Below are 576,716 nucleotides of genomic sequence, written 5' to 3' on the forward strand. Positions count from 1 at the left end.
AAGCCTTGCCACGGGCCGCGTGCCCATCAGGAATGTCCTTCCCCCCGCCCCTCTGCCTGTATCCTCCTGACAAACACCCAGAGTTTGTCATGGCTCAGGTCAAAGTGCCATCTCCTCCAGGAAGCCTTCCTGGGTCCTACTCCCTCCCATCCTTTAACTCCCTTCCTCCCCTCCATTGTAGCATGTACCAAACTGGGTCATAATTGCCCATCTGCATGCCCCCATCCATGGCACTGGGAGCTGCCAGCACAGGGACCAGGCCTTGCTCTGATCCTCATGGGAGCAAGAGAAAGGAGAGCCCACGGCCAGTCCCAAACATGTGCACAAACAAAGCTCTTTCAGGACAGAAAACCCTTTCTCCTCTCAGGGCATTTTCTAACCCTCTCCCAATTCCTACCAATTCCTTCTGTGAACTCCTGAGTGACGGGAAGGGCGGAGGAGCAGAATGAGGACACACAGAAGCCACCAGCACCCACTGCTGGCCCCTCACCTCCTTCCTTTCAACTCCCCCTCAGTCATTCAATCGACAAACACCTGCTGGTACCCCCAAGTCCCCAGCAGGGCTCCAGGCACCAGGGAATGACAGTCCCCAGGGTGCTAGGGCCTCGTCCTCATGGGGTTTATGCCTCAGTGAGCAGACAAACAATTAAACCAGCAGAAAGAGCTGGCCCACCGCTCCCAAAACCTCCACTTCAAGTGGGAAGAAAAGCAAGGTCATGTATAATCTTTTAAAGTTACAAACATAGTCAAACTTGAAAGAAAGGAAAGAAAGCGGGGCCCTGAAATGGAGCGAGAAGTCCAGGCCAGGGCACTGCAGGGCCCAGCCAGACCAGGTCTGGGCCCCAGAAGCAGAGGTCTCAGGTTTTCGTGTCCCTACTGGTTAGAAGACATGGCCCTGGGAGGAGGCAGATACTGAAACTGAGTCGCCTGCATTAGGCAGGGTCCTAAATGGGCCAAGCCACGCTGAAAGCAGAAAAGACGCTGCCCACCTAGTAAGAAACCAGGGAGGGAGGCTGTGTCTGTCCCCGGCTCAGATGGAAGGAAAGGATCACATGAAAATCAAACACATAAGCCTTGGCCATAGCTGTACGGGGTTTGAACCCACACAATCAGTATGGAAGGAGACGCCCAAGGGCGGAGAGGCTCGCCAGCCGTGGCTCTCAGGGCGCATACGCCACGGAACATGTCCTGGGGACAAGCCTGGGATGGCCAAGCAAGGCCGCTGGGGAGAACGTGGGTCTCAGTTTGTCCCTGACCGTGGACAGAAGACAGACCAGTGCCTTCGTGTAGGAGGCAGGCAAAGGTTTCCAGACATCCGTGAAGAAACAGTCAGACTCACTGAGGGTCCCACTGAGCCCCTAACCCAACAGGTCAGAGGAACCTGTGAAAGTGACGGGCACAAAACCAGGTACACTGCTCTTTGTGGGCAACTGAAGGGTGCTCCAGGGGTAATTCTGATTACAAGCAATTTTCACCTCCCAGGTGACTTTAGAACCACATCTACAAAGACAGGACTCCACTGTAAACAAGTAATTGCAGCGTGATGCATGCAGTGACAACACGATGTTGGAGGATAGAAAGAAATATAAAGAGGGGCAGTTATCTCTGTTTGGGGCTTTCAAGAGAGAGGGTGAGGACTGAATAGGGTTTGAAAACTGAAAAGAAGCTTTTGAGGTACCGAGGGGGGAGAAAGCACTGTGGGAGGGGGGGCAGCCATGTGAAAGCACAGCCCAGCGGCGGCTTGGGCCGGCTGGGAACTGCAGGTGCGGGGTGTTCCTGGAACACGGCTGTGACCGGCGACAGGAGGCGGCACCCTTTTCAGCCTCGGATGTAACTGAGTCCCGAGGCTCATGGGGAAACGGGAGATCAGATGTGCATTTTACAGAAAGCCCTTATGGCTGCCCGGTAAAGAAAGTTACGGGGAGAGTAACACTGGAAGCAAAGAAACGCCCTGGGGAGAGTAACACTGGAAGCAAAGAAACGACCTGGAGGATTTGATGGCCTAGGAAGACAGGGTGGAGTCTGAGACAGAACGGCCACAGCGTGGGGGGAGGTGGAGAAGGGACAGTCCTAGATTCACCACATGGGACAGTGACAGAGGCAGGGGGTTTGGGGCAGGGAAAGGAGGAAGGAACCCCACGCCTAGTCGATGTGTCTGCTGGCACATGGGGCCACTTACTAGCTGACAGGCACACGACACCCCCACTTCTTTCGCTATCACAATGGTAATTAAGTAGCTGCAGTTTAGTGCTAGTTCTTTAGTCTCTGTCTCTGTCCCCGGCTCCTCCTGGGCTGGAGCCACAGCGATTGCATCCCCTCCCTGTGCTAACAAGGACCCAAGCTCACGCTGTGTGGCGGGCACCCAGTACATACCTGTGGAATGGATGGACACAGGTTAGTTAAGAAGGATACTGAGGGCTTTGGGATTCGCTGAGCTTGAAGTGTATGGCCTGCCTGCAACCAACCGAGGGAGAACGCCAGCCTGGCCTGCCAGAGGCCCTGCCAGGCCCCACAGGGGCCAAGAGAAGAGTGCGGGGCATTGCCAGCCCACTTGGGAAGGCAGGAAGGGAGTGCAGAATGAAAACCCCTATGGGCAGAGTTCCGAGCAGCAAACCTCTCGCTCCACTCGGAGAGGGAGAGGCCCAGAGGGCAACTATTCCTGACGGGTAATGGTTTGACTGGCTGTCCAGGGACCCCCGGAACAAGAGTGGGGGCTGGAATCAATGTTTGGGGGGAGGTATGTAGCCCCGTAGTTGTCCAGGACACGTCAAGCCCATCATAGCCCTACCTGAACGGATCCAGGTGCCCCTCAATCTACTCTCCTGTTCAGTCATGTCAGACAATGAATGACATCACTTCCGCTGCAAAAGTCACAGAACCCAAGGAAAGAAAATGAGTACAATTGCCAGAAAAGATGGCCAGTGCCACGGGAGTGCACCAGAAGGGGTGGCCAAGGGGAGGAGACTGGAAATAAGTAGGCAGAGGAGGTAAAGCACTTGAGGACATGCCACCACTGAAGCCAAGTGTGCAGAAAAAAAAGAGGGGATGGGGACAGCAGCAAATGCTACTGAACTTTCTCCAAGGGCCTTTTCTAGAGCCTGATCACCCACAGCGTTTTCCCACTTAGCAAAACTGCATCCTCTTCTCATGGCCCCATGTGATGTCCCATGCCCTCTCTGGTTAGTCTCCAGACCGGATGGGTTGACTGGTTGACTGGTTGGTTGGTTGGTTGGTTGGTTGGTTGGTTGGTTGGTTGGATGGTTGGTTTGGGGTTGGTTGATTCGTTTGGGATTGGTTGATTGGTTAGTTTTGAGTCAGCTGGTTTTTGGTTGGTTGGTTTTGAGTGGGTTTGGTGGTTGGTTGGTTGGTTGATGGTTTGGTGGATGGGTGGATGGGTGGGTAGATGGATGGGTTGATTAGCTGCTTTTATCCCGTAAGGACAACATTTTGATCCTCACACCCAACAGGAAACTTTCTCCCTACATGAATGTGTGGCTCTGAATTGAGCACTTACATTGGAAACACGTTATATATGAATTTGATTTCTATCACTTCAGCTCTGTTTTCCTGGTACAAAAGAGAAAGAAATTAAAAGAACTTAAGTACTGTGGTTTGTTTTCCTGCCTTCCACTCAATGAGTGGAAGATACAGAAGACAAAATTGCTTTTCCTCCCATGCACACACATCTCTCGTGGTACGAGCAACTCTTCAGCTCTGCCTGAGTCTAGTGTTGACAGTGGTTTAATGCAGCCCGTAAACACAAGCCAATGACTTTGGTTCTCAACCAAAGACATATCCACCCGTGAGAGCCATGAACTGAGAGATCACACTGCCAAGATGTTTACAGGTGCTTTGAGGAATGATCAAAAGAACGCTGGCTGACTCAGGACTTCCGTCATCACAAAGAATTGAAATCCCACACGAGTTGCTCCTTGACTGTAGCAGAGAACTGATGTCCTTTCCATTGATATTTGCCGAGTGTGCGTGGTGTGTAGGAAGTGTGCTAACAAAATCATGGTGTCTGTGCACCTGGCAAAGATCTTATTGGTTTCCCAGAGAAATATATCCTCAAGCTGGAGTCTCGAGCAGCCCAGCGGTGACTGCTGTCCCCTGTTCATTCATGCAGTAAACACTCACTGACAGCATGTCCCATGTCCCTTGTGAGCCCTGAACAAGATACGTGCTCACAGGAGGGCCCGGCATAGTCTCAGCGCAAACCCTGCTTAGCCCACGACACAGCGTGTTTCTGGGCTCGGTTCTGTGACATTCATCTCAATGGCTTAGGGTTGGTAGGTTTGAGAAATGCCATCCCCATGTCTTAGAAACCTGGTGTTTCATTTCTAGGAGAAGCCATTGGCTCCAAACTAACATTTATGTGGCGGAGCATAGCTGACACCACAACGTGTCCTTTGCAGCACAGTTCCCAAGGCATGTGCCGGATCTTGTCCCCCAGGCTCCCAGGACGACACGTGTGTTTCCAACGCTGCACGTGGAGTGGGTGCAAGAAGAGGCTCCCGCTCTCTGTGTTCATGCTCCACACGCAATTTGCTCAGCAGCAGCTGAGGTCCACACTCACAAGTGAAACTCAGCCCAGGAGTCTTCGAAAACATTCCTGTCCCTGGGGGAGACGTTCTGGAGACAAAAGCAAACCCATATAACTTATTACTGAAATTGATTGTCCGTTCCGCAGGACTCTGCTGCAATGTGCCTGGAAAGAAGGCACAGGACGATTATGCCCACAAGAAACGGGTCAGACCAGGCAGGACTCTGCCAGCAGGAACCCTCTGACGAGGGGCTCACAGCCACCCTTTCACACTGCACGGAGCCAGGGGGTGGAGCTAACACGAGGTGTGCAGGGCTCACACTAGCGCTCCCCATCAGCGCTGTCATCCCCACTGGCACCAGAGCTCCCAGACAGAGCTTGAAATGAGGACCCTGAGATGAAATACAGAGGCAGGGGGCTCTCACCACCTTCACCCACAGGACAGGGCATGTGGGCTCCAGGCGTCTCCATCAATCAAGGGACTGCCACTGGGCCTGGCCCTGGGAAGGAGGGGGAGGGGGTACGGCTGTCCTCCCCGGAGCTGCCGACAGTCCACGAGGAACAAACCATGATCAAGGCCAGGGTCTACGGCTGGGGGAACCCAAATGCGGAAGATTAACTCCAACTCGGGAGCATGCTTCAACTCATCCATCTGCATTTCCCATACTGGGAAGCAGCCTGTGTACTGTGGGTCCCACACTGAGAGACGCCCTGGCATGCACGTTTCTACGACGGCTCACCAAATGGAAGGTGTAGGTCCCAACACTTCCAATCCCAACCTTGGATGCAGCATTCATTTCCTTGGGCCTCTAACTTCCCCAGTGAAAGGAGGCAATGACAGTTCCTTCTCATGGCACTGCTGGGAGGGACAATGGTGAGGCATTCAGCACTTAGCACTTGGCTCACAGCACTGAGCAGCATGCAGCACTCAGCACTCAGTATACAGCACTCAACATGTGGCACCCAGCACTTAGCACTCAGCATGCAGCACTCAGCACACAGCACTCAGCACTCAGCACACAGCACTCAGCACTCAGCACTCAGCATGCAGCACTCAGCACGCAGCACTCAGCACTCTGCCTGCTGAAAAACCAGAAAGGTACTTTGCTGTAGCTTGTTATTGGTAGACTCGCTGAGTGAAGGCAGTGTTCCGGGGGCCTCTGCACAGCACCCTGACACACACACTAGCAGCCCTCCATCAGCAGGGGGGCCTGGGATGTCACCAACCCCTGTGGATAGGCACAGCAGGAATGGCTCTCTGAAGGGAGAAGGGCCAAAGCCCGGCCTAGAAGGAGGAGTCAGCGAGTAAAGTGGAAGAGAGATGATGTCCTTTTCGTAATTAAATATATCAAATTAATCATGATGCCACTTTGGAAAAATCAGGTTCCCAGCAGGAACCAGGCTTCCACTCAGAGGCTGAACTGGGGAAATTGATGAGAGCACTATTTACGGAAACCAGGGCAGGAGTGGGGGGCCACACGGGAGCCTGGAGCCCAGAGGCTCCAGGTGGCGGCACCGGGGGGTCGAGGGCGCCCGGGCCTCAGGAGGAGCGGGAGGGATTCGGCCGAACAGCCCCGGAGGGTGGGGGGAGGGGGGCTCCACAACCTCTGCCCCCATCTCCTGCCAGAACGTTCCATGGCTGCCTCAATGGGGGGATGCTGCCCACACAACAGTCCTCCGAGGGCGCGGGGGGGGGCATGGATCTGGGGGGCAGATGGAGAGGACCCAGGTCCCCTCTCACCTGGAGGAACATCAAGAATGCCAGGACAACCCCTGGGGGACGCTGGCACCCGGAGCAGATGCCAACAGGCTCCCAGCCCCTCGGGTCTCGGGTGACCACAGGTTCCTGTCTGCCTCCTTCTGGGCCCCTCCCGAGAGCCAGGCAAGACCTGTGGACGGGCTTCCCAGGACTGCCCACGACAGGCAGGGGAGCAGGACTCTGCCCACCCACCGGAGAGTGACAGCTGGGGAAGGGGACAGGGAGAGGCTGGCAGCCTATCCCACTCCCTCTGGGGCCTGGGCCCTTGCAGCAGGTGAGAGGCTCCCTGAAACAGGAAGGGGAGCGTGTGGCAGGTGTGAGGTGGCACAAGGGCCCCCCTGGAGGTGGGGGGGGCTTCACCTCCTGCCAAAGCTGGCTCCACAGCTGGGCCGGTGGCCCAAGGGCACAATCCAGTGTCAGATTGGGCCTGAGACAGCAAGCCCCCCACCTGCGGGAAGTGGCCAGAGAGGACGTGCCACGGGGCCGGCCTGCGCCCCTAGCTGTGGAAACAGTGCTCTGCTCCCACCACCGGCACAATTCAAGGCCAGTAGAGAATAGTTTAAAATAAACACCTGGACAGCAGTCTGTGGCCTCTGCCCTGTGGTGACCGCCCCACCCTGTGGCTGGGATCTCTGCCCACAGCTTCTCTGATCACAGCTCCTGCTCTCACTTGGACCCCCCCCACACACACACACAAGGACCCTTGTGACGACAGACCCCCCCATAACCCAGGTTAACTCCCATTCAATCCTTAACTCAATCACATCTTTTCTTGTAATGTCACATTGTCACATCTGGGAACTGGCGTGACATCTTTGGGGCTCGTTTGTCTGCCGAGAATCGGAGGAGCTGTATGTGGGGCTGCTCCTGCGTGGATTAAAGACGCCCGCGAGACCTGGGCAGAGATGGAAGCCGTTCTTCCAGCACTGAGCCAAGAGGCGCCTTGCTGAGTGTTCTCCCCTAACCCCCCCCACCCTCCTCGTGGGGTCTCTTCCTCTCACCACCCTCGATTTTCCGTTTAATCCATGCAAAACGCTCCTCACGCCCATATCCTCCTTGGCGGTTCAGCGTGAGGATTGTTCCACATGCTTAAGCCTTTTCTTAGGGGCTCTTCCCTCCCCAAATCTCCTCCATTTCTCCCCACCCCCACCCTGCCAACAGTGAGGGAGACACCTTAACATTACCCTTGTGGTTTTGCGTGAAAAGGGAAAGCAAAGCAGGACCCGGCTCATGCTTCCTCTGCAAAACAACATCAAACCTCCCCAGGTGTCCTGTGAGGAGGCTTCTCCAACACCGGGCTCCGCCTTGGGCAGCTGGGGAAATCGTTCTTTGGTGTGCAGTACTGGAGAAAGCCATTAATGACAGCCCAGACAAACGCCCACTGAAGATGGTGAATTGCCAGCTCCCATCAGGGACCCCAGCAGTCAGGACCTACGCGGCGATGGGAAGTGTGTGCAAACCCTCGCGCTCTGTCGCAGACACAGGTGGGCACTAGTCACACGGCAGCTCCCTTCACTTTGATTTTCATTTCCATGGTGTCCTGTTCACCAAGACAAGGAAAGTGCAGCCACCTCCCCTGGGCCGGCCAGCTCTGCACACCCACTGGCCAGAGGGAGCGCAGTGGGGCCAGACGCTGGCTGCCGCACTGCTCTGCCACCCCTGGTCCTTGGCCCTTCCTGTCCCCTTGGCCACCTGCCCCACACACTCTCTTCTCCGCGTCTGCAGTCCAGCTCAGCTGCCATCTCCTCCAAGAAGGCCTCGGATTCTCTCCTCTTTCTGCCCAGCACTGTTTTGTCCACAGCAGGCTGGCTGGCTCTTACCTCTCTGGCTCCCCCAGCAGCTTCCACACAGAAACCTGCCCCATAAATGCAGCGAGCACCGAGCACCCCTGCCCCAGCCAGGCCAGAGGACACTGACCAAGGAGCTATGACCGCTGCACGTCACAACCCCCGCCCTTTGGCTCTGGGTACCTATTGCTGCATAACAACCGCCCCCCCCAACTTAGCACACAAAGCAGAACCATTCTATCTGCTCATAACTCTGGGGCGGGACCTGGAGCAGGGCGCATGGGGACGGGCCAGCGCTGCCCAGCATGCTGGTGGCCTCAGCAGGCACTCAGCTCCCCCCTTGCAGCCTCTCCCTGTGGCTCCCAGGCTTCCTCAGAGTGTGACAGCCACAGGCAGGCCTGACCTCTGTCACCAGGTTCAGGGTTCCAAAAGACCGAGGGCAAACTGCCAGCACACTTAAAGCCTAGGCCCAGCACACCCACTGGGCAGGGCTGCCAAGGCCAGCCCAGGGGCAAGGGGAAAGGAATGAACCCCTTCACCCCCACCCCCGGCAGCATGTCCAGGACTCTGTGGTCGTTGTCAGTGCCCAGGCCTTTGTGCTGCGTCTCAGCACGCCCTCCCCAAGGTCAGCACGACCTTCTGCAGCAGCAGACTATCGCCCCTCCCCCGCCTGCGTTCCAGGAGGGAACAGCCAGCAGCCATCGAGTACCGGCTGCGTGTGCACCAGGCTCTGAGCCTCCAGGCCTGACTCCAGCGAGGTGGAGGCGACGCCTTGCTCGCTCTCGTGGACCAGAAAGGTCACACCGAAATGCTCGAAATGCTCAGACTGCACCCCGCACCTCCAGGCCCAGCCCACCAGCAGCCACTGGGGCGGGATGCCGCAGCCAGCACAAAGGCCCCCGTTAGCCTGACTCCACCCCTGTGCTCGCGCCTCTGACACCATCACGTGGCCCAACTACGGATGTTGTCCCAGGTGTCCCCAGAGCCCCTCCTCTGTCACGTGACTGCCCCCAGTCACGTGAGCTAAGCTGGTGAGCTGCAGTGGTGGGGCCTGTGGCACCGACAGCACAGAGCTGGGGTCTCGCATCACAATTGTCTCATTAGCTCTGTCCCCCAGTGGGCAGTGGGGTACAGACAGCCCGCCCACTGGGGCCACGTGATCCTTGAAAGCCAGTAGATGTAAGAACGAATGGACACTGACCATGGGCCAACTCACTGCCTTTGAGACCTGCCTCAGTTCTCCAGTGGGTCACCTGCAGTGACACAGCACCAAACCCACTCCACACCTGGAGTGGGTGAGATGTGGGCCCCAAAGACATGTCCACGTTCCAGGACCTCTGCACATGACCTTACTTGGAAAAAGGGTCTTTGCAGACGGAATCACCAAAGGGTGTCAAGATGAAGTCATCTGGATTGCCCACGCCAGCCCTCCATCCAATGACAAGTGTCCTTATGAGAGACAGGAGAAGACGCAAGGGCGGGAAGTGGATGGACCACGTGACAACGGTTCTAGAGGATACATGATGAAGCCCCCTGGGCCTGGGCCACTAGCATCTGGAAGACACAGGAAGGCCCCCCCTCAAGTCTCCAGAGGGAGCACGGCCCTGTGACACCTTGATTCTGGACGTGTGGCTCCAGACGTGGCAGGATGAATGGGTGCTGTTGGAAGCCCCCTCGTTTGCTGTAACAGGTTATGGCCGCCCCAGGGAACTGATGCACCGTCTGGTATACCCAGAGTCACGGGGGTGGGTGAGGTCGCCTGCTGGAAACCAGCACAGACGTGGTGGGCCTCACGAGAAACCAGCGCCAGCATCCAGGGCCCTGAACCCTCTACGGGGTCTCAAGAGAGGCAGGCGGACGCTGAGAGAAGCAGGCAGTGTGAGGTGTTCGCCTGGGCCTAAGGGACAGAAGACGCTCAGTCCAGGGCCACTACTCTCACCAGGGCTTTCTAAACAAAACCAGGAGATGAGCGAAGCGTAGGCGAGGGCCCGGAGAACACTGGGAGAACCGCGGCCGGCTTAGAACGCTGGGAGACATCTGTGACATCACAGACCCAGGGCCAGACAAGGGGTGGAAGGAGCCAGCCGGCCATCGCGTATTGATAAACGGCTCATTAATATGAAACTTTGCTCCATTTAGCATTTCTTACTGCCAATTAGCAGAAATGTCGCCACCACACTTTCGACCACTGCAGATTAATGGTTATCTATGTTCCCGGGACAAGCATGGCAGGGTGGCTGTGAGCAGACCGTCGGGACTTCCTACAGCGCTGCTCAGAGTGGACAGACCTGGGACGTGCCGAAGCCATAGGGAACAAGGCAACGGGTGCCGGAAACTCCCCCAATCCTCGGGCGCCCGGCACGCCTCACCTTGTAGCTGTGGGGACAGTCCTGAGCTCCAGGCTGCTTTTAAAGCCTGACACCGACTCCCATCTCTCTCGCCGGTGATTAATGGCCACACACACGTTTGTGTCACAAAGTAAACAATGGAATTGTGCTGCAAAGAGTAATGGAGGAAATAAAGTCATCTCTCTCCTGGCCCAAACAGATGGCAGGAGTGGTGGCAGGGCATTAAGCATCCTTCGCAGGGCAGAAATATATCGATTTGTGTTTAATGCATCAGGCTGCTTACGTGATTGTTATTGGGAAACCTGCCCACGAAAATGGAGTATGCGTTTGTACAGCTTGTCCACAGAAGGGGTCCTGGGAATGCAGGGGCAGTCGGACCTGGGCTCCAGCTCCCGCTGCGGCCAAAGTATGCCCCTTCTCCAGCCTCGGTTTCCACATCTGTACAGGGGGCTGTAGCCGGTGCAAAGGCCACAAGTCAGATGCTAGTGTTTACCCCGCCCATAGGGAGAGGGTGCTGGAAGGCCAGTCTCGGGCCCCGCCGTGCCCCTCCCCGCCCCAGCCCCGCCCCCGCCCCGCCCTGGCCCAGGCCCCGCCCAGTCAACGCCCAGCCACGCCCAGGGTCCGCCCTGGCCCAGCCCCGCCCCGCCCCAGCCCCGCCCCCGCCCCGCCCCGGCCCAGCCCCGCCCCGGCCCAGCCCCCGCCCAGTCAACGCCCAGCCACGCCCAGGGTCCGCCCTGGCCCAGCCCCGCCCCGCCCCAGCCCCGCCCCAGCCCCGCCCCGGCCCCACCCCGGCCCCTCCAGGCCCAGCCCCCGCCCCGCCCACACACCCACACCCTGAACCAGCGCAGCCTCCCGCTAGCCTCCCGCCATAGTCTGGCCGCTCCCCTCGCTTCTTTCTGCCTCGAGAGACCTCGAGCAGAAAACACACCCGAGCTTTGCCGAACTTGTGACCTACGGAACTAGGAGCTGGTAAGTCGGTGTTGCCGTAAGCCACGCCTGAGTCTACGGGTAACACAACCGGAGACTGACATAACGATCCAAGCAGAGGGCCGCGTGTCAGTGAGCCTCCTACGTCCGCGCGTGGAGACGGCGGAGTGCACCGGAGGGAGCCATGTCCACCCACGCACGCCCGGGCTGTGCACGCCTGGGCCACGGGACCAGCCTCGGGAGCTGCAGAACCACGGGCAGCCTTAGCCCCGTCCCCACCCCTCCTGGTGGCCCGGGAGCAATGCCACCGGGGGCAGTGCCCGGCCCTAGGGTCCTGTGAAGTGTCCTGAGAGCAGCCTGAGACGGCCCTCTGGAGAGCCCCGAGGCCACCAAGAGCAGCCTGACCAGCTAGGCCACCAGGTACTGACACCCCCACTGCCCTTCAGTTGTTCCTCAGCCCCAGGTCCCCGGAAGAGTCTGGAAAAGGCCACCACTGTCGTCAGGGGACACACACAGCCCAGTCCGCCCCTTGCCTGCCATCACCAGCTCTTTGCAAAGCTGCCTGACCAGGGCGAGCACGTGTTGACGACACTTTGGGGTTGTGATAACTCAGACCCAAGGCACGCACTGCTGGGCCCCAGAACGCAGGGCACTGGGCAGCTCATGCCAGCTGTGACTCACGTCCCAGGAGTGGCTGTGGCGTCAGCTGATTCAGCCTCTCAGCGACCTAGACGGAGGGACAGGAGCCGCTCGCACCCCACTTTCCGAATGAGGGTGCTGAGCCTGAAACGTTCCCCGTGACTTTCCGAGAGCACACCGGCAATGAGTGCAGACCCCAGGCGCCACACGGCTCTCACTTGCAATCCCGTGTCCCGCGCCGGTGCAGCTTGGGGACTGTGCCCGGGACGTGGGCGTAGAGGGTGTGGGATCAAGTCCACACCACCTTTGCCATGGCCTCGCCCCTCCTGGCCGGGCTCAGTCCTCATTCACCCAAGGGCCCAGCCTCGGCCACGCAGGGAGGAACCTCCCTGGTCCCTGAGCCCTGGATTCTCTGGCCCTCCTCACTCAGCGTGAGGCTGCCAACGGTGTCTCCACCATCGGACTATGAGCCGCTAAGAGCAAGCCCCTCCTCTCTGGCCTCTGTGTTCCCAGAGCACGGAGCTGTCAATCAGTCCATATCAGCAACACTGGCTGCATGCCCCTGACTAATCCCGTGCTCACTGAGTGCAGTTTGAACCACAGGTGTCGTCCCGGTGCCTCAGAGGGACGTCTTCCCCAGACGGGTGGGCGGCCTTAGAAAGCACCTAGTGCAAGCACCTCATGCGAGGTCTGGGGCATGGTGCTCACCTCATGCTCAGTGCACCTGCTTCTGTCCTGTAACAGCGACCTGGGCAGGAAGCTCAGCCCTGCAGCCCAGCTTACCCAAGCCAAGTGTGGCCTCACGATGGGGGAGGGGAGGAGAAGGGACAGTAGGGCCCACCCTGCTTGGGGAGCCTCAGAATGACCGCAGCTGACGCCAGCCTTGGTGGCCTCATCAGAAGCCCTCCAGAGTGTATTCTGAACAAGGTGGATGGGAGCAAAAGAACATGATCAAACCCAGCCTCCAGCGTGTCCCCAGCAGCCCAGCTGACATGGGACAAGCGCCTTGGACGCAGGCTGAGGGCAGGGACATGTGGCTCACATGCAGATCTCAGCCCATCAGGTGCCAGCTGTGCCTGCACCCATCAGGCCGGGCAGACTGTGGACTCTGTCGAAACCAGAAAACGAAGCCTTTCCAGTCTGGCTGGTCTCCCTGGCCACCTAAGCGTCCAGCCCAGACCCCTCCTCCGTCCAAGAATGAAATTGTTACCCTGGGCATGTGTCCTCTGCTCCTGTCATCCCCACTCCCCCACAGGCCCTTCATTCCAGGTGAGCAGAGCAGCCTGGCAGGGCAGGGGAGGGCCAGGACAGAGGAAGCAGCGTTAGCGGGGGGTTAGACTCCGCACCCACCAATTTTGTTGGCAGACTCAGCTAAAAGCTGCCCCCAGACATTCCATCCAATTATTCAAATCCCAGCCTCTCCACTTGCTGTAAAGATTGGACAGGATTGGACATTTATTAGCTAACTGAATGGCTGTAATAAGATAGCAAATCCAAAGGAGCAGAAAATTAAATGTTCTTGAGTTATCTTATTGAAATTTCCCTTCTACGGTTTTTATTGGAGGCGACAGCGCCAGAATTTCAAAGATGCATTTTAAGAGACTTCTTTATGGGGTTACCCTGCGAAAGTTGAAGCCATCAACATGCAAGCAGCCAGCCAGCCGTCAGGTGGGAGTCCCCCTGGGCAAGGCGGGGCACCAGCTCGGCACCGCCTGGCACTGGCAGCTCACCCCCCCCCCAGCCAGTGCCCCCTCCTCGGATTCAGAGGGAACGCCAGCGCCGTATGCCCGGCTGATGGTTCTGCTGACGCAGACAGTGCATTTTATTAGGAGAGTTCACTATGTGATTCTCTGAATTTTGATTCCTTATTATCATAAGGAGGTTCACTGATTTCATAAGCAAGGCAGGAAGACAAAAGCACACAGTGAAGCTGCTGTGGGTGTCAGGCCAGGCCACCTTCCAGAAAACACGCACTCAGCTCACGCACACATGCTCATGCTGATGGAGACACAGTGAAGTCATAGGGGGCAGCTCTGGGCCCCTGCACTGCAGGGAGCGTGCCAGGAGCAGAGCCCAGCGGGCAGCGGACGGGTGAGCCCGCAGGGGCGGACTCCTGCGCAGGACTCAGGGGCGCTGCAGGCTGCCCCACCCTGAGGCCAGCCTTTCCAGGAAACGTAACCCTGTGATTTTATTTGCCCTGTGCACCATGCGGTGTTAAGAACAACAATAACACGTGATTTGGGCCCAGGTCTGAATTGGTAAAGGCGACTGACTGATGACATGGAGAGGACATGGCCGTTGATAGACGAGTGCAGTGGCACTCACGGTTCCCCTAAAAATGAGAGGCGTGCCGCCAGAGCCGCAGGGAGAGCAGGGGTCCGTCAGGAGACAGATGGGAGCAGAGGAAGCCTCGACCCAGCCGTTATAGGGGTCTCGCCGGAAGGAAGGAGTGAGGCATGGGGAGCCGGCTTAGGATGGGGAGTCTGAATACTGGCCCTGGGTGATTCAGGGCAGGGGTGCTGGCCGGCTGTGACAGAGAAGGAGCTGGTTCGGAGTGTGGCTGCCCACTGGTTGGTTTGCATATGAAGGACCTGTCAGCAAACGTGTTTACTGTCTCTAGGAATTGGCTAGCCCTGGAGGAGCAGTCTCTCCCCAGCCAGCAAGCCCCCCCAGAGGTCAAACCATCATAAAATACAGAAGACAAGAAGCACGATCAATGCACAGGGCACCCTCCATGCTCCCACACACAAAGAGAATCTGGATACTGTGGACGGAAAAGGGGCCACCTGCCGGACCTGACAAGCTCGGGAGCCAGCATGGCAGACCCTGCCAACTCAGAGACCAAAAGTAACCACACAGGCGGCTGTGAACAGAGAAATTCCTAACTCAAAGCAGCTCACGGCTCACGGCTGGTAGTCACCTCCTAGGCCTGCAGCTTCCTTGACAAAGGTCAGCCTTTACCTAAAGCGAGTCTGTCTATTGTCTTTTTGCATCGAAGATAACAGACCCTTGGAATGTCAGTCATCCCTTTTTCTGGACCCCCTCAGGGCACAGGGGTCCCCTCACCCCACACCAGAGCAGGAGACCTCAGAACCGCTGGGTGTGATCTTGTTCCCCGCATACCATCGCCAGGGGCTGTAATAACTGTCCTCACCCACCCATGTAAGTCTGTCTTACTTCTTACCCAATCCCAGAGATTTCCCTGCTTTGCTTCTTCCCGCCCCCTTAACCTCCTACCAATGGAGTCCACGGAATCCCCTTTACGTCTCCTTTGATTCTAACGTCTAAAAGAAAACTGCCATTCTCCGGAGCATTTTCTTAATCCGTTGAGATTTTGCTTCCCGGCAATTATCGTCAGTGTGTCTCAAATAAACTCATTAAAATTCCCTACAGGTTTGAATGTTTCTCACGTAGACAATACTCAATTAAGAGAAAAGATTCCACAGCTGAAAGCACAGTACTGATTGAGGGCGCGGACAGAACGTGTGTCCAGAGGGCTGCCCGGATCCTGGGCTGTTAGCACGACAGGACACAGGGGTCCTGGTGGCTCTGGGCCTGAAGTTTCCCTGGACCAGCAGGGAGCTGGTGTCCAAGTCGGGAGCGAGGGCAGATGGACAGGCTCCGTGAGAGCCCCCTGGTGGCAGGTACCACTCCTGCAAATGTGCAGTCAGCCCCTGGTCCAAGCCCTGCAGGAGGTAGGGGGTCAGGGCTGAGCAAATGCAGAGAGCTGCCCTGGTGACCTGTCTGTCCACCAGGAGGGACAGAGACACACAGACTCACAGTGTGGCATATGGTTACAAACAGCAGCAACGAAGGTGCTACACAGTGGGTCCTCAGCTCCAAGCGGTCCCAGGAGGGCCCTGCCCCTTTGCAGAGTTCACTTGTCCCCTTACGGACAAGGAGTCTTCCCCAGGAGATGACATTCAAGCTGAGACTGAGATGAATGGGGTGCCCCTCCCCAGACCTGGACTAGGCGTGTCAGGCAGGGAGGTCCCTGAGAGGAAAAGGACCTCTGACTCAGCCCAGTGGGAGGGAGCAGGTGGCACCAGGTGATATCAGAGAAGCAGCCACCATCTGGAGGGAGATCTTACTTGATGCCCGGCCTCTGATGGGTTGCCAGCAGCCTTACCCATGACTCCAGGTAGACAAGGTGAGATGGGGACCAAGGGCCTAGCGTAACCAGGAAAGGACAGGCTATTGTCTGCCCCCACAGTTTAGTCCAGAAAAGGTTGAGAGTCACTGCGTGGGGGAGGGCGGAACACCAGCGCAAAACCTTCGCCGCCGAAAGTTAACTGCGTGAGTTTCCCAGAGAACTTTTATGAAGCTGCATCCATCTGACACCCATTCCGGAGTTCTGTTGACGCCTGCTAAATGTGTGCACACTGGGGCCAGGAAGACTCATTCTCGCTCCGTGCATTACACAAGACATCTGTAAATTGGATCCTCTTTTCCTCCCTTTAAAAAATAATTTCCCTCACCCGCGATACACAGGCAATTTTAGACCGAGGAGTCCCGGCCGTGAGGCTGGAAATGCTGAGCGTGAGTGGAAAAGGCAGATGTGAGATGATCCCCCAGCCACCGAGGTGCTTTCTGGAAAATGCAATCAAATACTTGATAACTTGCTAATAGTATGGTTATTAAACAGGCTGCCTCCATCCTTCCCAAAGAGCAAGGAAATGTACAAGAATTTGCAACACAATGGAAAATGGGAGCTTATAAAATCAGGCTTCTTTATGTTCCTATTTACATCACTTTACATTTCTAAGGGGTTCATGATCCTTTTGGAATTTCCTTCGCCTCCCACCCCCCACCCACAAAGCCTCATCCCAAGAGCTCGGATGAGAGACTCCTCTGAGGGAAGATCCGCCCCCTCCCCTCACCCCTGCCAGCCCGTTTCCAGGCAGGGCAGTCCTGGGAGCCTCAGGTCAGGGACACTCACAGACCTGTCCTCAAGCTGACCCCAGCCGGCTGGGTAGCCTTCTGACCCCCTGCTAGGTAGTTAGCCTCTGTGTGCCTCCGTTTCCCCATCCTTGAATGGGAATGAAAATTGTGTCATCTCCTGAAGTTGTGGTGAGGTAATGAGACCATAAAACCGGAAAGTGCTCAGACGAGTCCCTGCCATGCACTGGGTCTCAATGCCGGCAGGGAACTTAATGGTCAAGGGTGGGAGGGCCACCCATCACCACGGGATGAGAACACCTCTTAGGGTACAGCAAACTGTGCTGCCTGTCAGAATGGAAGGCGGGAATGGAAGGAGCCGCGTGCCAAAGGAGACATGGGCAACCACTACCCATCAGATAATTAGCTGAGATTTCAAAATTCACTCACTCATTCAGCCATTCATTCATCCATCCATCCAGCAGAATAATCTGGGCACTTTGCTAGACACAGGACACTAGTGTTTGAGGAGCTCTCGTGCTTCAGCTGATGCGGTGCCCCTCCCCCACAGCCAGCATTATACAGATAAGTAAATTGAGGCTCATAGAAGCACATGACTGTCTGGGCAGGTCACACAGCCAGTCCCTGGCAGGGTGGGCACAAAAATCCTGCTCTCTTACATTCTGCTTTCTGCACCCAGCGCCTCTCCAAAAGCATGCCTCCTGTCCCACTAGCCACAGGTGGAGGCTTTCTCTCGGAGTCAGCGTAAGCAAATTCCCTGGTACCTTCCCACCCACTCACCTGCCGGGCCCCAGCCCTATGGCACACACCCATCCCCTCAAAGAAAAAGCTATGTGCCAAGGGGCGTCAGCTGCCCTCAGGACCAGCACGTGCTGAGGCAGGGGTTGTATACGGGATCGAGACGAGAAGCCTCTTTCCAGTACTTTCCTCTGCACTGGGGTATTCTGAGCCCTGCTGTCACGAAGCTGCATCACTCTCACCCCCATTCCTGCCAGTGACCCATGGGCTACCGTCCTCACTCAGGTCAGTCCCCCACAGCAGCCACCCTCGGGATCTCCATAGCAACCTTTGCTGTCGCAGAGGTGTCACTGACACCGCTGGAAGTTGTTGTCTAGGTTTTATAGAGGAGGAGACTGAAACGCAGCCAGACCCCCGGTTTTCTGGGCTCACACAGCTGCAGCCCAACTCAGTCCTGGGTCTGCGGCCTGGGTGCCCTGCTCTCTAAGGCAATGGCTCCCCGTCCTGCTAAGACACACCAGCCCTCACCCAAGGACCCACACACTCCCTGAGTAATGTGATACCTTCCATTTTGTTTAAGATGATGCTCTAAAATTCCCATGAAAGTTTAGAAGGGAGTCCAGATGTGGCAAGACGGGAGGGACTAAGCCTGTGGGTTTGCATGGGGACTGCAGGTGTTGTTGTGAGCTCATGGTTTTCCATGTATGCAGCCGTGCTAACAAAAATGCAAATCCACAGCTATATAAAAAGCTCCAAGCTTTTTTCCACTGAGAGGATCTGACAGCGGTGACACCCAGTAGCAATGAGCACATTTCATGCCCAGTCTTACCTGAATGCCATTCTCCACGGAAGGAACCAGGGTCCTTGGAGAAATTGTTGATTCCAGGGCTACGACAGAGAAAGTACAAGTTGAGACTGAAGTATTCCGATGGCCTAGAACATAAGAAAGTATGGGGACATGTGAAAAAAACACAGAAATGACTTCTGCTACCAGGGGCTGAATTTATACTCATCCCCAAAATAATCCCCCCAAATGGACGATATATATGAAACAATACTTTGCAAGACACTAGGCATCAGGCAACAGAAGAGAGGGATGGTGAGAGATGGACAACAAATGAGGGAACCCTATCATGGCCCCTGTTTACAACTTTGAGAGAGTTTCTATGCCACAATTCTGGAGAGTGCACCCAGGCACAGCCTGGGGACCCTCTGAGTGGAGTAGACAAAACAGAGTCTGGGAGAAAACAAGGTGGCTGGGGTTCGTTGGCAGAGCTGCATAGACGGGGAATTCCAGAGGTCTACAGAGGGTCCCTTCCATTATTTAGCTGCAGACTTATCAGCACGTGAATGTGAGGAAGTGATCCAAAGCCAGAAAAAGAGCATTAAAGGTGACAATGACCAATGTCAATGACAATGATCATTAAAGGTGAATGGACACACAAACACACACACATACACACACACACACACACATACACACACACACAGACCTGGGAATAGTGCCTACCCCACCAGCCAGAATGGAAAATCTTTTCACCAGACATTGAGTTGATATTAAGAAGATGCTCATCTCAGTAGTGGAAAATAATCATCTCTGGACAGAGCACTGTTCAAATTCCCATGTAACAAATCTTAAAAGCAAGACATGAAAGAGTCAAACAGTTTCAAGTCCCTTAACTTCATCCCAGAAAGAAAACCCAAGGATATTTCTAAGAATGCAAAATATCCAGCATCACACAAGGTAAAATTCATAATGCTTGGCATCCAACCAAAAATTACCAGGCATGCAAAGAAGTAGAAAATGGGACCCAGGATAAAGAAATAATTGATTGACACTAACCCCAAACTGACGCATGTAATAGAATTAGCGGAGAAGGACATGAAAATAGTTTTTACACCTGCATTCCATATGCTCAAGAAAAGTGGAAAACAAAATGTCCCAAATTGAACATCAAGAGATGAAACTACAAAGTGTGAGATGAAAAATACACTGGATAATATTAAAGGAAGAAGGGAAGATTAGTAAACTTGATGACAGAGCAGTAGAAACTATCCAAATAAACACAGAAGGAAAAAAGGATTTTTAGAAAATGAACAGAGCATCAGCAACCTGTAAGACGGCTTCCCCCAGCCTCATGTAAGTGTAATGTGGGCACCTGAAGAAAAGGAAGGTGGGGGAGGGAGGGAGAAAGAAAAAAGTGTTTGAAGAAATATTCCACATTTGATGGAAACTATAAACCCACAGACCCAAGAAGCTCAATGAACACCAAGTTGAAGAAAGATGAAGAAAACAACATGAAGGCACATCACAAATAATTTGCTCAAAATCAGTATTAAATAAAACATCTTAAAAGCAGCCAGAGATAAAAGACAAGCTACATATGAAGAAACAGAGGTGAATATGATAGCAAATTTATCTTTACAAAAGATGTAGGCAAGAAATTTCACATCAAAAATGGTGGAAGAAATAAATGCTCTAGTCTCAGTCCAGCCAAAAAATAAAATAAAATAAAATAAAAAATGATGCAAGAAGACAGAGCAGCAACATTTTTAAAGTACTGGAAGTAGAACCTACCAATCCAGGATTCCACACCCACCCAGTGTGGCATTAATGCAAGAATTTCTGCTCTCACTGCTTCTATTCAACATTTTACTGGAGTTACTAGCTACCAGTGAAATAAGACAAGTAATCGAAACAAAAGTCCTCCCAGATTAGAAAAGAAGATGTAAATCACCTTCATTCACAGACAGCATGACAATTTGTGTAGAAAACTGGATAAAACATGCAAAGAAACAGTAGAATTAATAAGTGAGTTTAGCAAGGCTTCAGGAAATAAGATCAACACACAAAGGTCAATTGTATACCTATATACTAGTAACAATCACATTTTGAAATTTTAAAAAACTAACATTTGCAATAGCATAAAAATATGAAATACTTGGGATAAATCTGACAAAAGATGTGAAATATAAAGTGAAAACTGCAAAACATCACCAAGAGAAATTAAAGACAAATACATACAGATATACCCTGTTCATTCATTGAAAGATTCAGTATTGTTACCATACCCAAGTTGATGTATAGATTAACTATAATACCAGTAAAAAAACAGCACTTTTTTTTTTTGTAGAAACAGACAAACTGATCTAAAATTTCTATGGGGATGCAGACCTAGAATAACAAACAACTTTGTAAAACAATGACAAAGTAGGACAACTAGAACTTTCTGATTTCAAGACTTACAACAAAGCTACACTAATTAAGACAATGTGGTATTGACAAGTTAGACAAAAGATCAATAGAATAGAATAGAGAGCCCAGAAATAGACCCACACATATGTGTACAACAGGTTTAGGTAACTCAGTAAAGAAGCAATAATCTTTTTCACAAACGGTGCTAGAAAAAATGGTGTATATATGCAAAGAAATGTACTTCAAGCCACACTTTACCATGTACAAAGCTAACTCATTGTACAACTAAAACCTATTAAACTTCTAGAAGGAAAACAACCTTTGTGACCTTTACTTAGGCTAGGTTTGCTTAGATACGACACCAAGAGAAAAACATAAAAAAGAAAAATTAAATTACAATTCCTGCTTCTTGAAAAAACACTCTTAGGTGGATGAAAAGACAAGCCACAGACTTGGAAAAAATATTTGCAAATCATGTATTAGACAAAAGACACGTATCCAGAACGTGTGAAGAACTCTCAAAACTCAACCAAATGAACAGCCTAATTTAAAAGAAGGGTGAAAAATGTCATTAGCAGACACTTCATGGAAGAAAATGTACAGATGGCGATTAAGCTCATGAAGAGACGCTCAGCATTACTGTCATGAGGAAACCGCACATGAGAAACTGCAATGGGTCATCGCTGCACACGCGAGAATGGCTAAGACGAAGAAGACTGACTGGCCTGAGTGCCGAGGGTGCTGGTGGATCAGGGACGCTAGAGACGGGACCTGGAAAGATCTTGGCAGTTTCTGAAAATGCGGAACTCATATCGATGATATGAGCCCATCATTCCACCCCCAGGTGTTTGCTCAGGAGACAGTGCAAGCGCGTGTCCATGGAAAGATGATGGGTAGATGTACATGGATGTTCAGAGCATCTTTATTTTATAATTTTTTATTATACTTCCATCACACTGTTGTGTTTTGGTTTTTTTTTTTAAAAAAAAAGGACACAAAAGCCAGCTTGAAAGGGTACCCACTGATCAAATTTAGGAGCATATCAACATCAAAGTAACTTTTGATAGTGATATACTACAGTCCTTTGAATAGCACGGAGACCTCTGAGCCCCCATCATTATATACGGTATACCAAGTATTTGTCAGTATCTATTATACTGATATTCACTAATTAATTACCTAATAAGGAGCAGAGTGATTCCTTTCTTACAGAAAGATGCCAAATGCTAAGTATAGAAGGAATGATAAAATAAGAAAATTGCTACTTATCAATCTACATAGTAATAAGTATAATAACTCACGCAAGAAATATCAATGCTAAACTGAATGGTGAAAATGGAATAGGAATAATATTTCATATAGTATCTCCCCATAGAACACTCGTAAATTTCAAAACCAAACAAGAAACCAGTAACTTGACAGAAAAGAAACCTGGCAGACAATGTCTTAACCAAATAATAGGGGTGGATTATATTTTCCAAAGATGTCTGTAACAATGTCTCCCATCCTACATGCTCTTCTTACGTGCTCATCACCCTCCTCCCATTAAATCCCTTTGAGCATGGATTGGTCTATGTGTCCACCTTGCCCAACAGAGTATGGTGGAAGTGACACCTGAGGCTAGGTCATGAACATACCATGCACATCCATCTGATTTTCTTAGAACACGCACTCAGGGGACGTCAGCCCCCTCACCAGGAGTCCAGCAGCCCTGGAAGGCATGCTCGGGAAAGCCCATGCTGCCCGACAGGTGGACAGGTCCTAAGACTACAGGGAGGGAGGGAGGGAGGGAGGGAGGGAGGGAGGGAGGGAGGGAGAGAGGGAGGGGGAGAGAGAGAGAGAAATGTCCAGCCAGCAATTCCAGCCACCATGTCACTGCCACGACATTAGAGGCCCCACATCTGAACTCCTAGCTGAGTCTTTCCTGACTTCCTGATACACAGAAACCATCAAGGTTATAAAATGGTTGTTTCATGCTGCTAAATGTCATGTAGTTTGTCACTAATCGATAGCTTCCCGAAACGCTAGTGAGAGCTGACATCGTTCCTAATGGGGGAATTCAACCTCACGTGACACCTGATAGGGTGTGATGCAATGTACACAGCACCACAGGTGTGATTTCCTGGCCAAGGAAACACAACCTGGGTGTAATCACGAGTAAATATCAGACAATCCCAAATTAATAGTCATTCTACACAATGGCTGGCCTTTACACTTAAAAAATGTCAAGGTCACAGAAGTCAAGGAAAGACTGAGGAAGTATTCCAGAAAGGTGCTAAAGAGACATGACAAGAGGCTGTCCTGGTTCTGAGTTGGTTCTTCTGTTCAGAAGGACCTCACGGGGACAATTAGTGAAACTAGAATGGGGTCTCTGAGTGAAGGGTAGTATTTTTGCAACAAGTTTGAGGTTGTTTCAAAATGAAAAGGAAAAGGGAAATAAAAGAAATAGCCTTAATTGTGCCGAATGCTGATGAAAACCCTGTGTGTGTTCAAGGCTCACAAAGGAAGGTCATTTCCACTTCATTCGGGCTTTCTTCTCCCAGCCCCTGGGATCATTGGGCAACCAGGCGCCACTTAGACACCTGGACCAAAAAAATGCTACCGCCCCATTAGGAGGCTGACTGGGCCACAAAGGTCACAGGTGAGTCATGGGGAAGAAGGCATTTGCGGAGGGAAAGAGCCTTCTGAGGTCATTATTTTGCATATGGTTGTTAATAATGCAACACTGAGTGTATTAAACAGAGGAATAGGTAAGATTGGCCTGTGGGAAAGGACCATTATGCAAATTCAGGCAGAAGGAAGCTTTTAAAAATGCACATATTTAACTAAAGGATCCAGAGTTTGGGGGCATTACTTTCTTTTAAAAGCATTCCCAAGAAAGCATTGTTTCCACCAATCACCACTGTAGAGAGAGCTAAAGACTTGGTTGGCCTCAGAGGAACCGGGGCAGCCGTTCCATGTTGTTGCTTTACCATCTGTGCGGCATTGAGGATGATGCCACTGGAACTCTCTGAGGCCCAGGGTCCTCACCCGTTTCGGGTGTTCGGTGCGTTCTCTTCAGATCACCTGGTTAACCTCCTTCTGGAATTCTGAGATCCTCAGAATCCTCAGGCGCTGTCCAGACACGTGTGGTGCTGAAGCTGGTTGTTGCCACGCCCTGACATAAAGGGCCCTCCCTAAATACATCTCTGGGACCCACCTGTACCACCCTATCTGTGGGTGGCAGAATGTCTGCTCTGCAGCCATGGAAACAGCTCTCAGAAAAGCAATTAGTGCACAGGTGTGTACTTTAGCTCTGTGATAGTTGGAATTTATTTATAACTGTAAAAGCAATTAGTCTACATAATGAACTAATCACTTTACTGGAATTTGGAGCTCTTTTGGATCTGCATGTAACACACATGTATCGAGCAAAATTTAGTTTTCTAACTGCCAATAATTAAATCAACTTCAATTTCATTGCAATTAGATTGAGCGCAACTATCATAGTAGATTTGGAAATTGCCTTGTGTTTCTTTTTCTCCCTCCTACCTGCTGGCTAAAAAAAAAACAGTGAAGTTAAGTGAGAATATACTAAGATAAATAACATCTTTGGAAAACTTTCCATGGGGACATGTATTATCCCTAATTTATAAACAAGAAAAGGTTTTAGAAAGGTTGGGGCTAACTTTAAAAATTACTGAAGGCCTCTTGTGAACCAGTAAATATGTAGTATATTACCTAATTTAGTTCATATGACAGCCCAAATATATATTATCATACGTTCACGGATGAATAAACCTGGTCCCAAATAGAGAGGTAAGCTAACAACAACAACAACAAAAAGGTACTGGTCACCAAATAGATGTACATATTATTCTTTAACATCTGTAACAAACCTAGGAGGGAAGAATTAGTTACCAGTTTCCCACAGGAAACCAGAAGGTCAGAGATGTTAAGTAACTCACTCAGATTTATCCAAGATGGTAAATCTGGGCTTTACACCCCAGCTAGTTGGCTCCAAAGCTCAGAACCTTCCCCAGACACACCAGCAAGTTCACCAGGCAGCCCCAGGGAGCTGACATTTGTATCTCCTCCAGGGCTCAGCCCCCATCATGTCCTGGTTCCTCTGTCCTTTCACACAGGGAACGTGCAGCTGAGCCCGGAGCTGAGGCAGGTGTTGCCCGTCCCAGCCCTTCCGCTATCAGTCCAACCTCCCTCCCTCCTCCATTAAATACACATGTTGGGAATTTCACGTATCAGATTACCCCACCTCCACTGCCCTTCCCCCCCGTTGAGTCATCTGTTCCCCTCCCCCCATCACGCCCCTTATTCCTCAGAGATCTGGGCTCCTGTCTCATTACCTACACAGCTCATACTTCATGATTTGGTCATAGCCATTCCCTTCAGTCTACCCTCAGCTGTCTAGCCCCTCCGTCAGTTTCTCACGCTCAGCGGGGCCAAGCCGCCCGTCTGACTACCTCCAACTGCCCTCCTTCTCATGCTTGCACCTGCTCAGAGCAGTGCCGCTGGAGAAAAATGCGGAGCCATGCTGACAGGTCTCACCTTAAATTCCTGACCCCTGAGTTTAAGTGGGGTCATCCTGCTGCGCACAAATGTCTGCCATTTTTGCCTAGTTCTTTCTCTCTCCCACTTTCCTCGATGATGTTCACCTCCTTCTCTCTCGTCCCCCCAACACCTCCTAGTCTCCCTCTCCTCTGGGGGCCTGGCTCGGAATCTCACTGAGAATCAGAAGCTTCAGAAATACCCTGCCACGGCCCACCTCCTCATCTGTTTCCTTCATCCTGTGTGTGAAATCTCCCTGCTCCCAGCTGTGGCGACGTCCCCACCCACCCACTGGAATCCACACGCTCTTACCTAAAAGACAGTTCCAACACTCCTCCCTCTTAGTCCTGGGTCATCACGTTTCCTGGCTCTCCCGCGAGAGATCATTCCCATCAGCCCACAACATGCGACTATGTCTCCCATGTTAAAAGTTTCTCTTCACTCCACGTCACCCACCAGCTTCTGCCCTTTGCACTGAAACCCCTTGAAACAGTTCTCTCTCCCAGCTGCGTCTGCTTTCCCTCCTCCTGTGTGCACCCTCCCCCGACGACACTTTCTGTCCCCATCACTCCAACCTAACCACCTTTATCAGAGGCTCTGAGGACCCCATGTGGCTACATCCAGAGGACACCCGTCCGTCCTCGTTGGCGTGTCCCCTGAGCAGCATCTATGACTGTGGGGGACCCATTTTTCCTTCATTGCTTTCCTTCCACAATCACTTGATTTTCTCCCCTCTTCTCTAATTGCTCCAATGCTGCATCCTGACTTCTCTGAACTCTCAATGTTGGGAGCCCCGGGCTCAGTCCTTGGAAATCTCCTCTTCTTGGCCACACTCATTACTTGGGTGATCTCATCCAGCCCCACGGCTTTATCTTCTGCCCACACGCTGAGTCCCACCCATTTGTTTGGCTGTGTGGACCCGCTGCCCCTTGTAGTGCCATACTGAGCACAGCCAGGGAAACACGTCCACCTCCTGAGACCCACAACCCTGCACCATCTCAACAAATAATCACTCCAATCCCTTGTGCTAAAATACAGACACATCCTTTTCTCTTTCAGTCTTTCAAACTCCATAGGAAATCCATCAGCCCACCCTGTAATACTGTATCAAAATAAATATGAAGAATCCAAGCACTTCTCACCACTGTCACACTGGTCCAAGCTGCAGCCATCTCTTGCTAGGATGTTTGCAATATCCTGCTAGGAGGTCCCATAAGTTTATTTTTTCCTAATCAGGGTGATCCTTGAAAAATGCTGTCACATGACATTATTCTTCCGCTGAAAGCCATCCATGGCTTCAAAAGCACTTACTTGGAACCCCAAACGCCTTACCCTGCCTCAGAAATCCCCCATGGGACCTGGCCCTTCATCACCTGTCCAACCTCAGATCTTCCTATTCTGCTCCTCACTCACTCAGTTCAGGCACACTGGTCTCCTGGGGGTCCCCAAACCCACAGGTACACACCCACCTCAGGACCTTTGCGTTGCTGTTCCCTCTGCCTGGAACACTTGTCCCCCAAATATCCCCATGTGTCCCTCCCTTACTTCCTTGAGATCTTTACTCACAGATCAAAGGCTACCCCAGCCACCTACCTAAAAGCCACCCAGTTCCTGTCCCTCTTCCTTACTTTAGCCTTCTCCTAAGGCTCCATCTCCTGTATTTTCATTTCTTTACTGGCCTGTAAACTTCGGGAGGGCAGGAATTTATGTGTGTTTCCTTCATCACTCAGCTCCAGTCTCCAGCACACAGGAGGTGCTCAATAAGTAACGAAATAAAAATTCCTCCCTTTGTGCCCACGTCACTAGCCCCCCCGAGTATAACTGGTTTAGAACAGTCAGCACATTTTATTTAAATTAGTTGTCAATGTCACCCGGGTTAGTCACCTTTGTACCTATGGGCCAGGAAGAGGAAGGACCCAGCGCGCACTTGTTAAATGAATGAACACACACTGAAAACTGCTATGTAACTTGCCACAACAGATCAGGTGCTCAGGAAACGGGCCTCTTGTACTTCTCGGGCACTAGTGTGAGCTTGGGCACGAGCAAACTGTCTCAGCGTGAAATGTCTGCAACGAGACAAGCACTAGAGGCGCAGAAAACCTGCGCAGTAAAGAGGTGCAGATAATAAACTCATCTCCTGCTCTCCACCAGCGCAAAGGGGAATCCAAGAGGACTGCGGGCAGCAGGATGGCAGAGCAGGTGTCATCAGCATAACCACTTCAAACTGGGGTGCTTCCGAACAAAGGAGAAAAGCAGACAACGGCAAAGCAGGAATCACTTAACACCCTTTATTTTTCACCTAGGCGCCGTGCACGGCTTCCCTGAACGCCACAGGGCTGTCTTCTTCAATCTACTCAACAAGTTAGTATCGATAAACAAAGTGATAAAACGATGTTTTAAATAGTAGTTGACATTTGTATAATTTTTTTCGCTGTCAAGGCAATTTCATATTCATTAACCCATTGACCTGTCACAACACATCTGTGGGACAGGTAATAGCCTGTTCCCATCGCACTGATACGTGAAGGGATTTGCCCCAAGTCACACAGGCAGCAGGGGCTAGAACCCAAGGTGCTGACACACAACCCACACTCAGTCCCCTGCCATCTGCGCGAGTACAAGCACCATTCTGCACCATCAGGAAGAAACGGGGCTCCACCATGGGGAGCAGGCTCTGCCCACGGCCCCCCAGTGCCCAGCAGCAGCTCCGGGCCAGCGTGCAGCTTCCTTACGCTGATGCTGCATTTGCAGAAGTTACTCAATTAAAGGAAAGGGCAGAGAAATGCCAGGCTCTGCCACGGCGCCATCTTCCTTCTCCCACTGGCTCTTGGCTCGCTGCTCCCCCACGAGGACTCCAAATGCCTTTACTGCTTCACAGTCACCCTACATTTTCTCCACACACACCTTGTTATTTAAACTCCAATAAAAGGTACGATAAAAAAAGTTAATGGTCTAAAACTTGCTTTTTTGAACAACTGAAGAGGACATTTTACTCATAAATGTAAGAGAGGAAACAGGCCTCCATTTCTACGGTTATGAGACAAATAAACAACTTCCCAGACCCCGCGGGCAGAGTACCGAGGGGCGCCCCAGCAGGACCCAGCCGTCACGGCCCTGGGAGAAGCAGCCCTGCCTCTCCTCGGGACTCTAGGCTCTTCACACCCCAGAAGCTGCTCCTCAGAGGGTGAGGACACATAATGGGGCAGGTACCCCTTTCAGCAACCCCACCTGCTGCCCTCTGACTAGGGCACAGCGCCCATTCTCCCCCCTCAGTCACTGAGCGCGGACGGAGGACCCTCCACACATCAGGCTCCAGGGACAGAAGCCTAGAGCTAGGCACAGTTCCCAGCCTCCAGAATCCCACAGGTGGGGACACAGGTGCACAGGAAAACACACCAAACACAGTCACACGCAGCCATTACTGTGGAAGGAGAGGGGGGCTCAGTGGGTATCAGAGAAAGACACCCCATCCAGCTGGGGCATCGATAGGCTTCCTACGGGACACTGGAATCACTCTCAAAAAATGACCAGGAATTTGCCAGGTAAGGAAAAAGGAGAGAATTCCAGACCAAGAGTTGGAGCGAGACGGAGAAGCGGGGAGGCACAGCGTGCTCGGGGACTGGAGCAGGGAGGAGTGGCCCGGGTGGAGCCGGCCGGCCGGAGGGTGGCCCACTGCACAGAGCCTTGGCCGCCCGGCGGGCACGCAGGAGTCCCAATTCCTCGTTGTACAAACCGGGCTCAGGCATGTAGTGGCTCTGAGCTTAAAGAGCCCAGCGAAAGACACGCTGATCACAGTCCAAATGTTCCCTCCACACGTCTTCCCCACAACGTAGGAACGGACAGGTGCCAAGGGGTAATGGGGGAGGAGTGGCTCCTTGGTCCCCAGGACCCCAGCTCCTGCCACGTCACAATGCCGGCAGTGTGCAGAAAAGGGACCCAGGGGACGCTGGGGGCCAGAGGCAGGTGAGGGCCTGACTACCTCCCGCAGGGAGCCTGGGCCCTCCCGCCATGCGCCCCACACCTGTGCCAGCTGAGCATGGCACAGACTGCGCTCAGCACTGTGTGTACCATGGACCAGGTAACAGGTGGGGGGGATGTAATGCCCTGACTCACACCTCAAGCAAGCCCTGGAGGGTCCCTCTAGAGGCGCGGACCCTGCTGTCAGGGGCCTCGGTCTGCAGACGGGCCAAGGACACAGGGACCTTGAGATGCCCCAATGCACCCATGTCACTCACTGCTCGCATGAAAGAGCTGGGTCAGCACATCGGCTCCGAGCATCACCCACCCATGACGAGCGCCACCCGTTCCCGACCAACGTTGTTGGCATCCAGGAAGGGGATGGCTGATTTTGTGTGTCAACTTGGCCCGGCTAGTTATTTGGTCAAACGTTATTCTGGGTGTGTCTCTGAGGGTGTGCTTTGGGTGAGATTAATATGTAAATCAGTGGGCTTTGAGTCGCAGTGTGGGTGGGCTTCGTCCAATCAGCTGACGGCCAGCATACAACAAAGACTGAGGCCCCCAACTAGGAGAGCATTCTGCCAGAAGGCGGCCCAAGGACGTGAACTACAATACCGGGCCTTCAGCCTGCCCTGCAAATTTTGGACCTCTCAGCCTCCATAATCCCATGAGCCAATTCCTTAAACCTCTCTATCTCCGTCTATCTGTCTGTCTGTCTATCTGTATCGATCATCTATCATCTATCCATCTACCTACCTACCCACCAGTCTATCATCTATGTTATGTACCTCCCATTGGTTCGGTTTCTCTGGAGAACCCCACTGATAACACTGCACGAGGATGTGCCCTGGGCTGGCCTGTTGCTCCAAGCCCCCACCATCTCCTCCAGTCTCCCTTACAGACTGTCCCCACGGAGGTACAGCCCCCCGTCCATATCAGCCGTCACCGGGACTTGAGTGCAGAGCAGTGGCTTATGAAGTGAAGGCAGGACTGGCCCTGGTTCCCAGTCCCCCGGGGGCACATGCAGCACTGTTGCCCAGGCTCCCAGCACTACAGGCTCCTTGCTAGGGTTCCTTCTGCCCTTTGGGGGCCAGAGCTGGTCGGCATCGCAGCCAGCACACTGTACCCTACCTCTGTGGGAAGCCCCCAGTTGCTCGCAGGCCCAGCTCCTTATCCCTGGGGACGTCTCTGTCTTTGGACCTCTGTTGTAGATTGCATCATGTCCTCCCTGTCAGACGGCCGTGCCATCCTCCCCATCCCTGTGCCACCTGTGGTGTCTCCACTCCATCCACGGGCCATGTGACTTGCTTAGCCAATAAAACATGAGCAGGGGGCAGTAGGGACATTGTGTGTTTCCATCAGCTCTGCTGGGCCTTTCCTCTGTTTTAAGAATGGAAAACCCCAGTTAAGCTTCTCCTTCTACCTGGTTCCCAGAATGAAGAAGATACTTGAAGCACAGCCACAAATAATCCACAGCCAACATACTCCTGAGATGTGAGGGTTATGAGTTACCACAGCACAAGTTAGCCAAAGCTAACTAACAGAGCCCTGCCGCCCTCCTGCCAAGCTGACGTCTGACCCCGCAGCGCGTCCGCGCAGCCCCGTCCCCACAGCCCCGTCCCCGCACACCCTGTCCCCGCACACAATGGCCCTGCTGGGTCCATCAGCCCATCAGCCCTACCTCTCAGTGCCCTGTGCAGTGAGTGTGTGGCTTCTGCTCCCTCTCAGGGCATCTTCAGGTCCCCTGTCAGTCAGCAAACATAAACGGATGAGGAAGGAGGAGCAGCACCTTCTCCATGCCGGGGATTCCTTGGGGCTGGCGCCTCAACTAGACCTTGAAGCAGAGTGCTCGGTGCCGCAGGAGAAAGACAGGTGAGGTCCATGGCGTTTGCACACCGGAGGAAGCTCCTCCGTGCTCGCTCACTCAACCATCCCAGAACTCAATCAGCAATTAACAATGTTGATTTCATGAAACTGAGTCTAGGATCCCTGTTTCCAGGCCCAGCCCACCCACACCAACTTCCAATCGGCCGCCAAAGAACAGGTGAAAATGCCCGACTGACCCTTTCACTGTCTGGCCAGGGGCCCCTCTGTAAGGATGGATGCGTGACGGGTGATGCTCCTTGTGGAGTCCACGTGGTGACAACAAGAAACGAGCTAGTGGCGCTCTGGGCAGGCGCAGGTCTTCAGAACAGAGTGGGCAGGAAGGGGCCGTGTGGAATGATACCTATAGCACAGTGGCTCCTTCTGCAAAGTTAAAGTGATATTGCAACCACACTGAATGTTTTGCACAGACCTTACCATATGCAAAGGCATACAAATCTACTGTGTTTCCCCGAATATAAGACCTCGCCAGACCATCAGCTCTAATGCGTCTTTTAGAGTAAAATTAATATAAGACCCGGTCTTATTTTACTATAAGACCAGGTATATAATTATAATATAATATAATATAATGTTATGTAATGTAATGTAATATAATGTAATGTAATATAACGTAACATAACATAACATAACATAACATAACATAACATAATATAATATAATATAATCGGGTCTTATACAAGACCAGGTCTTATATAACATAATATAATATAACATAATATAACAACATAAACTAATATAATACTGGGTCTTATATTAATTTTTGCTCCAAAAGACACATTAGAGCTGATGGTCCGGCTAGGTCTTATTTTCAGGGAAATACGGGATGATAGTTTGTGCTTATGAGGCTCAGAGGCAGAATGGAATTGGAGATAGAGGAAGAAGGAGAAACGGTGATTAAAATAAAAGAAGGTAAAAAGAGTTATAAAAACATACTGGGTGTGTCAAAAAATTTATACACATTTTAGAGATGTTATCTATGCTCAAGCAGTAGTTCACCATAATCAGAAGTGTCTGGACGCTGATGGGAACCACTTTAAACACCTCTTGTAGTTGCAGAAGTCACACGTGACTTGTATTCATCTTTTGTTATCAGTATATATTGAGTACAACAATTTTAATACAGTTTTCCTTTCTTAAAATGTGTATACATTTTTTGGGCACCCTCTGTATCTAAAATGAACAATCTTCTGATAGCGACCGATGCCTAATAAAGTGTTGTTCTAAAAACCTCTTTTGAATGAAATGCCTTGCTGGGTGGTCGAGAGAGAACAAACCCTCAGAGACCAAACAGCACGTGAACGTGGGGCTGCAGAGAGGGGACAGAATCAGGGGCTCGCTTTCTGCTCCGTGTCTGCTAGCTCCCAAAGGTCTTCATTCACCTTCTGGTCTGACAGCTGCCCAGGCCCGGGTTACTGGGAACAAGGCCAAGCCAGCACATCAGAGATGTCTCGTAAGAGGACCCCCGTGAAACTAGACCACCGCAGGCAGCCCTCGGTGCAGGCAGCCCTCAGAAAAAGACAAAAAAAGAACCCATCTGGGCTCAAATTTGGTGCTGAATGCATGGAAAACAACAAACTCCCCTGATCTTATGGAATCCCACACCATCCTCATGTGGTTTTGCTGCCTGAGCTCATACCAGCTGTTAAGAAAAAAAAAAAACACAAAAAAACAAAAAACCTACAGTGAGAAATCAAAGTTGTCCTGTCCTGAGCTGGTAGCAACCCCAGGTCCCTAACAAAATCAAATACAAATTGTCTTCAGGGGACTCCACCTCTAACACAGGCTTCAAATCCTCTCCACATATAAAGTGGAAAATGAGCCCTGGTCAAAAAAGTCACAGAATAAACAAACAGGCAGGTAGCATGCATGAGAGCCAGCAGAATCACGCCACAAAGACCTCAGCGACTGCATTTTCCCATGTTGGGCTATAAAAGAAAAGTGTGAAATATGCTTTAAGAAATAACATTTTTAAATATGCAGAAAGTACAGGAGATTATAGGAAAGAATGGTGTGGATCTGAACTATAACTAAGTAGAAGCTCTAAAAATAAAAGATGTAATAATTGGAATAAAACCTCAATGGACAGGTTTTGCAGATTACACACAGCTGATGAAACAATTATTGAACTGGAAGATAGAACGTAGCACAAACTCGAACAGATGTGACAGATATAGAAGACAGGTTAAGAGGGAAACGGAGTGGAGAAGGTACATCTAATCGGAATTGTAAAAGGAGTTAATAGGATGAAGCAGAGGCAATATTTATTAGATGTTGGACAAGAATCTTCAGAAGCGGAAGAAAGGCACTAATAATCCTGATTCCGGAAGTCTAACAAAACATAATGAGAAGCCATTCTTAAAAAAAGAAAGCTACATTCAAATACATTACAGTTAAACTACAAAACAAGCAAGGAGGACATCACATAGATGTATCAGAAGATACTAAAAGCAGCAAGAAAGAAACCGAATGTTACCTACAAAGTCACCACAGAGACTAAGGGTTGATTTCTCAACAGCAAAGAGGGCCCCGAAATAAGGACGTGAGATCTTGACTGTGTCTCAGAGAAAATCAGAGCTGAGTCTCAGAAGAATGACCATTTAACAACGAAGGCAAAATAAGAACATGTTCTGGTATAGAATCACTTAAGATAACCTGCCATCGCTTGACCTTATAATGGAACATTCTAAAGAATCTGCTCCCAACAGAAGTGAAACCATGTCCGGGAAAAAACCAGGAGATACTGGAAGGGATACGAGAAGGGACACTGAGAAATATGGAATAACTCCAAACAAAGCAAAGCCACCTAACATCTAAACAACAGAAGCCCCAACTACGGCACCAACAGAACCCAATCTGGGGGACTTAAACATCATGTGTAAAATCTAAAATAGTTAAAATGGAGAGGGGGAGTCTGGAAGTTAAAGTGTTCTAAGATCCTTGAGTTGGTGGAGAGGGGTATAAATATGTGGCTATTTTTCACTTTGCTTGGTGTAAAGTTAAAGGTTTGTAGGTAACAACTCAAAATAAAGAAACGTGCAAAAACCTCCAAGGCAGCAGTGGGGAAAAGCAGAATGGGCAAAACAAAACTCAAGCGACACATAGAAAGAAACAGAAACGGGAGGAGAAATAGAAAGGGCAAAGATGAGGGAAATGAATCAAGATGCACCACTAATTACAATAAATATAAACAGTCCAAACTCATTAGCTAAAGGACAAAGATGGTAAACCTAGGTTTGAAAGAGACGGTAGCTCTATGTACCCTATGCTACTTGCAAGCAATCTTGTAAAACTTCAGAATGCAGGAAGGATGGAAGAAAAGGATGGGGAATATATGTAGCGGCCAAAAGAATATATATTAATCAAAAGAAAACTGGAATGGACGTTATACATGTAAATATATCTCTTTATCGACAGATACTTACTCTATATATTTATTTATATTTGTATTGTGTATACATATGTAGTAGTCAAACAACTTAGCATTTAAAGCAAAATACATAGAGAGAGAAAAAGTCACTACAAAATGACAGAGTTAAATATGCCAATATATATAACAGCTCTAAGTAAGAATAACATAGCTTCAAAATATATAAACCTAAAATTGACAGAATTATATTCTGTCATAAAGGGAGATTCTATTACATCTTATGCCGCTATTAATAGATGAAACAGATAAAAATCAATAAATACACAAAATACTTGCATAGTAAAACTAATGAACTTGTTCTAATGGAAACAACTGGAGAACACCATTATTCCCAAACACATATGAAACATTCACAAAAATTGGCAGATACAAGACCATAAAGCAGTCTGAATAAATTTCAAAGGTTTAAGATTAAACAGCCTAATATCCCAGACGAAAATGTAATTAAATTAGAAATAGCAAAAATATCAGACTACATACATTTGAAAAACTCCACTAAAAAGCACACTTTTAAATTAATCTTGAATAGAAGAGACAGATTATAATGGAAATTAGAAATGACAAAATAATGAAATTTCAAACCATGTAGGATGCAGGTAAATCAGTACCTACAAGGATATTTATTAGTTATATTAATTAGTTACATTAGAAAAGAAGAAAAGTTGGAAATTAATGAGACAAGCATCCAACATAAGAAGTTAGAAAAAGGACAACAGAGTACTCCAAAGAAAATGAAAGGAAGAAAATTATTTTTTGGAAAGATAATCATAAATAGAAAGTAAATGAACAATAGACAAGATGAATAAAGCTTTGAAATCTTAATGAAGTGACAAAACTCTAGCCAGAAAGGAATGGGACAGAATAGTAGAAAGAGGGTGAAGGTAACCTCCGGGCGCCATCTGGGGGGCAGTCCCAGCAGAGGGGACACACTCCCCGTGGCACCTTCTCCACGAGGCTTCCTGACAAACACCGAGAAGTGCCACCAACACCTCCACGCCTCTCCCTCCTTTACTTTTCTCAAGAACACTTCTGATATAATTAGGAGGCACACACATGTAATTATCACGTGCCTGACATCATGAGAACACTTCATTTTCTAGCATAGTGTGTGTTTGAATCATTGTCTGTCTCTCTCCAGGAGAGCTTAAGCTCAGAAGGGTGGAGGTTATGGTGACTTTTGTTTATTGCCACACCTCCGAGACCAGGACAGGATTTGGCACCACGTAGATGGTGCTCAATAAAGAATTCTGGATGAATCCATCTGCCCATCAAAATGAAAAAAGTCACAGACTGATTGAAAATGGGCTCAGGCTTGGCTGGCCCTTTACAGACAAAGAGACGTAAGTGACCCAGAAGCATGACAAGATGCTGTCCTCATTAGTAATCAAGGAATGGTGGACGAAACCCTCTGAGGTGCCACTCCAGGTCCATGGGGTCTGCCAAGACCACGAGGCCAGACGGGGGGCAGGGGGGGACATCACGCGGCTGGGGAGCAGCCATGCTCCTAAAGTGGTGACACCTTCTAGGGATCGTTTCACTGCCTAGGAGAGCTGAAGGAGTGTGTGCTGCTGTTTCTTATTCTCCTTCCACTCTCAAGACCCATCTCAGCCATCCTTCTGCTCGGTGCTGCTGGGGACAGCCTCTGTCTCCTGGGCTCCTGGCCCTTGGGACTCCAGGTGGGCTGAGCCAATGGGAGGCACTGGCAGGTGGTGGGGGTGGGGGAGGAGATCAGGTGTCCCACCCCCTAACTTGCCCCCTGGCCTGGCACCACGTTACAGGCAGGCTACAGCCTCAGCGACTTCCTCCTGCTGTTCAGGGGTGAGAACAGACTGCTTGGGGGTTCACACAGCACGACTCCCCTGGATACAGCCTGAAGCGTGTAGAGCCAAGCCACACATTATTCGTATAGCAAAGAACCCACAAAGGAATGAGCAGCGCCTCATTCCAGGTAACAGTGACACCTGCTGGGGGAGGGGGACAGGCAGCAGGCGTGACCCATGGCACTGGAGTGCTCCCAGCCCACAATGGAGGCCGTGGGACGTACAGAGTGGCTTCCTGAGCTTTGACTCTTTCCATGCTCTTCGTATATTCCATGTATCTCCTGTATATTTTTAGTTAATAAAAACTAGTTCTAACGTGATAATCAAGGTTTTTCTAGAGCAAAAAAATCCTATTATTTAAATGAAAAAATATCCAAATTATGTTTTTGCAGGACTGCCAGCAATCACAAATAGCAAGAAAAAAAACCCAACAATCTGGGTCGACACATTTGAAAGGACTCCATTCAGTAGAGTAACATTTTTAGAAAAAGAAAATAAACCAATATATTAGAAAAATTTAAACAATGTCTCATGAATGCGTATATATCTCAGTACCCAATAAAAGCATTAAATCTTTATATCTGTTTTTAGAAAAGAGGGTTTTCGTATTTTCTATCGAGAAACTAGAGAATGATTAACCCAACTCTGCAGCCGAAGTCAGAAAGGAATAAAGACAGGAATTGAGAAGGAAGGGGAGCGAGAGAGGGCAGGGGAGAGGGGATGCGAGGGGCAGGCCAGGAGGGTCACCAGGAGGGTCTTCCCGCGGTTGCCTGAGGGAGGACGCCGGGTGATGGGATGTCCTCATGGAGACCCAAAGGGTAACTGGGTGGACCAGCATAGATGGGGAGTCCCCAAAGGGTCAAAATCAGACACAAGATACGGGGCAGCCGAGAGCACACTGCCCGTGGCCGGAAGTACCACAGTATTTGGAGAAGCGACTGTCCAGAGGGCCAGTGACAGAAGAAGAGGGGCGAAGACAAGCGTGAAGATGTGACCGCCCAGGTTTGCATGTGGGCTCTGCGAATGGTTGGCTGCGTGTCCTGTGAGAGTTACGTTTTTATTCAGCAAACTATTTTAAGTGAATGGAACTCTGGGTCTGCATTTCCTCCTGCCGGGGTCATGTTTGCGCTGAGGACTGAAGGAACGGGCGTGTGCTGCCAACGCCCGGGTGTCTGAGGAGACCAATAAATGCTTGCTACTTTTGTAAACTGGTGCTGGACACAGACGCTGGAACCGGGCGCTGCAGAGCCCCATGTGTCACTGAAAGATGTTTTGATATTATCCTGCATGTGACAAGAGTCCCCGTAAGGCTTCTGAGAAGGTCAACTGTGCAGTCTAGACAGGGCCCTCTGGGAGGGGCAGGGAGGAGACGAGGCACGTTTGTAGCCCAATTAGAAGACCGCCGGCAGCAGTCAGACCAGAGAGGGACGGAGGGCAAGACGGGTGACAGCAGAAGCCCAGCAGCTGTGGGACCTGGCTGGTAAGTGCAGGCTGACGCCCCGTTTCTGACTTGGGGAAACGGCGACACCTGCTAACGTCACTCCTGTCTCTCTGTCCTGGGTTCAGTTGTGTCCACCCAAAGGACAGGTTGAATTCCTAGCCCCTGGTACCTCAGAATGTAACCTCATTTGGAAACTGAGGCCTTGCATATGTTTTTCTTGAAGGTAAGGTCACTGGAGTCGGGTGTGCGCACATCCACGCAGACGGGTGTCCTCGCAGGACCAGGAGGAAGACACACAAGAGGACATGGCCTATGACGATGAAGGCAGAGTGCAGTGCTGGGTCTGCAAGCCAAGGGATGCAGGCAGGCACCAGAGCAGGGCGAGGCGGGGAAGGGTCACCCCTAGGCTCCAGAGTGCACGTGGCCCTGTGGATCCCTCGGTTTCCGCCTTCTAACCTCCAGAACTGTGAGAGAAGAAATTCCCATTGTTCTGAGCCCCAGTCGGCGGTGCTTTGCTAGGGCAGCCCCAGCAAACGAGCGTACCCTCCAGCCCCAGCTCAGACGCCCCAGCTTCTGTGAAGGCCTTCCTTCGTAAAATGCAGACCACCTTGACAGCAGCCTTTCCCAAACTTGATTCAAACCCCTGTCTTTACTTCTCTTCTGCCCCATCACAGGGTGGAGTCCATGAGCACCAGTGTGAGACCCCAACCCTCCCTGAGACCCCACATCTCAGCACGGATGAGGGAATGAAGGAAGCTTGTGGGACTGCCTGGCCCAGTGGCACTGTCCCCAGCCACCCGGGCCCCCTGCTTCTCCAGCCCACCCACAACCCTCCATTCTCCTTGTGCTTTGTCACCGCATCTTAGATGAGCAGACCTCGGGCATCACTCGGTAATTTACCAGGAACTTGGGTGACTCAAAATGAGAAACTAACTCGCGGGGCTCCCGTGCTCCCACGTTGACTGATTTCCATGCCTCATTGGCAGACAGAGGGCTGCGTTTTGCAGCGCTTTCCAAGGAGGACACGCTGTGTTCTGACCTTGGTCCTCCAGGGGCCTGCCACTCCTCAGAATGCCTGGTGCGGGGACGGTCTCTGTCAGATGCTCCCTCCGGCTCCTGCAATGCAGCTTCTCCAGCCAGCTGTCTTCTCATGGGTCCTGTCCTGTCACAGCGACCAGAAGCTGCTGCGGTGCCGTTTCTGCCTCATTTTGAAAGGCGGTTCCTGTCAAAATCCGTGTGCATGTAAGTGAGCTGTGTTTATTGCACGCTGGTGCCATGGGTTACAGTGTAATTTAGCAACATCTGGAAAGGGCTCCCTGAGCCCCCAGCGCCCAGACCCCACACGTGCAGACTTTCTCACTCTCCAGGCAGAGAGGAGGGCCAGGCAGCGGCTCACGTCTCCTTCTCTGGTCTGCCCGCTCCATCCTCGGCCGTCGTGGGGGACTGGCAACCACCAGGACCGCCTACGACCTACTCCCTGGGACAGCATTTCCACCCAAACAAGAGCTCCCCCAGCCCCCGCAGGGCACCGCCCACCACACCACCGCCTCTGCAGAATGTCCTTTTGATATTGAGTCCAAATGTTCCTCCTTGTGACTGCCCATTGGATTTTCTGGGATAGTCTGAGCCGTGCTCTCCAATGGAATGTCCCCACTGATGGAATGCTCTGTGTCTACGCCGGCCAGTACAGTAGCCACTGACCATGTGTGGCTGCTGAGCACTCTCCGAGGAACTGACCTTTGCATGGTCTTTCATGTTAATTCACTTCAGTTTGAACGTACACAGTCTCCTGTGACGGGCGGCTACTGCATCGGACGGTGAAACCCCAGTGTTTCTACAAGGAACCTGCAATCAAAAAGGGCTGAATGGAGCACAAGGCCCTCTCCCTACTCCAAACATATAGAATGCAAACTAGGTCCTAATAGGGAAAAATATTTTATGAAACAAAGCCAAATTCAATACAAGAAAGAGAACCCTCGTCCGCCAGAACACAACAGAAATGCAAAGTCAGAACATTCGCACGAGGTGGAGGGTGAAGGGAATTACAGAATTACGCATAAACTTGTCACTGTGAGTCATGGAAGAGCAGAGGTCAGGGAGAGGGCAGAGGTCAAGAGCAGAGGGCAGCCAGTGGCAGTGGAGTCGTCCCCTAGTTCCTCACGTGTCTTCCAAGCTGCGTTCTGGGTCATCCGTGTCATGTGTTCCTTCCAATGCTCTATTTCTCTCTATGGAGGGGTAAAGACTGTCATACAAATATCTATCGAGAGATTTTTGAATTATTATTTGGCTGGATTTTCCAGTGCTGTTATTTCAGCTTCGTTTTGTTTTTTAACCATGTCCTTTTGTTTCAAATAAAGCCCTCTTGTCATTTATGAATCCTATCTCTTTCTTTATCTCTTTGAGCACTTTCAATTGTGCTTGTGTTAAATTCCTGTTAGGATGTTCTATAACTTCTAGTTCCTCGGGGGTGAATTCTCCACTGTTTTCTGCTGACTGCCCCTCATCAGCATGGATTTCCTCTGTGCCTTGTGCATTCCTTTTATCAGCTCATCTTCCATCAGAGTTTTTCCTGCTGTAATTCCACTGGTTCCTGGAACATGAAGAGGGTTCTCTGGGACAGTCGTTTAGCTTCATAAGTTTACTGCTTTTAGATCAGGTTGGACCCTACCTTCTCACATCAGGGCTTTGCTCTGTAGAACTGGTGGATTTAGAGTCTGAAACAGTTGGGGTGTGGAAGTCTCCCCACCTGGGAGACACTCTCAGCCCAGGGAGGCTTGTTTCCAGTCTGCTTCTCCAGCCTAATGGGCAGAATTGATCTAGTTCCTGTCATAAATCAGATGGGTCCTTCTCAGCTCTGAGCTTTTGGCAGAGCTCACGTCTAACAACCCTTTTAAACACTGGCTGCTCTAGTCTTCACTCAAGCCCCAGAGAGGGCATTCAAACCGCAGCTCCTAAGGCACATGTCTGGTTCTAAGGCTCTGAAGCCCAGGAGCCCGCATCAGCCTTCCCTGCCAAGCTATACGTTCTCTTATTACCCAGAACCTGCAGGCTTCCCAGGGCTGCTGTTAAATCTGACTGTGGACACTTTTTCAAAAATGATTCATTTATTAAATAAACACCCAATAAATGTTGCTTCTTTGTTTATATTGAACACATTTATGTGTGTTTGGACAGAAAAGGAATTTCCCACATGGCCCATTTCACTATCTAATCATCTTTTGCTGCATAACAACCCACCACAACATTTAGTGGTTGCAACCGCCAATCACCTTTCCCCTTGCTTACAAATCCATCGTTTGTGCTACAGCGATGGCTTGTGTGCTGGGTGTGGTCAGTTAGGTCAAGTTGAGAGGCTGGAGGACCCACTTCCATCACAGCTCACTCACATGACTGGCGAGTTTGTGCCACCTGGACGCAGGCGCTCAGCGGTTCTGCCCACCGGGGCCTCAGGGTCCCTCCATATCGTTTCACTGGGCTTCCCATAACATGGTGGGTGGGTGCCGAAAGCCAGGACCGGAAGAAACAGGACCTGAAAGCTACCAGTCTCTCATGGACTGAGCCTGAAAATGAGCACGGGGTCATTTTCACTGTACACTGTCCAGCATCACAGGGCCTGCACAGCTCCAAGGGGAGGGCCCTGCCTGTAAGTGGGGGGTTCGTGAAGAGCGTGCAGCTGCCTCGAATCCACCACAACCATGGTGGAGGAGCTCTCCACCTTCTTTTCCTCCACACGCTAGATTTTTAAAGCACGTCTCACTGGGAAGGGAGACCCTGCCCTCCTCTACACTCCAAATTATCTCTTTCCTCTTTAAAATAAGGTGCCCAGCATGGCTGGAATGGGAATCTGTCACTTTATCTAAAATCACCAAACATCAGGCAATCTGTGATGATCAACTAACTGCCTAATTCCCGGCCGACTTGAACTTCATCACCCTTTATATCAGACACACCTGCCTCTGCAAAGCCTATCCTTTTGTCTCCCTTTGGTGGGGAAGGGGTTGGACTTTGAGATATTTTAAGGACATTTCCACTATTCTTCCAAAAGCACATCTAAAAAAAAAAATCTACTTCTGATAATTAATTATGTGTTAAATGTGAAGCCTTTAAAGACAGTTGGACCTGTTTTGTCTCCTTACAGGTGTCTTTTTGAATTAAACATGAATTCTTGCAGGGCTTCTTGGTCATTAATTACAATTAATTCCACCAATTGCCGTGCCCGCGCCTTCTCGATCTGCTCCCCGAAGCCTAATCAATCTGTGTAACAGATACCTCCCGCATGCGCGTCACCAGGTCTTGGTGGCAAACAAGTCACGGAGTCACGGGAGCAGCCGGCGACCACCAGCAGCTGCTGCCAGACTTGAGCGATGGTCCTCGACTTTGCCCATGGGAATGCAAGTTCTCCCTGTAAAGCATGCACAGCACCCAAACAGGGAGCTTCGAGATGGAGGGAATGCCTACTTAACGTGGTCAAGTGCAAGGCTGAGCAGGGGAGGAACAAACAGTTCAGAGAACGGAACGTGTGCAAAAACAAAAGCCTCCATGCAAGTTGGTGACCAAATGAGCTGGCGCCTTTGGCGACCCAGCTGCACGTGCAGACCCCAGTGGTGGTCAGAGCCACGGCCGTCTGTGCTGGCTGGCGCCCGTGTGAGGCCATGGCAGACGAGGCCCTGCAGAGCCCACGGTACGGTGATTGCGGGATCCAGCCCTGCATCCGCAGCCCTGGGTCTCAGCACCACCCACGCACGCTGTGGGACGGCACCTGCGAGCCCGCCCCACCCCCAAGCCTCAGCCCTTCCCCGGGGAGGCAGCAGGCCTCCTGGGAGGGCGGCTGTCAGAACTAGCTGAGGCGACACCCCTCGTACGCTGAGCCCCTGCCCGCACAGGGAGCGTGAGTCAAGGCGCCCTCTTACTTTTATTCTCTCCCTCCCTCAGCAGATTACAAACTCACGATGGAGATGGCAGATGGGAACCTTGTCCCGTCTGTCACTTCTTATCATGTTTCTAAAAACTGGAAGCAGCAAAACCTGTAGGTGCTGAAGACAATTGCCTTAGGATGGGAACAGAGGCTGGAAAACTCTCTTTTCCTTCAGCCTCTATAGTTCCCATTCCCAGCGTTTTCCTCCGGTCCTTTCCTCTGAACAGTCTGCTTGTTTTCTTCACAAAGCCCTGCTTTGGCCCCCGTAGCCAGCCCTTCATCTCTCTGAAAGCCTTAAACATACTCACTTTAAAACCTTCTTCAGATCACTCTATCACCTGTACTTCTAGAACGCAAGTGTCCTCGTGTGCAGGGGGCCCTGTACTTTCTTCCTTGGCGTGCACCGTCCATGAGAATTGTTTCCTGTGGGCGCCCTGAGCACCTTGGGTGATAGACGTGTCCCCGAGCGGTGGTTTCGCATTTGCAACCAATGGAGACAAGTGGCTTCAACCCAATCCAGGCACCATTTTCCCAGACCCAAGGCAGACTTCTCACTCGGGGATTCTGGGGTACAAACACAAACTATGTGCATCTCAGGGCTGGCGTTCCAAAATCAGGCACCGCAGCTTGGCGCAGGCCCGTCCTGGCTGTCCCAGGCATGGGCGTGACCCCTTGCTCAGACCTGGAATTCAGGAAGGGACCTCCGTTCCAGCCCCCCATCCCTAACTCCAACACTGTACTTCAACTCACACTCCCCACTCGCGTGTTGAGCCCCGTCTACTTCTGGCATCTCAGGCTTCCCCTTGCTTTCAAGTTCTACAAGTATTTACAATTTGGGGTTATGTTTTATCCATCATTTCTGCATGTGTGAAGCAGGGGAGCCTCCCGCATGAATTCGGTTTGCCATATTGACTACAAGACATAAAACACACAACGCATGTGGCATGGTGACGTGTGGCATGGTGACGTGTGGCATGGTGACGTGTGGCATGGTGACGTGTGGCATGGTGACGTGTGGCATGGTGACGTGTGGCATGGTGACGTGTGGCATGGTGACGTGCCACGGTGCCAGCACTGACGGAGGCAACGTCCTCATCACGTTTGCTCCTCTCCTGGGTGTTACGTAGTTTGATCCTCACCACCCACCGTGCTGTGGGTGAGGCATTCTTATCCTGATTTCATAGATAAGGAATCGAGTTTCATAAGGTAAAACCAGAATGCAGGATTAATATTTTCCTGCTTTTCCAAAAGGAATTGACTCTGTTCCACCCAGAACCATGGAGAATCTTCTGGCACTCAGGGCTTGCAGGACAACCAGCAATGGTGAGCCCAGGTCACAAAAGGCGGGATGGTTATAGAAGGGGGGCCGTGCCCAGAGCGTGGCTGACGGCAGCACGACCGGCCCCCACTTCTGTCATCTGTCCAGTTAAATAGTCCTGGGGAAATCAGAAGTACTACCGCGCGTGAAGTCCTGCTGAGAGCAATCTGGGGCCGTTAGAAGCCAAAATGCAGAGCTGACGTCGTTTCGAGACGGTGACTGCCAGTCCTCGCCCAAGTAAAAAGAGGTAAGGCAATACAATTACAGCCTGTTCAACTCTGCCCACTTATCAGGCCACATAAGGAAACACGGGAGCCCTATAAGCAGGGTAGACACAGCCTGAGTCACCCAGACACTGTCTGCCCCCAGTGCCCCTGAAAGGCCAGCCAGCCAGGTCACCGAAGTGCCCGGGACGGACTGGGAACTAAGTGACTCAGTGCAGGCTGTTTTCTCGGCCTCCCCAGAAGCTTCCGGAAGCAGACAGACCTAGAGCTGCCCGGGCTCAAGCACGAGGCCCTGAGATGCTCTCCTACCTGGTTTCATTCCATTCACTTCCCTGGTCCTCAAGATCGAAGCAGACAAATGTCTCTTTTAAAAATTCAAGACACAAATGGATACAGAGCATATCATCTGAGCTGTCCTCCTCACTGGGGACCGTCCGTGCTTTCTCTGCGTCCCCATCCATCCCTGATCACACTCTCCCTGCGCACTCTGACCCGGGTAATTCATAGGACAGGAGCATATTTCAGTGCTGCTGGCACCAGCAATTAATAACGATCAAAGTGGTAACAGATGGCCCACTCTGAGCCCCGGCTCTGGGACAGCCTGTCCTGAGAGGCTGGCCTGAGTTGTTTCACGGAAGCCTGGTGTTGCCACCACTAGGTAGCTGCGACCATCCAAAATCTCACTAGTAAGGAAACAAATTTAGAGGGCTCCATAACTCGTCCAAAGTCACTCAGGGGGGAAGAGGCAGAGGTCAGAGCTGACCCCAGGTGACTACGATGGCAAAGCCAGAGGCTGTGGTTCCCGGGAGCTCACCTGAGCAGAGAGCTCTGGGCCAAGGCAGAGCTCACCTGTAGGGATGGTTCAGGAACCCAAGTCACAGCCAAATGGGGAAGGGCCTTACCCAGGGCTGAGCAGGGGGACAGCCGGAGACAGAGCTGCAACGACTGGGAGAAGCAAGGCTCTGGTCACAGCTCCCAACTCTAGAGCGAGGCCAGCAAACCACGGCCCACGGGCCAAACCTGTCCCCGGGCTGTCTCCATACAGCTTGTGAGCTGAGAACGGCTCTTACCTTTTTACAGGGTTGTGGGGAAAAGGGGTAGGAGAAGGAGATGGGGAGGAGGAGGGGGAGAGGGAGAATGAGCGGGAGAGGGAGGAGGAGGGGAAGGAGTGACAGAGGCCGCGTGTGGCGTGCAAAGGCGAAAATCTTTACTGTCTGGTCCTCTACGAAACCCGCCATAGAGGTCGGTGGCGGCTGCAAATGCCGACCGTCAGAGCCGGGTTTAGAGGCTGGAGAGCAGGGAGCCTGTGGCCCAGCCCTGAGTCAGCACACAGCAGGGTGAGCTGGTGTGGAGCACGGCACTGAGGTGAGGCACGGGGCAGCCCCTTTCACTCATCCCAGGGGAACGGTGTGGGCAGCCCACGCCTAGCTCAGGGTTGAGGTGCAAATTCAAGCGCAGGTGTCCAGGGAACCTCCCACAATGATGGACAAGACCCGGATCTGGGGTGTCCAGCACGGCAGCCACCAGCCTCACGTGGCTTCTGTGCACTTGCAACGTGGCACGTGCACCCGAGAAACTGAGCTGGAGGCTGGGACTTCAGGCCCCAGCGCAGCACCTGCTCATCACGCCGATGAACCTCGCTGCACCTCACTTTCCTCTCCTGTGGAATGGACATAATAACACTACCCTCCCGGGGGTTGCTTGGCCAACTGGATGAGGCACTCAGAACAGGACTGGCACCTGGTGGCACTCTGGTGGCGTCACAGCCCTGACGGCTGTGCCATCTCTGCCCTCAGCCCTGGACACACACGGGTGAAACATACAGATGAGCCAGGTCCCTGTCCTCAGGGCACTTTACAGTCGAGGAGGGGAACGGATGCCAGTCAGATATTCATGCAAATGAATGTCAATCATGACCGAGACACTGCCCTGGGAAGGTCTTTTTGGAATATGGCCAAGCCAGGGAGGTAAAGGAAAGTGTCCCCAAGGCAGTAACCCTTGAGTGGAGACCAGGGAGTGGGAAATGGGAAGGAGTCCCTCAGACTAAAGAAGGAAAAATGGCTGCCAGGAGACAAACAGCATGTGCAAAGGTCCTGTGGTGTGAGGGACCCAACCAGTCCTGGGAGGACACCGATGCTGGAGAGCAGAGAACAGGGGGTGGGGGCGGGGGCTGGCTGCACCCTGCAGGGTCTCAGGGCCACGCACGGGTGCCCTCTTCATCCTGAGGGCCGTGAGGACACGCAAGGGGTCTCAGACCAGGGCTCCCAACCCGAGCCCTTTCATTGATGTGCCAGGAATCCCTTCACCTGGCAGAAGACCTAAGGACACCCAGGTGCCTCTGTCCCTTCCCCAGGTGTCAGCTCTTCTCCTGGCACTGAGGCTGAGAACCCACAGAGAGCAGAGAGGGTGGACACCCAGCAGGAGCCCCCAGACCACAGCCTCAGGCCCCTGTGGACCAGCATCGCCGGGCACTGCCCAGCCCTGCATCTGGGGCCAGGGCTTGAAGGCTCCTGTGTGGGAATCCTGAATGAGACTCAGGACCACGTGAGCAGAGGGGACACCCCAGCCTAGTCACAGGGAGACATTTGCAGGCCCCGCGCTGGTGCCCACGGCCCCTCTGCCAGGAAGCACACCCTGTCCTATTCCCTGGGCAAAGCCTGGCCGTCCTCTGCTGCCCACCTGCCTCCACGGGGCTCATCCCCTGGCCCCTGCCGGCCTTTCCTAGAGGGCAGGAGGCTTCTGAAGAAGGGCCCGTTCTGCATGCTGGTGCCCGACACTACGGCCACCAAGTGTCACATCAGTGGTCACCCACAGGTCCCAGGGTCAGACGTGGACATGCTTGGGGGTGCCACTCTGCTGACCACAGCAACATGCACCCTTTCCACGCGGGACACTGCCCTTTGGACCCATTAGCGTTAGAAAGGACTTCAGAGCGGAGCTCTAAGTTGTGATGTTTCTCCAGCCCTCTTGGCACCTACTAGACAGTGCACTCAGCCGTTCCCTCGACACCTTCAGTCCGGGGGCGCAGACCTGCACTGAGCACGAATCCCTGAGACTCAGGACGAGGAGGCGACCCGCCCACCCTCAGCGACCCTGCCACTGGCGGCGGCCACCCACACGGGTCCGTCCTCCCACCAAGCTGGTGGGTGGAGACCGTGGGCTGCCCCAGCTCCAACGTGAGACCTGCGGGGCGAGGAGGTGAGAATTTCGTGGAGGCGGGGAGAGCTCGCACATTTGGGGTTCGGACGTGCAGACAGAACCCACGCTCTTAGCCGCTTCCCCACAGCCCCTCCTCCCCTGTCAGCTGCATTTCCAGGCCTTGTCTGAGACACAGAATCACAGCACACTATTTGCAGGAGCTGAAAGGTACAGCGAGGCCGTGAAGGGATCAACGCCTCGATGTGGACGCGAGGCGCAGCTGAGCCGCAGACTGGCCCAGGGCCGACCGCCCTGGGAGAAAGGCCCCGGGCTCGCAGGACCGGGCGGAGCTTTGCCCAAGGATCTCTACTGCCCTCACCAAGGCTGAAATCCAGGGCTCAGCTTCAGGCCCGGCTCCGTCTCACGGGAGATATTCTGGACACTTGAATCCCAGCTGCATCCCCATGTCCCAAAATAACCATCAGCACCCACTCCTGAAAGCACTCACTGTTCCGCTTCCAGTCAAGTCGCCACCGCCTGACAGGGGTGCTGAAGGGAGCGGGTGCGGGGGCTGCGGGAGAGCTTGGCATGTGGGGGCCCCAGGTTCACATCCGGGTTTGGCCACTTGCCAGCAAACCCCTGGCTGCCTCTGAGCCCCATTTTCCTCATCAGTCATGTGAGGACCCCAGTGGTTTCATGGGGTTTGTAAAGACACTATTACATAAAATGTGCAAGACCATGTGCAGAGCTTGCGCTTAAAGCTTCTCATGACTGGTGTGCGTGATGGGGGCGGGTATATGGCTCCCTGTGAGGACCAGGCCTGACCCGGCTTCAGAAGGAACTCTCCAGCCGTCTGCCGAGTGCATCTGGACATCGCGCTGGCCTGACGTGGGATGTCCCTCTCCTCCCACCTGACCCATCCCCTTCATGGGGCCAACGCCAAGACCAGCTTCAGCCGTCAACGCCAGCCACACTCCGTGGGGTCCTTCCCCCCAGACGGACACTGTGTCCCACGCACCCGAAAGGTCAGCTGCACAGAGGGTACTGCTGTGGGGAATGAGGTCTGGGAGGTTCTGCTCCCCCACAGCCACCTCCCTGGGCACTGCCTGCTCTCCCCTCAATGTCACCCTCCAGCTCAGTCCCACCGTCTGCACCCGAGGTCGACCAGAGCCTCCCTCTGAGGCTCAGCAAAAAGCAGCGTCAATCCTTCTCTTCATTCCCCAGAACTACTGATAATAGGTCAGGGAACCGGCTCTGCTGTAGCTCATTCTGCGAGATGGGCAAGCGCTTCGCCCTCGCTGGGCCTCAGTTTACCCATTTTTAAATAAGAAGTCTGGTTAAGGAGGCGTTCCCACCCTGGCTGCACATTAACATCAACTGAGAAGCTTCAAGAAACAGGAAACCAAATGTGCCGCCTCATCCTACCTGGGACCAGATCAGAATCTCTCGAATCTTGCACTTGGAATGAATCTTTTAGTCACAAGTCATTTCATAGCATCATGGCATTCGCCATCTGTAAATTATCGCTTCACGGAGTCTACAGACCTTCTGAATGTTGACAGATTAGGTTGGTGCAAAAGCAATTGTTGTTTGTGCAATTATTTTTAATTTTTTAAACTGCAATTACTTTTGCACCAACTTAGTACTTTATTATTCACTGTCAAGGAGTCTCATTTGTTAAACTCAGTATTAATCTCGTCAGAGAAGCATTGGGCATTGGCAAGCTGGTGGTAGCAGATGCAAGTGTTACCAAATTTTCATTTTCTTTTGGAAATTCAAAATGTATCAATATTATCACAATTATATTGTCAGTTGTTTTCCTTGAAGTGGCAGGCTCACTTCTTTCATTTTTGAGAAAATGTTTGCTGAACACCCAAATTTGAATAACCATAGTTTGTCAGTTGTCCTTTCAAGTAAAAACAGTGTTCCATGAAAAGAGGCTAGTTTAGCTTGCAACTCAAGTACCACTGTATTCAATATGGAACCAAAGTGTTCTGTACATGCGTCCCAATTGGTCACACAGGATATTAGCACAATGTGTACCCAAGGGTTGAGATTTTTAAAAACTAGTAGTTTTTACTGCTTCATTAAGGACATTCCTGAGTGAAACTGAGAGTTTTGTTTTACTGTGAGTGTTTGGAGGCACAGAATACAACAATTAACTAGATTTTAGAGTCACTGTCACAATTAATTTGAGGGCACAGGCAGTTTTACTCACCACTGCTTTTTGTTTTTCATGCAAATACAGTACAATGAACAAGGCAAATAATACCTTAACAGATGGACCCTCTAAAAAATGTTTCAGGGATCTCTAGGAGTCTGCAGACCAGAATTAGAGGATCACTGCTGGAATGAAGGGGAAACAACTACATAATCATCTTATTTGATACAGAAAAAGCATTGGACAAAATTGAACACCCTTTTGTGATGTAAAAAAAAAAACACTCAACAAACTAGGAAGAGAAGGAAACCACCCCACTCAACATAATAAAAATCAAATATGAAAAATCCACAGTAAACTTCATACTCAATGGGGAAAGACTGAAAGATTTTCCTCTAAGATCAGGGACAAGGTAAAGATGCCCGCTTTCATTACTTATGTTCAACATAGTACTGAAAGTTCTAGCCAGATCAATTAGGTAAGAAAAAAAATAGATGACATCTAAATTGGAAAGAAAGAAGTAAAATTATCTCTTAGCAGATGATATGGTCTTATATGTAGAAAACCCTAAGGATTCCACACACAAAAACTCTTAGAACAAATAAGTGAACTCAGTAAAGCAGCAGGATAGGAAGCAACAACACAAAAATGAGTTGCATTTCTATACACTAACAATGAACAATCTGAAAAGGTAATCATGAAAACAGTGCTACTTACAACAGCATCACAAAGAAGAAAATACTTAGGAATGAACCAAAGAAGTGAAAGACTTGTACAATGAAAACTGTAAAACATTGCCAAAAGAAATGAAAGATGCTATAAATTAATGGAAACACATGCCATGTTAGTGGATTGGAAGATTCACATTTTAAAGACGTCAATTCTGTCTGAAGTGACCACACATTGGATGATGCAATCCCGATCAAAACCCCAACGAAGTTTCTCGCAGAAATAGGAAAAATCACCCTATCGCTCTCTCAAGGGACTCCAAGTAGCATTAAAAATCTTGAAAAAGAAAACCAAAGCTGGAAGACTCACAGTCCATCATTTCAAACCGTATCACCAAGCTACAGGAATCAAACCAGTATGGTCCTGGCATAAAGACTGACAAACAGACAAAGGGAATAGAATAGAGAGCTCAGAAATAAGCCCCCACGGATATGGTCAAATGATTTTGGACAAGGATGGCAAAACCATTCAAAGGGGAAAGGACAGTTTTTTCAACAAATGGTTCTGGGAAAACTGGATACCCACATGTGAAAGAGTAAAATTGGACCCTTACCTAAGACATATTTAAAACTAACTCAAAATGGATCAAGGACCTAAACTTAAGCCCTAAAACTATAAAAACTCTTAGGAGAAACCATAGGATAAAAGAGTCATGACATTGAATTTGGCAATAATGTTTTGGAAATAAGACTAAAGGTATAGGCAACAAAAAAACAAAAAAAAAATCATAAACATTTTGTGCATCAAAGACACTATCAGATGAGGAATTAATATCCAGAATATAGAGAGAACTCCTAAAATTCAACAACAAAAAAACAGCTCAGTTAAAAAATGAACAAAGCACTTAAATTGACATTTCTCCAAAGATGAAATACAAATGGTGAATGAGCACAGGAAAAGATACTCAGCGTCACTGATCATTAGGGAAATGCAAATCACAACTACAGTGAGATACAACTTCACACCCATCAGGATAACTACTACCACGAAAAGAGAAAACAGCACACATTGGAGAAACCGGAACCCTGCGCATCATTGGTGGGAATGTAAAATGGTGCAGCCATTGTAGGAAAATGGCAGTTCCTCAAAAAATTAAAAGTAGAGCTGTCATATGATCCAGCAACCCCACTTCTGGGTATATATATCCAAAAACAAGTGAAAGCATGGTCTCAAAGAGATATTTGCACCCCCATGTTCATAGCAGCATGAGTCCCAATAGCTAAAGCATGGAATAACCCAAGTATCCGTTGACAGAGGAATGGATAAACAAAATGTGGCATATGTGTATGTGCAAAAAAAATGGAATATTATTCAGCCTTAAAAAGGAAGGAAACTCTGACACATGCTGTACAACACAGATACACCTGCTATATGATTCCACTTAAATGAGATACTTAGAGTAGCCAAAATCAAGAGACAGAAGACAGAAAGGTGGTTTGGGGGCGGGGGTGGGGGAGGGTGGGGAGTCATCATTTAGTGGGGACAGAGGTTCAGTTTTTCAAGATGAGAAGAGTTCTGAAAATGGGCAGCAGTGGTGCTTGCATGACACTATGAATGTATGCAATACCACTGAGCTACACGTTTTAAAAATGGGTAAGATGATACATTATAAGTTACGTGTATTTTATAACTTAAAAAAAAAACAAAATAAAACAAAAACCATTAGAAAATTAAGGAGATCGTGAAAACTAGCAGGAAAATGGAAGCCAAGCCTTGCGTTCATGGCTGCTTCACTCCTGGGGGCACTTCGCTGACTTTAAAGCTGAAGGACTAAGCTGGGACATCACACCCTGGTAGATCTGGACGACAGGAAGGGGTCCCTGTGAAGCCCCTCTGGCTTTGGTTGGACACAGAGTGCTGAAAACTAAGGGTAACGGTGAACTGGAAGTAGGCAGGTTTCCTCAGGGAAGATTGATTATGTTTTATCATCTCAACACCTGGAGTTGAACCGAAGTGATCCCAGAACTCCAGGGCTGAGAAGCAACAGATGGAAATGTAAATCGTCTCTGAAAGAAGATATCATCTAAGCCCCAGCTGGTTTCTTCAAACAAGTTTAGAAAGACCACATCTGGCATACAACTATACACAAGAGTCATCAAGACAACAGGAACAAAACCAGAAGAAACAACAGAAAATAGAAACAGAATCCCAGGGGCTCTAGATATTGGAGTTGTCAGACACATACTTTTAAATAACTGTGTTTATAATGATCCAGGAGACAAAAGACACAACTGAAAATTCCAGAAGTAGAAACTCTTTAAAAAAAAAGAAAGAAATTCTAAATTGAAAAATCAAACTATAAAAATAAAATTATGTGGGTGGGTTTAAGAGCAGACTAAGCACAGTTGAAGAGAGAATTAGTGAAATAGAAGATAGGTTGAAATAACATTTCCAGAATAAAGAATAGAGGTACAAAAAGATAGGACATGTGGAAGAACAGTACAAAATAGAAAGAACACAGGTTGAAGGTTTCACATACATGTAATTGGAGTCCTAAAAGAAGGTAAGAGAGTGAATTAGTCAGAAAAAAATTTTTGCAAAGATAATCGCTGAGCATTTTCCAAAGTTCAAGAAAGACATCAAGCCGCAGAAGTACAAAGCCTGACAGATCTCAAGCAGGAAAACAATAAAACAAAATCCCCACCAAAACATATCATAGGCAAACGACTTATAACCGTACACAAAGAGGAAATTTTTACATGAGAAATGAAGACAGATTTCCTTACGATGACAGCCAGGTTTTCAACAGAAATCATAAAAACTAAAAAAATAACAAATGATATCTATAAAGTGCTAAAAAGAAAATAAATGCCAACCAAGAATGCTACATCCAGGGAAAACAGTCCTCAAAAACACAGGTGAAATAGTCACATGTGCAATGCAGTGTTGGTGACCACAGAGCAGACTTCTAGAAGGGATTCATCCTGCAGAAGGGAGCCTTTATACCAACGGAACAACGCCCCGTTTCCCCCTCCATCCAGCCCCTCCAGCGCCGTTTTATTCTCTGCTTCTGAGTCTGACTCTTAGGGACCTCATAGAAGTGCAATCCTCAGTATTGGTCTGTGACTCACTTATTTCACTTTGCAGTGTCCGCAAGCTTCATCCATGTTAGAGCATTAAACGTGATGGCACTAGCCTGCCCAGTTAAAGACTGACATGTGGGATAAAAGAGTAATTAAGACCTATGACACCCATGCGCTGCTGAAAAAAGACCTAGCGAGAGCAAATTTCCTTATACCTGTACAAGGAGCTACATCGATACCTACCAAAGGTGAGAAACTATATCAAAATGAACGTAGACTTCCAGGTAAAAAGGAGAACTGAAGGGGAAGAGGAACACTTCACAATAAAATTTTCAATGCAGCAGGAAAGTTAAGTTTATGTGCACCTGGTAAGAAAACTTCAAGAAACAAGAAAAAAGAAAAATTGACAGAACAACAAGAGAAAATAGACAAACACACAACGAAATGGGATGTGGTAACACAGGTCTCAGTAACCAAGGGAAGAAGCAGGAAAATGTCAATAAACACCGAGAAAATCTGAGGAACAAGAATCACAAAACTGAACTAAGGGTCAGCCTGCATCTCACAAACGCAGAACACACTCGATTTCCAAGCACGCAAAGCAAAGCCTTACAAAACTGGATGATAGGTTGGAGCACCAAGCAAGTCTCAACAAATCTTGAAGAAATGAAAGACATCTAGTCTCTTTCGTTACGACAGCTCTGGGAAGTGAGAGCAGACTGCCCACCTGTGGCAGTGTGGCAGGGAGAGGTGGCCGCTGTAAGGGGCAAGAAGAAGTCAGCTGAAGGCTGCCCTCGCGGGCCGGGGTGCCAGCTCAGCATCGTGGGAGCTCCAGACACGGGGAGTCAGAACGCTCTGATGAGCTCTTCTTCACTCCGTCGCTGTACGTCTGCCAGGAAGACGGGCTGGCATGGCCCGCGATGGTACAGGAACGCGTGAGGTGACCAATGGCCACAGGGAACGAGACCGAAACGTGGCCCATGAATCAGAAGCCTCGCATCCATCCTCAAAGTAAAAGAAAGGCCCCTGATCTGGGACAAGGGGAGAAGCAAGACCTCGTGCTGCTGCAGGAGGGACAGGAAACCCCTGGACCCAGGGCCGGCACCCACGCCCAGCAGAGCTTCTGTGCAGCTGTGGAGCAGATGCCACTGTCCTGAGGACCTGTGCAGATTCCCCACAGGGTTGGGCACTGTGGGGGAGGGGCTGCAGGGGCAGGATGCTGAGAGGCGCCACCCCAGTGCTCCCTCGTAGCCCCTGGGGGTGACCCGAGCAGATGGCCCATGGAGTGGTGGCAACCCAGCCCCAGGGGCCGAGGTTTAAGCACCATCTCCACCAAGGTGAAACAGCTCCCTGCCCCCTCACCCTGCTCACTAGCGTCCCTACACAATGTGACATCATCTTGGCTGTTTGCCCGTGGCTCATTTGCAGCCCATGGCCCCGAGGGCGTGCTCTGAAGTCACCTGCTGAATGAAGGACCTGTAGTGCCACTATGATGACAATAGGGGGCCATCTATTCAGTGCCTCTTGTGTGACAGGCGTGGGGCTTGGCCCCAGGCCAGCATGACGCCCCATGAGATAGGTGTCATTGGGATTTACAGATGAAAACGGGGCTCGGAGTGGCAGCGTGGCACAGCTGCTGAGTGGAGGGCTGGAGCTGTCTGACTCGGGGGACCTCCGGGAGCAGCCCCTGGCCTCACTGCCTCCCGGAGGGGAACTGAGGTTCGTCACCACTACACAAACAGTGGCTGAGACGGGCCCGGCCAGCCCTGTGGTGCAGCTCTGGGTGACTCGGGCCTCCCAGGAGGGGCCGGGCCCGCCCAGTGCCAGCACCCCCCCACCGCGTTCTGGGCTCCTTCCCCACTCAACCACTCACGGAGGGGCTGCTTCCCACAAGAGCAAACAAGGCCCCTCTGTTCCCTTTAGAAGCCCCGGACTGTCCTCTCCCAGTGGCCCCACCTCTGACGTGACATGGCCGTAGGCACGGCCACTGTCAGGCTGTAAGAATAAGCAGCCCCCCTCCATGACATGTGGGGCCCAACTAGCACACCAGCATTTACAGCCCCAGTAAACCCCTCTTCAGTGAGAAGACTTCTCCTTTTATTGTTTTACGGGCAGCTTGTTATGGGCAGCATTTAGAATAGCCACAGGGCACAGCAGCTAGTGGGGGGTTGTACCTGTGGGCCAAGCACACCTTGGTGGGCAGCCTGGAGAAAAGGCTAGCACGCAGCTGCTGGGGGTGGGGGGGTTTCCTAAAACCAAAGGTGTCAGCAGGGCACAGCTCAGAGACACGAGGACGGCATGGGGGACCAGCTGGGGAGAGAGGCCCCAGAGGCCTGAAAGGCTCCATCAGAGCTAAGACCAGGGAGAGGCAGGAAGGAGGAGCAGCCAGGGAGCAGCCAGGGAGCAGGCCGGGCCCCGAGAGTGAGAGTCATGATGCTGGTGATGGCACTTGGCAGCCCTGTAACCACGACAATGACCCGCTGGAGATGAGCGGGCACCATCCTCTGACCAGGCTGTGCTGTGAGCCTCCACATAGGAGTCCTCAGACCGTGGCCACACCCCCCCTTTAGGGGGTGCTATGAAGATGTCCATCTTACATGGGAGAACACTGAGGCACAGGGAAGCACAGGGTGAAGTCTGAAGTCTGCCCCAAAGGATGTGAAGGGGTACAGAGGATTTGAACCTCTAAGTCCTATCCCACCTGTCTCCACACCACCCCGAGGACCCCAGAGAGACCACGCCGCCAGCAACAGCACACTGGGCAAAGCTGGGAGCCGAGGCCCCGACTTACACGTGATCTTACATGTAGCCGGTCCTTTGTCAGCTGGGCACAGACTGTCAGATGGCTGGGGCTTGGATCTTGGCTCCAGACCCTGCTGACCTGACCCCCTCCACGCCCCAGCCCCAAGGACAGGATCGGGAAAAGGGGCTTTCAGAGAGCGTGAGCAGTGGCCAGGCAGCACAGGGGCCTGGCATGGGCAGGTGGGTGACCAGCCAAGGAGGAAGACCCAGGCCCACCCCTGGCCCAGCTACCACTCCTCACTGCCCCTGCTGTCCTCAGGCCATAGAACCCCCACTGGAAAGCACCCCCCTCAAAGTGTTGGCAGGCACGGGGGCAGGCGAACTGGTCCACGCTGAAGTGGGCTGGCCGCAGACAGCTTCAGCCACTTTCATGCTGAATGAAGAGGGCTCTGCCCAGTACAGGAGGAACCAGGTGTCACTGGGGCAGGTGTCACCGGACAGAGGGTGACTCCAGAGCGAAGGCAGCACACAAGCACGTCAAACACTAGAACACCTGGGCGTGAGAGTGCCTGTGAGACGTCCTGGCAGAAATCACTCACAAGATGCTCCCGCTAGGAGAGGAGGAGCCAGAGTGGCGAGGGCACGTAGCACGTACACATACCCCTGGGGTAGCAGCTCTGGGTCTGTGTGAACACAGAGCTAAGGCTTGTCAGCAATGCGCGGAACCACGATTGCTCCAGACGTCCACGTCCTCAACGCTGACAAAGAAAACTAGTACAAGCCACACAACTTGAGCGAGGGGCCGAGGAAGAGTGGACGAGGGTGTGGACACTAGAGTCACCGCCTTTTTCCAGGCAAGGAGTTAGTCCTCACTGCCTAAATCAGAAAAATAAAAAATAAAAAAGACATGCATCTTAAAAAATAATGACTGCTTTTAATGGTTTCTGTAATTTATTTCCTTATTCTTCAAGAGATCATTTAGGAACGAATATTTCTTGTGGTTAAAAAAAAAATCATCTGCAGTCTGGCAAGTTTTTATATCAGTTTTTTCCTTCTGTTAACTTCAAGTCGAGTTAAATTTATTACGTCGTATGTTTCAGAGCATGATGAACTAGTTCCATTCTTACCAAAGTATTTCTGGCTATGAATCTACCATGGTAGACTGCACGGCTATGGCAGAGGCCACCCGCTATCGCTCATCTGCATGCATGCCTGAAGAGTCTTCTGGAAACGCTCTTTCCCTTGGAAAGAGCATGTTTTTCTAAGATGGCCACAGTCCGCGCCCTCGCCTTGGATATAGCTGGTCAGTCACTGACATGTAATGGAAGAAAACAGTGTGACCCAAGAGGGTCAGAGAAGCCTGCAGCCTCCGCCCTGGTCTCTCCAAACACCCTGGTCCAGACCTTCCATCTCTAAGTGAGATGCCACGCTGTGAGAGCCCAAGCCGCATGGAGAGACGCCCTGGTTGACTGATATGATAGTCTTTCAGTCCTCGCAGCCCAGACACCAAACATCTGAGGAAAGGCACTTCCAGAAGATTCCAGCACACAGCCAGTCAAGCCAACCCCAGCCAACCGTGGCCCTGGACGTCACGGAGCAGACACAGCTACACCCAGGCCAAATTCCTGGGTGGGAGACTCCGTCAGCGTGAAACACGCCGGTTGTTTCATGGCACTATGCGAGAGCGGATCGTTCCACCGCACAGATAACCAGCAAAGGGGCCGGCGCGGCGAGTATCTGGGAGGTAGGACTGGACGTCGTTTGTGCTTGCTTCTTTACTTCCATTTTTTAAATGCGTGGCGATTGTTTTTTATGAAAACAACAACATCATTACTTCTTGAAAATTCCTTTCTGGTTTCACCTTGAGAGATGTCTCTGCAAAATCCGTGTCCCCGTGTCCTGACTTTATTTAAACCTGGCTCAGTGGTATGGCATTGCCACTTCCTCAGGGACTGTCTGTCGGGGCCGAGGCGAGTACCCCATGGAATCAGACCCATCCTAGACCCCACTGCCGATGACGAGCACGAGTGACCTAGACTGGAAATGCACGTGGCCTGGTCCTCCCGATAACTGTTTGTGCCTAAACCACTTGCTCTGTGCTCAGTGGACAAATGCCCCAGGTCTCTGCCAGTTTGGGTAAAGGGCTTAATTCTCTAAAAGACCAGCTTGGCAGGCTGCTTATGCCTGGGCCCTTCCCAGGGAACGCTGCCCTGGCCTCCGTAATTCAAGAAGCGCTGTCACTCAGCCCTGGAATATCACCCTAATTAAAATCCTCTCTGCTCCAAATAGCTCCCTTTACTTAAGGCTGTTTCTTTCCCTGGTCACGGAAAAGCTGTTATAAAGTCACTTTTTTAATCTAAGACCCGTATGTCTGCACTCTAGCCTGCTAATGGGACCAACCCAGAAGCAGACCAGAAGGAAACATTAAGTGGCACATATCTGAGAGTTCTCAGAATGGAGAAAAACACCATCAAAGTATGTTGACAGATGTGTTTATTCGTGGGTCAGGCGCATTAAAGAGATGCACACTAACATCAGGAAATTGGATAAATGAATTCAAAATCAAGGGACCACGTGGAAACGGGCTTCGCTTGATGTTTGAAGGCATTTTTCTGCAGGCTGAAAAAAACGGTCAGAAGAGGAAGCGCCGAGGCTGAAATGCAGGGCTGGCTGTTGGCCTAAAAGCAGGGCCCGCGCGCCAGCCATCGCGGTGCATGGAGACCGCACCTCCTCCTGGCTGCGAGCTGCGGCGGGGACGCAGCCACCTGTGCCCGGGGACTGTGACGAGCCCCGGGGCCAGGCCGCGCGCAGCCCGGGGCGCAGAGCGGGTCCCCAAAAGCTGCAGGGCGGGCTGAGGTCCCCGTGGCAGTTCCGCACTCGGCCGGCAGGGGCGCCCTCCAGGGGAGCCGCCTCTCCAGGTGCGCGGGCCCGGGCACCGGCTCACCTTCGTGGGTCTCCTCCCGACTCAGCATCCTGTGGGGCGCTTGACACAGGCCGTGGGAGGAGCATTTACACCACGGAAACGGGCAAACTCCATAGAGCAAGGGTTTTTTTTCTTTGAGTTGCCATGAAATACCCTCACACCTGGGACCTAACAGAATTAAGATGAATGCGAAGGATGTAGAGCACATGGAAGAATTGGATGGGAAGGGGCTGTTGGGGGCCAGACCAGTCACGCTGAAGAGTCACTCACTCTGTCTTCAAACATGGCGAGTGTCATGTAGTGCAGCAGATGGGAGGGCCTGTAGGGTCAGAGCTGGATTTGAACACTCCCATTTTACAGACGGGAGCGCCGAGGCTCCCGCTGGGGGTGGGACCTGCTTACACCGAGAACAGTATAAACGGCAGAGCCAGACTCACTCAGCAGCTCCGACTGCCCAGGCTGCCTCTGTCACTCATCAAGGGGCCCCCCCTCACCTACCTGCCTGGACCCAGAAGGCAACCGAGAGGCCCTGTGTGTGAGGGGTGTGCCTGGGACACAAGCAGAACAGGCTGGAGTGTCTCCGCGGAGCTTCTGGCCCTGAAATACGGGCTTTCCCACAAGAACGATAAGAACCAAACCCAAACAAAGAAGCACTTGAAACCCCAGATGAACGAGGTTGTTAAACCCCATCTGAAAAGTTTAAAAAGAATAAAACAAAAGCCTATATTAGTTTCCCTATTTATTTGCACAGTCTGTAGAGCTCACTTCTTTTCTTTTTATTGGAGAATAAGTTGAAACAGCCCTCCAAATTAAGGAAATAACTTTACAAACTCAAGTTCTTTGTTTTCTTATTTTAGAAATATGTATTGCCTCGCTATTCTCTCCTATGCACTTAAATAAAAGATTTTTTCTCTCCCATTTGCCAATTTTTAATGATTTCATTTCAAATTAATTAAGTTTTCATTAAAATGTATTATTGTAAAGTCCCAGGTCCTGAATAGTGATTTTGTTTCTGGGACAGCAAGCCTGTAAGAACACAATAAATTTTGCAAGTAGGCAATTTCCACCCAGTTCCTTCCTCCAGCATCTAGCACAGGGAATCGGCACACAGTAGGCTCCAAATAAATGCTCGGGAGAAGAATGACTAGCAATAATAACTATCAGCATCCTTAATAAAGAAAATGCATGTACAGAGGGTTTCCAAAAGTGCGCAGCTGTTTTGCATGTTATTTCATTTTGTTCTAAGCACCCTCTGACGCAGACATGAATACATCCTTTTTAACTGTTTAATGAGAAAACCCAGACCCAAAACGTGAAGTCATTCACCAAAGAACACGCAGAATGAGCAGAATTGCCACTTGAACGTGGGTCTTTCCAATGCCAAGGACACCTGAGTATGAAGCGTGAAGGGGGATGGAACCTGGTTCCGGGAGGAGCTCAGGGGTCTCCTAGATCGATGGATCTTCTCACACTTACTCCCAGACCGAGCTAGTTCACAGTTTGGAACACAGTTATTTTATTTTCAAAACCAATGAGCTAGATTCAAAATCAGAGTCACTTTAATGTTTTAAGAATATCAAGGAGCTTAGAAAATTTGACCCGTGGAGAAAAAAAAAATCCAAATAACTTGGAAAAGAGAAAATTGCCTTTGCTTCTGAGGGTCATTAAACCTTCCGGTATTTTCTCCTTTTTAGTAAGGCTGCTTGAGCCATCCTGATGGGGGCCAGGTGCCATCATGGGAAATGAAGAGTTGAGTGAAGCCTCCAGATATTCTCCAGACACTTGGTTTCATGGTGGGAGAGAAGCACACCGGTCGGATGACAGGGAACGTAAATATTCTTGGCTTGGCATCGTGTAGACGTGGCCTTCAACCCTCCTGGCTGAGAAATCTGGGTCCTGGGAGCAGTCACGTGACAAGCAACACAGCGGTCTGGTCAGCAGGACAGACGGAGGAAGCCAATTTGGTTCTTTGGTACAAATTAGTTATTTTGTTCACTATCGAATGCTATGACTTGGTCTGGATGGCTGTCTATTTTCCATGGGGAAGTGACTGACCTGGCCTGCTGTGCCAGCCTGCCTGCCCTTGGCCCTTTGCTTGTGCCAAGACCTCCACCTAGAATACAGAGCAGCCCAGTGAGATGGGCAGCGTGGCAGCGAGACCATGCGGCTGGGATCCAGCAGCTGGGGATTCAGGTCCTGCCGGGTATTACCTGTTGTCGCACGTTGGGCACGGCGATTAGTTCTCCGGCCCTCACTGGCAACACCCATCAGAAAGCCAGTCTACAGGTGCAGATAACACAGTGAAAAGATACCCCTGCAGCGGACACTGTAAGAACCCGCTCAGAGGACAGCTGGTCCACACCAAAGGGACAAAGGCAGTCATTGTGTAGATGCAACACTGTCGTGATTGTTCTGGGGTAGGCCTGACCCTTCTCCAGGAACGGGGAGTTGGGCCCAAGAACGAGACATGGAGCCGCAGGAGGCCGCAGGGAGTGGGGCCCACAGCATCGGAGACGAGGGTGGAGGCCAGCATGTGCAGGGAGGGCAGGAAGAAAGTGGGGGGACCCCAGACATTTCTCCCAACTTGACCACAGCCACTTCCCAAGGTCAGGTCAACCTGCCTGCCCCACAGCACGGGGAGACCCAGGAACCCCCAGAACCAGCTCCTACCTCTCTGGCTCACCCACCCGAGTTTCTGTTACTTGCAAGTAAACAGCTTTAGTTAATGTCATAAAGAAGACAGCCTGTGGAGCTCCTGCCTCACGATTGGGCAAAACAAGTATCACCTCCTTCTCCCCACCGCCTCTGGACTCAGACCCACTCAGGAAGTGAGTGCTCGGCCCTGAAGGGAGCTAGAGCCCTGAGCAAGACTCTGTGGGCTCCTGAAGCCACACAGCTACTGGGCTTTGGGAGAAAATGAATTCTCTTTAGAATGGGCTCCAAGGGCCATGCACGCATGTGCAATTACCCCAGGAGACACTGCTGCCTGAGCAGGAATGAGCAAGGAGGACGAGACAGGAGCCCGAGCACCAGCAGGACACGTGGTGGCCTGAACCTTCACGAGCTGCAGGTCTCCTGGAGGGGCCCCCTCCTCCCCGGGGTCAGGGCCGTCCCCCAGCACCAGCCCTGCCTCCTCTGTGCCCTGAGCACGGTCAGGGCTCCAGGCACCCGCCAGTGTCAGGCCTGCCCTTCCCCCAGAGACACCCCACACCCCCTGAAGCAACGGCTCATTGGCCAGGATGATACCCACAGAATTTATGCTCTTCAGTTCCTAATGACGTTATTTAAATTGCCTCTGAGTTATCGCTAACTCAATATGCATTGTCGTTTTAGAGTAATTACAGAAAATATCGTAATCTAAGTGCTATTACATCAGGAGCACAACTCCAAATAAATAATGCCTCCGCCTGCACTCAGCTCCGTAATACAAATCAATACCCACTGGTTTTCTTGAACATGAACACGGTGAGGGTCCATTACTGCAGTGGGAGCCTAAATCCTCCTTCGTCAGAGAATGAGGGTCTCCCGGGTCAGCCTTTGGGCCGACACCTCCTGGGGTGAGCAGGGGTGAGGGTCTGCAGGGGTGAGTGTCTGCAGGGGTGACGGTCAGCTGGGGTGAGGGTCTGCAGGGTGGGTTTGGTCACAGCCCCTGCCCACAGAGTCAGCTTTCTACCAGGCGCCTCCATCAAACATCCTTTATGTAAATACATCACGTGCCCAGGCATGTGCCCATCCAATGAGGGACCCAGGATCGAAGGTGTGACCTGTGCCAGGTAATGGCCTAAGCCCGTCTGAAGCCTGATGCAGTGTTTACACCACAAGACAGTCTGAGGTGTGGGGCTCTGTCTGCTTCTGCTGCCGGTGGCCCTGGGCCAGGACTAGCCAAGCTCTCCGAGTCCCAGGCTACCTTTGGTAAAACAGCACTGATATCTGTCCGTCTGTGTCACACTGCGGCTGACTGACGTGCTAAGCCAGCATCTGTAGGTTGTGAAATGCTGCACAGGAATGAGAAACTGAGAGTATTGCAAAGGCCAGTGGATTACGGAAAACACAGTTATCCATCAACCATCAGAGGAGCGAGAAGAACTCGTCACCGGAAGAGGCACCATTCCACTGACCTTCTTGTAGACGAAAATGGAACTTGTAAAGCTATTTAAGTAATAAATACAGTAGGATCCATTTCCCTAAAGCAGATCAGTAAAAAGAGCAAACCAAAGATGAGAAGGAGCGTGGTACGTAGTAGGTTTTCAAACATATTTGGTACATGAATAAATGAGAAAAGAAACAGAGAGAGGGGAGAAGCTATGAGCTCAGGAGGAAGAGGATGTGAAAAACAGGAGAACCAGAGAAATCCCACAATGAGGGAGAGAGAGCCACTCAGGACTGGGGGTGGGATGGGCAGCCCTGGGGTGACAGGGGATGAGAAAAGCTGCTCTAGGAGGAGGGAAAACAGAGGAGAAAACTGGGTGGGGATGAGAAGCAACCCCCCCCCACACACAACACAGGGATGTTCTAGCGTTCAGAAAGGTAGGTAATAAAATCAATAAGCAGAACATGAAGTGACTAGAGATGAAACTAATTGCACGGGACAATTTGTCTAAGACTACAAATATGTTTAACGTGCTTAAAGAAGAAGTGAATGAGAATGTACTTTTAAAAGCACAAGAAAGTATAGAAAAAATAAAACAAGCATATGAGCAATAACAGCAGATATTTACCAAAAATCAGTTTGAAAACTAAGAAAAATATTTAAAGTTCTTGAAATAAAATATGAGATAAAAGGAACACATTCTCAGCACAGCAGAATTAAAGAGAGAATTAGGGAATTGGAGAGAATGTTGAGGAACTCATCCAGAATACCCACAGAGAGTCAAATCATTTATGTAGACGTATAGATATGGGGGTATGCACACACGTACACACACACACACACACACACACGGTGTCTCGTCGGCTCCACATGCATTTCCACACAGAGTATCTGGAATTGGAGTACACGTTAGAGTTGAAGCGAACTTACAGCCACTCGTATTCTAGACTGGAGACCAGGCCCAGAGAGAACTCAGGTGCCACCAGGCACCTGAAAGTGCTACTAACCGGCGATCACTTGAACCTAAAATCCATGATTAAGACTCGATTTCAAACGGTAAACCTGAGCGTGTATAGACTTGGGGCTTAAAATCTCAGGGGAGAGCGCCAGTTTTCCCTACTCGACCTTTCTACTGTACTCTTACAGCAAGGCTGCAGCCCTTGGGGGTCCCCGCTTTACACAGGGGTCTCTGGCTGGACTCCTTACCTTCGGCACGTTGCTTTCACAGTGGCTCATCAGGAAACAGGCTCCCCTTCCCCCAGTGACATGTGCACGTCCACACATTCACACAGCAAGTCAGAGATGGAGAGAGTCACGGAGAGCCTGTGTCTATCTAATAACCATTCCAGAGGAGGAAAGAGAGACGTACTTCCTGAACAACTAATAGTCTAATTTTTTTCAGAATTAGAGAAAAGCAGCCATCCCAGTTCAAAACTGCAGTGTAAGCACAAAGCAGGACAAAGCAAAGTCCCCTTGTAGACACGTAGGAGTGTAACTAAGCGACCGGAGGATAAAAAGAAATCCTAAAAGCTGCCGGAGAGGAAAGACAGAGGAGCGTGAACTCGACTAACTACACTTATTAACAGCAGCAGGGAGGAGAAAATGGGTAATGGCCTCAAAACAGTCACCGAAAATACTCACTAATCTACATCTTTTACCGAGACAAACAATTATTCAAGAAAAAGAGAAAATAAAAACTTGCAAGCACTAAAAGGCTTTACCACTGAAGACTTACTAGAGCAACTCGAAAAGCATACAAGACAAAACTGCATCCAGGAATATAAGGGGGCTGAGGTGTTGGTGGCGTATGGATGGATGGATGTAAGTGCTGCCTTGTGAAATACCACCAGCAGGCTGTGGGCTTTCACTTAAAAACAACATTAACAACAGAAAGGGTGACAGCAGCATGGGCCACGGGCCGTTCAAGAGAGCCGAGGCCCAGGTCGCGAGGGGAAAAAACAAGACTGTGAGTAGCCCCATAGTGAGGATGATTTCCCAGGAGGACACTTCTTGGGCTTAATGCGCTCACTTTGGGGCACTTAAATAGCTCTTGGCGCGGTATCTTCAGCAATTACGTATGTGGGGAACACTTGTATTTATGTCCCTGAAGTTCAATTCAATATTTTCAACAAAACAATACACAGGAGGCTTCCAGTCGTGTTCCAAACACAGTGGCAGGACGCCGGGGTCTTGTGTGTAACATGTGAAAGCCCACGAAGTGCCAAGGGACACACGTCCGGGCTGCCAACTTCCCGAAGGGTGGTCGTGCCCCCTCCTCGGGAGTGTCTGCAGCAGCCCCCCAAGGGTGGAGAACCCTCGCAGGTCTCCTGGGTCTGAACACATGCCCCCAATGACCCTCTGTCCCTAGCTCCTCCGCCTGTCCCTTCCATGGCCAGAAACACATAACTGCCTCCCGCCTCTTCTCCTCAGCTGACTTTGAGCTTCAAGGAATTGGCCTGGAGTTTATTTAAAAAATGTAGTCTGCATTTTTCTGAGAAGTGTATTTATTTCTGTGTGTTATTTGCTATGCTATGTGGCAAACATGACGTTTGGGGAACGGCTTGTAATCAGACCCAGTCCTCCCTGCGGAACAGTGGTTGTTAACAGCCGTAACCAGTGTGAGCGAGCCGGAGTGACGCCTAAACGTTTCTACCCAAACATGCTAGGTTTGGGCATCACACAGACGCCTTTCTGTGTTTTAGATGCAGTCTAGGAAACTGGCCCAGAGTGTGGGATGGATGTGTAATGTGTAATGTAATCATAAATTTTTTTCTTTTCAGATAATGGGAGATCAACTCCTGCTTAGCAATTTACACAGAACTGATTTCAAGTTCATGGATGACTGGCATGAAGAAAGAGACACCTATGCTAAATATGTGTGCTTCACTAGAAAAAGAAAATGGACAGCTAAACATTTATGTTTTAAAATGTCAAGAAAAACTACTAAAATCATATAATTATAATATATAAGGTCCAAACCAACAAAGAAAAAAATTTTAGAAAGTACAATTAATCTAATAGAAGGAAAAAAGAAATGATGACAAACTAAAAACAGGGTAAGCTGAAGACAAGTCTAACACGTAAGTAATCACAGTAAATGCAAAAGGGTTAAAATCATGGAGGAAAAGCCCCAAAATACTATATTGTATTTTTAAATGTAGCAAATTCCTGATATCAAGAAACATATCTGAAAGCAAATCACACAGAAAGGTTGAAAATAAAGGAACGAAAAATATAAATAAGTAAATATTGCGTAAAAGAAAGGGATGTAGCAACACAGAGGGAACAGAATTTAAGGCAAAAAGCTTTAACAGCTTTTTAAAGTTACACAGTAACTTTACACAGTTACACATTAAAATTACACAGTAAAAAGAAGAATAAACCCAAAACTAATAAAAACCATGAACTTATAGAATTTCCCAAATCCACAATTGTATATATGCTTTTATAATTTATGAGAAATTAATATACCAAAGAAATGTGAATAAGAATTTGAAATTTATATGAAACAGCATAGGAACTAGAATAATCAAAACAACTGTGGTGAAAAGAGCAAAGTTGAAGGGTCGTCACTGATTTTAAGACTTACTGTAAAACTACAGTGATGGAAGTAATGTGATATTGGCAAAGGACTGACGCGTAGATCAATGGAACGGAATAGGGTCCCAAAACAGACCCACATGAATAGGGTAAATTGACTTTTGACAAAGGTGCAAAGGCAATTCGATCAAGGATGGCCTTCCCAACTTAAACATGCACATGCCAGAGGGGGGAGGGAGAGGGAGGGGGAGGGGGAGGAGAAGGGAGAGAGGGGGGAGGGAAAAAGGAAGGAAGGGAGAGAGGGAGGGAGAGAGGACTTGACCCATACCTTGCACCTTTTACAAAATTTACTCAAAATGGATCACAGAGTTAAGTGTAAAATGGAAATTATAAAATTTCCCAAAGAAAGCAGAGGAGAAAATCTTTGTGACCTTGGGTTAGGCAAAGAAGTTTTAGAAATAACACCAAGACCGCCATCCATAACAACAACTTAAAAAATACCTAACTCACACTTCACAAAAATCAAAAACTTTTGCTCCGGGCAAGACACAGGAATGAAAAGATAAGCCAAAGACTTGGAGAAAATATTTGCAAATCACCTAACCCACAAAAGACTTGAAGCTGCCAATATATGAAGAACTATCAAGACTCGGCAATAAGAAAACACCCCAATTTTAGACTTGGCAAAACAGACTGGGTAGACATTTCACCAAAGATGTCTGGACAGCAAATGAGCGAAGGAAAGAGTCTTCAGGGAAACACACACCGAAGCCACAGGGACATACAGTTCACACCCACGAGAACTGCTGAAATTAAAACAAAACCATCACCACCACCACCACGACCAGCAATAAAACTACAACACCAAGTGGCCGTTAGTACGCAGACCAAGCAAGTGAGCTTCTCGCTGGTCGCCTTTGGGAATGCAAATGGTACAGCCTCTGCAGAAAGAGGCTGTTTCTTATATTATAAAAAGGCAGTTTCTTATGAAGTCAATAAACAGTTACCAAGTGACCCAGCCATCTCACTGCTTGGTGTAAGAAGAAATTAACAATTTACGGTCACACAAAAATCTTCGGGTACGTAAGTATTCGGTTGGTGCAAAAGTTATTGCGGTTTTTGCAATTATTTTTAATCTTTTAAACCACAGTTACTTTTGCAACCAACCTCATATTGATGGCAGCCTCAAATTGGAAACACCCCCAATGGCCAACAGGTGAACAGACCAAGAAATAGACAAAGGCCACTTCTTTACTGTGAGCAAGACTCTTCAGAAACCCACAACAAACTTGAGAAGCCACATCACTGATCGGCAATTATCTGCACGATGGGTTACAACTCAGAAATGAAAGGAACGAGTTCTTGATTCACTCCAACGACAGGGAGACTCTCGAGCACATTCTGGTACGTCAACAATGCCCGCCTCAAGAGGCCACATACACCACCCCACGTCTGGGAGATTCTGAAACAGCAGAAGGCTGGGCATGGAGAACAGGCCAGGTGTGGCAGAGGTGAACGTCGGGAGAGGGTGGATCGCAAAAGGGCAGCGCACGGAACGTGGGAGGTGTCACGACTCTTGGATGTCTTCCTTGTAATGCTTACATGACTGTCCACTTGTCAAACCGCATAGTTCTATGCCATGAAAAGTTAATTTTATTGTACGTCACACTTTTATTTAAAAAAGAACAAGGTATATCCAACTCAGACACCCAAGCTGGACAAGGCAGAAGAAGAGGAGGAAATTATGAAGCAGTCTTACATAAAAATATACACAGAAATACAAAAAAGGAGATGCCAGCGATCCCTGGGCAGCACTGTGTCTCATTACCACGTACGGTGTTCGTGGGAATTCAAAAATAATTCAACACAAGAAAGTCTATTATCTAGGACACCGACTGCGCGGCATGCCTTTCTCTCTGTTAGCAGCAAGATCTGGGTTTCCTTTATCTCCCTGTTCCGCAGGAGAACCCTTACAATCGGGTGAATGAAGAAAGTGGATCACCCAGACCCGTCTAACTGATAAAACTGTGGACTCGAAATTTGTCATTACACGAGACATGCCAGCTGAGTATTAAAAGATAATACAAATTAATCAAGCCTGTGAAAAATAGAAAACCTATTATTGTGATACAGAAAAGGAACAGAAGAAAACAGAACATATCTACTCACCTAAATAGATACAAAAATGACATTTGATAAAATTCATTACCCAGCCAGGATAAAAAACCTTAGCAAAGAAAAGCAGGCCATCTCTTCAAGGAGAGCAAGACTTTCGGAGACGACAGCCAACGTTAGAAGCCGTTTCATTATAGTCAGCAACCAGATAAGGCGCCATTTCTCACTGCTTCATTCGATCTTGTTCTAGAAGTCTCAACAAGCAAGACGAGAGAGAGAGACAGAGAGAGAGAGAGAGAGAAAGGGAGAGAGAGAGAGAGAACTAAGGAAACAGAAGCATCAGATTAAGAAGGAGGATCAGAAGTCTTCACAATTTAAGAACCGCACATGTACTTTACACAATAGCTCTGTTGACTGTCACACACGTCTATACGATTCCTACAACACACACTCACTTTGGACAAGTGTGCGAGCCCATGGTTGTTGGTATATCCAGGTGGACAATCATCAGCAGTCATCGTCAGGACATTTTCATCACGACGTAAAGAAGCCCAGCACGTGAGCAGCCCCTGCCCTGCACCCCAACATCTCTCCCCTCCCACCACAGCCCCTGCCCTGCACCCCAACATCTCTCCCCTCCCACCGCAGCCCCTGCCCTGCACCCCAACACCTCTCCCCTCCCACCCGCAGCTCCTACTCGGCACCCCAATACCTCTCCCCTCCCACTGCAGCCCCTGCCCTGAACCCCAATACCTCTACCCTCCCACCACAGCTCCTGCCCTGCACCCCAACATCTCTCCCCTCCCACCTGCAGGTCTGCCCTGCACCCCAACATCTCTCCCCTCCCACCACAGCCCCTGCCCTGCACCCCAACATCTCTCCCCTCCCACCCACAACCCCTTCCCTGCACCTCATCTCTCCCCTCCCACCGCAGCCCCTGCCCTGCACCCCAACACCTCTCCCCTCCCACCGCAGCCCCTGCCCTGCACCCCAACACCTCTCCCCTCCCACCGCAGCCCCTGCCCTGCACCCCAACACCTCTCCCCTCCCACCGCAGCCCCTGCCCTGCACCCCAACACCTCTCCCCTCCCACCGCAGCCCCTGCCCTGCACCCCAACACCTCTCCCCTCCCACCGCAGCCCCTGCCCTGCACCCCAACACCTCTCCCCTCCCACCGCAGCCCCTGCCCTGCACCCCAACACCTCTCCCCTCCCACCGCAGCCCCTGCCCTGCACCCCAACACCTCTCCCCTCCCACTGCAGCCCCTGCCGTCCTAGGCAAACACTAGCCTAAAGTCTGTCTCTACAGAAGTGCCTGTTCTGGACATTTCGTTGAGAGAATCACACAACGTGTGGCCAGAGCCTGGCTTCTTTCACTGAGCATAACGTCCTCACGTTCACCAGGAGGTGAAAGTGTAACTGTGCCGTCCCTTTCATTGCTAGACAACATTCCATCTTCTGCACAAATTGCATTTATCCACTCCTCAGTGAAAGGACATTTAAGTTGCTTCTATTTGGGGCTGTTAGAGCGCCGCCGCCATCCCCATCTGTGTGCGAGGTGCTGTGTGGACACGACTTCATTGCTCTTGCGTCCACACTGCACGTGGACTTGTTGGTTCCTACGCCAATTCTGTTTATCCTCTGAGAGGCTGCCTAGCTTCGTCAGTTCTGCTGCTCTAACAAAACACCGGAAGGTACTTCTGCAGGCGGGGGAGCCCCGGGCCAGGGTGCCAGGAGGGTCGGGCTCTGTGAGGACCCTCCTCCTGGTTTGTGGGCGGCCACCTTCTCACTCCGTCTTCGTGGAGCAGAGAGAGAGTCTCTCTCTCATGTTCTCCTTCTCAGGGCACTAATCCCATCACAAGAGCTCCACACTCACGACCTCCTCCCCTCCCAGAGCCCCCACCTCCTAACCCCACATTGGAGGGGAGGGCGTCTACATGTGAATGTTCATGACAGAAGCGGTCCATTGTAGAATCCCACTAGCCACGGACGGGGCTTCTAACTCCCCCACACTCTCTCCCCCACTTGTGAGCACCCTTTTTGTTTTACCCTAACCACCCCCGTGGGGTAACGGGGCCGCTGTGATTCTGACGTACATTTTCCTGCATGAGGTTGAGCAGCTTTCCATGCACTCACGGGCCATCTGTTCACCTTGTTTGGAGAAATGTCTGCTCAAATACTTGCCCATTTTTAATTGGGCCATTTGTCTTTGTGCTGTTAGCAGTTCTTTGTGTGTTCTAGACAGAAATCCCTAGTCAGGTGTATGATTTTCAATTACTTTCTCCCACTCTGTGGGGCGTCCTTCCCTTTCTTGGTGGTGTCCTTTGTAGCACAAAGGTTTTAATTTTGATGAAGTCCAACTAATGATTGTTGGCTGCTTGTGCTTTGATGTGACACCTCAGAAACCATTGCCTGTCTAGTCTAAGATCATGACGTTTTACACCTGTTTTTGCCCAAGAGTTTCTTCATTTTAGCGCTTACATTTTTAAGACTTAATTTTGGTATATGTTCCATTTTGAGGTAAGTTTTACATAAGTTGTGAGGCAGGGGGTTCAACTTCATAGCACCAGTTGTTGAAAAGATGATCCTTTCCCCCATCGAACGGTCCTGGCAGCCTCTTCAGAGTCAGTGGACCCCAGACGTGGCTTTCCTCCTGAACTCTCCATCTGTCTACCCTTATGCCAGCACTCCTGCCTTGCTTATGGTAACACTGTAGCCAGGTTTGAAATTGCAGAGGGTGAGTCCTGCTGCTTTGTTGTTCTTTTTACAGACAGCTTTGGCTATTCTGAGTTTCTGGGTGTTACGCATGCGTTTTAGTTGCAGCTCGTCTATAGCTGCAAGAAAGGCAGTAAAGAGTATTATGGTGACCGTCCATGAATTTGTGCGTATCGCCCTCTTACCCATACTGACGCTCCCAACCCAGGAACACGGGATGTCTTGCCAGTGATGCAGGTTTAACGTTTCAGCAGTGCTCTGTAGTTTTCAGGGTATGCATTTTGCACTTAATTGTTAAAATCATCTTTTTAATATTTTATTATTTTGGAAGCTATCGTAAGAGGAATGATTTTCTCAGTTTCGTGTTTGGTTCGTTCTTTGCAAGAGTATAGAAATAAAATAATTTGATGCATTTGCTTTGCCTCCTGCAACCTTGGTGAGCATGCCGATTACCATAATAGTTTTTTTTTGGAGGGGCGGGGGGTTTCTTACGGTGCTCTGGGCACAAGTTCATGCCATCTGTGCAGAGAGAGAGTTTTGATTCTTCCTTCCCCGTCGGGATGCCTTTTACCTATTTGGTATAACTGCCCTGCCAAGAACTTCCAGTACAATATACTGAGCAAAAGTGGTGAGGGCAGATGTTCCTGACTGGTCCCTAAAGTTAGACGGAAAGCATTCCATCTTTCACTGCCAAGTGCGGTGACGGCTGTGGCTTTTCCACGGGTGCCTTTCAGCAGGCTGAGGAATTCCTCTTCTAACTCTAGTCTGTTGAGCTTTTTTTATTTTTAATTACACAAAGGTGTTGAATTTTGTCAAAGGTTTTTCTTATGTCTACTGACATCATGTAGTTTTTGCTTTTTACATTTTATTCTATGAACATAACATATGACATTAAGTGACTTTCAGATGTTCATTCTTGGGAAAAATCCCATTTGGTCACGGTCTCTATTTCTTTGTACATGTTGCTGAACTTGACATCCTCGTATTTTGTTAGGATTTATGCGTTTATAGTTGTAACATACATTAGATGGTAGTGTATATTTTCTTTTAATGTCTTTGGTTTTTGTGTAAGGGTGACACCAGCCTCATGAAATCATTTGGAAAGTATTCCCTCCTCATATTTTTGGAATATCCAGATTAACATAAAATCTCACACTAAAAGTCTAATTACCTCAGTTTCTACCTGTTACAACATGTCTGGCTTTGAACAAAAAAATTAAAGCCATGCTAAAAGGCAAGAAAAAACACAGAAAAGATGAGATATTATAGAGATTTTTGAGAAATAATAATGGTTGAGGATTTTCTAAAATTAAGCAGATACCAAACCAGAGATCCAGGAATGTCAGAGAACACCAAGCAGGATAAATGGCAAAAAATCTGCACCAAGTTATACCATATTTAAAATATAAAACAAAGAAAATTTTGAAATGAGCCAGAGAATAAACACAAATAAGAATGACATTGAACTTCTCATCAGAAACCATGCAAGCAAAGAGTGAGATGAGTGAGAGAGGAGTGAAATATTTTAAGTGGTGAAAGAAACAAACATTAACTTAGAATTCTGTATACAGAGAAATTATCCTTCAAAAGTGAAGGGAAAACAAAGACTTTTTCAGACCAACAAAAACTTGGCGAACTTGTTGTCAATCGACCTACCTTTGTATGAAATGCGAAAAGTTCTTTGCAGAGAAAGAAAATGGTATGTGCCATATACCCAGATCAAAAGAGAGAAAAAAAGCTACAGAGAAGGAATAAATGAAGGTTAAAATAATCTTTCATTTCTTAAATCTTACCTGATCTAATAAATAACTGTTTAAAGCAATAATAGCAACAATGTATCGGGCGATCGTGAAATGAAGGACAGTCATGTTATAAGAGATGGGAGGAATCGGGAATGTTCTGTTAAAGGCTACCTGCCTTACACTTGAAGTGGTTTGGTGTTATTGAAACTAGACTTAGATTAGTTGTATTTGTGTATTCTACACTCTAAGGCCACTACCTCAGAAGTTTAAAACAGAAGCATAATTGCTATATAAAGAGAGGAGAGGAAATAGAATCACATAAAATGCTCCATTAAAAAGAGAGGAAAAAGAACAACAAAGTACAAATGCAACTGATTGAAAACAGTTACAAATGATAAATATTAATCCAACTATATCACTAATCATTTCAGATGTGAATTGGTTCTAATACACCAATTAAAAGACAGACATTCAGAGTGTTAAAAAAAAAAACAGACTATATTTTGCCTACAAGAAATCCACAAAGGTAGAGTATAAGAGGTGGAAAAAGATATCCCATGAAAACACTATTTTTAAAAAAACTGGAGAAAATATAAATATCAGACAAAACAGACTTCAGCACAAGGAAGATAGCAGGGCTGAAGTGGGGCATTACAGAACGGTCAGGGTCAATTTCCAAGAAGACACATCAGTGGTCACCATATAGGTGTCTAACAAAACAGCTTTAAAACATGCCATGCTGGGCCATGAAACACACACTAAGAGATTTTTAAAAACAGAAATCATGTAAAGTTCACTCTCAAGCCACAATGGACCAAATTAGAAATTAATAACAGAAAGATGACTGAAAATCTCAAAGTAGTTGGAGATTAAACAACTCTTATATAACACCTGGGTCATCTTCTTGACAGACATCTCAAGAGAAATTATATTTTGAACTAAATGAAAACGAAAATACAACTTATCAAAATGTGTGGGATATAACGAAAGCTGTGCTGAGAGGAAGAATTATAGCACTGAATACATGTATTAGAAAAGAAAGACCTAAAATCAATAATCTAAGCTTCCACCTAAGGAAAGAATGAAGAACAATATAATCATAAACCGAGGAAAAGAAAATTAATAATAATAATAATAATAATAATAATAATAATAAAATTTAGAGCACATAATGCAACTGGAAATAAAAAATCAATAGGAAAAGTCAATAAAAGCAAAAGCTGGTTCTTTAAAAAGATCAGTAAAATTGATAAACCTCTAGCCAGGCTAACAAAGAGAAAAAGAGAAGATACTACTTACTAACATCAAGAATGAAAGAGAAGTCATCATTACTGACCCCACGGACATAAAAGAATATTATGAACAGTTCTACGTCCATACTTGGTAACATAGATGAAACGGACCAATTCCTTGAAAGGCAAAACCTACCAAAACCCACACAAAGGAAAGAGACAACTTGAATCTAAATCTATTACATAAATTGAATCAATGATTAATAACATTCCAAAAAAGAAAGCACAGGGTCCAGATGGTTTCATTAGTGAATTCTACCAAACATATTACAAGAAATGACAAGAATTCTCTTCAATTTCTTCCATAAAATAGAAGCAGAAGGACAATTTCCGAGCTCATTCTAAGAGATTACCACTGCATTAAAGGTAAAACCAGATAAAGTCAATGCATTGCAAAGAAGGGAAACTACAGGCCAATATCCATCATGAACAAAGACGCAACATCCTCAACAAAATATTAGCAAATTGAATCCAACAATGCAAAAAGAATTCTACACCGCAATCAAGTAGACTTATTTCAGGAAGACAGTCAACTAATGTCAGCCATCACGTCAACAGGTTAAACAAGAGAGATCACATGATCGTGTCCATAGATACAGAAAACGCTTTTGATGAAATCCAGCTCCTGTTCATGATTAAAACCTCACGGCGCACTAAGAATAGAAGGAAAATTTTGTCAGTTTGATAAAACAGCTACAAAAACACTTACAGCTGATCGACATCACACTAATGCTCAGAAACCAGACGGCTGCCCCCTGAGACCTGGAACTAGGCCAGGATGTTCCCTTGCCCCGCTCCTATGTAACGGTGCATTAGAAATACTAACAAATGCAATAGGACAAGAAAGAAGCCACTCTGAAAATGCTACGGCACTACATGATTCCAACATAAGACATTCTGGAAAAAGGCAAAAGTAAACAGTTAAAAAAAAAAATCGGGTTGCCAGGGGTTGGGGGAGAGGGAGAAAGGATGAAATGGCAGAAAGAGAGGATTTTCAGGGCAGTGAAACTAGCCTGTGGACACCAACGGTAGACACGTGACATTGTACATTTGTCAAAATCCATAGAATGTACAACACAGAGTAAACCTTTGTGTAAACCATGGACTTTAGTTCATTATAATGTACCCTACTTCATTCAGCAAGTGTAACAAATGTACCACACTAATCAATAAAATAAAAATAGGGAAAATGAGGAAGAGGTAGATAGGAACTCTTCATACAGTCTGCTCAATTTTTCTGCAAAGCTAGAATGGGTCTAAAAGGTAAAGCCTATTAGTCTGGGGTTTTGTTTATTTTTTTGTTTTGTTTTGTTTTTTTAAAAAACACATGCAGGACACGTAGACACCACGATTAAACAGGGAAGTGTACCATGCTCCTTGAGGGGAGGGTCGACATCAGGAAGATGTCATTTCGCCAACGTCAATGCCTCTTTGTCACAGTTCCAGGCAAACCTGAGCAGGGTGCTTGGAGGAACCGGACAAGCTCGCCGCAGAATTCATCTGGAAGAGCAAAGGCTCAGGCCTGGCTGAGAAAACCCTGAAGTAGAAACAACGGGGTGGGATTTGTCCCGCCAAATGACAGAGCTATTACAGCAGAGGGGCAGGAAAATAAGCCAGTGGCAGAGGGCAGAGAGCACAGAAGCAGACCCACATGTCGATGGAAACCTGACGTTAAATCAGTAGGCAGGCCCCACTCCTGCCCCAATACCCGGGGTACAGAAAGAGCCGAGTCCTCCCAGGGGAGGAGCCACCTCCGAACCCCTCTGTGCCCAAAAGTGGAACAAGGCATCCATCTGAGTGGCCCTGGTTCCCGCCAGAAACTCAGGAAACCTTCTCCAGAAGCAGATAGCAAGACGCTAGGCTTGAGACTATTTCTACAGTTTTCCAAAAACAGCGGCCCACATCCAATCCTTATCAGCCATGCACACAGCAGGCCAACACACAAATCAGTAGGGGATGAATGAATTATTCTGTAACTGTCCCTGGAATGAGTGTTCATATACAAAAGATAAAATAAAATTTGGACCCTGATGTAGTCCCACAGAGCGCAGGGCTGGAGGCTTGGCTAAAATAATTCATGGCGGTAATAGGATGTTTTAAGTTCAAACGATCTGCTCTCAGCCGGTCCTGCTGGCAACTGAGGCTGGAAAGTATGCGCTGAGCGTGATGCTCGGGCCTCCTGTGTCCTCCCCGGGGCCACGCGGGGCGGCAGTGATGGTTCCAGCGTGACAGCCACCACGTCAGTGCCAGTCTGCTAACGGCCCTCATATCTCTAATCACGTCACCGCACAAATACTTCATGGGGTGAAGAAATCTCCCTTAAGGAGCCACGTTCCAGAACCTAGTATCCTCTTCTGGGTGGTTTTCCTGTATCACCGACCCCCCCAGCCTGCACGCCCCACAGAATGTGGGGGTCTGACTAGAAACGCAGGGCGTGCCACCTCCGCGCAGTGATGAGCTCTGACCCGGGCTACGAGTTGTCGGGGACACCTGAGGGGCTGCCCCCGCACAAGCCCTGCCTCACACGACACACACAAAGCCATTTCTACGCGGTAAGAGGAAAGTGTCGGAACTTGGAAATCAAATGGGGTGGAAAGGTCTTTAGGACCTCAAGGCAGAGCTTTCTCCAAAGGCAGAGCTTTCTTAACAACACACGCACATGCACACACCCTATAAAGGGAGAGACTTCATGAAAAAGATGGCATAAAGGTGGGTCCCAGCTGGAAGTGATTCCAACTGACATACCCGTCCAGCTATCAGCACTTCGGACCCATTGAAGCCTAGAGCTCCTCAGCCTCGTCCAGCTTTCCCGGCACTGGACACATGGCAACCTCATGACCCCGTGCTATGGACCCACACTGTCCAGTGGTCCAGGAGCCTGCTGCCTCTCCAAGGGGCCTTCCCCAGGGCCCTCACCTCAGCACAGCCTCGACGTACCCATGATCCTCTCTATCCTTCTCCAGGCTCCCCGACTCAGGGAAAGCCGCCACCACCCACCCACTGCACAAGCCATGAGTCTCCCGCACCCCCGTGTACCACCTGTCTCTTTCCCCGTCTATCTCCCTCTCTGGGTCTCTGCTCACAGCACTTCCCAGTGTTTCTCAATGGGGAGCCCACGCTATTGGGGCAGAAAGCACTGCCTGTCTCTGACATCTCTGCGCCCCCCCACTGTCAGGTGCCCCATCACTCTGACGCATGCCCCTTTCCACATGCCCTCTCGGGGGGTTGGTTCTGCCCCAGTACAGGGCGACTGTGGCCTGGTTCTTCCTGCCTTCCTTCTCTCTTGAGCAACAGCCCTCAGTCTAGCCTGCCTGGGCCCCTTCCAGGCAGTTCTGAAGGCCTGCAAATCCCATTATGGGCTTCTCTCCTAGAACTTTCCAAAGCTCATGGGGCTCTCAGGGTGCAGACGTAACCTGTACCCTGGCAGCCGGCCCCACATGGTCAAACCCATCAGTCTTTCCTGCCCCACGCTGCCCTGTCTGTCAGTGGTGGGCCATTCCCACCACCACTCAGTTCCTAATGCCACGCCATGTCTCAGCCTCAGGGCCTTGGCACATACCACGGCTTTGGCCTAGAATATTCTTCTCCCAACCATGGGCCTCCTCAGGTTCCCGGATAATGCCCTGCTCCCCCACAGTTCCAGGGCCCCAGTCCCTTCTCAGGGCCCTGGGTAAAGTCACTCCAGGGTGAATCTTATATTTGCATATGCTCGCATCAGATGGCAGCGGCCACACGAGGCCCGGAACCCCACCTGTGGCTCCCGTGGCTGGGCTGCCCTGGGCTCTTCCAGGAGCAGGAGCCGGGCACTGAAGGCCCCGCTCTCTCTCTGCAGCACTGACTGCATGGGGAGAGCAGAGAACCCAAGCTGCCCTGACCTGCCTGAGGTGCAACTTCATATTGCCAATGCTGCTTTTCCTCTCACTGCGACACAGGCAGCAGTGTGGTTTCCAGAACTTTCCACGCTCCATGGAGCTGTGTTCACACAAGCACATGGGTGGTTGGCCCTCACAGGGACGAGGGACCTCAGAGAAATGCGGCCCCGCCTCCACGTGCGGTGAGACCAAGAATAAAGCATCTGGGTTCAGAGGGACACTTCCTCCCTCATGATCTAAGATCACATGTGGATCAAAAAGAGCTCAAAGCAGGAACCTCAGAGCACAGGGCTGGGCCAGGAAGGTGCTGAGCCTCGGTCATTCTCAGGACACGGCGCCTGTTCCCATAGGAAGGAGCCACCGCACGGCCCATGGGAAGGGCTTTGTTTTGAGTCTTCTCGACAGCACAGACATTGGGAAACCAGTGAATAAACAAGGGGGAGAATTGGGTCCACGTAACACACTGGGTGCGGCCACTCGGGGTCACTTGAAGCACCAGGACCTGAATGTGTTGGCTGAGTCCTGGCTGGTTCCAGCCAGGCTGGGAGGACGGGATGAGGCCCTGCAGGAGTGGGTGCCCCCAGGGCAGAAGTGGGGCAGGGGGAGGGGCTGCTCCCTTCTCTCCTCAGCTCCCAGATGCTGGCTGCTCCTGCCGAGGCTTAAATCATACAAATCATACGCGCACTAATGCATTCCCTCTAATTGTACTAAATTAATTTGAAAGCTCTGCAGGATAGAAAAACAGTGTTCTTTTCCTTAAAGAGCCCTGTTGATGTGTTCCCAACACCCCCGCCCCCATCGTCAGTAACAGCGAGGCCCACAAGGCCTCTCTCAAATCCCTCCTGCACCCCATCTCCGGGTGGGGGGCTGGGGACAAGGGTCTGAGCAGAGAGGGGACATTTCTAACGTCAAGGAGAGATGCTTCAAGGTTGTTCTGTCAGCTCGTTGCCAGCTCAGGGGGCACTGGGAGTCATCGAGGAGCGTGTGAAGTTCTGGACTTTTCTGCACGCACACCACCCTGGTCCACAGAAGCCAAGAGGGGGCTGCCGGCCCCCCACCTGTCTGTCACCCAAGCCAGGCGTTGGGAGCAGAGTGAAGGAATCGGTCCCATGCATGGACCCCTGACCTGCATGTGGCCTGCTGACTGCCTGCCCCCCCCCGCCCCCGCCTCCCTGAGCCTCTGCACCACATGGAGCCCGTCCTGCAAACACTGCTGACACCGGTGCCCCCATCCACTCCTGCACCCCCCAAGTCCATCCTCCAACAAGCCTGATTGTGGCGGCACAGGTCACCACCCACCCTCAGCCTGAAAGTCTGTCACAGAGCCACTGAATGTGGCCCATCCACGGTGACATCGCAGAGCGTGGGAGAGGGACCAGCGTAGGATTCAGAATCGGGATGGGGAAAGGGAACCAGGACAAGATGCAGAAGGTCCCCACGTGTCTGCAATTCCTCAGCGAGGAGATGAAGGCAGCGCGTGCAACAGCCTGGGGGTGTCACATATGTAACGATGTTAAGTTGCTGCTAGAAAATTGTAGTTAATTCATTCAAGGGAGGTCCCATCACTGTGACAACTCCTTTTGTTGCTGTCTTTATGTTGCTGCAAATGAGCCCTTCGCTGTTTGCACACGGACGTGGTCTGAGGAGAACCACTGGAACTGTGTGTCCCCGCGTGGAGATGTCACAGCTTCCGGACTTGCAGGAAGGACATAAATGAAGTCAGTGCTATCTGGCTGGATGGGGCGTCACACTGGATTTGCTGCAAATTCTAATTTAGAATACATTTCAGTATTCTGCTTCACTAATGATCAACGAAATGCAAATTTAAATAACAAAGCAGTATTTAAATGGAAAAGGGAAAGACAATGGTTCTCCCGCCTTCTGTTAGACATTAACCAAAAGTACAAAAGAAAATAAGAAACACATCTACAGGTCTGAACTTCAGTGTATGAGGAAGGCTACCATAGGCAATAAAAGTCAAGCACAAGCAAGAAAAGGGGCCGAGAAAGGTGTCTGTGGGTGCGGGGAGCCAAACTCACAGTGAAAACTTACCACCCAGGTTCAGACAAGGGGTACGGGCCACACACTTGTGACAAGCACCTATGGTCCAAGTTTGCAGTTTGCAGGTATCCCCAAAGTAGGAAAGGTAGGACATGACCAGGAATTCCACTGAGAAGCCGCATTTGCAGGAAGCTGTTTCTTAACGCGCTGGACAGAGGAGACAATTCAGTGGTGACCTCGTGTGGCTAGGGAGAAGTAAATCCAAAATAACACGACTACAAGCACAACCTGTGTCACGAGGGGACCTTCTGCTGGATTGTATGGCACACCACACATCCACCACGATTAGGAAAAGTTTAAAGCTTAAGAGTGGAATTGGTTCTATAAGTAAGAGCTCAAAGCAGAGATAAAAACATCACGCGAAAACAAAGAGATGGAGCAAAAAGTGACGGAGCTCAGGAAAAAGTATGAGGAAACCATAAAGACATCCCTGAGATGTAGACTCAATAGGATGCAGTGCAAAAATAAATACAAACACTGATGGAAACAATAATAAAAATGAGAGACAGGACTGAGGAAAGCAAGCAAAATGAGAAGGAAACCCACAAAGGACTGAAGAGAATGAGAAAGAAAAGCACAGACGTGGAACACAGACAAAGGAAATCCAAACATACAGAATTGGTGTCTCTAAGACAACAAAATTCATGTAATGGAAAAGAAATTTGATATCATTCAAGAACAACTTTCACAAGTAAAAAAGACTTGAGTCTACAAATTGAAAGGTACATGTCTTGGGGTGGGGATGGCAAAAGATGCAAGCGATGTTGCTGGATTTTAAAGATAAAGGAAGAATTATTTCAGCAGCCAAGGGGGAAAAAAATCAAAGCACAAAAAAAGGAAAACCTTTAGTCTGGCCTCAGATGCTACCACGACAGCACTCAAACTGGAATCCAGAAGATTCATGCCTACAAATTCTTCACAAAGGAAATTGTAACCCAGGTTTTATAACCAACCAATATTTCAAATATAAAGGCAACAGACAAAACTATCCTTCAAAAATTTGAAATCTAGAAAAAAAGCCTTCAAATGAGTGAGCTCATCCTGAAAAAACTACCAGAAGACAACTCTGCTGAACTAAGAGATGAGTGGAGAAAAGAACCCAAGAAAAGAACCGGAGGCAAGCGTGTTAATACATTTAACTATGAAACAAAGACCAACACAAATATGGTGTTTTAGTTACCAGAGAAAATACAAATGTTAAATACGAGAACCATTTAGAAATACGTTAACGATAAAACGTTGGGCAAGGAGGGATAAGGACCTTCAAAAGGTGGTATAAGGATACAGGTCTTCTAACCAGTCATAACTGAAGACAAAAATACATTTCAATCTGGCCAATCAATTTCTAGATGTAGAAAAATATGTAAAAGTATCAAGGTAAGTGCTGAGAGGGAGAAGGAGAGGGAAAGGGAGATGGAAATTGAGATGGAGATAGCAATGAAGAAGGAGAAAGAGATGACGGTGGAGAAGGAGATGGATTTCTTACAGGGATTTGACCTCACACAATTATGGGAGCTGGTTATGCAGTCTCCCAAGAGAGCTTCAAGTTCCCAGGGCTGGCAGTGTGGGGGAATAATGGCCACCAGGAGGGGAGCAAGAAGGAGCTGGAGCCCCCCTGGATGGACTGAACCCACACCCTTCTGCTTGCCTCTGAGCTTGGCGCTGTGGGTGTCCACAGAAGCCACGCCTTTGGTCAAGGACTGGAACACTCACACCCTGACCAGGCATGGGAGAAGCCGGGGGAACAAAGCGCTGTCCTAGGCCTGTGCCCCACGCCTGAGACAGGCCAGAAGATAAGTGACAACATGCATGAGCCACCGAAGGCTGCTGCTCCAAGTCTCCTGCCACGCTCAGTAAACCCTCCTGTGGCAGCTGTGACCGGAAACCACGGGGAAGGGAATTCTGGGAAGTGTACTTTGCCTCACCTACCTGACACGTCAGGAAACCAACACACTTTGACATGAATGTGGTAGCATTTTATACCCGCTCTAAAAATACCGAGAAGTGTCGCAATCCCGGGGAGAGTTCAATAAAACTGATGCCGTCATATGTCATTGGTGACAATATAAATTGGAACAGACTTATTTATGAACAGCAATTTGGTTATACAAGTCAAGAAGCATGGGAGCCCGCTCAGCCCCTCTGGGACTTGGACAAACAATAATCAGAATCCAAAATCAGCGGGTGGGGGTGGCTCCACTGGAACATTAGCTCTCACAAGAAACCATTAGAAGCAAGCTGAACGGGAGAAATACTAGCTGTGTGTCTAGTCTCGCTGTGCACAGTATTAGGCATTTTAATTTTGCAAGCTCTCCAGCCACATGAAAAACGCCTGCAATATTTAGTGAAATAAAGCAGGACACCAAAATGCCTACACGCTTTGCTTGAATCTACGCACAAGACAAGTGCCAGGAACCAAAAGCCATCATGCCATGCCCCCCCCCCCAGCCAAGGGGCCCTGCAGGCTCCCCAGATAGCAGCCCTTCCCCCCGGAAGGAGGGCCTGTGGCTGCCATGCATCGATTCCCTCTTTATGGGAAGTGCTTTGCACACATCCTCGCTAATGCTTCCAGCTGCCTTGCGAGGCGAGCGTTCTCCTCCTGGAGCCAGCCCCGGGAAAACAGAGGATCGGGCCACTGGAGTCACGTGGACCACGCTTCATGCCGCCGAGGTGGCAGGCCCAGGCCTCCGTGCCCCAGCCCTGCTCTCACACCAAGCACAATTCTCTCAGTCCCCGGGAACCGAGAGCAGGCGCCTGCTGACTGCTTTTTTTTAGATTAATCTAATTTTTCATCCTGTTCAAGGTAGGGGTTTCGCGGGGATTTCTGAGCTCTCACCATGTCCATTCACATTACACAGAAGTGATTTCCAAATGGATTTCAGAGCTCGACTCCCAGGCGCTGGGTCCCAGCAGGCTGCCACGCCTGCAGCCTGGCTTCTGATTCCGATTTCGCTTAGAAGGGAACTGACTGCAGGAAGGAGCTTCTCAGCGGAGCCTGTGGAGACCCGGCTCTCAGAAGGATGAGGATTGACCGGCCAGCGAAAAGTAAAGAGAGCTCAGCCCATGTTTCCGTTCTGCCGTGGAAATGATGCCAAGATTTAATGAGGAGTTGAAAGCCAGCGCCCCCCTGTCCTGCAGAGACTGCCCCCCTGGTAGACCGGCCTGGTAGACCCCCTGGTAGACCGGCCAGGTGGCTGGTCTGATGGGTCACATGGTATTGTAGACCGGGCTGCCTGGTAGAGCGGCAGCCAGAAGAGCTACCTGGTCTCCCCCATCTCTGGGCTCCTGGGCAGTGCGACTGCAGCTCCTGTCTGCAGGAAGTGGCCCGTGTCCCTCCGCCTCTGAGGTGGGCTGTGCTCCCCACGTCCTTGGACCAGTAGAAACAGTGCGCCAGCCTGAGCCGGGGCCTCCAGGGGTCACTGGCTCTCTTGGAAAGCCCGGCACACAGCCGGCGCCAGCTGCCAGGTAAAGCCAGACAGGTGGCCAGGCACCCACTGCTCCCGCCGACAGCCTGCCATCCCCCAGGAGCCGCCACCCAGGCGACATCGGCCGAAGGAGTCCCATCAAGGCCGGAAGATCCTCCCCGAGGAGCCCCACCCACAGAATCAGGCGCTAAAGGTCTGGCTGCTGTTCTCAGCCACTGAGTCCCAGGTGGTTGGAGACCAGCCAAAGCTAACTGACTGGGGCAGGTTTTCTGGTGGGTGGGGCCCTTTCCCACTCTCCCTCTGCCTCTTCCTCCCCTCCCCAGGCAGGGGTGTCCAGCAGGCCATCTGCTGCTGCTCTCTGTCCCTCTGCTCTTCCTGCATGTCACAGCGTGCTGTGCCCTGGGCGGAGCCCCAGCACATGTGACCATGCCCAGGCAGGTCACTGCCCCACATTCGCCACCACCCGGCAACCAGACGGTGGGTGACAGGCTCCCAAGATTCAACTCTGAGGGGACGGGTGCCTGTGTAAGCCCCGAGCCTACGCTTCGCGCTCCAGCCAGCCAACGCGGGAGAAACTGGCCTGGTACCGGCCTGGATCCCATCAGCCACGTCTCCTGCTGGGCTGGCGCTCCTGGGTCATCCCACAGTGGAGGAGCGTGGTGGGCACCCCAGCGCTCCTGGCCGTGCCCACGCTGCCAAACTCCTGACTTAACCCCAGGAAGCATTCCATCCTGCTCACACCCAGGTGTCTGGGTGGCTTCTAAGGGAAGAATCGAAGATCGGTATTCAAGGGTGTCCCTGCAGCCTTACCGCCATGGGAACGAGACGGGCAGGTTGTGGAATGAACGCCAGTGCCTTCAGGACTGAACATCACTGAGGCAGCAGGGCTCATCTCGCAGACTGTTCTCATCACAGAGCGTGGTCCTCGGCCACACACACCACGGGGCCAGCCATGGGACGGGGTCCGAGCCAGGGAGCCCTGGACTCAGGGACTCGTTCGTCCAGCCACAGCCCGAGCCCCTGTGTGCCAGACACCTGCTGGGCGCTGGGCTTGCTTGTTCTCAGACGGACCGCTTCGAGCCAGAGCATGGGAGGTGCCCGGGGACAGAGAGCACGAGGGTGGCTCAGAGGATGGGGTCAGCCCTGTCCCCGGGACACCCACCCACCCACCAGCGGCCCTGCCTCCCGGAGGCCGTCCCTGAGCCCCCATCTCTCCTGTCCATGGAGCAGGGCTGCCTGGCACCCCCTGGGACTGGGCACTGCTCTGCTTCCTGCTGCCAGAGCTGTTTTAATCAGGAAACAATTTTCTTCCTTAAACACAAGGAGGATATAAAGCAGTTTTACTTTAGTTCCAAATCCTTATTTTCAACTCTTCCATTGAAAACGTTTTCATTATCAGACTGAATGTGGGGTTTGTTGCAAAAAACTATTTGATAGCATCTTTCTTCCGGGATTTCTCTTTGAAACCAGCCAGTAAGTCGTTTCTGATGGCGCTGACACACATTAACCAACAAAGACAGGCAGGTCAGGCTTACTTAGCTTCTTGGAAGGACAGATTTTCAACACTCAGCTTTCAGAAAGGAACAGGTTGCCAGCCGTGGTGGAGCCGGGTCTTTACAAACACCTGCATGAAGTCAGGTGGCCTGTCCCTGGGTGTCCTAACCCCCTACGTGAAGCCAGAGTCAGGAGTCAGCGCCACCACCATCAGGGCGCCCTTCTCCTGATGTCCGGGGAAGAGGAGGGAAAGCAAGGGAGGAGGAGAAAGTGAAGGGATGGGCGGAGGAAACCAAGGCGGAGTGTCAGAGCCCAGGCAAGTCCACCAGTGTGCCTGCCCCCTGGGCTGGGGCGGGCGCCACACGACGGAGACCAGTCCCAAGGCTCCAACTCCAGCGTTGCCCATGAAGGGACTCTAACACCTTGTCACACACACCACACAGACACACACACACCAGATGTACAGACACACACACCCAACAGCACAACACACACACACGAGGTATTCACATAAATACACACACACACCCGCGCACACACACTCGGACATGAGCGCCCAGCAACCTCAGCACCAGCTCCCTTTGTAAGAACTAGGGGTTTCGCTCGTGGAGAAGCCTCTGCAAACAGTGAACTCCATACTCTCTCTGGAAGCCTGGCCGTGGCCTCAGTATGGCGAGGTGCCAGGGGGCACTGCCCTGAGGTGGCCAGGCACTGCCCGTGGACGTCCCTCAGTCACATGGCCAAGGGGAGAACTCGTGGAAGTTCTCCCCCCCCCACCACCACATAGGAGAAGACTGAGTAAAAGCCTGTAAACTACAAGCTGTGGCCACTCCACCCCGTCACCACCAGCAAGCAGACTGGCCAGGCCCGTACGCAAAGGCCCTGAACCTCACACAATGGAGACCAGAGAGAGACACAGAAGGTTCTGGAACGAGAGTCCCATGGCTGACTCTGTCTGATACAAGCAAGGCTCCAGCCATACGCGGACTCAGGGAAACAATGGAGAGCCCAGGGTCCCCCACTGAGCAGTGCACCCCACCTCCACCTGCCCTGGTGCTGACTTTAGAGAAAATCTCAGCAGAGAGCCCCCCACCCCACAGCACCTTCAGGCTGCACCAGTATCCCCACCTCCCACCCAGCTCAGGCAGCAACAGCCTGGTCTCAGTGTGTTGGGAAGAAGTCACGAAGTCACGGCCTTAAGTGGGATCTGCCCAGGCGTAACAAGGCCCCAGATTAAAACGCAGCCAGGCTAACATGCTCCAGAAGGAGCCCGACCACAGGAAACTAATCATACACCTCAGAAGAGGAAGACATCCTCACATCGCTTCGTGCTACAGAACATGTTCAATTAGACCAGGACTCAAATAAAATGAGTTTGAAGGAAATTAAGAGGGAGATGCTAGCACTAAGAAAAGCAATTGAGGACCAACGGAATAGCACTGCAGTGCTAATGATGACATTTGAAGCGACAAGGAATGAAATAGAGAAGGAAGGAAGGAAGGAAGGGGAGAGGATGGGGAAGGAGAGCAGGGGGAGGGACAGAAAGAAGGAGAAATGGTTGTCATCAGCTGGGTGGGGTCCCTGAAGTGATGGGAAAAGCTCCCAGAAGATCGGACATCGGCCCATCTCAGGGAGAGAACACTGGTTCAGGCACCTCAACAGAGGGGCTCACGGGCTGTGTCCACACAGACCAATCACAACCACCTGGAAACGGTTTTTTATTGTGCTCAAACACACTGCACATAAAATGTACCCCTGGAATGACCGTTAAGAGCGTTCAGGGGTGTTAAGCACATTCTGGCTGTTGTGCAACCGCCCCCACCGTCATCTCCAGAACTTTCTCACTGTCCCAAACTGACACTCTGTCCCCACTGTCCCCACTGAACACTAGCCCCCATCCCCCACCCCAGCCCCTGGCGACCTCCTGCGACTTTCTGTCTCTACAGTCTGACTGCTCTAGGGACCTAGTATATAAGATCGGACAATTAAGTTTGAGAACTCATCCTAGAAAAAACACTACAAACCTCACTGCTGAATATCACTACGGTCACCTTCAAAATACTCCCCTTGGGAAGCTATTCACCAACACCAGCGCCTAGTCCACCCTTCAAAGCCATTTTGGAACTCTTCTTCTGGAATGGCCATCAGAGTTGTCGTCGTATTACCCTTGATGCCCTGAATGTCATCAAAATATCTTCCTTTCAATATTTCCTTTATCTTTGGGTAAAAAAAGAAGCCATTGGGGGCCAGATCAGGTGAGTAGGGAGGGTGTTCCAATACAGCTATTTGTTTACTGGCTAAAAACTCCCTCACAGACAGTGCCCTGTGAGCTGGTGCATTGTCATGATGCAAGAGCCGTGAATTATTGGAGAAAACTTCACGTCATTTTCTTCTTTTTCACGCAGCCTTTTCAGCACTTCCAAATAGTAAACTTGGTTAACTATCCAGTTGGTACAAATTCATAATGAATAATCCTTCTGATATCAAAAAAGGTTAGCAACATCAGTGCAAGAAGTTTGTGAACTTGTCACAACTCGTAAGTGGACTCACACCATATTTGTCTTTTTGTGACTAACTTATTTTATTTACCATCATGTACTCCCAAGTTCCCCCATGTTGTAGCATGTGTCAGAATCCCCTGCTTTCTACTGCAGAATATTTCATTATATGCATAGATCCTGTTTTGCTTATCCATTCATCCATCAACGGACACGTGGGTTGTTTCCACTTCTTGGCTACTGTGAATAATGCTGCTGTGAACATGGGAGTGAGGCCCTGTTTTCAATTATTTTGGGGTGTATATCCTGAAGCGGGGTTGCTAGACCATGTGGTAGTTCTATTTTTAATTTTTTGAGGCACCCCCTTACTGTTTTCCACAGCAACTCACCTGGAAACATCTAACCACGTCCCTAACTGACCAGAATATGCAGGTCACTGCACTAGACTCTAACCTGACGTAGCTCTGTTCTAATGACTGAGACCTCATGTCTCTTCCTGTAAATTCAGAAACACCCAGAGGTTCTAACTGGGTGTTAGAACAGCTTAGGTCAGGCGACCACCCCTAGAACAATCAGCTCCATCCAAAGGACAGAGTTACGCAGTGAAAACATGGCTGCCAGGAGCCACCCCCACAAACAGCCAGGAGGTCCCGTAAAAGAGGACCAATGAGTGTCTAGTAATGAGTAGATAGTCTTTCAACATCTGAAAGCTCAGGGAGTCCCTGAAGTGGCTCAAACAAGGGATCATGGAGGAGGCTAAGGAGCAGACTCTAGTTCCCTGGGGACAGAATGCGAGAGCTGCATGGCTGTGGTCCCCAAACTTCATCTAGAAGACAGAATAACGAGGCACACTTCCCAAGGCAGGGGTGGTACGGTGCTTCAAAGAGAGGGCTTCATCTGTCAGGAACTGTGGCTGCCAGCAAGAACCTGATAGCAGTGATTACGGAGTGCGGACGCCCACAGGCCAACCGCCGAGAGCTGGCTGAGTGGCTTTCCAATGGCGTTAGGGACCCTGCTGCCTTCTACCTTTCTGCTCAGCCAGCCTGAGTGTTACAAGTTGAACGGTGCCCCCCATAGAGGTATGTTGACCTCCTCGTTCCCAGTACCATGGAATGGGACTTGACCTGGAAATAGGGCCATTACAGAAAGTGATTGTGGAGTAGGGTGGGCCCTACTCCAATATGACTTGGGACCTTAGACCAAGAGGAGAAGAGATACACTCGAAGAGAAAAGGCCATGTGAGGACAGAGGCAGAGCCTGGAGTAATGCAGCCATGAGCCAAGGAAGCCAAGGGTTCCTGGTGGCGCCAGAAGCTACGAGAAAGGCATGGGACAGACTCTCCCCAAGAGCTTCAAGGGGACATGGTCCTGCCAACACCTTGATGGCAGACTTCTGGTCCCCAGAACTATGAGAGAATAGGGCCTGTTCTTTGAAGCCACTCAGTTTGTGGCACTTTGTTACGGTGGCCACAGGTCACAAAATGACCGCATCACACCTGCTTTCAAAGAAGGGAAATGTGAAAGGGAAATGGCATCTACTTGCTATGTTTGCCTTCCTCTTGAAAAGCCTTGCAGAAAACCCCACCCAGCAGCAGCTTCTCCTTCCATTTCCCAGAGTTAACCTGGGTCACCTGACCTGTTGCTGGTGGTGTTTTCAGGCTGGGCGTATTCCCACCCCAACAGCTTCAGAATTCTGTTGGTAAGAAAGTGGGATAAAGTGGATAATTTGAGGCAACTCGCAGTAGTGTCAGGACAGGTAAGTGACATCCTCATCTTGAGTCAGGCCCTCCGTCTAGTATCTCAGTGCTTCCTGAAGGACACAAATCATTTCTCAAAATATACATGTAATACTTATCATTTACATCATGCTTTCTGTGTGCCAGGTAGTATCCTAGGAGCTTTACCTACACAACTCATGTAACCCTCACAATACATCTAGGAGAGGTCATCTCTCATCCCATTTTACAGATGAGGAAACTGGAGCAAAGAGAGATTAAGAAACTTTCTCAAGGTCACACAGCTAGAGAGCAAAGGAGCTGGAATTTGAACCAAAGCTCCATTGTCTCTCCACAGTGTTTAACCAGCGTTGCTAACATCGTAACTTCTCAAAAGAATCTATTTATTTTATTAACTGGATGAACTAGGAGGAAAACTGAACTCAGGAAGGCCTACTTTGAATCACTAGTTAAAAATGCACAAAAGCACGTGATCAGCTCTAACACTCAGCAAGCCGTGAGCCAGGCGGGCAGGATTCGTTCCCAGAAGAAACGCTCCCGAGGCCGGCACTTCCTGAGTGTGCCAAGTCCCTCGTGATGCAGGTTGAACACTAATTTCTGGAAATTATAGAAATAGGTATTTATGTGATCATCAAGGAGCGTTTCTAGCAAGCTCTTCCTGGTCACGAATCAGAAACAAACACACTCATCTGCGGTGTCAGTCACCACAGCGCAGGGCGGAAGCCACTCGAGCTTTGACTGGACAACCTGCATTTTGACATGTCTTGCCCACCCACCAAGCATTGTTGTAAATCTGCCAATTCCCCTCTCCGAGTAGCCTCTGGCTTCGTTCTGGTTTCCGGTAAGGATGTCACAGACTGCTCTTCATCAACAGGGTTTTCCATTTTCTTTAATGAACTTTTCCATGCCGGATTCATTTCTGCCCGCTGCGCTGCGGCGATGCAGCCGAGAGCTCTGCATTTGGACTCGATATCAAAGACAACAGCTCAGCTTTCCTCCAACGGTCACCTCACCCTCGGCCGCCCCTTCAGTGCCAAACAGTGCTGGGGCCTCCAACCTCTCGCTCACAGCTGCACCCTGACCCTCTCAGCTCTTCTTCCTGCCTGCACTTCCAGGACCCTTTTGCCCAGTTCCCCCCCCCCCCCAGGCTCCCAGAAACCTTCCATCTATTTTTCCCACAGATAATCATGGGACACCTGCTCGAAAGCACACGCTGCCCAAGGCACGAAAGTCAACACGGAAGACAAGGCCCAGCTTTCTCGGAGCAAACATTCGAATGTGTGAGCCAGACAACAGGTAAGAAACAGGCCAATGAATAATAAAATTGGGGTTGGTACAGGGCTAATAAACTAAATAAAGCAGGGTCAAGTCCAAAGAGATACTAGTGTGGTAGCCAGTCTCCAAGACGGCCCCCACGGACCATGCGTGCCTTGTGTACTGCCCTCTGCCAGCAGCAGGGATGGCACGTGTGACCCACAGCCTAATAACAAAGAAATGACAGGCTAGGTCGTAAATGACATTGCCGCTTCCATCTTGCCCTCTTGTACCACTCACTCTTGGGGATCCAGCTGCCATATCACAGGGGCACTGAAGCGTCCCCACGGAGAGGGTGCCTGCCGACAACCAGCCACACGAGAATACCATCTTGGAAGTGGTCCTTCAGCTTAAGTCTTTGGGTGACAACAGCCTTGGCTGATGTCTTCAACAGTTTCATAAAGTACCTCGAGTCAGAGCCAAGCCACTCCGATTTCCTGACCCACAGAAACTGTGAAATAATCACTGCTTATTGTTGTTTAAGCCTTGGGTCATTTGTTCTGCAGCAACAGATAATACACTGAGGACGCTCTATTTGTTAGGTGCTGAAGACCATCCTCTGTATGGAGCTGACTTTTTAGCAGAGATGTGAATGGAGTGAGAGAGAAAACCATGTGGAAACGTGGAGGAGAGTGTCCCGGGAGGAGGGAAGTGACACGCAGGCACTGAGGTGACATAACCTGGCCTTTTGAATCAATAGCAAGGACGCCCGTGGATGGGAGAACAGCAGACAAGGCTGAAAAGATAGAGGCCAAATCAGGTGGGACGTTGTGAGCCGCATGGGGAGTTTGGATTTTATTTTTGGCATGAGTAGGAGTTGTTGGAGCATCTTGGAAAGAGGAGTGGTGCTGGCTAGGGGCACAGATGAGTATGGGGGCCACTTAGAAAGCCCCGGCACCAGTCCAGTAGGAGGTGATGCTGGCTGGAGTTGATGAGTGCTTTGAGGGTAGAACCGGCAGCGCTACCGTTAGACAGATGTGGATGAGAGAGGCAGAGGAGGTGAGGCCAGCTGCTATGTCTGGGCCGGAACACAAAGACGTGGGGGTAAAGGCGTCGGTAGGGTGGTGACTTACGAGTTCAGTGTCTGACATTTTTGGTTTGAGATGACTTTTAGACATCCAAGAGGAGACATGCAAAAATAAGATGAGTACACGAGTCTGGACCTCCAAGCTGAGGTCAGGGCTGGGGAGTGTAAGTGCCAGGCGTACATCCAGTTATTTGAAGCCATAGCAGTAGGGGAGGTGACCACAGGCTGAGGCACAGGTGACAAAGGCAGGGTGAGGGAATGGTCCTGGAGCACAATACCATTTAGAGGGTGAAAACATGACAAAGGAGTGTGTAGGCTCCTTGTAAGAGCCGAGAAGGAAATATATAATTCTTCTCTGGGAGAAGATATCATTTTATGCTCCCAAATAATTTCCAGAAATGTTTTTGTTCAATGACAGTGACCAGAAAACAAACAAGAATAACCAGGCACATAAAAAGACAAGCTACCATGAGTAAAAATCAGCAGAAACAAGTTTATAGCAGAAAAAAGTCTATATCAAATCCAGATGTTAGAACTATTAGTCATACAATGTAAAAAAAAAACTATGCTTTTTACATTTAAGAAGACAAAAGCCAAGCATGAAAATTTTATCACAGAACTGGAGACCAAAACAAAACAAATAAAAATAAGTATAGATTGTGAAAGAACAAAATTGAATTTTTAGAATTTAAAAGCAAACAAAAATTAAGAAATCAATGACTCAATAGAAAGATTTAACAGCAAAATAGACACAAATTTTTAAAAATAGTGAACTTGAAGATAGGTCAATAGAAACTATTCAAAAAGAAAGGGGGGCTCAGGGTGGCTGGTTAGCTCAGTTGATCAGAACGTGGGGCTAGTAGCACCAAGGTTGCCGGTTCAATCCCCACATGGGCCCCTGTGAGCTGTGCCCTCCATAAAAAAGGGGGGTGGGGGCGGGATGTGTTCTGCCCAGTAGAAGGTAAGAGACACAGATACCAGGGAGAAGATCTAATTCATGTTTAACTGGAGTGCCAGGGGACGGAACAGACTGTGTGGAACAGAGGCAAAGACTGAGAATTTTCTAGAACTGATGAAGGGCATCGGCACAAAATTCTGGAAACCCATCCAGTTCCAAGCAGAACAAATGTTAAAAATGCACCTAGGTATTTCATAGTGAAACTGCAGAGTTCCAAATAAAAATAAAACCTTACAATGCACAGATGGATAAGTAAGAGATAGAGTCCCTTCAAAGGAGCCATCTCAGGCTGCAGGCTGCCTCCTCTGGAGCAAGTGTGGAAGCCCAAAGAAACGGACAGACATCAGCGTGCCCAAAGCTAACTGCCCTTCTCGAGATCCACAGCCAGCTAAGACATCCTACAGGAAGGGAGTGGGAAGAAAAACAAGCTCTCAAGCAAAACCAGAGATTTCACCCCCAGCAAACCCACACAAACAGAAATTCTAAAGGGTGTTCCACAGACAGGAGAAACACGATGCAGATCAAGTTAGCAGCAAACAGGGAAATAAACCGAAATACACACTGACTACATAAAACAATTATACAGCAGACCAACCGTCTTGCTGATAACAATGATAAGCCTTGTGCGCAATGAAGAAACCGCCTTCTGAAGTCACAGGTGAGCAAACAGAATGAGACAGACACTGGAAGGGGGTGCCACACGTGCAAGAAGGCGGCCGCTCTGTGTGGCCCCTACATCTGCCCAGCTCCTCCCAGCAGTGTGGCTCGGGGAGTGGCGCTCGCCCCGGATGCAGCCGTGTTACTGGGTTGGTGCTGGATAAACATCAGAGCCTCTGGAAATTGAGAGTGGGAATACCAGAAAAAGAAAAAAATATGGATTTGGGGTTCCAGAAAGAGAAAGCAAGGACATGAGGAATACAAAATACATATATTTGAAAAATACTGGTTGAAAAAATTTTAAATTAAACCCAAAGCATCAGCCTACAGCTGCAAGAATCTAACAAATCTCAATCAAGATAAACACAAGGAAAACTACCCCAGGCACCTCCTGATCAAAATGATGAAAAAAAGAGAAAAAAATTTAAATCAGCCAAAGAAGCCTCTTCATTTGGGCATGAAAAGAGCAGTAAGAAATTTGCCTTCTCAGCTTAACCTGCTTGGAAACTGCTCAAAATGCATAAAACAACCATTTCCTCATATGCTGGGGCACAAGACAGTGCAGGACTGTGGTCCCTGAGACAGGAGGGAAATGGGGGGAGTTCTGGCATCGCCCGGGCTTTCACAGACATCTGGATGAAGGGAGGAGAGGATGTGGCGAGGCTGCAGCAGCCAGATTTTGCAGGTAGTGAGAGAGGAAGGAGCCAGGCAGAGGAAGAGATCCAGAAGGCTCCCCTGGAGACTGGGTTGGATGCTAATCTCCGCGTGAGGAAGGAACCCGAAGCCAATCTTCCGGGGAGATAGCAAGTGACAACTCCCCAGACTCACGCAGGGGTGGAGGGTCGTCTGATGGCATCCTTCCCGAGTGGGGCACCGGGGGTGATCAGTGGAGCCCTGCGATGGCTGCATTGAGTTGGGAGGGTTAGAAAGCTGTAATGACGAGCGCGGAAAAGGAAGGGGAGGGACATGCTAGTGAGGGGCTAATTGATTTATTTAACAATATCTAATCACTGTTTATCAATAAGCAATCGAAAAAGACAAAGGAACTTAAAAGAATGTGCTAATAACAGAAAGTAAAGGCGGTTAAGACTAAACTACATACATGATAACAATGTCCCGTCAAAGGAGGACACATACATGTAAGTTTAAGAGATCTCAACACACGTTCCTATTGAGCAAAAATCCCTGGGCGAAATACACAAATGCCATCCACAAGGAGTATCCAAAAGCAGTAATAAGCTCTACAGGAGAGCATTTATCACAGTAGATGCCAAAAGCTCTCCAAACTGTAGGGAAAACAACACTGGGAAGGTCAGGAATCAAAACCTTGCCAGGTCTGCAGCGGGGAAAGCGGAGTCATCTGCCACCGCTGTTTGCTAGTTCCCAAGAATGTTGGGGCTGTTGCCGTTGCTATTGTTGCTGTTATTGTTGGAAGTTAAAGCACCTTCTGACGCTGTAAGCTGCAAGCTGCACACAAGTTGCCTAAATGCTAACCAGTTCTCAAGAAGGCTAACCGTGGGGAACAGCACTGGAGAGGCCGGGAACCTGCCAAGACCTCCCCAGGTCCGCGGCTGGGAGTTGGGGCGTCTCCTGGTGTTGTAAGCTGCATGTTGCTGGAAGTTTCCAAAATGTTAGAATGATGAAGAATCATCAGTAACAAAAGACAAAATCTACACTGCCAACTGAGGTCTGTCTTATATTTCCTTTTTTTTCGTTTCACATGTACCTTAGAGCCAAGCTCCTTGTTCCTGCCTCCCCCTCTGGGAACGGCCAGTTCCGGGAGGGTCTGGCAGTTACTGTGATGAGAGTATTGCTCACCCGGCTGAAGGGCCAGTCATTCAGACAAACAACACGGGCTGTTCTCACCTGGGACCATCGGCCCAAGGCCTTTCACAGCCTGGCAATGTGCCTGTCACGTCGTCCTGATATAACTCGGTTACTTCTCCACCTCATCTGCTGATGTGGGCAAAACAGACAGAAAGCAACATCCTCCCATCTCTCTCCCGCTGGGAACAAGATGAGGGAGAAATTTTCTTAACCCTAAGCTAACCAATACCTCACATGCAGTCTCTCACGGGAGAGAACGCCACAGGCACTCTCTCATGTGAGGGAACAAAAAGCTGACAGACAAAAGCTAACTATCACCTCACATGCGAGGGAACAAAAAGCTAATCTAGTACCTCGCATGCAGTCTCTCACAGGAGGGAACCCCACATGCAGTCTCTCATGGGGGAAAACAAAGGACCAAACACTAACAGACAAAAGCTCACACCAGCCAATGAAGGCAAAGTTTCCTCAGCATCTTCCCTGCACGTGCCCGAGGGAAGTCTGCTGCAGACTCTATCGACAAGCCTAAAACAACCCTCACAGAGATCGCCTGATCTAGAAGAAACGTAACTGCCTGTTGAAACAAACGTTAAGACTCTTTAAAAGAAAACAACAGAGCTGAAACATCCAACAATATAAACTACAAATTGCCTGCTATCCAACCAAAAAAAGCAAACTATAAACAGGAAAAAGAAATAGTCATTCAGACAAGAACTTAAAAACAGCTATTGTCAGTGTTTAAATTTGCTCAAATATTAAAGGAAAACATGAACATAAAGAAAAATGGGAAACATCAAAAAGAGCCAACAGCAACATCTAAAACCAAAAAATGCAATCTCTCCAAAAAAAAAGTCACTAGATGGGGTCAGCAGTGTATTAGACCCTGGAGAACAAAAGATTGAATAATTCAAACATATAGCAATGGAAACTATACAATAGGAAGCAGGGAGGGGAAAAAGACTAAAAAAAAAAAAAAAAAAAAAAAAAGAAAAAGCAAACCCTGACAGAGCCCCTGTAACCCACAGGACAATATCAAGCAGCTTCAGATGCAAGCAAGAAAGGGCAGAGACAGAGGGGATGCGAAAGATTAGTTAAAGAACTCAGTTTTCAAATTTTCCAAATTGGATGAAGACTATAAATTCCCAAATGCAAACAGCTCAAGATAAAAAACAAAGAAAACCACCCAAAGGCACAACCTAACCAAAATTGCTGAAAGCCAGTGATAAAGAGAAAATCTTAAAAGCAGCCAGAGGGGGGAAGGTACCTGTGTATGTAGGAATAAAGAGCAAGTCCCGGGAAGACACATCCTCTGAAACTCCACAGGTAAGAAGACAGGAATGACGGACTTAAAGCGCTACCAGGAAAAAGAAAAAGTCAACCTGAAATCCTATATCCAGCAATAAAATCCTGCAAAAATGAAGGTTAAAGAAAAACTTTCTCAGATAAATAAAAACGGAGAGAATTTGTTGCCAGGAGAACTAGATCTACATTTAAAACAAAACAAAACAAACAAAAAAATTTACAAAGAGGGTTTTAGGTAAAATAAGGATGTCAGGTCAAGACATGGACCCACATAAAAGGTGAAGAGCAGTGAAAATGACAAATATGTGGGTAAAGATAAAAGCTTTTTTCCCCCTAATTTTCATAAAAAAGGATGAAACCTCACCATTTGCAACAACATGGATGGACCTAGAGAGCATTATGCTGAGTGAAACAAGTGAGACAGAGAAAGACAAACACCATGTGACCTCGCTTATATGTGGAATCTAAAGAACAAAATAAATGAACAAACACAACAGAAACAGACTCATACAGAGAACAAACTGATGGCTGCCAGATGGGAGGGAGGTTGGGGAGCAGGGTGAAAAAGGGGAAGGAATCAAGAAGTACAAGCTCAGGGCCGGCCCGGTGGCTCAGGCGGTTGGAGCTCCATGCTCCCAACTCCGAAGGCTGCCGGTTCGATTCCCACATGGGCCAGTGGGCTCCCAACCACAAGGTTGCCGGTTCAATTCCTCAAGTCCCGCAAGGGACGGTGGGCTGTGCCCCCTGCAACTAAGATTGAACACGGCACCTTGAGCTGAGCTGCCACTGAGCTCCCGGATGGCTCAGTTGGTTGGAGCACCTCCTCTCAACCACATGGTTGCCAGTTTGACTCCTGCAAGGGATGGTGGGCTGCACCCCCTGCAACGAGAAATGGCAACTGGACCTGGAGCTGAGCTGCGCCCTCCACAACTGAGACTGAAAGGACAACAACTTGACTCGGAAAAAAGTCCTGGAAGTACACACTGTTCCCCAATAAAGTCATGTTCCCCTTCCCCAATAAAAAAGAAAAAGAAGTACAAGTACATATTTACAAAATGGTCACAGGGATGTAAAGTACAGCACAGGGAATACAGTCAATAATATTATAACAACTATGTATAGTACCACCTGGGTACTAGGCTTATTGGGGAAATCACTTCCTAAATTGTATAGATGTTTAACCACTATGCTGTACACCTGAAACTAATGTAATAGTGTATGTCAACTATAATTGAAAAATAAAAGTTTTTTAAATAAAATTGACTCTTTAAAGGAAAAGCACATACAGAAAAGTAACTGTGTAGGACACTGTTGTAAAAAAAAAAAGACAGAAGGAGGGAGCGAAAATGTCATAAGGTTCTTACACTACAGGTGAAGTGGTTTGACATGATTTAAAAATAGAGACTGATGAGTTAAAGACACATATTGTAAACCCTACAGCCACCATGAAAAAACTATAAAAACAAATTTCAGTCAAAAAGCCAACAATGCAGATAAAATGGGATCATAAAAAACAATTAATCCAAAAGAAGGCAGGAAAAGTGTGGTAAAGGAGAGAGGATCAACAGAACAAATAGAAAACAAGCAGGAAGGTGGTCGATTTAAACGAAGCATACTGACAATGACATTTAATCTCTGGAAGGGTCAGTAAGACTCAACAATATTCTGTCTACCACAACCTACTTTAAATATAAAGACACACAAGAAAAAGATTAAAAGTCAAAGGGTGGAAAACATAGGCCATGCGAAACACTAAGCATAAGAAAGGTGGATGTCGCCAGGGATAAAGGGACACATTTCATAATGCTGAAGGACGAAGGTACAATAATCCTAAATGTACCTCGTAAATGACCTAATAACAGAACTTCGAAATACATAAAGCAAAGACAGACAGAACTGGAAAAAAAACAAAACACAGCCACAGTCATTCTTTTTCGCCGCATGCACGACCAGGGGGGCTCTGCCTGAGGGGGAAGGGTGAGGAGATTGAGAAAAGACACAGAGACAGGAAAGCTGGGATCGGGAGGCCCACCATCCACGGGTGGCGGAGCCGTCACCTATGAGTCTTATATATAAGACCAGAAAAATAGATTTAAAGTAAATTACCCTAGTCTGATAAAAGAGTCATGAATGTAATAGTAATTGTTGCATGTACCTCTCCAGGGGACAAAACCTTATGTTTATACTTACTGAAAAGAATAGATGGAGAACTCATGTTAAATCATTGAACATAGTCAATTAGATGACCCCTATGCGACTGTGTCTGTCTTAGGTTGTTCCTTCCTTGAGGAATCTTACCCGTCCTTGAATAGCCAGCCATCTTTTGGGGTCGAGTTCTCCAGATGGCCCCTATGTGGCTGTGCCTGGCTTAGGTTATTTTTACCCGTCATTGACTAACCAGCCATCTTTTTGGGGTCGAGTTCTCCAGATGGCCCCTATGTGGCTGTGCCTGGCTTAGGTTATTTTTACCTGTCATTGACTAACCAGCCATCTTTTTGGGGTCGAGTTCTCCACACGGCCCCTATGTGGCTGTGTCTGGCTTAGGTCGTTCCTCCCTTGAGGAATCTTACCCGTCATTGACTAACCAGCCATATTTTGGGGACCCACAGGGAGACATAAGGTGTAAGCACAAAGGTGAGGTAAAGTCCCCGAAAGGATCAGTCTCACAGATTCTTTTGTGTTATCTAAATTTTTCTGGGGTGAGATGTTGGGGTGAGGCTTCAGGCCCAAGGCCTCAGGCGCCTGTCAGCCTACAACCCGCTCTCTCCATCTCCCCCTTCTCTTTTTGCTTTAAGCCATAACTGATGTTGATTAAGGAAGTCTACGAGTCAGTGTTGAATGACTCGGTAGCCTACTGAAAAAATACAAAACGGAATAAATACTAGAACAAAGATACTACATAGAAACCAGAATGAATGTCAGAGAAGGTTAACCGGGTTAAACCCCTTGAGCAGGGTAAGCAATTGTTGAGCTATATTGGGCGGGTTGAGAATGGGTTTGTGTGTATGTTGAATGTTCAAAACTTCTCAATGGAGGTTACTAAGATCAAGGCCAAGATTGTTATGGCTCCAGATACCTTGTATGTGGTTATGGATTTTGTCCCATTGCCATTGTGTCCCCTTGTAGGGAGCAGGGGTAACACAGATCTTTCGGAAATTGGCATGGCAACGTAGGCTTAGTCTTAAGTGTAGTTTCTACCTCGTTACCAAGAGCCATTATAGTTGTTTCTAATGCATTTATCTTATATTCTGTCTTTAAATCTATTTTTTCTTGTGTTTTTAGCACAAAGGACACATTTTGGGCTAAAGTATTGACAAAGTGGGCGGTATGTGGGGAGCAGGCTGTGAGCTGACAAAGGCCTTGGAAGGTCCTTCCCATGGGAAGCCTCGCCTCAGCATCTTCCCAGGAAAAACAAGATAACATCAATGCAGCCACAGACATACACACTTGCCAATGTACGGAACGGAATGTTCTACTGATAGTTACTTGTTCTGCTAATACTTACTTGTGCAGACTATTGTTCTAAGACAGCACAAAACTGTGTGAATAATAAAGACTGCGCCACTGCCCCGCCATCCGTGGACGGTGGGCCTCCCCATCCCAGCTTTCCTGCCTCTGAGTCTTTTCTCAGTCTCCTCACCCTTCCCCTCAGGCAGAGCCCTCCTGGTCTCATGGGCTGTGACCAGTGTCCCCCCAACAGGGACGCCTGCTCGGGAAGAAGAGAAACCTCACCTGAGTACGGGAAGAAGGACCGGGTAAGTGAACAGACTCCCCTGGAAGTTTAAGTGAGAGCGCTCAGAAAACATGTGAGGAGGAGGAGGGGAGCAAGCCAAGGACCATCGGGGGTAACACTGGGACAGCAGGGGTCCCAGGAAAGGGGCCTCTGCGCAAAGGCTGCAGGCTGCGCTGACCGCTGGCGGCTGCGTGTTCGCCCAGGCCAGGCAGGAACTCCCGTGTGTGCACAGGACACGTGACCTGGTCCCCGAGGGGGGCGCGCCCGGGCCTAGTGGGGGAGCGGGGCGGCAGCGCCGGGCCGAAGTTTCCCGCCCCCACCTGTACGCTTTGGGATTTAGTGAAGGAGTCACTTAACCCCTCACCGCAGGTTTGAGAATACGGCCCCCCCATGGCAGGGAGAGCGCGCAGGTCTTAGTCACGTGGTGCTCCCTGGTGCTCCCTGGTGCTCCCTGGGCACCGCCAGGGCAGGATAAACCTCCACCCCCGACTGCGACAGGGAACGGCAGGATGAGGGGCAAAGACATCGTGACCCCCGATGCCTCGGGCCCTCAGGACGCTGATACGGATGACCAGCCTTCCCCTCCGGCGACCTCCGGCGGCCTTCGCTAAGCTCTCGTGGGGAGCCGCCACAGGCGCCCCTCCCAGCCCCCGGCGCCCCCGCCGCCCCCGCCCAGCCCCCGCCCAGCCCCCGCCCAGCCCCCGGCGCCCCCGCCCAGCCCCCGCCGCCCCCTCCAGCCCCCGCCGCCCCCTCCCAGCCCCCGGCGCCCCCTCCCAGCCCCCGGCGCCCCCTCCAGCCCCCGCCGCCCCCTCCAGCCCCCGCCGCCCCCTCCAGCCCCTGGTGTCCCCACCTTCCCAGCCGCTGCGCTGCCTGCGCCCAGGGCTTGGGAGGGGGCCGCGGAGAAGCCCCTCCCCACAATTCTTGGAGACTCTTCTCGCAGCAATTAACAGAATACATTAGACCAACTACCAGTAAGGATGGAGAACAGTCAATGTTCTCAACCACGGGCCCACGTGACACATGCAAGACTCCCCCCCATGACAACAGAACACACATTCTGTTCACATACGCATCAGACACTCACCAAGATACATACACCACGTGCTGGACCATAAAATGAGTCTCAATGTGTTTGAAATAAATTACATTAAAGCAGAAATTTTGCAAAAACAGAATTAAATTACAAAGCAATAACAGAAAAAGATACTTTGAAAATCCTCAATCATTTGAAAATTAAACAATACACATCCAAATAATCCATGGGTCAAAGAAATAAAGCAATCCCAAGGGAAATTAGAAACTAATTTATGCTGAATAAGAATAAAAAAGAATGTAAATTTTTGTGGGATGCAGCTAATGTAGTATGTATAGGGAAATTAAGAGCTTTAAATGTTTATATTAGAAAATTAGGTCTAATCAATCTTATTTTTCACTTTAAGAAGCCAGAGAAAAAAGTATACAAAATGCCAAGTTATTAAAAGGAAGGAACATTCACAGCAGAAATAAATTAAGTGCGGAAAAAAGACAGAGAAAATCAATGAAACCAATTCTTTTCTTAGAAATAATCAACTAAGTTGATAAACATCTTTGTAGCTGATGAAAATTCTAAGACAGAAGCCATAAATTTGCCATATCAGGAATGAAAGATGTGACATCTCACAATCATTGAAAGGATAATATGAAGGCATTATGAAAAAACTTTATGCCAATAAATTCAGCTACTTGGATGAAATAACAAGTTTTTTTTGAAAGACTCAAATTACTAAAACTGACTCAAAAAGAAATGGAAAACCTGAATAGCCCTGTAAATACAAAAGAAAATAAATTCACAATTGAAAATCTACCCACAAAAATAACTACAGGTCTAGATGGCTTCACTGATGAATTGTATTACACATTAGGAAAAAGTAAAACCAATTCTACACAATTACTTTCACAAAATACAGGAAGAAAGAATACTTCATAATTCATTTTATGAAGCCAGCATTACCAATTACTAAAACCCAATAAAGATATTACAAGAAAACTAGCAACCGAGATTTCTCATGTATATAAATGCAAAAACCTTTTTAAAAATCTCCGCAAATCAAATCCACAAATATATAAAAATTGGTGTATTCTAGGAATGCAAGTTTTAGTGTTCAAAAGAATCAAGGTAATTCACCATTCTAACAGAATATAGAGGAAAAACTATATGCTCTTCTCAATAGATGTGGGAAAATCGTATAGCACAGTTTAACACCCGTCTGTGTTAATAATTCTCTACAAACTAGCAATAGAAAGGCACTTCCTCAAAATAATAAACACCACCTACCAAATACCCCCAGTTCACATAATATTGAACAATGGAGGACCAAACACTTTCCCCCTAAGAGTGAGAACAGAGCACGGTTTCTGCTTCCATCATTCCAGCTCACATTGGACTGGAAGTCCTTCTTAGCCAGCCAGTGCCAGGAGGCAAGAAATCGAACCAAGCAGCACCCAGATTGGACAAGAAGTACGACTGTTTTCATGCACAGACAATGGGCTCATGTCTGGTACAACTAACTGAATCAGGGAATTACTACAAGAAGCACTACAACTGTGGAAGCCCTAGTAAAACATCTTCACAGCTTTGAGGTAGCAAAGATATGTTTGCTAGGAATAAAAAGCCCCAACATCAAAGGAGGTGCTGATAAATCAGACTCCATAAATGTCCAAACTTCTGCTCCTCCAACACATGACAGAGAAAATGGAGAGGCAAGCCACAGACTCTGAGATGATGTTTGCAACCACATGTCTTAACAGTGGCATGCCGAACACATGAAGAAGTCCTACAAGTCAGTTATAAGAAGACAGGCAAAGGGGAAGAAAGGTTTGAGAAGGTCCTTCATGAAAGATTTAAACCAGTCAGAACTTGAGCTGACGCTCTCTGTCACTGGCCACCAGGGAAATACGGACTGAAACCGTAATCAGATGCCGCCACCCGGCAAGCAGGAAACCAGAATACGGGACGGCGAGAATGTGCACTCTCGTAACATGAAGTGGCACAAAACGACCCTCGCCCGAAATTTCTTAGTTAATCATAAGCAGACGTAGACCTTTTACTCCTGGTAGTTACCTGAGGTAAGTGAAAACATTTGCTAAGACTTGTACATAAATAAATGCTTGTAACAGCCAAACACTGAGTACAACTCTAATGACCATCAGCAGGAGAGTGAGGAAACAAATTGTGGTAAAAACACACAGTGAAATAGTATAAAAATGAAGACACAAAATCACCCAAAAGCCCCGGAATTAACAAACATACATTACACATCACACAGGCAACAGGATGGTGAGTCTGAAATCATCGCACAGACACAGAAGAGTGCTTACTGTCTGATTCCGTTTATATAAAATTCTGGAACAAGCCCAAGTACTCTCTAGTGATGGAAAGTGGGTGAATCAGCAGGCTGGAGGTGAGGGTGGAGATGGACCTAAAAGAGGCAGGAGCGGGTCTGGGGTGATGGAAATATTCTGCCTCTTGATGGTGGTGGTGGCTACACTCATTTGTACATTTGTCCAAATTCATCAAACTGTACCCTTTAAGACCGTAATTTATTGTATGTACAGGATCCTTTTAATACAGTTGGCTTCCAAATGAATAAAAGACTTGACCAGACACGTCACAAAAGAAGATATATGAGTGGCCGCTAAGCATATGAGAAATGCCCACTTCATTAGTCATCAGGGAAATCCACATTAAAATCACAAGGCATCACTCCACACTCACTCAGAGAGGCTAGGCTGTAAAGGGCAGACAACAAATGTAAGGACCCACGTGCTGGCACATCCTCTCAGACACGGGCTTCTGTGGGTGTAGCGGGGTACCCCACCCTGACAACCTTTTCTACTTTCTCATAAAGTTAAACATATCCCCATCCTTTGAACCAGATATTCCATTTCTAGATATTTACCCAAGAAAATGTACACACCCACACAAAGACGTGACCAAAATGTGTATAACAGCTTTGTTCATCATTGCCAAAAACTGAAAACTACCCCAATAACCATCAACCAGGTGGATGACAAATTATTTTCATCCGATGAAAAAGCATTCTCAATAAACAGAGTGACTATGATACACAAAACAACATAGGTAAATCTCACAAACATTATGTTGAATGAAAGAAGCCAGACACCAAAGGGTAAATACCATCTAATTCATTTTATATAGCATTCTAAAACAGGCAAATCTAATCTACGTGACAGAAACCCAAATAGTGGTTGCCTCAGCAAGAGGGATGGAACAATTGCCCAGAAAGAGACACTAGGGGACTCTCCTGATTGAGAGCTTGTCACTCGACTGTATGAATATGTCAAAACTCATTGAACTGTACCCTAAATGCTGTGTGATTTACTGTATGCAAATGACACCTTAATGAGAAAAGCTCAGGGAAAAAAATTTACAATAGTATCTAAAAATACAGAGAAAGAATACATCTCACAAAGATGTAGAAGGTCTCGATTCAGAAAACAATAAGACATTACAGAAGCACTTACAAACGAGAACACAATTTGCACTGATTTCACAGATGTTACTGCTCCCCACACTTACAGGTTTGATGTCATCAGAATCCCCAAAAGAATGTCTGTGACACGTGGTATGCAAGTTCTAGAACGATTGGAGCTGCAAAGGGCAAGAATAGCCAGCCAACACCTGGTTGGCAAGCCATGTGAGACGTGAGGGCATCTGGTCTACCAGACAGCAAAGCTCCTTATAAAGCTCCTGGAATTAACCCAGAAACACACTCCAGGTATGCAGACACTGGAGTGGAACAAAGATACTTCTGAAGAACACTGAAGGAGAGAAAAGGTTCCAGGACAACTGGCAATCCATCTACACGGGGAAAAGTGACACTTGACTCCCGTGCCACCATGACACAAAAAACATGAATTCCATGCGGACTGGGAACCGAGTCAAAACACTTCATAAAGCTTTTAAAGGATGACAGCAGAGAACATCTTCATGACCTTCAGATGGGGAAGGAGTTTTGAACAGGATTCAAAATGCAATAACCATAAAGAAAAAGTTGGATAAATTTGTCCACATAACAATTAAACGTCTGTGTTCATTTGAAAACACCAGCCAAAGAATGAAAAGGCAAGACAAGCAGTGGCAGAAACTGTCTGCAGCATGTGTACCCGACAAGGCTCGTATCTAAGCCACACAGAAAGGACTCGTGCAGCTTCAAAGTCTGCAAATCCAGTTGAAAATGGCCCCGACACCTGGACAAGCCCATCACAAAGCAGATCTCCAACGAGTCGTTACACACAAACAGCCATGGCTTCTTGGTCACGAGGGAAACACACATTTGAAACCTTGGTGCAAAATCACCACAAACCGACTGAGAGCTGCAGTGAAAATGACCACTGAGCTCACAGAGCGACGGGGACCCCGTGTGACCTGGAACAACGGGGAAGTGTCCAAACTCTCAGAGGAGTTTTCAGATGCACTTCCTCTGGGACAGGACGTCACTCCCAGGTACATGCCAGCAGAAGACGGTCACAGCCACGCCGCATCAGGATTCCTCCTTACAGCCTAAGGTGGGGCCACACACAGAAGTACGTACTCGATCGTTTCACTGACCTAACTGTTTAGACCAGGATTCGAGGATTCCTACCGGCCTAGTTGAGGATGGCAACGCAATAGAATAAGGCAAGGGAGTGACCTCATAAAGGTCATTTTACAATCACCTTCAGGGGACCAGGGCTGGGGATGGGAAGGGTCACTTTGGGTGGGGAGTCTGGTGACTGGCTTGCAAGTGGGAAAGTGGGTGTCAGTCGGAGGCGCTTCAGATTCAAGGCAGGGTTTCATTGCTGTGGTGGCTGGTGTGACCCATCTGTCTGCTGGCCATCCCGGTCCCACAGAGCAGGTGGAGAGGGGCATGCAGGAGTCAGGAGCGACATGACGGGTGGCAGTTGTGCATGGGGAGGGGAGGGGTGGGCCTCGGGCACCTGGGGCGCAAGACAGGAGGCTGACAGGTATGAGGAGGGAGGTGAGGGGACTTCCCATCTGGTCCCTTCCCCTTTCTCAGAGAAATAAGAAATAGGATCAGGGCTTCCTCATGCCGGGAAACGGCCCTGGTGGTTTCTCAGAACCCTGGGCGGGGCCCAAAGCCAGGGCAGCCACGTCCTGCCCGCCAGGGTGCTAATGGCCTCAGCCTCTCACCTGGACACTACAGGAGACATCTAACACCCCCGCTCTCGGTGTCAAAAGGAACTTGGGCTGTCACCTGAAACTACAGAAGTCAATTTCTAAGAAATGCTTAAAAGATTTGCTTAAAAAATGCTTAAAAGAACATCATCTGTGTTGCAAAAGAAATTTGAAAAAAGACCCAAAACACGTGAGTGAATGAAATTCTCCAAGCGGCCAACAACCATCGGAAATGCCGGGTACCTCTCATCGGACCATGTGACAGCTGCAGTGACAGGAAGGAGGGAAGAGCTTATTCTGATAACCCCAAAATTCAAGTTCTTAGACGCAAACTTTGCCTGTAGATCTGAAATGATGAAATTGAGGACTCTGGTCAATCCCAGCTGTTTTCAGCCCGGAAATGGGGTTGGCAGCTGCGAGGGGTGCGGGGGCTTGACCTGGCGTCTGCAGATGGGGCAAAGCAAAGTCACTGGCTTCCAAATGGCTAACTTACTTGGCTGGCGTTTCTGAGCACAGAAATGAGCTTGTTTGGAAATAGCAAGAACCACGGGGAAATATGGCTACATCTCGTGATAAAGTGTATGGATTCAAAGCAAAAACGTCGACTTTGGAAAAGTGAACCCACAATGGCTCACCCACGGCGTCTGGCAGGGTGATCATTTGAACCCTAAAGAAGAATTATTAAAACTCTGGGAGCAACAGCTGTGGATGCTGAGCTAAATGTCATCGTTATTTTGAAATATTTGATACAAAAAGTTCAATTAGATTTAAAATCCATCTGCATTATCACAAAAAATTCCAACAATATATTGTCAACGAAAGAAAAAGACAACGGGTGACTGCATGGGAGGGATGAGTGTCCTTTGGAGCTCAGTGTACAGAACGGGCGGTCCGAGCTCTGGGTGGAGGCGGGAGAGACACCCCACGCACGTGCACACACACGCACACCATACAACACACGCACACATATAAACACACACGTGCACACCATACAACACACACACATATAAACACACACGTGCACACCATACAACACACGCACACATAAACACACACGTGCACACCATACAACACACACACATAAACACACACGTGCACACCATACAACACACACACATAAACACACGTGCACACCATACAACACACACACACACATAAACACACACGTGCACACCATACAACACACACACACATAAACACACACGTGCACACCATACAACACACACACATAAACACACACGTGCACACCATACAACACACACACATAAACACACGTGCACACCATACAACACACACACACACATAAACACACACGTGCACACCATACAACACACACACACATAAACACACACGTGCACACCATACAACACACACACGCACATAAACACACACGTGCACACCATACAACACACACACATATAAACACACACGTGCACACCATACAACACACGCACACATATAAACAACACACAACATATACTATATGTAACACACACACTATACACAACACATATAAACATATGCACTACACATAACACATGATATGTAACACACAACACACATTATATATAACACACATACCACATACACACACGCTATACAACACACACACACACACACACACACACACACACACACACGACATCCGCTCGTATTCCATTGGCCGAGCAGGTCACGGGGCCATGCCTACCTTTAGAGGGCTGTGCCGTGTGCCACACGCCCGACCATGGAATGAACCAGAAACATGGGCTGGACAGCACAGCTCCCCCGGCGAGGGGCAGGCAATGCAGCCCGTCTTTCTCCTAGCTCCTGGAGGGCCTGGCACCTGCGCTGTGCTCCCTGCTGGGACCTGGATGTGCGTCACCTGGTGGCCACACTAGCCCTCCAGGGAAGGACCATTTTCCCCATCGCACAGGAAGAGGCTGAGCTTTCGTGACCTCCGGCCGGGCCTGAGGCCACACAGGGTGCCTGGGCTTGGCCTGCAGCACCGCCAAATGACGTGGGGCTGGGAAATTGTCCCTCCCCAGCTCAGCCACACCTCGGCTATAGAAAGGGGGAAGCTACAACCCTCCCTCATGGCCTCATTTAACTGTTTAAAGACGCGATCTCCCCGTTGGTCACCTTCTGAGTTTACATGTCTTGACAGCCTCAGCTTGCTCGTCTGCAGGATGGACACACAGACACGTCCATCCCCCAGGGTGATGACAAATGGCAGGCTGCTTCGTGTGTGTGCCAGGGGCTCCACAGGGCTCCCCTCCTCCTCGATGTACGTGGGAGGAGACCAAACGGGCAGCGCTGTGGGGGGCCCGCCTCGCCCTCTGTACGACAACCCTCTGGACAGACTGTGCCCCCAGCAGCAGCCCAGCTCAGCCCTCTGAGGGGGAGGAGGGGCCCCGGCCCCCAGCTCTCCTGCCTCCATCAGGGCCCACGAGGAACCTACTGACACACCTGCTTCTCTCAGCAGGAGGTGTCCCGAGACGCCCCACCCCCAGTGGTAACAGTCCATCTCCTACGTGTGGGCTGCTCCTCCGCGTTAAGGACCCTGTAGGTTCTCATGCCACCTCATAACAGCACCGAAGGTGGGCAATGTGATCATCCCCACTTTTCAGGTGAAAAAACAGAGGCACAGAGAGATCAACCCACTTACCCAACGTCACACAGCAAAGGCGGGGCCCAAGGGGTCTTGGCGCCCACTTGGCCACGCTGCCCATCAATAGGGTTAATTTTTATGGCAAATATTAAAACGAACTTTATTATCAACAAAAGCAAAGGTGCTTCCTGTTGAGTTGAACTCCTGCCAAGCCCAGGCCTCCAGAGGTCTTCTGCGGCTGACTGAGCCCCAACTCGCCACTCCCAACCTGGGATGGCAGAGGCCAGGGAAGTGTGACCCTGAGCCAGCAAGGGACGGAGCTGCGGGCATGTGCTGGCAGAACAGGCCCGCCGTGGGGTCTCAGGGGGCAGGGGGCGATGCACAGCATCTACGCACGCCGTGGCACGAGTGACCACGCCCAGCTGCGGGGGAGCAGTGAGGAGCCCCTGGGGCTGACATGGCAACACCCGCAGGCTGCTGGGGTGCAGGACAGGAGAGCCGCACAGCCCACCGCTGCTTTCTGGAGGCCCGCTCAGGTCTGACATCTGACCTGTGAATTTGTAGCGAAAGGATTTTAAGTGTGCGTACTTCTTATCCCAACATATCCACGTCTAAGAATATACCCTGGAGAGACGCTCATGGATTTGCACAAAAATCTACCCGGGAGAGGGTTGGCTCAGCAATCTCCACAAGAGTAAATGAAAAGGGATTGAAATGGCACGTCTCTGACGTGGGCGGCCAAGGCCATCAAAACTGGGCTGCAGGCACATGCTGGTGACATGAGAGTAGTTTAGGAAACAAGGTGAGAAATGTAACCTTGAATCGTCTACAACTAAGTTTCCTACATAGGTGTGTTGTGTGTGTGCGCACATGGGCATTTAAGGAAAAAAGAACCCAGAGAAGGCGCTCAGCAAAATGTCAGAGGTTGTCACTGGGCGCTGACAATGCAAGTGACCTTTTTCTTTTGGCTGCTCACTATTCTCCAGGTATCATAGAATGAGCACGCATCCCCTTGGCACCCAAAACACAAGTATTCTAAGAAATGAGTAAGACCTCGTTTGTGCAACACACCACAACTTATGCTCCGGTGTCTGAAGGGGGTGTGCATGCCACCGTGTGCAGAAAACACAGGGTGACGAACATACAACAGTTCCGCAACAGCCCACACGTCCGTCACACGCGCTCACGGCGCTGTGCTCAGCATGGCTCATTCACTAATTCATTTCTCCCAGCACCACTGAGCGGACGCCCCTCTGATCCCACTTTGCAGATGAGCGGCCTGGAGCGCAGAGGTGAGTACGGCCTGGTGACCCAGGTTGTCAGTCCCCCTTTCCCGTTCCACACGGTCCGCACGAGGGGCACACCAGGCAGTGTGGGAAGCGCCGGACCAAGGTGGCGGCAATGACCTGGGTCCCAGTCACTCCTCTGGGGCTTGGAGCAGGCAGAGGGCAGAGAGGACCCTGGGAAAGGAGCCAGGGTGACTGCCTCCCTCCCTGCAGGGCCGGAGAGGGCGGGTGGCAGGTCCCCGGGCTAAGGACATGAGAAGCGTCAGTACCAGTGGCCTGGAACCTTCCTGCCAGGACTGCGTCCCTTCTCACCCCCACATGAAGACGGGAAGGCAGGCCTGGGCTAGAGCACTGGCTGTCCTGCGCCCTCACAGGAATGGAGGTCACAAGAGCCTGGGTCAGGAGAGCAGATGAGGGGGCTCGTGGGAGAGTGCCACCCTGTGCCTTCTCACATGCCTAGGCCATGGTGGGCAGCCCCAGCTGTGACAGGAGGAAGAGCAGGTGGAAGATAAAGATGGACAACAGGGGAGGTGGCAGAGACCTCAGGCCGGGGACCCTTGGGTCAGAGACATCTCCTTGCACTGTCAGCACCACAGGTAGTTGTGATTATCACGCTCCCCCTTTGCAGGTAAAGAAACAGGCTGAGAGAGACGGTGGACAGGTGTGGGCTCACAGTGCAGATGGGCAGGGACAGGGCTGTGCACAGTGGGAACAGAAACGCGAGGAGACGTGTCGTTTGTCAAAGCCTATCAGGGGCCAGGCTCATGGACAGACCTTAGCATGGGCAGTGCCTCCCCAGCTACCAGATGCAACAGTTCCCATTTCCACATGAGAAAGCTCAGGCTCAGAGAGGGTGAGTGACTGGCCCCCAGTCACACAGCTGGCCAAGGGCAGAGCAGATGTCAGACCCAGGGAGGTGACAAGCCCAGTTCTTGCCAGCTCAGGCCCCGGTTGCTGTGTGGGGTTTGTGTGCAGGATTTCATGAGCACAACAAGGAACAGGAGACATCAGCAAGCATCAGCGTGAGATGAGAGGCCACCACTCAGCCTGCCGACGAGCCGGACATAGACATAGACACCGCAGAGAAAGCGGTGACAATTCAGCCGGACAAGGGCCAGGATGGGGAGCACACAGGGTGCACCCAACCCAGACTTCCTAGAGGAGGTGACATGTCATGTGAGCTAGAAAGAATGAATGGGTGTAGCCAGGTGTGTCAGTCAGCTTTTGCTGCATAACAAATGGCTCCACAATTCAGACCCGTCTAACCAGAGGCATTTCTTCTCATGTACACAGGTCTATAGGTCACTTGCAGACAGACTCGGCTCAGAAGCTGGTCCTGCTATGGTTGCCTGCTCCTCACTACAGGCTGGGTCCAGGCCTGTCCCTCCAAGTACCCGGCAATGGAGCCATGAGCACAGAGGGCAAGTGCCACCATATGAATACCTGTCAGCTCTGCTGGCCTGCCTGCTGTTCCTGGGGTGAGAGAAGCAGGGAGGGACTAGGAAGAACGTTCCAGAATGTTCCAGAGTGTTCCAGCCTGCTCTGAGCCACAGAATCAGCCAGGCTACAAATCTAAGACTGGAGAGAAGACAGAAGTGGGTGAAAGAGTGGCCCAGAGAGGTCAGGGGGGCCAGCCCTCCTGGAGTGTCGTGTCCCTGCTCTTGGCCTGTCTCCTAAGCACAGGGAGAGCCACCCTGGAGACAGGACTTGGGAGCAAGGAGCCCTGTGGATTGTCCCACGTGGTGTCTGGGCCAGAGACACTGAAACAGCAGCAAGACCCTGCAATCTCTGTATGAGCCCAGGACCCCAGCGTCATCTCAGTGCCCTTAGAAACCCCTTCAGCATCCTGCTCTGTCCCAGAGGGGCGGCGAGGGACCCGGGGGCCTGGTGGGGCTGCTCCTTGAGCCCCAATTTCCAGGGCAACGCCATGAAAACTTGACACTGGATGTATGAGGATCCCGGCCCAAAGCACCCCGTCACCTCTGAGCCTGGTGGGTGGACCACAATTGACAAAATCAGTGCTGGCACGTACATTTCACTGCATCTTCCCAGTGAATTCCCAGCCCTCCCCACTTCAAAACTCTCACACAACCCCATCGTGCCAGAGTACAAACCCGTAATTAACTCCCAAACCTCCAGTGGAAACCAGTCTTCTTTGATTCTCGTCAAATTCCTTAATTATGAATTTGCAATTGGCCTGCTCATAAACGCATCTGAGATGTGAGACATCCTGCCTTCTGCCATGTCGGGTTAAAAAAGAAAGTTTAATGAGCCTCGAATTTCAGCAAAGAAATGAACTTCATAAAATACACTGGTACTTACTTACAGGTTGGAGTCCCACCTCCTCCAGGAAGCCTTCCCTGACCAGCCACAGGGACCCTACCTGATAGTCCCCTTCTCTGGTCTTCGAGAGAACCAATAGCCTACAGACTAGCACAATGTCCCACTCACACCCCCACCGCACGCACAGACCACTTGCAATGTAACCCGGCAGTGTGACCGGAAGAGGTGGCATCTGACCTCCCTCTTGAATACAGGCAGGCCTGGTGACTTGCTTTGGCCAAAGAATTCAGCAAAAGTGACATCATCCCGTTCTGAGCCTCCCCTCATGGGGACCTGCAGGCCTCCCCTGCCTGCCAGCGGCCGTACAGAGCCCAGACCGGCTGCTGGAGGACAGGAGAGCAAATGAGGCAGAAGCAAGCTGTCCCAGACCTCAGCAGCCCACCGCTGGCCCGAGGCAGGAGCGGCCACGCATGTGAAGGACGTGTTGGCAGGGAGGTGGCACACACCTGACAAGAGGAGGACAATCGCAGTGACTCAGAGGCCACATCCCTACACCCCCCTCCCCGATCTCAGTCGGCTTAGGAGTTCCGCACAAACCACGAGTTTCTATGTGGGGCCCAAAACGATGTGTCTGAGGCTGTCCCATCCGCCATGGGACTGGACTGGGGACACTGGGGGGCCTCGGCCATCACCCACTCGGCCACATCGACTGGCCCCAGCAGGCCGGCTGCTTCACTTACCACCTGGACACCTGGGGCTGCACAGACGCCACTCCCACCCTCCACCCATCCTTGCAAGGTAATTACTCCATGACCCTGCAATGTCTGCTTTTTGAAATTCATGCTGAACTCTCACAACCCGCTGGGCTTCATTTCAAACGCCGTGATCTTTCATTTTGGAGCTGCCTTCATTAATTCTCACACCCGAGCTGGGGCACCCGGCCGGGCAGCGTCTCCTCCCAGGCCCCGCCGTCTGCACCCGCTCCTCGCTGGCATTTGCACAACGGGAGATGGTCTGTGTGTCTATTACCAATGGGTTCTCCTTTCCCTTCAATTTGCAGGAAGCCTCGGCTCTGCAGCGAAGGGAGGGGAGGGGAGATTAATTGGTAGAACCAGACGCGGTCTGTTCTGCCCCCAAAGTGGGCGAGAGGCTGTGGAGAAGTCACCGTTTAATTGGTTGCATATGACCCTCTCCTTTTGTTTTTTATTTAATTCTAACTTTCAACATTGAAGCTGCATCAATATTAATTATAGCTGCCTCTTCCTGAGTCCCCTCTCATCCAGCAAAGGGCAGGTCCATTTCTCAGAGAGGGGCAGACAGCTGCAGAGCGAGTGGCCAAAAGCAACCGGGCAGCTTCTGTGAGTCTCGAAGCCCAGTCTGGGCTCGTGGTCATGGGGAAACTGAGGCCCAGAGAGATGACACCTCAATCAGGACATCACAGCCCAGCAGGTCTAGGCGGAGCCCTGATTCCAGCCGCACCCTCTCCACTGCCCTGTGCGTTTCACGGGAAGGAAGAACCCAAGAAAAGGTGGAAGACAAGTGGAGGCGTCACAAGGCAGCTGTTTTCATTTCCAAATCTGACCACATTCCTCGGGACTCCTGGAAGTACGTTTCTGAAGGACCATAACTCAGAATTGCCACCAAGGGCACCCAGCCATCATGTTGCCCCTTCAGTAGGACAACGGAGAGGTGAGCAGGATGCCTGAGGCCAGACCTGGGCAGAGAGTCTCGGGAGCTGAGCCCCGCTCGCCAGTCGCCCATCAACGGGAACGCAGAGACCCTGTGTGGACTCTCCACGCCCGAGTAAGCAGGTGGATGGGCACTCGAGCCGCTGCGATGCTCCCTGCTGCCAGCCAGCGTGACCTCCCAGAGGGTCCCCTGCCACTCTGGGGCACAGTAGAGAGGATGTGAACGCAGAAAAGGCCTGACAGTGACTCGTCTCAGCTCTGGCTGCTGTAAGGCCACACACTGGGGGCCGGAACAACAAGCGCTAATTTCTCACCATCCGGGAGGCTACAAGGTTCGACCCCAAGGTGCCTGCACACTCGGTGCCTGGGGGGGACTCACCCCCTCTCTGCGTTTGCAGGGGCCTCTGCTCCCCATGTCTTCTCAGGACAGACATCATCGCTCTCAGTCCCTTCTTAGGGACACTGTGTCCCTCATAGGGGCTGCACCCTCATCACCGCCCACAGCCCCGGCGCCCTGACACCGGCCCCTGGCTGGGGACACAAGCATTCAGCCATGGCAGTGACATAAAGGCAGGCAAGTCAGCACAGAGCACGGCTGACAGATCTCTCCAAGGCCACGGGCAAAGCTAACTCAGGGCTGACCACACTCAGCCTCACCTGTGAGGGGCTGGGAAGGGGGCACCCTCCACGTGAGTGGGTTGTGCAGGGGTGCTGGCCCCGAGCTCGCCTTCCCCCACCGGGGGCTCCGGGAAAGCCCATCCCCACTGTGAAGGGAGGCCCAGCTCCTCGCCTCTGCTCACCCTTCATGGATTCTCGCCTGTAACTAACCCTGGCTTCTCCAGCTCCCGTGTCCAGACTCTGGGTACACGGGGGTCTTCTCTCCTAGAGATCCACTGGGGGTCTGCTTAAGCCACCAGAAACTGACGCTGGCTTAAGGAAAGAGAACACGCACTGAAGGTTGGGGGGTGTCTCAGGACTAAGCAAAGCTGAAGAGGGGGTCTGGGCAGATGAGGGGTCTGGCAGTCAGGACCCCACTGAGATCAGTCACCTGTTGATTCCGTACCTGCTCACCACGATCCTGCCTGTTCCAAGCTCATCCCCAGGCCCAGGGGATTCCGCAGGAAGAGAGTGAAAGACAAAGCCCACCTGTTTCGGCCCTGGCGGCTCCCAACCTCTCCAGACGCAAAGTACTGGTGGAGAGATACGGTAGGCCGAGTTTGGGGCGCCTGCTGACGGGGGCTCAGGCCAGGCCGACTGCTGGACACACACTCACCTTAATCAGACGCGCACCTGGGCCTAGAGTCTCACTCACAGCCTGTCCCTGGATCTCCCTTCCCAACAGGCCCCACAGCCACCTGCCTAACGTTTCAAGTCTTCCTTTTCCAGAAGCCCCCATCCCTGGCCACAAATATGGTCCTTGGAGACGCCCGCTCTAATTGTAGGCAGCGATTACTGCCACAGTTTCAGGGCCAACAGCTGGGCTAAGTGGCCGTCCCCAAAACCCATTTCCTGCCTGGCTGGGTACGGAATGTTCTTTCCTTTCCTTCTAAGGAAAATAAACAGGTCTAAACTCATTGGGCTTTTCTATTTGCCGTCCATGAAAGCCTCCTAGCCCGTGGGTTTTAATACAACGAAGATTTATAGGACCTATTCTCACCAGTGCAGAGTCCTCAGATAATGGTAACAGATGGCTGGTTTTTGCCAAGAAATCCCTCCGCACCGGAGAGAAATATCTATTTCGGACGAGTTCTCCGGAGCTACACCACATTCCAGGCAGTGAAGGGCACTTAGGCTGAAACAACTGCACTCAGCAGGCAAGAGCACGCCTGCGGGGGGCGGGAGGGGGGTGTCCAGCGCCCCCCCTGCCCCCGCACCCTGGGACCTGGACAGACACCAGGGCCAGTGTGGGGCAGCCACCGTGGCGAAATGCCCCCTGGGCGACATGGATAGACCAGAGGGGCGCCCCTTGAGGAGTCCGGAGCGTCTCAGGGGTCCCTGCCCAGAGGAAGAACTCGATAAAGATGCCTCAGCTGGGCAGCGGGTCCGTCCAAACTCAGCAGCTTGTCACTGTTAAGTTCCCCGCCAGCCGCGGGGTCACCCAGGCAGCAACCTAGAAACAGCGGGGACCCAGGTCTCCTTCTGGATGCCCACGTCCAGGTGATCAGCCCCCGCAGCTCCCAGCCTCATGCCCTCCCCTGGGTGCTGACAGGGTCTCCTAACAGGCCCTCCTGCCTGCCTCACACCCCCCCACCACCCAGGCGCCCTACAGCCATCAGTCACCCCGAAGAATTGACCTTTCTTTCTAAGCAAAAACCCTCATCCACTCCAGGCTTCCCACTCAAAACAAGAATGGTGATTGACCAAAGTTATTTGCAGGGACTCTCCTGTGGCTTTCAAGGCCTCTGAAGTAGGGACATAAGCCACCTTCCCTAGACCCTAGCCAGTCCCTTACTCACCACACCTGGGCCAAACGTAACCCTCTGCCTTGGACACGCCCAGAACCCCCATAGGCGCCTGCTCCCATTCCCCTCCCCCCGTGAGCGGCCCAGCACAGATGCCAGGTCATCTGGTTGGCCAAGTGTCAACCGTACTGTGTGTTGTCCCTGCGTTGGGAAGAGGGCAGTGGACAGACGGCCTGCCACCTGCCCTGGAGCTGCCCTGCCCACGTGCATTCCCCCCTGGTGGGCTCGGGGCATCTCTGCCCCGCCGTCAGGACCCAGTCGAGCTCCTGGCCTGGGGAGCTGATGTGCCCGCCTGGAGTATCTGGGCGAGGGCTGCCCTGTCCCCGGGCCCGTGAGTCCAGCAGAGCTGGCAGGAAGAACAGCAGTCAACCCGCATCTCGTATTTGAGAGAAAGACACAGCGTGTTTCACAGCTGTTTGCTTAGTGTGATCGCAAAGACAAATCAAAGCACACGTGGTCACGACGGAAGCTCACACGTGCCAAGCCTGGTTCTGGGCCAGGTACTGTGATCCCCGAGGGACCCCCCGAGGCAGGTCCTGGCACGCGACACACTGACGAATGAAGTCACCGGCTGAGAACATAGCAGGTGTCCCACCAAGGCCACCGGCCAGACCCGGGCAGGTGCAGGGGGGAGGGGCGGGCAGGGCAGCCCCACCCCGAGCTGGAAACAGGCTCTCCCGGGAGCACGCAGCCGCAGGCGGTGGTGCAGTCCTCTCCGCGCGCACGTAAGAGTCAGGATTCTGTCGGTGTCGTGCACGGGTGTGCACGCTGCCTCCACCAGGGACCACGTCTGCAACCTGGGAAAGCGATTCAACTCCTCTGAACCTTCTCCTTCTTGTCTGCAAATTGGGGCGATAACAGTAACCGCTGGTTAACACGTGATTTTTATGAAGAGTGTTGTGAGACAGGCACCAGCCTTCATGTGACCACTCTGACACAAACACTCAATGGCACGTGAACCTTCATGGCTACACTTCTCTTCACTGAACAGTCTCGTCTCGGGGAGGAAATCTGAACTTCAATAATTGGAAAATATCTCCTGAAGAAAACAGCTTCTAGGCAAGTCTGGAGCTAGAGGCGCAGCGTAGCTGTTACTTATCCATAATAAGAATTATGCCCTGCAGCCTGGGCTGTCGCTTCTGCCACTCACAGGCCCTCTGGCCACTCCCAGCGCAGGGAACTGGGAGCGCTCAGGGCCCCGGTGGCCTCTGCCCCGCAGCCTCGCTCCAGTGGGAGCCCACGCAGGCCGCCCACGGGCCGGAGGGGGCCTGCAGCCTCGGCCCCCCCAGGAAGCCGGCTAGAGCTGAGCTGCTTGCCATGGGACAGAGCCTAGACGTCCTCAGGCCACGTGGCCAGTCGGCCGCCCTTGCCCAGGGTCTGTCAGGTGGGCAGACGGCAGAAGGCGTTCACTGCCGTCATGAACGTTCACACACAAGCACCCGGACATTAAGCCAACGCCAACGGCACGATCGGCGGGGCCACGGAATCCCTGTGCTTCTTCCCAGCGAGCCCTTGTGCTGTTCCCAGAGCCCCGAGCGAAAATAACATGGCCAGGTACCCTTTCTGGACCCGCCAGAGCCTCCCCTCCCATCCTCTCCCATTATTCTCACGGCCCCTGACCCCTGTGGAATCTTCTGGGCATCACTTTCCCCTTGTGTGTCTGTCGCCCTCATCATGTAGAGTGTGCGCTTCGTCAGGCAGAGTCTCCTGGAATGAGCCAGGGCTGTCACAGCGGCAGAAATCAGTGCCAAGTCGGGCAAAGACGGGGGCTTACTGGAGGACACTGGGCTGCTCCCAGAATCCAAGCGTGAGCTGGAGCAGCTCAGGCAGAGAAAGGACCACACAGGGCAGCTCTGGGCCAGGCAGAGGCACTCGCTGCCCTCCCATCTCGGCACGGCCTCCAGATGACCCAGCTCCACCCTCCTTCACCTCAGACGCACAGAAGACAGAGCCTGGCTGACTTAACTAGCACCCCAGTCCCCCCACTGTGCTCAGGAGTGTGTGACTGTCAGGGCAGGGGTGCTGGGAAGATGCTCTGACAGACAGAAATCACAACAATCACAACTAGTGGAATGTCTGGAATTCTATTTCCAGTCATTCTGAACCCTAGACCCATGTTCTTTCCGTTCATATGCTGGGGTAGAAGGAGTAGGTTGGATGGATGGACAATGGACAGGTGGACAGTTGGATGGGCAGATGGATGGATAGATGGGCAGACAGACATTCAGATGGATGGATGGATGGAGGAAGGATGGAGGAAGGATGGAGGATGGATGGATGGGTGGGTGGGTGGGTGGGTGGATGAATGGATGGATGGACAGATGAATAGACTGAAGAGATGGCTGGATGAGAAGATGGATGGATGAATAGGGTGTGTGAGTGTCTGGGTGGGTGGATGAAGGTGCTTGGCCCTGGATGGAGTTAACCAAGATGCCAGTTGTAGACCTGAGACCCTGGTTACACAAGTCAAGTAAAGGTCTAATGGAGCAGCAGGTTTTACAAAGAGTGGGGCTAGAAGTCAGCAGGGAACTGTGGCTCCTGGAGAGAACGCTCTATTTCTCGTATGCCAACTCTTACAAAACGCGAGAGACAGACAGAGACAGGGAGACAGAGAGAGAGGGAACAAACCATGGTTACTCAGAATGTCGGAGCTGAAGGGGACCTTCATGCTTGAAGAGCATCAAGCCCAAGACCCTCATTTTCTAGTTAGAAAACCCCCAGCTCAGAGAGGGGGAGGAGCTGCCGCAGACCACACAGCTGGATGGAGACAAGGTTGCGGACTTCCCATCTAGGTCTTCCCGCCTCGTCATGCCCCCCCACCCCGAGCTTCCAAATTGAAGGAGATGGAACACATTCCACAGGCAGATGGAGGGCACTCTTTAATACATACACATCTGCGCCTTCCAAAATAAGAGACATTAAATATGGGTGCACAGAACGCAATAACTGAAATAGGGAGGCGGGGGGAAGCAAACATCTGGCTCTCCAGAACAAACAAGCCCGGGTCCACACGAGCACCAGCTGAGGGCCGTCGCCACTGAGATGAGAGACCAAGGCCTCCCACTGCCCTGCCCGACAGCTGTCACCTGGTCAAGGGGCTACAGGCAGAGGGGCAGCAGTGGGGCCACCAAGACCCCCCCACTACCCGGCGAGTTTCGGCGAGTCAGGCCTGCACACAGACCCAGTGTGACAGTGTAGACGTGCCCTCCCTTGGGTGACAGGAGACGCCCCGTGCAGGATCAGGGGTGCAGTTCCAGCCGCCCTGCTGAGTCACTGTGTGACCCTGACCGGGAACCACACTGCAGAACAGGATCGTTAGCCACTCTCCTCCCGAGGCCCTGGGAGGCACAGGGTCCGAGCTGAGGGGTCTGTCACTGCAAGAAGCACACATGGCCCCGTCTTCCTGGGCTGCCCCACTCAGGAGTCTCCCGGGGCCGCCACGCCGGCTGACCTCGGGCCCCGCTGAGTCCTTCCTGTTCCAGCCACCCCACCGTGGCAGCGCTACGCACCAGCCTGCCCTCCCCCCGTGTACCCACCAGCCTGCCCTCCCCCCGGGTACCCACCCTCCACCAGGCCTGAGCCCAAGGCCGCCTGGGAGCACCCCGTCCACATCACAGACGTGCACGACCCCTGCGTGGTCCTTCCCCGTCCCGCCCCCACCCCCAGCCTATGGCTCCAGGACGGCACCGCTGCTGTCCTTGCCTGTCCCAGGGATAGCCCCCGGACACTGGCAGGGCTCCGACAGGGATCTGGCCTCCCATCCCCACCCCATGACAACAGTGAGCCTTGCTGAAGGAGCCCGGGGCCCCGGGACACAGAGCTGGGCTCAACGTCCAGTCTCTACATTGATTTGCCCCTGTGAGCAGCCCTGGGCCACCACGCCACCATCGGGAGACCGGTGCTCACTGTCCTTGGAAGTCTGGTCACCAGCGTCAGGCCTCTGATCTCTCTTCTGACTGTGGTCAGCCAGAGCCGGGAAGGTCACAGACCCCGCAGAAGTGGAACCCCTCCCGCGGGCCTCGTGCTTCGATGGAGGGGCCGCTATCATCAGTGGGCACTGCCACAGCCGAGAGCCAGGCGGGGTTATGGGGCTCCAGGCTCTGCCCCCGCGGGCCGCCTGGGCTGACGGGTCTCACCACCCGTGTCTATGACACACCGAGTCCCAGGAATGAATGCGAGGCCCTCGTCCCCTTGGGGCAACCGTCATGAGTCACGGAAAGAGGGTTCCGGGGCACCTCTGGGGACATGTCCCCTTGGCCCTCAGGCCAGCCCTGGTCCTCCTCCTCGACAAAATGAACAGGAAACGCTTCCAGAGCAGTAACTCTCCAAACCTGCGGAAGCAGCCCAGTTCTCCCAAGGGTTATTCGTGCCAGAACTCAGCCAAAGTTTCCATCAGGTAGAAGTGAAACCTGGTGGAAATTAAAGCCCGTCAAGGCCTTGCTGGAGCATTGGAAAAATCAAACGGGAAGGAAAGAGAGGGAGGGAAGGTGGGGGCGATGGGGGAGGGGACGGGAGAAAGAGACCAGCCTGGGACACATGCACTGCCCCCTCCTGTGCTCTGGGCCTCCGGGTCCCACCGCAGCGCTGGGCTCAGAGCCAGGATCCAGAGCGCCCCAGACTGAGGTGAGGGCTCAGCAACACCGCCCCCCACAATGGACACCATGGCCCTCTGGCCCGTCCTACGCAAGGAGCTCCCACAGCAGGGGACACCCTCTGTGTCCTGAAGGACTCGGGTCACTGGGCTGTCCGACGAGCCCTCCCACTTAGCTCATCTGCCCACAACTGTCCGCCCCCCTTGCTGAATGGTGATGGGACCAGTCACCCCCGTTTGTTACCCAGTCCTCTGAGCCACGCCCGAGCCGGCACTGGGGACTCACAGATCAGCCAGACAAGACTTGGACTGGGTCGCAGGTCTGGTGGAAGCAGGGACGGTGGCGCCCATTGTGGTCAGAGTCCTGGGCTGGTCCCAGGGGGGCCAGGGGACCCAAGGTGGGTGAGCCCCCCAAGAGTGCCAATCAGTCCATGTGCCCCAAGCACAGCCCTCGGTGAGCCCGGGCAGGGGTGGGGAGCCCATTTCCGGACTGGACGCTGGGCCTCCTTGAGGACCCCTGAGCCCCCAGCTCGGCCCGAGGGACCCTCTGGGCAACAGCATCTGAGGCTCAACCTCCATGGCCAACACCCTGGGGCCGTGTGGGGACAGCAAGGGCCTGGCACAGCCTGACCCGCTGTCCTGCCCGTAGGAGCCCAGGCTGCGTCTCCAGAACGCACCCATTCTGGACAGGCCTTGGCTTCCCTCGCAGAAAACACATGTATTTCTCTTTCCCACGACTTGGAGGGACGCCTCCCACTCTCTTCCAAATGCCTCGGCCCGGCTGTGAGCACTGGGTCACGCCTCAGTCACCCCCCCAGCCAGTGCTGCCCGCCCTGGAGGGGACATCTGCACGGGGTGGGGGCTCAGTGGGAGCAACACGCCCAGAGGTGCCCTTCTCTGGCCTCAGGGGCTCCTGGATCCAAAGCTGCGCCACCATGGCCAGCTCCTGGGGGCGTGCCCGCCCCCTCAGGGCCCCCAGCACTGTCCCCACCCCGGCTGCACTCACTGGATGAGATTCAGAGGTCGTGGTTCACGCATGTGCCCAGGGCTGGAGCCAGCCAGGCTGCGCTGGGAGAATGGCAGCGTCCAAAGTGACAGGTAACAGCTGCCAACAGTCACCAAGGGACAGAAACTGGCCAAGCCCTAGGGGCCTCAGATGAAAACAAGACCAAAGTGCTGTGATGTGTCGTTTAAAGGAGGAGACATTCTGCAGAAGACTAAGCGCAATCAGTCCATCAAAACTAACGGCCTCACTTCCCTGGGTTCCCGGCAGAGAAAAACACAAAAGGATGGTCCCCTCTGTCCCCAGGGATGGGAGCCACTTTCGTCTTTATGTTATCTCAGTTTCCTCATTACAGGAGTGAGAGGAACCAAACCTTCTGCCTGACAACTCTGGAAGACAAACCAAACCCTGGAGTGGAGAAGGGATGGGGGCAGGTGGAGAAGGGATGGGGGCAGGGGTGGAGAAGGGGAGGGAAACGTCGTCACACTCTCCAAAGTGCCACCTGAGTTCTCATCTCTGCACTCTTTCCTATTGAGACCAACCAACCATTTTAAATACCTCTTTGAGGACAGGGATGGTGACGTTGAGATTTGAGAGCTCTCACAGAGGCAGTGAAACGCCAGTGACCAGCCAGGGAGGCCTGAGGCCACATAGCCTTGTCCTGCTCCCGGAATGAGTTGCCCCTCAGAGCAGGAGGCGGGCACCGAGGGCCCCTGTGCCAGGCATGGCCCTGCCCAATGCCACAGCCACAGGACCTGACCAAGGAGAGCCCAGGCGCAGAGACCGCCCGCACCAGGCCCTGACCTTTCCATCCGTCCATCCAGTGCGGCCTCCTGAGCTCAGCTCCTGGCCAGGCCCCTTTTGAGGCCCCTTTCTTCCAGTGTAACGACCGCTCAACATTCTCCCATGTTCCTCGGGAATCAGTTGTCCATGAAAGAGTGGAGGCAACGTGCCTTCGAGATAAACTGACCACCTTCAGCCTGTGGAGCCCTGGGGGTTCGGGGGACCCTGGAGGGTGTGGGGTGGACACCATGAAAGAACATTTCCAGCCCTTCCCAGTGGTTCAAACCCTCACAGCCCCTCCGCACCCTGGATGCAGTAGGTTTAATGCTGGTTTATCGGCTTTCCCTCCGCAGGGGGCCGCCTTGATCCAGGAGCTAATTGTATTGACCTTAACCTGCTTTAACAGGACTAAAGTATCAATAAATCACTTTTTAGTAGCTCTTCTTATTACAGCACTTTGTTAATGCATTACACGTGAAGTGACAAATAGCCCAAGAAATCATTGCTTTCCTGTTAATATCCTTCGTCTCCTTAAGTCTTTTCTCTACTCCTGGTCGTTCCGATGCTCAAGTTGATTTTGAGGCGAATTAAAATGAAGGGAAGGCTAATCTGCAGGCTGGGCCATACCCTCCGCCACCCCCCAGGCTCCACTGCACCCCAACAACAGCCGTTCCCACATCTGCATATCAACAATCAGAACTTGAACAGGTGCATGTGACTAGCTTGTTCCTATGTAAGAAGGATCTGGAAATCAAGCATGTCTGAGAAGAGCTTCAGGCTGAGAACCATAAAGAACAATCTTCATTTAGACTTTTTTAAAATATCAAAATCCATAGGTGTGGTGGGGGGTGGGAGATGAGGGTAAAGGGGATCAAATATATGGTGATGGAAGGAGAACTGACTCTGGGTGGTGAACACACGATGGGATTTATAGACGATGTAGTACAGAATTGTACACCTGAAATCTATGTAAATTTACTAACAATTGTCACCCCAATAAATTTAATTAATTAAAAAAAAATCCATAGATGAGTAAAGAAATAAAAATTGCAAAAAAGGTCAGCTAACTAAACGTTGTCGAAAATCTAGCTCTGAGCTTACTGGCAGCCAGGGCAAAAAGAGAAATCATTTTTGTATTTAATTCGTATTTGGAATAAAAATGAAGCTGTGTGATCTTTCGGGACCGGCGAGCTCTTTCATGGCTCGGAATTCTCAGAGAAGTTTACAGAGCAGGTCCGCAGGTCAGGCACGCCCTGGAGACAACGTCCCAGCCGGCCACCCAGCCCGGGCACCTGTCAGCCCTGCAGTGACCACAGGAGTTATTCCAAGGGGTGTAACGGCCCCAACATCCTGAGACAGAACTCAAACCGCCCCTGCAGGCAGATGAGCAGCCACAGCATGGAGAGGGGAAGGAGCTAGGCTTACAGTCTGGGGGTGACAAGACTGGGACGCAACCCCCAGTGCAGAGCGGGAGTCCCGCTCGCACCCACCACTAAGGGGAGCAGACCCCGGCCTGGAAGTGAACTGGACGTTCAGGAGCATACCTGAATATATGTAAATGGGTAAATCAACAGCAGGGCTGAACGTGTTGCATATGGTTTGGGTTTTGTCTCCAAGGCACCTCCTTCAACTACCTAAAGGATCGAAATACCTTTAGATCCATGAAGAAAAAACACGGTTATGAGCTTGAGCTTTGCCTCAAACAGAAATGAGTTGAAAACCTGGTTGTGACACCACCTTTGTGCCTTGGGCAAGTCACGACCCGCCTCTGAGGCTGTCCCCGGCTCTGTAACACAGGACGATAAGGGCCGGCATGACGTTCGCTTCGGGTTAAGGCAGGAAATACAAGCGAAGTACTCGGCACACAGCTGCCTGCCATCCGCAGCGGCGGCCGAGGAGCGAGGGCCGATGCCACGGCTTCCCAGGGCGGACAAGTCTGGCCCTCCTCCAACTCCAGAGGACGTGGTTCGGATCAGACCCGAGGCCGGGGCTGGAGTGCCGACCCAGGCACGAGCGCTCCACAGGCCCATTCAAACTCGAATTCTTATCTGTGGGTCCTTGTCTGCTCAGGGAACAAACATCTTTTTCCTAACAGCTTCCAGCTGTGCCTGTGTTCCAGTTCTCGTACGAGGATGGCTCCTTTCGAGAACTGGCCACAGAAGCCCAGCCGATTACAGAAACTTGCTCATTGCTGCTCAAGAAGCCTTCACGTCTTTATTTCTTGATATGAGTCAAACAGACAAGCTACTTGCCACGCAACTATTGGGTGTTGCCGTAAATAAGTCACAGAAGAAACATCTCAAAAACTAAGTCCTCAGAAGCCCTGCCCCCCACTGCAGACCATGGACACACCCCTTGGCCAAGTGGCTCCAAAGAATTCAGGGTGTATGGGTCAGCTGCCCCAGGGCCTCCCCAGGCCATACCCCAGAGACCCAGCTGGAAGATGGCACCTGGCAGAGGGGGCCACAGGAGGGAGGGAGGAACAGAGGGAGGAAGGAGAAAGGAGGGAGGGAGGGAGGGTCATGTATGTGTCCTCGCCCCCTCCCGCTGGCCCTGCCGCTCGCCTCTTTGCCTCTTTTATTGAATAACCTCAGGGGTCTTACCGTCCCAAATGTGCCAGGTGCAGGCTTCATGCAGTGTCCCCACGGGCCTCCCAGGGCACAAGGTATAGCCGAACATCCACCTCTGGAAGAGGTGACAGGACAGTCACGTGAGCTCAGCAACACCCCAACCCTCAGCGGCCTTCCTGAGCGCACCCTGGGCCGGCTCTGTGCCTCGTCACACACAGGCTGCCCTGGGGCCAGAGACGCCAGCGCTGTCACCAGCACCTTCAGCTGCACTGACAGGAGAGACTGAGTCGCCCTAGTACTGAGGCACGTTCCCTCCTATTACGTCATCCTACCCACAGCGGCTCCATCAGTGACTGCTCCATTTCCTAATTATAGGCCCTGAGGGTCAGAGAGGTGTGGAGCCTGCCGGAGCGCTCAGCCAGCAAGGACAGAGACCAGCCGGGCCCAGGCGGCCACAGGGTCACGTTCGATGGAGGAGTTCCGGGCAAGCCATCCTCTGGCCTGCGACAAAAGGAAACGCGTGGGCCCAATACCCACCCGTCAGAACACCCTGCCATATTTGGCACCAAGTGGGGAAGGTGAGCCAAAGCCACAAGCAAAGAACCCGGCTACACACAGAGCCCCACGTTGCCCAGGCTGTTCGCACGTCACTGGCAACCCTCATAAAACAGGGTGACGGCGGCCACAACTGCCCACGGGGAAGGACCTCCAGGACTGAGGGGCAACCGACACACAAAACCCTGCACATAATGCGTGTAGACAATTCGATGGGTCCGCACCCGGCCCTGAAACCATCACCACAGTCAAGGTCATAGACATACACATCACCCCCAAGAGTTCCCTCACGTCCCTTGCTTTCTGCTTTTTCTGTTTGGTTGGTTTGGCTTTTTGTGGGAAGAACACTTAGCATGAGAGCTACCCACTAACAAATGTTGAGGTTCACAGTACATGTGTGAACAGCTGGTGCTATGTGTTACCCCAGATCTCGGGGGCCTGTTCATCTCGTGGGACCGGAACTTGGTCCCCATGTCCCCTCCCCCTCCCCCGGCAACCGCCGTGTCCTTTCTGCATCTGTAAGTCTGTATTTCAGACACCTCTTAGAAGAGGCAGCACAGAGCTGGCTCGTCTCACTCAGCGACATGTCCTCTGGGTCCATCCACGTTGTCACAAATCGCGGGAATTCCCTCTATGAAGGCTGAGGACTATCCCATGGGCTGTACCGGCCCCGTTTTGTTTGTTCACCTGTAGCCGGGCACGTAGGTGGTGCCCACGTCCTGGCATGTGAACGGTGCTGCTGTGGGCATGGGGTGCAGGGATCGCTTTGAGATCCTGGTTTCGGTTCTTTGGGGCAAATACCCACCAGTGGGAATCCTGGTCACACGGCAGTCCTATTTTTAACCCTTTGAGGAACCTCCACACCGTTTTCCATCGCGGCAGCACCAGTTCACAGCCCCACAGTGCACGAGAGTGCCAATGTCTCCACATCCTCGCCAACACTTGCCAAAATATTGCATTGAAATATGATTTATCTTGATGACTCAATTTTGCAACCCCCTTAAGTTTTCTATCCTAAGTGTCTGCCCGTCTGTCCCGAACCCCGGCCCCGGGGCCTGGTGGGGCTCTCCACCCTTCCAGCTCCATGCTCTGTGAGGTCCCACAGTGGTGGGTCTCCCGCCTGGAGGCCTCAGCCTAGAGGTCAGGGCTCCCAGCGAGTAGGGAAGGCCCAGCCTCCCAGGGGCCGTGTTCCCCAATTCTAGCTGAGACTTGATTCTCTGCCAGGTGGTGAGGGCCCCGAGCCTCCACCAGCTGACAGAGTGGTTTGAAATTTACCTTGGCCATTTAGTATGGAGTTGATAACACGCTGTTCCTGGACTGGGGCCACCTGGGTCTATTAAAATCCTGTCCCTCCCCTACTGTGAGTTAAGGAGACCCACTTCTCTCAGTTCCCACTTCCTGATTTCAAACCAGAGAGAATAATTAATTCTGTTGATTCCTAATTGACTTCAGGTGGCTCCAATACCAAACCTGACACCATTCCCTTAATGAGTAATTTCTTCACTTAAACTGGTTTCAGTCTTATTTGGAAGAAAAGAATAAGAAAATTAAAGCCGCGGGAAGATAACACAGCAAAGCATATTTACATATGCAATCAGGCACCCCTCCTGCTCTGTGAAAAGGATGAGAGCTGGAAACAGAGACAGAACAACATATACTGAGGGAAACTTAATAAATTGCAGCAAATGCTGTGGGTCCCAGGAGGTGCTTATAAAGTGTGGGGGGTGGACAGGGGGTGCACACCATCAAGGGCCCAGGGCCAGCAGGACACCCAGGCATCCAGGCCACACTGAGTCATAGCTTCAGGCATCTAAAACCTTCCATGGCTGGTGGGAAGGCAGTGGAGACCCTAAATTCTCTTTAGCTGCCACCAGGGAACCCCTGCCTGGTCTTCTGGAAGGGCCATTCTCAGACGAGACTAGCAGACACAGCCTCTGTCATGCAGGGGACCCTGCTCGCTGCACTGTTTGTCATGCAGGGTGGCATGTGGGGTCTCTGGTCCCGCTCCCTACATAAGAAAGCAGGACACGGTAAGGCCAAAAAGGAACACCCACGGAGCCACAGATAGGGAAGTCAGACCACTGTATTCTCGCTGGCGGCTGGGTTGGAGACACAGGAAGCAGGAGCCACACGATCCGCAACCTGACGTCCACTTGTCTCTGCCAACCAACCTCACTTGTTAGCTGCAATCCACCGTGCTAACTGCAATCCACTCTTGCTAACTCAGCCACCATCTTCTTGCTAGCCCCCATTTTCTGCTAGTGTATCCGCGGCAGTTATATTAGTGGCCAATGGCTCACTGGTTACAGCTGACGGCCAACCAGCCACAGCTGATAGCCATCCAATCCCAGTTGATGGCCATTTACTACCTGAGCCAGCACCTTTCTATGTGAGGCCAAGAGCCTGGAAACTGCACTCCTGGCTCTGTCCCCACAGCCTTGAGCACAGAATAGACACCAAAAGCAAACACCGAAAGGTCAGCCAGGAGGAAGCCAGGTGCAGAGGGAGGAAAGAATTTCCAAAAACACTCTTAATATCCTTAGAGAAAGAATATATTGCATCCATGAAACAAAACAGGACTTCCAAAGAAAATGGAAGGGAGGGTATCATTTGAAACGCATGAAAATTTCCCAGGAGGGTCCCGAGATCCAAGATGGCGGAGTAGATAAGCACTGAGCTCGCATCCTTCCGTGAACATATTAAAATTACGATTAAATCACAGAACAATCAACCTGGAGAACCATGTGAAGTCTGGCTGAACAGAAGTTTTATAACCAAGGATGAAAAGAAGCCACGTGGCGACTGGTAGGAGGGGCAGAGACACAGGACGGGCGCAAACCTCCGTGTGGTGGCTGAGAACCAGCAGGGGTATCTCGGCCGTGGGGTCCCCCCAGAGGAGCGAGGAACCCCAGCCCCACACCGGCCTCCACAGCCCGGAGCCCTGGTGCCTGGAAGAGGCGGCCCCACGACATTTGCCTGTGAAAAACAGGGGGGATTCTGACCATCCAGGGGGACAGGATGTGGCAGAAAACCTAGACGTCCTCTATACGGCCCGCGCACAGACTCACTCGCTCGCAGGCACTCACCTTGGGCTCCAGCGACGGGACGGTGACTCGGGGGGTGTCAGAGACATACGGGGGAGCAGACTGAGGTGTGTGGCTTCGAGGCGAGGGCTGGAGGACAGGCAGCATTTCCCTGTGAGGACGTCCTCCCCCCACGCAGCCGCAGGCAGGCGCCATCTTTCCTGCACTGAGCCCGCCCCCTACGCTTCTGGCCAAACCTGAATCTGCTTGGCCTGGTGAGCTCCAGGGCTCCACCCTGCACTCATGGGACCCCCCACCCGGCTCCCCCAAAGCTGGAGGCACTTTCTTATCATAGGCAGACATTAACTTCAGGTGGAGGGGGTTTGAGAGGAGGAAGCACAGGGTGAGACAAAGGCTAAGCAATTGTCAGGTTCTTCTCAAACCACACGAATGCATAGGTTCTTGTGTGAGCACCATTTTATCCGTCTTTCCACTTTCGTTGTTAGGGAGGCTCCTTTCCCAGCAGTGCTGAGGGTCCATGTTCTGGCTTCTCCTCGGGCAGAAGGTCCCGAAGGTCCTCGTCCCACAGGAGGCAGGTAACAGTTGCACGTGGAAGCTGGGAAACATTTTGCAATGTTAGGTCACTCTTCTCTTTTTCAATCTTAAAAAAAAAGTCAGATTTAAATTTTTTTTAATTTTATTTTTTAAACTAAAAAATTGTAAAAGGTTATTCTTATATTTACATTTACATGGAATTAGGTATAACAGAATATATCGATTCTTTGCATTGTTGTGGGAATCTTGATACTGACAATGAAAATGGTGAGATATGATAGTGATTTTACACGATGAAATTAAAACATTTTAGGATTTTTCTTGTCTTAATGATAATGTATAACACGCAACCCTATTACAATGATAAAACATTGTTTAAGTAAAACTTCAAAGAAATTGGGCTCATTTCGAAAGCAACACATTCCTTGAAGAATTTTATTGACAATCCCAGCTGCTATTGCCTCAGCAGACCAAAGTTTCTCCAAACAGAAATTCATTTTTAAAAACTATCTAAGCACTACAATGACTCAAGAAAAGGGGTTAGTTTGTCATTATTGTCAATTAAATTCAAATTACATGAAAATCTTAATTATAACAACATAATTAGTGACACTGTTTAAATGAAGGCAAGAAAATAAATTGTATAGGATAAGCGTACAATAATTTATAAATTATGCATGTTGTTGTTTTATTACTCATCTAGGCATTATCGGTCCATCAACAGAACAGCCAGACATGTGAAATAATCATTAAATTCACTTCTCTTTGATATTTTGCCAGCTTTCAGTTATCAAAACATAACCCATAATTTTATACATCTTTTCTATTTTGTTATTATGAAGGTACATTTGTCAAAGCAGGAGGCTAGAATATATTTTATTTAGCACTTCGTTAACTTGATTTATAATTTATAAATATTTCAACATATGGTATGTGGGGTTGTGTGTGTACTCTTGCTCTGAGCCCACAAATGTTAGGGGAGGGCTGGGGTTGAGAAGGAGGGAGGGAGAATTAGGAAGGGCCCCCAAGGCTCTGGAGTATTCCATCGTAGGGGTTGGACATAGTGTTGGTCTTGTTTCTTTTCTGTAAACTGTATATTTCATGCATTCTTTTGAATGTATAACATGCACAACAGTACCAAATAAAATAAAAATAATGGTGAGAAAAAGAACTTTCCCCGTTCACCACAGAGGTCATCTGTTTACCAGACAAGGTCACATATGGGAAAGTACATTGTAAACTGAGAAAGCCTTGCTCCAGTACAAATTGTCCTTATTGTTTGTCTGGCCTGGGAGTTGGACATTAGCAGCTTGGTCGCGAATTGAAATCCTGTTGACATTTTTCTCACCAGAATTTGAATAACATGTTTTCCTTTGTGCTGGCTCTAAACACAATAAGTTGTCCATTTTGGAAAATTTGAAAACAGAATAAAAAACAAGCATATATCTCACTACTCAGAGAAAAGCAATGCAGAAACATCAGCATATGTCAATCTATTTTCAAAAAAAATGTATTTTATCTTTCAATTTGTAATTTTATATGGTTGGGATCAGCCTCCAAATATAATTTTTTTACCTTGTTGTTTTTCTTACTTAATATGCCAGACATTTCCCCGTGTTATTACAAACCCATTGTAAGATCTTTGGCTGCATAATTTACTTAACCATTTCCTCATTATAGGACATTTAGGCGGGTTTTAATTTCTCACTCTCACAAATTACTCTGATGATAAACAGTACTCTTCCTCAGCCTTTGTGTGGACTTCCAATTTTTTTCTTAGGATCAACACCTAGAAATGACCTTCTGGGTTTTTAAGTTTCTGATGTGGACATTGAAGACATTTATTTTATACATACGTACCACTGACCTCTCTGACTTGGGCATTGACATGCTGTCACCCTGGAGCGCGTTAGTTACTGAGTGAGTCTAAGCCATGTGGAGACAGACATGGAACTGTACCCCAGCTTTGCAAAACAGTGTCGGGTGACCTCAGGACAGTCACAATCTTCCAGAGCTTCAATTTCCTCATCTATGACAAAGATAGAGTCATGATGAGCAGGTACAGTACTTGTAAGGATTACAAACAATGGGGGTAAACATCTAGCCCAATGCTTGGCACATAGTAGGTGCTCAAGAAATTGTGACTAATACTAAAAAATTTTAACATGCCTCTTTCCTAATTATTCCAGAAAAAGGTCCCTGGGCAGACTCTGATTGGCCAGCCTGGAGTCATGTACCTTTCTCTGAGCCAGTTACTGTGGACTCTGATTGGCCAGCCCTGTATCATGCTCATCCTGAGACGGGAGGTGGATTACGAAGACAGAATCATGGGTCCCCAAGGAAGGGAATCTGCTAGCAGAGGGGGAAAGGGACTGGACAACAGGTGTCCAGGACATCTAAACAATGCTTCCTGTGCTGCTTTTTGGGAAAGGCTGGCGTCCCGGACAACCACCCCCCAGGACCAGGTGGGCATGGAGGAATAATCTCCATCCTCATCGTGTTTATTTATATGGAAAGAAAAAAAAACAGAACAAAGATGGAGATTACTGCTGGTACCATGGAGGGGTCTCAAGACCTGGAGGATATTTGAAGGCAATAAGCTTGAAACCCTTTCCAACCTTGAAAGACCGAAACTACAGGTAGGTCCGGAAAAGGGGTGAGTTCACCAACCTGCAGGGGCGAGGGCTTCACTGACCGCGTCAGGGAGCCGTGGACAGAGCCCTCGCTGCTGAGCGTGAACATGGGCCTGGACCTCCAGCCGCAGACCCGTCCACAGCCCCTCGTCTGAGAGGTCGCCCGAAACCCCATCTTAGGTAGACAGTGCCAGGCAGTAGTTGAAGGCACTGAAAACAGATTTTATTCCGTCTGTTGCAACAGGGAGGAGAGTCCATCTGGGTTTGCTGAGCAGCCCTTATCCAGTTTAGGCTCCTAGCGTCCCACAGAGGAGGGAGACAGGGGCCTTATCCTCAGGTGTTGGCTGGAACAAACAGTAAGTTCCCTGACAGCGGAGCTTGCCCAGGCAGGCCCTGAGGGGCCTTGGGCTGTTAGAAACAATGCCAGTGCTTGTTCAACTCTCATAGTGGGGAGGAGGGTGGATGACATTGTTCACGCTAAGGGCCTGCAGTCCCCCCAGGCCAAGGTCAAGGTCTGCTCGTGAGCAGAGCTCAGAGGAGCTTGTGGGGAAGAATCTGTCAACCTCCATGTTCCCGGCCACCTTGGGGTGCCACGTCCTTGGACTCAGGTCAGGGTGTGGAGGCCAGTAGACGAAGGGATGCCCTCAGCCGGGCTGGCTCGAGGCTGCCTGGTCTTCTGAGGCGAGCTCCCCTGCCGACGCCCCCTTTCTCACTTACCTCCCTCCCGGGGCAAGGTTATTCCCAGTCATTCTTGGGGAACCCCGTTACAACACAGACAGACACAACTCCTTCTCCAGGAGCGACAAAGCTTATGAGGTTAGGGCAGGGAGGGCCGTGAGGTCATCTCACTCACCATCAACTTTGACAGACAGGGAAACTGAGGCCGGGTGGCACCGGTCTTTCACCCAGGGCCAGTTCAGCAAAGCAGATCCCATCGCTTCTCCAAGCCCTGTTTCCTTCGTTCCCCTACAGTTTGGGCACGACCGCCTGGCATGACATTCTTCTGAAGGTTGCGCCCTTTGTGGTGACAATACTTTTGTCACCTCAGGAGGACAACTGAAGTTCGCCTTCCCTTTAGGAGTTTGGTTTAGAAAAACTGTAGCAAGGGATGTGGAAATTTGCCCATTTTGCCCATTGCTTGGAAGCATCTCAAAGTCAAATTCAGAACTGTGCTAACTTTAAAAACCAAAAGAAATAGTTGGAGGAAGGGCGGGGCGAGCGACCGTGGGCGTTGCCAAGACTGGTTCTGGTGGGTGCACGGAGGAGCGGGCAGACTCAGGCAGGGGGGGGCAAAGCTCAGTCCGTTTCCTTGGTGACACGGGGAAGGAGGCCCCGCTGGTCAGGGGCTGTCAGAGGACCTGAGTGCGCGGTTCAGATGGCAGAGGGTCAGCAGCCAGGGAGCCACCCACCGCTGCAAACGTGGCAACCTCCGCTCATTGCTGTCTTTTAAATGACTTTGTTGAAACCTTGACAGTAACCAGATTTGGAGCTGGCAGATTAATTGGATCATAAATCTTTAGCCAGTGGAAGCACATCAAAATGTAGCCTTAACAATAAGACACCGCGACGAGACAATTGCTCTGTATTTGGGCAGCGCCCGCTGATGCCAGTGCCAGCAGAGGCCCTGCTGTGGCCACATGGGCCCTGGCCATCCAGCCCCATGTTAGAGAGAAGGCACTGTGAGGGCCGCAGCTTGGGTCACGGCTGGGTCTCCGCTGCGTAGAACAGTCCCCGGCCCAAAGCAGGTGGTTGCCAAGTACATAAGGAGTGAACAACTTACCCAATGCATGCACTGAAAGCACCTACTATGTGCCGGCCTCGGCCTTGGCCGGGGGGACACAATGGCAGGCGGTAAAGTGGGAGGTAGAGAACATGATGCCAGCGGGGAGGGTGACGTGTGCCCTCCTAAAGAAGCGTCAGAGGCATCGCGTGGTTCCAACTTTCTGTCCCTCTGCCTTGACACCAGCAGTGTCCCACTTACTGGCTGCCCCTCAGCTGGGGTCCCAGAGTGAAGAGCCAAGGTCCCTCGTCGCGGCCATGGCATGTGAGCGAGAATTCAGAGGATGGCTGTTACTGCACCAGAACTCGGCCTCAGCTGGCTGGCAGCCATGGGAACCGAGGTCGGGTGACGGCCCCGTGAGTTGGTGGCAGAGCCCAGAGTGGGGCCCAGGTGTCCCACCCTTCTCCTGGCCCCGTCTGCTTCTCCAGGGGACTCCCGGAGAGCCAACAGTGGGATTGCAGAGGTACTCCAACACGGCCAGGAGCCAGCGCCTCCGAGGTCATGACAAGGACAGCACTGCAGCTCACAGCGAATTACTGAGCATTTCCTGTGTCCGGGTCTGTCCAGATGCTTCCCAGCTTCCCATCTGCTCGCCACAGTGAGCCTGTGCAGAAGTTCCCACCCTCATTCGACAGGTGAGAGGGCTCCTGTTATCTCGTTTCTTCTTCTTCGTAACATCTGCGTAATAGTCCACAGTATGAGTGCACTGGAGTCACGTACCCAGCCCACTGGGGTCATGTACCCAGCCCCATGCACTGAGGTCATGTACCCAGCCTACTGAGGTCATGTACCCAGTCCACTGAGGTCATGTACCCAGCCCACTGAGGTCATGTACCCAGCCCACTGAGGTCATGTACCCAGCCCACTGAGGTCATGTACCCAAGCCTACTGAGGTCATGTACCCAAGCCCACTGAGGTCATGTACCCAAGCTGTGGGGACAAAACCCCAAAAAACAGTTTCCAGGCTCTCGGCCTCACATAGAAAGGTGCTGGCTCGGGTAGTAAATGGCCATCAACTGTGATCAGATGCCAGCAGCTGTGGCTAGTTGGCCGTCAGCTGTAACCCATAAGCCATTGGCAACTAATATAACGGCTGTGGCTATGCTAGCAGGAAAGGAATGGGGGCTAGCGAGAAGATGTGGCTGGCAAGCGCGGACTGCTGTTAGGCAGATTATGTAGATCCTGCTTCCTGTGTCTCCAGCCCAGACGCCAGCGAGAATATATTGGTTTGACTCCCCTACTTATGGCTCCATGGGTGTTCCTTTTTGGCCTTACCGTGTCCTGCATTCTTGGGCGGGGAGTGGGAGCTGAGACCCTGCACGACAAATGGCGCAGCGAGCAGGTTCCCCTGCACGACACAAGCCTACTGAGGTCATGTACCCAGCCCACTGAGGTCATGTACCCAAGCCCACTGAGGTCATGTACCCAAGCCCACTGAGGTCATGTACCCAGCCCACTGAGGTCATGTACCCAAGCCTACTGAGGTCATGTACCCAGCCCACTGAGGTCATGTACCCAGCCCACTGAGGTCATGTACCCAAGCCACTGAGGTCATGTACCCAGCCCACTGAGGTCATGTACCCAAGCCCACTGAGGTCATGTACCCAAGCCCACTGAGGTCATGTACCCAGCCCACTGAGGTCATGTACCCAAGCCTACTGAGGTCATGTACCCAGCCCACTGAGGTCATGTACCCAAGCCTACTGAGGTCATGTACCCAGCCCCATGCACTGAGGTCATGTACCCAGCCCACTGAGGTCATGTACCCAGCCCCATGCACTGGGGTCATGTACCCAGCCCCATGCACTGAGGTCATGTACCCAGCCCACTGGGGTCATGTACCCAGCCCACTGAGGTCATGTACCCAGCCCACTGGGGTCATGTACCCAGCCCCATGCACTGGGGTCATATACCCAGCCCCATGCACTGGGGTCATGTACCCAGCCCACTGGGGTCATGTACCCAGCCCACTGGGGTCACGTACCCAGCCCCATGTACCCAGTTCACAGACATCTCAGTTGCTTCTGCTACTTTGTAATCTCGAACAATGCCATGATTACCGAGCTGTTACATCTAGAGACACCTATACGAAGCAGACTTCAGCCACTGCTTCTGTGGGGTAGAGTCCCAGCAGTGGGGTCACGCAAAGAACGTATGTCCATGATGAATCTGAACAGAAACTAAAATGTTATCCCTCGAGAAAGAACAGCAGGACCTACTTGACGACTTTCAGTCTCGCAGACAGTCGGACGTTCCTGTGTGTAAAACACCTCGTCATCTCAGCGCAGGGCAGAATAACCTGGTGTGTTTTCATGTGGACTCTTACTTATTGGTGAGGATGTGCATTATCCATTGGCCATTCGGTTCTGTCTTCTGTGAAGAGCTAGTGTGTGTGCATGTGTGTGTGTGTGTGTGTGTGTGTGTGTGTGTGTTTGGCGGGGGAGGGGAGAGCAAGCACTTCCTACTGGGGGAGGGACATTCCTGAGGTCTTGCCATCCGGATCTGTACGGTCTGGAGGGGGGCTGTGTGGGCGGCGACGACCCCCAACAGGGTTGGCATGGAGGGCGCCCCATCCCTTTGGGGGGGCAGGTGACTCAACTTAAAACTTGCTTGGTGCCCAGCGTTCTGCTCAGTCGTTTGCCCCCCAGGGTGTCATTTAACCCTGACAAGAAACCGCTGAGTCTAGAATCCAACTGTTTCCCCCCAAAATCCCAAAGTCCAAAGAACTCTAAAATCCAAAAGATTTTTTCGTAATTCTTTTGGTGACAAAATCTGAACTGAACTCTCACAAGACCTCCACAAGCAGAGGTGGTCATCTCTGCTGACCACCTTAGTTTGAGGAGTCACGTTTTGCTACTTAAATAATAAATTTGATTTGAGGGTACGCCCCGGACCTTGCTGGCGAAGTTAGTAATGTGTGACACATGCTGTAGTACCTTTCCAAAATCCAGAAGAACGATTCTCACGTGTGAAACCTTCCTGGCCCTGAGTTTGGGCTAAGGAACTGCACGCCTACCTGCATTGTCATCCCAAGCGACCGAGGAAGACGCTGTGGCTGAGACTGACACCTTTCCCCAGGGTGTGGGTTGCTGCACGACAAGCCAGAAATCCAACTCTGACCCCAAGTCTGTGCTTTTAACCGAGGCCTTTTCTGCCCTTGGCTGCTCTCAAGGCCACCCGATGGTCCCTTATCTTGTGAATTCTAATTCTGGCTATAGACGGCTTTTCTTCTGAAAGGATGGGACAGAAGGACTACGCTGACTTGTCACCCTGGGATCTCAGCCCCAGCATGCTATCCTGCCTCGTCAGTGCCAGGCAGGTCTCGGCCCCACAGCCTGTGTCCAGGGAGCCCAAGCCCTCGGCCCCGCGTGAGGCAGGAGTTGGCCGAGCGGGAGGCAGGCTGGCTCTGCTCTAGCAGATTAGTTTAATTAAAAGCAGGATGGATGCCTGGCTCATGTTGGAGGCAATCATTAGACAATCAAAACGCTTGGGTACAAGGAAGTAATTGCATTTCACAGAGACCCTTGGCCATCAAGACAGAATCAATCAATAATTAAATTAGAAGTGAAAATGAGTTGCTCGGGCCCGACGCACTGACGAGGCAGACCCTTAGTGAACCCCACTACGTGCTGAGGGCATGGAGGTGGGGGCGCCTCCGCCGCCAAGGTCCCGAGTCCAACCCAGCAGCAAGCGGACGTGGAAGGGACGTGGAAGGGACTATGACACATTTGATTCTAAAATACTGTCAGAGAATACTGTCTTCTCAGTTTAATGAAAATGAGAAAATGGGAAAGGGGAATGTCGAGGTTGGGTACCGTGACACAGGAAACAGTCCCCAAACTCAGCAGGGAGTGCACAGTGAGTGTCAATGCCTGGGCAGGTGCAGGTGGGCTGGGTGGCCCCGCTGATCTCAGCTGCGTTTGCTCACGGGCCTGCAGGTCAGCTAGGACTGTCTGGTTCTGGCTGGGCCTCTGTGCAAACAGCTGCTCCCCCTTCCTCTCATGCTCCTGGGCCCAGGAGGCCGGCCAGACCATCTCCACGAGGGGCAATGGTAGAGGCCCAAGGGGGCACACCATCATCCACACACACATATCACCTGGCCAAGTCCCAAGTCGGGGGGGGAGCACACGTGTGACAAGGTGTGGTCAGGGTGTACGTGCAGGAAGAGTGAAGAAATGGGACTGAAAGTTCAGATTCCCACCGGGAACTCATACTTCATTGAGCACCTTCTGTAAACCAGTAACCTATACATATCTCAAGGAAGCTATGTAACCATTCTGCAAGTTGTGCATTGTTAACCCCATTTCAGAGATGGGAAGCTGAGACTCAGAAGCAAGCTGGCCAAGGTCATCAGTTAGTGAGCGGCTGGACACAGATCAACCTGCTTCCAGCATGTTCCACCATCCACCTTCACATTGACCTGAAGTCAGGGCAGCTGGAGCTAGTCAAACCCGACCCAGTCGGAGGCCTGGGACAAGTCTCTCCCCACCTGAGACGAGGCGCTCCCACTTCTGGCTCGATTTTCTTCACTAGTAAGTAAGGAAGCTGCCCGAGGCCTGGGAGGCCCCTGGCAGCTCTGCGAGCCTGGGGTTGAAGGCTAATTGATGGCTGAACCGGCTGGCTTCTGTTATGCTTCTCGAACATGGCTGCCAGGGCAGGGGGCGGCGTGGATTCCAACCACAGAGGTCGGCTATGGTGCGCTTTGTTTCTCGTCCCATAAGTGGAGAAGACGGAGCTCTGGACTTGAAAGGATTTTCAAGGTCAACTGCCCTAGTGACTTCCAGATATTTTTAGCCGTGACTTGGCCAAAAATATTTTTGGCGGAATAATGGTCCCCATCCTAATCCCTGAACTCGCTCTAGCAGAATCTTAGCATCAAGTGGAGATGCTGGAAGCTCTGAGCCCGTGAGGCACAGAAACCGGCAGAAACAGCGAGGCAGGATCTGGACTGAGAGCTGTGAGTGGTTCAGGGCCGGTGTGGCCCTCACTCCCAGGGCCCTGCTGGCATCTGGGGAGATCAGACAAGAGGGATTGGACACACGCAAACAGCTGGAAGACAAATGCTCTGTCGGGGGATGAGTAAGGAACCATGGGAACCCAGGGGAGGGACAATTAACCTTCCCGGGTGTCGGGTTTCGAGGAGGGCATTTCAGCCGCGCCTCAAAGGATTTCCCTGTCTGCACGTGGGACGGTCCAGAGCTCAGGGAGGTGGAACCAACTAACCCTGGTCCCACCCCAGCCCCCAAGAATCAGAATCTCAGACGCAGGGCCAGGGAAGCTGCATCGGCTCACATCTCCTGCTCAGCCTGCCGCTCATCCAGGTCAAGGACCCACCAGCCTGGAAGCTTGGCCCCACCTGCGGGCTGAGCCTCGGGCCTGCTCCCTCCCTGGCAAGGTCAGATGGTGTGCCCGGTGCCTGAGCTGGGGGCTGGGATGCATTCTCGCCTCACCAGGCCCCGCCCCTGTGTCAGGGCTCAGTCTTTGTCACAGATTGGTGGGGGCTTGTGGGGTGCAGGGACTCAGAGGTCACGTGCCCCTCCACCCTCCACCCTCCTCCCTGCTTCCCCACATTTCCAAGGCCATGACACACTGTGCCTGGGTTTCGTTTGTTGTCGGCCTGTGAAGCATCTCCCTTCAAGCCGGCGGCCTGCACATCCATCCCCCGTGAGGACAGGCTCCATTTGCGCCACAAATGGAAATGAGCCTTCTGAGACCATTAGAATTTTTCAATAAGATGGGAGCTGACGTGGAAGGGGCATGATAAAACACCATCTCTCTGGAACGCTGGGGTTGCGCTTGCTTTCTGCCCTCTAGGGAGCTGGGTGGTGTAATCTGGGGGCTGTTACTGGGCCCAGCTCAGCAATTCCTCCAGGCCCCACAGGTGGGTGCGAGAAGGAGGGAGCCTGGGCGGTCCCTGATCGCTGTGCCTGCAAAGGCACCCTGCGGGAAGCTCAGTGAACCCTGAGGGTGCTCAGGAAAGGGGGCTCTGGGGTGTACCCGCCCGCCGCGCACCCCACTCCTCCACCAGGGGCGCTGTGATGGAACTCCCTCTCCGGGCTTCACTCCACCCCTAGCTGGGGGCCTCCTTCCAGGTGTGTCAAGGTCACCTCCTGTGTTAGGATCAGCCAGGTCCGAGAGCTGCGGCTCCAGGTGAAGGTGGGCCGAGAGAGCACATCTGACTCATCTCCACACCACCAAGGTCGGGGGCTTCTGTCCACCTGGCAGTGCCTCCCATGTTCCCGGTGCCGGGAAGGTATGGGGACATGTATGGGGACGAAGAGGGGCATAGTTCTTCCTCACGGAAGCCTAGCAGGGATGGCCTGAGCCAGGAAGCCAGAGAGGAGCTGTACACAGCCCCCGAGAACTTGGGGCACCCGGGGCTCGCAGGACTGGGCAATGAGCTCAGGGAGCTGTGATTCCAGCAGCTCAGCAGGTCCATCATCCTACAGGAAGTCCCACAAGGGACCATGAACATTCAGTTCCCGACAGGAAACCAAACCAAACGAGCCGAGAGTCACCATCGAGAGGACAGTGGGCACATTGCATTTTGTTAGGGTCACACGGCGGGACCGGGTTCATGAGCGAAAATGAAGGCGGCTGGGCGAGCACGTGTGACTGCCCTAAGGCCACCTGGCAGCTTTCGGACAGGCCTGCGTGCCTGTGACTCATTTACGCACAGCCCCAAACACCCGGGACGCACTGGAGACAGACACACACTTGAGGTCAAGCGGAAGAGCAAGATGAGAGAGTGATAAACACAAAACTCCCTTACGTGGCTGCAGCCGGGAGCCCAGTGAAGGCTTCCTCTGGGTGCTCGGCTGGCCCCTGATAAGAATCATCCGATTTTACTCTATATTTCATTAAGAACAGCAACAACAGACAAAAAGAAATATGGGGAAAAAAAAAAGACAAGTTTTGCAAGGGCAGAGAAAAGAATGTGAATCTTTAACTACATTCGTCAAACAAACAAAACACGCATAAAACACTGCCCGCGTGCACACCTGATGAGACTGGACACATGCGTACCCCTGCGACTGCACCCCACAATCAGGGTAGTAAACACTTACCTGGCACCTCCACAGGCTTCCTTGTGCCCCTTTGTGGGTTTTCTGTTTGCTAGTTGCTTGTTTGGGGTTTTGGAGTGAGGGATGCTATAAGATTTATGTATGACATTTATGCTCTTAACTTTTTAAGAGCTCAGCTCCGCCCGGTAGCTGTGGGTACGGTGATGTGCAGCAAATCCCTCCCGAGCGTCTCCATCTCCCCTCACTGAAACCTGGGAGTTGTTGCTCCATGGGCAAAACACTACATTGTTAAAATTTTACTAAGAATGTTTTTAGAAGATTTAACAATACAAAAAAATATACACAACAAAATACTGCTCACCCACCCACTACCACGTGGCCAGACAGGCTGCTTAATGTCCTGGGAACTCGGTTTCCCTATGTGGCAGCCACACCTTTAAGTGCTATTGGAAGTTTAATTATATACACACTCACACAAGGTCTCACAATTAGGTTCACAAACTTGTTGCAATGATGTTGCTAACATTTTCTGATATAATATGCATTATGAATTTGTACCAACTGGATAGTTAACCAAGTTTACTATTTGGAGGTGCTGAAAAGGCTGCGTGAAAAAGTTAGACGACCTGAACTTTTCGCCAACAATTCATGGCTCTTGCATCACGACCATGCACCAGCTCACACGGCACTGTCTGTGAGGGAGTTTTTAGCCAGGAAACAAATAACTCTATTGGAACACCCTCCCTACTCACCTGATCTGGCCCCCAATGACTTCTTTCTTTACCCAAAGATCAAGGAAATATCAAAAGGAAGACATTTTGATGACATTCAGGACATCAAGGGTAATACGACGACAGCTCTGATGGCCATTCCAGGAAAAGAGTTCCAACATTGCTTTGAAGGGTGGACTAGGTGCTGGCTTCAGTGCATAGCTTCCCAAGGGGAGGACTTCAAGGTGACCGTAGTGATGTTCAGCAATGAGGTACATAGCACTTTTTCTAGGATGAGTTTGTGAACTTAATTGTCAGAGCTTGTACCTATATGTTAAGTGCTTCATACATGTACATACGCACACACATTTACATAATGCAAATGACGTGTGCGTTTATTGACCAATAGATTGGTTTTCTTATGATGGTGGGCCCACAATCGTTGTATTCAAAAGTTATTAAAAATATTTTTTAAGAAAAATGAAAATATTACATTCATGTACATTACAGCAAAATTCTTCATGTTATCTAAACATTAAAAATTTATGAAAATAAAATCATTATCCTTGCTACAGTTTTACATGCTTTAGTCATTCCCTTCCTACATATATCTGAGTACTGTGTCAGTGGTATTTTTCAGAAGAATGTGTTTTTAATATGATTATACGAGTTTAAATTTGTCCTACCATTGCACGTAATGGTCTTCCAATTGCATGTTTTAATTGTTAACATCCCTGCTGACTCTTCTCAATAGGGCATGATATTTTAAATTTAGAAAACATTATCTCTGCAGGAATTGAAGTACCTGGTAAGCTCAGAGTAAATTCTGTGAAGTGGAGAGTATTTTCAATGCTAATATTTTTACATTGAAATGTGGAAAGAGCTCAGCAGAAATATTGTCACAGATACTGCCTTTCACCTCCATTCTGGGTGCCTTTCTCGGATACATTTTTTCATAACAAAACATGTCAGACCCATCATGATTCTCTTGAATGTTTCACCAAACGTGGAGGTTACAAAATCCCAGCCCTTCTCCGCTTGTTTCCATCCTGGGCCGCCTCCTAAATTTCTCCAATTAAACCTGGGAGCTTCGTTTAAACATTCTTCCCTGATGGCAAGAAATGCCAACGTTTAAATAAGAATTCTAAACAAAAGCTCGTGTACGTAGCTTCCCCAGACAGTATGTCCAGCCCCCACCCCCTCGCTTTCATGGGGATAAATTTCATTGTCTTCCTACTTTGTTTCCAATAATTACAATTTGCAAAAATGTTAGTAACTGATATTTGCAGTTTCCATTCACTGAATACTCCAGTGAAAGATTTCCAACTGACTTCCGACGATGAGAGACGACGGCACCCCAAATTTAGAGGATTTGTTTACAAAAAGTTTAGTGTCATTACAGGACACGTGAGTTGATTTGCCAAGTAACTGGGCAAAGGCTCAAACAGCCCTCAAATCTGACTGATGAGGAGGAAAGTGGGAGAAAGCACTAGGATGCCAAAACCACCCAACTGCGGGTGCTTTCCGATTGAACATTCACCTCACAGATGTGTTTGTTTCAAGTTACTCTGGGTGCTCACGTAACACGTGCGTGTTGTGACAACGACAGGTCCTGTCTGGGCAGCTGGGTGGTCAAAGCTCGCGTGAATGCCCCAGTGGAACCCAGGTACCGAGAACGCCGTTTTCGCCATGACACCAGCTGCGCCCAAATCACAGAGCTGTTCCACCAGCCCCAGAAGGAACCTCCAAAGCTTCGCTTTCATCCCATAAATTAGACGAAAAGGATCAAACGGTCGTTGGAACGAACTGATTTTCTTGTTAAAGCATCTGGTAAAAATGACATAGAACTGGAATAATTGAGTCGACTCCCCATTCTGCTGATGGGGCTACCAACAGTTCCCACCTCAAGGAAAGGTCTGCCTGCTGCAGGGAGCGAGGCCCAGTGCGTCTGGGACCCAACGGCGGCCTCCCTGCAGCCACGAGGATGACCGAGGGGGGGGGTACAAAGGCCTGGTCACCGCGTTATGCACACGGCATCTAGCAAACCCACACGCCAATGCACTCGTGACAGTGCTTCGCTGAACAGGAGAAACGTTAGGACGGATGCTGAGAGAAACCAGGCTGCGCGTTGTCCGCTCATCCGCAAAGCGGGGACCGTGAGGACGCCGGGCTCCTCAGGCTGTGTGAGGACCACGGAGGTTCTCGTCTACCCAGCCAGCACCGCGGCAGCCCTACTGCGGACGCTCGTCACTTTCATTATTTGGAGGCCTTGGGGACAGTGAAGAGGAGATTATTTTAACGTCCCACAGAGTCAGAGGTGGGGTTGGTTTGTACATCACACCAGCTGACCAACCACAGGCCCGCACCTGGGCCTCGGGACCCCACCACGAGCGGCATTTACACAGCATGTCCACCTGCACGTGTACCCTCCATCCCTGGGACACGGGCCCAGGGACCAGAAGAGATCTGCTGAGGCCACAAACACACAGAGTCAGGGTTTACCCAGGTTCACAGGGACTCTTGTGACCCCAGGCTACTTGGGGGGCAAGGTGCAAAGCTTCCTAGGTCAGAAGGAGCAGGAAGGGAAAATGTAAGACTGCAAACTTGGCCAAGAACCAGGGCCTCGCAGCCCTGGGCCTGCAGGCTCTCGCCCACCAGCCTGTGCGTGCCAGGCAGCATGTCCCCCAGCCCCCAGCCTCTGGCCACGAGGGAGGGGCAGCTCAGCTAGACCCAGGGAAGTCTGGGCTCAAGCCGAGGCTCAGCCACCAAGGGGGCACTGAGCTTGGATGTGACCATCCTGCAGGTGGGACGCAGTGGTCCCCAGGCCCCTCGCAGACACCCTACGCTGCAGATGGAGGAGGCCGCTGTCCCTCAGGAGAGGGAGGTTCCACAGGGTCCCTATGCCAGCAGCACCCACCTAGATGGGATACGGGGAAGGTCCAAGGCTGGCTGCTCTGTGCTGCAGGAAATCTCTCTGGTCCGTCTGTACCAGACCACGAGCCATTCTGTACCCCGTGCCACGGTAACACCCACCCTGTGTCCCAGAGCAGCTCTCCCAGCAGCACTCACACCCGTGCGGTACCCACACCCAGTCCCCGGACACGCAGCAGCACGGCTCAGTGCCGTGGCCTTTGGTGACAAAGCACCAGCTGGGAGACCAGGGGCCGTTCATGCAGCCGCCCGAATGTTCCTTGTTCATCGTAGAGGTTCCTCCTGAACTGCTGCTGTGGTGACTGAAGACGATGCCCAGTTTCCCTCTTGTGCCAGCCCGTGCCAGGCCCCGATAGCACCCTGGGCCCTCAGACCCCGGGCTTTGGAGCAAGTCTGCTGGACGACCTGTCTGACCGCCAAGTCTTAGGGAACCCGCCCCCCCGCCCTGTTCCCTGGCCCACCCCTGTCTCCCGCTAACGGAGCCAAGGGCAGCCCTGCGGCCAACACCCTGCGTACCTGCGGGGACCGGGGCGGGGGGGGGGAGGGGGGGGGAGCGCTCCTCCTGACGGACGCCCAGCAGGGCGCCGGGCCTTTCATCCACACGCACACACTCCACGCTCGCTGCTCCCCTGCACTGCAGCCAACGCCAGGATGGCCGATCAGGAGCGACACCGTTCACCTGCACACATGCCCACTGTGCACAGATCTGCCCGCGTGGGGCCTGGACAGACATCAGGGAACAGCGGTGTGGGCGCTGCCCAGTCAGCCATGGGGCGGGGCCGGGTGGGCCGCAGAGGCAGAGGGTCTGGGGAGCTGAGGACCCCACCTGTGCTGCGCGGGTTGTAGGCCAGTGAAAATGAATGCTCAATAAACCCTGTCCCTGGCCCCAGGGCAGAGCTCGTGGAACTGCAGACACCCCAGGGTGCCAAACAGCCATCAAAAGACCAGATGGCCGGGCAGGTGCATTGTTGCTCAAAATGAATAATTAGATTGACCAGCGCTAAGCTAACGAGAAATATGGCAAGTGGGTTTGCAATCTGTCCTTGTCACCTCAGACAGTAACCTTCTCCTCGGAAGAGTTCCAACTGCAGAGACGTCAGTGAGAACAGAGCCCACTGCTGAGGTGGGAGCTTGACTTGATTGTGGAATGAATGAATGAATGAATGAATGAATGAATGAATGAATATACCATCCAATCCACCCACCTTAGTTTACAGAGGAGGAAACTGGGGTCCAGAAGTGAGAAGTCTCACCCCGAATTAAAGGAATTTTCACAAGGGTTGGGTCCCGGATGTCTTCAGCCCCAAACCAGGCGAGGTCCTTTGGGCCAACGGAGCCCACGCTGCAGGGGTCAGGTGCCGTCTAACAGAATCTGAGAAAGCACAGGCTCAGCCCGGACGCCCTGGAGACCTGCTCTGCGGTCACGCACCCATCCCGGCCCCCTTCCCGGGGCGGCCCTGCCTGGAGCAGCCGCCTGGACACTGAACCCAGCCCTGTGGGCGACCCCATCTGCAGGGATCCTGGAGCGCCCTCTGCAGGTCAGGGCATGAGCAGGTTCTCGAGGGCCGGGGTGGCTGTACCCACCGTGAGTCACCCAGCAGCCCCGCCAGCCTCGCCACTGCCAACGCGGGGACTGGAGCCGGCTGTGCTTGTGAACTCTCCCCTGCCTGATGAGCACTTTTTTAAGTTTAAACCACCATAATTTTCCTTTTATGCCCTTGCATTTGTTTTCCAAGAAAATGATTACGCATTCATGGAGGATTAATGATCTCTTAACATGGAAAGGCTGGGGGGAGAGCGGCGTGGTGAAAGAACACACATTTGTATTCAAATAAATTACATGGATTTTCGATTAAAATGCTGCACTTAGAATGGGCCCTGGGTCCCAGGCCTCTCTGTGCATCTGCTGCCAAATCCCCTCCTTCCGTATGGTCACGCCGCACAAAAGGACTATTCAGAGCAGGCCATTAGCAAGCCCAGGACGGCACCCGTCTCTGCACCCCCCTTGCTTGTTCAGTTGGTACATCTCGTCCCTCGAAGGCGTTTCTGCAGAAATAAATCAGACTCAGGCTGGTGCAGAGGGAGGAGAACAGTCCTGCTTCTCCAGACTCCCCTGTGGCTGGGCTCCTGCCTCCCCTCGGCTCTGCCTGAGCTCCCTCCCCGTGGCCCCAGGACGGCTGCTGACAGGAAGAGGCTGACCAGCGGCCCAAGGCCTCCGCCTTACATAGGGACACAGCCCCACGTGGACCTCTGACTGCCAGGACAAGCCGACTCCCGATGGCCCTGCCTCGGTCTCTCTCATTCTCCTCATCCCTGTGCAATGACGGCCACTGCAGCTGGCCACGACCCCAGAGCTCCCCCATCTGCCCCCAAGTGAGTCAACAGGTCCAAAGAGAACCTGGACTGGATGTGGGGGCCCAGACAAGGTGCTGCGGCAGCTCCCCTGGGGATCGTCCTGTCTGCGCGGTCAGAGGCAACGCCAGCCTCGGGGGCCTGCAGCTGGCTTTCTCTCTGCTGCTGCCTCCAAGACTCCAGGACTCTACGACGGGACTGCCCCAAGTGCACGCATGTGTACACGCATGCATGTGTGCACACACTCACACCGCTCCCTAGAGGCAAGAGGTGGCACCAGGACCCAAGGACTCTAGGTTTTCATGTAGTTCTCTGCGCCTCAGTGTTCTCATCTGTAAAGTGGACAGTTGACCTTAGCTATGCTCTCCTCACAAGGAACAGTGAAGACTGAATAAAATAATAAGTAAAACACTATTGTTATTATTATTATTACGGGAACAGCAGTATCAGGGCCAGATTCTGTGAGCTGCGTTAGAGACCTTCCTTCTGACACACACCACGACAAAAGGCGTGATTTCCCTTTGATGGGGGAAGGACTGACTGCACGGGAATCGCACGAGTCGCCCAAGATTAATGCTGAAAAGATGGCAGAGCCAAATTTCCCACACTCTGCGTCATATTGACTTCCCTCCTGCCGGGAAATGTCCTCAGTTCTCTGGGGTTTGAGGACCCTTCTCACCCCCTCTGTGGCCCCTAAACCTTCCTAGACAAGTGTTTGCATTGGATTTGCTGAAATTCTGGCTTGGCCAATATCACATGTGTTTATACCTGAACCCACACCACCATCTGACAATCTCAGAAGTAAATCTGCCCGGCGCTGGGCCAGCTGGGAGTTCGCGGGAGGTGGCGCAGCGGCAGACCTGCCAGGACGCGTGGGCCTCAGAACGCCGTCCGGGCCTCCTGCTGAAGCCAGAGCCACTGAAGACTGGTGTTTCTGAAGCCTCTTCCTTTGAGCTTCCTGCAGCACGTGGAATCATGGGAGCCCCTGGTTCTGGGCACTGCCCTCCTATCAGACCCTGCACTGGTCATTGTCGTGTCAGAAACCAGGACAACTCTGCAGCCAGGGCACCTGCGTGCAAGGCCTGCTTCCACTGGCAAGGCGGCAGGTGGAAGTTTACAGAATTTCCCCAGGGCAACACCCTAAAATGAAGCCCCCACTTTGTGGGAATGTCGGAGGCGTTGGGAGTACCTTCTATGTGGGTATAAAGGCTGTTCCCAGTGTCCTGTAGAGGACGACACGGTCCCCAATGCCTGTCTGCAGCCCCAGAATACAGGGTCTCCCATGGGTATGTCAGGGCTGTAGCCCACTGAGCCTCGAGCAGCCACAGGCCAGGGGAGCTCTGCCCGGGAACAGGAAGCCCCCAGGGGGGGCTCATGTCTCCCCAAAATGTCAGTCTCCAAGAGCACAAGGTGTGGCCCAGGGCACACAGCCGAGCGTCTCTCTGAAGGCCTGGCCATGACCTCCGCTGATGTGCAGCGGTTTTAGTTGGAATTGTGTCCATTGCTATTCTCACCTGTCTGTCCCGTCCCTGTCCCCTGAGAAAGGTCACCAACCCGACCACTAACTGCCAGAAGACAAGAGTGAAGGTCTCTGGGCCTCAGCGGCCTACCTGTGACGTGGACGGAAGCCCCTTCCTCACGGACGCCAGGGCTCAGCGGCAGGCACAGGGCGCACGGCGGGCCTCCTCAGGTGTGCTCGCCCACGTGCCACGGAGCCTGCTCACACCCGCTGTGCCCTCGGCCACTCTGCACTCATGTCCAACACGTGGGACTGTGTCGTCACTGTGGCAGACGAGGCCCGAGGGAGCGACACGTCAGGAGGTTCTTCCCCTCGGGGCTGAGCAAGCACTGACCTGCGTGACCTTGACAGAGCACCACCTTGCACCGGCACCGTGGGTTCCCGGCTCACCTCATCTAGTCCTAGCCCTGCTCAAATGGCCACCAGGGAGGCCATCTCTCTTCCCAGGGGACAGGAGCCTAGAATGCCAGACTTCCTGGCTGGCCCCTGCCATAACCTGCTTCAGGTCACATGACCACATGGCCAAGCGCTCATGAATCATTGTCAAAGCCTGGGCTGGCCGGCTAAGACTGTCCCATGGCCGACACTGTCACACAGCAGACCCTGGCCAAGCGTACAGACCCTCTGTCCCTTCTCCTCACAGTTCGTTAAGAAGAGCCTGGAAGCCTGTGCCTGCCTCACTGTGATGGGCGGAGGGCGAGAGGGGCCCTGGCTGGGACCCCCACCCGCTGGGACTCGGACGCCTGTCCGTGCTTTGCAGAGCCACGGCAGCCCTCGCGGGGCCCATCCCCTTGGCCGTGTGAAATGATGGAGCTGACCGATTTATACATCACCAAGGCTTAGGCGTCTCCAAACAGGACGTGACACCCCAGGGACATAACTGCTTCCCTTATTTAACACCCGCGACGAGGGGTTCTCCCTGGGCTCCAGGCAGATGAGGGGAGGCGCTATGGACTTCGGGGTATTGAACAATGGTCAGTGAGCCGCATGTGACAGGACCTGCGGTAGGTGAGTGTGGGCTGGTGGGGCCTGACAGGCAGCCTGACCCCATCTACAGGGCGGCAAGCAGTTCCTGAATTTCAGCGGTAAATTCTGCCTCAGCCTCCTTGGAGCTAAAACGAAGGGGAAAGATGAGAAGGGACAAGACATGCCATCCTTATGCCAACAACACGCTCGTCCCTCTGTTAGCACCTGGCCTGGAACTCAGACACCTAAGAAAATTTTCACAAGGACCCTGAGACCTGCCGAGGCAATGACCTCAATCTGACCTCTAAAGACCTTGACCCACAGCCCCAGTTGGTTCCACAACGGCAACCATTTCAGCCGACGCTGCTCCTGCGACCTGTGGAGCCTCGGCCCACCCTGGTCAGAATTTGTCTGGGGACCGAGCCCGGCGGGGGCCTCATGCCCCCAAAAGAGCAGAGTCCACTACCCCCTGTCCAGCCTCACCTGTCCAGTAACGTCGCCTTGACTCAAGGCCTTTCCGGGGCCTGGAACCATGACTAATTTTTTCTTTGGAGAAAACGAATTTAAATTTAATTGCTGCTTGAAAGAGAAGGGGTGGGGTGGGGCAGCTGGGGAGGAGGGACTGGAACAAAGGGAGAAAAACAAAGGCCTGATCCATCGTTTCAATTTAAAGAGGCTGCGGCAAAATGGTTGGAAGACAGAGTTATGTGCCTCCCGAAAAATGTGTCAATAAATAAGGAAATCAGCCAGAACAAATAGCACCAGCTGTTTCGATGAACAGAGGAGCTGGGAAATGTGAAAGATGGATGATTGCCACTGAAACCCATGGACGGCGCCGCGGGACAGTGACCCTCACGCAGGTGCCGTCCCAGGACGAGCCGGGAGCTTGCACACTGCAGCCCCTCGGCCTGGGATGCCCTGGGGGCCTCAAGGGGCAGGAAGTCTCTGGGGGAAATCGCGCCCAGGGCACTGCAGTACAGACTCATCTCTGTGGCTTCACTTATTCATTCAACTAGCACCCCATGAGCTCCCACAGCCAGGGCCTCCCCCTCATGACAGCTCCGCTTTGCAGGTGGGGAAGCCACGCTCAGGACAGGGAGCTGGTCTACCCAAGGTCACACGGCATCTGACCCCAATGGTTGTGCCCTTCCTACCCCATGACCTACCTGGATGCCCTCTCTGAGACCCTTGGTCCCTGGGATCCTGCAAGGGGCCGAGTCAGGCTGAGTGAGCCCCTGAGGCCCGGTAGGTTTGTTTTGCAGAATAATCACTCCCTTCCCTACCCGGGTCCAGGAATGTTACGTAAAAGGATGTCCTCCACATGGAAACGTGAGGGGTGGGGAAGAGTTCCCATCTACCAGCCCTGAGCATGATGACGAAATGGAAAGTACCCTGGATACGGCATTCATCCCTTACTGTCTCTTCATCCATGGACAAGTCACCTCATTGAGCCTCAGTTTCCCCATCTGTGAAATCGGAACAATAGAATCCCAAAGTTGAAATGGGACACACAAGCTGCTAAGTCCAACCCTAGACCAGGAACATTTGCGCATCTCTAAAGATAAGAAGCTCATTGTGTCCCCAAGTCATTCACCCCAGATCTGTGGGGGGGGAGGTTTCCTTTACACCGAGTCAAAAGCCCCCTCTCTCCCTAGAACCACACAGAAGGCATGTGGTTTGGAGCCATCTCTAAGCCCGTGCCATCCTCATGGCCTCTCCCTCCCATCTTCCATTCCATTCCATTTCTGCAGTCACCAGTCACTTAGAATAACACCAGCTCGCCTTCCTTCCTGCAGGCTAACAATTTTTCCGAAATGTTTCCTACCTTTCACATAAACTGCTGGGTCATGTGCATGCTGGTTGGGGTCCAGCCCCAGCTCTTCCCTTCATATGCTGTCACATTAGACCTTCTGTGCCTTGGGTTCCCCGCATGTAAAGTAAGAATGACAATATTTCCTCATAGGGCCTTAGTGAGGATTAAGTAAGTTAATTTAAGTGAAGTGTTTAGAACAGTGACTAGTGAACAGTAGGCAGAGTATAAATGTTAGCAGTCATCACTGCACCGTCACCATCACTGTCACCATCATCATCATCATCACCATCATCATCACCATCATCGTCATATCACCGTCATCATCACGGTCACCATCATCATCACCATCACCATCATCATCACCGTCACCATCATCATCACTGTCACCATCATCATCACCATCACCATCATCTTCACCATCATCATCACCGTCACCGTCATCATCACCATCACCATCATCTTCACCATCATCATCACTGTCACCGTCATCATCAGTCACCATCACCGTCACCGTCATCATCACCGTCATTGTCATATCACCGTCATCATCACCGTCACCGTCATCATCACCGTCACCATCATCATCACCATCACCATCATCATCACCGTCACCATCATCATCACCGTCACCATCATCATCACCATCACCATCATCTTCACCATCATCATCACCGTCACCGTCATCATCAGTCACCATCACCGTCACCGTCATCATCACCGTCACCATCACCATCATCATCACCATCACCACCATCATCACCACTGTCATCACCACCGTCACCACCATAATCACCATTGTCATCACCACCATCATCACCATCATGTTTAAAATTATTTTGTTGTTGTTAGTTTTGTCACCCACTGAATGAGGCTGCATTAGGTGCTCTGAAAGGGATCCTCCTGACTGTAACTGAAGTCTCTTCCACTCTCCATCTCTGTCACACATTTCTGCTGCCAAGTGACAGCTGCATTGTAGTCTTACGTGAGGTCATTTGTCCCATTGGTGTAATTGACCTAAACAGCCTTAATGGACTCAGTGCCTTCCCATCCCGCCCTCAGGATAAAGAGGGCTGCTCCATCTCTGCTCATCCCTGACACAAGGGCTTTCTCTGGGCAGTGTCACACAGAGGAGAGTGGTGACACATATCTCACTGGCGATATTCACTTAGGACAGCCCAGATCCACCTTCATACCTGTAAAGCCGAAGGGAATTGTTGGTCTGTTCCACATGCACCCTGGTCAGATAGGGGGGAAACTCTGATGTTTCCATAGCAACCACCTGACCCACATGTTCACAGGTTTTGCCGGATGTGTCTTCCTAACATGCTAAGGATTTGGGACCCCCACTCCATGCCATGACCCAGGCCCCACTATCTCTCACCTGGGCCACTGTAAGACCCTCCTCCCTGACTCCTAAAGTCCAGTCCCTTCTCCACACTGCCACCATCCCAGAGACATTATAAAAGACATGTGTGATCAGGTCACTCCATGTTTGAAGACTTCAGAGCCCCCCACTGCCCACAAGATAAAGCCTAACCACTCACCCTGAAATCCAGTGACCCAGAGTTTTCCCAGCAGACATGCTCTCCATTAGACCCCACTACACTGACTACATCCTGTTAATACATCTACTTACAGATGGTCTTCACCAAGTATACTCCAAAAGACCCAAGGATAAGAACCACAATAGAACCATCTCTGAATCCCGGGGGCTGGTACAGAGAGATGCTCGGGAAGTACTGGATGGATGGATGGATGGATGGATGGATGGATGGATGGATGGACGGACGGAGAGTAGGTGTGTGGGTGGGTGGGTGGATGGTAGATGGATGGATGGATGGATGGATGGATGGACGGAGAGTAGGTGTGTTGGTGGGTGGGTGGATGGTAGATGGATGGATGGATGGATGGACAGATGGTGGATGGACAGACAGAGAGTAGGTGTGTGGGTGGGTGGGTGGATGGTAGATGGATGGATGGATGGATGGATGGATGGATGGACAGATGGTGGATGGACAGACAGAGAGTAGGTGTGTGGGTGGGTGGGTGGATGGTAGATGGATGGATGGATGGATGGATGGATGGATGGATGGATGGATGGACAGATGGTGGATGGACAGACAGAGAGTAGGTGTGTGGGTGGGTGGGTGGATGGTAGATGGATGGATGGATGGATGGACGGAGAGTAGGTGTGTGGGTGGGTGGGTGGATGGTAGACGGATGGATGGATGGATGGACAGACAGATGGTGGATGGACAGAGAGTAGATGTGTGGGTGGGTAGGTATGTGGGTGGGTAGGTGGGTGGATGGATGGATGGATGGGCGATGTATAGACTGATTGAATGAATGGTTGAGTCAGTGAATGGGTACGTGGGTAGATAGGTAGGTAAATATTTCTAAACTCAGTTTGATAGTTTTTTTTTTCTTAGTAAAGACATTAAGCCTATCTATTTCCTTACATCCTAAATGGATATATTTGATCTGCTCTATTTTTGTTTTATCCTTTTTGTGCTTATTTCTTGTGTTCTTTCTTTTGTTTAAAAAATTGTGTATATCAATATGGTCGTTTGGGGCTTTCATTCTTAACCAGTGATTTTGAAAGTATCAATCCTGTTTTGAATTCCGTAAGAGTTTGCCTTTATGTTGTCAGAAATATTCTTTAGTCTCCAAGTCTCTGTAGGTCAAAAACAAGCATGAGTCTTTATCTTGTGACTCCTTCCTTTTAAGAAAAAGTATTGAATGCACCCTCTTCTCAGGGCCCCCTCTGGGGGGGCCAGTGGAAATGTGGGGGGCAGTGAAGCTTCAAGGAAGACTAACCGCCCAGTGTGCATTTCTGGGAGGCAGCTGGGAGAGGGGAGGCTGGGGTTCTGAAGCCCAGTGCTTCGGGCCCACTTCCTCATGCAGCCCTAAATGTGCCTGCCTGCGGGGCCTCTTGGGTCAGCTCGGGCCCTGGTTCCAAGCAGTCCCAGTGGGTCTGTCATTGTGTCCTGGGAGAGGCTGATGTCCAGCACGTGTGCCCAAGCTCTGGGTCGCTGAACTTTGCTGCAGCAACCACGCACCTTGAATGGAAATGTGCTAAGTAATTGAAGGCTATTTTTCTCGCTGCTAAAGCAAGAAAATGCCATGCCTGCTGTCATTCACATGCAGGGTGCTCAGATCCTGGAGAGGAAGACCGAGTCCTAAGAGAACATCCAAGGCTGGGACAGCCCCGTGCTACGTCCCCGCCCCCCCAGCCGTGGGCCGGCCACTCGCACACAGCGCGCCCTTCCTTCCCACAGCCCCACCTCACGGGGCAGGGACAGGAGAGATGGCCCTCGCCCCAATTGGCAGCTACCAACCAGCGGGATGGGAGCCCCCAGAGGTGACTCCCCGGTCACGCTGTTTCGATGCTCCAGGGTTTATCCTTCAGTGGCCCTTCTGCCCCTGCGCCCCTGCCACGAGGCCATCTTCTGGGCCATAGCCCTCTGTCCTGATTTACCTGTCAGGCCCCAGGGCTCACCCCTGAGCAGAACGGGTCCCCTCCCCAGGCACGGTCTGCCCTGCCTGCCCTGCCTGCCTCCACTACAGCGTTTCCTTGGCCTAGAATGTTCTCCAGCTTTGCCCCTTTCCAGCTGGGGGAGTAGGAGTAAATTCCCTAACCCCTGGGACCCCAATCCCTAGCTCAGCAGAGATGGGGGCCTGCCGAGAGGACTGGTGGGGAAAGGACAGGGCTGCCCTCCCACAGCGATGGCACGTGAGGATGACAGGTGTCCGCTGCTATCACAGCCGTCTGCTCCGACAGGGAGCTGTGCCCTGAGGGACGCCGTCCTCCCTGCAGACGGTCCTCATCTCCGGCTGGATGTCAGAGTCCACAAGGAGAGACGTGACTGTTTTCTCTGTGGCCACTCAGAAGGCTCCAATCAGAGGGAGGCTGACAGCTTGGGAGGAGTGTGGGAAGGAGGAGAAGGCCAGCGGCCCGCGCTTGAGGAGCACCTATGGCTGGGGTGGGAGGACGGAGGCGGCTGAGCCCCATGGCAAAGAGAGAAGACCCCAGGGCGTCAGGTGTCACCCCCTTGGGGGGGAGAGGGCTTCTAATGGAGCGTGTCCTCAGCCCTGTGGAGCTGCAGAAAGGCCAGGTAGCGAGAAGGCTGCAGGGACAGCACTGGCTGGGGAGATGGGGCCACTGGAGGCCCAAGGAGGGTGTTGGTGTGGCGGGCGCAGAAGGTGGGACACCAGGGTCACTGGGCCTGGGTTCCTGCTAGATGGTGAGTCTCCTCCACAGGATCACTATTGTCCATTCAAAGCTTGATTACCTCTGATGACGGGCAGGTCAGGCCTCCCAAGGACGCCTGCCCTGTTGTACGCTTCTAATCAGTTCTTACAAGGATTTTCCTTTTTCCTTAACTCAAACCTGTATCTCGTTATGGTCTATTTTGCAATCATATTTTAATTGTTTGGAAAAGTTTCCAAAATTTTATCAACAACATATTATTTTAGAATTTAATAACATTTTATTTTAAAACTAAAATGTATTTATATTTTTTAAATTTTTGTTCAGTTTATTTAAACTAAAAACGTTCACCCATTTCTCACATGCCACCCCCACCCCCACGTCCTGCAACCACCAATCTATCCCGTTTCTATAAGCTTGTGTTTTCATTGTGGTTTTTGTTTTCTTTTGCTTCGTTTCGTCCTAGATACCACCTATAAGAGAGATCCTGCAGTATTTGTCTTTCTCTTTCCGACTTACTTTACTTAGCATAACGCACTCAAAGTCTATCCACATTATTGCCAAAGGCAAGATTTCGTTTTTAGGCTGAATAATATTCCACTGTGTGCATGTGCCATGTCTTCTTCATCCACTCGTCCATCCGTGGACTCTTCACTGCTTCCCTGTCTAGGCTACTGTGAATAACGCCGCAGTGAGTGCGGAGGTGCCGGTATCTTTTGAAATAACTGTTTTTGTTTACTTCGGTAGTATGGACATCTTACCAATATTAATTCTTCCATTTTGTCTTATATTCAAGAAATTGTTGGTTTAACAGGGAAGATCGGGAAATTCACTTCCTCAAGCCCCATCCGCACCATCAATGTCTAAAACGGCTGAAAATGAGGAATGAGAAGAAATGGGTGAAAGTGTACGTAAGCAGCACACGTATGACAAGAGCTATTTCCTCAGCTTTTGAGAGGGTTGTGTTTAGCGTCTCTCATGCAACACAACATGTTCAAATAGTATTACTGCTTCGGTGAAGTGGCAGCGTCGCTTTGAGACCAATCGTTCAAAGTTTAAAGGAAAAAGAAGAGAATGAATGCTTTAAGTGTAAAGGTAAGGAGAGCGTTAAAAGCCAAAACTTGTTACAGCTTTTTAAGGGGAAACGGCAAAGCCACTGAAGGGTCTCGCAGAGTTATCCTAGCCTGCTGGCCGGAGAAGCTCAGACGACAGCCGAGAGAGTAATAAAGCCGTGAACAGTTGGCAGCACTGAACGGACGCGGGGTAAGAAGTCAGAGAAAGAAATCATGACGTGGCCACTTCCAACGATCCGGTGACTTGTCGCATAAATATTTGACCATGAATGTGAAGACCTCGTTGGCCCCTCGGCAGAACTGGCCTCCCGCCTGCGTGGGGCAGGCTACGGCATAGCCGGGCTCACTCCTGGCTCACACGGGTCCCCTACGGGCCTCACCTTCCCATCAAAGACCTTTCGTGTGACTTCTTGGCAGCAAGCACCAGTGGTAGTGAAATATTCAGACTGTAGAATAAGTTGGTGAATCTCATCACTCATTCTGGAACAACAGCGCTGACGTTTGCACTGATGGTGCAAGAGCAGTGGCAGGCCACACTGGCACAGCGGGGGGAGTGGTATGATACCGCAGTGTACCAGCCGTGTACGCGTTTTTCACTGCCACGTGCTTGCAGGGGAAAGAATGGTCCATGGTGAGCCTTCCAAATTATTAATGCTTGAATACATGTTTTGCATTCTATGTGCTATTGTTTGAATGTTTGCGTCCCCCCAAAAAAACTCACATGCTGCCATTGTAACCCCTAAAAGTGATAGTGTTAGAAGGTGGACCCCTAGGAGGTGACGAGGTCGTGAGGGAGGAGGACAGAGCGAGAAGACACAGGTGAAGGACCAAGAAGAGCGCTTTCACCAGAATGTGACCATGATCTGGGACTTCCCGCCTCCAGAACTGCTGCTGCTTATAAGCCCCACGGCCTGTGGTGTTTGTTACAGCAGCCGGAACGGACTGGCATTGTGACAAAACGGTTAGTACCCAGAAAGCACTTCTCATGCAGACCAACGTACATGTGTCTTCAGGAAAAGCTCTTGTATAAATGTGTGACTTAGGAGCTCCTTTGACAGGGGACGCAATTGTTCCTTAAAAGGACAACTGACACGATACGGTTGTCCACATGTGAGTATTTGTCAGAGATTTTCTTTGTTCAACAAATAAAGCTGTCATTCAAAGAAAACAACTGCCAGTAGTTGTTGCCGATAATAAAATTTGAAGTTTGTGCGAAAATTCGAATTTTGGAAAACTGGAAACCATCAGTATGAACTGACAGCTTCTGGATGCTTAAACAATTTCTGATGACCTCAGTGATGGCATTAACAAGTGTACTTATTTGTGGTTGAGGTAGAAAACCGGCGACATTTACCACCTTAACCAGCTTAGGTCTAAGTGACAAGCATGCTCACGTCGTGGTGAAACGCATCTCCAGAACTCTACATCTCTGCACACATCAGCAACACCCCCCTCTTCCTCCTCCCCCCAGCACCTGGCCACCACCAACCTATTATCCGTTTCTATGAATGTGACTACTTTAGATACCTCCTGCAATTGGATTCACACAGTATTTGTCTTTTCTGATCGGTTTATTTCCCTCAGCATGATGTCTTCAAGGCTCATCCACGTTGTGGCATGGGTCAGATTTTCCTTCATTTTTAAGGCTGAATGATATTCCACTATATGTATAGGTCACATCTTGTTTATCGGTTCGTCTATGGATAGACATTTGGGTTGCTTGTGAATAGGGCAGCTGTGCACCTGAAAGTGCAAGTATGTCTTTGAGCCTTTGCTTTCAATTCCTTTGGATGTAAACCCAGAAGTGGGGTTGCGGAATCAGTGGTCATTCTATTTTTACTTTTTTGACAAACTGACATGCTGTTTCCACAGCATCGGCAGGACTTTGCAATCCCACCAACAGTGCACACAGGGCCTAATTTCTCAACATCCTCCCCAGCACTTTCTTTTCCTGTTGTTGTTGGGTGTTTTTTAATAGTAAGCCTTCTAATGGGTGTGAGCTGATACCACTGTTGTTTCGCTTTGCATTTCTCTGATGATTAATGATACTGAGCATATGTTTATATGCCTGCTGACCACTTCTGTGTTATCTTTGGAGAAATGTCTGTTCAAGTCCTTTGCCCGTTTTTCACTTGGGTTATTGGATCTTTCGTTGTTGGGTTGTAGGAGTTCTTTACATATTCTGGATATTAACCCTTTATCAGAATGATGATTCGCAAATATTTTTTGTCATTCCATAGGGTGTTATTTTTTTTCTCTTTTGAGTGTGTCCTTTGATGCACAAAAGGTTTGTAAGTTTAATGTATCTCTGTCTATTTTTGCTTTAGTTGTCTGTGCTTTTGATGTCCTATCCAAGAAATCATTGCCAAGTGCCATGTCATAAAGCCTTTCCCCTATGTTTTCTTCTAGGAGTTGTGTTGTTTTAGGTCTTACGTTTAGATCTTTAACTTGTTTTGAGTTCATTTCTGTATGTGGTGTAAGATAAAGGTCCAGCTTCATTCTTTTGCATGAGGATATTCAGTTTTCCCGATGTCATTTGTTGAAGAGACGTTCTTTTCTCCATTGAGTGGTCCTGGCACCCTTCAACTGACCGTGACCGCGAGGGCTTATTTCTGGGCTCTTTATTCTATTACATTGGTCTGTTTATCTGTCTTTATGCCAGCACCACACTGTTTTGATTACTGTAGTTTTATATGTTTTGAAATCAGGAAGTATGAGTCCTCCAACTTTGTTCTTCTTTTTCAAAGTTATTTTTGGCTATTTGGGGTCTCTTTAGATTCCATGAATTTTAAAATGAACTTTTCTATGTGTGCAAAAAAAAAAAAAGAATGCCGTTGACATTTTGATAGAAATTTTATTGAATCTGTAGCTTACTTTGGGTAGTACTGACATCTTAACAATATTCAGTTTTCCAATCCATGAACACTGGCTGGCTGTCCATTTATTCGTGTTTTCTTTAGTTTCTTTCAACATTTTCTAGTTTTTAGTGTGTAAATCTTCATCTCCTTCGTTAGATTTAACAAATGTGATTTTAAAAAATATCTGCAAAAGTCAGGGCCATTTTCCAAATGACCAAGGCATGATGTTACCAAATCAGAAAGGGGTAAAAGATCCCATCCAAATGTAGTAGAGATGAATAGATTTTAGGGTAACCACGTACAAATGGTCATTGATGTAGTTTCAGATTTGACAATGCAACTAAAAAAAACCCACTTCCCAAAGAAGAATATCCATAGTTACCTGCAAAGACTGTTAAAATATGCCTCCCTTTCCACCTACTATCTGGGTTAAGGTGAGTTTTCTTCAAAATTCAAAACAAACAACATATTACAAGAGATTGAATGCAGAAGCAGACATAAGAATCCATCCGTCTTCTTCAGTCAGACAGCAAAGAGATTTGCAAAAATGCAAAACAATGCCATTCTTCTTACTAATTTTGTCTTTGTTTTAGAAATGTACCTATATTTTATTAAACTATGTTATTTATGTTAACATGTAATGGATTTATCATTGTGATTTTATATAAAACAATTTTCAGAATTTCTCCATTTTTGTTTCTAATACAGTAACAATCAATAGAGATAGCCGACATAAACTGAAGATCTCAGAGGTCCCTTAATGGGTTGTAAGAGTGGGAAGGGGCCCCCAAATTTTAGAACTGCTGATCTAAAGCAAATGAACAATGACTTTAAATAATTCATAAATGTATAGTTAAAAATTATAACTGCCACCGAGTTATACACTTTAAACGGTTAATGGTTAACTTTATGCTAGGTGAATTTTACTTCAATAAAAAAAAAAATGTAACCACTCAAATAATACACATTCTAAATTATCAAAAGTAGTAGGGATACAAAACAAAGAAAACATGGATCATGTAGCAAAAAGTATTTAAGGTTTGAACAGAAGGCAAGACTAAAATATCACGACAGAATTAAAGACAAACTATCTTATTAATATGTCTGTATATCTATATATTGGTATTTACATCAGCTAAACTTACAAAATAAAATAAAGTTACAAAAAAACATTGGATAGAAACTCCATGTGTGGTCACCCCTGGGGAACTGCCCCCTCCAGGAAGTGATGGGGGGCTGCGGGCACCCTTTGCTGTTACTCCCGGCCTGTCTCTAAGGGTGTGCTTTTCATTCATGAAAAGAAAACAAAATGAGTCTCAGATTAGATCCCAAACAAAATCCGTATCTATGCTACATGCAAGAAACACACCTAAAACAAAATCTTTCCGAAAGTTGGAGGTAAAAATTAAAATGCAAAAAACAAAACCGGGATCTCAACCTTAATATCTTAGCATCAGACAAGATTGAACTCAGGACAAGAAGCATTAGAGAAAGAAAAACAGCCCATTTTTTTGACAAAGGAGGCCATCCACAGTCTGGACGGAGTATCTGGGGACGCCTGCTCAGCAATCAACAAAGCATCCACACTCATAAAGCAAAAGCGTTAGGAAACTCAAGGAAAAAACAAAGAGAAACACATTCACCTCTTTCCTGAAATGCCTGTTTCAATATTAGGAAATTTATTAATATAATTCATCAGAGTGCTAGATCAAAATACAATCATACGATCATCTTTATTGATGATGGGAAAGCATTGGTATAACTCAACATCCATATTTCATTTTTCAAACCTCTCAAAAATGACTAGATCGATACTTAGTGTAATAAAATATATTTGTCTCATCTCAAAGGTCAACAGTATGTTTAATTGGCGAATACTCATAAAGTATTCCCATTAAAGTTAAGGCAAGACAAAGATATCTACTGTTGCCACTATTACTGAATATTATCCTAGAAATACCCACCAATGCAATTAAACGAGAGAAAGAAATAAGATATATCAAAACGGAGAAGAGATAAAATTATTATTATTATGATTTGCGGATGCTAGGATTAAATCTAAAAATTCAAAGAAAACTAACTGAAAAACTATTACAAGTAAAGGTGTTAACATAAAATCAGCATATAGAAGTCAATAGCTTCTATGCATTACAACAAAAATGTTCAGAAGTTACAATGAAAGGAAGATTAAAATGCCTCCAAACAATCCTACACGTGCACAAGCTCTTTTAAAAAGGAAAACTTAAAATAGAACTGAACATAAAAGACTTAAATATCCGTATGCACCGACCATGTTTTTGGATGGGAAGGCTAGGAAAACATGAGATGTCAATCGTCCTCCTGAGAAACATCAACTGGATGTTTCTAAGAACCAGATAAGCTGAGTCTAAAGTTCCCATAAAGAAGAGTAATGAGTGACTAGCCCTATCGGATAGGAGATTCGACAACCCACTGCGATGTCTTAGGTAAGAGGAGGGCGGAGAACACCAGGGGCTGTGGAGACCCGAGTGAGGGATCTGTGGGTGATGGGGGTCGGGGCCCAGGTACAGAGAGTGAGGGGTGAGGGGCGGCGTGGGCTGGATACAGCGCAGGAGAGAGGGAGGAGAGTCAACAAAAGGTCCTGAGACGGGAAACCGGATGAGACCCTCCTATGTGTTGCAAGGGAAGAAACGTCACCCAGCTGAACTAAGGACTGGTGACATGGGGAAGTGCCACGACCAAGGGGCTCATCTCAGGTACAGATGCTTTCCAAACAGGAAACCAATCAGGGTACCAATCACATCAATGGTCCAAGAAGGATCCTTTCTGCCTGCCCCCACACCCCCCACCCCACAGACGCTCCTGAGGCAGTCGCTACAAGGCCTAGGGTGTCCTTGGGACACTAAAACTCTCCAGAGGTGCCGACATTCGATCCCTTTCTTCCCAGCGAGGAACCAGAATCAGTCCCATTAACGACTAGTGCAAACCAAGGGCACCACCGTCACCACCACTCCATTATTTTGCCATTTTGTGAAGCTTTGGTGGACGCTTCAAGGCATAAAACAGACCTAGTGGGTATAACGACTGGAAAAGAGGCGTTAAGAGTTTCAGGTTTTACCGAGAATACATAAACACCCGGGAAACCCAAGAGAAGTAAGTTACAAAAAACAACCTACAATTGATGACAGTTTAGCAAGTCGACTAGATGCTAAAGGAATATTAATAAATCTACAGTTTTCCTGTAGAGAGGCAACAACCAGTTAGTACTGATAATGGGAGGAAAAGATTCCACTCAAAACAGCAACAGAGACAAAAACACACGTAACAACTAGAATTAACTGGAAAAAAATCAGTACTTGGGTGAAGAGAAAACTATAAGCTGTACTGAGTAAATATTTAAGTGTGTGGAAGGACAGCCTATGTCGAAGGCAAGTCTGAACATGGAAATATGTCAGTGCTCCCAGAGCAGTTCAAGCGTTTGGCCCAATCCCAACTGAAGTCCTGTCATTAAAAACAATGACAACAAAACTCGGCAACTTGTTCCAAAGTGTCATCTGAAGTACTAGCCGAAGATAAGTGTAAAGGAAACTTGTAAATAAGGGGAATGAGGAATAAAGTTCCCTGTCAGCTAATGAGATACCCATGTAAAGCAGCAGCAATTAACACGTTGTGTTTGATCACAAAGACAACGGCTGGATCAACGGCCCAAAACATGTAACCTGAACAGGCCTGAGTGGATCCAAAGACTTGGTGCACGAAGGGGAAACTACCAAAAACGCCTTCAGGAGGGGACGGAACCGTTCAGAAACTGATGTATGGTGATGGCTGCAGACTTGGCAAAACAACTCACATCACTGGATTGTACCCTGGAAGGGGTGGGTTGCCTGAGATGCAAAATATGCCTCAGTGACGCTATTCTTTTAAGTAGAAAAAAGAAGTAGTTCCAGGAGACTTCCAGATCAAGATGGCGGCCTAAACCCATAGTCTTAGCTCATTTTCCTCCCCAAATCCCATATAAATGATTTAAAAATATAAATGTAACCAGCAGCACTGGAAAACAGAAAGAAGATAAATCCATGAGCCAGAAATCCCGGGGAAGTCCTGAACAACAAGATGGATGCGAGGGACTGAGGCAGAACTAGGTGCTAAGAGGCTGTGGAGGGAGCCCCTGACGACGAGCTCACCGACCTCCCAATAAGTCACCCTCAAAACCCCAAAACCCAAGAACCTGGTGGGCAAACGCTGGCAGAGAAAGAGGCCACAGAACAGAAGATAAGTGAGAACGCTGTGGAGCTGTGTCTTCCCCACGCCCGAGGCATCTAGTCTGGGCCGTACATGGCGGGTGAAAACAGTGACTCCCAGAAAGCTGGGACGTGCCCCCAAAGGGGCTTCCACCACGACTGGGGCCGCGATTGGCAACCCACCATCAGAGCCAGGGTCTGCAGTTATACTGGCACACCCCCTTGTCCCCATACCGTCTGGCAGCTTTCCGGCTACGACAGCAGAGCAGAGGGGTTGGGACAGAGACTGGATGGCCCCCTGAGCCGAAAACACTTCCAGAAAAAGTTGCCAACCCCCGCATTAGAAAGCCAAGCCTGGTCGCAGCAACCAGGGCCACTGCAGGCCTCTTCATCAGAAACGGATAAAAATATACTTATCCTTGGAAAAAGTGGTTCCACAGGGCACCATTACATCCTGTAAATCACGTCTCCAAACTGACCCAGTGGTCAGCTAATCCGTGATAAAACAGGATTAATGCAGAAAACAGAAGAGAATTTTAAATTTCTAATTAGCGTCCGCAGAGAGACCCAAAAAGATATTGCATTCATAAACTCAGAACTGGCCACAGGTTTTTTAGTGGGGAATTAAAGGACAAGAAAGAGACCTTTGAAATTAAAAACATGATTACTAAAATAATAAAACTCAAAAGAAGCCGTGGGTAACACGGCTGAAACCCAGGCCGGGGTGAATTAGAAGAAAAAGCCACTGAAGCCTCTTGGAACATAAAGAGAGATGGAAATTGTAAGGATTAGGTAAGGATTAGACACAGACTAGAGACCCAGGAGAGAAATTCTCGTTCCCATGCGGTCCCAAAGGAAACAGGGCGGGGGGACATATAATTAAAGAAATGAGAGAAGAAAATTTTCACTGAAATGGAAAAAGGCTGGGGCGTGCTAAGAAGAAGTAATGGGCAAATGGCACCCTCCATATACCTATATATCCTGGTGAAGTTTCTGACTCAAAGGATTAAAAAGATTAAGCTTCCAGAGGAGAAAAAAGAAAAGGTTGCTTAAAGAACGATGAATGTCCACTCCCACTGGTCATTCTCATCTGCGGTACAGAAACGCTAGAAGCCAGTATTTGTGCACTCGCTGCACAGTTCCGAGGAAACAGAACTTCCAAACTAGAATTCCATGTCCAGACACAAGAGAGTTCATTCAGGAGGGGAAAATAAACGTATTTACCTATTTTTAAGGACTTGGAGAGTATTCCGCAAGCTGTCCTTTCCAGGGGGAACAATAATTCTGAGGTGTAGTTCAGTGAATGAAAAGAAAAACGGGACGGCACGGGGCCTAAGAAACAATGCTGAGCAAACAGATCATTACAATTTACAGTTATATCCAAATAATTGCTGAGAAAATTAGTTTTAATGACACTGTTCAAAAATGATTCCCCAAATAGATAGGACATAATGTTCCTGAAGTAACTGACATGCTGTGAGAGAAATGTAATAACATTCTGGAACTAAAAACCTGAATGATTGTCATAAAACTGTGCCAAATGCCTTACAGTCAAGTGATAATTTATGGATGGTGATTAATCCTTAGAGTTAAGAAATCCGTATTTTGATATTTTATTGATTAGGACTCTTTGGGTTGCACAGGACAGAACCCCAACTGAAGTGGCTTGAGAACTATGGAGACACTGACAGGACAGTGGGATGTGTCACAGGCCCCAAGGAGATGGTGGTGGGACCTCGGGACCCAGTGGGACCAGGAATCCCAGTGTTCAGTGTCGTCTCCGTGCCACCATCACCCACCTGTCACCTCTGCACCCGTGCGCCCTTGTCCCTCTGGGCGGCTCCCTCTGCTTCGAGGTCCCCACGGCCACTGACAGGCAGAATGTGGACTCGGTGTCTTCCCAACAGCACGCCACACAGTGTGGGATTCTTTTTCTCCGTTCCAGTTCCAAAACCTGTCGGAGAGACTCTAACTGGGTCAGGGACCCACTCGAGAATCCACGAGCAGGGCGCCAGGGCCAAGGTAGCCTTGTTTGCATGGCTGCCCAGATGCAGTCGGGGGAGGTGAGGTCGGGGGAGGTGGAAGCCCAGGAAACGGCACGGGGCTAGTGACCCACTAGTGACCCCAGGTCCTCCGTGGGAGTGGCTGTCTTGTCCTTGCCCTCCTGGCAAACTACCTGGCGATGTCCCTCTGTTTAAAGCCTGTGATTACTCCATTGTCCTCCACACTCCGTCCGCACGACGGTCCCCTCCGCTCCCCTCCGCGAGCCACTAGTGACCACTGCAGTTCGCCAACTGCCCGGCACCCACGAGCTCCCTCCCAGCCACACACGCGTGTAATTCTTGTCTGTGTACAGGTCAACCTTTACACTCCGGTGACAGTTCCGCCACAAGGACAAGCCCAAAATCAGGTCCAGGAGTTTGACGCCTTCGAGCCTCTGGGCAGTGGCAGGAAGGCCCTGCGAGGGGCCTGGAGCGTCCCCAGCGGCCAGCTCCTTGGGCCAGAGCCAGGGGCATCACGGGTAAGCCGCGGTGACACCCACATCCCTGCGCCCAGAGGTGAGCAGGAGAGGGAGACATCAAGGTCACGCTGAGTAGTATGTGGGGTCGAGGTGATGCCCCCAACCCCCCGGCGGCGAGCCAGCGAGGACACGCGTGTCTGAAAGTCCTGGCACTTAGCCAGCACTGCCCCCGCGTTCTCCGTGGGAGTGGCTGTCTTGTCCTTGCCCTCCTGGCAAACTACCTGGCGATGTCCCTCTGTTTAAAGCCTGTGATTACTCCATCGTCCTCCACACTCCGTCCGCACGACGGTCCCCTCCGCTCAGGACGCCCTTCCCTGCGTGTCACCTCTGGTTACCGACAGCTGCACAACCACCATTTTGTCGTCTCAGTGCTGCTGTGGGACTGGGCTCTGAGGGCAGGTCTGCTGATTGAACTGGGGGCCTCGGCGACTGCAGTCATGCAACAGTCCGCTGGGCCCGCCCCGCTCCACGTGGTCTCCACGTGTCCACTCCAGCCGGGCTTCCACGTGCCTGGAACTGGCACAGCACACTGCTCACTCCACGGCGTTCTAGCCGTGAAAGGAAGACACGGGCCCGGCCCAGAATCAGTGGGTCCAGGACGCGAAGGGGGGAAGCTGTGATCCGTGGGGGCTCATCTTCAGAGACTGGCCTCACCCACCCACGCTTTTAACCCACAGAATCACCTGGGAAGCCTTCCCTGACCACCAGGCTGGGCCACGCCGTCCCCACACTCTTCACCCAGCACTCTCCACCTGCCCTCACAGCCCGCTTGCAGAGCTGTCCCCACTAAGCGACGAGTTCCCCCGTGACAATGACTCATCCCCACAGCCCAGCCCGGAGCCTGGCCCGAGTGGCCTCCCACTGGTTCCTGGCTAAATGAGTGACTTTATCCCCGAAAGTAATTTAATACTAGTAGGTCCGTCGCTCCCGGAGGCCACTGCTGCCCTCTGCATGGCCCCGATCCTCTCTGAGGGCACAACAGGGAAACTAAGGCAGAGAAAGGCCAATGCCAGAGCCCCAACCCACTCTGCTCATCTGTGAAATGGGTAAAGCACCCACTCCAGGGTGTGCCGACACGCAGGTGTGACTGTGCGCCAGCCAGTAATGGAGGGCTATGGGACAGGGACAGAGCACTCAGCCCCAGGGCAACGGGCACAAGCAGAGAGCTCCAAGGGAGCCGGTGTCCTTGGGGGAGGAGCCTCATGGCTGGCCGTGCTCCCGGGACAGCCCTGCCACCGCTGAAAGCTAACACAGGATGCGCTCTGGGGTCATGGGCGCTGGGCAGCCACAGAGCCACACCGCCCACCCTCACACTAAGGGGTCGGTGCCTCCAGCAGCCCCCACGGCAAGCCCTGGGCAGGTCTCCCATGGGACTCCTATTTCTGTGGGTGACCTGGACCTGCCACAGCATTGGTCTATCTCTGCGAGCTGACAGCTGTGGGCTCATCCCCACTGACAGGCACCCTCCTGCAGACACCCCCGCTCAGGGCCCTGGCTCAGATCCAGACGGGGACCCAGGGACACCTGAGTGGAGACTCAGGGTCATGGGCACGTGATCTTCTGAACACAAGTGAGAAGAGGCCCCAAGGCCCCACCTTCCTGGATGAGCTGGGGGAGATGGGAAGGCCTGGGCCTCACCTGTGGGCAAGGAGGGGGCGGGACCTCCCTGGGCCTCACCTGTGGGCATGGAGGGGGCGGGACCTCCCTGGGCCTCACCTGTGGGCATGGAGGGGGCGGGACCTCCCTGGGCCTCACCTGTGGGCATGGAGGGGGCGGGACCTCCCTGGGCCTCGCCTGTGGGCATGGAGGGGGCGGGACCTCCCTGGGCCTCGCCTGTGGGCAAGGAGGGGGCGGGACCTCCCTGGGCCTCGCCTGTGGGCAAGGAGGGGGCGGGACCTCCCTGGGCCTCACCTGTGGGCAAGGAGGGGGCGGGACCTCCCTGGGCCTCGCCTGTGGGCAAGGAGGGGGCGGGACCTCCCTGGGCCTCACCTGTGGGCATGGAGGGGGCGGGACCTCCCTGGGCCTCACCTATGGGCAAGGAGGGGGCGGGACCTCCCTGGGCCTCGCCTGTGGGCAAGGAGGGGGCGGGACCTCCCTGGGCCTCACCTGTGGGCATGGAGGGGGCGGGACCTCCCTGGGCCTCGCCTGTGGGCAAGGAGGGGGCGGGACCTCCCTGGGCCTCACCTGTGGGCAAGGAGGGGGCGGGACCTCCCTGGGCCTCACCTGTGGGCAAGGAGGGGGCGGGACCTCCCTGGGCCTCACCTGTGGGCATGGAGGGGGCGGGACCTCCCTGGCCCTCCGGTCCCCAGCCCTCATGCTCCAGAAACTTCCAGAGAAGGAACACACAGGAGAGCAGCTTACTCTCCCTCATGCCTTGAACGTGCGGAGACCATTTCTACAGGCAAGATGGTGCCAAACGAACCGCCCGGCTTGATGGCAGGGAACGTCCCTCTCTGCCCGAGTGCAGTTCAAACAGCGGCCACCCACGGACCCCAGCCCCTCGACACACAGTTTCCTCCCCGGGAGGAAGAACGCATCCAGCTGATTACTCAGCCCTAGGAGCCAGGTCGTCGCAGGGGAGGCTGGAGCAGAGCCGTGTCCGGCTCACTTAATGGGGGCTCGGAGGGAAGTATCTTGGGGAGAGTGAGGAGGAATTTAGAAGCACGGAGATAAACACATCAAATCATGCAGAACAAACAGAAGCACCCGCTTTGCAGACACACTTCCGCCCTGAAACTTGCCGGAAGAGGCGGCTGCCCGGAATAGAGCCCGGTGCACAGAAGGCAGTGCTGGTGGGAGGGCGTGGGCTGGGCTGGGCGCTGCCTCCCGCCTCGTGGCCTCTCCCCAGGTGTCTGTTCCCACGATGTGGGATCCTTCCTGCGAGAGACCACGCTGCCTTGGGCTGTAAGACAACGTGCCAGTTGTGACCTGCTGGTTTATCCTGTTGTCAAGCTGCCGTCTATTCGTCATGTGCCGAGTATCGAGAAAGGAATCTATTTTGAGGGAGGCGATTGGGAGACCAAGATAAGGTGGACTCAGGCCAGGCTTGTACCTGGAGGCTGGGCGAGCTTTGTGTCGGCACCCTCCCCACCCATCCATCAGCTCATCACTTCATTTGGTTTTCAGAGGCCCCCTGTGGGGAAGCCTCAACCCTGATTCCCGGTCCCATCTTACAGATGGTAAAACTGAGGCCCTGAAACCACTGACTGGCCAAGCGGGGACACAGGTCTGGTTTCAAACGCAGTAACTCTTCCTCCTGAGACTGGCCTGTGCACGTGGCCCTGGGAGGGGCATGGCCACAGCCTGTGCCCAGCACACACGCCCTCAGCAGAGGCCATCACCCAGCTCCCACCTGGAAAATGGAAGGCAGACCTGGGTTTTGAGGAAGGCCACGTGGGAATGGGAGGCTAGGCACAGAATTAGGCATCGATAATGAAAGGTGGGATCACATGTTGGTTTTAACTAAGGCTCTGCCATTGGACAAACCTGGGTCCGAAAGTCAGCCCCACTGCTATTGGCTGTGTGACCTGGAGAGATTTCTTAACCTCTCTGTGCCTGAATTGCTTCATCTGAAAAAGATAATAATGAAAGTATCTGCTCCCTATGGGGCCATTGGGAAGATTAAAGGAGACATTTAACCCCATACCCAGCACATAGAAAATGCTAGATTAAGAATATGCAGGGGGATATGTTCCCCAAAATGTCTTTCGTATCCCCGTGGCAATCTTGTGGTTACCAATTTGGGCTTTCTAATCCCACTTCACTCCTCATCCCCCCCACCACCATCTAGCAACCCTCAGTTTTTTCTCTGTATCTCTGAGACTGTTTCTAATTAGTTTGCTCATTTACTCTATTCTTTAGATCCCACATATAAGTGAGATCATATGATACCGTGTTTCCCCAATAATAAGACTGAGTCTTATATTAATTTTTGCTCCAAAAGATGCATTAGGGCTTATGTTCAGGGGATGTCATCCTGAAAAATCATGCTAGGGCTCATTTAGGGAAACAGTATTTGTCTTTCTCTGTCTGACTTCTTCCACTTAGCATTAGGTTCTCTCGGTCCATCCAAATCGTTGCAAATGGTAAGATTTCATTCTTCTTTATGGCCAAGTAATACTCCATCGTGTAAATGTACCAGTTTCTTTATCCAATCCTCTACCCATGGGCATTTTGGTTGTTTCCATGTCTTGGCTACTGTGAATAGCATTGCCATAAACATAGGGGTGCATAGATTTTGTCAAATTAGAAGCACAGCACAGGGAATAGAGGCAATGGAATTGTAACAGCTGTATGTGATGTCAGAGGGGTAGGAGATTGGGGGAGGGAGTTATCACTTTGTGAGGGGTGTAAATATCTATTACATTGTTTCGTACACCTGAAATTTAAAAAAGCATGGGCAAAAAAATAATATGCAGGGGGTGGGGCGAGAGGAAGGGAGCGGGGCGCGGGGCGGAGGTGGCAGGCTGTCACTTCCACTCTGGACTGCAGCTCCTCAGCCTCCCCAGGGAGAGGCCCAGTCAGACGTGACAAGGACAACAGGGACGGGGGGATTCCGATCACAAGTGCATTCTGAATGTGGGTTGGTATCCCCTCGGTGAACGTGACCCCTCAGCCTGCGGTGTGTCCTGTCCTAATGCAGGTGGCGGCCACCAGAAAATGAACGAAACCCTTACGGTCCCTCAACAGTGTTCAAAGTCGCACATGACGCCTGCCCAGAGAGGAAAACACCACAAACTTTGTGATCAGTAGCCTAACACCCCTTTGCAGGTTTCTCTGGCAGCTCGGGAAAATCCGTGGTCCTGCTGCCCAGGTCAGGAGGCTGAGCGGCCAGAAGGACACACAGTGACAAAGCAGAAGTCACTGCTTTGTCAACAACCGCTGGCGGGTGCAGGGGACCTGGTGGGGGCTGTGAGAAGGCGGGAGCGAGCGTGGGGCACACACCGGGGGCAGGACGGAGCCCGTGTGCCACGGCCCGGCAGGCACGGAACAGTCAGTTTCCACACTGACCGGAACACAGCTGTTGTGGACGCCGCTGGAGGACAGACAAGGCGGGAAAGACATGTCCTCGGAGTAAAGGGCTTTTTAACGAAAAACAATGTTTTGTCAAAAAAATAACTGGACAGTTACGCTCTGACGGGAAGGCTGTTTGACAGGAAGTTCCAGAAGTTGTCAGGGACAGGGTGGCGGTGACAGGGTGGCCCATACGAGGCGTCATCTGCTTCCTGCACAGCCAGCCTAGCCTCGCCCAAAAGAGCCAGACAACCGGCGAGGGGAGCAGGTGTGGCGGGATCCAGAGAGACCCAAGACTGCGGACAAACACGGTGCCTGCGTCCTCCCATGAACACGTTAAAATTTACAGCTAGGTTACAGAGCAATCGACCTGGAGAGCCATCGGAAGTCCAGCGGACCAGAAGTTTTATAAGTAAGGACATAAAGAAGCCACGCCTGGTAGGCGGGCGGAGACGCAGAACGAGCCCCAGCAGGGGTGTCTCGGCCAGGAAGCTTCCCCTGCAGGAGGGAGGGACCCAGCCAGTGGGGATTCCCACCATCGAGGGCTCGGAAAGGGGCGGGAAGGCCAGGCGTCCTCTATACGCCCGCACTCGCTCGCAGGCTCTCACCTTGGGCTCCAGCGACGGGACGGTGGCTCGAGGGGGTGTCAGAAGCATATGGGGGTGGGGCAGACTGAGGTGTGTGGCTTCGAGGCGAGGGCTGGAGAACAGTCAGCATTTCCCTGTGAGGACGTCCTCCCCCCACGCAGCCGCAGGCAGGCGCCGTCTTCCCTGCACTGAGCCCGCCCCCTACGCTTCCGGCCAAATCTGACTCTGCTTGGCCTGGTGAGCTCCAGGGCTCCACCCAGCTACTCACTGGGACCCTCCACCCGCCTCCCCCAACGCTGGAGGCACTTTCTCTGTGAGCAGCCAGCCCTGCCCATCCGCATTGCACTGTTTCTTGGAAAACTATTGGAGTCTCCTGGCCCCAGGCAGGTGGCGACTGGCCTCCAGGTGCTCTGAGACTTTTGCAGAATCACTCCAGGCTCAGCACTGGCACCAAACCAGAGTCTACAGTAACCTGGTGACGACAACGATTCCCGCTGTAGGACTCCCTGAGGCCCTGCTTCCCCCAACTTGCATACTTCCTGAGGCTTTATCTGCCCCTGAACCTTAAGGAGCCGGCGGGTGGCAGCCGGCCTCGGGGTGTCCTGGCTTTTTGCAGAGCCACCTCAGGCCCGGGGCCGGTGGCAGGCATCCTCAGTTTGCAGTGTGGCCTCTCCCATGAGCCTCCAGGTTTAGCACAGGCAGCAAAGAACCATATATCACCTGTACCTCCTACCAGGTAGTCCCCAGCCAGTCACAGTGGGTGACCTGGGCCTGCACCAGAGCCCCTCCCAAAAGGCCCCAGAACCAACGCACTTGGAGGTTGGCTTCAGACCACAGCAGAGCACTGCCCAATTATCCCCACACGTGGCACACACAAAGGGTGGTCTCAACAGGCACCAGAGACCACGGGAGTGAATTCCAATCAATGGGGTAAATTCTCCACACATCAGGCCATAAGCTATGATGTGGCCAAACCCCATAGCCAGTTACCCTGAGGGCCAATCCCACCTACTGACATGTCAACAGCAATCAAGGCTCAACTACAACAGGAGGGCACACACAACCCACACAAGGGACACTCCTGGAGCACCTGGCTCAGGTGACCGGGGAGACTGTGCCAGGGCCCCACAGGGCACCTACTTCATAAGACCACCCGGCCTAGAGTGGGGGACACAGCAGGTCTACCTAATACATAGAAACAAACAGAAAGGCAGCTAGAATGAGGAAACAAAGAAATACATCCCAAATGAAAGAATAGGAGAAAACTCCAGAAACAGAACCAAACGAAAGGGAGGCCAGCAATTTACCAGATATAGAGTTCAAAACAATGGTTATAAGGATGCTAAAGGAAGTTAGTGAGAACTTCAACAAAGAGATAGCAAGCATAAAAAAGGGCACAGACACCATAAAAAAAGAACGAGTCAGAAGTGAAGAATACTATAATTGAAATGAAGAATGCACTATCAGGAATCACCAGCAGACTAGAGGAAGCAGAGAATCAACAATTTGGAAAACAAGGCAGCAGAAAACATCTAATTGAAACAAAAAGAAAACAGAATCCAAAAAAATGAGGATAGTTTAAGAGACCTCTGGGACAACATCAAGTGTAACAACACCGGCATCATAGGGGTACCAGAAGGAGAAGAGAGAAAGCAAGGGTTTGAGAACCTATTTGAGGAAACAATGACTGAAAACTTCCCTCACCTGGTGAAGGAAATAGACATACAAGCCCAGGAAGTGCAGAGAGACCCAAACAAGATGACCCCAAAGAGGCCCACACCTAGACACGTCATAATTAAAATGGCAAAGGTTAAAGACAAAGAGAGAATCCTAAACGCAGCAAGCGAAGGCAACTAGTAACGTATAAGGGAGCTCCCATAAGGTTGTCAGCTGATTTCCCAACAGAAACTATGCAGGCCAGAAGGAATTGGCACAAAATAGTCAACGTGATGAAAAGCAAGGACCTACAACCAAGATTACTCCATCCAGCAAAGCTATCATTTAGAATTGAAGGACAGATAAAGAGCTGCCCAGACAAGAAAAAGCTAAAGGAGCTCATCACCATCAAATCAGTACAGGAAGGAATCTTAGAGGGACTTCTTTAAGATGGAAAAAAATAAAAAAGATCAAAAATTATGAATAATAAAATGGTAATAGCTACATATCTATAAGCAATTCCTTTAAAAGTAAATAGATTAAATGCTCCACGCAAAAGACATAGGAGGGCTGAATGGATAAGAAAACAAAATCCTTACATGTGCTGCCTACAAAAGACTCACTTCACATTGAAAGACACACACAGACAGAAAGTAAAGGGATGGAAAAAGTTATATCATCAAAATGGAAACAAAAAACAAACAAAAACTGGGGCAGCAATACTTATACCAGACAAAATAGACTTTAAAGCAAAGGCTATAACATGAGACAAAGAAGGCCCCAATAATCCCACTTCTTATCTGAAGAAACCCAAATGCTACTTCGAGGGGACGTGTGTATTCCTATGTTCACTGCAGCCTTGTTTACAATGGCCAAGCTGTGGAGGCAGCCTGGGTGTCCATCGATGGAAGAATGGATAAAGAGGAGGTGGTACATATACAATGGAATGTCACTCGGCCAGGGAAGGGAATGGGCTCTCGCCATCTGCAGCAGCGTGGATGGACCTGGAGGGTGTTGTGCTGAGTGGAGTGTCAGACAGAGAAAGACAGATGCAATGTCTTTTTCAGATTTTGAAGATCTGTGCAATCTAAAGAACAACTTAAACAAACAGAAACTAACTCATAGATACAGAGAACATTTTGATGGTTGCCAGACTGGAGAGGGGTTGGGGGTGTGGGTGAAAATAAGGGGAAGGGATTCAGAAGTACAAATTGGTTGTTACACATTAGTTACGGAGATGTAGGGTATAACATAAGGATATAGTCAATAATATTATAATAACTACGTATGGGTCCGATGGGTACTAGACTTATTGGGAGGATAGGTGGGAGGGGGTGTGGGGGGCAGGGTGAAAAAGGTGAAGGGATTAAGAAGTACAATTGGTAGTTACAAGATAGTCATGGATGTAAAGTACAGCATAGGGAACAATATGGCAATAACTATGCATAGTGCCGGGTAGTTACTAGTCAGGGGGCTCACTTCCTAAATGATATAAATGTCTAAGCAGTGTTCTGTACACCTGAAACTAGTATAAAATAATACTGAATGTCAACTGTAATTGAAAATTTAAAAAAGGGGTGGGGAAGGTGAAAGGGAATAAGAGGTCCAAATTTCAAGGCATAAAACAAATAAGTCGTGGGATGTAAGGTCCAGCACAGGGAATACAGTCGGTATTGTGACAGCCTGGTACGGTGTCAGATGGTTGCTGGACTTACATGGTGATCACTTCTTTAGGTATGTAAGTGTTGAATAACTGTGGTGTACACCTAAAACTGATACAATGTTGTATGTTAGCTATATTTTAATAAAAATCTTAAAATAAATTGAAAGAAAAATTTTTTTAATTAAAGAAAAGTGTGGTGGGACCCCAGGTATTTGGCACCTGGAGGAGGAGTGTCACCTCTTGCCTTGGTGGTTAAATCAGCACCTTGCACAGAGCCACCGCTGTCCTCTCCAGGAAGAAATGGCTGGCCTTCCCCACGACAACAGGGGGCTGCCACACTGCCTGCCACTCAGCAGCCATTGAAAGAAAGTATAAACTCATTCAGTGTGTCCCTTCAAAGTAGGGTGACAGTCTCGATAATGATAGAGATACTGTCACCAGACTGCAGGGTGACAGTCTCGACAATGACAGAGGGAGATACTGTTCTTCTAAGTGACAGAGACACATTTTGAAAATGGCGTGGGCCTTTGGGAAATGTATGCAACCTTATGTGTTTCTCGTCTATAAAAATTCATAACTGCCCACTTCAAACACTTGAAAATACTTTCTAACCAGTGTAAAGATCTTTCATGCGAAAGGTTTTGGTGTGTCTGGACACACTGGTGTGTGTGTGTGTGCGCACGTGTGTATAAGACACCTGGATTAGCTTGCAAGCGCTGGGCCTCTCAGGAAGGCAAGTGTGTCAGCCCGGTTCTCTCGCGGGCCTGTGGGTGGCAGGCACTGGGAGGCCGTCAGATGTGAGTCGGCCCCTCACCACCTCCCGCGGTCCCACGTGCACCATGGGCAGCTTCTCCCTCATCGGTGATCAGAGGCCAAGGACGGAAACAACAGCACCAGAGCCAGACCTTCAGATCTCGGTGTCACAAAATTCTCTGCCGAGACTCCCCAAATAGGGACGCGCAATCAGACGGCACCCACGGAAAGAATCTATTTAATAATATTGCAGTGAAAACAAATGGTTTTAGTACTATTGATAGAACGCAGTGTTAACGTTGTATTCGCAATATGTTACTTCATCTTTATTTCAACGTTTCTCACTTCCATTATAAATATTGCATGTGCACTTGCTTGTGTATAATTTATAAATGAATAAACACTTAAATTGGCGGATCGACTCAAACTTACTTTTCACTGAGAAGGTTTTTGGAATTCCAGACTTTAGAGGCCAGCAGTGAGGGGGGCAGCAGTGCTGGCCCGGGAGGTGCCTTAGTTCATGGCCTGGGCTGCTGGGCCTCACGTCCTCTTGGGGGTTGGGTGGGGAGGGCAGGCCGAGGGATGGCGCGAGACGAGAGGGCACGCCAGCTGTCCCCAGCCCAGGACCGGGGAGCAGCTAGTCCCCCGCCCACACACACACACCACACATCACAGACACACTCTCACCACACACCACACACACCACGTATCACAGACACACCACAAATACACACCCCTACACACACCACATACCACACACACACACACGCAAGCCCTGTACCCACACGTAATCACCCAATTAGTATTTCTTTCAGCCTGAATCTTGGTGACAAACTACATTAGGACTGATCTGACAGACGTGGCCATTGTCACCAACTCTGAGAAGTTACCTTTTGACAAACCTTTTCCGTTTACCCACAATCCCGCAAGCAGAATATTCCCCATTTTATAGGGGAGGACGTTTAGGCCCCGAGAGGAGACGTGATGGCCGAAAGCCACGCAGCTGGTTGGTGGAGAGACTAACCTCTGACCGTTACTGTCTGTCCCCAAAGCCGGTGTCTTTGCTAACTGCTAATCCTGCAGCTGTCCCCACATTTACAAGTCAGCCCAAGCTTCAGGAGACCTCCCCCCAAGAAAGGTGATCCTATTAGATCCTTTGTATGTATAATTCAGTGTAATTTCTCTTTTAGAAATTCCTGTGACGCTCTTAGATTCTTTGTGAATAAATCAGCAAACCTGAGAGGCTCACAGCCTCATGCTTCCCAAACACGTGCCCCGCCATTGTCCCTGGGTCAGCAGTGTCCCCGAAATGCACTCAGGCAATACCAGGTGTCCAGATGACTCCACAGGCAGCATGGAGACTAATGGGCACTAATGAGGAAGGAACTGTCCTCCCTACAGACGAGTCCCCAAATAATTGACCCGATGCCTAATGAATTCTATAGCAAAGCATTGAGCCTGATGGCTGACGAGAAAATACACGGGTGGGGGGGCCAGCGCTTCCTCCAGTCCCCACTCACTAGTAAATGACCGACACTTCTATCATCTCCCTCAGTATGTGGCATCATTAGGAAAAGCTGAACTCGGGCCTCATGGGTGGCAGTGACCCTGACAGGCCTAGGGGAGGGTCCTGGGCCGAACAGCCACCAGCAGGACTCACACAGAAGGGGTGTCCCCACAGTCCAGGTCAGGAGGACACAGGACGTGGAAGGCCTGGCACGAAAAGCACAGGCGGAGCCGAGGGTGGCCTGTCCTTGGGGACCCAAGTCAGGTCACTGGGGATGGGGCAGGACGAGCCTGAAAAAGAGGGGACTCACGGGGCAGGGTCCCAGCCTGCAAACATGCGAGCCGGAGGAACAGGGCAGTCTCTGGCCACCTGAAGAGCATTCAGGCCGCGTGGCGCTGATTCCCCCAAGGTCAGCTCAGGAGTTGTCAGGAGCAGAGAGCCTGGCGGGATTCCTCGGAACTGGGGTGATCGTGGCCCACCCCACGAACGATGGTGAGCAGCTTCAGGACCTGGTGATGCTGGCCAGCCCAGGGGACACTCCGTGACTGACCCCACCCCAAAGAGGCGTGCCTGCTCCCTCAGCCACGCCCACTAGCCATGACTGACTCCCTCCACCTCCACTTCTCTCCAGATCATTCCATGTCTAACCGTGCTGCCAACCACCTCCCTGCTCACATCTCTGGCTGAAATTGCCACGTGAGAGACTCCAATACAGTCGGATAACACATAGTGAGCGCCTACTGTGCGCCAGGCACCGAGGCCAGCAGTGAACGCAATGGAGCTAACACTCCAGTGGGGAGAGACTCAGGAGCCAACAGGTGACATGCCAGGTGGCTGCAGGTCATGGGGAGAACCAGGGTGCCGGACAGACAGACGGGGGCTCCCTGAGGTGGGGCAATCCCGGGACAGCAAAGGTGGCGCTGAGCAAAGAACTTAAGAGATGAAAGGGTGACCCCTGCAGGCTTTCCCACAAGGGCTGTTTCCTGTGTTTGGGTGCTGATGGGAAGGGCCCAGGAGAGGAGGAAACACCCATCACGCAGGACACTGGGGGCGTGAATAAAGTTGTATTTCTCACCTGAGCCTTGTCAGAACCAGCAGGACAGAGTCCACTGGAGCTACTGCGTCCGGGAAGAGAGACTCACCCAGAGCTGAGCTCCGGTCTGAACGGAGCAGACAGCCGGGGATTTGTGGCTGCGCGGAGGGGCCGGGGTGGGGCCTGGTCCGACATGGCAGGGAGGGGCTTCTGCTCAGGTGGCCCCACTGGGTCCTTGCTAAGGGCAGGACAGGATGTGGGTGTGGGGGGACATCTAACATCTGCGGGGAGCCTGCTCAGCAGGCCAGATGGGGTTCTGTGCCCAGCGGGCAGGGCCGCCTTGGCACCACCCAGCCGTGCGCTGTGACAGCAGGCGAGGTGGGGCGGCCCAGAGCACACTGGGGGGGGCACATTAGTTACCACTGGCCCTGGGGACAGAGCTGCTGCCCCAACCCCGCAGAGAGGGGCTGTGCCCTGATGGCTGCCCGGCCAGGTCCAGCCTTGTTTTATGAGGTGCACTGACCACTCCTGAGCCTCTGCTCCCCAGGGTCACAGGCTTCAGTGCGTCGTGTTCCCAGGGCTTTGAGCTGGGCTGTGAGACGCCAGGGCTGGCAGACACCCTCCGCACGCCCAGGGGACACAGGCCCTTAGGCCCCTGACTCTGCTCCTGGTCACCCTGCAGGTGACAGGGCCTGACGGGAACTCGGGGTGGAACGGGAGTGACGGAAGGGCCCGGGTGGGTGCAGGCCACCTGCCCCGCACGTCCACCTCCAGCCCAGACGCGTGCACGGGTGTTGGGAGGCAGCCGGGCCACCGCACAGGGCTTCAGCCCAGACTCAAGCCGCTTCTTAGAACCAAGGCTTCGGGGACCCAGACGACTCAGCAAATCTCAGCACGGCCCAGCGTGTTCAGCGGCCATCTCCAGACTGTGTGCATTTCTCCGTGACTAGGGGGTATCCTCACGGGGACGCTGACAGCAGAGGCCCATGTCGCAGTGTAACCCTCGCGGTGGGGGCTTGGGGACCCTGGCAGGAGTGTCGAAGTCAGGGGTGAAGGGGGATGGCAGTTGTCGGGGAGGAGCACGCTCCTCTGACGGTGGCCCCTCAGGCTCTCGCCCCCAGGGAATCACAGGGTCCCAAGAGCAAGAGGGCAGTTGGGGGAGGGGCTGTGGCAACAAACGGCCATGAACTTCCTGTGTGAGATGACACACCAGGGGGAGATCACGGTGACGTGTCCACGAGTGATGGAGGTGGCCATGCTGAAGTCTCAAGGACAAGGACCCGACCCTCCCCCTGAAATCTGGGAGCAGAACGTTCCAAACAAAGGGAAAAGCGGGTGCTGAGACCCTGAGGCGGGAGAGACTTGTGGGCTCCAGGGACACGAGGCCCACGTGGCCAGGGGCTGTGGCTGGGGGTGAGGAGAGAGGCCCCAGGGGCCTGGTCTTCCAGAACCTGCAGCCACGTAAGGAGTGGCGTTTCTCCCAAGTGCAGCGCAGCGTTGACAGGGGGCCGATTGGTGTGACAGCTGCCTCTGGCTGCTGTGTGAAGACTGTGTCCTAAGGACGCAGTCACACCACGCCACCACCACCACCGAGCATGAGCCCTCACGGGTCAGTCCCTGCTGCAGCTCTTTCTACATGGTGGCTCACTGGTCCTCACAGCACCCCAGGAGAAACTGAGGCACAGAGGGGGCAGGTAAGCTGCCCAAGGCCACACAGAGAGGAGGATTCAAAGTCAAGCTGACTGTCGGCAGCTGTCCAGGTGCGAGAGGACCTGCTGGGCCAGGTGAGGCCCCTGGAGATGGAGAGAAGTGGAAGATGGGAGACGCGCTGGACACAGAGCCGAGGGGACAGGCTGGTGGCTGGACAGTGGGAGGTGGACGAGGAGAAGTGAGGAACGAGTTTCCCGACAGACGTGCCCACTGCCCGTGCACACGCACATCCCAGGGGGGCGCCGTGGACCTGAGGCACGTGCTCCAGCTGGTGCAGAGCCCGAAACATGGCCTCTGCTCTCTCCTCACTTCCCCGATGGCTGCCTGGCGGCGCCCACTTCCCCTCAGGTCCCCTGAGAAGGGACGTGCACAGCAGTGACGCAGGAGGCACATTTCATAACACCTGCCCTGAGGGGCCGTCACGTAGTGGAGCAGCGGGGAGGCTTTGGCTCGACCCTGGAACCCAGCACCTCTGGAACCAGCGGAGTGGGCAGGGAGGGGCAGGCAGGTCCCACACCCCCTCTGTGGGATCAGACCCACACGAGGGACCCCGGGCCCCAGATGAGAGCAGCCAGAAGCAAATGGTGTCCCCTGCACACAGAGCCCATGCCCTCTGACAAAAATGTGGCCTGACATGCACAGCTGTGCTCAGGGCAACCCACAGGGGCAGGGGGTGGCCTGGGGACACCCAGTATGAGGGGCCCACTGGCCTCACACATGCCCAGGCCCACCCTCGAACCACTGGTCCTTCCCAGGTGAGCACGGGCACATCCAGGGGAGGTGAGCTGTGTGCGGGGCCCTCACACCCTGCAGTGGGCGACAGCCAGCGGTGGCAACTGCGAGGAAATAGCTCCCTGGTTCTGCTATTTCACGGTCTCAGTATCGCTGATAAGTTCTCCAGGCTGCTGTGCACACACAGGGTCAATTTGCTGTATGTTTTTTAAAAGGAATGATTCCTGGAGCCAAATATGAATTGTCACCAACCCTAAACAGACCAGCTAATTCACATGCATTAACACATCCTGAAGTGAGTGGCCCTTTAAGAAGGAGCCGAAACCGCTATTTTATTGTCACATGAATAGTAATAATTTACCGTTTCACCACATTCCAATTACTGGGGACTTAGAGAGCCCGTGTTAAATTCTCGGCACCCTCATCCCAAGGCCTCTGAGCAGAGCGTGTGGATTCACGGCAGACGTGGTTTAACTGGTACCAAGCCACTGCCGGCCCAGGGTGCCAGCCCAGGGTTCGAGAATGGACAGCCCTGGCCTGTCCGCACATCTCCCAGGCCCAGGGAAAGACTGACGATGGCACCACGAGAAAAGACTGCCCAGCCGGCCTTGTCGGCTGTGACCTCCTGGCTTCCCCACATTGCACACAGGACACTCGCCCAGGCTCCCCAGGAGGGAAAGAAAGCCACATTCAGGAAGCTACCTGGGGACGTGCCGTGGCCCTCAGACCCCACCTGAAAACGTAGCTCGTCTGGAAGCTGCCTGGGGGTGGGGGGGCTCGGAGAAGAGGCGACAGGGGGAAGCTCCCCACCTGCCTCGGCTTACCTTCTCCATGTCGTGTGCTGTCATCCACCTGGTTTGACCGCCAGGCCGGGGTTAGTGGACGTGTGTTCTCTGGGGAAGCAGACTGAGGCTCACCTTCCTACTCAGAGGAAGGAGGTGTCCACTGGCCTGACTCCCTGACGTGAGGGACCACTCATGTCACCAGAAAGGCCGACCCTCGTAACCTGAGTCAAAGGATGAGGGGAGGGCCACCCCACCTTGGTGTCCACCTTGAAATAAGGGCCTGGCCGCCCCACCCCGCCCCACCCCGCCCACCAAGCTCAGAGGCCCTGGTCCTTCCCCTGCCCGCCACCCGCTCTCCCATGTGGGAACTGCAGGTGCTGGGATCCCCCAATGTGCACGTCTCCCCCGGCCCCTCTTCGGACTGCAGTCTTTACCCGAAGCCTGTTACCTTCACCCGACAGGCATCTCCGAGGCCACCTGTGTCCATGAGCGACCCTCGATCCCACCCCACCTGACAGCAGGTACTCCCAGGGTGCCCGCCTCTGAGGTCAGGGAAAGGGCAGCCCGCCCTCAGCCAGGCAGACCCCTGAAAGCAGCAGGAGGACCGGCTCACGTCCCTGTTTGCACTGTCACTACCGGACGTACTCCCGAGCTTGGTTCATGACGTCCCCCGGCGCTGGGCCCACCCTGTTTGCAGCCTTCTCTCCCACTGCCCCTGCCCACGCCCAACTTTCCTCCACGCTCCGCTCCAGGCTGGGTCCCCAGTCCGCCCCTCCTTCAACTTTGCTTTCTTCCCAAAATGCCCTCTTCTAGCCAACAAACTCCTACTCGTCCTTCAAGGCCCAGCTGAAATGGCCCATTCTCTGTGAAGATGACCCTCGCAGGTTGGGTGAGCCCCCAGTGCTCCTTTTCGAAGGGCTCATTAAACCCCTGGGCTGGGAGCTGGACAGACCCCAAGTCATGGCAAGTCCCTGTGTCTCCCTCAGGGCTGGGTACAGGGGGTCCTTGAGCGAGCTCTGATCAGGAAGACCAGAGGCAGCTGAGACCCAGGAACCCAGGGATGGGCTCTGCCCCAGCCCGCACTCCGGGCTGATCCAAATCACTGACCCCTTTGGTCCCACGGCGAGGAGCCTGCCCACTGCCCTCCCCCAGGACTCGGGGAGCATGGGGGCGAAAAGGGGTGGAACAGGAGAAAGCGCCCTGACCTTTCCCGGGGGATTACTACCCCGGTTCCTGGAACCGCACATCTTCGTTAGGTTACTAAATAAATTACGACATTTTAAGTTGACAAGTAAACCTTATTCTAAAAGTGTAATGACACTATAAAAAGTCATTTCATCCATCCGTTGAGTCCCCTCATTCCCGCTGACACCTCATTATAGCTCCCGTGAGATGGAGAACTAAGACATTAATTTGGCAAATCGAGGGCAATCTTTCAGGAGCAGTCTCCTAGTTCTGCCCCCGCAGCGGGGGCGTGAGACCAGACCCCAAAGGTGCTGGCACGGCCTCCCCAGCGGGTGGGGCCCTCTGCGTGGACAGCCCAGGCCGGGCTCACTCAGTGCACCAGAGGACCAGGTCACCCGGGGGGCAGGCCCAGCTGGCCCCGAGGCCCACACCGGGTCCAGCCGGCTACTCCCACCCAACCTGCTGGATGGTCCTTTAGCAAAGCTGGCTGTGTGACCTTGCGTGAGTCACTGAGCACCTCTCCCCCACCATCTTTAAATGGGGGACAGTGAAGGTAGCGCCCCCATCGGCCATTGATGACAAAATGAGGACGACTCTGGGCTAGCTCTGTGAGCTCACAGGAGCTGCCTGACCTCCCTGCCTCAGTTTCCTTATCTGTAAAATGGGGTGCACGCAGAGCAGAGCAATTGGCCTAAAAGGGGACGTGCTGTTGCTCTGCTGTACCCCGGGGCCCAAGGCAAGATGAGGGAGGGAGGGAGGTGACACGGCACCTGTCCGTGGGGTCCCCCTTCTGAATGAAGAGATGGCTGGGGCAGAGGCATACATCCTGCCACAGACGAGAGGGCCACTCAGGTGACCCAAAGCTTTGCAAAGACCCGAGAGGGTGACGCTCAGAGGCAGCCCCAGGGGGAGACTCGCTCAGCTCCCCCCACTTCCTCTACTTCCTAATTCTTTGATGGCCCCACAACTCTCATCGTGGGAAAACCACGTGTAAATCTAGAGATGGAGACGGCTGGAAGTCACATGCAAAACACACGTGGGACCCTCAGCCGGCAAGGTCCCCCAGGACACACCCGTGCCATCTGGGGCCACAGGGCAGGCCCTCCTCTCCCTCCCCCACCCTCTCCAAATTTCAGTGATTGATGTCTTTCTTCATACCAGCCTCTACTTTGCGAACTGTGCTGTTTGAAACAGCTCAATTTAAAGTGGTGATTTTTGAGGTTGATCATTTTCCCCTTCTTTCTACCACTGTTAGCAGACTATCAGAGGCACCACTAAGCAAATTCTTTGAAACTGGATAAAAACAGTAAATGGTGCCCACAGAGTTGTGAGGAGACGAGGAAGTGAGTGAGGGTGGCCCCTGGGAAGGTGCAGGTGTGCCACCCAGATCCCCCCACCTGTCCTTCCCCCTCGCTCCCCCCTCCCCTCCTCTCTGTCCCTTTCCCTCCCCCGCTCCCTCACTCTCCGGCTTCTCTGCATAGCTCACAGGGTCATCATTGGGCTCACAAGACTAAATACCTGAAAGATGTTGAAAACTTACCTTGGTTCCTATGGCAACGTGAAAATAACTCACATTTCCCAGCCAAACTGAAGGAGCACACATTTTTCCCGCATTGTGGGTGGCCAATTATTTTCAACAGCCGGGTCAGGTGTCGGTGCCTGGGTCTCCTCTCCCCATCAGCAACCCCAGGCACGGCCTGAGGACAGTGACCACTGACAGTTTATTAACAGGTCCAGCCTTGGGTGGAGCAGGGACACTTCCTGCCACCTGTCACCCGGGAGACCAAGATGGCCCCAACATGACCAGGGCCCACTTGGAAGTACAGACTTTGGGGTCAGGCACCACCGTCCTCACTTATTGGGTGACCTTGAACATCCTTCCAAGGTCATTCCAGTGGACTCCTAATAGCTGCCTGATGGGTGTCAGTCTCCCCTGCATCACGGTGCCTGGGACACAGCAGGCGTTCAGTAAATGCCTAAAGGAAAGGCCCAACCAGGCCAGCCACTTGCTGGGTAAAACCCTTGCTCCGGGAGCGCCTGAGGTGCTGGGGTGCCCCTGCCGTGGCACCGGGGTCTAGGTCAGCCCAGGCCTCATGGGCTGTCGGGCCCTGGCCACGAGCCTCAGGCTTCCTTCATTTCCTCCGAAATATTATCAAGGCTTAGCCAGAGTCCTCATGACGGACCCTAAAGTCATCAGTGACTGTGCACGAGCTGGTGGGCCGGCTCTTAAGAAAACAAGCAGGCAGGGAGAAGTCGGCAGGCCCGGTAGGAAGGCCTGTGGGCCGCCAGCTCCCACGGTGTCCTCCCGCTGTCCTCACGTGGACGGCGCTGGGACCTGGGAGAGTGTGGGCGGGCCCTGGGGCTGTCTGTCCTCTAAACCCAGGAAGGAGAGGACAGTGGTGGGGAATCCCTGCTGAGGACCGTCACCTTCCTGTCCAAGCCAACCTCTGCTTCCCCAGGCTGACACCAGCGGCCCCCACGGCAGCCACCCCCGCGAATGCTGTCCTATGTCAGAGACAGATGGTGGGCAGCTGCTGGGGAGGCCGTCATTGTCCGAGTGTCGCTCCATTTTCTCCCCATGCGGACTCCGAGGTGGCCCTGAGAGGGCATGCGTGTCCCCGGCCCTGGCGAGGCCCTCGGCCTCTCTGCCCGCTGGGTCTCTGGTCCTGACCGGATGCCCCCTCGCTGACGTGCAGTCCGGGTGCGTCTCCACGTTTCCACGTTGGCTCCCAGGCGTGTCTCCGGCTCAGGCAGAACCGGGCTCCTGTGGGAACCCCTCCCCACTGCCTTCATTTCATCTTCAGCCTCCGTTGCTCTCGCCGAGCCCAACACCCCCACTTCCTCAGCAAGCTGACCCGCTCCTGGCCTTCAGGTTGGTGACAGCTCTGCTGACTTGTTTCTCTACCTCCATCCAAGAAGATGCCATATTCTCGATTGTAAGTCCCCCACCCCAATTTTTGTTTGTTTTTAGATACAATTTAACTGAACCATAAGGGTCACAGGATGAAAGGCCGGTCCCAGCTTTTGAATTAAGCAGAACAATGTGAAGTCCACATCAGTCCCCCCTCGTTTTCTTCCTCGAGTCCTGAATCCACTGAAGACCAGGAATGTGGGGCAGCGGCACTAGGAGTTCCAGCTGAAAGCTGCGTACTTAGCCCCAAAGCACGCGGGGCCCGGGGCCTGTGGACGCGGCCTGCAGGCTTGATGGACAAAGTCAAGAAAACTGGCAGAGCAGTGAAGCGCCCCCCCTGCGGCTGCATCAGCCTCAGCCCTGCTGCCTGTGGGCCAAGGTCATGGTCCCGATGCGGCCGGCAGCAGTCCCAGGCCCAGACCCCATGTCAGCAGCCCCAGGACCACTGCTCGGTGTGCCAGCCCCGGCTGTGCGGATTTTCCTCTAAGTTCTGACCCTGAGGTTTGGTCAAACATGCTCGCTGTCTTCAGAAAGCGGCCTGTGACCACCTGTGCACATGGGTACTGGTGATCGATCTCCTTAGTTTTTATTTCCTCCTTGAGTCAATTTTAGTCATTTGTACATTTTTTTCTAGAAAATTGTCTGTTTTATCCAGGTTTTCAAATTCATTGGTACAAAGCTGCTCATAGGATGCACTTACAATTTAAAAAAAAGTTAATAGACTGTGTTTTAGAGAAGTTTTAGTCACTGCAGCAAAATGGAGTGGGAAGGACAGGTGTCCCATGCCCCTCCCCCCACCCCCAGCCCCCAGCAGATGGGACATTTGTTACAGCTGATAAACCTACAGGGGCACGTCACTGTCACCCAAAGCCCACACTTTACGTCAGGGCTCACCCACTCTTGGTGTTGGACATTCTGTGGGTTTGGACAAATGCATAATGACACGTATCCGACATTATAGTGTCACACAGAGAAGTGTCACTGCCCTAAAAACCCTCTGAGCTCTGCCTGTTCATCCCTCCCCCAACGCGTGTCCCCATAGTTCTGCCTTTTCCAGAATGTCTAGAGCTGGAATCACAGTGTGTGGCCTGGTCAGACTGGCTTCTTTCACTTAGTGACATGCATTTGAGGTCCCCGCATGTCCTTGCATGGCTGTTAGCTCATTTCTTTTTAGCACTGAATGATATTCCATCGTCTAGATGGACCACAGTTTGTTTATCCATCTACTGAAGGGCACATTAGTTGTCTCCAAGTTTTGGCAAGTATGAAAAAACACTTGTCTGTAAGTGTCTGTGTGAACATGGGTTTTCCACTCCCTTGGGTGAACACCGAGGAGCACTACTGCTGGAGCATATGGTAAGAGTATGTTTAGTTTTGTAAAAACCACCAAACTGTCTTCCAACGTCGCTTCACCATTTGCGTCCCCACCAGCAAAGAGTGACAGTTCCTGCTGCCCACGTCCTCTCGGCATCTGGGGTGGTCAGTGCTCTGGGTTTTGGCCGCTCTGGTAGGTGAGAGCTAAGGGCTGCCCTGAGGGGTCCCCAGTGTGGAGGGAAGTGCAGACATGGGGTGCCCAGGGGTACGTGGGGCACTGTGAAAGTAGCTGTGAGAACCAGGGGCTGTCAGGGACTTGTGTCAATGCCACCGGGAGGATGGGGGTGGGGGGTGAGATGGGGGACTGGACGCCCAGGACTGGGAGAGGCGGAGCGGGGCATGTCCCGGGTCCCACGAGAACAGCAGAGTGGGCCCTGGTGCCTGCCCCAAACAGGCTTTTGACAGCGCGTGGCCCGAGGGAGAGGCCCTTCCTATCCCTGCCTGGCAGAGGGCCAAGCGAGGGCCCGCCTGGATCTGGTCCCAGCCAGAGGTGGGAGTCCACCCCCACGTCGCACCTCTCGCTCCCCTTGAGGTCCTCTGGGGCTTTGGCAAGACCCTGGGTGCTGGGCCCCGCGCCAGGCCTGGCACACTGCAGATGGCCGGTACGGGAAGGCCCAGGACTCCGACTGCCCAGCAGCTGCTGCAGGGCTGGGACAGTGTCCCCAGCTCTGGGCTGTCACCTGGCCTCAGACCAGGGAGCCAAGGACCGAGGCCGCCTGGGACAGGTCAGGGCACCCTGTCCCTTAGGAGAGTCATTGAATCAAGGGCTGAGGGGGTGGGGGCGGGTGCACTGCACCTGTACTGCCCGTCTGGGCACACTGCACCCCTCAATCATTTCACGCCCACCTGCTCGTCCTCCGAGGACACGCGCGGCTCTGCAGTCAGCTGCAGGTTTCCATCCTGCGCGAACATGCACAGGACCTCACTTAACCCCGTAGACGCTTCCTCTCTGAAAACCAACTGCCTCACAGGCAGGCCCTGCGTGCCCCCGACATTCTGGCCCCGCAGGGATCGGGGCTGTGGTGACAGGCAGACCGGGTGGGTCTCAGCCAAGCATGGGGGCGACCTGCACAGCCTCGGCGGCCCCCCAGGAACCCCGACCCCGGTGGGGGGGAGCGTGCCCTCCATCTGGTCTGAGGCGGGTCCCTCTGCTGACTTGAGAGCATGTGACATGTGCCCAGTATTTTGTGCTGATTTCCACACCACGTGCAACAACCCCAGGATCTTTAGAAAAAGTGAATGGCACACAGGTCACATGTGTGTCCCTATCGTCTGATTTGCAGCCTCCCGGCAGCGTCCTCGCACCTGAGCTGTGCAGACACACAGGTGGCGCGTGGCTGGGCAGACACGCCTGTAAACAGGAGTCTGCACCACGAGAGCATGTTGAAGACGGGAACCTGTCCTGGGCCCCGGGGTGACCATGTCACACGCTTCTGTGCGCAGGCGGGAAGCATGTGGGAAGGCTGGGTCCCCCGGGACCTGCTACACTCAGGCTCGCTGCCCCAGTGCCCAATAAACGGCGGGAAGCCATCGCGTGTCCCTCATACCAGGGACCCGGGAAGGGGAGGGGCTGTGGGAGTCCCAGCAGCTCGGTGCCCCAGCCCCAATGCTGGGAGGAGCACAGCTGGTTCACAGCTGCCACCACAGAGACTGAGCCCCATCTGCCCATCTGTCTGAGCGGCAGCCCTGCGGCCTGAACCTGGGCTCCTCCTCACGTCCCGCAGAACAGCTTCTGCCCGGGGGTTACCTGAGGCGGGCCAGCAGGCTCAGCTTCTCTTACGAGGCTGGAGAGGGAAAGCGAGGCAGTTTGCAGGCCTCGCTGCTCCCAGCCGACGGCAGCCGGAGCCCCAGGCGCTAGGCCTGGCTCACGGAGGAGCCGGTCTGCTTCCAGCCCCGCTGAAAGCAAGAAAGTGCAGAGCAAAATTAAAGTGCCAAATGGTCACAGCTGCTGTGAGGCCCGTGGGAGAACGCTTCCCAGGCTACTGCGAGTCTCCTCGCTGCTTTGTCTTTATTCTTTCACTCAACAGAATAAACTTCCGCATTTCAGAGTAGGTGCAGATGGCTACCACCTCCCCTGCCCCGGCCCCCACCAGCAGGCCTCTGCAGGAAGGTCTGCTTCCCAGGTGGCCGTGGGCTGGGGGCTGCAGGAGGTGGTCATTTGGCAAGGGTGCTCCAGGACAGGGGAGGGGCCCCTCGCTGGCCCCCACGGCCGGGACCCCTGGCTCTCTTTGGTATCTCAGAAAACAGACGCAGCCCCACCTTCGCCAGGCGCCACACGGCGCCTGGCACCGTCCTGCACGCTCCCCGGAGGACCAGGCCGTCCCGCAAGGCCTCTCCTTGGCCGCAGGCCTGCATCCGGCACGGGGGCGGTGGCCTGCTGCCTGCGAGGGCCCACGCTCACTTCTTGTAGTGATTGGGGGCGTCGGCAAAGGCGAACTTCAGGCGGTAGGCCTCGGCCAGCAGCAGGCTGATGTCCCCGTCACCCCAGTGGGCTGTGGGCAGGTTCTGCAGGAAGAGCAGCAGCTCCTGGAGGAGAGAGACAGGCCAAGTCAGAGGAAGCGCCAGCAGCGGGTGCGGGGCTGCCGACCAGGGCAGACCTGGCCAGCGGGGGCCGGGGGTGGGGTGACGAGCTGAGGGGGCGCCTTGCTTTCCCGCCCCCACCCTCCAGCAGCCCAGCAGCGGTGTCCCCTCTCCAGTCGTCCCAACAGGCCCCGGGCCAACAGCCAGGAGGACGCCCAGACTTAGGAGACCGCTGCTGGGGTGCTGGGGGCTGCGCCGCCCCAGCATTTCACAGCTGTGAGCTCCTTTAACTGACTCCCCAGCAACCTCGTGCCCCGTCCAATCACCGGCGGCTCTACAGAACCGGAAGGAAGGTGCCATCCCAGGGCGTCTCCAGGCACACATTTCTGTGCACTGGGCAGGCGCACACAAGCCACAGACCGGGCAGGGACACACGGGGCACGTGGGCACGGGCAGCCCTCGTTGCTGTCACTCCCTCGATTCTCAGGGTCTCCAGGGAAGACCGCGTGGGAGCCCCTCAGCTGCCCCAGCCCCACCACCCTGCAGTGGCCCGGGTCCCAGCTCGGCGGGCTGGCGCAGAGGCCCCGCCACAGGACATGGCTGTCTTGGGAGCTCACAGTTTAGAAGTCAGGGCGAGACCGTGGAGAGATGGTGACCTACTAAACTGCCACCGAGGCAGGTGCCAGAAGGAAAGCTATGGGGTCCACGCAGCCCCCCACACTGACCATCATGCCCGCAGACCAGTCCTCCTGACAGGCTGTCCCATGTCCAGAGTGGCCGCTGGCCCCACCAATGATGGGGTAGGTTTCAGGGGAGCACAGGCTCTGGCAAAGCTTCCTGTTCCTGCCAGCCCGGCAGAGGGGAGCACAGTGGGGGAAGTGGGGCTCAGTGTTCACTCCCGGCCCTGGCTCCCTCTTATGTGAGGCCCCGGACCTCCCCAGGTCCTTTATCTCCAGACGGAGATTGCTGAGCCATCAGCACAGCCCGGCTGCTGTGGGCACGCAGGTGGTGGACATGGACCGCAGGCCTGGGCTCAGCCCCTGGCTGCGCCACCACGTGGCTCCGTGGGGCTGGCCCACCACTGACGCCCCTGGGGCTTTGGGTTCTTCCTCTGTAACGAGGTCCCAGCTCCCGCCTGGGGCTGCCTGTGCTGGGCGAGTGGCACAGTGGCCCTGCGTTCGGTCTGGAGCCCTCGCCCCATTCCCGAATCACAAGCCGCACACCGGACTCTCCTGCAATGTTTCACCGTGGCTGCTCTTTTCTCCCTCCTCAATCCCATTTCCTTTTGCATTTTACATACTTTCCGGGGGCCTTTAAATTGAATTCACAGAGCAAATCTCACCGCGGAATGTCCCCGGGGACAGACCAACATCAATCTGCTGTCTTTCACCATTAGATGCAACTTACACGGGTGCCAATCCAATTCGGAGCAGGTCGTAAATAAATACCTTTGGTTTTATTTTTAATCCACTTCGCTTCATATTATCATGACCTCGCTACTTGCAAGGTGAGAAGCACTACCCTCCCATTACGGGAACTCACCAACCGGCTGCACACTCAATTTCAGAATCTAATTTAGTCCCCCAGGTTCACAGGATGGAGGGAGAATAGAAATGGCCAGTGCTTCGCGGCCTGCAATGCTAACGAAGGAAAAATCTATCTGGATGACCTTTACGGGAGGCAAAGAACACAGCCAAACACGTTCTTAAATACAGATTTCTTTTTTAAAAAGGCCTATCTTATTTACGCACTGGGCAGCAATGTTTCCGACGTGGGAATCAGGGCACACTTCTCAGCCGTGAGCTGCTCTGCACCATTCTGGTAAACAACCATGGCTCGTGAGGCTGTCACCGGGTCACATCACAGGGGACCTGCTCTCCTGGGAGGGAGGGGCTGGGACAGGGGCCCATCGACGGCCAGTCCAGCAAACTGTAGAGGGCAACTCGGTTTTCGGTCCTAATTTTTCCACACACGGTGCTGAAGCCACATTAAGGGATGTGACAATTAAAGGAAGGCTTGCTCACAACACTGACATGGCCAGAAATCAAAGATGATTCAGGTCGCTGTCACTCTTCCTCCCCTGGTCCATGAGATGCCACCATGTCAACAAGCCACAGCAGGCACGCACCTCGGCTCCCGAGTTACGTGCATTCCGTGTTGACATGGACGTCCACAGTGGGCAGCGAAGGACGTAGGCCCTGGAAGTGTGTCCGCCTACACAGCCTGGAGGGCTGCGGTTCTCGGCCCTGACCACACAGCAGGGTCACTCAGGCTCTGGGACCCGGCTTGCACCCCGGCGCCACCACAGGGCAGCCCGCGCAGAACGTTGGGGTGGGGCCTGGGCAGCGTACCGTCCCGCTTCTCAGCAGCTATGATTGTAGCCTGGGCACTGTGGGTGCTCCATCATGAGCGTGCGGCTCACAAGAGGTCTTCCTGGTTACCAAGCGACTCCCGGGGGCGGCCCCAGCAGCACCACCAGACAACAGTGGAGCTCAGGGTCCCTCGGCCGCGTTCGGCCTCAGAGCAGGTGTAGAGAGGCAAAGTGCAGGTCAGAAGCCCGGCTCTTCCCAGTGGATTCCGACTACAAACACGGTAGCTGGCCATTCTGTAGACAGAAACCTTCCTGCTGCTGATTTTTGTGTCTGGGTAGGTTCCAAGAGGTGAGCCATCTAACGTCAAAGAGCAAATAAAGTGATGGCTTTGGGTACTTCTTGCCAAAGGGTTTCATTTTTCCAGAAAGTCAGACGAATTACACTGCCATTGGCAAAGCATGATTATCTTTCTCAGTGTACGCCATTCCATGAAGGACAAAATGGTGACACACTGGCGTCCTTGGGCTCTAGGAAAGTGGGCAAGGGTCCCCTCCCAGGGCCCCAGCGTTCTGTTTGGCGCCTTGCAGAGACCAGGTGAGCATGGGCAGCAGTGAGCGGGCACAGAGACCCCAGCTCAGGTGTCAGAGGCACTGGTCCAAGCCCCGGCCCTCCTGCCATGACCCCACAACCATCACAGGGTATCATCCTTGGACAACTATTAGTTATGCAAGCCTCACAACTCCCTGGGCCTCAGTTTCCTCACCTGTAAATGGGGACAGTAACATCCCTCCCTCACTGGGTTGTTAATATGTACAAAGTGCCCCCCTCGGTGCCAGAATAGAAAAGCAGGAGGTAAGTCTCACCTGCCACTGCTATTACGATCACTATTAGTGGTACGTACCAATAGCAATCATGGCAGCAGCAGTTTAGCTGAATAAATTGTCACCCATGGGAAATGACAGTTGAGCAAACAAGTTTAACAAGACATTGTGTTCTCACTGACAGCACGCCCAGAGGCAGCGACAACATCTTATTCTCCTGCCGAGGTACCTGGCATGCGGCACGTGAGAGACAAATGTCCGAGGAATAAATGCACCACATGCGTCGACCCACGGGCTGTGGCTAGGACTCCAGCCTGGCTCATTTTGAGGCGGCCCAGAAGCCTGAGAAGACACAACTTCTTAACGTCTCTGGACTGGATCTTTAAATCCTAACGTCTGATACAAGACGAACTGTATTTAAAATATTCCCAAAGAACTGATGGGACCATGAGCTGCTCAGTGCATAAAACAGGCCAGCCATCATCCGTCTCTGTGTCAGGAACAGTGTCAGGGTATGTGCTCCTGTCACAGGCCACCACTCACCCGGTGGTCCTCTGCAGAGAGGCCATCCCTGAACCTCACGACTGACCTGTCTGGCCACTCAGAGGGGGACAGCCTGCCTGGTCCAGGGGCCCCGAGCACAGGCTCTCAGAACACGCCTGTTTCTCACTGAAGGTTCAGCACCGCGCCCCTCCCTACCTTCCCACCCCCCCTGCCCCACCAGACAACAGGAAGCAGGTGAGTCTGCCGAGGAAAGGAGGTGACCTGGACAACACGCTGTGGTGTAACCACGTTCATCCACCAGAATGGCGAGTCAGGACTCAAGGGACCGATGTGGAAAGAAGCAAGCCCAGCGGGGCTGATACTGTTTCCTGGTCTTCGTTCATTTGTTTCCACTCGGTGACCATATCCTGAGAACGGCCCGCGTCGGCCCCACGCAGCAGGAACAGGGCTCTCCTGCGGGTGTTGTGTGCACGTGCGTGTGTGGGGAGGAGGGATCAGGTCACAGACAGACACACACAAAGCCGAGACAGACAGTATCACTCCTGCGTGTGGGCCTTCCCGTCTGCTGTCCACTCAGGGGCTCCATATACACACATGTCCGTGTACAGGACACTCCGGACCTCGAATACTCAGTCTGAACAAGACCGTAAAATGTTTCTTAATTTTCATATTGCTCATGGGTTGAAAGACAGTATTTTGGACGTACCGGGTTAAGTAAAATATTAATTTCACCTTTTTCTTCTTTCCCCATCACTATGAAGCCAGCAGAAAATTGCCCATTTCCCACATGACAAGCTTGCACCACTGGATAGCACGGCTTTAAGTAACACAGAGATTCCTGCCTCCCCAGCTGGCCCTGACCTGGGGGGCCCACCTGGAGCAGCAGGACCAGTGCCCCTTCTTGGGCCCCTTGGGTGAGCAGGGCCTGGCAGGCTCCCCTGGACAGCGGGAGGGCGTGACCGGCACAGGCACGGCCCAGACACAGAGGGCGGCTTAAAAGCTGCTCCAGTCAGGAGTCTGCAAATTGCCAACATGCAGAGGTGAATAAATTAGTCATGACGGGGCTAAAGGGCCCATTTGCCAACTCTCATTTTCTCCCCTGAACTGAGAAAGAAGAAACAGGAGTCAGGACACTGACACAAAAGTCAGGTAGCAGCCTAATTGCTTTAATTCACTTTCGCACTGGCCTCCAACGCTCAATTTGTGCAGCTTGGCTAGAAACCTAAGTGCTCGGGGCACTCCGACCGCCAGTGCAAGGAAGGCCCTGGTGTCCACTACCTGGGGAGGCTGCAGGGACACTCAGGGTCTGGAGAGCAGGGCAGCAGCACGGGGGCTCCCGGAGGACGGCCTGGGGCACGGCGGCCAGCTCCTCAGCCTTTCGGGTGAGGAGGCGGAGGCCCTGGCTGGCTCAGCACCTGCAAGCCACACACGCCACACACGCCCGACCCCGGAGCACTGGGTGGCCAGCCGGCCGGAGCCTGGACGTCAGGCCCCCGTGCGAGGCGGAGACAGTGACAGGAGGGGCCTCCAGGCCGAGGGGTCAGAGGGCCAGTGACAGCTGCTCAGGGCAGAGAAGCGCTCCAGCAGCAGCCCCGTCTCCTCACGGTCGTCACATCGCCCGACTGCCACCTGTGGGGCCCTGGGTGCATGACAGACACCTCGGAGGCGACCTCAGGGCTGTGGTGAGGACTGAAGGGGCGGGCACACGTGGGCCTCACACGATGCCTGGCGCCCGGGGCTTGGAGCCACCAGCGCTTTGCCTGTTGTGGCCAGAACCTCCGCCGGGCCCACCTGCGCTCTGCTGGGCACCCACGCTCACCCTCCACGTAAAGGCTGGTCTGGCCCGCCCTGCTGCCTCCCGCCCGACTCCGGCTCCACTGTCCCCGCCGTGGGCAGCTCATCTGCCTGCCCGAGCGAGTGTCCAGGGACAGGGCGCTCCACAGGGCGAGGGTCCTGGTGCCCCCAAAACCACTGCCCCTGACGGCCAGTGGCTGGACAGGTCATTTGTACTCCTGCCTGTGCAGTGTCTGCTAGGGTTTGAATCCATATTCAACATAAAATACCTGTTCTGGGTAAGTACACGTGTAACATGGAAAATAAAATAGAGGCCGAGATTAAATTATACCGAAAAGGGTTGGAAGTGCCTGCTGGCAGGGCTGACGGCACAGGGAGAATGCTAATGGTTCGGGTGCTCCAGGCCGGCCTCATGGGCGCCCCAGGGCGCCCTAGGGCTGGGGGTGATGGGGTGATGGCGTGGTGGGCGGGGCAGTTGGGTGCACTGGCCGCTTTTTCTGGAATTGTGCTGCTGCTCTCTGGCAGTGGCGCCCTCATTTCTGCACCCACCTCCCTGCTGGCTGCTCCCTGTCAGATGTCACAGTCAGGGTTCAGCTGCCTGGCCCCAGGGCAGACTTCACGGGGGGGGGGGGGCACATGTGGGAGCAGGCCTAGTCCTATTCCCTGGCTGGTGACACGGCCACAGAAAAAGACCTTGGCGTGTCACCAAGATGGCCTCGAGCATGAGGCCATCTTCCCGGGAGGACTGGGCTGTGAGTGACCATACGTCGTGGTCCTAATGCTGTGGGCTGGCCACACCCTCGGTCACACACTCTGCTTCCAGCGTGTGGTCTGCACGGGGCAGGGCGGGGCCCGAGGGGAAGGCTACGCAGGCTCCTGTGCCCTCCGGCTGTCCCGGCCTGGGGCCGACCCCTCCTTCTCGGCTTTGGGTAACTCCAATCCATCTTTTCAGACTCAGCGAGAGGTCAGTAAAACTTACCAAGGCTCCACCTTTACAAGCCCCAGCCCATCACCGATACTGAAACCTGAGGCCTTTTGCTTGTTTCCTAAGCAGGACTTTTAAAGGTGCAGAGACTGACTGTGTGAACAGGAATTGACTTGGAAAAGCCTGAGAGAGCAGCGGCGGCCCCGTGGTCCCTTCTCCAACACAGAAGGGTGTGAGGACGAGCCAGCTGCTCCTGGGGCCGTCCCTCCGTGTCGGATCCCACAGCCCGTGGGGCCCTTGAGGGGAGGAGAGTGGGTAGCTGGGGATTTTTCCACCTGGAGTCTCGTAGTCATTTTGGGGCCACGGCCCTGATTTTCCTGTGGGACCCGCCTTCCTTTTATGCTCCCAGTCCCAATGGTTGGCCACTGGGGTCATGGCAGAATTAGGAAGGGAGCCAGTCAGGATATCAATCATTAAAGGATTCAGATTTCAGGCACTAAAGCAAAACTCCAACAGAAAACCCTACATTTTGATACTTAAAATGGCGGCTCGGGGCTGCCGAGGACATCAGCTCACAGACCACAGCCCCAGGCAGACCTAGACAAAGTGTCCCCTTCTCCAGGGCATGGCTGTGCAGCCCGGCTGCGGGAATCCTGAAGGGACAGCAGAGCCGAGGGACGTGCTGCCAACCAGGGGTCCCCTCCCCAGGGCCCAGCAGCCAGGAATCAGGTCCCACTAAGTGACACACAAGTGCAGACTTTGGGAGGCTCTGACGGGGCACAGAGTCAAGTGGAAATCCAGACCCTGCCACATGCTCGCGCTCCGGCTCCCGCCTCCTCACTGCCTGCTGCAGCTGCCCCGGGCCCGGGTCTGGGTCCAGGCGGTGTGCCTCCTGCTCACGACGGCGCTCACAGCCCACACGCACTGAGTGTGTGAGTGGAGGGAACGCCGCTGGGCCGACGAAGGGGGAGAAGCTACGCAAAGTACGCTGAGGGGCCAGCCCTGCTCCGCCTGGGTGTGTGGTGTGTATGTCTGCACCGCGATGCGTGTGGTGTGTGGGGTCTGCGTGCGGGGCGGGCGGGGAGCGCAGCCACGTGGCGGTCCTTCGAGGAGGTTCCCAGCAGGCCTGGCTGAGGCCTCGTGCTGGCAGGAGCGGGACGGGGGCTGGCTCCTCCCAGTACTGCTGCCCGGGCACGGCTCTGCTTCCCACCGCACGTCCGCCCCACGTCCCCAAACTGGAGGCCGGGGCCAGCTGCCAAGCAGGCAGGGCCAGCTGTGAGCGCCGGTGGGAAGAAGCCAGCTGGGCCTGCCCCACCCCACGGGGCTGCAGCTGCCCTCCCCCGCCCCGCCTCGCTTCCCCTTTCTTCTTCCTTTCTGTTTTCCTCACACGGAGGCCCCATTCCGGTCCAGACACAAATGAGGGTGACCTGTCCCTGGACAAACCTTCACCCGGGCTTCCTGGGGCATCTGTGCCGCATGTCATTGACGGGCTGAAGAGGCTGGGTCACCCGGAGCCCATCGCTCTCGGATTCCAGTGACGGCCACGACAAGCCAGCACACAAGGACGGGGCCGTGACCCATCCCCACAGTGTCGGGCGGGCGCCGGGTGGCAGCACTCGGCCCTGGTCCTTCTGGAGCTCCCCAGAGGGTAAGCCAGCGGGAGGCTCCGGGGTCGGGGACAGGGGGAAGCTCAGCCCTGCCCCGCCACACGGAGGGAAGGTGAGGGGGACCCGCGAAAGGAACCACAGCTGCAGGGCTGAGACGCTACCTGACGGAGGTATGTTGGGGTGCACTTGACGGGCCCGCTGTCTGTCCCTCTCCTCGGTGTCTGGGTACCAGCCACAGCGTGCGGGAGAGGCCCAGAGGCCCCAGGAAGAAAACTGCTTATGAAGAGTTCATCCTTATTTATCGATTTTTAACCTACCACCCTCGATGCCCTTTTCACCAGTAGATGAAAGAATCCAGAACACAGCCTCACGCGCAGCAGGCAGGAAGGGAGCCGCACACAAAGGCCAGTCCAGGCCGCACACGGCTCTCTCCCGGCGACACTCCTCGGGGGTCTGACTCGCGAGGCCCACCCTGCGTCCCCACCAGGCTCTGACCCCAGCGACACGACCCTGCGCCCAGGACGCGAGACCTCCTGCTCACCAAGTGTGGTGGCGGGGCCATGATGTCCTAGGGGTCCTGGCCTGCTGGCCCTCACGCCCTCCAGGCGGGGGTGCAGCGCTGGGCGGCCCTGTTCTGGGCTGTTCCACGCCTCCCGCCCACCTCCCACCCCCAGACCATCCTGCGACAGCTGACTTCTTTGACAATCCAGTTATTAGTCTGAAAATCTTGTCAGGTTCTGGACCAAACCAGAGCTAAAAGTAGAAGGACGGTGACAGCCGGCTGGGACAGACAGCCAGCTGCTGGGCTGGCCAACTCGCTGGTGACAGCGCTCTGGAACGTGGAAAATAGATGGGGACACCGCAATAGAGCAGTCTTCTAAGGAGCCTGATGGCTGGGGGAGGGACACTGTCCTTGTAGTTAATTCCATATTTCCTTCCAAAAGAGGAATTCAAAGGAGACAGACACCTCTGGGTACCGAAAACCCAAGCCTGGTGCGAGCACTCCATCCAGGGCGCTTCTGTTTATCTCGGTGCCTGCGGTGAGGGACAGGCTCCAGCACACAGAGGACGGTTTAATCCTGGCAGGGCAATTAGTCAGCTTCAACCTGGAAAGACCTTCCTGCTTTGTGGGGCCGGGAGGCTGGTCACAGACGGGACGCTGCGGAGACACTGTCCTGAGAAGGACCCCCGGTTTCCCACCCCTGCCCCGCAATCCATCACCCACAGGAACACTGGCTGCCTCCTGGCAAAGGAGCACCCCGCTTTACGCTGCTTTCTAAAAGCCACCAAAGGTCCTGTCATGTGGGGACAGCACCCAACACGCCGGCTGAGACTCTCCGAGGTTTGGCTGCGTGACTGACGCCTCTCCCTCCCCTCTGCCCTGAACAGCACGGCACTGAGCTCCTCCTCTGCTTGGCCTGCAGAGGTCACCTGCTTGGCCGGGACCCTTCAGACCTGAAGGGACACCTCTGGGAACAACCCGTCCCACCACCTGGCCTGAGCATCGGGTCAAAGTCCTTCCTCGGAGAGCTTATCTTCCATCCAGAGAAAGACGGTAAATAAGTTATCTTGCAGATTCATAGATGAACTGTGGATTTTAGCAGGGCCCCTGGAAGATAACAGAATCCAGGTCGTGACAAGACACCCTCCACAATCGCCAGGACACAGTAAAATCTCTTGGAAGTCAAAGAAACAAACAGGAAAACGCCACCCACAGTCAGTCAGGGGTCTGCCTGGGGCAGGGGGACAATGGTGTCCCTCAAGGGGGGGCCGCCTCAGAGGTTTCCTGGGCCAACCTGATGGGGACCGTTGGGGCCCCACCTGCTCCTCAGCCGTCCCCCAAACGGTGGGAGCCAGAAGGAACCCTAACATGTAACTGCCTGCTGCCCGCCATCCCTGGGGAACAAGTGACAGACTGGAGGCCGGCCATGGCACTGAGTGTTCCTTCCAGACTGCACAGCGCCAAGCACGTTAGCCCTGGAAGCCAGCCCCCACCCCCACCCCATGGGTATTGCTCTCACTGCCAAGGCACATGGGAGGAAGCTCGGCTCAGAGAGGTCAAGTCGCCTGCCAAACAGATCAGCAGGATTTGCGCCCAAACCACGAGACTGACAAGCCTGTGCCTGGAGCCCCGTGTTCTGTGATGCCCACTGTACAGGGACCTTCCCTGGGGTGGGGACGGCCAGTCGGAGAGGCTGCTCTCTCCTTCTGCAAGTGGTGGGGTTCAGAATGACTGCTAGGAATGGTTCACACGGTGGCTGTGTCTCGTGAGCTCGGGTCCTGAGCAGCCTGAGGGCGGGTGGGGACGGGGCCTTCTAGAGTGAGTGAGGCCACAAGGGACACAGGTCTCAACGGCCCCCAGTCCACGAGGAAGGTCTCTGCCTGACACCCTGGGACACAGGCTTCCCCACCAGGACACCTCATGCCACGGACCTCACTTTCACAGGCCACATGTAAGCGGTGGTAATGCTGACGCCTGGGGCGGATTCACAGACTCAGCAGCACAATGGTTTTCCTGGTCACACACACTGTAAAAGCTGTCACACTTCCCGACCTGCTCACTGTGCACCCTCACACTGACTTTCCCGCTGCCTGAGAGGTGGGAGGAACGACGCGCAGTGTGGCTTCTGCAGGCACTTACGGGGCCACTGACCTGCGCTGTGCTGGTGTGACGTGGAGAGCAGAGGATGACAGGAGCACCAGAGAGCGAGTGCCATGTGTCACACAGAACCAGCACCAAGCGTTTTAACGCAGGGCCAAAGTGACAGCATGCGAGAGGTGCCAGGCGCTCAGGACTGGGCTCGTGGGGAAGAGTCTGTGTGCCACGTGTCCTGCACCTGACCAGACGCCACTCACAGCCCCCCACGGTGTGGCCTCTGCAGGCCAGCCCTCGGGTGACCCTACAGGACACCTCCATGACGTGTAATCATGGGGGGTGGGGCTCCGTTTTTATGTGGACATAAGTTTCAACTCCCTTGGGTGAATGCCAAGGGGCATGTATGCTAAGAGTAGGTTTAGTTTTGTGAAAACCACCGTCTACCAACGTGGCCGCACCATTTGCATCCCCACCAGCAGTGAGCGAGAGGTCCTACTGCCCACGTCCTCGCCACTATCTGGGGTGGTCAGTGCCCTGGGTTTGGGACACTCGATAGTGAAGAGTGGGATCTCTTTAATTTGCATGAGAGACATATGAAGTGGATGACATACGATGACGTGAAGCGGAGCATTCTCATTTGCCATATGAACACCTTCTCTCAGGGGGCTATTCAGGTCTTTTGCCCATTGTTCAATTGGGTTGTTTGTTTTCTTGTTGTTGAATTTTAAGAGCTCTTTATATATCGTGGTCACCAGCCCTTCCTCAGATGCGTTTTGCAAAGATTTTCTCCCCATCTGTGGCTTGTCTTCTCATTCTCTTAACATCGCCTTTCACAGAGCAGAAGTTTGAATTTTAGTGAAGTCCAGCTTATTAATTTCTTTCATGGGTCGTGTCTCTGGTGTTGTGTCTAAAAGGTCCCCATTCTCAAGGTCATCTAGGTTTTCTCCTATGTTATTTTCTAGGAGTTTTAGGTTTTGTGTTTCACTTTGAGGTCTGTGATCCACTTTGAGTTACTTTTTGTGACGGGTGTGAGTTCTGTGTCTACGTTCATTTCTTCGCACGTGGATGTCCCCTTGTCCCAGCACCTTCTGTTGGAAAGACTATCTTTGCTCCATGGTGTGGCCTCTGCCCCTTGTCCTAGGTCAGTTGACTGTATTTATGTGGGTCTGTACCTGGACTGTCTATTCTGTTCCACTGATCTATCCGTCTGTTCTTTCCCCAAAACCACCCTGACGTGATTACGCAACTGCTTAGTGAGTCTCGAGCCTGGTGGTGTTGACCCCCCAGCTTTGTTCTGCCCCAGCTCTGAGTTCACGACTCAGCCTTTGTGTCTCCATCGAAACCTTCGATTGGTTTGCTGATATCGAATAGCTTGCTGAGGTATTTGCTGACTTCTGAGATTCTGAAAAGCTGAACTCAGAGCCGAGGCGTAGGCTGGCCGGAGGCCAGGCCCCGACCGCTCCGTCACCCTCAGTCCAAGCTCAGCCAGGGCGGCCCGGGGCCGTGCGGGGCTGCAAGAGTGCGGTTAAGCCAGAGGGGCCCGGCCGCCCAGCGTCGCTCTGTCCTGTTCATTTCCTGCTCCGTGTGTTTGGGGCGAGCATGGTGGTCCTGCAAGGACTGTGCCAACGCTGGTCTCCAGTGTTTTCAGAAGAACCACTCTGTGTCCCCACCTTTTCATTTGACCTACCAGTCTTAGAGAAACGTCTTACACCCATTCTGCAGATGAGATGCACAAGGCAGAGACCTCAAATTGCTTGTTCGCTGCCATGTTGAAGCCAGTGACAGAGCCAGGAGGCCTGCTCAGCTGCCCTCAGTCAGCCGGCCCCAGGAACACAGTTCTCAGGACAACAGGCGCCAAAGTGGAGCACAGGGTCGGACAGGCTGGGCCCAAGGGGCGGTGTCCACCAGGCGGAGCTGTGGGCGCAGCTCTGAGCTGGGCAGGAGAGCGGGCGGGCGGGCGGGCACCATTGTTCTCTGCTGCTGCACAGACCCAGCCCTCCCGACTTCTGAGCGTGAGGCAGGCAGTAGAAACATGAACGTGGGTGTCCACTGCGCGTAGCCCAGGAGACTGGGGCCCCACTTCTGAAGAGGATCATCTGAGGCTAGGGAGGAGATTCATGGAGTGGACACAGACGGCGCTGGGCCAAAGCACCGAGATGCCCCTTGAGCCAGAGACTGTGAGCGCCCAGGGTCCAGAACAAGCATCAGGAAAACTTCCCAGGAGACCCAGCAAATCTTTGAAAGAATAAATGTCTACAAGCCCGAGGGCCCTTAGCCACACAGACCTTCTCAGCAGCCTTAGCTCCAGAATCGGCCCTTTCAGAACCTTCATCCTTGACCCTGAGCTCTGGTCTGTTGGGAGCTCCTGAGATACCATGGCAGGTCCGTCTCTGCTCCCGGCCTCTGCGCCCCTGGGGGACAGGGCTGGTTGGCTCCCCTGCCCAGCCATCTGCTGAATGAATGAACCACTGACAAACCAGCCAATAGCAAGCGTCCCACCTGGGGACAGAGTGGCCAGACCCAAGGTCTGTGCCCAGCTCTGCCCGTCTCCAGACGGTCCCACGGACCAGCCAGGCACATCCTTGCCTTCTGAAGTGCTGTGGCATTTTGTTAAAAATCTAATTTAAAGTTCTTAAACTTTTTGAAAATACATGGTGACAACACACGATGGCAACAAGCAGGTGGAATGAGGTCCAGGCCATGAAGCCACCTCCTCAGGCTCCCAGCCTTTCTGAGTTTCACGTCATGAGATCTATCTGGTGAGTCTGTCCCCATTAGGTCACTGATGTGTCACTCAGCACAGCAGACACTGGACACCTCTATTACTACCAGCCCCCCCCCCCAGAGTGGCATCCCCTCTGGGCCTCGGGACCCCACCCTCTAGATGACTGGTCACTGATCAGCCAGTGACAGGCGCGTCCTCCATCCCTTACCCGGCCCTGTCCCCGTTCTGCGGGTTCCCAGCAGGCCTTCAGGGGAACCCGGCCCTTCGCTGGGACACCCCCTGCGCTGGCTGAGGCCGTGCCCAGTGGGAGTGCGTTCTCGGACCCAGGAGAGGACCTCCAGCACCGAGCCAGCTCACATGCTCTCTTCTCTGTTCCACTGGTTTTAGCCCAGCTGTTCTTTTCTCAGGCCACATGGTTTCTCCTTTCACATGTATTTGCTCTTAAACTCTTCTGGGTGCGCTGAGTCCTCGTCGGGGGTGCAAAGGTCCCACGGGGAGCCTGAGATGGGCTCCCCGTGTGGTGTGGCCTGGCTTCCTGGCAGGTTTTCCACAGTCTGTCTTCGGGGGTCTGTCTCCAGGAGTCCCCCTGCCTGAGGGTGGGAGGCATTTCAGGGCAGTGTCTGTCCATCTGCTGAGACATCTGACGTTCACCTGTTCAGACCAGGTTTTGTTTCCCAGCTTTGAATCGGGCCTCCTCATGAGCAGAGGCTCCCAGAGGACTCCCGGGCTGCCAGGTCCCAGGAGGAAGGAAACTGCGGCTGCAGCACCAGCTGGGTGGACGGAGTGGGGGAGCCCACCACACGGGGAGCCCATCTCAGGCGGGCAGAGGTCAGTGTTGGGAAATGAAGTCGGTGGGAAGACCCCTCCCCACACCGGGTCTGAGCCAAGGCCCGGGATCAGGAAGAAAAGTCTCGCTGCCTGTTCCACCCCACGGTCTCACACTCCTGCAGCTGTGCTGCACGTCACCCGAGTGGGTCCTCTGAGCGACCACAGAAAGGCACCGGTGTCAGCGGCCCGGGCCGGACAGCAGGATGCCCCGCTGTGGGACACGCTTCTGAAGACAGCAGTCCCGTCTGGGCCGGGCCCGTCCTGCCTGTGGGAACGAGCTCATGCATTTGTCCTCATGTCACTTTGACTGTTTCTTCCTCAAGTCTATCTGGCAACTGTATCAAAGGCTTCAACGTGGTCGCCAGGAATCTGAGCTGGAGGACGGAGAGTGAATCACTCCTTTTCACAATTCCACTCCACGAGCTGAGAGCAGGGGCTCTGTGGGTTCCAGGCCGCTAAGGACAAGAACGCTGGCTTCCCGGAGCAACCCCCCCATCCACCCCCCCGTGCCTCCACTAGAAAGTTCCCTCCCCTCCCGTCAGTCTCTGCTTCACAGAGGACCCACTCGGATGAATGTCAAACGGGCTGACGTGATCCAGGGCTGAGGCCCTGAATGTTATTCAACTGGGGTGGGAGTGAGGGGGGAGGACGTGCTTCCAAATGCCTCCTGAACACCTGATACCTGAGTGAAAACCACCGATGCAGGGTCACTTTCAAATCAAAACTTCCAGAAACATAAGCTGTTTATTAAGTGTCTCACACACCTCTTAGAGCCCTTTCCCTAAATTGTAGCTGCACGTCCTTCGATGGCCTCTTCACACGACAATGCTTTCATAACATTGTGTTTTACGGAGAGACTGAAAAGATCACGGGCGACCCTAAACCAGCAGTTCTCGCTTGGGGTTCCAGCTGAGGCCTGAGCGCTCCAGGGGCAGCTGCTCTGTCACTACACGCCAGCTCGGGAGGAGAAACATGCCAGCCGAGCCTCGGGGCTGAGGGTGCCCCTTCAGCAGGCTCTCCTTCCAGAGCGGCTGCCCTCCCCACCTCCCTGGGGTGTCCCCTGCGTAGCCCCTGGCACTCATCTGGGGCATCACAGGTGACACTGAGCCCTCAGCAGAGGGGAGCACAGCTCATCAGTCCGCCCCAGTTCAGCAGGCGGGTCTCTGGGCCAGGCCCCCACCTACCGACGACCAACTCTGCCCCTCACTCCAGAGCGCCCTCACCTGGTGCCTGCCCAGCTGGGCTGTAAGTGGCTATAAATGGGCATAAAAGCAGCAGTGACCACAGGCAGATCCACTAAGCCCACGCTGGCATGCCGGTGCCTTCCCAGCGTCTGCCACCCTCCCTGCGGTGGTTCCGGTCACACTCGCTGTGGGCACAGCTGGGGTTCCGCTGCTCTGGGCTCTAGGACCAGGATATGAGCCCCTAGAATGGTGTGTGGGCCAGGACCTTCACAGGCCTGCACCCCAGCCCCCTGAGATGACCCAGGTGACAGTGACACTGGCCGACGGTGCGTGTGCCTGAGGGCACGCTGAGTGGGATAAGGGGCCACTGCAGGGCGGGTCTGTTCACCGCCCATGGGACCAATGAAGGAGAAGGGCCTAAGGTCGCAGGAGGTGCTAGCACCTGTGGGTTACCTTCCTGGGGTCTCCTCCCAGCTGGTCTCGTTTCCTGAGGCCCCCGCAACGCCTGGAAGGTGGGCTAGTGGGTTCTAGATGTGGAATCCAAGCCGCCTCAGCCCAGTATCAGAAGAGGGCCCTCTCCCCCGCGGAGAAGGTCCCGCTGGCCTCGTCCCGACAAGCCTTCTAGGAACAACACACACTGTGGAGGGGAGTGTGCAGCCCACTGAGGCCGCGGGCAGCACTGGTGCAGCGAGGGGCACACAGAACAGAAGACCCGGTCGTGGCGAGGGTCAGGCTCTCTGTCTACGGAGCCAAAGGCAGGGACGCTGCCTAACACCCCTAACCTGGGTGTGTTGGGGCTCCTCTCTCTCTGAGTACTCGGTGCCATGACACCGCCTGTGCAGGGACACCGGGCCGTCCCAGGAGAAGGCTGTGGCACTGGACACGGAGGGCAGGAGGCAGATATGTGCAATGCCACGAGCTACGGAGCCACCAGTCCCCAGGGCGCCGCAGGCCCTGGTCTCTGCCACCAGCAGTGGCTCCTCCTGGGGGGAGGGCAGGGGGGGAGTTGTCTTAGCCACTCGGCGGGACCCGCGCTGCAGACACAGGTCCACAGCGCCCATCAGAGCACAAGGGGCACTGAGGGGACAGTGGCGGCAAATGGCCGGGAGGTGCCTGTGCTTCCTGGGGACGAGCTCACACTCAAGCCCTCGCTTGTCACACAGGGGCCACTGCAGACACATCCTGCTGCCGAAGGTGTAGGATGGCTGTACCGACGGGAGATTTAAACAGCAAGCTTCTTCCCGGAAACTATGCAACACTAACTAACCAGCCCGCACACAGGCTTTTCCTCCCGAGTCCAGTGACCCTGGCTGTAAACTGTGTGCTGTTCGGGCACTTGCCTTGTGTTTTCAGGAATGTGAAAGGGCCATTGCCAAGCACTATGAAATAAACAGGCAGGTCCAGAGAAACACAGAATGAGTGTACAGCCAGCTCTGACATGTATGCACTGCTCAGGGCAAAGTTCCTTTTAGGTCTTCACCAACTCATGGAGGCTTTTAAAGAGCACATTCTGCCCGTCCCCGGATCCTGGGTGACAGAGGGGACATGGCCGGGCTCAAGCTGGCCAGCTGGGACAGGGTGAGGGCAGGTACAGCGGTGGCTCCTGAGTCCTGAGCCCCTGCAAGGGGCCCTCTGGTGACAGAGCAGGGGCGCCTGGAGAAGAGGTCCTCCTGGGGCCTCCTTCTGGGGAGTCCTGGGCTCCTTAAAGCGTCTCCACAGGGCGGAGCCCTGGCCTCACCCTCAGGGCTATGTAGGGTTCTACCAGGACCCTGACCTCATGACTCTGAGGCCCTTCCAGGCAAAGGCTCCGACAGGCTAGGCCTAACGGCCTGCAACCTCACAGGGCTCGAGAGCAGGAGGGCAAGCGTCCAAGTAAATGTGGAGTTGTGGGCAGGCAGACAGGCGAATGGGCAGGCGGGCAAGCGGGCAGGCAGATGGGCGGAAAGGCGGACGGAGGGATGGATGGGAAGATGGGTGGATGGGCAGGGGAGCGGGTGAGTGGATGGGTGGATGGGCAGGTGGATGGAGGGACAGAAGGGAAAGTAAACAAACTTCTGAGGTGGGCCTAAAAGTGGGCCCCCTGGCTCTATTCTTCCCACTGGAAACCTGGAGGCCAGCGACTTCTGTGGGCGGCCAGCACCAGCATGAGGTCTGCGGGCCACAGCTGGGGCAGACTCGGGCAGACAGACCCACACACGCCTGCCTCCTGTGCCCAGCAAAGGGCCTGGCACACAGGAGGCTTACGCTGCTGATACGCAATTGGCACCACAGCTGATGGACCCGGGGCACAGAAATCCGAACACATCACGTGCCAGGTAACCACTTCCTAGAACAGGAATTTCAGTCACAGTCGAAGAGTATTTAATACCCAGTTGAGTTATATTTGGGGTCTGACACTTAAAACTGTAGTCTTTTTTTTCATATTAACATTTTTTTTCAATTACAGCTGACATTCAAAATTATTTTATATTAGTTTCAGGTGTACAACATGGTGGTTAGACATTTATGTAATTTATGCAGCGATCCCTGATCAGTCTATGGGCCCCGCCTGGCACCATACATGGTTATTACCAGATTATTGACTCTATTCCCTGTGCTCTACATTCCTGTGACTGTTGCGTAACTGCCATTTTGTACTTCTCAATCCCTTCACCTTTTTCACCCAGCTCCCCAACCTCCCTTCCATCTGGCAGCCATCAAATGTTCTCTGTAACTATGAGTTTGTTTCTGTTTTCTTTGTTCATTTATTTTGTTCTTTAGATTCCACATATAAGTGAGATCATATAGTGTTTGTCTTTCTCAGTCTGACTTACCCTGTTTCCCCAAAAGTAAGACCTAGGTGGACAATCAGCTCTAATGCGTCTTTTGGAGCAAAAATTAATATGACCTGGAGCAAAAATTAATATGACCTGTTGATATTTATATTATATTATATTATATTACATTATATTATACTATATTATATTATACCATACTATACTATTCTATACTATACTTATATTACAGACCTGCTCTTATTTTATTATTTTATAGTAAAATAATTTTTGCTCCAAATGACGCATTAGAGCTGATTGTCCACCTAGGTCTTATTTTCGGGGAAACGCAGTATGTACTACCTCTTCTTTATCCAATCGTCTATTGATGGGCATTTCGCTTTCCATATCTTGGTTATTGTGAATAATGCTGCAGTAAACATAGGGGTGCAGATATCTTTTCAAGTTAGTGTTTTGAATTTCTTGGGAGAAATACCCAGAAGTGGAATTGCTGGGTCATAAGGTAGTTCTACTTTAAATTTTCGGAGGAACCTCCACACTGTTTTCCATAGTGGCTGCACCAGTGCACGAGGGCTCCCTTTTCTCCACACCCTCGCCAACACTTGTTGTTTGTTCATCTATTGATGACAGCCATCCTGACAGCTGTGAGGTGATATCTCATGGTTTTATTTGCGTTTCCCTGACGATTAGTGACATTGAGCATCTTTGCACACGTCTATTGGCCACCTGTATGTCCTCTCTGGAGAAATGTCTATCCAGGTCCTCCGCCGATTTTTTTAATCAGATTGTTTGGTTTTTTGGTGTTGAGTTATATGAGTTCTTTATATATTTTGGATACTAACCCCTTATCAGATGTTATCACTGGCGAATATCTTCTCCCATTTGGTAGACTGTCTTCGTTTTGTTGTTTCCTTTGCTGTGCAAAAGCCTTTTTAGTTTGATGTAGTCCCATCTGTTTATTTTTTCTTCTGTTTCCCTTGCCCGAGGAGATATATCAGTAAAAATATTACTAAGGGTAATGTCAGAGTTTACTGCCTGTGTTTTCTTCTAGGAGTTTTATGGTTTTGGGTCTTACATTTAAGTCTTTAATTCATTTTGAATTTATTCTTGTATATGGTATGAGAAAATGGTTCAGTTTCATTTTTTTTTTTGCATGTGTCTGTCCAGTGTTTCCCACACCACTTATTGAATAGACTGTATTTACCCCATTGTATATTCTTGCCTCCTTTTTCAAAGGTTCACTGACCATATAGGCGAGGGTTTATTTCTAGGCTCTCTATTCTGTTCCACTGAAAACTGTAGTCTTAGTAAACTAAGATTTCCACAGTCACTCCCTCCCCTCCCTTCCTAGGAAAACACCACCAAAAAAAAATCCAACTTTCAAAGAAATCCTCACAACTAAATATGAGCAAAAGAGGGAAAATAAAGCCCCTTAGAAACAGGCCTTTGGTACAAGTCCCATTGGGCCCCATTTCTTCTTGCTTAACTGGGGTGCCCACGTCCGACAGGGACGGCTGGAAGGACTTCCAGAGACATTTGTCCAGGGAGTTGGGCCAGGACTGGGGCTGGGAGCCCGAGTATAGAGCTGGAATGCCTCGGCCTCAGGGTCAGCTGTGCGAGCCTGGCCAGGTTGATCTCTTTAAACCCCAAATGTGGGGACACGCCCAGCCACTGGCAGAGCTCTTTCAAGGACAACAATGACAACAATGTGTGCACAGAGCACAGCGCCCGCAGAGGATGCCGGGCCGCTCGCAGGACGGCTGAGACCCGAACCTCTGCCTTTGGAGACAGGACAGTGAGGACAAGGTGATTTGATCAAGGCCGCAGACTAACAAGTGACAGCGTTGGCCCAACCCCAGCGCTGAGTCTGAAAGCCAGGCACCCCCAGCTCAGCGCCAAGACTGCCTGTTGGCCAGCAAGTGTGGGGGACGTGTTTTTCAGGGGAGTTGACCTGTCACCGACTGATGAGGCCCCTCAGCACAGAGAACCACGGAGCGAGCAGCCCGCCCCCACGCTTGGGCCCAGAGGAGCAAGGGACAGCCCCCAGCACAGGCCCAGGGCTGCCACCACCCATAGGCCACCGGCCAGGACTGCAGGTGGGAACGCCAGGAGGGAGCCGCCCCCAGGCCTGGCCAGCTGTCACGCTCTCACAAACGGGGGACCCATCTTGAAATAAGTGGAACCAACTGGGCTGCCAGGAAGGGATACACCATTCAGAGCCTGGTGGTTGGATGTTTTCAACTGATTTCTAAATACATACAGCTCAATTTCTGCTCAAAAGTATGTCCACTGGTCCCACTGAGGGGAAGTGAGTTAGAAATTGCTGGGCTGCATGTGGGGCGTCACCACGGCTTCTAGCTACCCATCTCCAAAGCGACAGAGGTGCTATCCGATGACGGGTACCAACAGACACGAATGTGGCATGGAGTGCAAGCATCACAGCTTGGCACTGAGACAGGTTCTCATCAACAGAGATAATGCAACAGGAGCTGTCACGTTCTCTGACTTTGTGACAGGTTCACAGGCTGGTGTGCACGTTCCGGCAGGAGTCAAGTTTATTACAACTCATCGTCAAGAGCGCAGCAGCCCCCCACCCACCCGCAGCCCCGCCTGAGCACAAACACGCACGTCCCCAAACGTGTGACTGGTATGGCGCCCCAGCACAGTGACACCCTGCCAGGAAGCTGAGCTCCTCCAAGGTGGTCGCAGAGGAGGGGAGGAGCTCTGAGACCCCTGGGAAAGGTCAGCATGCAGGAGGTGGGCCCTCCAGGGCTACTCACATCCCCTAAGGTACAAGGATGAGGCCCCCCAGCCCGGAGCGCCCCAGGATTCACACCTGGGTAAACTCCTGCCCAGACACATGTGCCTGGAAAGGGTGTGGGAGATGCGGCCACGCGCTGTACCCACCCGAGGCTCGGGCCAGTGGTGTCCTCAGGCGCTTCCCCAGGTGACCTCTGCCCCCCCAAACAACCCAGCAGTTCCACAGGGAGCGCGGAACTGGGGGACCAGCTTTGGGAAGCCTCAGAGTCCTGGTGCCTCACTGGTCACTGCATAAGCCCAGTGGAGACTCAAGCGTGTACACACAGCAATAAAACACATGAGGTCAATTTCTGGCAAAAACTAGGTGTGAAACTCGTGAGGGCTTTGGCCAGGCCTATGGGCCCAAAGTCAGGCTGGGCCAGCAGCTGGGACGGCCACAGACCGAGGAGCGGGCCCCACAAGGCAGCGGGAAGCACAGGGCCATCCCCTAACACAAGGCCACCCGACGAGGTGGCCCGGAGGTGCCGGTGCGGACAAGTGAGGAAGCACCTACAGCCGCCCCAAATGGCCGGAGTGGCCGCCAGGGGTCCAGGGGGCGCGCAGCTTCCCCAGGAGAACACGCTCACACCGCACCCCAGCTGCGGGCAGCCGCTGCCTGCTGCCTGACCCACTGCCCTGCGTGGCTGAGCACACGGTGGGGCCCGGTGTCCTCAGCCGGAACACACAGCACACACAGAATCGGGGGGCTGGGGTGTGACCCCGAGACGCTCCACCTGTGTGATGCTGACTCGGATGGTGGGTTCACATGTGACATCTCTGGGGTTCCCAAGCCTCTGAACGACAGGAAACTAGGAATCCTACTAGGTGACGGTGACATTGATAATGGCAGTCCGTGGAGTACCTGTGTCACCCCTGCATCAGTGACAACGCTGAGAGGGGTGTGGGTACCCCGTGCTCCCGGAGGAGACACTGAGCCCGAGAGGAAACAATCTGGTTTGGGCTGGGAAGTTTGCTGAGGGCTGGGGGTGCTCAGCAGGAGGGTTCCCTGCTGTGGGGCGCAGAGCATGAGGGTTGGGGTGGAGACACCCCAGCTCCTTCCGAAGTCAGATGCAGCCCTGGGAAAGGCTGCCCCAGGGGAGAAGGAAAGGTGGGGTGCGGCGGGGGTCCTTGGCTCCCTAATAAGGGGCAGCCAGCATCCCAGGTGTGTTGGGAGGGATGACATGGTGACAACAGGCTCAGCAGCAACCGGCCCAGTCGCAATGTCTGCAGCACCCCACCATCCTGCTGGCTGGACCCTACCCCCCACCCCCCAGATGAGAATCAGACACACTAAATAAGAGAAGAGCAAACATTTTTTTCTTCACATGAGGAACTAAAAGATCAATGCAACTTCTTTTGTGTGCTTTATCTCAAAAAACAAATACCCCGACATTGAATTAAGAAATCCTATCGTGTTTGCCCTGAAAATCCTCAAACTAATTTAACAAAATGAATGTTCCGTACAGATCGAGGGCCTTTTGGGTTGAAAGCAGACTGCAGGGCGGCCCAGAAAATTCCTGAAGCACTTCCACCTCATTCCATTTTACCTACTTGATTTTGTTTTCTGTGCCAGCACGAGGGGTGGGGACTTGGCGAGGACCCTGTGGCCAGCTTATTCACTTTGTGCTGGACCTCTGCAGGGGCACAGGCGCAGTAAGAGCTGATCTGCACTGACACCAGGCTGGCTGGGACGCCCTGACCGGGGAGCCAGGTCTGGGGGGCTCTGGAGGGAGGGGTCCCCATTTGTTGTACCCTTGTCTGGACAACAGCCGCCCCCCCCCTCCGCCGAGGACCCCAGGTGTGCTGGACGCCAGCAGCAACCCCTAGAGCTACCTGCTCACAGACCTATGTGAGCTCCTCACAAGTCCTGGTACTGGGAGGTGGGGGGAGGTGACTAAGTGTCCCAACAGGGACACACGGGGCGGGGGGGTGGCCACAGGTTCCAGCTCAGGACTCCCGAGTGGCCCTGGGTCTTTGTGCCTGTGGCCCAAGGCTCTGTATGAAGAGGCATGTTACATCCTCAGCAGCACCCCCCAAGTCTCCTGCCACTGAACCGAGTCTTCACAGGAAGGATTCAGGACAGGGCCGTGGGGACCCAGGGCGGGGGCTGTGGCTTCAGAGGCAGGCTGAAGAGGTGCAGGGGGGCAGTGGGAGGCTGCAGGATACCGGGGGGAGTGCCGGCCTGTTGGGCCCCCACCGCCATCGTGCTTTATGGTTGGTTCACTTTGCTGAGCCGCACTTTCACCTGCAAGGGGAGGTCCGAGAATCTCAGGGCCACTCACGGCTCCCTTTCCCACTGCCCGCACTCTGCAACTCCCACCTGGCCGACCAGCGGGCTTCCCCAGCGGGTTTCCTGGCCGATCTATTCAGGTCTAGATGGTATGGGCACTCAGCGCTCGCTCAGTGACCTCGCACTGAAGGGGACAGGTCAGAGTTCCACTTTGTGGGGTGCCCCTCCCAAGCAGAGCGCCCTGAGGCTTGGGGTGCTCAGAAACCCAGGACATGTTTAAATGAACAGAGGACATAGGAGTGGGCAGAACCACCGTGGGGCTTTAGGGGTTCTCTCCACAACAAAGGTCCAGGAGCTCGTCCGGGTTCGGCTGCAGGACACAGCCTGGGGACACGGCTCTGCGAGCCATCCGCTCCCATCTGATCTCTTTTTTCCCCAGGTTTACACACAACATCTCAGCCTTCGCAGCCTGTGTAAGTGACAGTAAGCCTATCAGGGTGACTCCATCCCTCCAAGTGTCACCACCAGCCAACACCCTCGCATCTCGTCCTGAATTATACTCACCCCACGAGGACAGTGTCTAGGGAGGCGGTGTGTGAGGAGCAGGGTGTGTGAGGAGGCGGGTGTCTGGGGAGGACTGTGTCTTAGGAGGACGGTATCTAGGAAACAGGGTGTCTAAGGAGGAGTGGGACCATCTATCTCCCAGAAGCCCGAGGGACTGCTGATCACCAGAGTTAGGGGCACACTTTCCTCAAAACCCCTGGCCAAATGCATTTCACACGGAGCGCTGGGCCCACCCCTCAGGCTGGTATAATTTTATTTCCAGACTAGATTCATTTGGGTGTCCACAAAAGGCTGCAAAACGGAACGTGTGACAGCTGACAGGGAGACGTTTTAATAAGGCCCAAGATGTAATTACATTTCTTCAGGGAATGAACAGATGAGCTTCCCCAAGTTTATCTGCCTTAGATATCAAACACCATTAATGAGATAATGAGGGCCTTTCAATTAATGATCTGAATGGTGGCTGTAATTTTTTTCTTTAATGGCAAAACTAATTCACGGGCAGAGCAAGGGGGAGAGATGCTGGCAAAACCCGTAGCTCTCAGCTGCCCTCCACCTCACCTGCAGGCAGGTTTATTCTGATGGAGGAGGCTCGGCCCAGAAACCTCTGGAAGAACTGAGCTGTGCCCTGGGATACGTTCTAGGCCCAAGAGGAAGGGGTGGAGTCATGGGGTTAAAGTGTCATGTTCTACTAAGCAAGAGAAATTCCTTTCATAAAGGAAAGGAGGAAGAAGAGATGGGAAAAAGGGAGGGTCCGAAGGAGGAAGAGAATGAGGGGAGGAGGGAGGAAGGCGGCAGGAGGAGGGAGGGGAGAGGCAGGCAAAAGGCACATGTTCTTCGGTTGACCAGACCACCCAGGAAGGCCATCTGAGCCCAGGATGGTGCCCACAGTGCATTCCCACGTAGCCGGCCTGAAGCTACAGCCGACCACTGACCTATCAGGGGTGTGATTCATGTGCGGCTGTCACCAGTGTCATGTAGTCGTGGAGGACACACTGCAAATGGCCCTGCCTCCACTCACTGCCCTTGAGTTTCCTGCCAGCCAGCAGGGAGCTGCAGGCGGAGGCCCCGGAAATGGAGGAGTGCCCCAAAACACCCCCTGCAGGACCAGCGGCTGCCGAGTGAGCAGTATTCCCACTTTGATTGACAGCTGGAATGACCTGGAATTTCCCAGAGGCATCCAGTAGTGAAAACTCGCCCCCTGGCCTGCAGGTGGTCCCTGCGAGCCGGCCACCCAGTCCCCTGAGCAGGCGGCTCACACACGGTGCCGGCCTTCTCCCAAGCACTTCCGCAGGCTCCCGCCACACAACTCACGTAGTAGAATGCGGCCGTACTCCACATCAAATATGTTTGTTCTTATAGAAACATGGAAGGATTTTTATAATTTTTCTTTGAAATTATTTAGCTGCAAGTTAATTTGCTTAATTTAAAAGTGGCTACGATTTCTACGTCCTTGAAAATGCTTGGGACCTGCTGCAAAGTGACAAATTCTACCCCACAATGTTTGCTCAGACATCATGAAATTTATATGAACACGAAGTTGAACTGCTCATGAAGTGGACAGGAAGTTCCACTCACAGACACCAGCTGAACACCCGCTAATTCCCTTCTTGGAGGCCTTTGCTTGTCAAGTCCCAGCGAGCACACACAGCTGCCATCCTGTCCCACACTCACAGCCACACTGGGCCAGCGTGAGGCCGAAATCTCCAGGTGAACTCAATGTCCCCCCAGGAGCCAAGGCCGTGGTTCACACTGACACACATCACTTGGTTCGCGTTCCCTTCAAATGTGTCATTTGCAAAACACCCTGTCCCCAGACACTGAGTGTCCTGAATTTCTGCACTCTACAGGCACCCGGGTCCCACCTGCCAAGGACGGTCCCCTGCAGGGATCTGAGGTTACAGCAACATGCTAAACGCACGCACACTTCCCGGGTGCTCGGGTAAGCAGGACCAGGATGCCAGGGCCAGAGGGAGCTGAGTGGGCACGTCCCCGAGGCGCCCACACATGGCACCTGGGTCAGGGCTTCTGGGGCTGAGGGTCAGGGACCTGCGTTTTTAAAAGCTCACAGTTTGTTTGCATCTTGGCCATGATGAAACAGATGGAAATAGAACAGAGAGAACACAGGAAAGGTCAGAAATAAAGGGCCACCATGAACCCCCTTCTAATAGGCATTGTAGAAAGAGAAATACGGCAGCAGCGCATAATTTAGGAAAGCTCTCGGAGATGAGAACCTGGAGTTTTCCAGACTCAACAGCCCACTGACCGCTCGCTCCTCAGGGCGATGGAGACACCTCAACAGGCCTACAAGAGGGGACAGAGGCCAGCTCCCTGGCGCAGGGCAGTGGCAGACGGTGGACATGAAGGGCTGGAGTCGGACGGCACAGCATGTCTCAGCAGCAGCCCCGGATGACAGGAGAGAGTGCAGCAGCCCATGCAAAGGCCCAAGGGAGCGGGTCTCTAACAGAACACGCGTCCTCAGCACCCCACACCTCAGCCTCCCTGCTGTGGCCCTCCAGCTGGAGGGTCACCCTGCCAAAGGGGGACAAACAAGAGGACGCGGGTGGCAGGACCGCAGCTCAGCGCAGGGGAAGGACCCGGGCAGCGGTGGTCCAAGGGGCCGCCAAGTGTGGACACCGGCTGCCACATCTGGGAAACGGGCGGGGTGTTGGTGAGCCGAGACTACTGGTAACACCACGCCCGGCAGAGGGGCGCAAGGCGGGGTGACGGTCACAGCGCACGAGGCAACCCCCGCCTGGGTGCAGCAAAGCCAGCCGGGTCATCACCTGAGCAGACCCAGGGAGCCTGGCGTGGGGGCAGTGGTGGGGCAGAGCGAAATTTCACCTTCCCTTTCCGCTGCAAAAAGGCATTATTGAAAGGTGAAAAATCAAGGGACAACTATTTAGAAAGACATAAATACGGAAAACAAAACCAAAGACAGTAAGTTAAAAGGAGAAAGTGGTTGCCTCTTGAGGCCGGGGGAAGGTGGGAAGAAAAAACACCTCTTTTTGGCAAAAAGCCTTTTAGAACTTTTTGTCTTTTAAAAAAAAATATATATATATATACATGAATAACTTTAAGATTTTTTTTAACTTTTATAAGTATGGGCTTGGGCAAGAATACTTAGGGACAGTCCCAATCCCAACCGTCTCCTCCTCAAGCTCCAAATCTCTCTGCTGAGCGATTTTCTATGAATTTCCGGGAATGCCACGTTAAAAGGAAAGCCTGGATCGATACGCAGTAATGCTTTGGCTCCCGGGACCTCTATTCAACGAGGGTCACACTCCTGAACAGTTACCGCTCCCTCCCCTGCGCTGTTTCGGACATTACGATAGAACACCAGCAACACATGGTTCTCAGGACGCACGCTGACGCCCCTCAAGGACAGGGGACTGGACGAAACGTCTGAGAGCCCCTTCCTAAGAGATGATGGCACTCATTGTGCTCTAATCTCAACAGGAAGAGAGAGAAGAGAATACACCCGGGGGGCAGGTGTGGGCAGTGCAGGCTGGCACTAAAGGGTGTGCATTTTCACCACTCAGGCGACAGCCCTGTTTCTTTGCCTGTCACTCACACTGCCAGGGGTGACCTGGTGAAGCGCTAGGTGTTTCCTTGGCACTGGAGCCCACTGTGCCTAAGAGCTCAGAACCCAGGGGCACGTGGGTGGGCACTCGCCCGCTCCCCGGGAGGCTGAGGCGCAGCCCCGTGGCCACCAGGCCAGCAAGGCCACACGGGCTCAGGTTCCAGCTGCTCGTCTACTGGAGACCGAAACCCATCACAGAGAGAGATAATTTAATAAAAATACAGATTTGTCTAAGGACAGTAATGGGACAAAATCGATTTTCTGCAGCCTTGTGCAGACTTTTATTCCTTTTCTTCAGAAACCACCTGGTGAGTTCAGTTCTTGAAGGGAAATGACGACAGCAAATGGCAGAGGATGGGACACTGAGGGCCTATGTCAGGGCGGACGAAACTGGAACTGTCTATGGGACAGCACAGCCAGCTCCTCCCTCCTCCCTCCCCAGCACAGGCCACGAAGCCCACAGGTACCACACAGGGGCACCCTCTGAGAAGAGGCCAGGAACTGGGGCTACTGGAGTGGATGGTGGGGGTGAGGCAGGCAGGCAGGTAAGGAGAGTCCGGGCCTGTGCAGCTCGGGCGACCATGAAGGCCGCCTGCCCTGAAGAGAACAAATGTCACACCACGCGTGGCCACGCAGACCCCACAACACCCCACACAAAACCCACACTGACATGTAGCAGCCCACAGGAGCACAATAATCTACTTAAAGATTCGTTTTCAATTGACCCAATTTTGTCTTTAAAATGTCTTGAAATGATAAAGAGACAATTGATCTTTACTTTGGCATTTTGTGACATTTCCTGCTTCAGATGAATACAGGATGAGACACAAACCCGTAAGAACCACAAGCCCAGCGAAGGCCACTCAGCCTTACAGTCGGTCCAGCTTGACCAAGACATGAAGCTGCGCCCGGGGCCATTTCTGTGACCCAGTGGGCAGGATGACGCCCGTGAACGTGTGTACCCGTGAACCAGGATAGCAGTGGGTCTATCGGAAAGGAGGCTGGCCCCCCAGGTGTGGGCAGCAGGGCGGTGGCACCCTGTGCCCAAGACTCTGCGGGCACAGGTGGAGAAACCTCCATGGGGCAGCAGCTTGGGGCAGCACCTTCACCAAAGGGAAGGGACGGTCTCACAGTCTCAACTGCACCATACGGCTTCAGAGCCGGGGTGTGTGTGTGTGTGTGTGTGTGTGTGTGTGTCCCTGTGCTCCAGAGTGCACTCACCTCCCTTTCCAGGAGAACCTAAGCCCTTTCACCTCTCCACCATCTGCAGCCTTCATTCAGGAAGAACATATTCAGTCTCCGCTAAGAGGCACGTGTGGCCGCTGACGGTCCTCAATAAGCAGGACACACTTCTCGCCTCTGAGGACCACTCGGTGTGTGTATGTGTGTGTGTGTGTGTGTGTGTGTGTGTGTGTGTGCGCACACGTGTGAGCTAGGGCACGTGCGAGCATACAGGGACCCAGCACAGTGGACACCTGCTGTGGCGTCCAGAGGAAGCCCAGTGTCACTGAGCGCCGGCTCCGAGCCAGGCACGTGCCACAGGGTCTCACCTCCTTCAAGTGGGAGTCGTCCGAGCGAAAACGCCATGTTTCCCACATGCCGAGAGGACGTGTAAAATGTAAAAATCATTCCAACAAGAAAATAAAAATGTCCACGATCTTACTACCAAAATGAAATAATGCTAACACAGTGGTACATCTCTGTTCAGTCTCTTTTCCGTGCATGTAACACGAGGAAAATGGGATCATGTTTGTATGCATATACATGTGTACTGTGTATGTACATGTAGCATGTGACACACACGTGCATATGGAGATGGAGTTTACCGCGAGCACACGTTATGATTTGTTTTAGATGCATGTGGAGCATGTATATGTTTTATACACGTGCACACCTTACACGCATGCAGGTATGGGGTGATGCTGGCATGTTCCACACATGTAGGTGTGGCAAAGTATGCTTTACATACATATACGTGTGTGTTTATGTGTGTGTCGTGTAGATACGTGTATTTCAGAGCATGCTTTTCCCCACGCAGACGTGTACTGGGAGCGTTCTCGCGCATCTGTAACCATAATTTGCAGACATGACCCCTGGTCCTTAGAAAGTACTGCTCTCCTCACACTGGACTGGTTACGAACAAGGGGAGTCCCACGAATCAAAGACAAGGCTCCGGACAGAAGTGTTACTAGCTCTCCAGAAAGGTTACATCGTATCACGGCTGCAGGGATGAAGGAATGGACCTGCTTTACACCAGCTTGATGGATTTTAAGGAAGTGCCTTCTTACCAGCACTGCTGATTTGAGAGGTAGCGCCTGTTTGGATTTCAGTTCTGTCCGACTGACGGACGATGGATTGGCATTGACTAAACCGCTGAATGAGAGCTTCTGAGGACCGTCTGACTGTTCCAAGTGTCGTCACCAGTTTTCCAGGAGGATGTTTTCTTTTCATCAGTCATTTGTGTGACTTCTTTGTATGTTAAAGATTTAAGATCTGTTTTGATCCTGTTTGTGAGGGAGAATTGTTTTCTGTTTTTCACCTGCCTTTTGAGTTTGTGATGTTTCAGACATACATTCACGCCTCAGAGCTGTGCTTCAAATGTTTCATTTCCTTGGGTTAGGCCCCGGGGGCTCTGGCCATTTGAAATCCACGCTTCAGTGTGGGTGTTTCCATCACAAAAGTAATCTAAACCTTTTGTGAAGCCCCAAACGAGTGGGAGGCTGAGCCTGTGGCTGGGCCATGCTGTCTTTCATTCCTGTTCCATTCAGAGCGAAGTCTCACAAGCAGGAGCCCACACGCCCACGTCTGTCTGCCTGCTTTGGTTTGCTTTGTGGGTTCAGGGGTCCAGACTTATGCAAAGGGTTTCTGACCCAACCCACACCTGCTTTTCTCCTCCCCCCCATGCTAGGTGCCAGGCTGGTTACACACGGGGTCACACATGGGGTCAGTCCCCAGCAGGAACCAGCAGATACCTCAGGGCAAATACTAGTTCAAGTGCTAGCTTACTTCACTGCAGGGTCCAAGCATTTAGAAAATCTATTTTAAAATCCAGGTGTGTGTGTGGTCTGTGGTATGGTGTGTGTGTGGTGTCTATGGTGTGGTGTCAGCATGTGTGTGTGGTGTGTGTGTATAGTATGTGTGGTGTGTGTAGTGTGGGGGGGGTGTGGTGTGTGTGTATGTACTGGATGGGTGAGGACGAGAAAGCCTTCAATGGGCGTCTGTCCATCCCGTGGCAGAAGCAGAAGCATACTGGGGACTGAAATGGGGCCGGCTCGTTTCCCTAGTATTAGTGGTGGTTGCCGTGAGCTGTTCTTTTGCATGTTGCGGTAAGTATTCTTTCATTTCTACTTAGGAAGAGCAGAGCTGTTTTTGTCTCCCTCGTAAACTCAGCAAAGTGACTCTCTGGCGGCATCACAGGACCTAGGGCCATGGGTTTATTGCTGGGGAGTCCCATCCGTCGTGAACAGGGAGTTACCACCGCAGACGATTTTCCGGGGGCCCGGCTGCAGGGCTGACCCTTGGCTGGCACCTGGAACTTGGCTCTTGGGATGGTCCCTGAGTGATAAAGCTGAACCTCCTTGCCAGCCTGCCCAGACAGCTCGTACCAACAGAGGGACTCGCGGGGCCACCAGCTTTCCTTCCGGGATCTGGAACTTGGTGGACAGAAGGTGTCTCCGTGACCTGCCCCCAGTAAAACCCTTGGGCTCCAGGTATGTCCTGGCTCTGCGTGGCCCCCAGGGGGGAACGTGAGGAACCTGGGCCCAGATTCCCCACACTCCTGGGCGCCTGCCTCTCACCCACCCTGACAAATCTCAGCCACAAGCATGACTGCACATCGAGGCCCATGAGCCCTTCTAATGAAGCCCTGCAAAGGTGAGACCCTGACACAAACAGATTTATAAATAATAAACCAGAATTCCTGGGGCAAAAAATATTTGTCTGCAACCTTTTTATTTAAATATGCTGGTATTTTATTAAGGACATCTGTATTTATACTGCAAGTGAAATTAGATCCCAATTCCATTTTTATGGGTGCCATCTTTCATATTAATAAATACTCCTCTACTCAACCGGTTCCCATCCGGAGCTTCCCAGGTCAGGCTCTGTGCCAGGGTCTAAGGGACCCTCTGAGCACGGCTGCCTCCCAGCCTCACCTCTCCATGTGCAAAGCAGCAGACAGACAGACAGACAGACAGACACACACACACACACACACACACACACACACACACGGAGAGTAATCATAGTTATTAAATCACTAGTGATTAACTGAGATAGTCTGATGGGAAGTTAAGAGCCTAAACATCGAGCTCCGTGCAACAAAGGGCTGAGTTCTCCATTTCTCTCTGTAGTTGCCAAGGCTACACAGCAAAATATTTGTGAAAAAAGCCATTGGGAAAACATTTTCTGGCCTTAGAACCACATTTAAAAGTAAGACTTCTGACAATGTTGGAATTTCTCCCAAAATTATGGGTCCATTCCGGTTATTTTTCTAACCTCATCTTGAGGCAATTTGGGCATTTTACATTCTGCCCAAATCTATAAATTTCTCCTTGCTGATATGGAAGAGGACAGTTGTTTTCACTCCTTTATCTTGGTTCTGCTTCGTAAAGGTTGGACTGTTTCACTGACGTTTTTAAAGGGCCCTTTGAGATGTACTTCCTTAACTCAGTTTTCTAATCCATTCATTTATTTTCACTGATTAATTCCTTTATTGGCTTCATTGTAAATTCACTGTATTTTTCCATATCTAACTTCTTCAGTGAAAGGGTTAGTTTATATTTCAATGTTAAATAAATAAAAGCATTTTGGGTGTGAATTTGTTGACAGGCCCAGCACTGGCCACGTACGTTTTTAAATACCATTCTATTAGGTTGGTGCCAAAGTAACTGCGATTGAAAAGGTTAAAAAAAAAAAAATTGCAAAAACCGCAATTACTTTGGCACCAACCTAATAGATTCACAGGGTCACTGTCATCTTGACCCATGTTACTCTGAAGAGGGCTCTTTATTTTCCAATGCTTGATGCTTCAGTTTCAACTTTATCATTATCTAGTTTTAAAGAACTGTGCTCAGCAAATACATTAGTCCAATTTTTGGAATAATATGGAGCCCGGGTTACTCCAGTTTTTCAGATTTTGACAATTTTTATGGCGTGGCTCAGATGACTAATTTTGTAAATGTCCCACAAATACTTCCACAAAAGACGCAGCCTCCATATGTACAGTTCAACCCCCACCCCCAGACCTCTCAAGCCATCCTGTGTTTTGTGATTCAGCTTCACAATAACCGTATTTTTATCCTGATTAATATGCTGAAAGTCTCCTACAATTGCTTCATCCAATTTTGTTCTGTCTGTTTTGTAAAGTCTTAAATTCAAGTTTAATACGCTGATGGAAAAGTGCACAAATTGAGACTTTCCGACGTAACGGGAGCATCATGTCTCCATTCCCAGAAGCCTCTGCCCCGATTCCAACTGCAAAGCCTGAGGGCTGTGGCCACAGGAAGATGTGCACCACTCCCGGAGAGCCGCACAGCACAGCCACCCTGCCGCCACCTGTCCGTGACCGCCCACCTCACGTCTTAGGGCTCCCTCCATTCCAGGGGTGTCTCCCCCCCACTGCTTGCCTCTGAATGTGCTCCCTCCATCCCCTCCCTTCAGGCCCCTGCCGCCTGTCCCACCGGGCTCCCGCCGTACTGTCACACCTGCCTGAAGTCACTATCCTACTGCCTCCAGTCCTCCCCCCAGCGCCCATCCCGTCCAGGGCTCCGCTGTCCTGGGGAGGAGACCTCCCGGCTCTGTTCCTGCTCAGCTCGCCTCCTGCCGTACCCCTTTCCCCGCCACGCACTCTCAGCACCAACGTTACTGAGTTATCCGCACTGCGGAGCAGGCCTCAGCTCATCCGCTCAGTTATCCGGATGCCACGCCGCCCTCTCCTTGCTCTCTCGCCCCCCTGTGCCCCTCACCAGATTTATCACTCACATCCTCCTGCCAGAGGCCTGCTGGCCCAGGCCTCACGTTGAGTGAGACCCACCCGTCACTCATGTCCCTCCCTGGCCAGCACAGCCCCTTATGGGGGAACCCAGTGTCCTGACAGACAGTGCAGGGCCTGGCCCAGAGGGAGGGCGAGGGGAGTGCGGATCAGCACTGATGACCGTCCCCAGGACCACAGGGCAGACCGAGGCCCTCCCACCGGGCACAACACTCACTGGGTCCTGCCTAGTCCACCGAGCAGCCACCTGCAAGCCCCGGAGACAAGGGGACGGCGCCTGGGCCACCACAGCAGGCGGGCACGGCGCAGGGGGGAGCGCTCATCGGGATGCGGGCACAGGGCCAGGTGCCCCTGTGGACGGATGGGGCTCCCTGTGCTCACCGGCCTCCGGGACTGGCAGCACCACACACGCACCCGCACGACACACACGCATGGGGCCGGGGGGGGGGGGGCGGGGTTGGGGGGGGACTCCCTCCTGAGGAGGCTGGTCACTCCTCAACTGCAGATAGTAACAGACTCCTGAGGTCACCACAGAGAAGGTCCACGATGTCACTGGAAGTCCCACGCTCCCGTCACCATAAGTTACTGTCTCTACTCTGAAAGAGGAAACCCTGCACGCTGCCAGCTCCTGTGTGTCTAAGGGACTTGCCCTCTTCAAAACCAAGACCAGCAGAGCCAAGTCCTACCCGGCGAGACCCTCCCGATTTCACAGAGCATCTCTGAGTCCCCACGGCTTCCGGGTCACGGCTCAGGCCTGAGGGCAGGGACCAGCCCGCGGGGCACTGCCCTCAGCAGGGCGAGGTGACACAGGCCACTGCCATCGAGGACCAGAGGGGTGGGGGCTGCAAAGGGCACTGCTGTCGCACCCCTGGTGCAGGGATGCCAAATGAAAAAGCGTACATAAACGCTTTTGGGGATAAAACAGGCACAATGCTTTCCAGGATGGCTTATTTTCACCTATTTTGTTAATGCTGTACTTATGAATCGGCCAAGGTTCCCTGGAACACCATCACCTGTAGCGGAGGAAGTGGCCATGCGGGAGGTGGAGGCGGCTGGAAGGACACACAGACGCCTCGCGGACGCTCTGAGTTCTGGGCCAGCACAAGCCCCACCAACAGGGGCCGCGAAGGGTTCTGACCACTGAACAGGCTGGGGCCGGCCCCTCAGGCTTATTCGGCCACCGCGTGTACCTGGGCACGCGGGGGTGGGGGGTCCCTCCTGCTCACTGCACGGGTCCCTCCCCCTCTCTGTGCCCAGAGTGCTCTTGCTATAAACCCCACAGAGTTGGAACGTGCCGCCAGGGGAGGTAAGACTGAGCACAAGGAGCTCCTGCCACCCAGGACCCCACAAAATCTGGTTAGAAAAGGCTGACGAAGAGCAGAGTCCAGGCTGTGGGCGCTGAGGCTCGGACCTGGTGGAACAGAACTGGGAATCAGTCATTGCTGGGGGGTGGGGGAGTCGGCAAATCCTCAGGGGAAGCACAAAGCTCCCGGGCGCCAGAGCTCAGGACAGGCACTAGCGCACATGGCAGAAGGCGCCCCTTCCATGCCGACGGCCCAGCAGGCCCTTACGGACGCTCACAGAACTGGACGCAAGCAGACCATCGGCCTGGGCGAGCCTTAGGCACCAAGGCCCACAGGAAAGCAGCGGCACCCCAACTTCTGCTTGGGCGCGTCCTTGGGGAAGGAGCAAAGTCACCGCCTCAGCCGGCCAGTTAACACCAGGAGAGTCTCCGCCTCCCTCCTGGGAGACTCACTCCTCTGAAAATTATTCTGTCCCTGTGGAAATGACGCACAGCGACACCTTATTTCCCATGGGGCAGATTACAATTCCGTGAAGACTGAGGGCTTTTAAAGCTGTATCCCCGAATGTTCTATTGCTGGAGACTCTAGCTTTGGGCCTCAGTCACTTGGGCTGTCTTCCATGGGGGCAGAATCATTTTCCTAAAATGTCACAACTGCACACGCAATTCCCTTGTGCTCCCCAGGATGCCAAAGGTTCTTAATTTATTTTCTCTTCTTATTTCCTTTCCCATTTAGTTCAATTCTCCACCACACACTGCGGAGTTCATAACACGCTCTCTGTCCAGCGCCCGCCCCACCCGGCCGCTGGGCCACGCCTGCCCCCTGGCCCCTGGCCCCTGACCGCTGGGCTGTACCTGCCCCTCCCCCCCAGCCTCTGCCAGTTTCCACATAAGTGAGCCAGGCTGAGAAGGCCAGTAAATTGCTGCCCAAGTCGTACCCTCTAATTATAGCAGGGCGATGTCTCCACTCAAACAGCAAACACATGGTGTCTCTTAAAAAGCATGATGAAATACGGCGGACTGACAGAGTGGGGCTTGTCATCGCACTTCCAAGGCCGCGGACACGCTGCCACAGGGTGGTCACATCTGCCATGCTACAGGGCCCTGGGCAGCCCATCACATGGGCTCTGTGTGAGGGGCGGGAAGATGGGTGGCCCACATGGGGCCAGGGCCAGAGGGGCCACCACCAACCTCCCAGCTGGGCACGTCCCCAGACCCAGTTGGGGGACCCTCGTGCCCGGGCCTCTCCCTCCTCTGTCCTCCAGCCCCAGGGTCATGGCCCGGCTGCGGCCCCTTTGCGGCCCACCACGGCCAGTGTGTGTCTGGTCTGATGTGAGCCACCTTGTGGGAAGGGGACCCTGGCAGCACTGCCCCTATTTGGGGAGCAGGTGGAAGAAATGGGGGGGCAGATGGCAAATCCCCTGCACAAGCCGGCCGGGGCAGGCTGGTGCCTTCTACCCACTTTACAGACAGTGACAGAGGCAGGTAGAGGCAGCGGTAACAGGCGACCCGGACCCTGGAGCCGGCACCGATATCCCCCAGGGCCCCGTGAGCTCTGCAGGGCCAGCTGGACAAAAGCAACACCCTCACCTTCCCGTCCGCCCAGGACACCGCTGGGCAGTGAGGCAGGACGCCCCGGCTGCTCCCATGGCCCTCAGTGGGCAGAGCAGGTCCGCAGAGCCGTCGGACACATGGAGCTGAGGCAGCACGAGGGGAGCCAAGCACACTGCCCAGAGCCCCAGCACCGCGACCTGGGGCCCGGGCCTCCCAGCCTGGGCGTGACCTGAAAGGTGAGGGGCCCGAGGAGGTGAAGTGGCAGAGAGTGACCTCAGCCGGTCAGTGGCAGAGCCGGTCCCTGTCCCCACTCTGGTGCTGTCACAGGTGCCCCCTCTCCCGGTGGGGGGTGGGGGAGACACTGTGCAGCAGGACGGCCCATGTAGCACCTTGGGTACCGGGGGTGTCACTCTGCGAAGCGATCACCACCCCCCCGGGTATCAGGCAACTGCACACCGGCACACGGAGGGGGGGTGGGGCTGGGGACTCGCCCACACGGAACCCCTAGGGCAGGCCCAGGGCCTCTGACTCCTGCGTGAGAGGGTGGCTCTCCCACTATGTCACTGAGGAAACCACACGTGGGGGCGAGCGACACGCCGAGTCACCAGCTACCAGCGGCAGGCACCACCTCCAAAACCTTCCCTAGAACATCCCAGCCCAGCTGCTGTCACCAGGCTCCTGCTCATGCACGGGACCTCTAGGCCACACTACTGGGGACACACACAGGCTGGCTCCAGGCGGTGTTTCCAAGGAGCCTGTGAAACAGCCGCCGGATGACGCCTGGTGCTGGCACAGCCCACACCCCACGGGCCCGCGGTGGCGGAGTGTGGCCTCAGTGTGACAGTTTTCTAACAGCAGGAAGTTGGTCAACTCCGAGTCTCAAAGTTCTTTCCAGTAGCTCTTCCCACGAGCTGGGCTGTGGGAAGCCGCTCTCCATGTAGAAAACCAAATTTGGGGTCTTTTTAAGGAGTTTGTTTACTTACTTGAAAATCTCTTTCTTCTAGGATTTCTTTCCTCCATCTCACGAGAAACGCAGCGCAAACGTACAGGTGAAAATGAGAAAAGCCCTCGGGCTCAGACTGCAAGAGAGAAGACGGGAGGCATTAGTGTGAGGGGTGCCGGGGCTCGTCGGTTCGAGCGGACCACAGCCGGAGTGCAAGCTCGCTTTCACTTAACGCCGCAGTTTCCACAGTCTCCTCTCATCAAAACAGACACGTTTTTCTGTTTAAGTCCCAGCCGCCTGGGAAATTAGACGTGAATAGCAGACCAGGTTTTAGGCAAGTTCAACAGCTGCCCACTTTCTTTCCCATACAGATGACAGCCAACAGTAATAAAAGGCCAATCCAGGGGCACTGACTCCACACGACTAGGGTTGGGGGTGGGGTTTGTGTCACACAGGGAGACAGCCCACAGGGGCCGAGTCCCCTGGACCCCACCCAGGGCCTTGCTCTTCCTGGACAGCAGTGCTGGGAGGGGAGGACAGGACGCCCCTCAAGTCCTGCCCCCACACCCTTCCACCACCTCAGATTGCCCCCTCGGGGCTCACATCTCACTGGCTTCAGAGCCCCTCCGGTCAGGCACACAGCCGTGAACTCGGACCTGTCACCTTCCCAACCCTGCCACGTCTGTGATACTGTGTGGCCACTGGTTAACAGTTTACTAGTAAATAAATCAAACACAGTGTAGAAGATGCTGTGGGAAAAGAAGACCAGGAAGCGGGATGGGAAATTTCCAGAGCGTTTGGGGAGGGCGGTGGCTTGCAATGTATATGGTGTTCACCTAAAGCGCCATTTAAACAAAGACCGAAAGAGGGGAACCATGCAGCCATGTGGGGGAAACACAAAGACCCTGAGGTTTGAGATGCCCTGGCGTGTTCCAGAAACAGCGAGATCTGTGTGGCTGCAGACAGTGGGATGGGAAGCGGAGTTGGAGGCGAAGGTACAGGTCCCCAGGGGCTCCCTGGTGGCTGGCTCGTTCCAGGGACTGGCAGCTCTGAGCAGAAGACGGACGTGCTTCCAAAGGGCGCCTCTGGCTGGCACGCTGATGACAGACATGGCACGGGGTCGGGGGGGGGGGGGGGACAGGCAGACCCGGGAGATGGGCTAGGAGACCATGGAAATCGTAAAACCAAGAGGTGTCACTGAGTCAGGCCAGGGGGAGCAGTGCAATGTGTGAGAAGGGGGCCAAGTCTAGACAGATTCTGAAGTTGAGCCAACAAGCTGTGCTGAGGAACAGAAGATAAAGGAATGAGGCAGTGTTCTGCTGGGAAGGTGGTGACAGTCTGCTCTGTGGCCATGCCCAGCTGAAGACTCCTGTGAGCCGTCCAAGTGGAGACGTCAGCTAGGCAGTGGACAGATGAGTCCAAGACTGCAAGACAGTGGCCCCCGATCCAGGTCAGGAGGACACACTGAGGGTGAAGGGCCTACAATGAGCGGCCAGGGAGCCGGGAGGAGACGCAGGAATATGAGACACGGCAGAAGGGTCAAGTTCAGGTGAGCAGGGGAGTGACCTTGGGTCCAGCCACACAGAGGTCACTGGCAGGCAGGAGGGCTGACAAGTGTGTCACAGAGGAGGACAAGCAGAGGAACAAGAGAAGGACTGTGTTCCTGCATCTGATGTCCCTGCACCAGCTGATGCTGGCATTCATACACTGAGACCCCAACAGTGCGCCAGCCTGGTCTTCTGCGCCCTGATCTCACAGGGGCCCACCCTGCTTTGCACACTTCACTCCAGATGATAACATTTGTTTTGCTGGGGGCCTTTCCTGTAGCTACAGCCTGCAGGTTGGAACAGTTGCTTCTCTTTCTGATTTACTGGCGTTCTCACCATGGATGGCTGCAGAATTTCATCACGTGCTTTTCCTGCATCAACTGAGACGACAAGGTTGTTTTCCTTTAATTGTTAATGTGGTGAGTTACATCTGTATGATAGTTTCTTTAATGGCGTACCCGCCTTGCATTCCGGGATAAACTCAATTTGGTCACAAGGTATTACACGTTTAAATGGCCAGGTCCTGAGCGCTAATCTTTCCTTTAGGATTTCTGCGTTCACGGTGCAAGCACCAGCCTCGGTTTCCTTTCTGAAACCGCCCGGCCTAGCTTAAGCAGGAACGTGTGTTTGCCTCTCTCCTCCTCATTTCCATTCTCAGAGTCTGTACAGACTGGGTGTCTCTCCGTGAAGGTTTGCTGGGCGCCCTGTGTAATGGGCGGGGCCTAGCATTCCCTTCCTGGAAAGATTGGTATTCCTGATTCAATTTCTAGGTGGTTATAAAACACTTCACACTTCTTCCAATTTTTAGAACCTTATTCCAAATTTGTTCGTAAGATTCTTTTTTCCTTGACCCCCTGTTGCACCTGCAGTAATATCCCAGGCTGGGAATCTTAATTCCACTCCTCTACGCGTCCCTCATTTTCGTTACTGACCATGCTCGAAGTGTGTTCAATTCACCAGCCTTTTCAAAGGACTAACTTTTGATTTTGTTTCCAATCTGCTGAGCTTTTGTATTTCATTTATTTCTGCTGTTGTCTTTATTAGATTCTTTCTTCCGCTGACTTTGTTTCTCTTTTCGCTGTGGATATATTCTAACACGCACCAATGTGAAGTGGCTTTGACTTATTCTGAAACCAGTTCTTTCTCTAACATAAGCTAGATGGTTGGCTCATTGTTATTTGGCTTCTCTTCATTTCTGACATGAATAAGCATTTGAGGCTATCCATTTCCTTCCTAAGTCCCACTGCAGCTGCATTCCACAGTTTTAATGAATTGTATCTTTATTATTCTAACACTTTTCTACTTGTGATTTCCTCGTTCGAATCAAGGTTTACTTGTGTTTTTTTAAATCTATGAATATCCATGGTTTGCTTTTGTTTTGTTTTGTCTCTAGGATTTTTGGTTATTGATTTCTAACTTAATTGTGTTGTAAGAACACGTGACGTTATGTGATGCTGACCTTTTTGCAGGTTTACATTTGCCTTTTGGAATAAGACACGATCAGCTTTCCCAATGCCCCCTAAGGCAGCACAGCCAGAGACCGGGAACACCACCCTGGAGCCACAGTGTGACTGGGATGGGGGTGGGGGGCTCTCTGTGCCTCAGTTTCCTCATCTGCAAAACGTTAGGAAGATTCAATCAATTAACCATGGAAAGCCCTCAGGACAATGCCTGGAGCAGAGTCACTAACATGTAACCCACTGTAACCCGTTATAGCTGGTTTACTGCAGTGGAACCTGCCTTGCAGATGTGATCGTTTCCTTCTGTCATTCAAAATGTCCCTCTGTATCATCCCACTCATGTTAAACTCGCCTATCTCTGATAACTAAAATGTGCATGAATCTCTTTCCGTAACCTGTTTTCTCTGCTCGTTCTTGCTCTTGGTAGCCTGCTTCCTCGGATTTCGGCGACTGTTCCCCTCTGGGAGTTTATGTTCCTTGGAACGTTGATCTGTTAGAATTCCTGGAGGCTTGTATCACAAATGGTTTTCTTTGGGGGAAAAACTGTATTTGTTTCTGCCAAAGCCCAAGGGCACTCTTACCCCGAGACTGCTTTACCCTACATTTTCAGCTTTGTGTTTTTCAGGACTAACGAGTCATGTAAACTGGAGCTCCACACCCAGGTGAATGCAGGACTGGTGGGAAATTCTGAGGGTTTTGTTTCTTTCCCTTATCTTTAACCTCTACCACCAACGCCAGGTAAGGCGAACCCTAGCCCTCGTGACCTGTGTAGTCTGAAGGGTCTCCAGGCGCATTAAAACCAGGCTGTGGGCTGTAGAAAGGAAGGGGCAGATCCCCCTGGCCGAATACCAGCTCTGCTGTTCCTCCTCAGTCTCTGCAGACATGCATTCTCTCGTGTTTTCTGCTCTATGACGGTCTCTCTTCCTTTGCCATTATGCTTTGTTTGTTTTTTAACTACACCGACATCCTTTGGTGCATTGTGATAGGAGGGGCCTTCTGGATACCAGGTTCTCCTCCCGCCCCCGATTTCTCTTTAAATCAACTCACGGCTTTAAAAACTTAAATGGCTTATACTGTACCTTTGTAAAGCAGACCTGATGTGCTAGATGCAGTGTTGGTAACACGCATTAAAATATACATAACCATTACCATTTAAAATGGGGGTCTAGCTGGAACTAAAATCAACTAACAATTCAAACTCAGGGAGACGGCCTCGGGAAGGCCTCAGGAACACGGCCCGATGTCTGTCTGCCTGCCGGCCCCTCCAGCCAGTCCTCATGCCGAAACTAGGTCACTCTTTCTCACTAAGCGAACGCCGTCACGTCCCAGAGCTGGGTCAAAGCGGCACTGCCTATAGGACAACTGCCTTTAGGGCAACATCCCAACTCCTGGCCCAGACACGTAATCCCGACATCCCAGCCCGCCCCCCATCCCACCTGACATGGGACCTGCTCCATTTTCTCTAACACCAGACCCTTCAGCCTCTCCTCCGCTTTGCACCTGCTGCCACCCTAACAGAGAATCCTTCCCCGGGGTCTGGGCCAGGTCCTCCCCATTCATTGCTCCAGATCCCTCCCGTTCCTCCCAGGCAGTCAGCTGGCCGGCCCTCGTCCCAGGGCCAAGCTGGGTCTCTGTAACCTTTGCCACCTGGTGGTCTTCAAGGCCCACAGGTCCTTTAACAGGCCCACAGGTCCTTGTTGCACCGGCCTGGGAGCCTCTCCTGCCCCGAGCACCGCCAACAGGATCAGAGATGGGATGAAATGACACACACCCAAATCCACGGATCTGCGTGCCGGCAGCTCAGGCAAACTCCCAGGCTGAATTAGTGGAAGCCTGACTCAGAGAACAGCTAAAGAAACATGCTTCTCCCTTTGCAATACGTAAAGTGTCTGAATAACACACGACAAACCTCAGACCTTAAGGCCTCAGGGGAACCAGCCCTGAGAAATTCATGATTGGTACCTGACACTGCAAATGCTGAGGGCAAAGGTCTCCAGCAGAACTCAGGGACATTCCAGCATGAGAACCTCTGTAGGAATCCTGTTCGCACTGTTAATTTAGTTCACAGCTTTTATTTAACCAGAGAGGGCAGAGTCAGCACGCCCGCCCTGGGCCCCCATCCCTCGGATCCCTGAGGCTGGCCGGGACCTGCAGCCCCACAGACGCCTCCAGCTGGAGCAGAAGGCAGTCCCGGCTGCTTTCCTACGGGCACAACATTAGGGACAAATGGAGATTTCCAGATTCGCCTAAGTGGATGATTTGTCTTTGGTGACTTGGTAAATATTAAAATCGCAATTTAATGAATAAAAAATTTGTATCATAATGGAAAACAGCCTTGTGCTGTAATGAAGCTTGACCTGGACAATAACTATCACCTGATCGGGCCGGAGGCGGGGGTCCCACAGGCAGCCGACGGACAATGCCCGCTCAGAACAGGGGTGCCCATTGTCTCCAGGGTTGGCAAGTTCCAACAGGGCCTTCCCAACTGGGCCAAAGTCAGCCGAGAGGACCAGGCATTTCCAGACCGGCAGGACACCAGCTCTCCTGGGAAAGAGGATGTGACTTTGAGAAGGCCCTGCTCAGGGGTCAAGGTGAAGGGCTACTGGATGACGGGAGTTTCAGTCCCACAGGAAGCACAGCACTGGGGCAGGCAGGCTCACAGTGGGCGTGCTGGGCCCTGTCCCCAGGATAGGCTCTGGGGAGGCAGTGGAACCCTGCTCCAGGCCTTCCAACCCCCTCCGCACCCGCTGGCCTACAGATCCAGGGCATCCAGATTGATGGTGGGGAAGGGCAGTGGCCTTGCCTACTAAACAAGACCATGCAGTTTCTGGGTATCTCTACAACAGGATGGTTCTCTTCGGAAAACCCGGAGTTGTCAGACTGCAGCAGAAAAAGCCAGAGAGAGTCCTGCACCCATGGAAACTGCCCAGCCCTCAGAGATTCAGCCCAAACGAGGCAGCCAGGGCCCCACCCCACCCAGCCAGCGTTCTCCACAAGTGACTCTGCCCCAAGTGACCCTTTACAAAGGCCTGTCCTGTTCGCCTTCTGTGCATACAGCCACAGCCCTGGGGCCAGAAGCAGCGCTGGGGAATCCCCATGCGCAGTCAGACCCAGAGCTGAGGGCTTCGGGGACCCGGTGTGTGCGGCCAAGGCCCCGGTCTCCTCTTGGCGCCAGGGCTCCCTCACCCACAGGCAGAGCCGGCAGTGGCAGCTGGCACTGCACAGAGCAGAGGTCTGCCAGAGGGATGGGGCAGGACGCCCAGGTGGGCCGAGGGCAGCAACAGGGCCCAGAGCCCACCTGCACGCCCACCCCTCTCTGCAGCTGGGGGTGGTCAATCTGCAGGGGAAACGCTCACGCCACTTGGCGAGGGTCAGGGATATTCTCGTCGAGATTCTGATGGGTGATGAAAACGGCTCTAACACAATAGAAGAGGACGTCTGGCGCACTTCATTTCAGAACGTTTCACTGTACCCTGTCTTACTAATTAAGAGAACAGAGCAGCGCTGGCTGACGACCCAACAGTGACTCCGCCTGGGCCACACCCACTGCCCAGAGCTCCTGTGGGCACCACGCAGATCGTGTCCTCTGTGCTTCGGACAGTTAGACACACACTGTGCAGGGGGCCCTGGCACGCGTGTGGCATCTCACAGAAGTGCAGAGACAGTTCTGCAAGTGCTCTAATTATCTAAGCACAGACGAAGTGACCAGTCTGCAGCCGCTGGCTCGGGAAGGGGGGGGGGGGGAGGGAGAGAGGGAGGGAGGGAAGGCCGCGGCACCCCTGCTGCCCAGGGCACAGTGGGTCAGGGCGGCCCCTCTCTACTGCATCTTCGGGGAACAGGGCCCTTCCCCTGCGGGCCCTTCTGCCCGTCAGCGTGAGCCCCCCACCCCCAGCCCACATGCTCAGGGCCACACGCTGTGCACCCACCTGGAGCCCCCACCCCAGTCCCGCGCTGGAAGGCCCAGGGACCTGACCACCGCCCCTCTTCCTACAGATCAGAGGACAGGCAGACAGCCTCAGTGGCTGCCCCGTCACACCTGGAGGCTGCGGGATGGCGCCCGGTGGTGTGGGCACAGGACTGAGCCAGCTGTGAGTGTGGCCCTGCCTTGGCGTCGGCCTTGTCTCCTAACGTAGGGATGGCGCTTCCGTTTTTCCCCCGGGCCCTGCTCACACACCTGGCAGCTAAGACGCCCTCTGCCACCCGAGTCCTGCTCTTCCCCCAGCTCTTCCTCCACCCCCGCTCACTGGGTCTCCAGCCCAGGGTTTCTCGCACCTTCTGAGAACGCGCACACTTCCCACAACACCGCTCAGCTGGAAGTGGGCACTTACAGGAACTTGGGGGGCCGCCGCCTCCCCGTGGCTTAGGTCCCAGCTGCCTCCCGAGCTCCCAGGCTGGCTCACACCCCACACACCACAAAGAGTCACTCCTAGCTTTCCTAGGGTCAACTGCAAGCTCTGCAGTACCCTCAGCAATGTCCCCAGGGTGAGTCCTCAGGGAGCAGGGGTTCGTTCTAGAACATTCCACCAATGGGGGTGGGAACTGAAGAAAGAAGTCCCATTGGGAAGCTACCAGCACAGGCGCTGGCCCCTGGCACGGCCTCAACAAGCCAAGGGCTGGCACCTGACCACTCTGTGCCCGTGGGCTTCTTGCCAGCATGGTCAAGGAACGCTCACCCCGGTGTTCTCCTTCCAGAACCTTCAGGTCTGAACTCACAGGAAGTCCCAGCTTGAGCTCAGAGCCCAGCTATCAGCAGAGACAGCCTGTCATCCATCGCTACAAAGCTCTCTGGGGTCTGATTTCATCCCAATCAGGGCAGGACTGCCAATGAAGGTGCTGGGCCCCAGGTGGGCCCATCCCCCAGGACCTCTTGTCACCTCCATGAGTGTCCCCGGACCCCTCCTGAGGGCAGTATGATAGGCCTAGGGGTGAAGGTCAGGCTTCTGCCACACAATGACCAGTGCCTGCACCGCGGCCCCACAGAGCGCCAGGCGACATCAGGCCAACACAGAAGCCCCAGGGAGGTGAGGGCAGCGTCTGCACACACTTCCCACTGACCCACCACCTCTCTGAAGACCAGTCTCCTATAACGCTCATGCGAGAAAAAGGTCAGCATCTGAGGACAGGGGGCTGTGGGGGCAGGGAGAGACACTGTTCCTATAACTGACACCAGTTCTAAAAGCCATAAATCTGTCTAGCTGAGGGGAAGACAATTCACCCAAGAGCCCAGCTGCACTTGGAAATGACCGTAAAACAGCCCGATCCCGTTCCAATTGGATCCGACAGCTGAAAGCTCCAGGCCCTGATTTTTATTTTCTCCAGTAAACCATCCATAAACCAGGCAGCAACTTCCAAGGTGCCCCAGAAGATGGCGGGGGATGGGGATGGGGGCAGTGGAAGCCCACCTCGCTCCTGGGGACCCTGGGCACCCAGTGCCCCTCCCCTGCAGGGCATTCTGACAGGCCGAACCCCAGGCAGGCAGGCAGGCAGCCTTGGGTGTGTGGTGCCCGCCTCTGCCGAGTTTTCACTGGGGGAAGGCGGGGCCGAGAATCCCTTCCACCAAGTGTGTGGGAGACGTTCCTGGACAAGACGTAAAAGCTCTCCAACAGACACACAAGAAACCAAATTAAACACAGAGGTACCAACTTAACGAACAAAAAGATTCGATATTGAAGAGATGTCAACTGCCTTCCATTTTAATTTATAAATTCAGTGTATTTCTGATAAAAGAAAGCTTCAACGGCGGTGCTCTGTGGAGCACAAGCTTACTCTGAAGCTGGTGCTCAAGAGCAAAAGGCAAGGCGAGCGAAGCTGGGGAGACGGAGTGAAGACGGACGTCTGGTTTCAGGACATCTGTGGGACTACTGATGGCCGTGTGACCCTGCCCGGGACAGACCGGCCTGCGAGTGGGACAGAGGTCAGACACACACCGTGCTGACGTGGGTCAGCGAATGGCACAGAGACAAATGGCTGTCCACAGGGACAAAATAAAGCCTGACCCCTCCTTCACGCCACACACAAAGCCAAATCCAAGGCGGATCGGAAAGCAACGCAGAAAAACAAACCGTAAAAGCATGAATTTTAAGAATCACTACATTTAACTACACAAAAATTTCAAATTTATGTACGACAGAAGACACGATTCTTAAGGTGCATATACAAGTGACAGACGAGTAAAAGACGTTTGCAGCACATACATGACTCACAGAGATATACATGCGCTTGTTTAAATCCCCTAAGACTCCATTAGAACAAGACAAACTGGGCAAAAGAGGCGAACAGCCCTGAGTGCTGAGGACAAACGGGAAATGTCACTCAGACGGACTGGTGACGGGACCAGCAGAGAGAAACGAGATTCCGTTTATGGTTCTCTGACGGGCCGAACCTCGAACGTCCACGGAACACGGAATATAGGAGATGACACGGGCCAAAGGAAATTCTGCGCAGGTTGGTGGGGGAGGGCAGTTTGGAGATTCGGTGCTACCTAGAGGCTCGCATGCTGCAGCCCAGAAAAGTCTTTCTTAATCAGAGCACCTCCTACCTGGGTATAAGGAAATACACACAGGAATGTTTGACTAAACTCCGTTTGTAATTTCAGAAAAGTTAGAAACAGGTTAAACGTCTTCAACGGGAGAATGGATTTATAAATTCTAGCATATTTATACAACGTAAAACTACAAAGTGTGAAAACAAATGACATATACATCCACCAATGTGAATACGTATTGAAACTGTAAACCTGAGCTTTAAAAAGCGTGTTGCAAGAGAATGTTGAAGTCTGATGCCGTTTGTAAAAAGTTTCAGAATATTCCTCATGGCACTACACACTGTTCATGGGTACATACTTGTGAGGCAACAATACTAAAGCATGTCTCGAAATGACAAAAACGAAATTCAAGGTCGGGGTTACCGCTGGAAAGGGCGGAGGAAGCTCCCATGGTACACTTAAAATTTAATTTCTAAGTAAGAAAAGGTCTGAAGCAAAAATGAAAAAAAACTTTTAGATTTCACAATGCTGGGCAGTAAGTACACAGGCATCCATTAGATTATTATCTACCCTTTCCTGTATATTTAAGATGTTTCATAGTTAAAAGAAAAGGACTAGAGACTAACTTGAAATGGTCTTTCAGAGTCACCAAGAGACCGTTATGTGGAGGGACCGCTGTTCTCTGCGGCTCTGGTGACCTTCTGTGGCCTCAGCCAGGCCCCATCCTCACATTCTGACCTCTACGACCTTGGGCGAGCCCTGCTCAGCGTCCTCTCCCAGGTCCACCGACAGGCGTGAGGCAGCCCTCCTGTCCTGCAACCATCTTCCCACTGACCTTCCTTCAGCTCCACCGAGCGGGGCCATTCTCACGTTTGCTCTCTTGGCCTAGAGTTTTGAGAAGCTGGAGAATGAGCAACATGACACAGAGGAGGTACCCCTGCTCCCCTCACCCCCCCTTCCCCTCCTGTCCTTCAGTTACTGGTTGGTGGCTGGGGAAATAGATGTCCTTAACACTATGAGTTTAAACCTGCATGCAGGTTCCACAGTGGAGCTAGTTTTGCTTATAACATGAAAACACTCCAGTTCAAAATGACTACAGATTAAATGCAAATTACTTACGTATGACATACACTTTTAGAAAATGTAGAGCATAAGGCAAAGAAACAGTTTTCCTTGTATTTTTATAATAGAGAAATTGTAATAAAAGGAACGAGTTTTCACCTTTAATTGCATCATTAAGCTTTCCTTATTATCTCTGGCACCGAAATAACAACGAATGGCCTTGGCTCTGTGTTTATGTAGATGGAGCTTTGAGGCCACGCAAACGACAGAAACGGTTCCCGGTCTTTGCCTGGATCCAAGTGCAACAACTCGGCTGTGTGAGCAAAATCTTTGCTATGATTTCCTTTGAAATATTCATCGCCAGGCCACTGCACTAGACAATTACGCAGCGGGAATGCAGGGCACGGCCGTTTTAACATTCACACAGACACCCCCCCGTCTGGGGCCCGGGCTAGGGCTGGAACTGTAAATCACAGCTCATTATGCAGCCAAACCCTGAAGCTCAGATGAGCCTGGTGCCCATCCAGTGGCCTCAGAGTGACTGCTGACTGATCTATTATCTCTGCGCCAATCTCTATTAGCTTTCGCCGGACATTTATTGGCATGTGTCTGTCCACGTCGGAGAACATTCCAAATGGTTAAATGACAAAGGTCACAGCCAATCTACCTCATCCTGAGAGTCACTGGGGGGGGACGCTTCTCACTAGCCTTGGGGGGATGATCTGGGAAAGGGAGGTGACCCACAGTCTCCTCCCAGCTCTGGAATTTGGGGTGTCTCTCTAACGTATCAACAATTCTCAACTGAAATGAACATTTTAGAGCTGCGTAGTAAAGACGAAAACAATAAAAATACTAACATATTTAAAAATCCCTAATAAATGTTTATGCTTTGGTTGACGTATAAGTCAGGTTCTCTGGAGAAACAGAACCAACAGAATATGCGTGTGCGCGCGCACGCGCACAGTAGTCCTCACTAAGCATCGCTGATACAGGTTCTACAACTTTAAGCAAAACAGTGTACGATGAAACCAATTTTACCACAGGCCACTGATACACACAGGAGTTACGTTCCTACAGCGTCTCATCAACGTTACGATGAAATGGCGTGGAACAAAACAATGTGATCCAAGCACCTGTTCACAGAGATATTGGCTGGTTGACTTAAAGGAACTGGTTCCTGCGACTGCAGAGGCGGGGAGAATCCAAAATCCGGTTGGCGGGCTGCAGACCCGGGCAGGGCTGACGGCTACTGCAGGTGGAGCGCAAAGGCCGTCTGGAGGCGGAGCCCTTCTTGCTCAGGGAGGCCACTCTTTGTCCTATGCAGGCCTTCAGCTGATTAGACAAGGCCCACCCACACCAGGGAGGGTAATCTGCTTTACTCAAAGGCCACCGATTTTCATGTTAATCTCCTCCAAGAACACCTTCACAGAAACATCAAGAATAACGTTTAACCAAATATCTGGGTACCAGGGCCGAGACAGACTGACCCATAAAAGGAACCATCACAGTTGGATGACCTTGCAGACCATGACCCGTCTTCAATTATGAGAGGTGTCCCCGAGTGCCATGTTCCTAGGCCCTTTCAAATGCCACATGACTGGTTTCACTACTCAAATAATGTGCACAAACCTCCACATTCCCCGAGGAGTTAAAACTCCCATGGCTCTGAGATGAGAAAGGCCGCCAGAATTTTCCCAGGAAGGTCTCGGAGAGTTCTGGAAATTGCATGAAGCCAGGCATCTCTCTGCGCCTCTTCCGCACCTGTACCCTGTGGTCGCCCTGCCTCTGGCCCTTACGAGGACTCCGTCCTTCAATGCAAACAATGCAGACCATGAAAGCCGGTGAAGACGCCAGCAATGACCTTGCTCTCAGGACTTTGGCCAGCGGGTCTCAGGACAGAGCGTTGCTGGCACGGACCTGGGAGCGGCCCGTGTGTGAGTCCCACAGCCGCTGGAGCACGGGCTGCCGGTCACCACCCAGGGACATGTAGGGGGCAGGGGACGCGCGAAGGCAACTTCACCTCACAACTACGCACGTGGCGCTGCCTGCCTGCAAATGCCTGGCTCCTTGACCGTGAAAGCAGACATCCTTTTAGTGCTGCGGTCACAACTTCAGGAACGACCCAAGTCCTGGGAGACTGGAGTCAGCGCCAGGGCTGAGCTGTAAGAGGGTCTAACTCTGTCACCAGTGTCAGCTGCCCTGGTGATGGCCTCGCCCGTTCCCCAAACTTCACCTCCGCCTGGCTGACAACCTGCTGGTGATGGAAGACAGCACGACTGTGGGACCAGTGAGCACCACTCCAGGGGCCTCTGTGCTCCCCCGTCCAACCGGAGAAACTCCACCTCTTTTTAAAATGTTGTCCAGGACATTCCTGGCAAATTAAAAAGAAAAAGATCCCGCTGTGGCTCTGATTCTTTTTCCTTTGAAGCAAGAAATGCCATCACACCACTTAATTACTCAGAGCCTCAATTCTCTCCGTAGACCCAACTTAGCCAAAGAGCACAAAAGTCAGAGCACGGCGAGTGAGATGCAGAGCTCCGGGAAGAAGCCAACTTTCCGCTCCCTGCCCTGCGATGACCCGGTGGCACTCTGTACGCCGGGCGGCCGCAGGGTGCAGAGCTCAGGTGGCAGGACGCAGAACTGCCTGTGGCGAGTGTGACGGGGCGTCCGCCCCCGTGCCCCTCCCCCCTCCAGTGCCCACTCTCCTGAGGCCCCTTCCTGACCACGGGCCTCCTCCCCCCTCCAGGCCCCCCTCTTCGGAGGCCTCTAGTCCCTGAGACTGGGCGGCTGCAGCCTCTACGCCGTAGCCCCTCCCCCGACACATCGGCACGTGCGTGGGCAGCACTCCTAGCTCACCCGCTGTCCCCACAAGGAGAACGTCCCCCGCACCTTCCGTGTGCAGTGCAAGTCCTGACAAGCTCCCGAGCCCCGTCACACACGCTAAAGCCTGAGAAGCCGGAGGTGACCCGCCACCGCCCTTAGCCAGGGTGGCCCCAGCACTTTGCGAGCTCACACAGCAGGAAGCGAAGGAAATACGGAGTGCCTGTGTGCTGTGCCCAAGGCCCCAGGGACCGGCCTCCGGGGTGGCTGCCACTCAGCAGCTCTGAGCCCTTGCTCGTCATCGATGAGCGCGGACCCCCAAGCTGGAGCCAGTACGTAACCCTGTGCCCTGGTAAACTAGGCCGTGACCAAGACTCTGTTTTCAAACTAATCTGAACCAAAAAAATCCGCTTTCACCTCACGGCCATACTCTAGGGAGTTCCAGATAGAGCCAAAGGTAGAACAGAGAAAAGAACTTACGAGCTAAAAGAAGGAAAATTACAAGGCATTGCCACACACTGAGAAATAAGGACAAAGCTTTCTACAGCCCAGCTGCCCCGTGTCGTGTCCAGTTGTCCAGCCCCCTGGCCACTGTCACTACTGGACATCCTTTCAGGCCTTCGTCCTTCTCAACTCCCTCCCCCAGGCCAGGCCTTCAGAGAGAGACAAGTGTGTGTATATCGTGAGTGATTTTTAAAACATTTTAAAATAAGATTTCCAAAAGTCCCCAAAGTAGAAGGCACAGACTCAAGAACCCACAGACCCATTCCGCACGAGCTCCAAGGACCGTAAGTGGCCAACCCTGTGTCATGGATGAGCCGACCCCTACTCCAACCGCACGCTGCTGGAATATTCTAAAGCCAATCCCAGACAGCACATTTCATTCATAGTTTCTTTTTGAGCTAAGGACGACTTCTAGAGGCCGCCCCACCTGAAAAGAGGAATTCTTTATGAGGACGAAGCACATGTTTGACAGGGTTCAGGATACATGTCCCCAAGACATGGCACTTGGCACAGCGAGCACTTCAAGCTGAAGCACCTGAGCAACGGCAGGTGCTCACGGCCAGTCTGACCTTCCCTGAAGCAGGCCCTCTGACGCTCCCGTGTGAGGCGCCCGCTTCCACCTGGAGGAAACGGGTGTCCCTATCTGCACAGACAGGGGACATGGCGGGACTCTGAAGGGCAGGCTTCCCCACACACCCACCGCCTACCCGCTGTCCCATCACAGGTTCCCACGACTGTCCAGCCTTCATCAAAGCCAGGATAAAAACACTCACGCTTAACCGTTTCTTCTGGCCTTCGTTTCCTTGCGGAGGCCCCTGTGATGCGTGAAACTTAAACACATGTGTGTGCCCTTTTCTCGTTTATCCGTCTTTTATAATGGGGTCCCAGGCAAGAAGCTAAGATGGGAGAGACTTTGCCTCCCTCCGTCTCCAAACCAGGCGTCTTCTTTCAGTCTTTTAAAAATCTGGAGGTTTGCGCTTCCTCTTTTCCCCCATTTCTGCTGAGGAAAGCTGATCACTTGTCCTATGGATATCTCACCCCTTGGCTCTGGCTGCCTCCATTCCCATGGCAGGTACACCACTGTCCCCTCTCCCAGTTATGCCCCGTAGCTCGAACTTCGACCTAGAGGCTCCCTCCGAGTGGGACGTGATGGGTTTTCACAAGCACTGGTGGAGAAGTATCCCGCGCATCTCACGTCAGGAGGACGCGAGGTCCGAGGTCTCCTCTGTGATCCATTGTCTGATCAGCGGTCCAGGTGCTGCCAGATGATGGATAATCCATCCATTATCACACTCCCTGCGAGCCACGGCTAATGGCTGTGGGAGCCACTGGCCGGTCCTGCCCGAACCCGTCAATTTCTTAGGGTGACAGTGCAATTCCATCATTCCCTCTGCGTTTGTAGCTGCGTTTCTTCTGCAAGGACTGACTTTGCCTCCGAAACGACTGGATCACCAGAAAAGCACAAAACTTGCTTGAGTCTGTCCCTTCATTTACCCACTGATGCCCTAGCAACCTTCAAAGGCCAGCCAGTGAGGGATTTCTTTAGAAATCATTCTGAATTCATGGACTTCAACTCATCTGATACGTGTCAATCTGCTGCTGTCATAATTCTTCTGATGCTGCGTTCCCATCTCCAGCCGCTGGGAGCCCCTTGAAAGCGGCTGTAGGGGTGACCCCAGGAGTCTCCGAGAGGCCCCGCTTGCTTTACGATTCCACGTTGCAGGCTCACCTGGGACACTTGCTGCCCCAGACCTGGGATCAAGTTCCTTGTAACAGGAAACTGTGTGGGGACTGTGGGCCTGACCACGGCCCAACAGTTTCAGTGGAGGTAGCTACAAGATACGATCCCGTTTCTTTAAAGAGAAAAATACATCACAGCTTCCTTCATACTGAGTCTTAATTCGCATTTAAGATTATAGGGTTTTTACTTCTTTGATTTTGTGCTTGATTCTCTTTTATGTTAAAAACCTTAATTCCTATATTCTCATAATTACTTATTTGCTTTACCCTAATATATGTATTTATGTGTAATATAAGTATTTCAGTACGTGTGTATATAAATAATAGTTTCAAGACAGCACTCATATTACTAAGCAGAGTTTACTGAACAGAGCTTTAAAACATTTTTGCAATTCTTTTCGTGGTTGAGATATATCCTAATAGGGCTGTACATTCAAATTGTTTGGAAGTGTATTTGAAGTAATTTTTCTCTGTGGGATTAAGGCACCAATTGATATGCAGTTTGGCTCATTTTTTAAATGTTAACTTTGTTCTTGCTTTGACAAGACCGCTTTCTTATTTAGGTTTGGTTTGGTTTTGTAATTATGGGAAGCGATACGTGATTCCAAAGTGAAAAGCTGAACCACAGTGCGTTTCGTCAAGTTCGGCTGCGTCCCTGCCCCCACCGTGCCCCATCCCCCACAAAGATCGGACCCTTTCACCGGCTGCTGGGTTATCATTTCATTGATGTTTTCCTTTTGTTTGTAATATAAGCAAATGTGTGCTCAGGGAAAGGAGTGTGTGTGTGTCTCCACGCATGCACACAATCATACTCTCCCAAGCAACCAGCCGATGGCTGACGGCATGCCACACACTGTTGGCACCTGCCTTCCCAGTAAACAGCACCTGCGTCCCTTGCCACCCCTGCACGGTGTGCCAGCCTGTGACTTTGTCACAGTTTACTCAACCAGCCCCGTACAGATGGACGTCAGTGGTGCTGTTACAAACAGTGGCACCACGAACAGGCCTGTGGACACAGCACTTGTATTTTTTCCAGTGTATCTTCTGGAAGGTTCCTGGGCCAACAGGTAAAAGCACGTGTTACCTGCTCAAGAGCTCCCAGCAACCCTGTGTGTTCACTCCGCCGGGTCCTGCTCTCGACCTGCTGAGGCTCTGTTCTCACCTCACAGCCATCGGCCCACCTTTCTGATTGGCTGACAGGGCAGTCGCCACGGCTGATGGCGCGGCTTGCTTTGGCGACTGTTGCGTGGTCTGACCCCTCACGCGAATATTACGGCATCTACACTATTGGACTGCAGCAACAAGGGACTACGGCGTTTCCTTCTAACTTTTCATTCTGAGATCACGATCGATTCACGTTCTGCTGTAGGACATGATACAAAGAGGCCCCATGGGCCCTTTCCTAGTTCGGGGCTGCATTTCTCCTTACAGGAAAGGGAATAATGACAGGTCCTTGTGGGGCCTGGGACCTGTCACGTGACTCACAGAAGAGCACTGGCTAAAGGGCTCGACTGGCACCGCACAGGTGGTCACACACTGGACGCTGGTGAGGCGGGGCACACGCGGGCATCTCAGTGGGCACCGCTGAGCTGAGGAAGCTTCACCAGGGCGAACGAGCCCAACTTGACTGTTTACATAGAACGTTCACTTGGTTTGCGTCGCACACTGGCCAGGGGGCATGAACGCACGAGTGCCGTGTGCACTGCCAGGGGTGTCCCCGGCACTGCTTCTGCACAAAGCCCAGCTGTTCTCCCATCTCTGGATTCATGGTGAATAAACATTAATCCAACCATAAAAATTACATTGTTCAGACCCTTGGCCATTATTTTTCCTACTTGACGACTCTTACACTGATAAGGAAGAATTCCATTACAACTGTCATCTTCCTATCAGATTGTGGCTTTATGTTCTCTCATCTCCATGACTTAGGACACACATGTTTAACATGGTTTAGCTACAATAAAACCGCTGTCTTTAATTAACTAAATACAATTTCCTTAGACTTTTTAAATCTACATATGATCCACTATTCTGCTTCTGCTCAAAACTGGTAAAGCTTTGCCCAGCATTTTATTTCCAATCCTCCTGTGTCCTGAAAAGAATAAATACTAAGATAGAAACTGCAAGCAAAATTTGGCAAATGTACTTTAAGGTAACACGAATGGAATATTCATCTAATCTGCGGGTATTTAAAATAACATTTTTGGTGCTCTGTTTTACTTTTTGGAAATTTCCTGTTTTAATTCACGACCCACCAAACAACCACTTTGCTATTCTATTATTTTTAAATTGTTTAACTAAATATAGAGTTAATACAAAAATGTTATATACACATACATATATGTGTATATATGTATGTGTGTGTGTATATATACATGTAGATATATGTGAAAGTAAAGGAGGTCCAACAGAACCAATATTCTTAGTCTTGCCGTCTCTGGTGTAAGAAGAAGAAAACTAACCTCTTACTGGGTAACTTTCCCCAGAGCCAGCCTTTCTTTGAGTTTCCAACCCTGCGACGGCAAACACTATCCGAAACACGTACGTGGTTATCATTTCCTTGATGTTCTTTATCTTTGTACCTGACTTGTTTCCTCCAGATCTGAATTTCAGTAAATGTAGCAGAAGGGACGTGTGAATTAAGGACCGTTTACCATTCAGCATCATGTTCCTGAAACACACTCCCATTCCACGCAGCTGCACACAATTCTGCATTTTCACTGTCTAGCCAACACTCCAGTTTGTCTACTACTACTGGCCGGTACTGAGCTTCTTCTCCAGGTTTCGCTATTAGACTCAGGGCCCCTGGGGTGCTTGTGCACCTTTGTAAGAGTCTCTCTAGAGCAGTGCTTCTCAAACTCGCGTGCTCCAGTCACCTGGAGGACCCGCCCAGCGTTTCTGATCCAAAGGCGGCTGGGATGGGGCCCAAGAATTTCCAGCAAGTCCCTGGTGGTGCTGGTGGTGCTGATGCTGCTGGCCCAGCGCCACACCTTGGAGCCACTGTCTAAAGCAGCACCTGCAGCAGAACTCTGCAGCGACAGAGACAGCATGTCTGCTCGCCCAGTCGGTGCCACTCGCCACCGGGGCCCAAGGACTTGAAATGTGGCTGGTGGGACTGAGGAACTGAATGTTTTAATTCTTTGAAATCTAACTTAATATTCATAAATAGCTACATGTGGCTAGTGGACAGCGCAGCCGAGTACCTATAACCCAGGAGTGGAATACCTGGGTCAAGGAGAACGCATCCTCAGCTTGCCCAGGTAAAGCCAATGCTATTTGAAGTGGCTTTACACCCCCACCAGGGAGTACGATGGCTCCTACTGCTCCACATCCTCCGTCCTCCCTAAATGTGGTATTTTATCTTTCACACCTAAATGGGAGGCCCGCAAACCTTCCTGGTAAACCAACACACAGCTCAGCCGAGGCCCCGGGGCTAACCAGCTGACTGAGGACAGAGCCCTTTGGGGTGACTGCTGTCCCCTGAGGCTCACTGCCTGGGGTGGGCCTTTCCTTCTGTTCCAAAGATTTGGTAAGGACTGGAAATTTAAAGTTCAACAGATTTGAAAAATGTGACTTCAGTGATCCACTTACTGTGGGTTCGTGTTTTGATTCCGTTTTTGCTTTTTTCTTTTTTGGGTTTTGGGGATTCTGAGTATTTCCAGCCAGTATTTTTAAATTTTTTAAATTAACTTTTTGATGTATAATTTCCATAAGGTGAAATGCAGGCATCTACGCAGACTGATTAGTTCGGAATCGCCACCCTAACAAGACAGGCGCATGCTTCCCCAGGAGCCCTGCACGGCCCGAGAAAAGCGGAGGAAACGCCGGCTGTGCTTTCTGTCACTCCTAGTTAATTCAAGAACCTCACAGAAGTGAGCTCGTGCAGTACGTACTCTCGTGGTTGACACGTGTCTGAGACTCACCCACGTGGTCTCTGATCAGTAACCCACTATATGAACTTGTCCGTCCATCCTCCTGCTGACAGATACACGTTTCCAGTTTGGGCTAACGGCAGTAAGGCTGCCACGGTCACCCTTGTACCGCTTCTGCTGCTGTTGTTTGTTTGGGGGACATAAATGAACATCTCTCTTGTATAAATACCTAGGAATGGCGCTAGTGGCCAGAGAGCACACACATGTTTAGCTTCATAAAAAGCTGGCAGTTCTCCACGGTGGTGGTGGCACCATTTAACATTCCCACCCCTCGTGCGGAAGACTCCACACGCTGCCCAACATGCAGAGCTGTCAAACCTTGTAACGTTAGCGGGTAGTGGGTGGGTAGTGGCAGCGGACTGTGGTGTACTTTGCATCTCCCTGATGACTAATGATGCTGAATACCTTTTTAGGTGTTTACTGGTTTAAGCACAACATCTTCTATGAAATGTCTGAGTCATGTGTCCACTTTTTAATTGGGCCACCTACAGGTCTTTGTAATACCGAGCTACAGAAACGTTTATATATCCTGAATACGAGTCCTTTGCCAGCTATGAGCATGAGAAGTATTTCTTCCCAGTGAATCCCAGTTATTCTGGACTCTGCTGGTCCCATGATTCTATCATCTGACCTCACGCCAACACCACGCTGTCTTGGTTACTGGAGCTTTACAGACCGTCTTAAAGCCAAGAGATTGAGTTTTCCAACTTAGTTCTTCATTTACAGCACCGTGTAAATTTTGCTCTCCTAGGTCTTTTGCATTTGCATATAAATTTTAGAATAAACTTGTTAGTTTCTACAAAGAGTTTGGCAGGAATTTGATAGGAAATGTACTGACTCTCAAGATCAATTTGGGGAGAATATTTTAATATTAAGTCTTTCGATTCATAAACGAAAAATACATGGAATATCTCACCATATATTTATTTCTTCAACTTCTCAGCAATGTTTTGCAATTTTTTGGTGGAAAAGTCTCGGGTATGTTTAGTTACATTTACCCGTAAGTACTTCTATGAATTTCATGTATTATAAAATGGTACTGGCCTCTAAATTTAATCTTCTAATTGGTCATTGCTAATCTCGAGAAATATAACTGATTTGTGCATATTAGCCTTGTATCCAGCATCTTTATTATTATTTTGGTGGACTCTATGGTTTTCTACATAGGCAATCCAAAAGGGATGTTTAGCTTTCCCTTCCTCGTCATTACACACTGTATCTCATTTTCACTCCCAACTGCCCTGGCTAGGCCTGCAAGTCCAGCACCGACTAGAAACATTCTTGCCTTCACTCTAGGTGGACAGCGTTTGATAGCTCCGCCATTCAATGCAACGTCAGCTGCAGGATTCCCTAGATGCGCTTTACTACTGAGGACGCTTCCCTCTGTTGCTCGTTTAACGAGAGTCCTTTTCATGAGTGGCTTCTGAGTTCTGTCTGCATCTTTTAACACGACCATATAGTTTTCTCTCTTCTTCTGTTAACGTGATTGATTACGTAATGAACGTCAAACCAACCTTGCACGCTTGGGATAAATGCCACTTAGTCATGACGTACTGGCATTTTTATATATTACTTCATTCAATTTGTGAATGCTTTCTCAAGGACTTTGCATCTTTATTAGTGAGAGATATTGGTTTATCTTTTTTTTCTTATAGTGTCCTTGTCTCATTCTGGTTTTTCAGTTACGCTGACTAATAAAAGCTGCTGAGAAGCGTCTTTGACGCTGTGAAAGAACCTGTTTAAGATTGGTGTTACTTCTTCCTTAGACGTGTGAGATTTCACCCGTACAGTCATCTGGGCTTCCCAGGTGTCTTTGTAGGAAGGTTCTCAATTACAAGTGCCATTTACTTGATGGATACAGGGCTTTTCCAGCTTCTTATTTCTGCTTGTGCAAAGTTTGATCATTTGTATCCTTCAAGAAATCTGTCCATTTCATCTACCTTGTTTGCCCATTTTCTATTTCAATGATCATTTTCTGTCTCACTGATTTTTTCCCATTTCCTTCCTTATACTTCCTTGGGGAATAATTTCCTCTTCTTTTTCTAGCTTCTGAAGTTATTGATTTGAAATCTTTCTTCTTTTCTGATATATACACTTACAAGATTATCGAAGCACTGCTTTAGCTGCATCCCACAAATTCAGATAGCTTACTTTTTATTATTCATTCAGTTTAAAGTAGTACCTGCTTTCCCTTTGACTCAAAGTTTCTTGAGAGGTGTGCTGCTTAATTTTAAAAACTTGGAGATTTTCAAAAACTTGTCTAAACATCATTCTTATTGATTTCTAACTGCATTTTATTGTGCTTAGATAAATACAGTCTGCATGATTTCCATCTCTTTCAATGTTCAGGCTTGTTTTATGGCCCAGGAAAGACACCACCTAGAGAACTGGTGGCTGTGCTCATGAAAACAAAGCTGCTGCGCATCTCTCACTGCTGGACTGCGGGTGAGAGCGAGCAAGCTGCTTGATGGTGACGTTATGCACAGCCCCGCCACACCGGGTGTTGGTGTGTCCCTTGTATCGATTGCTGGGACAGAAGAATTAAAACCTGCAGTTATCGTTGCGCTAGGTGCAATGTCGTCAACAGCTTTTAACGTCTTTTATGTCAACTGCTCAGTTTGCAGCTTCCCAGACTGTGCCTTTCTCACCCACTGGAATGCTCAATGGCTAAATGTGGCTCTGGGTAAAAAGGTTAAGACGGAAAAACATCCCTCCGCAGCCCCAGCTGAGAGCCCAGCGAGCCGTCGCCCAGGCTACCAAGTGGGTTTTTCCCTCTGTTAACGCTGCACCCAAAGGAGCAGCTCTTCAGCAGCCTGGCTTCACTTCAGAGCCTAGCCCCGCACGCCCCGCCTCTGAGGAGCACAGGTCTCTCTCGTGTCCCACATGTGTGTTCAAACCCGAGGCTGCCCCCCCGCCCCTCCCACCCATCTTCACTGGGGCCTGATGACAACTTGCTTTCCTACAAGCTTTCCTGCCCATACAAGTCTGTTCTGGTAGCCCATCAGCATTACTGGGTGTTAACTCTGAGGCGTTTGTGGTTTGCATATTTAAAGCTCAGCTGGCCAGGAGGCCGCCCCCCACCCACACAGGAAGTGACCTGGGATCTGAGTCCCACGGGCTAGCACTGGGGCTCTGGGTTGTAGGCTCTGTTCAGTCTGGTTTCCCCAGGAGGCCATGAGCTCTAGGGCAGCAGGGACTGTGTCCTCCTGGCCTCTGAGCTCCTACCCACTGGCCTGGGTCTTCGGGGTAGGTGCTCTCAGAGGCTGCAAGGAGCAGCATGGACTGGGTGGTAAAGACCCCTGACAGCCAGCCGGAGGCTTCCAGGCTTTCTCTGACGGGCAGCACAGGTGCCAGCGGAGGCCATTAGGCAGAAAGGAAGTGGGACAGCTGCCGGGGCATGCAGCTCCTGTGCCCCGGGGGTCCCACCGGAAAGCAGCACTGAGGAGGCCCCATTCACAGGGCCCTGCCTCTTCCGAGAAGCCGGCTCTCACAGAGCACGGCAAGGAGACCCCATTAAATGCATAAAGAGCAGGTATTAGATTGTGGGCATCTGTTTTTCTAAACCTACACAAACAAGGAAATGGCTCACTCGAGTGGACGTAGCTTAGGAACAAGGAGAGACGAGCCTATCTCTCTCCAGAGAACAGGTTTCCAAGTTGCCTGGGAAGGGTAAAGACTCAGCATTAACAAAGTACCTGCTTCCAGCACCTCCTGAGTTGTCATGGTGACATTTCCAACCGGAAACTACTGACACTGGCCAGTCCCTTCTCCTAAGTTCTCTCGATACCCTGTTTCCCCAAACACTAAGACCTCGCCGGACCATCAGCTCTAATGCGTCTTTTGGAGCAAAAATTAATATAAGAGCCAGTATCATATCATATCTTATCAGACCGGGTCTTATATTACAGTAAAATAAGACCGGATCTTGTATTACTTTTTGCTCCAAAAGATGCATTACAGCTGATGGTCCAGCTAGGTCTTCATTTGGGGGGAAACAGTAGATGCGGCGACTCATCACAGGAAAACAAACGAGCCCAGCACGGCCAGCGGGGCCATCTCACCGAGCCGCCACCTGCGCTGCACAGAAGCCGCAGCCTGGCCTGGGTCACTGCAGGAATGGGGGCCCAGCACCATGGCTTCTACTGCTCTGGACTGAAAACAACAGTCAGGAGGTCAAACCTGAATCCCTTCCTTTTTATTTGATGTTCTTTACAGACCCACCATGGCATTTGTCCCCACTGCTCCCCAGGGATAAGGGACGCGTGGCCCTGCACCACCTGGCCTCGGGCTGCTGCGGGATGAGTGCCAGGTCTCATGTGTACACATCGCTCCTCCCTCTCGCCGACCTGGGGTCTGGCTGTCAGGTGTCCTTCCTGCCACAGTCACTGTGTCCAGCTGGGGTGGTCCGAGGCCCAGCCACGGGCGGTTCTGACGACAGCCTCACACGGCGCAGAATGATGTGGATGGAGCTCCGTGGGAAGATACAAGAAGGGGTGCCCGTGTCACATGGACCCGCCCGACATCGATTCTGGGGGAGGTTTTCCGCTTCCCTGCCGGGGTCTGCAGCGACCTCAGAAGGGAAGGCTGCACAGTGAATCCCAGGAAGGCGCCATGTTCCTGCGCTAACAAAGGTGCCCGCACCACAGCACAGATTGGGAACTTCAATACCTTGAACAGAACTGCTGCTTCCTACAGCCTGGGAGGACATATGAGCTTGTGGTTTTCCAGAGTACACGGTTCCCTATTTCCTTGCGAGTTTTCGCGGTCACGTGTATTTCTTTGCCCATTGTATGCTTCCACTTCAACAGTTAGAAGAGTCTTTCAGTTATCATTTTTCCTGGAATAATTTGATATCCATCATTTTTATGGCAGCATTAAATTTTAAGAGAGAATTGAGAGGGATAGAAAATCTATTGCCTATTCTAGTCCCAAAAGAAAGACTTTAATAAATGCAGAACTTTCATTTTACATTCAAATCTGATCCCGGGGCCAGAAAGCTCTCTTCCTGGCTAGGAGCCATCTGTCCTTCAAGCTGGAGTGGGGGGCGGGTCTACAACCGGGGGGACAGCTCCCCACTGGCCCCCAGCTTATTGGGCAGACCACGACACGTATGGCCAAGAGGCATGGCTGCGATGGTTGGAGGACAGGGCCACACTGTCGCCCCACAAACAAGGTCTGGCAGGTGTTCCTGAGTGCTCCCTACAGGACACCAGATAATTCAGACTGGGCTGCCAAGCACCGTCATCTACCAGTGCAGCCCTTGGCAGATGCCAGTCTGCCAGGACCTGCCCAGTGCCAGGCCCAGAGGCGGGTCAGGGAGCCCCTACCCAGGAGGGCCTGCAGGCCCAGCGCTTGCAGCCAGAGCGCTCATGGGGCCCAGTGACGTGCTGCAGGAGCAGAGAAGTGGGGGCCCCCATCTGAAACACGGTGAAAAGGCCACTCTGCTGATGTGACTCGGTATGCCACTTTCAGCCAAATGTGGGACAAGGTGATGATGCACAGCTGAAAGCCACAGTGCTACCATGAAAGCCCAATGGGCTTCTTTTCAGTCACACCCCACCATCCCTCTGCCTCGGTGGGCCCTCCGTGGGCGCCCCACCATCCCTCTGCCTCGGTGGGCCCTCCGTGGGCGCCCCACCATCCCTCTGCCTCGGTGGGCCCTCCGTGGGCGCCCCACCATCCCTATGACTCGCTGGGCCCTCCTCATAAATACATTTCTGTGCACACTCAAAGGGCTAATGGTGAAAACCAGCTCCCTGGACCCATGCTGACAGGCACATTTTAGACAATAATACTCTCAAAGCCCAAGGGAACACAGGGCTGCTCCCAGCATGCAGCCCAGTGCATCATCTGCAATCCAAGGCAGTGGTTTCAGGGGAGGGTGGCCAGCAGGAGGCACGGTGACAAAGCCCCTCCCCGCCCAGAACAGAAGGACAGGTGTCTGCATCATAACACCTCCCCAGGTTCAGAAAGTCCCAGAAGTAAATGACGTGGTTTATTTAGTGGGACGTACTGGCTCCTTCTCCTTTCCCAGAACTTCCACAAACCACAGCCTTGGAGCAGGAGCAAGAGTTTCCAGGACAACTGATGGGCAGAGTTCCATTCAGAGGAAAGAATGGAAAGGGCAGAGGTGGAGCCTTGTCCCCTGACCCTGAGCGAAGGGGTCCCCATTTCAATTCAGGCTATAAAAGCAAAGATTAGAAATGGGTGCAGCCGACACCCCAGCAGGGCGGGTCTGGGGAAGACCGAGAGCGCCTCAGGTTGGGGGGGGGGGTTGTGCTGCCACCAAAAGGACCAACAGGGACACCAACCGTGGGCCACAGAAAAGCAACATGTGGACTCAGCAGAACCCAGTGGGAAGCCCAGGGGGCTGAAGGCTGACCCATGTCCCCAGCTTCCTGACTGAGGGTCCCTTCATCCCTTCACGGAGCCGCTGAGCGCAAGCTGGAGACAGGGCCTACTCCTGGAGTGGTGACGGCCACACGAGCTGACGTGCGCTAAGTGTCTATGACAGTAACTGGCTTGTGTGGGCTCTTCATTAAGTGGGTTTTCATTATTATTGTTATCATGGCTTTTATCCATTTCTCCAACAGTTCAGGAGACTGATTTCTAAAATGAGTTTTAGGGTACCCATGAAAAACAAAAACAAACCCTAAGTATGAAGTTCAAATTTAAAACCAATAACCTCTAGAAATATTTATACCCCAAGACTCCTCGAAACGGAAGTGCTGGGCCATCTTCAGTGTATAATTCTAAATAATGGGGAGTCACAGGTGACCAGCTCTGGGACAGTTGGGGAGACTCTGCTTCCTCCAAAGGGGGGCTCTCACACGGGAACAAAGCTCACCAATTGGGGCCGTGGGATTCAAACGTGTTTGTGCCACACAAAGATGATGGAGCCTGACAGGCACGAAGGGCCACTGGGTCAGGAGAGCAGAAAGGAGCAGTCAGGTCACCTGCCGGGAGAGCCATCAGAGCACAAGTGGCTCCTGGGGCGCTGAGTTCAGAGTTCACAGCGCTGGGGGGGAGGGGGGCGCTTATATCAACAGTAGGGTGGTGCCCAGGGGCATCTTCTGAATCAAACTGGCCACAAAAATAATGTCAACCTGTGGAATCTACGCTGGGACTCTTTCAATTAGGTGTCAACTCCCAAAATTTCACTTGGCAATTTAGTCATATTAGCTCCATTAAAAACTTGCTTTTGCAACTTTTGTTGTATTATTAGATTTTGCAAGAAGAGTTATTTTAACAATGTACAATATAATTAGCCACTTAATATCATTAAAAAAATTTATGAGCCTTTATGAGTTGAAAAACAGCCCCAAATGGTATTTATTAGCTATCCGAGACTAAAAATAGGACCCCATTGCCTCAGTGAACTACGTTTAAAAAAATGTAGTCACAAATAATATGTCTAATTATGTATTAAACTAATTCTTGCCTTCACCTTTTGAATTTCTAAACTCCTTACCTCATGTATCATTTTAATTATTTTTCCAGTTCATTCCCAGGGAAACTGGCTGATGGAGAATTAATTAACGGGCCCAATGAAGAGGCTGCAGCATGGCCCTGCCACAGTCTGCGCCCTGGCCTCATTTGCATGTCTCCTTTTATTCTAAACAATAGCACTGCTGAGATTTCCGCATGAAATTGTTAGCTCGTTAAAGACAGCACAATCATATCCATTTCCACAGATACTCATCAATTATCACATTTTACTGTGAACACGACCCATGAATAGAGCAGACACTGGAGCTCCGGGCCCCAGGGCATGACAGACCTGACAGGCATTTAAATACCCGCCAGGAAAGACCCCCTGACCGGTGGACACACGTATGGACAGGAGGCTGCAGGGCGCAGTAGGGTGTCCTGCTGAGCTGTGTGCAGGCAGCAGAGGGAGAAACACACGTCCCCGGGTGAGCAGGCCTCCTGACTGTACAGCGTCCAGGGCAGGGACGGCTGCTCTACCACAGTGATGCTGACAGAGGGGGAGGAAGGGTACTGGGGTGGCAGGTCCTCTCCCCAATGGCGGGCCGCGCGGAGGGGCCGCCGAGCCCGACACGAGCCTAGTTTGAGACGGCGATGGCACATGGCAGGTGTCCTGCGGAGCGGACAGCCGGGCACCCAGGCATTGCCCAGGAGACACCCCACCGCTGGCTTCCCGAGGAAACAAGCCGGGACACCAGAGCCTGCCTGTGTCCTGGACACTAGACACACACACACATGCGCACACACACACACACACACACACACACACACACGCACACCGGCTGTCCCTCCCCAACATGTCTTACTGACTGCTCAAGGGGCACCTACTCTCTGTTGCCCACTCAACAGGAGACAGTTCTCATTGTCTTTCAACGTCCATCCTGGAGCAGTAGGTCTGCTCCAAACATGCAAACGAGTGCTCAAAGCATCACACGTAAATGGGTGGCCAGAAAGACGGGCAGGAGGACGAGTGCACCAGAGCGGTGAGGCTGGCAGTCGCCCCTCCATGTGTGCGGGCAGACCCACAAGAGCATTACGAGGGCCCCTCGTCGGACAAATGCTGAGCAAAGCTCGGCTGGGCGTGTGGGGTCTTAACCTACTTCTTCCAAGTTACCGAATGAACGGCTGCGGCCCCTTTCCGGGGCTCTGGCTCCAGCCCCAGCACTTCTGCCTGTTCTGCCCTGATCCCTGAGGACGCGCAAACCTCCGCCCTTCACCCTGGGCACAAACGACAGCCTGGGCCCCAGCTGCTGAGGGCCCGCCCCTCTGAGGTCCTGCCCCTCTGAGGCCCTGCATCAGAGCACAAGTGGCTCCTGGGGCGCTGCGTTCAGAGTTCACTGAGCACACACACAGGGAAGCCGGTCGGAGGGGCAGAAAGACCCGTCCGCCCTTTGTGTTAATGCCCGTGTCTGCCCGTCCCTTCCGCTCTTCATTACTGGGAGAACAACGAGGCAGGACTTATTCACTGAAAACAAAGCTGAACAGACTGGAACTAGGATTCATGTGCCCAGGTCTTCTTCTGCCGCTAACGTCCTAGAAAGAGACTGAGTGGTGAGGATGGGTTCTTCAAACGCCTGGTACCGGCCAGGCAAACCAGGTCCACAGACGCCCTGTAGGAATCACTACTTTTCATTAACAGTGCTGCCCCAAATCAGAAAACCCGAACACGGCTTTGCAATTTCCTATCCAAATACAAGCATTAAACCTGGGCAAAAACAAGCAGATGAAGGAACAGGCGGGGTCACAGCAGGCATGCTGAGGTCAAGTGCTATCCAGGGCCCCGGGTTCCTCCCCACCCAAAGGGACACCTGTCCATGCAAGAGTCACCGGTGGGTGCGCTGCAGAGAAGCCAGCTGCCCAGGCGAGCCCGGCCCGCTGAGATTCTGCGTGCCAGTTTGCAGGAGCTGTGATGGGAATGCGTCTCGCTCTGCCACGATGTACTTTTCCCTTCCCGGCAAGGCCTAGCACCCAGGCGCAGGCCTGGCCAGCACTTCCCAGCCTTCCTGTGCAGCAGGCATGGCAGGGCGTTCCTCACCAAAGAAACGTGACAGAAGGATGGGGCCACCTTCTGCTGAGATGCGCCATCACACGTTGGGGCTTTGGGGGAGCAGCAGGTCAGCATCCCCACGTCCCCGACTTGGCGTGGCCCCTGCATGATCTCCTGAGGTGTCCCTGCATGCCCCAGCACCCCGAGGAACCACACCCAGGGAGCGCAGGTCCCCTCTGCTGCCCGTCCACTCGGGGACTCAGTGGCATCACACTTTCCTGCACTGACAGCGAGGGGGACTGGCGGTTGTTTTCATGCACTTGGGGTGTTTTCTCTTTTCAACAAAACCACCGATTCTTTGAGAAGGGGCCTGTGCTTCACATGCACACCCGGGCTTATTTAGTTCCCAAAGCGGAGGCATATCACAGCGACAGCCCTTCCCAGGGAGCCCATCACCTTTCCTACCTGTCCTCAGCACATTTCTGAGGCTTACTCCAAGTCCCCTTTGCATGTGCCACGCCTCCCCTGGCAGCGGCCTGCGTCCAGCTGTCCCCTGGGCATGGTCCCCGGGATGCATCGAAGGTCCTCCGACTCCGGGTCCAAAACGGGGCTACGCACCATCCACACCGCACACCAGACAGCGGGCTTGCCGAGGACGTGCGGGCGGGATTGAGCAAGTGAGCAGGACTCCAGGAGTCTCCTTGCCTCAAGACGTGAAGACGTTTGCTGAGGCAAAACGAAACACTCAAACCTAGCGGCTTCCTGGCACGAGGAGCAAGAGGACACGACTGGGCACCAGACGGCCTGGGTTCCCAGCAGGGAGAGGGCGCCAGGCAGAGCAGCGTGGACATTTTCCCCTTCCGTCTGCTCAGCTGGAGTTAAGAATCCAGAAAAGCTCGGGACTGAAAGACCTTTAACCTCTCAGCCCCTAACTCTAGAAAACTAGAGGGAACATCTGAGGTTATGATCCCTCGGGTCTCCTTAGCCATCCACTCCATCAGTTCCAACTCCAAGTCTTTGATAAGTCTCCCGGAGAACCACAGCCCACAGCCGTAAAAACAAATCTTCACAGCATGCATCTCACACCCCTCCCACCCCACTCCCCACCCCCTGCAGGTCCAGGTGAGCCCAGCTGGGGACAGAGCGCCTGTGCAGGTCTGAGGTCACCTGCTCTGGAGAGAAGGCCATCACCTGGGCAGAAACCACATCTGTGCAGACACAACTTAGAAGATGGAGCTGGAACGCTTTAACTTGTCACTAATGCGAGTGAGGAGCCAAAAACAGACTAAAAAATAATCCCACTTTATCATTGTGATTCCTCTCATTTAAGAAAACATGGATACATCCTCCAGAAATCGCTTCTTCATAATGACGGAGATTAAAGTGTACAGTACATTTCTCAAAAGACATTGTCAGCTGCAGAGAAGAAATTAAAGACACTTCTAGAGTTAACATTTATTCTTTGTGAAATTTAATTAAAAGCAGCTCATTCCTGACACCTTAACGCACCAGAGACCCTGAGTATATCGAAAGACAAAAGGCCCTCGTAGTAACTACTTCTCAGAGTGTGTGAATACCCAGATGCTCCCAGGATTCCACGTTTTGGGGACAGTGACAGTAGCAAGGGGGCCCAGCTCTGCCCCACCCAGGCCCAGACTGCCCCCCAAGCCACAGTGGTTTTATAAATGACAGTGCATTCACGGCAATAAGCAAAGGAAATGTTTTTCCTGAAAACAAACTACCATTTCTATACTTAAAATAAAATGCCACCAGGTGAAATGGATCAGACGGAACCATTTAATCCTCCCTGACATTAACCACATTGAGCCAAACAGCTCAATCTGCGCAGACATTCAGCAGGGACATCAATGGCCCCGACCCCGTGTTTCCTGAAGCACACGTGGCCTCCGTGGGCACAGCTGCCCGGGGACCCAGCGGCGGTGCCGGCCTGTGCTGCATGCCAACCAGGTTGATGCCAATGAGACCCCCGGTGCCCACGGGTATCCTGCTCCAGTGCCACCCACACGCTCCCGCCCACGGTATCTTCAATCCTAACCCCAGGGGGCCTGTGAACGTGACCTTAGTGGGAAGTAGGGTCTCTACAAAAGTAGAGGCGGAATGCTAGGTGACAACAGAGGCAGGCACTGGCGTGCTGTCTACAAGTCAAAGGTCACCAGGGACTGTGGTGACACCGGAAGCTCGGAGAGGCAGGGACAGACCTTCCCTCGGCCTCCAGCAGGAACCAGCCCTGCTGACACCTTGATTTCAGACCTCTGGCCTCCAGGACTGTGAGAGAAGAAAGGTCGGCAGGTTCAAGCCCTATCCTCCCACCCCCGTTTGTGGCACTTGGTCCCTGGGCTCTAGGAAACAAGCACCACACGTAACAGCCGGTCCCGTCCTCTGCCTCCTCAGGCTTGACCAGAAGGGAACCCAGGCTTTTCCCTGACACTGTGCTCCCCTCTACTTCCAGGGTCAAGGAGACTCGTCACATAGGCCGAGGAACCCTGCAGGGTGGCTTCTCTCCATCTGTCAGATGAGGTCTCACTTTCACTCTCAGGGCTCCAGGGACCTGGCTGGGCCCGTGCTTCATGTCCCCAACCTTTCCAGGAGCATTCTGGAGGCTCTGTCAGCCTAGTGCAGGCCCCCCTCTTGTGGGCAGCAGGCAGGGACGCTGCGCGAGGCCACGTGCCTACCTGGCCGAGAGTGGGTTCCAGGTACAGCACGTGGAAGGTTCTCAAAGCAGACTCGCCGGAGGTCAGGGGACAGAACGCAGGCCCCAGCATGGGAAACACTGACGGGGAACATTGCCAGCCCTGTGATGAGCGCTCTCTTAGACTCGCGGCATCTGAGGACCAGAGAGGGGAACCCACAGACCAAGGCCCCATACCTAGGCAGGGTGGCTGCGAGCTGGCCGCTGGCCCACACCGCCTCCTAAGGAAGACACGCAAGGCTCACAAGTCACACTGCATGGGGCACCACCGCCCATCTTACACCCCTCGAGGACCCGCGGCTCAGGCAGGGCCACAGACACCCAGGGCCAGCCGGATGAGTCGGGACCTCAGCCCAGGTCTGGAAAAGGTAAGCCCCACCGGCATATCTGCACCACGTACCTCTGACAAACGACTAACACAGCTGAACAGTGAGGATTCATACAGCGGCCTGGGAAAGGCACAGGCAGACAAGCTGAACAATTAGAAACTCATCTCAGTGGTGGAACAAAGCCTGGCCCTGAGGTCACATGGGGGGACTGTGCCCCCAGTGGCCCCCAGCCCCAGAAGGAAGTCTGCCACCAAACCACTTAGCAGTTGAATGCTGAAAGGTTAGAACGGGCTGATTAAATTGCATTTGCATATGTATTCCCATTTTTGAATACGCAAGAAATAAAAACTTGCAATACTTTTTAATAATTTGGACTTAATGCATATTTAGATATTTCTTTGTGTGGAGCTGCTTGCTTTGTTAACTGACAGAACAGACAGGCGCCTCTGGAAGGGGTTCCTGAGCACTATGCAGATTACCTGCCCCACGCCACTCACAGGCTGCTCCCGGGCACGCAGGGCACAGGCTTTCCAGGCTCCTCTGGCCAGGCAATGCCCGGCAGTGAGGGGGGCTCAACATGGGACCAGACAGGTCCCACGCATTGGGGCACGCTCATCAACTGCAAGGAAGACACTCACATCTGAAAATCACTCTGAGGAAAAGCACCAACCTTATCTTGAACTGTCCTTCAAGGAGATCAGAATAAACCCACAGCCCCCGGCAGAGGAGGCCCTGGGGACGCCACGCCCTTCCGTGTGACAGGAGTGTCCTGCACACCACAGCCCACAGGATGCACTTGTTTAGTGGGCAGGGCCACCTCCTCCTGGGGCTGGAGACAGAGCACAGGAGCAGCAGCAGCTGACACCTGCAGGAGCCAGATGGCCGAGCCGGAAACCCTTCACAGAGGCAGCAAGGCTTATGGGACTGCACCCAGGGCCACTCTGAGGCCTGAGCTTTGGGGAGAAGAGCTGTCTCCAAAGAGATGCGGTGCCGACCCCAAGGGCTCCCACAACCACACAGCGCGTCCCGTTTGCCCTCTTGCAAAGGTAGTGATGGCAGAGTGTGACTTCAGGGGACCAGGAAAGCGGCAGCCCCTCCCCACACCGTCGCCTGTGCACCCCTCAGCCCAGCCTGCAACCTAAGAGAGGAGGGCATCATCTGTAACCTGGGCAGGTGCTGGCCCGCTGGCCCCGCTACTTGACTTCAATCAGAGCCAAAGAGCCTTTATTCTGTTATCACAGAGCGAGGGGAGACGAATGCCGGCTTCCACAGGCCTGCCGAGGAAGTGGGGCCACGCCGGCGGAATAGCAATGAGCACGCCCGCCGCCTCTGTGAGAGGCTCTTGGCCGCGCCGCCAAAAGACACAGCAGATGCTAGGAGGCCGACCTCTGGGGTATAAATAATGCGGCTGGGGACACTTGGCATAGGGGGGACATCTGGGCGCTGGCCTGGACCACGGAGCCATGCCAGGGTCACACAGGCGGCCTTGTGACTCCAGGGGTGTGCCGGGGACGGAGAGAAGTGAGGCGGAGGGTGGCTGCTCCCCATGCCATCAGCTGCTCTAATGGGAAGCCCCGGCAGACCCACTCGCTGCCCCCCAACCCCCAGCCCTGCCCGAAGCCCTCCCTGAGCCCCTCCCCCAGCACAGTCTGCGGGAGCCGATCCTCCTGCCCCTAGTAACTGTCTCTTAGGGCTCCTCTGTACTCTGGACAGACTGTGACCTCCGGAAGCAAGAGCCATATGGCGCCTGCAGAGGGTGTTCAGCGCCCAGAACCCTGCAGGTCACACTGGGGTTCCAGACGAACACAGGCGACAACAGTGGCTCCACGTAACTCATCCCCTAGCGTTTAAAAATGTCCCACCAAGCACCTGCACAAAGTACAGGGTGTCGTAAAATGTCGCGCGGCCAGTTACACACACGTGGGAAACTGTCGCAATTCAACAGTACCCATGGGAATGAAGACAGAATCCCGGTGTTACCACCTGTGGCTGAGTGGAATTAAGAAAAATAATGTCAATTAACGTGCCTCATGATGACAAGGGTACAGCAAAACACCGCTGTCACACACCACCCACCACAATCGACATAAAGGATCCCGCAGAGCAATTCACCACCCGCCTCAAGTGCGTGGGTTACTGAAGACAAAGGCGAGAAGAGACACTACTCGCTGATGGCAGTGATTTATGCTGGGGCAGTGATGTCCGAGGCAGGAGCTTTCTTTTCTCTAAAGATTCTGCAACTTTCTCAAGGCGAATGAATAGAATATTTCAGAAAGTAATCGGAGGTGGAGCAGGCCCGCGGGAAGTGGGCTCGGAGTCGAGGGTTTATCCAGGCCCAGCGCCCCCGCTCAAGGCCTGTGCTTCTTTTACTGGCCTCTGTGAGCTCAGCAATTAAACACAAGAAAGTCTGCCAGGGTGGGGACACTAAGCTTCGGAAGTCTCAGTCCTCACACAGGGACAGGAGGCCCCTGGCTGGCCCAGGACAAAGCCTGGTCCCCAAGAACTGGCATGATCACGCCGGGGGCCCAGGCAGATCCCATCTTCCCCTCGTGGGCACTAGCAAAAGGTCACTGGAAATAGGCCTGGAAACCTTGGAACCACTCCGCACACTTGTGACGCCCCAGGCCGAGCTCCTGAAAGCAGTTTGAGGTGAACTCGTACTTTCTCACTTTCTTCCAGAGCACGTAAAAGGGAAGGTAGTTACTGGGCGGTGCCAGACCTTAGAAGAGTCCCTGAATGCAGAGCACACTTAGTAAGGGGCAGAGTGCCAGCGGGCACGACCAGGTACTGCAGCAGGTCGCCAGCACTGCCAGGCACGACGAATGTCCCGCCGTTCAGGGTGTTTGCAGGCCCAGGAGACGTGCAGGGACACAGCTGCTCCCGGCACTGTGCCTGTGCGTGCGTGGGTGCTGCAGGGGATGGGGTGGGGACAGACGTGGGCAGGGCAGGGGTACAGGGACGTGTCTCGGGGCGTACTGTGACACACCCCCCCGCCCCATCACGCCTCAGGCCTGGCAGCCACCATCATGAATGCCTGCTCTGCCCTGTGCCTCTGTCTGTTAAGGAGGTCTCTGTAACTGGGGGTGCAGGTCGAGAATGTCAGACACGGAATAACCGGCTGCTCTGGGGACAAGGCCAGGCCTCCCACTCCCGGCCCCTCGCTGGTCCGCGGGAGCAGAGAGACCACACCCCCATTTGTTCTGTGACTGCGGAAGAGCAAAGGGCCAAGGTCCCCGTGTCCTCAGATGTCGTCTGTTCTTGGGCCTGGACCGACCTCAGGAAGTGCTCACCCATAAAACGGCCCCCGTGTGCCCCGTGAGCAGCAGGCTCTCCAAGGGCTGCTCTCTCACCGATGGGAGGGGCCGGCTCCCAGACAAAGTGCTGCCAGAGCAGTGGGGCAGGTGGCGGTGGCCTCACCAGGACCTTCTCCGGCTGCTTCCTTGTTCTTACTTTTGTCCTTTCGGCTGACAGCCACCACAGGCCACCTGCCCTGACTGTCCCAGAGCGAGTTCCAGTCCTGGCCCAGCTGCCCTTGGCCCACCGCCCCCCTCCCCGGGTCCGACAGGCATTTCAAACACAGGAGGCCTGATAGAATGCCTCCTTTCCACTCCCTCTCTCCACTTTCTCCTGCCCAGTCTTGCCCAGCTCAGTAAGTGCCACCTAAACCATCATCTGACACCAAATTATCTACTGTTGTATAACAATCACGCACAGCTTAGCGGTGTAAGATTCCTTATCTCGCCATTTCTGTGGGTCAGGGACTCTCCAGGCTGTACGGAGTCCAGGGGTCAGCCGGGCTGCAGTTATCTCAAGACTCAAAGGGAGGACCTGTTCCCAAGCTCGCTCATGTGGCTCATGGTGGCCTCGGGTCCTCACTGGCGGATGCCAGAGACATGGAAGGGCCCGCGGCACAGCCCACAACGTGGCAACAGCTTCCCTCAGAGACAGCCAGGGCCACAGCCAGCAAGATGGAAGTCACAGTGGGAGAGGCGAGAGCCCGTCACTCTGCCACATTCCACCTGTTGGAAGTGAGCTGCGTCTGCAGAACATACTCGAGGGGTGGCCACAGGAGGGCGCGACCCAGGCAGCAGGTGTCATTCAGGCCTTCTGACCCTTCCAGAAGCATCCACCACACCCAAACCCACCTTTCCTTCTTCAGCACGTACCTCTGACTGCACCTCAAAATCCAAGGTGAACATAAAGCCTGGAAACGTAGATATTTTATTTTCCACCAGATCCCACAGACGGAAGACGTCCTTGGAATCAGGCTACGGTGTCAGTGGTGCCTGGTTATTGCAAAGCCAGCCTTTCCGTGTCGTCTCCACAGCCTGCTTCTGACCGGGCCACGGTGTGTCTCAGCGCAGCGCTGCAGAACCCCCAGGCCGTTCCAGCACACCCTGCACGGCCACTGCCACCCTGGCCCTGGCCGGTTCACAGCAACCCTCCTCCTGCTCCCCACACCCCCTTCTGCTCCGTGTTGACCAGGGCTTGAAGTGTTCTTGGAGCAGCACTCCTGGAAGCTTCCATCACAGGGAGCACACATCTCCTCAGGGCCACCCCTCCACGATGCCCTCCTGGCACGCAAGCTGCGTGGGCCTGGACCCCACTGGCACCAGGAATGTACGTCAGTGCCTGCACGGCTTGCTGCAGCCCCCGCACTGGATGTGGCTGTCTGAGCTCAGGGCCCATGTCCTCCGTGGCCGCGTGCAGTGCTGAGAACAGGGCCAGGTCCTTAATGCGTGTCCAATAAATGGCTCAGGGGCTCCCCACAGGCGAACGATGGATTGATTTCCTGAGAGGCGCTGGGAATGTGCTCAAGGGCATGGCAGCCCCACCCCCGGCCATCTCTAACTCAGCTTCTCCAGGGGTGGTGAAGATTGGCCACACAGCAGGAAAATGAAAACAAGGGGGGAATTTCACCTCCCACATGGGAAAGGACTGGGTGCCATGGGAGCTAGCGCAGGAGATGGGTGTCAGGGCAGCCCCTCAGGGGTCCATGCAGCAGGGGGTAGCTGGCCTTTGAAGGGCCGGAGCCCCTGGCCCTGACCTCTTCCCCGTGTCCCTGTGGCACAGCCAGGCGCTGTGGAAGGTGGACCTGTGTCTCAGAAGGGCCAGGCCCACAGAACCCTGGAGCTCTGCCACTGTGCGGAAAGCAGAACGCTGCAACTCCAAGTCCCAGTGTCCCTTCTTCACGTTCTCTCGCCCCGTGGCTCGGCGGCTGCAGGGTGCCAGCTCAGCAGGCCATAGCCCCGCACCCACCACACCCTGCAGGGCACTGTTCCAGAGCCGAGGAGATGTGGAGAAATGGTGGCAGCCCCTGGCAGCTGGACCTGCTCTGGCCGTGCAGTGCCCGAAGTAACAGACCTGGGCCAGGCTCACTGCGGTCTGATGCCGGGCATTGGGCACAGTGTCCTGCAGGAGGTGGGTACATAAGGAATGAGCACAGCATGGGAGGGAGTGGCATGTTGCACGAGTCCCTTCATCGCTGAGACCCCCAGGTGCAATTTCTATAAAACCTGGGTAACGATGAGAGTCTGGCAATAACACGAGGATGTGTGCAGCTCCATGGTTTACAAAGTACCAGGGCTACAGAAGAAACACGACTTTATCTAGTGCCCACTGTGTGCCCAGTACTTCCCGTGCCAGAGCATGGAAGTGCCCGGTATGGCCCCCAGTGGCCTTCTCTGTAGGGAAAGTCTTACTGGCACATAGCCACCCTCCATGCCCCTGGGCCACAACACCAGGGAGCACACGGCCCCTGTGGCCCACGGGCCTGAAACACTGACTGCAGGGCCCTCTCCAGGAGACGCTGCCAACCCCTGTGCTGAAAACACATCACTGACTCCCACAGCAATCCCACAGGCGAGCTCGAGAGAGGGGACCTGCCCACGGCCCCATGGGCAGCGCTGAACTCGGATGCAGATTCAGTTCCTACAACTCCCAAAGGTCGTAGAGGAGTGTCCACTGGGGCCTGTGGGAAATGTCCCAGCAAGTCCTTTCCTTGTGGCCCCTGGGTCAGTTTGACTGGAAACTTACTGGGAAAAAACACCCTCCAGGCTGACGGCCCTCGTGCCACGACCCTCCCATGGCGTGTGCCAGGGGCCTGGGGCCAGAGGCCTTGCCCACAGCAGTGTGCGGGGGCCCTGTCTGAGGAGGTGGCGCCCCAGACATACGGTGCGTGATCCAAAGCGGAGGGGACCAGGCTCCACACGTCCTGTCCTGTGATTGGCAGCCCGCCCTATAGCAGTGGTAACAACAGATGCCCTTTGGGATATGGGCAGTGGAAGTTTCTTAATCAGAATTCAAGTGGCCTTTGGATCTCACCAGGAAGGGATTTAACAAATGCCTTCAGCCAAATGAAGGCATCTTGCAATACTCACGGGGGGAAGGAAATTCTTCCTTTCCTTGAAAGAAAATCACCAGGCCGTGGGCAATGTATGGACTGTGCAGGCCCCCTCACTTGCACACAGGCCCCCCTGCCGCTTCCCAGAGTGCCACTCCCATTCACAGCCATGGGCCATTTGTCTTGTCATCCACTGACGGACACTAGGTTATTTCCACATCTTGGTTTTTGTAAATAATGTCACCGTGAACATGAGGGTACCGGTAACTCCATGAGATAATAATTTCATTTACTTTGGATAAATAAATTCAGAGTTTCAGGATAAAAAAAAAATCAATATTCAAAAATCAGTTGCATTTTACACACTAACAACGAACCATCATAAAAAAAAAGTTCAGAAAACAATCCCATTTACAATAGCAGCAAAAAGAATAAAATACTTAGGAATAAATTTAACCCAGGAGGTGAAAGATATGTATACTGAAAACTACAAAACACAGATGAAAGAAACTGAAGAAGATACAAATAAATTACACAATATTCTGCGTTTGCAAATTCGAAGAATTTATACTGTGAAAACATCCAAACTACCCAAAGTAATCTTGAGGTTCACTGCAGTCCTATCAGAATTCCGGGCGCATTTTCACAGAATGAGGAAAACAAACTTAAACCTCATCTGGAGCCACAACAGACCCCAAGTAGCTAAACAGTCTTGAGCTGGCTGACAGTCTCATGTCATTTAATAAAACTGAACGCTTCGGTCTCCTGCCTTTCAGGAAATCTGCATGCCAACCCCTCAGGCCTGTCTCCTTCCCAGCACGGTCCCCCAGTGGACGTCCCCCTCAGAGCGGAGACAGTCCCGTGGCTCCCCCCAGGCCTGCAGCACCAGAGCCCACCCCAGCAAGCACCTGGGAGGCCAGGGATCCTTGTCCAGGGCACAAAGCACACCCACTTCCATCCTCTCGGGAGGAGACTGAGCAGACAGACAGGCGGCTACTGTCCCAGGACCTATGGGTAACAGGCTGTGGGGGTCTGTGGGCCCTGCAGGCACCAGTGCCCAGGCCTCCGGAGCTAAAGTGCAACCAGGCACGTGGGGTGACAGTGTGGCTGTCACTCACGTCGGTGCTCTCCCAAGACTCTGGGGGCTGCAGGGACAGGCTGGGGAGCAGGCTCTGGGCTTCGGACAGCAGAACCCCATGAGCCCTAAGCCAGGGCACCGCCCTGGGTCTGTGGTGTGGAGATGAGACAGAAGCCTCATTGTGGCCGTTTTTCCAGAGAATGTGCATGAATCCCAAGATGGCAGGTGCCGCTGAGGCCACAATACTGCAGGGCTCCCTGGCCCGGAGCAGCTCTGAGTGAGGAGAGGGCGTGCGGTGTGGAGCGTGGGGCCGTGAGCTATCAAATGTACCAACTGCAGCACCCCTGGTGCCATCAGCCAGGCAGGGCCCCTGGGGTCAGAGCTCCTCCAAAGCACAGCCAAGCTGACTTCCTGCCACAAGCTCACACTTCCACCCACAAAGGCCACAGAGGGAAGGTCCCAGCACACGCGGGGTGAGTGGCTGGGCCTGCAGCTCCACAGTGTGAGTCCAACAGGGAGATGGCACCTGGTCACAGGTAACAAGATACAGGTCAGCCCAAGCTGTTCCAGACACCCCCCAAAGGGCACCTGTTATGACTGAACCATGTTCCCCCCAAATTCATAGGTTGAAGCCCTAACCCCCAAAAGGACCGTATTTGGAGAAGGGGCCTCTAAGGGTGCGGTAAGCAGGTCCTAAGGTGGGGCCCTGAGGCCACAGCACGGCTGTCCCTGTAAGAGCGGGGAGACTCCAGGCATCTCTCCATGTGAGCACAGAGGACAGGCCACGTGAGGACACAGTGAGAAGGCGGCCGTCTACAAGCCAGAAAGAGAGTCCTCACCAGGACCTAACTTTGCAGACACTCTGATCTTGGACTTCAAGCTCCCTCCCTCCGATCTCTTAGGTCCCAGCTCAAACCTCCAGGCAGAGGCCATCTCGCAACCTCTGACCTCCTACCTCTGACTTCTGCACCACAAATGGTAACTCCAGCATCCTCCGTCCCTTCCTGAGAGTTTGCGTGTTCACGCCCTGCCACTGTCACCACCTCAGCTTCTTCAGCACCAGGAAGACTGCAAAAGCAGTTCAGCTCCCTCTTGGACTCGAGAAGGTTCCCTCTCCCGGCCATCCTGCATGACTAATTCTAAAATGCCACTTTCGCTTCTTCTCCACTCATAAGCAGCTCCTGGCGCCAACTCTGTTTTCCTCACAGCATCTCTACTGCTAACACTGAGCCTTTCATTCGTCACAGGTCATTTCTTTACACGTCCGTCATCTCTCCACTGGAACGTGAGGGGCCCGTCCAGCTGCTTGTGTCTCCCCAAGGCCCAGCACAGTGCCTGGTGCACACTGGGCACGGAGCACAGATTTGTGGAAGAAACGTTTGCACGGAGGTGGGGAACGACGCGGGTGAGCAGAGGCCTGAAGGCACCGACCCGGGCACCATGCCCCACCGGAGCCGCCCAGGGCCCAGCCTGCGCACCCGGCCTTCCAGGCGGTGGTGACTGACACCTGGCCCACCTCCCAGGTGGCAGCTAACAGGGCTCTTGTTTCACTCCCCCATTCCTGACCTTATTTCTGAATTCAAATAAAGAAAAGAACACATGCCAATCAGTCACCAGCCTTTATGTCCGCAGTGACGTTGAACCCTGAGGTGGCACTAATGTGCAGGCCACCCCATCGGGGAGCGGGCACACACCTACAGTCACAGAATCATTCTCACACATCCTCCAGGGCAGGACACTGATGCTCAGACCTGCTTCCTGCAAACCACTCCTGACAAGGACACACGTGTGACCTCTGTGGTCTCGTTTCAGGCCAGGCCACGGGACGCGCCTGGAAAAACCACGGCGGAGTTTGTAGGAGGACAGCACCCGCACACTCAGGGAGGCTGAGGGGCTGCTGGGCCTTCCGCGCGACATGCTCGATTGTCAGCAAACGGCTCCCAAAGGAAACTGCTCAGCCACAGGCCAACGGCCCTCTGCCGTCCTCCCCTCCAATGTGGGGAGGAGAGGCCAGAGGTCTACGACCAGCGAGCCTCCAGGAGCCCACCCCCAGCGTGGACAGCAAGGTCCCCCCAGGGCCAAACGGCTGCCAGCACTGGGACAGCTTTCTCGGAGCCAGAAAGAGGAAGTCGAGCTCGGAATTGACTATCCCTGCCGCAACCCGTTCCAACAGCTGTCAGACTGGAAACACCATTCGATCTTCCTGTCACCCTCAAGCCTGCACTCACCCACTTGAAAGCAAAGCCTACTCACCGGCTTAGGGACACAGATCAGGCAGTCAGGGTTACGGGAGAAGCGGGGGCCAAGAGGAAACAGATGAGACGAGAGCATGCCCGGGCTGACCAGGACACCAGGCACATACAGATGATGGCCCCAGCTCTGCAGCTGCCGACCAGCCAGCAAGGAAACAAGCCCAGGGGCTTCCCTCTCATGTGAGGTCATCAAAACGCAGGCCCCGGATCCGGCTGAAGAGGGCAGGATGTGACCCTGCACAGTCCAGGGTGGAGAGGGAAAGGAAAACTGGTGTCTGGGGCCTATGGAGGCCTGGCCCCCAGCTCCCATGGCTGAGACCCCGGGAGCTGGACGGCCCGTTCCGCACAGGGCAGCCCATGGCCAGACCACGCACCCGGGGAGCAGGGGCCATCTCCCTGCTGGCTGAGCAATTTCTGATTGCGCTTTTTTAATGCCTTTTTTTCACACTTGTGCCATTGTCTAGTTTGGGGTCTGGGATGGGGTAGGTGCTTATCTACTGATATAACCTTTAGTTGACACGTCCCAGAGAATTTTCAGCTGCTTTGTAAGGGGTTAAAGACTTACTGAAACCTGTAATGGCCCAGCTAATAAACACCCGTTTAGGGAAAAGTAATCACCAATCACCATCCTATGATTGCTCTGCATTTTCACTGCCAAAAGATGCAATGCAATTTCATGGTTCCTTGGGCCTGTAAAATAAAAATACCCCCAATTTTTAAGATATGAAAAGGTTTATGACCAGGGGACATCAGTTTAAGAATAAGTCCATGGTACAAACGAGTGAATTCATGACAAAATTTAATTTTAGGAAAATTAACTCAATAAAGGTGTCACACTTGTACTTATGTTTTAATACGTATTAGGTGTTTTAGCAAACTGGTGAAGGGCCATGGACACACAGATCTGTTTTCTAGCTCCCCAAAATGCGACTGACTTAATATCTCATTTATCCATAATGGGGACAGAATGGCCAGGAACTCTGCTTAATGAGGGGCCAGGGTCTTGAACAGCCTAACCCATCACAAACGGTGAGTGTTCCCAATTTACGGGAGATTAAGTTTCGCTTCCTGAGATGTTTCCGAGACCTAGTCAACGGTACAGGCTGCTGGCCACTTTACCCAACAGCCCAAGGAAAGGCTTTATGTCCCAACCAATGTTAGCGGCCAGAAATTCTGCCATCGCCAAAGTACCTAGAAAGCAAAACCAAAGTGCAGGATTTGGACACAATGCACTGACTCATCCTAATTTCTGTAGTGGGCATCACTAGAATAGACAAGCTGCAAGAAGGAAAAGCAAAGTCAAACACGGGGCTTCAGAGCCACGACACACTCGCAGGGCCCAGGGCACGTGGGCCAGCATCAGGAACAAAGCTTTGGGTCACGGTTCTAGGTGGCTCATGAAAACTAGCAGGCGTGGAGGCGCTGCAGGTCAGCAGCCAGAGTTCCCTGACCCACGGGAAGAACATATCGTCCAGACCAAGGCGTCCTTCAATGGCGGGAGGGGGGCCGGAGACCCTTCCAGCCTGCTCAAAGGCCCCTGCCTGCCACCACCATCTCGATGGCCATCCACAGGCAAGGCTCTGATGCTGGAGCCCAATCCCATGCCTGGAAATAACACAGGAAGCCTGCCCTGGAGCTTCCCTGCGCAGTCTCCGAAGGCAGCTGTCAGAGCCCCACGCCCCAGAGGGTGATGCCCACTGCGGGAGAAAGCCTGTGTGTGCTCAGAGCTGAATGAACTCCAGCCTCCACTGGGATTCGATGCCCACCCGTGAGTAAGAATGAAAGGCCGCGTGTCACCACCCAGCGTGGACTCGGCTTCAGTAAACATCGCTGACAAAATGAAAAGGTGCTAGAATAAGCAATGGGACACTCGAGGGAACAAAGGTGGTTTGTTCCAGAAAACTCAATCTCCTGAAAAAATGAGTTTCATCAAAATCGGTGGAGAGTAGAAAATTTCCCATTGCACTGAATCTGTCAGTGAATTTTTGAAAATCTTTATTATGAGTAACTCAAAACACAAGCCGCGTGAGTCTGAGTGTGAGTGTCTCTGGGAGATGTGGCTGACACCCGCCAGAGTGACAAGTACCCAGCCATCCCCTAGGACCCTGCCAACATGTAAATGGCTAGTGAGCACCAGAGACAGTGTCACCACACGGCTGGGATGACATTCAGCTACAACAGAATTACTGAAAGTTCCTTTTTCCTGTTTTACATCTATTCAGATGACAAGAACATCAGAATTTGACTTTTCAAAGACCTTAGTTCAACCGAGAGGAAGGTCTGAAGGCAAAAGCCACGTGCAGCACGCAGCCCCAGCAGCAGGGGCGCAGAGGACAGGCCAGGCCGCGGTGGGGGGCAGGAGCGCTCACCTGGTAGGTGTCCCACAGGCGGATGGTGCAGCGCAGCGGCACCTCCCTCATCAGCAGGTTGTTCATCCAGCGGAAGGCGAACTGCAGGTACCTCACCTCGTGCTGCTCCAGGTGCCGGTGGACTTGCTCTGAGGAAACACACACAGGCCCGAGGCTGTCAGGGACAGCCCTGTGCAGGTCCCCGCTGTGCCCAAGGCCCCGCGCCCACCCACAGCCACCGCCAGGGACCCCAAGCTACCTCCTGCGAGGAGCAAAGAGGTCACTGCTATTAGAGAACTTCACTTCACGGTTCACTCGTCCTTGAGGAAAACAAACGCTGGAGGTGATGACGCCACTGCGTGCTGAGTGTGCGCCACGCCGGGGAAGCCCACATCCACACCCAGGAAGAAGGTCGGGACGCCTGCCTTACACGCAAGGACACCGGTCTGACAGGGACTGGTCGGGCCCCACAGGCAGAGGCTCCTTCTCGGGCACAGGGCGGGCCCACCAGACAGGGCAGGAGATGAGCTCCCCGCTCCCCGAGACGGGACCCACTTCAACCTCACCCAGGCAAATGCCCACCTGCTCCCTGCAGGACCCAACCAGAGAGTGCCAAGTGGGGCACAGCCCTGAGCCCTGGGCCAGGTGCCTCTGCATTCCAGATTCCAGGCTCCAGGAAGACGGCTGGGCCTCTGGGTAGAACAAGGCTTTACAACCTGCCCTCCCAGGCACACGACCAGCCTTGAAATCACCTGCCCCTCCACATGGCGCCGCAGTAACACAGCTTAGGTCCCTGCCTCGCCAGCCCAGACAACTGTGCTGGGCTGTCAACAGCCTGCCGAAAAGGCTTTGGAGCTCCATGCAGCTCCACGTCTGAGGATCCTGACGTGTCCCTCCAGGAAACAAAGGTTCTGGTGATCATGGTGACCACGCTCCCCTCTCCGGAGTGCTGCCCATGACGTTCCAGCCTGAAGGGCCTAGAAGTACGGTGCTGCTATGCAAAACGGGCAAGTGCTGCCTAATTGATCCGATGGGCCTGGGACTTCCCCACACTCCTCTGTTAACTGTGGCTGCCCAATGTCACTAAAGCCCTCCTTCCACCCAGCTGTTCTCCAACCTCCTGAGTCAGAGACACCTCCTCCTCTGCAGGGCTCACCTTCCCCAGTGGCCTGCCCTGAAAAGTAACCCTGAAAAAAGTACACAGGTTTTTTTTTCAGTTCTCCCAAAGAAAGCTCTAGAAATGGCCAATAAATAAGTGTGAAAGAGAAGTTAGTGCTCGGTCGTTTACTGGTTCGTGTTGACTCGTGTTCCAGTAACTGACGTGCTGCAGAAACAAGGCTTTCCTGACCACTGAGCACAAGCAAGGGGACTCACGGGGGCGGGGGGAGCTGCATCTTGCAAATGCAACTGGGGAAGGCCAAGCGCCTATTCCCACGGAGACCAGGCAATCAGGACGCCACGGACAAGCTCTGGGTGGCTCTGGTTCCCAGAACTGGAGCGGCTTCTGCACTGCCTCTGCTCTCCCTGTCACCGCCACCACGTCACCCACCCCAAACGGTGGCCATCCTTGGCTGACCAGAGCTCACACACCTGAGCAGCCCCAGCTCAGGAGGCCGGGTGTGGGGGGAGGGACGGCTGGGCAATGAGGCCCCGTCAATGTTGTGGTATAGAGATAGCAACACAAGGTCACTTCCCACCAGACAGTGACCAGTCACACAGTGGGGCCCAAAGGCTCACCTCTGAGGCCCTGCAGCCTGCGAGAGCCAGCTACCAGGGAGGGGTGACTGCCCTGCAGGAGGCTGATGAGACCAGGTGCAGGGACCCCAGAGGCCCCTCCCGGTGTGTGCTGCCTCCACAGGGACAGACGGGACTGAAGGCTCCAGGTGAGCAAAGGCCAGGCCTGGGCGCAGGGTGCCGGGTCCAGGAAGCAGACAGGGGTGGGGGACCCGGCAGCAGGGGCTCTTCCGGCTGGTGTCTGCTCACCCGGTATTCAGCTCCTATGGGCAGGGCTCCTCTCCCTGGACGGGCAGTTCCTGCACCAGGGGATGGGGGCTTTGCTCTGCTTTACTGACAGGTTCTGGCACACACCCATGCAAACATGACGGAGCCTGCATTTCTGCGTTAGCAAAGCCCCATTTGTCCTCCCCGTGAAAGCACAGGGACCAGGGGCTGGAGTCAGGGAACCTGCTGGGGTCAGGACGAGAGTCGGCTGGAACCAAACAGGGTTCATTAGGGCAATAAGGACAGATCACCTGAGGAATCTAAAATCCTTGTTACACTAAAACCGAAACAAATATACATATGGCATGAAGGCAAATAATCATCACTAGTTTTTTGGATAAAACCTGACATTTCAATGAAATTTCTTCTTTGCACTGGGCCCTTCCAGCTCCGTCTCCCAAGCACCGCACCCCCATGTGGGTTTGTCCCCCAGCCTTGGGGCACTTGGTGAGGGAACAGGGGAGAGCAGGTCGAGGAGTCCAGGCCTCAGCACCAGGCCAGCTGCCGGGGGAGCGGAGGGCGCCTGACGGGGGAGCGGAGGGCGCCTGACGGGTGCAGTCAAGGCTGACAGTGGCCTCAGGGCTCCCACACAGAGCTGGCACCTCCTTATCTCAGTAGCTGTTAAAACACAGGTTATCAGGCTCATCTCGACTTTCTCAGTCAGAATCTTCCAGGTGGGATCTGAGAATCTCTGCTTAATCAGCTCTCCAGCCACAAACCTGTGCTTGGGACCCTCAAGGGGCAAATTACACCAGGGAGCAGCCCCCAACAGCCCCCAGGAAGACAGGACCCCCGCCCCTCACACAGGGTCCCCATGACAGAGGTTCGCCCCAGGACGGGGTTGGTGGAATCCGGACGTGGTGTGCCACTGCAGTTTCCATCACAGACTTCTTCTAATCAACTTTTGTTTTATCAGATGCATTTTTTTTAATATACTTAATTCCACTATCAAAAACAAGCTGCCACTTGCTCTAGTGGAGGGTAAAGTGGCACATGAAGTGCCACTTGCGGGTGATGGGTGGCGCCTCCACAGGCAGCAGACTCAGCAGAACCGAATGGCAAAGCTTTTCACAAAGGGGTCATCCTTTCCCTGTGTCCCCGGCCTGTCAGCCCAGGGGCACTTAACCCCACGAGGGGAGGTCAACTCATAAACAACGCAGTTTGAGAAACACTGGCCCACAGAATAAAGTCGGGGTGCCTTAGAATGAACCTCCCTTCTCAGCCCTCACTCCTGCCCCCTCCCCACCCCGTGTGTCCTCAGGTGGCCCCAGTGCCCCAGCACAAAGCCCACTTGTTCTGCCAGGGCTCCAGGCTCTCACGCCACAGTCTGCCAGGTGGGCCCCCCCACCCCACCCAGGGTGTGTCCTCTGACACACCCAGGGTCAGCAATTCTCTCCTCTTGGTTCTACAAACAGCCCTAGTAAAGCGTTTATCACCGTGTACTGGGCTTCACGGCCCTGGGACGTGAGCTGCTCTGGGGTGCAGCGCCCAAGTCACCTTTGTTTCTCCAGCCCCTGGTACACACTAGGTGCCGAATGAGAGCCTGAGTGAGTGAGTGAAGTGAATGAATGAATGAATGAATAAAATGTGCAGCCAAAAGCATGAATAGACCCGATTTGTCAGTCCTATTTCTCCACGTGGCAATGCTGAGGAGTTTTCCAACAATGCGATGGAACATTCTGCTCTTTTTAAAGAATTGAGATGTATTTCTAAAATTATCAGCAGCTACAAAATTAAATCTCTAGAAGTTCTTGGGGTCCTAAGTGGTGCCTCCATCCAAAGTTGACCTTTGCCCTTTCCCCCGGGGCAGAAGCCCCGCCAGCCCCCGTTTCAGGCCAGGGCGCTGACGTGAAGGGGGAGGGGGTGCTGGTCAACGTGCAATTCAAATATGATGAACACTTGAAAACCAGCAGCGTAGAAAATGACTAAATTTTCTGAACAAGGCTCTTTTACACAGAAAAAGAGGAAGGAGCTCTAAGAATATGCATCTGGCAGTTCGGGGAGAGCAGGCTAGCAGGATGGTAACAGCCTGAAGAGAGCACCCAGGAAGCGGGGGGCCCTGCAGGGGCCGCGCCCAGGACCCTTGCCCGGCCCTGTCAGGCGGCTCCTGGTCCTTCCTGGTCCTTCCTGGTCCCCCCCGCCTGAAGCTCTAGGAGGGCATGTAGGCTGTGGCCACTGCGCAGTCCTGACTGGTGCTGCCCAGAGACAAGCAGAGGCCAGCCCACTGTCCCCTCCAGGGGCCCAGCGCTAGCACAGCACAGCCCAGCCCCCTCAACGTCAGCAGTGGCAATGTCCCATTTTAATAATCGGAAATGAAGTGCCAACTCCAGGTTTACAGGCATGGATTCCAGTGACTTTTTAGCAGGTTCCAGGACTCCTGGGCATTGGCTCACATCTCCTCTGCCCCAGTGATGGTTTGTTAGCTGAGGAACTGTCACGCCCAGGGTACTGACTAGGAGCCATTTCCCAGGCCCTGACTGCGGCCGCAGCAGGAACCCGGCTTGCCGGGGTGGGTCCTCCCGAGACCGTGACCTTGTCTGGGCCGCAGACTGGCACGGAGCCTGGGCTGGCGTGTGCTCAGTGCTCGGCACAGGTGTTAAACCTGCAGGACCAGGCCTGGAGCTGGGTGCTCCCAGGACACACGGACAGGGTGACCGCTGGGGGAGAAGCTGCCCACAGTGAGGGACACATACCCCGGCAGGTCCCGGTTTTGCCTGTGGCACTTCCAGCCCACTTAAGGAGAAGGTGTCATTTTTTGAACTGGGAAAACAAACAGCTCTCATATGTGCCTGGGAGGCATGAGACACCTTTCTAAGGTAAACCAGCAAGCAAACAGATTTGGAAAATTAAACAGACATTTCTGAAACATCTGCCACTGAAGTAACCTAACGAAACAGAGTAAAAATGAACCCTTTCTCTTCTGTGCTGAGTTCCACCCGAGGCCCCACCTGCAGTGGGTACAAGAACCGGCGAGCCCTCGGCTCCCCCCGCCCCCAGGAGATGTGGAAAGAGGCGACCAACTCAGGCTTGGCCAGAAGGACCTCAACCCTGACAGGTGACAAGCAGCTGCCTCATACCAACCACTGAGCTGGGGACAGCCTCACCCACAAGGCAGGCTGGGTCATCTGTCAAAGGCTCATGCAAGGCAGCAGCAGACTGAAGACAGAACCCAAGATTGTTCCCTTCCGTGAAATAAACCCACATTGCCATTGCCAGATGGGTGCCCTGACTCGCCCTGTGTGTCAGCCTGGGCACAGCCACCTCCCTCAGCCCAGCGCATCTGGGAAAGCATGGGCCACAGAACAACCGGAAGCCCGACGCAGAGGTAACCCCGGGAGCCGCAGTCCTTCCAGCACCGAGGCACCGCCTCCAGCAGGTCCCCTGGGAAGATCAATCTAGCAGGGGTCTCCATGTGCATGCGCTGCCCGTGAAGGTGACGCAGCCGGGCACACCAGGCCTGTGACCTGCCCTCCTGCAGCTCAGCGACTTGTAGGAGCGACAGAAAGAAAATTCAACCCGAAGCCTCAAAGTGGCCTGGTTCATCAGAATGACTGACCCTCAGTATCCTGAGTGCCAGGCCTTCCCTCGGCAACGTGCGGCCTTGGAGGGGAACTGCAGAGGCAAACACGTGCCCATCTGGTGGGGACGTGTGCCCTGGGCGTGTGGCAACACGAGGCCCCACTGAGGCATCTGACTCTCGCCGGGCAGCCACCCCTGGACCCGGGAGCATCTGTGCCTTCTCACGTGGAGGTGCCCATCCTTCACTGCGACAAAGCTCGCCAGCCACCAGGTCTCTCCCTCCTAATGCACGGCACGCGTTTCTGGTGAGGCTGCCCCGTTTTGAACGTGGTGAGAAATGAACCACTAAACTCCAGGCGTTACTTTCAACGTCTGTACATCAGAGCTGCAAAGTACGTGCTGGAAGAAAATCCGTTCTTCCTGTTTCGTAAGTGTGAGCGGCTGCCCTTCCACGGACGGGGCCATGCAGTTAGCAGTAGTTCTGGACGGGAAATGTCCATGTCACTGGGAATCAGTGTCCACAGAATGAATGAGCAGGCAGGTGCAATTATTGTCATCTTTCAGGCTGAAAAGATTTTTGTCACAAAGCCCTTCTGGGGCCGGCGAGTCACCAGGAAGGAAGGGACCCGCCGCACTGGCATGAGGGAGCGGCCGCCACAGTCTTTGCAGGACGTGCTTCTCAGCACTTTGAATAGTGCAGATCCGCACAATGAAAATCCTGCTCAGACATCTTGTCTTCTTGATTAAAAATAAATTATGCAAACACATTGTATCACAGGATTTATGCTAAAAGGGAAAATAAAAACCATGTATCCCACTGACTTGGCATAAAAAACACATACTTTTACGCAGGGCAGACACCGCTCAGATCTATTTGCCCAAAAGGGAGCATAATTGCTCACACTTCGATCCCTGACAAAGAGAACCTTTCAAAGGCGCTCTGCGAGGCTGACAGCAGCCGCGGACGCCTCGGCAGAGCCGGGCGGCATGAATGGGCTCTGATTTGCAAGGAACATTTCATCCTCTAATCAGTTAAAAGATAAAAAGGAACAAAAGCCAGAGCCAACTGACAGCATGGGCCTCTTTGCAGCCAAGAAAGCCTCGTTTTGGGCTCACCCACCCCCTCATTTGCAGGATTTGGTTTATGTTAACAGTTGACAGCTAGAAGAGAAGGTCCCAAAGAGAAGCTGCGCCGAGCCACAGCCAGTGGCCAAGGCCCCAGGGCCCAGCGCTGTGCGAGCGGGCAGGATGAACGAGCCAAGAGGGAGGGCAATGGGAAGTTGTAGAGTTGGGACAGCCTGGGTTCAAATCCCAGGGCGGATTCTGGAAAGTTCCATAGGCACTCAGTGCTCCAGGCCCTCTCCTGGAGAATGGGGAGAGCCCCAGCTCCCTCACAGCACTCTCTCGGGAAAGTTGCTGGCACAGTGGCTGCCACACAGCAGGCACTGGACAGGTGCCAGGCCCTCCTTTTGTACCAAGAAGAGGGAGGGGAGGATGCCGAGCGTCGGTCCAGAAACAGGCCCCCAAGGGAGGCTCCGACGCGGCAAGCTGAGGCCTCCGCTGACCAGCCATCTGGGTACACAGCAGCCGGCAGACATGGCTTCCCGATCCGCGGGCCAGCGGGTCCACCTCAGGCCCCTCCAGGACTCTTCACCACGGCACAGTGAGGACAGGATTAGAGACAAAGGGGAAGCAGCCAGGCCCGGGCCAGGGCCCGTGCCAGCACCAGCCAGGGGGTCGCCTGTCCCCCTGGGCTGTGGCCAGAGGGGCTGAGGTGACGAAGCCAGGGGGGCACCCGGGCCGGTCCTATAGCACAGGCCGGACCCCGAACGCACCCGAGGGGCTGGGTTTAGGAAAGTCTGGCTACAAGGCTGTTCTGCGACCCTGACCACCAGGCTGTGTGAGTCTGCGTGATGGGCCCATCGGGACATGGTTTCCTTCTGCGGACAACCTGCTGCCTCTCAACACCGGCCCCGACCGCATCCTCAACATACATGGCTTCTCTCAGAGATTACAGCAGAAATCAGCAGGAAGTGAGATTTACTTAGAAAGCTGAACACCCTGTCAGGAATATGCTGAGGCTGTAAAGAGAGAAAGCCAGCCCTTCCTCCTGTGCCAAGAGCCCAGAACCCCAGCGGACCCTCAGGGGACCGCTCCACGCCTGCCTCGTCCTCGAGTGAGAAGGTGAACCTGTGAGGCTGGCTGCCCAGAAGCACATCTGTCATGACCACCACGGGAGGTTCGTTTCGTGGTGATTCTGGAGCTCAGACAACAGGAGTGGGCCCTGCCCCCCCTGCTGGGAGGGAGACTAAATCCTTGGAGTTTCCTCCTTGGCAGGAGTGTCTCTGACTGTGACAAGGCCCTCAGCAGCTGCACGATGGACACCGGTCACTGGACAATGTGATCCCAGGGTCGGGACTCTCAGCTGCCAGACCGCAGGGAAAAGACAGAGCTGGAAACTGGGTTCAATCCTGGGGCTCTGATCCCCAGCCGAGCCAAGTGACGGAACCCCAATAAAAACTCGAGGCACGCAGCTCAGCAGAGCTTCCCGGCCGGTGAGCACACGAGGCTCTGGGAGTGCGGCACGGCCTGTACCACGGGAAGGGAGCGCCCACCCCAGGCCCCTCCCAGCTTGCCCCCTGCCTCCCTTCATTCGCTGGCCCTCAATCTGTACTTGACAGTGAAACTGCAATCCCACACAGTGTGCTGCCTTCGTGGGCTCTGTGAGCCATTCCAGTGAATTACTGGACCTGAGGGGGTCGTGGGAACTGCTGAGCTTCCCGTCATCGGTCAGAAGTGCAGGTGGCCTGGGGACCATAGAAGTGTGCCTGGCGTCTGAAGTGGGAACAGTCTCGTGGAGAACAGAGCCCTTAACCGGTGGGGTCCGACCCTGACTCCGGGTGGCTATGGCAGAACCGACACCCCCGTGGGCACAGAGTGCGCCTGCCGCCAGCAAGGGGCCCTGAGGGCTGCGACGCACAGCGACACCAGGGCAGAGGCCAAACTGCACATACGTTCTCTCAAAATGACTCCTCTATGGCTGGTTAACATCAAGGTCATGCCACACGACTGCTGTCTTCTCACCCGCTCTGCACGGCTGGGGCTGAAGGCACTCAGACTCAAAAGGCCGCTAACCGTTCACACGCACAGACTGAAGTGGTCACAGGAAGAGATGACCCAGAGTCACTCCTGGGCCTTGGGGACAGGGACTCATGCTCAGGACACCAGCACAAACAGGAGTGTGGCATGAAATCAAGCCTCCGGGCAGGTCGTAGGAAACAGTGTCTCTCTGACAACACAACACACCATCTTTCCATCTCTGGAGAGGTGTCAGGTACGTTTTTCTGACAGTAACACAAACTAAGATCCACATTCTTCTAGAGCTACACGGAAGTCAGGCGACAAGCTAGTACATCTTCCTCACTTCACAGGTGTGCTCACGCGCTCGCAACAGACGCCTCCAAAGCAGGGCTGTTTTCATGGGAAGATGCGACAACCAAGCTGACGGGCAGAAGAGAATGCAGATGGTGGAGCAGCTTCTGGGGACTGGAGGCCAGGGCAAGGACCACCCGGCGTGGACACCTGCGGCTCGGGGCGGCCCAGGGACAGACGATGTGCTGGACACTAGCGCAGGGACGCGGAGTGGGCGGGCCGGTTCCTGGCTCCATCCCCTCTCCCCCAACACACACACACAAGGTTCCGGGTGCAGACGCAGTGTGGGCACCGACCTCAGTGCGGCCATGTGGCAGGAAGCGTCTGGGCCTCAGCCTGGTGGGCGGGCAGAGCTGAGGCAGTGTCAGCCCCGTGAGGGTCTCGGGGCCCTCCCAGCCCAGACGGTGGGTGGCATGGACATATGCCTGTGGGTGGTAGGAGCAGAGTCATGAAACCATGACAGAGCTGGTCCGGAACTCCATGCTGGAGGAAGGACAGGAGGCCCGACAACGTTATTTGTCCTTTGCTCATTGCATTAGTTTCCTGGTTCTGTGTAACAAATTACCACACCTAGCAACTTAAACAGGCCTAAATTTATTATCACACAGTACCCGTGGGCCCAGAGTCCAGGGAGGGCTTTGCTGGGTCCCCTGCTCAGCGAGCCAAAGCCCAGCCAAGGCTGTGCTCTGACCCATTGGCTCGGCTGGGGAAGGTCCCCACCCAGGCTGCTGCCACAGTTCATTTCCTTGCAGATGGACGGCTGAGGGCCCAGCTCGCTGCAGCAGTCGGCCGGAGGCCACCTACAGGTCCCTGCCACGCGGGCTCCTCCAACGTGACCGCGGACTTCACGAGCAAAGGCAGAACATCCAGCTAGTCTGCTAAAATGGACCTTGTATGTTGTGATGTAATCACAAGACTGACACCCACCACCCATAGTCTATGGCCTGGAATCAAGCCACAGGTGTCACCTGACCCCAGGACAGAGTACACAAAGGCCTGAGGACCAGCAGGCCGGGACCACGGTCTGCCACGTTCACTCACTGCACTGGCCCTGGCAGGAGCCAACCATCTGACCCTACGAAGCACCAGCCACTGGGTCCCCTTCCAGCACGGCAGGGAGGAGAGCCTGCAACTCCGGCCTGGTAACCACGCCATGGCTACAAGTCAGGAGAGGGAAAGGAAAGCTGGGCCTGGCCGACACCTCCACACCAGCAGGCAAGGCCCTTTTTCAAATGGGAAGAAAGCAGATTAAAAATCAACCCCTAGCAAAAGACCACAATGGCTCCGATAAACAGTTCCCATATCATCTCGTTGTCAGCAGTAAGAAAGCCTTGGCGTGACCCAAGTCTGCAATGAAACTGAAAACATCTAGCTTTCCTGGAAGTATTTTCTCTATGTTGGTGCATTTTAAGACTGAGGACGCTGCCCTAGGAAAGATCTGAGTCCCGACCTCGACCTGGGACTCGCCACGCCTGGGGCTGGTCAGCTGGTCAGCGCCTCCAGTCCGCACTCAGCTCACGCATCACGGCCCGCCTGAGGCCGTTCCTGACCTCCCTCCACCCTGAGAACTGACCGCCCCTTCCTCGGCACCCTGCTGGGTCACTGGAGACATCTCTGAGAGCACGGCGACTCTTTAGTGGCCTTGGTGGTTTGCACAACTATCTGTCCCATTAAACTGTGCACTTATAATGAGAGGAAAACCTTCGATATTCCTTTCCACGCCTGGGACCCAAAAAGCAAGATGGTAAAACATTTCCATGAAAGTGAGATGGCTCACGGAGGGGTGGGTGCATAGAGGGTGGGTGAATGGATGGACCGATGGAAAGAGGGGAGGACCGAGGAGGCTGTCCAGTGAGTAAAGGGACCGACGGACGGGGTGGGAGAGCCCAGCGTGACTACAGAAAAGGGACTTTCCAAAGCAACTTCTGAGGCTCTGATGTTTTCCCCATCACAAACCATGACTGCAGACCAGAATGTAGTTGAGGGAACTGATTTGTTTTGAGGGAAACAAGGCGTTTCACCCTATGTCTTTGAGTAGAGACACTAATGTGTAATAAAGATAATAAAACTGAACCATCTATGAGCCCAGGACTATTTACTCTGGCGCGTACCCTCATCAAGGAAGAAAACAGTGGAGCACGGGTGGTCTTACTCACAGACTTCACAAATTAATAGCACGTCCTCTCAGGCATACATTTAAAATGAGGGGACGCCAGCCCTGGTGCTCCGATACGTGAGGAAAGGCAACCGCGCCCGCCCTCCCTACTCATTCGATGTCTCCATCCTGACAGTTCTCATCACAGCCCTCACTCCTTCAAACCTCCCAAGGGCCCCCACGAAGCTCAGATTCCCTGGGAAGGTGCCCAGCGCCCGACCTGGCTGCTGCTCCCCCCGAGGGGCGGTGCGTTGGCGATGCCTAACGACAGGCCCCCTGGGAACGAGGCCCCAGTCTGCAGCATGGGCCACGTCCAGGGGCATACACCCTCCCCCCCGGCCACACGGTGACAAAGGTGAGCGAAGGCACACGGTGGGGTTGGGGGCCTGAGCCGGCTCGCTCCCCACGCCTCCCGCACAGAGCCCTGTCCACACACAGGCACTGCCCACAGGCCCCACACCTGCCTTCATCCACCGCACAGACACCAACGCGAGATCACAGCCAGGGCCCCTCTGCGGCCGCCCCTCCCACTCGGCCCTGCACCCACTGACTCCCCAGCCTGCCTTCTACCCGGGTGGGAGACCCTCAGGACGACTTGTCTAACTCACGTGAGTATCAGGACCCAGCACACGACATCTCACAGACGCCTGCTGAGTGTGTCACCCATGTCCCGATTCAGAGGCCACTGAGGAGACACGGCTGGAGGAAGTCCAGGAGAGCCCAGCCCAGCAGCCGGCCCCTGTGAGGCCAACGCGGCCACAGTGTCACCTGCACTAGAGGGTACACGCCAGGCAAGCGAGTCGGGCGGAACAGTGAGGGCAGAGACGGGGGCTGTGGCTTGTCCGGCTCAGGGCTGACTCCCACGCCTCGGGCCTGGGACGCCCCCTCACTGGACAGCACCTGCTGAACGACTGGCTGGAACCAAGGCCTAATGACCTCAGTGCCCACGCGGTCACAAACCCGTGGTGCCAAGATAAGACACAATTCCTGCCGGCGCTTTCTGCCCATAGGAATGATGCAAAAGCATCTAGAATAAGATTACCGAGTAAGAAATGACAGATTCAAGTGGAATCACGGGCTTCTGTACAGTGAAGAGGGAGGTATCCAAGGGTAAAACGTGCAGGCCCTCATCTCTAATCCAATGCTTCAGCCAGGCAGTTAATGGCCCCAGGTTCCAGGAGGCCCTGGCACATCAAAGGGGACATCCCCGCCTCTGAGCCTACGCCGATCCCGTCCAACCCGCAGTGTCATTTACTGGGGACACACGAGGGTGTATCCGACAGCGGCTCTATTACCTATCTCACCTCAGCCACATGCCAACCTGCTGCGTCCCGTGTTCCCAAAGCTGTGGCACAATAAATGCCCAGTGCCTGTGAATGCGACTTACACGAGGAGAACCCACGGTCTGCCTTCTCAGAGTGCTGTGCCAGCCTGTGCCCACGTGCCAGGGAGGGCAGGGACGCCACAGCCCCAGGAGGGCCGGATGCCCAGCCCGGGGCCCTCGCTGTCCGCAGCTGGGAAAGAAGAGGGCCGCTCTCTCCTCATCGCTGCAGCGTGTCCCCAGAGGGCCACCAACGGCCCCTCAGCAGAGCATGGCAGGGGCGGGCGCTTCCCACAGGGCAGCCTCTGAGACTGACGTGCTCACACACACACGCATACACATATGTACACACACGTGCCCACAGGCACACACGCACAGGGCCTCCAGGAGTCGAAGGCGACAAACAAGGGTTCCAGAGTCACAGACCCCACATTTCATCTGTAGCTTGGGCCACTTTCCCTACATGTCAAGTGGTAATAACTCCCCAGTCACCGTGAGGAATAAATGAAACACAGGTGGAACCGTACGAAGCTTCCCAGAGCTCCTGGGACTCAGGCTGGGCTCAGTCAGCAGTGAGCAGCCCCAAGGCACCTGCGTTTGCTGGACGGCTGGTGCACGACACACACTGGCAGCGTCTCAGAGACCACTGGGGCCCGCTGCCCGGGCACCTGTCCCGCACCAGGACAGAAGAGGCTTCTGGTGCGACTTCTGGGCACCTGCACTCACCTCTCCTCCTCCCTGGCCTCTCACAAATGCGGCCAAACATGCAAGTGCAAGAAAAGGACCAACATCCGAGAAACTAGGAAGCCATGGACAAGTGGTATCTCCCCCAGAGGACCTGAGAAGCTCAAGCCTGAGTCAGCAATACAGAAAGCCTAGAAGCAGCCCAATTTTCACTACAACCCCACACCCAGACACTGGCAGCGCTGTGGACCGCTGGGGAGGGTGAGATGGCTGGAACCCAGTCCCGGTCTTTATGAGGCATCCGGACAGGCCATGCCCACGCTGCCCCACCTGGCGGCAGCTCTGGCCTCCCCCCATCCAACCCCATCCTGCCCCCAGAACACAGGAGGTTTATGCAACAGACGTGAAACCAGCAGAGGCAAGCACACAGAACTTCAAGAGCTGCAGCCACACGCTGTGCTTACACTGTCCCCCTGCAGTGGCAGGGGTGCGTGACTGCAGAGGGGAGCTGGGTTAGTGCAGCTCAGGGAAACACGGGCAAGCAGGGCGCCCTGAAGGGCTGGCCCACCCAGGACCCGCAGCCCCAGTGTGGAGGACCCAGAGCAGGCATCGTGGGTCCACCTTTGCAAAGGCAGCAAGTGCCTCCCCGGCCTTTTACGGAAGGGCCGACGGCTTACTGGTGCGGAAATGAAAACGACCTCCATGACAATAAACCGTCCTCCAGCCCTGCACGGAAATGACCAGCTGCCAAGGTCACCTCCCACTCTGATTTTAAGAGGGACATTGGTTCTTTATAGGGAAGGGAGATAAAATGACTCACATTCTCCGCAGCAACTTGTGACGACGAACAAAAACGACTTTGGGGAATCATCTCAAAACCAGATTTGATGGCCTACTTGCAAAACCAAGACTACCTTCTCTCCTTAAGGTCAAGGAGAGTAAGTGGAAGTCTCTACTTACAATTTAATTAACGAGTCCCGGTTTGCCAATAAACGCTGAGCACCCGTCTCGGGATGGAGGGTCACACAGATATCATCATTAGGAGGAAAGCATCTAAATCACACGCCCGGGGGCCTCACGTGCCTGCACTTCATTATGTATGAACGGTCGTCACAGCTGCCTGGCGCGCATGTGCTCCCCACAGGAGCTGCTGAAAGTGGTCTCGTTACAGGTCTCTCTGTGGTTCCAGGAAGGAAAGAGCCAGAGCCAGAGTCAGTGAGGGTCTCTAATGCCGGCACCTCCTGCCAGCCTCCACGGCCCTGCCCGGGGAAGCTGAAAGCACAGACGTAGGGGGACCCTGTTCCCGAACCACGCATGGCTCAGCCATAACAGGAGCTCTCGGCTTGCCAAGACCATAAATGGGCTGGGCTGGGGTGGCCAGACCACTTCGGAGGCCGCAGCTCCGAGGAGAGCCTTCTATGAGTCCGTGCTGAGTGCAGGCCTGGAAGGAAGCTCCCGCAGCAACTATTAACGTCTGTCTCCTAACACAGGACAGAACGTCCTCGGCGCTCAAAACCCCACCAGGCACATGAACACAAGCTCTTAAAGATGAGCAAATCCTGGGCTGGCCCGGTGGCTCAGGCGGTTAGAGCTCCGTGCTCCTAACTCCGAATGAAGGCTGCCGGTTCGATTCCCACATGGGCCAGTGGGCTCTCAACCACAAGGTTGCCAGTTCAATTCCTCGAGTCCTGCAAGGGATGGTGGGCAGCGCCCCCTGCAACTAAGATTGAACACGGCTCCTTGAGCTGAGCTGCCGCTGAGCTCCTGGACGGCTCAGTTGGTTGGAGTGGGTCCTCTGAACCACATGGCTGCCAGTTTGACTCCTGCAAGGGATGGTGGGCTGCGCCCCCTGCAACTAGAAACAGCAACTGGACCTGGAGCTGAGCTGCGCCCTCCACAACTAAGATTTAAAGAACAACAACTTGACTTGGAAAAAAGGCCTGGAAGTACACACTGTTCCCCAATAAAGTCCTGTTCCCCTTCCCCAATAAAATCTTTAAAAAAAAAAAAGAAAAGAAAAACTCTCATTCCCTAAAACTCAAGGTGTCAATCTGATTATTAAAAAAAAAAAAAAAAAAAAAAGCAAATCCCTCGTCCTGAGCGGGATACATGAGGGCCTCCCTGAAGGCAGAGAGCCCCAGATCGGCTGGGGACCCTGCCAGTGCAACCGAGGAATAACTCTCCCCCCAACCCTGCCCCCCCCCAGCCATATGCACAGGGGAGGGGGGTTGAGGGGAGGGGGCCGGAGTTTGGGGGAGAGTCATCCCTCAGTTGTAAGGCAGGAAATCCCTCTCTACCTGCTCAGGGAACCTGAAAACAAGCTTACACTGGGAGGAGAACACAAGGGTTGAGGGCGAAAAGGCCCAGGCAGACAGAGCAGGGAAGGGGCGAGGAGGGGCAAGTGACAAAGACTGTGGCCCTACTGTGCCAACACACCACTGTGGCCTTGCAGATGGCAGGAGGGGCTACAGGGCGGACCTCCAGGTCCTGAAACACAGTGGGAGGCCCTGGGACGGAGCTCCTGCAGCAAAGGCTGAGGGGTGCGGGGGTGGGGGACAAGAGTGGTCTTGACCTCCCTGGTCTCAGGCTGTGACAGCTGCAGGCAGGGGAGCGGTGGGACCCTCTGAGTGACTGAGCCTTTATACCAGGCGGAGCTGGGGGTTCAGAGCCCTGGCTAGTAGCCCCTTCCTGATCAGCCTGAGCTCCCGGGGGTGGTGGGAAACATATCGGAAGACTGCCATTCAGGTCAAGCTCCGCCAGTGAGAAAGCACTGTCCCTAGCCCCGCACACTGGCCAGTTAGTGGGAGCAGCCAGGAAGCACAAGAGCCCATCGCCACAGTGAGGAAGGGCAGCGCGCTCCTGGGGGCGGAGGGGCACGGGCATTCACTTTGGCACAGGGCCGTTGTTGGGCGTTCACAAGAGACTCAACTGGGGCCACTGCTCATACCAGTCCGTCAAAACTGTCGTCACAGGGACTGGTGACGCGGGGTTTCCCTGTCACTTTCACCATGATGCAGCGCAGGGGGCAGTGGCACATTACAGGGGGTCCCCACACACCAGATCGCCCACTGTCCGGTGGGGACTGAAGTCTCAGGCAAAACAGGACCAGGGAGGGGCCCATGCGGGTGGTGACCACCCAGAGACCAGGACAACAAACACGGAAGCTGCTGCGACCCCAAGATCCACTCGGGAAAGGGAGGCTTCCCTCCAGACTACACTGAAGCCGCTCCAAGCCAGCCACACTGCGAGCGCCAAACGTGCAGGCGCGACAGGAAACAGGGCCAGCCATGCAGCCACACGCCCAGGCGCTCAGCACGCTGGCGGTGGGGACGTGGGACGAACGTGCAGCACACGGCCAAAGCCAAGGAGAAGGCACAGGGCTCTTCACCTGAAGAGACAAGTTCAATTTTCGGAAGGCCTCCCTCCTCACAGGGCTGCATGGAGGGAGGGGCACCGGCAGGCACAGGTGCTGGCGGGGACTCCCCGAGGAGACCCTGGGCACAGGCCGGGTCAGGCAGGGCTCTGCGCCCACAGGGCACTCTGTGCCCCACGGGGAGGGAGTGGGCTGTCCTGTGTCACTACCAACCCAGGAGGGGCACAGCAAGGAGCCATGTGGGCATCATCCGGCCTGCGGGGAAACTGAGGCCAGAGAAGGGCCTGGGCTCTTAAATGGGGGTGGTAAGTACCACCGCACAGGTTGTTGTGAAAAGTCAACCAATCAGATAAAGAACTGAGAACAGTGCCTAGTACAACGTAGGCTCCTAGGAGACCAGCTGTCCTATTAGTATTACTATTAACCAACCATTATCAGCAGCAGCAGCAACAACCACGTTCAGAGTCAGCGGTAAAGGCTGAACTGGAACCCTGGGCCATATTCCTAACACATTATTTTTTGGACTACACTAAACTTCCTCCTTTTCTACAATTTCTTTTGTACCAGGCAATGCAGCCCTCTTCCTAGATACGCAACAAAATATCCACGTAGGTTTTCAACTGGAGGCACGTGGAGTCACTTAAGAAGTCCCGACACGTCTGAGAGAGGGTCCCGGGGACCCGACCGCCAGGTAGGTCTGCTGCCTGAGTGACCCGATCGGGCTCCGACACACACAGGAACAGAGCCACGCTCACCAGGAAGGCCTCTGAGCAGCAGGTCCGTGGGACAAAGCCTCAGGCTGAGGAGGGCGACGGGGCACGACGACGGGGCAGGGCGACGCAGCCCTGCGTCACACAGGCCTCGCTGCGAGTCAACGCCACGTCCTAGTCCCGACGTCACTGCCGTGACCGCCAGGTTGCTCTGGGTCCAGAGCTCCCCTCAGCCACACTGAGGCCTAAGGCGAGGGGGAGTAGGCTTGTTATTTTTCACTGTGGCACATGGAACATTCCACAGGCCAGAGCGGCAATGCTGACTTACTCTCTGCTCCAACAGTCTACCTCGTAGCAGTAATAAAAACATTTTCACCCGGGTGATAATACAGCTGAATCTAGTTTACTAGCTGTGACTGAATTCTACCTTGAAAGAATAAGTCAATTTCAACCTTACAATGTAGTCAAGACAGCTGTCATGCAGGCTGGCCTGCGGGGTCTCTGGTCCCGCTCCCCACATAAGAACGCAGGACATAGTGAGACCAAAAAGGAACACCCACGGAGCCACAGACAGGGGAGTCACACCACTACAGTGTCGCTGGTGCCTGGGTTGGAGACACGGAAGCAGGAGCCACACGATCTGCAACCTGCCGTCCACTTGTCTGCCAACCAACCAACCTCACCTACTAACTGCAACCCGCTCTTGCCAGCTCAGCCATCATCTTCTTTCCAGCCCCCATTTTCTGCCAGCGTAGCCACGGCAGTTATATTAGTGCCCAACCAGCTCACTGGTTACAGCTGATGGCCATCCGATCACAGTTGATGGCCATTTACTACCTGAGCCAGCACCTTTGCACGTGAGGCCGAGAGACTGGAAACTGCACTCCTGGCTCTGTCCCCACAACAGCTTTCAGAAAAATTTCATTATAAGCACATTTAACCTAAATTTAAAAACACAGGAAAGGGAAAGCGTACAAGTAGATAAAGCCATTTAACACAGAGAGCTAGAACCACTCTCCATACAAAAGTTCCAGTTTATCTTTCCCACAAGAGTGAAAGTGTGAAATTGTAATACTAGTGACGGCCACCGCCACCCTGGGCCTCCCTGGGCTCCATCAGCAGCAGCCATGCTAACGGGTGTCCCTGGGGGCCAGAGGCGCCTCCCCAGGGAGCCAGTGGGGGACAGGTCCTCAGACCACACTCCCCGACACCCAGAAGTATTAACCCATCCCTACGCAGTTGAATAATAAGAATGATGATGGTGGTGATGGTGGTGTGGGCACCACCTTGAATCAGGCTCACGACATGCCAGGCATCGAGCTGAGCATTCTACGCGCACTGACTCTCACGGCCAGCCACACCTGGGGGAAGAGCGCTAGTGTGCGACGTCACTCCCCAGGCCACGAGTGTGTGACACAGCCGGAATGGGACCCACGTTAGCCAGCCTCCAGGGTGCACGTCTTACTCCGGTGCTGCGCCCCCCGTGGTTACGGGTTAGCCAGAACTGTTCGAGAATTACTGCTAAGACGTCCAAAGCAGGGTCCATCGCCTCTTCCTTCCTCTGAACCGCAAACCAGTCTCTCTAACCAGCCTCCCATTTCTGCTCAAGGACAGAGTCTGCTCCACAGACCCACCCCCACTCCCACCCACGACTGGCTACAAGATGCAGGTCCCAGGAAGGGGTGAGAAGAGCCCACGCTGCCTCAGGTCCCAGGCAGGGTCCCCAAGCCCCCTTTCACAAAGCCATATGCCCTGGCGACCTGCGCCTGGTCCCTCCTCATGACCACAATGATGAGGATGACAGTTTCTTCTGTGGACCGAACCTTAAACACAAAGCCACACTTCCGAGCTGTGACGGACTGAATGCTTGTGCTCCCCATTCCCCAAAAATCCTACGTGGACGCCCTAAGCCCCATGTGGCTGCATGTGGACGTGGGGCGTCTGAGGAGGTGATTAAGGTTAGATGAGGCCCTGAGGGTGGGGCCCTGAGCTGAGAGCATCAGCGCCCTTCTAAGAAGAAACACCAGAGAGCTCTCGCTTCCCCGCCTCCTGCCCCCATGCACGCGCACAGAGGAAGGGCCACGTGACATCACCAGGAGAAGGTGGCCATCTTCGAGCCAGGCAGAGAGCCCTCCCCCAAAAAACCCATCGGCCAGCACCTTGATCTTGGACTTCCAGCCTCCAGAACTGTGAGATAATAGATGTCTGCTGTGTAAGCCCCCAGTCTGTGAAATTCTGTTACAGTAGCGCAGACAGACTGAGAAACAAGCTACTTAACTGTCCGGCAAGAAAACCTTCCCGAGGGACCCTCTGCGTGTCCCATGTGCTCATAGAGCTCACCTGGTCTTCTGTGACACAGTCACTGGCGCCAGAAGTCGTCACTTCTTCATGTATATGCAAGGCCATGCCACCATAGCAGAAATGCCTCACAGAAGTGCTGGACACGAGTTCCATGCACCAACAGTGACCTGTGCACAACAGACTGGCCTTGGCGCACAGCCGACACACTTCGGAAGTACACAGTAGTGGCCCCAAACCATGAAGGACGTCACAGAGGAAAACTCTGCAGGGACCCAGGAGCTTTGGGGCTGCCCTGGGCCCATGTCTGGGTGGCAGTGATGTCTTCCTGAGACTGTCAACCGCACCTTCTTGGCTCCAGCCTACAGAAGGGTCTCCTGTAGCCGCCCATCCATGAAGGGCACACCAGGTCGCTGAGTGGGTGAGCCACAGGCCGTCCCTGGCCGAGCTGCCCCCCACCTGTCAGCACTGAAGGCCGACGTCCTGTCTAACACTCACCTACCGCCCCTCCCCTCAATCCTAAGTGGCCTCCACTGCACTCCTGCTGCTGAGAGCAAACAAACAACACGCCTAACAGCCTGGGAGGCAGCGGGAGGGTGAGACACCGTTTCAGGCAAAGGAGCAACAAGGGCCCAGAGCAGAAGCTGAGCTCTCGAGCTGTAAGTAAAGAAAACCAGCGGCCCCAGGGGTTAGGTCAGGCTGAAGCAGGCTGCCGGATGAAGGCGCGTGGGACCACACTGTGCAGGGCCTTAGGGGCCGTCGCGCTGCATGTTTCTGCCACGACACTGACAGTCTGGAGGCCCAACTGTTGTTACAGGCAGGACAGTGGCTGTAGCGGACAACCGCCTAGAGAGGAAGAAAACTCAAATCTGATCAAGTGACTGAAAGGCAGAAACAGAGCCTCCCGTGAGATCGGCCTGGGTCACCCAGGTAACTGTCCTGGGCAGCGTGGCCAGGCCACGATGGCTGCTCCAGGACGTCAGCGACACACAACAGATCTCTAAAGGTCATCCACGGTCACCGCAAAAAAGTCCCCTCAGCGGCAGGATGGTCAGTGTCCGTATAACTGTGAAAATATCCAGCAGGGCAGTCAGCCGCTAACCCAGCCTCACAGAGAATAATAATCAGTAAGTCAAAAACTGGCCAGACATTGACCAAACCCAATGGGGAAGAGTAAGTGCACTCAAAGAAACAAAACACAAACCAAAAGCATGTGGTGACCAGCCTCAGCACAACGTCGGCACTGTGCAAAGTCACTGAGCTCAGCTGGTTTAGAGCTCAGTCGGAGCCCTGGGCCGTGAACGAGAAGCACTCCGGGAGAGAATGCCCCCTTTGATGACAGACTACCACATTTGATGACAGACAAGGAATCGAATAAACGTGGGGGGGACAGAAAGTCTGAGGTCGCTTTCGAATTAAGGCCAGTTCCATAAATAACGGCTCGGTGCCACTGCCCCGTCCCCTGTCCAGCAAGCTCTCTCTTGCCTGGGTCATCAACAGCTCCCGCCCCTGGTTCCCAGGACCCAATGCCTCAGCCCACCTCCCACTGGCAGCCAGAGTGCCCCAAGGAAACTCGTCACTTCCCTCGGCGGGGTGGGAGGTGGCCTGTTGGATGCTGACGGGTCCACAGCAAAAGCTGCTTTGCACAGAAAGCTGCTTATTCTACGCCTAGGCCAAAATTAAATGTTATTTGGCAGGAATGAGAGATCCCCAGGGGAAACCCACCCCAAAAATGTGACTAAGAACCACCCCAAAAATGTGACCTAAGATAGGGCAAGAGACTGTTAGGGCACGAGGCTGTTAGAAATGGGTTTCTGCTGAGGTCTTAGCAGCCACGATACAGGAAACCCATCCGCTATCCTTTCCAAGTCCCCAGTTATCCGAGCTATCTGACCTCAGATCCCGTCAGCATTTTCCCATTCTGGGTGGGAGTTTACCTTTCTGGGGTGACCATCTAGCTGTATTCCTCCTGAACTGCCACAGAACCAACTCCTTTTCCCACACACTTTTTGCACTGACCACATGATGGGGTGCTGACTCATCTGCTCACGGGGAGCTTGAAGTTCACAGGAATTACGGCCCCTCCTTATGTCGCGTGTGGTTAGGCCCTGTGTGCTTTTATTTGCCTTCCTCCTTGATTTATACTGTTTCTTGGAGGCAGTGAATCTACCACAATTCAGATTTAGCTGGCCTCTTGGAATTTCACATTCCTTCTTGAAGAACACTGTTGCTGGAAGGAGACTCCAGAGTGACAGTTACCTTCTTTTAGTGCAGTGAAGGTACCTTGTCATACATTTGTTGAGAAGTCAGTTCTCAGACAGCCATTCTTAGAAAATAATAGTTTTCCTTCAGCTGCTTTAAAAATTTGTCTTTAATATTTACTATGAAGTGTTTACATGGAGTTTTATCTTTATTAATTCTCCTAAGGATTCACTGGCTTCTTAAATCTGTGAATTAGTGTATTTCAGTAGTTCTGCGAAATAGCTCAGTCATTATCTCTTCAGATTCTTATTCATTCTCTCTCCTTTCCTTCTGTGACTCAAAATAAACATTTATTAGGGCTTTCTAACCAGGCGCTCTATATCTCTTACCTTCTATATTTTCTATATTCTTATCTCTCCATATTTTTTATTATAGCTATTTTCTTCTAGTTCACTAATTTTCTCTTTAGCTATGTCTAATTTGTTAGGTTGTCCATTGAATTTTTTTAATTTGATTATCATATTTTTCAATTTCCAAAGTCCCATTTGATCATTTTTCAAATCTCACATAAAAAATCATGAGTTTCCTATTCCCCTGCAGACATTTTCAAGCTTTTCTTTTTTTCGTTTCTTCATACATAGTAAAGATAACAGTTTTATGGTGTGTGCCTAAGAATGACAAAAGCTCGATGTTTTATGAGCCAGTTTCTGTCACCTGTTGTATGTTCTCCCTTAAGGAGTCTTGAGCGTGTGGTAAACTTTGTGTACGGGTTATTTATTTGAAATATAACCATATATATATGTTGGCCAGAACAGTTTACATTCTGTAACTTCCTCCAGAAAAGATGTGGTTCTGTTTCTTGCAAGAGCTTTGAGCATTCCCGCATAGAAAGAACGTAACTGACGTTCACACACCCCGGCGTCCCAGGTGACGTCAAATCAACCTGGACCGCCACATGCCGAGGCCGAGCCCCTCCGCGTCAGCCTCCGGGTCACGCTTACAGGCCTCAGAAAGCATGCGGGCATTTCCCTATCGTGGGTGAGCTAGGGTTGGACCCATTCAGTCCACGAGGCACTAAAACCACAACTCGCTAGGAGATGCTTCCTTCTGAACTAGCCAATGCCCTCGGCACCACAACAGCGTTCAGTGCTGGGCTTGTTTCTCAGGATTCTAGCGTTCTCCTAGAATCTGGCCAGAAAGATTCTGTTCTCTTGTGAGCAGTTCAACAGTGTTAAGAAATTTGTTTTCTTTTTCCTTTCTTCTATTGATTTTCTTTCCTCCTCTTTTTCGTTTTCCTGTTTGTTTGTTGGCTGTAAAAATAAAATCTTTCCCAGAGTTTTAGGATCATCCGGTGGGAAACGGTTGGCGTTATCTAGCCGACCACCATTGGAAGTGCAAGCTCCTCCCACTCGCACCTTTTTCTTTCATCTCAAGTGAAGAGGCGCAAGCGGCCATCTACCATTCCGCCCCAGAGACCACGGGAGATTCCCTGGAGTTTCTCTTTAGCCAGCGAGGGTCTCTCTCGAGACGCGTCACTACTCCCCATGCAGCGGACAGTCTCTCAGGCCACTGCCCATCCCCCTTCCCACTGGCCTCCCTCACACACGACCCTCTCTCTTCATCCACGGCACTTTCCCGTCTACATAATAGACTCTTACTGAAGCTGTGAGGTGAGAGTACCCCTCAAAGAGGAAAACTAAAAGTGCTTTTGAGAAATTCTTCAGCCATCCGTCCTCACCAGGAAGAAGCCTCTGACACTGCCCCTCTCCTGACCTCCCTGTGCTTCCTCTGTCCCCCAAGTCCTGCGACCTCCTCTGCCTCTCCACTCTTTTCCAACCTCTGGGCACGTATCCTCACAACACTACTTCTGAAACTGCACAATTCCTGTAGCATTACTCTGCGGAGCAACCTAGCTCTTCTCTCAACTATCCTGCCCCCCAAACCTCACCTTTCTTAGCCAGCAGGTCCACGAAGGGGTGTTTTCACCAAAGTGCCCAAAAGTCTGAAACAAATGTTGTCCTTCCACTAAAATGCAGAAATGAGGCTGCGTTTTTGTTTTGTTTTTTAAGCAATTTTTACCTTCCTAGTATATCCTGGCCTGAATAAAATCTTTAGAGTCCCAGCAAAAGTTCCAAGCCCACGGATTCTTTCTCCAAGAGGCGAGTGACAAAACAGGGGAGGAGGAATGTCACGTGGCTGAGGCCTGCGGACGTGTCTCCCAAGGCGTGGATCACAGCACCCATCAGCCTAGGAACCCAAGCTCTGGCCACCGTCAGGCTTTCCTGTTTTAAAAGCCTGGGCATCCCTATTTTGAGTTCTTTAAGGTTTCATCAGTAGAACAAACACATCCCACAGCTGCCCTGAAAACCCAGCTATGACGTCCTGGGTGGACTTGCTTCTGCTGCTCTTTTACACCATCATCCGGCAAACCCGCAGGAGAAAAGCAACTCCGGTATTTCCCAACCACAGCCTGGAACAGTCGGGCACGAACTGCGACGCCCTAACCTCCACACAAATATGAAATCTGCCTCCTAGGACACAAGAGGACCACAAGAGCCTGTGAGAGCAGCGTGATTCACACCAACTGCAAATCATATTTCAAAGGATTAAACGAGGCTGAGGAACAGTCTTAAACTGCTGGTCAGGGGGAAAAATCCAACAAATTGGGAAAAGAACTCACTGTGAAATTAACAATAAACGTACATCGGTGCAGCTATGTAAGCAAGAGATAACATTCTGAATAGACAAGCTGAGAGGCAGCTAAATAGGCTGAATCGAATAAAGTATTACTGGAAGAACTGTGTAAAGCTTCATAATGTGGAAACTGAGTCATAACCACTAGGTACACAGTTGAAAACCAGATTCAGTCAAGGAACAAAATGTTTACAACTTGTATGACTCCATTTGCTAATGGCAGTCAGTGTTGCCCAGACCACGTGCCTTTCCTGTGAAGACTGGCCCTGAGGCCACATACTGCTGACAGCACAGCAGGGGAAAGGCACAGGACGTGCAAGGGTCAGAGGCCGTGTAGAAGGCAAACCCTACAGCCACATTTTAAGCAAGGTCCAGTGTTCTGTACTTTCAGTGACACGTCTGCCACGCTCCTACGGGGCTCTTCATGAAGAGCCTTCCATCTCTGGACCTCGTCACTGGCTGGCTGGTGTCACAAATCTATGCCTGTTTCTGCTTCGTATCACTACGTTAACGGCCTGTTCATTAATTTAACAAACTATCAGGAGAATACGCTGGAACGGGCAAGCATTATCTCTCCACTTTCATTTAATTAAACTCTGCTACTGCAATATGACAGTCAGCACACCACGGGGGGAATTACTTTAAGGATGAAGGTAAAAAGTACTTCAAAGCCCCCACTTAAACATGAAAGCATAATCCAAAACGGGCCGAGCACACACTTTAATTTTTCTATAATATGAAAGATGCCATTTCCAGACCTGGTAATTAATTGGATTCCATGGAGAAATTACGCCAGCATCCCCGACTGCAGAACAATGCACAGAGGCAGGGGACAGGGTACCAAAGGACAGCCACAAACAACCACGCTGTCGCCAGATTACGACAATCACTGGGCATTTTAATAAGGAACGAGCAGCCTGCTTCCGGTGGGCGCTCATTATCTCCTGCAAATAAAGTGACTGCACTGCATCCCCAGTGGGTGCCCTGAACCAGAGACGGGAGCGGCTCCTGCCCCGGCAGCCAGCCTCAGACGGAGGCCACGGGCCAGGTGAGGACGCACCCTGCCACCCAGAGCCCTCCACCGCCTCGTCCCGGCCCCACGGGGGGAGGGCTGCCCGGACGCTGGCTTACCATCAATCCGGCTCACGAGCTCTTCCAGCATTTTCACCTTCATCTGAATCCCAGGTTGGGCAAAGGTGTAGTTGTCCTAAGGAAAAAAATCACAATGAGCATCACGTGAGCAGGAATAAAACACTTTCCGAGGGGAAACGGCCGTGGGGACACAGGGGGACATTTCTGTGACAGCAGGAACTCACAGACGGGTGTGTGCCCGCTGTGTCGTGCTGCATGGCACAGCCCCAGCACTGCCATCGGGTCTGGCTCTGAGCTGGTCACGTCCAGCGCTCCCAGACGTCAGGCGGCCAGCGCGCCCGCCTCAGGAGGACCGGTGGATATTTCTAGGTGTAAATGTATAATATTTACACCAAAATTGAACAAACGGGCACTGACACACGTAGCTCGTTTAGGGAAGTGTCTTCTGGGAGCAGCTGCGTGACCTGCACACAGTCAGCCCGGCCCTGCGAAATGGTGACCGTCCGTGGTGCTGACGGTGCCACAGCATGCAGAGGGCCAGTGGCAGGGCCGCTGCAGGGGAAAGCGTGAACGTGGGACTACTGTCCATGAACTCGGGTGAGGACGCCCATAAATGAAGATGGGAGAACCAGCACAGGCATCGGGGGCGGCCGTCCTAAGTCAGGCAGACCTGGGCTGGCAGCCAGCTCGGTACTTCGCAGCTGTGTGACCCAGGCAAGTACCACCACCTATTGGGGCTTGTTTCCTCCCCCGTAAAACGGGAAGTACACGCCTTCCAGGACCCCTCTGAGGTCAGCGAGTGTGTGAGAAGGTTGGAGATGCAGTAGGTACTCGGGTACGGTGGCCCTCCAGCCAGGGCTGTCATCCCGAGAGGGCACGGGTGGCCAGCGAGGAAAGTTGGCCCCGCTTCGTCCCACCCGGGAGCATACTCCACAGGTGGCTCAGCGGCTCTCGGGCCTTTCTCAGAGCAAGATTTCAGCGGGACTTGTGCGGCACCAGACACATGTACTGGTGATGGTGGAAGGCAGAGTAATAAGCCCCACAATGCCCACGGCCCAACCCCTGGAACCTGGCAAAGGGAATTCAGGTTGCTGATCAACTGACAAAAGTGAGGGGGTGCCCGGGATGATTCCTGTCGGCCCACTGTCACCCCAGGGTCCTCACAGGTAGCAGAGGGACACAGGAGAGTGCCTGCAGGGTGGCACGACGTAACAAAGACCAGCGGCTGCTGCTGGCTGTGGAGGTGGAGGGAGGGCCGGAGCCCAGCAAGGCGGGGGCACGGACCCTCTCTGGAGCTCCAGCCCACACCCGACGGCCCCCGGGGACGTACACCACACTTCGGGCCCCCAGGACTGGAAACGATAAATGTGTGTTGTTTTAAGCCACTAAGTCCGTGCTGATTTGTTACAGCAGCTACAGGAAACTAACACAGGAGGGCGAGGGAGTGTCCTTTAGGGGGCCCCTAAGGCCCACAAAGAAATATAAGCAGAAGGACGAGCAGAGAACACGCAGCAACGGAGGACACGGCACTGCGCCCGTGGCCTGAGCGCTCGTGAGTGGGGGGGGGCTGTGGGGGGCAATGCTGGGGGCGGCCAGCTCGTCTTCAGGGAGCAACACTGGGGAGGCTGCAGGGGGAGCAAGGCTCCGGCCTCAGTGACACGTGGGTGACACATGACCGACGCATGAGCGAGGCGTGGGCCACCGACAGCCACAGCTCGCCAGGTGGCTCAGGCCCGGCCAAGCAAGGGCGTGACCTTGAAAGTGGAGTCTTCCTGGCCTTGTGAATGGGGGTGCACCTGCTGCCTCACGACTAGGAGCAGGTGAGCAGCCACCCCCATCTCACCCTGCTTTCAGGGCCCAGCTGCGAAGTGGGGGGCTGGCCCTAACATGGAAAATGCTTCGAGAACGTTCCTGGATGGCCGACCACGCGGGGATTGCTGCTCTGGGGGGACATGCCCACGGGACTTAGAGAATCCAAACCTGGAGGGGGACGAGGGAGCTCGTGGCCAGGTCAGGCATCACCCTCGCGAGGCCCGGAGCCAGCGCCACGGCTCCAGGATCTGTGCGGGGCTTTTCCAGGTGAAACCAATGCGGCTGAGAGGTGACCTCCAAGCCCTCACTGGCCTCTGAGGCTGAGGACCAAATGTGAGAGTACCTGACTCTGACCCAGTCAGCACACCCTTCATGTTTAACACAAGGGCTCGGGCGCACGAGCACAAACACACACGTACACACGTACGCGTGCTCACACAGGACATTTCCCTACTAGAGCAGGAGCGGCAGCCACTGTGGCACAGACCAGAAGTGCCCACAGGCCACACAGACTTTTTTCCGCCAAAATGGAAAATGAACAGACTCAGTCCTAACCTCCTGCTGGCAGATTTCTCCCAGGTGGATTCAATGACAGGCTCTGGAGGCCCGGCTGTCACACCTCTGCGAGGCGAAGCGAGAGGAGCTCCAGGACCAGCCCCACTCAGAGCGACGCGCAGGCCCCCATGACCCTCGGTGGCACAAAAACAGGCTCGCTGGGGCTGGCTGCTACAGGGGCCTGGGCACGGGTCTCCCAGATTTGGTGACAAGTCTTGTGGGTCTTGGAAAACTCTGAGCTCTCGAGAAGTGAGGGCTGTAAGTGACCTGCATGGAATGGACAGGGCCTCCAGGCCCTGAAGGAACTGTGTGTGTCCCAGTGAGACCCAGGTGCCCCTCTCGCTGTGACAGCACAAGCTGAGGACAAACTGAGCTTTAATGCGTTTGAACTTTAACGGGGAAAAGAAACTTCGGTTTTGGACTTGAACTTACAAGAGTTAGCCCTTCCTTACCACTTAACTTCTCTCGGGAAATTGGGTAACAGGATGAGATTTATCTTCAAATTTGGGGCATCCTGCGGTGCTGGAAGTTTACACACCGCCTTTGAATCTCATGGTGGAATTTCTGATAAGCCAGACTGAACAATGTAGCTGGGTATAATTAAGGACGAGAAACAAACTGGAGAGTGATTTTGTAGCCTGGGGAAGAGGCCTTGAGGATTCTGTAACTAATGTTCAATTCAGACAAATTTCAGAATAACACCCTGCCCCAGGGGTCCCAGGAGAACAAAGTACCAGGGGCTTCACGGGGCTGCTGCCTGTCCTGGCGGACTGTGGGGCTCCCTCCTTGTCCTCTCCACGAATGCCATGCTCCTGGCTGACCAGGGACCTAATGGGTATGTCACAACCGGCTGAAGAGCTTGGTAGTAGCACCCCCCAAACCAGGGGTCTGCTTCCAAGCGGAGGGACCCTACCAGGTACAACTCCTGTACTACTTTATCCCCTGAATACTCACTCCAAAAGGTGACTTATCGATTGCTAAATGTGAGACAATAAGCAGCCTGGGGATTCAGCCCTCCTTCCACCTTTTTGAGACCCCAGGAAGGCTGTTCCCCGGGAGGCTGCTCCCCGAGAAGGCTGCTCCCCAGAAAGACTGCTCCCCAGAAAGGCTGCTCCCAGGGAAGGCTGCTCCCAGGGAAGGCTGCTCCCCAGAAAGGCTTCTCCCCAGAAAGGCTGTTCCCCCGGAAGGCTGTTCCCCGGGAAGGCTGCTCCCCAGAAAGGCTTCTCCCCAGAAAAGCTGCTCCCCAGAAAGGCTGTTCCCCCAGAAAGTCTGCTTCCCAGGAAGGCTCTGGTCCACACGAGGTGGCCTGCTAGCCCGGCGCTGGCTCTGATGGGGTGGGTAAGCCTGAACATCCCTGGGACTCAGCCAGCCAGTTTATCTGCCTCTCACACTAAGATAGGATTTCAAGCTTCTCATTTAGAAGAAATAAAAGTTATTGTTTGGTCTCTATCTGCCACTATTTTGTTTCATTTCTCAATTTATTTGAAACCCAGGTAGGGAAGATGGGTTCTCTTGGAAATCCAAACAATAAGAAAAGAATGATTCCTGACAGCCTATAAAAAGAAAAAAACCTGTATTTCGAAACAGCCCCGAAAGATGGACATGTATGGCCTTGGCGATCTGGATTTAGGCGGGGGACCGAGAGGGCCAGCCTTCGGGCAGCTCCAACCCAGACGACAAGATGTACTCAGAGGGCAGCGCCCAGCAAGCCTGGGGCACAGTGATCAGCTGAACAAGCACCAGCCAAGGACGGCCCTGCTCAGGGGCTGGTAAGTCTGTGAAGGGCACACCAAGGACATGTGGGGCCAGAAGGCTGGGTGAGAAGGGGTGAGGGGAGAAGAGCGGTCATAGCCCCGGCCACAGCCTCCCTGGGGAGGCACCTGGCACGCAGGCTCCACAGCACAGCACCTGTGTCAGAGCAGGGGTCTGCCCACGTAAGACCGGGAAACCTGATTTACCCTCAGGACTCAGGACACCACCCAACATCCCAGCCCGACACCCCATACACACTCCCGACAATGGAAACGTCCGCTGTACATTGATAGAAATATCAGTAATACTGATATTAACAGTACATCCTTCTAAGAAATAAACATATCCTTTCAAACTGAGATTACACTTTGTATCTTGAGACAAGGCACAGTATACAAAACTCATGGGTCAGAAGGCTGAAAGGAGGGTCTCAGGAACACAGGGCCTCTGGAAAACGGTTCACAGAAAGTAAAGCCCGTTTCACAGAAGGTGAAGCCCGTACTGGCAGAACAAAAATCAAAGGCCGCCAGCAGGCGGTGCTTCCCCGCTACTATCCCCACCCACACTCCAGGGGTAACAAGGAGCCCTTCCTGGGCTCTTCAGAAGAAACGCAGAATAAAACTTCCTGAAGTGGCATTTCAGAGAAGAGGTGGGAAATGAAGTCCTGGTGGCTTGGCTGGGGGGCCCCACCGCACCCACCTATTAACCTTTTCCCCGAAAATAGGACCTCGACGGACAATCAGCTCTAATGCGTCCTTTGGAGCAAAAATTAATATAAGACCGGGTATTATAATATATTATATAAGACCCATTTTATATTATAGCAAAACAAAACCGGGTCTTATATTAATTTTTGCTCCAAAAGCCGCATTAGAGCTGATTGGCTGGGTCTTATTTTCGGGGAAACGCAGTAAAGTCCCAGGTCCCCAGGAACCAAGAATCCCATCACACCGTTGACAAGGGGCTGTCCCGGCGACCAGAGACCACCTCCTCACCAAGGCCTGACGAGTCCGCTGTCCTGGCTAGCCTCACTCTAAGAAAACTCCTTTCACATGCTGAACCCAAACGTGCCTTCCTCACCTTCCCCCAGACCCGACTATGGAACAACTCAGCAAGTCCTGTTAGTAACCAGTGGCCAGAAAGACTTCCACTTCCTTCAGCTCTCACAGGTGCCTGCCCCTCAGGCCATCGGGCCACAGCCCTGCACACAGTGTCCCATGTGGGTCCTGGAAGCCCAGAGGACAGATCGCATGCAGGCTGCTGCCACAGCTGTACTATTTTCATCCACTCCGGCAACGAATGCAATCGAAGCATCCATCCAGTGTAAGAGGGACACACACCAGACCCACGTCCTTCCGTCTGTGCAATCAACATGTCCATCCAATGTCAGACGGACGCACTCCAGACCCACGTCCTCCGTCTGTGAATAGACACTCAATGCCTCCTACGAGCCAGACAACACACTAGGTCTTCAGGAGAGATGGTATGCTTTTGGAAAAGCAGGCCTGGGACGTCGTTCTTAGGCCTGTTTGCAAGTCTATCCCCCCTTGGGTGGCACCTGGGAACTTGGATTTAGGAAGTGTCCCCACTTTTCCCTAACTAATCAGAACGGCTCCACTGTGCCTCGGCAGAACAATGTGGTTTATGCTGAACTCCTGCTTTCCTTCTGAGAGCCCCGAATTTGGGAATGTGCCAGGCACAGGGTACCTCTGTGAACAGCCCTCAGTAAAAAACTGGGCACAGAGTCTCTAAACAAGCTCCCTGGCGGACGACATCTCATACCTGTTGCCACGACTGGCCGCGTCCTGCGACTCCACCAGGAGACGCGTGGAAGCCTGTGCCTGGCCACCCCCTGCCTCTCCCCTGGCTGGTCCCGCTCTGCATCTTGCACTGGAATGAGCCATGTCTGTGAGCACAACCACATGCCGAGTGCTGGAGTCACCGAACCTGGGGTGGTCGTGGGGCCCGCAACACAGACGGGGAGGAACACAGTGGGCTCTGATCAGAGAGGGAGCAGGGTGGCCATGGGGCAAGTTACATCACGAGGCCATGCAAATGCATGGGAAGGGCTCGCTGCGGTCTGGGGAGCCGCATCACCGCACAGAATGGGGGGCCCCGCACTGAGATGCAGAGAGAGGGGAGCGCTGCGCAGGAGAGCCCGCCGCCGGGAGCATGGCACTGCTGCAGCGGAAGGTAGGCCAGTGCGGCGGGGAGGGCAGCCAGGCACTGGGGTGAGGCGACAAGGCCATTCCGACACGGGAGGCCACGTGGGAAGTGAAGCCACGGAATGACGTGAATGGCCTGGGAACGGGGGCCACCACCACGACGAGGCTCGCACTTTGAAGAGATGCCTCTGGCTGCGAGGCGTGGAATGCAGGATGCCAGTCATGAGGGCAACGCCACCATCCAGGCAAAATCATGCAAACGTCCCACTGAAGACTCACCCAACCCGAACTGTCCAAAGTGCTTTCAACGACCTATCCTGGCTGGGTTTTGAACTTGAACGCAGGGCTTCTCATTTATTCCTATTAGCCTGTTCATTTGATTGGTGCTCGGCTGGCATTCCAGGCCGCTGAACTCATTCTGAATCTTGATTATGTCATCTATCACATTAGCTGTCCCTCCAAGCTTAGAGACACTGGTTAAGCGTACACCCTCGATGTCTTCATTAGCGTCTCGGAGAAGAGGGGGGAAGGACAGGGCCAAGGACAGAGGCCTGTGGCCGTTCTCAGGGGCTGCACTCAGACGGAAGAGCGCTGTGAAAACACATCGAGCCGGCTCCTTGCCTTCCGACCTGCTGGCGTAATTTCTCTCATCTCCTGTTTCCTCATCTGTAAAACGGAGCGAGGAATGGCTCTTTCAAAAGGCCCCGGGGGAGTAAATGGGTCACTACACCTGGAAGAACCCAGATAGTGTCCACACAATGTGTGAACCTCCCTCCTGTTCTCCAACTCCCGCGGTGACATCAGTCATGAGACGCGGTGACCACTGCAGGCTCCCATCCAGCCCTGACGGCAACCAGCGCCCCTGCTGTGAACCACTCGCAAAACAGGGGATGGCAAGGGCTGACTGCAGCCCCTGGTAACAGTGTCAGAAGGAAGTCAGTGTAAGTGACAGACGCGTGCTGAGACGCACAATAACCACTAACTAAAAAGAGGGGAGGAGAGGAGAGGTGGCCAATAAGTCCCATGGAGAAACACGACAATAAAAAATACTCACTGAGTGAAAGCAGCCAGTCTGAAATAGCTACATACTGTATGGTTCCAACTAACTGACTTTCTGGAAAAGGCAAAACTACAGAGACAGTACAAAGACCAATGGTCGTCAAGGGTTTGGGGGTGGGAGGGATGTTTAAGGCAGTGAAGCTTCTCTGTGTAACACTAATGATGGATGTGTGTCACTGCACTTTTGGAAAAACCCACAGAATGGGAATCCTAATGTAAACTCTGGACGTTAGTTAGTAACGTCAATACTGGCTCATCAGTTGTGACAAAAGCACCACACTAACGCACTGTGTCAATAACGGGAAACTGTGTCCATGAGGAGAAGGTGAAGGGCTACAGGACTTTCTGGTCTGCATTTCCATAAACCTAAACTGCTGTAAAAAAGAAGCGATTAATAAAAAAAAAAAAAAAAAAACAACCCACTCACTTAATCCAAAAGAAGGTAGGAGAGGGAGGAAATAAGATAAAGCGAATAGAAAATAACAAAATGGCAGCATAAACCCCAGCCATATAAATAATTACATTAGAAACAGTACATGGACGTATGTGAACTAAACATATACCTAAAAGACAGCAAAATCCAACTATAAGCTATCTGCAAGAAATGCACTTTAAACAAGGTAACAATCGATTAAAAGTAAAGAGACAGAAAAAGATGCAGTAAGGAAATAACAATCATAAGGAAGATGGAATGGCTATGTTGATACCAGAGGAACTGGACTCCGGGACAGGAATATAACCAGAAATGAGAAGGGATATTTCATGACAATAAACAAACAATAAACTTAGATTCATCAAGGAAACATAACAATCCTACCTGCGTATGCATCTAATACATGAGATTCAAAATTATGTGAAGCAAAACTTGACAAAACTAAGAGAAGAAAGAAATTGACCATTACAGGTGAAATTTCGTAAGTCCTCACTCAACAGCTGACAGAAAAAGTACAAAGAAAATCAGTGATCAGTGAGGGCAGAGAAGACTGGAATAACTGACCTGACATTTACAGAAACTTCCCCCAACAAAGCACAACATACATCCTTTTCACAGACACGTGAAACACTCACCAAGACAGACCATTTCAAAACAAACATCAATAAATGTAATTACCAATACTAGGAATGAAACACTTCAATCTCTATAGGTCCTACAGACATTAAAGAATTAGGGGTATTACAAACAACAACAGGTCAATAAATTAGACAACTTGTTTAAAATGGCCAAATTCTTTAAGACACAAATTATCAAAACTGACAAGAGATGAAAAAGAAAATCTGGAGCCCCACCCACCCAGAGCAGAAATTCAATTTACAGTTAAAACTTTCCCACTAAAAGTTCCAGGCCAAGATGGCTTCACTGTTGTTCTATCCAATATTTAAGAAGTAATACCAATCTTACACAAACAATTTCAGAAATTACAGAAGTACTTCATGGGGCCACCATTTCCCTAACTGCAAAACAGAAAGACATTAGAAGAAAAAAAATGGAATGACATTTTCCTCATGAACAGAGATGTGAAAATCCTTCACTCACATTATTACCAAAGAAAATCTAGAAATCGGTACAAAGGTTCATATTTCGTGACAAAGTGGGGTTGATCTCAGGATACTGGTGGCTTAACAATGAAGAATTAATCCATGTGCATCACTACACTAACAGACTGAGTAAGAAAAACCCTACGATCACCTCAACAGAAGAGAAAGCATTTAACAAAATAATCAATTCATAATCTTTTAAAAGACTCAGCAAACTACGATCTGTATCTGTCTTCCTGCTCTTCGTCCAGCAAGAACTAAGAGTTCTGTCGTCCTCAACCTCTTGTTCCATTCCTTACAGACCAACGTACAGACCGGCCAAAATAAACCAGCGGGCTTATTAGAAATAGAATCCCTGTGTGTGGCATGCACACGTCAACAACAGCCCCAATGAGGGGTACCCACAAAAAGCCAACAGCTAACACCGTACCTAATGTTACCATTTCAGTCTCAGGAAAAGGTGCCAAAGCAGTCGAATCTGGAAACAAAACTGCTGTCAACAAAGAATGCTGTCTGTGTTAACTAAAAAACCTGTATTTTAAAAATGAACCGTGAAGCCTTCCTCACACCATACAGAAAAAATTTAAGACAACCTAGATGATAGACTTAAGACGTAAAAACTTACAAAGCTTCTAGGAGAAAACCGTAGGAGAATACCTGGGCAGCCTGGCAGTCGGCAAAGGGGTTTTAGTTAGGACACGGAAAACCATAACCACAAAAGAAAAATAACAAATTAGATGTCATCAGAATTAAAATTTTCTGCTCATCAGAAAATACCGGTTAAAAAAATGAATTGACAAGCCACAAACTTGGGAAAAAACATTCTCAAAAAATACGTACCTTATCAAAGGACTGCTCTCCAGTATAAATAAAGAAGACAGAAGACCAGAGATGTGATGTTGGTGAGGATGTGGGGCGGCCAGCCCCCCATTTACTGTCGATCAGGGTGTCAAACAGCACAGCCACTTTGGGAGGGTGGGGAGATCTTGCTGTTTTCATAAAAATTAAATACACTGCTACACCGTGAGCCGGCGAGTCCACTTGCAGGTACTGACCCAAGAACATGTGACGTACACGCTAAGAAGACCTGTTGTCAGCAGTCAGACTGGAAGCAGCCGGGGCTCCCCAGCTGGAGGGCAGACGAGCGCAGGGTGACACACTGACAGAGCACGACCACTTGGTCACTGAAAGGAAGGGACCGCTCATAGGCAACACATGCAGTGCGCGTTCTTCAATGCAAACTATTGTAAAGCGGGTTATTTTCACTTTTCATTCTTCAATTGCTGCTCAATGACTCATTCTTGGGGACTCTTCTGAGGCAGCCCAGGGCCCGATTCGTCTGTGGAGGTAATATACCTTTGTATTGTGCAGTGAATGCTTCCGAGAGGGCTCAGTTTTATCCACGGGGCTCCAATTCACGTGTCACAGATCGTCCTCAGCGCAGGTCATTCCGCTGACATCTGAGGCAGGGACATATCCGCACAGACCAGGGGCTTCGTTCCGCCACCTCCCCGCCACGGCGAGGTACCCGCCAGCTCTGCCCACTGTGCTTTCCATCTTTCCAGGTGGAACTCTTCTTGACGAGGTAACAAAAGCGCAATCGGGGCCCAGTGAGCGGTCCTTCTGCCACCAGACCGGCCCCTTTGGTGTCCCTTTCCCTTGAACTTAGATGCAGATAAGGAGTCTCCAGGCTGCGCCCCGGGTCCCAGCCATCTGAGCTCATTTCTGAGGGTCCCGAGGCACCTTCTGGGCTTGCCCTGGTCGTTCTCCTTGTTGGAGATACACCTCTCCAAAGACTGCGAGCAGACTGGGTTCGCCTGGGACAGCTCTGGCCACCTTCTCTCCGCAGGCACCACCTTCACTAGCTAACTCCCTCACAACAGCTGTATTGGGGAGCCCGCACCCACTCCAGCCCAGGCACAGGCCTGGTCCCCTGGCCGTTCTTTGACCGAGTCCCTGTACCACCTCATTTCCGGCCTCTGCTCGGACAAGTTCCAAGGTAACAGTCACTTTCCCCAATATTCCCATCACTTCCACGCCACCAACCAGTCTCAGACTTGAGTAATTCTTCCCCAAGGAAAGGAAATGTGACTAATTATAAAAGGCAATGGTTCTTTTCCACTCAGAGGCCATCCTGGTAAGTAATGAATCCAAGAGCAACAGCGTGACCTCAGGGTAGGCAAATATGGCGGCCGTAATTCAAAAGTAACAGCTCATCGTTAGTGTTCTTAGTGAAATGAGAAGACTGGCAGGAGCCGGAACAATCCCCTAAAAGCCTCCTGCGGAGGCCTCACCCAGCCAGGAGCTGCACTGGACGCCGGCTTTACCCCCAGGGAGGTATCCGAAAGCTCTTCTCGGGGGGCCCTAACGCCCCCACCGTGCTGTCAGGCGGTCCTCTGTAAAGAAACAGGCCCCCAGCCAGCACCGGCTCAGCTGGACTTCCGTGATCTACATCGAAAGCACCCCCAAAAGAGAGTGGCTCCCGCCCACCTTGCTCTTCCCTACGCGGTCTGGTGAGCCACCCTGGTCTGGGTGGCTCCTGCGTAACTGCTGGGATGGCTGTGTTTATAAATAAATGGCCCGTGCAGGCCGGAAGACAAGGAATACTCGCTACACACTGGAGATGGGCTTCTAGAAATGGCCGGCAGCCCAAACTTACTGCCTCCGTGGCACAAATAGCCCATCATCTTACCAGTTCTTATCTCGAGACCTACTAGTTACCGAGAGCCAGGAAAGCTGCAGCCGGACTGTATGGGTCTGAACCCAGCTCAGCAACCTGCCAGTCACACGGGGGCGCACCTGATGGACGGCCGTGTGGTGGGGAAACTGCGGTAACACATACAAGTCACTACATGCAAAGAACTTAGGATTCCGCCTGTCACTGACAACGTCTTTGAGTTATTCCACCAGACTGCTCTCCCTCTCTTTCCCCCCGCTTCCACACTCGCCAGACACCTTTCTGTGCACCCATGCAAACGCGGGTCGGTCGGAGCGTGTGTTCAGGACGTACCTCCCTGCAAATGTATCTACTCACCACTAGGCAATGATACTCTTTATCCCTAATGATGCCTTTTGCCTTAAAATCTATTCCATCTAATAGCTAGCTACGTGAGAGTACATAAGTACCTAACGACTACTTTAGTTAGTATTTACCTGTTGCATTTTTCCTTTGTACTTCTTTGTAATTTTGTGTTTTAGGTGAGAGTCTTATAAGTAGTAGCACATAGCTGGGTTCTGTTTTTAAATCCAGTCTGGCCTGACAGCTATTTTTCTTCAAACACCAAACATCGTCCATTTTATTCTGGACTGTTACTTCCGTTGCAGTCTGTTTTCCATATAATTGTCCATCTAAATGTTTCAGTTATTGGTCACTGGCCTTTCCCATGAGATTTTCTCTTCTCCTATTTCCTGGTTTCACACTCATTTCTCTCTGTGTGATATGTTCATTCCTCTTTCCTGAGACTTGTTTTGTTTATTGAATATAAGTAACAATGTCTTTCATCAGTGCCGGAAAATTCTGGGCCACCACCTTTATAGGTAGTGGCTTTCCCCACTGTATTTTCTCTTCCTGGACCTGGTTTTCAATCTCTCACGATCTAACCTAACTTTCATACTTTATTATCTCTCTGTGCTGCCTACTCAGTAATTTTCTCATTCTATTTTAACGAATTCTCTCTTCTGCTGTGTCTAATGAATTTTAAATTTCAACGACTGCAATTTTGGTTGCTAGAAGTTCTCTGTTTGGTCCCTTTTTTCAGAGTATTGTTCTTCATTTCAAACCCCTCCTTTCTCCTTAAGCGCTTTTTCATTCCTTTCGCATCAGTGTCCGAGGATCCCAAGTCCCTAAACCACAGCTCCCCCGACATGGCGCCAGCTGCTACTGATTCCTGGCACGCTGGCCTGTTTGCGCTTTGTCCACCGTGAGCTCATCTTCGGGGGCTGTGCCGTGACCCACCCGTCTAGGGCAGTGGGTGGTCAGCCAACTTCTGGGTCCCTGAGACCCTTCCAAGCGGTCTGTGACATCAAACGCTTCCGGAATAATGCCAAGATGTTACTGACCTCTGTCCCTGTGCTGACACTTTCCCTGATGGGACAAAAGGGGTGGTGAGTCAACACCTGGTACGTTGGCATGACTATTTGGAAGACGTCCCCCCACCAAACTGTGTTCTTAGTAACAGGTAGTCAAGGTTCAAACAACAGGCATTTCGTTGAATGATGTCCTTGGCGATGCAGGAAACGTTCCCACCTTATGACTGATAATTGCAATAAATCTCGACTCTGAGTAAACAGCTTTCCAATGCTCTGTGTGGCAAAATGGGAAGCACACATCAAGCACGTGAGACGTATACCCAAAACGGTGGCTTCGTCAAGAAAAAGCTCTTGGTGTATCTGTTTGACCTGTGAGCTGAATTGGGTCCATTTTTCAGGAAACATCATTTGTACCTGAAAGAAGTACTAAGAGGCGAACTGGTTGAGCTAAGTTGGGTATTGGCAGACGTTTTCTCAAAGAGGACCAAGTTAGGGAGGGGCTCCCCAGCACGGGACCCCCCACCCCAGTCACGAGAAGTCCCATCATTCCTCATGAGGAAAGCCACGGTAGTCACAGCCCAGCAACTCTGACTTCCAGAAGCCTCTCTGCGAAGGCACAGAGGTCAGTGCAATGTGATGAATAAACCTGACCTTCCTAAAATGCGGGGGAGGACGGCTGACGGCCAGGCTGACAGTGCACACTTAACAAAACCAAACATGAGGTTTTCAGTGGTTTCCAAGCAGGGCAGGGAGGCAGGCGAGGAAAAGGCTGCTTCGGGAAGACAGATCTCGCAGCTGTAGGAAGGACGCAGAGGAGAGGGGTGGGAACAGAGCAGGGACGTGAGCTACGACTCGGAGCAGCCAACAATCGGGGGACAGGTGCGTCCAGGCGCTAAGGAAGCTGCCGTCCTGGTCCATTTTTCCTCTTGATTTTAAATCAGCTCCTATCCTCACACTGCCCGAACTTAAAATGGCAGTAGTACCTGCATACCTGCATACACTAACAAGCCCCCCGAGGAGTTCATGTGGGGTCACCAGGGATGGCCTGACCTCAGGGAATTCCAGCAGATCAGCCCAGAGTCCCCAAAGGTGGTGACTTGGGTCCCTCATTGCCTGCTCATGTCAGGATCATGTGGAATCAATCATAACCACGTGTGGGAAGATGGATGGCTGCCACTGACCGCTGAGTGTTGGAAACACACGCTCCAGAAAAGCCATAGGCCTGACACGCATCGCCCCTGTCAAGGAACCATGCCATCAGACAACAAATCTCAGGTGAAAAATGAAAAGCCAGCATTGATTTCATTGTACAGCTGATTTTATTTACAAATAGAAGCCAGATAATCTTGTATTTAAATGGCAGAAGTTCCATCACTCATGATCAGAGAAGCGACACTTGAGATTTATAGTTTCACATTATGATTCAGTCCCTTTTCTAAGGGGGGAGAGGGAGTCTTAAATTTTGGGAGAACGATTAAAAAGCATGAAAATATTTACCAAGTAGGGAAATGAAAAATTGATGCGCGAGCCCAAACCTGCATTTCTCATGCACATTTTTCTTCATAAGATGCAAAGTGAGTCAAGAGTCGGGGCGGGCGGGGCGGGGTTGGGGGGTGTGGGTCAGCTTTCAGAGACTAGGTTTCCGTCCTCCAACCACAGGGAGGGCTCCTACTTTCTCTGCCAATTCCTACAGTATCAAAAGTAGTGGGAACCCACACCGGTTCCTTCTACATCTAGCTAATTTATTCAAACTAAACCTCAGGGCTTACACTGCGTCTTGTAGAAGCCTTACTTCTTCAGTTTCAAATCAAGCAGCTGAGCTGAGACATCTCCCGTTAGTGGCGTCAGGATTGGCTACTATGTCAATGGCTCAGGAAAAGCCAGACTCGAATGGGAAATGCAGATGACAAGGGCAACCCCCCACATCTCCCTTCTCTTCAGGTGGGAGCACCCCTCTTTGACCTGGGGCAAAAGGGGACCTGGCAAAACACAGACCTCGCATGGCCTCCCTTCCGGTGGTGGCCATCCTTGCAATGGACCGTCCTCAGCTAAGTGACCAGAATGACCCCTGGACGTGTGCTCCCTCAGAGACTTCCATGGACCAAAACCCTGCTCTGGGCTTTTCCTCCTCTGCCAGCAAAATTAATCTTCTTCCTCCAGTCTCACTTTATCCCGTGTATGGGTCCCCAGAGCAGGTGTCTCATGCTTCATAATGCCGCCCTTATGTCTATCCTCCATCCCAGGCTTGCTCCTCAGGGAGGCCTCAGCAGGCAGCACCAGCATGGAACAGGCAGCACCTAGCACAGAGCAGGCAGCACCTAGCATGGATCAGGTAGCACCTCTCAGGGAGTGGGCAGCACCTAGCACGTAGCGGGCAGCACCTAGCATGGAACAGGCAGCACCTAGCATGGAGCAGGCAGCACCTAGCATGGAACAGGTAGAAGCTAGAACAGAGCAGGCAGCACCTAGCACAGAACAGGTAGCACCTAGCAGAGTGGGTAGCACCTAGCATGGAGCAGGCAGCACCTAGCACAGAACAGGTAGCACCTAACACGGAGCAGGCAGCACCTAGCACAGAACAGGCATCCAGGAAAGGCACATAGGCGTGAAGGATTCGAGCACATCCCCCACCTGAGGGCCATCGGGAGGCTCCAGTTCGGTCCTACTCTTTATTGTCAAGAATGTCTTTCCCAGGCACAGTGCAGGATTCATTCCCCCAAACTGTTTCCATAAAATCATCCCCGGCACTGGGAGACCTGCTTGTCTGCGAAAATCCCAGCCATCGGCCCCAGTTGACAAGGAACCCAGCAGAGCCCAACGATGGGGAGCAGGCCTTCCTCCAGCTCCCGCTTCCCTTTGGGGCCAGTCACAGCCGCGGTTCATCAAGCCCCCAGACCCCTGGTCACCAGGGCCGGCAGGGCCTGTGGGGCCGTCTGCTCACAGGTCCTGGTGTCACAGGTGAGACACTCAGACCCGTCTGATGCCTTTTAAGAGGCAGACTCCTAGGAATACCACCTGCCACCCATGGCAGAGGCTAGTCAACGACAACACACACTTGGGGCCACTCAGTGGCAAACGGCAGCACGTGTAGGGACCAGACTGCAGGGCAGAGTCCCAGCCCTCCCGCTGGAACCTCGGCAGGCCACCATGAGCATCTCCAGAATCAGGAGCACGAATGGATGGAATGTGTCACCCGAGTCACCCTGAGGACTGTGGCCGAGCAGAGGTTCGGAAGCAGGTGTGGGCCGAGGCGTGCGCAGGGCTCACCTGAATGCCGTCCAGCAGCCTGCTCATGCACCAGTACGTGTCGGCCTCCACGTTGCGCAGCACGTCTGCGGGCACGCGGGAGACGTCAGCAGTGCCCACGTCGTCCTCCTCTGCGCAGAGCATAGAAGAGACAGAGAGCGGTTAGGGCACAGCCGCGCGGCCTGGCGGAGACGCACACACGGCCAGCTGCCCACTCCCATTTGTCTGGCTCTAACTAGATGACTGCAGTGGTCTCATCACGTAATGGTTCTCAATTTTAATACCTAATTAGTTGCAGGTAATTAATATTCTGAATCCTCTCCGATTAATTAACATAATTAATACACTGTAAAGGATTGTTTCTCAGGCATGCCGCATCCTAATAAGAGAGCGCCTAAATATATTGCTTATTCCTGACAGAGATCTGGAAGTTTCCTCAGAACATTTTAAAAATTCTGCTTCTACTACATTGACATATGCATTCAGTAATAACTGCTCTAAACACCTGTGTTCAAGGTTACAGGTTCCAAACCGCAGCAGGTCAGCTCTTGTGTGCTGCAAGCACAGACCCAGGAAAGCAGTGACACAGACAGACATGTCTGAAAGAACAGGCAACGGGGCTCTGAATAACTTCCTTCTTCAAGCATAAAACACCTGGTAAGGAAACGTAACTTAAAAGTTTGAAATGAGGAACAGATGCCTAATTGAAACGGCTTATCAGACATGCGAAGAAACCAATTTTGGGTCTTAGACCCTAACCAAAATTGCTGTCATCCAGCATAACACTCATCACTGTTTAAAAAACTGTGTATCTTGTTTTTTCATTTTATTTACTTTTGTTTGATTTTTGCTAATGTTCATGGCACCTTTGCAAGGAAAACATTCTTCAAGGAAAGAAACGTTTCGGCCCACAATACATTTAGAGAGCTTTAAGTGGGTAAAAAGGACAGTAATTGCAATAATTGCTAACCTTCAGTGAGTAGTTATCATAGGCCTGGTGCTCTTCGACATGTTTTAAAGGTATTAACTCATTTAAGCGCCATCACAACTCTTGTCACTACCACTGTACCCCTTAGAAAATGGGGTGCATACCAACAGCCACAGCCCAGCTGTGAGCCGTGAGCAGTGGGCAGGATGTGGACCCACCATCGGGCCCCAGAGCCCACGTTCCTAACTGTTCCCCACGCGGCATGACAGCTCGCACACTCGAGCACATGGTGCACTCGGGCACTTCATACCCACCAGCTCCACCGTGTGCTCAGTGGCGGCCGACACTCCTGAGTCACACTGAGGAGCGGCTGGAAGAGCCGCCATCAACAAGCTCCCACTGGGCAATTTGTTCACAGCAGAAAACGGGTAAAAGGGGGCGGGCGTTCCCAGGACAGCCTCCAAGCAAGGGAGGCTGGCGTGCGGGTCTCAGGGGCCTGAACAGGAGGCCACTGGCCTGCACACGCACCCTGCAGGGCACAGCCTCCCGCAGGGTCACCAGTGAGATCAGGTTCCAGCCAGTTTGACTCTGACGTCACGCCTCACGGTACCTCTCTGGGACTCACGGGAGCATATCTGTAAGTGCATGCAGCTGAAAAGAGCACTCTTAACCCCCATTCATTCCCAAGTACTATTCTGGTTTGGGGCTTGTAATTGAGATGTAATTCACAGACCATAAAATTCATCCTTTAAAGTATACAATTCAGGGGGTTGTAGTACATCCACAGAGTTGAGTAACCATCACGACTGTCTCATCCCAGAACATTTTCACCCTCCCCCAAAGGCCCCCGGTGCCCCTCAGCAGTCACTCCCCATGCCGCCCAACCCCACCCAGCCCTAGGAGACCACCAGTCTGCATTCTGCCTCCATGGACTGGCCTATTCCAGACATTTCTTATTAATGGGCTCACACAGCATGTGGCCTTTTGTGTCTGGCTCCGCTCACTGAGCACAGAGTTTTCAAGGTCCGTCCACGCTGTAGCGTGTCAGTGCCTCTCTCCTGCTTATACAGAGAAACACTCCGCTGGATGGATGGCCCACTCTGTACCAATCCCTGGCCCCTCGGTGGGGGCAATGTGACAACATAATGCAGGTGCTCCCTGGGTGGTGGCTCCGTCCCTACACTGTGGGCACAGAGATGCGTGACACTCAGTGCCTTCCAGAAGCTGGTGGGTTAAAGGAAAAACAACTTTAAAATGGAAAATATAAATGTTCAGGTGTCAGAGCCACCAGGGTATGAAGGTGGGGGAGGGTTGGGGAACGGGGTGCCCCCCGAGACCCAGATGTGTGCTCACCAGCCAAGGCCCTGCCTGGCAAGCCCAGTAGGGCAGCCCAGCAGGAGGTGTTACCTCTGCCCGGTCACACACGTGGGCACCAGGTCTCCCCGGGGCTCCTTACTGAGCGCTGCAAGACCCACCCGCGCCAGGCCCCGCCCACCTGTCATAACACCTTTCCTGCTGCAAGAGCCAGTTCACAGACACCATGTAAGTGGCCTCCTCACAGCGGCGACTACCTGGCTGAGCAAAACAGCTTCTGCACAATCGATTCCACACCCCACACATAGAGAGCAGTAACAGAGACTCCTCACACGTTTCCATTCACACATTCTCTCTCTCAAGGGCCTTCAAAGCATCAAGATATTTCCTCGGCTATAATAACAGGTAAACAGGGAAAGGAGTCTGTCCCCAGGCCTCTAGCTCCCTCCTTGCACACAGAGCGTCTGGGCCACCGCAGTCAGACGCACAGGGAGCAGGCTGCTGCCTGCGGCAGCCAGAAACCTCAGTGATTTTTCTTCGTCTCTTTAGCTGGCTTACTATTTTATCCAAGGAAATGTGGGCGGCCTATTCTAGGTCATTTCTCATGACGTGCCATTTGTTACTCTTCAGTGTAATGAAGTAATGGCATTTAACTCAGAGACCCCCACGCCAATTTGTCTTGGAAAAGCTGAGAGATTCAGAATGACCCTTATTGTCACAAGGAGAGAAATATCCATCCTGCCAGACAAAGCTCTCACTAACAAGGGAGCAGGCGCAGAGAGAGCACAGAAGACTCTGGAAGCCCCGGGGCTGTGATCAGTCAGAGCCGAGGGACAGGCCCCATGAGCAGAAAACACCCCAGCTGGCAGGCGTGGCCCTAAGGTGGAAGGGGAGGGGGCGGTCACAGGAGATGGGACACTGGTGGTCCCCATCTGGTGGGGACAAGGCTGGATGAAGCCATGAGCAAAATCAGCAGGTTCAGCACAGGTGCTACCAGTTGGATTAACCCATTCAATCATCTGCCATGAAGACCTGGGAGGGGAGGGGTCCTCAGAGTCACAACCCCAAAATGACCAACAGCCAGGACCAAATTGCCACCTGCCTCCAAAGCACACACTTGTCACCAGAGCAGGCTGCCCCACTGCGTGTCATGGGACAGGTGACCAGAAAGGGAGGACACCTGGACAGGAAACTCCGGAGAAGCCCTCAGGCGTCTGGGCTTAATGTCCATGGCAGCGGACCCTCCACTGGGTGGGACTTAGCTCCCTAAACATGTGCCACACCACGTGACAGGGGAGGGGTCAGGAGTGCTAGCCTATGGGAAGAAGGGACGACTGGTCAGCGAAGGTCACAAGTGAGAGGGAATTCCAGACAACCCAGGGCTCAAAGGGAAAGTGAGAAATTCACAGGTAAAAAGACAGCAGGGGGGCGGGACTGTGGCCCCAGAGGGTGGGGCCTGTGGAAGGGGCTGCAGGGGCCGTGGGGGGAGCAGGGGCTCTCGGACTTTGGGGACCGGGAAGTGGCTAGTTCTTACCCCTGGCCTGCAGCCCTGTGAGCAGCCTCCTCCCAGGCAGGCAGGACCGACTGCGCCCTGGAACCCAGGACAGGGAAGGGCTACTATGGCCTCTCTAAGGTGACACTTTGACCCAACACATTATTAAAAGTAACGAGATTTAAACCAACCTGTTTCATCTGAAATTTGACTAGATTCTGTCCCAAGCTTTATGCACTAATCACGAACAAACAGTAACATCAGTCGGTATAATCCTGTTTTAGAGCTGTACCAGGCCCCCTCTTACCCACAGCACCTCCCGCAAGCCCCCTCAGGGGGATACCAGGCTGAGAAAGGCGGGAGTTCTGACCCCAGAGAGCCCTTGTGGTGGGAGGGAGGCCACCAAGGGCACAGGCTGGCCCAAGGGGCGCCAGGGGAGGCCGAGAAGCATGACCACAGGCGGGGGCAGAGGCCGGTAGTGACGGGTGGACCACAGCGGGCTATGAAGGCATGGGACGTAAAAATAGACATTTAATTAAAAACAATCTAGTGTCTTCTTAGATCACAGAAAGGCGTTAGGGGACAATTTAAATAAATGCTGTCCTGCCATATTATTGTTCCCATCTGTCTCAACAACTCATTTGTACCAAAAACCCCACCTCCACGTCTGCATGTACGCATGCACTGTGCACGTACACACACACACACACACACACACACACACACACACACACCACTCAGAAGTGTGCCAGAGACAGGCCCTCGGGCACCCTTGGGAGAGGGGTGAGGCGCGGTGTGGGAAATCATCACTCTCTCTGCAGCAGGGCACTGAGTAAAAAAAGAGCATGATTTTTCACAATGAACAGCCATTATTTTTGTAATGGGGGAAAATGTTGCTTAAGCCATTGGCATAGTTGAACTAAGTCCTGTCTTTCCCACAGGTAAGTGTCTGTAGGGAAAACGTCCCCGAGGATGGTGGCATTACCCTTGAAATGTCTGAGAAGCGTGTGCGATGCCCGAGGGTCAGAAGGATTAGGCCGAGGAGAGCTGCTGGCACTCAGTGGGTGGCCCGGTGCTAGCCACTCCACACGGTGGGAAAGGCAGTGCACACTTAGCACGGCCACCGTGAGAGCTGGCTCCTCCACCTGGGTGGGCGGGTGGGTGGATGCGGGGAACTAATAAAAGGCAGGGGATGTCCAGCCTGGCAGGGAGGAAACCATATGGGGATATAACTAAAATACCCAAAACGCTGTCCTAGGTAAATAAAGACCAGAAATTTCCAACCATGTCCCCACATCCAGAAGACAGAAGAGGTTAGTAAATAAAGGACAGGCAAGGTGACGGGCTCAAAGCCAAGGGCACTGCTGTGAAGGGGGTTCCCCCCGGGGGCGCTCACCAGGCAGCGACATGTGCCACCACCGACGGGCAGTGTCGCTCTGAGTTCCATGGCGCGCGCCTGTGTCCTGTGTCATCGGAGAGCCCTGCTGCATAAGCGCCGTCTGACAGACAAGGGACCAGCAGTGGCACCGTGCCAGCACAGGGCAAGCCAGGCATGACAGCACAGTCCGTGCTCCCTGCCTCGGTTTCGCTGCCACCCTGAGACAGGGTGGGACCCTGAGGCCTCTGACAGGGGACAGGAGTGGGGAGCCACTGCCCACGCAGCTACCTCTAAAAAAGTGTAACTTTGTAGGCAAAACAAGGAACCCTCCATCACAAAACAGATTACCAGCCCCTCCCGTCACATGGCAAAAGGGCCTGTCACCGCAGGGCCCCCACCCTGAGCTCTGGGTCTGAGGGGGCTCGTTCCTCACAGACTCCTGGGCCACAACCAGAGCAGCTGAGGCTGGAGTGTCACCCTGTGATCACAGTTCCAGGAAGTGAAAAGGCCTGACACACAGACAAGTTCCCCCTCGTGATAAACCAAACAGGGCAGCTTGGAAACTGGAAAGAGAGAAATACCTCCGGTGCCAACAGTGCCAGTAACACCTGGGCTTCCGGGACACTACTGCGACATGAACTAAGACCCCCCCCCCTCAGAGCACGGCTGCGGGCGACCAGCGAGGGTGGGAGAAGGGGACAGCTACTGTTATGACGACGTGACTCACCCACACTGCACAATCCCTACAATAAACCTCTTCCCGTAATTAGGAGCTTAACTGGGAACCGAAAGCATTCTCTCCTTGATGAGCACGCGGGACTCGCTCTGTGCTCTAATCCCTTGTACGCCCAACATGGAGGATTTAAATCTGAAACCCTGACACCTCGATGACAGAGATTTTAGCACTTAATTACACAGGTTTGGAGCCAACGCAGAGAAGACAGTCCTGCTTTGGTGAGCGCAACATCACAACTCGAAAATATAAATTCATAAAACTCTCTGGCTCAGCAAAAACAACTAATGTTATAATCAAATTGGTTTAGCTGTAGGGCTGTTTAATTCTAATGTAAATGGTGTCTGACTCAAGGTTTCGGACTACACGACCGGCACAGCTCCCAGTTCTGTTCCATGGTTGAAAGCCTGCAACCCAGACACAGGCGTTCAACCAGTGGGTGGCCCATCAGCAGACAACGGCCACAAATCAAGGACAAAAGCAGGACAATGCCCGCTCTGCCAGCCAGGCAAGATGGCATAGTTTGGCCACACCCAAGTATCAACTTCCTGACCCTAAGACAGACCCCAAGTGACAAGGACCAAACGTCTCTCACAAACACCTTGGCTCTGCCTCCCGTCCCACCCCCACCCTAAGCAGGGTCCCCAACCCCACAAGTCAGCCCGAGGGGGAGGACACAGCATGGGGAACGGGAGGCGCTGTGTTGAGCAGGCCGTGTTCTGTTGGTGTAAGAACACTGGCACCATGTTCCACGAGGAAAAGATCTCTCGACCACACATGGGCACATGACAGCCGTGGCGTCATGAGGACAGAGTGCAGGGAAACTTCTGCACCTGTAATGATCCTTGACTTCATAACGCCATTTTTACAAAAGGAAAAATCTTAGTCTCCTAACATTCTTTGCCTGCATCGCTGATATTTTCACATGTTATGATCGGGAGTTTTTGTTCATAGAAATGCTATTTGTTGAAATACTGGTTAATTCTATTAATATGTACCAAGTAGTTTTAGGTACAAAAATGTGGGGCTGAGAGAAAGGTGAAGACGAGCCCCAGAATCGCCCCCCACATACAAGAAGTCTAGGGAAGAAGGACCCATGCTTTCGTTCATCTCTAGTCTCCCTGAGTCACTCAGCCTCCATCGATGGGCTGTTTCTTTATGGTATTGATGACCACATTTACCTACAGGGGCTGCAGCTCACATGGCCATATCTTTAAATAAAGGACCAGCCCAGTAGAGAGTGAGCAGTGTGACAAGGGACAGCTCTGGCAGGTTCAGAGGGGCCCCTGGACAGGCCTGGGACACGTGGCGTTTGTGTGGAGCTTTAGACGACAACAGGACTGAGTGGCGCCATGAAGAAGACCAATAGAACCCGTGCCAGGAAGCTGCAGGAACGTCTGAACAACTGCGGCAGGAGCATGACAGCCCTGGGCACCGGGCTCTGCAGCTGGATTCCTTCTAGAGGACAGAGGGGGCTCGCGGGGACACCTGAGCGGTGGCGGAGCTTATCACGTTGGTGTCTGCCAGCATGGGGGCCGGGGCAGGGCTGCTCTGGCGCTGCCCTGCGGGAAGGACGAGGCGGCGATAGGTGGGGGAGACGCCCCCAGCCGGAGCCCGCAAAGCCCACGCGCTCCTCAGGCACACACACAAAGCTCGGGCACTGAGGCCGCTCGAGTGAGTAAAGCCATCGCCGAGACGAGATCAATTCCACACCATGACACGCGGGGCCCGGGACGCCCAGGCTGAGCACAGAAGGAGGCACTGCCCACTGCGCTTCCTCCATGACACGGACCACCAGACGTGTCCCTCCCTACTACGCCCGCACCTGCCGGCTCTGTCCCCCCACCACAGCAAGAGCTCCTCGAGAACAGGACCCTGTCGTCACCACTGTCCATGGCCCCAGCCCCTCGGGGACTGCCTGGACACAGCCGGCGCTCCACAGATACCTGCCAAGTGAATGAATGCACGCCCGTCAAAGGGCGTACAGGCGAGGAGGGAGCAGTAACTGTGGCAACACTTAGAACCGCAGCACAGTGAAAACCACAGCAAGGTGTTTCATGAAGAGTGCAAAGAATCAAATCCCAGTTTCTCCGGTTAAGAGACATGTCCAAATTATTGCTGACGGTGAGCTAATGTATCATGTCTAACTGGCTTCTGCTGACAACGCGGGCAGCACTTGCGTCGTTCGAACTGAAGGACACAAATACTGTCATGTATGAAGTACTCTGACGGCCTCCTGCACGGTCCCCGCACTGCTCTGGGAGGTCAGCGCCAGAGAGCGCCTCTGTGTCCCCAATGTCCCGCAGGTAAAGGGTCACGGGACAGGGACTGCGCTGAGTCTTCCGAGTCCACTGGACCCAACTGCCTGAGGACATGACTCTGAGCTTCTCCGGCATGTTTGGGCTGCAGTTTCCAAACGCAGACTTAAGGCCCTGCAAAAATCTGGGAACAACTAAAGCTATAGCTGAAACTTGCTGAAGTCTCTGTACTGGTTTCCCACAGGTGTAAGCTCTGAGGATGGGCCTAAAAGCGTCCAGACCAACTGGAGAAGCTAAACGTAATATGAATGCAAAATTACACAGAAATGCATTCTGACGGCATCTTTACAAGTCAGTGGAGGAAAAACCCAAGTATGAATCTGCAGGAGTCATTCAACTTCAACTTGGGGGCAAACTTTACGAAGCACTTAGATGACGCTTGATGTCCATTTGCCCCATTTCCTAAAATCCTTAACAGTTTCTAAAATGTTAGACTGCCTTACTGTATTGATATGAGGCATGCCTGTGTTTCCTCAAAGGCAGTTAGGAAATTCGAGCTCAATATTCTAGCTCCCGGAGATGATCACTACCTACGTAACACGCGTTACCCAGAAAACAAACGGGGAAAGCCTGAGTCAGGGCCTCAGGGGCCCGTGTGTTTGTGCTGAATCACTCACTAGTGCAGGTTTCCACCTTTACGCGGCGCTCTCTTCCCACACTCCCTCAGGGTCCGAGGCATGGGTCTGTTTTCAGCTGTGTCCGCGTGACGCTGACAGGGGACTGCCTGGACCCGCACACTTCAGGTCAGCTGGAGAGTCATTGAGCCAAGTAGCAAAATGATGCCAAGACAAAAGAGATTTCTAGATAGGGGTCCAACACCGCACCTCCCACGTAGTGTTTATTAGGGCAATGCACACACACCATGCCACTGCCGACGAGTTAAACCTATCACAGGCACGTAAGAAAACATTCAGCTGCATTGGAAACAGCGGCACAGTGCCTGAGCTCTCTTCTGTGGGGCCGTTAGTGGCCAGTCGCCACTGTGTGACAGCAAAGACAGACTTCCATCTCTGACACTGGCCTCCACTACAAGAAACCGGGTCTCTCTGAGAGGGGCTGGTCTGTTTGGGGCAGAAAAATTCAAAAGGCATCTGTTGACCAAATGGAGGCTTTCAGAGGTCCCTGGGGGGCCGTGCTGGCAAGGCTAATAACTACAGTAAATCAGCTCAAAAGACCACGGGGCCAAATAAAATCAAAAAGCCAGCACTGACGATAGGTCCTTAGAATGAGCAGAAATCTGACAAGCCCCAGTCTGTGCGGATGCTCAAAGGGGGCATAAAACACAAACCTGGCCAGAAAAACCGTAGAACACAAACCCACCAGAGAACAAATGTGCCAACTAGAGCAAAGTGACTGCTGCCTAAAAAAGTGGGGGTGGGGGCACAGCGGGGGCTTGGTTAGCTTTGACCCGAGCAGACTCAGTGTCAGATGAGCTCGTGGATGTCAGAACTGACGGGAAGGGCAGAGGGAGGCCCTGGACAAGGAGTGAGAGGTGGGCCTTTCCCTGCTCGTCCCCCGTCTATGGTGTGGCCACAGGGGACAGCCTGGGCTCCAGCAGGCCTCACAGACCTGGGACCCACACAACTCACAGCTCGTAGACAGAAGGCCGAGGCTCACAGGCAGAGGGGGCCGTGCTGGCCCGTTCTCCAGTGGCACCGTCACCCCGCCCGGAAGGTCGAGGCCTCAGCACCCATCCTTTATGACAGCACCCGTCTGGCTGGCACCATGGCTGAGTCCAAGCAAGCGTCCCACTGTGCGTCCCCGTCCGGCACCACCCTCACGCCAGCCGCCCCACCTCCACTCCCTGGCCGTGCCCTCCCTGCTGGCAGGGTAACCACAGACAGAGGCAGTGACATAAGGGACTTATGGGAGCCGTACAAACGCCTTAGTCATCACTCACAGTTTCGGAGGGCCGTTTGTTGTGTCTCTTCACTGGGTGAACTGGAAAGTGCAGGGCAAACCCCGAGCTGTCGGTCCCCGTCCGGGAGCGTGAGAGCCAGCAAGAAACACTGCCTCATCATGTTGTCCGGAGGACAGTCGGGAACACGTTTTTGTCATGGAAGCTGCCTCAGTGAGCCAATACGCAGCTCATTGCATAATTAAAAGAAAACTCCGCACGTCAGTCAGGTGGAAAGAATGAGCCTGGCATGGTACGCAGCAGAAATCCTGTTTTTCCCATGGGTTTCCCGAAAGAACTCCAACACCCAGGAAGCCGCAGAGGGGTTCTCACGGGAGCCACCGGCTGACACAGGAGCCTCTCCAGGGCAGTGAGGGGGTTTCCTGTCTCAAGGAACCACACTTACTTCCCTGGAGCTCAGACCAATGGCGAACTCCTGAGGAGCCGCAAAGCCCACCCTGCTTTGGGCCGCGGAGCTTGGGGAGAGCCCACTGCCGCCCTGGGGCCTGAGAGCCGGGGCCCCACAGCGACAGGGGACCGGGGCGGGCTGGCTGCAGAAGGGTAATCCTGAATGAACACAGCTGGAACTGCCCATATGTCCCAGCTCTCCTACAGGCAGCACGCCGCTAAGCAGGGGGCAGGGGCACCCTGCCCACAGGAGACTTTGTCCCACCCCAGTGTAATGACAGATGGCTAAGACGTCATGCGGTGAACAGGATTAGGATGCTGGCTGCAGTGGGACCAGGGAAATGGGAGATTTTGAGAAGCGGCTGCAGGGTACGAGGTTTGCACCGGGAACTGGCAGCCAGGTCCCAGACCCCAGCCACCAAAAGATCCAAAAGGACCTGGTCCTGTTTTAAACACTTCTGGTTCTATCCGACCCCCAGGGGGCCAATCCTACCCAAGGGGGCGGCAGGTAGGAGCTTAAAGGAACACCCTCAGGAGGTGCCACTGATCACAGCCACGTCCTCACGGGTCCTGTCCCAGGCTGTCACTCATCTCCAGGAGCCCCACATCCCTGGCCTGACACTGCCCCCAACCTGGGGTGCAGGCCCAGCCGCCAGGAAGTGCCCCTTGGGGGAGTCTGCACTCCAGTCCGTGCTCCACGCACCCAGAGCCCATGGCATTTATCAGAGACGCTCTCACGCCCCTCACTGGCCAATGGCTGTCCCCCCCCACCCCCGGCGAGGCAAGTGGGGCTGGGGCGGTGGCAGAGGCTATGCTGAGCTCCGCAGTGGTCCCCTCCTCTCAGACAGAGGCCCTGGGGTCTGCCTCATTTCTGGCCTCTCCCCATCCCGGGTTCCCCACTGAGCTGCACCCTAAACCTGGCTGCATCAGTATTCAGGGTGCTACCTGCTGGGCCTCCATCTGTGAGGTTTTTGTTTACCTCCAAACTGTTGTGTGCACAGGTGAAGAAGGGTGCTCGGACGGGGTCCCACAACCCGGCATTTGGTTCATGGACTGGGCACGAGCAGGCAGAGGCCCCACCACGACTCTACTCGCAAAGCCTCCGGGTTCCCTGTGGACCTCAGAGCTAGGCCTCCACCGACCCAGCCCTGACCTCCCAGGCCAGCCCCCTCCAGCACCCGTGCCCTGCCTGCCCAGCACCTTTCCCTCAACCTGCCCGACACACACACATCCTGCCCAGGCCTCACCAGCAGCAGACAGCACCAGAGCTCCATGGGGCCGTGCAGGGTTTCCCCTCACAGCTTCATCCGAAAGGTGAGGGGAAACACCTCCGCTGAAGCCCGCAAGGCCCCTCACCGACGCCACTCAGCCACTCTCACTGTCCCGTGTACAAACGGCCCCGACAATGGGTGACAACGCCCACGTGCTTCCCCGAGGTCGCACCTGAGACTCAGCCAGCTTTAGGGCCGGACGAGACATTAAATACACCCCAGTGCTAATCCCTCAACTCAGGGGTGATCAGGTTGACCCCCAAAGCAGGAAGGGGCCTTCTTCTGTCTGGTTATTCCAGCTCTCTACACAGACCAGGGAGCAAGCTTTCTAACAAGGCGTTTATCACATGCATGATTCTTGGGAATGACGTGGAGAGCAGAGAAGAGCGTGTAAAAGGAAAGCACTGTCCTGAAACGCAGGGTGGGATGTGATCTGGTGAAGTTCCCCACCTTCCTCGGCTCAGCTCACAGCACAGCCCCAGAGGGCGGGCGGCTTCCACAACAGAAACGCGCTGCAGCTGATTCCTTCGGAGGCCTCTCTCCTTGGCCAGTACACAGCTATTGCATCCCTCCCCACCAAGTCCCCCCTCCCCCGCCCCGTGTCCCCACATGCTCGTCCCTCTGTGTGTTTGTATCCTGATGAGCTCTTCTTATACGAGGTCGGACAATGAAGGTCGCGAACTCACCCTAGAAAAAGCGCTACACGCCTCATGGCTGAATATCACTACAGTCAGTCACCTTTGAAGTCCTCCCCTTGGGAAGCTAGGCACCGACGCCAGCGCCTAGTCCACTCTTTAAAGCCATTCTGGAACTCTTTTTCTGGAATGGCCATCAGAGCTGTCGTCGTATTATCCTTGACGTCCTGAGTGTCATCAAAATGTTTTCCTTTCATTTTGGGTAACACCCAAAATGTTACCCAATATTTCCTTTATCTTTGAGTAACACCCTCCCTACTCACCTGACCTGGCCCCCAATGACTTCTTTCTTTACCCGAAGATAAAGGAAACATTGAAAGGAAAACATTTTGATGACATTCAGGACATCAAGGGTAATACTATGACAGCTCTGACGGCCATTCCAGAAAGAGTTCCAAAATCGCTTTGAAGGATGGACTAGGCGCGGGTGTTGGTGCATAGCTTCCCAAGGGGAAGACTTCAAAGGTGACCGTAGTGATATTCAGCCATGAGGTGGGTAGTGCTTTTTCTAGGGTGAGTTCGCGAACTTAATTGTCAGACCTCATACTTTCATTAATAAACCAGAATTGGGACTACAGATGAAGTTTTATACCCAATTGTTTTTATTTACACCCTGGTCACTGGCACATATTGAAAAAGAATGTTTTCTGAGATCGTGTTTAAGGCTGCCTGGAAATCAACACACCACACCCAGAGGAGCTCCTGCCAGAACAAACACCTCTGCTAGGAACCAAGGAACCAACGAACGTCCCATACAAACGCGTCCTTGACACAAGGAGGCATTGTGCCTTTCAATCAGCGCCAAAGCGCTTTCCAGAGAGGCTGTCTCACCAAAAGATTATAGGGTGTCGCTCTCGGCTCATCTGAAAAGCACTCAATATGATCTTTTTTAATCTTTGCTAATTTGATGGACAAAAATAGAACTGCATTATTGGTTTAATTTGCATTTTCATTACTTGGGAAGCTAGATTTTTTTTTTTAGATTATTAGTCATTTGTGTTCCCTACTTCCTAACATCTCTTCCTATTTCCAAGAAGAATGTTTTTAACCATTTATTTGCTTTTCACAAACATAAGAAATGGTTCCTAAAGGTAAACACAACCACAAGAAAAACCACACGCGCGGGAGAAAGCAGCACGGGTTGTTTTGAAATACCAGTGCCACCTTCAAGCGTCCAGGGTGCTTACGCAGCTGCCAATCAAAGCCAACATTCCCAGTCAATCTGAAGCCACCTCTCCATGTAAGTATGAAAGATAACCGAAATTATCATACCGTTCTGGGTGGCTGGAAAATAATTCATTTTGTTTGACCTTTCTTGCTCAATTCCACATTAGTGTACTTTTAATCAAATATATCAATATGTACTAATTAACCCTGCTTGGAGTGAGTCAAAATTAACAAACCACTTCAATAGTAAATCAAAAAGATCATAATTGGCATTTTCATTTTTTATAAGTAACACGCCATGGAACAGTAGATGCGCGTCACTTCAGCAGCACGTAATGACACAACAGATGTCACAGCCCATCCCTCGCACGGTTATTAGACTCGTAAAATATGCTTCCAAAATGAGAAAAAGTAGCTGTCAAGAACCGCATCTTATTATTCAACTATTAGACTTTCTTAATCATCAATCAGCTTAATTGCTCCTGACACGGGTTATAAATAACATTTTGTGGTTCAATAAAACACCACAAGGATAACCCCTTCGTTCCCAAAACTGATCAGAAACCCCCTTGGACATTCCAGGAAGCCCCACCGCCTCCATTGGAGTTCAGTCGTTCCATTCCAACTGGATGTAACACTCAGAAGCATTTTGCTAATTCATGCAAAAACCCTGAAAATACCACTGTCTTACATTGCACAGCAGCACTATTTTCAGTTAGATCCCTGAGGGGTAGACGACTCATGTCACTGGTCCCACTGAATTGAAAACATCGCTGTCTAGCCGTGTGCGGCGGCTGTGACGCCTGTCCCCTCCCCAGGCCAGTCACGCAGTGTCCGAGCCCCTGCCCTCTGCCCCGAGCCTGGCACCAGCTGACCCAGAGGCTTATCTTCAAGGCACTTAAGATTGAGAGATGATCCCAAGGAAAACGCAGGACTCAAGCGAGGACAGCCGTATGACGTCCCCTTTACCGACCGCAACACAGAGGCCACGTGCCGGCTGCATCTTGGCTCACGCACCACTTCATATGGGGGATGGGGCTCAGCAAGCGGGGTGCCTCATTGAACGCAGGGGGGGGGTTACCTATTAAACCCACTCACACAGCCCTTTCTTCTCCTCTGTAATAACTTTATCACGTAATTGTGTAGATATCTGTGTCAAAGCTGCTCTTTCCAGGTAAAGTGTAAGCCTCAAACACCTAGAGAATGACACGCAACACAAAGTCACCTAAAAGTGCCCAAAACATATTGGCTGAGGCCAGCTGAGCATGCTTGCCGCCAAGGAGGGGAAAGTGCATCCTGCTTGGATAGAGGAAGTCTAGAGAGGCTTCATGGAGGAGGGAACCCAGTGAGGTAGGCTCTGAACGATAAAGAAGCAAAGTTCTGAAAACCCACACTTCCAACCACTTTACTCTAATATTGTTCTTCCTCAGCCCCCACCATAAAACCTAAGCCCTGCGGCCCGGCCCACAAGGCTCTCCACACAGGGGCTGCCTCTGGCCCCCGGCCCCTGCCACTCTGTCACCAGCACGATCCCCTCGTCGTCACTGCAGGCTTCAACCCCTCACACCGCCAGGCCTCGCAGTGGCCCTTCGGCTTCGCATGCCCTTCCCCTCCTCCAAGGAGAACCCTGCGGCCAGCCGCCCTGCCCATGGCTCACTGGCATCTCTGCCAGTGTGAAGGTCCGCTCTGTAATCTGCTCCTAGACGGGGAGTCCTTGGGGGCTCTCCCGGAACCCAGGGCCCAGGCCTTGCACAGGCTCAGCCTACAGAAGGCACGTGAAAATGTCCGTGGGACAGACCAGCGGACAGACAAATGTACGGATGAAAATACCAAATGCTTCCCCAGGACTTCATGGTTTATAAAGTGTCTTCTGTTACACTAGGGGTGTGCAAACTTTTTGCAACATTTTTCACCAAGGGCCATATGCGGTAAAATACACAAACAGCCGGGCCACTCACCCGAGGTGAAGTACGTATTGCCTCACCTGGTTTATTTAAGTAAACTAAATATAGTTTTGGAATTTGCTGCGGGCCAAGTAACAATGGATTGCGAGCCGCAGTTGGCCCTCGGGCCGCAGTTTGGACACCCCTGTGTTACACGATGTCTTTGGGCTTTGTTGTTTTTAACACAGATGTGCCTGGGAAATGGGGTTGTAGTCAGAGGAAGTGGCTGAACACAGGCCTCCAGGCTGAGACAAGCTCGGGCAGGTTCTCAGAACCACAGGCAGAGGTGATGTGTGAGGGGCTGTGGACAGCAGCTCAGGGCTCCGTGGCAGCGCTCGGGACCTGAATAAGGAAGTTCCGGAAGCCACCTAGTGTGTTCTGAAACGACACGATTTGGAAAGATGAGCCCTGCGGATGGGAGCCAATGGGGGTTGTACCGTGGGCCACAGCCTTGGCCGTCAACAGGGAAATCAACATGGTTTCTATGCCATTAATTCACTAGATGCACTGAGCACAACTCAAGCAAGAAGTCTTCCCCGAGCTGTCGGTGACGCCAGGCACCATGCACCCCACCAAGCTAACGGCCGCACCGAGCTGCTGGCGGCGCCGGGCCCCACACACCGCCCTGCTTTAATCCCACCACAGCAGACAGCAGCTGCTCTCACCTACTTATGACGGGAGAAGGCAAACCAGCCAGGCCACCGGACATGTGCAGGGTCACACAGCCTGCGGACGGCTGAGCAGGAACAGTGCTCGGGCCTGTCGGCTGGATTCTAATGCCCAATCACAGTGGTGGCATTTTAACCAGCCTACCATCTTTCCCCGAAAAAAAGAACGAGCCGGCCAATCAGCAATAATGCATCTTTTAGAGCAAAAATTAATATAAGACCCAGTCTTATTTTACTATAAGACCAGGTCTATAATATAATATAATGTAATATAACATAATATAACACAATACTGGTTCTTATATTAAATTTTGCTCCAAAAGACGCATTAGAGCTGACGGTCCAGCTAGGTCTTATTTTCGGGGAAACGCAGTAGGATGAGCTCAAGATGATCCCGGAGCTCCTGCAAAGTCTGAATTCTGCCAACAGTGGTGAGAATGCAGGCTCTGGAATCAAGCAATCTGGGCTGCGCCCCCTCCTGGTAAGTGGCCTTGCGCAATCAGTCCAGCTCCTCGCCCTCAGCGTCTCTACAGATAAACGGTGAAAAGTAACACCACCTCCCGGTCAAGGTGCCGGAAGGACTATGCAGACACACAGCCAAGCTTAACAGAGGGCCTGACGCAAGCAAACGCTCTGTAAGTGTTAATATTGAAATTGGTTAACTTCCAAGGGAATTCCACCAAATTCTAAGGGGAACAAAAATAAGAATTACAGCAGACTTCCCATAAAAACTACACAGGACAAAAGACAGTGCAATGGCATCATTAATATACTCAAAGAGAAAACGGTCAACGCAGAACTCTCCACTCAGTGAAAGTATAAAGGAAACACTTTTTCTGACAAACAAAAGCTACATTACAAGAAATGCTAAAGAAATTCTTCAGGCAGAGGAATATAATACCAAGTAGAAATGCAGATCTATACAATGAAATGAAGAGGCCAGGAAATGGTAAAAACGAAGGTAAATATGAAAGGCTTTTTTCCTTATTTACTTTTTCTCTTTTTTGTATTCTTATTTATTTTTATTTTTCAATAACAGTTGACATTTAAAATTATTTCATATTAATTTCAGGTGTACAGCATAATTTTAGGTGTACAGTCTATATAATTTATGAAGTGGTCTCCCAGTTAGTCTACTATCTACCTGGCGCCATATATAGTTAGTATCACGTGATTGACCATGTTCCCTGTGCTGTACTCGACATCTCAAGAGCATTTTGTAACTACCGATTTGTACTTCACCGTTTTCACCTATCCCCTAAACCCCTCCTGGTTGGCAACCATCAGTTTGTTCTCTGTATCTACAAGCCTGTTTCTGTTTTGTTTCTTTATTTTGTTCTTTAGATTCTACATATAAGTGAGATCATACGGTATTTGTCTCTCATACGGTATTTGTCTGACTTACTTCACTTGGCCTAATACACTCTAGGTTCACCCATGTTGACCTAAAGGGTAAAGTTTCATTCTTTTCTGTGGCCAAGTAATACTCCATTGTATATATGTACCTACCACTTCTTTATCCAATTGTCTGTTGATGGGCATTTCGGTGGCTTCCATATCTTGGCTATTGTAAATAGTGCTGCAGTGAACACAGGGGAACAGATATCTTTTCAAATTAGTGTTTTGGATTTCTTTGGGTAAATACCCAGAAGTGGAATTGCTGGGTTATAAAGTAGATGTATTTTTAATTTTCTGAGGAACCTCCATACTGTTTTCCATAGTGGCTGCACCAATCTGCAATCCCACCAACAGTGCACAAGTGTTCCCTTTGCTCCACATCCACGCCAGCACTTGTTGTTTGTTGATTTATTGATGATAGTCATTCTGACTGGGGTGAGGTGGTACCTCCTTGTGGTTTTTATTTGCATTTCTCTGATGGTTAGTGACACTGAGCATCTTTTCATCTGTCTATTGGCCACCTGTATGTTCTCTTTGGAGAAATGTCTATTCAGGTCCTCTGTCCACTTTTTAATTGGATTGTTAAGTTTTTTGTGTGTGGTGATTGTAAAAGTTCTTCATAAATTTTGGATATTAACCCCTTATCGGATGTATCATTGGAGAATATCTTTTCCCATTCAGTAGGTTGTCTTTTCCTTTTATTGATGGTTTGCTTTGCTATGAAAAAACTTTTTAGATTATTTTTTCTTTTGTTTCCCTTGCCCAAGGAGATAGATCAGAAAAAATCAGTAATCGATGTCAGAAAGTTTACTGCCTATGTTTTCTTCTAGGAGTTTTATGGTTTCGGGTCTTATATTTAAGTCTTTAATCCATTTGAGTTAGTTCTTGTATACGGTGTAAAGAGGTGATCTAGTTTCATTGTTTTGCACGTGTCTGTCTAGTTTTCCCAGCACCATTTATTGAACAGACTGTCTTTACCCCATTGTGTATTCTTGCCTCTTTCGTCTTGGATTAATTGACCGTATATGCCATACTGACCACATATTGACCACATATGCTATGTGTCTGTTTTTCTGCAAGTACCATGCTGTTTTGATGACTATAGACTTGTAGTATAGTTTGATATCAGATAGCATGATACCTCCAATTTTGTTACTTCTCAAGCTTGCTGTGGCTATTCTGGGTCTTCCGTGGTGCCATATACATTTTAGGATTATTTGTTCTAGTTCTGTGAGAAATGCCGCTGGTATTTGCCAGGGATTGCACGGAATCCATAGATTACTTTAGGTAGTATGGACATTGTAATGATGCTAATTCTTCCTATCCGTGAGCACGGTATATGCTTCCATTTACTTAAAAGACAACTGACAACGAGGCATACAGATCACTCGGCATACAGATCTCGGCATACAGCTCACTCGGCATACAGCTCACTCGGCATACAGCTCACTCGGCATACAGCTCACTCGGCATACAGCTCACTCGGCATACAGCTCACTCGGCATACAGCTCACTCGGCATACAGACCACTAGGCATACAGATCTCGGCATACAGCTCACTCGGCATACAGCTCACTCGGCATACAGCTCACTCGGCATACAGCTCACTCGGCATACAGCTCACTCGGCATACAGCTCACTCGGCATACAGCTCACTCGGCATACAGACCACTAGGCATACAGATCTCGGCATACAGCTCACTCGGCATACAGATCACTCGGCATACAGATCTCGGCATACAGCTCACTCGGCATACAGCTCACTCGGCATACAGCTCACTCGGCATACAGCTCACTCGGCATACAGCTCACTCGGCATACAGATCACTAGGCATACAGCTCACTCGGCATACAGATCTCGGCGTCCATTTGGAGAAATGCCCCCCGCCCCCACACATACATACACAATGATGGGGGGGGGGTGCGTCAGAAAGACCCAGGCACCAACCGAAAGACCGAAAGAGCTGAAACAATTTGAGCAACAACACAGATAATGTAGAACCGTACTATCACCCAAAGCATAAAATAAATATCTAGGAGTCCCTGTTCACATAAATGATTGAATAAATGAATGAACAGGGAAAACAGACCAATCTCTCATACAGAAGAATTCCCAATAATGTATATGGACACTGCCCTCAGGGAGGTAGGATACACGTGTGGGCACGCTGTCACTTCTTTGCATAGAGGACAGGATGGACACGGGAGAATAAAACGCTAACTGCACAAAGAAGCCTGACAAACACATCTCCACCAGGGGACCGAGGTCAACACCAACAATGGTAAGTCATGTTGACGGCATGTGCCCTTGACAGGATGGGATCAGAAGGGCACTTAAGTTTTTGCTATTCCTCCCAGAACTCATAACCCAAGTCTAATTACATGAAAAACAGCAGACAAACCCAAATGTAGGGATATTTTACAATATACCTGGCAAGTACTCAAACTATCAAGGGCACTAGAAACTGTCCCATCCAGAGGAGCCTAAGGAGACGTGACACTGGAATGCCACGTGGTGTCCTGGATGGAGTCTTGGAACAGGAAGAACAGCAGTAAAAGCTAAGGAAATCTAAATGTAGGTCATGATCACGTATCAACACTGGTTCCTTAGCGGAGACAAGCATTAAGACGTTAACGGCAGAGGAAAATGGAAACCCACCACGCTATTTTCACAACTTTTCTACACAACTATTCTAAAATTAAAAGTTTGTGTAAAAAAAAAAGATAATTCGTTTTCAAAAGCAAAACTTAGAACACTGCATTGTGGGTGTGTAACATATGCAAGTAACAGAGGTCAAGCAAGAGGACACAGAAGCAGGCTGCTGTCAAGTTTTACCCCACGCGTCACATGGTAAAATGTTACTTGAAGGCAGACTGTGAGAAGTTAAAGGTGTATACTGGAAAGGCTGGAAGAACCGCTGAACCACCCGGCACGTAACTAAAGAAGGTGCGGCCGAGAACAGCCCATACATGCAGGCCCACTCCTGGGCCCGGCCGGGAAGGGTGCCCGCGGCAGGCGGCGCCCTCACACACCTCGTCCTCCCACTGTATACCTGAGACTCCGCTAGAAACCATGACCTACACGGTGCCTGAGGGTCCCACGCTGCAAAGCAGAGCCTCTAACTGACATGGGCAGACTTTACGCAGTGCCCTGAAGGTGACCACACAGTGGAGAGGAGGTGACGAGGAGGAGGGACAGATGAGGGCGATGGCTCTCCACCTGGGAGCCGGCCCTGCCGGAAGCCGTCAGCGCCCCGTGAGCACCTCCCACACACAGGCCAGGCCGACAGCCCGAGGGAGCAGAAGCACACCTGCCGACCCCACGGGCCAGCCCTCATGCTGGGGCTTCATGCCTTTCCTCCGTTGCCCATCACACGTCGGGGAAGCGCCAGCCCTGCCACTGTGCCCTGACCCCAGGGCCGCAGAGTCTCACAGACATGAGCCAGCCCCAAAGAGCTCAGCATCTCAAGGGGGACACAAAAAGTAAATGACCACGTCCACTACAGAACTGCAGGTGAGGGTCCCAGGAGACCAGGAGCAGGGTCAGCCCTTCCTGCTGACAAGCAAAGGTGTCAGACAAGCAGTCACGCAAAAGCTGTTGGGTCCAACGGCACCTGGAGAGCTGCTGTCCTGGGCCGAGGCCGGGCGGCGCCCGCAGATGCTCAAAGAAGCCACTACCACTCGTGGGGCTAAGGGCCCAGTGACAGTCACAGGCCTTCCCCAGACAGACAAAGGGTGAGGAGATGCCCGGAGGTCCACGGAGGGCAATGGCCGCCCTCCCGGGAGGACAGCGTACCTCTGAGCCGTGCCTGCAGTGCCGCTGCTGTGACTGGGGCACTGGAGGGCGGTGATGGTGGCAGGGCCACAGCGACACCCATAGGACGCCCCTGGGGGCTGCTAACTGGGCCGGCCTCCCAGTGACAGCAGTGGGGCCTCATGAGGCACTGGGCAGAGGCAGGCTGGTCGGATCAGACAGGACGAAAGCGTGTCCCAGACACGGCCCGGGAGGGCGCTGGGCAGTGAGGCCACAGCGGGGAGCAGGAGACGACGCCGGCCGAGCAGTGAGCTCAGGCTGGGAAGCGCGTGGAGCACAGGGTGTCAGGAGGCAGGCGCAGCAGGACAAGGGGCACGACAGAGAATGCCATCGTCACTCCAGGTTTAAGCCTTGGGAGGCAGGCCAGGTGCCCGGAGCCAAAGAACACAGCCAGGCAACAGGAGTGGCGTGATGCCACCTGTGCCCCAGCGCTGGATGGTTTACTGTGTCTTCAAGGAGATGCCAAGGAGTCAGGTGAACACTCAGGAGCGGGGCTCGGGGGCAGGTGTGGGCTCCGAATTTGACATCGGAGAGCATTAGGTCTTAACCTTGCAGGTCAGCTCTCCCCCGGCCAAATCCAATGAAAACTGTGCCTCCTTTCCCCAGAAAGACATGCAAATGTGTCTTTCGGAAGGTTTGTAAACCCACTAAAAGCCACTGGTGGATGTGTAAGTACGTGGAGTGGTGAAGCCACCAACATGCAAGAGGTCACCCAAGCAGAGAATGAGGTGGGGGGAGAACACGACGGCCCAGGACCTGAGACGACAGGGAGGAAAGGAGAGGGACCGGGGTGGCCACGCCAGGAGGGCCTCGTCCTGAGCCAACCAAGGAGAAAGCTTTAGAGGAGCGGCTGCGGATGGACACGTGGCTACACAGCGTCAAGGGCGTGCGGGTGGCCGCCGGGACCTGGCGCAGCTCGCGGAGCGCCTGGTGGCGTCTGCCCACGGCACGTCCACGTGCGGCACAACACGTGCCTTGTTGTTTTCAGAACAACAAACACGGACTTCTGCTCTTAATGCAATAATTGGTCCAACGGCAGGGAGCCAGATGTGATTTCCAGAGACGGGAGAGAAGGGGTCCGGCTGCTTCCCCGTTTCCTCTCCACGCCTCCAGCCATGGCCGGCACAGCCCCAGGGACCAGTGTCAGGATACTGAGAGAAGACACTGCCTACCAAACAAAGCTCCGCACTTGAGCCTTTTGCTTCGAGCAGCAAAAATTCCATTGGCTATAAATCAGGTTTATGCATTTTGTATGGATCTGAAAGAAAACAGCCATCAGTCACCACCGAGACGCGGGCCCACTGTACATCTCTGCTGTAACTGGATAGCTGACAAAAGGCGCTGGGCCCTAACGACACATTATCACAAAGTCAAGCTCAGCGGGATCAAAACCAGCCCCAAAGGCGGGTAACAGACTCTACCCGCGTGAGCCATGACAGCCGACCCAGCATCCAATCCCTGGCTCATCCTGCATCGCCACGGCCCTGGGCAACGCCGCACCCCCTTGAGCAGTCTTTGGAAATACATAATACATGAACCACGAAACCCACTGTGAGGGCCCCGAGTTACACGCTGCTGCCCAGCCCTAGAAAATGCTATCATTTTAGAATGTTCTTTCTGAAGTGGCTTTGTGTTTTATTGGCAAAATGGTGTATTATTATTGCAATAATAATGATTTAAATATAAATACCATTAGAGCTACAATAATAATGCACACGTACTTTGTGGTTTCATTTCAAGGACTTCACGCACTATGAATGGACGCAATCATTAGTCTCCCAGCGAGAAGGAAAACTGAAAGCATTGTCTCTGTTTTGCAGACAGTGAGTCTAGGGCAGGGAAGCAAATGGTGGGGAGGCCCAAGGCTGTGTGTGCAGAACATGAAAACCGGAAAACCGCTAGGCTGGTAGTGCACACAAATACGCACGCAGGCTCGCACACCGCACAACTAACCCACACCCTACATACGAGGAATGTGAGTGAGCCAAATATCCCTAGACAGAGAGCAAAAGAACTAAAACTCCACATATGAACCAGAGAGAAACAGCAGGGCGCTGCAGTGGGCAGCTCTGCCATTGCTCCTGCCTTTTCACAGACACAGCGCCCAGAAGAGGCAGGAGGCGTAGAGGGGCCTTCTCTGCATGATCAGCATTCACGCTGACTCTCCCGTCGTCTGCGCATGTCTGCAAGCACTATTACACTGAATAAAAGCGGCCCCTCTCTCACCTCCTCGGTCCCGTGATTTCAATGAGCCCACATAGGAAATGAGGAACAGAAGCTCGGAGAACAGAGCTGGCTCTGACCCCTGCAGGAGGCAGGAAAGCAGGAGCCAGTGGCCACACCTGGCCACCTGCCCCCAGGGCAGTCCTGCATTTCCTGGTGGACACAAAGACCTGGAAAAGGGCCCCAAGCATCCTCCCAAGGAGGAGACAGCAAAGACAGCACCGCTGGGTGCTTGGGGTGTCTGACAGGCAACGCGAAAGGTTCACGTCCAAGACCACGCTCCTGATGTCCCGCCAAGGCCCCCCACCCCCACCTCCACCCCCACCGGTCTTCCCAGGCAGCGGCGATTCCCCCTTCTCGTTAGTGAGGGCCAACCGTGGGATCACCCTCAGCCACTCGCTCACACCTCATCCAACCCATCCATCAGCAAACCCTTTTAGGCCTGTTTCTAACCAGTCAGACCAACCACCGATTGCTACCACCCTGCTCCAAGCCACCACCGCCACCTGGATTAGCTCAGGGACCTGACCAGTCTCCCTGAATCCACCCAGCTGTTCCCTTCCATCTGTCCTCAGCACGTTCCCCAAGTGACCCTTAACAAGTGAAGGCACGTTAACCCTCTCCTTAGAAGCCTGTCTTCCCGATGAGAAGCCAACATCCTCCTAATGGCTCACACGTCCTATAGGACCTGGGCCATCACCGCTGGCATGTCACCTCTCTGGTCACGTGAGCCTCCGCTCGGGCCCTCAGGTTGGCTGGACCTTAGGGCCACCTCAGAGTGTTCATTCTCACTCCAAACATCAGATGAAATGACTGACTCACTGAGTAGATGTACTTTACAAACAGGTGTGTCCTCACCTCTCACTGAGGTTTGCAGATGGGCCAGGTGAGAGAACCTGGGACTCATGGCTCCATCTCATACTCCCTCCAGGGCACCTGCTCCCCCAGTGAACCGGGGACAAACCGCTCACATTATCTAAGCAGTGTGACGTGTGTGCACGCGCGTGCATGTGTGCATGTGTGCTCACATATGTCTGTGTCTGCCCAGTGCATGGGGCTGAATCTGCACACAGGAAACAAGACCGGACGTGCGGCTCCTGAACGTTCTGACGTCTACAGCCCATATGTGCCTGCCTGTGTTTGGTGGCGCCCGCAGGACGAAACTGCTTCCACGGCCAAAGGTGCAGTCTGCATCTGTCTCCTCTTAGCAGCAGGAAGGGCTCTGTTTAAATGACTATTCTTCCTTCCCCCTTGAGAAGTTGCAGCTTCAGCCCCACAAGGACAAAGGCCACAGAGAGGAGACACCTCTACGCTGCATCGAAGGGTTCCGAAGCCAGCGGAGCACAAACCACCCTGCAGAACAGCCTGGCACAGCGGTTACAGGCCAGCGCAGAGCAGGAGTTAGAAAGTCACAGTGAGGGCGACGAGCAAAGCGGTGCCACGCCCAAGGCAGGGTGGGGAGGCCTGTCCGCGTGGGAAAATCCTGAAGGGGCAGGAAGAATGAGGACACGGGCAGTGTCATGGTCACACGCTCACTCCAGAGTTCCTTAAAAACACCTGCTACTGTTTCTTCATCAAAGTCTGCTCTGGAGTGGAGCTACCTAAAAGGAAAGGAAAAGCACGGCTGTCACCTTGTCCATTTGAGAGCTAGAGCGCAAATGGAGGGCTTTCCTGCTTAAGAGCTTTGATTTCTTGTCTTCTCTCTTTCACTTCACTTTATTTGGAGATGAGCAGTCTCTGGTTTTCTTTGCTTGATTTTGCCCATCTCTCCTGCTCATCTCTGATATTCTAACCCTCCAAAGGCACGTTTCCTACACACCTCCCTTAAGAAGAGTGTCGTCCCTGTCTCTCAACTGCCACTAAAAGACGAAGTTATCAGGTGAGAGCAGGATTCTAAAAGCCCTGGTAATTTCTGCATCTCTCTTGAGAAGAAGGAGCTAAAGGATCAGGTCTCACAAGTTAGCCCAGAATGGAGGGTCATGGCGGAATCACCTGACCGAAGAGCCAAGCTGTTGGACAGGCTGAGAATGCAGAGGGCCAGCCTGTCATCATGACCTCGGGCCATGTTCCTTGGGCACAAGACCCCAGCCCACCCCCCAAGCCTGATATAGCTCAATCTATGGACCTCAGATGTAGGTATCCAGAGATAGACATGGTTAGAGATATCGAGAGGGAAGGGAGTGGAGGGGAGAGGAGGGGAGGGGGGGGGAGGGAAAGGAGGGAAGGGGGGAGAAGAGGAGGTTACACCCACAGGGTGGAGTCAACATATGAACAAAAGCAGGACATGCAACATACAGATTTGCAGACAAGTGCTGAACACCAGCCATGGCCTCCACGAGGCCCTGAAATATGCTGAAACCTAAACAACGGTGACAACACTGTGACCTGGACAAGCATTGAGGACCTGGACTCCGGGCGAGTCTCTGGGCACCTGCAGCTCGAGCCCTTACTTCCGCACCTGTAAGAGGAGGACAGAGGATGGGATGCCCCGGGGGCCCGACCACCCGTGACACAGGAGGGCGGGGCGTAACCTCAGGACCAGGACCACCCAGTGGCGGTGCTCTGAGGACCACGGCTTCCAGCCGGCACTTACCATCCAGTTCACACACATGACTAAGCCGAGTGAATGACACGGACCCGAGTGAAGACACCACACAACAAAGCAGCCCTGAGAAAATGGGGACTGGGGACAACCCGCTGATGGGCGAATTGCCCCTCCTGCAAGGGCACATGCCCTCCTGCCCACCACAGTGATGGGACTGCATCCCTCTGAGACGCCACACAGGCCCACAGCACTGACACCTAGTCCAGACGTGCCCCGGCTGTGCCCTAACTCCTCACCGAGTCCCCTGACCCCGCAGGCCTCCACCACGGCCTCTGCCTGGCCGGCCCCAGAGGCCCTCGGCCTTATACCCTCGGTTGGACGCCAGCTCCTCTCGAGGAAGGCCGCGGTTCAAAACACCGCCCAAGAAAATGACTCCACCCCCACACTGCACCAAAAACAGGTCGAGGAGAGGGCACAGCTTCACTCTCGCCCAAGCCCCTGGGGAATCATCTGCCAACACAACAGGACAGGGAGGGCGCTGCGGGGAAACCTCTAGTGAGGGTCTCAGAGCGCACCCCACCAGCCGAGCCCATGCTCAGGGCGAGCTGGAGCGAGGGGCCCAGGGCTCAGTCCTGGGGGGTGTCTCGCTAACAGGGGAGCAGGTGCTGACTGCTCACTGGAGCACATCCGTCCCCAAGTGAAACTGCCGGGGACACCTCGCACCGCATCAAAGCGAGCCCCAAGCTTGCCGCCCGCGAGCCTCCCTGTGCACGTGCCGAGCGCTTGTCTGGACAGCAGTCTGGTGACACCTTTGTCCATGGATCTGAGTGCTGTCATCCGCTCTTCATCAGACTTTCCAGTCTCAAAACTCCCATCTGACCAGGTAAGAAGGGAGAGAGTCCTCCCACAGGCCTGCCTGAACTGCAAAGGGATGGGGACACCAGGCCTGCGCGTCAGGGACACTGGTCTTCGGCCCCAGGGCTCACTGGCCACACTCGGTCTTGTGCGACAAGCGTCTGTCTGCTCTGGACGCTCCCTCTTCTTTCGCAGACCGGGAGGGGAACATTGTTTAGAGTGAAGCGTCCACAATTCAGTGGCCCGAGCAGGGACCCACTACCCAGGCTGGCCTGAGAGGACAGTGGCTACAGAGCACGAGCTGAGGCTAGCCCGTCTGGCAGAGAAAATGAACCTCAATGCAGCTGCTGGATTAGATTCAACCCAAACACTCCCCGCCCTCACTTTCGGGGGGGCGGACACACCTCTAAGGGGTGAAATGAGGGAGAAGGGTTGGTACTGCACCGAGCCGCTAACAAAGCTGCCCTGCCAACCAGGTAGCAGTCCAGAGAAAGGCAGTGGTGCTGTAACCATGATGAAATCGTCCTCCGTCCTGGGTCTCCCTCCTGCCCTTCTGAGTAGCAGAGCAGGTTCTAATGGGAGCGGACAACGTTATCAGTCAGACAGGACACTCACTTCAACCAATGAGCACAGACAAGCTATTCACGTCCTTGCGTCTCACCTCCTCCTGTTCAGGGCACTGCCAGAGCCCACGGGGCAAGCCCGACCACTCACGGAGGGCAAGAGGCAGGATTTCACCAGTAAGGACCATGCAGACGGGAACCCCACCATGTCTCTGCCCTGTGCCCACCAACAGGCAAAGGGTGGAAGGAGGATGCTGAGTGAGAACCAGAGCCAGGGCACACGCAGTGGCCTGGAGGTACTGACACCAGCCATGTGGGTACACACGTTCCCCCTCGAGACGCCAGCAGCACAGAGGGAGAAGAGGGAGACGGCCGGGGCGGGGGACCTGGCAGGTAGGCAGGTGGGTAGGCAGGTAGGTAGGCAGGCAGGTAGGCAGGCGGGTAGGAAGGTAAGTAGGCAGGTGGGTAGGCAGGTAGGTAGGAAGGAGGGTAGGAAGGTAAGTAGGCAGGTGGGTAGGCAGGTGGGTAGGCAGGTAGGTAGGAAAGCAGGTAGGCAGGTAGGTAGGAAGGAGGGTAGGCAGGCAGGCGGGTGGGCAGGCGGGTAGGAAGGTAAGTAGGCAGGTAGGTAGGCAGGCGGGTAGGCAGGTAGGTAGGAAAGCAGGTAGGCAGGTAGGTAGGAAGGAGGGTAGGCAGGCAGGCGGGTGGGCAGGCGGGTAGGAAGGTAAGTAGGCAGGTAGGTAGGCAGGCAGGCAGGCGGGTAGGCAGGCAGGCGGGTGGGCAGGCGGGTAGGCAGGTAGGTAGGCAGGTAGATAGACTGGCCAATGGATCGATGATCGATAAACAGGTCAGGCAGAACACACGAGCAGCAGAGGGGAGGAGCGGTTTACTCTCCCTTTTTGATCACAACCCCGCTGGGTCCCGGTGAGCAGCACGCTCTGTACTCTGTCCTTACGTCCTTGACACGGAACACCTACAGCCTCCACTATGAGAAACTCTCATCCTGAGCAGGTTTCTGCTCAGTCAGATAGGCTGCAACTTTGTGTCATGTGAAGAGAAGCCACCAAGCTGCTCTCTGCCCTGGCTGGGGATTGCTGGGCCAGGGGCCTTTGCAGGCCCGCCCCTCGGGCTTCTGAGGAGTGGGCTCTGGGCTCCTCAGTTACCGAGAAGGACAGCAGGGAGGCCAGGCCGCAGGCGCTCACACACCGATCGCGAGAGCACAGCTCCCTTCGGAGGACATGTCTCTCCTCATAATTACGTTAATTGCAATTAGCTCTCTCCTCCTCCACAATTCTTCTGCCCTGACACCTGTGCAGTCCTCTGGCATCTGTTCAACGCCATTTCCCACTGCTATGGGCACCCCAGTTCCCTCTCCACTGCGCCCCAGAAACAGGGTGCTTTGCCACCTGCAGGCCCAGGTAAGGGCACCTGTGCACTCTACTTCCACTGATTGACCGACCCCGAATCTTCAGAACAGCATTAATCTCTCCTATTCAGCCCTGAAGTAAACTTACCGGTGATAGATACTTCATTTTTTCCTCGTAATTCATTCACCCTTAAGGAAAAGTCTCATAAGTAATTAAATTGCCTTTCCTTTCTGTGTGGGACAGATCTGTTTAGAACAGCAAAGTCACCGGAAGCACGAGGTCTGAGCAGGATGCCTCTGGGAGGCCGACGGTTTCCTGACGAGCTGCTGGAAGAGCACTCCTGGGGTGACGCTGACGGGCTGCACAGAGTCTACGCACAGGGGTTTGCAGGCGCCCTCCGGACCCCACACGGCTCTTAACTTCAGGGTGTCGGAATCCTTCTTGGATACTGCTCAGCTCTGATTACTGAAGCAAAACCTTAGATGGCTGACATTAAGGGCACAGCTAAGCGGCCGAAATGGGGGGCCAGAGTCACCATTCCTAGTTACCCATGACAGAGTCCTCAAAACGTCCCCAAAGAAATAAACAGCAGTGGTGAAGCTTGGGGCCTTCAGGAGTCAAGAAGCATCTTTATAAAGAATGGAAAAAACACCTCAAGACAAAGTGAAGACAAAAAAGTCACACACAAAAAGATGGCTCCGTTCTGGTACTTCATGGGGACAGCAGACAGGGCGGCCCGATTTCCAAACAAAGGAAAGGACGACGAAACGTGGCATGTGGACTTCTCCCTGGCCTGGAGTCCACCCTGCGGGCAGGCCCCATGACCCTGACCACTTTGTTAGCTTAATGGGCTTCGCTTCCCAGGTGTCATCTGGGACTCCTTTAAGGGTTAAACACACATAAAGCGCTGTTTTTATGTATGGGCATTTCTGCTAAAACAATTAACTCCAGGTCTCATTTCCTTCCTGGGAGAGGGAAGAAGAAAGAGAAAGGCACCACCTTCAAGTCAACTTACCACAGCACTAGTTTTGAAATTTGAAAAGCCAGCTGGCTACCAGCCAAGCACACAGCCCCGGCCAGCGAGGACGTGGCCCACCTGGAGCCCGCTCCATCCATCCGAGCACCAACTCCCAGGGGCTCCGAGTCCGCCGGCCGTCAGCCCCTGCCCTGAATTCAGAAGGTCTGTGAGCTCTCTCGGCCATGCACCGACTGGGAAACAAGACCCAGGACCATCACTGCTCTCAGGAGTCCAGCCACAGCAGAGGCGGTGCAGAGCTCCTTCCGTCCGTCTGTCACTGACTTGCACTGACTCAAACCCCCATTTCTACAAGGCTCTCAGATACCCCAGGGGACCACCAAGATTCTCCTCACTGGCAGCTCCAAGAACCCAGAGCATTCCAGGGAAAATAATCACCATCTGTCATCTGAATCCAACAGACCCTTTTCATTTTTATGTATTTTAAGTCATTTGACAAATAATTTATAGAATGAAGACTAAAGTGAGGGTAAAGAACAACTTTGTTAGAAACTTCCCCCCACATTTTCCTGGTTACAGGTTCATCTCTGGAAGTTCCTAGTTTGTCAGGACTTCTGGTTCTTCATGCACTTGCATTGTCCAAACAATCCATTCTAGATTTCACATATATTTCTCGTAAGTTTCTACTTGTTACCTCTAGCTCTTCTATTTGTTTTCAGAATGCAATCCTTTTGGAATTGTGGCGTACAATTTGGATGAAGCGAGGGCAGCCATCTTCTCTGCTACAGAACTGTGAAGGATTTTCGTTTGTATGAACACCAGTGATGCTGATGGAACAAGCCCGTGATTTTTCATTTCTACATCTTCCTCTTCACCCCTTCCAATCGTCGCCTCTTGAACACACACCTGCTTCCAGCATTGACCATTTATCTCCAAGTTGGAGCCATAGCATCATGAGAGATGAAAGAATACTGCCATGTATCTTCTTAGCAGAAAGGGATGGACCATGTTCTTGTCACAAAACACTATGGGATGAAGTCTTCCCTGTTGAATGACTACTTGGATGAGAAACGTGTTTCCTTCACATCCTGAGAACTGTCGTTCCCTCACTGATGCCTGAGTTAGAGAATATTCATCGAAGGTATTGTCAGCTGAAGACTCAGTGAGAAGCTGCTTATATGATCAGTTTCACCATCATCTTTAGTATCGCCAGAGCAGCTCCCATCTCACTTTCTGATCTAACAGGCCAAAGTCTTCCTCTGCCGGTTTTCCTCTCTTTGTCATTATGAGTGGAAAATAAAGAATTCTAAATTCTCTACTGTGTTCAATAAAAGCTTAAAAAAATAAAAACAAACAAAAAGATGATAAAAGTGTCTCCAGACTTCTTTTATATCTTCTTGAAAGGTAATGGAATCATTTAGAAAACACAATAAGGACACTAAAGGATCGTGTAAGAGGGATGGTTTCTTTCACTATTAAGCAATTCTTCTAGATCAAGGGTGTCCAAACTTTTTTCAACGTTTTTCACCAAGGGCCATATGCGGTAAAATACACAAACAGCCAGGCCACTCACTCGAGGTGAAGTACGTATTGCCTCACCTGGTTTATTTAAGTAAACTAAATATATTTTTGAAATTTGCCGCGGGCCAACTAACAATGGATCATGGGCTTGGGTGTCCAAACCCGTGGGCCGCAGTTTGGACACCCCTGTTCTAGATGATCCAACTCTTTTTTAAAATCTCTTGTTTCAGTCTTTTTTTAACCATAGTTAGAAATAACTGATGAGTAATGACAAAAATAATTCCTAGGAAAGTAATATTGCAATGTCTTAATAGACAGAAAAGTTAAGACCGTTAAGATCTGACAACATACCTTATAAAAAGATCCAATCAACCTAATGGTAGTTATAAGATAGAATGAATCTTATTCTATTTTGTAAAAATAAGTCGATTTTCTCCTTGATCTTTGAAGAACAGAATGAAAGTCATCCAGGGAAGTTCTTCTATTCCTATTTGTTGAGTGTTTTTATCATGAAAGGGTGTAGAAGGTTGTCAAATGCTTTTACTGCATCAATTGAAATGATGATGTGGTTTTTGTCCATTATTCTGTTAATACAGTGTATTACACCAACCTTGCATTTCTAGGATAAACCCCATTTGTCATGCATAATCCTTTTACTCTGTTGTTACATTCAGTTTACTAGTATTTAATTGAAAATTGTTACATTTATCTTCATACGGGATATTAGTCTGTGGTTTTCTTTCCTTGTGATGTCATTGTATTGTTTTGGTATCAAGATAATTCTGGCCTCATAGAATTAACTGAAAATTGTTCCCTCCATTCTATTTTTAGAAGAGTCTGTGAAGGAGTGGTGTTCTTGGTTAAATGTTTGGTAGACTTCACCAAAGAAGTCATCTGGTCCTAGGCTTTTGTTTGTGGAAAGTTTTTAAATTACTAAATCAATCTCTTATATACCTTGCTCTTATATACAAGGTCAGACAATTAAGTTCGCAAACTCATCCTAGAAAAAGCGCTACATACCTCATTACTGAATATCACTATGGTCACCTTTGAAGTACTCCCTTGGGAAGCTATGCACCAACAACAGTGCCTAGTTCACCCTTCAAAGCAATTTTGGAGCTCTTTTTCTGGAATGGCCATCAGAGCTGTCGTCATGTTACCCTTGATGTCCTGAATGTCATCAAAATGTCTTCCTTTCAATATTTCCTTTATCTTTGGGTAAAGAAAGAAGTCATTGGAGGTGTTCAGGTGAGTAGGGAGGGTGTTCCAATGCAGTTATTTGTTTACTGGCTAAAAACTCCCTCAGAGGGGCCGGCCTGGTGGCTCAGGCGGTTAGAGCTCCACGCTCCTAACTCCAAAGGCTGCCGGTTCGATTCCCACATGGGCCAGAGGGCTCTCAACCACAAGGTTGCCAGTTCAATTCCTCGAGTCCAGCAAGGAATGGTGGGCTCCGCCCCCTGCAACTAAGATTGAACACGGCACCTTGAGCTGAGCTGCTGCTGAGCTCCCGGATGGCTCAGTTGGTTGGAGCGCATCCTCTCAACCACAAGGTTGCCGGTTCAACTCCCTCAAGGGATAGTGGGCTGCACCCCCTGCAACTAGCAACAGCAACTGGACCTGGAGCTGAGCTGCGCCCTCCACAACTAAGACTGAAAGGACAACAACTTGAAACTGAACGGCACCCTCCACAACTAAGATTGAAAGGACAACAACTTGACTTGGAAAAAAGGCCTGGAAGTACACACTGTTCCCCAATAAAGTCCTGTTCCCCTTAAAAAAAAAAAAAAAAACATGAAAAAAAAAACAAAAACTCACTCAGAGACAGTGCTGTGTGAGCTGGTGCATTGTCGTGATGCAAGAGTCATGAATTGGCGAAAAGTTCAGGTCGTCTAACTTTTTCACGCAGCCTTTTCAGCACTTCCAAATAGTAAACTTGGTGATCTGTTTGTCAAGTTGGTACAAATTCATAATAAATAATCCCTCTGATATCAAAAAAGGTTAGCAACGTTGTTGCAGTGAGTTCATGAACTTAACTGTCAGACATCGTATATCCATATAGATATTGATATTGATAGATTAATACATACATATACAAATACATATATTGAAAGAGATTTAAGGAACAGGCTTACACAATTATGGAGATTGGCAAGTCTGAAATTTATAGGACAAGCCAGCAGGCTGGAAACTCAGGCAGGGTTTCTATGTCTTAATGAGAATTTCTTCTTCCTCAGAAAATCTCAGTTTTTATTCTTAAGGCCTTCAACTGATTAGATGAGGCCCACCCATACTGTGCAGGGTAACTTGCTTTACTCAAAAACTACTACTTTAAATGTTAATCACGTGTAAAATGTACCTTCACAGCAGTATCTAGACTGGTGGTTGACCAAACAAGTGAGCACCAGAGCTTCAAGTTGATATAAAATTAATCATCACAGATAATTTGTGTCTAGGAATATCTCTATTTCATCTACATTATCTAATTTGGAGAGCTGTTCATAGCATTCCATCAATGCTTTTGATTTCAGTAATTTGAGCCTTCTCTCTTTCCCTCCTAGGCTGGTCTCGCTAAAGGTCTGTCAATTTTGTTGACAGCTTTGAAGAACCAACTTCAGTTTGGATACATTTTTCTGTCCTTTTTCTCTTTTTTGTTTCATTACTTCTGTTCCAGTCTTTATTTCCTTCCAGCTGGCTGTTTTGGCTTCAATTTGTCCTTCCTTTTCTAGTTTCTGAAATTGAAAAGTTACTGATTTGAGATGTTCTTTTTAATACAACTATGACTTTCTCTTGGAGCACTGCTTTAGCTGCATCCCTAAGTTTTGGTATGCTGTATTTTCACTTTCATTCATATCAAAGTAACTTCTAATCTTCCTTGTAATTTCTTCTCTGACACATTGCTTATTTATGGTTGTGTTTTGAAATTTTGAAATGGACACATACATGTCCATTTCTTCAACTGTCCCGTTATTTATATCTAACTTAATGTCACTGTGGTCAGAAAACATACTTTGCACGACGTCCATATTTTCAAATGCACTCAGGCTTGTTTTATGGCCTAGCAAGCATAGTCTGTCCTGGAGACTATTCTACATGAACTTGAGAAGAACATGTACCCTGCTGCTGTTGGGCGCAGTGCTCTGCAGACGTCCGTTCAGTCTAGCAGGTTTTCAATTTGTTTATTCAGTCTTTTTCTAGTTCCTTGTTGATATTCTGCCTAGTTTTCCTACCTGTTATTGGAAGTAGTGTGTCACGACAACTTTGGAAGATGCTAATATATTAAACAAAAAGCAGTATTAAAATGTGCATGCAGGGCCGGCCAGGTAGCTCAGGTGGTTGGAGCGCTGTGCTCCTAACGCCAAGGTCACGGGTTCAATTCCCACATGGGCCAGTGGGCTGCGCCCTCTAAAGCTAAGATTGTGAACAACAGTTCTCCCCGGAGCTGGGCTGCCGTGAGCAGCCAGAGGTCAGCTACCGCATGCTGCCGTGGGCTACCATGTGCTACCAGGAGCGGCCGGTGGCCAGCGTGAGCGGCCGGCAGTCGACGAGAGCTGCCGTGAGCCGCTGTGAGAGGCCAACCGCTGACCGACTGCCTCAGCCGTGGGGAGCGCAAGGCCCATCACACCAGCATAGGCCGGGGAGCTGTGTCCTACACAACTAGACGGAGAAACACGGGGTTCGGGGGGAGGGAGGCGGAAGAAGGGGAGAAAAAATGTGCATGCAAATTATGATTGCTACCATGTGAAAAAAGTGCACTGACAAAAGGCCAGAAGGAAATTAGCAAAATGCTCCAGTGACAGCTTCTGGGATGCAGAGCTATCCTGTTATTGAATTTGCCAATAATAAGTCCATTTCTTTCCATCACAATGTCTGGAAACAGAAAACATGACCACATAATCTCCAGCTCTGATCCACTAGCATTCCCAGGGCCCTCTGCTCTCCGCTTCCCCCACAAGGAACTAGAACTGCACAGGAAACCGCTGGGCTCCAATGCTCTGGTTTCTTAGTGCTTCTGAGATTAAGTGTGGACCACAAAGCGTGTACACGCGTGACGAGGGCCGCTCAAGGGAGCCACACATTCAGCAGCCCTGGGTCGTGAAACACATGGAAAACATGACGTGCAATGAGGTGAAAGCTAAATGCAAACCAGGACAGTCAAAACAATTTCTAAAGCTGTAATTTGTCAATGAGAACCTGGCGGTGGCTCTTCTCTTGCTCCCGGTCCCTTGAAGCCCAATTTGTACTCCGATAATGGCAATGGGCGAGAGAATGACTGTGCTGCGAACACTGGGCTCCCAGCAAATGTCCTGGTTTATTTCTCCTGTGTGTCCCAGCTGGTTGCGGGCTTTACGGCCCCCGCCTACCACACACGGAGTACGGCTCCAGCACACGGCCATCTCCACAAACTGCAAGCGAAAATGTCTTCCCTGGGCAAAATTAACATGTTTAAAAACAACCCATGGTCTTGAGATTCTGACTTCCACACAGGGCTATAAAAATAAATATTCTTACTGTCCGGAAGTAAATGCATTGTTTATTCCAGTCCCTTTCCATATTTGCTTCTAAGAGTAATTATTTTAAGAGCAAAGGACTTCAAAGCACATCAATCATAGCTTACACGTGCCGATGAGAAGCAGCTGTAGAATACCCCTCATCTTCCCCAACAGTCATGGTCCTGCCTCCCGAGTGGCCCCAACATAGTCAGTCATCCTGCTGTGGGTCCAAAGTGCCCTGTCAGAACTGTTTCTAGATTTAAATAGCACAGAGGAAGTAGAGGAAAAAGTGGGGGGGATGATGCTTCCTCGTTTTTCACTTTGCTGAAAATACTTAAACTGAAACATAATCCTCTGCTGAAATTGTGCGATTCAAGGTGACAGAATAATGGTTCTTAATTTTAAATCAAATTTAACATTGTTAAAAGGAATATGTTTGAAAAATACAGGCTTTACTTAAAAATTACACCATGCCTGGGGGTAAAACAAAACCTAAAACAATCCAACAACAGTGGAATGGTTTCATGAATTATGCTACATTATCTCAACAGAACACTGTGTGCAGGAGGTAAAAACGATCTTTACAAAGATCTCCTAATAATACCAGGAAAAGCTTGTGCTACAAGGTTAAATGGGGAAAAGCACAAAACAGAATTTCATACATAATATGCTTTTAACTACGTAAATAAAATGCACAGGGGTGATAAAAGACCTAGAGGAAAGACATCAGAACAGCTGTTCCCTGAGTGCCAGCGTGGGCCTGCACCCCATCTTCTGATGGGTGCACACACGGGCCCCAATGCAGAGCACAGGCGGCAAAAGGCAGCGCAGGCTCAAGGCTGAGCAGTCCTTCCTTCCAGTCCAAATCTGGATACTGGGACCCACATGCTCTTAGAGAGAGAGGAACACACTGAAACGGATTCTGCTTTCCAGCCAGCAGCCCGGAGAAGAGGCTCAGGCTGGCTCAGAGGTCTGGCCACGGGCAGGACAGGTGGCGACGGCTCACCATACGGTCACCTGAAAGGCTGATATCATGAGTCCATTCCGAGGCACCAAAATGGAGCCCAAGTAGACGCAAGACTGTCGCCAAGCCCTTCCACAGGTAGGTTGACTATGGGATGGAGAGCATGGCGGCCTTTCCCCAGCCCTCCCTGCGTGGCGGGCAGAGAGGTTCGTAATGAAAGGAACGGCTGCGGAGAGAAGAGACATAAATAAATGTGTTCTCAGCAGTGGGACTGTCCAGCCCTTCAGACAGACTAAAGTTTCCAATTTCTCCATACTGAGCAAGTATTCCCATTAGAAAAGCCATGCGGTCCAACTGTACAACACACACACACCTTCAGCAGGATCACGCTTGACACGGGGCATGCGCACTGAGCTTCCCTGCGCAGAGCGTGGCACACGCGAGGATGCGGACAAATCGGAACCCTCCTGCATGGCTGCTGGCAGGAGTGTGACATGGTACAGCCGCTCTGGAAAACAGCTGGCAGCTCCTCAAAAGGTTACACAGAGTTTCATGTGACCCAGTGATTCCACTCCTGCGTGTTTCCCCAAAAATAAGACCTAGCCAGACAATCAGCTCTAATGCATCTTAGCATCATTATTCATAATAACCAAAAAGTAGAAAGAACCCAAATGTCCATCAATGGGTAATGAGAATATGGTATGTCCATATAAGGACATGTTATTTGGCCCTAAAAGGGACTGAAGTGCTGGTAATTTAATGCTACAACATGGATGGCCCTTGAAAACATCACACTAAGTGAAAGCAGCCAGTCTCGAAAGACCCCATACTGTATGATGCGGAAAGTAGATTCGTGATTGCCAGGGGCTGGCAGGGGAGGGATGGAGTGGAAAGGGGAGGGACCACTATTGGGCGGGTACACGATTTCTTTTTAGGATGATGGAAATATTCCAGAATTAAACTATGGCGATGGTTACACTACTGGGTGAAAATTCTAAAAACCACTGAATTTTTCACTCCAAGTGGGTGAATTTTATGGCATGTAAATTATATCTCAATAAAGCTATTCTCTAAGTAGTACCAGTAACTTGGGTGGAGGTCAGGAGGGGTGGGAAACCAGGAAACCAGGCCGACTGGACACTGACAACCCCTGAAGCCAGATGAGGTGCCTGGGGCCTCACCACACCATCCTGTTCACTTCGTATGTGAGAACTTTCCGTAATAAAAAGTTCTTTCAAGTAAAGGTGCGAGGGTGGCTGAAATGGGGGAGGGGTCAAAAGGTACAAACTTCCAGTAAAATACTTAAGTATGGGGGGTGTGATGTACAGCATGGCAACTACAGTTAATGTTACTGTTTTATATAGTTGAAAGCTGGTAAGAGGATAGATCTTGAAAGTTCTCATCACAAGAAAAAAACTTGTAATTATGTACGGTGACAGAGGTTAGCTGGTGATCATTTTACAATGTATACAACTATCAAATCAGTATGCAGTACACCTGAAACTAATACAATGTTGTGCCAATTATGCCTCGATAAAAAAATAAAGTCATTAAAGCTGTGCGAGGCCTGTGGCCCATCTCTCCACCCTTCCGCATGCACGACTCCCGTGCTGCCATTCCTGCAGAAAGGGCACTCGCTCTGGCAGAGCAGACTTGCCACCATCCTCCCTCCCATCTCTGGCAGGTCACCACTAACGTGCACACTGCCAAACCCTTTGGCAATTTCCAGGTGGCAGCACTGATCTCTCCTTGAAAGTGTGCCCTTCATTTTGGTGACACCTTTTTCCTGCCTGTAGAACCACTGCTCTGCTTCCTTCCTATGACCCACCATGGTTCCCCTTGGGGACACACATGGCCTTCCTTCCCTGTCTCCTCTGCTCTAGGAGACGTGCTCTTCCGGCCCCCTTTGCAGCCAGGGGTGGGGTGGGGGTCAATGAGGGAAAGTGGGGAAGGCTTATGAAAATGGGCACATTCAACTGACATGCCGTCTGGCCTCTGCCCTGTGCCCTGCACACCTCCCTCTTTCCATACCTAGACACAGCCCCGCAGGAGGCACACAGACCTGCCATTTTACGGGCAGGAAAGCCACAGGCTAAGACAATGAAGGGACACGATACAACTACGAGGCAACAGCAACAGCTCCGGGACACTGTTCATCCCCAAGCCCAGGTCATGAATGCGGCTCATGGGGGCCGAGCCCCGTTTGAAGCCAGGCAGTCGGGCTGATGCAGAGCTGTGTCTCTAGCCTCAGGGTCCATGGTGACCCACCCCAGCAGCGCAGGCATCTGAACGACCGACGCCAGACTCCTTCACAGACAGCCACACGCCTCCAGGCAGGACGGCCACGGTTCTCAGCCCGGGAGCCTAACTCAGCCAAGCCTGGGAGAGCCCGGACACCCGGCAATCACAGGACCGGCCCTCGCCCACTGCACGGTCCCAGGGCGGTGCCCACTCCCAGGATGACCAGACCCAAACAGCGCAGCCGCCTCCCAGCTCCGTCCACCTGGCATCCTACTCGCGCCAGCAGCCGTCTCTCAGAACAAGTGCCACGCTCACGTCCCTTTGCCCCATCTTGCAATCACCCCAGCAAACATTCCAATCGCCTGGGTCTCACGACGGAACTCGGTGGCAAAGTCATCAAGACAAACTTATTTACCACATTAATTAAGTGGTCTATTTAACATGGAATATCAATTCTCTAATCACATCTCAGTTGAACTTCTTGTTTCAATTAACAACTCTGAAGTCCACTGACAGCGGTCCTACTGTTCTAGGGCCATTAAGAACGTTTCCATTATCTGTCACAGGAGGGGCTGAGAAGCAGAAAGAGAAAGGCTCTGGGGAGCCGGCCTATCCCCAGCTTCAGCTATAACCAGGGAATGAGCAGCACAGGCCCTCATTAGTTGCTTAGCAATGAAAAGCCCTCCTATGAAACCCTAAGTGGAAACAAAGTGTGAGAGAGGTTGCAGCACAATGCACTGAATCCACTTCTCGGCCTGGAGGAAACCCAGTCTCCCCAGGCGCAGTGACAGGCCCCCCAAGGCCGACTGGAGACTCTCCTGGCTAAAAACAAACGAACACCATGGATGGAAGGCTCAGATGATGACACATTAAAACTTAGCTTTAAATAAAAACATCACAACTAAAGAGGAAAGCCCAGTCTTTGGGATTTGATTTTTATTCACAGATGAATTAAAAAGTAGATCCCTTGCTTATATTACCAGACTTTTTTTAAATGTAAAATACGTTCAAAACATAGAAAGATGTATTACAGTGGCTGCCGCGACACAAATGGAAGAAAACACGGGCGGTAAAGAGACGCAGCACAACCCAGCCGAAACCTCCATTAAACCAATTACTCTGCATGTAATTAATATTCCCATAAAGTGAAATGTTACTAGTGTATCAAAAGCAGAAAGGTGATGAAATGCTGCCGAAATGCAATTAAAGGAGATTGTTTCTACCGTGTAAGCAAAACATTCAACTAATATTCTATAACCTTAACCTCAGCCATTTAAATCCAAGCCGCTAAAGCCAGAGCTCAGACGGCCATCAGAATGAAACTACACTCCCCAAATGTACGTTATACTTCTCTTCATACATTAAAAACAAGACATTAAGAACCATAAGTGCGTCTCAGTGACTTCAGTAGTTGAGCACATGATGTAAAGACGTTTGAAAGCTGGCATCAGTGAGGAAACTATTCTCCTCTGTTGTTAGCCATCATTAACGACATTAAACTTGAGGCCGGTGTCAGTGTTGGTACAACTCGGCATACTGAGGCCACTGAAGCTCACGGTCAGTGCTGTGGGAAGGAAAAGCAGGACGTGCTCTTACCTATGTGTTCGCAAATGAAGACGACAAAGAAAGGAGTGACCAGGTCATTTATCCCCTGCACATATCCACTGGCGGGGTGACGGATGGCCCAGATAAACAATATCCTTTCAAAAATCTGTAAGAAAAGTGAACAAACAAGTGGTGAAGCAAAAAGCAAACACATCAGAAACTTTCAAATGCATGCGTTCTTTTATTTAAAACACATAGTATCAATAGTTTTCACTGTGGCTAGTATTAAAATACAAATATAATCAGTTGCTGCTTAACTTTTTCATAAAATTCCAATTATTTTCTTTTTTATGACATACAAGCAGCAATACACACTGTTTCCCCAACCCCTGGGCTCCGTGCCACCACACGAGCTGGCTCTGACACCAGCTGCTCTCTGCCCCGCCAGGCCCCTTGGATACTGAGTGTACATGGCTGCCTGGCACCTGGTCTATGGGTGAACATTCCTGAGGAGAGGTGGGGGGAAGGAGGGAGAAGGGAAAGGGGAGGGAGGGAGCGATGGGTTAGGAGAGGGATGGGGAGGTGGGTGGGTGGATGGGTGGATGGTCGGATGGATGGACGGATGGATGGACGGATGGATGGACGGATGGATGGACGGATGGACGGCCCAAGGGACGTACAGACGTAGGACGGACAGATACGGGTGCATGGACACATGAGGATGAATGGGTGGATGGCTGGAAGGAAGGATGGATGGGAGGCTAGGGAGGTGGCTGGATGGATGGGGAGACGCTCTGAATTTCCCTCATAAGGTAAACAGACTTTTTCTTTGAATTGAGAGATAACTGACATACAACATTATACTAGTTTCAGGTGTCCAATGCAATGATTCAATATTTGTATATATTGTGAAATGACCACCACATGTCTAGTTGCCATGCGCCACCACACGCTGTATTGTTTTCCTTGTGATGACTCAAGATCCCTAGCAGCTCTCAAACAGGCAATACAGTCTCACTAACTGTCGTCACCATGCTGTACGTCACACCCCAGGACTTACTAATTTTATTTGGACCGGCTTCATGCACCCACCCTCCAGAACTGACAAACACCAGTCTGTTTTCTGTACCTCTGAGCTCGGGTGTTTTTTGTTTTTTTTAAACATGTTTTCTAACCACTAAGAAGCAGTCACCATCCGGGAAACACACTCAAGCACCTTCTTCCCACCACCACGCTCTCCCCGGCCATGACCGTGGGAGCGACGTCAGCCTCCTCCTTCCTTGCGAAGCTCACATCCAGTGGACCACCACTCAGGCCCGCCCGCCCACTCTCCTCCGGCTCTGCTCAGACAGCTGGCTAGTTCACCGCGGTGCACACAGTTCCATCACGCGGACCCCCTGCGCGACGCCCGGCTGAAAGGCCCCGCACGGCCCGCCCAATGGGGCCCAGTGCACAGCACAGCACCCTGACCTCCCTTAGGGGTCCCTGCCTCGCGGACCCCACCCGCACCCCCACCCACACCACGTTCTAGCAGCAGGCGTCTCTGCCCGCCAGGCTGTCACCTGCTAACGACCGCTGCCTAAAAGCCTTCCCAACCGTCCTTCCCGAGCTTTCAGATTCACTTCAGGCGCTGCCCCTCAGGGCGGCTGCTGCCAAAGGCTCCCTCCCCCCCACGTCCTGCTCTGTGAGCCTGGTCCCCAGGGGCAATGCCCTACAGAGCTTTCCTGCGGCCCTAGGGGTTCGCCCACCAGCTCCCGCCTGGCTGTGGGCTCCCTGCTGCCCCTGGGCCTCCCGCCACCAAGGCTGGCAGTGCAGGCCTGCCCAGAGCTGAGGCCAGATGACATCCTTCCCAAACAAGCCACCCTCGCAAAAGCCATTGTGTTTGTCCCCGAGGAGGGCAGTGCCTTCCTGCGTGGCCCACATCCCTGACTGCCACTGAGCTGTAGTGTAGGCGCCCCCCACCCCCAGTCAGCACCAAGTCCGGCAGGGGTGCTGGAGGGGCCTGCGCCCAGGGCCCACAGCCGCCCGCAGCGTCCGCTGTGCTTTTCCGAAGGAACAAAATCTTCAGGCGGGCACCTCCCCCCACGCAGCACCCGTAACCACGGGCGCCCGATAAGTACCTGCTGAATAATAACACTCATGTGGATATGTCCGTACACATCCTTCATTTTAAGTCAACAGCTTTCTAGCGAGAAATGAATATGTTAAACTTGACCGAAAGACCAAACTCACTCAGCAATGCGGCCCCATTAAGCATTTCTCGTGTGTAAACACTGAGCGGTGGATGACGCGCCAGCATCGGGCACGTCACCCCGCTGAAGCTGGAGGCTGGGCTCGCAGCCAGCACGGGGACACCTCGGTTGGCCAAGAGGACAGACGAGGAGGCAGGTAACTCGCTCTCTGGGGGCCCAGCCTCTCAGCCACGAGGCAGAAACACAGCAGCCACGGCCCTGCCGGGTCCCCTGGCCACCAGCAAAGCCCCAGAGACAGTGGCAATTTGGTACAGACGCCTTTGCCGGCTTGACCCAGGGAGGCTTCCTGCCCATGTGGGTCTCAGGAGGGAGTGTTTTGTGATTCCCAGGCCACGGAAGGTCTGCGAACGCTGCCGGGGAGACCGGGTGGCGTGGGCTCCGGGCTCAGGCCACGGCAGACTTCTCTGAATCCAGAGCAAGCCGAGCCAGGTGCCACCTGAGTCTCCCCTGGGCAGCTGAAGTGGGCGCTCCAGGGCAGATCTGACGTAGATGAGGGTGACGAAGGCGGGGAGGAGGCGGCCACGCCTCAGGCAGTAAACACACGAGCACGTGGACAGCACTGTTCACAGGACAGCACAGGACCTGACCGTTACCTTCTGATCCCCCGGCCAAGCCGCTGAACAGGCTTCAGCCTACCCCGCCTTCCAGAAGCTCGGGGCCAGCCCAGACATTAACACTCTTGAAAGAGTGTATTTATATTGCTTTGGGGGAAAATTTAGCAGCCAGACTTCCTATTAATTAGGGAAAGCTATCACTCAGTTCAAGTTATTTAGATTTAACTCTCCTTGATCACTCTCAATAACCTGAAAATTACATTTTTAAGACTTTAATCCTAGCAACATGTAAATATAAAGGGACAGGTAGTTCAAACATAAAACAAAAATGGCTTTTAAAGATGCAGGCCGGCTGAAGTGGTGAAAAGAGCATGTCCCATGGAGGATTAGTGACACGCAGCGCACAGCCTGGCTCTCCCACTACCGAGAAGCACGCTGTGGGGCCATGGCGCCCTGAGCCAGTCCTCAGACAGTCGTAGAGACAGCTGTGACTCCTGAATGCCACGGGCACTGAGGCAGCCTCCAAAGACAGCCGGCTTCAGCCACTCCTCCGGGTCCACTGCTACCAGCCGAGTGGCTGTCGTCCCACGGATAGTCCACTGTGACAGCCTCCGAGCTGGTCTCCCCGCGCAGCCCCTGGACTCCACATCCCACAGAGCAGCAGAGGGAGCTGCTCAACCGTAAGGACATCAGGTCACACAGGCTGTCCCTGTGGCTTCCCAGGACATAAGGACACAGTGCCGGCTGCTGGCCACAACCCCAAGGTGCTGGACCTGCCGCTCCCTTCCTCATTCCATCATCTGCACGGGTCCTCTCACCAGACCCACCGCTGTGTCCCTACCTCAGGGCCTTGGCACGCTCTTCAGCCTGGGATGCCCAGCTCCCGCACTTCCCCTGGCTCCCAGGATTCTAGAACAAGAGCTTGTTCAAAGGCCGCCTCCTGAGAGACAGACACCTCCCTTTATCACCCCATCTCGAGCGGCATCCCTCTTCCATGCCCACGGCTCTTACCCTGACGAAGGGTCTTCCTCCATCTCATTCGCTGGGGTGCCCTCAGTCCTGGCATGTCACAGGCATGGAGAACTCCAGAACCCTCTGAATGGAGGTGCACATGACCCAGGTCCCCTCCGCCCCTCAATTTCAGCCTCCCTTTCCTGTTCCCCGAGCTCTGCGCCACGGGGAGCCCGGGACCGTCCCGTTCAGCTGCTCACTCGGACAGACAGCGCCTGGCTGGATGCTGCATTTCTGACCAGCTTTTCCCATTGCTTCTCTATCAAGTGACGTTGAAGACCCGGTCCTCAGAGGCCAACCCGTGGGGACCTCAGGCCCCTCCCTGCTGAGAGGGGACGTGGACTGAGAGGAGGGTGGGAGGCTTCGGAGAGAGGTCAACAGGGCTGTGAAGGACGAGGAGGACTTGTCCTGAAGAAGGAGAGGAGAGAAGCCTGACACGGGCGAGGCCAGTGGACGGCACGGAGCTGGAACCACTCGTACGTGCGCTGAGAGCGGAGCAGTCATGTTCGCGGACGACCAGCTCGCACACATGGAGAGTTTCTATGTTTATCGCGGAAAAGATTCTCCTCTTTCCAAGCCACAGTCAAGGACGGCATGGGGAGAACCTGCGGGTGAACCTGAGCAAAGCACTCAGGTCGCCCATCAGCATGGAGCCAGCTCATGGAGGAGAAGAGTCTAAACATCCCCAGGAACGAGCCTCCTGCGGGCTGCCTGCAAACCACCTGCCCGGCTCCGGGCAGCAGACAGCGGAACGCAGCCCCTCCTGCAATTCCAAGTGCTCGCCCACTAAGGGCCACCCCTCGTCGCCCCACATGGCCCTGCCCTTCACCTTGACGTTCACCTGGGGAAGCACTCAGTCCTTCTTACGGTGGCATCGTAACGCGGCACCGAGAACCCCTCGTCTTCTTGCTAGTATTTCCCTTCAGCAGCTATTCACTTAGAAAATAAGAAAACTCCGATGATTTAGAAAGGGGGAAGAAAAGGTCAATAGCTTGCTTCAGTTTCCTTCAGCCTCTCTTCCTGCTGTCAGTAAACTGGCCTGCCACTCTGGGGGCACAGCAGGAAGCCACCATGGCTCTGCCCCCTACAGGCCACCTGCAGGTCCCAGCCCCCCAGCCTCGGCGGCATCTAGCGCAGCCGAGGACCACCCACCACCCACAGAACACATGCAGCCACCCACCTAAGGCGGCCGGCAGACGCCTATCTCATAAAAGGTGACATACAGATCAGCCTTGCCTAGACTCCGAGGATAAAACTCTCCATTAATTGCACCCGGAAGAAAAGATGCCATGTAAAGAGAAGGGCTGATGACACTGGACCGTGAATCCAGAAGGACAGAGGAGAAGCCTGAGTCCTGACCCGCCTGAGAAGGGCCTGCGGGAACCCTCAAGGCAGCAGGGACCCCAGCGCCCAGCCCAGGCTGCCACGGTTCACTCACGGCCCCGGCCACCCCGAGGCTCCCTCACCCCAGCCCCCCATCCTAGTGCTGCCCCGCGCGTGCCCGCCGTGAGCCGTCCAGTAGCCCCAGCGTCCAGGCTCCTCTGCCAGCTCCCATCCCACACTCCGAGCGCTCGTACAGGACTCTGGGCTGGCGGCCCGGGAGGCAGGGCTGCTGCCGGAGGCCGGTGCGGACCTGACTTCATCGGCTGCTGGGTAGGCTGCGAGTGATCGGCCGCCGGCACAGGCCAGACTGTGTGGCTGTGACGGGGGGCCGCCCGCTCAGGGTGCAGGTCTCGTTTGTTTATTTTCACTCTGCATCTTTTGTCTTAAATCGGTGCATAGGAGTTTGCTCTGTGTTTTGAAATCACAAAAACTAGCACCAATTCCCGTCCAAGTCACTAAGCATCATTACGAAACTCCTCCCAAATCATCTGATGAGGTACCGGGCCCAGGGGCGCCACAGCCTCCCTGTGGGGAGTGAAAGCTCCAGACCTCATGACCTCGGCTCATTTCATACCAAGGTCTCTGAAGACCTGACTTAAGATGTTTCCATCTTAGCACGCTGTCACTGGCACACAGAGCAGCAGAGTGCTCGCGACAGAAAGCGCAGGAAAGTGTCTCTGAGGGTTACCCCAAAATTATTTTCCCGTATGAGCACCATCGTAACGAGCTCTGTACAGATCAGAGAGCTCGTCAGCAGGGAAAGGGACCCACCCCCAGGCAGAGGGCCGTGTGCCGTCGGACATCGATGCCGGCGCCAAGTCGTGTTCTGCGCTCATTCAAAGAGGACACTGAGCCCTTTCTAAGCCTCTGCTCTCAGACTGGTGGGAAAAAAAACAAACACATCATAAACAAGTGCTTTTGTACCACTTTTTTCAAACAGGAGTTTTCCTAGCTTAACAATGTGACACTTGAAGGAGGCACGAATCGAGGCAGGCTGGGAGCAAGCATTTCTCTCCCGGGCTTCTGCAACCCGAGTCCCCAGCCACTTACTCAAGGCCCCTGCTGCCACCTCAGTCTCAACTGAAAAAGAAACCGGAGAGGAATGGTCTAAAGGACATTCCCCACTGAGATGACCCCGCAATGACAGCACACCCCGGAGAAAAGCAGCTCTGGCATGTCCTCTGTCACCCGACCCAGGGAGCTGCCCGGACGACAGGCTGTGCAGGCCACACCGAGACCCTACTCCTCAGAGCTCCTCGGATCCACACGCACAGAGTTGGTCGAAGTCCCCAAGGCAAAAGGAAGAGCCAATGGGTCACCAAAACCAAGGGTCAAAAAGCAGAGGGACCACGCCAGAAATCCAGGAGGGGAGGCCCAGCCAGCCGGCAAACCAAACGCAGCTGAGCCTGCAGGCTGGAAGCCCACGTCACCCTCCCGGTGGAGTTTCACACAAGGACGAGGGTCCCAGGCCCACGCAAGCCCGCCTGTGCCCTCGTGGTCGGCCTGCAGGGACCCCAGACCCAGGCCTGTGCCTCCTGCCTGTGGGGCGAGGGGGGCCCTCGAGCCCAGGCCCCTGCACGGACACAGAGGAGGGCTGGCAGCCCTGGGCTTCTCCAGGACCAGGTCAGGAAAGAGAAGGCTCCCCAGAACTGGGGAAACAGGCTTGGTGTTACCACCTAATTCCAGGGTCCCCACAAATCACCCTGCCTCCGGCTGTCCCCTCAGGTCCCACACCGGCTGGTCTTGGTGGCGACTTGACAGGCGCTCTATGGCCTCCATCACGTGCGCCTACACCCCACACTTGGAAGCTCACGCTGCAGAGACCGCGCGCACTCTCAGAGTCACCCACATGCCCAGCGGTTGTCCACTGGCATTTCAGGGGGGCCCAGCACACACAACTTCCGGTGTCCAAACTCCAGGTGTCTACGCATAGCTGTCGTGGGGACAACAGCGCCTCACTGCTTGGGACCACGGGTGGAAGCGGGTGGTCTAGTTCACGGCACGGAGAACAGGGTCTGCCCGGCACTAAGGCACATCTAGACGGACGTGGTGGGGTAGGTGGTGAGGCCGTCTCCCTGAGACCACAAGGCAGGCACCCCCGGACGCGGGCGTCCAGCGGAACGCAGGCCGACCTGAGGGGCTCGGACAAGGAAAGCTCACTGGACCTGGTGGGCTCTGGAAGTTCTGCTGACACTCCCCCTACTCTCGTCTTTGTCAGAGCTGGCAATTCATTAAAGGACGTAGCTCAAATTTTAAACTCTTCCCAAAGTATCTTTTCTGCACATCCAATGATAATAATAAAAACACTTGCTTCAACGTGCTTCCACCAGGACTGAAAAAATGAAAACACGACAGGTGTTCTTAGTTTGCTTGCCAAACTTCCAAAGCCTGAGTGCCAGGAAAGGTTTTAAAAAGAGAAACCCACTGGTTCCTCCACAGAGGGCTGCTGGAGGGGCTCCCGGGGTCCCCGACCGCAGCTCCTCCTGTCTTCACTTTGTAAAGCCTCTTCTCCTGCCCTCCACTTGCCCCACGGCAGCACCGGGCACCAGCAGCTCACTGTGCTCAGGGGCTGAGATGCCCTGCATGCTAAAAACAATGAAATACACTGGAATTGCAAGTGTCACTGTGCTCATGGTTACTTATAAAAAAATCTGATTTCAGAAATTTGAAAACATCATATTTCAACCATATGTACCAGCAACAAAACTTTACTGCATATAAAGTGCTATGCAGATAATTTCCGTGAGAGGAGCAACAAAATATACAGTTCCGTTGAGAAGACCTGTGGATTTACAGCCCCCGAAATCCTGGAGCCACGTGGGCTCAGAAAGGAGATATTTACAACACAAGGGTTTGTAACATGATTCAAGGACCATTCCCCTACGTGAATTGTAAGACCTGATGATGAAACCGAGTAAGAGTCTCTAACCAGTCTGTAACTTCCATCTATCCCACGGAGACACACTGAGTTCACTGAGACACGACTGACTACGATCACGATGTAATTACTAACGTGCTGTTCTAAAGAAGCAACGACGCCATGTTTGTTGTGTGAATTACTCCACTGTCGCTGCCTTCAAGTACGTGGATTTACATCCCACATTCTGTGCTCGAGGTGGGTTGACAGGCTCGCAAACACAGCTGCTTCATTCCACTCACAACTGACGTACAAGAAGGAAACAACACTTCCCAACAAAACGTCACAGCGTCACTACCACCAGACTGAATAGTCAGCACAGCTGACAGGACTGCATGTCAAAGCATAAAGGACAAATCAAGGACGGCTTCGAGAACTTGTTTCAAATTAAAGAGCAATGAGCTTCCACTTCGGGCAGCACAACACCACGAGATGTAAACACACAACCCGAGGCAGAGAAGCTCCGTCCTGACCAATCCCGCTTTCCTTCGGGAAGTAGATCTCAATACCAGGAAGTCTACCCAACAAAATTCACCACATTAACAGAATAAAGGAACAAAAACATATTATTGGCTCAGATGGCAGGGAAAGGATTTAATAAACCTTCACAACTATTTATGATTTTAAAACCCTGAGCCAGGCACCGTCCCTAACACACTAAAGAGGATACGTAAAACCTAGAATAAAAACCACAAGGCAATGGACGATGTTAACAGACGTCCCTTTAAACTCAGGGAAGACACCAGGTGGCTGCGCTCACCACTTATATTCAACAGTGCGGTGGAAGTCTGAGCCAGCAAAACAGAACAAATAAAAGAGGGAAATGCATGTACAGAAGAGAGGGCAAAAACGAAACTGTCCTTATTCACAAAGGATATGATTAAGCTCTTTAAAACCTCACCTACACCTACCCATGAAATAAAGTTCATGAAAGAGGTTAGTAAGTTTTCCAGATAAAGGATTAACCTACAAAAGGTCAACTGCACTTCTACATAAGGTCAAGAAAAAACCGGACAGTGCAATCAAAAATGTTAAAGATACCGTTTATAAAGATATGTGTGTAATGGTAGATTTCATAGGCTGGGCAACATATTTAAGGAAAAACACTGTTTAAAGATCAGAAGAATTAAATAAATGCAAAAACAAAATGTTAATTCTCTCCAACTGATCAATAGACTCGGTGTGCTTTCGGAGAGTTTCATGAAACGTAACAAGCTGATTGTAAATTTACATACACAAGTAAGAGGCCAACAGCCCAGAGCCAAGACCAGACGTCAGTGGCCTGTCCTACCAGACATTAAGGCCACATAACCAAGACAAGAGGAAGCCGGCATGGGGACGAGTGGACCGACAACAGCGGAACAGCTGAGAGGCCAGGAGGGGCCCCCAACACACGTCAGAGGGCAAGGGGCACAGCTCCTGTCCAGTGGGGAATGGCTACGGAAACGGGGCTGCTCCCTCAAACTCCATGCAGTCGGCTCCCGGGACTGCAGCCCTAAATGTAAAGGCAAAAGTGTAAAACTCTTAGAAGAAATACGTCTTCTCTGAGACCATGAGGTTGGAAAGGAAGTCTAAGAACACAAAAAGTCCTGACTGTAAGAAAACTGGCTACGCTAAACTAAGATAGTTCTCTTCACCAGCAGGTGCAAAAACCTGCTAACTAAAAGAAGATAACACGTATCCATATATATCCAAAACAGAAACAGAACCTATTAGGAAGTCCTACAAATCAGTGGAACAAATGACAAACAACACAAAAGAAATATGGGACATGAGCATTTCACAAGAGGGGAGAAGCAGACGGCCAGAAACCTATGAAAAGATACGCCATCAACAATTCGGGAAATGAAAATGAGAAGCACGAGCCACCACTTCATACCCACCAGCCAGTTCAAGCACACAACCTAACAACAGTTCCACGTGGCAGTGAGGGGGACAGTACCAGCCACTGTCCTCAGGGCATGAGCCCACATCAGCCCACGCGTCACCCCAGCTGGACACCCTGGGGGAACCGTCACACGGGAACACTGGGCTCCTACACCAGCGCTCACAGCAACATCCCGGGAGGAAGCACAGGAAGGAAGGGGGCCCACATATATCGTGGAACCCACAAGGGAACACCACAGGGCAGGGAAACCAGCCACACCTCCACGCATCACTGGGTGGGGATTAAAACTGTCATGCTGTGACCTAAAGAGCAATCGCAAATGAACAGATTTGGCATAATCCATTCAAAATAAAGACTAAAAACAGGCGAAAGTCCCATACACATATAAACATGTGACAAAACCATGCAGGAAAGCAAGAGAACAATTAACCAAAACTCAAAGAGAGTGGTTACTTGTCGGAAGATGAGAAAATGTTTGGGGAGGGACACAGAAAGAACCTCGACAACTCCAGCCTGGCTCTATTTCTTCAGCTTGACTGGAGGGAAGTGGACCTAGGCCCTGACCTCACAGAGCTTGCAGCCTGAGAAGAAAGAGCCACAGCCATTCAGCCACGGCCAGAATCCCAGCAAAACAGTTCAGAGACCCAGTGATTCAATCCAGCAAATGTCTGTGAGCACCGGGTGGAGACCGTTGACCACGCCGAGTTTCGTCCACGGGACACAGACTCTTCACAACACAGCCCAGGTGCACGAATGGGAAACTCGTGGGCTGCAGACCAGCTGTGGCAGGAGTGGGGGTGATGGTCAGGTCCAGGGGTGGGCCAAGCAGAGAAGGCCGGCGAGCAGCCCTCCCGGCAGAGGAACCGCACGAGCCGAAGCCAGGACCTCTCTGAGTTGGCGCGATCCAGGAGGAAGAGCCAACAGCTGTGCCCCCAGAGGCGGCTTATCCCGACCAGGCGGGGCCCAGGTGTGGTGGAGGCCCCGCTCCTCCCAAGGTCCACACAGGCCCACGCCGGGGAGAGTGTGGCATGAACGGACTTGGGCTCCACCGCCCGGGAAACATCCCTCTTTGGGGCCACGGACAACTCACCGCACCCCTTCCAAGAACTGCACATAAATAATGTGGTTTAAAAAGCCTGCATGTTTCATTATCCTCTGTGTCTGATTAAATGTAATGAGACATCACTTCTCCGTGGCTAATTGGGAAAAGCATCTCATTTCCCCAATTTGTGAAACTGCTCTAAAGCATCAGGTCACCAGAGGGCAGATAATGGAATCACTGTGGAGGAAAAGTCACTCGGTAGGAGGATGAAAAGGCCCCACTGCGATGCTTGAAGACGGTTCGAATATGTTTCTTCCACTAAATTCACTGCACCAAGCACAGCAGCCAGAGGGCCACAGGGCAGAGCCCACACTTCTTAGTAACAGGTCGTTCTGTTCACCGCTGGACTGGACAGGAGCTAAGAAGACTGAGTGGCCAGAAAGTCCTGACTGTTACTTTCAAACAACAATGGTGGATAAAAAGATTACTTACTAATTTCAACAAACTCTCCGAAGTCCCACGAGGGCCCAGGTGACGCCAAGGACACCGCAAGGGGCCCAGGGCCCTGCTCTCAGGGAGCTGACGTACGAGCACAGGGACAGTGTGTCACATCATAAACAAGGAGTCAAATATAAGCCGAAACCAAGTGCCATAAAACAAAGTGTGAACAAAAGTGAGAGAGGCCGGTGCTGACATCAGACGGGGTCAGCAGGGACAGCGTCTCCGACAGGACACGGTCAGGGTGGAGCTGAAGACCCAGGAGGAAGCGGACCCTGAGAGGCAGGTGGCAGGTAAGACAGAGGGCAGCCTGGTGAGCAGGCACTCTGTGCACATACTGCTTGGGGCACTGGGCACAGGCTGAAAGGACATCTAGAAGGTCTGCTCAGGTGCAGCTTGGAGAGACGAGCAGAACCCGGGTCATGGGGTCTCTGGGGAGTCCAGCAGTCACCCACAGGGTCCCACGTCCACAGCTGGGAGAGGGAGGTCTGTAAGGCGCCCTGCCCCTCCCCTACTGCTCCTGCCCCTGGGAGTGAGGGGCGCTGACCTCCTGGTAAAGACCACTGGCTCCAGCCTTCCTCTTGCTTCTGGGCAAGCGCTAGGCAAGGACGATCCTGCACCCTCGTCTCCTCTTGCTCACTTCAAGCCTCCCACCCCACATCAGCAGTTAAATAAGCTAAGTCCTGTGGCCCCCAAATCCGCTGAGCTTCCTTAAAATAGCAATTCCTAGGCCCCACCCCAGGAGCCTGACTCAGGTCGGAGGGAGCTAGGGAACAGGTAGGCTGAAGGCGTTAAAGGCAATTAAGAGCGAAGAATGAAACAGACACTTCAGCAGGAAAGACCTCGGCACCGGTCCATCAGCAGACAAGACACTCCCCAGTGTTAGCCCACAGGGAAATGCAAATTAGGACCCCGACACACTGACAGCGGCTAACACTGCAAAGACTGGGCTATGGGCAGTTAGAACTGTCAGTCACGGCTGCTGGGAACGCAAACGGGTGCGGCCACTCTGGAAGGCAGCGGGGCCATTTCTTGAAAGTATATGAACACCACTTAGCCTATGACCTGGGGACTTAGCAGAGAGGGAAAAAGAGACACTTTCGCCAGATACGCACATGGACGTTCATGGCCAATTTAGTTAGCAATTGCCCCAAATTAGAAAGAAGCCCTGTGTCCATCAATGGGTGAATGGGTAACACGCTGAGGCACCTCAGTGACATGTGACATGTGGATGGCTGGCACTGTCCCAGGAAGAGAAGCAGTCACAAGGCTGCGACTCTAGGACGCCATTCCCACGAAGTTCTAGGGACAGAAAGTGGGTCAGGTGTTCCCAGGGGCTGGCAGGGGGCGAGCACAGGAGACTGGCAGCAAAAGGACATGAGGGGACTTTTCAGGGTGATGGAAGTGTCCCACGTCACGATTGAAATGCCCACATACAGGTGTCGAAACTAACCTAGCTGTGCCCTTAAGATAGGTGGATTTTACTGTATGTCAATTAGACTTTAGTACAGTTGACAGGAGGCAGGGGGGCGGGATGGGGGGAGCAGACAACAGAGCAGAGCCCAGCACCACCTGACGAATGGGCATGCGGACAGACTGGCGGAAACCCTTCCCCTGAGTAACCAGAAGCCCAGCCTTCAGTGGGCACATGACCCACTGACATCACAGTCACAGGCTTCTGGTTCGGTCCAGGAAAGGAACCACAGGAGTGGGATCCAGGCAGAAGCGCTACGAGCCACTTCTCCAGGACGTCTTCTCCGCCGCGCCTCGTCACTGCTGCTGGTGGAATGCGAACGTGACGTGGGAGCCTGGGCAGCCAGCGTGGGCCACGAGGTACAAGCCAGGTGCGGAGGAGCAACCAACCCACGGCCGGCGAGCGGCACTGGGCAGTCACCAACGCGGCCCGTGCTGCGGCGGCGCATACGTCCAGGCCTGACCCCCACGGTGCGGGACACACCTTGTGCGGCCTGCTGCTAATGCAGGACCAACATTCCCACACTCCCCCCGGAAGCCCATCGCTCAGCACTTTGTGTCCCCCACACAACACTGTCCCAAATCACCCCTCATCTGCTCCCCGAAGCCCGTCTACCCTGGGGACGGTCTGCCCTCTGGCAGGGCCGGGACAGGCCTGAGACCCCGAGGAGCACATGAGAGCCGAGCAGAAATCATGAAGGAGAGAGACCCGCTGCCGGAGCACAGGTGCTTTACACCAAAGGAATCAAGGTCCCCGGCCGTCCACGTAAGCAGACCAGCCAGCACCCACTGGCAGTGACGGCTCCCCCTCTCTGATAGCGAGAGGTCTGTGAGCTCAGCTCTACAAGGAATGTGTCAAGTGGTTGAAAAAGTAGAAATAAACCAAAGGACTGTGGCAGACTCTATTTTCCATGTAAAAAATAACTTAAAAAAAGGTTATCTCTTATTTTCCAGATACAGTAAGCACAAGTACTGAAAAGGACAATCAAAGAGAAGTATCTTAAAATGACTACTTCTGTGGAAAACTGCTTTTCTCTTTTTGTGGGAGACAATCAATAAGTATTGGATAAGTACTTTTGCTTCCATAATCCTGGATTTTTCTTTTTTTAACACACTGCACAGATAAGAGACGTCAAAGTTTAAAAGTGCATTTACTGGGGCAATCAAGACACAAAACAAATGTTTCAAACAAAAACATTTCAACTTTAAAGAGATAACACTTATAATAACAACAAGATATATGATAACTAAGAATAAAATTAATAAAATATATACAAGACCTTTTATGGAACAAATCTTAAAACTTCATTGAAAGGCATTTAAAATGGCCTAAAAATAGGGAATTAGCATGTTCACGAAAATGATGACTGAATTTCATAAAGATGTCAGTTCTCCCAAATGGATCTCTAGGTTCCTTTGCGCAATGCTGATCATAAATCAGGTTTTAAAAGCAAAATGGTGGCCATCTGACTGAGCCTTTTGTGGGCAAGCAAAGGCCTAAGACCACACGATCGATTTTGGAGAGGAATTAGTGGGGGTGTGAACACTCCCACGGTATATATTAATTCATTATCAAGCTGCATTAACAAGCTGGTGAGGCTTTAAGGGCAGGGAGCCTGAACACGGGGCAGACAGCACCAAAACAAGGGCTATGCGAACGTGCCAATGACAAACCGGAAGTGACGCTGCAAATGTGGGCGACGGCAGAGTCCACAGTGGTGCTGGGACTGACCGGTTACTGATGAGGAAGTTAAACTGGATCCCTGCTCTGATCACCGAGAAGAAAGGGAGAGACAAGCCACAGCGCGGAGAAGCTATTTGCGACACACAAACGGACAAAAAGTCAGAATCCCTAACATATACAGATAAATAACCAATAAAAATTAGACCAACACCCCAAACGGAAAATGGGCAAAAGACAGGACAAAGCATTTCCCAGAAGAGGGACACAGGAGTCCATGAATAACAGAAGAGATGCTTACCCAGCAGTAAGCAGAGAAACAGGCACAGGACCACAACAAGCACACCCGCCAGAGGCAAAATGAACAAGGCTGGCGATACCAGGACCAGCCAGGACGCGAAGCGCCCGGCCTCGCATGCTCCTAGGCGAGCACTGAGTTAGTACACCGAGCTGGAAGGTGGGCACGTGATCGTGCAAGTCCATGGGTTCACACCCTGGAATTTCCCTTGTTCGAGAGTACCCTCGAAGGCCTGGCCTGTGGGCACCTGTGTAAATGCACATGAAGGTTCCAGGCCACCCAGTTCCCACGACAAAACATCAGAAACCACCCAAACGCCCACCAACAGGAAACAGGCTGCAGAAAGTGTGGAATATTTCAGTAACCAACTATTATGCAGCTAGACACACAGATTAGCTGAATCTCAGAAAACAATGTAGAGGCAGAAACGAGTCACGCAGACCAGACCCCGTGAGGGGTCCTGTCCGTGTCACAGGACATGCATTTGCGTCGTGAAGAATCCCACATACAGTCAGGAGAGGGGTCAGCTCCCGGGGAGGGAGGGGCTCCCAGAAGCAGGAGGACAGCGAGCAGCCCCAGACTGGTGGTCACACTTGCGTGGGGTTATGAGTCCGGAAACGGGTAGTGGGGTGTGTTTACTCCACGTACCCACGCACGACCTGTATTCTTTTGTGCGCATCATGACACAGTAAGAATATTTTAAGAATGAGCCACTCCTGTCGGCGGTTGTGTCCACAAGAGCCACCCCCAACCCTGCTGGTGGGTAAAGCAGCCCAACTGCACCAACCATCTTGCTAGGGAAGCGGGCAGCCAACACCCCAACGAACGGAGACGCCCCCTTCCGATGCAGCTCTCACCTCGGTCACCTTGGGCTGAAGTATTAAGGTCTCTGGAGTCATTCGCGGGACGTCTATGTGGATCTGGACATGGAGGGGAAGAGACAAAAGGTGACAAACGTCATTTCAGGCAGTAGCGTCAGAGCTTAGCCACAGCGACCAGTTTACTCCGGATCTAAGCTTGTTTCCGGAAGACACTAACCTCCCACATTTGGAGCGCTCCTTGGGGGCAAGGAGCAGGTCCTACCCGCATGGGGCCCAGTGCCAGCAGGCCAGGCCTGCGCGACACCTCCCAGCCAATCAGCAGCTGCGCACGGTGAGGCCCGGGGCGCCCTGGGCTCCCGGTAACATCTCGGTAACATTATCCGCAGCAGTTGGCACACACTCGTTTCCAGCCTCAGACCCTCCCCAGGCCAGCAGAACCCAAATTACAGAAGAGCTGCCTGTCACGTGTTATAACCACACCCTGCCGTCACCCATCATCAGGAGGAAATCCAGGGAGCTGGACACTCGGGGCTCCTCCAGACCCCCGGACCCCCTGCCCATGTACAGGACTAGACGAGTAGGGCAGGCCACGGCAGCCTGCAGAAAGCCCAGACCGGGGAGCACACCCAGATGAGTCCTATACTCTGATCGCTCCGTGTGCTCTGGACAGAACATCTTCAGCAAAAGAGCAAACACAGCAATACAGTGCACAGACGACAAAGAGGAAGGAGTCAGAGGACACCGCCCTGCCCTCCCCACCTCCCAAGGCTGTGGGAGGGCGGGGCTGCATGCCTTTGGGCAGTTCGTGGGTCAAACACCATGCGTGGGTAGCAGGGAGGGAGCAGGGTGCCCGAGGCCCCAACACCACCTGCGAGCTAACAGCGTGTGGGATGGGTGGCAGGACCGTACAGGGTCTAGTTCCCAGAGGCAGCAAAGCAGGCTGGCCAACCAGAAGCTGCCACAGGTTCCATCTCTCAGCTGCATGAATGTAGGAACCTTTGGGGAATCCACAGTAACAAGGGAGCTTTTTATTACCTATCACAGCAACTGAATAAAGACATACACGGCCCGTTTTTAATTAACTTTCCCTTAAGAAATTCACAACAGAATACAGCTTGCTAAATCTTTCAGACGGATGCTAGCTAGCGTCATCCTTTGGAAGTCTTTTTCTTGAATAAGAATACACCCAAAACGTGTTCAAAACACCAAATTTACCCGTTCTCTAAAAACAGTGACACGGAAAAATACACCAGGTAAGCTAGTTTTTCCCTCATCTAACGCAAACGTGATCTGTCTCAAATCCGATGCCCAGAGTTACTGAGCAGCAGAGGACAACCATGGGCCGGGGACAGAAGGGCTGCCCGGGAAGTGACAGCAGCGGGTCCCCGCCTGTCTTGCTTCTCCCTCCTCAGGGGCTGGTCTCCCCCAGAGCCTCCCGTGAACCCTGCCTGCCGGGAAGGCGCTGTCCAGGGCCCCAGTGAAGTTACAGAAACTCTGATCATCAGTCACAGGTGAGCCTGCCTTTGGGCCTTTATAACAGACCTGCGCCAGCCTGGGAGACGGGCTAGCACCCACGGGGCAGAAGAATCCGCAAAGCTCCTCCACCCAGAGGCAGGGTCTCCAGGAGGACACAGTCAACAGGACCTGTCTCTGGAAACCCACACGAGTGTTCCAGAACCGTGAGGCCGAGTGACCGACGCAGAAGCACCTTCCTTTAGAGGCAGCACAGCCATCTGAACTGGCACGTGACAGACACTGAGAACCCGGAGGGTCTCAAAGAGGTATTCCAACCGCAAATTCCGGACACTGTGAAGTTTAAGTCAATTGTCTATTCTCATCTGTTTATCAGCACACACCGATCTGTGCCCCAATCGGGGACATCCTGGGTTAAAACATATCGTCCTCCATGTCACCAAGCTAAAACACTTCACGTAACACACGACAGAAGAAAACGGTCCCCACCTGTCTATACGTGTCTTGGTGAACCTCATCTTTCCTAAAGTCGTAATAGTGCTCAATGAAAGCGAAATACTCTTTTTGTTTTCTTTGGAGGGTGGCCGGTCTTCGGTCAACATTGGCAGGTAGGTAACCCTGGGTGAGAAAAAAAACACAAAGAGTACATGTGGTTAATGCTCATTCACAGTCTCCACTGGAAGACTGCAGCAACAAAGGCTCACATCTTAAGTGCCACAGAGGGGAGGGTAAATGAGCGGCATAGGACCGTCAGCGAGCTGAGCACACGGCAGCCCCAACCCCCCGGCTCAGAACAGAGGCCCTGGGCTCGCGCTGCAGCCTTCTGAGCTGACAAACTTGCAGCCGTACGAGGCAGACTGGGATTCCACAGCCGGCTGGCATTCCACACTCTGCTGAAGCACAGCTGAGACCTGAAACCAGCTCGTGTCCAAATGCCTCTGACCATGAAGGATCCAGAAGTCCTTCCAGTCATGTAACAAATACACGTGTGTGTGTGTGTTCTGTCTGGCTGCTTAAACCCAATGTCATGCTTGAAAAAGCCATTCTTGTTGTAGCACGTGAGACTAGTTCTCATTATTGCATAATATTTCCATGTATAAAACCCACTCTACTGTTAACAAACGTTTGAGCTATTGCCAGTTTTGGCTCTAAACATCTTGTACCTGCCTTTTACAGCACATGGCAGGACTGTAAGGACATACCTGGGAGTGGAACTACTAGGTGTGCATATCTTTGGTAGTCCTCTGCTAAAGGACTTTCCAGAGTCATGTCACTCCCACTGGAAGTGGATCAGAGTGCCCGCTGTTCTACAGTCTTGCCAACACTCTGTATTGTCGAACTTTCTCATTTTAGCCACTCTGGTGGGTTTTCGGTGTATCTATTAGAATGTAGTTTTAACTGCATTTACCAGAATACTATCCAATGCCGCCGTGTGCCCTCATCTGTGATGTGCCAGTACAAGTATAGTCCTTTCCTATTAGCTCGTCCGCCTCTTCCTTCCTGATTCGAAGGCCTGTGTTACAGAGCTCACATGAGTCCTGGGGTAAACATCTCCCCCCACCGCCCCGTGGCTGTCTTTGCTCCCCACTGAAGATGTCTTTTGTTGAAGAGACGTTCCTAAATTTAATGTAGCCCAATTTATTTATCTTTTCTGATTAGTCCATTTCATGTCCTTTCTGAGAAAGTTTCCTTTATCCAACACTCGTGCTGACACATCTCACTTTTAAATCACGACCACATTCCTGCTGTCATGAAGTATTGACTGGAAGGGTCAGCAAACCACAGGCCCATTCTATAAACAATCTTGTTGGAACACAGCCAGCCTATTTGCGTTGTGTGTGGCTGCCGTGCATGTCAGTGGCTGCACTGAGTACCTGGGAACAGACCAGACGACCCACCAAAATGTGCGCTAAAATATTTGCTATCCAGCCCTTTGCAGGAAAGGTTTGCGAAGCCCTGCTCTAAAACGCTGGTCCCGCAGGCACACAGCCTTCCCTCACGTGTGTGTATACTTGTGTGTGTTTATACTTAACCGGTGCCCTTTTCTGAGCACTTGGACGATTTCTAATAGTCCAGGATTCTAAACCACATGGCACTCACTGCACATGGCTGGTATTTCCCTACAAGTGAATTGCGAGCTCTTTTTTTAAAAAAATTTTTTTTTTTACTTTTTATTGGGGAACAGTGTGTACTTCCAGGACTTTTTCCAAGTCAAGTTGTTGTCCTTTCAATCTTAGTTGTGGAGGGTGCCGTTCAGCTTCAAGTTGTGTCCTTTCAGTCTTAGTTGTGGAGGGCACAGCTCAGCTCCAGGTCCAGTTGCCGTTTTCTAGTTGCAGGGGGCGCAGCCCACCATCCCCTGCAGGAGTTGAATCGGCAACCTTGTGGTTGAGAGGACGCACTCCAACCAACTGAGCCGGGAGCTCAGCGGCAGCTCAGCTCAAGGTGCCGTGTTCAATCTTAGTTGCAAGGGGCGAGCCCACCATCCCTTACGGGACTCGAGGAGTTGATTTGGCAACCTTGTGGTTGAGAGCCCACGGGCCCATGTGGGAATCAAACCGGCAGCCTTCGGAGTTAGGAGCACGGAGCTCTAACTGCCTGAGCCACTGGGCCGGCCCACAATCACTGTATCTTTTGATCACACCTTGTATATCCAGTATGCCTTGGAGCTCACAAAATACTCCCACCTCACTTCAAACACACTTATCCCATCGTTCTTGACACTTTCTGAAGCAGTTCTGGAAGTCCTCTTTCGTGAGTGTCTTCAGTTGTCTTGTCATGGCTGCTTCAATGTCCTGAATCATTTTGACTTTGTTTTTATTTGACAGAAATTGCCGAATACCAGAAGCGATGTGTGACATGGAGCGTTGTCATGATGGATGATTTACGACACACTTTATTTAAAACACACCTTCTCTCAACCGTAGCTCACACCCAACTGACTGCACCGAACAAGTTGCAACTTGTCCCACACTGTTACTAAGGTTCAATGTGCCACTTCCCGTATTGAAGGTCCTGCCTTTCCATTGGCTGGCCCTCGGCAGCAGCGTTCACTGTATCTTTTGATCACGCTTGTATTTAAGGTTCTTCATGTCTTATTTCCAAGCAACCCTGCCCGGAGGGGCAGCAATTTACTACGTGGCAGCCCTGTCACAGGCGCACTGCCCTCCATGCTCACGGACAGGGGAGGCCCCGTGAGGAACGCCTGCACTAAAGCACGCTCAGTTACTTACAACAGGTTGGAAAGGGGCACCTGCACGGGAGCGGTCCCCACACCAGCCACTCAGAGTCCCTACTTCTGAGGAAAGCTGCAGCAGTTGTCCCCACGGCCTCTTTCCTGGCAAGTGACAAGGCTAGTATTCCCAAGGGTGGACCCTCTCTTCGTGCCTCACCCCCAGCCCTGGCTTTCTCAGCGGGGACAGGACCCGAGTGACACTGCTGTCTCTGCCACGAGAGCTCAGCTCCGTGGTAGGCAGTCTGCTTGCACACCCCAAAGGCACACGGCGCTACAATCAAAACACCCTCTTCTCTTCAGAGAAGGAAGGAGACTGGAACGCATGGCCCCCAGACACTTGTATGGCCACCTTCCTCCTCTCCTCAAATGTCACCACCTGACACTTTCTAAAAACAGTAACTTTTCCCCTGTCGCCCACAGGTTTTTCTGCAGCACCTGTCACCTTCTAAGATACTATGAAATTTACTTACTAAGTGTCCAGGTTGTCCCTCCCACTGGACCCCTTTGTTCGCAGCTATGTCCCAAGGGCACAGAGTCCTGGTCAGCACCCAGCAGACACCCCACGAGTACTTGTTCAGTGAAGGCATGACACCCACACCCCAGGAGGAGCACCGCCCTGGGGGTCCAGGGAGGGAGACGGCTGAGCAAACTTGTGAAAACTAAGTACTGGTTAGCATAGCACTCTGGGTTGGGTTGGGTTTTGATGGTGGAGAAGATGGGAGGTGGAGAGGGAGACAGAGCAAACGCCGGAGGAGGAAGGCCATACAGCGGCATGGGAGACGCAGGACAGCGTTGCAGGTGGGCACCAGACATGGCCTGTGAGACGAGGGGTACAGGGGGTGTGGAGCAGCCTGGGCCTTCCTTCTGGAGCAGTGGGGCCACCCAGGGTTGCGTGCCAGGAGTGGGGTGGACGGCCTTACATGGGTCACATGCAGTGGTACCAAAGGACTCTGAGTGAACCTAAGCAAGTATTCGGAAATTCTCCCTATTTCCCACACTGTAACTTCATTTACCAAAACGGAAATTCTAAAAGGGAAGTATGTCATAACAGGAACACAGACGAGAAAACATCCTCCTGACGCTCCATCCTAAAGGAACAACACGTGTGCAAGTTGAGGCATGCAGATAATTAAGCAAGACTGGAAATTATGCAAATGAGATATATTCAAGTATGCAATGAATTTTAAATGACAGAACTACAGAAAACTTAATTGCTGTATTAGCATGCTATAAAAACACTAATCATGAATGTAAAACAATGCATGCATATACTTATATCAAAATTGTCCCGGTGACACACACATCAAATCGCTCCCTCCCACTAGGTTCCCGTGCAAACCTACCTCAATAAATGGAAAGAAAAACCATGGTACCGGAGTGTCACATCTCATTTTTAACCATTCTCTTCACTAGCATAAATGTTAAATGTGTAACTAGTGTTTGTTCAATGTTTCTGAAATCGTTATTTTAAAAAAAAAGCCCAAAAAATGATTTTCTACAGCACTCATTTTTGAAAAGTTTCTGCTGTGCTTGCATGGAATTTAAATGTTAAATAGCATTACTGGAGTTTAATGGTGTGTCCCAGCCTAGGTATACGTCAGTTCTCCGTAAGTGGCAAGAACCAAGCTTCTCATGTCTTTCTTCATTAAAGCAGAATGTCCTCCTCATCAGTGAAGATCAGTGCTCTTCAGCAGAGCACGGGACCTTAACCAGGACCCACACAGACGGGGACAGAGGAAACAGAACGGCACAAAATCACTCCTGTAAAGCGTGCCACCCAGGTGCTGGCCGCCCTCGGCAGACACCGAACTGCAGTGAAGGGTCCTGAAGGTACTTGCACAGAAACTCCCTCCAAGTCACTGTGAAAAGCTTGGGACCTATCTAGAGGACATCTGGAAAACTGAATATGAACACTTAAAAGGCCAAACAAAAATATAAGCAGTTGCAACAGGTCTCATTTTAATTGCAAAAGACTGTTTAATCAATAAATAATTCTCCATCTAAGATTCCGAGGTACTAGGCTGCAAAGTTTATTGAGACTCGTTAGCAAGAAAGTCGTTTAAATATAGAAAGTCAGACCCAATTTAGAGCAAACACTTAGAGTTTCCTATTGACTTGGCTTCAAAAATAATTTTAAAAGGCAAAGAGAAGAAAGCTGTCTGTGAACCACCCTGAGAGTTTGGCAGGGCCATGTTCACGCCCAGTATTAAGCCCCTGCTAAGTACATGACAGTTACTGGTGCCCACCAGCACCCGGCCTTCTCCACAGGCCTCCCAGACCAGCAGTTAGTTGAGTGTGAGGGGTTGAGAAGTCAGGACTCCAGCCTACATCACAGAAACACAAACTACTTCTAACATCCATTTTTCTCCCTAACATCATTACTAATATTTTTTTAAAAAATGGTCAAACATCTCTCCCTGTCATTGATTCCCAGAGTTGAAATAATCTTCCATGCTGGTACCTTTCTATATCCCATGTTTCAAAATGTTACAAAGATTTTATTTTTTAAAATAATAAAATAATTAGAGAAAAATACAGCTGTCATAAATGATTGCTTATCTTCACTTTCTGCCAGCCTTGTTAAACCAGGCCTGAAATTAAGCAAAGGATGGGAAACGTCAGCTTAGCGCAGGCTGAGGCTCGTATCACAAAGCAAGACAGGCACACACGTGGCCAGATGACAGGGACTTCTCCTTACGGGAGAGAGGATGCAGACGAGCAGGCCCTCGTGGATGAGACTTACCGAGAGGAGCTTCCACGTAATGGGACGGACTGGCTTTGGGATTCCGGACCAGCTCAGTTTCCGCAATTCTTCTGTTGGCAAAAAAGAGACAAGGAAAATGGTTTACAGTTAGCCAACTGCCCCCGTGCTTTGACCAGAGTTATCAGGGGCAGTGAGCCCCACATGTGAATCCAGGATGAACCTAAATGATAAAAATTTCGGGTGCTGACTATTGTCAATATCCGAGAGCAGTTACCATCTGTTCACACCATGCCAAGTGTTACCTGTTTACGCTTAAATCTTAGGGAGGACCTGTTTGCTAAGGGCACCCCAGGTGTCCCTAGCACCACCCTGGGACACAGAGGACCAAGGGAGGCAGGTGGCCTGCCACCCCTCCTTCCTTCCATCCCACTCCCCTACGCGCCTCTCTCCCTCTCTCCCTCTCTCCCTCTCTCCCTCTCTCCCTCTCTCCCTCTCTCTCTCTCTCTCCCAAAAGCATTTTCCCCAACTTCACCCCTTAATGAAGGTTTCTTTCTCCCTCCCGTCTTACTCTCACCATTACTGTTGAAGAACACCTGTCTGAGGTGATTTTCTCAGGACTGGTTTTGAAAGAAACTGTGTCGTGAGCTAAGCTTGTACGCATGCAGCACTGAATAAGGGGTGACCGTATCATACATACCAAGGCCAACAAAGCCGTCACACAGACCAACACAAGTCCCTGCTGCCTACAGATACCTACAGGCGAGAAGGGCACAGAGGGCAGGGCTGCTGAGGGACACAGCGAGCCAAGTCCAGAGCCTCCCAGCAGAATGGAGGGCAAAGGGCCCCTGAATTCTGTCTGACCTTCTGCGTCTCCTTGAACGTCCCTTTCCAACGCCCCGAATGGCTACAAGAGACATTTCATTTTGTGGATACAGCAAGACTCAGTCAATCCCTCTGAAACCGAAACAATTATTTCTTTCCTTTAAGTTACGAATCTACCATTAGGTTCTTCTCCTAACGTCTGGAAGCTAATGATTAATATCAGGGATAAAGGAAATGATTAAAGAGGCAACTTCGGTAATATAATCAACGAAATACAAAGTCCTGACATCCAATCTTTTTCCAATTACTAAAGTCTAAGTAACGTAAGTAGAGAATAATTGGGCAACAACTCCCGCAATCACGTGCATTTTGCAGCAACCTCAGGAAATATCCAATCTTCCCCAGCCCCTAAGACATTATGAAAAGCAGGAACTTCATATCTGAATAGCATAACGTGATATTTACCGAGCCTGTTCCCAGTACCTCTCTGATGACTGTTTATGAAGTTGAGAGAAATCTCAGCTGTTAACGGTCTCTGAACCTTTGTCCTCAAGGAAGAAACTCACCAAAATGCTACCTTGAATATACAGTCTGAGACAAAGTTCTGACTTTGTGTAAGCTTCAATGTGTAAAAGGAGCTCTCACGTGTATCTCATTTGGTGTTCCAAACTGCTTCATTAACGAGGGCTGTGATGCTACCGCGTAGATGAGGATGGTCCCACAGAGGTTAGGCGACGCAGGAACTAAATGACCTCCATATCCCAAGGTCTGGCCACCCTATTACCTCCCGTTATGGAAAAAGGTTTTGTAACACAGATAATCTCACTTATGAATATAAATGAAAAGGTCCAAAATAAAACCTTGGCAGACTAAATCAGAACCAGAATTTCACAGAACAGCGCATACAAGTAGGATTGACCCCAGGAACGAAAGCACGGTTCCAAATCAGAGCTCCTGTAACTTTAGTGAGGTGTTGGCTTGGGTTGATGGGAAAGCCACAGGGCCACTCTGATAGACACTGGGAGGAGAATGCCACCAGGGCCCACGCGCCCCTTCCACCTTTCTAGCAGAATTCGGGTTGTGCACACCTCCCTGCAGCATGCCCGAAAGGGAGAGGTGTCAGTCAGCCCCGGGGAAGCTGAACCCACCCACCCGACTCCAAAGGTGGGCCTGATTGGTTGGTTTAGAGCTACGCCCCGCCCTCACCAGTGACTGATTAGGCAATGGGCCGGCCCGGGACCCTACTTGAGCCACTAAGAAGAGAGCCAGTCGGCTGAGGGCTTCTGAGAAAGACCTCCATGGTCTTGGGAAATCTAGAGGCAATCCCGTCCTGCTTGCTCTGAAAGGCACTGGGGTCAGAGGCGATGGGTGCTGCTGCAGCCATCTAGCACCTGACCAGCCTGGGGGGAAGCCAACAAAGAGAGGCAGGCAGAACCGCCACACGGCCAACACCACGGTTCTGAGTCGGCAAGAGGGCCAAATACAAGAACGTTCAAAAATCAACAGCTTTTCTCTACCAGCAAGAAAATAAACAGAAAGTGTTATAGGCGTACGTTTCACATGAAATGGATAATAACAGGAAGAAAACTACAAGACTTTACCTAAAGATATTAAAAAACAGGAGCACACCAAGCCCACTGCGGTTAACAAGTACATATTTAAGGAGCATGCGCTATGGGCCAGGCACCTGGCTGGTGGCAGGAGAGTCACAAAAGTGACCATCGCACAGGCCACATGCTCAGAGAACTCACGTCCACTCCAGGAATACAGCAAAGGGAAAAATGACAACAGGTAAAGCGTGTAATAAGCTTGTACATATGGGCATTTTACTTAGCTGTGACGGTTTCCGTGAGGAAATGACGGTTGAGGTAAGACACACAGCTGAGGAGAACTTGATTGAGTGAAGACAGGACAAGGGGACTTTTCGAGCCCAGGGAGCAGCGGAGGCAAAGCCCTGACCAGTGTGGAGAACAGACCAGAGGGTCGAGTGGTCACGAGAAGACCACTTAATGGGCCACTTCCAAAGCCCATTTTGGAGGTGATGGAGGTGACAGGTAGGACGGTGACAGTTAAAGAAGAACGATGACCAAGGAGACATCTAGGGTACAAAATCAAGAAGACTCAAACAATATATTCCTGGAGCTAAGACTCAGAACTATAATGTTGTCAACTGTCCCTTAAAAAACCTCCCGTTCCATGCAAAGCCGACCCAAATCCCAACGGGATGCTGTGTGTGTTGAGACCCGGTTTACGCGGAGCCTACACTCTTCAGGGAGAAGAACAACAGCCAATAAAATTGTCAGAAAGAATAACGTGAAGGGACCTGCACTAATGGACAAGAAAACATGTAACAGGGCTACAGTAATGAAGACGGGGTTCTAAGAGCAAGACTAAGGCAGAGAGATGAAGAAACAGAAGGAATGGCTCAGATCAAACCTGTGTTTGGTCATGATGAAAGGGGCGTTTCAAATCCAGGGGCCCATCAGACAACGACGTCAAACAATATGGTTTCTATTTTTACCAAAGGAAATTAGACTGTGTGTCTTGCCATACGAAAGTGTATTTCCCGATGATTAAAGAGCCAAGGATTTAAATTGTGTGCACGTATGTGCGTACACGAGTACGTATAAAGGAAATAAAAATGACTACAGGAAAATACAGGAGAATGTTTTGCTATTTTCAGAAAAGAGAAAGGACTTCTAAGCAAGACACAAATCTCAGAAATTATAAGATTCACAAATTAACTATATAAAAATTTGAATTAACTGTATGGTGAAAGACACTACTATGTTAAAAAAAACAAATTACAGACTTGAAAAATAGATGCAACATATAAGAACGCTACCATTACTAATATATAAAGAGCATACACAAAAGTGAGAGAGATCAATTTACAGAAAAATAGAAAATTCAGAGGAGGATATGGAAATGGCTAACAAACATATAAAAACGGACACATAACTTCAATGGTGATCAAAGAACTACAAACTGAAACAAGAAATCTGCCACAAATTGGGTCTAGTTTTAAATGTGTGGCACCCACATGGATGAGTTCTGGGAGGCAGCCGCTGTCCCCCAGGCTGCGCAGGGTGTACATTGACGTAACCTTTTTGGTGATCAAATTTTGAAGGTGTGTAACGTCTGGGCAGCAACTTCACTGGAAGACACCTATTCTCTGGGGGCATTTACACAGGTACACAAGGGAGTTCATCAGAGTACTCTCCTGGTAACAAAAACCTGCGAACAATCCAAGTGGCATGAATAGGGAGAGGATTGCAAACACGGCCAGTGGAGCCATGCACTAGAACACAAACTGCTGTAGAAAAGAATGGGTACCTTTCTGGGTGGGCGTGGAATAAATGCATCCATGTTAGGAAGTGACAAGGGAACAATACAGAACAGCGTGGGGACCCAGGAGCATCTGTGCAGGCACACGGGACTTGGGAGCACAGCCACTCGGGGAGGGGTTCAGCGTGGGCTCCCCGACAGTACGTTTCCCGTGTACAGCGTTCCACACAGCTACAAAGTTCCTGTGCCATTTCACCTCCGACTCTTCAAATCCACCCACCCTCCAGCCCCAGCCCTGCCTCTCCCAGGGCTATGAGGCCCTGCTGAGAACCCCGAGCTCCCTCACTTCTCTCCTCTGAGTGCCAGCAACCCTGGAGCCACCCACCTACGAGCCCCCTTCAGGCTGCGCCTAGCACCGGTCTCACTCCGAGGGGTCGTTTATAAGTCCCTGGAGGTCAGAGTCCACAATTCTGCTTCTTATCTGTCCTAACAGTGTCTTACAACTTGGTGGAAAGTGCTGGAGAGAAGAACGTTCAATTCTTTCCTCTACTCCTTTAGAGGTGGCTTTTGTTGATCCCCGGGGGGAGGGGACCTCATATTTTTTAATTAAAATACAATTTACATACAACAAAAGAACGAGTGTAGCCTCCCCCAACGGGGCAGAGCACTTCATCACCCTTTCTAGTAATCCTCTGCCCCTACCCTGCGTTAACCCCTTTCTGATATGGTCATAGATTAGCTCCGCCTGTTCTTAAAACTCACAGAAAGGGATGTACCGTGGTACCCTACTTCTTTTGCTCAAACTATGTATGTCAGAGTCACACCTGCTCCGTGGACTAGTATTTCATTCTTTACAAACAGAAAAAAACATTCTGTTCTCTGCATCCGTCACAACCTGTTGACACAAGCTCCCAGGACTGTGAAAAGGCTGCTATGCGTATTCTTATGGCTGCATGTCTCACAGGCATGGTTTTCACTTCCACTGGGCAAATGTGAAGGAGCGGAAGGGTTGGGTCCTAGAGTTAGACTCGTGTTCACGTTTATACAGTGGCCGAACCATTTACACTTCCCACCTGCAAAGTCTGCCGGTTTCCACTGTTGCACGTCCTGGTCCAAACTCAGCGCCGTCAGCCTTTCCTGCCAGCTATCCCAGCAGGTGTTAAGTGGTCTCCATGATGACTGTCATCAGAAGTTCTGCACTAACGATGTTCAGCTGCTGGACAGATTTTCGTGTGCTTCTGGCTACTTCTAGACCCTTTATGGCGTTTATGTGGAAGTCTTTCACTCACCTTTTTATTAGGTTGTTCACAATTCTATTATTGATCCGCAGTCTGTTCCCAAAGATGGATTTTGCTTCTGATTCTAGGTCATATTTTTCTGTTTCCTTGCATGTCTGTTACATTTTTACTGAATGCAAGATGTGCTGGTTATCCATTTACTGCCCCTGTGAAGATGGTATGGGGTCTTGTAAATATTTCTCCTTGGCCAGCTGGCATGAGTGAAGGGGGGACAGTAGAGAAGAGAGGGGTTTTCTGACATGCCTCGTGCACCAGACTCCTGCCCGCACTGCTTCTCCAGCGCTCAGGCCCAGGCCGGCGTGGGGGCTCAGGTGTCTTCAGCACCGGCTGCCTCTGGAGCCCGCTTCCTCCTGCGCTAGGCCCCTGCGGGGAGCACATCCTCCAGTGCTTGGACCCTGAGCACACACTTTCCCCCACGTTCAGCTACTGGAAGGAGTGCCTTCCTTCGGTTCCCGGTTTCTGCCGAGATCGCCAGCAACTCCTAGCGCCTGTGTGAGCTCTGGGAACTGTTCAGCTTGCTGCTTTCTGGAGTCTTCTCCTGCCTCGTGCATTTTCACCCCCCTCGTGAACACATTAGCAACTGCACCAAGAACTGGACAGGACCCCTCTGCAGACACATGGGGCTCTGTTTCTGAGATGCTCTCCTCCCCAGCACTCCACACATTCTGTCGTGGGCCCCCCTACCCCCTTTCTAGACTCCTCAACGCAGCAAGACTGCCTGGTTAAGTCCAGTGTCCCCCTCTCCATGTTGCCGCCTGGAAACCGCGTCCAACTGTAAGCGGGAGCAAAGGTAACGTCCACCCCATTTACTTCCCTTCTCTCAGGGCCACAGTCTTGCAATGCCTGTAATCCAACCCCAAAAGCAGCTGTTTCATATGCTTGGTCTATTTTCTAATTTTTCCAACAGGAGAGCAATTCCTTTAGCAGTTCATCCTTCACGGGTCAAAGCAAAAGTCAACTTACTAACATATTTTTACAGAATTTCTTATCTATATTCACCAGAGGGATTGGTCTCTAATTTCTTTTTTCTCACAATACCTTTGTAAGGTTTTTGGTGTCAGGGTTATGTTGCCTTAACAAAATGAGCTGGCAACTGTTTTCGCCTCCCCTCTTTTCTGAAAGAGCTTTTGGAGAAGAACTGGTGTTATTCCTTCTTTAAATGTTTGACAGAATACATTAACAAAGCCATCCTGACACTTTCCTTGTGTGAAGGTTTTTTATTACAAATTTATTTTTCAAATTCATACAGGGATGTTCAAGTTTTCTGTTTCCTCTTGTATCAGTTTTATTAGGTCCTGTTTTTCAAGGAACATGTCCATTTCATTTATGTTCTTGAATTTATCGGCATGAAGTAGTAAACAATATTCCTTTATTATTTTTAATGTCTGTAGAATCTGTAGTGATGTCTCCTCATTCATTTCTGATCATGGTAATTAGTGTCTTCTCCTTTTCTCCAATGACCAGTCTACCTAGTTTTTATTGATCTTTTCAAGGAACTAATTTTAGATTTTCTTGATTCTTGCCTCCAGTTTCCAGTTTATTGATTTCTGTTCTTATTTTATTTCCCTTCTTTTACTTAGTTTTAACTTCCTCCTATTTTCCTAGCTTCTTAAAATGGAATCTTTGGTCAATGATTTGAAGCCTTTATTCTTTCTAAGACAAGGACTCAAAGGTACAAATTTCCCTCCAGATACTGCTTCAGTCACATCACACAAATTCTGATGAGCTGTCATTATCACAGTTCAAAACATTTTTCTAATTGTCCTTGTGAGTTCTTTGATGCATGAGTTATTTATAAGTATGATAAACTTCCAAATATTTGAGGATTTCCTGGGTATCTTATTGTTAGACTGATTTCTACTTTGTAGCATTTGGTCAGAAGAACTTGGTGTTAGTTCAATCCTTGGTTATTTATTACGCCTTATGTTGGCAGAGTGATGGTCTGTGGGGTGAATGTTCCATGTTCTTCAGGAGGCGGACATGGTATTCTGTAGATCCCTTAGATCCAGATAGCTGACAGTGCTCTGCATACCTTTCATATCAGCTGACAGTGCTCTGCATACCTTTCATATCAGCTGACAGTGCTCTGCATACCTTTCATATCAGCTGACAGTGCTCTGCATACCTTTCATATCAGCTGACAGTGCTCTGCATACCTTTCATATCAGCTGACAGTGCTCTGCATACCTTTCATATCAGCTGACAGTGCTCTGCATACCTTTCATATCAGCTGACAGTGCTCTGCATACCTTTCATATCAGCTGACAGTGCTCTGCATACCTTTCATATCAGCTGACAGTGCTCTGCATACCTTTCATATCTTTGCTGATTTTGAAATTTACATATCCTATCAATCATTCAGGGAGGGGTGTTCAAATTTCTGCCCCTGACTATGAATTTGTCTGTTTCTCTCTTTATTTCCTACATTTCTGCATTATGAACCTGTATTATTAGGTGCACACACATTTAGGAAAGATATTATCTACTAAATGAACAGAACCTTTTATCATTATGAACATCCCTTTTTGTCTCTAGTATGATTCTTTGTCTTGATGTTGATTTTTTCCTGACATTATTATAAGCAATGAGTTTTCTTCTGATTAGTGCTTCCATGGCACATCTTTTCCCACCCTTTTGTTTCAGCTGCCTGAGTCTTTTGTTTGAAGCTTGTGTTTGGCTTTCCTTTCAGCTTTCTGTCCCTGTGTTTCTTGAAATCAGTCTACAAAATCACTGGTCCTCTAAAAGAGAAAGTTAAAATATGAGAAAAAATTTAACAAGCAGTAAATGAGAAATAAGTAATATTTCTTCCCTTCTATGACAGTGGGTGTGCTTTCTGAAAAGTAACTCAAACACTGTCATGAAAACAATACCACAATTTTGTGTTCAATCTGCACTGTGAATTCTGTACTTCTCAATAAAATGCCCACGTGGGGAACTGCCAAGAAGATGCTCCATGACCAAAGGACACAGAGAGGACACACGGCATAGAGGGACAAACACTGAATGGGGCTCGAAGCCCAACACAGCCAACGACAGCTGTGAGGGTCCCCTTCGTCACTCGAGCTCATTTCCTGCCCTGAAATGTGGAACAAACAAAAATGCCTGCCTTGCTTAAGTCATAGAATTTTCACCAGGAACAAAGAGATAATACATGGGGAGGCAACTGTAAACTGTGACACGTTATCCAAATGCAAGAACATGATTCTGTTATATGTACTAACGTACTTAGTCAGCACACTCTGTGAACCCAACTGGGACCCGCTCATCCTAATTGGTTGTAAAATATCACATTTTAGACTGTCACAGAATGGTGTATGCAAAAAAGTCATCATTATAAGCATCTTTTATTTCTAAAAAGCTAGGAATAACAGAAAAATCAACCTATAATTGAAGTTTGCTTGTTTTTTCCCAACACTCCCTCTCTTTTGAACTGGTTTTAATTCTGATTTGTTAAAACTTTTACAGCAGTATGAACGGGGAAAACACTGACCAAAATCAAGAAATGCATGTACATTACAATCACCGAGGCTTCCATGTGAAGCTAAACGAAAAGCTGGTCGACATGAGAAGGTCTGCACGATGAGCACATTTCTTACTCCCAACAGCCATAGTGCAGGAGGGTCTCGGGAATCACCCCACGGGGCCAGCATGCACGGGGCGCCCCATTTGTGTAAGCTGCCTCCAGGGCCCCAGCCACTTACACACCACCCCACTCTGATCTGTCACACGCATTTATTTCTGCAGTCAGTGAACACAAGTCAGTGCTGACCACCGGCCAAGCACTAAGCTAGCCTCGAAGGGTACAATTAGGCCCATTTCTGCCCTCCAGGGCTCGTCGGCACCAAGGGAGGGAGGAAGAAACCGAGCAGTGCAAGCATCCATGAAGGGGTGCTATTCGAGGAAGGTGCCAGGCGATGCCGGTCACCAGAGCACAGGTGGTCTCTTCTTCTCTGAAGAAAGGGACAGCAGGAGGTTCCCAGGGAGCTACAACTTGAGAGCACCTTGACGCCAGTTAAAACCGAGTAGATTTATCTCCCCACCTTAGACCTCATCAACACAACAGGAAAGGAATAATGCCACAAACAAGGGCAAGAGCCAACAAGAAATGTTAACAAATATATGAAGGACGAACAGCAGGAGGAAGAGGGAGCAGACTTAGTGAGCAAAGGGGTGAAGGCTAACCCCACGCCTGCAAAGGGGCTGCCAATGGAAAGCCTCCAAAAGATGGCAAAGCCCCGCCCCCAGAAGGGCCCGGTGTGGCTGGAAGGCGGAGACCACTGCCAAGGCGCCTGAGGCCCTTAGGCCCCCACACCCAGGCAGGAGCCGCCCACCCCCCCAGGATCAATCTAAGTTACACAGGGCAGGTTCTCCTGACTCACTGGAGACCCAGACTTAGTCATAAAAGCACAAACAACAAATCCCAATTTCCCAAAAACTGTCCCATTAATTACCCTGAGAGGGTGGGAAGGAGAACAGAGAGCGGCACGAGGAGAGGGCTAAACCGTCTACTTACGGAGTAGAAAGGCAATAAATACGGCTAACCTGTAAAAATCTGTAGAATTTGCATGCACAGTGGTTAGAAATAGAAAGGAAAGTACCAGAAGGGTGCTTTGTTTTACCAAGAGGTAAAGTGCCAGCCTCCAGGGATGGAATGCAGGGGTGAGGATGGGCGGGGCAGGAGATTACAGTTTCCGGTGTGTCTTATATTACAACTTCATTTTTCCAGCCGGCACTCCCCCAGCTCCCAACAGCTGGCCTCTGCTTGGCTACAAGAGGAGAGGAGAGGCAAGGATGTCCAGCCGCCTGGCAGCTTCTGTGAACAGCTCTGGGATTCTACACTCATGACCCTCAATTGTTATAATTAATAAAGTTCTGCAACAGAACTTCTCCAGCTGTAACTGTTTCTTTTATCTAAAGGTTTTTTTCTTTCAGGCAGCAAAGAAATGCGCTTTAAAGTCAGAAATGGCAGAAATGGACAAATACTCGTCTAGGGGCACAGGGCTGAACCCGGGGGCCGGAAGCAGGAGGAGGGTGAGGGGAGGCAGCGAGGGCTCAGGGACGGGAGGCCAGAGACCTGGACAGTCTAGGACGCCGGGCCAGGAAAGGCCTAGCAGAAGGGGCTGCTCAGAACCTTGAAAAGAGGTGAGGTCCACCAGACAGACACAGGGAGGAGGAGGAGGAGGGAAAGGCCTTCCTAAGGAGCATCGGAGCCCAGCCCCCGGAGGGGAGAGGGCCGGGGTGGGGCACTGGAAGAGAAAAGCTCGGAGCCACGGGCAGGGGCAGGGAGGTTCCTGAACGACAGCAATGCCTTTACTTTGTATAAAATGACTTAACAGGACTTGCGGTGCTCTGATTAAATCCCGGGCAGGATAGAAATCATGGGGGGGGGGGGCTGGGGGAGGGGCATGGTGTCCTGGCTTCGTCACAGACCCTCCCCTCTTTCTCCTGACCAGAAGAGCAGGAGCGGCCAAGCAGCTGAGGACGCCACAGGACAGGAGCCAGACCACTGGCTTCCACAATCCTGAGGTTCTGAAAAGGAGGGGGTGGGGGTACTTGGCGCCTCCCGCTGCTCAGAGACACAGAACCCTGCAAGTCACTGGCGAGAAGACATGGTGAGAAGGCAACACTTTGCTTGGATCACAAGCAGAATCCTTTTTTCTTCCTCTTTTCTTTTACCTTTCTTTCCCCCAGAATGTACTTCAGTGAACATACCCAATTCATTCATAGTAGGAAAACAAATCCTATTAAAATGTAAGTCGCTTTGTTAGCAATGCCAGGAAAGTAACTCCACTCTCCTCTGGAGAAGTTGTCCTGCCTCTCCTCAGCCCTCCTATCTGGAAAGTCCCAGGCCCCTCCCCCCCCTCCTGTGAAGGCAGCTCAGTGTCCTCTCCACCACCTGTTCTCCTGCTGCAGAATTCCACGCCACAAACCAGCAGGGGCAGCATCTATCTGGATCGGCTCAGGCCTTCCTGCACCAGCACCAATGACCCACCTGCCCCGGACTCCTTCACCACAAACTGGAACTGGCCCTCGGCCCACTTGGGCTGCAGTTGATACCCAGGGAGAAAGCAGGCTGCCCAGCCCACAGCCAGCTGCCCTACTTCCCCTGCCTCCCACCTGGTCCTCACGGCAACCACCTGAAAAAACAGCATTTAGTGTCAAGAGTCCTGGATATCAATGATAGAAAGACAAATAACCCCATTAAAAATGGGCCACAGGATCCCAATAGGCATTTCTTCATTGAAGATACATAAACAGCCAATCAGCACCTAAAAGGTGCTCAAACTCATTCACCATCAGGGAAACCAGCACCGTGAGATGCCACATCACCCCACAAGGAGGGCTATAAAAAAACGTGCAAAAGCAGGAACCTCCCCCAATGCTGGTGGGAGGGTAGGCGCTGCAGGCCCTCTGGAAACTGCCTGGCAGCCCCTCAGGATGGTGAACAGTCACCCTGAGACCCGGCATTCCACTCCCAGGGCCCTGTCTACCCAGGGGAAAGGAGAACACGGCCACACAAACACCTGCGCACGACGTTCGTGGCAGCTTTCCTCAGACTGCCAACGGCACGAACAGCCCACTGCCCGCCGACTGACTACTGGCTAAGCCAGGTGTGGGCTGTCCAGGCAATGGAATGCTTACGGCCAAAGGAAAGGCTGAAGGCTACACGTCACGATGCGGGTGAATCCTGGAAACATCATGCCAAGTGAAAGAACCAGGCTCTGAAGGCCGCACACTGTGTGATTCCGTTCCTACGAAATGTCCAGGAGAGGCAAATCCACAGACGCAGAAAGGACACTCACGGTCACCTGGGGTTGGGGGGAGGGGGGTGGGGAAATGGGGGTGCCTGCTGGTGGGTACAGGGTTTCTTCTTGAGTTCTAAATTTCACTGGAGCGATAGCTACACAACTCTACAAACACACTGAAAACCACTGAGTTTTACACTCGAAGGGCAAACTGTATGGTCTGTGAATTACATCTCCAGACAGATGTGAAAGAAGCTAAGGTATTTCTTAAAGGTTGTTTATTTCGAAGCCCAACTGCCCTCGAAGGCAGGTGGGTCCGGAAGGGGGCTGTTGCAGGGAGTATACAGACGGGTGCTGGCATGCCAGTCTTCCATCAGAACTGCGGGGCTGAATGGCTCTGCACAGGGAAGGGGCCCTGTGCCCCCCGGTGGCAGGACGGTGGAAGAGCCATGAGAGTCCTCCCAGCGAACCCCAACCTTCACGACACTAACCTGCCAGAGGCCTGCAGAAGTGGTTGTGTTGCTGGGTTTTCGTAACTGCTGAAGGCCCGCAGACTGGCGGAAGGACGCCGTGGCCCAGTGACGCTGACGGAATCTGCGTGTGTCCCGGGCCCACGGGAACTCAGGCAATGCTTCTACCTCCACCAAGCAGGCAGGGCTGAAGGTAATTCTATGACTAGATGTCGTGGGGAGAGCCGTCTCCCGCTCACATCCCAGCCCCACGGGAAAGGCTCACCCCTCGGAGCCAGTCATTTCATGTCTGGGAATCTATCCCAAAGAAATAATCCAAAATGCAGACAAATATTTGTGCATAAAGATGGTCATCGAAGCATTAGTCACATATTTCGAAAAGATATGATCTAAATGTCTAATAACAGGGAACTGACTCTATCAGAGTTATATCCATTTGTTACTACCGCGTTTCCCCGAAAATAAGACCTAGCTGGACAATCAGGTCTAATGCATCTTTGGGAGCAAACATTAATGTAAGACCTAGTGTTATAGTATATTATGTTAGATAAGACCCGGTCTTACATTATAGTAAAATAAGACCCAAATATTATATTAATTTTTGCTCCAAAAGACGCGTTAGAGCTGATGGTCCGGTTAGGTCTTATTTTCAGGGAAACAGGGTAACAGGAAATCAAAAGATACAGCCAACATGTTTACAGGAACACTGGAATTTCAGAGGCAGCAGCAAGGAAAGGCAAAGGCCACCTAACATGCACGTCCTTAGCCCCCGCCCGCCTCCCCCCCGAAAATCCAGTCACCTGTCAGTCACTTCACAAGGCCCAACTACACTGTCTCCCTCCAATGCCATTGATCCCACAGCCAGTGTCGCGTGGCATTTAATCAAAGGAAAGGCTGCTGCTACTTCATGTTAAAAATCTAAATCCTTTGAAACAAATTAGAAGCTTCAGGTTTGCTTCTTTGCTTTCTAGTAGGACACACTAAAGACAGACCCTCAGCCGCCTAGTTTCCGCATTTAAATATACACATATATATATATGAGGTGTGATCAAACATACAGTGAATGTTGAAATAAAATTTATTACAGTAAAAGACACACTGCCATCAATCCCCCTCAAAATACTCCCTCTCGCTTAGAACAGACTTATCCCATCGTTCTTGCCACTTTCTGAAGCAGTTCTGGAAGTCCTCTTTCGTGAGTGTCTTTCGTTGAGCTGTCCTGTCACTTTGACTTTGGGGAAGAGCCAGAAGTCGCCTGGTGCCAGATCCAGGGAATACGGTGGATAAGGACACACCGTCATGTTTTTATTTGACAGAAATTGCCGAATACCAGAAGCGATGTGTGACACGGAGCGTTGTCATGATGGAGGATGATTTACACTTTAAAACACACCTCCTCTCAACCGTAGCTCACACCCAACTGACTGCACCGAACACGTTGAAACTTGTCCCACACGTTACTGAGGTTCCACACGCCGCTTCCTGTATTGAAGGTCCTGCCTTTCCGTCGGATGGCACTCGGCAGCAGCGTTCACCGTATTTTGTGATCTAACAGAAAGCCTCTGTATTTTGTGATCACACCTCATATATAAAGAGGGTACCAAAAGAATGTATACACATTTTAAGAAAGGAAAACTGTATTGAAATTGTACTACCGATAACAAAAGACAAATACAAGTCACGTTTGATTTCTGCAATTACAAGAGGTGCTCAAAGTGGTTCCCATCAGCGTCCAGACACTTCTGATTACGGCAAACTACTGCTTGAGCAACGGTGACCAAAGTGTCCCCTTGTGTACATTTTTGGCACCCCCCGCATATGTGTACGCACAACTGGACTTAGCTCCGCCCCCCGTCTCGGGTCAGCAGTGCTGGCTCATGCTAATACCAGGCAGCAGTTACTCCATTTCTTAACAGAGTCAGTAACAAAGAGTCAGCAAGTACAGTCCTTCGATGCCACGATGACTAAATGTCGACAGGGACAGCCACACAGCGGCCCCTACGAGCGCTTTGCCATGACTATGGGTTTGTTTAGGACCCTTTCGGTTCACTGTCCTTCCCACACCTGCTCACGCCAGCTCGGCACCCATCACTCTGCAGAAGTAAGTCCCGTGAAGAAAGAGCAGAAAAGAGACGCGCTGTCTCCCAGCTGTCCCAAGGGACGCCTTCTGCCCACTCTCTGTGGCTCTGAGGGCCAGCGAACACACTCCTAGATGTCACACGTGACTGAGGAAAAGCAGACAAGAAGCTGGATACATCCCACAAAAGGCTGAGGACAGTCTTGTCAGCGATAAGCTCAATTAATCTGAGATAAGCATGCGATGTAATTACAAAGCAACACACTCCCGCAGTCCCTGCACATCGTCTCACATGTAAATGACAGAAGGCAGGCTCAGAGGCAGCGATAGAAAGACCCAGGGACAGTCCAGAACTGACCACACACACCCCTGCTGACCCACACGCCACATGGCACGGCCAGGTCTGCTTTCTCCTGCCACAGCTGAAATGCCACCCATCCTTGGTGTCTGCTTAGCAGTCCGCTGCTGACGCACAAAACTGACCCCGGGGACCCTGCCGGCCTCCCAGCCGGCCCCACGCCACTTCACACACCAAAGCGATCGCCCCCTTCCTTCTCGGGATGCGTACTTCCATTCATGCCACCACGAGGTCTATCCGGGCTCAGGCCTGTGTGCACCCCAACCAGAGGCTCCCAGGTACAGAAAGTGTGTCTTGCACAGCCCTGCACCCCTAACTCCTGGCATTATGGCTGCAGAGACAAGGTGCTAAAAAGGTAACTAACAACATGAAGCCTTCCACCTGCGAAGTGATGGGCAAGAAACATGGGCTCTCGGGGAGGCGAAGAAACTGCTGCTGTGGGCGGGTCACCACTGGTGCACTGGAACCCACAATCTGTGTAGGGGGTGACCACATGGTACACCATTAACGGGGCATCATTAACAATTGTGCCAGGACAACAGGCTAAACCAGCTCTCTGACAACCCAAGCCCGTGACCAACCCATGCACAGGGCGCTGTGCTGTGGTGGCAGAAGGCTTCCTGCGCCACTGAGACCACAGAAAACGGGTGGGAAGGCGGAGCATATGAACTATCGCTATCTGTTATTATTCAGCCATTGTGATAGCTGCTACATTGCTCTGTGTTGTGTGCTCAGCCTTTTCTATTTCCCTCTTATTTCAGTGTGTGATTGATCATCAGCAGTGCAGGACCAGCAGGTCCCCATGTCTGGACGGAGCAGATGAACAAGTAATTAGGAGTCCGATTATGAAGGGCATTAAATGCCAGGAGTCTGATCTTTGTCCCGGAAGCGGCGGGAGCTGTTCAAGTCACGGTGAAAGCCATGTTTCAGTTTGATTCGCCTCCTGCTAGTCCGTGGAATGTATTACAGGGGAAGAGCCAGGCACGGAGACTCGTTGAAGCTACTTCAATGGATGGGCAGAGATAATAAAGGTCTGAACTAGGGCAGGCCCATCAAAGATGGAGAGGAGAGAACGAAGGAGACAATGCAGGCGCATTGCAAAGAGCGAGGACAGACAGGCTTCGGCAATAACTAGACACGGAGACAAAGACAGGCAGACTTGACAATGACCCCAGATCGTACTCTGGGCAACAGAGATTGGTGCTGCATGGTTTCAACAGGAAGTGGAGGTGGGTAGCCAGGTTAGCAGAGGAGGAGAAGGAAAATGAGGAGAGGATCAGAGAAGTCCCAACTGGAGGCACGTACAGCCGCTATGGCGCAGGTCCCTGCCAGGCACTGAACTCCATGGGACAGATTCTCACCCTGAGAGGCAGTTCTCACCCCCGCTTGACAGATGAGGGTTTCAGGCTCAGCCGCCTGCCTCTAAGCCAGAGTCCAGGAACTTTCTACCACCCTGCACGCATTTCAGGAGGAAAAGGTCTGAGGAGACTGCAGTAGGCCTCTCCAGACAACAGTGGGTGTGGGGCCTGGAGCTCAGGAGTGAGAAGCTGTGGGAGGACCACAGCCAGGGAGAGAGGAACACAGAAGAGACGTCAAGAAACGCACACTGGGAAACACGGGTGTGAAGGTGGAGAGAGGGGACAGTCACGGGGCACTCGGAGATGGCGGGGGTGACGGAAACCCCAGGGGGAACACTGGACGCCCTGAGGCGGCAGCAAACAGCGCCTGCTTTCCAGACCTGCCCCGGCCCCAGGGCCTGTGCTCACGGTGGGCTCGGGCCCAGTGAGAACCAGTCTACAGTCTACCAGTTACAGGTGCTAGGTAAGCAGCTGCTGTCACATGAGCCTCTTGGGGCTCCTGCCTCCGTCAATAAAACAGGAAACTGAACTGACTTCCTGGCTCCCATCAGCTCACAAGTACCACTGGGCAAATATGACGTCTCTGGTGACCTCCAAAAGCCCAGTTTCTGCAAAGTGGGGAGCCAAAGCCAGACTTCAGGAAGAGAGCACCTACAGAACACTTCTGGTCTCAAATCACACCTCGAAGCAGCTGCAGGGGAAACCCCCGAAGTCCCAAATGTGGGCGTCACGCAGACGTTGCAGCCAGCTGGACAGAAAGCCCGGCAGAGGTCAAAGCGGACCCACGAGCACAGTCACGGACCAGGGCACGCGGACTCCAACGGAAATGAACTGCAGTTTTCAAATGTTCAAACAGCCGTGTGCCCGAGCTTCCACCGTGAGGCTGACGAGCCATTTCTGGAGGGAGGAGTCTCCACGCCTCTCACCTGCTTTCACCATTCCTGAGATTCTGCTCAGGTCCCACAGGTGCCTTGCCAGGGCTGCGGTGAGAAAAATATCACAGGCTTGGAGAAGTTCCTTTCTCAGAGTCGGGGGGCTGGAAGCCCAAGATCAGGTGCCGGTAGCTTCCGAGTCTGGTGAGAATCCGCCTCCTGGTTCCCAGTCGTCGTCCCACTGTATCCTCACATGGAAAAGGCCGAGGCAGCTCTGTGCGGTCCCCTTTATAAAGGCACTAATCCCACTCGCGGCTCATCACCTCCCTGGGCCCCACCTCCTGACACCACCACGGGGGGCGGGGAGGGGGCTCGGTCTCGACTTCCGAATTCAGGGGCACAAATATTCAGGCTCGAGCACATCCCCATCCTTTTAGCCCCACCTCAAGCAGCTTAGAGAGGGGCCCAGGGCTGGGGGTGGGGTGCAGACGGAGCACGAAACAGGCAATGGCTGTAGAGAGACAATGATGGAGGCCGAGCAAGGGAAAGGGGACAAGAAGGACACTCACAAGTCATCCCTCTCAAACCTTCAGACACTTGCCTGCTAAGCTCTTGTCTAAAAGGCCCTCAAAGTGCCGCCCACAGCAGGGCAGGTGCTGCCAAGGGGCAGGTTCCCAGAGGAGCAGCACTGGGGGCTACAGGGCCTGGGTGGAAGGGGAGCGCAGGGCTCCGGGCCCCAGAAGCAGGCTCTCCACATGGGGAACGGATGGAGCGCGAGTCCGCAGAGGTGTAGCCAGCACGGCTTGAAGTGCCGCCAGGACGGAGAGGAGCAGTATGAGCAATGGGGGCGGTTCCCTGGAGAGCTCACGGTGCAGCCCGGACTCCAGGCAGCCGAGCCAACACGAGGCGGGAAGGAATGCACTCAGACAGAGGGGCAAAGGGGCACAGAAAGGAAGGGGGTGCGCGTAAGATCTGGGGGGACCTGTGCTAGGAAGGGCTGAATGGTGACATTCAAGGGCGTCGAGGAAGAAGAAGGTGAGCGGCTCAGGGCCATACAGGGGCCTCGTGCAGCCCCAGCCAAGAACGAGCCATCCTCGGCCTTCCGCCCAGCAAGGCGTCCGGCAGCAGACCACCCACACTTGGGAGAAGGAGGACCTCGCAGCCCTGAGACTCAGGCAAACGAAGGAAGGATCCCCACCACTGACAGAACAATCTTAGTCTCCTAACTTTCTGCTGAGGCACCAAGAAATGCCTGAGAGGAGGTGGGAATGTGAGTCGTGTTGATAGAGGAAAAGGCCAGACCGAAGACGGGCCCGCAGCAGAGGCCGCCGTGGGGTCCTGAGAAGGTGTGCATTTCATGGCTCTGGCTGCCTCGGAAGGCAGGGGAGCCACCAGGGGGTCAGGACTCTGAAGAGCCTCTAGTGCCCTTTTGTGTGGATTCCCACCTGCAGCAGCACAGGCCAGCACAGCTGGCACCGACCCCAGGCTGGGGCACCCACGGCAACCCCACACGGCCTGTGAGAAAGGGCCGAGTACGCTCAGCACATCTAGAAGCACAGCTGGCTGCGGCCTCTGGGGCCAGGAAGAAAGAAAAGGGGCTGATAAGGGGCCACCAAGCATCCCCTAGGCCCAGGCTGTCCAAAGAAATGACTCCTGCCAAATACACAACAGAGCGTGGATTCTGGGCAGACCTCCACCGGCTCGGCTCAAGGCTACCATGTCATCAGCTGTACACTGAGGCAGGCAGACAGACAGACAGACAGACAGAGTGCTGCCGGCAAGGAGCCTAAACCCTGCTGCTGGGCTGGACCCTACACGCCTCCCCCCCGGCCCCACCATCCCCAGCCGCAATCCAAGTACCTCGGAAATTCCGGACCTAATTCCTCCTGAGTGGGCATCTCTTCCCACTTGAAGAAAAGCTGCAGAATTCTAGGCGGTGCACCGAATCCCACGGCGTTCGCGGGCCACAGAGGAGACCTCAGGGACCGCCTGCCCATGTCCTTATCAAGACAGAGCAGCTGGAACCAGGACAGGCACCGAGGAAGAATCAGGAGGCATGCAGCGGGTTTCAGACATCGGAACGGTGCCTCCTGACCCACGAGGGACAGGTAGGGCCAGGCCACCACCAGCAAGCTCTCAGGCACTAGGCTCAGGGACAGCCTCTCCCCACCCCCGAAGGTCTCTACAGATAAGCGAGAGCCAGGGGAGGAGGTCTGCGCCCTGCATAGTGACACGAGGAGCGCCCGTGTCTCAGCGACTCAGGCAGGAACATGGTGCAAACGCCAACTGCTCACCTGCCGGCAGACAGCCGCCCTCCTTGCCCCGCACAGACAGCCCCACAGCAAACGACACTAGGTACACTGGAAACAATGGAGTATTTCACAGAGCTGTGCAGCTATTACCCCCTGATTCCAGAACATTCCATCACCCTAGAGAGAAAGCTCATCCCCATCGGCGGTCACTCCATCCCCTCCTCCAGCCTCGCCAACCATTGATGTCCTGTCTTGTGACTATACCTGTTCCAGACATTTCGTATCAACGCAGTCTGTGGCCTTTGGTGGCTAGCTGCTGTCATGCAGCGCGGTGTTTCCAAGGCTAATCCCCATATACCATGTTTCCTCGAAAATAAGACCAAACCAGAAAAGAAGCCCTTGCATGATTTTTCAGGATGACAACCCCTGAACATAAGCCCTAATGCGTCTTTTGGAGCAAAAAATTAATATAAGACCTGGTCTTATTTTCGGGGAAACACGGTAGCATGTCACCGCTTCACTCCATGACGGCGGTTATGTCACAGGTGGGTGGAGGCCGTGTTTTTTCACCCAGTCAGCACTGGGGCTATTTCCACCTGCAGCTACTGTTCTGCTGCTCCAAACACTCTGCACCTGTTTCTACGTGGGCACGTGTTTACAGTTCTCCTGGGGTCACAGCTAGGTGGGGGGTGGCAGGTCAGATGCTGGCGCTGAGTGACATGTCTGAGGAGCTGTGAGACTGTCTTCCCAGGGGCTGCCTCGCCGACATGCCCACCAGCAGTGTGGAAGGTTCCGATTTCTCCTCATCGTCCACACTCATGAGTGTGTGTCTGTAACTGCAGTCAGCCTCGTACGTGCGAAAGGTGGTTTTGATGGGATGATAGTTATTTCCACAAATGTGGGACCAGGTCTTCCCCTTCCCAGAAGAATTCTGCACATGGTATCTGCATGTCTGAATTTCACACACACACACACACACACACACACACACACACACACGGCCACCACACTCGAATCAGCCCTGATATGACACGTCAAGCCCACAACACACCACTGGGAAGACACTTAGCGCGCCCCAACGGCAACCACGGGGGTGGCCCCGCTTGCCCCCCGGCACAATGCATCCTGTCTCCCAAGAGGCAGAAAGGGGCCATCCCGTGCCCTCACCCACGCACGCCCTCCCCACAATGTCACTTCCGGCTACACCATCCCTCACCCACAGGCTCCAGGACGTCAGGGGCCGTGTCTACCACGTGCACAATGCTTGCACATGGCGGCCTTGCAGAGCGGCTGCATGAAGGTACAGGCAGGAAAGCAGGGTTGCTCCAGGTGGTCCCCAGAGAGCAGCCGCTCACCTGAGTTCACCCACACTCACCTGGCTGGACCCACCCGTGCTTAACAAGAACGACGTGAATGAAGACAAAGCGTAGCACCACAACCCAGCAGAGCAGAGCACCAAGAACTCAATGCGAGAAGCCACGGCACCAAGTGACAGGAGTCGCAGCAGAGGCGGCCTCTGTCCCCAGAAAGAGCCCCCAGTCCACAGCCCTCCATCAGAGAGGCAGAGACAACAAATGAACCGGCTCCGGTTCACTCTTCTTGCCGCCCACGGCCCAGCCTCTCCCGACAGCCTGTCCAGGCTGGGGCGAGGGAAGACTCACAGCTGAATGTGGGCCGGCCGGCCAGCCCCGGACGGGTGACCTGACTGAGCCGTTCTCTCACAAAGATGACAGGGGCAGGGGCTCAGAAACAGCAGGCTCGGGGGGCACACAGTGCGGGGCAGCTGTCAGACAGGTGACAGGAGCCACGGCCACAGGCCACGTTAAGGGAGGAAACAGGTCCACTGCCCACCCCACCCCCAGCCCGCTCAGAATTCCAGAGAAACACTGACTCTAGAACCAGGTTGAAGCGAGGAAGTCAGGTTGGCAAAGGGTCTCAATGTCGTGGCCCAGGAACTGCCTGAGAAGGGGCAGCAGAGCAACAACAATGCTATCTGCGACCTGAAGGTGATGTGGACAGAAACCTCCCCTGGGGCAGCCAGAGCCAGACCACTGGGCAGACTCCTCCTGCTTCCTAGAAGGAAGAGTGGCCCAACGCAGGAATAGGAATAGCCACACTGGACACCTGCCTAGAGCGGTATGTGAGTGACAGCCTTTCATCCCACGACCACCGTAAGTAACGTGTCCAGCTACGTGGGGGAGGGGTGCATTGTTAAGGGGCCCCATAAGGTCCACACCAACAGTGACATGGTGCCAGTTAGGGAACCACATCATGAAGGTCTGCTGGTCTAGAAAGGAAGCGATGAGGCCCCGTTGCTGCAGGCCGAAACACTCAGAAAGCAACACCAAAGGAGAATACACATTGCCCAGCCCTGGAACCCAAAGCTACCTGACCCTAGAGAGTACGCCTAGTGCAATAGGACTGTAACAACACTTAGGACTATTTGCACAGAAATAATATGGCATAAAAAGGTGACATACAGTAACAGCATAAACATCGCCATACAGCGGCAGTGCCAACAGAAAGCCTTGTCACTGAGGCACAGGCAATAAATACTTGTACCAGGGAGCAGGCGCGGGTCTGTCTGTTGCGGGTGGAGAAGTCCACCCCTGAGCCCCAGGCCTCCGTGGGAGCCCCACAGCCTACCTGACACCAGGACCAGGGAGCAGCTGCCTCGGGGAGGCAGCCGTAAGTTCCCACGCACCCTGCTTTCAGCTCACTGCAGTTAGCCCCAGCCCAACTCGGGGGCCAGAATCGACGGCGGCTGCCTCTCACTCACCGCCTTCATGCGGCAAGCCGCCTGCCCTGTCCTTCCGGGCCCAACGGAAAGCTTCCACCATGAGATTTAGACCGCAGGGCAGAGGCGGCCCACAGGTGCCACCAGAACACTCACAGAGCTCTTGTCAACCCACCCCCTCTACTGCTCTGCGTAATTGTGGGGGGCGGGGTGACGAACTGCAGAAGTGAATACAAATGAAATGATTCAAAGCCACTCGTAATAAGCAAACACTTAGATCAAATTCATTCTCCAACCAGTTTCCGAAGATGGGACTGTCACCCAGAAAGCATGTCCGCTGTGGGGACCGTGTTTGGAGCCCTCACATACGGAAATCTAAATATAAAAACTACAGACATAATAACGCTCGTGAATGTCCCCAGGCCCGGCCTACCCAAATCAGAGTCTCCAAAAATGAGGGAGGCAAAGGCTTCGTGCAGTCCCAGGGAGCCAGAGACCCTGACGCACAGCCACCCCAGCCAGCCCTGGGCTGCGGGGTCCACACAAGATGCGGGGAGGGAACCAACCACTTCCCTGAGGGCCTCTCCATCACACCTCGTTCTTGAAATAGCAGATTTTTCTTTCCTTTGGAACACATACTAAAGTATGGAAAGGTGAAACGACAGGACGTCTGGGATCTGCTGTGAAATACTACAGCAAAGGAAAAGAGAAAAGGGACCGATGAGACGTCGTGGCAGAATCCCGGTGAGTGTAGAATCTGGGTGACCGGTGGTTGGCCTCTGTCGCACACTTGTCATGACCTTTGCGTGTTTGAAATGTTTCATAGCACAGCTGGCTCCGAGCATGCCGGAAGGGGGAGGTGGCACTGACCTCTGACAGTGACAGGTCACACTGCCATTCTGGAAAGCCGCGTCCGTTTCCTGAGGAGCAGAGCCCCCCCCCGCCCCCGCACGATGGCCCCCCCATCCATGTGCCCCTCACCGTTTCTTGCAGAGCGTCTATTTAAAAGCCCACAGCTCAGGCCCCATGGCCAGCGACAAACACCTGAACATTCCTGGCCGCGAGGTCATTCTGAGGCTCAGGTGCCATCAGCAATCCTGGCGGGCATGATTTAAGATCACCAGAATGAGTACCGCTCACTAGATCATTCTAACTGACAAAAATCACAGCAGCTCTTGCTATTAACCTCGTTCCTTAAAAAGAAAAGGAAACCACCACCACGTCATGGTACCCGTGTGCTGCTGAGATGAAGGAGTAACCGGAGGGGAAGGAGAGACCTGCCTTCCACATTCCCCAAGGAACCCTCCCTGGTGCGCCGGCAGCAAAACCAGGCAAGACACCAATTCTGGGCCCAGAGAGACGGCGATCTGGAAAGCACCTCATCTTTCAACCACAGCTTCCTTCCCTGACCCCGCACCCCCACCCTCCCGAGCCCTTGGTGACAGTCTGCCTGCTCTCTGGCCGGCTGCCACCTGCAGAGTCACTGCAGCGAGGTGCACAGTCCTGGCGACGTCTCGTCACCGTCTCCTCCTTGAGAGCAGGCGCCCCAACGTGCACGAGAACGACAGACTGAAGTCCCCAGCCTGCGGGATCATCATTCTATCACTTTCAAATACAGGAGCCTAATATTTTGAGCATAATGATTTTAAGGAGCTCAACAATTCCTTTGCATGCATTATTCATTTTGTGACACAAAACTGTTATTTCACTGAGATTACTGTAAATCGCTACATGAAGAGCTGGCTTGCATGAACAATTAAATGATAGATATGATAAACTAGATTTATAAGCTTTATGTTCCTATAACATAAATTCCTTCAATGATTTACCTCAACAGGGCTAGAAAATTCTTTCCATATGCCAGGTTCATGGGTCTGCAGCTCCCCCATCAGCATTTAACGAAAACTGACTAGAGCCTGAAAAGGAAAATATTTAACAGGAGGTTTAATATTACTATGGTAACCACAGCAACTTGTTTCAAAAATGAATAATAGCTCTGTTAGGTGCTTCATTAAAATTTTTTCAACCAAATACTGCCCTTAATCTTCTCAATGGAACAAAAGACTTATTCAGAATCCGTGTAGAAGACTGAAAATAATGACAGATACGAGCGTGTGCCTGAGCACAGACATCCTGACGTCTGCCGCCAAGAGAAAGATGGCATCTGATCAGCTAAGGTGAGAAAGTTGGGCATCACTCCCAAAATGATTAATGAAAAACCACAATGGCTCTCTTCTCCGCAACAAACTGCAGACACTCCTTGCCTCACCCACACGGCCGCCCCTCACGCCAGGAAGCTGCCCGCAGATCACGCAGGAAGCCACGGGCGGGAATGCCGGCCGGGCTCCGGGCACACACTGGGCTGCGCCATGCCCAGGTCCGGAGCAGAAGCTCCAGAACCAAGATCTGCGTGCGGGAAGGCTCCCAGACCACCTCCACACGCATCGTTCCCCGCATGTGGGTACCCGCCCGGGAGGGTCCTGGCTGCCACTCCCAACCAGGCTCTGCTACTGCTCCCCCTTCAGGAGCTGCGCTAGGGCCACAAGCCTGCACCGTGGCTCAGATGGGCAGTCCCGCGTCACTGTGCTCGGTCACCAACCGCTGCAATGCTTCCTGACGCCTGTGACTGGGTAAGGTCCCGGCGACAGAGCCCATGAGGCCCGTGCAGACCCATCCAGCCCAGCCCTGCTTGGGCCCCATGCCCCCCCTTTGACGCCCTCTATTCCCATACCCAGCGCTGTCCTACCCCCGGGCCTGACTTCCAGTGGCTGGCCCTACCTGATGACACGGTCACTTATCACAGCTTTATGTTTGTGGCAACACTGCCTGGCCGAGGAGGTGCCTAAATGGGAGGGGGGCTGCCCAGATGCCTTACGGGTACACATTCTGCTCTAACGACTAAACTTACAAACTTCTCAGAAGAGGTGAGGAAAGAGAAGGAAGTGGCATGCAACCGCCAAGGTTTCTGTCCCCAGCGTCGGTACAGGGACCGCTGACCACAGCTGACCACGGCATCATGAGACGGGGACAAGATGCTGCTCAACAGCTCTCCTCGTGCGAGCGCGCTGAACAGCTCCATCATGAGAAAAGCACTGGACCCAGCGTGTCTCCACACGGACCCACGATCCCCCAGTCCGGCGGGCCGCCCGGCCCATGCCCACACTGGCCAATGGCAGCCCAAACCAGAGACCGTGCAAGCAGGTCGGGGCTGGACGACCCACTGCCCTCTGGCTCAGGGGTTCTCCCCAGAAGCTCGCAGGGCCCGGCACAGCCTGCACACGGCAGCCGTCTGTACGATGACCAGTCTGTATGAGGGCTGGGAAGCGGCCGTCCCCACAGACCTGCGAGGCCGCGTCCTGAGGACCCAGGCTGGTGTGAGGGGCTGCTCCCCGCACTGGGCCTGTTCTCCCAGGAGAACCTTCTCAGAACAAGACGCAATTTACTTCCATTAATACAAAGGAGGCCTGGCCTTCTTCATCCCAGACACCTAGTCTGCCTGGCTCACTCCCCATGGGCCTCTTTACCTGCTAACAGTAACCCCTTTACCCTCAGAACAGCTGAGAGGTGACAGGCCCTCCCACAGAGAGCTGGCAGAAGTTTCTCGGTATTAACCACAGGGGGATGACGCCCTCCAACCCCAACTCACTTCCCAGTGGGTGCACGGGCTTCACCCAAAGGGCTACAGCCCCACTATGTGCCTTCTGTGCACAGATAACGGGGTGCCTTTCGGTAGCTTAACAAAAGGACACAGCATGCAAGCCGCTTGCCAACAGAGCCCAGGCCCGCAGTCACTTGCCATCCGGGACGAACGGCTTACCGCGCACCACCTGGGCTCGTCACCTCCTACCCACTGGGCCTTCAGCTCCGTAAGGTACCATTATTATAAAAATGCACGTAACAGCAACAGCAATCGCAGGGCTGACAGGTGGTGAGCACAGCTCTGTGCAGACAGGGTTGTAAGCGCTTTGGGGAGCCCATCCACGCACAGCTCGGGACGAGCCGGGGCCCGCTCACCAGCAGTCCTGCCACTGACAGATGAGGACACTGAGCCACGTAGCCGTGAACGACCTTCCCCCTCAGCCTGAGAGTCAGCAGCAGAACTGCACCCCGAGTCACCATGCCCCACAGACCGTCTCACAAATAAGGGCACACAAGTGTGGTGACATCAAGAACTTGCTAAAGGAGCAAGATGAGGATGAGGATGAGGCAGATGTCAAGCTCAGTCGCCCACTGAACAGGGGGGGCTCTGTTTCCCCCCAACTGTCCAGGGCACACACGGCATCCACACGCCCCATGGACGCTCGAGGACAACCGGACGCAGCGGTCCCGGCAACCCCAGCCCCCAGCGCAGCCGCCGCTTTCTGTCCTCTCAGAAGCAGGTGCTGTGCACCTCCCCCGGGTCCCGCCACCCATGTGACTCTATCACTGCTCGTCACCAGCAAGGTGTCCAGGCCCCTACTGGGCACACGGACCACTGTCCACCAGCCCAGCAGCTCTGGAGGGCAGCCGTACCCTCAAGCCTCTCGGTGCCCACGGCCTTCCCTCCCACCTCGCCCACCAAGGCTGCCCACGGCGCACGTCTGTGCCGTCGGCGCTGCAACAGGCACCTGGAGAACTTCCTGGGTGAGGCTGAGGTCTCTAACTTGGTCAGAGTCTCGTTTTCACAGGACACGCATTTGTCAAAACTCATCGCACTGAAGTGTGTACTTGAGATTTGTGCGTTTCACTACATACATTTTACAATTTACCTTCAAAATTAAATAAATGTACCTAGTTAGTGACCTGCACGTTTAAGTGTCCAGGGGTGACTGACAGCTACATCGTACTCTGCAATTTATTTTGTTTAAAAGATGGATAGAGAGATGCACAGATGGAGAGTTACTCTACCTAGGTGGTGACTTATCTGGGTGACCCTGACAAGTCCTTCAGCTTCTCTCTATGTTGAAATGTCTCACAATGAAATGTGAAAAATAAATTACTGGTCTTGGATCCCACTGAGGCCCCGACCCAATGACTGGTTAGCCTACTTGAATTGGGCCAAATAATGTTTCCCATCTCAGGGGGCCCTCTCCCTCAAGTGACCCCAAAGTACATAACTTAGTATTTCATCTCCAGGTTACGACTTTGACAGAGAATGCAAAATTGGTGGTACACGTTTTAAGTCAAGGAAACATCTGAAAACTTGTAGTGAAAATACCTATACCTCTAACTTACCAGGCTGTCTGTGCTTGTTTTATGTTGGGTGGCCCCAATTATAACGTATGGGAGTTATCTGTAGGGGTCTTGGGACTATCTAATCACAATTTAATGCAATGCTACCAAAAAAATGCTAACGCCTGTGTTGGGGAAGTAACCAGGGACGAACCCCCAATTCCTCTCTGCGGGCAGCTCCTCGCTCCGGCTCGGGGCTGCTCCCGCCCAGAGAGGGGAAGGCTTTGACTGCTGTCTCCCCTCGGAGCCCAGACACTCAGAAAGCAGACGCCCGCCTGAGCCACCTCGTAGAGAGTGACTTCCCTCCCTCTGTCCATCTCTACCCATCCTTCAGCCGACGGCTCCTAAGGAAATGCCACCCCTCGTCTCCACCAACAGGAGCACAGTCCTTTCTGCCCAGCTGCCATGCTCTCCTTGAAAGAATCTCCTGGTCCCTGCAGCCAGGCGGCACCTTCAGCAAACATTCAGCCTCCCCAGCTGCTCCTTGGGGCTTGTCAACCAGGAGCTATGAAGTCGCCGAGGACAGGGACAGCCAGCTCGGAGCCCTTTGGGAAGGCAGCACTGGAGAGGCACAAGAATACACGGTGGGACACGGTGAGGGGACAAGGAGCTGGCAGTCTACAGTGACTTCTAGCTGCCACCCTGAAAGGCCCTGAAGAGCTCCAAGGTAGCCGGGCAGCTGCCATGGCCATCTCCAGGCTCCCCAGGCTGGTCCGTCCATCTACATTCAAGGACGTTTAAAATGGGCCTTGAGCTCTGACCTTCCAGTCCAAGCAACTGAGCTCCTCACAGGTATGGTCAACTGAGTTCCAAGTCACGGAAGTGCTCCTACCTGCAGCAAGCGGATTCAACCCACTGCCTGTCAGCACGTGTGTAAAATCGAGCCCCCAATCACTGAGGCTGCACATGTATCTGCTGCTTCCTGGACAGCGGCGCACCACGGCCGTGCCTGGGATCTAACCCTCAGGCCTCCGGGACCCCTTCTCAATCCGCAGGGTCTCAAAAGGCCTGTGTTTCGTTCTCTCTGGGCACCAACACTGATGATCCCACCTGGGAAACCCCAGCTCCGCAGGACACAGGTCCCTGTGCCTGGACTGTGCCATGCCTTCTTCCCCACTCTTCGCAGAGCCCAGTGGAAATGAAGAGAAAAGGCAGCATTGAATGAAGTGCTTCCTTGGGGAAGTCAGTGTCCAGTTGAGAAAGAGGTTTTCCAATCACTTCAGTAACTAGTTTAGTAACTTGTCTGCACAAGACATGCAGAAATTTGCAATACAGCTATAATTTATTTCAGCAGAATAAGCCTAAAGACAACTTTTCAACAAAGCCTTTGTATTAAAATATTTTACTAGAACGGACAACCTGTTTTTAAGGAGAACTTATCCTTTTCCACAGGTTATGGAAGACCTTTTTGAGACACCATTCACTGGATGGCAGCCAGATTCCTGAGAGAGACAAAGGGCTCTCTCCGTGCGCAGGCACACGGCTGCTTCTCTGGGCCTGTTCCCAACCCCCCAGCCACCGGGCCCTGGCTTCGGCCTCTCCCTTCCCTGGTGACACTGGCCTCTCACCCAGACTCCGCCTCTCTGGGCCTCCACCATTCTCCATGACACAAGTCCAGCAGCTGACTTGAAAAATATGGACAGAAATACGGACCTGCCTCCCAAAATTCCTACACTTTCCACTGACAGCCTTTATCCCGAGAGCCAGGAATTTCCACCACAGCTAACACCTCATGGCACGTTTCAGTGGGTCAGCTCATTTCCATATTTAAACCATTCCAAGCCCGGAGCTGTCCTTCCCTTTCCTGACCCCTCCACAGGATCTATGGCTGCTTCTTTCAGATGGATTGCCAAACAGCATTTTACTGGGGATTTCCGCTAAAAGGCAATTGGAGGTTCCTGCAACACAATTTATAGGTGCATTGTTTCCATTTATTTTAATTTTATTTATAGCCTTCTGCCCAGAGCCCGTTGGGCACAGGCAACTATAAATCACAGATTACAAACACAGTGCTGCTTTGTTCCTCTGTTGATGCTCAAATATCACGGAATTGTTTGGTAAGCGGTAATATGAATACTAATTACTTTTTCAATCAGATCATGGGTGTGAACACTCTTGAAAAGCTGCATAAAACAAAATTTCATTATATGCTACATATAATCTTGAACCAGAAGACACCAGGAATGGGCCTGCTTGAGGCCTACACCTGCTGGGGGCGGGGGGACAGTGCTCTGTGCGCCTTCCGACTAGGTGACCTTGGGGCAAGTTCTTGACCTCTGTGAGCCTCAGTTCCCTCCCCGCTTAAACAAAACTGCTAATCCACTCTGGAGAATTTTGCTCGAAATCAAATGACAGGCTCTGCGGAGGCTCCTGGAACAATGTCCCCCACACAAGGGCCCTCACATCAGGGTCCTTCCATCAAAACGACAGGGCGAGCTCTGTCAGTCCTCTCTGACTTGTCCCCACACGTGCCATCTCAATCTGAGGCCACAGCAAACCCAATGTGTGACACCCAGCCGTGGCCCACCCACCCTGGTCCGCCCCCAACGGCTCTTCTCCAATGAGGTCACTGCCACTGACCCAGAGCCAAGACGTAGCCACAGCCTCACTGCTGACCCTCACGCCATTGGTCCCCAAATCCTGGTGATGCCATCTCCCTCTGCGACACGTCAAGTCTTTTATTTCTTTGCCAGCCACCCTGGGCCAGCCTGAGCCTCGTCCCTTCCGGCCCAGACTCGCGGAGTCTAGCCCGACCTCGGCTCAGCACCTCCCACGCTGCCACGACAACTATCCTCCTGTAGTTTATAAGCTGGCTGGCTAGCAGGCCGGATTAGGCTCCTGAAGACCCACTTCCCTACAGAGGGGCTGTCCGTGGGCGTTGGCCTTGGCTGTACCACCCTCTGGCCATGGAACATGAATGGGTGTGCCACACTGCGCCCTGGCAAAAGCTGTAAGAGGCAGCCCCTCGTTTCCGCTCCTGGCCATGAGAACAGTCCCAGAGAGAAACTGCATGTCTTTCAAACGAGAGCCCGGGCCGAGGACACACAGAGCTGCCTGGAACAGAGCCACAGCCCACCGGAAGCCACATGGAGCATGTGATTTGTTGCCCTTGGAGATTTGGGGCTGTTTGTGAAGCTGCAATGGCTGCCATCATTCAATAGGACAGGCAGGCCCTGCCCTCCAGAGGCCCATGGGTGGTGGGGGGTAGTGTGGCTGGAGTTGGGAAATCGCAGAGATGAGCAGTCGGGCTGATTCAGAGCTGGAAAGCAAGGCCCTTCCTAAACCAGACCTGGCCATCACTCGGGTCTGCCTCCCGCCGCTCGCTCCATCATCCACACGTTTCTGCCTCTGGTGGAGCTGTGCCCACACCTGCAGTGCCCTTACCCAGCTCCACGTCCGTCTGCCGTGCTGCGCCATCAGCTATTGGAAACTGTCTGCCCCCGGGATCCTTTCCTCACTCAGGGCACTGCATTCATATTGTCAGGGATGCAACCTGTCTCTCTAGCAGCTGGCAGCACCCCAGGAATAGGGCCTGGTCACTTTCCTTGTACCCCCGCTGTTTTCATGGTACCTAGCAGAGCTGCACTGAATCTGTTCATTTGTGGGGTTTGTTAAAAGACTTCACTGTTTAGAAATACCAACACATTCAGTTCTCATAAAATCGTTTCTGTCTGAACACATAGCACTGAACTTTTGAGCTCTGATCCCCAAACAGGAAGGGAGCCAATTCTGGAAGGAGAGGCTACAGACAACCTCAGAAACCCACTGAGGAGACTAAGAGCCAGAGACATTTGGAGGCACAGAAATGCCACTGCCCCCATCAGGATGAATAATGGCTGCACTACCATCCCTACCTTGGGCAAACAGGCCACTGTAAATGCTTATTTTATGACTCAGTCGTTCATAAATTATGCAGGAAGATACTCTCAACTTGGCTTTTCTCTGGCCTCCCAGACGCAGTATTAATTTGGCAGGAATGTTAAGCAGATGTATTCTCTCATGCTAGTAAGTCAGTTGTAAGAGTTTTGTCCCTAAGCAGCAGCAAAAATGGGTGACTTCATGAAAGTCACGGAGCTTACGGAGTGAGAAGCCACGACTGGCTGTTCCTCCTGAAAGCCCCCCTCTGCAGGCCACCAAGGATGGAGAACTCCAAGACACAGGTTAGGAGATGCCCGATGGCCCTAAGCTAAGTACCTGCTCCGTGTCTGAAAATGCACGAGACACACCCCTTACAGGGGACCGGGGACCGGGGCCCACAGCACAGACCACAGAGACTGTGAAACAGCTGGCTAGCTGACAGCACGGCCATGGTGCCAGGATGGAGAGAAGGGGGCTACTACTTGGTCTGGGACTTGGGGAACGCACAGAGCACCAAGGGAGGGAGGCCGGGGAACCCCAACTGCAGGAGCAGAAGCAAGGAGGCGGGGGGCAGCAGGGGGACACTATGCAAGAACAGGAGCCCATCCTGGCTTTAATCCTGGTCAGGGACTTGGGAACATGTGGCCTCGGGGACTCTGCTCACCGTACCAGCGCCTCTAGGTCCTTGGCTGCTCGTATGACATGGGTACAGGGCCTCCCACATAGGTTGTTGCGAGAATGGAGTACAGCGTGTGAGGTGCTCAGAGCACTGCCTAGCCTGCCGGACATGCACACTCACTGAGGGGGCGTGTGTGTACATGTGTGTACATGTGTGCACACATGTGTTGCATACTGTGCCCGTCTGTGTGCATGTGTGTATGTGTGTGCACACATGTGTTGCATACTGTGCCCGTCTGTGTGCATGTGTGTACGTGTGTGCAGGCACGTGTGCGTACTCGTGTGCATCTGCATGTGTATACACATGTGTAGGTGTGTACTGTACGTGTCTGCGTGCCTGTGACGTGCACATGCACATGCGTGTGCGTGCGTGTGTGCTGCATGCATGTGTGCATGTGTGTGCACATACAGTGCGCGATGGTGTGATGCGCACATCTGCTACACGAGCGGCACATCCAAAGAGCAGAAATGAGCCCGTGTGCCCAGAGGGAGGCTGAGTGGTGGACAGTAGCCCATGTGAGGCGAGAGGCGGGTGAAGGCCAGCGAGGGCCGGGGTTTGGCCGGGTCCCAGGCTAGGATGTCTGAACGTCATTCCTGAACTCCCCGGGAGCCTGTCAAAGGCTTTTACGCAGAAGCTAACACGTGTGGACCGCTGTTAGAAGATCACACACAGAAGACGAGTGAGAAGAGGAAGATCGCACAGGAGGCCAGACAGGCCGCCCACGGCCCAGGCCAGAGCTGGCAGGGACGTGCAGCGCACAGTGGCAGGGCGAGCGCACGGCGAAATCCAGGATGCCCGCGAGGCTTGCAGAATGGCCCAGCGGGGCTGAGAAGAAAATACGTGGTCAAAAGCAGAGCCTGAACTACGAAGAGGATGAGGCCTTTGGAAGGAAGGCTCCGACCTCCTTCCTCTTTCCATCTTTTATCTTTCTTCCAGGAGAAATCACAAGGCTTCCATTGGCTAACTTTGCCACGTTTACATATGTTTATTAGCCCACGGGGGGAATCATGCTACACAAATGGACCCTACCTCCATACAGTCTCCCAAAGAGAAAAGGAGAAGACAGCCTGCGTGCTGCTTTCAGGAGGGCAAGGCGTGGGGGGCAGCCCCAACCCTCCAGGCGCTTCTAACCCTAACAAAGGCACACGGTGGCTTAGATGTGACAGCCACAGGGAGGACGGCAGTGGCACCTTCTGGATGAGCCTGGTGAAGAAGGAGGCACTCGCCAAGTGACGGTTTGGGGGTGTTTTGATGGGGGTGGGAGGCCCATGTCACTGCATCTGCATGAAGAACTGCAGGGCGGCTGTCACTGCTCACCTGCGACCCCAGGGCACTTCACCCACCAGGCTCTCTTCCAAGGGCTTGGCCAGAAGCCACACTGCTCGTGCTTAAAACCCACCTGAAGCGGGGACCCACTCCACCTGCACAGGCTGACCACGCCAACAAGCGTCTTTAAGCAGAAATGAGCACAAGTCACTGCACAGGCCGGTCACCGGCGCCGCTCAGGCCACCGTTCTGAGGCCCCAGACCTCTGACTCAGAAAAGCTGTCACTTTTTAAACACCAATTGGCACACACGTTCAAAGTGTGGGCCCAGAGGGAGGGCACCGGGAGACGTGAGGGGTCCCGGGTGGCTGACGTGTCTTAGGGACAGGCAACGTGGGTGCAGGACAGTCACACCGCAAATGCACACCTGCCGCGACAGTGAAATCCGAGGGTCGTACGAGCCAACAGGACGTGCTCCTGTGCCCGGGCTACCACAGGCCACGCGAGGCAGCAAACACTGCCTGAGCCGGGCCGCTGCGCCTGACGGTACCGGGAGCCCCGCCTGCCGCGGGGAAGAAACGGGAGCGGCCCCGGGTTCTGAGGGCAGAAGCCCAGCAGGAGGGACGAGCTCCCCGGAACCAGCAGCCCTCTCTCACCTGTGCAGCAGCCACTGCCCAAGACGTACACCCCGGGACACCGATTAAAACCGAACGGGGCTGCAGCACCGTGGGACTTACACACAGAGCCTTTAACAGAGTTTGCTTTCCAGACACAAAGGCCACGCCAATGAGCCCCACAACACGATCGAGGAAAGAGTCTCTCTGTTGATGGTTTTCTGGCAAAGGAGGAAAAAGAGATTTTACAGCGAGCTGATCTGTCTTGCACAAAAGGGGGAAGGGGCAAAACTGGATGACTTGTGTTTTCATTTATTCCTTCAGCAATTTATCTGAGTGGCAACCGTGAGCCAAGAGCCATCCTGACCGACACGGTGGAATCAAACGCCAGCTCCTCTCCTCACAGCTGTCCAGCCCAGCTAATTGTGTGACCAGCCTCTCTGTGACCACGGAGGGCCGTGCTGAGAATTGTGTGTATGATTACACACAGTGGACCTAGCACACGCTCTCCAGAACCAACTTCTGGTGTTAACTTTACAGGATCAAGGTAGAAAGCAACCAACAGCTCTAGCCTCCTTGAACTGAAACCTCATGGAGAAACATCTCAGGTCTGTCCACACCTGGGGATAGCGAGTGGCACTGAGCGGGCAGGGAGGGGGACCTTTAAGACAGAGGCCTCCTAATTTAGAAACTGCTGACCACTCCCGGGGAGAGGGGAAAGGAAAGCAGGCCACCGGTGTGCAGGGGCTCACGTCTAGTGATGTAAGGAAGCCCCTCAGAAATGCGGACTCTTACTGCATTCCCGGGGGTGGGGGGGCGTATTTTTCAATCTACTTAGCGGCCAGTATGCCAGAGAAGTCCAGCGACCAAGTGACAGGGCTGAGCCGGCCCTATGAACCCATTACCGTACATGCCTGATTACCGTATTTCTTCAATTCTGAGATGACACTGATTGTCACTTTAATTTTTCAAAATGCATGTGCTTTACAATTAATGAGCAGGTTTCACAGGCCAGTGCTATGTCCTTCCGGCATCTGGTAAGCTAAGAACTGCAGCATTTCTGTACTTCAGCTTGCCAGCAACTCTGAGGTCACAAATCAGGATGGGCAGGGCTAGGGCTGGGCCCGTCTCCTCCAGGCGGGGAGGGTGACAGGCAACAGGAATTAAGCTGCACTGAAAGGTGTGTCTACCGCTGCCTCTTTTAAATGCACCAGCACACAGCTAAGAGCAAGTCTATGGGTCCAGGACTCCTTTGCAAACGCATCCATTCAATGTCCAAAAACACAGGAAAGAAAGCAGTAAAAACACGTCACTGCTTTTTCTTCAACACATACTGGAATATGAAGAAAACACTATATAAAGAGGAGCAGTATACAGTTCCCCGTAAGGGTTACAATGATTCAGGGGTCACACATTCTGGAAGCAGAATTCACATCGAGGCTGACAGCGTAGGTGCAGGAGCCGGACTGCCCATCCGGATTCAAATCCTGACTCCACCCCTTAGTGGCTATGTGACCTTCGACAAGTGAACTCTAAGCCTCATTTTCTCAGCTGTAAAATGGGCACGATGACATTTACTGGCAGAAATCAGGAACACTCCTGGGAACTCAGTGCCCAGTGCTCTGAGCCGAGCAAGCACACGGCCCAGACACGCCCGCTCCCAGAGGCTCCTCCGGCAGCCACTGTCCGCAGAGCACCGAGCAGGCGTCCCCACCTCTGTGCTTCACCTGCCTCCCTCATCCACTTTCCAGCATGACAAAGGGCAAATGTTCTTAACATGAAAAACCCACTCACACATACAAACACCATCACAGCAAAATGAGCCCAGAAAATCGACAGCAGAAATACAAACAGCCCCTAATACGTGAAAGAAAGCAACCCTGATCAAGTCTTAAAAACAGGTATATCCTCTGAAGCCTTAATTTTTCCAGCTCGTAATTATCCCCAGAAAATAACCAGAGACAAGAGCAAAGATGTGAGCACCAGGCGAGTTAAGGCAGCGTCCAACGGGGAGAATCTGGAAGAAATAAGTCACAGCCACAGAGCCCAGTAAACTGCGGCCTGTCCGAGTGACGGACCCCTACGTGGGGATTAGAGGTCTGCTCGCAGAAAGATGGAAACCGTGGGAAGGGGACCGTGATTGATTCTTAAATGGAGAAAGAACACTAATGTGTCTCACAGCCTAGACCAACTTTTGTTTTGAAAATGATTTTTCATAGTACATATTTAATAGATGAGGACAATTTTAAAAAAAAGAAAAACAACCCATTATAATCTTTTCTGGCAAGGAGGTATTACATAATTCATACCAGTGCAAAAAACAAATTTCTCTACAGCTCCGTTTTGCTTCCAGCATCTAGTGGCAGAGATAAGGGACAAAGCAGAAGACAAGGCACTGCTGGTCCTTCTCTGCTGCATTGGAGGGGGCCGGCTTTGGGGGGGTGGATCGCTCTGAGCAATTAACTGAAGGGGTTGGACCTGGGGGGGGTGGGCGAAGCACAGCGCCCACAGTGGGACAGGGTGAGAGGTCAGACCCCAGGGGGAAACAAGGTGACTATAGGAAACTCCTGGGCAAAGGGATTTTCTGTTTTGGAACATGGACGTTCAGCAGTTGATTTTAAATTACACACCTATTATGTTAACCCTTTATGAGACCTGAATCTTCAATGAGACTTGCTGCACACTCAAACGCCTTGTTTTAAGGCAACACTGAGGCTAAAGGAGCAGCTTCCCCAAGCCAGCTAAGGAAAAGGGGGCGCTGTGCCAGCCAAGCCCCGGGGCCTCTCCCCAGGCCACCCCTTCACCACACACTCCCCGCCCAGCTGCGACTCCACAGCACAGCCGGTGTCTCGTCCTACAGGAGCTCAAGCCCCATGTGCCCCAAACCAAACACGGTTCTTTCTCCTCACGTCCTCTGCATCTCAGGGAACGGCACCCCATCCCCCACTGCCCAGCCCCAACCCTAACTACCCTGTGATGGCCCTTCCCTCATCGCCCCCTCCAGGCCAGCAGCAGCTCCATCTCTGGAGCCTTACAATGCGCCCCAACTGAGCCCCACACTTGTCACCACCTCATCGGCCACCCCCACTCCACGCCACCAGGCCTGTCGCCAACCACGAATCCCCCTCTAAAGTCTTCCTGTCTCCCCAGAAGAGCCAGAGGGAGTTTCTGGACGTTAGTCTGTGCGTGGGCTCTTCCAGGGGCTCCCACACAAGCGGCAGGAAGGCCTGGAGCTCCGGCCCAAGGGAGTCTCTCCCGCGGCTGCCAGCCTCCCTCCTGCCTTCGCACCCAACGGCCTTCTGTGCAAAGACTACCAGCTCTCTCCTAGGACGGCCCACGCTGACTCCTCATCTTTCCGTCCAAGCTTAAATGTCACTTCAGCAGAGGGGCCACCCCGCCGCCATTGTAGGCAGCCCCTCTTGCCCTCACCCGAGCCCTAACACTGTCCAAGGTGGGAGCCACAGGCCACAGCTGGCCACTGGGCACCTGAATCCTGGCCCAGCTGAGACGCAATCTGTGTGGTACATGCCCCCGACTTGACAGTCAGACCACAACATGAGTGGACGTGCTCTCCTTCCGTGTTTACAGACATTCCCTACGGGGTTTATGAGGTAATAGTCTACACAGTCGATTGGTAAGTAAGACACATCGTTAGGGTTCATTTCCGGTTTCACGCACTTCCTTAGTGTGGCAAAGGCAACAAGGCAGTCACAGACGTGGCTCACGGCACCATGTTCCCTGTGGGTGGCACTGCCCGGGACAGTACCCGATGTCACCTGTGTCAAGTACCACTGTCTCATCCTACCTTGTGTGTGGGCAGGTTCAGGGTGTGCGTTCTGGGGCCTCCGTTGGGGACAGGAGCTCCCTGAGGACAGCACGCGTCAGACCTGTCACCGCTGCCATCCGTTTGCCCAGGGAGTGTGACTCACAAATACGCCTGTGTGTTCTCAGCGCCCAGCGCCAGGCACAGGCTGAAGAAATGTTCTCCAAATAAACGTGTGAATAAATCAAGCAGCCGATGACAGATTAAGGAGTTAGGGAAACAGGGACTAGATCATGAGAATAAGAACAGCAATGGCTGCAACCTTGTGAAAATGGCCCAGCGACCAGAAGGAACCCGGAAAGGCTCCAGCAGGAAAACCTGAGCAGAGCACACGTGGGCGAGGTGGGACGGAAGGCTGAGTGAGACGGCGCAGGAAGGGGCCCCACGACACTGCATCGGGGCTTCAAGACAAAACACGCGTGTGGGTGAGATGAAGGGCAGAGGAAGCAGGGCGACAGCCGCTGTCACTCAGCACCACCGAGGGCCGGTAAACGACACAAGCACGCAGGTGACCAACGCGGCTGATCCGTAACAACACGAGTGCAGGCCGGGCCTTTACGCCACCGAGCCGCTCAAAGGCTTATGGTTCAGGAATGTTCCTCACAGGGTGAGTAATAACCGTAAATATAAACAAAACCAGAAACAACTGAAATAGCCAAACAGGGGAATGGCCTGAGAAAAGCTTCACCTATGAGCAAATGGAAGCAATGAGTGTACTTGAATGGCTATTACACAGCCATTAAGAATCACGTTTGCAAAGAAAAGCAGCATCATGGGAGAAGACATCATTTATAATACGGAGAAATCGTGGTGAGGCGCACAGTTCGGTGCACGCTTGGCCCCAAGTCTCTACGAAAGGCAGACACACATGCGTGCGCACGGCCTCCCCAGGAAACGGGGGATGCGCTCTCCTGAGTCCCTGGGCAACCAGGGCAGCAGGTGGACCACGCGTTCTTCCTGACCCCGGTCTGGGGGAGCGGGCCAGCATAGCAGAGCAGGCCCCCAACACACCTACGTCCGAGCCCTGGCTCTGCAACACCGCGGGCATGCTTCTCCACCCCTTGAGCCTCAGTTTCCTCACCTATAGAACCAGGATAAGAACTGTGTCCACCTCACAGGCTCGTTGTGAGAAGAGATGAAGCGAATGCCCAGACGGGACTCAGCACCACACCCGGCCCACGCTGAGCATCAAAAGGTACCCGGTGCTGTAGTGTTTCTCACTGTAACTCAGTAAGTGCTAAACTTAAAACCCTACATGTGTAGTTTTAAGTCACACTTAGTATCAGAGATGAACAAATCTGACGCTCTGCACGGCCAGGCTGCGCCCCCTCCGCACACGTGAAGGAGCTGGGCTCCTTCACGCAAATACGCAGCGGAAGGCCCCTGCGCGGCCTCTGAAGACACAAGTGCTCCAGGAAAGCTTAAACCGACAGCAGCCCCTGGGCTCCTCAAAGGGGCGCAAAGTCCCGGGGAGCCTCCAGCCTCGTGCCCGCCCCCACCCGAGGAGTCAGGTGCCCACCCACGCCATCCCGAGCACTCGAGTCCTCAGACCTCTCCATGCCAGGTGGGCGCCCCTCCTTGGGATACCCCGCTGGGTCCCGGGTCCCGGCGGCGGCGCAGACAGCACACCTTCTCTCCAGTGACAGCCCGTGAGGGCCCCGCTGCCACGCTCGCCAAAGGCCCAGGCGGGATTCACTGCTCATTCCCCTGTGTTCCCACAGGACTCCGCCGGTTTGCTCGGGGGTCCTAACCCGTCCCCCGCCCACTGGAACCATCTTCAAACGCTCTGTCTCCTCGGGTGGAGCCCCGGGACTCCCTGAGCCTGGCCCACAGAAGCCCATCGCGTGTTGTCACTGAATGAAATCATCAATATAATCCCACTACTAATAAATAATCACCAAAATAATCATCAAAATAATTCCACTACTAATAAAAGGGTTCTTCTTCCCGCCTAGGAAAATGGAAGAGGCAGTAAAAAGCTAAAATGAAAATAAGGTATCTCTCTGTCTCAAGGAAAACCAGCCACACTGGCCAAAGCAAATTTCAATCTCACTGAAAATAACTGTGAATTCAAGGTTCCTGCTGAAGACCAGAAAGCCACTTCGCAAAGTATATCTGACACTTGAATGGCCGGTTTAGGTAACGGAGCCAGAACCTGCAAGTAGATAGCCCAAATCTAGAACGTGGTGATGACTTCTGACAGAATTAACACACATTCGGAAGGAAATGCCTGGCTTACTGATTCCATATGTTTGATTGAGGAAATAACCACAAATAAATGGAAGAAAGGTGTACTTAGTGAGATATTTAATGGTCTGATCTAGAAGGTCATTAAAGTAAAGGGATAATCAAGGAAATCCAGTGACCTGCACACAGAAGGACCTCCGGGGCCGGCTGTGACATGATGGAGGAGTGACGGGTGGCGGTGGCCACACGCCTCACTGTGGGGACACACTAGAGTGCGTCAGAGAGGAGACGACACCACACCCAAGAGGTCACACTGCAGAAACGAATGTGCTGAGGGCTGAGGACAGCACACGATGACTTGGAAAGAACAGAGCAAGGGAAGGCAAATGCCAACCCTGAGGAGGTGAAACGGAACCAGGCGAACCCCCAGAGCGCAGTTCTGACCACTGCACTCCCCTACCCCCAGCCCTCCCGGCTCCCAACCACCCAGAGAACAGCCGGCATGTGGAAGGTGGCAGACCTCTGCGACCACCGGTACCAACTCCTTGATTTACCAATAAGCAAACCGAGACCAAGGACGGGTTACGTGAACAGAGGGTGGCAGGGGCAGGACTTGAACCCCAGACCTCAGCATCTCCTCTCCATCCCCGTGTTTCTTCCACGGTGCCATGGCTGCCTCCCACGCCAATGACACAGTGCACCTTCCTGTACTTCCAGCTTTTCCAAGCACTGCAGTCTGCTGAGAGCTGCCGTTCCTGCAGTGCGGCAGACTGAAGAAGCACTCCCTCGGACACACTTGGCTTCAGGTGCTGGCTCTCCTGGCGGGTGACCCTGAGACGGTGACGTCACCTCTCCAAGTGTCTCAGAAGAACAGCGGCATGGGCCACTGCACACAGCTCCATCAGGGTGGCTACTCGGCCCCGACACCCACGCCTCCTGCCCTCAGGGCCTGCCTGGGTAAGTCCCTTCATGGGCACAGCCTCGTCCTGCCCCAGCTGCTGAAATCACACCCACGGACCAGGCCCATCCACTAACACGAGCCCTACACAGAACAGGTCACCACACCTCACCTGCAAGCATGGGGCCTGGTACTCAGCAAGCATCTGATGGGTAAGTGGAGGACGGGTGAGCCCCTCTTTCACCTGCAGCCCCTCTGCTGCCTGAGCAGAGCCTGTCCCGCGGACATTTCCTCACCACTTCATCCCATCAAACCTTCCTGGCCAGCCCAGTGACAGGCCCTGATGGCTTTCCACAGTGGCCTCAGTCACCACCCAGGGCCTGTGCCAAAACAAGCTCGTCCAGTGTCGGAATTCCCACTATTCACCGCCCACAGGCCCGAGGCCAGCTTGCTGCCCTGCACCCAGGGGGCATGGTAATGAGTCGTGTCCTGGACCACCGCCAAGTGACAGGACCTGACACAGCCTCGCCGGGCTCGCTCCCGAGGCCAAAAGTCACCAAGGCTGGTGTAGGTCACACCACCGCCTGGGGACTCCAGCTGCCAGGCCCCAACCCCTTGGCAGCAGATTGGGGATAAAACTTCCCTTCCTTGAGAACCACCTCCCCTCCCCAAGACACCCAAGGAGCCCCGGGGGCCAGCTCCACGGGTGGATGCACAAGGCTGTGAGCAGAGAATGCATGAGTGCCCAGGTGCGCCCGGTGGTCTGAGACCCCCCCCAAAGGACAAGTTCCACACACCAGCTGGCGCAATGACCTCCATCTAACAAACACTGAGCACACTTAATATGCCAGATCTTATACAAATGACAATCACCTGGACAAAATACAGGGACAAAGAGTGTAAGCCTCAAAGAGAAGATGCAGGGGTCACGCCTGAAACTGCACCCCAGGTATTCACGGTGTCAGGGAAAACGAGCGGCATGCCCAGGGCGGGTAGGCTGTGCTGGGGTGCAGGGTCCCACACCTGGTCCTGCTTCTGCTTCTGCACCCTTCTTTTTCCACATTGCAAACTTCTTGAGCAGCCGGCGTATGCAGAGAGGACAACAAAAAAGAAGGATCTTAGCAATACTGCACAAAAGGGCCTTTCCTACATCGACCATTCAGTTCCAAAGTGTAGAACATTCTGGTACGGGGAAGAATCCGCACACACACACAGGCACAGTGGCAGAGGGGCCCCATGAGAGCGCTGGCCTCCCCTCTGCTGTCCTTCGGTCGCCATCTGAAGGCGGCCCGAAGCTGCTCTCACTGTCGGTTAAACACCTGAGAAGAGTTATTTGGGTGGGGTCTCCATCCCTGACAGTGACCCCGGAGAACATCAAAACAAGTGAACACATTAGTTTTCAACTCTCCCAGAACCCCAGCTCTACCACCCAAGTCCCCACGAGAGGCAGCTGGAGAGGGCAGCAGGCACAGGGACACGAGTCAGACATGGGGTCGGTTCCGGCTCAGCCACTTCTACGTGGGGAGTCCCTGGTCAGATGGGAAGACCATGCGACCTGGGCCGGCTCCGAGGTCTCAGACACTCAGCTGGCACCGGAAGTACAACCCGGTAGGGCCAGCTCTGGGGAACCATGGTCACCTCCTAACCAGGAAGGAAGAGCACCCACCAGCTGGCCCACGCATGGCTCCCACACATAACACCGTGCTACTCACACACCAACCCCAGCCTCCTTTATGACCTGATGCCAGTGGTACAAAGTCGGGGTACCTGGGCTGTCCCCACAGTACCCACGTGTGGGCAAAAGTCACAGATTTGATACACCATATTGTCCAAGAGGTAATTTAATTCTTAATTGAAAAATGTCTAATCACAGGGTACATCTGAAGACAGGCAACCCCAGGGATCAGAGAAAGACCTATCTCTTCGCTTGATTTTAGGAATCAGAAATCCCCAATTACGTAATTGCTATTGTAAAAAAAAATAAAACAAAAAAAACTCCTGATGACTAAATTTCTGACAATTTTTTTGTATTAAGAATATTTTCATTGAGGCATAATTGACATATAACGTTAGTTTCAGGTGTACACAATTCGATATTTGTATATATTGTGAAATGATCACCAGACTCAGTCTAGTTAACATCTGTCACCACAGTTACAATTGTTTTCCTTGTGATGAGAACTTTCAAGATCTATTATTCTCTTAGCAGCTTTCAAATACGTCATACAGTATCACTAACTGCAGTCACCACGCTGTACATCACACCCCCGGGACCTATTTATAACTGGAAGTTTATCTTTGGACCCCTCATCCATTTTGCCCACCCACCCCCCACTTCTGGTAACCACCAATCTGCTCTCTGTATCTTTGAGCTCGCTGTTTGGTTTTGGTTTGGGTTTTGGTTTTGTTCTAGACTCCACATATAAGACAGATCATACAGTATTTGTCTTTCTCTGATTTATTTCACTGAGCATAACGCCCTCAAGGTCCATCCATGTTGCTCCAAATACCAAGAGGTGACCGTTCATGGCTGAATAATATCCGTGTGTGTATGTGTGTGTGTGTGTATACACTACATGTTCTTGATCCACCCACCCACTGACACTCAGGTTTCCTCCCCGTCTTGGCCACTGTACGTCACACTGCAGTGAACATGGGGAGCCCATGTCCTTTTGAGTTAGTGACTTTGTCTTGTATGGACAAACCCCCTGGGGCCCCATCGTAGGTCTATGTGCATTCACGACACATTGCACTGAACGTACTCCATCACCGAAATGCACACTTTAAAGTGCTTCATTGTATGCTATGTGAATTTCATTTCAACTTAAAATACATATTTTTTACTTAAAATTTGATGATTTTTATGCCATTTTGACACTTGTGAATAAAAGGGTTGTGCATATGTGTCCAAATATCACCTGCTGTCAGGCTCTCCAATACATATAAATGGAAATGGACACATACGTTTCCATTTGTATCTTTAAAACGGGGGGGGGGGGGGGGGGGGGGACGGACACGACGACATACACAGAAGTAACTACCCAGTTATTTGAATACACACAGACCGCTTCTGAAAGGAGATGAGAAGTAGGAGGGGCTGCCGGAGATTCACTTGTCATGATGTAAGCCCTTAGGGACCATTTGGATAAACATGCATAATGTAGCCTTTTCAATTAAAAAAAAACAAAAAACCTGGTAAACAAAAAGTAAGAATGAATCTTCCCGTGAGGAGCCCTTGTGTGTTCCACGCTCCATGTCCTCCACAGGACACAGAGAAACTCGTAGTGTGTACGTTACATTTTTTGAATACTATTAAACGTCTAGATTTTGATTGAGCATATGAATTAAATGTTGGTTTAGACAGATATACAATTTTAATAACAATTTTAAGTAAAGATCATTTTCAAAGCATTATACAGCCATTAAAAGTGATGGGTATAAAGACTAGCACCATGGGAAAGGCTTATGACATAATATTAACTAAAAAAGAAAAAGGGTAACAAATCACATCTATGTTCTCGACTGCCTCTGTGAGAAAATGCGGTGGGGGAGGATTTACAGGGGAGGACACAGCCGCCAACTGCCCACTGTGGGCTGGACGCAATGCTAACCACTTCCTGCAGGATTGTCCCATCGAGCTTCCAAAACACCGCGCTGCCATCGTTCTACCTGTTTTACACATGAGGAAACTAAAGCTGAAAGAAGATAAAAACACCACGATCGCTGTCAGTGAATGGCAAAGCGAGGCCAACCCTGACGTGACCCAAAGCCAGCACTCCTTTTTCCACACCCCCGTCGCCCAAGATGCTAAGGCCTACAGTGGCAGGACGACTGGCAATTATGACTTCTTACTTTCCTATGATGGGCTCATTCTGACTTCTAGAACCTAAAGCAATACATGGGTTATGCTACACCTCGGGTGAAAATCAGTTTAAAAAGATAAGCTTACTTAATTTTTTTAGAATATCTTATGCTAAGAAAAACGACATTCAGTTTTTAAGCATTTTAGGCAAACTTGAACTTTTTTCCTTTAGGACCAATTTAAACATAGTCTAAGATTTCACCAGAAAGCTTTTAGTTGATATTAATATCTCAAGAGGTGGCTCAAAACCAAAACCAAAGCCTTACCTGACAATGTTTCACTCCTCACAATAAGTTCAGGGTAAAGTTGATTTTCTTCACTCCCTACAGAACCCCCGTGTTGTCTTTATTTTGGGGACCAGCTGACGTCAAGTTTCTTGAACTCCCTTTTTGTATTACATCCTGTTGTAATGCCAAATGGAATGATTTTCATCTCCTATGCCTTCATTTCTTTTATTAGAAATGCCTTCCTTTTCTTCTTTTAACCACGTATGACTTCACCCTGTATCAAATTTCTACACGCGACCTTTCCATATCCAGGTGAAGGGATGAACAAATCAGGGTGCAATGTCACAGGCCATGTAATGACATCTCGGTCAACGATGGACCACTTATACAAAGGTGGTCCCAATAACGCAGCAACCGTGTGGGGTGCCAGATGGATACAGGATTTATTGGGGGGATCACTTCATGAGTTATATACATGTCTAGCCACTATGTTGCTTGTTGTACACCTGAAACTAATATAACATTGTATGTCAACTGTAACTGAAAAAATGAAATAGTATTTTTTTTGAAAAGGTGGTCCCCTAGATTCTAATGGAGCTGAAAAACTGTCGCCTGGTGAGGTCGCAGTGACGTGTGTGTGATGCTGGTGTTAACACACCCGCTGCACTGTGGGCATATAAGAGCACAGCACATCAGTTACGTAGGGAACATAATACATGGTCATAAACGACTGCCACTGGTTTGTGTATTGACTACACCAGACTCTCACGGTTCCTTGAGAGTGTGCTCTGTCTCCTTAGAAAACAGTTTGCTGTAACACAGTCTCCGTGTTACCGGCAGCAGCCTCGTCCATCTCATGTTTACATGTCTCGTGAGGGCACCATTTCCACTTGTGCTTGATTTAATTTCATGTTGTCTCGTTCATCTCGGCCCCTCAGGGTTCCCATAATGACAAATGACCTAATGACGCGTTTCCCATTGTTAAGTAATGTGTGACTGTACAAAGAGGCCAGATGAGAAGTCCCAGGACCCGTTACTCATGGCCTCTAATCTTAGGCAGATCCTCCTTCTCTGGGTCTCAGTTTCCTCATCTGCAAAGTGGGGGTGATGGGGGTGCTGCCAGCTCTACCTACCACTTAGAGTCAATACTGAACCAAAGAGCTACGTAGCAGGAAAGAGCTTTCTATATGCAGGCCATCATCCTCCAGCGGGCAGGGAGGTGCCACGCAGCGACCAAGTAGTGCTACCTCTATCTCATCAAGCAAAATGGCTGCCACGGACTGTTTGTTCCCCTCCCCCAACTTGCTATGTTATAAACCCTGACTCCCAAGGTGACGGGATTAGGAGGTGGGGCCTTTGGGAGGTGCATAGGTCATGAGGGTGGAGCCCCCATGAATGGGATTCGTGCCCTTATAAGAGACATCCCAGCATCCCTGCTCCTTCCAGCACGTGTGAGAAGGGCAGTGGCCCTCACCAGATACAATTCTGCCAGCACCCTGACTTCCCAGCCTCCAGAACTGTGAGAAACACGCCTGTGGTTTATACGCCACCCAGGTTGGGGTCTTCTGTTACAGCAGCCCGAGGTGACTAAGACCAACGCAACAGCTGTGCTTCACCTGCCATCTCATGTACTGAAACACACACACCCACCACGCCTCGGGAAGAGCTCGGCACCAAGCAGCTCCTGGGCGTCACAGCTGGCTGGCTGTGCGTGACATGAGTCCTCAGAAGGGCTCCAAGGCTCCACGATGACCAATGAGCCCCCGGCAGCGAGGTGACCAGCATGCACCCCATCAACTCGTGTGTCCTGAGAGTGTATTTTCAACAGAATGCTTTGTGGAGCTAAGCGGGGGACGAGAGCCCACTGGACCCCGTTAAGTGACAAAGCAAACCACTACCCCGCTTCTGGAGCACAGCATGGACCGGAATTCACACACGGTCTCTAGAGCCCTATTTCCATTTGGGTGGTGGCGCCTGTGTCACCCCAGCCTGAGAGCGTTTCTCAGGTATCTGGTCCTGTTGTCGGGGTCAGGTCACAGTCTACCTGCCTTCCATCATTAGAGCCCCCACTGAATGTCAATTTTCATTTGCCTTTCCGCCAGGTACCCCCTATCATCAGGGCAGTTCAAGAGGGGGGTCCAGTCCCTGGGAACTCAAGGGGCCATCACATCAGGCCTCTCCTGCCCCACCAGCCCTGCACACAAGTGACCACTGCGTTTTCCCTCCCAGGAAAGGATGACAACTCGGGCCCATCAGGAATCACACAGGGCCTGGGAGTGACAGTCCAAAATGGCACCCAGACCCCTCTTTTCTTCTCCACTTTCTTGCTTTTCATCTTTAACACATTCAACTTCCTACTTATAAGTTCTCTGGGCCTCCTGGGCCAAGCAGACAAACCGATGGCACAAGAAGGTCACTGGAGCAGAGGGCCTGGCTGGCACTGGCTCCCACTGTGTCCACCTAGAAAAGGAGAGTAACCAACAGAACCTCCATGGAAAAGTACCACAGTGAGTTGGGCCTCTGTCTCCTGGAAAGCACAGGATGCTGTGGAACGCTAGAGGGTAACAGAGAAACAGACAGCCTGTGCTTCGGGCCTCTCTGGGCTCCTTCCCAGGGATTCCATGTATATCCATGTACCTGACTACACAGCAAGCACTCAAAAAAGTGAGTTCTCACCACCACCACGACCACCACCACAGTCATCACCACCACCACCAATACCATCACCATCGTCACCATCACCATCACCTCCACCACCATCACCACCATCACCATCACCTCCATCACCATCACACCATCACCTCCATCACCATCACCATCACCTCCATCACCATCACCATCACCTCCATCACCATCACCTCCATCACCTCCATCACCATCACCTCCATCACCACCATCACCATCACCTCCATCACCATCACCTCCATCACCACCATCACCATCACCATCACCTCCATCACCATCACCTCCATCACCATCACCTCCATCACCATCATCACCATCACCATCACCTCCATCACCATCACTTCCATCACCATCATCACCATCACCATCACCTCCATCACCACCATCACCATCACCTCCATCACCATCACCATCACCACCATCACCTCCATCACCATCATCACCATCACCTCCATCACCATCACTTCCATCACCAACATCACCATCACCTCCATCACCATCATCACCATCACACCATCACCTCCATCACCACCATCACACCATCCCAAAGCCCTTGATCTACATCTAAAGAAGTCACGAAATTCTGCTGCTATAGTTCCCGCTACCCTTCCAATTGCTCACCACTCTTCCAACCCTCCTTCTTAGGGAAACCCCCTTCCTTCTAGCTTCATCTGGCAAGTGTATAGGATGTGTATTTGAAGCATGCACCAGGTAGGACCTGTGGTCACAAAACCTGCCAATCCCCTAATAAAACACCGTTCTTGTGTCCAGTCAATGCCTGGGGAGAAGCAAACACCTATTTGCTCAGCAACCATCAGAAGGCCTGTCCCTGGAGGAAGTCAGATTTCCAGGCCTCGTATTACCAAAACCAATTCCACAACCATATACTCTGGGTCTGGCCAGCCGAGGATCGCCACTATTCTGCCCACTCCAGACCCAGGTGTGACTCGCCTGCCACAGACACTTCCCTCTGCCCACCTGTGTTCCCGTCACCCCTGACTCGAGCTGTGGGTACAACTCACCATCACTTCCAAAGCCTCCGCGAGGTCGAAGCATATCACCCCATTTTTCTAAGTTAACACATACTTACAACATTTCTTATCTTGGTTTTTTCTCAGCTCAGCTCTATATGTCAGTTCTAATGGTCTGTGGTCATTCTTTTTCTTAATAATAGATTTCAAGAAACTTAAATCATCTTTTTTTTTTTAATTTTTTTTTTATTTTATTTTATTTTTTTGCGTTTCCAAGGCTAGACACCTGGCTGTACCATGGTTTGTGGTCCTTTAAAGTCCCAGTTCCCTTGGGGGAGTGGGACACAGCGGGCTCATTCTCAATGCCATGTCTTTGACCATGAAAAGTCAAGTTCACTGGCTCATTCCCTCCACACCCAACACAATGGTTCAATACAATTCAAACGTTTTCTGGGGCTCTACGACGTGCTTGGGACGCTGCTAAAAGCCAGCCATGGGTTAAATTCTACAATATAAGAAAGACAGCCCTGGGCCTCACGGACCACTGGCAAAGTGACACATACACAAAAGTCTGCGGGGCAAACACAGCTGGCTGTCTAACCCATATCCCTCCTTGCTCTTCCTGTTACCAGAACCCTAATTCCAAAGTGCCAATGGTTGAACCCATTTCTCAGCAACCCTGGCAGCTCGGGGTGGCCATGTGACCCAGTCCAGTCACACTCAGCTTCCCAGATAAGAAGACAGGTGCCCTGGTGACTGCCCTTCGCCTCCCACAAGATGATGGGCACCGTCTTGTGGCCACAAGCTTAGATCCTTGAAGAGAGCACAGTGAAACAACGCCGACAGCTACCTAACTCTAGACACCGTGCTGAGAAAAATAAACCACTATTGTTTCAAAGCCCGTTACCTACAGTCAAACCCACATCCCTCGACATCAGGTAACGCATGTCAGCTGGGGAACCGCGAGGGGGCCAGGGGGCGGGAGAGGTAAGACTGACAGCTAGTGGGCTGACGACTCCACCAGCATTTCCTGAGAAGGCGCTGTGTACTGCCCTGCACTGCAATGAGGATGAGCGACAGAGCCACGGCCCACAAGGAGCTCACCGTTTAGTGGTCAGAGGGACACAACTCTCAAGTCGATGAGAGGCGGAAGGTGACAGGAGCTAAGTGACGGGACAAGTGCTGAGAGAGCAAGGGGCGAATCGCTCCCGGCGATTCTTACACACCCTCCTCACTTCTCTTCTCCCTCAGATAGAGAAAACAGACACCACAGTCTCACAACCGCTGAATTAGTAATGAATAGCCTAATCTACAAGAGAAATTACTAGAGAAACAAAGACAAACATGTAACAGGCTGACTTTGAAGGCTGCTCCTTTAAAATTGTACAATAGACTGGTAAGCACTTTTTTCACAAAAAATCGAAGCTTCTACAAAGAAAGTCAGCATGCCATAGAAACAAGTTCTCTGAAAGAACTTGGGAGGTTTCCTATGGAACTGAAGATTTACTCCACTAGAGAGTCAGTGAAACACTTAACTTTCACCCAGTCATGTTCAATTTGTTTCCCTGGAAGCTGAGTGATACAACAGGCAGTTCAAATACCTACGCTGGCGGTGGCCGTGCGGTGGCGGCAGGAGCCCTGGCCCCGCGGCCCCACAGACCGAAGCAGACGACAACCCCAGGCAGTTCGGCTAGGGGCTCCGCGGGCTGACATGCCCGACAGGAGGTAAGGCCACGGAGATGAAAACGGAGATGAAAACACCGTGGTCAGCACGGCGCGCGTGAACAGGGGCGACCGTGGCATGTGGGTGTCGTTACCTTTTCCATTTCTGCCACCTTCAGTAACGTTCCGGTAATGTCATCACGGAAAGCTGTGGTGAGAAGATCCCGCAGGGAGAAGAGATGCAGAGACGTGCTCCGCGGCGGGCAGAGTCGGGCAGGAGGCTGGCCGCCCGCGCAGAGGACGGAGCTCTGAGGGCAGGCACGTGCGGCGACACTGGGGACGCGGGAGCAGTGTGAGCCAGGAGCCGCGCTGTGGAAACTCTGCCCCACTAAAGGGGACTCACGGCAGCGGGCGCCACTTGGATCGTAGTAATAATTAGTTCCCTACAAACTCCTTTTAGAGAAACAAAACAAAACCGGAGAGAGAGGACCATGCAGCCCCACGACAGGGAGGAACGACCACACAGTGGCTCGGCACCGAAGGACAAGTGCCCACTCGGGCTGCTCACTGGGCCAGGCACGGAGGGGCCAGCAGGGCTCGACAGAGGCCTGGCCCCTGGAGGGAAGGGGGCACATGCACAAGTGGGCGGAGGGTGACGGGTGCCCGGAGGAAAATAAAACAGGATGAGGGAATCGAGGACGCAGACATTCTGGGCGGGCAGAAGACGCTGCTGCCTCGCTCGGCTCGGCTCGGCCAGGAGATCCTGATGACAGGGGACACTGGAGCAGAGAGCTGGAGGAAGTGAGCCCCACGGAAATCCAGGGCAGGCCCGGGGCACAGACATGCTGGGGTGTTCCAGAAAGCACAGAACACAGGAGGGGAGGGCTGAGGGGAGGCCTGAGAGGAAGGGGCAAATCATGTCACCAGGTCTGCAGCTGTCCCCGAGCCAGCCAGGAACCACGGGGTGGCTGACAAGCAGCAGAGCTGCCTTTACTTTCAAAGGATCACTGACTGCTGCGTGGAGGGTGACTTTGGGCACAGGGGCTGGCGGGGGGCCGGCAGGCCAGAGGTGTGGCTGGACCAGGGCGTGGGCGGACGTGCTGAGCATCTGAAGGCGACAAGATCCGGTGACAGAGCGTGACGAGGACATGGGAGAAGACGACAGGGCTGAGCTTGGGCCTGAGGCCCTGGAGGGGCAGCTCCTGTGCACAGAGCTGGGGAGAGGGCGGGCGGGTTCCGGGGAAGGAGTCAGCCTATGGCTTCAACTCAGTTGCTGCCTCCAACCCAGAAAGCGCTTTAAAAACAGGTGAACTTTTTAAAACACTAACTCGCCCACATGTGTGTTCTTCGCGAAAGCAACTTAGACAGCGTTCCCCACGGTTATCAGAAGAGATGCTACCTGGGAGAACCAATAATGGGGGGAACTCCAGGAGAAAAAGGCGGAAGGTGGAGACAGGCAGGGAGAGGACAGAAGAACGTGAAGAAGCCTCGACCCACAGGATCGAGCCGGCCTGTCACCTCATAGAGAGGCAGGGGTCTCGCCTGCAGCCCGTGCTCTGCACCCCGTCACACCAATGCCCACCCAGTTCAGACAGAATCAGAATTGGCAATAATACCAGTTCCCACGCAAGGTGAGGCTCAGCCAATCCACACCCTGGAAAACGAGACGCAGCAACCATGACAAAGGTCCCAAGAGAATCCTTCCTATCCCACAGTGCATCACACAAGTGCACGTGCACCTACTATGTGCCAGGCCCACCCCCACCCCGCCCACGGCGTGGGCTCTGAACAGGCAGGAGTCAGAGCCCAGGCTGTCTCATAAATTCATTAGCCCGCTTTTTGAAGCATCTCTTTGTTGCACTAAAAGTACTTTTTCCTCAAACCACAGAGCAGAGATAAAGCCAGACCTTCAAAGGCACCACCCCCCCAGGCTTCCCGACAGCCTGAGTGGGGCCATCACTCCTGCCCCATCTCTCACACGCTAATTGCTTTCCAGAAGCGCTGCTGGCATCGGCACAATCCTCTGGGCTTATCCACAGAAGCTCATCTCTAGCTCAACTGGCATCAGACGACGAAAGAACCAAACACTGTCCACACCTCGTATTAGAAACGGGATGTAAACAGGCCAACTAAGCCAGTGGGTCACAAACACAGTGACTGGGGAGACGGAAGTGCATCCAGCCAAGAAGAGGGGGCGGGTGGAAAGGAGCAGGAGCAGGGGAAGAAGGGGAGAGGAGGAAGGGAGAGGAGGGGAAGGGGAGAGGAGGAAGAGAGAGGAGGGGACACGAGGAGGTGAAGAGAAGCAGGGGAAGGAGGGGGACGGGACTGCGAAAGGAGGGGAAAGGAGGGGAGGGGGTAAGAGAAAGGAGTGGGGGAGGAGGGGAGGGGAGAAGAAGGGAGAGGGGAGACGAGGAAGGGGGAGGGAGAGGAGGAGAGAGAAGGGGAGGGGGGAGAGGGACAGGAGAGACAGGAAGGGGGGTGAAGAGGAGGGGAAGTGCGGGCAGGGTGGGGTCACTGCCTCCCCAGGGCCAGCACTGTGCTCCGAGCGGTGCCACTCAGACGAAGCACTCGGGTTGGCGTCCTCGTGGAAGTCCTTCCCTGGTGAGATTCAAGGGACAGACTGAGTGAGCTGGAGCTGTCCTCTTGTCCCTCTCATGTTCTAATCCCTTCTGAGGACCTGGTCAGGCAAGCACCTCCCTAATGAACGGGCCTTGCCCTTACAGTGCAGCTAAGGCTGCAGGGCGGGCGCCTGGCCACTAGAGGGCGATGCTGGGCGCTGCTGGCCCTGCGCCGGGACCTGGACCTGCAGGAGCAGAGGTGGGCCCGGCCACAGCAGGCCAGGAGCCATCCCACAAGGCCCAGGTCCAGCCTTCTGCTCCAGGCGCTCCGACAAGGCCCCCAGGGGAGGACAGGGCCCCTTTCCTCAAGGCCTCCGAAGAACAAGGAGCATAATGCCCGCCGTCTCCACCAACCAGGAATGAGTGTGACTGGGGGTGTGAGCACATCCCGTGGTGACCGTGACCGTCTCTGCCCTCACTGCAGGGCTGTAGGGCATCTGGCCCTGAACCAAAGACTCAACCTCGTCAGCTGTGCACCAGGAGCAGGCTGCTATCTGGAGCAGACGGCCGGTGTGCCTGGGTTTGGGGGAGTGTGTGAGTGTGTGTGTGCGTGTGTGAGTGTGTGTGTGTGAGTGAGTGTGTGTGTGTGAGTGTGTGTGTGTGAGTGAGTGTGTGTGTGCACACACGCGTGCCCGTGCACGTACACATGCATGGCACAGTACCGAGCAAGCGTAAGAACCCAAAATGGCAGCAACTGTGCAATTACTTGGATAGACCGTCGTCCCGCCTTACTGGCAGGGGACACGAGACCCCCCGTGGAGGCCTGAGACCACGGATACTATCGCACCCTCTGTATGTGATTTTTCCTGTACACACATAACCTTGTCACCGGAAGGAAGCACTTGACGGCTTCTCCTCGGCATCTCCGAATTGCCAGCATCACTGCCCTGCGCTTGGGGCCTTTATTAAGTAAAATAAGAGTGACAGGAACACAAGCACCGCGAACTGACACAGTGGATCTGATCACCGAGCCGGCACTAAGTGACGGGGGGGCGGGGGGGGGGGGGGGAACACGTGGCACGGGATGACAGACGTCTACCTGGGGGGCAGAGCAGGGTTATATCACGCTACTCAGAATGGCACACAATTTGAAAACGTATTTTTTTATAGCAGAAACACATTATTTACTAGCCAAAGGGATGATCCTAATGAAGCCAACGCGAGGAGCAGCCGCCTGTACACGTCTGTGATAGAGATGACTGAATAATAATGGGAAAAGCCTGGAGAGAGGTGCTCATGGAACCGAGTCTGTTTATCCTCGCAGCTAATTCCTGTCCAGAAGGACGATGGAACTTTTACTCCACTTTTTCACACACCCAAGTACAGGGGACATTATTCAAGACTCATCCACCACTAACTCCCCACCTTCCAGTTTTCTCGTTATTGTGCTTTCCTTCCCATCCCACTCCTCAGCCGTTTACGGCGTTGCAGACAGTCTGAGTTTTTCTGCCATCAGCTGTAGTTTCTTCAAACTCCTTCCCGGGTTATGTGAAAACTGCGCTGTTTTCAACATGCTCCATTTTTACAGTGAGGTGTCTGCCATCAGATGTGATGACACAGTGTGGTTTGGCCATGGCACCCACTTTTCGCAGAGCCAACCCCACTCCGACTTTCCCTCGTGGACTCATCAAAAAGCCTTTGTTCCACTAAGTACCATCTTCCTACCAGCTGCTGGTTGGTGCCCATGGTAGGCGGCAGGAGGGGCGAGAGGGGCAGAAGGTGGCATGGGGAGTGTGGCTTAAAACTTATAAACTGCTTATTTCTGGAATTTTCCATTTAATATTTTTTGACCACAGTCAACCGCGGGTAAGGGAAATCGTGGGAAAACAAAACTGCAGATAAGGGGGGACAACTGTACTGCTTCCCCTGGCTGTTTCACTAGTCCTGATTTTGTCTCCCCAGTGAAATGACACACTTCTTGGGCGTGTTCTGGTTCCTGTGTCCATTAGCTGTCCCCTGTCCTCGCAGCCTCTGGGCCCCAGCTGTGACAGTGTTGGCTTCCTCCTTCTCCCCAGTCTACCCAGCTTTATGTCCCACTAGGCACAGGGCCCACTGGCCTGCCCTCCGGAGGCTGGGGAACTGACCACCCCACCTCACCCACACCAGCCAGGACCCTCGGCTCCTTCCTCCATCTATTCCCCCGATTCTTCCCTGTCCCTCCAGTCCCTCCCCTCCCCACGCCCAAGTGACTGCCCAAGGACAATGCCACCACAGCGCCCTCCCCAGAAGTCCTCAGGGCTTCTCCTTCCACAGGACAGCACCCACTTTCTGATGCCTCCAGAGTGAAAGCTGAGGTCCTTCTCCTGGCCTTTCAGCCCCCAGGACCTATCCCTTCGTGCCTTGCTGGCCTCCTGCCCTCTCCCAGCAGGCCCCAGCCGCTACAGCTGCTCTCCATGCCACAGGCAGGAAGCCCCACTGCACCCAGGCCCTGTGCCCCGCTGCCCCCTCCCTGGGAAGCTACACCCCACCTGCAAATGCACACCTTCCTGGAGGTCTCCCCGAAAAGCATGGCAGGTCCTAGAATAGCGTCATTTCACTTCCACATCGTTTGTTATGACGTTGACGAGACAACGAAGGAACTTAAGGGTTTCGTTACAGGTCGTTTCGCTTCGAGTCGCAGAGCCGAGGGAAGGTGTTGGGTGAGGACTTACTGACCCCACGCCCGAGGGTCTGCGGCCCACTCACTCTAGGGCAGCACCAGCTCTATCAGTCAGCAGCTTTACTCTCCACACGCACGTAACCTCTGACAGCTGTTAGAGGACTGACTTCACATGTGTGTTTGTCCGTCTCCGCGCGCCAGGACGCCATGTCCCCACCCTGGAATGTGTGGGCAGGGCCCCCGGGGTCTGGCACCTGCTTCGCCCCAGTGCCTCCACCAGGAGCAGATGCTCAGTGACCACGGGTGAGGGAACGAAGCAGGCGGGCAGCTTTCGGACAGCACCTCCTATGCTGCAGGACGCTGCAGGGTCGGCCCGATGGCCCGTGATGGCTGATGACACAGGAGGCTGGGTGTGTCCTCCTCAGAGTCGGTCCCCTGGCTCGGGGGCTGCACTGCCTCCTCCCCCGCCATCACCGCCGGGGAGGCTGTCCTCCAGCCCCGGGCCCTGAGGGCACATCTAACTCGGGGTGAACGACCCCAAACCCCCAACCAAAAAACCCTCTGCTCCCCACGCCGTCTACTGAGAGCCCCCATCTCACAGCCCAGGTCACATACCCACATGGAGGCCGGCCGGCCCCACGCACCTGGCCCCTCCATGCTCACTTCTGACGCCTGCAGGGCCAGGGGACGTGTCACACACCGTGGGACCTCAGGCCCACGCACAGGCCCCGCACACGGCCAGGCTGCACTGCCATGCAGAGGCCTCCCAGTGCCATTTCCGTGGGCACCGGAGCAGGCAGCCGTGTGTGGGGACGTCCGCGTCCCTGAGAGGGCCGAAGTAGCTGTCACACTCGTTTGCCACGCTCAGCCCGGGCTCCTACCAGCGCAAGCTACACGGGAAGCCACAGCCGCTGCACAGGCCGGCCCTCGGCGGGAGACTCGTTCCTGTGGGCACATCTCACCACAGCAATGTCTCTCCAACACTGACCGGCACGCAGTGGCCGCTTGTGCCTTTCATGTAATGTGAAGGCGATACATTCTGCTGTCTTCCGCAGCGGTCTTAAATGCCTTACAAAAACAAGCACCTTACCAGCTATTTTCTCTTGCCACTAAACACAAATCCAGTCATTGTTCAGCTGTGAAAGCCTTGGGTTTAGCTTTTTGGTGTCAGATGTGATATTTAAATAGAATTCTGAAGAAAGAGTAAAAAACCCGTAATCCCACCAACCTAACAAAAGAAGATTTTTACACGTTAACCTTTCAATCTATCCATCCATCCACGCATTTTCCCACAAGTCTTGAAAGCTTTATTTTTAAGTATGATTTTAAGTTCCCAAGTTACCCCAGTGACAAAGTCCACGAGAAGGTTCTAACTGGGGGCTCAGATCCTGGCCCAGAACAGGATTCCATCAGGCAATCCTGTTCTCATCAGCTCTCTCCCTGCCACCTACCGTTAGAAACAGCGGAACATAACCAAGAAAGCATCTAGAAACTGCCTTGACGTGTCAATAATGATCACGAAAGTGGCCACATATGCCCACGTTCTAAGAGTCAAGTTAGAGGCTAAATGGGTCAATGCAAATAGAAAATAACGTCTCCTGAGCTTCTATGACATGCCGGGCGCCCTCCTAAGCACTTTCTGTGTATTAGCTGCACAACTGCTACAGCTGCCGTTACGCCTACAGATGAGTGAGGGGACTGAGCCCAGAAGTCGCCAGGCCGGCCCAAGGGCCAGGTCACGGCGAGGAAGCAGTGGGGCCAGCACTCCACGCAGCAGCCCGTCCCCACAACCTCCACTCTCACTGGCCTCCCTACACTGCCTGAAAGGCTGACGTGTGTTGGGGAGCCAGAAAAGCCAGTGGCTACGGTATGTCCTTCCCAGCGTGGTGGGGAGACTCCCACCTGGTCCTCAAGCTCTCCCTCTCCCCCACCCACATTAGCGATGCTCTAGAACGTCCCCAGCACAGAGGAGGATGGGACATCTGAAGAACAGTTGTCAAGTCGTCTGTAGTAACGGGAAGTTTGGAGTGCCCATCAGGAGGGGCGGTACATGACGACGGGGCACCGCGACCGCTGTGCTCAGAGCACTGCACAGGCTACGGCGTTCTCCCGGGTTTCACAGGAAACACACGGTTCCGTGTGCAAAGTGAGAGTGACAGCACCACCATTCCTGTGGAGAAGGAAGGCGCACGGTGCGAATGCACAGACTCAAAGGTGTCTCCACAAATTACCAAGGACAGAGAGTAACTCGTCCCTGGAAGAACTGGCAGATCCCATCTTTAGCAGGTGATCAGAGGACGTCATCGGCAGCAGGACAAAGCAGCCCACGGCCTCCTGCGGCAGTGACCAAGAACACAGACGCCCTGACGGGCCCAAATCTCCTCAGGAGGACATGACCGCCCACACCGAGGGGCCTGCGCTCTGCAAGGACCCCCAGGGCAGGGAACGGGGCGCAAGGCTGGTACTGCACCTGGTTAACACAGACAGGAGACGTGACGCGAACGCGGCACGTGGTCCCACGGGATTCTGGACTAGAGGAAAGATATATGGTCAAACATGGCCTGTGGCTTACATGACAGTACCGTTTGGGTACTATTGCTAACAAATTTCCTGACTTTTTTATATTATTATTAGTTTCAGGTGTACAAAACAATGTAATGGTTAGACGTTTACACCCCTCACGAAGTGATAAGCCCCTCCCCCGATCCTCTGACATCGTACATGCTGCTACAATTCCGTTGACTCTATTCCCTGCGCTGTACCCCACATCCTGTGACTATACATGTTAAATTGTAGTTAACGTACAGCTTTATTCAGCTTCAGCTTCGGGTGTGCAGGGCAGTGGTCCGGCACCTCCACCGTCCATGAAGGGGTCTCCCTAATAAGACAAGTGCCCATCTGACACCCTCCAAAATCTTTACAACATTATCGACTATGTCCCCCAAACTGCTTTTCGTATCCCCACGGCAACAGTGTGAACAGCACCTTGTGCTTCTCATCCCTTCACCTTCTCCCCATCCCCACCCCCGCCCATCTAGCAACCCTCAGGTTTTTCTATCTCTGAGTCTGTTTCTGTTTAGTTTGCTCGTTTACTCTGTTCTTTAGATTCCACAAAGCTCCTGACTTTGACAGTGATTCTGGGACTCCACTGAGAGAATGTCCTGTTCTCAGGAAACACACAGTGAAGTTTTCAGGAGTGAGGGGATATGATCCAACATTTCAAGGAAAATATGTGTACACACGGCAGGCGCATAATGAGAATGAAAACAGCAAAATGTAAACAATTGATGAGTCTGGGTAAAGAGTATATGGGAGTTGCTTGTACTATTCATGCAACTTTTCTATAATTTGACATTATGTCAAAATGAAAAGTCTGACCCAACACTGCATGGACCATCTCTGGACGAAGACACATGGGAACGAGCACAGGGAGGGAAGGGGGAGGGGGCAAAGGAAAGGAACTCATTTTCACCACACGCCCTTTAGCGCGTGTAAATGCCTAACATGTGCGTGTCAAAAACCAGCAAAACTAAAGAGGGAGCCCCCCATGAGAACGGTACCCAGAACCCCAGAACGAGGCTCCGAGACCTTCCAGGCAGCCTCCTGGGCCCCAGGCAGGCAGGTTCCCCTTGGCCAGGCTGGCTGCTCTGCGCCACCCATCCATGGGCCTCACCTGCCACCTGCTGGCCGAGCGCGGCACTGCCCACCTCAGGGCGCCCAGCCCTCAGCTCCTCTGGCACTTGCCCTGCAACCAGGAGTGATATCCTGACCATCCTGAAGGCGCCAGCATCCAGCGAAACGCCTAACACAGGGCGGCACTTGACAAAGCGGAGCTACATAAATGAAAGAATGCAGATTCCAGCGCAATTCCAGCAGACAACCTCGGCAGTGAGCACGTGCCTCAGAGCCTGGCTGCAGAGCGTCCATGGGGCAGGTATCATGCCCCACCAGAACCACACTGGTGACGGCACTGTCCCCTGCACAGCCCATCACATTCTATGCCGACCAGGCGACCCAGCAGGAAGGTGCAAAGTCAGCAGTGGTCCCGACGGCGCCGAGCAGCACGGCCCCAGGGACACTGTGAAGAGCAAGGCCGCCCCCCACCAGCCTCACAGAGCAAACCAGGGGCAGCTCTAAGAAACCAGGAGAACATAGCTGGGGCCTAAGAAAATAGAGGAACAGAAAATACTGATCAAATTGCACTGGACGCATATTAACAGAACATGGCTGAACAATGTACAGTCCACGGGGAAGCAAGCGCATTCAATGATAGCAGACGGGCCCTTCAAGACCTGCACCTTTCAGAAACAAGGCGCACCTGGCAGCCGCCACCCCAGGGACTTACCCAGGTCTGTGTTGGGTCCGGCAAGGAGCTGCTTGAACTTGTCGAGCCGGGAGGCCTCTCTTTCACTTAACGCTGAGCTGCTGAGGGTGCTGGGCTCCGATGTGCCACCCAGCGCAACAGTCGCTGAGTGTGGGAGAGACTGGGACCTCTGCAGAGGGACCGTGTTGCTGGTACTTTCTGCGGAAGGAGAGAAAACAGAGGGTGAGGACGGCTTCTGGGACTTTCTGACTGCCTTGTTCCCCCTAAGAAGGCCTCCCACTTGCTGAGCTGCTTTCCCTATGTGAATGCTGCCGTGTCACAACTGTCCCTTCCTCCCAGCACTAAGCCACGCGGACCCTGGTTCCTTAAGCAATAGATGAAACTAGCTACTACTTAGGAAGTTCGCCCGCCTTCCTGCTACAGTATTATCCATAGTAAAATAGACACACCCCACACAGAAGCAAGACAATGACAACCAGAAAACTCTGGGCCACCGCAGGATGTGACAGAGGCCAGGGCACCCCCAGATCAGGCCTACCCAGATGACATGACCCGAGGATCTGTGGGTGTAGGGTGGGAGGGTGCCTGCATGGGTCACCCAGGCCTGAGCATGGAGGAAAGCCCAGGGTCACCTGCAATGGGGGTGTAGCCCGAGAAGGCACTGAGGCCAGGAGGCCAAGGCTAGGGCAACAAGAGTGCGAACCCACAGTCCCCAGAGCATGGGGACCCCAGTCTGAGCCTCCCGGGGCTCCCCAAACGCCATGAGGAAGCGAAGTGAGCCAAAGCCCACTGTAGGCGGGAGGAGGGGCACTGAGCACAAGCCTGCCCAGCCCTCGCCCAAGCCACCACTGACCCCACGACAGGCTGAAGGGCCTGCTCCCACAGGAACCCAGGGGACCCACAGGGGTGAGGTGAGAGCACATGACATCAGCAGCCCAGGACCAGGGACGGCCAAGGCCCTCAGGTGACTCGACAAAGAGCCATGGAACCAACAAGGGACCCACGCGCAAGAGGTACAAAAGGCTCTAACGCCCGGTCTAAATGCCATCGAGCGATGCCGTCTTCTGAAACAGAAATGTAAAGCAGAGTGAAAAACAAGCTCCAGGAAGTGGGGCGAGAAGCACACAGTGGGCTACACGTGCTAACGTCCTCTGGCGGCAGCTGCTGCCAGGCTGGGGGGAGCCAGGGGTCAGCACTGCTGTGCAGTGTGCTCTTCACCCCAAAACATGGCCGGGGAAGGCTCCATACTGCAACCCCCAGGCACCGAGGAGCGGGCGACCCGCAGCCTCCGGGCAGGCTGGCCCAGATGAGCTTCCAGAAAGGCCCGCCAAAGTGGGCGCAGAGGAGCGGGAGCACTCCCACTCCCCCCCACTGGCTGCTGCTCCCAGGCTGACCCTCCCCCGCAGGAGCCCCCTCAGGCCTGCACGCAGCACAAGCGCCCGGAGCACCCCTCACTTGGCTCTACAGCATGCGGCCACCCCACGGCTTCCCAGCCACACACCACGTGCGTTGCTGCCTGGCTGCTGTGACCCCACGGTCCTGTGCTGCAGGCCCCCCCCCGCGGCGCCCCCACGGGATCTGAGACGCGTGGAAGGCATGGATCCTAAAGGAGGAAGAGGAGAGCGAGAGTCTCACCTGTCCTCCGCGCACCCCTCCATCCCCCCCAGCAGGCCCCCATCACGTGACGGTGTTAGGAAGCCGGGCCCTGGGACCAGAGGAGGGCTGGGTGAGGTCATGAAGGGGGTCCCCATGGGAGCTGAGTGCCCGTGACAGCTGGCTGCTCCTCACCGCGAGGCTACGACGAGAAGGTGGCCGTCTGCGACGCAGAAGGTCCCTCACCAGAACCTGACCGGCTGGCTCCCTGCGCTCGGACTTCCAGCCTCCAGACGGTAAGGACATAATTTTCTGTGAGACTTAACTTCGTAATTGCTGTGACAGCAGCCCCAGCTGACTACATGTGCCGGGCCCCCCTCGCCAGACAGGACTCTGCACAGGGCAAGGCACCCTCTGGCCTGCCCCTGGGGCAACCCAAGCCCTGAGGCCAGCGCCCAAACCACTGCAGATACTCATTAAATAACCACTGTCTTACCTCACAGACCTTCCAACACGGAAAGGGCGAAAGTAATGAGCACGGTCTGAACAACGGCCACCGAATGCCAGGCGCGCGGGTACGCAACAAGACATGAACCCCCTCGCGCAGGTCATAATCTGAACATGGCAGTTCCAAAAATAGGACGCCCCCCACCCCGAGCCCACGTGCATGTGCCCTGAGGGTCACTGCAAGCTGCCAAATGAGGTACGCCCTGTGCACGTCCGGCTGGCTGGGCCCCCAAATGGAAACGTCACCCCACTGCAAGTAGGGCACACTCGGGGTGGGGCGGTGGCTCCTGAGCCCTTGTGCTCACTGTGGCCCTGTCAACCAGCCCATGAAAGCCACATGCCGTGCCACTCCACCTGGAGGACAGGCACTCAGCTAGGAGAACAGAGAAAAGCGTGGAAGGCCTGCGGCCGCGGGCATGACCGCCCCACGGCTTTTCCAGGGCTGGGATCCCTGCTGCAGACGCGAAGGGATCCCTCCTAACCGTCCCCAGCGAGGTGACCCCAGCCCTTTCCGTCTGCAGACACGCGCGTCCTCTAGTCCCCATCCCACCTGCAGGACAGGCCGTGTGGCTCTCGCTGACAGACTTCACCAGCCGGAGGTCCCCGCTGGGAGCGGGAGGAGGCTCGGCGGAGGGCTCGTCCTGCCGCTGGTGCCGCTCCTGCCGCTGGCTGTGGTTACGCAGCACGCGGTGGGCCGTCTCCATGACCACGGCGCTGTTGAGGCTCTGGGTCGCCATGGCCAGCAGCTCGTCGTCGTCCTCGCCCGCATCCCAGGCGTCGCTGGTGTTGCTCTCAAACTCCTGGAAGGTGCTGACTCTCTTGGCCTTCACCGGCGTGGTCGGCACCTTGGGCGCGGTCTTGAGCAAGCTGCAAAGCAAGGGCAGTCTCGACTGGACCCCGCAGCCCCGAGGCCTCTCCCCACAATCTGGCAGGAGGGAGCCCCAGGTGAAAAGGTGCAAGGCTGCCGAGGGTTTAGTGACAGGAAAGGCGGGCACGACTGCGGGGTCTCGCTGAGCGGGGGTCTGCCCTGGAAGAAGCGGTGCGCGCCGAAGCACAGGGCCACGCTCAGCCGTTCAGGCCTAGGTCCCGAGCCACACCGGGGCGGTGGATGGTGCCCGGTGCCAGCGCAGTCTCCCACCCCCATGCCTGCCAGCCTCCGAGGCAGCAGCTGGAGCGGGGTACAGGCCCTGGGGGTATGGACGGGCATGCAGCATGTATTACTCGGGAACCCCTGGGGGACCAAGGAACACACACACACACACACACACACACACACACACGCCGGGTAACTTCCTGCGGCTCGCCTCTGGTGGAGGAGCGGTCACAGGCAGGGGGCGGACTGCAGTGGAGAGCGAAGAAATGAATCACCACCCGACGGCCGGAGCCAGGCCCTGCCCGCCGGCTGAGGGGTGCCAGTTCGTGCTCTCCTGCACGGCTCCCCACTTCAGCTGTGGCTTCCACGGCTGCCTGTGCCCAGAGGGTGAGCTCAGCAAGGCCAGCAGTGTGTCATCCAAGCCATTTCTTGATGGGTTTGCTGAACAAAAGGCCACTTTCCTCCCCCTCAGGAATTCCAGGGAGCTGAGGGGTCACCACAGCCCCCCAAAACAGCCTGAACAGCAATGTAGAGGAGGCTTCACTTACGTGCCGTGCAACAGTGGATCAAAAGGAGGGTGCTGGGCGCCATACACATGCTGGATGCTATTTAAAAAGAAGGAGAAAACAATTAGCTTCTTTTCAGCTTTCCCAAAGGCCCATCCCCAACTCAGGAAGACCAGCTCCTGGAAACCCACATTCCTGCGGGAAGCAACTCTCCATCAGCTGCCACAGGTCATCCTCCAGCCACCCCGGGTCCTGAGGGCCCCTCCCTAAGGTATGAATGGGCCATACAAGCTCACCCCCCACAAACAAGAAGGGCATTCAGCCCTCCCTGCAAATGGGCCTCAGCACAGAAGCCCAGAAGCGCAGCCCTGACAGCGTCACACAGGCCTCAGGCACCAACCGGTGACAGGGCTGCTGGGAGCTGGCAGCACTCAAAGCCATCAAAGGTCCTGGCAGCCTCTACTCTGGACAGCAAGTCACAGGCAGGACTAAACCTGACCCTGAAATGCCCGTCAGGAGACTCATCTAGCACCACTCTTATTAAATATTTATTTTATAATAAGACTTATTTAAAAAGTCTTATGCTCATCAGAGTAAATTTGGAAAAAAGATGAGGACAAAATAACCCACGTGGTAGATGACCACTCTCGTTAGCTCAGCAACCCCCCACTGCTTCCTCCCGGGGACTTCCAGCCAGGGGTGGCCATGTGACAGCAGGCAGGTCGGCATAAACGCAGGCTCTCCCTTGCGGAACAGGAGACGGTGTAGCCAGCACACGCTGGCCCTCGGCTTTGCCCCCTCTTCCTGCTTGGGTCACAGATGTGAGGCCCAGGGGTTCCTCAACCATCTTGCCACCGTGAGAAATAAACAGGAGGAATAAAGCCCCCCACGGTGGGTGGCAGGGGAGGAGGGAAAAGAGGGCAGGTCTCTTTGGAACTGTACCAGGGCCAGTCCGCCCAGGACCTCCTCCCTCAGACTTCCATTCGCATGAAATAAACACCCCTGTTTAAGGCACAGGCGTGCTCATAGATGCGGTCCCCATGGAAGGACAGCCACTGGGCCATTTTGATCCAGTACCTTGGGGGACGGGGTAGATACACTGACACGTTGGGCATGCAGATAAACGTTCTAATTCATTGAAACAGAATGAAATCCGACCTTTTGTACTCAGCAATATATCGTAACTATTTCCCCATGTCACTATCCTTCAATTTACTTAAATGCATTTATTTACACTATATGTACAGTCTGATACATACAAAAATATATGCAGCATATGTAAATTTAAAATCATAATAATGAAAGGTCACACAAGATTTCCGTATGCATTTCTCTGCAATTCCTGGCAAATCTATCCTTACTTCTGAACTTTTTAAGTATTTAAAAATTGCAATAACAAAAAGAGCATCAGTGAACTCATAACTGCCTGTGCCATCTCCCTGGACAGTGTCACCTCTCGCATCACACTGTGCCACCATACCACCGTAACTTATTTGACCAATGTTGACTGGGAGACATTCAGCGTACTTAAAACTGTTTGTGACTACAAAAACAGCAATAAACGTCTCTGGGGACAAATACCTGCCCACAACTATGAGAACTTCATGAGGATAAGTTCCCAGAAATGGAGTGCCGGGGACATAAAGGACGCGTTTATAGGGCTGTCGGCACATACGGCCACAGACGGAATGCTCCCATTCCCACAGCCACGTGGACAGACCATAAAATCGTCACTAACCTGACAGGAGAAAAGTGGTCTCCTCGCTTTAAGAGCAGGGAGGCAGGACAATCCCTAAACACTTTTGTTTGTACGTGATACTGCTTTTGTAAACTGCCTGTTCAGACCCTTTGGCCATTTTTCTAATGGGCTGTTTACCCTTTCCTTACTGATTCCTAAAAACCTTCTTGTAAATATAGGGCCCCTTTGTCCTTCAGGCGGTGTGGTCAGTAGAATAATGGCCCCTCAAAGATGTCACATCCTAATCCCCAGAACCTGTGAATGTCACCTCACCTGGCAAAGGGGGCTTTGTAGATGTGCTTAAGGACATAAACCTTGTGGGTGAACCTTGGATTATCCAGGTGGGCCCAATCTAATCAGAGGCCCCAAAAGTGGAGAACTTTCCCGGCTGTGCTCAGCGCCACGCTGCACGGCTGGCTCTGGAGACAGAGAAATGGGGCCACAAGCCAAGGAACGTGGGCAGCCTCCCGAAGCTGGAAAGGTGAGGAAACCGCGGGGCAGAAAACAGCTTACAGCCAGCTTAATGGCTCGCCGACCTCACGGGGAGTCCGTTCCATGAAGCCTAACATTCTGCCTCACAATCTATTTCCCTACCTGTTCCTCACGGGTAACCACCAACCCGAACTGGACATTTACAATTTGCATGCAAGTGTTTATATTTTCACTGAAGACTCCTGGACCTCTAGGCAACGTGATATTATTCTGCACATCTACAAAGGCTGTGTTAGTATTATCATACATACACTTATACAGGGGTGCCAAAAAAATGTACAAGTGGACACTTTGGTCAGCGTTGCTCAAGCAGTGGTTCACCATAATCAGAAGTGTCTGGACACTGATGGGAACCACTCTGAGCACCTTTTGTAATTGCAGAAGTCAAACGTGACTTGTATTCATCTTTTGTTATCAGTATATATTGAGTATTACAATTTTAATATAGTTCTTTCCTTTCTTAAAATGTGTACACATTCTTTTGGCACCTCTGTATATACCTTTTTGCAACTTCACTCTCTTTCAAGATTGTTTTCTTTATTATTAAAGATTTTATTGGGGAAGGGGAACAGTGTGTATTTCCCAGGATTTTATTGGGTAACAGTGTGTTTCTCCAGGGCCAATCAGTTCCAAGTCAAGTCATTGTCCTTCAGTCTAGTTGTGGAAGGCGCAGCTCAGCTCCAAGTCCAGTCACCATTTTCAATCCATAGTTGCAGGGGGTGCAGCCCACCATTCCATGCGGGAGTTGAACCGGCAACCTTGTTAAGAGCTTGCACTCTAACCAGCTGAGCCATCCAGCTGCCCTTTGAGATTGTTTTTTATGTGCCAGTGTTAGTACACGCAGCTCCAGTTTTGTTGTCCTGTGGGGTTTCATTTAATGTGTGAGGGGTGGGGGGTGTTAAGCAGTAAACCAACTTTTCCAAACAATTTTTACATGGAAACACAATACAGGCAGAGGCAGAGCTGTTCTGGAGAAGTGGAGAAGCAGGAGAAGTAGGAGCCGCAGGCGAAGCCCACCCACTCGCTTACCCCCCTGCCACTCAGACAGAAACTGAGAAGATGAAACTCCGAGGAACCACAGCAGGAGGCCGGGGAATCACTGAGAACCACTGGTCTGGTTACTTCTTTAAAATATACGGCCTTAGAAAAACGGTAAAGAAAAACAAAGAAAAAACCCAAAGGTGGTCCTTTGAAAAGATGAACAGAGTTGACAAATCTTTCACTGGACTAAGAGGAAACGCTAGAAGACTCGAAGTACTAACATCAGAAATGAAGGAGAGGACACTGTCATCGACCTGACAGAAAGAGAGAGGATTATACAAGAGACTATTATGAAAAAAGGAAAAAGACAAAACTGAAATTTACCAAAGGAGAAAAAGGAAATCTGAATAGACATATAATGTGAAGAGACTGGACTAGTCATCAAAACACTATTTACAGAAAGCCCAGGTCCAAATGTTTTCATTGGTCAATTCTACTAAATATATAAAGAATACCAATTCTTCAGAAATTCTTCCAAAATCCAGAAGCAGAAGGAACACTTCCCAACTCATTCTGTGCAGCCAGTATTATTACCCTGATACCAAACCAAACAAAGACATCACAAGAAAATTACAGATCAGTGTCTCTTACAGAAATACACGCAAAATTCCCAACAAAATACAAGCACACCAAACCCAACAACATAAAACAAAAATTATACATCATAATAAAGTGGGATTTATCCAAGGAATGCAAAGCTAGTGTAACAACCAAAATCAACTAATAACCATATTAATAGGAAAAAAGGACAAAAACCACATGATCATCTCGGTAGTCACAGGAGACAACACATTTGAAAAAAGTCAACACCCACCCCTTCATGATAAAAAAGCTCAGCAAACCAGGAATAGAAGGAAACGTCCTCATTCTGACAAAGAACACCCATAAAACCCACAGCTAACATCATCCTTAGCGGTGAAAGCTGAACGTTTCCCCCAAAGACCAGGAATAAGAGAGGAGGTCAGCTCTCCCCACTTCCCTCAACACTGGCTGCTGGGTCTACCCGGGCCATCAGGCAAGAAGAAGAACTAAGAGGCATCCAGGTTAGAGAGGGGGACATAAAACTATCTAACAAGGTGACGTGATCTTGTATATAGAAAATCTTAAGAAATCCACTAAAAAAAGGATCAGAACTTAAAACCAAATTCAGCAAGGTTTCAGGATACAAGATAAATATACAAAAATTAATTATATTTCTATATACTTTCAATGAACCCAAAAATGAAATTCTTTTTAAAATTCTACTTATAATAGCATCAAAAAGAATGAAACATTTAGAAATAGATTTAATAAAAGGTGTGTCAAATGTATGCTCTGAAAACTAAAATATATTGTTGAAATTACAGAAGACCTAAATCACTGGAAAGACACCCACATTCATGTATCAGAAGACTTAATATTGTTAAGACTGCAGAGCTCCCAAAATTCTACATAGATCCAACGCAATCTCTATCAAAATCCCAGCTAGTTTCTCTGCAGAAATTGACAAGCTGATCCATAAAATTATATGGAAACTCAAGGGATCTAAAATAACCAAAAAAACCTTCAAAAAGGACAAAGTGGGAGAAATCGCATTTCCAGATTTCAAAACTTCCCAAAAGATTCAGTAACCATGTCAGTCTGGTACTGGCATAAGGATAAACACAGAGATCAGTGGAAGAGAACTAAAAGTCCAGAGAGAAACCGCACATTTACAGCCAACTGATTTTTTACAAGTGTACCAATGGGGACAGAATTGTCCTTCACCAAATGTGCTGGGACAACGAGATATCCACATGCCAAAAAAGCAAGTTGCACATGAGCCTCTCAATCTATACATGTTAACTCAAAATCAAAGACCTAAATGTAAGAGCTAAACCTATAAAACTCTTAGCAGAAAACACAGGAGTAAATCTTGAAGGATTTAGATGAGGCAATGGTTTCTTAGAATGACACCAAAAGCAACAATAGCAACAAACAGATAAACTAAACATTGTCAAAATTTAAATCCTTGGTGCTTCAAAGGACATATCAAGAGAGTAGAAAGACAACCCACAGAATAGGTGAAATTTCTTGCAAATCACATATCTGATAAGGGATTGCATCTAGAATATATAAAGAACTCTTACAACTCAGTAATGAAAATATAAACTAATTTAAAAATGAACAAAGAATTTGAATAGACATTTCTCCAAAGAAGATATGCAAATGGCCAAACAACACATGAAAAGATGTTCAAAGTCTAGTCATTAAGGAAATGAAACCACAGTGAGATACCACTTCACACACATTAGATGGCTAAAATTAAAAAAGACAGATAATAGCAAGTGCTAGCAAGAATATGGGGAAAATGAAACTCTTACACAATGTGCTGGTGGGAATGAAACATGGTGTAGCCGCTTCAGAAAACAGTCTGACAATTTCCCAGACAAGTAAATATAGTTACCGTATGACCCAGTAATTCCATTCCCAGTACATACCTAAGAGAGATAAAAACACACGTCCACACACAAACCTGTACAGGAATGTTCACAGCAGCATTACTCGTAATAGCCAAAAAGTAGAAACAACCCAAATGTCCATTACCAGATGGACGGATAAAGAAAACGGGGTCTCTCCACACAATGGACTGTTATCCAGCTATGAAACGAAGGACTGGGACGTGCTGCAATACAGAAGAGCCTTGAAAACACACCGCTATGTGCAAGAGGCCAGCCGCAAAATAACACCCATTGTGTGATTTCATTCATACATGTCCAGAACGGACAAGTCTATAGACAGAAAGCAGATGAGCGGTTGCCTGGGGTCGGGGGTGGGAAGCTGGGGGGCGGGGGGAGGGGAGGGGACAGCTAAAGAGTGCAGGGCTTCCTTCCGAGGTGATAAGCAGGCTCTAAAATTGGCCGTGACAATGGGCGCACTGAGCACCGTCTGAATACACCGAGACTGAAGTTTACGCTTTCAATGAGTGAGTGGTATTGAATGTGAATTTAAATGGGTGGATTATCATACACGTGAATCTCAATAGATGCAGTGTGTTTAAAGGTCACATAGCTCCCACCAGCTCCTCCTGGGTTCCCTCCGGGAACCCAACCATCACGCTTTTCAGGAAGAGCAAGCAGCCCCACGGAGAGCCCAGGAGCAAGCATTACAACTGCCAGCGCAAGCTTGGGTCCCAGCTGACAGCCTGCACCGGCCTTCTTCCGATTTCAGTCCCAGCTTGGCACAGTGTTAAGCAAGAAACTGCCCTGGCTTTAGCTTCCTCATCCCAGTAATGGGAATAAGAACGTGAATGAGACGAGCTAACCATGTATGGCAGCCGTTTGAATCCTGCAAAGTGACCTACAAACAGCGTTTCCCAGTAAGATCAACCTACTTGAACATTTGCGTTCCTCCATTCTGTGCCAGTACATTTAGGCGGCTCGAGGCCAGCGGGCAGCCTGGCCGCCGCAAGCCACACGTGCACGTCATTTTCCCAGAAGCCTTGCAGCACCACAGGCTGCGCATCCCTTCCCTCCAGCACGGCAGCAAACTCATGAATTCTTCATGGGCACACCACTTGTGTTTATCGAGCACAAAATGCTCCAACAAAGTTCAAGCTCAGACTAAAAGGAACCTCATTTTATCTCATTAAAATTGCATTTTTATTTGGTCTTGCATAGCTAAAAAGAAAAACAGGCTCCAACTGAAGCCATTTAAAAAAATGTATAAGTGGCAAATAACATACTACCTCATTTCAGATAATGAAATCTTTCTTTTAAAATTATACTAACCAATAAACTCTTCAATAAATTGTACTGCTTTAAAACAGTACAGTAATTCACTGTTTAAAGAGAACCCCAGTGATTCTTTATGAAAAGCAGACGCACATGACATAATTCCACTTCTAAGCCATGCACACTAAGTTTACACCCGGCCACACATACACAGGCAAACAGGTGCAGCAATGTTTGGTAACTTAAAAAAAAATTTTTAAGAACAATCTATATGTTCGTTATCAACTGAATATAATTACTAAACACCAGAATACATACATATAATGGAACAGTAACCACAAAAACCATGAATGAACTACAGCTACGTGAATTACGATAGGTAAATGTCATAATACGACAGTGAAAAGTAAGTTGAATATACACAGTATGACATCATTTATAGGAAATCCCGGTGGCTCAGGCGGTTAGAGCTCCGTGCTCCTAACTCCGAGGGCTGCCGGTTCGATTCCCACATGGGCCAGTGGGCTCTCAACCACAAGGTTGTCAGTTCAACTCCTCGAGTCCTGCAAGGGATGGTGGGCTTGCCCCCTGCAACTAAGACTGAACACGACACCGTGAGCTGAGCTGCCTCCCGGATGGCTCAGTTGGCTGGAGCGCGTCCTCTCAGCCACAAGGTTGCTGGTTTGACTCCCACAAGGGATGGTGGGCTGCGCCCCCTGCAACTAGCAAGAGCAACTGGACCTGGAGCTGAGCTGCGCCCTCCACAACTAAGACTGAAAGGACAACAGCTTGACTTGGAAAAAAAAGGCCTGGAAGTACACACTGTTCCCTAATAAAGTCCTGTTCCCTTCCCCAATAAAATCTTTTTAAAAAATGGAAAATGACAGTATATATCATTTTTGGATGCACACATGAAGGTCAAAAACCCTACTGCATAGGTGGCCATGGAAACAAAAATTCAGGACAGTGACTACCTGGGGCGTGGGGCGGTAAGGAGCTGGGTCCAGGAAAAGAACCAACAGCCGCAACTGTGTATGAGTAACAGCTTATTTCTTACGCTGGATGGAGGGTACGCGGCTGTTCTATGTTCGTTTATTAATCTGTCCAGTCATGTGCCACATAACGACATTTTGGTCAACAGCGGACCGCATACCTCGGGTCCCCTAGATTTTAATGGAGCTGAAAAACTGTCTCCTGGTGAGGTCGCAGTGGCGTGTGTGTGATGCTGGTGTTAACACACCCGCTGCACTGCAGGCGTATAAGAGCACAGCACGTCAGTTACGTAGGGAACGTAATACGTGGTCACAAACGACTGCCACTGGTTTGTGTATTGACTACACCAGACTCTCACGGTTCCTTGAGAGTGTGCTCTGTCTCCTTAGAAAACAGTTTGCTGTAACACAGTCGCCGTATTACCGGCAGCAGCCTCGTCCATCTCATGTGTACGTGTCTCGTGAGGGCACCAGTTCCTTTCGCTCCAATCCTGTGTCATTTTGTGCAGTAACGTGCCCTACAGGCTGGTAGCCCGGGGCACTAGGTGTGCGGCAGGCGGGCCGCCTAGGAGTGTGTAAGTGCACTCTAGCTTTGTAAACACACTGCTCGGGCTGTGGGAGGTGAGTGTTTATGGACTCGACGCAGACACAGCCACCAGAGAAGTGTCTCCTTCACGCAGAAGGGTCAGCAAAGGGAGTGCTCCCCATTTCTGATAACTAAGTCTCCACGCCCTACCCCCGGGCTTTGCGCGCTGCACACAGAACTCTTTCAGAAAGCTCAACCTCCTCAGCCATCCGGAAATCGCGAGGTAAGACCGCAATGAGATACCACGTCATACCCCGTGGGAGGGCAAAAACTAAAAAGATACTGTACGTGCAGACAAGAAGGCAGAGGAATTGAAACCCTCATACACTGTTGATGGGAAGGAAAAACTGTAGAGAACGCTTTGGAAAACAGTGTGACAGGTCCTCAAAAGGTCCAATAGGTGCCACATGACCCTGCAATTCCACTAAGTATGTGCCCAAGAGAAATGAAAATAAACATCTACACAAAAAACTTGCACAGTGTTATTTATAACAGCCAAAATGTGGGAACAGTCCAAAGGCCCATCAACTGATGAACGGATAAAGCGGACGTAACCTTTGCACACAATGGAATATCACCAGGTCATAAAAAGGAACAGAGCGCTGACACACACTCCCACATGGGTGGACCTCGAAAACATCACACTACGTAACACAAGCCAGTCACGAAGGACCAGACACTATATGACGCCATGTATACAAAATGTCCAGAATCGGCAAATGTGTACAAACAGACAATGGGTTAGTGACCGCCGGGGCTGGGGAGGAGGGAACACTGCTGAGAAACACAGAGTTTCCCACTGTGGTGACACAAATGTCCTCAAATTGACTGTGGTGGTGGTTACACTCTGAATACACCAAAACCACTGAATTGCGCCCTTGAAATGGGTGAAACATATGGTATGTAAATGATCTCTACAGAAAGATGTGCAAAGGAAGCAGTCAGGAGGGGAGGGAGGGGCGGAGGGCAAAGGACCAGAAGGTCCCCTCCCTGACCCAGGTGCCCAGGAAGGGAGTGTGCCCTGGGGCTGGGCTCGAGAAGCACCAAGAGCCTGGGTGACCAACGCCATTCAATAAACCAGTAAACAGGCCCGAGTCCACTCGGAACAACAAAAGTCAGCAATGCTACCATCACAGAACGAAACATTTCAGTCCACTTCACGTAAAAATTACAGAAAATGACTGTAGCAGCCTGCCCCGAACTAAGACGATGAAACTTAAGGAGGACTGCTGTGTTATCACCAGGCAACAGTGGGACTGTTAGCTGTGTTTCCTGGGTACGATCTGTATACATCCTGATGATCACACAACCAAGCAGCTGGGAAGAACTCTCCGACGCAAGAACAAGTGATTGAGAACTAAAGAATCACCCAGGGAGGGGCAGGCGGAGAGGTGCCCCAGGATGGCACACTGAAGGGACCCCAACGAGAAGGACATCCTCCTGATGGCCCCCTCCACTAAAACGCCCCACTGGTAAGGGGAAGGGGAACAACAAAGAACGGGGTAAAGCTAAGGGTTCATGCAAGAACAGGGTCGCCGCTGGGCGGTGGTCACTGACCAGGACAGGCTGGAGACATGCTCAGAAGGGAGAACGCACAACTGAACGAGATGGGCCCGACATCAACGCCAGCTCTGCAGGGCTCTGTCCAAGCTGCCTCGACAACACAGGTCAAGGAAGCTGCAGAAAACTCCTGATGGGAGACTGTCTGAGGGCCTACCTGCGGACAGCCGAGCTCTGCGGCCTGGTCTCCACCTGCACAGCGCGCGCCGTGCCACTGGCATGCCTGACGGTCACTGGCCACCTGTAATGCTGCTGCTTCATTCAAGTCACTCCACAAACACGGCTGAGCACCTGCTCCACGTCAGGCCCCACGCTGGTGCTGGGCAGACAGCAGGGAGCCAGGGAGCGCCTGCCCGCCCGCCCCGGGCTGCTCCCGCAGGAGTGGGTAAACCTCAGGACACAGGAAGCGCTGAAGCAGGACAAAGGTGGGAACAGAGGCAAGTAGCGGCGGACAGCAGGAAAAAAGGAGCGTCAGAATGCAGTGATGCAGGGCCTCTGGGTTGTGACGAGCAGGGATCCTGTCCTGCACGTCCTGGAGAATTTCTTTCTGGTGTGAACTCGGACTCCCTCCACCAAGGTGCCAACTTTGAAACTAAACTCAGTAGACAAGACCAACTTTCTTTTTTTAATTGACAGTTAAATAGCTGTGGGTGCAAATAGCAAAGAGTCAAAGAGTGAAGACTGAGAGGAAATAAAAGAATGGAAAAGAAAGAAATCCAGCTGCAGTGTCCTAAGCATCATAAAAGAAAAGCAAGCTCGCTGCCCACGCTTCCGAGGAAATGCCTCCGTGTTTCAGACCTACGAAGCACACAGGCAAACCGAGCACTGAGCTTCCACTTACACCACAGCTCATCGGCCCCTCTTCTCCCAGCACAGGCCCGGCTCACTGCCCCTTTGGGTTCACTGGTGCTTTTCCAAAGACACACTGAATTAGCGACTCACTTACCATTAGGCTCCTTCTAACCCTCAGCGAGGCTCCCCAGATTTATGAAACACATGCAGAAGAAGTCAGTTTTCCAAGGAAATTGACTTTAGTGGGCTTCGGAGGAAAATGTATGAAACACATTATTACAACAATAAACAAGCCCGTCGTCCCTTCTGAGAGCACAAGCTGAAACTGTCATCTGCCCCACGGAGTCCACTGCAGAAACGCGTGGCCCTGCAGGACCCACACCACTCCCTGACGGGCAAGCTCTCAGCAAGCTGGTGTCCCCACCGGGCCAGGAGCTCCCTGCATAAGGGCCTGCATTTGTCTCCTGTCACACTCCCCGTGGCCCCCAGGACCCAGCGGAAACTCGGGCAATTACTGAGCCAAAAAGCAAGTTGTTTCACGGACATGTCTTGATATATACATAGATATACAGATAAACAAGCACGTTTACAATAAATTCTTCACTTGAAAAAAGCCATGGGTACAGAGAACAGATTGGTGGGTGCCAGAAGTGTGGGGTGGGGGTGGGTGAAATTGGTGAGGGGTCAAAAAGCACAAACTTCCAGTTATAAATAAACGAGTCCTGAGGTGTGATGGACAGCATGACGACTACAGTTGATACCATGCTACGTATATGAAAGTTGCTTTGAGAGTAAATCTTAAAAGTTCTCATCACAAGAAAAAACTGTAACTGTGTGGTGACGATGTTAATGAGACTCACTGTGGTGATCATTTTACAATACATACAAATATCGAATCATCATGTCATACGCCTAAAACTAATGCAATGTTGTATGTCAGTTACACATCCATTTAAAAAGCAATGTGTGTTTATCATAGAAAACTTGAGAAACTCTGAATAAGGAAAAGGAACCCTTTTGAAATGAACACAGAGGAGTACTCTGCCAGCCTGGCAACCGGACAGCACAAGCCCCAAGTCCCTAAAGTCCCCACATCGCTCCCCCTTGTGGCTTCTCCCAACTCGCCTCTGGACTCAGGCACGGAGCCCTCCCCCTCCCTCCCTCCCCGCCCCCACCTGTTTCCTGCACCTCAGACCCTCCCCGAGCCCAGCCCTCCGTCCTGCCTTCTTCCCTCTTTGGGGAAACCATGCTGTCTCCTGACTACTGACCATCTCTGGGTAATGATTCTCAAACAGCTGCCTCCAGGCACCAGTGCCAGCTCTGGGCCACACTCACCACGCACACTACCGGGTCCGTCCCAAAAGTCAGCTTTGCCCCAAATGCCACACCTCACACCTAGTTCAGTTTCCCTTCCTTGGACAGCAATGGCACCACCGGTCACCCGGGAACAAAACAACAGGCTCGCCCTGCCTCACACTCCCTTACACCCTCTTCCAGGCCCTCCTGGCCTGGCCCTCCCTGGGCCCACCTGCTGTCCCCACCAGCCTGGGGCAGAGCTCCGTTCCTCTTTCCCTGACCACGTCATCCACTGCTTCTGTGACTTGATCTCCAAGAACCCAAAGCCACCCCTCCCTGACGCACACCACCCACATGCAGCCCAACTCCAGGTCCTCAGGACCACGAAACCCTTCGCACATCTATGCCCTCCTCTCCATCGCCCCCTAAGGGAGAGCTGCAGCTGCCTCTCCTGCTCCTTCCCAGCTGAAGTCTGCAAGGTCTGCCTGCTGCCCTTGGGGAACAACTGGAACCTTTCAGGTGCCTCGCCCTCCCTTCCCCCTCACACCCACTCCCCCAGCCTGGGGCGGGCCCACCCCCCACCCCCCACCACAGCAGGCCCACCGCCCACCCCCCACCACAGCTGGCCCACCGCCCACCCCCCACCACAGCTGGCCCACCGCCCACCCCCCACCACAGCTGGCCCACCGCCCACCCCCCACCACAGCTGGCCCACCGCCCACCCCCCACCACAGCTGGCCTACTGCCCACTCCATCTGGCCATCCTTCTCCCCTTGGTCAGACCCCTGGGAGCAGGGCTCTTCTCTTTCTTATCCATCTTTTCCTCATCGGTCTTCCTTCAGGCCACCCTCACAGCCCAGAAGACCCAGCCCCAGCCCATCGACAGAACACCCCCCCCACACACCCAAATAATGTCAAAGGAACGGACCAGTCCCTCCAAGTCCAGTCTGATGTCACCCCGACCCTCCTTCAGAATCTCCCACCCTTGCCCACGCTGCCAAAGGACTCTCCTCCTCCGTCCTCTCACAGCGCACCACAAGCCCCGCGGTGGGGTTCCTGGCTGGCGTCTGTCTCCCCAAGAAAAGGCAGGCCTCCCCACTGCAGGGACCACAGCCCGTTCACTTCTGCACACCTCAGCGCCCGGCATGCAGGCAGAAGGCACCCATCAATGCCCACCACAGTTAAGGCTCTCTTCCTCCCGCGCAAACACCTGAATGATTAGCCTTTCGCACTGAAGGGGTGAAGCCCAAAGACGAAGCAGCTCTCTCACGACCAGCTACAAAGAGCTCTGCCCTCCCAGGGGCTCCCACGTCTCCCTGGCCTGCCCTGTCCTATCAGAGCTCCTCAAAGTCACGATGCTCTGTGAAATCACAGTTGGCTGGAACACTAAATGCCACGATAGCTCTAGTGACTGGTTCTGGAACAGAAAATTAACCCAAGATAGAGATTAATTCTAAAGAGAAAATAAAATGGGTCCTGAGCTAACATGTCTCTATAAGCTGTTCCATGAAATGTCACTCATTGTCTAACCCACAGCACGACCAACCTGGAAACTGTCACAGCAGAGGCGGGCTTATTCTCGAAACAGGAGAGGTAGCGTTAGGTGCTCTCTCCCTCCCCCCCAATAAAACAAGTCCCAGTGCCCTAGCCGGGAAGGGAGGGGGAAATAGTGTCACTAGCCTATAAACACCATAAAGCTGCGGCTAATCATCTCCCGCCCTTTCTTCCTCCCAGACCTGTCTGAATTCTGAAAGAAGCATGGCCAGCCCCCCCATTCCCTTTCCCACCCAGCAGTGCAGTGCAGCCCCACCCACGGCCTGGCCTCAGCACCTGCACACGTGCTCACGCGAAAATGAGAGGCAGGGGCACTGAGCGCTCCCTCGGGACTGCCGCGTGCCTCCAGGGTCCACAGTGATGCTGAGGGACTGGCCGGCTTTCCAAGGCGCTGTCCTCCGCCCCGCGTCTCCACACATGCCGTGCGCACGCGCGCGGAGGGTTCTGGGCCAAGCACAGGAGCTCGCCCCGAGGACAGGGATGAACGCCGTGTGTCTCCCGGGTGTACGCATCAGAATCGAGCCGCGTGTGCGAGTTCCGGAGAAATGCTTATGGGGAGAAAGCTCCTTTAAAACCCTGCAGCAAGGTATCCGAGGCAACAGGTGGACACGGCCGCTACGTGGCGCATTTAGGATTGTATCCAGGAGGCCTCGGCCCCAGCAGCATGGCCAACTCAAGTGCGCAGCCTGTGAGAAGGAAGACGGCAGACCGTGGCCACGCTAGCCCGGGCAGTGCGCACGCCAGGGCAGGGACTGTTCCCTGACAGGGCCAGTGACCTCCAGACACTGGGGGAGGGGGCCCAGGATGAGCAAGAACACGCAGGAAGGGGCCTGCGGGGTCAGGGGCCCAGAAAGGTAGGGACAGTGGAGCCAGAAAGGACTGTGGCCTGCACGGACGCCTGAGCTCCAAGCCAGACCACTCGTAGGAGCTGGGGGGGGGGGCACTGAGCAAAGCCTCAGCCCCCCAACGGCTGTCCACGCGGGCCTGGCACGGCACATGCGCTCCTGCGTGGCCCGGTGAGTAACAGCACCGTGTGCAGCCCCCACTCCCAGGGGCACTAAGGGCCTCCACGACCACTCGGCCGGCTGAAATCACAGAGGCTACACGCACCTTTTCACCTGGGCCCCGGGCGGGAACCTCCACATAAATCCCCAGAAAAGAGAAACTGCATTTCAGAACGGGGTACAAAAAGACTGGGGATACTCAAAACGAAAGTTCCCCGTGGCACAGGCCCCCCGTTCTCTGGGGCCTCCTGACCCCCTGCCTCTCACCTGCGAAGGGAACATGGGGGTGAAGCTAGAAGCTGCTCATCCCGCCCCTAAGGAGCCCCCAGAGGTGCAGGAGTCGGGGTGCACAGGAAGCACGTGCCCAGCTCCCAGCCGGAGGAGCCAGGGCGGGCCGCAGGCTGAGTCAGGGCCCCAGGGCCAGGCCCACTCCGCCACCAGCTGCAGTCCCAGCTCCGTGTCTGCACAATGGGGAACACCAGCACCCCAGGCTGGGAGGACCCAAGGGGCTGCAGTGTGAAGAGCCCGGCACAGGGACGCATGCAGTAAACTCTCACTAGGATGAGGGTCACTACAGGCCCATGTCACCTCCCTCTGAGCTTTGCCTGCCCTGTCCGGGGATAGTCGTTCAGTCACTGTCCCCAGGCTCCTCAAGGAAAGACCCACAGGCCGCCAGTCTATCTGGCTCCCAGGGCCCGGCATGTGGCACAGGCCACGCCTGCCTGTGTGCAGGGACCCGAGGGCCTGCGTGGGCCAATCCTCAAGGGCACCTGGTTGACTGAGGAGCCACTTAGCTGAGAAGTGGCCAGAGGAGGACGAAGCCCACTGGAGTAGGCAAGGAGGGGTCACTCACGGACCCCTCTCTGTGCCACCGCCTTCGTCCTAGCAGCACACAGTCCAGGCCCGACCGGAAAGGCAGAGCAGTGGGCTCTCCGCGCGTGCTCTGCTCACTTCCATCCACGACTATGATCTTGTCTTCACTACACTTGGGGAACTGGATACTTCCTCCTGCTTTTATTTTTAAAAATTCAAAAAAAAAATCTGCAGTCATCAGGAATTTATTTTTCAAAACTCATTTTTGTCCTCACTTACAATTCACCCAAAAGAGTCTGGATTTGCTACGTTAGACAAATATGTAGGAACAGGGCACAATCCACATAACATTTATTTTTCAAACTGTTTCCACACAAAATAAAAGGCACTGAATAACAAAAACATGACCACTGAAAAATAAGCAAGCACAAAGAACCGTGAATACAGCAAAATCTCCCCCACTGGTGATTCGAGCTCCAACACAGCCATGTCCACTCACAGACGGTGACCAGAGAAACCCAGCCCCACCAAACACACTGGCACCGGCAGGGCACAGACTCCCGGGCTCCACGCAACACAGAAGCAGAGAAACAAAGAGGCACTCAGTCCAAACAGCCGCCTCAAAAACACAAGGGAACAAACAGGTGTACAGTAACGAGCAGGTTTCGGCAGAATTCCGTTTCTTGCGGTTGTAGGACCGAGGTCCCCGCTGGCTGTAAGCAGGAGGCCGTTCCCAGCTGCTAGAGGCCACCGGATCCCCTGGCTCGTGGCCCCTTCCTCCATCTTCAAAACCAGCAAGCACAGGTCAGATGGAGCCTTCCCAGGACGACTGACCGCTTCTAAGAGCTCCCGCGACTCCACTGGCTCCAGCAGACAACCCAGGACAATCTGCCATCTCAAGGTCAGCAGACTAGCAACCTTATTCCTCTTTGCCATGTAACGTGACATTTCCCAGGTTCCAGGTATGAGGGCGGCTGTTATTCCGCCTACCACACCCCACCCCTCAGGTGGAACCCTGGCGATCCCCCCAACATGCAGCCCATCAGTGAATCCTGCAAGTTCCACCTCAACGGGCCCTGACCCTGTCCCTCCTGTCCACCCCCACAGCCACTCCCCTCCCGAGGCCCACTTCCTCTCTCCCCCTCTTCCAGGATGAACGAGGTCATAGTGCCACCCTGCCGTGCCTTCTCATGGCTCTGAGGACCCAGACCCAAGTCTCCTCCACGGCCCTCAAAGCCCCGCTCGCCTCCCACCCTCATCTCACACGCCCCCCTCATGACACCCCCCTCAATGGCCACTGGCCTCCCAGCAGGGTGTGTCCCGCCAGGAGAGTGGACACTGTTTACACATCTGTGTGTTTACCGTCTCCTCACCCCGTGGCCTCTGAGGCCACAGCTCAGCACGGCCTGGGCACCAGTCATGTCTGAATGAATGAATTACGCCCCCAACAACTCCTCTCCTTCCACTGACGAGTGCAGGTGGCCTGCTGAGGTGACTGTGTCATGTGCCGGGAGACTCCTCGTGGCTCTGACAGCTGTAAGCTGAAAGCGGTCACAACCACGACGCCGTGGGCTGCCTTCTGCTCCAGCTGCACCCTGGGCACCCACAGCCTTGCCCCATTCCACGTGGGCCCTTGTCGCCGCCATCCCACTTACAAATGTCATTCCTCACTGCGCCAGCTGCCAGCCTCCCCTTCCGCCAGCAGAGCGCACTGCCAGGCAGCACTAAAATAGCAAGCACGGGACCCACCGAAAGGCGGCCTGTTCTCACACCCAGTGTGTAGGATTTTGTCTTGGCATTTAAAGTGAGGCGTGACAAGAAGGCCAACTGCATTGCATAAGCCACAGCCCCTAGGGAGCCACCAGTCAACTGGCCCAGGAAAGAACAGGCCCCAGGGAGTCAGACATTGACCCTTTTCTGATTCTTATCCCCGACCTGCTGATTCTTATCACGCCACCATCCTATCATCCCTCTCCTGAGTGTTACAACGGCCTCCTAACTGGCCTCCCTGCCTCTGCCCCCAGCCCCCACCTGCCTTCCACGCAGCAGCCCAGGTAATCCTGCCACACCCAAGGCAGGTCACGCCACTCGTCTGCCAAGAAGCCTCCCAGGCGCCCCCTTCACTCAGAAGAAAAGACTGAAAGTCCCTGTGGTCACTGTGACCACGAGGCCCACCCGCGGGGCCCCCAGACGCTCTCCCCCGCCCTCGGCTGTCATGGCCCCTTTGCTCTTCTCCCCAATCACACCAGCACCACTCCCGACGAGGGCCTCTGCACTGCGAGTCCTCTGCCCGGACCACTGTCCCCCGTCACTCAGGGGACCTGTTCCCTCACCTCCTCCATGAGGGGTCCCTGAGCACTTTATCAGCATGAAACCCTCCCCACTGCACCTGCCTCCGAAGTGCCTCGCCCCCTTCCCTGCTCTGTTCTGAGAGCAGTTACCACCTTCTAACAGCCCGCGCTCTGCTTCACTCAGGTGCTCTCCGCCTCCCCCGCCCCACGGCGAGCTCGGTGAGCGCACACTCGGGTCTGTTTCGTCCACGGATGTGCCTCCAGCACGTGCGGCTGTTCCTGCACACAGTACGGGTTAAATAAATATTTGTTGACTAAACGATCAAACTCTCCACATGTCCAAGAGGTCCCCTCTCATTCTCACCAGAAAGAACCAGACGAGGCCAAACACACACCCTCCTGCAGATCAGAGCCACTTCAGTCTAATGCAACTCCCTCCAGTTACACAGGCAGAAATTGATGGCACCAGGAATCGACACGACCTGGCAAAGGTCAGAGAGATGAACAGAAAACGAAGGCTAAAACGCAGACCACGGACTCCTCCTCAGAGGTCTTTCCACCATACCACAATCCCGCTTTGTCCATAAAAGAAATGTCTAAGAAAGCACCAGGCAAATACACCACCTAAGAGCCAGGCTGTGCAGAGGACAGGGGTCTGCAAGCAAGACCGCCTCTCGTGCAGTGTGAGACCTTGGCCAAAGGCCTTATTCCGTCTAGGTTAATCTAAAAGATGGTTTCTTTCCATCAAGCACCATTTATCAGCACTAACAATGCAAAGGTGAGGACGGCACACACCCTGAACTTGGCAGAGCTCAGCGTCTAGTAAGGAAACAAACAGAAAGCAACACACTCAGCTGGGAGCAAAAAAAGGCATGTTAGTCCAGACTGCATGAAAACAGGAAAGGCTTTGCAAGGAAGTGCGCTGGAGGTGAACTTTAAAAATTCAAGTAGCAATAATAACCAGGCACAGGGGAGGCAAGGAGGGAGAGAACCTTCTGGTCGGGATAATACAGCATGACCACCCAGGAACCTGCAAGTCCATCAGCACCGCTCAGGGCGAAGTTCAAGCACGCAGGGTGGGAGATGTGGCTGAAGAAGTAAGCGGGGGTCTGGCCTTAGGCATCACGCAAGGACACCTCTACTTCTCAGCACAGCGTTTCGGGGCCTTTAAACCACGCCTGCCTCAGTGAGTGTCATGTGGAAGACAGAGCGCGTGTTTCGTACACTCTAAAACCCTGGGGAGACTGGACACTTGTATACACAGCACCAAGATTAGCAGCTGGTAAGCTGTAAGTGTCCAGTGACCCTCAGCCACAAGTGTCACAAGGAAGTACCGTGAGAGAATTATTATTATATTAAGGAATCACTGATTATTCAAGGCTGCCTACATAAAAAACCCCTTAACAGTTACGTACTTTGTGCTAAGTGCATTCCTCCTCCTCTGAGTTCCCCTGGGTTTAGGTCCACACCCCAAAAAAAGAGTTGAACAATCATGGAAAGCACTGAAAGCGCTGGAAAAGCCCAAGTCTGGCCAGGATCCCTGACAGCACTGCAGTCATGCAGGTTACGACGAGTGCAGGGCGAGTGGTCACCATGGTCCACTGGCAGGAAAAAGGACAGACCTTAGCAGCTCGTCCTGTCACCTGAAACAGCAGCACTGGCAGAGGCAAGGCCAAAGGCAGCAGGGGGCCCCCACACAGCGGCTGCACAGGCCTTTCTGGCGGGGCCAACGTCTCCTGTGTGCCCTGCTCGCTGCAGTGACAGCCTCTAACGGTCCTCCACTGCAACTCTGCCACCGTAACACAGGAGCTGTCTCAGAAACACCAGACACAGCACAGTATCAAAATCAAAGGAAAAAGAAAGTCTCCCAGAAGACAGTGGAGGGCTGTATCGGTTTCCTGTGTTTGTCATAAACCCCTCACCATCTGGAGACTAGAAGTTCAAATTGAAGCCATCGGCAAGGCCGTGCTCTCTCCGAAGTCTCTGAGACCACCTTCCTTGCTCTGCGGGCTTCTACTGGTTTCCAGGATCCCTTGGCGTACAGATGCATCGCTGCCATGTCTGCCTGCCTCCCCACGCGCCGTCCTCCCTCTGTCCCTCTCTCTGCGTCCACATGTCCCTGCTCTTCTAAGGATACCAGTCACTGGACTCGGGCTCTCTCTAATCCTGTGTGACCTCATTTTAACTTGATTACATTTGCAAACACCCTATTACCAAATGGGGTTATAGTCACAGATTCCAGACAGACATGAATTTTGGGGGGACACTACTGAACCCAAACCGAGGGCAAATTACCGACAGTCATGGTCATCAATCCAGAGGTTTATGCACCATTATAAGTCCATACAGGAGCTCAAATATTCTTCTATGTCAGTTGGATGTTAAGAATTAGCGTTTATTTAGACTGAGGAGGAACCAAACCCCAAGACCCGGAACCGGGACGCAGGAGTTCTCGGGCCACACGCCCTGTCTCTGGCGTGTGCTGCGGGCGCCTGCCCAACGCACGGCTGGGCCCCCCGGTCTCCACCAGTGCAGAGTCTGCACATCACCTTGGACGCTGGTTTCGGAGCAAGTCTGTGTGCTTCAACCAAGCACCGTCCTACAGAGGAACACGGGGTCTTGGCCCCTTTGGTGACCCCCAGGAGCCCGTGTCTGAGCAGTGACGCGTCCTGCCAAGTCCCGGATCCCGCTTCCCACTGGACACGCGGAATTCCGGGGCTCGCAACCCACCCCGCTGACAACGGTGCTTATCGTGAACGCCACGCGTGGTGCTTGTGAGACCCTCCGCAGAGAGTGGCTTTGCCAGCACAAGTCTCGCTCCTCATGGGCTCGGGCTTCACACGTGGCCGCACTGCGCTGGGAGCCCGAAGTCCACCCGCGACGTGTTCGCGGCGGCAGCTGCTTTTCCTGGGGCTTCCCCGGGAGCGCCCCGTCCCGGGCCCAGGGACACGCGGGCCCAGCAGGACTTTGGAGCCTCAGCTCCAGGGCACGCCCGGGTCCCCGCTGTCACCCCCGCTGTCACCCCCGATGTCACCCCCGCTGTCACCCCGCTGTCACCCCCGCTGTCACCCCCGCTGTCACCCCGCTGTCACCACCGATGTCACCCCGCTGTCACCACCGATGTCACCACCGATGTCACCTCCGCTGTCCCCCGCTGTCACCCCCGCTGTCACCCCGCTGTCACCCCCGCTGTCACCACCGATGTCACCCCGCTGTCTCCCCGCTGTCACCCCCGCTGTCACCACCGATGTCACCCCGCTGTCACCCCCGCTGTCACCCCGCTGTCACCCCGCTGTCTCCCCGCTGTCACCCCCGCTGTCACCACCGATGTCACCCCCGCTGTCTCCCCGCTGTCACCACCGATGTCACCCCCGCTGTCTCCCCGCTGTCACCCCCGCTGTCACCCCCGCTGTCACCCCCGCTGTCACCTCCGCTGTCACCTCCGCTGTCACCCCGCTGTCACCACCGATGTCACCCCCGCTGTCTCCCCGCTGTCACCCCCGCTGTCACCCCCGCTGTCACCCCGCTGTCACCCCCGCTGTCACCCCCGCTGTCACCTCCGCTGTCACCCCGCTGTCACCCCCGCTGTCACCCCGCTGTCACCCCCGCTGTCACCCCCGCTGTCACCCCGCTGTCACCCCCGCTGTCACCCCGCTGTCACCCCCGCTGTCACCCCCGCTGTCACCCCGCTGTCACCCCCGCTGTCACCCCCGCTGTCACCCCCGCTGTCACCTCCGCTGTCACCCCGCTGTCACCCCCGCTGTCACCCCGCTGTCACCCCCGCTGTCACCCCGCTGTCACCCCCGCTGTCACCCCGCTGTCACCCCGCTGTCCTCCTGTGTTTACCCCCTACCCGCTTCCCGCGGCCGCCTCCAGCCCGGAGCGGGTTTTCAGGCCCCACGCGGGAGCCGGAAACGCTCTGGGAGCCCCAAAGCCCCCCCTGGCCCACGCGAGACACGCCCCGCGCGGACAGCGGTCCCCCGAGGCCCCGCCCGCGCCGCGCCTCCCGCCCCCGGGCCGAGGGACGCGGGGCACAGCGGCCTCGGGACCCCGCGGCGTCGCCCCGACCTCACGCCCCGGCTCCCTCGACGCCCCCGGCGGTCTCCTCAGAGCCCAGGTCGCCCCCCTAGGTCGGGACTCGTCCCGCCGCCCACCGAGCCGACGCGCCTCCTGACCCCTGACCCCTGACCCCGACCCCGCGCTCCCCGTCACACCCACCTGCCCGGGACCTTGGTGTTGCTGCGCTTCCAGAACTGCTTCCTGGCGCCGTCGCTGGCCATGGCCCCTCCTCATCCCTCACACCTGCGGCCCCGACACCCGAGTGCTGCTGGCCGGCCCCGGCGGCCCCTTTCTGTACCCCGGGTGGCCCCCCAGCCGTCCCGGGACTCCCGAGCTTGGAGCCGAGAGGCTCTTCCGCCTCCCTCCGGAAGTTGTGTCTCCGCACACTCGGAAGTCCCGCCTCCGTGCCAGGCGCGCGTGACGCACGGAGCGGGGCGCCCGACGTCATTAGAGGGCGACGCCGGGACGCGTCGCGGGGGGCGGGGTCAGCGGGGCCCGCCCTCGCCCGGGTCTGGCTCCGCGGCCTCTGAAGGGCGACGCCGCAGATCAGTGAGGAGGTCACGGGGGCGCGATTATAGTATTATAATACGTGTATACGTTTCCTTCTTACGGTGGTGGGCGTGTCAGGTGGTGTCACGTTCCTTAGGATGTTGTGCGCTGAAGCGGATGCTTCGTACCCCGTTAGCGCATCACGATGCCGCCCTTCTGTGCTGTGCACGGCGCTCCCTTCGGAAGAGACCCGTGCGAGCGGCGCGAGAACAGCGCCCACGGAGACGCTCGCGGGAGTCGGGCCGACCGATGGCAGCGCTGCCTGTGGCTTAGGCCCGGGAGGTGGCACCGGGGAAACGCAGCGCGCGCTCCCGTGGAAAGCGCGTCGCCGCTGAGGACGGGGACACTGCTCCCAGGCACGGGCTTATCTCTGAGCCATCGGCCGCCAGCGTCCCGGCAGCGGAGGAAACGGCCTCGGTCCTCGCGAGGCACCTGGCGGCCCGCACCGGCCCCCCGGCCGTCCTACCGGGGACGTCGCCTCCGGGCGCTCGCGCTCCCTTTCCTGCGGACTCGCGAGAGGGCCGCCGGCGGGGTCCTGCCCCGCGCCGCCCCGGCAGCACCTGCTGTCCTAGGTGACCTCCCCGGTGCGGTGGCCCGGCCCCGGCCGCCTGCTGTGCGCACGCCGCCAGGTGGGGCAGACGGGCCCGGGGCCTGCGGAGGCCAGACGTGCCCTCCCCGCACCGTGGCCGCCTCCCAGGTCAGGACGGGCCCAGTCCTTGCCCGCCAGGCTGGGCGCCCAGGAGCCGTAACTTCCCACGGACTGAGACGCTTGCTGCACCTTTCGGAAAGCACGTCCACGCCGGGATTCAGGACGTCCGTCTACGAGAGGCCAGTGTGAGAACGGGGACCCCCCCACCCGAGACGGATAAGTGGGGCCGCTCCTCCCACCCGTGGTTCCCACACCCACGTCCTCACGAGAGGACACACGGCACCTCCTGTGCTGTGTCTGCACCACAGCCCCGCGGGGGACACACCGCGTCCTCGCAGGCTGTCACCTCCCACCTGAAGGCACTTTCACTGCTGTCGGGCCTGCAGCCTCTGGACGGAGCCAGGGCGCCCACAGGCCAGGCTGACACCACCACCTCCTCTGCGGCACAGCGGCTCCCCTGGGCCACGGCAAGGCTGTGCAGGCCTCCTGTGGAGGGACCCAGACACACAGTACATGTCAGTCAAGCACCGACTCCTAACTCTTCCACTCACGTCGCTCAAGGCGGTCCTACATGCAAGGGATGCTGGGGAGTGTGTCTTCAACTGGGCGTCCCTGTTCCTCCCGAAACTCAGAAGTTCTATCATTGAAGGATGGACAGCAGTCTCTCCCACACTTACAACACGTGCTGTAGGTGTAGGGAGATGCTTGGGGCAAAGGAACTTGGGGTCTGAGCCTGTCTGCCCCCGCTCCCTTCTCTCCCCACTCACTCACACTTTCTGACCAAACCAAACACGGGAGTGGAAAAGGCGTCCAGCTGCCTCTGTGTAGAGGGAACAGCAGACGGGAACAAAACATTCATGGAAGGAACAGGGAGATGCATGCTGGGCAGGCACCCTATGCACTGCAGGTCACCCCTCCAGTTACCTTGAGTCCTACGCACCCTCCCCTATCGCCCCCTTTCCTCCCCTCCCCCTTCACCTTCACAGCTGGCTATCACTGCTGTGAAGTCCCACCCCCACAGGGAGCCAGCTGTGGTCTCCTGACTGAGGCCCCGCACACCTGGGTGAGGCGTTGCTCTCTCTGCTGGGATCAGATGCAGCCTCTCATGCTCAGAGCGATACAGGAGAGCTAGCATGGAATAAACAAAGGCAGTCATGTCCTAAAACTTCAGGTTTTGAAATCACTCCTTCACTCCAGGACATAATGTAACAAGGCCTTGAGATTAATCATAACATTCATTTTGGCCTGACAAATGGAACAGATCTGATAGATAAGAGTGGGTTACTTTGCTAATTCCTTTAGGACGGGCAAGCAGAACAAACCTGGTAGACGAATTTTATTAGAAGGCGCCAGTTCCCTTCTTCAAACAGCTCCCCTTCCCCAAACAGGCAAGGGAAGGTATAAAAGTAAGAGCTTTTGCCTCAGTCACGGGGCACCCCCCCATTCGGGACCCCCTCCCGCTCGGGAGCTGCAACCTCTTCTCCTGCCTCTATCCTTGTTTTAAAACTTTTTGCCTCTCTCTCGTCCATGTTTCCGTTGTTCGGCTTCACGAGACACGATCCCAGCCCACACTCAGAAACTGCCAGCAGGTCCAACATCGCCTACATCAAGATGACCTCGGACTGAGTCATCCAGTTCACAGGAGAAATTCCTGATTTGGATGGGGGGAAAGAGAAGCAAACCCCAATGCAAAACGACCCAGAGCACACATGGTGTCCGGCTGGAGCAGGGGAAAGAGAGGGTGCCCTCCTGGCTCCTTGGTCAGCCCCCAGCACTCTGGCCCTCCTTTGTCCCTGTCCTCCACTGGCACTTCTGAGGTGGGACTGGAAAGGACGTCCTTTCTGGGAGCTGCAGGCCTTTAGCAGCTCGGTTTCCAATGCCCAAGGCTGGGGGCCTGGGGTTATCCTGGGGGCCAAGCTGTGCTCAGCCAGGCTTGGATTTCCTTACAATACAGCCTCCCTAAAATCTTAGTTAAGCTTCAGCCCATTTGTTTCTAGTCAATTCCAAGGGCTGGAAGCCACAGCCAAAAACCTTACCTTGCGGGTAGAATCTAAACTAGAAATTTCTGTCTGCTGGTAGTAGGGCACGCCACTCTGCCTAAACATCCCCACCCCACCCCCTTAGTTTGTTGTTTTCTGCTGTGAAGACATTGGAAGTAGCCTCAGGTGATGAAATGCCAATTATGTGCTTTGCTACAGACTGCACCCCGGTTGTCAACAAAAAGAAGGCACGTCCTCCACTTTGTATGAAAGAAACAAGCATCTGGGGACATGCTGGAGACAGGCCTGGGGCTGGGCTGGGCTGGGCTGGGAACCCTCTGGGCTCCTGCCCCAGGATTTTCCTCTGCTAAGTCACCAGCCTGCCTGCTGAGCTCTCATAACCTTAGCTTAGAGAGAAGGTTTTGTTCTCTTCACCTCTGCTAAACACCAGGTTATTCAGTTCTTAAAGCGGCATTTTCTGGCTCCTCTGTGTTCAGGTGGGCCAGTTTCAGATTTATGATGTCTCAGCAGCTTTCATGGGACCTCAGTGAGTGAGCCACCACGTCTCCACGCGTGAGGCTCCCCGCGGACTCTCCTGGTGCTTCAGTCTCACAGGCACACAGCCCATGGCCCCGGGGAAAGAGGCAACATTGTATTTCTATTAGCCCCCCAGTGCTGCTGTGGCAAATTACCCCAAACTAAGTGGCTGAAAACAACACACATCTTTCTCTTACAGTTCTGAAGGTCCGAAGTCCAAAATCAGCTGCACCAGATCACCGTCAAGGGCGTGGTCAGGGCTGTTTTCCCCTGGAAGAGGCTCCAGAGCAGGTCTGCTTCCTGGCCTCTCCAGCTCCTAGTGGCTGTCCACATTCCTGGGCGTGCAGCCCCTTCCTCCATCTGAAAGCTGGACGCTCCAGCCCCTTCCTCGTTTATCACATCATCTTCTCTCACTCTGATTCCTCCGGGATCCCTCTTACAGGGACCTGCCCGGGTTAGCCAGAAGGATCTCCCCATCTCAGGGCCCTTAATTTAACCACACCTGCAAGCCCCCTTTTGCCTTATAAGGTAACATTCAGGGTTCCAGGGGATAGCGCAAGGAGATCTTTGGGGGGCGTTACTCAGCCGGCCACAATTCATGGCATAGAGCAAAGGTTCTCAATTTCCCCCATGAGAGACGGGGTCCTCCTCCCTTCCCCTTTCCCCCTGCCCTAACTCAATTCAGCCATTTCTAGAGCTCAGGGTCTGCCCCAGCAGCATCTCACTTCCTAGTACAAAATTCTGCAAGAGTTAAGATGTTGGTGGTTTCAGGAGGGACAAAATCCAGCTCAGATCAGCTCCTACAATCCTTCGAGGCCGAAAGCTTTTCTGAAAGAAATGGTTTATTGGGCTACATGCTAGCCAGAAAAAGGACCAGGTCCTGGGGCGTGAGGTCCAAACCACCAGCAGTAGAGTTCTTTTATACAATGAGTTTGGGGAAGAAAGATGTAAGCTGTTTTAAAAGAATTGAGGGGACGGGAGGAGGTGAAGTGGAGCTCGTTCTGGGACAGGCGCAGAGGTGGTAGAAGTGTTCGCTCCTGCGGATCGTTTGCTGACAACAGTTGCGAAGTTCATACGGAAGCAAGATGCAGTGGCACCTGGTAGCTGGCGAGTCTCTAGAAATAGTCTCTAATCATGGAAATGGCCACCTAGAAGTTAATTCGGAGTTTCCACGTGCACTTCGGAATGTAAGCAGTGTTTTGTTGGTTTTGCCCTGGGCTGTTAACTGATTAACCTTCTGTCTCTTCCTTCCCCATTCCGGCCTGCTGTCATTAACTTAAGGCATCTCAGAATTTTGTCCTTGTCACACTGTAAAGGGAATTTCTTGGCTTCTGTAGCTCCACAAGTCCAGAGGTGACTGAGTTTGGAGAAGGGCTGATACAGCTGCTGGACAGTGACACCCTGAGGTCACAGCATGCCGGCAAGGGAGGGGCGGCAACGACATCACCAAAGGCAGAAGCCATGTTGAGAAAAACTGATAGATTTGCTGACCTAACACATTAACTTGTTTGTTAACTTTTCCTAAATTGGACAAAAAATATGTACCATGTCTGACACAGAGTTAATATATGGAAATCTTACAAAGAAGGAAGTAAAAGGCCCCAACAGGAAATAGTTTGATTTTTTTTAATTAAGTATATATTTTATAATTAAGTATATAATTTTAAATGTTTGAGTAAATAGATCAAAAGAGTTATTTAAAGGAGAAATATAAGCGGTAAATGAACAAATATACAATGGAACGTTTTAGTAATTTTTTAAAATAGAAAATAAATGAAATACCATATGGATAGGCCGGCAAAGATGAAAAAGGATGATGTAGGCAACAGTGCTGGGAAATGGACACGCCGATGATGGGAGCGCAAACTGGGTCACATTTGTGAAGTGCAGTTTGTCAAAAGCCCTATGAACACACACACGCTTTGACCCTCCGATTTCTCTCCTACGAATTATCGTAAAGAAATAGTTGGACGAGGAGTGACGATACACACACACACAGGTACACTCTTTAACATAATTGAAATCAGTAAAAAGTTGGAAACAATCAAAATGTTCAACGATAAAGGAAACAGGTTAAATGAATTACGAGGTGGCCAATGTAACACAACCATTAAAAATGATGACATTGATATTCGTGTTTTGTGTGTGTGTGTTTTTGTTTGTTTTTTTGACAAAGAAAGTTCACACTATATTGTTAAGTGGATAAGGCGGATTACAACATTTGTTGGAATAGGTTTTACATATAGATCTGGAAGAAACTTCTAGAAGGCCATTGGGTCAGTTAAGATGTTCCCAAAAGAAGAAAGTATGATTCAACCGATTTAAACAATAAAGAAGGGGTTTCATCGGTTCAGCATTTGTAAAGTCCGGGTCTGAGAAAGGTTTTGACACAGTTCAATCCAGGCTGCAGACCATTTCTCTGCAGTGTTCTTGTTCCTGTCCCCATTTGTGTGGACACATGGTCTTCAGGCTGGCTGTCCTCACAGTGACAACACGGCCAGGAGAAGGAGAGTTTGCTCTCCAGAGCTACACTCCGATGGGGCCCTGTCTGAACCAGGCACGTGGCCAGGACTGCCTGGTTGAGACTTAAATTACTTCTTCCCCTAAAGCAATCACTTTGTAAAGGAGGAGAGCCTTGCCACCCCTGCAGCCAGGCGTGGGGCCAGTCCCTCTCAAACCCCATGACCTCTACAAAATGGAATGTACGTGGGGTGGATGACCATACAACGCCCACCACAGAAAAACACCCAAATGCTAACAGTGGTTGCCTCTGGGTGGACGGATAACGGGAAATTCTTTGGAAATACTTTGTATGTTAAGAAACTCAAATATCTTTCAAGGCTCACTTTTCACATGAATTATTTGACCAACTTTACTCCAACAAACCTCCCTCCGAATTGACTCTAGCCATTCTTTTCATGAACCTAGTACCGTTTTATAGTTTCTTCATATGGATCTTTCCCATCCTTACTAGCTTTGTTCCTATGTGTTTTATGTAAGTGGATTTGAATATTTTTGCTTCATATTCAGCCCCCACTGTGAAATAATCTCTTATTAGTTCTCATAATTTTTCATGTTTTTTTTTTTTTTACCTTATGAAAACAGGTTAAAATTTTTTCATGTAAAGAAAAGTAAGACTAAGATCATGGATCATAGAGGGCCTTGCCTGAGGAATCAGAGTGACATGAGCAGATGTGTGACTCAGCAGGAGCCCCCCGAGACCACCTGCCTAGCAACTGTACCCCTTCTCCCGAGACTCCCCGCCTCTTCCCCACACACGGAGTCCCTATGGGTTGCTGTGTTCTCTTGAGCTCCTGCCCCATGACCATAGCCGTCCGGCGCAGCCGTGGGCATGACCTGATCTGGGTTGATGAGTCCCCTCCCCAGCATAGTTTTGGCATGAGAGGCAGGGTACTGGGCTCCTTTCACAGGGCAGAAGCAGCAAGATAGGAGCTCAGGAAGGCTGGCGCCCTGTCCCCTGCTGTGTGGAAGAGGAGCAATGGACGAAAAGAGAAAAACAGCGAGGATGGCTTTCAAGACCCTGGATCCAGTTGTTCCTCAGCCCAGCTCTCCCCCTTACCCTGCACAGAGGTCCACCACCCCGCGGTCCTGGGAACAGTGACAGCCCAGCCAGGAGGACAGCATGAGGCCAGTTTGGACATCCTCAGAGGGGATCAGCTGTGAGACTGGGACATGTCAGACTTGCTCTATGAACCAGTGGTCACGATGAGTCACTGGGTGTGGGGAAAAGAGAGTCAAGCTTCCTTTTAAAGTTATCTTTTAGCTAAAGAAGGAAAGAAATGAAAATTTGCTAATATTTAGTACATGAATTGATAGAGGTATGTGCATATGATTTCTAAAGAACTGTGTACATACTAGCATTTGAGTTCAAAATTTACTTATAGACATGGACAATAAAGTTAGAAGACCCTGATATAAATGGCTCTTTATTTCCACTCAGTGTCTTATTGCCAATAATAGCAACTGCCTCCTGTTCTCTGCTAAACTATGCAACGCGTGTTCCACCCTCCTGTCCTGTTGTGCCCCTCATGTTGGGTGTTCCAGCAAACGGAATGCTCACTGGTTAGACCCAGAGCTGCTCAGACTGGCATGCCATGCCCCAAACTCTGTCTGTGCCCAGCCTGGCACGTGGAGCTGCTCAGAACATGCTTGCTGGACTGATGAAAGGTTATGAAATTGTCCTCAATGCCAAGAGTGCTATTTGCTACGGCTGATGTCCTGCCCTGTGCCCCCTCCATCTCCACCGTGAAGAAGGCGGGTGCTGGAAGATGCAGATGGGCTGATAAAGCCTTTCCCCTGGTTCCCCTTGGGGTGAGCCTTACATTCTAGAAATTTCGATCGGAGCAGGTGCATGGGGAGGAAAGACAGTAGGAAGGAGAGGGACTGTGACCGCCAGGGAGGAGAGGAAACGTGTCAGGACGAGCATGGAACTCACCCCGCTCAGGGCTCTGTGCCTGATGGGACTCCAGTAGTGTTTCTTTTGTCCTTTACAGCCCAGATGCTCAGTGACCTGAACAAAAATTAAATTCTGGAATCCCGTCTTTATGCGCCCAGCTCTGTGACTATAGCCACACGCCTTGAGGCTCGTGGATGCACCGTGGGGTCTGCACTGGTCACTCTTGTTCTCCTCCTGCTTCCTGGATGACCTGTGGACATGACTGGTTCTTCCAAAGGAGGGTGATGGCTGCCCAACCATCTCCTTGGTACATAGCAGGGGCAGGGGACAGGGGAGCCCTTCTGGGGTAATTAGACCCCCTAGTAACGTACCTAAAGGCAGCCTCTAACCAAGGGACCTAGCCCAGGGCACAGCTGCTGTGACATGACCCTACGGCACCATCCAGGGGACCTCTGCCATGCCTCAGCCTCTCTGTCCCTGTGTGTCCCAGGGTGCAGGCTGGACCTGGGGTGGAAAGGAGACTCGGGGGACAGCAACTCGGGCGGGCCTCTGTTGGGCATTACCCATCCACCTCCTCGAACGGGCTCAGTCCTTCCCGACCCTGTCCTTGCTTCCCAGATCCCTGTCCCATCACACATGGGCCCACATCCAGCTCCTCCATGACTCAGGTCCTTCCCAGACCCGGGGAGACGAGGAGGCACTGCTGAGAGGCGAATTCCCTCCCTGCAGCGTTACCAGTCATCGCTAGATGGCGCACAGTGCAGCCAAGACTCCGGCCGCCGCCGCAGCCAGAACAGGCCTCGGCCACAGTTACCCAGCGCGGAGGCTGCTTGGGGAGGCGCCTGGTCCGTAGGAATGCATCCGAGTTTGAAGTGAGAACCTGGACAGAGGTCCAGGAGCCCTGTGGGAGCCGGGCCTCGGACGCCTGCACCCAAATCCCCCAGATCTTTCTGTCCCTGCTGTAGGGGCAGGCCAGGGAGCCAAGACTGGACACCCCCTGCCTTGAACGTCAAGCAGTGTGCGGAGGGTGGCAGCCAGCCCAGGCCAGCCAAGGCAGGCAGAGAGGAGCTTTCTGACAGGGGTCCACGATGCCAGGCACCCTCCTAGCCTGCAGGGCGGGGGCACCCGCCGGGCTCCCACGTGCTGCCTGCCTCCTATGTCTGTGTCACACGGCTCAAGTCTGCACAGGCTGCGTGTGCCTACCATCTTCTCACTCTTGTCCCCACCACTCTGGCCACCGGGGTTTCAGGCGACAACCTCCCACCCCACCTCACCCAGCCACCTCTGGCTACTTGGTCAGTAGCAGCAGGCGGGGCATGCCTGTCAGGTTAACTGGATAGAAGTGACCGGAAGGAAATGGAGACATGAACAGCTATGGCCACTGCATCCTGGCCCCAGAACCCTTTCACCCCTTCCTGGACCTTTGCTGCAGCTCTGCTGTCCAGACGGCAACTGGCCGTGGCAGGATTTACCGTCAAAGAGAGAGCTCTTGTTCCCCAGCAGGGCCACATGGTTTGTAAATATCAGTGTCGGGTCTAGAATCCACTTGGGAAGTCCTGGTGCTGGATGTTGCTTGGTAGGACATGGAAGGAAGGGAACAGAGGAAAGCAGGCTGAGCAAGTCCTAGCCCCTCTCTGGGTCTCATCTTTCCCCAACTGTAAAATGGGGTCATAATCCCATCCTGTGTGCCTCACATAGTTCTTTGTAAGATCAAGGGAGAAGGGAGGAAGCCGGAGGGAAGAAGTGGGGAGGAGGGGAGAGAGGAAGGGAGGTGGGAAAGGAGAGAATGAGGGGCAGAAGGGACAGAAGGAAGGAGGGGGGAGACTGAATGGGGCTTTCTCTCTTTTCAAGCCCCTGATGAGCTGCTGACCTAGGGCTGCCCTCAGCCTGGGGCTCCTTCCTGGAGCTATCAGAGTTGGGCGTGGCCCTGCGTCTTTGCAGCAGCCGCTCTTGGGCTCCCGCCAAGGCCAGGGGCACTGAGCACCTGGTGCCCTGCCCTCCCTGCCCTGGCTGTTTCCTCCTTTCCTCGGTCACTCCTGTCAACCGCTGACCCCAGACGCTCCTCCATGGCTGCTGCTTCGGCCACACCCAGCGTCCAACCAGCCAGGTGGCCGGCTCGTGGCACAGGGTGAGCTGCAGGAGCCAAGAGGCCCTGAGTCATCCTATCCACAGGCACGGACCTGGGGCTCGGGGAGTGTCTGGGACCGAAGTCTTCAGAGAAATCCGAAAAGGGAACTGGACAAGGTCTGAGCCTCCGAGTCTGTGCCCCGCGGCCCTGGCACACGCTGGGTCGGGTGCCGAGGACCCATAGCCTGCCGCTCCCACGGCTGCTCTCCCCTCATGTCCTGCGCGTCACCCTGACTCACGGGCATGACATCGTCCACTGTAAACCTGGGATGCCACCAGGTGCACCAGTCAAGTGGCCCTAACTCTGAGTGACGGTGACCAGGGCTCTGCCCAGCCCCTTCCTGGGCCTCACCTCCCTCATCTCGTGCACCCCACAAAGCTCTCTGACGCGCCAACGAGCAGTACAGGGCAATTGCCGGCATGAGATGCAAGCATGGCACCAACGTCGAGGTCTGATTTTAGGAGTTTGGGGGCCAGGACGACTGCACTCAACCCCGCTAACTTCTCCTCCCTCCCCGCCAGACGAGCCTGGGCCTGCCTGGGCTGGGACGCGCAGCACACAGGAGAGCTTCCTGAGTACTTGAGAATCAGTTCACACAGGCCTGAAGCCCCTCCTGCTTCTCAGCCACCACACAGGACACGCTCGCCTTGCCCGCCCAGCACAGCCGGGCCTGCAGCTCCCCCGGAACTCTGGTCCAGGCTGGCCTCAGAACCAGCTTGCCTGACTTAGTGGTCTCTTGCCCCCGGGGTAGGGGCAGCCTGGCAAAGGAGCAGCCTTTGAATATCTGCCTACGGCTCTGAAGTCACGCTGTGAACCATGGTCATGCTTCAGCCCGTTCCCTTATTGGAAAAGGCAGAGGGTAATGAAAGGGTGGATTTCCTTCTGCGAGTTTAAGCGGGAGACAAAGCAGGCTCTCTGTACCTGGAGACCTAGCCCTCCTCCTCCTGCTCCCAGGGAAGTCACCAGCTGACCGAGGGGACAGCAGACAGCGGCCGAGTGCCTGGGGGCCGGAGAGTGCCAGGGCCGGTGTGTGCCTTAGACCCCTCCCTTCTGCACCCCCACTTTACGGGTGGGTGAGCTGAGGCCCAGAAACCAGAGGGTATACTTAAGGCCAAGCTGCACCGAGCCCCAGCTCCTCTGAAGCCCAGCTAGCGTGTTCTGCTGCCCCCTCCTCTCATGACAGGAAGCAGTCTCCAAAGGGAGGAGGCACAGAGGAAAAGAGAGAAGCGCAGTGTGAGAAGCAGCCGCTTCGGATGGAGGAAGGGGGTACAAATGAAGGGGTGGCCTCTCTCAGACCTCACCCCTGGTTCTTAGGCCTCTGCTGCAGGGGTTAGGGGCAGAGGTCGGAGGGGCACTCCCAAGAAAGAGCACTCCGCTTCCTGACCCCTCAAGCAGTCACCCGTGGGGAAGTCCAGCTGCTTGGGCCCAGACCAGTGAGACCCCAGCTTCCCTCTGAAAGTGGGGGGGCCTTTACAGTAGAAAAACATGGGCCAGCCCCGCGTGGGCCAGTGAGCTGCACCCTCCACAACTAGATTGAAGACAGCGAGCTGCCGCTGAGCTGCTGGTTGGGGCGGCCGGATGGCTCAGCTGGTTAGAGTGGGAGCTCTCAACAAGGTGGCCGGTTCAATCCCCGCATGGGATGGTGGGCTGAGCCCCCCGCAACTAAAGATTGAAAACGGCTACTGGGCTTGGAGCTGAGCTGCGCCCTCCACAACTAGATTGAAGGACAACGACTTGGAGCTGATGGGCCCTGGAGAAACACACTGTTCCCCAACATTCCCCAATAATAAAAAAAAAATTTAAAAAGAAAGAAAGAAAATCCCATTTGAGGCCCCAGTGTTGGCAGGGGACCCCAAGAGACCAGCTGGCCTCCTGCAACCCCCATGCTTACTTTCCAGGGAAGTGGGCCCAGCAAGGGGGTGAAAACGGCCAGCAGAGCATCTGGGACCACAAGAGACCCCTCGGCGCCCAGCGCCCAGCCAGGGCTCTCTCCCCACCCCAGCTGCCTAGAGTTCCACGTGGACAGAGAGTCAGAGACTGGCTCAGAGCAGCAGTGACATGGTGCCAGGCTCTGTGCCAGGTCTTGCCCAGGCATCTACCTGTCAACTGGCCTCTAGGGAGGGGCAGTGAGCAGGTAGCCCCAGGCCCAGGTGCATAGCGGGTTCAGAGCTTGGACCCCCAACACTGAGTGGAACAGAGTGGGGCAGGACCCCACCACATCTTACCAGGCAGTGCAAGGATCCCGTCTATCCACATTCCTGGGGAGTGGGCAACCTGCAGTTCTCACCCCCACCCTGGCCCCAACCCACTGAATCAGAATCTCTGGGGTCTGTGTCCCTACCCACCAGCCTAAAATGCTTTTGCCCTTGGTCTGTGGACAGAGAGAGGCAAAGCTGAGGCAAGGGCGTCCTCACGACCCCTCCCACCGGTGAAAGAACACTGCTGTGGAATTTTCCATGACCCTCTAAGTCTGTCTGCAGGGAGGCTGTGCCCCCGGCTCACAGCAGCTGCTAATTGGTGCTGCCTGTTCTATTTCTGCTCCAGGCCTAAATGAGGTCACCCGCCTGCCAGTGTCACCTGAGGTGAGCCCAGCTGGAGAGCTTGTCCGCCCAGAGGCCCAGCTGCCCAGCTCCATGCCTGGGGAAGGCCATGAAACCTGGATCAGGACAGCCTTGGGTGACCGCCGCTTGAAATGGAAAGATTTGCCAGGGCACGGGACTTCAAGCGCCCAAATGGGAAGTCCCAGGCAGGCCAGGAGGACCAGGTCACCGAGGACAGATGGGACGATTCTAGTGTGCCTGCTCTGCTGTGCCAGTTCCTAGCTGAGTCGGTTGTTAGCTTCTCTGAAGGGGAGAAAGGCTAGGGCATGCCTGGCAGTCACGGAAGCCCACACCTCAGGGCCTCAGGTGGGTGCTTACTCGGCTGTGGAGCCAGCAGGACCCCAGAGCCCCAGGCTATAATCTCCCAAGTGTCTGTGGCAGCACCCACCATGTCTTAGGTTCCACTTTGGCTTCCAGATGTACCTGGGGGAGGGGAGCCAGGCTGAGATGCAGATGTCATCAGAAGTGCTTTGGAGGTGCATGGATGATGACGGTGGAGAAGGTAACAATCAGGAGGATCGGGAAGGTAGCCTCAGGCCAGTGAGGGGAGGGTGTCAACTCACCCTGCTTCACCCTTCCCACATCTTTTGTTTTCAGAACAGCCTTTGTAAGCAATACTATACCTTTGAGACCTGTGTTTCAATCTACCCCCAAACTCTTTGTACAACCATCACTGGTCCAAGGTCTGTGCTCCCCACACTTGGAAAGAACTGAGAAGATGGGAGACCTAATCCTCAGATCCAGCCTAAGAAAGGAGAGTCCAGGCTTCTTTTACGTGGAGGGGAGGGGGCTGGGAGGGCAAGAGGTGACTGATGCCTGCAGACACGTGGGCGCCGGCAGGGTCTCGGGAGATGCTCTTAGTCTGGTGACCTGAGTTGACGTGAGTCTGGCCATGAGGTTCTCACTAATCTTTGGGAAACGATACATCCTTCCCTTATCTCCTGGGAGAGGCGCTTTGTGGTAAGGGGCTGTTTCTGTAAAACGTAAGCCCCAAGCAGAATTCCTGTCATAAGTGTGTCTACACAACACCAAGCACAGCTACTAGCCTGAAGGCCCCGGGAACAGAGCAGGCTGGACCAGGATGGAGTCAGAGCATTTCACTCTGTTGCATAACCTTGGTAAACTAACCCACAATTACCATGAGTACATTTATATATTATACGCATATAACACTGGGGATACTGTGGGAAGCCCTGCCCTTCTGGAACTCACATGCCAGCATGATCGAAGAGCCGTAAATGCACAAGCACAGAAACACCCAAGACCAGCATGGGGTGGCGATAAATAGTTCATAACAATAAAGGGGTACAGACAGGGCAGGGACCCATTTAAGCACAGAATGGAGCAAAGGGAGGTGTGGCCTATAGGAGTGGAGGACTGAGGTTTCCCAGGAACTGGTAAGTTCAAAGGCCCTGAGGTGAGATCAAAAAGTACCCAGGAAGCAGGTTTGGTGGGTGAGCAAGAGCGAGGAGCCCAGTGGAGGGGGTGAACAGGGAGGGAGGGCCCTGGGGGCAGCAGGGAAGGGTTCAGATGCCATTTGTTTTCCTTTTTCAGAGCAGGAAGATCAACTTGTTCCAGGAGTTTTGTGGGAACACCCTTTCCTTTCTGGGTGTGTTTAATGATCCCTCTAACAGGTCTAGATGCAGTTGTGAACCTCAGCTCCCAGGCCACAGCAGCTTCCTGTTAGGAGTTTTGGAGATAAGGGGCACGATGTAGAAGTCTCTAAGCCTGAATTGTCTGGGAAAGTCCCTTGTCACCTTCACCTGTGAATGGCAGCCTGGCAAGCAAACCACCCACGTGGGGACAACTTCCTCTCACCCCCTTGACCATGTAGACACAGCTCTGGGGACCCTGGGACATTACAACATCTGAGAAAGGGCTTAAAGATGTTCTTGTTTATCTTTTGGTTTGGTTGTTTGAGAAATTCCGGGTTGTTTCCATAACAAAAAGATCTTCATGTCACTCTCTGTTGCTGATGGGGGAGTCTGCTTATAGAAACACATAGTGTGTGTCTGCTTTGGCTCAGATAGAGCAGGGCCAACCCCTCCCCTCACCACTCCCCCAGCAGCAGACTGGGCCTCTGAGTCTCAAGTCCCTCATCTGAGAAATGGGGACAATGTGCTTTGCCTCCAAGGAATGCTATGAATTGGGTCCCAGATGACACAGAGCAGGGCATCAATTAAAAGAGGGGGGCGGTGGCCACTGCTGGGCTTGATGAGTTCCCTGTGTCCTCTGAGTTCTGCAAATTGTGAAGAACCTTCTTCTATTAGGATTTTAATCGTTGCCTCTGGGCTCCCCTCACCCTTGCAGCTCCCACAGTTCTGCCTCTAGGCCTCAATTCAACACCCTTTCCCAGGAGGCCTACCTGACCCTGGGCCGGGCTGGACCCCCTGCCAGGTGCTCTCAGAGCCAAGGCCCTCGGTCAGCCACGTTGCTGGGACTATTGGTTATCTGTGCCCACAGTGAATTTGTGCAGGAGACCTTGTCCGGTTCTGCTCGTGGGCTTGGGTCCCTACCCTGTCAGTACCTGGCACACAGGAGGGCCCAGTGAATAGGAGTCACAGAAATGGCGGCATTCCTATACTTTTCAAAGGCTGCTGCCCCTTTCTGGCCTCAGTTTCCCCACCTGGAAAGGGGGTGGAGCGAGCTGTTCCATGTGCCAGATTTCCCCGTCAGCACTATTCTCAGGGCAGAGCTCCGTGCCCAGAGGTCCAGTTCCACCCCTTTCTGGTTCCCTGGTTCTCATGCCTCTGTGCACACAGACTGTAGAAGGGTACAGTTTTCCGTTTGTCTTTTATTTTTTTCGGAGCTCTTCCCGCTTGACCTCCCACGGATGGTGTCCTCTGGCCACCCACGGCCGCCCAGCAATCTTCTAAGCATGACTTGTCTTGGTGCCTACTGAACTGATTCCAGGAATTCTCTAAGATCAGCCTGCCATTTGTGTTCTTCCCACTGTTTTTCTTTTCTTTTTCTTGTTTTTCTTTTGTTTTGTTTTTGGACTCAGTACTTCATCCTCTGTTTATGTTGCAAAACTTCTGGATTGAACACAGATTGTGTTTGTTTGTTCGTCTTTCCTCCAGGATGTTATTTGCATTTTTTGTGGGTTTGTTTGGAGCAGGCTTTCTCCCTCTACTCTGAACGCAGCCCATCCCTGCCCTCCTGTCCCCAGACCCACTTACGTCCCACCCCTAGGTAAGGGAAGTTACTGTTGCCCGGCCCCCACACCCTGGCTGAACCAGGCCACCAGGCTCCTGGGCCTTTGCTCTTTCTTTTTCTTTACAGAATGCAGACATTAAAAAGCAAGTAACATGCTGAGTAAGCTCTCCAGACTCCTCCTGGACACTTGGCCATGGAGGGATTGGCGCTCGAAGATCTGAGAACCACGGCTTATAGCTCTCCTGTGCAGTAAGCGCCTCTGCTGTGTCCCGCAGCCCTGGGCACAGGTCAGGTTTGCCCCATGGCAACACCCAACTCCACCAGACCAGGGGGTGCAAAGGTCTCCCCTCTGAGCTCCAGGATGGGTCACAGGTATCACCCAGGTGGGGGCCTCCCCAGGTGCCCCTCTCCCAAGCCCTTGAGGCTGGGCATTGTAGCAGTTCCCACTCCTTGACAGGAGTCAAGGCCACACTGCTTCAACCGGAAGTGGACACTGTGCTGCAACCTTGCCAGGTGCCCTCCCTCAGCCCGCCCTGCGCTCTCTGCCAGCACCTTAGCTCCCCCGCCTCTAACAAGGCCAGCCGCCTGCGCTCTCTGACCATCCCAGCTGCCCAGCTTCCTTCAGCTGCAGAGGTGAGCAGAGGAGTCTCCCTCCTGCCCTGAGGTGCCCCAGAGGCCACCCAGCAGGAGTTGGCCTTTTTCCCTGGCGCATCTGCCACTAAGCCAGCTCCCGGGGAAGGCAGACTGGCTCTCATCCTGCCCCCACAGGAGAGGAAACCCGGAGCGCTGCCCACAGCGTGGCCGGTGGAGTGAGGCAGACTCTAAGCCCACAGCCCTGCGTTTTGTTCCCAGGCCCAGCCCTCGCCACCACGTCACCCTGACCCACGTTTCTAACCTCACCAGCCTGTTCCCTCACCTGCAGAGAAATATCACCTTGAGGACTGAATGAGCCAAAGCTACGCAGTGACAGGCATCCCACCAGGGCCCCACCGAAGCAGTCACCTCGACAGGCCTGGGAGTCCACAGGGTCCAGACCAAACCCACAAATGGCCTTTGGGGCCCTCCCCTGGGTGTGGTGCTCCCCACGGCTCCCAGGGGTTCGAGCAGCCCCGATCCCTGGCCACCTTTGGTATTATTTTTGGCTAGTCCCACTGCACTGGCCCTTTCAGCCCAGACCCACCCTCTGGCCACCACCCCCTGAGGGCCACCCTTCCCTCCACCTCAGGCTCTGGCTTTCCCAGGTGGGCAGCCCTATCTTCCTGCATGAGCAGGTCGGGCAGGATAGTCCTGTATCCCCTGGAGGGTGGAACAGACTGGCCCCACCAGAGGGCCCAGGGGCAGTGCCCACTGAGGGTGAGGCTGCAGTTACGCAGTTGTCTGTTCTCACATTTCAGACTCTCCCACACCAGTGGGACGCAGGAGCACCCACCCATCTAATGGCCTTCTGTATAACGTGAGCAAGTCAGGTTATAATAGTTTCGTGGGTCTAGCCTCAGTCTTTCCATCTGGAAAGTGGGGTAGATAACTCACGCCTAGACTATCATTTGGATCATGTGTGCCATTTTGTAAATCACCAGCTTACCATACGAATATTTGGGCCTCTTTGGGCCTCAGACATTTCTTCCAGGCAGTCAGCCTTGACGGGTGGCTGTTGAAAGGTTCCTCCTCCAGAGTGGATGGCAGGAGGTAGAGGGCAGAGGGCAATATTCCTGGCAGCCAGTGTGTAGCTGGGGCAGGTGTCTTTCCACCCCACCCAGCAGCGTCCTGATGTCAAATTGTGTGGCTGAGCATGGGGAGGAAGCCTGGGAAGATATGCAGGGGGCTGTCAACAGAAACAAGGCCAAGAGCTCCCAGGACAGAGGGAAAGTGGGTCAGTGCCATGGAGGGATTGGTGCTAGAAGATCTCACTGGACAGGAGGGACCAGTGAGCCTCTGGCATGGATGGCCCAGTGGGTGGGATATTTATGGGTGACAGGTGGCAATGCTATGTGCCTAAACAGGACTTCAGGGTCCAGGCAGCCCACGTGTGAGGAGACCTGGGTAGACACAGTGCAGGGCGATGGATGTTGACCGCTGCTGGGCAGCATGTCTGCCTTAGATAAGCTGGCTGATTCGGGCCGCAGCCCAAGCCTGCAGACTGAACAGGGGCAGGTGGCAAGGCAGGGCCTGACTGTCTGGGCTCCTGGCTGCTGGGCTGAGCCCATGCTCTCTGGCCAAGCTGGCAGCCAGGGCACGTCTAGCCCCTGCAGAGGCTGGGGCCAGCTGTCCATACAGCAGGCCAGTGACCGGCTGGGGCGCTCTGCAGCACCACAGGTGGAAGTGAGGCCCTGCACGGCATCCTGGCTGGAAGCCCGAGGGAGCGAGCTGAGCTGCTGGGGACTCAGACTCATGAAGGGAGGGGGTGTGGGGTGAAGGAGAAGCCGAGTGGGGGTTTCCCAAGCAGTCACATGGGAAGGACACTTGGCCAGGGCCCCGCACTGGAGAGGCGTGCCTGCCAGGGCAGAGGTGAGCAAGGTGGCCGGAGACCATCAGGGGAGCTGGGTCTCCATGGCCTTTTGGAGGCTAGTGTTGGCTGTTGTCAGATGCCTTCACAGCCAGCGCCTGGCACAGAGCAGGGCCTGGCAGTTGCTGTAAGGCAAAGCTGCGTCTTTTACTTCATGCCCATCAGCACTCTGCTCAGAGTCATGGGCCTGCAGCCCTCCCATCGGCCCTGACCCGCCCTGTCCAACCCTCTCCACATCCAGCTCAACTGCCGGAAGCATCTTCTGAAAACTTGGCCTTCATTTTATTACCTTCTCCCCCTGGGTAGAAGCGTGGGGTTTTGCATTGGCCAGGTTCCTCCCAACTGAGTCCAGAATGACAGGTCCCCCAGGGTGGAAGGCCACAGTATTACTTTGCTAGGGTTGCAAAACACCGCAGACTGAGTGGCTTAAATATCAGAAAATCGTTTCCTCATGGTTCTAGTACATAGAGGCTGGAAGTCCAAGGTCAAGGTGCTGGCAGCTTTGGTTTCCTCTGAGGCCTCTCTCCTTGGCTTGCAGACTGCTGACCTCTTGCTGCTTTTTCAAATGGTGTCCATCTTTGAGAGAGTACCCCTGGTCTCTGCATGTCCAAATTTCCTCTTATAAGGACGCCAGTCAGACTGGATTAGGACTCACCCATATGACCTCATTCTACCTTAATCACCTCTTTAAAGGCCCTGTCTCCAAATACGGTCGCATTCTGAGGTCCTGGGGGTTAGGGCTTCAACATGTGAATTTTAGGGGGACACAATTCAGCCCATAGCAGCCACTGAGAGACCCTAGACCTGGCTTATGGACTTGAGTCTGCCAAGTGCAGAACGATGGGAGGTCCCACCTCCAGGACTCACCAATGTTTTATAGTTGATATTGCTGTCTCCCCCACAGAGGCCCTTGAGAGCAGGATGAGGTCTGAGTCCTCTCTGGGCCCCCCACTCAAGCTACAGGATTGTACGAGACGATGTGTGGAATTAAAGGATCTCTAAATGAATCACCCAGTAGGGGAAGGAGCCTAGCCCAGGGAGACCACAGAAAGAAGCCTGGACAGGAAGGCGGGTGTTTCTAAGCCCCTGCCCACGGGCCCTTTCCTGCCATCCTTCACACGCAGCAGTGGCAACACCAGCCCCCGCCTGGCAATGGTACAAAGTTTCCAGAGAAGTTTCACATCCACATTTCGAGTCTTAGAGCAGCAGTCTGGGAGGGAGGAGAGAGGGCAGGGAGATCAGGTATGGCTTGCCCAAGGGTGGGGCTACGATTCATCCCACCTTCTGTCCTACCTGCACTCAGCCTGACGGGGGGCTGGGCTCCCAGGGAGGAGTGAATCACAGGGTGCTGGCCAGATAAGACCTGTACATGTGGCTGCCCAGTGCCAGGCACAGGTGAGGACTGGGGAGGAGGTGGGGGAAGGCTCCGGTGGGAGGAGCCAAGGAGAAACTGGCAGGAATAAGGAAGACAAGGCAGCTGGGGCCCTTGGAGCCAGACCTCTGTCACTCATGAGCCCTGTGCCTTTGGGCATATCACTCAGCTTATGTGAGCACAGCTTCTTCATTGATAAATGTGGGACATATGCACTCGGTAACAAAGATCTCCCTGCTTACTGTGTGCTGAGACTGTTTTTGGCACCAGGGCTACAGGGGAAGACGTGTCATGTCCTCATGGAGCTGAGGGGGGCAGTCATGCTCTGAGGGCAAGCTGGGGCCCCGCTGGGGTGCAGTCGGTGGTCCGTTTAGCTGGGTGGTCAGGGAAGTAGAGGAGAGAGTGGAGCTGGACCAGGGTGATGAAGAGGAGAATCTGGGGGCACAGGGGTGATGTCTGCAAAATGCTCAGAACAGCAGCTCCCTGTCTTCCAGCCTGTTCAGTAGGGGAGGGCTCAACGGTCTGCCTCCCACCCCCCAGCTTTCTCTCAGGGCCCTAGGACAAAGACCTCTTCCTCCAGCCAGCCTTCCCTGCTGCCAGCCTGCAGGCCCCCTCGGCTCTGCTGGTTCCCAGGGCGGCTCACACTCCAGTCTCCCCACCCCTCCCTGCAGGCTGGCCATGAGAACCTGGGGCAGGAGTGCAGGGGCTGTGGGACCCCTAGTTGCTTGCTGCAGCCCCCAGCCCTGGTGGGGACACATACAGTATTCCAATGCTGCCTGTGACTGAGACATGTCCCCTCAGGGGTAATCTGTCCTCAGCCTGGTGTGCAGGCACAGCGGATCCCTGAACCCAGACCATCTGGTTCAAATGCTGGCTCCGTCCCTTACTGCTGAATCCTCAGTGAGGAGTGGGGATGTACCTGCCTCCCCAGGTGGTCCTCAGGATGGCCCGATAAGCTGAGGAGACGGTGGCTGTTTCCATGCTGGGTCCTATAGGGCCCACACCTCCCATGGGCGCCTGTCCTGGCCTTCAAGCTTATTTCTGAGAGGACGGCAGGGCCAGCCCAGCCGGGGAAGGGACGGGGGCTCCAAAAAGCGACCTGATGCCCAAAGTCACATCACTATGGTCGCCACGTCGGGATTGGCGTGGGCCCCCGGGAGCTCACCCTCAAGGCCAGGCCCGCCTGAAGCCAGTGGCTTCCCGCCGCCCCAACACCACTGCCCAGCAGTATTTTTGCGGCATGGAGGATCCTGCCTGTCACTACGACCCGCCAGGGAGGCGCTCCTGAGCTCCACGCGCTGGGCGACCACGGCCCGGACCCCAAGACCAGCTACAGGGTTAAGCTGCCCGCCCCCCGCCCCCCGCCCCCCGTTCCCCCGGGCCTGAGCCCCCGGCCACGGCCCGGCACCCGACCCCTCGGTCTCGCCCCCCCCCCTGGCCCCGCCAACCCCCCCCCGTCTCCGGCCCCCCCCCGCCCCGCCCCCCCGGGCCTGAGCCCTCGGACGCGCCCCGGCGAGCGCCGCGTCCACGTGGCGCGACCCCCGGCCACGGCCCGGCACCCGACCCCTCGGTCTCGCCCCCCCCGCCCCCGGTCCCCCCCCCCCGGCCCCGTCCCCCCCGGCCCCGCGGCCGCCGTGCGTAAGCAGTGACGCAGCGCCGCCCTCCTCGCGCCCCGCCCGCCCCGCGCTCCGCCGCTGCCGCCGCCACGACCCGGCCGGGCTCCAGGGGCCGCTAACGGTCCCGCGCCCCTCGGCGTCCGCGCCCCCGCCCGGCGCCCCCCGCCCGGCCGAGCCGGCGCCGGCGGGGCTGGCGCGATGGGGGCGGCGGAGCCGCTGCGCTCGGTGCTGTGGGTGAAGCGGCAGCGCTGCGCGGTGAGCTTGGACCCTGCGCGGGGGCTGCTGCGCTGGTGGCCGAGCCCGGGGCCCGGAACCAGCGTCCCCGGGGCGGGTGAGTGTCGCCACCGGCCCGCAGCTCCCCGGGGCGCGCTGGGGCGGGAAAGGAGGGGCCGCGTGGCGGTGGGGACCACGGGGGGAGCGCAGGCCTGGTGCGGGGACCTCGGCGACAGCTGGCAGGGCTCGCGAGTGGATTCACTCGGGACAGGGTGACAAAGAGGGAGCCAGGCGTGCCGGTTGGGAAGGCGAGAGCCGGGCGCCCACGGTCCCTGCGGGACGTGACCCCAGGGAGCCAGGCGCAGCGTGGCGACCGCCGGCAGGTCTGCGGCAGGAGGTGTCGCCGGCTGTCGCATGTGCCTCATCAGCACGCAGGTATTGAAGGACGCCAGCAGGACAAGGCTGAATGCGAGGATCCCGAGGGGACGCGGGCGCCGCGTTCTGGGTTTGGGTGGTTTAACCTCGGGACAGATGCTTCTCCTGAGCGGGGTTCCGAAACCGAGAGGCCCCCTTGCAGGGTAGGCGCCCATTCTGGAGAAAAGTGAAGGAAGGGGCTCATGGTTTTCTGTCCGGGATGTGCTGGGGGAGGGTGTTATTCTGGTGCCACAGGCTGCACACGTGGCCGCAGAGGCCCTCCGGATTTGGAGAAGTGTCATTTAGATACAAAAAGGAAAGGACACTACGGCCTGGAGGCCACTGCTGCCGTGGGTGGGTGGACAAGGGCACTCTCTGCAAGGGACCAGGCTCCTGGCGCAGGCGGCGGCTTATCACAGAGGTGGCATTTGATCCTGGAGGAGGAGACTTCAGGTGTTTGAGCCTTGACAAGGGAGGCAGTGTCCAGGCACAGGAAACCCCCAGCTGGCCAGCGTGGGCGTGTTCCATTTCATTCATTTCTCTTCCCCAAGTTGTTCCTCAGGGCCTGGTGGTACCCAGCCTGGGCTGGGTGCATATGACAACGTCCCAGTGCAGTGGAGCATTTTCCACTAAAGGGAGACAGAGGCACACAGGGGCACGTAGGTCTGAGGAGGAGAGCCAGCAGGGTGGGGACAGGTGATCCCAGAAGTCCTCACTTACATGGCAGCATTTGACCAGAGACCTGGAGAGAGCTGTGAATGTTGGGGAGACATGATTCAGGCAGGAGGAACAGCAAGTGCAAAGGCCCGGAGACTAGCCAGGGGGCTGGTGTGGGTGTGCAGTGGGGGTGGGGGGTGGGGATGGAGCCCTTTGACTCGAAGGGGCTGAGATGGGGACTATGGGGACTTTTACCGTGAGTGCCAGTGAAGTCCCTGGACAGCTTTATCCAGCTTAGCATTTTTAAAAGATCCTTGTGGCCCCTTCCAGGAGAGCAGACTGAGGAGGGACAGGAAGTGAGGTCAGGAGCCTTGGCCTGGGCCAGGCAGGAGGCCTGGTGAGCAGGGCTGGGTCTGCAAAGAGTTGAATAAGTGAAGTGAGGGGATGAGGGGAACGAGGTCCCGATTTGCGTTCGTCTGAAATTGCTGTGGAGGAGGAGCGATTTATTGTTTTAATTCTTGGGAATCGGGTGGTGGAGGTCCCGATTCTTGTGGGCAGAGTTTGGGATGCCTTTTCGACCCCCTTGGGGCAGCCTGGGGTGTTGTGGTGGGTGCTGCAGGCATTTTCTGACGCTGGGGTTGTGGGGCTCTGCAGGTGAGGGGAGGGATGGGGCACAGCTGGAATATTAGGTCCGGCCAAAGTCAAAAGTGGCCTTGGACCCATGACCAACACTTGGTTTCTGGCTCTGGGGTCTCCAGAAGCTTTGTCTGCACAGAGTTTATCTGTGGCTGGTGTCTGAGAGTCTACTCTGGTAGGATCATTCTTCTCGTCCCTTTGGGAGAAATGTCACGCTTGGATAGCATCACCCTTGGGCCTCCTGGTACCAGGTCCTGCTTCTAATTCTTGCTCCTTGATGCTGGGATGAAGGGAGCCTGGCCCGTTCCTCGGGCTTTGGAGCGTTTCTGTAAATCTCTGGGCTTAAGGACGACCACACACTGCCTTCATCATCCTGTTGAATGCGTCACTTCTGTGTGAGCCATGATGGGTTTTCTGCGACAGCTCCTCCTGTACCGGGCTATATACAGTGTTGAAGTAACTAGCCCAACTAGGGGTCGAACCAGGAACTCGGTGGGTCCAAGTGCAGCCGCTGTGCTTGTAAGCAGTGAGGTGTGGCCTCTCTCAAGTCTGAGGGGCCACGTGGACACTGGACAGACCCCACCCATGGGGAATGTCTGGGTAGGAGTCCAGTCACTGCCAGTTTGCAGTGTTGGCACCCTCGGCTGCCTACTATTATGGTTTCCGGTCACCAGATTCTGGGTTGTGTGCAGTGGTCTGCCTGCTTTTGCTGGCCGCCTACTCCACAGCTGCCGCTCTCTTTCTGGAATGGTGGTTGCTTCACTGTTAAACCATGACGGCGCTTTTGTACAGGCGCCTCCAAGCTTCCTGATGGCTGTCCCCTCCCAGAGAGGCTGGGGTTGCGGCCCTGGCTGGTGGGCTTCCCCTAGGGAGCGGCCTGCGCTTGTCTCCTCTGCTCTCCAACATGATGCAAAGACACAGCTGTGCCCCCTCTTTGGGTTTCCTCCTAACTCGGCACCCCCAAAAGGCATCAATCAGGCCCCTGGTGGATGATTTCATGCTGGAGGGCAGGAGAGCGGAGGGCAGACATGTACCTGTCCACGGGACACTGAATTCAATTAGCAGAATGCAGTGGCCAGCCCCACCGCCCCTACCCCCAGGTGTCCGGACATGCCTGGGCGGACTGTGGCCTGGTGGGGCAGGAAGGGGGTGGAGGTTGTGCAAAAACAGCCTCTAGGAGGACCTGGGAGGCCAGGCAGAGGGTGCCATGGAGCTCCAGGATGGGGAGGGGAGGGTGTGGGGGGAGGGGGATCATGGGTAGATTGGAGGGGTGGGGGGGTGAATTGAAACTGCTTCAAAGAAGGACAGAGAAGGGAGCCGAGCCAGGGTCCTGCGTGCACTGGGCTAGCTCTGGCATCTTAGGTTATTTCTTCTGACCCTGTTCATTTCTCAGTAATATCACTCCTGTTTTCAGATGTGAAAACTTGAAGCCATAATTTGACTGCTGGTAGGGCACATGATGTACAACGGAAGCTGGCTTTTAATCCAGCGTGTGCTCTGCACTCTCTGAGTCTCCATGCTGGGAATGGGGCTCTGTTGGCAGCCCAGGTGGGATTAGGAACTCAAAGGGGCAGGGTTTCTGGACCCAGTGAGAGCTGCACCTAAGGAAGCTGTGAGCCAGCAAGTGCCCCCGGGTCGGAAGTGGGGCCGACTGAAAACAGGAAACCCTGACAGACGCTTCTCAAAGTGCCTCCTGTTAGGTGAACTTGAAACAAACTGAAACTACATCTGGATTATACCCCTGGCTGCAGTAAAACACACTCAAATAGAACACACTCAAATAGAGTGGGTTCCTTTAGAGTTGGGGCTGGGAGGAGTGTGTGTGTGTGTGTGTGTGTGTCTCTCCAGGGATGGGGTGGAGAACTCTCCCCTTTCTTCCGCCAGTGCCATCTGGACATCCAAGGCTGGTGGTGAGCTCTTTGGGCAGGCCACTGCTGTTTTTACAGAGTGTGTCCCCAACACCCCCTATGAGGCAGCCAGCAAAACGCAGGCAAGCCACAGACACTGCAGCTCCATGGATGTTTGCCTTGCTAGAAAGTTCATCCATATGCATGCTCGCTGGTCCCCTGGTCCGTTGGGTGGCCCTCCCCTGCCCGGCTTGCATTCCAGTCTCCCCACCGTGTGACCCCATTGTACCCCCATTGTACCCGCCCCACCTGAGCCCTTCCTGACTCCACCTGTATACCCGCTTCTTACCCATTCATCCCGATCCTCTGCACTTGAAATGCATTCCCTCCTGCTTCCCCATATTCAGATCTCACCCTTGTTCAAGGCCAGCTCTCCTAATACCCTTTGGTAATCTTTTTATTTGATTTTGTTTGTACTTCTCTGCTAGTGATTTCCTTCTGCTTTTTAATTTTTGACTTGTTTGTCTCCCTTACATTGTCTCTGGGGGCAGAATCCAGCGTCAGATGGCTGTATTTCCTCATCATCTCCTCTTTCCCACTCCCCAGGAGCACCTGGAGTACTGCCTCCACAGTAGGTGCTGACTAAGCGTTTGAAGGATGAGTGAGGAAGAGTTCAGCCTGGCCCTCTAAGGAGTGGGGCGAGAGCAGCGCAGGTGCTCCGACCCTGTATCCCTCCTGTGCAGGGAACAGGGGTGAATTTTGGGGTCGCCACTGCCCCTGGCGTGAGAGCTTTGGGGAGGGTGTCCCAGTGGTTTCTGGCTCTGTTCTCACTTAAGCACCTTTACTTTCCTCTAAAGAGACGTAGACCTGAAACCACTGGGAGTGGCAAGGAAGTGGAATAGTTTGTGTAAAGCCCACAGATTCTACAGAATCCTGAGGCGTAAACACAAATCCTAAAGTGCGGCGTAGATAATCCGCCTGATGTGTGCTGAGTCTTACTTACGTCCCATTATGAAGCCAGAAGTCATGCAGGTCATCAAATTATATAAGCTGATGACCTACATATTTCGATAAGGAGGCGTCTCAGTCTGTCTGAATAGGAAATAAGTGGCAATCCCATTTTCCTGTTTTCAAAAACACGCAGAACCTCTTTCCAGATTTGCACATGAGTCACTGGAAGCGGTGTCAGCAGAGGTCAGAAAAACAGTGGTCCTCCCGGCAGTGTCTCTTGCGGCACTTGCCTCAGTTCAGTTATTGTCAGATCACGTGATTTAGCAGTCGTGGAAAACTGTCATTGTTCTGAGATTATTCCGAGGGGGGCTTTTCTCTTTGCTCTAAAATAGGTCAGCAGGCATTTTCTGAAAGGGCCAGATAGCAAATATATTTTAGGCTTTGTGGGTCCCAGTTTCCCAGCTCTGCTGTGTTAGCACAGAAACAGCTACAGACAGTATGTAAACGAATGCATATGGCTGTGTGCCAATAAAACTTGTATTTATAAAAGCAAGCAGCCGGCTGGATTTGGCCTGCAGTTTTCTGACCTTGCTCTCAATCTTTGTTGCTGAAGGAGGAATGACAATGGGATGTGTTATAAAAGTATCGAATCCAGATGTACTTCAACACAAACAAATCTGGTCGTCTGCAGGAATCACTGCTGCAGTTTGGGGAACACTCGTTTGGGTTCTGACCCAGCCGTGTACTTGTCTGTAAGCAGAAAGCCCATCAGAACACAGTAGATTGAAGCCTCCTCTGAGGAACGGCACATACATTTGCAGACTGATCTCAGGCATTGAAATTGGGATGGTTTATTTCTCTCTAACAAAATAAACCTCCCATATCAACTAAAGTTGGAAGGGAACTCAAGAACAAAAGGACCATATGGGAGTGATGGGGTCTATCTTGGAACACGTTCCGTGGGCATTGGAAAAGAATGTGTGTTCTGCTGTTGTTGGGTGGGGTCTCGTAGAACATGATTGAATGCTGTCGTGGATGGTGGTATTGAGTTCTTCCATAGCCTTGCTGATTTTCTGTCTAGTTGTTCTGTCAATCGTTGAGAGGAGTGTTGAAGTCTGCACCTATCACTGCACTTTTCTATCGTGCCTTGTAGTTCGGTCAGCTTTTGCTTTATATATATCCTCGTTCTGTTATTTGGTGAAAATGCATTCAGAATTGCTACGTCTTCATTTAGGATCGACCCTTTTTTCATTATGTAACGTCCCTCTCTGTCTCTGGTAATCTTCTATTAACATAGCCAGTCCTGCTTTCTTTTTGATTAATGTTTGCATGGCATGTCTTTTCCGTTCTTTTACTTTCCACTTACTTACATCATTAGATTTGAAGTGAGTTTCTTTAGACTGCATAGAATTGGGCCATGTTTTCTAATCAACTCGGCCCGTCCCTGTCTTTTTAATGTAAATATTGACATGTTAGGGCTTAAGTCTGCCGTTGTATTTTTTGTTTTCTCTTTTTCTTCTGTTTTTCATTTTTCTGTTTTCTTTGTCCTGCTTTCCTGTAGATTACTTAATTTTTTTTTAGAATTCCATTTTGACTTATCTGTATATCTTAATTTTTTTTTATTGTGGTAAAACATATGTATTGTTTTTGAGTGCATCTCTGTGTATAGCCTTTGAGTGGTTCCCTAAGTATTGGTTTACATATACTTAACTCATGCTAGTCTCCTGGTGCTGTTGTACCAGTTGGAGTGGAATGTAGAAACCTTACCTCTCTCTGCACACTTCGCTCCTCCCTGTTCTATAACTGTCTTAATAGTTTCCTCCATACATTTAGAACCACATGTCATCAAAGATAATTTTTATCTTCAACACGCAAACATAACTTAGAAAAGACAAGAGAAGGAAACTCTATTGTAATTTCCTGCCTCTTTTCTTACTGTGTTCTTTTTTCTTTCCCCTCCTCCTGTTCACTCCCCCCCCTCTCCCCCCCTGGAGTCTTCTTTCTTCTTCTTTGAACCATTCTTTTAGGGCAGGTCTGCTAGTGACAAGTTCTCTTAGTTTTCTTTCATCTGAGAATGTCTTGATTTCTCCTTTATTCCTGAAGGACATTTTTGCAGGGTATAAGATTCTGAGTTGACAGTTCTTTTTCTTTAGCACTGGAAAAACATTGTACTACTTCCTTCTGGTTTCCATGGTTTCCCTTAAGAAATTCACTGTCACTCGAATTGTTTGCCCCTCTAGGTGTAGTGTTGTTTCTCTCTCACTGATTTTAAGGTATTTTTCTTTGTGTTTGATTTTCAGAAGGTCGGCTATGATGTGTCTTGGTTTGGATTTATTTGGGTTTATAATATTTGAGGTTACCAAATTTGGGAAGTTTTCAGCCATTATATTTTTGAATACTTTTTCAGCCCCTCTCCTTCTCTCCTCTGGGACTCCAGTGACACAAATGTTTGAACATTTATTATTGTCCCACAGGTCCCCGAGTCCCTGTTAATTTTTTTAAATCTATTTTTTAAATCTATGTTTTCCTGTTGTTCAGATTGAGTAATTTCTATTGTTATATCTTCCAGTTCACTGATTCTTTTCTCTGTCCTTTCATTCTGCTGCGGAGTCCACCCATTTGTTTTCTATTTTGGTTATTATATTTTTCAGTTCTAAAATTCCCATTTAGATCTCCTGTCTCTTTGCTGAGCCTTTGTGTGTACTTATCTGCTTACGCGTGTAATTTCTCATGAAGTATTTTCATCATGGACGCTTTAAAATCCTCGTCAGATAATTCCAACGTCTTCGTCACCTCAGTGTTGACATCTGGTGATTTATCTAATGTCACATGCAGTGCAAGATGACGCAAAATGCAGGCAACCCCTACATGCATAAAATGAAAGTGCCCCACATTGCCACTGCCAGGTCTTTGCAAGACATTTCTCCAGCATTCGTGCGCTCACTAATTTATTATTGTCCCTGTTTATACTTCACTGTGTCCACACGCATATACTGTGGAATGCCTCTTCTTCGTACCCAGCACATGTAGGCTGACCAACATAGGGCAATGTCATTTCACCGTCAGAGAACCGTGGGTGGCCCCACTGTTGCCCCCAGGACCTCACCTGCTGGGAGCTGTGTTTCCTGTGCCCTTCAGCGACTTGCTGTTCACCTTCTCAGATTCTTGCTGGAGTTCTTTGCCTCTGGGGACTTGTCTTCAGTCAGCTCTGGTTCCAGAGTCCTCTGCTCTCCCTGGGCGGGTTCTTCCAGGCCCCTGGTCTCAGTTACAGGCTGTCATCCCACCTCTCCCACAGCTGTGTTTACGTCCAGCTTCACCTGGATGCGTCTGAAGTTCTGTAATTAAAACTGCCCCAAACATGCCTGAGGTAGCTCAGGTGCAGCCTGTTCCTGGGTTTCCCAGAGTAGGGAATGTCTGGGGCTGTCATCCCCAAGGTCTAGCCAAGTGACCCCTTTCTTCTGTTGCATCTGATGGGACCTATCCCGGTCTTTCCAGAGCCTCTTGCCCACCCCTAGCTTCTGCCTCAGAGTGGCCCTGACTCTCAGTGGTCCTGGGTCCTGGTTTTCTCCAGGCCTTGCTATGTGCCTCTGTCCCACTTGGATATCTGAGCCTGGCTAAGGATGGACATTGTGTCCTGAACATCTTTCCCAAAACTGAGTGCAGTAGCTGGCCTGGAAGTCAGCACGTGCAGCTTGAATTGCTGAGAGAATCATTTAAAAAGTTGCAAACTACATTTGGTGATTCTGTTGGGTAAAACACATTGTCCTCTGATAACATTGAGTTTCCCAGGTTTAAATTTAAATTTTAAATTTTATTAGATTTTAATTTAAAAATTAGGTAAACCTTTGTTTTATTTTTGGATTTCTAATGAATATTAAAGCGAACTGTTCCCAGCATTTGGGAGTTGGACTTGTGTTTGTGTGCATTCGAATGGGTTCATTGGTCATACGGACGTGGTGTGTTACAGACGCCTGCTCCGTGCCTGTTTCTGAGATCATCACCGTTGAGGAAACAGACAGTCATGGGAAAGACTACAGCAGTGGAAAATGGCAGAAAATCGAAAGGCCTCACGCTTTCACAGGTAATGTAGCCTAAATGTCTTCTCCCATCATTAATTAATGCTTTGGTTTTTAATCATCTTCTATTTCGTTTATTTTTACATGAGTTAAAACACCTGAGAAATGGGATTTTTTCCTAATATACCTTGAAAGTTACTAGTCAGCCATAGGGGGTGCGCGGGCGCCCCTGCTGGCTCTCACGGTCGGTCACAAGGCCGCGAGCCGGAAACTACTAGTAACGCACTTGTTTCTGTGCAGTGCACCGAGTGAGGAGAGCCCGGCGCCACCGCTGGAAGTGTGCGCAGGTGACTTTCTGCTGTGCCGATGAACAGCTGTGTCACCTGTGGCTACAGACCCTCCGGGAGCAGCTTGAGAAGCTGAGTACGTGTATGTTTTTATATTTAGAGGACAGAGTTGCTGTGCTGCCCAAGTGAGTGTGTGCGTGTTGTGTGCCTGCTGCGGTGACCGCTGCTTCCCTCCTCCTCACAGCTCCTGTAACCAAGCTGGAGATGATGGGTCACTGTGACTTTTACACATCTCCTGATTAGTGATGCCCGGAGCCCGGCCTCCCGGGCAGGCGCGCCCTCACTTCCCAGTTCAGCCTGATTCTGGGGTCCGGGGTTCATTACCGCTGCCTGGGGTCCCATTTCCCCCACCTTTCCTCACACCTCAGACCTAGTGCTCTGTCCTTTACATCTTCGGGGACGCCTCAACTGGTCTGTTCAGAAAATGCCCTCAGTTTCTCCTGCTCCCCTCCCGCCTCGGGTCCTCTGTTGTTTCCAGGAGACTTTGAGTCTCTAGATTCAGACCTGGAGAGAAAGTCCTCCAAACCTGCCCCCTAGAATGATGGGATGTGTTTGTTTTTCTATGGAATCCATAGAAACGCCTGTACAGTGGTAGCTTTGCTATGGTCTACTTGTATCTAAAAGTATTACCGATCCTGTTCTTCAGCTCCTCTGTGGTTTGAACTCCTAACTCTGTTAACCTTTATCCCACCACTGGCCTGGAACATAGACACGGAGTCTAACGTCTGTGACAAGCGCCGCCGTGTGTAGTGCAGTGTGACACAGAACTCGGCCCCGTGTGTGGCCCGGGGCTCTCACACGTCAGCATTCTGATCGCCCCACATCCTAACCACACCTTTAGAATTTTAGCCATTCTGGTGGGTGTCCATAGTCTTGATTATGGCTTTAATTTGCGTTGCCCTGACAGCTAATGACGTTGGGAAATACATTCCTGTTTATGGGCCATTTGGAAATCCTCTTCTGTGAGGTGTCTGTTCAACTCTTTCATCCATTTTCCTGTTGGGTTGTTGTCTTTCTCAATTATATGTAGAAACCCTTCACATATGGTGGCTCTGAACCTTTTATTGGATTTACGAATTACAACTATCTTCCTTCTCTCATTGCGTGGCTTGCATTTTCAGTCTCTTCCCTCCATTCTTTCGATGATGAACACACATTCTTTTTTAATGTAGTTCTAGTTTTTTGTTTTTTCACTCTGTGGTTGGGTTATGCTCTATTTAGGACACCATTGTCTGCTCCAAGGCCATGAGGTGTTTTCTTCTCAAAGCTTTGCTTTACCTTTCGCATTTAAATCTAGTCCATTTGGAATAGATTTTTTATATAATGTGAGATAACTGGTCAAGGTTCTTTAAATGAAGATATTTGCTTGACCCCACGCCATTTGTGGGGCAGACTGTCCTTTTCCCCAGGCATCATGCTGCTTCCAATTTGCTTTTTGTTTATTGCTCCAGTATGGAAATGTAATTGAATTTTATTTTTCACCTGACATCCAATGACCTTGCTAAATTCACTTACTAATTGTAACAGTTTGATGACTCTGCTTGTCAGCTGTGAATAATGTCAGTTCTGTTTCTCCCACTTCAGTTCTTGTGCCTTTTCTTGCTTTTTCCTACACTGTTGCCCTGGTTTGGACCTCCAGGTCAGGGGGATGGTCTTAGTCCTGGTCTCAGAGGGAAATTTTCAACATTTCACTGTCAAGAATGGTGTTTCTTTGGTTTTTAATAGATTTTAAAAACCGAATTAAGGAAGTTTCTTATCCTAGTTTTCTGAGAATTTGTTCTTTTTAATCATGAATGGGTGTTGAATTTAATAAATGCTTTTTTTGTATCTACTAAGATGATTGTGTAATTTTCTTTTTTTTGAGTTAATGTGTGGAAGAACATTGATTTCTCTTTGTAGAAAAGCCGTTGTATTCCTGGGATAAGCCCCACTTGATCACAATGTAGTACCCTTTTCATATATTTCTGGATTTAACTTGCTGATAATTCTGTTTAGGATTTTTGTACCTAAGCTCAGGAGAGAAACAGACCTATGAGTTTCCTTTCTGGTAACATCCTTGTCTGGTTTTGCTTTCAAGCTTACAGTGGCCATGTACCAAGAGTTGAAAGGCTTCTTCCTTTCAGAGTCTGTGGAAGAGTTTTTATAATATCGAGGCGACTTTTTTCTTTAAATATTTGGAAGCATTAATTAGTGAAACCATCTGAGTCTGGGTTTTCTTTGTGGGAAGGTTTTTCTTACTTGTTTCTTTATTAGATATTAAACTATTCAGATCTTTTATTTCCTCTGTTAGCTTTGGTAAATTGTATTTTTTGAGATTTTGGTAAATTGTATTTTTTGAGGTTTTTGAAATTTGTCTATTTCATCCAAATTTACAGATTTATTGGCCTACATTTATTAATACAGCTTTTCACTTTCCTTGTAATATTTGTAGATTCTGAAATAATGTCCCTTTCTCATTCCTGATATTGGTAATTTGTGTTTTCTCCCTTTTTCTTTCTCAGCTTTAGTAAGGATTTAGCAATTTTATGAATCTTTTCAAAGAACCAACTTTTGGCTTTGTTGATTTTCTCTATTGTATATTTCCCCCAATATTTCAGTGTGAAGATTTTCAGGCATACGGAAAATTGGAGAGAATTGCACAGTGAACACCCATTTACCCACCAGCTAGAGTCTACAGTTGTTACCATTTTGCTGTATTTGCTTTGCCAATGTCTGTCTGTCCATCCATTAGCAAGTTGTATTTTTGCTGTTTCAAAATCAGTGACAGACATCGGGACACTTCACTTTTAAACACTTCAGCCTGCATGTCATTAACTAGAGGTCAGTATTTGGGTACAGTTCTGAGGTAGAATTTACATACAGTGAAATGCACAAATCATTAAACTAAGGAGTTTTGAAACATACAGAGACCTGTGTAACCTAAACCCCTAGAGGGCTTACATCACCCCCAAAGTTTCTTGTGAACCTTCCCTGTTGGACAGACAACCCCCAGTCTGATTTTTCTGTTACTGTTGCATGTGTTCCTTTTGCCCGTCCTAGAACTCTGCATAAATGGCGTCACGTCACGTGCTGGAGCTCTTTTGTGGAAGGCTGCTGTCTCTCAGCGTGCTTTGGGCAGGTATTCCTGTTGGTCCGTGGATCAGTGTTGTTCCTTCTTATCGCGGAGTAACATTCCATTTTGCAGACAGACCACGTTTTGTGTGTCCAGTCAGCAGTTAGCAGACATTGTGTGTCCACTTTTGGCTTCTGTGAAGGGTGCTGCGGGAAACATCCGTGCACAGGATTTTGTGTGGACTTAGGTTTTCCATTTTCTTGGGTGCATACCTCTTGCTACTTTTATTGAATTGCTAGATTTCTTTTTTTAAGTATCCGAATGTACTCGAATGGACCGAAACAGAAACGTGGAAGTTGTTATGAGAACATAGGGGTGAGTCAGGAGACCCTGTGTCAGGGGTTGGCTGGGCCTCTGGAGGGACTGGCACCGGGGACTGGGAGGCCACCCGGTGTCTCGCTGTCTGTCCATCTCCACGTCAGGCTCCTCCTGTGCCTGTCCGTCTGTCTTTCTCTCCTAACGCCCCTTTCCGTCCATCGGCCTCCTTCTCCTTGTTCTCTGCAAACTCGTTTGCTTCGCACGAAGAAGGATGGGGCTGCTGCCTTCCAGAGGTACATCTCATCCGGCCGAATCCCGAATCCCTGGGGCTGTGGTTACATCTGGCAGATGTGCAAAGCACCGCCGTGCTGCGAGGCTGTCGCTCTTCTCTTTTCATAGATTCAGAAACTCTTTAGCATTGCTCTTTAACCGAAAAACTTTTCATCACGTGATCCTAAGCAGAATTCTGAAACCATTGTGGTTTGCTTCTGTTCAGTGACTCAGTGCTTCGATGGGATTTTTCGTTGTATTCACTGTGATTTGCACAATGTTTTTGTTTTGCAGCATCTAGACCAAAGCATTTACTGGTGTTTATCAACCCATTTGGAGGGAAAGGACAAGGCAAACGGATCTACGAACGGAAGGTGGCGCCATTATTCACGCTCGCCTCCATCACCACTGACGTCATTGGTAAGTTACAGTCTTTGTAAATACGTAGCAGGGAAGTGGAGACTAAAGACGGTCACTAGAGAAGACTCTTACCTACAAGATTACTTTAAACAAAATCGAATGTGCTTTTACAAATCAGAATGAGAAGAATGCAAAGTAAAGAACGCAGACTTTTCTAGCCAAGACCCTTCATTTAAAGCATTAAGAAAAACACTAAGACGATAAAAGGACAAAGATCACGGGCAGAAAGTTCTTGCAAGAAGGGGTAGACACGATTAACAAGTCTTAGAAATAATTTCACTAATAAGTGACATTTTAAGGATCATAATGTGGTGCCACGTTTGTGACACCGAGTTTTCAGCACAAGTTCTCGATGCTGGGAGGGTGCGGGTCTTCCCCTGCTTTCCCGGTCCTGTGTAAACTTAGTAAACAGCACTTGGCACTGGGCCACTTGGGTCAAGGGCCTTAAAAATGAGGGGTTTTGCTCAGCGTTCTAGTTTTCTAAATCTTTCCTGAGAAAACAATCAGATGTCCACAGAGGGTGAGGGACACAGGTGTCCATTGCCACATTTTATAATAGCAAATGCCCCCAAACAGGAAACAGGAAGGTTGTGGTGAAGCTGACAGAATAGTATGTAGTCCTCTAAAATGGTCTTTACAAAGAATGTTTAACCATACAGAAAATGATGGTGATGGGGTGTTGGGAAAACAAGGACACAAAATTGTGTGTACAGTAGAATTTCAATAGAGATTTTGTTTCTCATGTTGGGTATTTAGACTCTGGACTAACTTTACATTTTCTACAATTTGGTATATTCTAAAATTTTTAAAGTAACTTGGATAATAAGGAAAACCTATAAAATAGAGTAATTTCATTCAAAAAAGTCATTGTTTGTTGGCAATTCAATACGAAGAATGTGCTTTCTTTCCCCGTGGGAATGTATTCTGAGAGAGGGTCACGTCCCATTAAGCTCAGCTCAATTTCTTTTTCTCTAAGAGGGACTTAGGTTAGGTCAAGGAAGGGATTTCTTATAGGATCCTAATCCTCCTGAAGATTTTATAGGACCTCATTTTAAAAGAATGGTTTATTTGCCTTTGGTTTTAAATGAGGGTCACAGATTTGAATGTAAACTGTATGATGTAATGTTATTTTTCCCCCAGTTACTGAACATGCCAACCATGCCGAGGAGAGTTTATATGAGATGAATATAGATAAATATGACGGGTGAGTAACATGCTTTCATCTTGATTAATAAATTCTCATCAGCCTTTACCCATCTGTCTTACTTTTATTCACGCCCATTCCTTCCTTTTTCCTCCCTTATTGTAAAAGTAAACATGTTTCTTGTAGAAAATGAGAAAAGGCAGAAAAGTTCAGAGTCTTACACTTGTCTACCACCTGGAGAGAACTGTTGTGTCGTAGATTTGTTTTCCTTCCTGTCTTACTACCTCCATAGACTCATTTGAAAGTGATCACCTGTTGACCCTAAATAGTTCGGCGTGTATTTCCTAACAACAAGGCTATTGTCTTAAAGAACCAGAACACAGTGATCAAAAAGGAAATGAATGCCAACACAATACTATCACCTATTTGCTTTCCTTACTCAGATTCTGCCACTTGTCCCATTATTTCTTTATAGCAGAGGAAAAGCCTGGATTGTGCATTGCCTTCAAATTCACTTGTCATGTCTCTCGAGTCCCCTGCAGTGCAGAGCGGTTCAGCCATCTTCGGGTGGCTGAATTTTGAGGGTACAGGCCAGTTGTTCTGTAGCATGTTTCCAGGGTTGGGTCTGCCTGACGTTTCCTCGTGGTCAGACCCTGGTTGTGCATTTCTGCTGCAGTGACACGCACAGAAGGGGTATCGTGCTGGAACGCTACCGTCATGTGATTTTGCATTGGTGTTGTCTGTGCCTGATGGCATGCCAGTTCAGGGCAGCTGCCTCCTCTGCCTTGTGCTCAGCTGTCCCCCAGCCCCTGGCACAGGGCTGGCATGTGGCATCTGGGGAAAGTGGCTGATTCCGTAGATGGAAAGCTCGTAAGTAGAGGTGCTATAGGATCAGGCTTGTGTCTGGAAAGCTGTGGCGAGTAGCACTGAGGTGGGATTGGACCCAGGGAGGCTGAGGGAGGTTCTGGGTTGCTGGCTGGACAGTGGCAGAGGGCACACGCAGAGGGGACGGTCTCCAGAACGTCTTGGGGGAGAATCCCAGTGACCGATTCTTGAAGAAGGACAATGCAGGGATTCCTGACCCAAGAGCCAGTGATGTAAGGCTGTGAGATAAGGAGCTGAAGCAGGTTTTGAAGCTGATGGGCGCCAGTGTGGGACTGTCAGCAGAGCTGGGGGCTCAGGGGAGTGAGTCGGCCCTCTCCAGTCCGACCAGTGTGAAGGGCTGGCGAGCCGGGGTCTGACCCTGGTCTGCGCCTCCCAGCAGTGTCATCCAGGTGACTGCGCCGTCTCTGCGCTGCGTCCTTGTCATGTCCTTGTGCCCGTGTCAGCGCTGCTGGGAAGGCTGTGGGAGTCCCAAAGCTGGGCTTCTCAGGTGGGCACCTGTGCTCCCTGGGGAAATCAGACAGTGTGCAGAGTGACCCCTGAAGAGGGCTCTGGGAGGTAGATTGGGGTCACACAGTGGGAGTCCGGTCAGTGTTCCCAGGAGGATGGGTGGGGCCGAGGGGCTGGAGACTGGCTCCCCCGGAACAGCAGCCGGTGGAGCTACTGATGGAAACTGGAAAGAAGCATCAGAGGTGGTATTGGAGATGGGGAGGGACTGTCAGCACGGAAGGAGCCGCTGTCACGTCATAGGGGTCGGTGCAGTTTCCAGAATGCCTGCTGGGGGGTGCCAAGTTCCCAGCGGCCTTGGTCAGGTGCGGGGTGGTTCTGGTTTTGTTTTGTCTGGTTACGTTTCGGCAGTTAGGCCTGAAGGGAAGGACAGGCTGTGGGCGAGGAGGGGGTGGCCTCCTCTGCCGGGAGTGGAGCCTGAGGGGACACAGGCCTGGGGCGGCTCCTAGTCCTGCCCTTCGGGAGTCTGGGAGCCTTGGCCTCCTGGTGGCCGTGCCATGCCTGGGGGCTGGGCACTCACCCAGGCTGGAAAGCTGACTGGGAAGCGAGCTGCTCCAGAAGGATGGGTGGCGGTGGGGCGGGAAGTGAGTCTGCCATATTGTGGGCCACCCTGATTGTCCCCAAGGAGTCGGGAGTGTCCTGCGGTCAGTGACACGCTGGTCCTCACAGGAACGCCAGGACGAGCCTTGGGGAGTGGGGGTCGCGGGGCAGCAGTGCAGGGGCCCTGACGTGCCTGTGTTTTCCCGCAGAGTCGTCTGTGTCGGCGGAGACGGCATGTTCAGCGAGATCCTGCACGGCCTGATTGGCAGGACACAGAGAAGCGCAGGCGTGGACCCGAACCAGCCGCGGGCGGCCCTGGTGCCCTGTACCCTGCGTATTGGCATCATCCCGGCAGGTAGGGCCTGGCGCCCGTGGTCACGCACGCCCCTGAGACGAACGTCGTTAACTCCCACGACAAAAAGTCTTCAAAAGAAAGGGTTCGTTGGGCCGTTGCTAACAAAAAAGACCAGTCTCGGGGCCTGGAGTCGGACCCACTGGCAGCATGGCTGGCTGCGTGGGACGGAACAAACCCGTGCAGAGTGTTTATGCGTTGAGTTGAGCCAAACTGACAACAGTTACCAGGGAGCAAAATCTCAACAGATTGAGAAAAGCTCTGGAGAATGGCAGTTTTGCAGCTTATTTTATACATTGGAATGAAAGGAGACATAAGGAGGGTTACATGAAATTCACGAGTGGTAGATTAAGGGGGCTGGAGAAAGCAAAGCAGGAAATCTCAGATGGGATAAAAAGTAAGACGGAGAGACACATGCTGCCTTCACATTGGTGGGTGCAGGATCCTTAACAGCACAGAGATGGTATGTGGGGAACAAGATAACGAGGGTTCTGAGGTCTGTGCTCTGGCGCAGAGGGTTGCACTCTGAGCGGTCTGGTAAAAGGGACCGCTGACATTCCAAGGGTATGTTGACATTCCAAGGGTATGTTGTCAATGACTGACATTTCACGGGTCTGTTATCTTCGATGCAAAGATAATAGACGGGCTCGCTTAAGGTAAAGGTTGACCTTTGTCAAGGAAGCTACAGGCCTAGGATGTGACTACCGGCCATGACTCAACTTAGTTAGGAATTTTTATGTTCAGACCATCCTATGTGGTTACTTTCTGTCTCTGAGTTTGCAGGGCCCGCCATGCAGGCCTCCCCTGAGCTTGTCAGGTTTGCTAGGTGGCCGCTTTTTCTCCCCGTAGGAGAGACCGAGTGTTCTTACACACAGGTAGTGGAGGAAGAGGATTTACAGCAGCTGTAGACAAAGGGTGGGTGAGGGGCTGGGCTGCTGCTGGGCTGGCCGTGCAGAGCCCCCTGCAGAGTCCTGGGTCCAGCGCCTGGCTCGTCTCTCCGTTCAGATAGTCTTGGAAGTCACTTCCCACACACACTCGGGAGTGTGCACAGGCTTTGGCTGGTCTGGCCCACAGCTAAGTGACTGACCGCTCTTGTCTCTACCTTCCCTCTCCGACCGCTGTAATTAATTCAGGACATCCCAGAATTTTCTCCTTATCAGCAGGCTGCCCGCAGTTGGGCCACTTCCACTAGGAATATCGTTCTTGGTTTTTCCTTCAGGTTTATTCTTTTATTTAAACTGGTTTTTACCAATCACACCATTACTGCTACTTTTCCGAGTGCTGGTTATGACCAATGAAAAGGCCACAGGTGTGTGTTTGGAAGGAATTCTGTTCTGCCCCCCAAACACCTGCTTTCTGTGGGGTGCTGAGAGCCCAGCAGCTGGGGGGACAGTTTCTGCTCTTAAAGAACTGAACATTTGGTGATGGGTGGGTGGTGGCAGGCATGGGGGAGCTCCTAGAGTGCAGTTGTGGGGAGCAGGCGGTTTTGTCGCCCAGACCTGGAGGAGCTGGGAGTCAGGAGACATGAGGTGCTCGGTGCATTGGTGGCAGCTGGGCTGTATCCAGAGGGGGCTGGCTCAGCGTGCTCTGCATCTTTCTAGGAAGGACCTAGTTCTTTGAAAACTCCCAGCTCAGTAAAGGGCGAGGCCTGCGTGTTGTTGGTTCAGGGTTTTGCAAACAACGCAGCAGGGTGAGGCTCCTGTCTGGCCTGCTGTCTGGGCTTGGGCGGCAGCAGTGACTCGCGGGTCAGGCTGGGGTAAACATTCCATGATTCGCGTCCGGGACTTTTGTTCTCCTGACAATTGTGATGTCAGCGCCATAATTGTCCCACTTCAGGGATGCAGGTGCAGGGCACTGGAGTGAGCTCACAGGTCCTCCCAGGAGGGCATTGGAGCCCTGCCCGCAGTCAGGAAAAGTCTTTTTCTAATTGATTGTACTGTTGTTTATTTTTAAACATATTCACCCTTGGTTGGTTTTACAACTTTTCTTCCAAACTAAGCTTTCTTGTTTTCAGTTTGTTTGTGGTGTGTTCTGGACTACATGAACTTTATTTTTCTATGTTCTGATCTGTTTTTCCTTTATGCCTTTTATCGTCCTTTGCTGATGGGAGCGCCAGGACCTAACGCGCGGACACAGATCCCAGCAGTGTCCTGAGTGCGGGGCAGGGCCCTGCCGCACCGCCACAGCATGGGCCGAGCGGGGGGGCCTGTGTGCGCTCTGGGCCTGGGGTTCAGCAGAGAAGACGGCCGTTGCCTCTGCCTGCTGAGAAGCCCGCAGACAAACACACAAATGAGGGCATGAAGGGTCTCCGGTTGCGGGCTACTGCAGAGAAGAGGCTGCCGGGCAGTGGGTTCTTACGAGTACCTAGAAGGGGCTTCCTTTGATGGCGAATCCAGGAGGCCTTTCTGAGAGGTGAGAGGTCAGGGGCCATGCGGAGGGTCAGCTGGTGCACAGGGTGGCAGATGGGAGCCAGCTGTACCCCTTATCAGCTCTCACCACATGAGCCTGGTGAGGAAAGTGCAATCGGGATTCCAGTACTGAAACAGGAAAGTCACCAGGTGTCTCTGACAAAGCCCTGCAGAGCCCCGTCTGTCAGTTGACTCAGTGCCGGAGACCAGTCCCGATGCTGTCACGTGCCAGGCCTGCAGGAACCCTCGTGCGGCTGGAACTGAGGGTGCACACTCACTTCTGGTACGCACTGAGCTCGAGCAGAGCGTCCTGGGATTTAGAGCAGGGAGACTCCACCTGGGGACTGAGCTTTCTTGTGCTCATTTGGGAAAGGCTGTGTCTTGTCTTGGGCAGGATGAGGCAGAAAGATGGTAGTATACTCAGGTGTCATTTCAAGGAGAGTGGTGTGCCTGCTGCCTGCTGCAGCCTGGGCCCGGCCACCAAGCTCCCAGGGGGCAGCATCCAGACCAGGGGGCCCGTGTGCAGGTGGTTGGTGCCGGTGGGAGGGAGAGGCAGGCATGGCCGACCCAGTCGAGTGTAAGTGCCGTGGTTCGGGGCTACACCAGAAGTCTGAGAGCACAGAGGGATGTCCCTAGGCCTGGGCCATCAGGGACGATGGATGAGAAATGAAGAAAGCGTGGTGGGGCGTGGGGAGCACGTCATTCCAGATGGGGCGTGCGGCAAGGCCTTGGAGGGGTGACACTGGTCTGAGGTTTGCAGGGCAGTGCCCTGCCTCTGGGGCAAGATATTCTGGGCAGTGGAGTGGCACGTGCAGAGGCCCCAAGGCAGGAACCAGCGTGGCTGTGGGAGGTGCTGTCGGAGGCCAGGTGCGTGAGCCAGGTGGGTAAGAGGCACACAGAGGGCGCGGTGCAGGGGTTTGGGGGGCAGCGGCCCCGTGAAGGATTCTGAGTAGAAGTAAACTGAGCTGATTATCTTCCTTAAAAATCCGGGTTTTCAGCAAAATAATCCCTAAGACCTATTAGAAACTCAGTTTCCCTACCATATTCCTTGCAGAAGGACCGGATAACATAGTGTGTGTCCCTCCGTTCAGGGACAGGGCCCCCCTGTGTCCTGTGCTTTATTTCTAGAATCCAGCGCCCCGTGTTCTGCACCATCTACTCTGTTGATAGAGGTGTTTGTGGCTACCACCAAATGTGTGAAATTGGATTCTGGACAAATAAGCCACGTCCATTCCAGCCTCCTGGAGTGGGGCCCAGGGCTGCACCTCTGACCAGAAAGGCCGGTCAGCCTTTCCCTGTCCTGCCCACTCGCCCCCACACGAGAGGATGCGTCACACTGGCTGAGATGGTCCTCGGAAGGGCCCGTCCTTCTCGTGGTTGTAAAGCGTGGGGACTCAGACACTGGCTTTCCCCAGAACAGAGCCCTCTTTGAAGTTCCCATATAAAGCTTCCGTCTTTCCTTTAATGTCTGCTTAATACAGATCAGGTAGAGTCTAGATAGATCCAGAAGCAGAGATGGGCTTCAGAGGTCCTGGTCCGATGCAGCACAGAAACCGAACACGTCTTGTTTCCATTTCTATTTGCGGTCATTGCTGAATTCCCTGACTACAAGACACCAGTTACATCTGATGAAATGCAGGGGAAGCTGGATGTCTGATCAGCTTTTGTTCTAAAGGAAGGTTTGTGAAGAAAGTAAACAATGCCTTGGGCACATAAGGGGAACACACAGGTTCTGTGGAACTTCCAGAAAGTTCACGGACATGAAGGCCTCAATCTCCGGGCACGGTTCAAGTTAATGCAGTGGCTCTTTTGCAGTTTGTTGTCTCAGAAGTGTTTACATGTGTACCCTTAACTGTAAAGAGGAGGGTGGGGGAGGTAGTCGGAAACCCGTCATTTTCCTTAGATACTGTTAATTACATGTTGAGAACAAGTCACTCCTAGAACCTTAAATGTTCACGTCAATATTTTTACTTTTTGGCTCATTTTGGGGATGAGATGTCATCAAATCCAGATTAACAAAAAAGAAAATGACACCTATTAAAATGTGTGAGTGTGCGTAAAGTACCGTCAGACCATATTCAGCCTCGATTAAGCAAAGAGCCCTCCATTCCGACCTTAACGTGGACCAGGTTCTGTATCTGACTGACAACAAAGGTGCCTGCGGTCTAACACAGCTGTCGGGACCGTGAACTTGCAGGCGTCATCGGATGTCACTTAGGACGCGACTTGGAGAGTGTTCAGTGGCTTAACCCTGATGGGCCGTGGCCTGTGGCAGCGTTGTGCAGTTCTAGGTCCTGTCACACAGCTTATTCAACTCTTGGGCAGGCCTGTTACCAGTCAGGTTGCTCAGCCCCGTCCCACACCTGCTGAGTCAGAATCTCGGGGCCTGGAGTTCAGGAACCTTATAAAATGGGGATTCTCTGCCCTCTCAGGCTGAGAACAGCGGCCTGGGTTCCGACCCCGTTAGAAGCAGGACAGAGCGAGGGAAGCCCAGGAGCATGGCTGCCGCGCCCTTGGTACAGGTGCAGCTGCTGCTCCGAAGCCACACGGAGGCCACCCCCACTCTACAGATGAGGACGCAGGCGGGAGGAGGGGGCCCTGGCTGCAGTCAGGCGTGTGCTCGCCTGTCCCCGCACACTGTCCGCTGGGGGTGGCCGGGCTCTGCGTCTCTAACCCGGCACACGGAGAAGCTGAAGTGCGTTTCTTCGACTGGTGCTCGTGGCCGTGTGCAGTCTCCCTGTGCTTTCCTGCGGCCTTCATGAGCCGTGTGCTGTGCGTGCACTTTCCCACTGCAGCCGTGTCCTGCAGCCCTGCACTGCTGTGGTCCAGGGCCTGAGGGCCGCTGCTGCGAGCGGGGACACAGAGTTGGTGCCCGACCGCCACCGCTGCTGGCAATCCCCAGGGGCCTTTGCTCCCCCAGATTGTAAGGAGCTAGTTGATATTATTGCAAGGTCAGTCCAGGGTTTTTGCTGAGTCCACCTCAACATTTCCAGTATTCATTTTGTGGGGAAATTGTATTTATTCCTTATTTACTCTAGGGCCATGGAGGAAAAGGAAGAGCTTACCACGCACTTAATTGGAAACCTGCTTACAATTTTCTAAAATTACTGTAATGATTTCAAGGACCTTCTTTTTCCCTCCTTAGGGTCAACAGATTGTGTGTGTTACTCGACGGTTGGCATAAACGACGCAGAAACATCAGCGCTGCACATCATCGTGGGTAGGTCCCTCTCAACCGTCACTGACCCAGTGAGCAGCTCTGTGCATAGTGACAGGCTTATGAGCCACTGTCCTCGGAGCTGCAGCCCATCTGCCAGCAGGGCTCGGGTCTGTGGTTTCCCTGCCACCTTCCATCTCATCCCATCTTCCCACGGCCATCACAGGGCTCCTTCAAAAACAAACTGTGACCAGGCCCTTCCAGAGTCTTGGGGGGTGCCAGGCACCCTGTGACCCAGCCGGCTCTCGGTGACCCCGTGCACTGGCCAGGCTGTCCCTCTGTCCCGGATATGTCCTATGCTCATGTGGCGCCCTGCATTCTGCTCTCCATTCAGGCTCAGACTCTCGTCACCCCGTCGGGCAGGCCTGCCCAGGCCAGAGTCCCTCACTCTGCTGTGCTCTTTCCATGTCCTGTTTCTTCTCCCTCGCAGCTCTAGAATGCGTGTCCCTAAGGCCAGGAAACCACTTGTCACAGGATCAGAAAGCCAGGAGTGGCCGCTGACCTGCTTGGATGTGTCAGGGCACCTATGTGACAAGCTCATGGCCCTCTCCCTGTCCTTGTCCCTGATAACACTGCTGCTCCCGTGTTACCCAGTCATGGAGACGCTGTGTTTGCAAATACTCCATTTGTGATTTTATATTTTAAAATCCACATGCCTTTCTTCACTGTCAAGCCCATTAGTGACACTGAATGAGCTTCCTGGGCACGCTCGTGGCTCCCCCCTCCAGAACGGGTGGCCAAACCCGTTTTGGGGATTTGACTCGAGCAGACCCCAGCTTTGCCTCCGCGTGTTTCATGTCTTAATGAGCCCACCTGCAGGGCACCGGGGACAGGAGCAGGGAGGGGACTGAGCGGCTCCCACCGGGCGGCTTCTGCCCACAGGGGACTCGCTGTCCATGGATGTGTCCTCCGTGCACCACGGCGGGGCGTTGCTGCGGTACTCGGTGTCGTTGCTGGGCTACGGCTTCTACGGTGACATCATCAAGGACAGCGAGAAGAAGAGGTGGATGGGTCTCATCAGATACGACTTCTCAGGTAACTCAGAATGGCACGCGGTAAACCAGGGGTGTGTACACGCCTCACCTGATCGTACCTGCAAGGCGCCCACAAGGGGTTGGCCACACAGAAACCAGGGACCAGGCTCCCCTGTAGTTGCGGGTGGCCGAGAGCCCGGCTGGTCCCCAGGCACCCTGAGAACCCCCTCGGTCACAGGCGGGTCTCCTCGTCTGAACACGGCGTGGGACTGAGAAATGGAAATTGCTTCGAGGCGACTGCAAGTGACAGTCTGCACGGCCCAGGGCCATTGGCATCACCAAGTGCAGAAAGAGGTTGGAGAGGGTACAGAATTTAGACTCTGGCACTCCTGTCGCTGGGATGACTTCCGTGGCCCTATCTAATGAACGTCATTGTCTGAGCACTGCCCTCTGTAGTTATTTTTGGGTAAATCTGTATGAAATTAGATTGAATAATTCCAAGTCCTGAAATCGAAACTCTTTTTTGGGGAGAGACGAATAGTAACTTGTTGAGCTTTATGCATGAAAAAGTTCTACTCAAAACTATAGTGTGGCTTTAAAATTATAACATAAACATGCCCACGTCATGCCCTTCCCTCCCGTGTGGGGATCTGGCTGCCCGCCCTTCGCTTTAGCAAGAAACCAAGTTGGCAGGGCATCCCCCTGAGGTAGGGAGGGGAAGGGAGCGAGGCCAGAGTGACCCAGTGGGGAAAGGAGTGGGCGGGGGCACCCGGGGGAGACTGGGACCTGTCTGTGCCCAGGCCAGGCAGTTACAGAGTGCCAGCCACGTGCTGGGTGCTGGTAGAACAGGCCGGGCAGGTCCAGGTCTATGGGCACGAGGCTGAGACCTGCCCCGAGAGCCGGTGGCCCCGCACCAGCCAGCCCAGTACTGGTCACACTATGGTGACGTGACGGGTAGGGCCTGGGAGGCTTCAGTCGTGGGGCTACAGTGGCGTCACCATCATGGCCACTGTGCCAGCGCTGAAAGCAGCCCTGGTGCGCAGCCGCCCAGTGCGGCCAGCTCCCTTCCAGCTCCGTCACTCTGGGGCTCGGACGGTGCTGGCCCTGCAGCCAGCTCCCTTCCAGCTCCGGAGGGTGGGACCCTGCCCTTCCCCTGGTGCTCCGTGCCGCCCCCCGGCAGGCGCGCTGCTGTTAGAAAGCATTTTAGATGGATTTGCCTTCACTCATGATTCTGAAGCTGATAACCAGTGTCATCATTCGCTTTGTCCTCAGGTTTGAAGACCTTCCTGTCACACCACTGCTATGAAGGGACAGTGTCTTTCCTGCCGGCACAGCACACAGTGGGGTCTCCAAGGGATAGGAAACCGTGCCGGGCAGGGTAAGCGCGTTGCTGACGTGTTTCTGTCACCAACAGGATGAAATAAAGCGCGGGGTTTGGGCCTATTATGCAGTAGGTGACAAGTACTTTCCAGACGTAGGCTGGGGACTCTGGACTTTGTGCCCAGCGAGAGCACAGGTTAATGTAGCACTTTCCAGTTCACACATGCCATGAGGAGAGGGTGTGTCACCGGACCCCTCCAGTGACGTGTCCCTGTGCCACAGATGGGACACGAGGGGGGTCCCAGTGCTGGGATGAGGCCACCTCATGCACTGCGGGGGGGTAACATCATGCTGCCTGCTCCTGTCGGGTTCCTTTGCCCCCTTTGGGGGGCATGAAAAATCCATGCAAGAAACGACGAAAGACAAAACTAGTTTAGCGATAGCTGTGTATGCTGGACACTGGACGGGACCGTGGGCCAAGTGACTGGACGGAATAGGCGTTTTCAGCAGGAGATGCACGTGGAGCCTCCTATCCCCACCACAGCAGAGACCCTGGCTCCAAAGGGGTGAGAGGGGTGCCCACTTTGCAGTGAGGAAGGGCCCCTGAGCCCCTGAGCACCCAGCAGAGGGAGCGGGCACAGGGAGAAGCAGCCCCCGGAGAGGGGAGAGGACTCAGTGACGGCTGGAGTCTGTACAGGCTTTGCCATCGCAGGCTCTGAGCGTGTGAACACGTGGATGAGCAGCAGCGATGCTTTTGTCACCCGGTGCACCCCCAATACAGTTCGGAGTATGTGACCAGTTTAAAGCAGAACCTGAAATAAATCTTAGAATCAGTCAAGTGGCCCAGTGGCCCATGAGGAGAGCGGAGCGTCTGTCCACCATCTGGCCCCTACGCCGTGGTCTGAGGATGAGGAGGGCGTGGGATTTGAAGGATCCGTGCTTTTCCTTTAAGTCCTTCCGCCGGCCCTTCCTTCCTGAAGAGAAGAATTTGGGGCTGTACATGGTATTTGAGCCACGGCGTGGCCACACTCAGCGACTGCGCCAGTGTGAACGCTTGTCCTGTTGGGCGCGTGGTCCAGCGGGGCTGACGGCAGGTACCGTGGAGCCCGGCGGCTGGGGTCTGCATTAGCCCTGAGCTCCTCGCTGCGTGTCGTCGCCTGCACAGGTCACCGTGATGTCACGCGAGCGAACGCAGGCTCGGCCCGGAGGCTCGGGGGGTCGGTGCCTTTCTGGACGCTCTTCCAGCCACTGCCATGCCCATGGCAGGGCGAGGTCGGCTCTCAGGCACGGGCCTCCAGGGACTCTCTGCTTCTACAGTGTTTACAGACGGCGGAGGACACGTGGACATGCGTGACTTTAAATGTAGATCTGATGGCGAGAATTGAAATTCGCGTGCAGGAGAAATACTTCAGCTAAGCCTTTGACGTTGGAGTTTTTATGACACAAGAAGGAAAATGTTTACTGCACCCAGCACATGTATCCCATCGTCAGAGGAGGTCTTCTTGTCTTTCAGATGCTTTGTGTGCAGGCAAAGCCGGCAGCAGCTGGAGGAGGAGCAGAAGAAGTCGCTGTACGGCCTAGAGAACGCGGGTAACGTCTCCTGAACAGACGCCCGTCCTCACTGCGTGTCAGGATTCTCCGTGTTGGAAGTGCCTCCTGTCACTGCCCCCCTTTCCCTTTTCCGGGCTTGCCCCGCACAACGGCTTCTCTCTAGCCTCAGGCAGCAACAGATGGTTGCCGTTGGCCAGACTTCTGGGGAGAGAGGCTGTAGAAAAGCCCAGGTGGCCGTCTTCCCTGAGACCTTCAGGCTTTGCCAGCCGCTCGGAAAGGAATGGCCACAGCTGTGTTCCATAAACTTATTTATGGACATTGAAATTTAAGTTTCATATCATTTTCATCGGTCACAAAGTATTTTGCTTTTGATTTTTCCCCCCCAATCATTTAAAAATGTGAAAATTCTTAGCTCACAGGCCACACAAAATCAGATGGCGAGCCAGATTACGTGAGCCCTGTTCTAAATCGTCCGAAAGTCCCCACGTGAGGACGAGTGACACAGCTCTGCCCCTCGGGAGGCGACCCTCTGGGCGCAGCATGGTCACACAGCTTCTTTGTGGGCATTCCTTGTGTTGATGGCAGTCGATCGCACGAGCGTCCGTGGCCAGAGTGAGACCTGGAGTGTCCAAACCAGAGGGGGGCGTAGAGACTGCCCTGTCCATGTCGTCGGGGCGCCCTCCCGCCCGCCCGCTGTCTCACATCCAGGGTAACGTCTTCTTTGTGCTTCAGACGAGGTGGAGGAGTGGAAAGTCATCTGCGGGAAGTTCCTGGCCATCAACGCCACAAACATGTCCTGTGCATGTCCCCGGAGCCCCAGGGGCCTCTCCCCGGCCGCCCACTTGGGAGACGGGTCTTCAGACCTCATTCTCATCCGGAAATGCTCCCGGTTCAACTTCCTGAGGTTTCTCGTCCGGCACACCAACCAGCATGACCAGGTGAGGGTGGTGTGTCGCCACGAGATTTGTGTTGGGGCCGCTTCTGTTCGGGGCGTCCCTCGTGAGCGCAGCACTGAAGTCGGGGGAAAGAAAGGCAGACTGTTTGTTTGTGTTTCCCCATTTTCAACTGTCAGTCACAATTACTCCTTGTAAAATTTCATTTAAAAATATGAAACCTCTGAGCACAGAAACTAGGAGGCGTGAATGTTTACACATGTCCTCTCATTTCTCCTTCTGTTTAAAAACAGAACAAAATGACAGTGAAATTCTGTGTTGCCCTCGCAGGTCAGGTTGCTTACAATAAACCGGCAGGGGGCTCCCAGGTGGGCAGACGCTCCCAGGGGACGTCCATCGTCTCTGGCGTCTGTGTCATTAGAGCAGGACAGACCGAGTCTGACACTTTGGAGGGAACTGGAACTGGTGGTTAGTCTCTGATTTTAGTAAACACATTTTTTAAACTTGTATTTAAGATCTAGTCAAACAGTTTTTTTTTTGTTTTTTTTTGGTGAAAAGAGAAGCAAGTTTATTCCAGAGGGTTAAGGGACAATAGTGGCTCCCTGTCACAAAAACTGCCTTCAGTCCACTAGTATTTTTAAGTGGCTTTTAAGTGACTTGTCAAAACGATAAAGAATTCTACAGGTCACTGCCAGTGAGCTGCCAGAGTTCTTTACAAACGTTTGTCGTTGTGGATGAGCTGAGGTTTCCAACAGCAGTACAAGTATTTTGCGAGAGCCTGGGGAGGCGGGTGTCAGGTTTTCTCATCTGCAGTTGTGCAGGGAGCTGGACGCAGCGGCTCAGAGCACTGCAGTGGCCCTGTCCTCAAGGAGGGCTGCGCACACTCCGAGGACAGGCTGACCCTCCCCAGCACAGCACCTGTGAGGACACCTTCTCCTCTCTTGCCAGTTCGACTTCGCTTTTGTCGAAGTTTATCGCATCAAGAAATTCCAGTTTGTGTCGAAGCACGTGGAGGACGACGACGGTGACCTCAGCGAGCAGCGGAAGCAGCGGTTTGGGCACATCTGCAGTCACCACCCCTCGTGCTGCTGCACCGTCGCCAATAGTTCCTGGAACTGTGACGGGGAGATTCTGAACAGCTCGGCCATCGAGGTCAGGTGAGTGTCGGCGCAGCCTTCGAGCTCAGGCCCTGGTCACCGCGTGTGTACCGGTGAGCACTGCATCCTGGGGCGTGAGCCTGACCCAGGCCCCGCGGAGGCCACGGCCTTCTTCTGGGGAAGAAGCTGCCGCCTGCGTCATTTCACAGGTGTCTGAAGCCACTGCATTTTATTCTGTTCCTCTTCCTCGTGCACTGGCCTTGATGTCTTCGCCTGGCATTCTCTCCTCCCAACAAAACAAACAAACAGACAAAACGGCCTCTGTGGCCACCTTGAGTCCTGGGTTCACAGCGCTCACCCGGAGCCCAGGCTGCTGCCGCCATCAGGTGCTAAGTGCGGGGGTTACAGGCTTGCGGCGCCTCCCCCGGGGCAGGCGCCAGCTGGCCGCTGGAGTGTGGGAGGTGGGTCCTCCCTAAACCCACTGGGGCTCACTGCATTTCGTATCAGGAACCTGTGATTATATCACAGGTCGTGTATGTAATACATATTACATAATCGGATGAAATACGAGTGCAGACGTTTTTCTCCCATGGAAAGACACATTTTTTTAAAAGGCTATTAAATGAGGCGTGGGCATACAAATTACAGGAGATTAGAGGATAAATGTCAAGTTCTAGAAGCATTCTGTATTGTTTGCAAACGTCCTTCCAATCTTGGTCTACTTTGAGGAAACCCAACTGGACACTCACTGACCATAACAGAGCAGATCACGCCCGACAGCGAGCCAGCAGGCCACCGTGTGGAGGGGGACGGGTGTGCCCTCCGATGCCCGCAGCCCCAGCACTGCAGGGGACCTACACGCCTTCTTTATAGTCCTCCACGTTAAGTGGCTTTTCAACCAACCAGCGGCGGGGCCCAGATGCAGCCTTAAAACTCTTCTACTATCAGTGTCCAGAAGAGCTGTCGGAGGGGAGCAGTCTGTTAAATGTCCCCCAGTCCCACGTCTGCGTGCTCCCCGTTCTCGTGGCCAGGACGTGGTCAGTGTGGCAGTGACTGCCCAGGTCATGTCCGTGGACGAGAGGCGGCCACGAGGCCACAGGAAAACCCACCAAGCCAGTTGTACTCGCAGGGATTGGCATCTGTGGACTCACGTGACAAGCGAAGGAAATGGAATTTTTTTAATGCTGGCTTCTGGTTTTACTAGAGAAATGGGATACTCTGAAAATTAGGGGCGGCATCTGGGAAGTATGTCCTTCAAATCTTGACAGATGTTACCGAGCCTTGAGCAGCAAGTCCCTCAGTTACGGGGGTTATTACTGAACACCTTTGAGGAGGTGGTGATGCCGGCCAGGGTCCTATGGCTCCGGTCTGGAGGCCATCGTGCATGGTGGGGGCCTCCAGGGGACCTCGGCCCGCTCCTCAGCCGCCTGGGCTCTGCCTGGCGTGGGGCGCACTTGTCCTTCGTGACTGCAAGTGGCCTGCACATCTGTCATACGGTGGGGGTGCCCCACATATGGTCCCCCGGGCCCTGCGAGCTGGGTGCTGATGAGACCGAGGTGGGCCCAGTGGATACATGGGGCCACTCTGCTGGCGAGTGGGGTGCTGGAATTAGAACTGGGTCTTCTGCTCCCCGGGTTTCCATGTGGCCGTGTCAGCTGTCCTTTACAAAACAGGTCTCTCGGGAGTGTGAGTGAGTCATTGCGGGGCTGGACCCAAAGACAGTCACGGTGAGACCCACTGTCCCTGGTGAATGAGCAGCGCCTGCGCCCTTGACCAGCTGTGGCGCTGGAGTCAGGGACATGCAGGGTTTCAGTGTGGCCCTTTGTCTCTGCAGGGTCCACTGCCAGCTGGTCCGGCTCTTCGCACGAGGAATCGAAGAGAATTCGAAGCAAGAGTTTTGCGGCTGAGGTGCTGTCGCGGACCACCCGCCAGATTCTCACTGTGCTCAGAAGTGTGAAAACCAAGGGAATACTGCAGACCAATTATGTGGATACATGCGGTTACATTTAGAAATTTATTTTTGATAGTTAAATCTTGATTTTAGAAAGGATACCTTCTGTCAAGTTTTGTGAACGCATTGGCATTTCCAGCTTTGTGTGACTCTTGGGGTTGCATTTCACAGAACTTACAACTGTTGATTTGGGGGCTTCTTATATTTAACAGCACAGACAGCGCAGCATTTAAAACTGCCCATTAGTGGCCCATTGCAATAATTTTAGGGGCGATAAATAGGAGTGTTCTCCATCCAGGTGGCACAATGTGTCTGCGTGGACACGAGGTGTTCACTCTGATCCGCGCTGGGAGACCGCGGCAGTCGCTCGTGGGCAGGCTGTGGGAAGCAGCCACGCTGTTGCCTCACCTTTCATCTGAGCTCACTTAGGATACTCTCTGGATCCCTCCTGCTGTGCAACTACAATGCAACGTAACCCTGCTTCCTTCAGGCAGCACCACACGGGACCATTTCAGAGAGAAGGGCACGAAGCCGAAACTCCTCCTTTCACGCTCATCTCGCGCTTCCATCGCGTGGTGCTCCTGAGACAGCCCGGCTGGTGGCAGGAGCAGGTCGTGAGTTCTGGGAACGGGCAGCATGCCCAGCACCGGCACACATTTGACTGTTTTCAAGTTACAATGCCGGTGCTTTGTAGTGACACAGAGTAGGTGACATAGCTGGGATTCCTGAGGGACATGGAAAGAAGCTGGCGTGCAGTAAGAAGTTCACTTTGTGAATTCTCTGTAAACTTCACACCCTGCCCCTGGGGGTCCCCGCATTCCAGGGGTTATGTTGGTGCAGCCCTCGAGTCTCTACGCGTGGTCCAGATTTTCCTCTTACCTTCACATTTATTCCTATGTAGTTATTGAAGGGCTCTCCTTTTCGAGCAGCATAGTACGTCGGTGGCGTCACCGCTCGTCTCGGTTTGCTGCCTGCGGCGCCCGGGTCCTGAGAAGGCCCCCGCCCGGGGCTGCGGCCCTGTGGTGCGTGTTCACCTCCGGGCCGACGCAAGGCCTATCTAGAACAGCTCTGTCGGCGCTACACGCTGCAGCTTAAGTTGTGATTTGTGAGGAGAGGGCGCACGACTGTCACAGAAGGCGATTCTGTACACGGTATGGCCTCGGGACAGGCCCTCACTTCATGTAGGCTCACTTAGTCTTTTTAGCTTTTGACAGACATCATGTATTTTTAGAAATCACTTGCACCGACTTATATTTTGAAGTATACGTGAAATTACCTATTTCATCTTGCAGTCCCACCCAGTCAGACACAAGGGCAGCTGTAACAGTGGTTTTTTTTAGTAGACCACATTATGAAACTGTGCAAGGCCAACGGTTTAATAATTGTGGGTGGATGAAAAGTCTGGTGTAAAAAGTAGATACACACAGGCTGCCTCTATTCTTAATGCTTGCTCCTGGGTGCGAAGAAACCAAAGATGCAGGACTGGTAGCTCCGTGGAGCCTGGTGGGCCCTGCTGGTGAGGCGCTCGTGGGGGAGGGGTGTCCCCAGCCCCTCCCGACCGCTGAGTGGAGTCGTGTTAGGTCACAAGGTCTCCCCAATCAGTCCTTAGGCTTTGTCTTCCCTGGTCAACATTTCCAGTGCACTAGTCCGCCTGGAAATCCGCTGCCACTTGTAGAAAAGCAGTCCAGGCCAGGGAGTGAGCATTTTCTGTCGGACCAGAACCCCAGCCACGCCCCATGGTTCCCCAATGGCTCTGGCAGTGTGGCCCGACTGCATGCTGACATTGCAAACCTGGGAAGTGTTCTTGGAGATTGTGTGACGGTGGACAGCCTGCGTGGGATGGAAGTACCTTCCCCACGCAGGAAGTTGAGGCCGCCACGAAGACTCTAGATGGAGCAACCACAAGACCTGTACACTGGGGTTTTAAGAAAAATCATCAGAACGCCTGGCTACATAGTGAAAACTTAAGATCACTTACAAGGGTTAGTCTGTTTTGACTTCCTTTGGCTCACTGGTGCAGAAATGACGAGGCAGCAGTTATGCTCTGATCTTATTCCTGCTTATTCTAGTTACGAAGTGATGTACCGCCCGTCACTGGGCAACCGGTGTGATTGTCCCTTCCTCCGCTCTGTGTCACTGGAATATGGCTGGAAGGGTCGCTTAATTTCCTTTCTAATCTTGCTGGTTTCAAGATTAGAAAATGACGTATTTGTTCTGATATGTTTGAAAAGACAAAAATAAAGTTACTTTGGACAGAATTTGGCTGTTATACGATAAACAGTAAGTACTTATGAAGAGAATCGTGATTCGACAACAAAAACAATAATTTCATTTCCCTTTGTGTTCCTGTCTGTCCCCTTTCTGTCACCCAGACTCTCCCCCCTGGGGTGACCCTTCTGATTTGCAGCCAGAGTGATGGCTTCTGCAGGAAAGGGGCACCTAAGGGCCTTTTTTTTTGTTCCCTGTACCGTCCAGGAAAAGCCAAGAGGCGCCTTCTCAGTACAGATGCCCCTCGACTTACAACGGGTCACGTCCCAACACGCCCGTCACAAGCTGAAAATACCTTACGTGGAAAACGCACTTAATGCACTGACCTCCCAAACACAGTGGCTTAGCCTTACCCACCTTAAACGTGCTCAGACACCTCACATTAGCAAAATTGGGACAAATCACCTTGCTGCCGTGGCTCAGTGTCGCAAGAGAACGTGGTACGCGTATCGCTAGCCTGGGAAAAAATCAAAATTCAAAATTTGAATTCGAGTTTCCACAAAACGTGTTGCTTTCAGAGTGTCGTAAGTCAAATCGTAAGTTGAACCATCGTAAGTCGGGGGTCGTCTGTACCGCTGTGAAACGCACAAATTAAACCACACAGGCTTGCAAAGGAAGCCAGTTACACTGAAATATGGTTCTCAAAGTTTTAAAAACAGTCCTTAGGCATGTGTGTGCCTTACTGTTACATTAAATAAGGCACATGTGTAAAACAGGGAAACGGGGCTAACAGTTACGTGTCAGCCCATCAGCGAGCCTGTCCACGGTTGCCTCCAGGGAGCGGGTGTCCCCCCGTGTGAGGAGGGAGGGACTGGCACTGACTGCCGGGCAGAGAGGGTGGGGGTGCTGCCAGGAGGGGCAGAGGGCTGTGCGGGTTGTGGGGGCTGGGGGCCAGGAAGTGTATCTGGGCTAGAAAATCAGGGCGTGTGTCAGAGAGCCGCCTGGGGAGTGTGCAGCAGTGCTCCTGAGAATTTGTGACAGGTTCCCCAGGGATGGTCCTGTCACTGCTGCACCCCGGACGACGGGCACAGTAGCAGGCCACACTCCCTGAGTGACCTCGGCAGGCCTCTGCCTCCTGGGGGCTCGTGTGGCTCGGGGTGCAGGAGGCTGGGTGCTCTCGGGGGCCTCCGCACAGGTCAGTGCTCCATGCCGGTGGTTTCAGGGCTGGGTGGGTGCCTGTGTCCCTCTGTCGGGAGTCTCCGGACGGGCTGAGCCACGAGCGTCACTGGGGACCCTTCTGCTCAGAGCCCCAAGGTCTCGTGCGCCTCAGCCTCAGCCATTGGGGGTAGGGCTACAAGTAGCCCCTGGTCCCAGAGACGCCCAGGGCCCCCCACGGAAGGCATCTCTGGGTGGGGCCAGGACCTGTACCCCACACTAAAGGCACTGCTTCTGCCCATCTCTGTGCTCCCCGCACACCCTCGGGGCGATGGCCCCGCTCCCAGCGGCCCCCAGTGCCAGGTCCTGATGCCCCTGTCTGTGAGCCACCACCCCTCATCGGCCTCCTGTCTTCTGGAACCGGGGTCCCTGCCCCCCCATGCCTCAGTGCACAGGGGCCCTACCCCACGGCCCTCACCCCTCACCCCTCACCTGGGTGCCTTGGTGCCCAGTGCCCCCTGCCGTCCAGCAGTGGCAGCTGCAGGGCTCCTGGGCCACCTGCTGTCCACAATGCACTGGGGCTCCCGCCTTAGCACAAAGCAGTTCAGGTTTATTTAAATAAAAATTATAATTTATACAAGACTTTTTCTTTAAACAAACAAGGTTTTCTTTAAAAAAATGTTACAGGGGGATTTTCCTCATCATCCGGTACAACCCTGTTGCTGAACAAGAGTTACACTAGTAACAATTATTTACAGGTGCAAAATAGACTCAGGCTTCAGACATAAAAAAGTTAACATTCATTCCAGCTCAGTGATTAGTCACAGAAACGAAATCTCTGCCCGGATTTACACAGTTCAGTAAAACCCCAGGTCCTTTCCGATGGGGAGCTCGGGGCCTGACTCGTCCTGGAACCACCCTTGGGCATCCAAAGGACCTGCCACCAGCCCCTTGGGCAACTCGAGGACCCCATCCGGCACCCCAGCACCTCTTGGCCCACCTGGCTGGGGCCGGGCGACCACACCCTGGCATGTGGTTAGTTTTCATCTCCCTTTCTCCACAAAAGGGACTCAAACTAAAGCACTGCACTCTGCCGAAGGCGGGAGCCCTATTCCACAGCAGGGACCATCCCCCACTGAGTTTGGGGACAGAATCCCGTCGTGCTTACAAAGACTCACATGCTGACTCCGTGTGGCCACAGGGGAGGGCTGGGGTCGCCCCTCAGCCCATCCCTGGGGGCAGTTCAAGGCCCACCCTGCCTGCCTTGGATACTGGGGAGTCCCTCTGGGGTGTGTCCCCTGGGTGTACCCAAGGCCTCTATGGGGCCCATGAGAGCCAGTCCACCTGCGTTGACCGTGGGAGCCAAAGCCAAGGTTTAGAGTGGGTTCTGCCTTCATTCTCAGAAGGTCGACTTACAGAATCACATGAACGCCAGCGCCAGTGTGACCGAGAGCCAGGTGGACACTACAGGTCCCCAGATTTCACCGACTGGGGCGGGGTGTGTGCTTAATCTGGCTGGTTGGTGTGGCTCCCCTGGAAGCGCTCCCTGGGCCCCAGCAAGGGAAGGGGTGACGAGCAGTGCCACCCATCTCTTACCCAAACCAGCAAATTAGGATCGGAGCAAAGGTAAAAATTACATCTGAAAAATGATACAAAAATAAGAAAAACAACTTGCTCTCTGTAAAAAATATAATCTTCTGTTTCTTCAAAAAACAACAATCTCAGTGACATCCAAAGGACTCAGGAGAAGTCAAGGAACTGGAGGAATCCACGTTGGGAAGTGCGCGGACCGGGAGGGCGGCCATGCCGACCCGCCCCCACCCCACGAACGTGTCCTTTGCAGAGGCCACCAGTCTGCCTGACCCCCTCTGGCTTCCAGGGCTGCCCCAGAATGGACCGAGCCTGGCCACCCGCACGAGGGCTGTGGCGGGGCCCAGACCAGCTGGAAGGGGCAGGGGCTCGCTCCCACCCGCGTGCGCGCTGGTGCAGGGACGTGGAACACTGCAGATTGCCTGGCAACAAACCTCTGGGCTCTGCCCACGGTCACTCTCCAAAGTATCCTCCCAAGCGTCCCTGCACAGCTTGGCCCACCTGAGCCCCGGAGCCCCTCCCTCACCTGGAGGCTGGCACCCGCCACGCCGTTGCTGGTTTTCACCTGAGAGCCACAGAAGCCTGAGCACCCCCGAAAGCCTGAGGGACATTCTGGGCCTTTCCAAACAGCAAAGTGTTAAAAAGATGCTCCTACCTACACGACACTCCATATCCGCGTCAGGTGCCGATTACAGCCGGCCAGGCCGAGATGACAGGTGGTCCCTACGGACGTGGGCCAGGCCCAGGCCTGAGGCACGAGGGCCCTCCCACCAGCCCTTGCTGCAGCCCTCAGCCCCACAAAGGCCGAGCCAGATGGCGCTCCGAGGACATGCGGTACGGGTCCCACTGAAGCAAGAGTGAGACCGACTGGCCGTTTGTGAAGGCTAGTGAAGGGGCCTCTGTGTCCCTTGTCATTGATGTCCTTCAGCTATGGCTTTGGTGTGGAAGAGCTTCCGGCCGCCAGAGAGCCAGGTGTCTGGCCAGGTGCGGACAGAGAAGGAGCAGATGTGCTTGGCGGCTGCGGGGACAGTGTGTCCCGCGTGTCATCCTTCCCGGTGGCCTCTGTGTCCACAGGTGTTTGAGACGTGCCCTACCAGGCGGGCTGGCACCATCTGAGTGCCCTAACCCCTATGCGAGGGGTCTGTAAACGCAGGTTAACACAATAGAAACCACAGATCGAGGGGAATTATTGCAAAAAGATCATGAGGATATCCAACTTTTTTCCCACTACCAAATTGTTAAAAAAAAAAAATGTCAAGCCGTGTCCTGGGAGAGACAACACTAGCTATCACTGCCGGACGCTGCTGCCGCTGTGATTTTCATGTACTGGTTGGAAATGGTCTCGAAGGCCTCGTCTCTGTGCACCATGGCACCAAACACCAGGGGCTGCCGGGAAGAAACAGTCACTGAGCCCATGGCCAGGCTGGTGCAAAACAAGGCCACCCACCCCAGCCTTGACTGGTCCTGGGCCAAATCCACGGGGGACACATGAGGTCTGGGTGCCCAAGAGGAGACACCCTCCCACCCAGAGACTGGGCTTCATTGAAACCAAGGCAGGGGATGGGCCCCCAGCGCCACCCTCCCTCCCTGAGTAACTGCTGGGTCGTCCCCTGTGAGGCTCAGCCTTCCAGACCCAAACTCAATGCAGCAGGAGGTTCCTGTGGCCACACGAGAGGGAGACAGAGAGGGAGGAAGGGAGGGAGGGAAGGAGGGAAGGAAGGAAGGAAGGAAGGAGGGAGGGAGGAAGGGAGGGAGGAGAGAGGGAGGGAAAGGGAGGAAGGAAGGAGAGAGGGAGGAAGGAGGGAGGAAAGAAGGAGGGAGGGAGGAAGGAAGGAGGAAGGAAGGATGGAGGGAGGGAGGGAGAAACAGAGGGAGGGAGGGAGGGAAAGAGGAGGGAGGGAAGGGAGGAAAGAGGGAGGGAGGTAGAGGCCGTCTTGGGCCCCTCTACCAGGCTGGAACCCTGGCGGGTCACTGCCTCTGAGTGGCCACAGGGATGCTCAGAGCCTCACCCCTGGGCCCACCCGCCATCCCCGGGCCCACTCCGCCATCCCCGGGCCCACCCTGCCATCCCAGGGCCCACCCGCCATCCCCGGGCCCACCCTGCCATCCCAGGGCCCACTCTGCCATCCCCGGGCCCACCCTGCCATCCCCGGGCCCACTCCGCCATCCCCGGGCCCACCCCGCCATCCCCGGGCCCACCCCGCCATCCCCGGGCCCACCCCGCCATCCCCGGGGCCCACCCCGCCATCCCCGGGGCCCACTCCGCCATCCCCGAGGCCCACTCCGCCATCCCCGGGCCCACCCTGCCATCCCCGGGCCCACTCCGCCATCCCCGGGCCCACTCCGCCATCCCCGGGCCCACCCCGCCATCCCCGGGGCCCACCCCGCCATCCCCTAGGCCACCCGCCTGCCCAGCACTTACTTTCTGGGTCGATGGTGTCGACACAGCAATCCCCATACCCGACCCAGGGAGGACAGACAGGACCTTGTACTGAAGATGAGCACAGAGTCACCACGGGCCTCTCTTAGGACCAGGGCTGTGCCACCCTCCTCATGCCCAGGGCAGCCGCCTCCATGGATCTCCCAGCTGGCAAGACCCATGGGGCCTGGGGTTGACTGTGACTGAGGGGAAGCAAGTGGGCCCAGCCACCCACACGGCGTGCGTGCAGGCCCCTCCTCTGGGCACCGCACACACCTGGCCCACTCTATGACCACATGAGAGAAATGGTGAGAAAATGCCCCAGAGGGGACAGCTGTCTGCACTCTCACCTAAACCTGCCGAGGTGCAGGGGCCTGAGGAGGAGGGGTGGATGCAGTGCTCAGAGCGGGCTCAGGCCCCTGACTGCCTGCGCCCACTTCCCATCCTTGCAAGGGCTCCGGGCACTGACCCACTGGGAGGTACACGGACGCGGATAGGAGCTGAGGGGCTCTGCACGGAGCCCTCATAGAACGGGAGCCCTGGTGTGGGCAGGGGTGCCCACGTGAGCCTCCAGGTGGCACCTGGTCTCTTCCTAAACGTGTCTACCTTCCAACTAAACGCCCCCAGGCCTGTGCCCCTGCGCGGCTCCTCCGGCTTCGCTCTCCCTGAAATCGGAAGGGGGCAGGGACAGGGGAGGGCGGGGCCACAGCCACCTTCTGGATGTCTGTGATGTCAGCCAGCTTGATGACTTTGTTCCTTTTGGAGGACCCGGATCTGGAGCTCTCGAAGCACAAGTAACTATGGGGGACGGACAGAGGGACAGACAGACGCAAGTGAGCCACGGGGGACAAATGGATGCTGTCACAGGCCCCGTGGGGCGGAGGGTGACCCCCTAGACAGCCCCTCGCACCTGTTGTAAAAGACTACTTCTAGAAAGCTTCAGCGCTTTTAAAGACAAACCCACCGCTCTACACTGAACCTGCTTTACGTTCCCATGACGTCACAACCCTCAGACATGCAACAAGAGACACAGGAGCGTCCCTGAGGCCCAGCCGGGGCTCTTCTCGGCCAGTTCCTTCAGTGAGGGGGTGGGGAGGGAAGTGGCCGCTGTTGAGTGTGGGGGGACGGTTGGCCAAGGGCTGAGAATGGCCCCCAAGTGTGTACCTGTTCCCCCCCTTCCACCCTGGGGCCAGCCTCAGGGATAAGCTCTCTGTACAGTCTCACCCTAGGAGAGAAAAGGCAGAGCCATCTTGGGGCTGCTACGCCTCAAAAGGACAGTGACAAGGGCTCTGCCTGCGCCTTGGCCGTGAGCTGCCTCCAGGCGACACCACTCATGGCTTGTCTGTCACCCATGACGAGCACTCAGACCAGAGCCTCTCGCAGGCCTGGCCCAGGCCGCGTCCACCTCGGAGGTAGTGCTTTCGGCCCCTGGGAGTGGGGACAGCCGCAGGAGCAGCACGGGCTCTCGGCAGGGCTGAGCAGTCCATGGCTGGGCCTGCCGAGGCCCCTCTGCCCGCGCCCCGCCCCCACCCGCAGGCCACGCCGGCCAGCGGCTCGTGGTCACTCACTTCTCCGTCACGTACAGCACGCCGTTTCTGATGTAGTCTGTCGGCATCTTCCGGTCTCTGTTTATTAGGCAGCAGCGCCAGCCGTTCTCACACACTAAGGGGACAAAACCGACCCTGCGTTTCCCACGGGACACGCCCGCCTCTGATTTGATGTTGGAAACAACCCATCAGCATTGGTTTCTCAAGGATGTACCGCCATTCGTTCTCCCCCATCAGGTAAAGTCCAGTGAGAGGACGGTGGCACGGCAAGAAGGAAGTGGCATCTAAGTCTGTAAAACAGACGTTTCCTTTTCCACATAAATAGGCAGGGTTTTTGAGTGTTTGTTTTGTTTTTTGTTTTTCTTTCTTAAAGGAAAAGGACGCCGTTTGCAGAGCGGAGTAAAAGAAAGCAGACTGCAGCCTCAACTCAGTACAGGACGAGGGCTAGGGAGAAGGTCAACACTTCAATTCTCCACTGTTTGTTTTCCGCAGTGGGTCTCCCGCAGTACAGACGCCAATGGTTTTAAGAGCCCAGTTCACTGAGAGCCCAGCAATTTAGGAGTTTTAGGGGAAGGTCTTTTCTGGCAGGCGGGCAGGGACCTGAACTCCCAAGTCACCTAAGAGGCCACAGCCAGGCCTGGGGAGACCTCAGGGCAGTGTCTGCAACACAGACGCTGGGATTCTGGTTCGGGGCAGGTCCCGCTGAATTCCTGCCATGCGCTTATTAAAGAGAAGTCACTCTGCGTGGGCTTGGAGCCTGCCCTGCGGCTCTATCTGCCTCCCAGGAAGTTGGGGAAGGAGGCAGGCAGCCGGCCGAGGTCCCCACAACCGGGTCACATACCCTCATGGCACACATACCTGCCAGTGGTCGCTCGTTTTCTGTCAAGTTAAAGATCTCATGGAAATTGCCCTTCTTGGTGCCATGGAAACGACCAGCATCTTCGTCCTTACTCAGGCCGGTTGGGGCACTGGACACGTAGCTCCGTGAGGCGGCTGTCTGCAGCTGCCAAGAGGACACCGGCCCTGTCAGCTGTGTGGAGAGGGGCAGGCCGGCACGCACACAGGCTCCTTCCCCACACACAGCTGCAAACACAGACAAGTGACAGGCGTGTGTGCCCAGATGTGGGGGTGCCCCCAGCGGGGAGACCCTCTCCTTCCCCCACACACGCAGTCCAGGTACTGGGCCACAGGTGCTCAGCACTGAGGCAGATCAGGTGGCATTTCAGAATCAGGACTGGCCACAGGGACAGGCCACCAAAAGCAGCATTAAAAGATCACACAGCCACAGCACGGCAATGCACAGCATCAGGTCACAGTGGGAGGAAGGGTCTTCTACACGGACACCGTACCTTGTCGTGCCCTGACAGCTGGCCAGAAAGGAGACAACAGGCACACATGTGACCGCGACAAAAGAAAGAGTGGGTCCACGTGACACGAGGTCACAAACACACTGGCTCAGCAAGCTGCAGGCGCAGACATAGGCCCACACGACACTCGGCGGGTTGCCCTCCATCCTGGAAGCCCTCATCCCACCCCTCTTTTGTTCCCTCCCCGAGGGTGGCCAGCACTAAGCAGTCTTGACCCCCAGGAAGGTCCTGTCCCAGCCACCCCAGAGCCAGGACGGGCCCTCATTTGCTCCCATGTCAGGGAGTCAGGTACCTGCCTTTGTGCCTCTTCCCTCAGGTCCACGGCCACCTGTGTGACCAGAGCGCGTCCGCTAGCTCACACATGCCTGGCTGCACACCCAGCTGGTGAGGTCGGGCTCCCAGCAACAAGCTTTGTTGTCCCAGAACCCGGGAAGCCTGACCCATACTTCACCCTGAGCTTCCCTCCCAGCGACAAAAGTATCAAGCAGGCACTAGACACTCTTTCCTCAGAGAACAGTCACACACAAGACTCTGCAATCCAATGCCACCTCCTCCAGGAAGCCTTCCTAGATCTGCCTGGGAATCCTACTAGGCCCAGAACGTCCCCACTTGTCTGAGACCTTGAGAAGAGCACACAGGTTGGCTCTGTACATGGTGCCTGATGCCCATATAGCTTTCTACTGTGAATGAAATAATGGGCCCAGTGCCAGCCTGTGAGCATAAGGTTGGCCCATCTTGCTGCCCAAGCATCAGAGCCAGGGACAGTGGGACCCAGCACCCACCCACAGAGCGAAAACTGCCAGGGCTCCCTCCTCCCAAGGCCCCCAGGCTCCACACCCTGCCGGACCTCTGCCTGGGGCCAGCCTGGCTCAGCGGGGCCCGCTCCTCCCTGAGTACATGGCAGGATACCTCCGGGAACCGGCCCAGCCTCCCAGCCCAGCCTCCGCCAGCAGCTGTCCTCTGCTCAGGGATGGCTGGCCCTTCATGGCAGAACTGGGGATCGGGGAAAACCCCTAAGTTGTTTCAAGGACCCCATGACATCGGAAGGACCTCAGCTCTCTGGTGACAGACAGTGAACACAAAACGGGGGTGTGGCCCCCGCTGGAGGCCGGGCTCACCCTGCGGGAGACAGCGGCAGTACTGGAGCGCTCTTTGAGCTGGGGGTCGGTGGGGAGGTTCTTCCAGATGATGTAAGGGGTGTCGTACTTGGCACGCAGCCTTGGGCAGCGTTTGAAGATGAAATCGATGAGGAAAAACTTGATTCCAGCATAGAGTCCTGGGGGAAGAACACAGTCCCACTTCATCCGGGACCAGCCACTGTGCCCGTCTGCCCAGCATGGCAGCCCCACTCCCGAGTGAGCAGCAGGAGGCCAGGGCCCCGACGGCCTCCTGGAGCCCAGGTCTGGGACAGTGGCCCTGGTGGTCTCAATGCAGGGCAGGGGAAGCTAAGGCCCGTGACCCCAGCTGGGGGCATCATCCACTTCTGTGTCGTTCCCTCAAACCCAGGGGTGGGTCGGAACAAACAACAAAACCAGCTCCAAAACCATAAGGGTGAGGTGAAGGAAAACTCTGGGGGACTTGTCCCCAGCCTGTCCTCTGACTGGGGGGCTGGCAATCCTCAGGGCCATGGGCTCACCCAGGTCAGAGCTCGCGTGTCCCGGCCCAGGTCCCCGGGGAAACGACAATGAGCCTGCACGGCCCTCTGAGGATATTTTGTTTGTGGGCTTTTGTCATTTTCCCCAAGACCACATGCCTGTCAGCCCCGGTTTTCCTGGTGATGGGTGCAGGCAAGGAGCCGATGAGACCAAGGACCCACCAGCATATTGGGGGCCTGAGGGTGGATTGGGGCAGTAGCCAGACCATGAGACCCCTGAACTGCAAGGCCAAATACTTAATGCCCCAACTCAGACCCGGCCCCACCACGGCCCCCATCCATGTACTGTGCACAGGTCCCGTGCCAGCTGCAGGCTGGGGACACTGAGACCAGGAGGGCACAGGTCGGGCTCGGGGTCTGGCCCAGGGAGGGGGGTGCAACTTTCTGGGGGAGCGCAGCTGAGTGGGTGGGGGCAGCACAGGACCATAACCTCGGTCTCGGGGTGGCCCGTCCACCTCCCGACCCTGCGAGGTCTCCAGGTTTCAGACGGGCTTCCTTTCTCCCAGATTTAAGCATTTTGGTAAAGAGTCACTGGCTGAGGTGCAGAGGAAAGAACTCAGCGAGTTCTCAGTGGGCCGTCCTGGAGGCTGCAGTGCAGGGGAGATGTCCCAGTGGGAAGCAGAGGCCGGCCGCTCCCCGTGCCACACCTGCCCACGCGCGTCTCCTCACCCAAGGCAAGGCCCACCAGGCGGTAGGGGAAGAAGCAGGAAGCCAGGAAGGCGGCCCACAGCGCGACGTACAGCTTCTGCGTGATCTCAGGCTGCACCCACATGAACAGGCTGGAAGGGAGACGGGAGCTCAGCTGGGCGGCGGGGCCTCACCCAGGCGCGGCCAGCTGGGGACCAGGACTTACTTCTTGATCTTTTCCAGGATGTCAGCCATCTTGCCAAAGAGGTTCTGTGTGAAGAAGCATCTGTGGTTACGACAGACCCCAGGCTGTCGGTCCACACGGCAGAGCTGGGAGGCCCTAAATTCAGGTTCACGGGCTGCCCAGAGACATGCATTCCCCTTCAGACCACACCCGGCACCAAATGCCCCGTGGTCCTGCCCGACGCTCCAGGCTGAGGATGGGGTGATGGGTCTGTTCTGAATCGTGGGTGAACACGCTGATGGTGACAATGGACCCCATTCTGTGCCTCTCCCAGGAGCTGGCTGGGTCCTCCTGGCTGGGAATGGCTCCCACCACCAGGCGCCACTGTCAGACTTGCCCAATGGACGGGGCCAGAGCCCAGCACAGTACCTGGGCCTTCTGGGCAACGTCCAGCACGAGCTGGAATTTCTCGGATACGGTCAGGTCTTCCTTTGGCAGCTCCTTCAGTCAAAGGGGAAAGAGAATTTCCACTGAAATTTAACAGTTCAAAGAAATTACTGACGAAAAAGGAACAGAGGCCTCCCAGCCCCAGGACCTGGGTCACTCTGCTGTCCCCACACATCCAAAGGGACAGACGTTCCTGGGAAACCCAGCATGAGGGGGTAAACGAGGCAGCTGTTCTGGTGGACACCCCTCCTTGGCACCTGAGTGGGTGGGTGGGCAGCAGGCATCCCCACAGCTGGCAGGGCTACGGCTCCAACTCACCTTCGAAGGTGTACCTGAAACCATGCAGTCCCCCCACCTCACTTTACAGGCAGAGAAACTGAGGCAAGGGGGGGACCTCACCTTACCCTGCTTATCTGAGGTCATTGAACAAAGACCTCCTGAGGGATTCCTGGGGACTGGGCCAGGCAGGTGCAAGTGTGCACCCAGATGCTCTCCCTGACCCCTAGGGTGTCCTACAGGCATGACCACAATTCAGCACCCCTACTGTGTGCTCCATGCACATAGTAGGTGCTCAAACATCTGACGAGCCTCATGGAGGCACTAAGAGGCCTCCCGCCCGTACCTAGTGGTTCTGCCCCAGGGTCCAGAGTCCCCCTCTGGAGCAAGGTCACCAAGCTTTTTTCTGTAACAGGCCAGATGGTAAACACCTATGGGTCTGCGGGCCTGGGTGACGAACACAGGGTATTCGTCATAGCTAGTCAACTTGGCTGTTACAGTCCCAAAGCAGCCACAGCACGTGGAAATGAATGGGCATGGTTGCGTGGGACTCAAACTTTATCTGCAAAGTCAGGCAGCGGGCTGGAGGCGGCTACAGTCATAGCTGACCGTGCTCTCCAGGTCCACTGTTCAGCTCACTGCTCACCCCCTCTACAGGGCACTCTGAGGGGTGAGAGTGGCCCCCTTGCTGGACCCCCCACATCCCATCCCGCTGGAAGGGGTCAGCAGGACAGAGCAGGGCAGGTCCACCTCTTCCCACGCAGCCAAGCCTGGGCCAGTGAGGGGCTCTGCAGGTGTCAGCTGGTGAGGGTCAGCGTGCAGCTGCCCACGGCTCCAGGCTGGGGCATGGCTGGCCTCCACCCCCCCCAACCTCTCCTGGGCAGGCAGGGCTCCCGGGGGACGCCCATACAGCTGCACCTGAAGGCCTCGGGGGACCTCAGAGGACCCAGGTCGAGGCCCAACCCAGTGGAAACGGACAAGACCTTGCCCTCCCAGGACTTACCACCACCTCGGACACCTCGGGCACAATGCTCCACTGTATCCTCCAGCCCCTGGCAAACGGAGACAACACACACCAATCTGACCGCGCCGTCTCAGGGCTGACATCACATGCCAGGCCCTGAGCTCCCCCCAGGAAGGAGCGCCCGGAAACGTGCACAGAAGGGGCTGCAGGAGTCCCTGCCATTCACCTCGGAGACCACCAGGGCCCCTCCCTGCTGTGGACTCAGGTCACCCTCCCCAGTCCTCCCCAGGGGGTTTTCCTGCGGGGGACATATTTAAAGCCCCCAAAAGTGACGGTGCAAGAAGTCCTTTGAAACAAGCCAGTGACACAACAGCAGCCATCCTTTGGCTGATGAGTCTTGCACGAGTCTCGTCTGGGCATGGCGGCCCCTCACAGTATTTAAACATTTTGTTTTCTATGAAACACATTTCAAATGAACCAGCCTGAGGAGGCAGAGGAAGGCACCTGGAAAAATGAGTGTGTAAAAGTATGCAACACGGAACGCACGGCTCTCAGGCCCCGTGGGAGGAAGGGTGACTCTGTGAGGGTGACTGTCGGCTCAGATAGCCCCGGCGGCCTGGGAACACAGGGGTTCTCCCCAAGAGTGCTGGCTTCCCAACGGAGCCCCACGGCCTCAAGAGGGTGCTCAGAGAACACAAAGTGGGCAGGCAGCACCCAGAGCTCAGTGTCACACGAATGCCAGCGGCTACTTCCCAGGGCACAGAGCCTTCTCAGCTCCCTCAACGGCCCTGAGCTGTCTTCCCGGAGGTTTGAGGGGAGCCTTCCTGCCAAAACGGAGCCCATCGAAGGAGGACCAGAGTAGCCCTGAGGGCGGCACCCATGGCCACACAGGCGTTTGGGGACTACCCACAGCAGCTGCAGCAAACAGTGTGGGGGTGGGTATCCTCCTCCGGGGGCGTTCGGGAGCCTGTCAGAGGACAACCCCCCAGACGCCAATGCGTGAGGCACAGCCAGCCAGGCATGTGTCACAGGTGTGTGTGGCACAGGGGGACAGCACAGCCACACGCATGACACACCAGCTCACTTACCGGGCTATGAGGTAATTGAGAGACAACCTCAGAATCGCTAGAAATAGGAACATGGGGATGGCCCAGCCATGCCACACGGCGTTCATATAGACCTACAGGTGGGAGAGAGGTGGGGGACGGTGAGGAACGGCACGGCGCACGGGGCCGGCCGCCGGCAGGCCGCACTCCAGAGGCTCAGGGATGCAGGTCCGCCCGTGCCTGGTGGCAGGAACGCCTCCCTGCCGCCCCCTCCCTGACCACCCCGGAAAGCACACCAACATGTGGCGAGAACACTGCTGCGGGACGTCTCTGTGCAGGCCGAGCCCTGCGGCCGGCCCTGGGCCACACACAAGGCCCTCGTCTGATCTCCCACCACCCATCGCCATGCCCACTTCACAGCTGGGGAAACTGAGGCTAAGTGCACTGCATCCCTGGGCTGTCCTGCAAAGCCAGGGTGAGTCCCTTGGGCAACCTCAGGAGGATGCACTCCCCCCACCCCCCGGGAGCACTCACAGTGAAGGCAATGGCAGATGTGTAGACGGAGTACCAGTCAGATAAGGCAGAGAGGTTCTTCACAAAGTTGGTGACAGGCTTGGCGCCACGCTCTGGGGACAGAATGATGGCATGGTCAGGCCAGTGCTCACCTGCCCTCAGGCACACCTGGGGGGTCAGGCTGGCCACACCAGCAGAGAGGTAACCAAAACGGGCAAAGCAGACCGCAAACACACAGGCTCCGGGTACGCCTGACCCCCGGGCCAGCGCTGCCTGGGCTCTCGGCTGCCCCGCAGGGAAATGCCCCCACCCCACAGCTGTGCCAGCACACAGCACGAGGCCTGGGAAGCCTGTTTACATCCCCTGAGCCCTGGCTGCTATCTGGGAAAGCACCACTGTTCCACATGTTCCCTGGAGGGACAGATGGAAGGGGTGGGCCTGGGACATACTTCCAACAGCCTCAAGAGGAAGGCTGGAGTGGGAATTACTGAAAAACGTCTTTCTAGAAAGACGTCCAGTTCAGTGCAAGGTCCCAGAGCCCCTGCTGGCTGGCCCCACCCACAACTATCAGCCAGCACCCCCCTCCCCCCCAGGCTCAGTACTTACTTAGTCGCCTCATGTTTTCAGTTAACCTAAAAGACAGGGAGAGGGAGGTGACTCACCCGCCACTGTGTTCCCCTAGCCCGTGCCTACAGTGCTCTGCTGGCACACTGGGCACACAGGTGACCCTGCATGCAGGAGCCACACGCCGGGATGGGCCTCACTGAACCTCCCTACTCTGGACAGGGTCTTGCCTATGGAAACGTCCCTCATCTCCTGCCCACATTCCCCAGGAACCTGAGCCTTTGAGAGCAGGGGCCTGGCCTGTCTGGCACCCTCGGGACCCAGGGGCCTACAAGATCACCAAAGTTTACCAAGCAGGCGCGTGACTCCACGAGGAAGGCCCGGGCAGTGGGCACTCCGCCCTAAGCCCACCATCGCCACACAGCGTTTGTCACAAAACACAGGCGAGACCACCAAGTGGGGGACGCCGCCACCCTGAAAGCCTGTGCTCGACATGGCAGTCGGGCCAGGGGCTCCTGCAGCCCACTTCACGGCTTCACTGTGACACTGGCCTGGGCCCCCCGAGGGCCCCACCTGCGGGCGCTGAGGGGCTCCTCCGTCTCCACGGTGCTCTCCTCAGGCTGGAACCGGAAGTCCTCCACGTACTCCCCGAACTTCTCAAAGAACCACTTCTGCACGCGGGGGCACAGCCCCTGGCTCCGCCGGTCTGCGGGGACAGGCGCGAGTCTGGGGAGGGCAGGGGCCCAGGGGGCTTGCAGAGGGCAGGGTGGGGCTCGCCACCGGTGGGTGGAGGTCCACACCCACTTGTGAAGGGCTCGGCCTTGGAAAATGGAGCCCTACCTGCTTCTACCACAAGGCGCACACTCAGCCCTTGGAGACCACACAGGGCCTCTGTGTCAACCCAACCCGGGACGCCGGAGGCTGTCTCCAAGCAGGCGCCGTCCAGGCAGCTCTCAGCACACGTGGGTGTGCAACAGCCTCTCTCTTCCTGGGTGCACTGGTCTGCGGGGAAGTGGCTGGGTGGGCTCACTGCCCAGGGCCCTGCGTACCAGCCAGTGGGCATGTATGCGGGGGACTGTGTCCTGATGGGGGCCCCAGTGGGTGAAGTGGCCTCTGCTCACCCACAGCCAAGGCCTTTAGAAAGTCACCCACATCACAGACTCAGAAAACCAGGATGAACCTCGTGGAACGTGAGCACGTGTGTACAGAGCAAAATATGTCCCTTCAGAAGGCAGGTGTCACGCCGCCTGCAGGGGGCGCTGTCCGCCCCCCATTAGGACACGGGGAGCCGGTCACGGCTGCCTGCTCCTTCCCGCACAGATGCCCAGAGTCCACCAGGCACAGAGGGGCTCTCACATGACAGGGTTTTTAGGGTGAGAGGTGGGGTCAACAAGCTAGTCAATGCTCTGACTGCTTCGCTCTCTCAAGAACAGCTGTGGACAGGGGTGACAGAATGGGAGTGCTGTGTTCCCACGAAAACTACTTATGTATGCTGAAATGTAAAATGCATGCAACGTTCACACGCCATGAGATACTCTCTGATGTTTTTCAACCATTAAAAAATGTAAAAACGTTAAAAAACGTAAAAGCAGACTGGGGGCTGTGGTTTGCCGACCCCCAGGTCTCGGTCAGGCCAGCTCTGAGCAGTCAGGTTTCAGGCGGTCCTGAGGCCTTTGCTGCAGGACCGCCCCCCGCACCCACACAGAGCCTGTCCCCACCTCCCCCACCCTGGGGCCACACTTGGTGGGGTCCTTCCTTCTCTCCCTCCACCTCCCACAGAGCCCACCGTTTCATGGAACCACGGCCCTCAGGACGGACTCAGCCGCAGGACCCAGGGCGTTAGGGTCTTGCATGCTACACTCCTGTGACATGACCCACTTCTGTAGGAGGTTCATCACCGCCACGCACTATAGGGTCCTGGGCTCTCCTCTGCTGCTCCCGGCTTGGGTCCTGGGCCACTGGCCCTGGAGCCCAAGGACACAAGGACACAGGAGACTAGGCCCTTCAGGATGTAGCCACCAATCCTGCTCCCCAACCAGCAGGCCTATGGGTCCAGCACCGGGACCCCAGAGGAGGAGAGCATGGAAGGTAAGCAGGGCAGGCCCTGACCTGGCCGAGATCTAGAGGCTGCCCCGGGAGAGGCCTTCCCTCCCAGGCCTGCTTTCCCATCCTTACACTGGGCAGGGCTTAAATCTAAGACCCTTCCGGGGTAACTCTCTGAGCTTCAACGGCACAGGCAGGGGGCTGCCCATGAGTGGTCAGCCTGTAGGATGGGGTCCTGGGGCCGAGGATGAGGGCACCAGGGACCATCTCGATCGAGCCCCTCGAGAGCCAGATGGAAAATCCAGTTTCCCCCCACACCATCTTCGGAAGAATTTTAGAAAGTGCAAAGTGTGGAGTGAGACATAGAATACAGCTCGGGGCAGGAACAAAAGGTACAGAGAAAAGGGTTCTGGGTCCTGACTTGGGGCATGCTGGTACACATGCCAACCATGGCTGCCCCCGCTGCTCACTCATCCCCTTGCCGGGACGACCAGCCACTGGAAACTGGCTGCCAGTGATGACGGCACCACTTCTGTGTGGGGAAGGGCTGAGTAAACACGCGCTGGATGTCTATGCGAAACAGTCACACTTTGTGGAATGACTTGCATTTGCTTTGGCAGTGCACAATTAGAGACGCTAAGCCAGCTCCAGTGGGAGATCTCCAGATATGAGCAGGTGCCCCGGGCAGAACCAGCACCCACCGCCACCACCCAGCCGGCACCCGCTGGGGCCTACCTGCTCCGTTAGTGACCTGGGCCTGGCTTTTCGGAGGCTGCTGTGCTGTCTGCTCCTCAGCTCTTGAAGAGAAGGAGCAAGACTTGTGTTAATTCAAACCAGGTGCGAGCCGGGGCTGTGCAGTTCTGGGGCTCACGGGGGACCGTCCTGCACACAAGTGTTTGCTCCCGCTCGGTGGCTCCCTCAAATGCCGGTTACGACAATAGCCAGGCAACACAGAGCTGCATCGTAACAGGAACACTTTGTTTTTTAATGACCGGATACATACGTGTGTCATAAACATACAACTCTTCTTTCCTATTAATTTTCACACATTTGCTTCTCTATCGTGAAGCTCAGAATAAATAGCTCTACGCTGCTAATTAATCGGCCTGCTAATGCAAAGATATTTAACAACAAACATAATTACCAGGCACCAGTGAAGCCACAGGCTGGGTGGCTCCCTCCCCTGGCCAGCTGCACCCAGCCACTTCTGACCACCCTGCCTCGGCGCCCCCCCCCCCCAAGCTGCCAGATCCAAATACCGACCTCACTGTCAGCCCCAGAGCCTGATGGAGCTGGCCCCCAGCGGCTGGCCTGGCCCCCATCCTCAGGCGGTGCCGTCCCCATGCTCTGACCCGCCCGCCTGCCTCACTCTGCACTGGCCTGGGCTATGGACTCCCCCCACTGTTCCTGTGGTTCCCAGACCTCCCGGTCCAACAGGGACCCCAGGATGTGGGAAAGGCGGTGCCCCAGGCAAACCTCGGTGGGGGCTGGTGGGGTACGGAGGGCGCCTCCAGGACAGAGAGAGGAGGGCCGGAGGCCTCAGTGCCCTCGGCATCAGTGAGCAGGGGTGTGCTTTCTGCTGTTCACAGCGTGATTCACACCAACGTCAGCAGGAGCCACGGCAGTGCGAGGGATCGTAAGCCCAAGTCCTACCCTGGAGCAGGAAGCATGGAGAACCAGCAGGACACATGATGCCTGCGGCCTCACGAAGCAACGGACAGCGGTGGAGCCCGGGGAAAGAAGCCACGGTCAGGAGGAGGGGCCGCTACTGCGGCCAGGCTGCCCAAGTGACCTGTGCCCGCAGCGACTGACTAAATAGGGATTCCTGGGACAGGGCGGGGCCCAGGGCACGTAGGAGGCTCCAGGATCCCCTAAAATGGCCAGGCCCCCTCCAGTCCCTCGAGGCCTCTGGACCAGGACACGCCCTGACCAGGTCTGGGGGTTCCGGAAGAGGCAGCTCACCCAGAAGCACTAAGAAACGGGTGTCTGTGAGGACGTGGCCCTGCCTCAGCCACGGGAAGGCCTGGCAGGCTGCTGGGGGCTTCCTGAGGTGCTGTGCCTGCTGAGGGCTGCTGCACGGTGAGTCTGGCTGTGTGCTCGCTCACACCATCACCTGCTAGAAAGCCACAGGTATTTAGCTATTAATGGCTGCAAGCTGCCTTCAGGGGACGAAGGGCGGAGACTTAGTGCAGCCGTTCCAGGTGGCAGGGAGTTTTCCCTCCTTCTTGTTGCCCCAAATATGGAATACCAGAACTGCCTGCAATGTGCCCTGGACGTGGGAGACACACGGATGGCATGGTGTGCCAGCAGTGGATGGTTTAAAAACGTACAGGAAGACAGGGCTGGCGCTGTGGCAGGGGTTCCGGCCGGCACACTCCAGCAGGCGTCCCACCCACGGCTCCTGGAGAGCAGGTGTGCCCAGGCCTTACAGAGCAAGCGCCACGTGACCTCACTTCACCCGAAAAAAGGTCCCCGCTTTCCTAACAGCTGTGGAGTCCACAAAGTGTTTCTGAACAACCTACGCCCATGCTCCGTGAGCCACCAAACAAGTCTGGAGTGGAATGTACTGCCACTGTTTTTAGGTCTCATTTTCCCTGACCCACCACGCCCCGAGGCCACAGGGCAGACACCGCAGCCCAGCAAGGAGTACACGTTAAGACCCACTCTGCCGCCAACCCCTCCCCAGGCTGGGAACACTAGCTGGTCACCAGGGTCCATTTCGTTCCCACACATGGAGCCCACACCCGGGAGGGGCGGCCCCAACAGGAATACCCAAGGGCGGGGCTGACCACAGGCTGGCCCAAATCAAAAGGGGCACTTTTGTTTCTGCATTGCTCTTGGCCCTATAACCAGAGAAGGCCTTTGCCTCAACAAGTAAGCTTACACTGAGGTGATTTCCTGGGAATTTTCTTAAAAACCAAAATAGAGGTTTGTGTAAACACAACGACCATGTTTTAATTCGGCAGCTCACCTGCCACGTGGGGTGCTTGTGTGTAAGAGTGTGTGTGTACGCGCTTGTGCATGCCTGTGTGAAGGGCTCCCTCCACCCTGGACAGCCACAGACACCCCAGAGGGGCGCCGGGAAGACAAGAAAACTGAAAGTCACTTCCCTGGAACCTGCTTCTCCTTGCACCTCTCCTCCTTCAGGTCTCAGTTTCCAAAGGGTTCCTAACCCTACCCCCACAAAGAGCGGGGGAGTCCCCTGGATGCTCCCTGGGACCCTCAGCTTCCTCAGTCCTGGCATGGATGGTCCTTTCCTGGAACACCCACCCCCCAGCCAGTCCCCAAGCAGACCCATGGGAGACTCTGCTTCCTCAGAACTGACCGAGGAAGGACTGGGCACCCAGGGGCTTTGGTGAAACGATGAGGATTAGACCCCCGAGTGGGAAACAGAGGACGCAAACCCTCTAAAGAGAGCAGGCACCCAGGTGCCACCCAATGCCACCAGAGGAAGCACAGCGTCCAGAGAAAGCCGGACATAAACACACGTACACACCGGACAGAAGCACTGTGAGGTGCCCTGAGAGGCCAGCCCTGGCTGCCCAGTCGCCTGGGGACAGTGGCAGTGCCGGATCTCCCAGCGTCCATCCCAGGTTAGGTGGCTGGCTGTGCCTCTTTGCACAAGCATAATTAAACATAAGCGAATCTCTGAATGTCCATAGGTTTTCACGTAGGAAGGTTCAGCCTCAGGTAAAATACTGCTTGAGGACCATGTACTGCTTTCTGGTCTGGGGAGGAATGCCAGCCTCGCAGCCAAGGTGGGCGGGCAAAGCGGGGTGACCCACGGGGAGCCCGGGAGAATGACCACGCTGACCTGGGGGACAGGATGGTGGCCTTCCTTCAAAACCGCCAGGAGGCACACAGGGGCTGTCCTGAATGCCACAGAGCAGGAGACCAAAGGACATTCCTCCAAAGAGAACCAAATGCCACCAGTTCCTAAGAGCGGAGGCCGCATGGACGAGAGCCAAGCGGAAGCCAGCACCTGGCATGCAGCACCGGGCGCTTGGTCTGCACCAACCACCCCAGGGTGTGGGCTCCTCAGAGTGACCAACACTCAAAAATGACAATGACATTCAAATACAATGACACTCGGCCACCCCATGGAGAAGCCAGTTCTAGTTGGGGTGTCTCAGCAGCAGCAGCAGGCACCCCAAGCTGGAAAGGGCCCTTCACTCAGGCCAGGGAGGGCCTGGGCAAGGGTGCTGGGGGCAGGGGTTGGGGGCAACGGAGAGGAGGGAGACTGGCAGCCCAGCTCCCAGGCCTCGCCTGCCAGGCCATGCCAGCTTAGACCCAGTGCAGAGGGACACAATGCCTTGCGGGGGTTTTATGGGGAACGGAACAGAACAGCTCTTGGAACATGCAAACATCTATCTGGAATGACCCGCTTCTTGATGGCAGCTCTGTGAGGCAGGGGCTGAGCTCACGTGGGCAGAGGTGTGGGGTGCAGGAGGAGGCCATGTGCTCAGGGACAGCTGCACCCTGCAGTGGGACGTCCCTCCAGAGGCTGGGGCAGTACCTGTCGCCCCTAGGAGGAAGGGAGCCTGCTGCAATGAGGGTGACCGTCCGTGGCAGGCAGACCCAGAGGTCGCTGCATGCAGTGTGTGGAGGAAGGGGTGCCCAGAGTCCTGATAGCGGCTCAGGGGCAGGGAAGTATCTGAGTGGGGGAGGACACAGCGAGTGTGGGAAAGCACAAAGGCAGGGTGGGTGGGGCTCAGGGTCCTAGGAAGGTCCTGTGAGGAGCTGGGGGCATCTACTAGCCAAGAGTTGGAACGTGAGGTGGTCCTGGGGGCTCTGCTGACTCCATCTTCGTGCCCCCACCCGGCGAGGCTGCTCCTGGTCAGAACTTGGTGCCCAGGGCTCGGCTGCGACTCTTCCTATGGCATTCCTAGCACGTAATGCTATCTCCCCATTTTCCAAAGGCCCCAAGGCCCAGGAACATGGCACTTTCCTGAGATTACAGCTCACAACTGGCACAAGCAGGACTCAGCCCAAGAAGTGGGGCCAGGCCCCTAATCACCACTTAGCCTTGGACCCTCGAGATGCTCTGGGTCCAGGAGGGGCTGTAGAAAGCCTGGGAAGGGCACCCCCACCCAACAGACGCCCAGCACTCAGGAGCCCCTGCTGGGCACTTGCTATAAAGACAGTCACTGGGTCCTTTACCCCTGAGCCAGGAGGTGACTGGACATGAGATTTCCCAAGACGGGAAGGATGAGGAAGGGAAGGGAACAGACAGTAGGTGAAGGGCAGTCCTGCCCCCTGGAGGAGGACAGAAGCAGGGCCAGCAGGAGCCACCCAGCACTGGGCGTGGAGACTGCGCACTCGCAGGGCTGGCCCACCTCAGGGTTCTAAGCAGCACTGGGGACCTTGGCCCACTGGTAGAGCAGTGCTGACTGGATGATGTTGCCTGGCTTTTATACCTCCTCACCTGGCCTAGATACTTCCCCACCTGGACTTGGACACCTCACACCTCCTCACCTGGCTCTCACATCTCCTCACCTGGCCTAGATACCTCCCCACCTGGCCTGCACACCTCCCCACCTGGCCCTCACATCTCACTTGGTCTCACACCTCACTTGGCCTGGGGCACCTTCCACCTGGCCCTCACACCTCCTCATCTGGCCTAGATACCTCCCCACCTGGCCCTCGCTCCTCCCCGCCTGGCCCTCGCTCCTGCCCGCCGGGCCCTCGCTCCTGCCCGCCGGGCCCTCGCTCCTCCCCGCCGGGCCCTCGCTCCTCCCCGCCGGGCCCTCGCTCCACCCCGCCGGGCCCTCGCTCCACCCCGCCGGGCCCTCGCTCCTCCCCGCCGGGCCCTCGCTCCTCCCCTCCGGGCCCTCGCTCCTCCCCTCCGGGCCCTCGCTCCTCCCCTCCGGGCCCTCGCTCCTCCTCACCTAGCCTTCAGCACTTCCTGGACCTTCTGCTCCAGCTCTATCCGGCGCTGCCGCTCCCGGTCCAGCTCCTGCCGTAGCATCTCCGAGTTGGTTTCTTCTCGCAGCTTCCGGAGCTCCTCCTCTGCGAGGGAGACAAGCACCATGTGACCACAGTGCGGGCCCATCCACCCCTCCGACCGCACAGGTGCTGAGGGAAGGCTTCCGAGCACTTGAAGGTGCGTCTGTGCTGATGGGAGGTGACAATTCTTCTGCTCCTCTCCGGGGGCCCTCCTCACGTGGGACTATTAGTCGGGGCTCCCCTCAAATGGTGGGACAAGATCTGGGGCAAAGCAATCCTAGGTGAGGATTTCTTTACTGAATAAAACCGGTGCACAATAGACACGCCAAAGGCATCTCACCAACCGCACCCTCCACGTGGATGCCCCAGAGGAAAGGGCCCCAGGACATCAGCTGGGAGGGGCGGACACACAGCCCTGCCACCTGGGGTGCTGATGACCTGAGAAGACGAGCGAGCGGAGCGGAGCAGGGTGAAAAGCCTCACTAAGGGCTGGGAGAGATGAGGAACAAGGCTGCGGACTCCTGGGGGAAGAGCCTGGGCAGACAGAAGGAACAGCCTTGCCAAGGCTCCGAGGCAGGAGGGAGTCGCCGATGAGATGGGGGCTTGTACGGAGCCCTGGAAACCAGGAGGAGCTCCTGACATTTGTTCTAGGACTGGTGAGCGCCAATGCTCGTACTTGTCGTTTCACTGCAGTATGTGGTAAACTGAGAGCAATGGCCCCCTAACCGGCCCACGTCCCGATCCCTGGGACTGTGTGACCTCACGTGGACAAAGGGACTTCACAGATGTGATAAAGTTAAGGGTCCTGAAACAGGAGAGTTCCTGATTATCCAAATTATGTACATTCATAAGAGGAGGCGAAAGGGTCAGAGGTCAGAGACGGGAAGAGGCCAAGCTGCTGACTGAAGACGGCGGAAGGGGCAGGAGCCAAGGAACGCAGGTGCCTCTGGGAGCTGGAAAAGTCCAGGACCAACTCTCCCCGAGCCGCCCAAAGGAACACAGCAACTGTGATGGCAGGACAATGCTCGCCAACCTGGGAAGTAGCAGACGGCCATGTAAACGCCATGAAGGCCAAGGGTCAGGGTCACCTGCCCAGGTGGGACCGAGGCTGGTGCACTGGGCAGCAGTGGGTTCCAGGACTCAGCCAAGGGTCATCTAAGTGCTGTTTCTATCCAGAGGTCGGCTCCAAGTGTGGCCTATGGTGACATGGTCCAGGGGATGGGTCACAAGTCACAGGGTTGACAGGCTGAGACTTTACAAATGGAAATTCCCACAGGAAAAGCCACATTTGCTCAAGTCCCAAAAGCATTCCTGGGACCTAGAAACGTGACCAGTTAATTCACCAAAATGGGGGTGAGGACGGCCTGGCTAAGAGCCAGGAGTGCCTCGAGGTCTGACCAGCAGCCTGGGCTGCAGGCGGGACCCCACTGCCTCTCACTCCCGGTCACTGTGACACCCTAGCTGATTGGGTAGGATGGTGAGGTGCTCAGGGCTACCCAGCAGCTCCTCTTTCTGTCCTGGCCACCTCACCAGACCTGGGGACGCAGGGCCAAGCCCAAGACCATGAAATTCAGGCCAAGGTCACACAATAGCCCCAGGCCCGACACAGACCAGCTTCAGAAGTGACTGTGCAAAGGGCAGGGCACCTTGTCGAGACAGCACACAGGTGGGCAGGGAGACGTCAGAGGCCCCCTGCCTGGGCGGGCAGCGGATGCGGGCAGGAGTGGCACCTGGCCCCACCTCCCACCTGCGGAGTTTGTCACTAACCAGTGACAAATTTGAGGACAGAGGCCTTGCAACCCACTGAACGTGGTACCTCCCAAGGGACAGAAGTGGCTCTGTAAAGGGGACGACCAAGGGGTGATCAGAAAGGAGGGGTGGCCTCTGCCTAAGGCCTTGGGGACACTTCCGAATTAGACTGAGAAGCAGGGTCTAGCCCAGGTTAGGCAGTAAGTGAAGAGCAACCTGGGAGGCAGGTGACAGGAACACAAAGAACCCCTGCTCCAGGCTGCAGGAAGCCGGGCCTCGGTTCCCTAACCCTGCCCAAGGGAGCTGCGTCCCCACCCCTCTCATAACCGTGATCCTTTACAGCAGAGGGAGGGGACAGGTGCCAGGGCCAGATGGGCAGGGCCCTCACCTCCACTCTGGGAACCTTCCTGCAAGCACCCGAAAACCATCTACTCTGTCCATCTCAGCTCCCACATGTATTCCTAACTGGTCCCCTGCTCCCCTCACACCCTTCAATGTGGCTCAAAACTGAAGCCTAAGTCAGATCTTGCCACTTAAAACTTGGCAGGGATTCCCACGGGGCTTGTGATAAAATGCACCCATTCAGCGAGCCCTCCCACCAAGGCCACCATGGCAATTACCAGCTTTGTCTCCCTCTGCTCCTCCCTCATCTTTGCTCACTGGGTTCAAGCCATAGGGACCATCCTTTAGGTCTTCAAACGCCCAATCTGATCCTGCCCCAGGACCTCAGCCCTGACCCAGATGTCATCTCCCCTTAGCAACCTCCCTGACACGGCCTCCCAATCTAACGTGGCATTTTGTCATTTTCTCTCACGAGTTTTGCTTTCCTGTCGGGACAACATGGGTCCTTCTCATGGTACTGGGAGGGGATTCCCAGAGGTGACACGGGTCCACAGAGAAGGGCTCAGCAAACACGACCCCGGTGAACACACCACGTTTCTAAGTCCATATTCATCTGAGGGTTCCCTGACTCAGGCCCACACCCCCAGCAGGCCCGAGGGAGGACCCCATCTGCTTCACCATCTGTGACAGACCCAGGACCCAGCCTGGCTCAAGGAGAAGCCAGTAAAGACGCGGTGAACGGACACTGGATGGATGGGGACACACAGGTTCTCACACAGCACGCCGAGTAGCCAGAACAGAGGTGCTGACCACAGGTACGCACGCAGCAGGCTGGCCATGGGAGGACAGACAGCACAACAGCGGTGGGGAGCGGTCCAGTGGAATTCAACCATCAGCCCAAGTGTGGGTGGAGGGTAGCTGCCCGGGTACACAGCCCCTGGCATCTGGATGTGGGCACCCTGCACAGTGGACATGCGCCCCCCACGCAGCAGGCCTCAGCCTCCCCCAGCCTTGTACTGGGGTTCCTGGGGACCTGTCTCAGGCGCTCAAGGGCACTCAGTCCCAACCTGCCATGTCCTTTGCACACATAGCACCTGCTGGGGGATGGCAGGGGTGTTCAGGTGACCGGGGCCCACAGCCCTAACAGGTGACCAGCCTGAGTACCCCAGCCTCTATGGGGACCCACACTAGGCCCAGCTGGGCAGAGAGACCGCTGCTCACACACACCTTCACCAGCAAATATTCACTGGACAAGTGTCATGCGCCAGGATGTCAACGTGGGGACACGGCCATGACAAAGCCACCACACCCCGCCCAGAGCAGGCATGGGGGGTTCCCTGTGCACACATCATGTTGTGAATTGGCCCCATCATGTGAGCCCAGAAGCTGCTCCCTGCTGGACCCCGGGTCCCATGGGAGATGGGTCAGCCCCGGCACAGGGGGCGCCCTGGGGCCCCCTCGTCCTCCAAGAGGACCCGAACCCACTGACAGTGGGACAGCTGGGGCCTCGGCACACGTGGAGCCCCCTGCCCTCTGTGCACCTGCAGAGAGAGACCCATGGCCTCCTCAGGACGCGCTTCTGAGCAGCTGGCCCCTGGGGTGGGGGTGGGGGGCCTGGCACACAGCAGGCACCCCGTGGGGGCTCACTGGACGAGCAATGGAGGAACCTCGCAATGAGTCTCCACAGAGACCTGTCATTCCAGCACGCTGAGTGGACGACACTCCGTAGGTGTGAGAGCAGCTCTGTCCCGAGTGGCCTCTGGCTGGTTAGGCCCGAGGTGCCAGCTCTGCGTGGGCATCTCACAGGGACCAGGCCTGGGTGAGCGCCCAAACAGCCAGTGAGCTTTTCGTCTCACGTGTGTGATTCACGTGGGGACAGTGGCTGCTCTTGTGGGGAAAACAGAGATGAGGGGCTCCAGGTTTTCACAGCCTTGCTCCTGGGAGCTAAGGTCGGGGTGTTCTGGCCAAGGTCACGGTGCTTTCCCGTCTGCTCCTCTGAAGCCCAACACCCACAGCACCCCGATCACCTCTTGGATCGATCACCTCTGTGGATCTTGGCCCCACCTGAAGGTCACAGCAGCCCCGGACGCCTCCCCCATCCCCAGGCAGGGGCACTGCTGCCCTTCCAGCGCCGTAATAGGAAACCACATTTTCCTGCACACAGCCACCCCCGAACTCCCCTGTTCACGTCACTAACCTGTGAAAGGTCAAGGCGCAGCCAGGTTCCACCACGTGACAACCACCAGCCAGGCCGGACGTGCACACAGCTGCACACACAGATCCCTTCCCAAGACCCGTGGGATGCACTGCCTGCTTTTGAGTGTGGTAAGACACGCTCCCAGTGGGAGGGGGTCTCAGGCCACCCTGAGTCATGTCCTTGTCACGTGAGCCTCTGCACCTTCACCCCTACATGTGCCCCTCCTCCCCAGGCCCCCTGTTGGGTCAGGCACTCAGCAGAGCCGAGCCAAACATGCGCCCCACAGCCCTCAGGCAGCAAATCTGACTGTCCTGGTTCCCAGCCAAGCCCCGAGCACACTTCCCACCTTTTCCAAGTGCCTCCTTTCCTCGCAGCTAATCGATTAAACCAACTGGCATGGCAACCACAGGTCCTTTCTCCCTGAGCCTGAAGTAACGGTTAGAGCGAAGGGCGGTGGACGTTACGGGCACACTCCCTCCCATTGGTGACATATTTAGGTCAACTGCAGCACGCAGAACACAGCCATCTCTGCACAGCACGGCGGCGCTGCACATCTCCACCATCAATTTCTCCTCTCTGAGGAAGAAAAGAAACAGGAGCCAATTTCCTGCCAAGTGGAAAGTGCTGAGCTGGTCATTCCAAAGGTGGCCTCATCTCGCCCAGCCTCCGACCGGGACCGGTGGTGTCCGGGAGCTGTCAGGGCCCGTGACGCCAGCTTCCGACCTCCAGGCTCCAGCAGGCCTGAGCAGTCACACAGCCTGCTTCCCACAGAGCCCTGGGGCCCTGGTCTCAGCACAGGGCCACCTATATCCTCAGCTGCTGCCTACGCCACAATGGCCGGCCAGGCAGAGCAGAGCCCACCCCCAGCTGGACCACCGGGGAGGGGGCGGAGAAGGTCTCCTGCAGGGTGGGCTTGACGTCACGCCACACACAGGGCCAGGTGACGAAGTCCCTCAAATCGTCCCCATAGCCATTTCCTGGTGCTGCTGTAAAAAATGACCACAAACAGTGGCTTCAAGCAGCACAAATGTATTCTCTTAGCTTCAGAGGTCAGAGTCTGAAATGGGACTCAGGGATAAAAGTCAAGGAGTGGCAGGACTGGCTCCCAGGAAGCGCGTTTCCCTGCCTTTCCCAGGTTCCACAGGCACCTGCATTCCGTGCCCGGGTACCCCCAGCCAGAGATGACATCACTCCAACCTCTGAGTCCACCACATCTCCTCTTGACTCTGCCCCCCCCCCACGAGGACCCTTGTGATGACAATGCCTGCCCGCCCCCCGCCAAGGACAATCTGCCTGTCTCTGTTCTTAACTCAATCACATCTGCCCTTTTGCCCTGCAAGGTGACATATTCACGCGTTCTGGTGATTAGGATGTGGAAACTTTTGGGGGGCTAGGATTCTGCCCACCACACTCCCCCCCGAGACGAGAGTCTGGGTCCCGGGAGCTCCAATGGACCCAGGAGGAAGGGATGACGTCCTCCTCCCACCTGGTCCAAGAATCCACGGGTCAAATGGCCCTCAGTGGTGTGTGGCCTCAGCCAGCCCCCTAGTCCCATCTCTCTCCTTCCCACCTGGAGCCATACCCCAAACGCACCTGAGGCAGGATTCTCACGATGCCCCCTAATGGCATCCTGACCAGAGAGCCCTCACCACCGTCAGCTCTTGTAGAGGAAAGTACCCACGCAGAAGACACTGCCACAAGACTGTGACCTTCCTCAGTGCCCCCTGATGGCAGCACTCTCGGCTCCTCTCCCGGGCTCCTCGGCACCTCCCCTTGGAGCACCCTGTGCCCGGCCTGCCCCTCGCAGGTGGGCCAAGACGCACGTTAATTCACCTCTGCGGTGGCTAAGTCACAGGCAGGGCCCCCACACCCTGCATATCAGACCACGAGGTCGCGCCCCCCAGGTCACAGCCCCCCAGGGCAAGAAGAGCTGCTGCACTTGAGGCCCTGGGGCTGGCCAGGGTCACGGGGCGCAGTGCCTGATGACTCACTGCTTTTCCAGGTCTGCTGTTGGCCACGGCGGGCTCAAAGTTCTGCGGCATCTGCCGACCTGACACGACAGTGGGGCCAGCGGGGAATGTGTGTGTGTGTGTGTGTGCGCGTGTGTGTGCATGCGTGCGCAATGAAGCCTGCGGAGGCTGGCGAGCCAAAATGCCTGCCCAAGGAATGAATCAGCACCCCAAAACCGTGTAGAACCCGAGAGCACATCGGGAGAGAAGTCTGGACCGTAATTCATGAATTACCGCTCAACAGGACACCCGTGTAAGCAAAGAGAGCCACTAGGTTTGTGGCACTAAAGGGAAACCAGGGACAGCAGCTCCCCAGGGGGCCTGGCCTGCACCGACCACCTCCCATGAGAGCAGTCAGAAGGCAGAATGTGATGGGGACATGGGGGAGCCCAGAGAACCCACAGACTTTCTAAAGCTTTGTTTCCTCCTCCAAACCTCCCCTTCTTGCAGCCCCAGGTCCAAACAAGCCAGGTCATGCCCTGGTGGGAGCTTTCAGAGGCCCTAACGAGGAAACGACGTCCGGCCATGCTTGCAGCCCCATTTCTTTAGGGAGACTGAGCGCTGGCCACTGCTTTCAAAGGGACGGGCATAGTGAGGGAAAGACGTGGAGCCTGAAAACAGGAAACCAGCGCCATGCAGAGCACTTCACACAATGCTCCCCACAAGGGGCTGCCAGCCCTCCCACTTGGTCCAGCTGTCAGGCCTCCCCAGTCTGGGAGGAGAAGGGCAGGTCAGAAAGCTGACTGGGGACTCCGGACCCAGCCTTAGCCCACGGCCACCCTGACTCAGAGGGAGACAGAGAAGACAGCACACAGCCCAGCCCACCACCCAGCCTCCAGGGAACTCGCTGGGAGGAAGGAACTCAGCTTCAAGGCTATTTTTAAACCCATAAAAGTAGAACTCTCAAGCAGGAGTCCTCTTGGCACACAATTCCACAGGCCCAGCCACAGCCAAAAATAAAAATCAAGTGACGATCCTTAAATAAACTCCTTCCCACCGGCCAGGAGTGCAAACACCCGGACCCTGGCCAGGTGGGAGGCCTGCACACCTCCTCCTCAACTCAGGGCAACTCCCCTGGCCTCCAGCCTCCCAGCCTGATTGGCCCCTCCCATCGTCACCGCAGATCTTTCCAGGAAGCAGAGCCACGCCCTCTTCCCAGGGACCAGAGGTCAGGTCCTGAGCCACGTGGGTGGCGCACACCTTCACTTTCAGCACCAGGGAAGCAGCGCCCACAGCAACGGTCTGCTCCCGTCACCCCTCCACGGAGGGGGAAACAGCCCTCGACAGGCAACGACTCGCTTTTGTTGTAAACTTAAGTCTTATCACTTCCCTGACATTCGCCTACTGCTCTGTTATTTGCTGTTACGTAGAGGCAACATTTACGGAACAATGAACAAGTATCAACAACCGTATTGAACGATCAGTAAGCAAGAAGTAGCAATGTGTTCAGCATTTTATGCTCTAACACGAAAGGCTGCTGCTGAGAGGCTGGCATCGCTGTGTTTCGGGCACATTTCAGGAAACTGCTTGGGGGGGTAGGGTGAGCAAGCATGGATCACAATATTTCCCTTGTAAAATAATAAAAAATAGGATCCCAGGCAGTGTTTCACCCAGAACAGCTGATTTTCAGGAACTGGTGACCCTTTCAGCAGAGATGGTGCGTGGCACCTCACCACCCAGACCTTGGCTTTGGGGCCCTGGGCCCAGGACTGGACCAGGAAGTGCGTGTGCAGTCAGCCCCCCACCCCACACCCTCTCTTTTCGGCCAAGCACTTCGCATCCAGCAGCAGAGCCCTCTGGGCCCCAGGCTTGTCCACAGCAATGAGCTATTTGCTAAATACCTGCTCCCTGCTCAGCACTGGGCGCGGGGCAGTGAAGGACGCCTGCTCCCTCACCAAGGGGAGACCAGGTCTTGAGTCACTGAGTGGGTACGCCCACGGGGAAGCAAAGGTGGCATATACAGAACATGTGCTTAGGGTCCAAATACCAGAAAGGACGAGAGCAAGGAGGGGGCATCCGGAGAACCGGAGCTCTGGGAGGTACCCAGCGAGGTCTTGTAAGATATAGACAGAGGTGTGCCCAGGAGAGGGGACAAGTCTATCTGTGCACCTGGCCACCCATCCATCCACTCACCCACTCCACTCATCTATCCACCTATCCATCCAGCCACCTATCCATCTACTCACCTACTCATTCACTCATTGATTGATTCATTCATTCATCCATCCACCCATCTATCCACTCACCCATCCATCCAATCACCCATCCATCATCTATCCATCCATCCACCCATCTATCCATCTACTCACCTACTCATCCATCCGTCCATCCATCCACCTACCTATCCATCCATCCATCCACCCATCTATCCATCTACTCACCTACTCATCCATCCGTCCATCCATCCACCTACCTATCCATCCACTCACCCACCCATTGATCCATCCACCCACCCATCACCCATATGTGCACTGAGCACCCCATAGCAGCGAGGCCCTGGGTCCAAGCTGTGGGACTTCATCGACAAGGCAGCAGCTACCTCCACTCCTTCTCTCCGGAGTCCAGCTCAGTATAGGAAATGAAATGCAGAGGAAGGGTACCTTACGGAGCTGGAATGTCAGGACACTCCCCACGTGCCACTAGACAGCCTATCTCTGCCAGCCTGGACTCATCCATGCAGACGAGGGTTTCAACAGGAGGGCGCCAACCCAGGAGGTGGCAGAGGATGGGAAAGGCATGCTGGCCTGGCAGCTTCTCTGCCCACTGCACATGGGAGCTCAAGGGTGCCACCTGGAAGTGGGGACCACACCCCCTTTCTCACAGCTCAAGGAGCTTGTGAGGTGTCCAGAGGGGCAGGACGCAGAGCAGTGACGAGAGAGCCACAGAACTTTGCATTGTTCCTGACCTAAAGGCCCCCATGCAAATCGATTGTCATCTTCCAACGCAGCCGTCAGATGACAACACTGGACCCTGACAGAGCCGTGAAAACAACACAAACAGGTAGGCGTGTGTAAGCTCCCTCTCTGACTTCACCCCTCATCCCAAGACCCCCGGACTCCTGGGCCCCCAGGAGCAGCAGTGGGGAGGCCCAGTGAAGGCAGGACCCAGGGGTCTCCCCACTGAAGGGCGAGCTGCAGGGCAGGGGAGGTGCTAGGCTGGGCGCTGAGCTGAGGGTGCCCCGTGGGGTCAGGGGCCTCCGTGCTCCAAGGTCTGTCCTGGACAACAGGGAGTCGGGGCCAAACAGGCACAGGGAATGCTAAAAGAGTAGGTTCTCGCAGGCAACGGGAGTGATCTAGAAAAACGAGATTCTGGCCAGCTCAGCGGGTCAGACAAGTAATTTTCTTACGGGCCAATGTCAGTTTTTCCTGGATAAATTCTGTATGATATGGACATTCAGTCTCATCTCTGGGACCTGTCTTCGTCTCTGCTTGTTCCCTTCCTGTCTGCCTGGGTCACCCATCTGCCATCCTCACCAAAGGGCAGGAACGGCTTAATAAGCACATGGCCACGGGGGCAGAGCCATCCAGGCTTGGGCACGGAGCTTATCCTCTCAGGTGAACATCACTGAAGAGCAGTTTTAAAACAACGAGACCCCCCGGAAGGACATCTGCAGGCCCAGGGTGGTGCACGGGGCAGGCCCCACAGTATCTGACCAACCAACCCCACACCTAACACGTACCCAGCGGGCCTGGATCGGCTGCCTCGCCTCTTTTGACAAGTCCAACCGTGGGCAGCTCCCATGACCTTCCTGTTTGCAGAAGACATCGTTGGTGAGAAAGCTCTCCCTGACCCTGAACCAAGCAGACAGGCAGACTGGCCCCACACCTTCCTTCGCTCCAGGGCCCTCTGTTAGGTCTCGGCATCCAGAGGGAGGACCTTCGGCCGCAGGAGGCACCTGGCCACCCTCCTGCTCGCCGCCCTGACCAGCTTCTCCAAGAAGCCCTCCCAAAGGATAACAGCGGCCACACTGACCCACCACAGGTCAGAGCAGGAGGGAGCTTCTGGGAGCATTGAGGGCTCAGGAGCAAAGAGCACCCTCTCCCCGAGTCACAGTCTCCAGGAACTCCACAGCCACCTGCCCGTCTGCGCCCATCGTAAACCCACATATCTGGCAATGGGCAGCTGTCGGTGGCCCAGAGATGATGGAGACCCTGCCCCTGAGGGCTCAAGACCCCAGGTGTGGCATCCTAGGGGAGCACCCTCCAGCTCATTCAGAGAGGACTCCACAGGCCCTCGCATCAACACAGGAAGAAGAAACAGCTTGGCAACACAGATCCCGCACATGGGGAATGGAGCGTCAAGCTTCGCCTAGCCACCAGGAAGCCCTGAGGCCCCCACGCCAGCATTTCCCTCAAAGATCCGAATTCCACAGCAAGCGCTTTGGGGCAGAGCCTGTGTGTGTTCTCGGTGCGGAGAATTCCCTTCCAAGCCTGCACCCAGCAGGCGACCGATATGCGTACACCGCTGCACAGAAACTACGGGCTAGCTTGGCTTTGGGCCCGAAGGTAGGGGCAATCGAAATGCATTTCGGGCTACACAGAAATGCACGACGCCTTTCATTTACCTAGGGGCTTCTTTAACAAATTGAGGCGCCTGCCGCGCGTCCCGAGCCCGTGCATTTCCATTTCACATTCTTCATCCTGTGTCGTTTTCTCACAGGATCATCTGTTCCCTTCAATATTTAATAACTGAAGAACGCCGCTGTACATTTGGCTATTTCCTCCTCTCCGTGAGGAATGACAGTCTGCTTTCTGAGAGAAAGTACTCCAGATAATTGAATGGAATTTGAACACCGACCAGAAGGCATTTTATAGATGGGGGAGCTAAGGCCATCACACTGGTGGCTGAGTCGAGAACTAGAAGCCTCATCCCAACTTCAGACCACAGCACCTTCCTCGCCCCATGTCAGCTCTCCCTCCTGCAGACCAGGAGGGCAGGGGGTGGCCCTCCCCGGCACACGGGTGCAGGTTTAGTAGCAAGCACAACATCTCTGTGGGTCCTTTCGTACACAACATGCTGCCCAGGTACTGAGACAGAAGAGGGTGGAGGGACAGGGTTTCCTGTACAAACTCCAAGTGTGCCCGGGCTTTTCTGCCATTCGTTCTCCTGCTCACTGCGCTCCTACTACATTCCCAGTGTCGCCTAGGTGTGCAGGGTCTAGAAACCAGGTGCGGGCAGGCTGGCAGGAACCGGAAGTGGTGTTGCGGGCGTGGTGGGGACCAGGAACCGTGTCCCCAGCCAGAGGCGATTGAGCCCCCGTGGACAGGGGACAGGCCACATCCACACGGCAGACACAGACACAAGGGGACACAGAATGGTAACAGCTCTAAGTACCTCTTTGGAGAGATCTCCAGGACACAGGTAAGTAAGAAGAAGGTGAGAACGTGCTATCACTTAGCTAAGGGGGAAGGTGAGACAAAGACACATTATTTGCTGCCATAAAGAAGTCAACGGAAGGATAAACTGTAAAAGACAACTGGTTCCCTACAGAGGAAGAAAAGGAATGGGGCGGGGAAGAAAGGGAAACCCGATTTCTCTGCATACACCTGGACTTTGGGAGCAGGTAAACAGTGTTAGGTAACTACAAAAATAAACGCAACTTTCAAAAGAACGCGTAATGGGACAACATGCGCTCTCGCACCTCCTGACAGGATGCAGTCAGCACACATGTGACAGCATCACACATGTGACAGTCCTGACCGTATCTCCTGAGGGAGCAGCAGACAAAGCCACACTGAGGTCCACTGTGCAAAGTAACTGCCCCGCACTCTTCAGCACTTTACTCAGGAAACACAGGGAGAGGGCAGATTGCTGCTTCAGGTTACAGGAGACTAGAAAGGCATGACACGCAAATGTTCCATGTCCCAGGACTCTCTTTGGCCATAAAGGACATCACAGGAACAAATAGAGAAGTCAGAATAAGATCTTAGATTAGATAATGGCATGATGTAAATGTTAGTTTCCTGATTTTGATAACTGTAGAGTGTTTACATAAGTGTTTGCTTTCAGGAAAAACACACAGTACACAGAGCTGAAGGGACATCATGTCTGCAAATGACCATGAAACTGTACAGAAAATAAAACACACGGATGGAAGGAAGGAAGGATGGGTGGATAGATGGATGGGATAGAAAGAGAGAGACACAAATAAAAGTCGTAAAACGTTAACCTCTGGGGAATAATCTGGCTAAGAAGTACACAGGAATTCTTTTTGTACTCATAACTTTCCTGTAAGTCTGAAATTGTGTCAAATAAAAAGTTAAAAGGGAAAAAAACCCAAGCTCTAAATATCTAAAGCAAAAAAAAAAAAAAAAAAAAAAAAACACAAAAAAACCCCACAAATAAACCCATTTGATTTTGAGGGAAAAACTCCTTCAGGCGACTTTAAAGTAATTTAACTGTACATCCCTAGGGGGACAGGACACTCCCTGGGGACAAAGAATGGGAAATAAACACAATCTGTGTGGCACTGGTGTGTTATTGAGACTGTGGGGTGTGTTTCTGTGGGATAAAACAGGTTAGTTGCTGGTGTCACTCACCAGAACGAGCATTTTTTGGTGTGCAAGAGTCAGAAAAGGCAGAGGAGGTTAAGTGAAGTCCTCACGGTGTGAAAGCAGGGACACTTGCACACCCGCGTGCACAGCAGTATTGTTCACAATCAGCCAAAAGTGGAAGCAGCCCCGTGTCCCCTGAAGGACAAACACCCACACAGCGGGTATCGCTGAGCCTTCAACAGGAAGGCCGTTCTGACACCTGGCGCAGCGTGGACAAACCTGGAGGCCATCATGCTCAGTGAGACACGCCGGTCACAAGACACACACTGTGTGACTCCACTCCCACGAGCTGTCACATTCATAGAGATGGAAAGAATGGTGGGTGCCAAGGGAATGGGAGTTGTGGTTTAATGGGGACAGAGTTTCAGTTTCACAAGATGAAACGAGTCCTAGAGATGGTGGTGGTGACGGTCACGCACTGTGGTGATGGTCACACACTGTGAAATGCACCTAAACCCCCTGAACTGTGCACTTAAAAATGATCAGATCGTAAATTTTACGTATGTGTGTGTTTTACCACAATGTTTCTTAAAGAAGAAACCCTGGGTGTAAATTTGAATTATCAGAATGAGCTCATGAAGCCCTCGCTCAGCCACTGACAAGGAACAGAAACAGCAACCAGCAGCGAGCCTAGAATCCTGTTGGTCTCTGAACACCACTTTCCACCACAAGGAACCAGGAGGGCATCTCGCTGACCTGACCTGCAGGGAGACAGTAGCCCTGGCGATGAAGACACATCTGCGAGGTTGAAATCCACTGTCTCATGACACCAAAACCCACAAACGCCGCACACCCTCACCAGTCACCTTCGGGGTTTCTCTAAATAGAGAATCAAGTCATCATTTTGAAAACTGGAAAATAAGGGAAAAATTCAAACACGTATTGTGCCTTTCCTGTATGAACTATCATTCGGAACAACCAATTACGTTTTCAGAAACACATCAGTTAATAAACGGAGAAAGAGCAGAAGTAAACATTTACTATTTCGCAGCCTTTAATGAGATGATGGGTCGAAGCCTTAACGATGGAGGTTGGGCCGTTGAGGAGAGCAACTGCCTCAGGGGTACACACACCACGGAGGGGTCCTCCCAAAGGTCACCAGCTCCCAGCAGCCCCTTAGGACCGGGACACGTTAGGTCACGTGGTGAGTCCATGGGACGCCCTGGGCAAAGTCTGGAGTGGAGACCCCCCCACAGATGGCCTGGCTCCTCAACAAAGAGGCGAAAGAGAGGCAGAGACAGCAGCAGAGCAAGACACTGAAGGGAGCACACGCCAGTCACACGCGTGCAGCTTCTGCAAACAATGAGCCGACTGGGGATGTCTGAGCTCAAGTTGGATGTCTGATGATATTTTAAAAAAGCTTGGTTCTTTTAGTTGTGACATCAGGCACGTGGCTTTTGTTTTTAAAACAGAATGTCTTGTGCACCTGAATCCAATAATTAAAAAAAAACAAAACCCAGAATGAGCTGCCTACTAAAGTGTTTACAGATGAAATGACAGGATCCTGGCAGGCATGTGTGTCAGGAGCCCCTGGGGCAGGGCTGTAGGTGGGGCGTGGGGGAGAGCGGCCCACAAGCCCGTCCTGCTGTCGCGGATGGTGGGTGTGTGAGAGGTACGTGCCACTACTTACTCGCCGTCGTCTGCCTCTATCTGAAATCATCCATAATTTAAAAGAATGCCCCTAAGTGCCACACCAAGGCTGTCCAAGCTGAACTCTACACTGTCACGCCATCAGCCACCCAGGAGTGCACTGAGCCACTCCCTGGAGCAGAGGACAGACAGCCCACGAGCACTGGTCCGAGGACGCTGGCAACGCTGCTGCGCCGTGGTCAGGAGCCTCCTTCCAACAAGGAGCCCGTGCAGCCTGACGGGTGCCCCTGGGGGTCCCCACTGCCCCGCGCACCCATCCCCTGAGGGACCCTCGCTCCCCACCCGCATCTGCGTGGTAACCCCTTCTCCAGGAGGCCTCCTGCTCCCCATACCAGCCGGGGGCTCCCATGTACATGCTCTCACAGACCCTTCCCCTTTCACGGACAGCACTTGGCTCTGCTGGCTCATCCAGCCTCACGACACCGCCAGTATTCGGCTGCTCGACACACAAAAGGCAATTTCACGAGGCTCTGTCCCCTGAAGCGGTGGCACCGTGGTAACGCCTCACAGCACAATCTGTCCAGCTCTGCTGCTCAGGCCATCCAGCGCAGCCTCCATACGCGGGCCCCCGTGAGCACTGGTGGGGGGACGGCCCGCCCCTCCGTACACACAGACCCTGCCTGTGGAGCTCAGCACAAGCCAAGGTCAGAGGCACCGGGTCGCCCGGACCTAACCAGGCAGGCTCATCACCGTCTGCAGCCCCGGCTCCCGCAGCCAGCTTGGTGACAACCTCGGACTCGTGGGAACACCAAGTCACCACAGGGCCGTCCTCAGAACCACGGGTGCTCAGGCCCTGCGGGAGAGACACGCACCTGCACGCACACAGACCTAACTGCCCCCCACACACATGTGCACACGCGTGCCTGCTGAGGGGAGCGCTGACCAAGAAAAGGGGTTTGGAGGGAAGACCGGCTGCAGCACCTGGGCAGCGGGACAGTGTGTGGAAATGCAGTGACAACCATGTCGCCCATTTCCCGGGAGAAGGAGGCAGCGCCCCCAAGGCCTCCCGCCACAGCTCCAACACCGCCTTCATCTGCAGCTGAGGGGTCCCGCGTGGCTGCAGAGCTGGGGTGCCCATGGCTAGAGCTGAGACAACACGTAGTGTGTGAACAACGAGGGACCCGCAGGACGGAAGGAGGGAAACGACTCAGGTGAGGACACGGAGAGGCCAGAAAGGGCACCGGGCGGCCCTGGCCGGGCCTGACACCCGCAGGGAGCTGACCTGCCCAGGGCCCTGCCTCCCGCACGTGGCAGCTCTCTGGTCCACATAGCGGAGACGTGGGGCACACAGGGGGCAAAGCGGCTTCTTCCTGTATGTTTTCATAGTGCCATTCACAGCCTAGAGTCAGCTGGGAAAGTGTCCCACAGTGAGGCACGTATGTGGGCTGCAGGGCTAGTCTGCCCGGTTTAGGACATTACCCAACAGCAGGGTCACTATTCACTTAGCCCTGAGCCCTCCATGCCTGGGTTTCCTCACCTGTAAAGCAGGGAAGACACGGGGTGGTGAGAGGATCAAATGCAATGCGTGAAATGAAATAATATCTCTACGGAACCTTCTGGAAGGATCTATCTCGTCATCACCACCCAGCCCCTCGCAGCAGGAATGTACGGCTAAGCAGCGCAAACAGCTGAGCCCCGAGGAGTGCGTGCGGCCAACAGACAAACCACGAAATCCCGCGCTGTCCCTCCCAACTCGATGTGTAAACTAAACAGAACAGAACAAAGATAACATGTCCGCTCCTTCAAAGCGCTCTGAGGAGTTCTGAGGTAACTACTGGAAACAGGACCACAGCGCACCAGACACACTAAAACAATCACACTTCCCAGGGAACATTTCGTTCCCTCCCTGGGACACTCTCCTTTGCCCCAGAGAACGACGACATCGTCACCGTGCAGAGCAGCAGAGGCAAGGCCAGACTCAGTGGGCAAAAGGCCATGTGCGGACGTCCACTACGAGTCCAGTGACAGCTGCTGTGGGCCAGCTGCGCTTCAGCAAGATGACGTCCGTGCTGCACCCCCCCTCGGCCCCCCCTGGTACTCACGTAAGAAGTGTTTTTCCAACAAGGCGATCTCCAGGTGACCTTTGATCTCATTTAATCGATCAGACTCTGTCCGGCTGAAGTCCTGGACTCCTGCAGCCATGATGAGAGTCCCTGGACCAGCCTGGAAGAAAAACAAGTCTTCAGAGGAGCTGCCTCGAAGCATTCTGTATCCACGCCACCAATTCCTAAGGGGCCATGAGGACCCCATGTCTGCACAGGCTGCGCCCAGAGCCCGCCCCCCGAAACCCCAGAGACAAGGCAGGCGCGGGTTCCGCCTTAAAACCCACATCAGCTGCCCTCATCTTCGCCGGCTGGCGGAAGGGACCTCTCAGTCAACAGGGATGAGCTCGGAGCCCCGGTGGGCGGCTCTCAGAAAGAATGACCAAGATTCAAACCAGAAGCCTCTTGGTCACGACACCACCGTCAGGCTGCAGGGGGCAGGACAGCACTGAAACCTGCTGGCCGGCGTGGTAAGCTCCCGGGCGCAGGGTGAGTCCAGCCACAGGACCCCAGGGACGCGCAGGGAGGCGATCCACGGCCAGGCTGTGTGAACCTGAGAGATCGACAGCTCCCCAAGAACCTGTCCTGTCCCACAGAGGGCTCATTAAAACCAGCACCTGGCCTCCCCATGGGCCGCTCTGGTGACAGGTGACTCTGTCTACTGTCTCGCGCCCAGGGGCCTAGCCCAGGCGGCCACCTGGTGTCCTACTGATCGGAGGGAAAGGGCACTGCCAGGCCTGCCCAGGCACAGCGAGAGCCACTAGGTTCACACCCAGACACTTCCGGTCACCCCCACAACTGCATCCTGTGGCTGACCTGGTACAGAGTGTCACCATGTGCCCCGCCATGTGAGGGGGACCTGACTCCCCCGTCTTGGTCTCCACCCCCCCCCTGGGCTGGGTGAGGGTGGAAGGGGACACGCAGACTAGACAGGGTCCACCCCTGGAGGAGCAGCCCTGGTGAGGCCGCAGCCCAGGAAGGAGGAGCTGCCATCAGGGAACCTGCAGGTTCTGGTAAGACTCCCTGGCCTGTGGCTGCCCTGTCCTGGCATCTGAGCCCGCGGCCTTCCAGCTGCTCTGCTGACTGGAGCCTGCGTCCCCAGGGCAGGACCGGGCCAGGTTTTGCTGCTGCCACTTGGGGCTGGTGGGGCACCAACCGGAAGACTGGGGCAGTGGGCAGACTGTAGGGTGACGCCACCTGCCCTGCCACGGGGAGGATGAGACATGCCTGCCTGCATGCAAACAAAGGTGCCCCTCCCCTGCTCATCCCCCACCTTGGTGGCCGAGGGGTGGCCACACAGCACCGGGCAGAGGCTGGCCCGGAAGGCGGCTCTGCACCGACCTGGACACAGATCACGCAACTCCATCACATCCAGCCACCTCCCCACCAAAAGCAAAGACGCCCTGCGGTTTACTCAGCCAAGTCCAAATGCACTCACCCATGTCCTCGGACGGCTACAATTCGTGTCAGTCTCTGAGCCACTGGAATTAAGCTCACCTGGAAATTGCCCAGAGCTTCAAGAACCTACAGGGGCCCTGGGTCCAACAGACCTTGGCCCTCAGCTGCGAGCCCGCGGGACAGCAGGGGCAGTGAGGGCTGCTCAGGGGAGCTGACCAGCTGGCAGGGGGGCACCGATGGGGACAGCAAGGCCCTTCGCGTGGTGCTCCGAAATCCTGGGGTGTGAACCCCTCTGTGAGCCCCTTGGTCCCCCCAGGCAACCCCTTCTCAGAGATCAATGCTCTCAAGACCAATGCTGAGCTGGGGGTCGGGGGCCTGGACGAGTAAGTTCCCCGAGGCTGCGGTGTGGCTGCCATAAACCCAAGGTGGTGGACCCGGCCACTTCTTCTTCCAGCTGCCCTAGGACCGTGTCTTCCACCTCTGCCTATGAGCGTCTCCTACAGCCTCTCGGGTGAGGACCCGCTTTCTCCTGCTCCAGGAGGCGTGTGCCCCTCTGCCTCCTCATCCGTGGGTCACTCTGGATAGTCCCCTCAATTCTGGACTCTGGTCCTCCCCTCCTGCCGCCTCTCCCCACTGGCCTCTCACTGACTTCTCAGTAGACTCTGGCCTCAGTCTCCCGTCTTTATCTTCAATGGCCCTCCCCACCCCCGGCCACAGCCTGAACCTGGACATCACCCCAAACTGCTCCACCCTCTCCCTGCACACCCACCTCTGGGGCCCCCTCAAGCCCGCCTGCCAGCCCAGAGCCCCACTCCTTGCCTCCTGCCCCGCCCCCTTCCTTCCCCTCCCAAGGGGTTTAGATTCTACCCTCACCCACTGGGTACACACACAGACACACAGCCCACAAGAAAGGAAATACGAATAAAGTCTAACACACGACAGCATGGGTGACCCGTGAGGAAACTGCTGGGTGAAACAGGCCAGTCACAAAGGGACAGATCCTGCAAGATTCTGCTGACATGAGGGACGGGGAGGAGTGGGGTTCACAGACAGACAGTAGGGGAGTGGGCACCAGGGGCTGGGGCCGGGGAGGGGGCCAGTGTTCAATGGGGACAGTGTCAGTTTGGGAAGATGAGCAAGTTCTAGAGATGACGGTGGGCGCGGCTGCACAACCGTGTGAACGTGCTTAATGCCACTGAGCTGTGCACGTAAAACGGGTTAAAATGGTGAATATTATATATATTTTATCACAGTAACAAGAATGAAGCCTACACACACACACACAGATGACCGCCTTCCCTCAGAACAAAACCAGGGAACCACTCAGAGCCCCCCATTCCCCAGCCAGTGAGCAAAACAGAAAAGCCTGAGGCCAGCTGTGCCCGTGGCCAGGGTGTGGGACACGGGCCCTCTCGGCAGCTGTGGAGGACACACTGCACATCCAAGGGCACTGACGCCGCCGAGAGCCTGGGGCACCGAAAGGCTAAAGGGGCAAGGGCACATCACACGGCGGGACCCTGCACCCACCGCCCCACCCAGGAGAAAGAGCCCCAAGAAACACCAGGAGGAAAACGAGGGCGTCTGGCTCACACAGGCCCTGTGCTCCCACCCCAGGCCCCTCGCAGCCTCGCGGGTCAGCGGCCCGGCCCTCAGGGCAGCGCCTGGACGGGAAAGGCTGCCCGCTGGCATCACCAGCCACGGCCTCGTGGCCAAGTGATCCGACCCCAGGCCTGCAGACCCCCTGTGCTGTCACACGCACATAGGATCCTGTACTCCAGGTCCGTCTGGGTCCCCAAGCACACAAGTCCTAGAGCAAGGCTGCTGCTACCGACGCTGGCTGGAAAGACAGACAGACAGACAGCATGGAGCCAGGAGGACAGTCCGGGACCCCTGTCTGCCTCTGCCTGTCACTCCTCCTCTCTCTGTGTCACTCACACACACACACACACGCAAGCTCAGAACCACATGTGAGGATTCCTGTGCCTGAGAGGCCCACCCTCACCCCAAAGACCATGGTACAGCCCCCCAGGCTGGCACCGGCACACAGGGAAGACCAGTATCCTTGCAAGACAAGCCGTGTTGCTCTGTGACATAACCTGCACTAGGAGACACAACGAGAGGGCCCCAGCTGGCAGAGCAGCAGCTGCTCCTGCCGGGGACACAGGCAAACGCCAGGGCAGGGCGCTCCCCCACCTGAGCGGCAGCCGGGAGAGCAGCCTGGCTCTCAGGAGGCAGTGCCAATAAATTATTCATTGCTGCCAGGAGCTGACGCGCAGGCCTCTTCTTTGATAAAGCATGAATAATACAAAGAGCCCGAGAAGGAGAAGGCACACGGGCCATGTCTGCAAAGAAAACCTGGCTTGGGTGTGCGGAGAGGAAACCAATGGGCCACCACACTGGGTGTCCACGCCGGGAGGTGGAGAGAGATGGCTCTGGGCTTCTACGCTGGCAGTGGCGAGGACTCAGGCAGCCGTGCCCACAAGGCAAAGAGGGGGCCCCCGAGAGCCTGCCCCACCCCATCCCACCGACGGAACCCCAGCTCCCACAAGGCAGGGCCCACTTCCCTCTGGAAAGGCCCGCTTCCCTTCGGAGCCACGGTGCCTAGCTGAGGTGCCCACTGGGTATCTGCTGCCCGTGCAGAGCGCCCCACCCACTGTCTCGGCACGGCTGCAGGGGGTCAGGGACACACGCCCTGGCATGGCCAGGCCGACCTGAAGGCAGCTGGCGGCAGGCCAGGGGCCAGCCGATTCCAGACAGTGCCCTGTCCACCCTCCCCCCACCAAGTCAACGCTCCCAGGGGTCAGGCTGGGGTGTCACCTCGCATCTACATGAGAAGTTTACCAACTGCCCAGAAAACCCACGAGGAAGGAAAGGAAATCTAGCTGCTGGACAGACCCTTGGTAAAAAACAGGCTGTTTTATCCTGGATCTGGGGACGAACCCAGCAGACGTGAGGGGCAGGGCAGGTGCAGGGGGAGCACGCCCACTTGTCTCTGACCAGCCGGGCAGGACGTTCTGCCCAGGTCCACTCTTGGCCCGGCCACCTGAGGATGGGGGACCCCACACCAAGGCGTGTGGGTCTGAGGCTGAGTGGAGGGGGGGGACACGCCAGCCCCGGCGCCGGCGAGGCAGACTCACAGGGTCCCTCAGCTCCTCGCTGTCTCGGGGCGAGGCGCGTGGCATCTTCAGGGGCCCGTCGTCTCCACATTCGGTATCCGAGGCAGTGGGAGACTCTGCTAGATCGAGGAAGTCATCTCTCTTGTGACCTCTGAACCTGATTTTGTCCAGCCTCCTTAGCATGTTCAGCACTGAGCCCCTCTGCTTTACCTTAACATGACGGTCGGGGTCCCTGCAAGAGAAGAACAGGGAGGTGTGGTCAGGGGGTCACGCGCCTGCGGGCCACCCGCCCAGGACAGCACACCTGCCAGCCTCACAGAGACAGTCCTTCCACACATGGCTTCAGGTCCAGAGCCCTGGGCTGCCACCAAGCCCTGTCCTCAGGGAGTGGCCCGTCTGTTACCCCAGCTGGCTGGCCAGTGGCCCAGCTCCTGCCACTGTCACCTACCAACGCCAGCCCATCGTGTGTCCCCCAAGGAAGAAGGAAGCCAAGTCTCTCAGCGGGACCTTCCTGGCCATAAAGATGGGGCCAGCCTGGTGCAGTGGGGCGGCTGGAGACCCTGGGGAAGGGTTGGGGTAGAACTGTAATGAATAGCGAAGGGGGGCCAACCAATCTCACCAGTTCTCCTCACCATTGAGAATGTGACCAAAGCTATGGTTAAAGCTGTGGCCACAAGCACGGCCTGGGACAGCCACAAGTGCCCAGAAACCACCAGGACACTAGGCCTTGAGATATCCAAGGTGCCCCTCTACACCCAGTGAGGCCCTGGCCTCATGCCCCTCTCCCAGGGACACGGTCGGCCCAGGCCTCCCTTGCTCTGAGAAGTCTTCACACACACGCCTGTCCTGGTGGGGGTCACACTGTGGGGATTGCACTGTGCCCACATGGAGGGCACATATAGGTTTAAAAACGAGTACACACCCAGGGATGGACATGCCCTAGGGTGCCTGCTCCTGCCCCACTGCCCTAACCAGCCACGAAAGCCCAGGTGAGTGCCCCGAACCCCAAGGGGCCAGGGCATGAGTGGCCCTTCTGCACCTCTGAAGCCACAGCAGACCCACACAGCCCAACCATAGTCCTGGTCACAGCTGCTTGGCAGGGGCTGCAGGTCAGGGACCTCCCACGTACCCCAGCCCCTCACCTTCTGCAGGAGGCCCTGGGTCTGTGCAGAAGTGGGGGGGCTCTGGGCACACCTGGGCTCGAAGCCTGTTCTGCCGACCCCCTTTCTGAGCCTCAGCCTGCACCTCTGAAATGGGAATCACACCAGTAAGACTGAAGCACCCTGAGAATTCCAGAGGACACACGTCGAGGTCTGACACTGGGCCTGGACCCAATAAACGGTACTATTTCCACACACAGCCAGCAGGAAGTGGGGTGAGCAGGATGGAATCCATCAAGCCAGCGCTGACCGCCCCAGTTGGGGTATTTCATGGAGAACCACAAAGGCGGGGAGAAGAGCTTCCTGTTTTGCACTGGGCGGGCACAGAGTCTCCCAAAGGCCCATTAATCACAGGCCGGGGGCGCCGTCTGCAGCCCTGATGTGCCTGCCCTGCCCTCCAAGGGCATCCACTCCCCTTGGCATCACTGCTCATGGCAAGAAAACTTGCTAACAGTAAGGCTCACAAGACCCAGGTCAGAATGGAGGTGTGCTGAGGTCAGCTGAAGCGTGCAGCGTGTCAGGGAAAGGGCTGCAGGAGCTCCTGGGACAGGCGCTTCTCGGAGAGCACTCAGGAAACTCTAAGGTGTCCCAATGTGGCCCTGGTGCAAAACCACAGGAAACCCAATGCATCCCCTAGAACCCCAGAGAGCCCAGGGGTGTGCAGGGCCGTAGCGTGGGGCAGGCTGCCTGGGTCCCTGCTCACACACGGCGTGGGGGTGGGGGTCACATGACCAGCCATCTGGAAAAATATCTGTGTACAGGAGCTGTGAACTCCAGATAGACTAAAGGTTATGCAAACTTAAAAAAAAATACAAACCAAAAGAAAAGGGAACTTAGTGCTTATCAAGTCCCTAGGGAGAGAGGGTAACGGTCTAGTTAAGAGACAGAAAAAAATAATCACAAAGTAAAAAAAGTCCAACAGCCAACTGGACAAAAGTAAACTTCCATTTGTTAAAACAAAAAAAAAATGCAATGAAACGGGATGTGCATAGCAAATCTGGTATGTGGAGGATTAACATCTTTGTTATGAGACAGCTTGAAGAAATTAGTAAAACTTACGGGACCTCAGTACACAGACGAACCAACTCCCTAAGCAGAGGAATTTGCGGCAAGAGGAAATTTACCCACTACGATTACTCGTGCAAAAACATCCAACTAAAAAGGAAACAAATGTTGGCCAACGTGGCCGGAGGCAGCAGGAACCGTGAACTCAGCGGCCCCTGAACCAGAGCTCCGCCTGTTGAGATACATCAAACCCAACAGGTGGAGAACGTCTCAGTCCCGCAGCGAGACGCGACACAGTGGCACTGCGGATTCCCCACCCCCACGCGGGGCAGCGCAGGGAGCCCTGGAACATCACGCTGGACTCAGGCAGCTTGCTGTCCCTGTGAGTGACAAAGGCAATGATAAAGTGTGGCTTCCCCGAGGTCACGCAAACAGGGGTCTAAAAAGACCAAAGGTAACACAGGAGCGTGTGTTAGGGTTGCAGGCTCAGAGGTGGTTTGTAAAACTTCTCTCCAAATGTCCTATAATGCTTTCCTATTGTTGTTTAAAGTAAAACTAATACTAATAATAAAATAAATTAAATAAACTGATAGAGGAAATGCAGCCATGTAAAATGTTACTTCCTCTCATTTTCAGAAAGACCCGAGAGATTCCTGTCACCTGGCACCAGACAGGCGGCGCTGAGGTTCCTAAGCTTGGAGCAGAAGCATCTGGGTGACACACCCCTGAGGAAGGCAGTCGAGTGCTGCTGTCACCCAGCCAAGCTCCACTCCCTGCAGGCCTCTGCTCAGGGGGTTCTCACACTCCCTGAGGCTGGCGCCGCCTTCCTTCCCAACTCAGAACTTGCTCCTGCAAGCAAATGAGGTGGCTGTACGGGCAAGGGGACAAAGCACCGAGTGTCTGGCCCTGCCACCCTCAGAATGCAGCACACACCCCAGCCTCGGCGCCCGCACTGGGACCACGCATGCTTGGCTACCCAGTGGGGCGTGTCCTCCCAGCCACCAGCTCACCCCAACCCTGGGCTCCTCTGCTGCTACTCACATCAGCCCACATGGAGGGGTCCAAACACGCAGCCCTCCTAAGTGAAGGGTCCCCAGGGGGTTAGCTCCCGTCCCCAACACCCTGCTCCCCACCCCCAGACTCCTTGGGCTCCTCAAATGCATGGCCGGTGCACGCTGCTGTCAGATGAGGACCAGGTGCCACAGCACCCCCCCATCCCACCAGGACGGCACCAGCTGCCAGCTAAGCCCTCCATGCTGCACCCCTGCACTGGGCTGAGGCGTGGTCCCACCCCAGGACGACCTCGTCTCAATGATGTCTGCAAAGCCTGTTTCCAAGGTCACATTCAAGGTTCCGGTGGACATGAACTTGGGGGACACCATTCAACCCAGTACACCCCCAACTTTCAGATGAAGACGAAGGACCCACATGGATCGTTGGCCACGGAGACAGAGTGGAGGGCTGGATCTCAGACACCAGCTGTGATCCAAAGAGAAGCTTTCCCCACCAGGCCGACGTCCCATAAATCCATCTCGACAAACCTTACCTGCACCCCCATTCTGGGTGCTGCTGCCATGTGTCCCCTGCCCCACCCCCCATCGAAGCCTCCCTTTATCCAACCAGCCACCCACCCTGCACACATACCCGTCTCCCCAAGGCCCATGAGAGGAAGCACCTCCTCACATGTCCCCACCCAGAACCGGCCCTACTATGCACCCATAGGCCCACCGTGGACAGCTCCCTGCACACCCACCCCTCAAGGTACAGCTGCCACTCAGAGCGGTCCCCGCAGCCCTCGAAGGGGTACCCTCCCGGTACCTCCAGGAGGGAGGAATGCTCCCTGGCCGTGGCTATTCCAGACCCCTGCTCAGAGCATGGCAGTCTGCAAGGCAGCTGAAACTGTCTGCCAGGGAGCAGGTGAGACAGGAACAAGCTGGCGTCCAGGGCAGCAGGGCTCTCCAGCTCCAGGCAGCACCTGCTGGGCTCCGGGCCCTCTGCACGCAGGACTGGGTCCAGCAGAGCTGGCTACGGACACAAAGCACCCTGCTCTGGAAACCCGCTGAATGGCTTCTGGTCACACAAAGGCAGCAGTGTCTAGGGGACACTGGACGTGGAAACCACAAAGGACTTTATTTCCCCTCCCAGCCCAAGGTTTTAAAAAAAACAGTGGTTCCTGGTCCCTGCATTTGCCACGTCCCAGCTGGTCTCCCTCCACGTGCAGCGCACGCTACTCCCAGCTGCGCGCCGTCTGCGTTCGGACAAGCACTCAGCCAGGGCCTGGCGTCGTTGGCTGTTGGCCTGGTGGCTCTCCTGCTGATCCCGGGATAAACAGAGTCTGTTCTCCCACAGGAAGCAGCCCTCCTCCTAGACCACGTTCCTACGTGGCACAGATGTTGAGCGAGAACTGAGCGCTTCCCTCCACCCCACGCCAAGCCGGTCCCGGCTGACCGCGTGGTCCTCCGCCAGCTCTGTCCTCTGGGAAGATGGCCCCAAGCCCCGAGGTCTGAGCAGTCTGGGATGGCAACTGTGGATTTCAGGACTTTGCAGGGGGCACAAGAAGGCCAGGGAGGAGGCATTGACCAAGGTCCGGCCCCAACCCACACTGCAAAGGCCCACGTCCCTGCGAGCTGTGCCCCCGCGACCCCAGCACACACAGCGCCTGGCGGGCCCTGCAGGGGAGGTCTGGATGCCTGAGACCCACCAGGCCCGCGTGACCGCTGACCCTGTCCCCTGCCCCACACCAGGCTCAGGATGTTGGCGCACACCTGATGACCCATGGGTTTCCCCAAACTCGAGGCCTGTGGGAGCCACCTCCCTCACCCTGGGCACAGTCCGCGGGACCCCAAATGCTCCTGGCGTCAATACGGAGCTTCTGCTGCCTCTCAGCCCCACGCCACCCGCCTCCCTCCGAGTGTGCGGCTCACCTGCGGCCTGCTGGGCGTCTCCTGGTAGCTCAGCGCCGCCACGCGTGGGTCAGAGCTCGTCTCAGCGTCCGTACCCCGTACCCACCAGCTGCTCAAGGCATGGCCCTCAAAGGAGACCTCGATCGCGGGAGATCACGTGATCAGTCCCCAGCCACCCACAGCAAGCAGGCCACCCAGCTGCGGCCCAGGCCCCACCCGACGCCCTGCCTGGCCGGCACAGGCGGCCACAGCTCCCCACAGACCCTGCGGGGCTGCCCTGCCTCCCCACCTTCAGCTTCAGCTCTGTGGAGCCCTTGGGGGTCCTCGTTTGTTCCTGCTACGGAGCCCCACACTTCCAGGTCTGGGACACCTCCCATCCTGGCTCCTTCTCCTGAAATCCCATCATCCCGGTTGGTTTGCAGTCCTGGGACTTCCGACTAAGCTAACCCCCTGGTTTCGGATCTGTGCCCAGTCCCCCCGTTAGGATACACACGCCCCTGAGGGCGGGGCACAGGCCTCTGGGTGGTGCCCAGGCTCTGGCTGCAGACACTAGCTGGCTCACACTGGGCATCGCAAACCCTCGTTCAGCGAATGAAGGAATGCGCGCAAAGGCAGGCCGCGCTGCCTAGGCTCTGAGTCCACCACTGCGGAAAGCTTTCCTGTGGCAGAGACCTCAGAGCAAAGGGCCGCCGTCCCGGGACTCTGTCCTCGAGCCTTGCCGAAGCCCATGGTCCCTAAATCTGTGAACACTATGGAAAATTTAAATCCAAGGCTTCGACAACCTGGGTGTTTTTCCAGGAGAAGGCCTGCAGGGCTCCCCTTGGAGAAGCATCGTCGGGGGCTTTTGGTCTCACAAAGGTCAGGGGAAAATGCCCTTCTGCGAAGAGCTGACTTTCTCTGCACTATAACGGGAAAGCCACCTCGAGGGGCAGGGCAGACGGAGGGCCAACCCTGGAGCAGAGCCAACAGCAGCACCGGGACCCCACCGAGAGCCACGGAGGACCAGCAGAGCAGACCAGGGACAGCTGGGAGGGTCGTGTTCGAGCCGCAGCCCCTCCTCTGGGAGCCAGGATCATGCCCGTGGTCTAGAGAGGGCATGACCATCCGGGGACTAGACCCCCCAGGAATCTATGTGCAGAGCTTTGTAATAAACCTCCACTGACATAACATGTACAGCGCACGTCATAAATAATGAAGAAAACACACCACTGTAACGTCACGTCCATGGAGCCCACGGACACTCACAGAACGCCTTCCCTCAAGCTGCTGGGCATCGCTCTCCAGTCCAACAGTGTGGTTCCAACATGAGTGTCAGCTGCTGTTTTGTTTATATTAACAAGCCACAACAAAGGTGACCACGAAGGCACCTCTCAGAACCTAACTTGTGAGTGTAGGACGTGACCAATTTCCTTGCTGAAGTAGATGATAGTTTTCCAATGGAAGAGTATTTCCTCAATTTCTCTGTGCCATTCAGACAGAATGACTACAGACGTCACACACTTTTAACTTCATCCGCATACCGTGTTTCCCCGAAAATAAGACCTCGCCGGACATCAGCTCTAATGCGTCGTTTGGAGCAAAAATTAATATAAGACCAGGTCTGATATAATATAATATAATACCCGGTCTTATATAAGATTGGGTATAATATAACATAACATAATACAATATAATACTGGGTCTTATATAAGACCAGGTCTTATGTTAATTTTTGCTCCAAAAGACACCTTAGAGCTGATGGTCCGGCTAGGTCTTATTTTCGGAAAAACACAGTATTAGCATTTTCTGTCACTTTCTTAAGTCTAGGCCACCAACAAAACAAGAAGTGAAGTCCTGGTTGGTCACACTCGCCTGTTTCTGTGGTGTAAATACCCCCGTGGCCATTTTCAAGGCTTGGAACAGGTGCTGGTGGTATCACAAAGTGTCCGTCGCCCAGACGGGAGGGATGCAAATTCCGTCAAGGTCAAACATAGCAGGAAAACATAGGGAAATAACTCAGAACAGAGGCATTTCAAGCATTTAACACCTTTGTTTTCAATATAATGTATCTAATTGTAAGTTTACATACTTTCACTTTTATTGACGGCCAGCTCACAAAATTCCTGAAACTCGAACCATGGCTCCTGCAAGCCCGGAGGCGCCAGCCCCGGGACACCCCCTCCTGGCCCTCCGACCACATGCGCAGCAGGGCCCGGTAACACAGGGCCCCACGCCTGCTGAGCTCTGTCCTAACCCTCAGGAGACCTCGTCTGCGGGCTTGGCTGCAGCCCGAAGCCAGACCTGAGGGCCCCATGACCTTGGGTGTGTCCCACAACCTTTCTCTGTGGCCCCGGCTTGTTGGGTTATAAAAGGATGTTAACAGTGCTGCTGGAGTATTCCATAAAATTGTGCTGAGAGGACTCAGCCACTGCCCAGCAAGTAGGAGAAACAACGGTGAAAACTCAGAACTCCAGCATTTAACAAACACTGCTACCACCCTCAGCAGCCATCTCTGCATGCATTATCGCTACTTCACTTTTGGGGTGCTGTTTGATGGATGAGGGAAGCGAGGGTAAGAGGTTCCAGGACACCCTGATAATCCCAGTCATTATCGGCTCCAAACAGGGAGGGTCCCAAACCCAAAGTCCAAGGGCCAGACAGGAAGGAACGTGTGTTTTCACTGTGCCCCAGGCCTCCCCTGTGCCCCAAAGCCTACATGGAGCCCTGAATCTAAGGCAAGAATGACGCTCCCACAGTCGCTCATCTCCCCAACCACAGCTGTCATTATGTCCTGGTCACAACACTGAAAGGAACTATTGTGAAACCGACTGCACACGAAGAAACTGAGGCTAGGGAAGGCCGAGTAAGAAAGAAGTGACACATGAGGAACATAAACCAAGCTCACTCACTGGACTCCTGAGGCCAGGCTTGCGCCAACCCTAGAGAGCCCAGCTACGCGCCCTCCCCGGCACAGGCACCCATCACACTGCAGCTCACAGGCCCCTCCGCCGAGGAGACTGAGTGGCCTGGCAAGTGGCCACACAGGTGTTTACTTAAAACAAAGCTGGCAGGAATTCCTACAGTTTAGGAACAGGGAGATCAAACCTCTGTGTTGGACGAGCAAATGAGCTAAGAACAGGAATTCATTTCCAGGGGGAGCAGCTTCTTCTACGGTCTCCAGCACTCTTAGCACCAGGACTGGGGAAGCCCCAGCCAATGAGACAGCTGGCAGGAAGCACCTTCCAGATCCCCAGCTTTCCTCATGACTTCCTACCATGGCTCCGGCCCAAGTTCCTAAAAGCAGGAAGGGGCGCCACTGGCAGCTGTCTAAAAACAGGTTGTTCTCCGAAGCATCTCCGTAAAATGCTGCAGGGGACGGAAGGCACAGGGCAGCCTCCATGGTGCTCGGCAAACCTGTGCAGGGCCCTGTGGGGACAGAGCCCCAGAGAGCAGTTTCCAGGCTCTCGGCCTCACGTGGAGGGTGCTGGCTCGGGGAGTAGATGGCCGTCAGCTGTGGCTGGTTAACAGTCAGCCGTAGCCAGTGAGCCACTGGCCACTGATACAAGGGCCGCAGCTGCGCTGGTTCGTGAGTCGAGGAGAGTCGTCAGTCGGTTGGCAGCAAAGCGGACAGCAGGTCGCACGTCGTGTGAACCCAGCCTCCAGTGAGAGTATAGTGGTCTGACTCCCCCACCTATGGCTCCGGGGTGTTCCTTTTTGGCCTCACCATATCCCGCGTTCTTATGTGGGGAGCGGGAGCTGAGACCCCGCAGGCCGCCCCGCACAACAAGCCCGGTCCTAAAGGTTTTGGGCCTGGTGGCCACACAGCCTGTCCTATCTTCTCAGCTCTGTTGTAGCCATGAAATGTGGGGTGACTGCGGATCAATTAAACACGATTGACAAAACAGGCATCCGAGGGCTGGGGGGGAGCCACGTTTACTGGCCCTCGTCTCAAGGCGGGCGATCCATGCCTAACAGAACAAGACTCTCAACTAGGTCCCAGGACTTACTGGCCTAGAGAAGGGAACTGGGCAGGCCAGCAGGAGGCCGGGCCCTCACTAAGCACTCGGCGCCCACCTCCAGTGGCGTGAGCATTGCACACTCATGCGTGGGCCTCACCACCATACGGCCTTAAGGAAAGGGGTGAGGTCCATGGTGAGGCCGGGGCAGCCTGGGTACTCTCCAGGCTCCCTGGGGCCAGAAGGACCTCGGTGAGGGAGCCCCACATGTCTCTGCCCACCTGGGCATGTATGAGGTGCTTCTCCCCCACCCCCTGTATCCCACGTGAGGCAGAGTGGCTGCTGGAAGGAGAGCCAGCTCTGAAGAGCCACTGGTGGAAGGTACTGCCCACCCCCAGACATCACCGTCCACACAACTGGAACAGGGCCGCCCCTCAGGTTCGGGGCAGGGCTCGTGCTGTCCAGTGACAAACCAACAGCACAGGGAAAAAGACCGCATGAAAGCAGGAGCCAGCGCCGCGCCCGCCTGCCCCTGGAGCACCCCATCCACCCTTCAGTTCAGCCCCACTTCTGTCCCCCGGGCCCAGGGCGTGACGAGTGACCGAGGTTACTGTCAAGAACACTCTGGTCCCCGTAAGGGACAAGCCAGTGTGGAGAACTCCAGCCCCGCCACACACAGCCCCTCAGGCGGGAAGAGCCTTTGCGTCCTCCCAGGACACCTGTGCGCCCAACGCCTGTGTTTTCATGTGGTCCAGCTGAAGCCAAGGGCTCTGCCACGCCTCTCGCCGCAGACCCAGCCCCAGACATTTCCAGGCCCAGCGTGGGCACGCATGCCACCAAAGCCTTGCCACTTTAGAACAACACACAGCAAGGAGAAGGTGGAACCCACATTTCCTGCTCAGCTGGTCAAGAGAAGAACACAGCCCAGGGCGGGCCTGACAGCAGAGGGGCCCAGCTCTTGATGTAAGCCTCTGTGCAAAACTCATGTCCAATAAAATAAAACACATTAAAAAAAAAAAAACACAAAGCCTCAAAGTCGTCTTTGCACCTGCCGCCCAGGTAACTGCCAGGCTCCAGTGTGATGACAGGTGAGCCTTACACAAGAGTCTCCTGGCGGGGCCCACAGCACAGTGGGCTCTGCAGGCAAAAGGGGACAAGCTGCATCTGAGTGCCCCCTATGGCACGTCCCAGTCACTGGGTGCTCGGGTCCAGCTGGGACTAGGTGACAGAATATAGCACGGGGATCGTGAAAGTCTTACACACGGGAGCACTAGGTGACAATGAGATCTTGAAGGAGTGTTTAATGAGCACCTACGACGTTCCACATGGTCTCCTGCTGGGATGCAGGACGTGCTGCCCTGACCTCCGAGAAGAATGCACCCGGGTGAGTGGGGACGGACAGCCATGGGCCAGGGAAGGCCACTGTAGGAGGTGACGGCTGACAGTACCAAGGAGCCTGCAGAGGAAGAGAGTCCGCGAAAAGGGGAGGCAGGGAGAGCCCTTTCATAGAACAAGCCAGAAGGAAACGGTGGAGACGAGCAAACAGACGAGGCCGTGAGGTGCTCAGGTCCCTTCTGGGTCACAGCATGGGGTGTCGGCCGCCAGGGCAGGGGAGAGGGGGCGGCCTGGACCTGGCTGGGTAGATGGCAACCCATGCAGGATATGCTGACACATGAGGGAGGAGTGAGGGTAAGGAGCCGCCCAGGACAACGCGGCCCCACCTGCAGTCACTTCACTGACAGCCACACTCCCTGAGAACCAGCCTCACCGTGTCCAGTCCTTACGTCCCAGCCCACGCGGGGCCGGATTCCTGGCTCCTCCACACCTCACCGCTGGGGCTGGCTTTTGCTAAGACTTAGTAAATAGGAGCGGCTATTATCATGGTGTCTCTCCCCTTTGGAAAGAGGAGGAAACTGAGGCTAGAGAGGGTAGTCACAGCCATTACCAAATGGCATATGGGGTCCAGGGCGCTGCAGGGCCAAGTGGCTCGGGCCTGCCCCAGGGGCCCAGGGGAGCCGGGCTCACGGAGCAACGACTTGGTCAGCAGAGCGTGGATTCACCATATCCTCAAGCAAACACGCAGGCCTCCTTCCAGCACCCACAGCCAGGGAGTGTAAACCATTCCACGGGGGCTGTGCAGAACAGCATGGCGGTGCCTCGGAGAATTAAACACGGGTACCACAGCATCCAGCATCCAAAAGCACTGAAAACAGGGTCTCAGGCAGATTTGTACACCCTGTTCCTTACAACAGCCAAGAGGTGGAAGCAACCCAGGTATACCTAGCAACAGTATGGTCTCTCTACATGCAACAGAATATTACTCAGTCTTAAAAAGGAAGCAAATTCTACACACGCTACAACACGGATGAACCGGGAGGCCATCACGCTAAGGGAAACAAGCAGTCACAAGAGGAATCGCCCTGTGATCCCACTTATATGAGGTCCCTGGAGAAATCCAATTCACAGACACAGAAGGTAGCACGGTGGGTGCCGGGCGGGGCGGGGGATGGGGAGTTCTCTCAGGGGACAGAGTTTCAGTTCGGGAAGATGAGAAAGTTCTAGAGATGGGTGGTGGTGATGGCTGCACAACACTGTGAATGTACTTAATGCTACAGAACCGTATATACCTAAAAACGGTTAAAATGTTAAGTGTTACATTGTATGTATTTTGTAACACATTTATATGTACATTTATACATATTATGTTATGTATATTTTACCATATTTATACACTAAATGGGGTAGAGGGAGGATGTGCGTAACCCTCTCTAAAATAATCTATAACTCTAATGTGATTCCCCTTCAGAAATAAATATATATATATATATATATATATATATATACACATTTTGGAGAAAGCAAGACAAGCGAGGCCATCACTGATTTTTCTCTTGTTTGGGGGAGTAAATAGGGATTTTTAAAAAATAAAAATGTTATGTAAACAAATAATGGATTTATAGTTGGCAGTTTTTGGTACATTAGTAAATAAATTTCTTAGTTTTAATTTCTAATAAAGAGTGATAGATAACCACATAGAGGCGCTCTGGTACCTCACTAACTCATGACTGTAAAGGGGTTCGCAGGCCAGAGAGTCTGAGAACCACAGGCTACTCTAGTGATTCCGGGGAGGGGCTGCAGGGACAGGCCCTGAGACCAGGCCACGGCTCCTCCTACCCCAGCCCAGGCCTCAGGGCCTGTGTCCACCGACATAACCTGAGATGCCAGATGGGGGCAGAGTTGCCTCGGGCCTGCCACAGGCTGGGCAGTACGAACCTTCACCCACTGACCCACTCACCTGGCACCTGGCACCCTGTGTGCCTGGGTGACAGCCCAGGCCCTCGTGTACAAACATGCAACCTGACTAGCATGCCCTCTGTGGGGGTGGAAGGGAATGTTGGAGGAGGAGCAGCTCCAGGGTTCCCAGGGGCCTGGGGAGGACAGTGGGCTATAGGGCCAGAGAGTGCGGCCAACTTGGAGGGAGGGGCCAGGCCCAGGCAGCCCGCCTTGCCCCACCCACCGCCTTCCCCCACCCACTGTCCTCACTCTGCAAGCCTCATGCCTGCACCACACCAAACCTGCACACTCTCTCCTTCTCCACTTCTACCTCACCCCTTGGGATTCAGGCCAGAGGAGGAATCTCGAAAGTCCATGCTTCCTCCTCCTTGAAGTCCCACACACCTCCCAAGCATTCTACCGCTTCTCCACCCCATCAGATTACAAATGCCCCCCCCTCCACCCTCCCTGTCTTTGGAGTTCATGCACCTCTCAAGGGTCACAGAAGTCTCCTCCTCCAGGAAGCCCTCCCAGACTCCCACATCAACAGGAATCTCTCCATCCATGAACGCCCCAGCACTAGCGTACCTGGGCTCACACATCTGTGTGCGCATGGATACACACGCCGCCCTGCACCACTGCCTTCTCCAAGCCCACCCTGCCGTTCTGTCACACACTGGCCCACTGTGAGGGGCTGTCAATCACACGCCCTGCCTCAAAGGCGGAGACCCAGCTGACTGAACTGAGCAGGCAAATCTACAACTTTTTGGTAAAGGGACCACATGAGCATCAAGCCAACAGGTGCTGCCATTGGGAGACAGCCTGTCTGAGAATGAATTGAACACAGAGAAGATATGATGATAGGGAAGGAAATAATCGGAAAACAGGGAACCAGAGACACCGGCCTGAGCACTGTGCTGGCAGCTCTACCCCCCCACGCCCAGGAGCTGAGCCCAAAAAGGCCCCTCTGTTTCAGCGAGCCTGCGGTGGACCCCTCCATGCTGGACGTACAGGGCCATCTTATGCTTCGGGGAGCCTAGACAGTGGCCTACATCCTCAACTGTACAAGAACAGGGCAGGGGGGGACAGTCGCAGTGCCCGGGTGACACCTGTGGGAATTGGTGACAAGCTGGTGGCATTCTCAGGAGAGCATGAGCACTGCCAGCCTTATGAAATCGAGAAACAGCCCATTTCCACACAGATACTTTGGGAAGAACAATTTTACAACTGAAGGACTCTTCGGCAGGACCCTTCAACAAGCCGTTTGTAAACAGCAAGGTTTCCCGGTGCCAGGCAACGCCACTCTCCGCGTCACCCACTCTGTTAGCAATTCCACAGGGAGAAAATACGGTGGGTAGCAAGAGGCACCTGGGATTCTCCTAAATGACTCTCTAGAGGAGGTCCCCTTGGGGAAGCCTGCAGAGGTCACTTTCCTGCACAGGTAATTAAAAGGCTACACGCCTATTTTCTGGAACAAGTGTACCAGAGCCGTCGCTGGAGTGGCGCGGAGGCTGGCGTGGAAATGTCTTCACCATCAGCTTCCCCAGAGAGCTGAGAATCTCATTCCGGAGAACCAGCACACACGTTAAGTGTAGGCTACAGCACTAGGTGGTACGAACTCTTTAAAAATTAGCATCCAAAAGCACGACTGTGGAAATAATGGCTCGAGGTCCATACTACGTACTGACGTACGTGCTCACACTTGCAGGCCAGCTGCCCGTACCCCAGGCAGCCTCACGCAGAACCACCCAGCCCCCCGCCCCCACGTGCTGACGCAGGTTCCCAGAGTCTACTTTCTGGGTACTAGGGGTCCTCTAAGCCTCGTGATGTCCTGACCTGACCCCACATCTCCATCTGCTTCACTCCCACACTGCCTGTGACGGACAGTTCCCTGCGACCGCCATCATGCGCGACACCACCTCCCCCAGGGGCTGCAAAGCACTCTGGGCCAGGCCGAGCTCACACCCTGGCCCTCCCCACCGGGCCTCCAAGTGAGGCCGAACCTGTGTGTGGCGGTAACCATTCCTGGAACACACCTCCCTATGCCCACGTCTCCGGCCCCGGCTCTTCTTTCTGTTGCGGCCTGGAAGGGCTGGCACAGCTGATAAGGTCACCCATCCCGACGAGCGCCGCTCTGGCCTCAGCCCTTGGTTTGGGCAGAGGACCAGGCTTTCAGCAGCTGCTCTTGTTTCCGGCTATCAGGTACATCTGCCCCTCAGAGGCACTGCCAGCCCCGCCTATTCCACCAGCTCGACCTGACCACGGGGTCACCACTGTATAGTGGAGGGTGGGGCCTCTGAACAGGCTCCTGCCTCCATGCCACCCTCCAGAGCTCGCTGACCAGAACCCCGCTACCCCCAGGAGCCAGAATCCACCATCAGCAAATCACAGCCATCAAACCAACAACAGGCATTCCTTCTCTCAAGAAGTACGAGAGGAAGCCACTTAGACGGTCCCGTCAAAGCATGGACAGTGTTCTACACCTTCCGTCATCAGAACCCTCAGGAATCAAAACAAGGGCTGACCCTCCAGCAGCCATGTTCCAGGACCCTACTCACTGGAGCAGGAGACCCAACGTCTCACTACTTTTCATCAAAGTTTGACCAAAACAGGCCGCCACTGCCACACTCTTAATGGACTAAAAACCCAAACAGTCAGAACACGCCGCCTTCCACTGCACACGAAGGCAAACGTGCAAGCAGACAATGGACAGAAACCGACATTTCATATACCCTTGGCCCCAGAGTAGCAACCTGCAAACAAAGTGGCACTTGTTTTGTCCTACTGCAAACCCTCCCAGAATATCACCTGAAACGTGAGAGAGACATCACTCTGTGAAGACCCTCTAGAGCTGAGATGCCAGGTCTCCACACCATCGACTCTCACACTCTGGGGGGCCGCATATCCTCTTCTCCTGAGGAGACCCACAGTGACCTGAAACAAACACTAAGGGGACCGTGCTCTGCTCAGCCAGCACCTGCCCGGCCTCAGGACTGCCCTGCTCCCACCCCCACACCAAGCTCTGTGATACTGCCGGAAACCCACGTCCTGGCCCAGGGATCCAAGGTCTGGCAGCCGCCTCCCAGGGGAGGACAGGACTCAGGCGTGGAGACCTGGCTTAACCAGACAAACAGGTTGGCAAATGGAAAGGGTGGCTTCCTATCCTACCTGGAGCGGGGAGCTGAGTCAATCCTGCAACACGAGGCCGCAATGACAGTGGAAAAGGCCCCGCGATGACAAGACTGCTGCCTTTGGGCCTCATCTCCAAGTTCCAAAGGAAACAAAACTGTGTTCATTGCTTCACCTGAGAAGAAAGACCATCGAAGCCCCTGCCAAGCACACAACACCTCCGCGCACCCCCATTCCACCCACACAGGAGATGGTGACACGCCCTCGAGTATCATCCTGGGGGAAACAGTGCCCTGACCTCCGCCATCCGACAGCACTCACTCCTGTGGAACTGACAGCTCTGGCCTCGTCAACGCGGTTTAACCAGGTAGGACTCCAAGACTGGGTGTCTGTTCGTGGGAGCTGGGCCCCACACGCCACATCCTCCCAGCCAGTTCAGGCGGCAATGGTAGAGAGGAGCCTGCACGCAAATGATTCCCACAGGTCCACACAGTGGCTTTGGGTAACAGCAGGGCGCCTGGTGCTGGCGGGGTCAGCACACTCAGCAAGGAGAGCGGGGGTGGCCGGCCCCCCTCCCCAGGACGGCAGGCTCAGTTACCACTGCTGCGAGGCCCTGAGCCGGCTCCCGCTCCTCCCTGGGTGGCGAGCTGAGAAGCAGCAGACGGAGGAAGAGGAGAGCGCCGGCCTTAAGGCCAGGACGCAGAGGGCCTGGATGGGCGGCTGGCTGTGGACAAGCCGCCCGTCGTCCCTCACCTCCGTGGGACCGGGTGGTACCCACCTGTGCAGCAAGTGCTCTGGGTTCTCTATGAATTTACATCTTGGCCCTCTGGCACCCATAACGGGACCCTTGACAATTCGGGGATAGTTAGCCAGAAGAGCTGCTCCCTGGCCACAGGATGGCTAGAGTGGGCACAGGGAGGGCCAGGCATTGGGTAGCTGTGCCGGCCGACCCTGGCTAAGGGCTGAGCTGCCGAGGGGAGCCCGGTTTCCCTCAGGCTTCTCCAGTCGGGGATCCCAGCATCTCAACTGGGCCCAAATGTCGGGGCATCACCATCCTTTCCAGAAACACAGCCAGCCCCATGGGCCCCAAGAGGGTCCCAAGGGTCAGGCAACCCCTCATTAAGGGCAGATTCACAGCCCAGGACACCCCCTCCAGGCAACCACATGAAAAACTTGTCCCGATGGCAAATTTCCCCCAAGTCCCCCAATCCAAGTTGCCTCTTGGATTGTTCTGGAAACCTGAGGCAGGCTCTCCACAGGCCGTCACCTGGCCTCTCTGGCCAATTTCCACGCTTGCCAACGCTTCAGTACACACCCTCTGCACCTGCTGCTCCTCACTTCCCAGGTACCTGCGGATGCCATGTCTCTGGGCTAAAGGGCACGTTTTCCTGGGCCTGGTCTGCGGGCCCCACAGGTGGGGACGCTAAGCCTGCTCCAGCCGGACCCCCTGTGCTGCTCCTCACACCCCAGGACCAGGACGGCCCCCACCTCCATCTCCAGCCCCCACCTCATCCCAGCACCCCACCCCCAGGGCCACTTCTGCATCTGAAACTTCTGGAAGCACCTAGCCTTCCTAGGGCTAAGGCCCCCGAGTTCCCTCACCACTCACAGGAACCTCTGCCCAGGGCCTCGGAGCCTCTCATCCCAGCGCTCCTCGGCCACTTGGAGTCTCTCCCCTCTGCCCTGCACACCTCACCCACCCCTGGATACACCTGGCCCCTCACCCCTGTCTGCTTTCATACCTGCCCTGCCCGGAATGCTCGCTACGGTCTCTGCACCCCGCACCCACCCTGCCACTTCTCCCAGCCCTTCAAGACTGGATCACGCAAAGGGGCTGGGCGGGGAGAAGGGAGCCGTCTGACGGACGGATGATGCAGGTATAAGACGGTGTGCTGTGGGCGGGACAAAGGCACACACGAGGAGACAGGGAGCCGAGAACACCTGCTTAAAGGGCGGTAATCAGCTAGGTCCCAGCGTGTTTTGGTGGAGCGCCATTAAAATACCCAGACAAGAGGGTCGCTGCGTGCCATAACCCAAGGAACAGGCTTATCCAATTCTATGCACGTG

The 576,716-nt window shown here is 53.3% G+C and overlaps 3 protein-coding genes across 3 annotated transcripts; 1 reads left to right on the forward strand and 2 right to left on the reverse strand.

Annotated features, from left to right (window-relative positions):
- Positions 1-186,764: 186,764 nt before the first annotated feature.
- TBC1D22A (TBC1 domain family member 22A) lies at positions 186,765-462,543 on the reverse strand. Its single transcript, XM_081059292.1, has 13 exons — positions 462,314-462,543; positions 440,287-440,343; positions 439,196-439,512; positions 436,567-436,743; positions 376,824-376,894; positions 371,338-371,466; positions 369,412-369,474; positions 353,609-353,723; positions 312,868-312,977; positions 296,732-296,807; positions 271,233-271,360; positions 227,168-227,263; positions 186,765-190,095 (listed from the first exon to the last, which is right to left on the reverse strand). The coding sequence occupies exons 1-13, from the start codon at positions 462,373-462,375 to the stop codon at positions 189,967-189,969; spliced, it is 1,530 nt and encodes a 509-aa protein (XP_080915418.1). The 5' UTR covers positions 462,376-462,543; the 3' UTR covers positions 186,765-189,966.
- Positions 462,544-483,731: 21,188 nt separating this feature from the next.
- On the forward strand, positions 483,732-515,895 carry CERK (ceramide kinase). The gene is made up of 13 exons (XM_081060676.1): positions 483,732-483,991; positions 492,346-492,459; positions 492,695-492,817; positions 496,676-496,801; positions 497,942-498,005; positions 500,084-500,229; positions 505,780-505,854; positions 506,734-506,886; positions 508,098-508,203; positions 509,659-509,735; positions 510,429-510,634; positions 511,538-511,746; positions 513,521-515,895. The coding sequence occupies exons 1-13, from the start codon at positions 483,859-483,861 to the stop codon at positions 513,591-513,593; spliced, it is 1,605 nt and encodes a 534-aa protein (XP_080916802.1). The 5' UTR covers positions 483,732-483,858; the 3' UTR covers positions 513,594-515,895.
- Positions 515,896-517,591: 1,696 nt separating this feature from the next.
- On the reverse strand, positions 517,592-559,556 carry GRAMD4 (GRAM domain containing 4). Its single transcript, XM_081060675.1, has 18 exons — positions 559,266-559,556; positions 554,731-554,851; positions 538,130-538,250; positions 532,977-533,038; positions 530,772-530,904; positions 530,241-530,266; positions 529,656-529,747; positions 529,164-529,255; positions 528,115-528,163; positions 526,818-526,889; positions 526,431-526,474; positions 526,247-526,356; positions 525,042-525,199; positions 523,415-523,559; positions 522,578-522,671; positions 521,723-521,807; positions 521,013-521,081; positions 517,592-519,976 (listed from the first exon to the last, which is right to left on the reverse strand). Exons 1-18 carry the CDS (start codon positions 559,425-559,427, stop codon positions 519,872-519,874), a joined length of 1,740 nt encoding a protein of 579 aa, XP_080916801.1. The 5' UTR covers positions 559,428-559,556; the 3' UTR covers positions 517,592-519,871.
- Positions 559,557-576,716: the final 17,160 nt, after the last annotated feature.

The sequence above is a fragment of the Rhinolophus hipposideros genome (assembly GCF_964194185.1).
Source record: "Rhinolophus hipposideros genome assembly, chromosome: 9".
Classification (NCBI taxonomy): domain Eukaryota; kingdom Metazoa; phylum Chordata; class Mammalia; order Chiroptera; family Rhinolophidae; genus Rhinolophus; species Rhinolophus hipposideros.

Coding starts and splice junctions, on each gene's coding strand:
- TBC1D22A (XM_081059292.1), bottom strand. CDS start 462,375: ATGGCCAGCGACGGCGCCAGGAAGCAGTTCTGGAAGCGCAGCAACACC. Junction 440,344..462,313: donor AACACCAAGGTCCCGGGCAG/GTGGGTGTGACG, acceptor CTTTTTAAATAG/CATCCAGCATGTGTATGGCG. Junction 439,513..440,286: donor GATCCACTGTTGCACGGCAC/GTAAGTGAAGCC, acceptor CTTGCTTTGCAG/CTTGCTCAAGACCGCGCCCA.
- CERK (XM_081060676.1), top strand. CDS start 483,859: ATGGGGGCGGCGGAGCCGCTGCGCTCGGTGCTGTGGGTGAAGCGGCAG. Junction 509,736..510,428: donor GTACGGCCTAGAGAACGCGG/GTAACGTCTCCT, acceptor TTTGTGCTTCAG/ACGAGGTGGAGGAGTGGAAA. Junction 510,635..511,537: donor ACACCAACCAGCATGACCAG/GTGAGGGTGGTG, acceptor CTCTCTTGCCAG/TTCGACTTCGCTTTTGTCGA.
- GRAMD4 (XM_081060675.1), bottom strand. CDS start 559,427: ATGCTAAGGAGGCTGGACAAAATCAGGTTCAGAGGTCACAAGAGAGAT. Junction 529,256..529,655: donor CATCTGCCATTGCCTTCACT/GTGAGTGCTCCC, acceptor TCCCACCTGTAG/GTCTATATGAACGCCGTGTG. Junction 525,200..526,246: donor CCTGGTGGGCCTTGCCTTGG/GTGAGGAGACGC, acceptor TTCTTCCCCCAG/GACTCTATGCTGGAATCAAG.